Source organism: Dendropsophus ebraccatus, chromosome 2 (genome assembly GCF_027789765.1).
Source record: "Dendropsophus ebraccatus isolate aDenEbr1 chromosome 2, aDenEbr1.pat, whole genome shotgun sequence".
In the NCBI taxonomy this organism is placed as follows: Eukaryota; Metazoa; Chordata; class Amphibia; order Anura; family Hylidae; genus Dendropsophus; species Dendropsophus ebraccatus.
In genome coordinates, this window is record NC_091455.1 from 206,713,802 (window position 1) to 207,221,152 (window position 507,351).

At 44.5% G+C, this 507,351-nt stretch overlaps 7 protein-coding genes across 12 annotated transcripts; 5 read left to right on the plus strand and 2 right to left on the minus strand.

Annotated features, from left to right (window-relative positions):
* The first annotated feature begins 399 nt into the window (after nucleotides 1-399).
* LOC138783958 (anterior gradient protein 2-A-like) lies at nucleotides 400-471,163 on the plus strand. Of its 3 annotated transcripts, none has more exons than XM_069959329.1 (8): nucleotides 400-403; nucleotides 463,853-463,980; nucleotides 465,871-465,934; nucleotides 466,903-466,955; nucleotides 467,420-467,493; nucleotides 469,049-469,112; nucleotides 470,236-470,319; nucleotides 470,974-471,163. In XM_069959329.1, the coding sequence occupies exons 2-8, from the start codon at nucleotides 463,863-463,865 to the stop codon at nucleotides 471,021-471,023; spliced, it is 507 nt and encodes a 168-aa protein (XP_069815430.1). In that variant the 5' UTR covers nucleotides 400-403; nucleotides 463,853-463,862; the 3' UTR covers nucleotides 471,024-471,163. The 3 variants fall into 3 exon arrangements, with proteins under 3 accessions (XP_069815430.1, XP_069815429.1, XP_069815428.1); XM_069959328.1 differs by lacking the exon at nucleotides 400-403 and adding an exon at nucleotides 31,171-31,174; XM_069959327.1 differs by lacking the exon at nucleotides 400-403 and adding an exon at nucleotides 461,476-461,576 and having other exon boundaries at nucleotides 463,855-463,980.
* CRHR2 (corticotropin releasing hormone receptor 2) lies at nucleotides 74,989-262,426 on the plus strand. 3 transcript variants are annotated; one of them, XM_069960600.1, is made up of 13 exons: nucleotides 74,989-75,050; nucleotides 145,147-145,240; nucleotides 194,003-194,122; nucleotides 236,924-237,009; nucleotides 238,075-238,181; nucleotides 240,494-240,611; nucleotides 243,688-243,841; nucleotides 251,803-251,863; nucleotides 252,902-252,974; nucleotides 254,933-255,018; nucleotides 256,691-256,826; nucleotides 257,602-257,643; nucleotides 261,839-262,426. In XM_069960600.1, exons 1-13 carry the CDS (start codon nucleotides 75,000-75,002, stop codon nucleotides 261,977-261,979), a joined length of 1,269 nt encoding a protein of 422 aa, XP_069816701.1. In that variant the 5' UTR covers nucleotides 74,989-74,999; the 3' UTR covers nucleotides 261,980-262,426. The 3 variants fall into 3 exon arrangements, with proteins under 3 accessions (XP_069816701.1, XP_069816700.1, XP_069816702.1); XM_069960599.1 differs by lacking the exon at nucleotides 74,989-75,050 and adding an exon at nucleotides 107,550-107,669; XM_069960601.1 differs by lacking the exons at nucleotides 74,989-75,050; nucleotides 145,147-145,240 and adding an exon at nucleotides 193,793-193,904.
* Nucleotides 296,455-326,525, minus strand: GARS1 (glycyl-tRNA synthetase 1). The gene is made up of 17 exons (XM_069960603.1): nucleotides 326,208-326,525; nucleotides 319,760-319,861; nucleotides 318,733-318,835; nucleotides 317,911-318,052; nucleotides 317,485-317,573; nucleotides 316,447-316,523; nucleotides 315,817-315,962; nucleotides 314,627-314,776; nucleotides 311,390-311,552; nucleotides 308,648-308,812; nucleotides 306,148-306,256; nucleotides 305,123-305,267; nucleotides 304,809-304,894; nucleotides 299,661-299,770; nucleotides 298,573-298,666; nucleotides 297,025-297,215; nucleotides 296,455-296,732 (listed from the first exon to the last, which is right to left on the minus strand). The coding sequence occupies exons 1-17, from the start codon at nucleotides 326,523-326,525 to the stop codon at nucleotides 296,607-296,609; spliced, it is 2,316 nt and encodes a 771-aa protein (XP_069816704.1). The 3' UTR covers nucleotides 296,455-296,606.
* Nucleotides 346,706-350,918, plus strand: NRM (nurim). Its single transcript, XM_069960604.1, has 2 exons — nucleotides 346,706-346,798; nucleotides 348,845-350,918. Exon 2 carries the CDS (start codon nucleotides 348,977-348,979, stop codon nucleotides 349,832-349,834), a length of 858 nt encoding a protein of 285 aa, XP_069816705.1. The 5' UTR covers nucleotides 346,706-346,798; nucleotides 348,845-348,976; the 3' UTR covers nucleotides 349,835-350,918.
* Nucleotides 387,205-417,135, plus strand: LOC138783957 (CTD small phosphatase-like protein). 2 transcript variants are annotated; one of them, XM_069959325.1, is made up of 8 exons: nucleotides 387,211-387,628; nucleotides 406,238-406,395; nucleotides 406,596-406,628; nucleotides 408,290-408,391; nucleotides 408,577-408,633; nucleotides 409,260-409,352; nucleotides 414,428-414,613; nucleotides 416,423-417,135. In XM_069959325.1, exons 1-8 carry the CDS (start codon nucleotides 387,553-387,555, stop codon nucleotides 416,546-416,548), a joined length of 831 nt encoding a protein of 276 aa, XP_069815426.1. In that variant the 5' UTR covers nucleotides 387,211-387,552; the 3' UTR covers nucleotides 416,549-417,135. The 2 variants fall into 2 exon arrangements, with proteins under 2 accessions (XP_069815427.1, XP_069815426.1); XM_069959326.1 differs by lacking the exon at nucleotides 406,596-406,628 and having other exon boundaries at nucleotides 387,205-387,628.
* AGR3 (anterior gradient 3, protein disulphide isomerase family member) lies at nucleotides 427,521-439,147 on the plus strand. The gene is made up of 8 exons (XM_069960605.1): nucleotides 427,521-427,620; nucleotides 429,088-429,225; nucleotides 429,326-429,389; nucleotides 435,675-435,727; nucleotides 436,402-436,478; nucleotides 436,729-436,792; nucleotides 438,420-438,503; nucleotides 438,884-439,147. Exons 2-8 carry the CDS (start codon nucleotides 429,117-429,119, stop codon nucleotides 438,931-438,933), a joined length of 501 nt encoding a protein of 166 aa, XP_069816706.1. The 5' UTR covers nucleotides 427,521-427,620; nucleotides 429,088-429,116; the 3' UTR covers nucleotides 438,934-439,147.
* Nucleotides 471,164-475,188: 4,025 nt separating the features above from the next.
* Nucleotides 475,189-502,208, minus strand: TSPAN13 (tetraspanin 13). Its single transcript, XM_069959318.1, has 6 exons — nucleotides 502,049-502,208; nucleotides 485,799-485,966; nucleotides 483,435-483,515; nucleotides 481,357-481,470; nucleotides 480,447-480,557; nucleotides 475,189-479,157 (listed from the first exon to the last, which is right to left on the minus strand). The coding sequence occupies exons 1-6, from the start codon at nucleotides 502,109-502,111 to the stop codon at nucleotides 479,083-479,085; spliced, it is 612 nt and encodes a 203-aa protein (XP_069815419.1). The 5' UTR covers nucleotides 502,112-502,208; the 3' UTR covers nucleotides 475,189-479,082.
* Nucleotides 502,209-507,351: the final 5,143 nt, after the last annotated feature.

Consider the following 507,351-nt stretch of genomic DNA (forward strand, 5'->3'; position numbering starts at 1 on the left):
CCTTCTGTAGGAGGAGGAAGAAGGGAATATACTGTCATCTGCCAAAGGGGGAATATGCAGTGTCCCAGAAGTGATATGGCAGCTAGAAGAGAAGACTCCTTCTCTAGGAGGTATAAGGAGGGAATAAACTGTCAGCTGCCAGAGGGGGAAGGAGAAGAATCTCTGCACTAACTTAACATTATAGCTAAGAAAACTGATCACTGAAGACAGAAGACAAAGCAAATTTTTTGTTTCCACTGATTAATGTTTGCAAATGAGCGATTTTCGGAACGATCTGAAACCATTCACATGGAACGATAATCGATAGTTTTGATAGTATTTGTGATCATTCATATAGTCTGGTATACGAACGATCGTAATTAGGAACCAACATTATGTACATACACTGAGAGATCTGGAGACGATTAGAGATGATTTTGTGGTCAGCTGAAAAGATGTGATCAGCGTCATACGGACGAATTCTCGTTACTCGTTTGATCGTTGTCTGCATACACACAGAAAGATTATCGCTTAAATCTGAACGATTTAACGTTTTTTTGCACGATAATCTTTATGTGTAATAGGGCCCTTAGAAAGGAATAGAGCATTATGTGCATGGAACAATCTATACTGGATTATTATGTAGGTATTTGATAGTTATTATTTAGTATTTTATATTATATATATATATATATATATATATATATATATATATATATAGATAAATACCCACCACAATATGAGTTGTTATATATATATATTACATAACTTATATTTTCCTGGTAAATAATTCCAGTTGTAACATTTGAGATTCATTTAGATATATTGTCTCTATCAGATTATTTGTCCCCTCCAATAAATCCTCACTTTATGGCTCTTATTTCTCCCGTTTTACTTTCAATCGGTAGAAAGTGTAAATCTGTTTTAGTGCATCTATTTTTCTTCCCCGTGCGCGGTGTGAATAAAATCAATGGGACCTAAAATGTTATAAAATATATCGTCCTCGGAGCGGCGGGTCGTCCTGCGCCAACTCAGTCAATGGAAGTTTTACAGAAATTTGTAATTGGAAAAAAATAATAAAAGTCACAATATTGTTAGAGGGCGAAATGGACGCCGTTTTATCACCGTAATGTCCGCTAAAGAAAACATAAAAGGTTATTGCCTATTGGGAGTGACATTGGGGACCTGACCGGACGTGTCGTAAACCCCGAAATAGTCACTGTCTCCACACACCAGGATTGCACCTTCATACGACTTTAATGTTTTTCAATGATTAAATGAGGTTTCGCAGTCATAGACCCTAACTGGACATCTTTGGTATAGTAGCTTGTCATATGATGCTTCTCGTTGCTACTGGTTAGCTGAGGATGCTCAAAGGAGGGGCATGTGAGACAAGCTATTTTCTAGCTCTCTGATTGGCTGACATTGGGGATTCCCGCTACGATAAATAGGTTTTAATTGGTCTAATATGTGAAATTAAACATTTATCAAATGTAGAAGCATTTGTAACAAGTTACTCTCTTAGGATGTCCACTGAGATGGTCGCACATGCCCAGTTCATCTGCAGTCTCCTGTTTGGTCCAGGAAGTATTGGCAGGTAGTCTCCACTGTGTATGCAAGCAAGGGGGATTGTGGGAAAGTGTGAGCACTGATGCATTGCAATAACAGGATCACAGTTCAGAAATGAAACCATGAAGTGATCAGATCCATGGGGGAAAAGAACAGTACAGTGATAGAGGTCATTTTACATCAGCACATTTTACTAAATTACTAACTTTTTCTAACTATTTTTCTTTCTTGGAAAATCCCTTTAAGGAAGTCAATGTGCATTTCTAGTCTTGTCTGTAGATTAGGTTGAGCTCAATATCACAGGCGAGTACAAGGCGAGGCGCCGAGGTTCTGGGATCAGATGAGTGATAGGATAAATGCTACAATAGGAAGTAAATGAGAGAGGATTTCCTTTCAGAGCAGAAGAGTCGGAGAGCGGATTTAATATGAGGAGGGAATCAGTCAGCTCGGCTGGAGAGGATGATAGGAACCAGCGCCTGCACCTCGCCTGTCGCTCACCGGCCCGGAAAATTAAAACTCCGGTTATCAGTTAATGAACCTATATATAGAGGAGTGGATGGAGTCCTCTTACAGCGGGGAAACAAATATATGTCAGCTGTGTGCTACACTCTATATACACAGGGAGCCTATGACCCATGTCATCATCATGATGTCAGTTGCCAATATCCCTCCTGCTTTACACTACAGGTCTTCTTAAAGGGATTTTCCAGGATTAGGGTAACATAGCTGCTTTCTTCCAGAAACAGCACCACTCTTGTCCTCAGGTTGTGTGAGGTATTACAACCCGGCTCCATCTGGGGTCTGGAGAGCTGCCAGAAGACATCTGGTAGATGATAATGTAACCTGTAGTTCACAGGAAGTCAGCTGACCCAGACACATTGAGCACTGTGAATTTCTGTGGGTCAGGCTGGTGATCACATGACCCAGGGCTGTGCTAGAATGAAACAAATAGCGCTGCTGGACTAGTGATGGTGAGGAGGTGTAATATGGATGGGGAAAAAAATAGTTTTTGTTTTTTTATTGTAAAACAGGGCTTCTTATTATGGTATTTTTTTTTTTAGACTAAGATGGAAGTTAAAGCAAAAGACAAAACCATCAACAGGCAAAAGCTATCAGCAATCAGCTATAACAAGGGGTAATATAGAGAGTCCCTTTAAAGGGAATGGGTCATCAGAAAATGGCTTATTGTATAACTAATGCTTTTATGTTAAACGTATTTGTTAAGACTTTTTGGTGATATTTTTTAAAATTTTCCATTTTTGTATCTATAATATAAAATAATTCTGACATCTTGCAGTTTTCATTCTCACCACTGGGGCTAAAACTAAGCTGAGACTTCTTGTTGTGTCGGTGATAAGAGGAGGCTGCTGTAAAGTGATCTGTGCAGCATTACAGCGTCATGAGACACCAGTAGATAGAGGGTACAGTAGCAGCTCCCTGTGGAATGACCTCTTCACAGGTCACAGAGCGCGCTCCAGTAATTTTTCAAATGTCTATTGTCCTCTATGTCCATGAGTCTTGCCGTAAAGCGCATAACTTAATTCTGTTAAAAACAGCTCAGGCAATATGGCCGCCCCCATAACAATGTGAAATAGTGAAATTAAAACAGAAACAGATTAGAATAAAAGAAAAAGTTTTAGTATCTGACTCTAATCAGTTAAATAAAATCTATGTGACACCTTACCTTTAAAGGTGTTGGCCACTTTATAGTAAAGAAGCTCAGTGTACAGCATAAGGCTATGTTCACACAACGTATATTTTCGTAAAAATTATTACTATGGGTCACGGAACGACTCATACATTGTATGAACATGGCCTTAGTTAGTGTACTCACTGCACTTACAGCAGCTCCCTGTGTACCTCATAAAGCTAAAATCAGACTCCCCTCCTCCAGGCTGTGCTTTCCTGCTCTGTGGTGAGTCTGTCCATAAGATGACTGACATGGAGGAGCATGCGACCATGCTCTGCCTCCAGTGTCTTCCATACGCACAGGCAGGCTCAGTGGTGGATACTGGGGGCGGGGCATGGTCACATGCTCCTCCATGTCGGCCATCTTATGGACAGACTCACCACAGAGCAGGACAGCACAGTGTGGAAGAGGGAAGTCAGATTTTAGCTTTATGAGGTACACAGGGAGCTGCTGTCAGTAAGTGCAGTGAGTACACTAACTAAGCTGTATACCAAACAATTTTACTATAAAGTGGCCAACCCCTTTAGAAATTACCTGCCATGACGGCCCGTTGCTGGTGGAGTGGAGATTTCCTCTTAATGCGGATGGTTAGGTCTCCATGTATACATGATCCATGATCCAAGCCAATTCACATACACAATTCCAGGAGAAATAACAGAGGAATGATGCAATGTACTGCTGTGTTAGTTATGTCAGGTTAGGTGATGGCTCCTGTTAGCAGGTCTGTGATAGAGTCTCTCATAGAGTTTGCCCATTTTACCGCTGTGTTAGTTATGTCAGGTTAGGTGACGGCTCCTGTTAGCAGGTCTGTGATAGAGTCTCTCATAGAGTTTGTCCATTTTACCGCTGTGTTAGTTATGTCAGGTTAGGTGACGGCTCCTGTTAGCAGGTCTGTGATAGAGTCTCTCATAGAGTTTGCCCACTTTATTGCCGTACTAGATATTAGTCTTCCTATAGAGAGTGTCAGGCAGCACAGATATGGAGAGATCTGATGGGAGGAATATAATAGCATTTTATAACATTTAGTTCTTCGTCTTGTTTTCCAGAGGTTCAATAAACCTGTCAGCAACAATGAGATGAAGAAAACTACGGGGCCCCAGCGGGGTCATTGTGGGTTATATCTCTGCGCCCGTCCAGCCTGTCAGGTCCTTGGTTGCCGCTCTCACACTGCTATGAGGATATGTAATGAGCCGTCTGCTAGTGTCAGGTCTCCTGCAGATGTCACGAATCGTTCAGACATTATTCTAGAGACGGAACCTCACAGGAGCTTTATACATTTTTCTTATCCGGTAAAGATCAAGTGGTTTGTGTTTTGCCGTTCACGTCATATCATCTCTTTTCACAGCCCTGAAAGTATTGTGCGTGGTTCAGAGTCTTAAGGCTACAGTGCTTAAAGTGGAACTCTCCAGACAAATTCTATTGGGCCATATACAAGGACTCACTGCTAGGGCCGCGCTTTGTGACAATTATTACATTCCTGCAGGCACATAATCCTAAAGGGGTATTCCACTCAAACAGAACTTTTGATATGTTGCTGTCCATGGTGTGACCAACAATTTCTTCCATACTTGTTATTATCTATTCAGGCTCCTTCCCCCAGTTCTGAGCTGCTTCTTTCTGCTGAAGACACAAAAAAACTCTGCGTAAGCCTTTCTTTCCACCACCCCTTCCTCCCCCCTTCTTTCCAAGACGGCTCATGTAAATAAATCCCTGACTGGTTTTATCTGCAACGTTGTAGCTTCTTTGTAATGCTGGGGGGGTTAAACTGAGGTCAAGTTGCTGATGAACTGTGATTAACTCTTCCAGCATTACAAAGTTGCAGATAGGGTAGGGTGGCCCAACGCACCCTTTATACTAACCGAAATAATGGAGGCCTTGGTTTACCTAATCTGGTTAAATATTACTATGCTGCCCGCCTGTCACCAATCGTTTCTTTGCCCCGGACCTTTGCTCGCCCGGGCTGGCTTGATATCGAGCAATATGCCTGCCCTTCTGTTCCTATAGACCTGCTGCCCTGGCTCCCCATGCGAAAACGACCCACTATTTTGTGCCCACTCCTTTCTTCGAATTTGGCCCTATGGGACCGTGTTAGCCGTTCTTTTGGATTGGCCTCGGAGCATACTCCAGCTGCTCCTTTGCTCGCTAATCCCGACTTTGAGCCGGGGCAGCGTCCTGCGGCCTTTAAATGGTGGTCTGACAAAGGCCTATATAGAATTGGTAATTTTTTTTATAGACAGGGTATCCGCCCAAGAGAATTCTTTGTCTCCCTTCATAAAATGCCTGATTCTGAACACTTTAGATATAATCAGATTTTACACTATCTCACCTCCCTGAAGGGCAGGTCAACGGATGTAACAACGTCCACTTTCTTTGAAAACATGTGTATTAACTCGCCTCTTGGGAAACACACACTCTCCTTATTGTATGTCCATTTCATTTTGCCTCCTTCCAAGTTAAGTTATATGACTCAGTGGGAAAGGGATCTGGGGATCTCCCTTTCTATTAGGGAATGGCAAGATGTCGCTACCAATACAGCCAAAGTATCTATTAATGTGGCTTTGGTGGAAACTAACTATAAAGTCCTATTACGCTGGTACTTGGTGCCGGCTCGGATAGCCAAAATGGTCCCTGACTATTCTCCCCTATATTTTCGCCACTGTGGTGAAGAAGGTTCTATGTACCATGTGTGGTGGGCATGCCCAAAGGTTAAACGCTTTTGGAGGAGGATATTTAATATGTTATACTCCCTGACGCAATGTAATGTACGATTGTCTCCATCTCATGCTCTTCTGAATGTGAAGCTCCCAGGGACGCCGAAAACCACCCAACAGTTTGCTTCCTTTCTTTTCTTAGCAGCAAAAATCGCGATTGCCACTTCTTGGAAGAAAGCGGTTATTCCGCTTGAACTAGTAAAGGTGAAACTTAATTGGATTATGGTCAATGACCGTTTACACGCCATCCTAAATGACAAGGAGGAGAAATTTCATAAGGTTTGGCGTCCCTGGATCTCATATTTATCTGATAACCCTTAGGGGTGGTATTGGCGGTGTGTGATTGTATGTTGTGCGGGGCATTCTGTGAGGAGGAGTAGGGGGTAAAGTGAGTCTCCCCTTCTCCACTCCCCTCCCTTCCCTCCCCCCCTCTCTTCTCCCTCTCTTCTCCCTCTCTCTGTTTCCTTCCTCTTTGGCTGGCTCTCTTCCCTCAGCCCTCCTTTCCTTTTCTCCCCCCTTTTTTGTTTTTCTCTCCTTTTTTCCTCTCCACCTATTAGATCAGGGGCATCCTCCTATTAGATGGGGGCATCCTCCTATTAGATCGGGGGTATCCTCCTATTAGATCGGGGGCATCCTCCTATTAGATGGGGGCATCCTCCTATTAGATCGGGGGCATCCTCCTATTAGATGGGGGCTTCCTCCTTTTAGGCCGGGGCATCCTCCTATTAGATGGGGGCATCCTCCTATTAGATGGGGGCATCCTCCTATTAGGCTGGGGCATCCTCCTATTAGATGGGGGCATCTTCCTATTAGATCAGGGGCATCCTCCTATTAGATGGGGGTATCCTCCTATTAGATGGAGGCATCCTCCTATTAGATGGAGGCATCCTCCTATTAGATGGGGGCATCCTCCTATTAGATCGGGGGCATCCTCCTATTAGATCAGGGGCATCCTCCTATTAGATGGGGGCATCCTCCTATTAGGCTGGGGCATCCTCCTATTAGATGGGGGCATCCTCCTATTAGATGGGGGCATCCTCCTATTAGATCGGGGGCATCCTCCTATTAGATGGGGCATCCTCCTATTAGATAGGGGTATCATCCTATTAGGCTGGGGCATCCTCCTATTAGATGAGGGCATCCTCCTATTAGATGGGGGGCATCCTCCTATTAGATGGGGGCATCCTCCTATTAGATGGGGGTATCATCCTATTAGGCCGGGGGCATCCTCCTATTAGATCAGGGGCATCCTCCTATTAGATGGGGGCATCCTCCTATTAGATCAGGGGCATCCTCCTATTAGATGGGGGTATCATCCTATTAGGCCGGTAGCATCCTCCTATTAGATCAGGGGCATCCTCCTATTAGATGGGGGTATCCTCCTATTAGATGGGGGCATCCTCCTATTAGATCGGGGGCATCCTCCTATTAGATGGGGGCATCCTCCTATTAGATCGGGGGCATCCTCCTATTAGATGGGGGCATCCTCCTATTAGATGGGGGCATCCTCCTATTAGATGGGGGGCATCCTCCTATTAGATGGGGGCATCCTCCTATTAGATGGGGGGCATCCTCCTATTAGATCAGGGGCATCCTCCTATTAGATCGGGGGCATCCTCCTATTAGATGGGGGCATCCTCCTATTAGATCAGGGGCATCCTCCTATTAGATGGGGGTATCATCCTATTAGGCCGGGGGCATCCTCCTATTAGATCAGGGGCATCCTCCTATTAGATGGGGGTATCCTCCTATTAGATGGGGGCATCCTCCTATTAGATCGGGGGCATCCTCCTATTAGATGGGGGCATCCTCCTATTAGATCAGGGGCATCCTCCTATTAGATGGGGGTATCATCCTATTAGGCCGGGGGCATCCTCCTATTAGATTGGGGCCTATCCTATGACATTAGAGCATATTCCATAAGATCGTGGCATGCCCTGTGAATTTGTACATGAAATATAATATATTTCCCCGTCCCTCTATACAATAGCCGACAATTACTTTAAGCAATCGAGTGACAGATGACCTAAAGGACGATATTTTGTGGCTGTCACTGTTCCTCCGCATTGACCCGGCTGTCATTGTTTTCCTGCACAATCTTCCTCTTTAGAAGAAACATCGGGCTCCGTGGTAACAGTAAGACGTTCACCGGCCGTGTTGGGCGCACAGCGAGCGAGGATTATTAGTCCGCCTGCCGGAGAGCGCAAAGCAGGGAAAAACACAAGAAGGTCGACCGCCATTTGTTCTATTGTAAATCAGGATCTCAAACAAGATGGAAAAGACAAAATGACAATCGCAGCAAGAGACGAGATAAAACACGAAAGTTATTAGGTCTGACGGGAAAGATTCCGGGGGGATAAAAGGGTCTTAGGTTTATGAGATATAGTAACCGCAGATTATGGGGTCAGACGGGACGTGTACAACGCGTTTTATATGACACTAGAAACGGGATGGGTTCAGTATTGTGCAGGATAGGACAGGGATTCATGTAGATCGCTCGCCCTTAGTATCCAACAGCGGCAGAAGAGGTGCCAGCCATCTGCATTACATTGTCAGTGAGAAGCTACTGTATACATATGTATATGCTGTATACATATAGGAAGCTACTGTATACTATGTATATGCTGTATACATATAGGAAGCTACTGTCTACTATGTATATATACACATACTGGAAGCTACTGTATACTATGTATATATACACATACTGGAAGCTACTGTATACTATGTATATATACACATACTGGAAGCTACTGTATACTATGTATATATACACATACTGGAAGCTACTGTATACTATGTATATATACACATACTGGAAGCTACTGTATACTATGTATATATACACATACTGGAAGCTACTGTATACTATGTATATATACACATACTGGAAGCTACTGGATACTATGTATATACATACTGGAAGCTACTGGATACTATGTATATGCTGTATACATATAGGAAGCTACTGGATACTATGTATATATACACATACTGGAAGCTACTGTATACTATGTATATATACATAATGGTAGCTACTGTATACTATGTATATACATACTGGAAGCTAATGGATACTATGTATATATACATAATGGAAGCTATTGTATACTATGTATATACATACTGGAAGCTACTGTATACATATTTATATACACATACTGGAAGCTACTGTATACTATGTATATACATACTGGAAGCTAATGGATACTATGTATATATATACACATACTGGAAGCTACTGTATACTATGTATGTATACATAAAAGAAACTACTGTATACTATGTATATACACATACATATAGGAAGCTACTGTATACTATGTATATGCTGTATACATATAGGAAGCTACTGTATACTATGTATATATACACATACTGGGAGCTACTGTATACTATGTATATATACATAATGGTAGCTACTGTATACTATGTATATATACATACTGGAAGCTACTGTATACTATGTATATACATAATGGAAGCTATTGTATACTATGTATATACATACTGGAAGCTACTGTATACATATGTATATATACACATACTGGAAGCTACTGTATACATATGTATATATACACATAATGAAAGCTACTGTATACATATTTATATACACATACTGGAATCTAATGTATACTATGTATATACATACTGGAAGCCACTGTCTACTATGTATATATACACATAATGGTAGCTACTGTATACTATGTATATACATATAGGAAGCTACTGTATACTATGTATATACACATACTGGAAGCTACTGTATACTATGTATATATACATATAGGAAGCTACTGTATACATATGTATATATACACATACTGGAAGCTACTGTATACATATGTATATATAGACATACTGGAAGCTACTGTATACTATGTATATATATACATACTGGAAGCTACTGTATACATATGTATATATAGACATACTGGAAGCTACTGTATACTATGTATATATAAGGACACCGGACGATGCCCCATCACTAATAGCCAATCAGAGGAATCCTGCCAGCGGATGGAATCTGTATGTATACGCTCCGGCCAGGATTCCATTCATTCCAATAAAACGTATGTTTAGCCTAAATCACGGCCGTTGTTGCAAATGGCAACAACGGCTGTGATTTATGCTAAACATACATTGTGTGAACATAGCCTTAAGCTATAAACAACAAATTCTATTTGCTATTTTGATATTTCACAAACACAACTATATTAGCCCCAACTTTCCATTTCCAAATTGCTGGACATTTGGAAGCTTTACCCCCTGTAAATGTAATAATTTAGATTTGCATGGCCCCTCCCCTTTGTATTACGGTTTCCAGCACTGTTGATAAGTCTGCAGCTGTGCAGCATGCAGTAAAGCGCATTTTAATGGCTGCCAGGGTCGTGACACAGCTTAATAGAAGATGCAGAACGCGGGGTCTTTGTGTGGGCTGCTCTTAAGGTCAGGGTCTACATCAAGCGTCTAATGACTTAAAAGCCTGTTTACAGGACCTCCGAACGTCATCCGCATGTGGAAGACTCCGACTAATAGAAGACTTGACGCTGGCAGATTGTATGAGCGAGCACTCTCAGCCCATTACGGATAATTCCACGCGGCATCTTCCAATAGTCCTCATCATTAATCCACTCTACGCTAATGGCAGGAATAATGATTAGCATTTTATAGAATGGAGAAAAAAAAACATTACCTATATTTAAAATCATATCAACGTTAATTGCATCAGATGTTGCCGGCGAGGGCCAGGCGCGCGGTTATGAAAACCCAGCGGTATATGGCTTACATTATAATTCTTCAAGTGAAGATAAAACATGAAATTGTTATCTGACATTTCAGAATTTGGTCATTTTAACACAGTATGAAGAATTATTCTTCACAACAGGTCATTGATTTTTTTTTGCAATACCATGCCTGACCACTTGGTGTGCTGTAGTATTACATATGTCCAGAGTATACATGAATGGACCAGCACTCTCATGTTTTCACTAAACGGAGCATTTCTTATTTATACCAAATAAAATCAACAGAGCCCATTATAAAATAACTGCAGGGTGCAGCATCAGTTGTTAGTATGAACAAAGACAGGAACCAACGCGTTTCGGTCTGTTATTATACTTACTGTTAGCGGCCCTACTCATGGTACCGGGTTGAAATGCATTTGTTTCTGTCTTTTTCTATGCTGACAACTTTTACTTTGCTTACCTTATTGGGCATACTGTAACTCGATCCCTCAGTGTACGTCTGTCTACAGATTTCAGCGATTCAGTGAGTAATGATTTTAGGAAAAGGGGAAGGAGGAGGAGAAGGAAAAAAAACATTAAAGGGATACTCCAGTAATTTTTTTCTTTCTTTCAAATCAACAAGTGTCAGAAAGTTAAACAGATTTGTAATTTACTTAGATTTGTAATTTACTAAAAATCTCAGTCCTAAAGGGGTCTCATTTTCTTTTAAAACTGGGTTCTCCAGTGGAAATGTTTTACTTTCAAATCAACTGGTTTTAGAAAGTTATATAAATTTCTAATTTACTACTATTTAAACATCTCCAGTCTTCTAGTACTTATCAGCTGCTGTATGTCCTGCAGGAAGTGATGTTTACTCTCCAGTCTGACACAGTGCTCTCTGCTGCCACCTCTGTCCATGTCAGGAACTGCCCAGAGCAAACCCCATAGAAAACCTCTGCTGCTCTGGACAGTTCCTGACATGGACAGAGGTGGCAGCAGAGAGCACTGTGTCACACTGGAAAGAATACACCACTTCCTGCAGGACATACAGCAGTTGATAGGTACTGGAAGACTGAAGATTTTTAAATAGAAGTAAAATCTACATAATTTTCTGAAGCAGTTGATTTAAAAGAAAAAAAGTTTCACCAGAGTTCCCCTTTAAGAGGGGATTTTAATTATTATTTAATATACCAGGGGTCCTCAACTGGCGGACCGCGGTCCGAACCCGGACCGCGGAGGCCAGCTGTCCGGACCCCTGGTCAGACCTCCTAATCTCCCCGGATCCGGTCCGTCCCGCTCCCCACCGCACTGCCTCCCGCCCCATAGGCGTACTGTCCTTAGATGTCAGTACGCCTGTGGGGCTAGGGGCAGTGTCGGTCCGGCCCCCGGCTGATACGCGCTCTCTGGGGATGTCCCGGGGATTCCCCAGCAGAGCGCGCACTACAGACCTCAGTGTACGCTGCCGGCCTGTCCTTCCCGGAAGTGCAGGCCGGCGGCGTACGCTGAGGTCACTGATGCGCGCTCTGCTGGGGAATCCCCGGGACATCCCTACAGAGCGCGTATCAGCCGGGGGCCGGACCGACGGGAAGAGAAGAAGACAGCCGCAGCGGGGAACGAGGTGCTAGGTGAGTTGTTTTTGTTATTTTTTTTTTCTGTCTAGGGGCATCTACAAGGGGAGAGCGCACAGGTGGACTATATACTACAGAAGGGGCTATATACTACTGGGGGGAGCGCACAGGGGGCTATATACTACAGGGGGGACCTCACAGGGGGCTATATACTACTGAGGGGGCTATATACTACTGGGGGGAGCGCACAGGGGGCTATATACTACAGGGGGGACCTCACAGGGGGCTATATACTACAGGGGGAAAGCACAAGGGGGGCTATATACTACTGGGGGGGACCTCACAGGGGGCTAATTACTACTGGGGGGAGAGCACAGGGGCGCTATATACTACTGGGGGGAGCTCACAGGGGGCTATATACTACAGGGGGACAGCGCACGGGGGGGCTATATACTACAGGGGGAGCTCACAGGGGGCTATATACTACAGGGGGGAGCTCACAGGGAGGCTATATACTACTTGGGGGGAGCTCACGGGGGCTATATACTACTGGGGGGAGCTCACGGGGCTATATACTACAGGGGGAGAGCACAGGGGGGCTATATACTACTGGGGGGAGCTCACAGGGGGCTATATACTACTGGGGGACAGTGCACAGGGGGCTATATACTACAGGGGGAGAGCGCACAGGGGGGCTATATACTACTGGGGGGAGCTCACAGGGGGCTATGTTCTACATGGGGAGAGCACACGGGGAGGCTATATACTACTGGGGGGAGCTCACAGGGGGCTATATACTACAGGGGGAGAGCGCACAGGGGGGCTATATACTACTGGGGGGAGCTCACAGGGGGCTATATACTACATGGGGAGAGCACACGGGGAGGCTATATACTACTGGGGGGAGCTCACAGGGGGCTATATACTACAGGGGGAGAGCGCACAGGGGGGCTATATACTACTGGGGGAGCAACAGGGGGCTATATACTACTGAGGGAGAGCGCACAGGGGGGGCTATACACTACTGGGGGAGCAACAGGGGGGCTATATACTACCAGGGCAGTCACCCCCTTTGTACCTAATATCAAAGGCCTGGTGAGAAAGAAAAAAATGCCAGTTTTCCCGCTAATAAGGCTAGGTTCACACTGCGTTTTCAGCATCCGTTTAACGCATCCGTTTTTTGCAAAAAAACGTATGAAAAACGGATTGCAAAAAACTGATTCATTTGTGTGCATCCGTTTTTCCATTGACTTCCATTATAAAAAAAAAAGGATCCGTTTTTTTTTGGCGGACCAAAACGGACCAAAAAACGTTGCTGACCCTATTTTTCTGGACGTTAAAAAAAACGAATCCGTTAAACGGATGCTGAAAACGCAGTGTGAACCTAGCCTAAGCAGCAATTCTGTATATAAATAGTTGAACGTTTGTGACAAAGTAACAAAACACATTTCCTACTGATGTTCAGCTCGGACCTTCACCTGACAATAGACCCCGGTAAGTGGACCTTCACTAAAATTTGTTGAGTACCCCTGTAATATACTATTATTTACTATTTAATTATTATGCTGTGTTTTTTTTATCGTTTATTGTTATATCAACGCTATTGCCAAATATTGGCACGAAGGTGTTAATATTTGTAGTCCCAAAGTCTTGTATGACCTCATTCCAGCAGGGAAGCGCGCCCCCACAGGTCATGCATCTCTATGCCCCCACCCCGCCCCCACCCATACTTCTATCCAGATCTGTAACATTGATCTATACAATAATTATTATTATTAGAAATAATTTGAAAGCTCCGTCGGAAAAACCTTGACGAACGCCAGAGATTCGTCGGTGCTACAGAATCCGTCAACAAAAGGACAATGGCGTTGCTTTGGTAACCCTCCATAATGAAGGAAGCCTCGGAGAATGAGATGGAAGATATAGGAGGAGGCAATTATCCGGAGAGAATTGATACAATAAGAAAACATTACCGAAGACACAACAAAAAGATACACGAGATGTGGAGTTCATGGTGAACCTAGAGAGCATGACCATCACAATGGAGAGGTAAAAGAAAGCAATAATAATAAAAAAAATCCTATTATACAGAAGAACAATAGGAGTCGCCCAGCAAAACAGCCTAATGGAACGAAAATATATGGAAATATACGGAATAATTAGACTCAATTCCTTTAAAAGATTTTTTATATGACTCGTTTTATAATTTTTTTTTAACATGTATTTTATTTTTATATATATAAAATGATCAGAGATGGAGAGATTTGGCAATATGGCAGTAGTTTAGAGGCTCTTTTTCCAAGGGGCTCCCTGATAAAATTACTCTAGAATCGGTACCTGTCCGCAGTCTGTGTGAGCCTTTAAAACCGTCCCCCGCCACAGCAAGAGTCCAGGGGGTTGGGCTCTTTGCATTAGGTGCCCAGAGCTCTTAGTTTGTTCTGCTCCTCCCCTCAGTTCTGATTGACAGCTCTAGAGTCCTATCAGGTGACCACTGAAGTTATCAATCATAGCTGAGAGGTGGAGCTTTCCTTACCTTGATTCTCAGCAAGGAAATCCCCTTTTGGGGGGGGGGGGATCGTAGTACATTCCCTATGCAAAGGGGTTGGTTTGGTACAGAGGGGGTGGGGCTGTCTCCCTCTAAAACCACCCCAGCAGGCCCACCCCCAAATAAATAATTATCCGACACTCTACAGTGATGAGTGCCAGAGTGATATCGCTGTAAAGCGGCAGGCTGGCCGGGACATAGCGGTGTGCTGAGGGTTGTAGCTCCGCCCCCAGAGCACTAAACCACCTAATTTGCATAGGGAATAAACGATTTTCAATTTTTTAAATACAATTTTCCTTAAAACAGTGCTGAGGGTCAAGGTAAGGGAATTACCTTCATCCTCGTCCGCTATAGGGACATATCAGCAGGTTAGATGCTGAGGTTTAAAAGAAACACTTATGTCCTATTCTAGATCATATTAGTCATCGCTGGGACTCCCTGCAATGTTGGGAATGGGGCCTTTGTTTTAAATGAAGCAACAAGTTGTGCATCTTTGGAAGTTTCCTGAGATGCAGGAAACTCCTTCTCCTCCAGGGAGGTGATACTGCTGACAGCCACCCATCCCACTTCATGCAATAACAATGTGTCAGGTGGCTGTCAGCACTTCTACCACTCTGGAGGGGGCCCAGGAGGAGAAGAGGAAGCCTCCATTGTCACTTTCTATATATGGTAAATGTCTATATATGGGCAGTGACATCATCAGAGCTTCCCTGAGGCTTCTCTCCTGGGAGCAGACAATATGAGTCCTAGTAAAGAAAAGCTAATTAGCATAGATATTAGGCAGGTAGACACCAGGGCGTCAGCTTTAATTGTATGTGACAATTTTTAAATTGAAAAAATTAAGAAAAATTCATTCTCTGTGTTATACGTCCCAAAGAGCAGAACGGGAATTATAATCAGTCGCTGAATGGAGCAGAAAGTGTGATGTAGATGAGCTCTCCCCAACGTGTGGCTCTTTAGCGTCTGCATAACTACGACCCTACACAATACTACTGTATAAGGAGCAGATATTATCACTCATGCGGTGTCCTACCACGGGTGTTACTATTATATACACCCTTCAGAAAAGCCTGTACTTCTTGTACTTGTGGGGTGATGAAAGTAGTGATAAAGTTTTGCCACTAGATGTTGCTGTATTAGATATGTATGTTTAGATGCTTCACAGCTGAAGTGTGTAAAGAGTTATTGTTTATTTGTATGTCACATGGATCTGCGAACCAATGGGAATCTGTACTTCTCTCCTAACACCTCTCTCTTTACTTCTTCTGTTTGCACTCTTCACCCACTCACAGCGCACTTTAGATGCCCTGGAGGAAGGAAGTCACATGAGTAGAGGAAGTGCATGGGTCTTTTGTGTTGGACGTTGTAGAGGAAGGACGCAAGCTAGATAGCTCTCTACAGTGTTCCTTTCTGGGCCCTGGCCCTCTGCCAGGTCCCCGTGCCCTCAAAGTTCAGTCTTAGTCAGAACCCCGTGTGGGTAGGATTCAAGACAAGACACAGCTAACAGTTTCTTCTCAGTAATGCTACACAACACTATGCAGTGTTAAACCCCTCTTAGGAGAGGACAAGTCAGGGACAACCTCAACCCACGCCATGGACTAGGAGAGTAACATAGCAGGACAGTATCCACAAAAGCCACAGAAGCTAGGATCTGATCCAGATAGAGCAAAGTTGTGCAAAGCCTAGGAACTCTATCTCGCAGCCCGGTTGTCAGTGTATTATCCGGTGCTTTATCAAATGAAACGTCATAATTGTGTATCCTGCTGCAAGTTTGTGCTGTTTTTAAATTCTTTATTATTTATAAATTGACAAAAAAGAGAACATGAGGTTGCATAATAAATTCCAATATCCAATTTATCACAACATTAAAACATGAAATACAGTTCCACAGAGAATACAGAATCCATATGATCAGCAAAAGCACGTACTCGTCAGTAAAAACAGCCTTATTTATGATAAAGAGACTCTGTGTTTTTTCGCCTTACACCGACACAGCACACACCACAACTTTGGCTCACTTCCCCTTTCTGTGGGTGGCAGTTCCGATAGTCCGAGAGGGTCACTACACCGCCCTGGCCATCCGTGATTCCACTGATAATCGGCCTTGATCTCATCCCAGGGCTCCTCAATCAGTAAGTTGCCTCCTGTGATTTACGACTTGCTGACTTTGCTCTGATGATCTGTCTAGCCGTGTATCGGCATCCACTTAATTATTTATCCTCCTGGACGTCCCATGTACTTTAGCTGAACCCTTACCGCACAATAATATTGGTTTTATAAAGTTGTATTTGTTCTGTATCTGTACGCCTGCCGCCATCCTCACCTCTCGCTGACAGTGTGATTGATACGCCAGCCCTGCCTCGTCACTAGCTTACTGTTCTGGTCAGGAGCGTTTCACATAAGGTCATCAATAGGATTACTGTGTAATGTCTGGATTCTCTCCAAGAGTGTTCAGATAAAGATGGATATGCTACTACAGTACAATAACATGTCATTGAGGTAAGGAACGTGTAGGAAGATTCATCTGGATTACTCAGCTACGATAGTGATACAAAACACGGTGTGCAGAAATTTGATATATTTATACATCAGGAGACCCTTCCCCATAAGGAGACCATCAGAGAACGTCAACCAGTTCCACACATTCTTCTCTAAGGGAAGTGTAGATGTTAATTTGAGGCCTACAGGAGAGGGCATGGACCCACTGGGGCCCCAACAGGTTGGACATAGGGCCAAACCAGAGATATTTTGTTCTTTCTTCTAGGGAAACCTCTAGAGTAGTCTCTGTTAGCAATGGCTGATATGTAGATGGACTAGTGACACCGATTCCTGGTAATAAATACAAGGCAGAGTTCAATCACAGCAATAGACTGGCAGAGGTCAGGGCAGGCAGCAGACAAGGCTGGGTCAATATGTAAGCAATATTCACATTCACAGTGCCACCATAACACAATGAGACACAGTGCCACCATACCACAACGAGACACAGTGCCACCATAACACAACGAGACACAGTGCCACCATAACACAACGAGACACAGTGCCACCATAACACAACGAGACACAGTGCTACCATAACACAACGAGACACAGTGCCCCCATAACACAACGAGACACAGTGCCCCCATAACACAACTAGACACAGTGCCACCATAACACAACGAGACACAGTGCCACCATAACACAATGAGACACAGTGCTACCATAACACAACGAGACACAGTGCCCCATAACACAACTAGACACAGTGCCCCATAACACAACTAGACACAGTGCCACTATTACACAACTAGACACAGTGCCACCATAACACAACGAGACACAGTGCCCCATAACACAACTAGACACAGTGCCACCATTACACAACGAGACACAGTGCCCCATAACACAACTAGACACAGTGCCACTATTACACAACTAGACACAGTGCCACCATAAAACAACGAGACACAGTGCCCCTATAACACAACAAGACACAGTGCCACCATTACACAATGAGACACAGTGCCACCATAATACGAGGCACAGTGCCACCATTACACGAGACACAGTGCCCGCATAACACAACTAGGCACAGTGCCACGATACCACAACGAGACACAGTTCCCCCATAACACAACAAGACAAAGTGCCACCATAACAGAGCCAGTCATAGTGTACCAATACAGTGCCCCCATAACACAACTAGACACAGTACCTCAATAACACAATGAGACACAGTGCCACCATAACACAACTAGACACAATGCCACCATACCACGAGACACAGTGCCACCATAACAGAGCCAGTCATAGTGTACCAATACAGTGCCCCCATAACACAACTAGACACAGTGCCACCATAACACAACTAGACACAGTGCCACCATTACACAACGAGACACAGTGCCCTCATAACACAACTAGACACAGTGCCACCATAACACAACGAGACACAGTGCCCCCATAACACAACAAGACACAGTGCCACCATTACACAATGAGACACAGTGCCACCATAACACAACAAGACACAGTGCCACCATAACACAACGAGACACAGTGCCACCATAACACAACGAGGCACAGTGCCACCATACCACAACGAGACACAGTGCCCCATAACACAACAAGACACAGTGCCACCATAACAGAGCCAGTCATAGTGTACCAATACAGTGCCCCCATAACACAACTAGACACAGTGCCACCATAACACAACGAGACACAGTGCCACCATAACACAACGAGACACAGTGCCACCATAACACAACGAGACACAGTGCCACCATAACAGAGCCAGTCATAGTGTCCCAAGTCAGTGCCTCCATAACAAATCATTGAATCAGTGCCTCAATAACAGTCACTACTAGCAAAGTGCTGATATACCAGTGACAACCCAAGGTCCCCCATAAAATACCCCCAACATAATGCCCCCATAATAGTGACAACAATAATGCTCTTATACCAAAAGCAACCCCAAGGCTGCCATAACATACCACCATACTGTGCCTCCACAACATGCCATCCCCACAATACCTCCATATCAGTGACAACCACAGTGTTAGTATTCCGGTGTCAAACCCAAGGCCCCTGCAACTTACCACCAACACAATGCCCCCATAACAGTGACAACCCCAACAGAGTCCCTCCATATCAATGGCAACCACAATTCTTCTTTCTATTGAAAAACCAGAGGCACTGCAATTGGCAGAGACCACACCATAGTGGCAGACCATGTCACTTATATGCAGCACCTCAGAGAGTTCTTGCTCTGGTTGGTCCCATCCCCAATGATCCCCATCTCCCATCTTTGTCATGTGATGCATTTTGATTGGGCTGAATGGTTGGAGTAGTGAAAGATGGGAGGGGCATATGTGAGAAGCTGGTCCCTCCCCTGAGGAACATGACGCTGGTCAGTGATGTAAAAAGGGACGGTGTCCCTTTAAATGACTATGTTTCCCATTAGAGGACACATCTCTTCCTGACCTCACTTCACCCTGCATTTGCTGGTGTTGTCTTGTATCTATGATATTTCCAAACTTGTGAATGGTTTTGTAATTTCCAGCACAGCGGGATTATATAGCGTCCATAAAATAGACTAAAAATAAAATAAACAGGATTACAAATTGCTTGTAATCAAAAGTTGGACTCTCCCATGAATTCCTGCAGACCCCAGAGATGCTGAGCGAGAGATTCTCCAAACAAAGACATTGGGAAACAATTGTCTCTGTGGAGAAGAAAAGGATCCAGAGTACGGAATGTTCTAAGTATCTCTTCAGTTATCAGGGTCACTGGGGTTACATAGAATGGTGCCACCTATACATCACCCCTCATATCCTAACACCAGAGTCAGCGCATCCTCACAATGTGAGACGAGGAAGTAGGTGGGCGCTTACACCTACACTGACTGTATGGATTACTGTACATCACTGCTATATACTGTATGTACTGCACAACGGGATCACCACAACCACATCATACAGAGGGACCCTACACTACTCTATCCATCTATCTCCTATCTATCTCCTATCTATCTATCTCATATCTATCTATCTCCTATCTATCTATCTCCTATCTATCTATCTATCTATCTATCTATCTATCTATCTATCTATCTATCTCCTATCTATCTATCTATCTCCTATCTATCTCCTATCTCCTATCTCCTATCTATCTATCTATCTATCTATCTATCTATCTATCTATCTATCTATCTATCTATCTATCTATCTATCTCCTATCTATCTCCTATCTATCTATCTATCTCCTATGTATCTATCTATCTATCTATCTATCTATCTATCTATCTATCTATCTATCTCCTATCTATCTATCCATCTCTTTACCACTGGAGCCGTGTTGTCTATACTTATATCTGAAGAATTGGTTAAACATGGCGATAAAACATTCATAGCAATATTTGCGACTGATGGAGATCATCATATTCATCCAGCGCTCATGTACTCCAAGGCTCTTACACTTCTCCAAAAAAATTGGATGACAACCAAATAGCACTTGGGCGGCATTCAGGTTGGCGTCTGTTGTGTGAATGAGACGCTCGCTCGCTAACAGCTCTGGAATGGGTTCTGACTCTCATTCTGAGATTGTTGCAGCTGATATGAACAACTGGGTAATAATGATGGCAATTTACTTCACAATGTAATTTTCTATTAAATTGGAGCCATTTTCCAAACAGGAAAAGCTCTAAAAACCTGCAAACACTCTAATGGCATTTTATACTCCATCCCCCAAATAAAGCTGCTTCTCTAGTAACTTATGGTGTATATTGGGCTGATTTAACTATTTTCACATAAAAACATAAAAGATTACTAATTGCTTTGATACATATTTTTGCCACCAGGTGGTGCTGTAGGAAGTTAAGCTACTTGTGCCTGAATGAAATCTCTTCACAGCACACCGTGTGGCCAGGGTTGGTATTGCATGTAAAATGTGTATGTAACGCCCGGAGTAGTGGATCCACTGGACCGGCACCAGCGATGGCACAAACCTCACCAGGGAGCGGAGTCTAAGGGGCCGCTGGTTTTTACCAGAGCCCGCCGCAAGGCGGGATGGACTTGCTGCGGCAGGCGACCCCCAGGTCGCTACCCCTGGCTTGGTTGCTGGTGTCGGCAGGCGAGGCGTGGCAGGAGATGGCACAGGCAATAGTCTGCAGATGAGAGCGCACGTGACAGGCTGGACACGGGAACAGGTGGAGTGACAGGGGAACAGGAACCAGGAACGGGGACTTGGGACCAGGTAACGGACAGGACTCAGGAACAGGGACTTGGGACCAGGTAACGGACAGGACACAGGAACAACAGGGAGCTGGGCCAAACGCTATGGGAAGCATGTAGAGGCTCCAACACAGGGGACAGGGCATGCTGGGATTTATAGGGGAGTGATTGGGTGCAACTACCAATTAAGAGCGCACTGCCCCTTTAAATCTGAGACAGCCGGCGCGCGCGCGCCCTAGGAGGCGGGGACGCGCGCGCCGGCCGGCACAGCGAGAGACAGGAGCGTGGAGAGGTGAGGCGCCCCCCGGGGCCGAACGTGTAGCAGCGCCGGGTCCCTGCACAGGGACCCCGGCAGCTGCATGAGATGGAGGGAGGTCGCGGCGGCGGCCCGGAGCACGGGACGCCGCCGCGGCCGTGACAGTACCCCCCCCCTTTGGCCTCCCCCTCTTTCTAACCTGCAGGAACCTCTTGATGAGATCCTGGTCCAGGATGTTAGCCTCGGGTTCCCAGGACCTCTCCTCAGGACCAAATCCTTTCCAATCCACCAGGAAGAACCTTCTCCCTCTGACAGTCTTCATGGCCAGAATGTCTTTAACAGCGTAGACGTCGTCAGAGACGGCTTGAGGAGCAGAGAACGAAGACTTATCAGAGAACCGGTTCAGAACCACAGGTTTTAAGAGGGAAACATGGAAGGAGTTCGGAATCCGCATAGTGGGGGGTAGGCGGAGCTTGTAGGTGACAGGGTTGATGCGTCTTAGCACCGAGAAAGGACCGAGGAATCGAGGACCCAACTTGTAGCTGGGAATCTTGAGTCGGACATATTTGGCCGAGAGCCAGACTTTGTCACCTGGGAGAAAATTTGTGGCAGGTCTCCTCCTCTTATCAGCCTGATCCTTCATGCGTTTAGAGGCTTTGAGTAATGACTGTCGAGTTTGTTCCCAGATCGATTGCAGGTCAGATAACAACTCCTCCACGGCTGGGACCTCGGAGGATGGAGAGAGAGGCAGAGGAGGACGAGGATGATGCCCGTAGACCACATAGAAAGGAGACTTGCCTGTGGAAGTCGAGTCCAGATGGTTATATGAGAATTCTGCCCATGGGAGTAGATCGGCCCAGTTGTCTTGGCGGCTGGAAACAAAATGGCGTAGGTAGTTACCCAGAATCTGATTGACTCTCTCCACTTGCCCGTTAGTCTGAGGATGATAGGCCGAAGAGAAGTCCAGCTTCACTTGGAGTTGCGAGCAGAGGGCACGCCAAAACTTAGAGACAAATTGAGAGCCTCGGTCGGACACAATGTGAAGAGGAAGTCCATGCAGGCGGAAGATGTGTCGGAAGAACAACTGAGCCAGACGAGGAGCAGAGGGCAGACCAGGAAGGGCCACGAAGTGAGCCATTTTGGAGAAGCGGTCCGTCACCACCCAAATGACTGTATTGCCCGCAGATGGAGGTAGGTCTGTGATAAAATCCATCCCAATGTGGTGCCAGGGATGGTCCGGGACTGGCAAGGGCAAAAGTAGGCCGGCAGGTCTTTGACGGGGAGACTTATTCCTGGCACAAACTGCACAGGAAGCCACAAAATCCTTGACATCCTGGAGGAGATTGGGCCACCAGTAGTGACGGGAGATCAATTGCCCGGTCTTTTGGGTTCCTGGATGCCCGGCTACCAAGGAGGAATGCCCCCACCTCAAGATGCGTTTACGGAGTGCGGGGCGCACATAAGTCTTCCCGGGAGGCAGTCTCTGCAGAGCAGAAGTGGCAACTGGTACTAGGCGGTCGGGAGGTATTATGTGACGAGGAGATTCCTCTTGCCCCATGACATCGGATGCTCGGGATAATGCATCGGCCTTTAGGTTCTTCTCGGCTGGACGGAAGTGGATGGTATAGTTGAACCGAGAAAAGAAGAGGGACCACCGAGCCTGCCTGGGATTGAGGCGTTGAGCCGATTGGAGGTAGAGGAGGTTCTTGTGGTCCGTGTAAATGTTAACAGGGTGTTTAGCCCCCTCTAGTAGATGACGCCACTCCTCCAGTGCCAACTTAATGGCCAGGAGTTCGCGGTCCCCAATGGTATAGTTCCTCTCGGCAGGGGAGAAAGTCTTGGAAAAGAACCCGCAGGTTCTGGTCTTGCCTGATGTGTCCCTTTGCGAGAGAATGGCTCCTGCGCCCACAGAAGAAGCATCGACCTCGAGAGAAAACGGCCTGGAGACATCCGGGCGGACTAGAGCAGGAGCAGAGGCAAAGGCAGACTTGAGGCTATTGAAGGCTTGTTCGGCCTCTGGAGGCCAACGTCTGGGGTCCGCCTTCTTTTTAGTGAGAGCCACAATGGGTGCGACCAGGGTAGAGAAGTGAGGGATGAATTGCCGGTAGTAGTTGGCGAAGCCCAGGAAACGTTGGATAGCTCTAAGTCCCACAGGGCGTGGCCATTGAAGGACAGCTGCGAGCTTGGCTGGATCCATTTGTAGGCCCTGATCGGAGACGATATAGCCAAGAAATGGAAGACTGCGCTGATGGAAAACACACTTCTCAAGCTTGGCGTATAGATGATTGGCCCGTAGTCTTCGTAGAACCTGACGCACTTGTGCCACATGAGTCTGCTGGTCCGGGGAGAAGACCAAAATGTCATCCAAATAGACAATGACGCAGACATAGAGGAGGTCTCGGAAGATATCGTTCACGAATTCCTGGAAGACCGCTGGGGCATTGCATAGGCCGAATGGCATGACCAGATATTCGTAGTGCCCATCCCTGGTGTTGAAAGCGGTCTTCCATTCGTCTCCTTTACGAATTCGGACCAAGTTATACGCTCGCCTGAGATCCAGCTTGGAGAAGATCTTAGCTCCACGAAGACGGTCGAATAGTTCCGGAATAAGCGGAAGAGGATAGCGGTTCTTAACAGTCACCTTATTTAAGCCCCGATAGTCTATGCATGGGCGGAGGGAACCGTCCTTCTTCTGAACAAAGAAAAATCCGGCGCCAGCTGGAGACGTGGATTTACGGATGAAGCCCTTTTGTAAGTTCTCCTGGATGTAGGAGGACATGGCTTCAGTCTCGGGCACAGAGAGAGGGTATACTCGACCACGTGGAGGAGAAGCCCCTGGAAGAAGGTCTATAGGGCAATCATAGGCTCGATGAGGTGGTAGTGAGTCCGCCTCCTTGGCCGAGAAAACATCGACAAAGTCTTGGTAGTCCTCTGGTAGCCCGGATAGAGGCTTGACATTAGCAGGTGACCTTGTAGAGCACTTGGATTGAGGGGATCTCAGACACCGGTTATGACAGTCCTGGCCCCAGCTGAGAACCTCCCCAGTTCTCCAGTCCAGCCTAGGGGTATGGAATTGCAGCCAAGGAAGACCCAGCAGGAGGTTGGAAGAGGAATGGCGCAAGACATAGAAGGAGATCTTCTCCTGATGTAAGGCTCCCACCTGGAGGACTAGGGGTGCCGTCTGGCTGTACACCGCTTCGGTAAGAACCTCCCCCGTAACCGAAGAGATAGACCGGGGTTGGGCTAGCTGGATCACGGGTAGCCGCCATCTTTGGACCAACGAAGCAGAGATGAAACTGCCAGCAGAGCCAGAGTCGATGAGGGCAGTAGTCTGGAAAACTTGCCCAGAGGGTGTCTGGATGGAGACGGGCATAGTCAACCTTGGAGAGGTGGCATTCACACCTAGGGAGGCCTCTCCCACCGGACCTAGGTGCGGGCGTTTCCCGGACGCTGAGGGCGTTGGGGACATCTCTGTCGATAGTGATCCGCGCCACCGCAATAGAGGCAGAGATTCTGGTCCAGTCGACGGTTCCTCTCATCAGTCGTCAGGCGAACACGTTCCACCTGCATAGGAACCTCTGGAAGCGACTGGGACATAGGAGCAACAGGATTCTGGAACACCGGTGCCAGCCGAGGATGGCGACGGGGCAGACTCAGACGCCGTCCTTGCCGGACCTCCTCCTCTCTCTCGGAAAATCTGGTGTAGACTCTGGTAGCCAGTAGAATAAGATCGTTCAAGGAGGTAGGCAGATCCCGGGCAGCGAGCACATCCTTCACTTGGCTGGACAGGCCCTTTTTAAAGGTGGCAATCAGAGCGGCCTCATTCCAGTCTAGTTCCGCAGCCAGGGTGCGGAACTGGATGGCGTAATCACCAACGGAGGAAGTCCCTTGGGATAAATTGAGGAGAGCAGTCTCAGCTGAAGACGCACGGGCAGGTTCCTCAAAGACAGAGCGGAACTCGTCCAGGAAGATTAGAAAATTGGCAGCAACCGGATCATTACGGTCCCATAGTGGCGTGGCCCAGGCCAGAGCTCTTCCCTCCAATAGGCTGATAATGAAAGCCACTTTAGAGCGCTCGGTGGCAAACTGACTGCTTAAAAGTTCGATGTACATAGTGCATTGGGTCAGGAACCCTCTGCACAACTTGGGGTCACCTCCATATTTACTTGGGAGAGCCAGTCGTAGTTTTGAAGAGGCTGCCGGAGGTGATGACTGCTGAGCTGTGGTATGCTGTTGAACGGCTGCAGTCAGTTGTTGAATCAGCTGTGACTGTTGCTGAATCTGTTGAGCCTGTAGGGCGACCACTCGGGCTACCTCGCGGATATCAGGCACCTCGCCGGGATCCATGGTTGGAGCCTACTGTAACGCCCGGAGTAGTGGATCCACTGGACCGGCACCAGCGATGGCACAAACCTCACCAGGGAGCGGAGTCTAAGGGGCCGCTGGTTTTCACCAGAGCCCGCCGCAAGGCGGGATGGACTTGCTGCGGCAGGCGACCCCCAGGTCGCTACCCCTGGCTTGGTTGCTGGTGTCGGCAGGCGAGGCGTGGCAGGAGATGGCACAGGCAATAGTCTGCAGATGAGAGCGCACGTGACAGGCTGGACACGGGAACAGGTGGAGTGACAGGGGAACAGGAACCAGGAACGGGGACTTGGGACCAGGTAACGGACAGGACTCAGGAACAGGGACTTGGGACCAGGTAACGGACAGGACACAGGAACAACAGGGAGCTGGGCCAAACGCTATGGGAAGCATGTAGAGGCTCCAACACAGGGGACAGGGCATGCTGGGATTTATAGGGGAGTGATTGGGTGCAACTACCAATTAGGAGCGCACTGCCCCTTTAAATCTGAGACAGCCGGCGCGCGCGCGCCCTAGGAGGCGGGGACGCGCGCGCCGGCCGGCACAGCGAGAGACAGGAGCGTGGAGAGGTGAGGCGCCCCCCGGGGCCGAACGTGTAGCAGCGCCGGGTCCCTGCACAGGGACCCCGGCAGCTGCATGAGATGGAGGGAGGTCGCGGCGGCGGCCCGGAGCACGGGACGCCGCCGCGGCCGTGACAGTGTACCATAGTGAACATAGTGATGATACGCTACAGTGGAGCAGCTCACCGCCATAATGACTCAGGGCTATTAAATGTGCATAATTTCAGTATGGGGATTGGTCTCTGCTGATTTCTAAAAAGTTGTCTCTTCTGCTGGTTGGTAAAGGTTGTCTTCTCTGCTATTGGTGAAGGGTTGTCTTCTCTGGTCACTGGTAAAGGGTTGTCTTCTCTGCTGTTGGTAAAGGGCTGTCTACTCTGATGGTTGGTAAAGGGTTTTCTTCTCTGCTGGTTGGTAAAGGGCTGTCTTCTCTGATGGTTGGTAAAGGGTTGTCTTCTCTGCTGGTTGGTAAAGGTTGTCTTCTCTGATGATTGGTAAAGGGCTGTCTTCTCTGATGGTTGGTAAAGGGCTGTCTTCTCTGATGATTGGTAAAGGGCTGTCTTCTCTGATGATTGGTAAAGGGCTGTCTTCTCTGATGGTTGGTAAAGGGCTGTCTTCTCTGATGATTGGTAAAGGGTTGTCTTCTCTGCTGGTTGGTAAAGGGCTGTCTACTCTGATGGTTGGTAAAGGGTTTTCTTCTCTGCTGGTTGGTAAAGGGCTGTCTTCTCTGATGGTTGGTAAAGGGTTGTCTTCTCTGCTGGTTGGTAAAGGTTGTCTTCTCTGATGATTGGTAAAGGGCTGTCTTCTCTGATGGTTGGTAAAGGGCTGTCTTCTCTGATGATTGGTAAAGGGCTGTCTTCTCTGCTGGTTGGTAAAGGGTTGTCTTCTCTGATGGTTGGTAAAGGGCTGTCTTCTCTGCTGGTTGGTAAAGGGTTGTCTTCTCTGATGGTTGGTAAAGGGCTGTCTTCTCTGCTGGTTGGTAAAGGGTTGTCTTCTCTGCTGGTTGGTAAAGGTTGTCTTCTCCGCTGGTTGGTAAAGGGTTGTCTTCTCTGCTGGTTGGTAAAGGTTGTCTTCTCCGCTATTGGTGAAGGGTTGTCTTCTCTGGTCACTGGTAAAGGGTTGTCTTCTCTGCTGGTTGGTAAAGGGCTGTCTTCTCTGATGGTTGGTAAAGGGTTTTCTTCTCTGCTGGTTGGTAAAGGGCTGTCTTCTCTGATGGTTGGTAAAGGGTTGTCTTCTCTGCTGGTTGGTAAAGGTTGTCTTCTCTGATGATTGGTAAAGGGCTGTCTTCTCTGCTGGTTGGTAAAGGGCTGTCTTCTCTGATGGTTGGTAAAGGGCTGTCTTCTCTGATGATTGGTAAAGGGTTGTCTTCTCTGCTGGTTGGTAAAGGGTTGTCTTCTCTGATGGTTGGTAAAGGGCTGTCTTCTCTGCTGGTTGGTAAAGGGTTGTCTTCTCTGCTGGTTGGTAAAGGTTGTCTTCTCCGCTGGTTGGTAAAGGGTTGTCTTCTCTGCTGGTTGGTAAAGGGCTGTCTTCTCCGCTGGTTGGTAAAGGGCTGTCTTCTCCGCTGGTTGGTAAAGGGCTGTCTTCTCTGCTGGTTGGTAAAGGGTTGTCTTCTCTGCTGGTTGGTAAAAGGCTGTCTTCTCTGGTCACTGGTAAAGGCCTGTCTTCTCTGCTGGTTGGTAAAGGGCTGTCTTCTCTGATGATTGGTAAAGGGCTGTCTTCTCTGCTGGTTGGTAAAGGGTTGTCTTCTCTGGTCACTGGTAAAGGCCTGTCTTCTCTGCTGGTTGGTAAAGGGCTGTCTTCTCTGATGGTTGGTAAAGGGTTGTCTTCTCTGCCAGGGGCGTAGCTAAAGGTTGATGGGCCCTGGTGCAAAATGTTAGCTTGGGGCCCCCCCATCTCACCCGATCAGGCAAAGTCCTATCTAACGTTATATCCAATTACTCTAATGTGCCACCATGTTCTAATGCCCTGTCACTGCCTCCACCTCATGTACTGCACTACTGCCCCCTATAATTACTGTACTGTACTGTGTCATTGTCTAATCATTGTATTCCAATCTTTGACTCTCCAGCTGAAAAACTACAACTCTCATCATGAACTGCCAGTTGGATATGATGGGGGTTGTAGTGCTGCAACCTGAAGAGCCAAATGCTGCAAAACTCCCATAATAAACTATCAGCAGGGCACGATGAAGTTTGAACTTCTGCAACCTGGAGAAGTCACCTGATATCACTTGCAGTCCTATGTAACACCACAGATAACAGTGATATCCCTCTGAGTACAGATAATGTAGTAGTCACCTGCAGTCCTATGTAACAGCACAGATAACACAGTGATATCTCTGAGTACAGATAATGTAGTAGTCACCTGCAGTCCTATGTAACACCACAGATAACACAGTGATATCCCTCTGAGTACAGATAATGTAGTATATCTCACCTGCAGTCCTATGTAACAGCACAGATAACACAGTGATATCTCTGAGTACAGATAATGTAGTAGCTGTCACCTGCAGTCCTATGTAACAGCACAGATAACACAGTGATATCTCTGAGTACAGATAATGCAGTAGTCACCTGCAGTCCTATGTAACACCACAGATAACACAGTGATATCTCTGAGTACAAATAATGCAGTAGATGTCACCTGCAATCCTATGTAACGCCACAGACAACACAGTGATATCTCTGAGTACAGATAATGTAGATATAGACCCCCTGTGTAGCTCCCCCCATAGTATAGACCTCCTGTGTAGCCCCCCCACAGTATAGACCCCCTGTGTAGATCCCCCACAGTACAGACCCCCTGTGTAGCCCCCCTCCCATAGTATAGACACCTTGTGCAGCCCCCCCTCATAGTTTAGACCCCTTGTGCAGCCCCCCAGTATAGACCCCTTGTGCAGCCCCCCCCAGTATAGACCCCTTGTGCAGCCCCCCCAGTATAGACCCCTTGTGCAGCCCCCCAGTATAGACCCCTTGTGCAGCCCCCCCAGTATAGACCCCTTGTGCAGCCCCCCCGTATAGACCCCTTGTGCAGCCCCCCCCAGTATAGACCCCTTGTGCAGCCCCCCCGTATAGACCCCTTGTGCAGCCCCCCCCAGTATAGACCCCTTGTGCAGCCCCCCCCAGTATAGACCCCTTGTGCAGCCCCCCCCAGTATAGACCCCTTGTGCAGCCCCCCCCCAGTATAGACCCCTTGTGCAGCCCCCCCAGTATAGACCCCTTGTGCAGCCCCCCCAGTATAGACCCCTTGTGCAGCCCCCCCCAGTATAGACCCCTTGTGCAGCCAACCCCCGGTATAGACCCCTTGTGCAGCCAACCCCCGGTATAGACCCCTTGTGCAGCCCCCCCAGTATAGACCCCTTGTGCAGCCCCCCCAGTATAGACCCCTTGTGCAGCCCCCCCAGTATAGACCCCTTGTGCAGCCAACCCCCGGTATAGACCCCTTGTGCAGCCCCCCCCAAGTATAGACCCCTTGTGCAGCCCCCCACATCGCAACATTTATGTAAAAAATGAAAAAAAACAAAACAAAATAAACTCACCTCACCTGGATCCTTGATCTCCCTCAGGCCTGGCAGCTTCTCTTCAGTTCGGTGAGCTTCCGGGATGCCGGCCCTGGCCGGAAGCTCACTGATGCAGGACCGCGGCGCCCGGATTTCTCCTCTACTGCACGGCGGCTGACATGTGACATGATGACGTCACATGTCAGCTGCCGAGGAGGAGGAGAAGTCCCGGCGCCACGGTCCTGCATCAGTGAGCTTCCGGCCAGGGCCGGCATCCCGGAAGCTCACCGAACTGAAAGAGGTCCGGCGGCCGCGGCTATTTAACTGCACGGGGGGGACCGGGCCGGGGGGCATATCCCCTGGAGCACAGGAGGAAGTGGCAAGGGGGGCCGTGCGGGCCCCCCTAGCGTAGGGGCCCGGTCGCCATGGCGACCCCTGCGACCCCTATAGCTACACCACTGTTCTCTGCTGTTGGTGAAGGGTTGTCTTCTCTGGTCACTGGTAAAGGGCTGTCTTCTCTGATGATTGGTAAAGGGTTGTCTTCTCCGCTGGTTGGTAAAGGGCTGTCTTCTCTGCTGGTATTGCTAAAAGGTTGGCTAGAAATGTCCAATATTGGTTGAAAGAGCAGAACCAAGACCTCTCAGTACTACCCTGGCCCCTAATTAATCAGACTTGAATTCGACCCTTGAATATGGACCCTTTAGCAGCTTTGGGATGCATGGCTCCACCTTTGACCTTATTGAGCCACTCTTGGCCTGTCTAGCTGCACAGCGCCACCTATAGCCACAGGTTCTGTTTGGTAATATACCTAAGCCAAATCCACTTAAATAGAGCTGAGCTGCAATACCAGACACAACTAATAGGCACAAATGGCGCTGTTTTTGGAAGATAGCAACAATGCTTTTCTAACTATGTACAATCTCCTTAAATATGAGAATCCTGAGTTCCTGTAAAGCTGGATCGGCATTGTGTAGAAGCTCTCCGTGCTGGAGACGACCTATGGGTGATGCATTCTTTATAACATCTGAATGCGCGAACCTCAGAATTGGATGATTCACTTCTCGGCAGAACGATAAATCCTTGACTCCAGAAGCGGAAGAATTATCATTGTGAACCTTTCGCTCGGCAGAGAATAAGCTTCATTTATCCAGAATCTCTATATACAATCTCTCGGCACTAACACCTGACACATCTGACTTCAGCCTTGAGTTGTTCTCGTATCAGAATTGAAGAATTTAACTTTTTTTTTTCTAGTTATGTGGAAAAACTTTACAAAGTCCAATATTCCTCCTAAAGTCAAGTTCTATGAAACATCATCTGTTCCCTTCGCAGTTTTTTCCATTATTCTCTGCTTTTCTCAGCAAAATATACCAAAACTTTATTATCTACTGGAGTTACAGAAAGTTTTTTTTATTTTCTTTTCCACTGCCATTAAAAATAACTTTTGACACGGGAGCCATGTTATTTCTAATCCTGTACAACCCATTAAAATTGGGCCGTTCCCCCGCTGTATGCTTTGCAGTTGGCCCAAATGGTAACAGTAAAATTAGAACCAAAATGTTTTCAGATAATATTGCCATACAGTGCTCATACCCTGTTCCCCTGAAAATAAGACCTAGTGGAGGTTTTGCTGAATTGCTAAATATGAGGCCTCTCCCGAATGTAAGACCTAGCAAAGTTTTTGTTTGGAAGTACGCCTGCCGAACAGACCAGGGCATGCAGCTGTGATTTTTTTTTAGCCCGTAGCCGTTGTCCCCTACCTTCGCCATCCATTGCAGAGCAGCTGCATGCAGGACATGAAGACCGTCACCTGCCCTCAAACCTGATATTCCCTTCTGTGGCCGTCACTAGTAAATGTGCAAGTAAGGCATCAAGAGGCGAGCTGCACACAGTCTGCCGTTATCCTGCTGCCATACTGTATGCTGTCCCTGCTGTGCTGTATGAGTGTACTGTGGTGCGCTCCGCCAGGTGGCCTGAAGCTGCCATACTGTATGCTGTCCCTGCTGTGCTGTACAAATGTGCTGTGGTGAGCTCCCCCTGGTGGCAGGAGGCCGCCATATTGTACGCTGTCCCTGCTGTGCTGTACCAGTGTGCTGTGGTGAGCTCCCCCTGGTGGCTGGAAGCCTCCATACTGTACGCTGTGCCCCTGCTGTGTATGTGACATGTGAATTCTTCATGAAAAAAACAAGGCGTAAAGCCCTGAAAATATGACCTGGTGCATCTGTGGGAGCAAAAATTAATATAAGACGCTCTCTTATTTTTGGGGAAAAACGGCATAATACTGCTAAAAACCTCCTTACATTTGATGAATAATGCTGCCAAATTTTTACTATACACTCAAATAACTTCCAAACAGTGCTGAAATAGTGCAGCCAAACACATATTTCATTATGCATTGTTAGAGCCTCTCTATAATCTTTATATAGTACTCAAATAGTGCTGCCATGCGTTCATTGTACAGTTCTGAAGTACTACTTTCACACATTTCTTGTATAATACCGTCATGCCTAAATAATACCGCTATATAGAACCTGTGTAAAACGTCCATACACTGTTTGAATAGTGCAGCCAAACACTATACTACACTAAAATAATATTGCCACACATGTAGTACTATCACACAATGCTCAAATGCAACTGCCGTATAGACCCTGAATTAAGTGCTGTAATAGTGCAACCAAACAATTCTTCTGCTATACAGCTCTGAAATAATGTGGCTGCACATTGCTCCTATAATACAGCTATACTGAGGCAGCCAAACATTTCTTCCGCTATAAAGTTTATAATAAAGGCCCCCCACATGGAGCATACAGTGCTTAAAGAGACCCTGTCAGCAGGTTGATGCTGTCCTATCTCAGGGTAGCGTAAACTAGTGACAGAGAAGCTGAACAGACCGATGTATCACCTACAATATTCTGTGCAGATGATCCGGAGATTTCCTCCTGAATAACATGGACAATAAATAGTCCCCTCCATTATGTGCATGAGCTCAGTAGTCCTGGATATTCATGAGAAGCAGAAAACTCCGCCCACCAGCTGCTAATCGGCAGTTCTCTATCCATGCTGTGTATAGGCAGTCACCTGTTAATCAGCAGCTGGAGGGCGGAGAGAGAAGAATCCTATTCTCCTGCATACTAGGTGAATGGCTTACATTTTCCCTTTCTACCTGTCTCATTCGGCGTCCTGCTTAGAGGTCCTCACTCTTTAGATTCTTCTTGGTCCATCCTTGGTTGTGACGCCTGGTTTCTTCTGTGGGTTTTTCTCCTGGCCCTTATCTTTCGTCTCTGACTACGGTTCCTGTTATGGACCGGTCCCTAGTGCTGACCATCCAATTGGCCGCCTACTGACTTTACTTCATCCCTTTGTTCCTCCTCCTCCGGACCGTTATGGCAGGAGGCAACGTGGGCTGAAAATAGTGTCAAACAAACACTAAGACCCAAGTAGATGAGACATTATCCCGTATGGAACACATGTAGAAATAAAAAATACCGCACATTAGTAAGCATGAATGTTAAACAATAGACGCATTGTGTGGAAGGATTATGGATTAAGGTGGCAGATTGACTTAAAGTGGATTAAATCTACAAAGTAGAAATACAGCCAAATGCCTGAGTAAAGAGAAGCAAAAGCTAAAAAGCTAAAATAGACGGATGACGTTGACCATGTATCGGAAGTGTGAACAGAAACGTGGCCGCACATACCGTATAGGAACTGTCTATTTGGCAATATATTCTACATTAGGGCCCAGGAACCAAACTGGTTAAGGCATTGCCATATTACCCAACAACGGTCAATTTTCTAAAGAACTTTTTGTGTTTGTCCCTTCCTTTAATGCCTCCACAAATACCAGGCACATAGTTATATAGCAGTAACATAGTGCCCGGTGTCATACAGTGCACAGATAAAAGCTCTCACATAGTGCCCGCTGGAGTAGTACCGTACACTGCTCTCATTAATAGTGTCACAGAGTGCCTACTTGGGTAGTGCCACACTGTGCCACTAGTGGCATACCATACCCATGGGAATAGTGCCATACATTGTACACAGTAACTGCTAATAACTCTGTACTTCCTGCTGATGACAACACCTACTGCTAATGACTCTGTATTTCCTGCTGATGACAACACCTACTGCTAATGACTTTATACTTCCTGCTGATGACAACACCTATTGCCATTGACTCTATATTTCCTGTTGATGGCAACAACAGGAACACCTACTGCTAACTACTCTATACTTCCTGCTGAAAACAACACCTGCTGATAATGACAACACCTACTAATAATCATAATACTACCTACTGTTAATGACTCTGTATTCCCTACTGATGACAACACCTACTGCTAATGACTCTGTACTAACTGCTGATGACAACACCTACTACTAATGATAATACTTCCTGCTGATGACAACACCTACTGCCAATGACTCTGTACTTCCTGTTGATGACAACACCTACTTCTAATGACTCTGTACTTCCTGCTGATGACAACACCTACTGCTAATGACTTTATACTTCCTGCTGATGACAACACCTACTGCTAATGACTCTGTACTTCCTGCTGATGACAACACCTACTGCTAATGACTCTGTAGTAAGTGCTGATGACAACACCTACTGCTAATGACTCTGTACTAAGTGCTGATGACAACACCTACTGCTAATGACTTTATACTTCCTGCTGATGACAACACCTACTGCTAATGACTCTATGCTTCCTGCTGATGACAATGATTACATATTGAGTTGACGACTGAAGGAATCTAGACATGACTCTACGCATCGTGTTATTGACCTTGCCCTCTGTGATCTCAGACTTCTTGTTGTTGACCCTAAACTCTGGCAGGTGACCCTTACTCTACCTAATATCGATTTAGATTTATTGATCCCCATTCTTTAGTGATGATTCACTTAGATGAACATTGTGGGTGAGAACTCTCAGCACAGTGGAGGATGGAGGGTTATTGATCTCGCCATGCCTCAGCCGGCTCCATGAATAGTCCCGTAAGTGCCGCTCAGAGATCTCAGCGCTATCTGAAGAGCAGAACTCCGAACCACAGATATCAGGATCAATAATCCCCATGACAGCAGGATCCTCCGAGCAATCCAATGTCACTGGGGAAAATAAGATTTCTATGAACCTCCGTAAGATACTTGACAAACCTAAAACCTAGAAGACTCTTCAGATGCCACCTTAAAGCTTGTCGTGCCTTCTGTGTCAGTCACTTCGTTGAACTTGCCGAAACTACTGGAGCCACGTTGTGATACCACAGATGACCTGAGGAGAGGTGTGGCACTGTTCTTAGATCTCAAACTCTTGTTTCTCTCAGGATTGGCTAAACAAGCCAAAGAAATATTCTAGTCACTTCAAAATTTTGGAAAACTATGGTCCCAGTGCTGCCACCAATGGCTATGTCTGGAAGAGCAGGGTTGCTCAAGCCCATGTCCTGGTGACAGATACATATCGCAGGTGCTACTGCATGCAGATGCTAAGCCTCCCCTAATGTCTATATAATACGTGTTAGCATTAAACTAGACATTACTATTTCATTAGCTGTCTGTGTCTCTAGCACTACAGGTGTGGAACCCTCTGGCGAACTCAGGTGCTACACTGTGCTACGCCTGTGGGGTTACTGGCACACCTTTCCCAAGAGTAGTGTAAATTTTAATGCTAACATCTATTAGAAAAGACATTACTGGGACCAGGGTTTGAGCAGCCCTGCAGTTCCCAAAACTACCACTGGTGGCAGCAGAGGGCCGTGTCATCCCCTACTGCTGACGATGTAAAAAGTGTATTGATTTTGTATTTTATAGTGTTGATAACTACGGATAGAGCATAACATTTAACCAAGAACCAAACAGGGAATCCGGTGTCAGGCTCCGCCCACTTATTCCCTGCACTGGAGGTGACGCAATGTATCAGTTTTGCCCGGAGTGTTCCTTTAATTCCGGAATGTTCTTTGCTATCTTGTTCTATTTCCTTGTCATACTGACTATATCATTTGTATTCCCAAGCTGTATTTATTGCTCATTGCCTAGAAGGGTCATCATTACAGTACGCAAAACAAGAGGCTGCCGCTTACTGACGGATAATTGAAATGTGCATGAGAGAAGCTGGGGGATGAGGTGGGGTAATATATGCATAGGATTGGTGTTTTCAGAGAGATTAGGCCGTCATCGCATTACAGAGCCGTACACAGGAAAACATATCACTCATATGAATGGAGACGTCAGTCTTCATTGTCTGCGCTTCACGTACACATTACTGCCGTTCTATAGACACCAGGGACTTGTCTGCGCCGACGACGAAAATCACTTCTGCTCCTATTTATGTTATGATCAACATCTAATATCTCACCAGAAAGTGCTCGGCGGGGCCCAGGCGTCTCCTGTAGAGCGAAAACATCTACGAGGTTATTAAAACCTCAGTAAAGATGGCCTTTTTTGTGAGCAACAGCGCCACCTTATATGCAGGTTGTTTCTGGTATTGCAGTTTAGAATCAGTCCCTTTTTTTTTTTAGTTCCTCCTCCGCTGCAGGCTGACATATGTGGTATCCCACCACGAGTGTTGCTATTTATTACACCCTTCGCAAAAGTCTGTATTTATAAGAGTAAGTGGTAATGTAGCAGTACCAAAGTTTTACCACTAGATGTTGTTGTTACAAGTATTTGTATCCAGATATTGCAGAGCTGTAGGACCTAATGGGTTATGGTTTTTCTTATGTACCACATGGATCTGTACACCAATGAGAGTTCTTTCTTCTCTTAACCTTTCACTTTTCTCTTTGCATCTTACACACGCACTCCTCACCCACTCACAGTACAGTTTACACATGCTGTAGGAAGGAAGTCACATGGGTAGAGGAAGTGTGAGGTCTTTTTGTCTTGGATTCTGTAGAGGAAGTATACAAGATAGGACGCTCCCTACAGCTACAGCAGTCTAGATGTTGAGCAGAGCACATGTACATGCGAGACCTAAACACAGGTTTCCCTCAAGCAACCTTATTACACACTATGCAGTGTTAAGTCACTACTAGAGAGGACAAGTCAGGGGTCATCTCAACCCACGCAGTGGACAAGAGGAACACAGTGCAGGACAGTATCCACAAGCCTAAGCAATCTCGCAGCGCAGGTGTAATCATCCCAGGAAACAAGGTCTGGGGCTTGTGTCATCCTCTAGGACGGGTCACCTGAAACTGGTGGGCGATAGGTGGTGCAATGACCAAGGAGTCAAAACTCTCTACTTTCAAGTATTCTACTTATTCTACCTCTAAAGTTCAGTACTACTTGGGTTGGGACTCTCTCGACATCCTCCTCTCTACTCTTCTGACTCTTTTCTACCTCTCAGCACTTAACCCAGCCAGCACAGCTGTGTCACTCTTTCAACTCTCAGTACAGATCTTGTTTATTAAGTATAAAGTAACTTATTAAGATGAAAGTATACTGTACTCCTCTGTATAAAGTATCTTCACAGTAAACAAAAGTATATTTATTCTGTGGTTCTTCACCAAGCACCTACACAGTAATCACAGCTTCCTTGGGTTATCTCCCCTTTCTGTGGGTGGCAGGTTACTGTCCACAGGGGAAAAAGGTATAGCCTGCCCACTCAAACAAAAAGCAGGTGTGCCAGCATACCTGTGTGCCCAACTGGCACTGGCATCACAACAAATTACCACCGGGTGACATTTTTTCTATTTTTCTATCTATATTATAAAATAATCGTGACATCTTGCAGTTCTCATTCTCACCACTGGGGCTAAAACTAAGCTGTGACTTCCTGTTGTGTCTGTGGTGATAAGAGGAGGTTGCTGTAAAGTGATTTGTACAGCATTTCAGCGTCATGTGACACCAGTAGAAAGAGGAGACAATACCAGCTCTCTGTGGGATGACCTTGTCACAGGTAACAGAGCGCGCTCAGTAATGTTTCACATTCATCTCAAGGGGACAGACTCTGTCTATTGTCATCTATGTCCATGAGTGTTGCCATAAAGCATGTCACTAAATGCTGTTAAAAACAACCCAGGCAAGATGGCCGCCCCCATAATAATGTACAATGCAATACTATAAAAGGGTGGCGCCCCCAAGCACTCCCCATCCATCCCCCCTCCCCTCTCCATAGACTTTGTAAAGTATTGGGAACAAGAAACAAGGATGATGCCAATTTGATTTTTTAGTGGGAGTTTACGTCGCCTTAAGAGCCAAGACTACTGTGAGATACCGGAGACGCCAGCTGACTGCAGTAAATCGAGAGTTAACAATGCTTCAGATTGTATTCCTGGGCTATTAGTTTTGCGCCCGTCTCCTGCCGCCATGCTTTACTAGGTTATTGATCCCAGGAGTCGGCTTTTATCTGTGCATGTTTCATCTCTTTTATGTATCACACTATTAAAGTGATAACAATATTGCTGAAACTTTGCATCTTGCGTTGGATTTTTTTTTCTGTTTCTTACTCTGCTTCTACAACATTTGACTACGTGTATTATTGCAATTTAAGGGGAACTCCATAAAAAAAACTCTTTCAAGTCAACTGTTTTCAGAAAGTTATATAGATTTGTAATTTACTTCTATTAAAAAATCTTGAGTCTTCCAGTACTTATCAGCTGTTGTATGTCCTGCAGGAAGTGGTGTACTCTTTCCATTCTGTTAGATTGCTCTCTGCTGCCACCTCTGTCCATGTCAGGAACTGACGAAAGCAGTGGCAAATCCCCATAGAAAACCTCTCCTGCTCTGGACAGTTTCTCACATGGACAGAGGTGGCAGCAGAGAGCACTGTATCAGACAGGAGAGAATACACCACTTCCTGCAGGACATACAACAGCTGATAAGTACTGGAAGACTTTTTAATAGAAGTCAATTGCAAATCTCCGGCACTTTCAGGCACCAGTTGATTTGAAAGTACTATGGTCAATGACTGATTATTGGGATGAAACCATACACATTAGAGAAAAGTCAGCCAAACTTGCTAATTTGGACAAAAGCAATACAACTTGGCTCCATTGACTTCAATGGAACTGAGCTGCAATACCACACTCAAACAAGAGGGGTGCTGTATCTGTAAAAAAGTGCTGTATCTGTAAAAAAGCTGTTTTATTTTTATTTTTATTCTTGATTACCCCTTAAACTATCATTGTCAGACAAGGCTTAAAGGGATTTGTGATGTCATTATTTTAGGTGGGGTCGCCTTTATTTACCCCGTTTTCTAGCAGTATAAATGATTTAGTGAACTTGAACTCAAACCAAGAAATGAAAAGTAGAACTGAGGATGAGGAGAGGCTGATACGATGAGAAGGGTGCGGACGCCAAATCACCACCAAGATGTTCCGGGCTGATAAGAAGCCGTGATGTCATCTGACCTTTCAGCTTCTCTCGGGGGGTTTGTCGGGATCCCTCCAGGTTTGACCTGTGACCTTGTGCAGAATAAATAGAAGAAAATCTGAATGACTAATCCCTCTATCTGATAACTGGGAGGGTTGGGGGTCCTGCCCACCAATTATCTGAATTTTGTATTGAATTTTCAATGATGATGTTATCACTTAAAGCAGGGATGGGGACCTTGGGCCCTCCAGCTGTTGCAAAACTACAATTCCCATCATGCCTGGACAGCCGAAGCTTCGCTTCGGCTGTCCAGGTATGATGGGAATTGTAAGTTTTGCAACAGCTGAGGGGCCGAGGGTCCCCCATCCCTGACTTAAAGGAACCCATCACTATGGTCGGCTTCTATAGATCGACTTCTATTGTCTATCCCTGGGAGTCCCATAGGGGCATAGCTATAGGGGAATCAGTGGGTGCAGTTGCACTTGGGCCCAGGAACCTGAGGGGCCCCTTAAATTCTCTCCTATGAGGAGGCCAGTACTATGAGGTGAGGGGGCCTCCATGTTTGTTTCCCACAGAAGATCAATCGGATTGAGATCTGGGGATTCCGGAGGCCGAGTCACCACCTTGATCTCTTTGAGCAGGAAGTCTGTGAGTTCCAATGTCAGCCAATAGCTGCAGAGCAGGAAGTTACATCACTGAGGGGGGGCGTGGCTTTGGTAACTTCTGCTGCACAAATCAACCCCCGCAGCAGTAGTTGGGGCTAAGTTTATACGGCAACTTGCATGTGAGAGACCAGGCTTGTTGTGGCCGGCGACCCCCAGGGGGTATCATCAGGACAGGTGCAACATTTATAAGAGTTATTAACCGATTAAGGGTGCACTGCCCCTTTAAGTCTGTCACAGCTGGCACACATGCGCTCCCGGAGGTGGGGAGTGGGGGGGGGGGGGTTGCGTGCGCCGGTCGGGATTACGGTGATCAGGTCCGTGGAGTGGTGAGGCACCCCAGGGGGCCGAAGAGGAAGCGGTGCTGGGCCTGGCCATGTGGGCTCTGATAAATTTGCCTGATTGACTCTGCCTACGCCCGGCCCCCGCAGCGAATGGCAGCACATGTTACGGTGCAGATTGCTGTGGTTAGCCGGGATGTAACACTGAGGTTATGTTGTCTTAACGATGGTGAAAGCTCTTGATACTCTTGGCTTTGGGCTTTATCTGAATGGGCCACCAGGGAGCCGGGCAGTGGCGGGGATCAGCGGCTCAGCTGCTCCCTGAATTATCACAAATAAAGAAATTGTCTCTTTGTGTTCTTTTGCATTCATATAGGCGGTTTGAGATATTAGAACGCTCAGCTCTGTCCGCCGCGTCGCGTCCTCCTAAATGGGAAACGTGTTTCTGCAAGATTTCCTAAGGCTTTCTGTATTATCGGAAGCCCCAGGAGGATTGTTAATGTGTTTAGATGTGATTCCAGGCCTTTGTACCCGGAATATAACATCTCGTATTCTGTCCACAGTTTATAACATTCCCGTGAGACCGTCATGGCGGCAGCAGATCAATGTGGTCGGGCCCAGAGAATTGCATCTAAATAGGTTGGGTTCTTCAAAAGTTCATTACCAGCTTCTTATTGAGCCATTTAACCTTTTCCCGACGCAACCAGTTTCAGAGGCGGTCGCCCAAATTTTTTTTTATCCAGTCGTGGCTTCCATGAGCCATAACTTTATAAATTTTTATGTCAACATAGGAATGTATGAAGAATTTTTTTTGTGGGATGATTTTTTTTAAAATTAAAGGGGTACTCCAGTGGGGGGGCACTTTTTTTGCTGGTATCCTCATCAATAGGAATGCCCTAGGCAGGAGTTCTCCGATTCATCACCTGTGTGAACACTGCACATGAGCTGGATCGTTAAGGCACCTGTGCAGTGTTCACACAAGTGATGAATAGAAAAAATACTGCCCAGGGCATTCCTAATCATTAGGAGGGCGTGGAGGAGGGACAGAGAGGTGGTGCACACACATTCTAGGCCACACCAATTTGACACAGGGCTGCAAGTTTACATGTTGTTTTTTAGGACAGTAACTGCATCCCCTGCCAAACGGACCCCAGGACAGATCTTGGATTAAAAGCAGCTATCTGAAGGTACAAGCAGTTTGGGGGGGGGGGGGTCAGATTGTGGGTACAGAGTTACTTTAAGGGGGGCTTGGCATGTAATCTGTATTAGTTTAGGGGTCTGTATTAGTTAAGGGGGCCTGGTCTGGGATCTGTATTAGTTAGGGGGGGGGGGGGGGGGGGGGGTCTGGGGTCTGAATTAGTTTAGGGGTCTGGTGTGGGATCTGTATTAGTTTAGGGGTCTGTATTAGTTTAGGGGTCTGGTCTTATTAGTTTAGAGGTCTGGTCTGGGGTCTGTATTAGTTTAGGGGTCTGGTCTGGGATTTGATTTAGTTTAGGGGTCTGGTTTGGGGTCTGTACTAGTTTAGGGGTGTGGTCTGGGGTCTGTATTAGTTTAGGGTCTGGTCTGGGGTCTGTATTAGTTTAGGGGTCTGGTCTGGGGTCTGTATTAGTTTAGGGGTCTGGTCTGGGGTCTGTATTAGATTAGGGTTCTGGTCTTGGGTCTGTATTAGTTTAGGGGTCTGGTCTGGGGTCTGTATTAGTTTAGGGGTGTGGTCTGGGGTCTGTATTAGTTTAGGGGTGTGGTCTGGGGTCTGTATTAGTTTAGGGGTCTGGGGTCCGTATTAGTTTAGGGTCTGGTCTGGGGTCTGTATTAGTTTAGGGGCCTGGTCTGGGGTCTGTATTAGTTTAGGGGTCTGGTCTGGGGTCTGTATTAGTTTAGGGGTCTGGTCTGGGGTCTGTATTAGTTTAGGGTCTGGTCTGGGGTCTGTATTAGTTTAGGGGTCTGGTCTGGGGTTTGTATTTGATTAGGGGTCTGGTCTGTGTATTAGTTTAGGGGTCTGGTCTGGGGTCTGTATTAGTTTAGGGGTCTGGTCTGGGATCTGTATTAGTTTAGGGGTCTGGTCTGGGGTCTGTATTAGTTTAGGGCAGGGGTGGGGAACCTTTTCCATGTCGAGGGCCGGTCGGGCCTTAATAAAATCATCCGAGGGCCGCACTCAATGTTATACCGTGCGCGGCAGTTAGTAGCGGGGGTTTGCAGCACCCGAACAAGGCAAAGTATTGTTCCCCTAATGCCCCTGCTATTGTAGTTAACCCTCTGTGATGCCCCTTGTACCTGATTTGAATCCTTAGTGATGCCCCTGGTAGCCTAGTTAACCCCCTCAGTCATGTCCCTGGTGGCCTAGTTAACCCCTCAGTCATGTCCCTGGTGGCCTAGTTAACCCCCCAGTCATGTCCCTGGTAGCCTAGTTAACCCCTCAGTCATGTCCCTGGTAGCCTAGTTAACCCCTCAGTCATGTCCCTGGTAGCCTAGTTAACTCCTCAGTCATGTCCCTGGTGGCCTAGTTAACTCCTCAGTCATGTCCCTGGTAGCCTAGTTAACTCCTCAGTCATGTCCCTGGTGGCCTAGTTAACCCCCCCAGTCATGTCCCTGGTAGCCTAGTTAACTCCTCAGTCATGTCCCTGGTGGCCTAGTTAACCCCTCAGTCATGTCCCTGGTAGCCTAGTTAACTCCTCAGTCATGTCCCTGGTGGCCTAGTTAACCCCCCCAGTCATGTCCCTGGTAGCCTAGTTAACTCCTCAGTCATGTCCCTCGTGGCCTAGTTAACCCCCCCAGTCATGTCCCTGGTAGCCTAGTTAACTCCTCAGTCATGTCCCTGGTGGCCTAGTTAACCCCCCCAGTCATGTCCCTGGTAGCCTAGTTAACTCCTCAGTCATGTCCCTCGTGGCCTAGTTAACCCCCCCAGTCATGTCCCTGGTAGCCTAGTTAACTCTTCAGTCATGTCCCTGGTGGCCTAGTTAACTCCTCAGTCATGTCCCTGGTGGCCTAGTTAACTCCTCAGTCATGTCCCTGGTAGCCTAGTTAACTCCTCAGTCATGTCCCTGGTGGCCTAGTTAACTCCTCAGTCATGTCCCTGGTGGCCTAGTTAACCCCTCAGTCATGTCCCTGGTGGCCTAGTTAACTCCTCAGTCATGTCCCTGGTAGCCTAGTTAACTCCTCAGTCATGTCCCTGGTGGCCTAGTTAACTCCTCAGTCATGTCCCTGGTGGCCTAGTTTACTCCTCAGTCATGTCCCTGGTGGCCTAGTTAACTCCTCAGTCATGTCCCTGGTGGCCTAGTTAACTCCTCAGTCATGTCCCTGGTGGCCTAGTTAACCCCCCCAGTCATGTCCCTGGTAGCCTAGTTAACCCCCTCAGTCATGTCCCTGGTAGCCTAGTTAACCCCCATCAGGCATGTCCCTGGTGGCCTAGTTAACCCCCCAGTCATGTCCCTGGTGGCCTAGTTAACCCCCCAGTCATGTCCCTTGTGGCCTAGTTAACCCCTCAGTCATGTCCCTGGTAGCCTAGTTACCCCCCCCCCCCCCCAGTCATGTCCCTGGTGGCCTAGTTAACCCCCAGTGTCTGCCCCAAATGAAAAAAATAAACATCCCACTCACCTTTCCTCCGCTCCCACGCTGTCCAGGTCCTCTTCTCCCTCCTCTCTTCTGTGCCGGTCTTCTCCTGCAGGCGGCGCGCGATGAAATGACGTCATCGCGCGCGGCCCGCAGGAGTCAGAAGACGTGCGCCGCGCTGGTGAGGCAGGAGCCGGCATACAACACATCTTCCTGTGTCTGTGCCAGCTCCTGCCTCACCAGCGCGGCGCACGTCACAGGAGGGCAGGAGTCAGAAGATGTGCACCGCTCTGAGGGGAAGGAGCCGGCACTCACAGCATCCTCCTGGCAGCTGTCACAGACACAGGAGGATGCCGTGTGTGTCGGCTCCTTCTCCTCCAGAGCGGCGCATGTCACAGGGGAGCCGCGGGCCACATCCGGAGGTGTCAGGGGCCGGATGCGGCCCGCGGGCCGGAGGTTCCCCACCCCTGGTTTAGGGTCTGGAGTCTGTATTGTTTAGGGGTCTGGTCTGGGGTCTGTATTGTTTAGGGGTCTGGTCTGGGGTCTGTATTAGATTAGAGGTTTGGTCTGGAATGCAGAATGTATTACATAGTCTGGAGTCTGTATTTAGGTGGTCTGATCTGGTGTCTGATTCTTTGGGGCCTATGTATTTGTTAAGGATATCTATTTTTATATTGTGGTGGTTTATTCAATATTAGTCCCAAGATTGGCGCAGCAGGACCTCATTATAAACCAGTATGGTCCATTGGGCGCAGGTGGTCTCTGCCGTATGGCACTGCATTACGGTTTCCATTATAATAGTAATATTACAGATGGAACATATGGAGATGTTACCGCTTTTTATAAATAGAACATTTACAGATTTTTGTAATTTCAGATGATGTAAAAATAATCCAGTCATTCCGCTGCCAGATGTGCTCCCATGATTTGTGGCACGGAGGACGGTATTACAGTAAGAGGCCCTTCTGCTGTTTTTCCCCAAAAAATAATAAACATTTTCAAATATTTGGCAAATAAAAAAAATCCAACATGTTATAGACTTCAGTCACAGGTTCTGCCATACACAGCTGGGTACACGAGGCACAGACAGCATATATAACTTTTTGGTCCCAATGCAAAAATGTGTGATACCTACTGTACCATGTGCCATATGTGATGCTGATAATACTGGGGTCTTCTTATTTGTTGGAGGGGCACCCTCAGACACAAGGGTCTTGGTGTGACTACTACATATTCCATGCACTGGGACAGCCATGATGTTGTGTGGGCACTTGGACTGTCTTGACATTGATGAGCCCATAGCAAAGGGAATCATGACTTTGGTAGAGAAGGACCTATATCCCCTGCAGTCTTGTATGTATAATGGTATACAGTTGAGCACAGGTGGTTCTGCCTGAAGAGGGAGGAGTATATGCCTAGTGTATTGCTATGAGAAGGGTGGGGTTTATATGTGCCTAGTGTATTGATATGAGCAGGGTGGGGTTTATATGTGCCTAGTGTATTGCCATGAGCAGGGTGGGGTATATATATGCCTAGTGTATTGCCATGAGCAGGGTGGGGTATATATGTGCCTAGTGTGTTGCTATGAGGAGGGTGGGGTATATATGTGCCTAGTGTGTTGCTATAAACAGGATGGGGTATATATGGGCCTAGTGTATAGCTATGAGCAGGATGGGGTATATATGTGCCTAGTGTATTGCTATGAGGAAGGTGGGGTATATATGTGCCTAGTGTGTTGCTATGAGCAGGATGGGGTATATATGGGCCTAGTGTGTTGCTATGAGGAAGGTGGGGAATATATGTGCCTAGTGTATAGCTATGAGCAGGGTGGGGTATATATGTGCCTAGTGTATTGCCATGAGCAGAGTGGGGTATATATATATGCCTACTGTATAGCTATGAGCAGAGTGGGGTATATATGTGCCTAGTGTATTGCTATAAGCAGGGTGGGGTATATGTGTGCCTAGTGTATTGCTATTAGTAGGGTGGGGTATATATGTGCCTAGTGTATTGCTATAAGGAGGGTGGGGTATATATGTGCCTAGTGTATTGCTATAAGGAGGGTGGGGTTTAGGAATAGATATAATTCCTGTCTTGTCTCTCCCTTCCTCTTACAAGAAGATCCAGAGAAAATAATTTTCCTCCCGTCCTTCCCCTTTTTTTAATCTTTACTCTCCAACTAATTCTTTTTTTTTTGCAAGTGTAATGATGCATGTATTATTTTATGTATTATCTGTTCGTGCCTCGTAGCAGATATGCGATGACAATGTAAATTTTATTTTCATTTAATGAGTTACAGGTTGGCATTAACCCTCTAATCCCAAGAGAAGCCATGGTTTTCTTGTGGTTTCCTCCACAGAGTGTTTTTTCCTCCTGAGTAATTTACTATTGTCCATGTCAGGAACTGTCCAGAGCAGCAGCAAATCCCCATAGAAAACCTCTCCTGCTCTGCACAGTTCCTGACATGGACAGAAGTGGCAGCAGAGAGCACTGTGTCAGACTGGAGAGAATACACCACTTCCTGCAGGACATACAACAGCTGATAAGTATTGGAAGACTAGAGATTTTTTTTTTATATAAGTAAATTACAAATCCCTGGCACTTTCTGGCACCAGTTGATTTAAAATATTATATTTTTGTAAACTACTCCTTTTAATGGCTGCACGTCTTGTCAGTGGGAAGAGCAGCTCTGGAGAACAAGCTGCTGCGGTAAGCTAAAGGGAACAATACCTCACCATTACGGATTGTATAGGTGGCACTGTCACTCTGAGAGTCTTCTTGCTGTATCCTCATAGTCTGATAGTATATACCCAGCAGCAGGTGATACAATCTAACTCCACAATGCGGTTCGGTGGAGAAGCAGTAGTGCGCTGCTCCGACTCTACTGGGTCATCTTGGGATATGGGTTTCTCACCTGTCCTCCTGGTTCTCCTTTCATCTTAGTCACAATGAACTACCATTGGCTGTCGCCACATGATCCATGTAAATATTCCATTACGGCTACAAAACTTATCAAACTTGATATTCCAATGTTCTTTTCGGCGCTCACTTTTCCCGATATCTTTCAATATTTCCGCTTCACCTTCTAGATTAAAAGTATTCCCAATAGAAATAGATCTTTCCCTATCCTTAAAGGAATTGTCTGCTTTAGAAAATTCATTTACAAATATCCAGTAAGATAATTCTGGGTTAAAAGGGGGTCATCAGTTTAAGACCCTCATCTATAAGATGCTGCAAAGAGCGTCTCTCCGTCTGGAGGACTCAGCATGTCCATATATTACACAGACAGCTGATAGATACTAATAGGAATGGTGTAATACTTAATTTCTCCTGTGGTGGTGCTGTAGAGAAATTGAACACTTGCTGCCAGGTTTCCTCACAGATAATACATGATTGCTGGGGGTTCTAGAAACAGGACATCCTGGAATCAGTGTACTGATCTTTTTTTATTTTATAATATTATTTATATTTTTATATTATTAATATATTGATAAGAATTGGTTCTGGGTGAGGACACTTGAAGGACTACAAGTGTAAGAGATCTACAAGCAATGATTCTGTATCTATAAGGGGAACAATATAAATGTTACACACAGAGGCTGGAACTCAACATGAGCTACTACAAGTAACAGCAAACTGATAGCAAATAAAGGAGCCTGCAGGTCTAGTGATAGGAGGTATACACACAAACACACACACACACACACACACACACACTATATATATATATATATATATATATATATATATATATATATACACACACACACACTATATATATATATATATATACAATATACACACACACACTGCACACACACACACACACATACTATATATAAACACACACACACACACACTACATATATATATATACACACACACAGGCCTGTATTTAGAGTTCATGCTGCCCTAGGCACCTTGCTTGCTGAGGCGAGGCCCCCCCCCCCCCCCCCCCCCCCCCCCCCCCCCGGCACTGGCTGGTTACATGCATGGTATATACCCTCTGCTTGATGCCCGCTATTCTCATCAAACAGACGTGATGGAGGAAGGAAGGAGGCCGGGGACGTCTTAGTTCGGGGGCCGCTTCTGTCCAGTGTGGGACTGGGGCACCTGGGGCCCACCAATATAGAACCAGTGAGACACAACATGCTGACCCGCTTCTTTCCTGAATTTATCTGTATCTGTGACAAATCCCTACATTTATACAGCTCTCCGGCTATGCTGGGAGTTGTAGTCTCTGAGAGGACAACCCTGTAATAAATCACTGTGTGCTGAGACTCCTGGTGGCTGCAATCTGTGGGTGACAACCATCAGCCCTGAAGGTCCAGCAAAACATCTGTCTACAGCGGCAGTTATCATAGGATTGTACTACTGTACTACAACTCCCAGCATATCCTGAGGGCTGCAGACTGTCAGTACATGCTGGGAGTTGTAGTGCCTGCAGCTGTTGTAGTTGGGTCCTATACACTGAATGCTTTGTGGGAAATCAGAATACATAGATCTGTGGGGGCTCAGTGCAGGGAAGTGACCCCAGAATATCACTAATATGGTAGGGGGAGATGTTTTTGTTCTATCCCCTATTAGTGATGTTCTGGGGTCACTTCCCTGCACTGAGCCCCCACTGATCTATATATTCTTATATGCCACCTAGGGCCCAACTACAACAGCTGCAGGCACTACAACTCCCAGCATGTACTGACAGTCTGCAGCCCTCAGCATATGCTGGGAGTTGTAGTGCCTGCAGCTGTTGTAGTTTGATTCTAGTTTAAAAGTTTGCGCTAGTGTAGTGTAGTGTACGCGGGGCTATGTCAGTACACTACCGCAAACCATACACTGACCCATTTAGACCCCAATGGTACACAGGCTCTGCACACTATAGAAGTGATTACAGTGCAGTTACTAATGACTCACAGGTGACGTCTTCTCCCATTGCCGTTGCTCACTTTTTGCTTTCTTCTCCATCTGGCGCAACCATCATGAAGACTTCTCTGACCACAACTCGTCTGCAGGCGGGCAGAGCAGGGTGACTGGGGAAGGGAGGCAGCTGGGGGTGACTGGGGAAGGGAGGCAGCTGGGGGTGACTGGGGAAGGGAGGCAGCTGGGGGTGACTGGGGAAGGGAGGCAGCTGGGGGGGCTGAGGAAGGGAGGCAGCTGGGGGTGACTGGGGAAGGGAGGCAGCTGGGGGTGACAGGGGAAGGGAGGCAGCTGGGGGGGGCTGGGGAAGGGAGGCAGCTGGGGGTGACTGGGGAAGGGAGGCAGCTGGGGGTGACTGGGGAAGGGAGGCAGCTGGGGGGGGCTGAGGAAGGGAGGCAGCTGGGGGTGACTGGGGAAGGGAGGCAGCTGGGGGTGACAGGGAAAGGGAGGCAGCTGGGGGTGACTGGGGAAGGGAGGCAGCTGGGGGTGACAGGGAAAGGGAGGCAGCTGGGGGTGACTGGGGAAGGGAGGCAGCTGGGGGTGACTGGGGAAGGGAGGCAGCTGGGGGTGACTGGGGAAGGGAGGCAGCTGGGGGGGCTGAGGAAGGGAGGCAGCTGGGGGTGACTGGGGAAGGGAGGCAGCTGGGGGTGACAGGGGAAGGGAGGCAGCTGGGGGGGGGCTGGGGAAGGGAGGCAGCTGGGGGTGACTGGGGAAGGGAGGCAGCTGGGGGTGACTGGGGAAGGGAGGCAGCTGGGGGTGACAGGGAAAGGGAGGCAGCTGGGGGGGGGGGGCTGGGGAAGGGAGGCAGCGGGGGGGGACTGGGGAAGGGAGGCAGCTGGGGGAGACAGGGGGGAAAAGCTGTGGTGACAGGGGGGGAGCAGCTGGGGTGACGGAAAGGGGAGCAGCTGGGGGTGGCAGGGGCAGGGCGAGAATCTGGGGAGGCAGGGGGAGCATCTGAGGGGGCAGGGGCAGCCGCTGGGGTGGCAGGGAGAGGATGGGGGCAGCTGGGGTGGCAGGGGAGAAGCTGGGGGGACAAGGGGAGAAGATGGAGCAACTGGGAAGCAGAGGAGCAGCTGGGGGCACAGGCAGGGGGAGCAGATGGGGGCAGGGGGAGCAGATGGGGGCACAGGCTGGGGGAGCAGATGGGGGCAGGGGGGGCACAGGCAGGGGGAGCAGATGGGGGCAGGGGGAGCAGATGGGGGGCACAGGCAGGGGGAGCAGATGGGGGCAGGGGGAGCAGATGGGGGGCACAGGCAGGGGGAGCAGATGGGGGCAGGCGGGAGCAGATGGGGGGGGAGCAGGGGGAGCAGATGGGGGCAGGGGGAGCAGATGGGGGGCACAGGCAGGGGGAGCAGATGGGGGCAGGGGGAGCATATGGGGGGCACAGGCAGGGGGAGCAGATGGGGGCAGGGGGAGCAGATGGGGGGCACAGGCAGGGGGAGCAGATGGGGGCACAGGCAGGGGGAGGAGCTGTGGGGGGGAAGAGGGAACAGCCGGGGGCAGAGGCAGACCAGTCAGGTCCCCCCAAAGCAGCTTTGTGGCGTCCGGGGTGAGCTCCTTCCGGCACACGCTGCTTCTATCTCAGGCCGGCAGCTCACCCCTGCAGCCCCGCGGTGCCCGAACTTCTTCCTGCTGCAGCGCTCGTGACGTCATCGCGCCGAGCAGGAAGAAGTTCGAGTACCGCGGGGCTGCAGGGGTGAGCTGCCGGCCTGAGATAGAAGCAGCGTGTGCCGGAAGGAGCTCACCCCCGATGCCCCGGGGCAGTACAACGGTGGCGGCAGCGGCGGTGTCGCAACAACCCCCTCCACCCCCACCCCGGGCCACGGACAAGGCACCCGCGGTCCGGTACCTGGGGCGGCGGGGGTTAAAAATATATTTTGATCCCTGTAGGTGCCGCCCCCCACAGGGCGCCGCCCTAGGCACCGGACCACAGGTGCCTAGTGGCAAATACGGCCCTGCACACACACACACACACACACACTGTATATATACATACACACACAAACGCACAAAGGACAAAATGTATCAACTAATCTTCACCTTGAATTCTAGTGTTTGTATTTTACACCTTTGTAGTGACATAAGGAAAAGGAGAACATGAGAGACGCCGAAGGTATTAATGGCACTGTATATATACACAGAGCAAAGTGTGTACACTACTAGGAAAGACTCTATAGCAATAGCAAACACAGAGGCAGAACACAGTCCTACATATCACACAGTCACATAGTAATTATATTCTCGTATATAGGGGACAGTATTATAGTAGTTATATTCTTGTATATAGGAGCAGTATTATAGCAGTTATATTCTTGTATATAGGGGGCAGTATTATAGTAGTTATATTCTTGTATATAGGGGGCAGTATTATAGTAGTTATATTCCTGTATATAGGAGCTGTATTATAGTAGTTATATTCCTGTATATAGGAGCAGTATTATAGTAGCTATATTGTTGTATATAGGGGCAGTATTATAGTAGTTATATTGTTGTATATAGGGGCAGTATTATAGTAGTTATATTCCTGTATATAGGAGCAGTATTATAGTAGTTATATTCCTGTATATAGGGAGCAGTATTATAGTAGTTATATTCTTGTATATAGGGAGCAGTATTATAGTGGTTGTATTCTTCTACATAGGGGGCAGTACAATAAGAATTTTCTTATCCTACTGAAAACTAGTTTATTGTATACAAGTAAATCTGTTCTGTATGTTCTGTATACTTGGCCTGTCAGCTTCCTGTGTCTCACACAGTCTCTGTGGCACGGATTACATCTGTAGCCTGGATAAATTCATGCACCGTGACCTTTATTCTTGATGGAAGGTTTGTAATCATGTCTTTACTCCTGATGCTTCATATAACTTGTTTTCTTCTGTAATAATAACTACGATGTAAGATGAAAGTTGAGCTGCGGAGCTTCCAGCCAGTGTAAATGATGAGATCTCCCCGGTGTGATTGTTTTTGTGTTTAGTTACTGTTTATTTACAGCGTTTATTCAACATAGTGAAAAAGCAAGCATGGTGGCACATGGCCAGGATAAACAGAACGCTTTATTGTGACTCTGTACCCACAATCTGACCCCCCCCCCCCCCAAACCACTTGTACCTTCGGATAGATGCTTTTAATCCAAGATCTGTCCTGGGGTCCGTTCGGCAGGTGATGCAGTTATTGTCCTGAAAAACAACTTTTAAACTTACAGCGCTGTGTCAAACTGCCGTGGCCTAGATTGTGTATGCGTTAGGCTGGCACACCCTCTCAGTCTCCTCTCCCCACCCTCTTCATCATTAGGAATGCTCCAGGCAGATTGCCTACTATTCATCACCTGTGTGAGCACGGCACATGGGTTGGATCGTTAAGGCACCTGTGCAATGTTCAGAGAAGGGAGGAACGGGAGAATACCTGGCTGGAGCATTCCTAATGATGAGGAGGGTGGGGAGGAGGGATGGAGAGGGTGTGCCAGCCTAATGCATACACAATCTAGGCCATTCCAGTTTGACACGGGGCTGCAAGTTTAAAAGTTGTTTTTCAGGACAATAACTGCATCACCTGCCGAACGGACCCCAGGACAGATCTTGGAATAAAAGCAGCTATCCGAAGGTACAAGTGGTTTGGGGGGGTCAGATTGTGGGTACAGTGTCGCTTTAACCTCTGCCCACAGGGTAGGTTGTCTATCTGCTTTCTATCTATTGGATATACAGTATATGGTTATAGAGAGCATTTTGTGGTTGTACATGTGCACAGTCCTCTCTATCCCCTCCCTGCACTCATCTTTATGATCATAGAGAGAACTGTGTGAACAGTTACAGCGGCACAGTCCTCTCTATTACCTCCCTGCACTCATTTCTATGATCGTAGAGCAGTGCTTCTCAAACAGTGAGGCGCCCCCTAGTTGCTGGTGAGGCGCAGCTTGGGAGGCAGTTCTCACAAAAGTGACACAGTCCTTTCCCTGACTCCAACAATCTCTGCTTTAGGAATATTATTGACCCATTTAGTACTTATTTTATGTTGTACAGAGATTAGGAGACAAATGGAGGAGCTTTTTATATTTGCATGGACTTCTACCATAGATAGTGAGGCCCCAGCCTCTCCTTGGTCAGTCTGGTGAGGCCTAGGCATCATTTTGTCTGTTTAGTTAGACTCCAGTAGAAAAAGTTTGAGAAGAACTGTAATAGAGAGAACTGTGTGGTCACAGTTACAGATGCACAGTCCTCTCTATCCCCTCCCTACACTCATCTCTATGATCATAGAGAGACCTGTGTGGTCATACAGTTACAGCTGCACAGTCCTCTCTATCCCCTCCTGGCACCATCTATTCCAGTTACTATCTGTAGTGGTTTATAGGGAACATTTCCAGTGGTGCCACTTATAATTATGGACATGGTCCTCCTATGAGAAGTTATTGGGGGTCAGTAGAAGCAATGAGCCTTTTACTACATCCCCAATCCTATTAATTGTTTTATATTCTACATTATCCCTATCTGTCATTGTTCCTTTCTTTCTGTGTGTACCATTGTCTGTTCCAGTGTATATGAGTATGGATGTGGCCTCCATTACCCTGTGCATGCAGTATACATGGCATTCCTGTATATGTACGGACCTGTTCCTGTATCTTTCTGTATGTACATGTAGTGTCCCACTATGTGTTTTCTTCAGTTAGTGCAGTTAACTTCTGTGCCCTACTCCACCCACTAGGTGTCACTCTCCCCTAGAGCACAGGTGCAGTTCATCAGGAAGGTTTAGCTACACACACCCCCCCTCTCTTCTACACTCTACTTCCTACAGTTAGTTATTTGGAAGCTAGACAAGAAAGAGAGAACCCCTGTCTCCAGAGCTAGTGGCCAATCCAAGTTATGTGTTGCTAAACTCAACCCCAGGGTAGCCGGACATAAGGGAGCAACCCCCCTTGCCTATGCGGTGGATTTTATCCTCATGTACAGTGACTCCCTAAAGCAGGAAAGATAAAAGGGACTGAACTGCAGTAGAGCACAGTGCAAGATGGCCACTCTCTACTGAACCTCGTTTAGCTGAATAGGAAGGATACTACTAGCTAGCAACCCCCAGAGACAGAGGCCGGGGACTCATACTACCAATCAGGACACAACAAAACACAGTAATCACTGAACTCAAGGAGATCAGTGTGTCCGGGGGTGGGTGTTACCGCTCCTGGCCACCGTGACAGGTAACCCCCAAAACACCAGAACCCACCAGCAGGTTCAATAGGAGTCTGTTCTTTTGTGTGCAGGGATCTGTTCCTGCATCTTTTCCTGTACATATAGGGATCTGTTCTTATATGTGTAAGGGATCTCTTCCTGTAGTTATAGGGATCTGTTCCTGTTTGTCTTCCTGTATCTTCCAGTATATGTTCTTGTACATGTAGGGATCTCTTACTGTACATATAGGGATCTGTTCCTGTACATATAAAAGTATATTCCTGTATCTCTTCCTGTATATATAGGGATCTGTTCTTGTACATGTAGGGATCTGTTCCTGAACCTCTTCCTGTACGTATAGGGATCTGTTCCTGTAACTCTTCCTGTACTTATAGGGATTTGTTCCTATATGTGTAGGGATCTGTTCCTGTAAGTGTAGAGATCTATTCTTGTACATGTAGGGATCTGTTCCTACATGTGTAGGGATCTGTTCCTGTAAGTGTAGAGATCTATTCTTGTACATGTAGGGATCTGTTCCTGTATGTGTAGGGATCTGTTCCTGTATGTGTAGGGATCTTTCCCTGTATGTGTAGGGATCTGTTCCTGTATCTGTAGGGATCTCTCCCTGTATCTGTAGGGATCTGTTCCTGTATGTGTAGGGATCTCTCCCTGTATCTGTAGGGATCTGTTCCTGTATGTGTAGGGATCTCTCCCTGTATCTGTAGGGATCTGTTTTTGTACGTGTAGGGATAACTTCTTGTATGTGTAGGGATCTGTTCCTGTATGTGTAGGGATCTGTTCCTGTATGTGTAGGGATCTGTTCTTGTACGTGTAGGAATAACTTCTTGTATGTGTAGGGATCTGGTCTTGTATGTGTAGGAATAACTTCTTGTATGTGTAGGGATCTGTTCCTGTATCTGTAGGTATCTGTTCCTGTATGTGTAGGGATCTGTTCCTGTATGTGTAGGGATCTGTTCCTGTATGTGTAGGGATCTGTTCCTGTATGTGTAGGAATAACTTCTTGTATGTGTAGGGATCTGTTCCTGTATCTGTAGGTATCTGTTCCTGTATGTGTAGGGATCTGTTCCTGTATGTGTAGGGATCTGTTCCTGTATGTGTAGGGATCTGTTCCTGTATGTGTAGGGATCTGTTCCTGTATGTGTAGGGATCTGTTCCTGTATGTGAACATTAATGTTTTTACCGCCACAAGTACAGTAAATGGACATAAAACAAACATTCTGAATACATCTGATTACTAGAGGAGCGAGGATTGTAGAGCAGGAAACCCTCAGCGATCACATCACTCCGGAATGTTCAGCTCATTGTTCTATCAGCACAAACCTGCAAATTACCCGTCAGATAGTTCTACTAATGAAACCAAATTGGATAATAAAACCTTCATAAAAAAACAATTCTACTTCATCATCTGTGATCAGTCTCATCCAGAATCTGCGAAATGCACAAAATTCTCTCTAAGACAATGATGGAGCGAGGACGTCCTCTGATATCATCGCTGCTGAAGTTAAAGGGGTACTCCACTCACACATAACTTTTGATATGTTGCTGCCCATGGAGAGACTAACAATTCCTTCCATACTTCTTATTATTAGAGATGAGCGAATACGATTCGATCGAGATTCGAATTCAATCGAGTAGTGAGGCGAATACGCAGCAAACATTCGAAAGCCCTCCCATCGTAGTTGGAGCTTTCTTAATCCAATCACCATGCAGGGAGGCCATGAGGGACCCTGGGAGTACGGCCGCAGCGCGAAAACGGCGTCTACCCTCATTGGATGGCTGAAGCACATGACCTTGAATCTTAAATACTTGGCTCCCGCCTCTCGACTACAGATGCGCTTGGAGGTCGTGGAGCAGGGAGAGATAGGTTTTAGTAGTGTTTTGGTTAGGCAGGATTACTACTGAACCCAAAAGTCCTTTTCAGGGCTAAGAAACAGCGAAAAAGTCATCTCTGAATCCAAAGCTTCTCAGTGCTAAGAAATACATGATATAACAGCAGCAGCATCTGTATTCATTCCAGTACCCTGTATGTACAAGTGACTTATAGTGTCCCTGGTTTAGCCCACTAAGGGCACGTAAACATTATATATATTGTGCCAGGTGCCCAGTAAAAGGCACGTGTAGCTATTGTTCCAGTAGCCCACTAAGGGCACCTGATATATACTGTTTAAGTAGCCCAGAAAAAGGCAAGTGATACATACTGTTCCAGTAGCCTAGTAAGGGCATCTGATATATACTGTTCCAGTAGCCCAGAAAAAGGCACGTCATACATACTGTTCCAGTAACATTCTTACAGCATGACGCGTGATACACGCGAATAACATGACGCTCTGCGGACACACATTGGAATCATGTATATAACGCTGCGCAAGGAAGGAAATGTGTGAACATTGCTGTAAACGTTCGCAAATATTTTTCCTTCGCAACTGCGGAGAGTGGCATTATACTGCGATTTTGGGGTGTTGGGTGCACCCAGGCATGCTCCCCCTAATGTCCCAGTGTCATTCCGGAGGTGTTTGCATCGTTTAGGGAGGTTTCTTGGGGGACTTGGTGACCTCCAAGTGGTCGAATTTGGATTTTCAAGTGCAGCGAATTATTTTCCCATAGACTATAATGGTATTGAATATTCGTTCTAATACTCGAATCTCTGTGACTATTTGATTTGATTTCTCGAAGACGAATATTTCACTACTCGCTAATCTCTAGTTATTATCTATTCAGTCTCCTTCTCCCAGTTCTCAGCTGCTGCTTTCTGCTGAAAACACAAAAATCCATGTGTGAGCTTTTCTCTCTGTCCCCCTCTCCTTCCCCCTCCATTCTGAGATGGCTGATGTAAACAAGTTTCTGGCTGCCTTTATCTGCAACATTGTAGCTTCTCTGTAATGCTGGGAGGGTTATTCTGAGGTCAAGTTGCTGATGAACTCACTGTGATTAACCCTCCCAGCATTACAAATAAGCTACAATGTTGCAGATAAAGCCTGCCAGGGACTTGTTTACATCAGCCGGAGAATGATTCCATCCATCCATCCATCCATCCATCGTTCTTTCCTTCTTTTTACATTTTCCTATCCTTCCCATTTTTCCAGGACAGACGTTTCCCATTGTGGACTCTAGTTACCTTATCCAATGATATTCCGATGATTGGGAAGGTTCCTGTAAGGAGTCTGGCAGTCATCAGACTCGCGGTGATGCTAATCTGTGACACTAACCTTGTGAGCATGTGCAGCCGGAGCTGCGGATATTTATCCTGCTGCAAACTGTCAAGCGCTGTAAAGCAACCAGGGGGACATTTGGCTTCCTATGATGTCATAGAGGGAAAGTCCGCAGCGCCAGTGTTTGTTTTTGATCTTTTTTTCATGTCCCGATGACTAATGTTCCTAGAGATAATCATGAAGCCTACGGTACCTATAAGACAAATCGATTTTTCGTTTTCTCCGATTACAATAATCATTTACCATAACACACAGCATGATAGGCGTTAGTTACGATTGCAATTATGATCGTAGTTACTATCTAGTTTACAAATGATTGTCTCAGGAGCTGTCCAGAGCAGGAGAGGTTTTCTATGGGTTTTGCTGCTGCTTTGGACAGTTCCTGACATGGACAGAGGTGGCAGCAGAGAGCACTGTGTCAGACTGGAAAGAATACACCACTTCCTGCAGGACCTACAGCAGCTGGTAAGTACTGGAAGACTGGAAATTTTTAAATATATCTGTCAATTACAAGTCTGTAAAACTGCCTGACACAAACCGATTTAAAAGTTGTTTTTTCAGAGTACCTTTAAAGGGGTAGCTCACTGAAAAATCAACTCAACTGGTCCCAGCAAATGGCAGAGATTTATAATTTACTTCTATAAAAAAAATATGCAAGTATTCCAGTACATATCAGCTTCTGTATGTCCTGCAGGAAGTGGTGTATTCTTTCCAGTCTGACACAGTGCTCTCTGCTGCCACCTCTGTCCATGTCAGGAACTGTCCAGAGCAGGAAAGGTTTTCTATGGGGATTTGCTGCTGCTCTGGGCAGTTCCTGACATGGACAAGGTGGCAGCAGAGAGCACTGTGTCAGACTGGAAAGAATACACCACTTCCTGCAGGACATACAGCATCTGATAAATACTGGAAGACTGGACATTTTTTAATAGAAGTAATTTACAAATCTTACAAAAAATTTTGAGTGAACAGAGGAGAACAACTTTAACATATTATAGAATAAACTTTTAACCAGCATGCGGCCAATGTAATATATATATATATATATATATATATTTTTTTTTTTTATATTTATTTTTCTTTTACTATTCTGACAATTTATTAGTTTTCTTTTCCCCTGACACAACGATTATGGTGAATGTCACTGTATATGTATTGTACCCGCTGCAGCTATGACGATATCAGATGTGATTCTATCTTCTGATTAAATAAAAGTAAAAAAAGAACAAAAAATCGAACAAAATAACAGGAAAACGGCAATATATAAATTTTCTTTTAAATCCAAAACAAACAAACAAAAAAGTTAGAAATAACATAAAAAACAAGGGGCGATCATAAACTGTTTTTATCTTTTATTTCCTCCATATTGACAGGATACAGGACTGGTTTCTATTTTTATGGTTTTGAAGTCTTTTTTATCTTCAGAGTTTCGGATGATAAAGTCCTGATGTTTGTCGGTGATTTTCCATCATCACATGGTGTTGCTGTAGGTTGTTGTCCTTGGGACCGGCCATAGGGGGCTCCACCCTGACATCATGATTAAATATTTACCTAGAAGATTTACATCAAACAGCCCCGAGGATCCCGACCTCCCTGTCATGTGTATGGCCGGCCGCCTGTCATCACCTTGGGATTCTAAACACGGATTAAACGTTTTCTCGTTTTCTTCTGCAAACTTACAAATTGTGATCCCGTGGTGATTTCCCGTATTGTAAATGTTGTTGGGACCCCGGGGCACCTAATGTGCATTTTATGTAGTTATAGAAAGGTTTGTGAGCCAAAAAGTACAATGTACAACCTTCACAGGGGGAGAGAAATCCTTCTTCATCCATCAAGATCCTTACACTGTCTCTTGACCTTGAATTTTTACCCTGATTTTTGGGGGCACTTTAAGGGCCCGACTCAGTCATGTGACCTCAAGATCATGGGTTGCCCTCCGCTCCTCATGTGACCGTAGTCACCTAGGCTGAATCTATAGAAATCCATGACCCGGCATCAAAAAGATTAATCTCTTTTATTTTTTTATTTTTATTTTACTTTTTATTAAATCAACCATAATACCGCTATACTGTAATATAGGGCCATGATAAAGCTACACAGTGCTACTGTGATGTTGGCCCCCGGTGTGATGTTATATCGGAGGAACGGCCGGTCACTTACTAGGTGTTGAGGTGTGACTCCACACCGGAGGTGGTTGGCCGAGATACAGCCGGACCTTGGAGTGCTACTTCGTGACACCAGTGCCTGGTAGGCACACAGGTGTGATGGCACGCCTGATATTATTTTACAAGGCGGGTTGTACCTTTTTCCATTGCGGTCAGTGTCCTGCTGGGGTGCTACGGGGTCCCTTGGCTTAGTGTGACCATGGATGGCCAGAGTGGTGTAGTGACCCTCCTGGCCTATCGGAACCGCAACCCACAGAAAGGGGAAGTGTCCCAAGGTTGTGTGGTATACTGTGTCGGTGGAGAGCGAAAGATCACAGAGTCTCTTTAACTTAAATAAGCTTGTTTTACTAAGAAAATACGTGCTTGAGGCAAGGTTACACGATCATGAGGTTTCTTTTGATAAAGCAATTGGTAATCACAGTTGACAATAATTCCAGACAAAGACTTGACAATACAGCAACTGAATCTGTGGTAGGAATGCAGAGTAGGATACAGCTGAGTGATAAAAAGAAGCAGAGTAGCAGAGAGGAGGATGTTGTGAGAGTCTCATCCCAAGTTGTACTGTGCTCTGCCGGGATGTTGGAGGATGAGGTAGATAAACACTTAGAAGAAGAAGGAGAAGAATACTTGTGCCCGTGTATTGACCTGTTAGTCTTCACACCACTTTATGCCCACTAGATTTGGCTGAACCGTCCTAGAGGGTGATACAAGCCCCAGACCTTGTTACCTGGGATGAGCGGAATGCTGAGGATTTCCTGCTGACAACCACGCTGCAAGATAGAGTTCCTAGGCTTATTGCAGCTTTGCTCTATCTGGATCAGTTCCTAGGTTACTGCTGTCTGTGGATACTATCCTGCTCATTGACTCTCCTTGTCCACGGTGTGGGTTGAGGTTGTCTCTGACTTGTCCTCTCTTGTGAAGGCTTAGCACTGCATAGTGTTGTGTAGCGTTACTGAGAAGAAGCTGTGAGTTGTGTCTTGCTTCCTACCCAAGGTTCTAGCTAAGACTAAACTGAGTAGAGGACCTGGCAGAGGGCCACGGCCCAGAGAGGACCACTGTAAAGAGCTGTCTAGCTTGCGTTCTTCCTCTACAATGTCCAACACGAAAGACATGCACACTTCCTGTACCCATGTGACATCCTTCCTCCAGGGCATCTAACGTGCGCTGTGAGTGGGTGAAGAGTGCAACAGAAGAAGTAAAGAGAGAGGTGATAGGACAGATTCTGATAGGTCTGCAGATTCATGTGACATACAAAGAAACATAAAACCCTTTATACACTTCAGCTGTGAAGCTTCTAAATACACATATACAATACAGCGACATCTAGTGGTGAAACTCCAATACTTCTCTCATCACCACACAAGCACAATAAGTAATGGCTTTTACGAAGGGTGTATATAACAGTAACACCCGTGGTAGGACACCACACTACCGTACTGTGCACAAATGATATGCAGTAGTCAAAGGAGCCACATTATACTACCACAACATGGTCTATTCATATTCTATGAATGTAACTACTGCTTCTAGGGGCATTGCGAGAGTCTTAAGGGGTTACCAAATAAAACCACTCTACAATGCTCATATAATAGACCACAGTTACTATCATTACTGATAGATCGTGTCTATGAATTATACAATGTATAGTTACTAAAGGAAAAAATAAACCATACACAGAGCAATATCACCCATACACTGACCATATAATGGTACTAACCAATTCTATGTAGCATCTACAGACCTATCTGTGATTACAGTGCAGTTACATCCAGTGACTACAGAGGGTGACTTTGCTCATTATTTTGTATTTGGACTTACATTAGGACCTGTAAAATTTTCTCCGTGATCATATTAGAATAGTGAGGACTCTATCTCCTATCTATCTATCATCTATCTATCATCTATCTGTCATCTGTCTATCTGTCTATCTATCTATCTATCTCTCCTATCTATCTATCTATCTATCTATCCATCATTATCTATCTGTCATCTATCTATCTATCTTTATCTATCTGTCATCTATCTATCTATCTATCTATCTATCATGCTTGATAATGACCTCGTGAGGAGGTCGAAATGTCGCATCTCTTGTATCTTTTGTACTTTATGGAATAAATCACATTTTTTACCACCTATGCTGGCGTGCTGAGGAATATCTGGACATATTTTTGGGGATCCCCAAGCCAGGGGACTGACTCCGTATAGCACCCGCTTCATGCAATTTTGGATGTGCGGCTTTCTCCTGTTTCTATCTATCTATCTATCTATCTATCTATCTATCTATCTATCTATCATTATCTAGCTGTCATCTATCTATCTATCTATCTATCTATCTATCTATCTATCTATCTATCTATCTATCTGTCTCCTATCTATCTATCTATCTATCTCCTATCTATCTATCTATCTCCTATCTATCTATCTATCTATCTATCTATCATTATCTACCCATCATCTATTAATATCTATCTTCTATCTATTATCTATTATAGTATCTATTATCTATCTATGTTATATTTTTTTTTCAGCGTTTTGTACAGAATTATTTTTGTACATCATCATTTCCTTGCTGTATGGATGATTGATCACTGATACCGATACCTCGTCTGTGGACTCCACAAGGAGCCGCACTATCTGGGGGAGATTTCTCAGGCCTGCTCCTTTAATCATCATTAGCGCAGCATATAGGGGCACCCCGCCTCACTGTGACCTTCTTATATTACCGGCCACATTTACAGTGATTACAATGATCTCCAAAGTCACAGGACACAAAGCAGAGCCCTGGAGGACGGGTAATTTGGGTGTTCAGGTGGTCGTATGTCTCGCTGAATATTATTGGAACATATCGGATTTCTTAGGGAAAACCTTGAAGATCTATGAAATCTGAGACTTAGGGGACGGGAGGGGGAGGGGGGGGCACTGATCGATGCCTTGGGGACCTCTGAGTTCATCTCATTAGATAATCAAGGACTCTTATAGGAAGGTTATTATGTATATTGGATATATATATATATATATATATATATATATATATATATATATACATACATACAGAGAGAGAGAGAGAGAGAGAGAGAGAGAGAGAGAGAGAGAGAGAGAGAGAGATAAGAGCACAGCGTCAGTCAGCTGCTTGTACAGCCTGGTCGGGACATCATCTTACCTGCTCATTAGAATAGCTGCATGTAATACCACATCTCCCCTCTAGTGGCCGCTGCAGGGAAACAGACTGTCTGCAGAAGCCAAGATCTGCAGCAATCACCTTGATTTGTAAGTGGGGTTGTCATGGTGACGTCATGACTTTAATATAATAATAATGATAATAAATTGTATTCCCAATAGGAATAATGTGTTATTATTAACAGTAGACGAATAGTATGACAATATTTTATCTAGAATGTTCCTCAGACACCTCTGACTCCCCCCCCCTTGACAGCTGACATGACAGCGCTGTCAGTGCCTGCACCTTATGTGCGTGCTGTGACAACCCTGACTATTGTCTGCTCCGGAGGGTAACAAAAGACGTGTTCATAGGACCAGATCAACGTGTCAGCGCAGCAAATATTAGTACAGGAGGGTTTTTTAGCTTTTGCACAAATCTATTTATCATTGATACAAAGAGGTTTAATGTAGCGAGGACGACGCACAAGACTAGACAGGAAACAAAGGCAGGATTATAGAGGCGCGAGCGGGATCAGGGCACCTGTAGAGAGCTGATCTATCTCCTATCTATCTATCTATCTATCTCCTATCTATCTATCTATCTATCTATCCATCTATCTCCTATCTATCTATCTATCCATCTATCTCCTATCTATCTATCTATCTATCTATCTATCTATCTATCTATCTTCTATCTCCTATCTATCTATCTATCTATCTATCTATCTATCTATCTATCTCCTATCTATCTCCTATCTATCTATCTCCTATCTCTCTATCTATCTATCTATCTATCTATCTATCTATCTATCTATCTCCTATCTATCTATCAATCTATCTATTATCTATCTCCTATCTATCTATCTATCTATCTATCTATCTATCTATCTATCTATCTCTCTATCTCTCTATCTATCTATCTCCTATCTATCAATCTATCTATCTATCTCCTATCTATCTCCTATCTATCTCCTATCTATCTCTCTATCTATCTATCTATCTCCTATCTATCTATCAATCTATCTATCTATCCATCTATCTCCTATCTATCTATCTATCTATCTATCTATCTATCTATCTATCTCCTATCTATCTATCTATCTATCTATCTATCTATCTATATATCATCTATTATGGAAGCTATAACTGCATATCCTGTACATTGACTTGATCTGTTGACAGGTCCCACGCGTTTCGCAGATCTCGGGGTGAGATGTATATTTTGATGCATTGCACACATGGCGGTTCCTGTGGGGTTTGGTGTCCATTGAGCCATCACTGGGTGACAGGAGTGATGGATAGTGGCGCACACAGTATATGACAGTATCCGTATTGTTATATGTCCAGAGGTTCAGCGCAGATCCCAGATATAACTCTATTACCAGGGGAATGATTGGCTGGATGGAGCAGAGCTGAACGCCTTTATCCTGATATGACATTACAGATAGCGTAATACATGTACTGCATTACGTATAGTGAAGAATTACAATAAAATGACCCATTCAGCTCTGCTACATCTGGATTAGACTATGAGAACAATGTTCTGTATACAGGTGGCTCACGCGTCATAGGCAATCAATAAAACTGATAAAAGATGGATGCAGCGTGCTGTGGGGTCCCAGCACCCCTGTCATGTGACCATCCATATACCAGGCGTCAGTGATTCAATCAATACAGATAGAAAATAAAGAGGAGAAAGTGTAAAGTTAGACGCAGCAGAGTTAGGTTTGTTAGGTGTAGTATAGTTGGTTTTGTCAGTTTCAGCAGAAAGGGGTTTGTCAGATGGCTGCAAATAAAAATAGTTAAAACAGAAGTAATTACTATGAGGTTAAGGGGTGCTCCGGCATTCCCCCCCCCCCCCCCCCTCTTTCTAATCAACTGGTGTCAGAAAATTATACAGATTTGCAATTTACTTCTGTTTAAAAATGTCCAGTCTTCCAGTATTTATAAGCTGCTGGATGTCCTGCAGGAAGTGGTGTATTCTTTCCAGCTTGACACAGCGCTCTCTGCTGCCACCTCTGTCTATGTCAGGAACTGTCCAGAGCAGCAGAGGTTTTCTATGGGGATTTCCTCCTGCTCTGGACAGTTCCTGACATGGACAGAGGTGGCAGCAGAGAGCACTGTGTCAAACTGTAGAGAATACACCACTTCCTGCAGGACATACAGCAGCTAATAAGTACTGGAAGAGTGGAGATTTTTAAATAGACGCAAATTACAAATCTGTATAACTTTCTGGCACCACCTGATTTTTAAAGAAAAAAAAAATTGCTGGTGCGGCGGGGCCGAGTGGGATGTGTCGGGAGCCCCCGAAGCAAGCCAGAGCGGGATGTCCATCCCGCTGTGAGTTTGTCTGGCCATAGAGTGTACAGGACAGGGATTCGCAGCGAGAAATCCGCTGTGGATCCGTTTCGTGTGAAGGCAGCCTTATGCTACGTTTACACGAAACGATTATCGGGCGAATTTTCGCGATAACGATCGAATTTGAACGATAATCATACGTGTAAACGCGGCGAACGATCGAAAAAACGTTCATTTTGATCTTTTAACATGTTCATAAATCGTTGTTCGTACGTTACCTGCTCCGCGCAGCAGGTCTTCCAACATCCCCGACTCCCCTCTTCAGCGCACTGATTGGCTGAAGGGGAGCCGTTTGAAATTCCCGGCTCATCTCTTCAGCCAATCAATGCGCGGCAGCACTGATTGGCTGAAGAGGAGCCGTTTAAAATTCCCGACTCATCTCTTCAGCCAATCAATGCGCTGAAGAGGGGAGCCGGGGATGTCGGAAGACCTGCTGCGCGGAGCAGGTAACGTATGCTCTTGGCGGCGGCGGTGGGGGCAATCGGAGCGGCGGCGGCGATCATAGCGGGTGGCCGATCGGAGCTGCGGCGGGGGGGGCAATCGGAGCGGCGGGGTGGCGATCGGAGCAACGGCGGGGGGGCGATCGGAGTGGTGGTGGTGGTGGGGGGGGCGATCGGAGGGGAGCCGGGGATGTCGGAAGACCTGCTGCGCGGAGCAGGTAACGTATGCTCTTGGCCGCGGCGGTGGGGGCGATCGGAGCGGTGGCGGCGATCAGAGTGGGGGGCCGATTGGAGCGGCGGCGGGGGGCGATCGGAGCGGCGGGGGTGGCGATCGGAGCGACGGCGGGGTGGCGATCGGAGCTGTGGCGGGGGGGCGGGGGCGATCGGAGGGGAGCCGGGGATGTCGGAAGACCTGCTGCGCGGAGCAAGTAACGTATGCTCTTGGCCGCGGCGGTGGGGGCGATCGGAGCGGCGTCGGCGATCAGAGCGGGGGGCCGATCAGAGCGGCGTCGGGGGGGCGATCGGAGCGGTGGCGGGGGGCGATCGGGGCGGCCTGCGGGCGTACGATCGCAAAACGATTTTTCCGTACGATATATCGTACCGTCTAAACGCTGATCGTTATAAAAAAAAAACGTTCGAAATCATTAATCGTACGATCGGGCCAATAATCGCCTCGTGTAAACTTAGCATAATGCTGGTTTTACACGGAGCGATTATCGGGCGATTTTTCGCTATAGCGATCGAATTCGAACGATAATCATACGTGTAAACGCGGCAAACGATCGAAAAATCGTTCATTTTGATCTTTTAAGGTTCTTAAATCGTTGTTCGCCGTTTGCAAAAAATTCGCCGATCGTTCCGTGTAAACAGTCGTTCACTGATTTTCCCTATGTGTGAGATAGGCTTAAGCGATTGCAAAACGAATTTTCTGTACGATATATCGTACAGTCTAAACGCTGATCGTTATAAAAAAAAAATCGTTACTTCAAAATCGTTAATCGTACGATCGGGCGAATTATCGCTCTGTGTAAACCCAGCATAAGAATGCGTTCACACGTACAGGATCTGCAGCAGATTTGATGGTGCAGATTTGAAGTTGCAGATTCAATACAAAGCAACTCTGGGCCATCAAATCTGCTGCCAATCTGCTTCAGATCCTGTACGTGTGAACATTTGTAGATGTTGAAGTGCAGAGCTTGTTATAGTGGAGCTGTAATTGTCTAATGGTTTACAGCTGACTTAGTTGGGTGGAGCTGAGGTGGTTTCATATAGTAAAGCTATGATGCATTTACACAGAGAGATTTATCTGAAAGATTTTTGAAGCCAAAGCCATGAATGGATTTGAAAAGAAGAGAAAGCTCAGTCTCTGTTTATAGTTCCTGTTTAGTTTATAGTTTGTTGTTCCTGGCTTTGGCTTCAAAGATCTGTCAGATAATCTGTCTGTGTAAACACACCACTAAGCTACTCAATGTAATTTTTGCTGCTTTTTTCTCTGATGTTGCGGAGCTGAGTGTGTAGTGTAGTTGAGGTTTTCTAATATTGTGAAGATGAGTTTGTCGGTTTCACTAGAGCTATGATTGATGTAGCAGAGCTGAGTTTGTCCATAGTAACAGGATTTGTGTTTGCCTCCAGTTACACTGCTGAGTTTGTTGTAGTGGAAAATCAGGCTTTCAAATGTAGCAGAGCTGAGTTTGCGAGTTTACACAGGATTGTGTTTGTTTACACTTGCAGTTCTGAGTCTATTGTAGTAGAGATTAAGTTTTCTAATATTTCAAGGCAGAGTTTGTTGTAGTGAAAATGGGGATTTTTGGTTTGATCCTGACTGCCTCATTTGTTGTCGAGTCAATCAGGCTTTCTAATGCAGCAGTGCTCAGCCTGTTGTAGTTCAGGCGTTAAAAAAAAACAAGCTTGTTGTCATGGTCCTGAGGATGTGAACTGTTTTTTTACATTTGTGGTTGACTGATGTAGCAGAGCTAACTGTGTTTAGAATTGTAGAGATGAATATGCTGCAGACTGAAGTCATCTTGTTTGTATGTTGTAGCAGAGCTGAGTTGGTTGCTGTATTAGTTTGCCAGGCTGCCTTATTAGTAACGCTACATAACACAACTATAATTATCATTCTGCACCAGCCACTTCAGCTCTGCTACATCTGTATTATTATGACAATTTCTTCAGCCTCTTGCGGGCCGTCCTCTCCTGACACTTAAGGATACTTGTTATTTTCAGAGTTACATATGGGAAAACTTTAATTATCACATCAATTTTCTTGGCTTTTCAGCGACTACTCTATAGCGGGAGGTGTGGGAATAATCAGCGCGGTAATGCGGCTGCTCTTGGCAGATGTGGTCAGTGATCATAGAGGATACGGCAGAGCAGGAAGGACGGGGTCGGGGCCGGAGATCTATGACCTATCAGATAAAGAATGTTCTAATAAGTGATGAAGAGAAACAGATCTGGGCAGAGATACAATGATGTACAAACAGATTGGTTGTATCACAGCTTCTTAAAGGGGAAGTCCACCTAAAATATATCCTCTCGCAGCATGTTGTCCCAGCACAAACTAAAGCCCCCTATTCCACGGAGCGACGGCAGCAGATCGTTGCTGTATGAATCGTTTGTCTTACAACAATGTTAAAAGACAAACGACTGCAACGAGCAGCCGACATCTTCTGAATACGGCCAAAAATCGTTCCGTGTAATGGGGCCTTTACACTAGATGGTCTTTGTGACTAAAGAGATTTACAGTAATCTCTTTCCTCACTTCCTTCTGCACAGTCTCTCTCATTCCCTTCTGCACAGTCTCCTTCCTTATTTCCTCTACACAGTCTCTTTCCTCATTTCCTTCTGCACAGTCTCTCTCCTCACTCCCTTCTGCACAGTCTCTTTCCTCATTTCCTTCTGCACAGTCTCTCTCCCCATTTCATCCTGCACTGTCTCCTCACTTCCTTCTGCACAGTCTCTCTCCCCATTTCATCCTGCACTGTCTCCTCACTTCCTTCTGCACAGTCTCTCTCCCCATTTCATCCTGCACTGTCTCCTCACTTCCTTCTGCACAGTCTCTCTCATTCCCTTCTGCACAGTCTCTCTCATTTCCTTTTGCACAGTCTCTCTCCTCATTCCCTTCTGCACAGTCTCTCTCATTCCCTTCTGCACAGTCTCTCTCATTTCCTTTTGCACAGTCTCTCTCCTCATTCCCTTCTGCACAGTCTCTTTCATGCTGGACCTTTCCCTTTGTGATAGAAGACATGTAGTATATACACCTTGTTGTTCTTAGGGCCCTATTCCACCGGACGATTATCGTTTGCATAATCGTTAACGATTTCAAACGACCGCTATTGCGAAAGACCTGAAAACGTTCACTCATTTCCATGGAACGATAATCGTTACTTATGATCGTAATTGCGATCATTTTTTCTTCGCTATTTATTCGTTATTGCGTTCGTGTCTATTGTGAACGACCGAACGACGTCTTATGGTGCGTTTACACAAAGATTTATCTGACAGATTTTGGAAGCGGATAGATCCCAGTCTTTCCTTTATGACCTGATCTCTGTTTATAGTCTGTTCCTGGCTTTGGCTTCAAAGATCTGTCAGATAAATCTTTCTGTGTAAACGCACCATCATTCAATACGAACGATTTGTGAACGTTTTGCAAATGAGCAACGATAAAAATAGGTCCAGGTCTTATAAAGCGATCAACGATTTCTCGTTCGGTCGGTAATCGTTAACTGCATTTCAACTGAACAATTATCGCTTAGATTCGAACGATTTAACGATAATCTGAACGATAATCGTCCGGTGGAATAGGGCCCTTAGTCTCCTTCTCCTCTACCAGCTTGCATTTTCAGTAAGAGTAAGAGAACCTACAGCTGTTCCTCCTACCTTCTATTCACTGTTTTACACTAGATGGATTTTATATATATATATATATATATATATATATATATATATATATATATATATATATACTCTGCATTGTTTTCTTTTCAATGTTTTACACTAGATGGCTTTGAATTTTTTTTAAATTTATTTTTGCAATTGAGAAGGTATTTCCCCCTGCCGCTCCTTCTCCCCTCTCTCAGCACAGACTGAATAGGAGAAACCGCAGCTTCTCCATTGTCCTCTGTATCCTCATCACTGTTTTACGCTAGATGGATTTTGTAGCGACTGAAGAGGCATCTTCCTTCTCTCTCACAGATGGAACACCAGAACCTGCAGCTGCTCCGTTGCTCTTTGTATACCAGTTTTACACTAGATGGATTTGGATGTTGCGGCAACTGAGGAAGTATTTCCCTCCAGCCGCTCTTCCTCCCGTCTCTCAGCACAGACTGAACACCAGAACCTGCAGATTCTCCATTGTCCTCTGTTTCCAATTCCCAGTTTTAGGCCATGTTCACATGGCATAAGAGACCGGCCGTTTCGTGACCCGCAGTACTGGGTGGATGACCTTTCACGCTGCAGAGTTCTGATGCGGGCGCATCCGTGCGCGCCTGCATCAGAACTCACCACTGCATGCAATGAAGCGAGCGGCCGAAGCCATAGTGTATAATGATGACCCCATACCTGTAATGGTTATAATGGTGACCCCTTTCTGTGATGGTTATAATGGTGACCCCTTCCTGTGATGGTTATAATGATGACCCCTTCCTGTGATGGTTATAATGGTGACCCATACCTGTAATGGTTATAATGGTGACCCATACCTGTAATGGTTATAATGGTGACACCCTCCTATGATGGTTATAATGGTGACCCCTTCCTGTAATGGTTATAATGGTGACCCCTTCCTGTAATGGTTATAATGATGACCCCTTCCTGTGATGGTTGTAATGGTGACCCCTTCCTGTGATGGTTGTAATGGTGACACCCTCCTGTGATGATTATAATGGTGACCCCTTCCTGTAATGGTTATAATGATGACCCCTTCCTGTGATGGTTATAATGGTGACCCCTTCCTGTGATGGTTGTAATGGTGACCCCTTCCTGTGATGGTTATAATGGTGACCCCTCCCTGTGATGGTTATAATGGTGACCCCTCCCTGTGATGGTTATAATGGTGACCCATACCTGTGATGGTTATAATGGTGACATCTCCCTGTGATGGTTATAATGGTGACCCCTCCCTGTGATGGTTATAATGGTGACCCCTCCCTGTGATGGTTATAATGGTGACCCCTCCCTGTGATGGTTATAATGGTGACCCATACCTGTGATGGTTATAATGGTGACATCTCCCTGTGATGGTTATAATGGTGACCCATACCTGTGATGGTTATAATGGTGACATCTCCCTGTGATGGTTATAATGGTGACATCTCCCTGTGATGGTTGTAATGGTGACCCATACCTGTAATGGTTATAATGGTGACCCATACCTGTGATGGTTATAAAGGTGACCCTTTCTTGTGATGGTTATAATGGTGACATCTCCCTGTGATGGTTATAATGGTGACCCCTTCCTGTGATGATTATAATGGTGACCCATACCTGTGATGGTTATAAGGATGACCCCTTCCTGTGATGGTTATAATGATGACCCCTTTCTGTGATGGTTATAATGATGACCCCTTCCTGTGATGGTTATAATGGTGACCCCTTCCTGTGATGGTTATAATGGTGACCCCTTCCTGTGATGGTTATAATGGTGACCCCTTCCTGTGATGGTTATAATGGTGACCCCTCCCTGTGATGGTTATAATGGTGACCCCTTCCTGTGATGGTTGTAATGGTGACCCCTCCCTGTGATGGTTATAATGGTGACCCCTCCCTGTGATGGTTATAATGGTGACCCATACCTGTGATGGTTATAATGGTGACATCTCCCTGTGATGGTTATAATGGTGACCCCCTCCCTGTGATGGTTATAATGGTGACCCCTCCCTGTGATGGTTATAATGGTGACCCCTCCCTGTGATGGTTATAATGGTGACATCTCCCTGTGATGGTTATAATGGTGACCCCCTCCCTGTGATGGTTATAATGGTGACCCCTCCCTGTGATGGTTATAATGGTGACATCTCCCTGTGATGGTTATAATGGTGACCCCTCCCTGTGATGGTTATAATGGTGACATCTCCCTGTGATGGTTATAATGGTGACATCTCCCTGTGATGGTTATAATGATGACCCCTTCCTGTGATGGTTATAATGGTGACCCCTTCCTGTGATGGTTATAATGGTGACCCCTTCCTGTGATGGTTATAATGATGACCCCTTCCTGTGATGGTTATAATGATGACCCCTTCCTGTGATGGTTATAATGGTGACCCCTTCCTGTGATGGTTATAATGGTGACCCCTTCCTGTGATGGTTATAATGGTGACCCCTCCCTGTGATGGTTATAATGGTGACCCCTTCCTGTGATGGTTGTAATGGTGACCCCTCCCTGTGATGGTTATAATGGTGACCCCTCCCTGTGATGGTTATAATGGTGACCCATACCTGTGATGGTTATAATGGTGACATCTCCCTGTGATGGTTATAATGGTGACATCTCCCTGTGATGGTTATAATGGTGACCCATACCTGTGATGGTTATAATGGTGACCCCTCCCTGTGATGGTTATAATGGTGACATCTCCCTGTGATGGTTATAATGGTGACCCATACCTGTGATGGTTATAATGGTGACCCATACCTGTGATGGTTATAAAGGTGACCCCTTCCTGTGATGGTTATAATGGTGACATCTCCCTGTGATGGTTATAATGGTGACCCCTTCCTGTGATGGTGATGCTACACTGACTGGTACTGCCCCAATGTTGGGTTTGTCACCCTCCCCCCCCTCCTGGACACATTGCATTGTCTGTCCCATAATTCAGCAGTGCAGCTAATGAAAATGACAGAACATTGTGAACTCTGCTGTGTCTCCTGCAGAGATATTAAAAATGTAAACTTTAATGTGTGTTATTTCTTATTGCCATGAATATTAATCGCCCGACCTCGTCACCGACCGGGAACACTTTATCCTTTTAATGTAACCGATATCAATTTTGATAAAGTCTGATGAATAAGGCCAGGTGCGGGGTAAGCCGAGCGTGGACTGCGCCATTTGGGTCTTATTAAACTTTTTAATTGCCTCTGGGGATTCTGGTGTTAACAGTTTCGTAACTTTGCCGCGTTCCTTCCCTGCGCCCGGTAATTGTGGTTGTCACTCACTCGCCTCGCACTCTGTTTGCCTCAGTTTTGCAGCGAAGATTTTTTTCGTGAAGGAGACAGAATGACAGATATTGGACGAGAAGCATTTCTAGTAATCGGCCGCCACGTCCCTCTAACAGAGTTGTTACTGTGAAGACGGGGGAGGGGACGACAAGTGTTATTAGTATACATCAAAGCGTTTTTTAAAGGGGACGTCCATGGAGAACCCCATCTTTCATGATACCCCAATGCAGGAGAAGGGCATGGAAGGGGATACAGCAGAACAGAGTATTTTAGAAGAGAAGAGTGTCATACCTGTTAGATACAGCGACCTGTCTGGCCATGTAGACTTCACATGAAGGGAAAAGAGAAGAAGCAGCACAGAGTATTTTAGAAGATGCTTTTGCAAGAAGGGAAATAGAGGTGACTGTGTGTGAGAGAGAGTGGTAGGGGTTGCAGCAGCACAGAGTATTAGAGTGCTGATCCTATGAGGTGCAGTGATCTGTCTGCCCATGTAGACGTCACATGACGGGAAAAGAGGATAAGCAGCACAGAGTATTTTAGAAGAGCAGTGTTCTAATTTTGTGGGTACTGTCTACTCCTATGATGTTAGTGAGGACAGGGCTTCATGTGACCCGGGTAGTGCCATGATACGAGGATGGGGTTGGAAAGAAGTGGAATGTAACAGCAGCACAGATTATTTCAGGAAAGGAGTGTGTTGAGTTTATGGGAGGGAGCTACCTACTCCTATGGGGACAGGGCTTCATGGGACAGAGATGGTGCCATGATGTGCATAGTCAGGGAATGGAGACAAGTGGGAGGTCACAGCAGCACAGATTATTTCAGAAGTGGAGAGTGACGATCTTTTGGGAGACTCCTATGATGATGCTAGAGAGAACCGGGCTGGAGGTTATATAATGTGAGGAAAAAAAACGTTGGGGGTCCCATTGCTGAGTAATCTGATCCTATTATAATAAAGGAGTACTCTGAGGAAAAAGAATGTATTTCAAATCAACTGGCATCAGAAAGTTGTATAAATTTGAAAATTTGTGGTGTCCCACCAAGGATGTTTCGTGTTTCTCCTATACACTTGTCACAAAAGCCTCTTACTACAGGTTAAGTAGTGATGCCGGTTGTATTCTCTAGTTTCACCACTAGATGTCAGTATTTTATATGTATGCTCTTATGTATTGCGCAGCTGAAGTAAGGAAAGAGTTATTGTTTTATGTGTACCATGTGCCTTTGCTACCCTATAGGAGATGCTCTCTACTCTCAGCCTATCTCTTTCTTTCTTTTGCACACACTCCTTTCCACCACTCACAGGGTGGATAACACATCCCCTGTAAGAGGTTACTTGGTGGAAGGAGGTGTAGCGTCAGTTCTGACCCAGATTCTCGCGGAAGAAGGACACAGAGCAAATGTCCCTGCTGAAGCCAAGCCAGGGCCTGGCTCTGCTAGGACCCTCGTCCAGGATAGTTCAGTACTGTGTGTATTTAGTCTTGATAGTGAGTTGGTCGGAGACAGGTGTGGTAAGATGCAACTGGAGGCACTTAGTTCTTTCAGTACTTATCCTATATCTACTATGCAGTGCTAAACACAAGAGGGAGAAGAGTCTCTGAACAACCTAGCCCACGCAGAGAACCACTCTACAAAGTACAGAGCAGTATCCTGATACACAAGAGGAACTAGCCTGAATAGGACAAAATAACCAGAGTTTCTACGTCTCAATCATCCTTTGCTCCGCACCAGCACCTATACACACTAGCCGCACACCTTGGGTTATTTTTCCCCTTTCTGTGGGTGGTGGTACTGATCAGGCCCGGATTGGTAATCTGGCAGGCCGGGCAAATGCCTGCTGGTCCCCCTGCACACTTCCATCGGCCCCTGCAGTGGCTGAGAGAGCAGCCGGCCTCTGCGCTGTTCCCTTAGCCTCTGCCGGATGGAGGGGAAGAGGCTGAGGGAAGGGGCCGCACAGGGCCACACATGCACTCTGCTATTACTCATGGTGCGTTTACACAGGCAGATTTATCTGACAGATTTTGGAAGCCAAAGCCAGTAACAGACCATAAACAGGGAATGGGTCATATAGGAAAGACTGAGATTTCTCTTTTCAAATCCATTCCTGGCTTTGGCTTCCAAAATCTGTCAGACAAATCTGCCTGTGTAAACGCACCATTACTCTGACAGATGACGTCATTTCCTGCCGCAGAGGATCAGCTTCCTGGAGGAGTGAGGAGAAGCAGCTGCTGCCCCCTACAGCACAGAGTGGCTGCTGCTGACACAGAGGGGGCTCTTGCTGCTACTAAAGAGCACTGCTTGGTGAGGAGAAAGCTGTCCATCCCACCAAGCTACAGCCAGCCTGCCCTCTCCCCTGCTGTGTAACCAGGCAACCAAGTCTCCTGAGCCCACACAGTGACGTCATCATCGCCTTCCTGCAGTCGGAGGGGCAGGGCAGCTCCATGCTGGCTGTGAGGAAGAGAAGGCCTGTCAGCAGCTGGGATTTATGGACAGTAAGTGGTTGTTTCTTGTTGTTTGGTGTGTGTCCAAAGTGATAGTGTGTATATAGTATAGTGTCTCAGTATGTAATGTGCCCTGTATGTGTATTGTGTGAGTAAAGGGTTTCTGTATGTATAGTGTGTGTATATATGATACATGTATGTACAGTATATATGTGTATATAGGATTCATGTATGTACAGTGTGTGTGTGTGTATGTATGTATGTATGCACAGTGTGAGTGTGTTAGAGATGCGCGGACTTTTGGTCCAATAGCAGTTTGCTCGATCGTGATGCCTGTGATCCCGGGTGCATAGTTGCGATCCTGGGAATATGCAGCCAGGATATACCAGGGAATCGATCTGGAATTCCCTGGAATATCCTGGCCGCATATTCCCGGGAGCACAACTATGCACCCGGGATCACAGACATCACGATCGAGCGCAGATCCCATCAGACCAAAAGTCCGACGCTCAGCGCATCTCTAGTGTGTGTGTGTATATATGATATATGTATGTATGCACGATGTGTGTTCATGTATATATTTATTTATGTATATATGTATGTATGTATGTATGCAGTGTGTGTGTATATGATATATGTATGTATGCACAATGTGTGTGCATGTCTGTATGTATGCATATATGTATGTATGCACAGTATGTTTATGTATGTATGTATGTATGTGTGTATGCACAGTGTGTGTGTGTGTACATATGATATATGTATGTATGCACAATGTGTGCATGTCTGTATGTATGTATATATGTATGTATGCACAGTGTGTGTATGCCTGTATATTTATATATATATGTATGCACAGTGTGTGTTGTGTGTTTATGATGTATGTATAGAATGCGTGATGTGTGGATGCAGGTGACCAGCACATCCTACAGCACTTACACCACTGCAATAATCTGTATTCAAATGTGACTAAATTATTCCATAGACAAAAGTCCAGCACTTTCTTCCAGTGAAATAACATTCACAACTTTATAGTAAATCCCTGATACAAGACACCATTACCATCACATACTACATTTGTTGGTAACAATGGTGTCTTGCATTATGGATCTCTTGTAGAGCTGTGAATTCTAATAGACCAGAACGAGGTGCTGGACTTTTGTCTGTCAGGCTATGTTCACACACACTTTTTTGAGCCATACAGTAGCTGCTCAAAAAGTCCTAAATGGTCCTTTACAGTTTATTGTGTTCAATTAAACTTGATATTAAAATGGCTTTTGTGCACACATGTAGTGACTTTAAGGTGATAATTAAAGATGAGTGAGCCTGGCCGAGGTTTGGCTTCATACGAACCTGAACCATTGGCCCTTGAATCCCGCTGTCTTCCCGCTCCATGGAGATAGCACAAGTTGCATTTTTAAGCAGGAATACAGCCTATGACCTAGGCTGTATCTCTGTTTTCCAGGCGGGACTTGTGCCATCTCCACCTTCCGCTAGGAACGAGAAGACAGCGGGATTCAAAGGCCGATGGTTCAGGTTTGTATGAAGCCAAACCTCGGCCAGGCTCACTCATCTCTAATTATAACCATTGCTGTAAAATTAAAAGGATTATCCAGGATTAGAAAAACATGGTTGTTTTCTTCCAAAAACATCACCACCCCTGTCCTCAGGTTGTGTGTGGTATTACAATTCAGCTCCATTCACTTCCCTGGATCTAAGCTGCAGTACCGCACACAAACTGAGGACAAATGTGGTGCTGTTTTTGGGAGAAAGCGGACATGTTTATCTAATTCTGGATAACCTCTCCTCAAGGAGCGTCATCAAATTACATAAGCATCATCGGGAGGAGGGGGGGGGGGGCAAATGAGATAAGCGTCATCAGGAGGAAGGGGGGCAAATGAGATAAGCGTCATCAGGAGCAGGGGGCAAATGAAATAAGTGTCATCAGGAGGAAGGGGGGCAAATGAGATAAGCGTCATCAGGAGGAAGGGGGGCAAATGAGATAAGCGTCATCAGGAGCAGGGGGCAAATGAAATAAGTGTCATCAGGAGGAAGGGGGGCAAATGAAATAAGTGTCATCAGGAGAAAGGGGGGCAAATGAGATAAGCGTCATCAGGAGCAGGGGGCAAATGAGATAAGCGTCATCAGGAGCAGGGGGCAAATGAAATAAGTGTCATCAGGAGCAGGGGGCAAATGAAATAAGCCCTTCTCCTGATGACGCTCTTTGCAAAGTGAAACTAGTTGAAGGGCTATGTAGCTTTTAATATATCATTTAAAGCCCTGGCTATACTAAACGGAGGCTCAGAGAGGTCCAATACAGCTGGTCTACTATTTAGAGACACAGACTGGGGCTAACTGCTTATAAGGGGGTCAAAAGGGAGCAAGGTTACTGTGTAAAGAAATACACTTGGGGATGATGCTGGAGCACGGATCTTAAATTGTTTGTCTGGTAGATCTTGCAGAGAGGAGTCACGGCCAGAGAAGTCTTCATGATAGCCGAGCAAGAAAACACGTTCAGCAAACACGTCACTTGCAATTCATGCAGAGAAGACACCTCCTGTAAGTCACTGAACGTAATTGCACTATAATCACTCCTTTCATAATCATCCTTTTTATTACCAGCTAAAGTGTCACAGCGATATCCGCAGCATCGCCGTGTATGTAAATCAGTCAGAGCAGGAAGGGACGGGGGGAGGTACAGCTGTGGCTTGTCTCCGCCTCTGTGGCACTTCAGCTGGTAATGAAAAGGATGATTATAAAAGTTTATACTAGACTAAAGGTCCTGTCGCTTATATCTCCCCGCATTTGTATTCTGGGATCTACAGCTTTGTACCTGGTATGGACCACGCAGATACATTGTGGATTTGGTGCAGCTGAAATGCATATAGGCAACAACAAATCCACAGCAGATTATGTTGTTTTTTATGTGTTCATGGTGAGGTTCATATATTTAATGAAGTAGTGAGTAATGAGCAGAATTTGCTACAGCATGTACATCGCTATCTATCATATATTGGGGAGGATATATTATGTGGGCTGCTGAGGTTTGAGTGCCAGGGCTGATTTTAAGTCCCAGTCCGGCCCTGGTACTGATAGTCTGGGTGGGTCAATTGCCACTAAGGACTACCGTGACAAGAGCCCAAGGGACCCATCACAGCCCGGCAGGTCACCGACCATTTGGGGGAACTGTATAGCCAGCCATAACACAAAGCAGGTACCAACATCACACCTGTGTGCTGGACTAGCAATGGCGTCACGACTATACCATCTCTGGCTGAGCTGTACAACCGAACCAATCAATTACCACAGAAGTGGTGTCACTAGAAACACCTTAGCACGTCACCGGTCAAGTACCACAAATTATTTCTATTTAAAAATCCAGTACTTATCAGCTGTTGTATGTCTTGCAGGAAGTGGTGTATTCTTTCCAGTCTGACACAGTGCTCTCTGCTGCCACCTGTGTCCATGTCAGGGTTTGTCCAGAGAAGTAGAAAATCTCTCCTGTTCTGCGCAGTTCCTGACATGGACAGAGGTGGCAGCAGAGAGCACTGTGTCAGACTGGAAAGATTACACCACTACCTGCAGGACATACAGCAGCTGATAAGTACTAAAAGACTGGAGATTTTTTTTTTTAAATAGAAGTGAATTACAAGTCTGTATAACTTCCTGACACCAGTTGATTTGAAATTTAGCTGGAGTACCCCTTTATCTCTTCCAATGCCTTTAACTATCAATGGATAGTACAATGGATCTGGTACAATGTTATAGCCCTGACGTCAGTGTTCTATACAGAGGTCTATTTCATATATGGCAGTATTATTTGGATCCTGTATTGTGTATACATTGCACACCAGTATTATGTGCAGACATGTTATGGCGGTCGTATTATTTAGCTTTGCATGGCGGTATTCACAATAAACATTCAGATAAAGGTATATATACATCTGGCATGTAGATGAAGATACAGTCAATGTGCATCAATGTAAAAGTACATCTTGCATTATATCCATCCTCCCGGAGTTACTCTCCCATGACCGTGGCGAATTACCCGTCACCGCTCTCTTTCCACGGACCAAATAAAAAGGGAAATGTTGACAAAACATTGGAAAGTGAATAGTGTCATGTCGGCGGAATATGGGCAGATATCAGTATATAATAACATACATATGATTATAGTCCCCCCCCCCCCCCCCCCGGGTACAACGTGCGGGTACAACATGCATCAGCGCCATCTGAATATTCACTACAAGAAAAATATAAATAAAACATTGGAGATCCAGGAGATAGGAGGTGATTCATAGGAACATGGGGATAATCCTGCGATGACCCAGTGTGGAGCTCTTTACTTAATTGCTGCAGAAAAATGTAACAGTAAGAAATGTGGATCCATTCATAGAGGAGATCAAGCCAAGGAGATCAACCCGTATGCTAACAGCATGTTGTAATATCTGGACACTATATAACACTATTTATCAGGGTGCTATTAGTACTATATATATCTGGACAGTATATAACACTATTTATCTGGGTGCTACCAGAACTATATATCTGCACAGTATATAACACTATTTATCTGGGTACTACCAGTACTATATATCTGGACACTATATAACACTATTTATCTGGGTACTACCAGTACTATATATCTGGACACTATATAACACTATTTATCTGGGTGCTATCAGTACTATATATCTGGACACTATATAACACTATTTATCTGGGTACTACCAGTACTATATATCTGGACACTATATAACACTATTTATCTGGGTACTACCAGTACTATATATCTGGACACTATATAACACTATTTATCTGGGTACTACCAGTACTATATATCTGGACACTATATAACACTATTTATCTGGGTACTACCAGTACTATATATCTGGACACTATATAACACTATTTATCTGGTACTACCAGTACTATATATCTGGACACTATGTAACACTATTTATCTGGGTGCTATCAGTACTATATATCTGGACACTATATAACACTTTATCTGGGTACTATACATACTATGTATATTATATACACTAATTTATTCCATATACCTTGATACGGCAATGGTGGATTCACAGGACAAATGTTCAATAGCCAAAAATATAAATAAATAAACCAGAGGGACGGACACTATAAAATATTGTAAATCCACTTCATTACTTCCATAACCCCCAGTGTATTATATAACTGTATAGTGAATGAGGACGCCCTCTTGTTCTCAATGGTCACAAACACAAGCCCATTGCCTGAACATGTTGCTATATGGGTCAATGGGTAAACAATGTGTCAGCACATATAGGACTGTGAAGATGACTGCGTGCCGGCCCGGTGTGTTTGCCAGTCTGTCACACCAATCAGAAAACAAGACAAACGCTTCACTGAACGTAAATGGCCGGTCTCTAAGTGGATGGGAAACAAAACTATTGACAGCAAGAATAGAGAAAGAGAAACATCTATTCATGAGAGAACAAACCGAGGCCTGGGGGGGGGGAATTGTGAAAAATCTATCACTCTATTATCTATCTATCTATCTATCTATCTATCTATCTATCTATCTATCTGTCCATCTATCTATCTATCTATCTGTCCATCTATCTATCTATCTATCTATCTATCTCCTATCTATCTATCTCCTATCTATCTATCTATCTATCTCCTATCTATCTATCTATCTATCTATCTATCTCCTATCTATCTTTCTATCTATCTATCTATCTATCTATCTATCTATCTATCTGCTATCTATCTATCTATCTATCTATCTCCTATCTATCTATCTCAAATCTATCTGCTATCTATCTATCTATCTATCTATCTATCTATCTCCTATCTATCTATCTATCTATCTATCTATCTATCTATCTATCTATCTATCTATCTCCTATCTATCTCCTATCTATCTATCTATCTATCTATCTATCTATCTATCTATCTATCTCCTATCTATCTATCTCCTATCTATCTATCTATCTGTCTATCTATCTATCTGTCCATCTATCTGCTATCTATCTATCTCCTATCTATCTATCTCCTATCTATCTTTCTATCTATCTATCTATCTATCTATCTATCTATTATCTTTAAGTTGGAAGGACATTCCCCGTTTCAATGGCAGTGACCTTAAAGTGACACTGTCACCCCCTTTGTGCATTCTGACATCTCTACACAGGTGTAAAGGGTAAATTTAGCGTTTTTCATACCTTATTTCGTATTATACGTCATGGTGCTTGTTCAAGTAAAAAGTGTCCTTTTATCAACTGCAGATTGCATTAAGTGGGCGTGGCATCGTGACATTAGCGCCACTTAGCCCCGCCCCCTTGACATCCATTGGTTGGTTGACGTAAAGGGGTGGTGTCTAGACCTTTTGGCCAGCCTGTTCCAATGGTCGGCGAGGGGGCGGGGCTAACTGTGGCGTTGTGGGCGAGCCAAGTGGCGCTAATGCCGCAAGGCCACGCCCACTTAACACAATCTGCAGTTGATAAAAGATGACTTTTTACTTAAACAAGCACCATGACGTATGATATAAAATAAGGTATGAAAACCGCTAAATTTAATTTTTGCACCTGTGTAGAGATGTCAGAATGCAAAAAGGAGGTGACAGTGTCACTTTAAGGGGATCCAAGCAAAAAGAATTTGACATTATCACATGAACCAGGAAAGTGACATTTTGGAACCCAAACAGCCACTTGGACAGCTTGGCAAACAGGTGGTTTTGAAGTGATAAAGACATGACCTGTCTAACATGAATAATGCGTGTAGCCCAGTGGGGAGAAAAAATCAGCATTGTACAACCCCAAGGGCATAAGGAGACATTCAAAATGGCCGTCTGGAGTGTAGAATGCCGTTTTCCACACACCTCCTTCTCTGATGACAATCAAATTGTTGGTTCCATGATGGACAATTTCGGAGAACCAATGGGCGCCCACAATTTGGTTGAAGAGATCGGGGATCAGTGGCAGGGAATAAAGATTATTGACCGTTATTTTATTCAGCTCCTTAGAGTCGATGGTCTGAATCAGAAATAGCTTTATCTATGGCAGACAAAGATACTGGAAAGATTAATTTATTACATGTTTTGGAAGGTGCCCGACCATACAATTAGAGATTGTTCTGGAAGCGATGAGCACATCTGGCCTTGGCATGGACGGCCCAGAGCTGCATGGGTTCCTCTCCAGATGCAACAGAAGGAGAGGTAGTTATTTTAGCAGAACATGAAGTAGAGACAGTAAGTTTAAGAGGGTCAGGGCATACTTTCCCTCTACTTCTTTCCCAAGTCTATGGCTAATACGAACAGCCAAGGCCATAGTGTACTCTAATGAGGAGGGATCTGGATGCCCTACCCAAGCCCGAAACAGCTGTCTGTGGATGGATACCTTGCTTGGGTGCAGGGGCGTAGCTAGGATACAAGGGGCCCCATAGCAAAAAACTGTATGGGGCCCCCTCCCCTACACGGTGATGTGGCCAAAAAATAAATCTCTTATGGCCAGAGGCAGAATCCTGCATGCAGCCACAACAGTGACTGGCAGAGGAGAAAGCCAATGTCTGCTTGTTCTGTCCATCCACTGTATGTATATATATAACAGCCTATTAGGAGCCTCATGGTTATATACATAGAAGCAGGAGCAGACTACCTTTTGCTTAACCCCTTATTTACTGCAGTGTGTGTAAGTGACCCAGTGTTCTCTTACATGCTGCAACACAAAAAAGGGTTAATACAGAAGACAATTAGCTCTCTCCTTCACTACTCCTGCACTGATATCCCCTGACCTCTGCAGGAGCTCAGAGAACAGTAGTGAGGCAGAGAGCTAATTGTTAACCCTTTTTGTGTTGCAGCATGTAAAAGAACACTGGGTCACTTACACACTGCAGTACGTAAGGGGTTAAGCAAAAGGACACAGGATGCTCTTATCTTCCCTGTGCAGGGCCCCATCCCTCCAACGGCCCCATAGCAACCGCCTTCCCTGCCTCTATGGAAGCTACGCCACTGCTTGGGTGGTTTCCTTGACTGGAGACATTCCTTGGCTTGGTTGTTCTTTCCCGGAGGAAAGTCTGGCTAGCTCACTACGCTGAGACCTGTAATGGTAATCTCTGGAGTGATCTTTTGCATATTTGATTTTCCAGGGGGCAATGTCCTAGAATACACTCACGTCGAGACCTGTAATGGTGTCTCTGTGGTGTTTTTGGTTGATGTCCCTGAGGTCAACCATCATCTCTTTGCATGCACTTACTAGCACTGCTCCCACTAGCCAGAAACCTACTCCACACTGATGAGGGGCAAATACCCAGAAACAACTGTCTGTGGATGGTTACCTTGCTTGGGTGGTTTCCTTGACTGGAGACATTTCTTGGCTGGGTTGTTCCTTCCCGAAGAGAAGGTCTGGGTAGCTCACTATGTTGAGACCTGTGATGGTGTCTCTGTGGTGTTTTTGGTTTTCTCCCTGAGGTCAACCATCATCTCTTTGCATGGCCTACCCAAGCATCATTAACATTTTTAGAGAGCCCTTTCTTAAACAATGCCTTCAAAGCAGGCTCACACCAACCTGTCACCACACTATGCTCACGGAATTCCATGCAGTAATCTTCAGCAGGGCTTGCCCGGCCAAACTGGAAGAAGATGGGTCTCTGCTAGGCTGACATGATCCAATTGAGAGTAACATTGGGAGCAACATTGTAGATCTAGGGGAACTAATCACAACCATTGGTGGAGCAGTGACTGGGGGATTTTCAATAAATGCACTTGATTGGCCAACTCCCACCAACAGCCATCAAACCTGACACCCCCTAAATATGGTTAACCTGAATACTCACCATAATACATAGAGGGGAGCAAAATTAATTTAGGCAGGCTATTCTGGCACTACCGTAGTTGGTGTAGAACCTGAGAAAGGAAGGGAAGGACACAGACAGTGAGTTCTAATCTAGTTCCACCATTCGACCCTACCTATTTGCCTCAACAGGCCTAGGCAACTGTGGACAACCACAGGGACAGTCCCTACTTGCAATAAAGTGATAACACAGAACAAGGACATGACAAACTTACGCACAAGGGAGCCAGGTAACAATACAAAAAAGAGATATGAAGACCCTTAGCATGCTTGAAAACAAGTCTAATAGCCAGCATGGATAACAGGGTAATGATTCACTTTATAGGAGGTCTGGGACCCCGTCCAATAAGTGATTGGACCAGCCCCCTGATCCTCCACCAGAAAACATGTGTCAGACACAAATGACTGGCAGGAACACCTGCCAGTCAAACATCATTCAGATGCAGCTCAGCTACTGCCATGCCTAGTCTCCATGATAACCAGGGAGCCAGATTGCGGTGGTGGGACGTATTCCTGCAGAGTGCAGCTGCCGGGGCGCGTTCTTGTGAGTCTGGGACCACCCTTTGGAGGCTGTGGAGGACAACACTATATAACACCTATCTATCTATCTATCTATCTATCTATCTATCGATCTATCTATCCTTCAAAATGTCCACAGCACTCTGACTTGCAGGTGGACGCCAGCAAACGTACCAGGATCCAGTTATACTTGGCCAGATATATGACAAAAGGTGGCAGCACTCCAAAATCTTCAAGTGAAATGAAAGTGATTTATTTAACCCATGAACAAAACAATTACAGCAGCGACGTTTCAGTCCTTTCTATGAGGACTTTTTTCAAGCTAGTGTGCACTGTCCCCATAAGGGGACACATCCATCTATCTATCTATCTATCTATCTATCTATCTATCTATCTATCTATCTCCTATCTCCTATCTATCTATGTCCTATCTATCTATTACATACGACATGGAGAGAAAGGAACGCTGCACATCCCACCGATGGCTGATACTAATGGCGCTAGGCTATTTTTAAAAACCAACGCATGGATGTTGGAATATAATTTGATCAAACCATAATAGCCCCGTGTACCACGTGCAGGTCCCCTGGTTCACACGGGTCCCTACACCAACTCCACACCGTGTCGGTCAGCAACAGTCAACCAATGTCACAGGACCAAACCCAAAATGCCCCACCAGAACTCAGCCAGCACTACCGGCGTGGGAAGGCTGCCCCCAAACAACACAAGTATGAATATGGTATTACACTCACCACCACTGCTGCAGACAGAATGGGAAAGACTTAAGGTCCTGACATGTGAGCACAAGTGTATCCTTCCAATTTGGGTCATGTGGGTCTTATGAAGGGGAGTGCCAGCTGCTCAGAAAAGGGAGAACTATAAAATACAACATGGAGAGAAAGACCTTATGTCATTTCTATTCTGTCTGCAGCAGCAGCAGTGGTGAGTGCAATACCATATTGGTGTTGGTGGTCGCTGACCGACACAGTGTGGAGGTAGCGTAGGGACCCATGTGAACCAGGGCACCTGCACGTGGTACACGGGGCAGTATGGTTTGATCAAATTATATACCAACATCGTTGGTTTTTAAAATAGTCCTAGTGGCATTAGTATCAGCCATAGGTGGGATGTGCAGCCGCTCCTCTCTCTCCATGTCATATCTATCTATCTATCTATCTATCTATCTATCTATCTATCTATCTATCTATCTCCTATAGATCCAAACTTTGCACCCCTCATCCTCCATCCTATAACTCTGATTCTGGATCCCAGTTCTAGTATCTTATCTTCCCCTATAAATGATCCTATCGTAGCCATTGTGATTACCTTCTGTACTTTGGCCACATCCCTCCCCCATCCCTCTTCCTCTGATCCTACGACTGATCTGAGGACAGTTCTCCCAGTCTTATTACTTCCCACTTCTCCAGCCCCCCATGTATGGTCCCCACACTGGTCCCATGAAGGTTATCACTGTCCCATAACTGGTCCCAGCACCATTGCTGTGTACCCACTCCTGGTCACCATCCTCAGATCTCATTGCACTCTTTTCTCTCTTACCCAGTCTAGTTTAGCTTTTCTCTTCATTTGATATTAAATGCATTAAAAACAAAGGGTCGATGACACGTCCGATTCTGTCCACGGCAAATAATCTCTTAATAATACCTTTTATTAAAAGCAAAAATCTGCAGTAAAACCATTTAACATGTTGTTTACACTAAAAAGATAATAGCCCCTAACAATAGATGGGGAGCAGCGGTCTATAGATGACGTATTTGTGTAATAGCGGGGGGTTCAGAGTGCAGACGGGAGGAAGCTTACTCAGAGGCTCTTCTTCATTATGAAGCATTGTCAGCAGAGAGACATAATGAATAGACAATTCTGTTATACAAGCGTTCTTATGTAACATCATTGCATCACATTATTATTATCATTACTACTATCATTTATATAGCGGCACCTTTCACCATGTTGCGGTACTTCAGATGGTGAAGGCTTCGGAGCTACATAGACCATGTTGCGCAGCTCCATGTGCTACGTTATTGCTGTTGTATCATGTGGGTTAGATCAAGTAGGGAAGGGGTAAGAGTCCTGACCATAGGAGCTGACAATCTATGAGGAATAAGGAGGACTAAGAGCTCTGACCATAGGAGCTTACACTTTATAAGGAATTAGGAGGAGTAAGAATCTTGACCATAGGAGCTGACAATCTATACGGAATAGAAGGAGATAGAAGAGGAGGAATAAGAGTCCTGACTATAGGAGCTTACAATCTATGAGGAATAGGAGGAAGTGATAGAGGAGGAGAAGAAGTAAGAGTTCTGATCATAGGAGCTGACAATCAATAAGGAATAAAAAGTAGTAAGAATCCTGACCATAGACACTTAAAATCTATAAAGAATAAAAGGGGATAGAAGAGGAGGAGGAGTAACAGTCTTGACCAGTAGCGTAATTTGGTGGGGGCAGAAGGGGCGGCCGCTCCCGGGCCCACACAGGGAGGGGGCCCACTGAAGATTTGGCCACTTAATGCTGTCCACAAAAGCTATTGCTTTTGCAGACAGACTTAACAAATGTCTATTGGCTGTAGGTGGCCCCTGGCCAGCAACCAGTGCTCCTGTGAGGCCCCCACGGCTACCGATTGTTGTGTCTGACCATTTAGCTGCATGCGCTTGTATGCGAGGAGAACATACAGTTGAATGCAGCAGGGTGATTGACAAGGCATCGGCTCTCTACCCTGCCAATCACTGTTGTGGCCACAAGAGGCCGTTCCCTCCTTTGGAGCTGTGGAACATGAGTGTGCTCACAGAGTGGTGAGAGAGTTGACATACATTGACTACAGTACTGCAACTGCACAGCAGGTAAGTATGTTTTTTTCTCTTAGTTATAGAGGGGGAGACCTATGTTGGTGCAGCTAACTCCTGGGAAGGATGATATCTATGGGGGTTGGGGTATGGGATGTGCTGGCTAACTGAAACTGTGGTAATGAGCTGCACTACCACATCCAAGCTTTGGAGGAGAGTGGCGCTGTTTCTGGAAAAAGGCAGCTAGGTTTTAACAATTCTGGATAACCCCTTTAATTTTTACATGGTTATATATGTGAAATGTAGAAAGTCTTTTCCACTGTTCTCAGTCCCTGTTAACTATGAATAATGTAGTAGAAAATACCCTTTACTATTCGGAAAGCATTGTCATCTACTGAGGTTCCCTATGGGTAACACAATCGGTTGGGGGCCCACTGAGACTCACTTGCCCCCCCAGGCTGGACACCTAGCTACGCCCCTGGTCCTGACCATAGGAGATGACAATCTATGAGGAATAAGAGGAAGTGCAAGAGGAGGAGAAGGAGTAAGAGTCCTGACCATAGGAGGAATAAGGAGGAGGTGCAAGATAAGGAGGCATAAGAGGAGCTTACAATCCATAAGGAAAAAGAGGAGATACAAAAGGAGGAGGAGGAGTAAGAGTCCTGACCATAGGAGCTTACAATCTATAAGGAATAAGAGGAGATACAAGAGGAGGAGTAACAGTCCTGACCAGAGCAGCTTACAATCTATAAGGAAAAAGAGGAGATACAAGAGGAGGAGTAAGGGTCCTGACCATAAGAGCTTACAATCTATAAGGAATAAGAGGAGATACAAGAGGAGGAGTAACAGTCCTGACCATAAGAGCTTACAATCTATAAGGAATAAGAGGAGATACTAGAGAGGGGAGATCATGGGATAACAGATCTGCATATTTTTTTCTGTTTTTGGTTTTATTACTAGTTTCTAGGCTTTCTCTCCCCTCGGAGATATTGTTACGTCTTTGGCTTTTCTCCTTGGTCCCTAGAGCATGCAGGAAAACTCTGACTCTTTGACCACAGCATATTCAGTCTTATCTGGTCCAGTATAGACTGCTAGAACATATTAAATCCTTGTGTCTGAATTCTATGTGATCTGCTCTTACCATGTCCTTATATCCCACAATACGGTCCGGTAGTGTTTTGACAGCGCTGTGTTCCAGCGAAGAAAATTCTTTACATGTAATTACCATGACTCTTCTCCAAAAACATGGGAATTTCCAGAATGTGCAGTTTGTAGCCTCGGAGGTCTCTATCAGCAGAATCTTTAAAGGGTCTAAAAATAATTCTATGTTAGGGAAAGGAGCCAAGACGTGAGCCCTCTCGAGGTATCTGTCTGACTAATAAACTCTGACAGCTTCCTGGAAGTGAAGCCACTAACCTCCAGTTTTAAACCTCCATCAGTTTTACAGATCCCAAGGGTACCGCCATGGGGTCTCCAAGGTTCCCTGAAATTAATTGTGGAACTGGTAGAAATTTAAGACCCCCACCAGACTGTTGAGTCTTTTCATGTAAGCCATTGGCGGAGCTGAACCTTCTGAAAATAAAACAGGGGTGCGGCACAACTGGAAGCTCAACTATGTAATCTACAACTCAAGATATGAATTAAAGGACAACTCGAGGATTTTTATTTTTTTGAATATAGGCATAGGTGACATATAACCATCTGTTTCTTTATAGGAGACTCTACTGTTACCTAAAAAGTTAAGGGCCCTATTCCACCGGACGATTATCGTTCAGATCATCGTTAAATCGTTCGAATCTAAACGATAATCGTTCGGTTGAAATGCAGTTAACAATTAACTACCGAAAGAGAAATCGTTGATCGCTTTATAAGACCTGGACCTATTTTTATCGTTGCTCGTTCACAAAACGTTTGCAAATCGTTCGCATTGAATAAGACATCGTTTGCAATAGATACGAATGCAATAGCGAATAAATAGCGAGGAAAAACGATCGCAATTACGATCATAAGTAACAATTATCGTTCCATGGAAATGAGTGAACGTTTTCAGGTCTTTCGCAATAGCGGTCGTTTGAGATTGTTAATTGTTAACGATTATGCAAACGATAATCGTCCGGTGGAATAGGGCCCTAAGTCAAAATTGCAAGAAGGTGCTAACTTCAAGCTATTGTTTTTAAAATTTTAGTAATACGGCTATAGGCAAAGATAGTGTCAAACCACTGGAGCTTCATTGCCTTCAATGGATAGCATTAGCTTATAAAAAGAATCCTCCACTTGTCTTAGCTAACGCTGCCAGTGCCATCCTGAGGACCCCGGGATCTCTAATAATACCCATAATAGGGTACATAAAGATGGGTTTGTTTACAGCAGACCCAACCACCACCTAATATAAAGGGATTAAACCATCCAGGGTAGTGTGTAAAACATATTGGAATGACTTTAATGGAGAATTTAAAGATAGAAAGCTGAAACAAAACCCACATTCCATCAATAAAGCTGGAATTTCTGATCCATTCCAGATGAGACTGGAGCAAGTCTGTGGTATGCGTCTCAGCTGCCAACATTTATATGTGATTTCTAATGAGCCTCCTATATATGACAGGTGGCAGATATAAGATATAGCACCTAAAGATGGGGTTAGGGGACCTGTAAATAGTAATTACCTTTGTGTTTTGCCTAATGTAGAATGACTTGTAAGATTGTTGTATGAAATACTGAAAGACAGAAAGTGTTATCTAATCAATCTGCCTCCTCCTTTGTACATACTGGTAACTATAATACTGCCCCCTATGTACAAGAATATAACTACTATAATACTGCTCCTATATACAGGAATATAGCTACTATAATACTGCCCCCTATATACAAGAATATAACTACTATAATACTGCTCTTATATACAGGAATATAACTACAATAATACTGCCCCTATATACAAGAATATAACTACTATAATACTGCCCCCTATGTACAAGAATATAACTACTATAATACTGCTCCATATACAGGAATATAGCTACTATAGTACTGCCCCCTATATACAAGAATATAACTACTATAATACTGCCCCTATATACAGGAATATAACTACTATAATACTGCTCCTATATACAAGAATATAACTACTATAATACTGCCCCTATATACAGGAATATAACTACTATAATACTGCTCCTATATACAAGAATATAACTACTATAATACTGCCCCCTATATACAGGAATATAACTACTATAATACTGCCCCCTATGTACAAGAATATAACTACTATAATACTGCTCCCTTTATACAGGAATATAACTACTATAATACTGCTCCTATATACAGGAATATAACTACTATAATACTGCCCCTATATACATGAATATAACTACTATAATACTGCTCCTATATACAAGAATATAACTACTTCTACTAATATAACTACGAATATAACTACTAAGCCTTCGGTGTTTGGACAATAAACCCACTGCTTTCCACTCGGTGAGTGCAGAATTCTTTTTCTTGTTCATACATTACATGCTTAGTCCATTCATTGCACCCCGAGCGTTGGGTTTACCTACACCATTATTGCTGGCGTACTCCCTTATCCTCAGTCCTCAATCAGTGACTATATCTACTGGTGCCGGTTGAATTGTTCTCACCCTCTTCATAACTACTATAATACTGCTCCTATATACAGGAATATAACTGCTATGATGTTTTTTGGTTAGGGACTCATGTGTATCAGAAGACCTGCACGTGGTACATGAGGAAATATGGTTTGGCTAAATTATATACTAACTTCTGATGTTGGTTTTAAATGTAGCTGAATAAGCTTTCGTGTCAGCCATGGGTGTGATGTGCAGCCATTTCTGTCTTTTTGGCTTGTGCATATTATAGTAGTTATATTCCTGTATATAGGAGCAGTATTATAGCAGTTATATGCACAAGCCAAAAAGACAGAAATGGCTGCACATCGCACCCATGGCTGACACGAAAGCTTATTCAGCTACATTTAAAACCAACATCAGAAGTTAGTATATAATTTGGCCAAACCATATTGCCTCATGTACCACGTGCAGGTCTTCTGATACACATGAGTCTCTAACCAAAAAACATCATAGCAGTTATATTCCTGTATATAGGAGCAGTATTATAGTAGTTATGAACAGGGTGAGAATAATTCAACCGGCACCAGTAGATATAGTCACTGATTGAGGACTGAGGATAAGGGAGTACGCCGGCAATAATGGTGTAGGTAAACCCAACGCTCGGGGTGCAATGAATGGACTAAGCATGTAATGTATGAACAAGAAAAAGAATTCTGCACTCACCGAGTGGAAAGCAGTGGGTTTATTGTCCAAACACCGAAGGCTTCGGTGTTTGGACAATAAACCCACTGCTTTCCACTCGGTGAGTGCAGAATTCTTTTTCTTGTTCATACATTATAGTAGTTATATTCTTGTATATAGGAGCAGTATTATAGTAGTCATGTACCACGTGCAGGTCTTCTGATACACATGAGTCCCTAACCAAAAAACATCACTGTGCCGGTCAGCGACCACAATTCCCGCAAAACGTGCGCAAGCAGAGAAGGGGGGGCCACGGAATTGTGGTTAATGACCGGCACAGTGATGTTTTTTGGTTAGGGACTCATGTGTATCAGAAGACCTGCACGTGGTACATGAGGCAATATGGTTTGGCCAAATTATATACTAACTTCTGATGTTGGTTTTAAATGTAGCTGAATAAGCTTTCGTGTCAGCCATGGGTGCGATGTGCAGCCATTTCTGTCTTTTTGGCTTGTGCATATTTTATGTATTCTGTCCCTTTTTTCATTGTGGCTAGCACTCGTGCTTTGTAAGACCCATGTGATCCAAATTAGCAGGAAGCACCTGTGTACATAAGGGGAGGATCTCCTAGTACTCTCCCATTCTACCTGCAGAGGAATGGAAAGAGAGGTAAGAGCTTGTTCACACTTGTGTTGCTTGGCGTCCACTTTTTCCGCCGGTGACGCCTGCGGGGTTCGGGGGGGCCCTTTAGGTCTGGTCCTGTGACAATGGGGTTGCAGGGCCATTCCGTGGCCCCGCTTCTCTGCTTGCGCACGTTTTGCGGGGATTGTGGTCGCTGACCGGCACAGTGATGTTTTTTGGTTAGGGACTCATGTGTATCAGAAGACCTGCACGTGGTACATGAGGCAATATGGTTTGGCCAAATTATATACTAACTTCTGATGTTGGTTTTAAATGTAGCTGAATAAGCTTTCGTGTCAGCCATGGGTGCGATGTGCAGCCATTTCTGTCTTTTTGGCTTGTGCATATAACTACTATAATACTGCTCCTATATATAACTATAATGATATTATGTCTCTGCTAGTAAATATTTTTCACCTCTCGGTATATCTGACTGGTCTCGGCCTAAGTAGTGGTATATAGCAGTCAGTGCTGGATATAGTCTCTTGTATACAAAACAAAGGCTTCAGATCAATGGGTTCAGTTCCATTAGAGAAACCTGATCCGCAGCAATGAAAAGCTAAATATATCGTCTCGGCACTAATGAATCCTTTGCCGCCCGTCTGATGCTGAACACTCGCTAAATACACAGAACGTCCCTCCGGAGAATTCCGTATATGTGAGGAAAATAAACCGCTAAATCTTCATGTTCTGTAGCAGAATCAGTCTCCTATAGGGCCGAGGCCGCGGCGGATTATGTTGATCTTTGGTAATTTGAGCGGCGCTGTTAACTTTGTGAAGAAGCAGTCCTGATCTGGGCTCTAATAACAGGCGGCTGTAGATGGAAGAAGCGAGCCTTGATTAGTGCCTAGAATGTTATTAGCCGCAATACAGGACCCCTGTTCCTAGCGCCCAGCAATGTAAAGAATGCCATTAGCGGCTGCAGGTAATTACTATAATCAGCCGCATGGGCCGGCAGGTTTGCACATTATTATGGAATTGAGGAAAAAACACGCCGGCGCTCCTCTAAGACCCCAATGTGCAAAGTGATGACCGAATTTTACATATTGTCGCCAGCGCGGTTTATGTGGCTAAAACTGGAGACCTAGTCGCCAAAATTGTAAAAAAACAGATAGGCTAGGTTCACACTGCATTTTTGCAATCCTCTTTTTTTCATGCGTTTTTTTTTTTTTTTGCAACAAAAAATAAAAAAACATGAAAAAAACATGCATTTGTATGCATACATTTTTTTTCATTGACTTCCATTATAAAAATAAAAAAAAAACGGATCAAAACGGATCAGTTTTTTTTAACGGACACAAAAAGTGAGGTCGACTACATTTTTGTTTACGTAAAAAAAAAACGGATCAGTTTTTTTTTAAATAATGGAAGTTAATGGAGAAAACAAATGCACACAAATGCATCAGTTCTTTCCATCCGTTTTTTTTTTTTTCTTTTGCAAAAAACTGATTTCAAAAGCGCAGTGTCAATCCAAATAAACTGTATCTGACTCCTGGGCTGAGATAAGATAGGCCTCTAATTTCATCTTTGAGATCCAGACACTTTCCTTCAGGTTTCTGGAACTACTTGTAAAGGGAAGACCCATAATCTCTCTCTCTCTCTCTCTCTCTCTCTCTATATATATATATATATAGATAGGCTATGTTCACACTACGTAAATTCAGCAGAAATCACGGCCGTTGTAGTGCTGCACCGGACTGTTCTGCGCCGGACTTAAAAATGTCCCCGCAGCTCTGGCACTACGGAGATTTATGTAGAGACGTACTGCCTCTACATAAATCCAGCACGCTGGATGGAGCTGAGGGCTGGAGTAGGTTTCCTGCGTATTTTTAGCTAAACTAATGGTGAATAGAGCAGACTCTGAGTCCGCGCCCCTGTTCCGCCCCTCCCCGCCTTCTCCCCGCCCTCCTGGCGTACCTGGCCGAAAGTGCCAATATTGCGAATATTTTATTTGCAAAACGGCCATTTGCGAATAAAATTATACACAAATCGGCACTTTCCGCCGAAAAAACTGATTTCGCCGCTTGATACATGTCCCCCAAAGTATATACTCCGGCCGGGATCCATAGCGGCGCTGTAGAAAAACCCTGTCAGTTCACACAATGGAGTGAGCGGCTCCAGCCGTACGCTCCATTCCGTGCGCCCGCATCAGAACTCAGCGGCGCTAAAGATCATGTACCAGTGATTAGACAGTTGAGGAAGGCTTGATGCCGGAACGTCCTGTTTTTTACCGCTGTAAAAAAATCTGATGAATTTTCTATAATAAAAGATTTCTGGAAGCATGAAAATGGTGAGTGCCGAGATTTGAACTTTCATGATGCTATAGGAATTTTTTCCTACTACGAGCACCACCCATGACACAGACGTGCCGCCCAAAAAGAATTTCAAAGATCAGTACCAGCCGGGATGATCTTTTCTGAGACCAGCTGGATAACGGAACGGCCGGTCTCATACTACTTGTGTGTCATAGCCTTATGCTGTATAAAGTTGATCCCTTTATTCCTATATAGAATACAGGATACAGGTAGATGCTCCCTGTCTGGCCGTGTGCAGCTATTTCTGGGATGATTGTGCATCCTGTATCCTCTCCTATAATCCAGGCACATCTAGTATAGGACAGAATGCTGAAGGATAGTGAGGGAACGGGGGCAGGTGAGTAGCTTATCTTTTTAGTAGAGCAAAATATGCATAATAATTATTATGAGGGATGGGATCGTGATTATAAAGTATTCTAAAAATTTTCATGCAAGACAGTGAATATTATACGCAACATTAGAGAGCTTTGTGTATGATTAATATCAGGGTTACAGTGTGTATTATAATTATCAGGGACACAGTGTGTATTATAATTAATATCAGGGGCACAGTGCGTATTATAATTATTATCAGGGGTACAGTGCGTATTATAATTATTATCAGGGGTATAGTGTGTATTATAAATAATATCAGGGGCACAGTGCGTATTATAATTATTATCAGGGGTATAGTGTGTATTATAAATAATATCAGGGGCACAGTGCGTATTATAATTATTATCAGGGGTGCAGTGTGTATTATAATTATTATCAGGAGCACAGTGTGTATTATAATTAATATCAGGGGCACAGTGCGTATTATAAATAATATCAGGGGCACAGTGCGTATTATAATTATTATTAGGGGTATAGTGTGTATTATAAATAATATCAGGGGCACAGTGCGTATTATAATTATTATCAGGGGTGCAGTGTGTATTATAATTATTATCAGGAGCACAGTGTGTATTATAATTATTATCAGGGGTACAATGTGTATTATAAATAATATCAAGAGCACAGTGTGTATTATAATAAATATCTGGAGCACAGTATGTATTGTAATTAATATCAGGGGGAACAGTGCATATTATAGTTATTATCAAGGGTACTCAAGTGCATATTATAATTAATATCAGGAAGAACAGTTTATATTATAATCAGGGGTACAATGTTTATTATAATTAATATCAGGGGCCACAGTGTGTATTATAATTATCAGGGAGCACAGTGAGTATTATCATTTATATTAGGAGCACAGTATATATTATAATTCAAATCAGGGTCACAGTGTTTATTATACTTAATATCAGTAGCACAGTGTATAGTATCTTATCAGGGTACAGTGTGTATTATAATTAATATTAGGTTGCACAGTGCGTATAATAATTTAAAGAGGCATGGAGCTGTTTTCAGCACTATGGCGTACAGTGGTATTATACTTAGAAGGCACAGTGTGTGGCAGTGTTATATTCAGGAGTGTAGTGTGAGACAGTATTATATTCTGGGGTGCAGTATGTCGCAGTACTATATTTAGGAGTGTAGTGTGTGGCAGTACTATATTTAGGAGTGTAGTGTGTGGCAGTACTATATTCAGGAGTGTAGTGTGTGGCAGTAATATATTCAGGAGTGTAGTGTGCGTCAGTATTATATTCTGGGGTGCAGTATGTGGCAGTATTATATTCATTATTGTAGTATGTGGCAGTGTTTAAATCAGGGGTGTAGTGTGTGGTAGTATATTCAAAAATGTAGTATGTGACAGTATTATATTCTGGGGTGCAGTATGTGGTAGTATTATATTCTGGGGTGCAGTATGTGGCAGTATTATAACCAGGGGTGTAGCGTGTGGCAGTTTTATATTCAGGGGTGTAGTGTGTGGCAGTATTATATTTAAGCCTGCAGTATGTTCTTTTGTGTGTCTGATCAGGGCTGTTTTGGGCCATTAGGCCAAATGAGTTTGTTGCCTCCTTCAGCAGATTTGCAGGATGCCGCATGTTCTATGCTCAGAATTTACCATTCGGCATACAGGCCTTGATAATAATTGTGTATTTTTTTAAATTGCTGGTGTATCCCTTTAAGTTATCAAAGACCTATCAGAAGAGCCTTCAGCCGGTTATTAGAACGATATTATAATTTTATTATGTAAATCATTATTACTGTTTGATTAATTTCTTACAAATCTATCATTTGATTTTCCGTCCGCCGCCGTCCCTGCACGTTTTATGTCACGGCGTTAAACCAAAGAGAATCGCTCTTTATAGATGGCAGTAATGGCGCTGCCCTTGTGGGAGATGATGAATTATGGTTGGCGACTGTCGCTGTTTTATGCTTCTTCATCTCTAGCAGTTTCTGTGGCTTCTATAACTCTGCAGATTGTCCCAGTGATGAGAGCGATGTGTGTGAGCGGCGGTGGCAGTGGTGCCGGCTGATCACCGGGATTGTGTTGTTCTAACGTTGCGGCTTGTGATGCACCTTGGGAGATGGCTGTTTACCCAGGCTAATAATAACACAGGAATGGGGCCGGGGAGGGGGGGGGTGCCAATCTCTAACCACCTAAAATAACAGATCCACCCCAATAGAATAAACTACAGGAACCAAATCCTTTCTTCTCCTTATTCTCACCCCGATGATTGTTCACACTGTGACAAGTTTACTTTCACCTCTCAGACACAGAGAGAGTCCTGACAAGCTCCAACGTAACATGATTTATGACTCTACAAATATACAGAGACACTTCATATAAAAGCATCTACTTATAATGAGGATGGAAGAAGGAAGGAGAGAGATAGATAGGAGATAGATATGTGGTGTCCTACCACAGGTGTTATTGTTATATACATCCTTCATAAAAGCTCATACTTATTGTTCTTGTGTGGTGATGAAAGTAGTGATAAAGTTTCGCCACTAGATGTCGCTGTATTAGATACGTGTGTTCAGATGCTGCACAGTTGTGTGTTTACAAGTGTGTAAAGGGTTATTGTTTGTTTGTGTGTCACATAGATCTCAAACCAACAGGAATCTGTTCTTCTTCTCTCCTATCATCTCTCTCTTAGCTTCTTCTGTTTGCACTCTTCACCCACTCACAGCGCACTTTAGATGCCCTGGAGGAAGGAAGTCACATGGGTAGAGGAAGTGCACGGTTCTTTCGTGTTGGACATTGTTGACGTATGGACGCAAGCTAGACAGCTCTCTACAGTGGTCCTCTCTGGGCCCTGGCCCTCTGCCAGCTCCCCTACTCAGTTCTGTCTTAGCTAGAGCCCCGCATGGGTAGGACGCAAGACAGGACAACAGCTTTTTTATGAGTAACGCTACACAACACTCTGCAGTGTTAAACCCCTTCAAGTCAGAGACAACCTCAACCCACGCGTGGACTAGGAGAATAACAGAGCAGGACAGTATCCACTAAAGCCAAAGAGCTAGGAACTGATCCAGATAGAGAAAAGTTGCGCAAAGCCTAGGAACTCAGCAGAGAACCCTCAGCAACCCTTCCTCTCATCCCAGGTAACAAGGTCTGGGGCTTGTGTCACCCCCTAGGATGGTTCAGTCAAATCTAGTGGGCATAAGGTGGTGTGAAGACTAACAAAAGGTCAATACATGGGCACAAGTGTTCTTCTTCTTCTAAGTATTATTCTACCTCATCCTCCAACATCCCGGCAGAGCACAGTACTACTTGGGATGAGACTCTCCAGACATCCACCTCTCTGCTTCTCTGTACTACTCACTACGTTACTCAGTCAGCACAACTGTACTATACACTGCATTACTGTCGCAGATTCGGTTGCTGTATTATCAAGTATTTGTCTACAAAGTGCTATCAAGAGTATTATCCAGTGCTTTATCAAGAGAAACACCGTAATTGTGTATCCTGCTCCTAACAAACACTTTTCCAGTAAAACAAGCTTATTTATGGTAACGAGACTCTGCGATTCTTCGCCTCACACCAACAAGCACACACCGCAACCTTGGGACACTTCGCCTTTCTGTGGGTGGCATATCCGGTAAAATAAAAGCAGGCGTGCCATCACACCTGTGTGTCCAACCGGCTCTGGCGTCACAATATAACACCTCAAGGTCCGTCTGTATCTCGGCTAACCACCACCAGAGTGGAGTCACACTTCAACATCTAGCAAGTGACTGGCGGCTCCTCCGACACCACACCATCACCGGAGGCTCACATCGCCTGATTCTCCGAGCACTGGGCCACCCCGGGGTTCTGAAGCCGTGTCATAGAAGGGAGAGGATATGGTCACACTGGGGGGACGGTATGGGAACCGGGCTGCATTTAGAAATAAGGACCACGCCACCAGGATTCCAACACTGGCGCCAAATGGCTGGGGTAAAAAAAACAAAAAACAAAACTATGTACCTAATGGTCCATTTCCTTTAAATACCAATTATTATTTTATTTTTTAGCTGTTGTAATTTGGAATGTTGCCATCAGAACAAATGAAAGACGACTGTATATATGTATATTTCTGGATACTTTTTGCTAGGTGGACGCATCCATGTCCTCACACTAGATTCCATCACTTCCACAGAGGTGTCTGGCAGAGAATATTTATTGCCGTAACATCATATGATTGTGTGGATGTCCCAAAGGTCACACAATTCACATGATAACCCGGCCAGGGCTTGGCAAGGGATGAGTAAATACAATGATCATACCCACTGATACACCGCACCGTGCCAAGACATTCTTCCTTCTCAAAAACAGGAATAAAAGAGAAAAATCAACAAAGGCAAAAAAAACCACAAAACTATTCAAACTGTATGTCGTAAGGGAGTAAGTGTGCACAGATCCAATAAATGGTGGTGGCCAACCTGATGTAGAAGACGGTGATGGAACTGTTATGGCATCAATCTACTACTTTCATGTTTCCAATCAGGAACGGTGTTGGTGGACAATGGGGCAAAGGTTCCCATCAGGAGAGGTTGGTTCTGGAAAGGAGTAAGTGCTGTAGACCAGGAGCCTATGCCAGAAGTCGAGAAGCCTTACGTGGGTAACCATCCTTACTAAAGTCACTGTCTGGATATTACTTTCTGGCCTTTAGGGGGTTGACTTACATCCTACAGGGGCTTTAGTGGTGGAAAATACCAATGAATAAAATGCTGTTCAGCAATAGTCAACATTTTTAAATCTTTTCCAATGGTACTGAACTATACTCCACTTTTGGACACCACAAAATGGACAAATTCAAGTTACTACTTTTTATTCCTTTTATTCCTTGATGTATTATATAGGAATACCTGGTAGGTAGTGTGAAGGTAACCCCATCCCTTGTCCTGGTAGGTAGTGTGAAGGTGACCCCATCCCTTGTCCTGGTAGGAAATGTTAAGGTGGCCCCATCACTTGTACTGGTAGGTAGTGATCAGGTGGGCCCATCTCTTGTCCTGGTAGGTAGTGTGAAGGTGACCCTATCCCTTTTCCTGGTAGGTAGTGTGAAGGTGGGCCCATCCCTTGTCCTGGAAGGTGATATTCAGGTGACCCCATCCCTTGTCCTGGTAGGTAGTGATCAGGTGGGCCCATCCCTTGTCCTGGTAGGTAGTGTGAAGGTGACCCTATCCCTTTTCCTGGTAGGTAGTGATCAGGTGGGCCCATCCCTTGTCCTGGTAGGTAGTGATCAGGTGGGCCCATCCCTTGTCCTGGTAGGTAGTGTGAAGGTGACCCTATCCCTTTTCCTGGTAGGTAGTGTGAAGGTGGGCCCATCCCTTGTCCTGGTAGGTGATATTCGGGTGACCCCATCCCTTGTCCTGGTAGTAAATGTTCAGGTGGGCCCATCCCTTGTCCTGGTAGGTAGTGTGAAGGTGGGCAAATTCATTGTCCTGGTAGGTAGTGTGAAGGTAACCCCATCTCTTGTTGTGGTAGGTAGTGTGAAGGTGGGCCCAACCCTTGTCCTGGTAGGAAATGTTCAGGTGACCCCAATGCCTGTCCTGGTAGGTAGTGTGAAGGTGGGCCCAACCCTTGTACTGGTAGGTAGTGTGAAGGTGGGCCCATCAGTTGTCCTGGAGAACTGAGAATTGGTTACGGAGCCAGAATCTCCTCCAGAAGGATGTGTCACATGTAGACAGCTGTTTCAGAGAACTCCTCTTTGTATGTCTTTACCAATGGAGCATTCCATGGCTACATACCAGTTTATTCTCCTTAAAGGGGTGTTCCCATTGGGAGAAGTTATGCCCTATCCAGAGTATCCACAAGAAAGAGCATAACTAAGAGATTATGGGGGTCTGACACACTGCTGATTTTGCATGTTTTTCCACCTACAAAGAATGGAGAGGTAATTTTTATGATTGTACGCTGCACCTGTGAGAGACAGAATCTATAGAAAACATTCCAAATAGCAGAGGGACCTTGTATGCCCTGCAGGATTATAATCCATTACAGCAATAATCTTTGAGACTGTGGTCCCAGCTCTCGTGGGGTCATTGATAAGGTCCTCCCGAATCATCTTTACCACACAAGTTGAGATCTTGTAAGGAGCCCCAGACCAAGGAAGATTGACAGCCATCTTGTGTTTCTTCCATCTTCTAATAATTGCACCATCTAACCAAGCTACTTGCCTGTTATCCTGTAGCCCATCCCAGCCTTGTGCAGGTCTACAATTTTGTCCCTGGTGTCCTTAATCAGCTCTTTGGTTTGGGCCATTGTGGAGAGGTTCGTGTGTGTTTGAATAAGTGTGTGGCAGGTGTTATTTATACAGGTAATAAGATCAAACAGGTGCAATTAATCCAGATAATGAGGGCAGAGTAGGAGGAGCTTCTTATAGAGAAACTAACAGGACTGGGAGAGCCAGAATTCTTGCTGGTTGGTCGTTGATCAAATCCTTATTTTGTGCAATAAAATACAAATTCATTATTTATAAATCCTACAATGTCATTTTCTAGAATATTTTTTAAAGACTCTGTCTCTCACAGGTGCAGAGTACCGACCATAAATATTACACCTCTCCGTGTAGGTGAAAAAACGTACAAAATTGGCAGCATATCCAATACTTATTTTCTCCACTGTAGTTGCTGGTGTTTATGTCGCCTATATAGTTGTTACTGTATATGTCCCCTATATAGTTGTTGCTGTATATGTCACCTATATAGTTGTTGCTGTATATGTCACCTATATAGTTGTTGCTGTATGTGTCACCTATATAGTTGTTACTGTATATGTCCCCTATATAGTTGTTGCTGTATATGTCACCTATATAGTTGTTGCTGTATATGTCGCCTATATAGTTGTTGCTGTATGTGTCACCTATATAGTTGTAGCTGTATATGTCACCTATATAGTTGTTACTGTATACGTCATCTATATAGTTGTTGCTGTATATGTCACCTATATAGTTGTTGCTGTACATGTCACCTATATAGTTGTTGCTGTATACGTCATCTATATAGTTGTTGCTGTATATGTCACCTATATAGTTGTTGCTGTATGTGTCACCTATATATTTGTATCTGTATATTTCACCTATATAGTTGTTACTTTATATGTCACCTATATAGTTGTTACTGTATATGTCACCTATATAGTTGTTGCTGTATATGTCACCTATATAGTTGTATCTGTATATGTCACCTATATAGTTGTTGCTGTATATGTCACCTATATAGTTGTTGCTGTATATGTCATCTATATAGTTGTTGTTGTATATGTCATCTATATAGTTGTTGTTGTATATGTCATCTATATAGTTGTTGCTGTATATGTCACCTATATAGTTGTTGTTGTATATGTCATCTATATAGTTGTTGCTGTATATGTCACCTATATAGTTGTTGCTGTATATGTCACCTATATAGTTGTAGCTGTATATGTCACCTATATAGTTGTTACTGTATATGTCCTCTATATAGTTGTTACTGTATATGTCACCTATATAGTTGTTACTGTATATGTCACCTATATAGTTGTTGCTGTATATGTCACCTATATAGTTGTTGCTGTACATGTCACCTATATAGTTGTTGCTGTATATGTCACCTATATAGTTGTTGCTGTATATGTCACTGTCACGATCCCCGTGACTTAGGTTCTGGCTAGTAGGCAACCGGGCTCACCTCGGACCGTCTTGGATCAGCTACCAACCAGAACCTAACACCAAGTTACACGTTTTCTGCTGCCACCACACGTCACAATAAGGCTGACGTGACACCTTACCCTTATGCACACCTAAGGCAACTACAAATTGCGTCTATCACAATCTTATGGTAATCACTTACCCCTGGTAACGTTTTACTTCAGAGACATAGGGCCTTTTTAGAACACAGGAAAACTCTTATTAAAGTGAAATTTAATATCAAATAAAAAAGGACAGTGCATACAGTACAGGTCACAATAAAAAAAGAGATGGTACAAAATATACAGACACATACATACACAGTAAAAACAGTTCTTAAAATAAAAAGGAGAAAACCAGAACCTACTTTGCTATCGGGCTGTTTGGAACTGGAACGCTATGGGGATTAGCAGGAACGGCGGGCCAACACACTCATAACAAGTTCCCCAAGTGTTGAACACTCTCCCATCATACTCCCTGCCTTATCAAGCATGGTGAGAGCAGTTGTCTCCCTCCCTCCTCTGACCTCACAGGGGGGGTGACAGGGACTATGCTAATGAGCTAATGGTCCATCTTTTATGACCGGAGACTCTTGCCTGAAGATTTTCAAATCCTCATAACTTGGCAGGCGCGTTTCCCATCAGCATTCCAGGGGCATCAAACTACGGGGCATCACCTGCCGGTCACGGGCATACCAACCCTGGGTCTGGTGTGTACCCGATTAGGGGAGTTACAGGTTTCCCTGGGTTCCCCTAGAGCCACTTTCTTGCTTTTACAATGGTGGGTCCCTCTCCCTACCCTACTGACCTGTAGCGAATCTCACCTCTAGAATATGACAGCTTGTCATCTTTCTGAAGAGGTCAAATTTCTCCATAGACGTCTACAGTGACCTATGATTGTCTACCGCGTGAACTCTGGATGCATATTGCAGCCAGACCCCTTGTCATAAAGCCATTACACCATGAGGACGTTTTATTGCGCCCCCAGTCTGGTAAGAGATAAGCGAACCTGTTAATATCCTGGACTCTCACTATATGGCCCCAATCCATCTAGCCATGACATCTAGTGCCCAAAGGCAAACAGGACACCAGCTTCAAAAAGAAACAAAAAAAGGTGGGGGGGGGGGGAGGGGGTGAGGAGCTTTGCCAAATATGAGTGATCAGGGATATTTTATTCAAGATTGTGAATATATATTGATCATCCTCACAGTCACCTATATAGTTGTTGCTGTATATGTCACCTATATAGTTGTTGCTGTATATGTCACCTATATAGTTGTTGCTGTATATGTCACCTATATAGTTGTGGCTGAGTTCTTGTCGGGGATTTCCTTAGCTGTAGACAGTATATAGTATGTTACACAGTCACACCTCAGCCCCTCTGCCCACTGACTCTAATGTTTCTGTAACCTGGAGACACTTTACATCTCCATCTATAGAACGTAAAGTGTAACTGACAATCCATCAAACCTCTGACGTGTGACCAGGTGTGACCAGGTGTGACCGCTGCTGACACCTCCACTCACGTAGTCAGTCCCTTAATCCCGGTGGTTGTCGGGGGTCCCAGCACTCAGACTTCTGCAGACAAAAACTTCTCAAATACCCCAGATCAGAGCTCCCCTGACCTGACAACTACAATTACTACTGATCGCCTACGGTATATTGTGGCGTTTTTGCTGTTATAAGTCCTGTCCTTTCATCACGTGGGTCAGGAATTTTTAATGAATAATGTGAAAGAAATGGAATAAAAACTAAAGGAAAAAATGGATACATGCAAAACAACAAACAAACAAACAAAAAAAAAACATAGCTGTGTGAGAGACAAAGGCCAAAGTGTAAAAAATAAAAATGCCACATGCAGACTGCTCCTTAAAGGGGTACTACGGGCTGGGGTCATTTTCAGTGTACGGCCGGGGAGTTGATGGATATAGAAGCCGCCAATCACTTACCTCCCCGGTTCCAGAGCCAGGTCCCGGATCGCCCCACCCCGTTCTCCCATCCGGCTGCCGCCCCCTGGTCTGAGCTGTGTCTTGAGATGTGACGTCTCAAGGCAGCTCAGCCATTCAGCGGTTGGAGCAGAGTCCACCGGAGCCTATACATCACCTGCTCCCAGCTCCGGCTTGCTTCGGGTTTCCTGGTGTCTTCACATCCCGCTCTGCCAATCAGTGCGCTGCGGCGGGGCAGCACACTGATTAGTTGAGCGGGACGTGCCGGGAACCCCCGAAGCAAGCCGGAGCCAAGTGAAGTATAGGCTCCGGCGGTCGGGGGGTTAACGGGGCGGGCTGCGGACAAACTTGCAGCGGGATGTCCATACTGCTGCGAGTTTGTCTGCCCATAGAGTGTACAGGGCCGGGATCCGCAGCGGGTCTCGCTGCAAATTCACAGCGGATCCGTTACGTGTGAACCCACCCTAAGGCTATGTTCACACACAGTATTTTTGCTCAGTATTTTGGTCTTCATATTGCACCCAAAACCGGGCTATGTTCACACACTGTTGAAATTTAGTGGATGGTCGTCATTAAATGGCAAATAATTGGCTTTATTTTAAAACATTGGCTGTTGTTATGAAATAACGGCCATTATTTGTCATAAAATGGCGGCAAGCCACTAAGTTTCAACAGTGTGTGAACACATAGCTTATCTGTGTTTTCAATAAACTCCCGGTTTTGGGTGCAATATGAAGACCAAAATACTGAGCAAAAATACTGTGTGTGAACCCAGGCTAAGGCTATGTTCACACTACCTAAGTTTCGTAATAATCACAGCCGTTGTTGCCGATTTGCAACAATGACCGTGATTACTACGGAAATTACGTATTGCTACCGTCTATGGAATGGGATGATCTTCTCTGACACTGGCCGTTCCATGACCCGGGCGGGTCACGGAACGGCTGGTGACTTACGCCATGTGAGTATGGGTATGTTCACATGTACAGGATCCGCAGCAGATTTGATATTAATGCAACTAAATAACTGAACACAGCATCAAATCAGCGCCATCAAATCTGCTGCGGATCCTGTACGTGTAAACGCATCCTAACGGGGCTTTTTTTTTTAAAAAAACTTTTTTTAATTGAAAATGGGAAAAGGGGTGATTAGAATTTTTATTATGTTGTTATTAGTTATATTATTAAAAAACATTGTTTAAAAACTTTTTTGTTACACTTTTTTAGTCCCTCTGGAGCATTCATTCAACTGCTGATACAGATCAATGCAGCACATCGGCACTGTATTGGTACTGTCTGCTATAAGCAGGCTGTGTCAATAGCCGAGTCCTGGCAACAGTAATGACAATGGAGTTTTTTTTTGTTGTTGTTTAATTAATAATTGCCACAATTATTGACATAATTTATTATCACAAAATACATAAAAAACAATTTAAAAAAAAGTAATAACTGCAGCTCCGCCTGCTAGATATACAAAGCTGCAGCTATATAGTGTTCACCTTATATCCACCGCTCCTCACTGTAGTACTGGAGTTATACATTGGTTGCCCGGTGACCGGACCGCACAGCTTAGTGTCCGAGTACGACCCGGTGTAACTTCAGGAGCGGAGGCCGGATTACACCCGCCTAATGCTCTTAACTCCACTATACAGGCTGCGTACAGTAAGTCTCTCCTGCAGCTGTCGCCAGTCAGGACCCCGGCATCCACAGCGGACGGCATTGTCAGAAAGTATTCACACCATTAAGGGAAATAGTAACCCTTTCATTGGGAGAGAAATATGGTGTGTATGAGAAGAGGACATTAGTTTCATTACCCAGACAAAGAAAGCTTAGTTATTTTATTTGTAGTTTACATTACTGATCCTGTACTGATCCTAAGTTACATCTTGTATTATACTCCAGAGCTGCACTCACTATTCTGCTGGTGGGGTCACTGTGTACATACATTACATTACTTATCCTGTACTGATCCTGAGTTATATCAGTTGTCACCCAACTTTCCCTGGCTCCTGTATTACAGCATGTTATATCCATAGCTGCTTAATGTCAGATTATAAGAAACCTCTACTTCATAATAAGAAGCAGCAGCAGCAATCCTGCATATAGCTGAAAAGTGATACAGCTGTATGCAGTGTAGACAATGCTCTGTGAGCTCTACAGCCTGGACTCCAGACTGATACATTGTACATAGCTAGTCCTGCCCTCAGCTGTATCCAGTGTAGACAATGCTCTGTGAGCTCTACAGCCTGGACCCCAGACTGATACATTGTACATAGCTAGTCCTGCTCTCAGCTGTATCCAGCAATGTAGACAATGCTCTGTGAGTTCCAGACTGATACATTGTACATAGCTAGTCCTGCTCTCAGCTGTATCCAGTGTAGACAATGCTCTGTGAGCTCTACAGCCTGGACCCTTATGCTACGTTTACACGGAACGATTATCATGCGAATTCGCACGATAACGGTCGAATTAGAACGATAATCGTACGTGTAAACGCAGCGAACGATCAACAATTGATCTTTCGACAGGTTCTCAAATTGTCGTTGATTGTTCGGAAAAAATTTGCAGATCGTTCCATGTGAACAGTCGTTCACCGATTTAACCAATGTGTGAGATAGGCTTAAGCGATCGCAAAACGAATTTCTGTACGATATATCGTACCGTCTAAACGCTGATCGTTATGAAAAAAAAAACAAAAAACGTTACTCCGACATTGTTAATCGTACGTTCGGGCGCACTATTGTTCCGTGTAAACGTAGCATTAGACTGATACATTGTACTCAGCTGGTCCTGCTCTCAGTGGATACATCAGTAGTATCCTGCGCCATGTATAATACTGGTGCCTTCTAACAGTTGGACCCCCCCCGTATAATAATGGGGAATAAGCAGCTATGCACTGCCATGGTCCCCTCTCTCTGGGTGGTCACATGACACTAGGGTAGTACCAGCACACAGTCCCCCCCAGTGTCACCCTCCGCAGCGCTCGGTTACTCTCTGCAAACAATCCTGAGTATTATATATCAGTCCCAGCGTGTCGGTGTGTGCTCAGCCTCCTAGTCCCTCCCTTATAGAGGGAGAACCTGTGGAGTCTGTGGGCTGCCCGGCTACAAGCAACAACTCCGAGTCACTGTGCGGCAGCCAAAAGTCTTCGGTGACAGCACCAGAGCGGAGCGCCATCATATAGCGGGCGGCCCATGGGCACTCACCCTCCACCCTGCACCCTGCCTGGACCCCTCCTCACTATGAGATCTACAATCTTGCTTCTTCTCCTGCAAGTAAGTTTCCCCCCCCCCCCCCCGCGCCTTGTGCCGCCACCTTCTCCGCTCACGCCACCCTCACCGCTATATCACCAGCGCATGTCACTCATGGGGGCTGGCGGTGAAGGGGTTAAACACTGACACCTTCTTACCCTACCATTGAATGGTTTTACGCCATTACATTAAAGGCGTGTGACACGTTCGGCTCTGCTTCATCTGTAGGTAAATTATTATTATTCTGAGCTGTCGAGAGAGTTTAAAACATATAAGAAATGTAGCAGAGCTGAATTTGTCATTTCGGCGTTTGTTAGCAAGCGGTGCGCAGCGTGGCGTGCGTGCCGAGTAGACGCCATATTGAACAGGTTAGGATTTAACTATTTATTGACTTTTAATTTGGGGTAAAACTTCTGCCGCAAACTTCTCTAAGTGAAATGTTTCATCAGGGTGGCCGTTGTTCTGGATGCCATTTGTATTTGTGGCAGGAAACTCCTCCGTTTCGGCGGTTTGTTACGGTTCTGTTTATTTGCCGTATGGAACAGCAGCTTCTCTTTCCTAATTCTTCCTTTGTTTTACTTTACTTTTTGCAATTTTTTTCTTGCAATTTATGTTTGAAGCCACGCCCCCTTACTCTTAGCCACACCCCTTTTACGCACAGTAAGGGTCTAAAACGCATAATAAACATCAAGGTATGAAAAGTTGCCGCAACTTTAAATGAGTCCAAACAACTTTGCACAGATGAAAAATCTGAACTCTGCTACATCTGGATACGGTTTCAGCAGCGTCTCCAGGTTTTCTGGACGTTATTTTGATTTCTTGCGTTTGGCGACATTGGGATTATTGTCTTCCGGCTTTTTAGGACGGTTTCACCCGCGTCTCCGCTCGGCTCTCGATTTATCTGAGAAAACGTCCGTTCCCATAAAGTGGAAGTTATGCAAATTTACCAAGAACAAATAATCCGAGCGACGGCCGCTGATTTATAGCTCTGCGGACAGGGACTATTGCTGAAGGCTCAGATAGCTGTGCACAGCAGGGCTGAGTTTGTCATTTAAGTACAGATGTAGCAGAGCCGAGCGCAACAGGTATACAGGAGATAGGTTTGTTGACTTTGTTAGATGTCATTCTGATGTGTGAGAAGTGGCTGAGCTCCTCTGTTACAGGAAAGGGGATTTCACCAGATGTAGAAGAGCTGAGTTGGTTTGTAAGTTGTAGCAGAGATGAATTTGCCAGCTGCTGGGTTTTTTTTCTTTTTCTTTTAGATGCAGTTTATTGCCTGGATCACAGAGGAGAATGTCAGAAGTAGCAGCACAGAGGTTGTCGGGTGTAGCTGAGTTTGCCAGGTGTAGCAGAGCTCGTTCTTTCAGAAGTTTTTGAGTTTGTCCGATGTAGCTGAGCGGCTTTTATGGAATCTAGCAGAGCTAAGTGTGTCGGTATAGAAGCGTTGGGTTTGTTAGATGTAATAAAGTTCAGTTTGTCAGATGTGGGAACCCAGATTTGATAGAAGAGTAGGATGGTGATTTTTTTTTAAGGGGCACTGATACTTTTTTTAAAAACTTTTGAAAGTTTCTAAAACTTTGGATTAGTTGGGCTGAGACCCAGAGCGATTGTTAGAGCAAGATGGACTCCTGATGGAAGTCTATAGAACTGGCTTATGTTGTGGAGAGAGAAGCGCTGAGACGCGCACTTCTCCCTGCTCATTTCCTCCATCACTCAGGGTCCAAACACCCAGATCCAAAGTGATCAAAACTTTTCATATGTCTCTACAACAATTTTTTCTTTTTTCTTTTTACAGTGACGGGTACGCTTTTGGTAATTTTTAGAGGAGCTGAGTTTATCACATGAAATAAATTTTAGTTTATCAGCTGTATGAAAGTGGATTTTATTAGGTTAGCAGAGTTTAGTTTGTTAGTTATAGAAGAGGCGAGTCAGATAAATTGTATAATGTCTAGCAGAGTTAAAGGGGTTGTCCAGCAAAAATCTTTTATTTTCTAATCAACTGATATGAGAAAGTTATATAGATTTGTTAATTTACTTCTATTAAAAAATCTCAAGTCTTCCCATACTTATTAGCTGCTGTATGTCCTGCAGGAAATGTTGTTTTATTTTCAGTCTGACACACTGCTCTCTGCTGCCATCTCTGGCCGAGACAGGAACTGTCCAGAATAGGAGAGGTTTTCTATGGGGATTCATAGAAAATCATGACAGCGTTCCTGTCTCGGCCAGAGATGTCAGCAGAGAGCACTGTGTCAGACTGAAAATAAAACAACATTTCCTGCATGACATACAGCAGCTAATAGGTATGGGAAGACTTGAGATTTTTTAATAGAAGTAAGTTACAAATCTATATAACTTTCTAATATCAGTTGATTTGAAAGAAAAAGATTTTTGCTGGACAACCCCTTTAAGCTTGTCAGGTATAGTGGAGCTGAGTTTATCAGATGCCAAATATGCAGGGGTGATTCTAGCCTCTCTGCTGCCCGAGGCGAACTATAGGATGACGCCCCCCCCCGGTCAATCCGCCCACATTATAATCCACTACTGCCCCCCCCCCCAACTGCTGTCCCCAATAAACATAATGTTTGGTCCCTTGCTGCACAGAGGATGTCAGGAGAGGAGGGGGCTGATCTTATAGGGGAGGTCACAGCAGCACAGAGGAGGTCAGGAGAGGAGGGTGCTAATCCTATAGGAGAGGTCCCAGCAGCACAGAGGATGTCAGGAGAGGAGGGTGCTGATCTTTTAGGAGATGGTCCCCCTCTTCCCCCCTTATAGATGGTCCCCCTCTTCCCCCCTTATAGATGGTCCCCTCTCCCTTATAGATGGTCCCCCTCTCCCCCCCTTATAGATGGTCCCCCTCTTCCCCCCTTATAGATGGACACCCTCTTCCCCCCCTTATAGATGGTCCCCTCTCCCTTATAGATGGTCCCCCTCTCCCCCCCCCCCCCTTATAGATGGTCCCCCTCTCCCCCCCCCCTTATAGATGGTCCCCCTCTCCCCCTCCCTTATAGATGGTCCCCCTCTCCCCCTCCCTTATAGATGGTCCCCCTCTCCCCCTCCCTTATAGATGGACCCCCTCTTCCCCCCCTTATAGATGGTCCCCTCTCCCTTATAGATGGTCCCCCTCTCCCCCCCCCTTATAGATGGTCCCCCTCTTCCCTCTCCCTTATATATGGTCCCCCCCCTGCACAGCAGATAAAACAAAAACAAAAAACAGCACACAACTCACCTGCCATCCGTTCCCCCATCGAGCCTCTCTGGTCTGGTCCCGGCTGATGTGCGGCTGCCCGGGGTGTCCCGTCCTGTCCCCGGCAGCGCGCGCATCAGAGAGCTCCCCGTGCGCCTGTGGCTGTGACTTCCAGTGCACAGGGAGCTCTCTGATGCGCGCGCTGCCGGAGACAGGATGGGACACCTCCGGCAGCCACACATCAGCCGGGGGACTAAAGGCTGCATTCCCACGTTCCGTGGAATGCCGGTACCGGAGACCCCCGAGCCCGGACAGCATCTGTAATTAGATGCTGGGAGCGGGGGAGACTGTATTCATAAGCGCCGCGCTGTAGTAACAGCACCGCGTGGCTGATTCATTACACCGCGGCGCTTATGAATACAGTCTCCCCCGCTCCCAGCATCTAATTACAGATGCTGTCCGGGCGCGGGGGTCTCTGGTACATGGTACAATCAGTGGCGGATTATAATGTGGGCGGCCGCCCGAACCGCCCATATTATAATCTGCCACTGAATGCCGCCCCTAGGGGCGTAGCTAATGTCTCTTGGGCCCTGGTGCAAGAGGTCAACTTGGGGCCCCCCCTTTCTCGATGCTATTGGTATATATATATATATCTCAAGACTGATATTACCAATAATACCAGTATACAGGAAATATTATCACCGCCATACTGTTACCAAACAAATCCTGTTTACTGAGACCAATATTGCCAATATTACCAGTACACAAGGGGAAATATTACCGCCACACCACAACCATCACCACCATATTGTTACTGACCAAATCCAGTATACTAAATCCAATAAAACACAGTACCAGATAACAAGTAACAAATAATACCACCTCATAGTGACTAACACCACCGCTGCTACTGAATATAATCCTCTGTACATAGACCAATATCACTTCATACAGTCATATAGAGGTGGACGCACTGTACACAGGATCTATACACCATATACATTACAGTGCAGTTATATCAAGTGACTCACTGGGGACGTCTTCTCTGATCGGAGTTCTTCCCTTTTCATCTTCTCCATCTGTTGTGGGCGATTTTGAGAACTTCTCTGGGCCACGAATCCACAGAATCTGCCAGACAGACATATTAGGCTCCTCACACTGACACCATCATCTCTCTAAAAACTACTATCTGTACTGTCCCCTTTACACCCTCATTTAGTAGGTAGCCCTGACACTATGTGACCCCCCTTAAAGTACATGCCCCCCTCTGTGCATGCCCTATTGTATACACCCCCCATGTAGTCCACCTTATAGATGGCCCCCAATGTTTCCCCCTTATAGATGGCCCCCTGTGTTGTCCCCCTTACAGATGCCCCCCATGTTGTCCCCTCCTCCTGCCCCTTTATCACCATACTACTACCCCTTTCATCCTCCTGCCCCTCCATCATCATACTACTACCCCTTCCATCCTCCTGCCCTTTCATAATCATACTACAAACACCTCCATCATAATAGTACCACCCCCTTCATCCTCCTGCCCTTTCATCATCATACCACTACACCCTTCATCATCCTCTTGTTCCTTAATCATCATACCACTACACCCTTTATCATCCTCTTGTTCCTTAATCATCATACCACTACACCCTTTATCATCCTCTTGTTCCTTAATCATCATACCACTACACCCTCATCATCATACCACTACACCCCCCATCATCCTCTTGTTCCATCATCATACCACTACACCCTCATCATCATACCACTACACCCTTCATCATCCTCTTGTTCCTTAATCATCATACCACTACACCCCCCCATCATCCTCTTGTTCCTTAATCATCATACCACTACACCCCCATTATCCTCTTGTTCCATCATCATCATCATACCACTACACCCCTCATCATCATACCACTACACCCCCCATCATCCTCTTGTTCCATCATCATCATCATCATACCACTACACACCCCATCATCCTCTTGTTCCATCATACCACTACACCCCCTATCATCCTCTTGTTCCACCACCATACCCCCCATCATCCTCTTGTTCCTTCATCATACCACTACACCCCCATCAATCTCTTGTTCCACCACCATACCACTACACCCCCCCATCATGCCCTTTAAAACAAAAAAATCTTTACTCACCTGAATGGTTCCTCTAGTCTTCCTGTCACGCGCGCTGGCGGGCTTACCGCGGCTGGGGGCGGGGCTTCCAGCGGAGGGGGCGGGGCTTCGCGGGACCTGTTTTTTTGCCCTCAAGATGTTCCCAGCCCCGCAAGTCAGCCGGGGGCCGTCCCAGCCTCCTCTTGTGATCGCAGGCAAACCATTGCTTGCGGTCACAAGAAGGAGCGGGATGGGAGCAGTACAGTGGCAGTACAGTAGCGGCCCGGTCGCGGCGACCGCTGCGACCGTGGTAGCTACGCCACTGAATGCCGCCCCCATGATTACAGCTGGTGGCGCCGCCTGAGGCAGACGACTCAGGTCGCCTCATCATTGCGGCGCCACTGCAAATATGTCAGAGCTTTGTTTCTCAGAAATAATAACACGACCTAATAAATCTCATGCCAAGGAGGTGACAATTAGAGATGAGCGATCTTACAGTAATGGTGCGTTTACACAAACAGATTATCTGACAGATTTTTTTTTAAGCCAAAGCCAGGAATGGATTTGAAAAGAGAAATCTCAGTCTTTCCTGTATGACCTGTTCTCAGTTTATAGTCTGTTCCTGGCTTTGGCTTAAAAAAATCTGTCAGATAAATCTCTCTGTGTAAATGCACTATGGTGGAGATTTATCAAACATGGTGTAAAGTGACACCTGCTCAGTTGCCCCTAGCAACCAATCAGATTCCACCTTTCATTCCTCACAGACTCTTTGGAAAATGAAAGGTGGAATCTGATTGGTTGCTAGGGGCAACTGAGCCAGTTTCACTTTACACCATGTTTGATAAATCTTCCCCTATGAGCCTATGTCTGTATCCGTGTTTTCCGGGCAGCCCTAGGGCTGCATCCATCTTTTTTTTTTTTACACTGTGGGAATCACCTGCTAATAGTTCGGGTTTGAGTGAACCCCAACATTGTGTGGGTTCCCTAATCTCTAGGCACAATGTTGTAGCTAGAAGAGCTGATTTTGTCAAATGTTGCAGCGCTGAGTTTGAAATGTTAGACTTCAATTTGGTATTACTTATAGTGCCCCAATGCAAATTAAAGGGAAACTCCAGCAAAAATGTTTATCTTTCAAATCAATTGGTGTCAGAAACTTTTATAGATTCGTAATTTACTTCTATTTACTTCCCCTACTTATAAGCTGCTGTATGTCCTGCAGGAAGTGGTGTATTCTCTCCAGTCTGACACAGTGCTCTCTGCTGCCACCTCTGTCCATGTCAGGAACTGTCCAGAGCAGCAGCAAATCTCCATGGAAAACCTCTCCTGCTCTGAACAGTTCCTGACATGGACAGAGTTGGCAACAGAGAGCTCTGTGTCAGACTGGAGAGAATACACCACTTCCTGTAGGACATGCAGCAGCTGATAAGTACTGGAAGACTGGAGATTTTTAAATAGAAGTAAATTACAAATCTATATAACTTTCAATATAGATGTAGCTGAGCTGAATGGGTTAGCTATCATGGAGCTGAGATTGTCATTGGGATAAATGACAAATACAACTCTGCTCCACCTGTATATGAATAATCCACCTTAAGCCGTGGTCACATTAGTGGTTTGGCATCTGCTCTGATTCCGCCGCTCTCTTAGTTTGTGGTTAAACCTCCTAATAAATCTTCATTTTTATTTTCCTTTGTGGGATCATTAAAATACCTGTGATGCTTGGCAGACGGACAGCGGTAAAGTGTGCGCGCCAACATCTCCCATCCATCTTCCCTGATGAACCTCATGTTGTGTCTGTGGTATATAGATAAGCTGTGGCTGCCATTACAGTCACCACCAAGATGGTCCTGAGTTCTTGGGACCCGAGTGGTGATCAGTGATGTTCTGTACAGGGCTCCAGGAAAGCTGGGTGACAACCTGGCAGTGACAATTAGATGTCGGAGCAGATTCTTCTCTGAATGAGTGATGTGTGACGGGTGCGCGCCGGCAGCAGAATTATAGTAATCCTATAAATCTGCAGTAATGAGATTACAGGAAACAATCATCCGCTGCTTGTCTATGGTTTCCAGTCAGATTAAAGGCAAATGTAAGATAACAGTATATAATACTAGAGGTAATAGGACAGGTAATAGTATATAGTACTGGAGGTAATAGGACAGGTAACAGTATATAATACTAGAGGTAATAGGACAGGTAACAGTATATAATAATAGAGGTAACAGGACAGGTAATAGTATATAATACTGGAGGTAATAGGACAGGTAACAGTATATAATACTATAGGTAATAGGACAGGTAACTCTATATAATACTAGAGATAACAGGACAGGTAACAGTATATAGTACTGGAGGTAATAGGACAGGTAACAGTATATAATACTAGATGTAATAGGACAGGTAACAGTATATAATACTAGAGATAACAGGACAGGTAACAGTATATAATACTAGAGGTAATAGGACAGGTGGCAGTATATAATACTAGAGGTAATAGGACAGGTAACAGTATATAATACTAGAGGTAATAGGACAGGTAACAGTATATAATACTAGAGGTAATAGGACAGGTAACAGTATATAATAATAGAGGTAATAGGACAGGTAACAGTATATAATACTAGAGGTAACAGGACAGGTAACAGTATATAATACTAGAGGTAATAGGACAGGTAATAGTATATAATACTAGAGGTAATAGGGCAGGTAATAGTATATAATACTAGAGGTAATAGGACAGGTAACAGTATATAATACTAGAGGTAATAGGACAGGTAACAGTATATAATACTAGAGGTAATAGGACAGGTAACAGTATATAATACTAGAGGTAATAGGACAGGTAACAGTATATAATATTAGAGGTAACAGGACAGGTAACAGTATATAATATTAGAGGTAACAGGACAGGTAACAGTATATAATAATAGAGGTAATAGGACAGGTAACAGTATATAATAATAGAGGTAATAGGACAGGTAACAGTATATAATAATAGAGGTTATAGGACAGGTAACAGTATATAATATTAGAGGTAACAGGACAGGTAACAGTATATAATATTAGAGGTAACAGGACAGGTAGAGGTAACAGGACAGGTAACAGTATATAATATTAGAGGTAACAGGACAGGTAACAGTATATAATAATAGAGGTAATAGGACAGGTAACAGTATATAATAATAGAGGTTATAGGACAGGTATATAATAATAGAGGTAATAGGACAGGTAACAGTATATAATAATAGAGGTAATAGGACAGGTAACAGTATATAATAATAGAGGTTATAGGACAGGTAACAGTATATAATAATAGAGGTTATAGGACAGGTATATAATAATAGAGGTAATAGGACAGGTAACAGTATATAATAATAGAGGTAATAGGACAGGTAACAGTATATAATAATAGAGGTAATAGGACAGGTAACAGTATATAATAATAGAGGTAATAGGGCAGGTAACAGTATATAATACTAGAGGTAACAGGACAGGTAACAGTATATAATACTAGAGGTAATAGGACAGGTGGCAGTATATAATACTAGAGGTAATAGGACAGGTAACAGTATATAATACTAGAGATAATAGGACAGGTGGCAGTATATAATACTAGAGGTAATAGGACAGGTAACAGTATATAATACTAGAGGTAATAGGACAGGTAACAGTATATAATAATAGAGGTAATAGGGCAGGTAACAGTATATAATACTAGAGGTAATAGGACAGGTAACAGTATATAATACTAGAGGTAATAGGACAGGTAACAGTATATAATAATAGAGGTAATAGGACAGGTAACAGTATATAATACTAGAGGTAACAGGACAGGTAACAGTATATAATACTAGAGGTAATAGGACAGGTAATAGTATATAATACTAGAGGTAATAGGGCAGGTAATAGTATATAATACTAGAGGTAATAGGACAGGTAACAGTATATAATACTAGAGGTAATAGGACAGGTAACAGTATATAATACTAGAGGTAATAGGACAGGTAACAGTATATAATACTAGAGGTAATAGGACAGGTAACAGTATATAATATTAGAGGTAACAGGACAGGTAACAGTATATAATATTAGAGGTAACAGGACAGGTAACAGTATATAATAATAGAGGTAATAGGACAGGTAACAGTATATAATAATAGAGGTAATAGGACAGGTAACAGTATATAATAATAGAGGTTATAGGACAGGTAACAGTATATAATATTAGAGGTAACAGGACAGGTAACAGTATATAATATTAGAGGTAACAGGACAGGTAGAGGTAACAGGACAGGTAACAGTATATAATATTAGAGGTAACAGGACAGGTAACAGTATATAATAATAGAGGTAATAGGACAGGTAACAGTATATAATAATAGAGGTTATAGGACAGGTATATAATAATAGAGGTAATAGGACAGGTAACAGTATATAATAATAGAGGTAATAGGACAGGTAACAGTATATAATAATAGAGGTTATAGGACAGGTAACAGTATATAATAATAGAGGTTATAGGACAGGTATATAATAATAGAGGTAATAGGACAGGTAACAGTATATAATAATAGAGGTAATAGGACAGGTAACAGTATATAATAATAGAGGTAATAGGACAGGTAACAGTATATAATAATAGAGGTAATAGGACAGGTAACAGTATATAATAATAGAGGTAATAGGACAGGTATATAATAATAGAGGTAATAGGACAGGTATATAATAATAGAGGTAATAGGACAGGTAACAGTATATAATAATAGAGGTAACAGGACAGGTAATAGTATATAATACTGGAGGTAATAGGACAGGTAACAGTATATAATACTATAGGTAATAGGACAGGTAACTCTATATAATACTAGAGATAACAGGACAGGTAACAGTATATAGTACTGGAGGTAATAGGACAGGTAACAGTATATAATACTAGATGTAATAGGACAGGTAACAGTATATAATACTAGAGATAACAGGACAGGTAACAGTATATAATACTAGAGGTAATAGGACAGGTGGCAGTATATAATACTAGAGGTAATAGGACAGGTAACAGTATATAATACTAGAGGTAATAGGACAGGTAACAGTATATAATACTAGAGGTAATAGGACAGGTAACAGTATATAATAATAGAGGTAATAGGGCAGGTAACAGTATATAATACTAGAGGTAATAGGACAGGTAACAGTATATAATACTAGAGGTAATAGGACAGGTAACAGTATATAATAATAGAGGTAATAGGACAGGTAACAGTATATAATACTAGAGGTAACAGGACAGGTAACAGTATATAATACTAGAGGTAATAGGACAGGTAATAGTATATAATACTAGAGGTAATAGGGCAGGTAATAGTATATAATACTAGAGGTAATAGGACAGGTAACAGTATATAATACTAGAGGTAATAGGACAGGTAACAGTATATAATACTAGAGGTAATAGGACAGGTAACAGTATATAATACTAGAGGTAATAGGACAGGTAACAGTATATAATATTAGAGGTAACAGGACAGGTAACAGTATATAATATTAGAGGTAACAGGACAGGTAACAGTATATAATAATAGAGGTAATAGGACAGGTAACAGTATATAATAATAGAGGTAATAGGACAGGTAACAGTATATAATAATAGAGGTTATAGGACAGGTAACAGTATATAATATTAGAGGTAACAGGACAGGTAACAGTATATAATATTAGAGGTAACAGGACAGGTAGAGGTAACAGGACAGGTAACAGTATATAATATTAGAGGTAACAGGACAGGTAACAGTATATAATAATAGAGGTAATAGGACAGGTAACAGTATATAATAATAGAGGTTATAGGACAGGTATATAATAATAGAGGTAATAGGACAGGTAACAGTATATAATAATAGAGGTAATAGGACAGGTAACAGTATATAATAATAGAGGTAATAGGACAGGTAACAGTATATAATAATAGAGGTAATAGGACAGGTAACAGTATATAATAATAGAGGTAATAGGACAGGTATATAATAATAGAGGTAATAGGACAGGTATATAATAATAGAGGTAATAGGACAGGTATATAATAATAGAGGTAATAGGACAGGTATATAATACTAGAGGTAACAGGACAGGTAACAGTATATAATACTAGAGGTAACAGGACAGGTAACAGTATATAATACTAGAGGTAACAGGACAGGTAACAGTATATAATATTAGAGGTAACAGGACAGACAGCATTTTCCCTGGCGGTTCTTGGCAGTGTAAGGGTTACTCCACCGCCTTCCTCCACATTTCCTCGCGGTGTTTATTTCCTCGTGCAGCGAGCTGTTCATTTTGCCTTTTCCCGCCGCTCTGAGGAGATGACGAGGCGTCTTTAATAACGTCGCTCTCGGAGAGGTTTATTTGCTCTTGGACTCGTTTACAGGAATCCTAATGGACGCGGAGACAAACTTCTCTCTTTCGTTCTTTGAAGGATAATTAACGCGGCGAATAAATAATTACAGGCAACACGTTTAACAATGCGGAGACTTTGCGAGCGGACGTCTGAGTGATCACAGATTTCTACAGATGTAGCAGAGCCAAGTTTGTCACGGCCGCATAAAGACTTCCTGAACGCTGTCAATCACAAACGTGACCAGGACGCAATAATACATGTGATTTTGCATAGGACTGCAAGTAAAGGACTCCACTATGTCACCTATATACATGATCCATTCAGCTCTGCTACATCTGTACTGGATATCGTAGTAGTCATATGATATAACTTGGTTTATCATAATATCCATACACCTTAAGGCCGGGTTCACACAACGTATGACACCGGTCGTTCTGTGATCCGGCCGAGTCACAGAACGGCCGGTGTCAGTGAATTTTACTGGACGGAGGTACTAGAGCGACTATGGCCGATTGTCCTGGATAGATAACGCTTCACACTACTTCACAAGTTTACACAGATTAACAATACAAGGTGGAACACCGGAGAACGGCCACTGTGTATGAGGGGGATGAAGAGAAACCGTTGCCCATAGCGACCAATCACTGAGCAGCTTACATTTTTCAAGAGCAGAATAAGAAATGAAAGCGGCCCTGTGATTGGTTTAACATTCATCTTATGGAAAAGGAAGTTGTAATCTGATTGGTTGCTATGGGATACTGCTCCACTATTTTTTGTACAAGGTTTGATAAATCTCCCTCATAGTTTTTAAGGACATTTCTATATATACAAAGCAGAATTAGGCCATGTTCACACAACATATGTTTTGCATAAACCACGGACGTTGCATAAACCAACAGCTGTGATTTATACAAAACATACATTGTATGGGAATGAATGCAATCCTGGTTTATACACATAGTATATGGTCCGGCTGGGAAATCATCCAGCCGCACGAAAAACTGAGATGTCAGTTATCTGCGGCTGCTATTCATTGAATAGCAGCCGCACAAGACATGTCAGTTCATACAATTGAGATTGCGCCTCACCAGAAATGAAGATCATCCAGGATGATCTTTAGTAAAACTGGCCGTTCTGTTACGGCATGTGTTATACGTAGTGTGAACTTGGCCTTACGTAGGAATCACCCATTCTATCTGTCTGTCTGTCTATCTATGTCCTATCTATCTATCTATCTATCTATCTATCTATCTATCTATCTATCTATCTATCTATCTATCTATCTATCTATCTATCTCCTATGTCTCTCTATCTATCTATCTCCTATCTATCTCCTATCTATCTATCTATCTATCTATCTATCTATCTATCTATCTATCTCCTATCTCTATCTATCTATCTATTGCTACGTTTACACAGAGCGATAATTCGCCCCATCGATTTTGAATCAACAATTTGGTTTTTATAACGATCAGCATTTAGACAAATAAATCGTTAGAAAAATCGTTATTGTGATCGTTGTTAAGATCGCTTAAGCCCATCTTTTACATAGGGTAAATCGGTGAAAGACTGTTTACACGAAGCGATCTGCGAATTTTCAGCGAACGACGATTTAAGAACATGTTGAAAGATCAAAATGAACGATTTCTCACTTGTCGTTTGATCGTTTGCGGTGTTTACACAGTACGATTATCGCTCAAACGCGATCGTTTATGCGAAAATTCGAACGATAATTGTTCCGTGTAAGCGCAGCATCATTATCTATCTATTTATCTATCTATCTATCTATTATCTATCTATCTATCTCTCTATTATCTATCTATCTCCTATCTATCTATCTATCTATCTATCTATCTATCTATCTATCTCCTATCTATCTATCTATCTCCTATCTATCTATCTATCCCCAGTCGGTACATGGTTCCCAGGATACAATATTTAGAAGGAATGTGCAAATCTTCTTAATATAATACAGTAGATGTTATGAAGTTGTTCTTGTTATGGACCTTTCTAGATAGTTTTTCCAGCACGTTGCCGGTGGCGGTGTGGGGCTCCCTCTGGGTTACATAATCCTATTTCCGAGTACCTGGCGGGGAGTCCCTGCGCTCCTGCTGGAGGGGGATAATATATGACTGTATTACAAGTACATGATGTGAAATGTGGTGTTAGTGCCAGAGCGACAAACCCCCCCCCCATTGTGTAATAAGTGTATAACGTACGGCTCTATTACCCTTCTAAACACTGTGCGGTTTGGCACATGGCTCTTTGGCTCAGATTCTGATGGAGAAAACTCACCACAAACTATTACAGTGTTTCATTTTGTTGTCTTGTAATTAGTTGTGGGGTAGTTATAGGGATGCGGGGTGGTGAGAAACATGGTCACCGATACAGCTGCCATTGATAAAGGTGTAACAATTAAGGTACTATTACACGGAACAATAATCAGCTGAATCGGCCCTATCCGGCCGATTATCATTCCGTGTAATAAAGACAACGATCAGCCGATGATCATTGTCATCGGCTGATTGTTGATATAGGTTCTGACCTATAACAGTCGGGCGCCGATGGTGCATCGCTACATGTAATAGAAGAATACATTACCTATCCATGCTTCAGGGCTCCTCTTGTTCTGTGCTTCTTCCCGGGTCCCGCTGACAGGCCCCTCAGCCAATCACTGGCCGCGGCGGTCCCGGCACAGAACAAGAGGAGCCCTGGACCATGGACAGGTAATGTATAAAGTTTACACAAGGGCTGCAAGGACATCAGTAATGATGTCCCTGCAGCCCTTGTTAAACGATTATCGGGCCGTGTAATAGGCTCAGTAAATGAGCGCTGATCTAGCAGATTGGCGCTCGTTCACATTTATTATCAGGCCTCCATCGGCCCGTCTAATAATACCCTTAGGGTGTGGGGGATGGATAGTTCATCTGGGTTCAAGTCTGGTGAATTAGGGGCCAGGATAGTACTGGGAAGTCTTGGTTATGATCTTCCAACCATTGTTGGACATTTCTAGCTGTAAGATGTCTTATTGTCTTGCTGGACAATCATCATGTATAGGTATATGTGATCTACGAGGATGAATTCATACCCAGATCATCCGAGAGCACTTCACACGGATGAGAGGCTTAGGGAAAATCTTGCAGGCCATAATTCTGTCTCACCAGCTTGTGTTTTTCTGGATGTTTGTTCTCAAATGTTTCTCTCCTGACAAACCAACATCCATTTGATCCAAGCAGAAAACGTGACTCGGAGACGTGGAGGAGACAACTTTTTACGTATTGTCAGAGAAGACAACACTTAAGCAATAAGCAGAGAAGACAACACTTTACCAACCAGCATAGAAGACAGCCCTTTACCAACCAGCAGAGAAGACAACACTTTACCAACCAGCATAGAAGACAGCCCTTTACCAACCGTCAAAGAAGACAGCCCTTTACCAACCAGCAGAGAAGACAACTCTTTACCATTCAGTGGAGAAGACAACCCTTTACCAACCAGCAGAGAAGACAGCTCTTTACCAACCAGGGGAGAAGACAACCCTTTACGAATCAGCGGAGAAGACAACCCTTTAATAACCAGCAGAGAAGACAACTCTTTACCAATCAGTGGAGAAGACAACCCTTTACCAACCAGCAGAGAAGACAGCTCTTTACCAACCAGGGGAGAAGACAACTCTTTACCAATCAGGGGAGAAGACAACCCTTTACCAACCAGCAGAGAAGACAACTCTTTACCAATCAGTGGAGAAGACAACCCTTTACCAACCAGCAGAGAAGACAACTCTTTACCAATCAGTGGAGAAGACAACCCTTTACCAACCAGCGGAGAATACAACCCTTTACCAACCAGCAGAAAAGACAACCCTTTAATAACCAGCAGAGAAGACAACCTTGTAACAAACAATGAAAGAAGACAGCCCTTTACCAACCAGCGAAGAAGACAGCCCTTTACCAACCAGCAGAGAAGACAGCCCTTTACCAACCAGCGAAGAAGACAGCCCTTTACCAACCAGTAGAGAAGACAGCCCTTTACCAACCAGCGAAGAAGACAGCCCTTTACCAACCAGTAGAGAAACAGCCCTTTACCCATCAGCAGAGAAGACAACCCTTTACCAACCAGCAGAGAAGACAGCCCTTTACCAACCAGCAGAGAAGACAACCCTTTACCAACCAGCAGAGAAGACAACCCTTTACCAACCAGCAGAGAAGACAGCCCTTTACCAACCAGCAGAGAAGACAACCCTGCTTTACCAATCAGCAGAGAAGACAGCCCTTTACCAACCAGCAGAGAAGACAACCTATACCAACCAGCAGAGAAGACAGCCCTTTACCAACCAGCAGAGAAGACAGCCCTTTACCAACCAGCAGAGAAGACAGCCCTTTACCAACCAGCAGAGAAGACAACCCTGCTCTACCAACCAGCAGAGAAGACAACCCTTTACCAATCATCGGCATCCAATCCTGATACTATGAGGATTGCTGAAGCCTTTTCTGTTGATACAACTTGGCTATGAGAGGAGCAGTGACCATCTGTCTGCTCCTGATCCCACAGTAGGGATCACTGATCTGTCTGTTGTGTTACACACAGTTGGTAGCCCTCTTGGTCATTATGGTGGTGATAGGTCCACTGTAGTGGTCATTTGGTTGAATTGCTGTATGTTGACCCTCAGAATAGCTGTATTACGGCTCCAAACTCTCTCAGTATAGGAAGGACTGACAAAACCATGCATTTCGAAACATAGGAAACAGTCAATAAATCCAACTTTAAATAGGGACTAACAATCTGCTCTGTAAATGAGTCCATATTACTTCAAGTACTTTTTAATGGGCCCTGGGCCGAACTAATTTCCTAGAATCCTCCAATAACTATAAAACATTAATGGCAGCCGCAGTTTACCGCGGTCCCCGCCGTCTGTAGAGTAAACACCCGCGCACTATTACACAATTACAGCACGAACAACAATTACGGTAACTATTTCCACTCGCGTCGCTTTCGCCATTTTAACAACCGCTCGGTAAAATCCTCATTAACCCTCGCAATAATTTAGGATTTTCGAAAATAACGATAAGATCAGCCGGGACGTCACATGTGTCCGAGTCGAGAATCCAGAAATGGACGATGACGTCAGCACAAGATTAATATTGTATACAGAAAGTAAAGTAAATGCAATCTCCACAATTTGGCAGAACATCAAATAAGAGTTTGGCTAATGCCTCACCATGATGGAGAATATCGTTAGATTGCCCTGACCCCGTCCAATAATGATAATGAGATGACTCTGCTGACCCCACCCTCTAATAATAATGAGATGACTTTGCTGACCCCACCCTCTAATAATAATGAGATTACTCTGCTGACCCCGCCCCCTAATGATAATGATATGACTCTGCTGACTCCTCCCTCTAATAATATTGAGATGACTCTGCTAGCCCCGCTCTCTAATGATAATGAGATAACTCTGCTGACCCCCGCTCTAATAATAATGAGATGACTCTGCTGACCCCACCCCTAATGATAATGAGATAACTCTGCTGACCCCGCCCTCTAATGATGAGATGACTCTGCTGACCCCTCCCTCTGATAATGAGATAACTCTGCTGACCCCCACCCTCTGATAATGAGATGACTCTGCTGACTCCGCCCCTAATGATAATGAGATAACGCTGCTGACCCCACCCTCTGATAATGAGATGACTCTGCTGACTCCGCCCCTAATGATAATGAGATAACTCTGCTGACCCAGCCCTCTAATGATGAGATGACTCTACTGACCCCGCCCCTAATGATAATGATATAACTCTGCTGACCCCACCCTCTAATGATGAGAACTCTGCTGACCCCTCCCTCTGATAATGAGATGACTCTGCTGACCCCACCCTCTAATGATGAGAACTCTGCTGACCCCACCCTCTGATAATGAGATGACTCTGCTGACCCGGCCCCTAATGATAATGAGATAACTCTGCTGATTCCACCCTCTAATGATAATGACATGACTCTGCTGATGCTATCCCAGTTTATACAGCAAAGCTGAAATGTGAGCTACTGAAAACAGGAGATGTCAGCCCGTGTATAATGATATATATATATATATATATGTCTATCAGTATCAGTATGTGGAATTGCCTGCTAAGCCCATGAGCAGCCACATCAGTGTATGGCCCCACCTCACTGCTCAATCCTACCCGCTGATTCTGACATTGCCCGGACCGCCATGATTCTGTGAAAGGTGAAGAAGCAAGGAAAGTAAGCAAAGCTTTTTATTCTTTATAGCAAATGTGTGAGGAGTCGAGGACAATTTGAAAAAATCCCCCAGAATGCAGCTTTGTTCCTCTGTATTGATTATTGCCCCTGTGGCTGTCACTTTGTGCGCTTTGATCTGCTTAGTGGAGAAGGTGATGAGGAGCCCGAATAAATGAACCGGAGTTCTGACTTCTGGAAACAGAGCTCAGCAGTGTAAGCGGCGGCTGCCGTCAGGATCCCAGTGACAGCTCTGACAACATCAAGGAGAAGAGATGCCAGCGAGTGCGGCTGAAATGTGGGATATTCCCCACGGGCGTTCAGTGCAACCACAGCAGATGTCCGGAATGTAAACCGGAGATGTCGTAAGGTGGCAGGGAGGGCAGGTTTAGGGGCTGTAAGGGTTAACTACGATGTATCAGATTAGAAAATAGCTTTACTTGTCTACTAGGAACAGCACCACCTTTGTAGTGGTGCTGGGTATTGCGGGGTATTGCAAGTCAGCCCCATGGGTTGCAATACCAGTCACAGCCCACAGATAAGGGTGGCACTGTTCACTCTGAATACATGGACTGTCCATGGTTGTGTAGCTGGTGGCTCTGTTTTCACGTAGCTGTAGTAGCATGGCTAAAGGAGTTGTGGCTTTAATTGGAAGAACAGGGTCCATTGACCCCCATTTATAGATCTACGGCTACCACTATAGAGTTCAATAGAAAAATGCTCCCCTCAATAGACGTCTTCAAGAGCCAAGAAACACAATCTTTCTATTGGACTGTATTGAGATTGTGTATCTGGGTTCCCCAGAGCTGTACAGGGATCCTGGGTCCTAATGCAGTATCTGTAATAGTGCACCTCAGCTATAATACATATACAGTACAAGTCTTCTTATATAGGGCAGAGAGACAAGTTAGTCTCACCTGGGAGCCTCGGCGCCACCACCACTTCTGCACCCCGGTATAGTTATGCCCTATTTTTATGATAAAGATGGCAATATCTGTTTATAGGGATATTCCACTAAAACATAACTTTTTATATGTTGCTGCCCATTCTAAGACTAACAATTCCTTCTATACATAATTATCTATTCTGTCTCCTTCCCCCAGTTCTCAGCTGCTGCTTTCTGCTGAAAACACAACACTGTGTGTGAGCTTTTCTGAGTTCATCGGCAACTTGACCTCAGAGGGGGAGACAGAGAGAGAGAGAGAGAGGCTTACACACAGATTCAGCAGAAGGCAGCAGCTCAGAACTGGGGGAAGGAGACAGAATAGATAATAACAAGTATGGAAGGAATTGTTAGTCTCACCATGGGCAGCAACATATCAAAAGTTATGTTTGAGTGGAATACCCCTTTAAGGTAAACTCATCAAATTAAGACCAAAGTTCACACACAGCCCCAAGCACTTAAGTCCTGATGCAATGATAAGCACGACTTCCATCATCATCATCCTCGTGCTGTGACTGCTACAAGGTGTTAGGACCAGTAAGAACCAGTAATACCACTTGAGTTTTTCCATCTCTAAAGTAATTGATACCTTGTTCCCCCAGTGCTAACACTGGCAGCTATGTAATCCGGAGCCCCGGCCACTTAGTCACCGCCGCGTTCCCCTTAATAAATCACTTTGTGGCCGTAGAGTATAATCCGCTCCTTGTTCCACATGCCTCCGGTGACAGTGTTAGATTCACTCATGGAATCCGTCATTTTCACTTTTTTCGAGCCTCTCGCTGATCTCGCAGGCCTTTTTCTCTCACCATCTAAATGTGTGAAGTTTTTATTACTCGGCCTTATAGGAAACCAGCGGGATCCAGCTACGAGAAGCAGGAAATTCACTATGCCAGGCTTTATTAGGATGACCTCCTTCCTACTGAGTAATCCAGGAGAGATGTCACACCTAACTCCCTGTGCTGTCCTAACCTGTTTATTATACTTGTATTATTATTACATATATTGTTAGGTGTTATCCCATCTATGACCCTGGATTCCCCTCAAATCCTTTTTGTCAGTCAATTTTGATCTTCCATCGAGCCAAATGTTCTCATAATCCACATTACTATAGAAGTATATGGCCATTTGTGTGCAAAGTTCGAGTTTGACCCAATTTGGTCAAGGATCGACTTCCCTCTCCTGTTTTATAAGATCCATTGTATCAATACTAAGACTGAAGCGAGCGCCACCCTGTCAGAGGGGCTACCATTAGATTGTCTGGGTGGCCCATAGAGGAGACTAGTGGTCTGCTTCTATTACACAAGCGGTGGGCAGCAGACCGATGCTATAGTCATTGTGATTGTGATGTTTCTTGTAGATTTAGGTTTACTTTAAACTCTAGTCAGTGCAGGGATCCCGATCCGACACTGACAGTTACAGTATATGATCAGCTCCAGAGCTCGCTTCATAGAGCCCCCTGAACCTCTGGCATACTGGTACATGATGGATCCTTAAGCGGTTAAACGTATAAGGCTGGATTGAAATGAATGGAATCTCGGATGAAGCGTATACACAAAGTATATACTCCGGCTGGGACTCCATCGAGCCGCACAAAAAACTGACATATCAGTTCACACAATGGAGCGTGCGGCTTCCGGTCGCACACTCCATTGTGTGCAGGTGTGTGCTTGCATCCAAATTCACCAGAAATGAAAATCATCCTGCGGTCTGTAGTAATACTGGTCACAGAACGGCCGGTGTTATACGCAATGTGAACGTGAACGTAAGTTTTCAATTAATCACGGACACTGTTTCCAATTCGCAACAATGGCCTTGATTAATTCAAAACTTATGTGCCGTGCAGTTAGAGAGAATCTCGGCCGGAGTGTATACACTCTGGCCGGGATCCCTAGCGGCCGCATGAATAACTGATATGTCAGTTTTGTGTGGCCGCTATTCATCAAATAGCAGCCGCACAAGTCTGACCAGCCAGACAATGGAAAGTGCGACTATGGTGAATTGGGATGCGGGGGCGCACACGGATGCACCCGCATCCCAATTCAGCACAAGAAGGTCATCCGCTACCGGATTCCTTTTTAATTTCCTTTTTAATCTGTATAACATCTTATAAAGTGTCCGGTGAATGGCATAAAAAAATAATAATTCCTCACAAAAAGAAAATACATTGGAGAAGAATTATGGAAAGGTGTAAAATATCCACTGGTGTAAACTGCCCACAGCAACCAATCACAGCTCAGCTTTCAGCTCCGGAACAATGAAAGAGGAGCTGTGATTGGTTGCTGTGGGCAGTTTGCACCAGTGGATATTTTACACCCTTTGATAAATTTGGGCTAATTTGTTTGTCTATTGAATTGTCAGTGAATTACAATGGAGAGCTAAATCCTAATGCCTGGCAAGGCCATTTGTACTGCAGCCCATGAATTAATGAAGGTTCATATATAAAACCCTACTGTGTGTAAAGTGCTGACAGCTGTAAGACCCAACCAGCACGTCCATCCAGTCTATCTTCCTCTGAGAATGGATCTTCCCAGGGATACATCACGTTTCCATTTTTTTTTCATCCATTTGACTTCCTTTATTTCCTTATGATGTAAACTCCAAGTTAAGATAAATTAGCAGAATAATGTGACCCCGTAACTAGTTTGCTGCATTTGGGACCAAACAGGAAGTCAATAAGAAACATGAAGAACTCTAATAAATCGTGAATAGGGTGGGAACATCTCATTGGAAATAACTTGATGGCCGGAGACCTCATGTTAATTTATATATAAGAATATACCCCCTATTTATACAAATATACCAACTATAATACTGCTCCTATATACAAGAATATAACTACTATAATACTGCTCCTATATACAAGAATATAACTACTATAATGTATAAAATAGAAAATAAGTCCAAGCACTCACCGGATGAAGGGATCTCTTTGTGCGTTTATTCAAGACATCACAGGGAGGGAGCGGTGGCAAGGGTGCGGGAGCGTGTAGCAGACAACTGTTTCGCGCCTCAGCGCTTTGTCAAAGCGCTTTGACAAAGCACTGAGGCGCGAAACAGTTGTCTGCTACACGCTCCCGCACCCTTGCCACCGCTCCCTCCCTGTGATGTCTTGAATAAACGCACAAAGAGATCCCTTCATCCGGTGAGTGCTTGGACTTATTTTCTATTTTATACACCGTACTGCCCTTGTCTCTGTTCGAGCACCACGGCTACTCACCAGTGCAATTTATTAGCCCTTAATCCGACTCCAGCGCACAGCTACTGATTGAGCAGTATTCAGACAGTGCCGGCACCTGTATCTTCCTGAAGCATAACTACTATAATACTGCTCCTATATACAAGAATATAACTACTATAATACTGCTCCTAAATACAAGAATATAACTACTATAATACTGCTCCTATATACAAGAATATAACTACTATAATACTGCTCCTATATACAAGAATATTACTACTATAATACTGCTCCTATATACAGGAATATAACTACTATAATACTGCCCCCTATATACAGGAATATAACTACTATAATACTGCTCCTATATACAAGAATATTACTACTATAATACTGCTCCTGTATACAAGAATATAACTACTATAATACTGCTCCCTATATACAGGAATATAACTACTATAATACACGAACTGGAGAGAATGGAACGGCTGCACATCCCATCTATGGCTGATACTAATGCCGCTAGGCCTATATTAAAAATCAACACCAGAGTGTCTGTATATGAATTGATCAAGCCATATTGCCCCGTGTACCACCGCGCAGGTCCTCTGGTCCACACGGGTCCCTACGCTAACTCCAGACCGTGTCGGTCAGCGACCGCCAACCCCGCAAAGCGTGCACGTGCAGGGAAGGGAGGCCATGGAACGGCCCTGCAACCCCAATGTCACAATTAGCGCAATTAGCAGGAGACACCTGAGTGCACATGGTTTTAATCCCTCCTGTTTTTTCCCATTCTGTTTGCTGCAGCTATGGTGAGTGTAATATCTTATCCAGACTTGTGCTGCTTGGGGGCGACCTTCTCCGCCGGCGGTGCTGGCCGGGTTCTGGTGTGGTGTTTTTGGGTCTGGTCCTGTGGCATGGGGGTCGCAGGGCCGTCCCATGGCCCCCGTTCCCTGGCTGTGCACGCCTGCGGGGTTGGTGGCCACTGACTGCACGGTGTGGACTTAGTGTAGGGACCCATGTGTATCAGATACCGGCACGAGGTACATGGGGCAGTATGGCTTGATCAATTCATACACAAAATTCTGATGTGTTTTTTATTTAGCCTAGCGGCACTAGTATCAGCCATAGGTGTGAGGTGCAGCACTCTGTTTCTTCCCTGAACCGCATAACTACTATAATACTGCTCCTATATACAAGAATATTACTACTATAATACTGCTCCTATATACAGGAATATAACTACTATAATACTGTCCCCTATATACAGGAATATAACTACTATAATACTGCCCCTATATACAAGAATATAACTACTATAATACTGCTCCTATATACAAGAATATTACTACTATAATACTGCCCCCTATATACAGGAATATAACTACTATAATACTGCTCCTATATACAAGAATATAACTACTATAATACTGCCCCTATATACAGGAATATAACTACTATAATGCGTACAGGTAGGTAAAAAATCCAGCACTCACCGATGTCAGAGGTATGTAGGCTTTACTTCTTTATTTCATCTTGCAGTATGAGCAGGGAGGGAGAGGGTGCATGGCGTGTCTCTAATGGCGACGGCCGTTTCTGGCCACTAAGGCCTTTCGTCTAGCCGAGAGCATGCGCCGTGTAACAGGAAGGGGGTGTGAAATAGGTAAAAGTAACACACGTGATCAGTGACATAGTAAAATCATCTAAAGCAATAAAACATTACAGAAACACGGTTAAATCGTTTCTTTCGTTAAGGCCGAGCGGGCCTGTAGCTTCGAGACCTGTAATCCATAAAGACTCCCTTTTCAGGAGAGTCCGATGCTGGTCTACGCTGCTACCTCTGGGATTAACCTGTTCCAGACCCAAAAATTTAACACACTTAGTGTTGCCCCCATGTTCTTTTCGGATGTGTTCTATTAGGCGCGGTACTCCCTTTCCTGTATGTACAGAGTACATATGCTCTTTATATCGATTCCAGAGGGGGCGCTTTGTTTTACCTACATAGAATCTTTTACACGGGCATATCAGGGCATACACTGTGTATGTGGTTCTGCAGGTTATAAAATCCTTAATGTAACATTCTTTCCCTCCTAGATGAATATAAGAGGTATTGAGCATTTGTGAGCAGTAGTTACAGTGACCGCACTTACGGTTACCTTCGGGAAGAGACGCATTAAGCCAATGTGTTTTTCTACTCTTCTTTCTATCCTGATTTGTACTACTACTGAGCATATCCCCTATAGTCTTATTTTTTCTATGGGTGATGCACGGTTTGCGACTAGCGATATCGTGCAGATCGGGGTCGCTCTCTAGAAGAAACCAGTGGCGATTAATGGCTTGTCTAATAATATCGTTGAGTGGTGAATTTTGGAAAATAAACATAAATCTTTTTTCGTTGACTTTCCTACGGGAAGAGGGTTGCAGTAAACCAGATCTTTCAATATTAAGAGCCCGGTTGAATGCGTCTTTCACCAGGGGTTTGGGATAGCCTCTGCGTGTAAGTCTCTCCTCCAGATCACCAGCCTGGCTTTTGAAACTATCATTATCACTATTGACCCTCCTCAGGCGCAGCATCTGACCATAAGGTATAGCTTTTTTAACGACTGGGGGGTGCGAGCTGGTGAAGTGTAGGAGGGAGTTACACGCAGTGGGTTTTCTGTATACAGAGGTCTTGATTTCACTATCTCTTATTTCGACAAAAACATCTAGGAATTCTAGTGTGGGGCCACCAAATTTGGATGTAAAAAACATATTCCTATTATTATGGTTATTGAGGTACAGGACGAATTCAGAGAACAGTTTCTCATTTCCCCCCCAAGCAATAAAGATGTCGTCCACGAACCTATAGTAACCCTTTATATATGAAATAAAAGGGTTACTCTCTGTATATACTAGGTCGTGTTCGAGCTTGGCCAAAAACAGGTTGGCATACGTGCAGGAGACCGGCGTGCCCATTGCAGTGCCGATCTCCTGCCGATGCCATACACCCTCGAATAGAAATACATTATTTCTCAAAATGAACATAAGGGCCTCTCTAACAAAGTTACGCAGAGCCGCGGGATTACCTCCCTTTTCCAGAAACCAATCTACTGCCTCTACACCCGCATCATGCGGGATGCGGGTGTAGAGGCTCTCAACATCTATAGAGGTGAGAGCTGTGCCTGTCTCCCAGTGTATGTCTCTAATCGCCCCGAGAAATTCGCCAGAGTCCTTGATGTAAGAGGAGGTGTGTTCAAGAATGGGTCTAAGGATCCATTCTATATATTGGGATAAACCCTCGGTAACTGAGTTAATCGCTGAGACGATAGGGCGTCCAGGTGGTTTCTCCAGAAATTTGTGGATCTTGGGGAGAAAATACCACCTGGGCGCCCTAGGGGAGTCGGGTATCAGTTTTTCTGCCGTCTCTCTATCAAGAGCCCCTGCAGCTACGTGTCTATTCAGAAGTGACCTAAGGTCCTCTTTAACTTTCCCTGTTGGATCTTTGTTAAGAATGGAATAAGTATTAGTGTCACTAAGCTGTCTTTGGGCTTCGTACGTATAGTAGGCTTTCGACATGACCACTGCTGCTCCCCCTTTGTCTGCCCTCTTCACTACTAGGTCTGGTCTAGATCTAAGCCAGTGTAGGGCTCGCTTCTCTTTAGATGTCAGGTTACTAGCTGGTTCGGGGTATGTCAGTGCCTTCACGTCCCGGGTCACTAGTTTATGAAAAAGATCAAGGGCACTGCCCGGTGTGACCTGAGGCGTGAAGGTAGATTGTTTGCCTCCTCTAAAGTATGTTTGTTGGGTCTCGTGTACGGTGGTATCAGGGATCTGATCGTGCACCAATAACTGGAGGCAGGCAATCTCCTGCTCGCTAGAGCCCTCTGGTGGTATGAACCCTAATGGCCCGATAGACCCTCTAGAGGCGGGTGCCTTTTGCTGCATTTGAAATTTATTGATAGCAAAATGTTTAGTGAGGTTGATTTTCCTAATGGCCTTAAATAGATCTATCTCAAAATCCGAGGCTGAGAAGCCTTCCGTAAGGCCATAGTTCAGTCCCTTTGCCAGGAGTGACTCCACGTCCTGGTCGATGGGTACTCCAGATATATTGATCACATTTGGGGGGTAGGATGTCTCCTCCATGAGACTTGCTTGCGCTTTCTCGGTCCTTTTACTCCTCGATTGGTGTTTCCGGCCCCCTCTTCTACATCCCCTCCTAAAGGGCGAGAGTTTGGCATATTTCGATCCGACGATCCTGATGTTCTGGCTGTTGCCCCTCTAGTGGAATCATCGGAGGTGCTGATATCAGATTCAGTAGTGCCTGTCTCGTATGTGCTCCGATATCCACTTTTTGGTCTCCCCTTTCCGGGACCTTTTTTCCTTCTACTCCAGTCGAAAACCTGGTTGTTCTCATAGTCCATTTTGTCCCGCATGTATTTGTCCTTTTTATGTTCTTTAGTTTCCACTTGCAGGGCAACCAGTTTTTTCTCTAGTTTAGCGAGAAAGGTTTGCACCTGTGTCTCCGGTAGCCGTGTTTTGTACTCTTGTTTCGCCCGGCACAGGTCTGTAAGTACTAATTCATACTCCTTGCGATTACGTTGCAAGGTGAGTGTAAGCAAGTTCATCGCATGTAATAGATGTGCCTCACGCCACTGGGCAACGAAGTCAGTGTCATCCTGGTATTGCGTGGGTAACTTGTAAGTTCTAAATCCCCTCGGGACTCTGCCACTATCTTTATAGGCTTGCAGAAAATTGATGGTCCAGAAAAGACGTGTTTCTTTTTCTGCCAGACTGGTGATTTTGTGTTCCAATGTTTTATTGCTTATGACCTGCACAGAATCTTTTTTGTTACAGGACGCAAAAAACACGTCTGCACCTTCCCTCCCTGCCAGGAGAGCCTCCTCAGCCTGTGTATTCACCTCCATATGTGTCTCCATAGGGAAAAGCAACCAGGTGTGCACGGGGTAGAAAGAGAGACCAAAATATGTTTGTGTGGAGCAAGAGACCTCAGCACAACCAATGGGGAAATGTCCAAGCCTTGAATAATATGGAGCACAGGTGTAGGTAGAGAGAGCGATCTCCAAGTAAAGACAGCCTATACAGGTGGTGCACGGACAGAAATGAAGCAAACTTGGCAATGCGTACAGGTAGGTAAAAAATCCAGCACTCACCGATGTCAGAGGTATGTAGGCTTTACTTCTTTATTTCATCTTGCAGTATGAGCAGGGAGGGAGAGGGTGCATGGCGTGTCTCTAATGGCGACGGCTGTTTCTGGCCACTAAGGCCTTTCGTCTAGCCGAGAGCATGCGCCGTGTAACAGGAAGGGGGTGTGAAATAGGTAAAAGTAACACACGTGATCAGTGACATAGTAAAATCATCTAAAGCAATAAAACATTACAGAAACACGGTTAAATCGTTTCTTTCGTTAAGGCCGAGCGGGCCTGTAGCTTCGAGACCTGTAATCCATAAAGACTCCCTTTTCAGGAGAGTCCGATGCTGGTCTACGCTGCTACCTCTGGGATTAACCCGTTCCAGACCCAAAAATTTAACACACTTAGTGTTGCCCCCATGTTCTTTTCGGATGTGTTCTATTAGGCGCGGTACTCCCTTTCCTGTATGTACAGAGTACATATGCTCTTTATATCGATTCCAGAGGGGGCGCTTTGTTTTACCTACATAGAATCTTTTACACGGGCATATCAGGGCATACACTGTGTATGTGGTTCTGCAGGTTATAAAATCCTTAATGTAACATTCTTTCCCTCCTAGATGAATATAAGAGGTATTGAGCATTTGTGAGCAGTAGTTACAGTGACCGCACTTACGGTTACCTTCGGGAAGAGACGCATTAAGCCAATGTGTTAGAAAGAAACGATTTAACCGTGTTTCTGTAATGTTTTATTGCTTTAGATGATTTTACTATGTCACTGATCACGTGTGTTACTTTTACCTATTTCACACCCCCTTCCTGTTACACGCCGCATGCTCTCGGCTAGACGAAAGGCCTTAGTGGCCAGAAACGGCCGTCGCCATTAGAGACACGCCATGCACCCTCTCCCTCCCTGCTCATACTGCAAGATGAAATAAAGAAGTAAAGCCTACATACCTCTGACATCGGTGAGTGCTGGATTTTTTACCTACCTGTACGCATTGCCAAGTTTGCTTCATTTCTGTCCGTGCACCACCTGTATAGGCTGTCTTTACTTGGAGATCGCTCTCTCTACCTACACCTGTGCTCCATATTATTCAAGGCTTGGACATTTCCCCATTGGTTGTGCTGAGGTCTCTTGCTCCACACAAACATAACTACTATAATACTGCTCCTATATACAGGAATATAACTACTATAATACTGCTCCCATATACAAGAATATAACTACTATAATACTGCTCCTACATACAAGAATATAACTACTATAATACTGCTCCTACATACAGGAATATAACTACTATAATACTGCTCCTATATACAAGAATATTCCTACTATAATACTGCTCCCTATATACAGGAATATAACTACTATAATACTGCTCCAATATACAAGAATATAACTACTATAATACTGCTCCTATATACAAGAATATTACTACTATAATACTGCTCCTATATACAGGAATATAACTACTATAATACTGCTCCCATATACAAGAATATAACTACTATAATACTGCTCCTATATACAAGAATATAACTACTATAATACTGCTCCTATATACAAGAATATTACTACTATAATACTGCTCCTATATACAGGGATACAACTACTATAATACTGCTCCTATATACAGGAATATAACTACTATAATACTGCTCCCATATACAAGAATATAACTACTATAATACTGCTCCTACATACAAGAATATAACTACTATAATACTGCTCCTACATACAAGAATATAACTACTATAATACTGCTCCTATATACAAGAATATAACTACTCTAATACTGCTCCTATATACAGGAATATAACTACTATAATACTGCTCCTATATACAAGAATATAACTACTATAATACTGCTCCTATATACAAGAATATAACTCCTATAATACTGCCCCCTATATACAAGAATATAACTACTATAATACTATTACTATATACAAGAATATAACTACTATAATACTGCTCCTATATACAGGAATATAACTACTATAATACTGCCCCTATATACAAGAATATAACTACTATAATACTGCTCCTATATACAGGAATATAACTACTATAATACTGCTCCTATATACAAGAATATAACTACTATAATACTATTACTATATACAAGAATATAACTACTATAATACTGCCCCTATATACAGGAATATAACTACTATAATACTGCCTCCTATATACAAGAATATAACTACTATAAATGCGTTTCTACTGTATATACATGTTGTGCACAGTTGGGAGATATTCCAGGTTGTACGGTATTATCTTTACGTTACATATCTATCGCTATCATTATGTAATGTTTCCGTGTAGTCGGTGCTGTGTGATGATATGGCTGGTGACAGGTCGTCATCCTCCCTCCTCTATTAACCTGTCATATGGCAGATGTATTTATCGGTATTATCCACAGTGAATTCCAGACCATTACTTTACGACGTATCCCAGTACGCAGCCTGACAGATGACATGTGACTAGTTCAATCTCCTGTGATTTATCTATGGGGTATGTGATACTTGAGATTGTAGACATTTTTCAACAGGATAATATATGTTATTACGCTGTGCCGCTTTCTGGCATCATGTTAGGAAATCGTATGCTTGTATAATATGACATTTTTAAAGGGATAGTCCGTGTGTGTGTGTAGAGAGAGAGAGAGAGAGAGAGAGAGATGGACTTGCGGTAAAGCCGCTTCCATTATACAAATTTCTGTCTTTGTTCAGAGGTGTATATATCTCCATAAGGTCAGTATATATGGTGGGAAACCACTTTGCAATTCTACCACAAGGTGGTGCTCTACAGTAGTTTACCAGGAGTACATGAAGGGCAATTCTTTATTCTCAATGTTTCTTGCAGACACCATTTATTTTATAACAGCACTCCCGGTGGTCAGGCATGGTATTACAAGTAAATCTTACAATTTTTCTTGTTTACTTTGTTTTGCTTCTAGATTAATATTTCTTAAAGTATTAGCAGACTGCACTTTGATAGACTTAAAAAACAATAGCTGACAAGTGTTCCATTTTATTTTACTTTTTGATGTAGATACATTATTACTACATGGTAGGCTTTTCTTTGAAGATTTAAAGGGGGAACTCCAATCCTAATATCAAAATGCTGCGGAAGCATACTGCATTGTTAACCTGTCTGCCCATTTGTTTTCCTAGTTGCACTTCCTGGTTGAGCAGTTGCTCAGTACTACAATGCCCAGAATACATTCAGCATTCCCACCAGTTGCAGCACAGCAGTGAGGTTGCAGCACCTGCTGTATTTATTCCCTGACTGCTCCTCTGCCTGTGGCATTTTTCAGCACAAGGTAGCATCCTGGAAAAACTCCTTGTTCTTCTCATCCCAATAAAGATATATTTGTATGTGTGACAGGGAGCTGGTGATGTAGGCTGAAAGGACTGGTCAGTTGTGATGACATCCATTAGGAGGCAGGGCAGAGTCAAGATCCCCTCCCCCCTTTTCACATGGATTTGGGTCTCAGGGGGGGATGTGATGATTTCTCCCAATACAAAACAAAAATGTAAACATAAAACATGTGTAATTTTCAGAGGTCAGGAGGTCGGGATCAAAGAATGAAATGTTTACCCCTCACTCTCAACATAAAGGTATTGCGGTTGTGGATGTTTACAGCTGTCATCGCGGCCGGCATTATGGCTCGAATTAGGGCGCACTGTAATTCACCCGGAACCATCACCGGATCTCTGCAGCTGATGACGGGGAACGCTAACCAGGCCCTGTTGTTTGCAGCTGTGATTAGGAATCATGATGTGATATCTTAAAGGGAATTTCTATGACAAGAAGCCTGTTAGGGATGACGAGGGTTGGACTGGACATGTCACCTGACCAGTTTGGCTTTGGGCCACTCCAGAAGGCGATGTCTAAGTTATCCCCTGGTTTTGATCGTTTAACCTTCTGGTCTTCCTGCAGGGGGCTACCAAGTGGCTACCTTTGGGAGAAGAACACCTGGTAGGGACTCTCACAGAAGCTGCCTGCCTGGAATAGGTGGTACCACACCACCATTGATGGAACCAGGCCAGGCCAGATCTAAAAATGTAGCAGTTTTACTACTTAAAGTGGACCCATCAGCAGAAAAACTGTGGTGTAAATAAGCACATGGCTAGATAGGGCTAGTCATCAGGATTTTGGGCATACCATTTTTATCCCCATACACCTTTCCAGCACTAAGATATAAGCCTTTTTGTTAATATGTAAATGAGTTTCAAGTGTCCAGGGGGCGTTCCCTAGCATAGGGTGACCAGCCTGTATCCTCACATTCATTGCCTCTCTATCTGCTTGTATCTGTCTATCATGTTTGACTGATAACCACTTAATAAAGAGGACATGTGCTGGATTTATTTGGCCCTTGTGGAACTGGGGAACGCCCCATGGACACTTAAGGCTAATTTGCATATTACCAAAAGGCTTATATCTCCCTAATGGAGAGGACTGTTAAAATAACAAAGATATGCCTACAATCCTGATGACTAGCCCTATCTAACCATGTGCTAATTTACACCCATATTTTCCTGTGACAGGTCCACTTTAAGTGAACACTGTCATAGATACATATCACTTTGTATGGTGCCAGGCTGGTACATGGCCTAAACTCTCTGGTGTCTATGTCGTGCTACTCCAATGTGTTTATCGGAGGGCACTACTACAAATATATGTATACCAATACTAATGTATTGCAGTTTACAACACCCTTAGAGATAGGTTATGAGGTGGGGGGCATCAGAGGCCATATAGGAGCAACCCCCAGGGTCTGACCATCTAGATGTGGTCCCTATTACTGTGGCATCTAGGGGATCACATTTGGGATTGGCGTTATCTCTTATACTGGTGGTAGTCAGCTGCAGGCTCAGTTCCTTACACCTCATCCATACACCCTGACCTCATATTTCACATACGTGTACTTAATGTTACAAAGGGGTTAAATATATTGTAAATGATTAAAAAAAATAGCTGCTCCATCTCAGAAACCCCTGTTCATTGTAAATTAGCTTTACTGAAGTCATCGGAGCTGAGCTGCAATACCACACACAACCTGCGGACAGGTGTGGCGCTGTTTCTGGAAGAAGGCCGTCTCTTGTTTTAAATCTCTTTGAAATCCCTTTAATTCCACCAGTTTGCAGATGTATGGTGGGAAGACGCCGTATCCTATGGCTGATATCCTTTCCTCCGCCAGCACCTGTTACTACAGCAAATCTTAAGCATGCCGAGATCTTAACATAAAGGAGCTTCAAAGAGGCTTCTGGATGTATCTGAGGAATATAGATCTTATATTCAGATATCTATAGTTTGTTAGTCCCCTGCAAATGTCAACTGCTGCGCAATGCATCTGCCAGCGGCGCCGCGGGATTACATCAATCCATTAACGCCTATCTGTATTTTCAGGGTAATAATCCTGATGTTGCTGAATATATATATATATATATAAATATATCAGCGTGTCGGGGGAGGGGGGATGCTGTGTGTGACACGTATCATCCAGCTCGTAGGACTGTAACTGCATCTAAACCAGAGCCATGATGTGTAGAGGCGGTGTGCGGCCCGGTGACCATCTGAGGGAAGGAAATAGACAGATACAACATGTTAAAGTCTTCATTAAAGTAGTGAAATAAAGTATTCATTTTTCACCTTTACTGTTTTTTATATATTTATTTGTATTTACATTTTATTTTACATTTATTGTGCTAGTATTTGAAGTGAATTTGTACCCTCCCCCAATACTGATACTGTTGCTGTTCTCAGTTTATGTCCCGTCCTGAATCGAAATCCTGTTTTATTTAGGAGGTGCGGTGTCAAAGAGGCGGGGCTTAGAGTGTGTGTTCCCCAGGCCTGCGACGCCCCTCAGTACTTCCTCCCCGCCCCTTAAAGTTCTTTAGCTACACCCCTAGGCCGGATTATCCCCATCGCCTTGCTGATCCAGAACATGCGCCGTTGCAATGTGAATGGGTGCGGGCGTGGTGACGGGGCCGCGATTTATGTCCTCATCACTAGCGTTGAGCCTTGTCATATCTGTGGTGCACAGGCAGGATTGGGTCATAGCCGATGAAACAAATTTCAGCCCAAGGGCTAAAAAGAAGAAGGAGGAATAACTAAAAGGCATGGACACTCTAAGCCCCGCCTCTTTGACACTGCTCCTCTGGAATAAAAGAGGTTTTTATTACAAGAACGGCACTAGGAAAGAGTTGGACCCTGGGACAGGACATGAATTGATAACAGGAATATTAGTGGGTTGGGGGTAGGTACAGATTGGCTTTAAGACATTACCTTTTTTTAAAAAACTTTTATCCCAAAAAATTTCAGTGTATCAATTTTTATTAAAATTCAAATGACTATTACATTTTAAACATTTTTTTTTGCATATTTATATTTTTATTCATGTATATGTCTGTCTTTATACTCTTAACAGTGTAATGCTATGTTCACACAAAATATTCTTTCGTATTTATACGGCCATTGTTGCCAACTGCATACGCTTTCTTTGTAAAAGCTGCAATCTTTCTGTGTAAATGGACCCCTATATTTTCTTATAATGACCACTCTTTCATAAATTGCCTGTCTTAGAACAAATATCTAACAATGCAAAGGCTTAAAGGGGAACTCCGGCAATTATGTTCTCCCCAAATCAAGAAACCAGAAAATTATATACATTTGTAAATTACTTTTATTTAAAAATCTCCAGTCTTCCAGTACTTATCAGCTGCTGTATATCCTGCAAGAAGTGGTGTATTCTTTCCAGTCTGACACAGTGCTCTCTGCTGCCACCTCTGTCCATGTCAGGAACTGCCCAGAGCAGGAGAGGTTTTCTATGGGGATTTGCTACTGCTCTAGACAGTTCCTGACATGGACAGAGGTGGCAGCAGAGAGCACTGTGTCAGACTGGAGAGAATACACCACTTCCTGCAGGACAAACAGCAGCTGATAAGTACTGGAAGACTGGAGATTTTTAAACCGACTCTGTACCCACAATCTGACTCCCCCAAACTGCTTGTACCTTCGGATAGCTTCTTTTAATCCAATCCTGGGGTCTGTTTGGCAGGTGATGCAGTTATTGTCCTAAAAAACAACTTTTAAACTGGCAGCCCCGTGCCCAACGGCCGTGGCCTAGAGTGTGTGTGCATTAGGCTGGCACACCCTCTCTGTACCTCCTCCCCACCCTCCTCATCATTAGGAATGCTCCAGGCAGATTGTCTCCTATTCCCCACCTGTGTCAGCACAGCACATGGGCTGGATCGTTAAGGCACCTGTGCAATGTTCAGCATGGAGAAAATGTTTCAGTGGCATTCCTAATGATGAGGAGGGTGGGGAGGAGGGACGGAGGTGGTGGTGTCAGCCTAATGCACAGATATTCTAAGCCCCGGCCATTGGACACACGGCGGCCAGTTTAAAAGTTGTTTTTTAGCACACTAACTGCATCACCTGCCGACCGGACTCCAGGACAGATCTTGGATTAAAAGCAGCTATCCGAAGGTACAAGTGGTTTGGGGGTGGGGGGGTCAGATTGTGGGTACAGAGTCACACTAAATAAATGTAAAATTACAAATCTATATAACTTTCTGGTACCAGTTGGTTTGAGGGGAATAAAAGCCAGAGTACCCCTTTAAGCCTTTGCATTGTTATATATTTGTTCCAGACTCGAGCGAATACACCACTTCCTGCAGGACATACAGCAGCTGATAAGCACTGGAAAGTTTAATATTTTTAAATTGAAGTAATATACAAATCTATGTTAACTTTCTGACACCAGTTGATTTGAAAACATTTGGTCAGAGTATTCCTTTAAGAAGAAGAACATACAGAGTATTCCTTTAAGAAGAAGTCTCATACAATGACACCCAGGTCAGACACATACAGATGTAGCAGAGCTGAGTTTGACAGATATAGTGGAGTGAAGTGTGTCCCATGATGTGTTCTTAGCGGTTATAAATATTCCCACAGAATATCTGGTCCTAATTTTTGAGTGGGTTCAAAGCAGAAAAAATGCAACTCTTCCCATTATAGTTTTTTTTTTTATAAAATACAAAAAATGTGCCTCCAACCCAAGTAATTTACAGTAATTTCATTGCAATTGACAGCCTCAGCTCTGCTCCATCTACACGTCTGCAGCTGTACATGTGATAGAGGAGGGTTATGCTGGGTTTACATGGAACGATTATCGTGCGAATTTGCACGATAACGATCAAATTCGAACAATAATTGTACGTGTAAACGCTGCGAACGATCGCACGACGAGCGAGAAATCGTTCATTTTGATCTTTTAACTTGTTCTTAAATCGTCGTTCTTCGTTTACAAAAAATTAGCCAATCGTTCCGTGTAAACAGTCGTTCACTGATTTTTCCTATGTGTGAGATAGGCTTAAGCGATCGCAAAACGATCGGAAAAAGAATTTTCTGTACGATATATCGTTTCATCTAAACGCTGATCGTTATAAAAAAAAATCGTTACTTCGAAATCGTTAATTGTACGATCGCCCGAATTATCGCTGCGTGTAAACTTAGCATAAGGGTCTGTTTACACAGAAAGATTATCTGACAGATTATCTGCCAAAGATTTGAAGCCAAAGCCAGAAACAGACTATAAACAGAGTTCAGGTCATAAAGGAAAGCCTGAGATTTCTCCTCTTTTTAAATCCATTCCTGGCTTTGGCTTCAAATCTTTGGCAGATAATCTGTCAGATAATCTTTCTGTGTAAATGGACCCTTACACGTGGCTCTCCTGTATCTCCTCACCAGCTCCTTATTATTCTGATACCATCAGGATATGCTTGATAAACATCCATCATCCCTGGACGTCGGTCCGTGCGCCATGTGTTTGTCATGGAGTCAGTTTCACTATCAGCCCCTCTGATCCTGGGCTATAAATGGACTGGCACAATCCCAGGGGGTCCCGATGACAAGTGCGATTAAACCTTCCCAAGCCTGCACGGAATGCAGAGCCGCTACCGGGGACACATGCCGCAGCCTCGTCTGGAGGAGGATAGCCTGACACTGACTCACTGGAGAATAGACGAGCTGTAGTAGTGTGGGTGGTAGTAGTGACGGGGGGGTGGGGGGGGGGGGGGGGGCTTCATGCTCTGAATTCTGCTTCACCCAACAAAAATAACACTGGGGGGTAAATAGAAGAGAGGAAAATTCTTGTCATCTTCTACTTTGCTACAACTATTCCTACTACAAACTATTATATAGATGGAATAGTGTCGGTTTGGGGGGCAGAGGATATATTTACACCACTTCTTTCAAGTCAACTGGTTTCATAAAGTTATATAGTTTTGTAATTTACTTTAAAAATCTCCAGTCTTCCAGTATGTCCAGCAGGAAATGTTTTATTCCCAGTCTGACACAGTGCTCTCTGCTGCCACCTCTGTCCATGTCAGGAACTGTCCAGAGCAACAGGTAATCCCCAAAGAAAACCTTTCCTGTTCTGGACAGTTCCTGACATGGACAAAGGTGGCAGCAGAGAGCACTGTGTCAGACTGAAAAGAATATACCACTTCCTGCAGGACATACAGCAGCTGATAAGCACTGGAACACTGCAGATTTTTAAATAAAAGTAATTTACAAATGTATATAACTTTCTTGTACCAGTACCGGAAGGCTGAAGATTATTGAAGTAAATAATCTCTTATTGAAGTAAATAATTCTTCAAATCAACTGATGTCAGAAACTTATATAGATATAAGTTTCTGACATCAGTTGATTTGAAGAATTTTTCTTCTGCCGGAGTACCCCTTTAATGGGCCCAAGAACCCAGAAGATTCATAAGAGACCTCTAGTAGATTGGCTGATCATGATGATGATGTTTCTGTTCTTTGATAACATTGAATTTCTGCCTGAACTTTGTACTTCAGAGCTGCCCTTCAGTATTGCATATTTTGCACTATGGTCGCTGCTTCCCTGATCCCTGCTCCACATCCATTATAGTATTTGCACAAGTGAAGGTCCTCTGCAGGTACAGCCGCATGGCGGCCCACACTCATGCCCCAGGAGCAGGAATGTCAATCACTCCAGTTATAGTTTCCATTCATAGTAAGTGGAGGTGGCAGCAGTCATGGAAAGTTGAGGGAACAGAGACCTGATAAGATTTTATCGATGAGAGGCCAGGATGTCCATGCTGATTGCACGGAGGCCCCGGCCTCCCCTCCAGGTAGTCAGGATCTCCCGGCCGGGGCTGATGGGACCAGAGTCGGACATCATACGCTGTTTGTTACCGGATTTATAAAAAAAAGTTTGAGAAACTGAGAAAAGTTTTGAAGTTTTTCTTCATGTAATGAATTGTTTCTTCCCATTAGACGGTGATCCTTGGCACGAGCTCGGAGGACCTGTCCCTGACCGCTCTGCTGGAGAAATACTGCGAGGTGCTGTCCGCTGCCCGAAACATCACAGGTAGGTAACAGCACAATATGAGCCAGGGCGGACACAGGACAGGGGTGGGGACTGGTATATACTGGGGGGCTCTATACAACGGCACATACAATAAATGTATACCCTGTACCACAGCTGGTGGGAGACTGTGTGAGCCAGAGTATCTATCTATCTATCTATCAATTATCTATCTATCTATCTATCTCCTATCTATCTATCTATCTATCTCCTAATCTATCTATCTATCAATTATCTATCTATCTATCTCCTAATCTATCTATCTATCTATCTCCTAATCTATCTATCTATCTATCTATCTCCTATCTATCTATCTATCTATCTATCTCCTAATCTATCTATCTATCTATCTCCTAATCTATCTATCTATCTATCTCCTAATCTATCTATCTATCTATCTATCTATCTATCTATCTATCTATCTATCTATCTATCTATCACTCCTTGCACTTTCCATCTGACCAATGGCCAAATTTCTGCATTGTAATAAGTAGAAACAGTGACACTTACAGGCCAACAAGGTATAATGCAGTCTACGCAAAGGACTAACATTATTTTAATATTATTATTAGGTACATTATTATCGTAGATATATCCTTGTATATAGGAGCAGTATTATAGTAGTTATATTCCTGTATATAGGAGCAGTATTATAGTAGCTATATTCCTGTATATAGGAGCAGTATTATAGTAGTTATATTCCTGTATATAGGGAGCAGTATTATAGTAGTTATATTCTTGTATATAGAAGCAGTATTATAGTAGTTATATTCATGTATATAGGAGCAGTATTATAGTAGTTATATTCCTGTATATAGGAGCAGTATAATAGTAGTTATATTCTTGTATATAGGAGCAGTATTATAGTAGTTATATCCTTGTATATAGGAGCAGTATCATAGTAGTTATATTCCTGTATATAGGGGCAGTATTATAGTAGTTATATCCTTGTATATAGAAGCAGTATTATAGTAGTTATATCCTTGTATATAGGAGCAGTATTATAGTAGTTATATTCTTGTATATAGGAGCAGTATTATAGTAGTTATATTCTTGTATATAGGGGGCAGTATTATAGTAGTTATATCCTTGTATATAGGAGCAGTATTATAGTAGTTATATCCTTGTATATAGGAGGCAGTATTAAAGTAGTTATATTTATGTCAGTAGAAGATAAAGCAAGTATTTATTGCATTTAAACCTTTGCAGGATATGACTATATGGTGATTGCTGTATGAGTAAATGAACATTTTTCTTAGTGGTTCCCTGATAATATTGTAGCTCTCAGTCTCTTGTAGTTATTGGAGTCAGGGTTTATAACTGGTTAGAAATATATTAGGTATGTATATAATGGCATAAATAATCCACATGTTGATATGTTGTACATGAGTGTAAGCTTTTATCCTCCATCAATATTATATAGCTTTATGGTGAGCAGCGGTGGACTGTGCCATGTTGTGAGGCCGTCTATAGATGATCTCTGGATTACTGGAGCATGCTAAGTGGCCTCCACTGACTCATAGATGAGAAGACAATTCGAGGTTATTTTTTGTGGCAAACTTCTATAGTAAACATATAAAATAGACCCAACAGTCTGAGCTGATAATTATTCCAGTATCTTAATGCAAGAAGCTTTGTTTTATGATACTGCTCAGATATATGAGTGCAGTAAGCTCCTTAGCTCCCCCTTGTGGGGACTCCACTATTTTATTATTATTCACTTATCTCTATGTCTGTAAGTAAGAGGAGGATTAGGGGCTGAGATCAATAGAAAGATATATTATGGAATGAATGCAGTGTGTAAGATAGTTTGTTTACAGCACTTTTAATTTTTTTATCACTCTGCAGTTATTTTAGTCAGCTTTTTATTGTGTCTCACCATTCCCAAATGATCAGTTTACTATCAGTGAATGAGAACACTTTCCGTCACATTCAAAAGGCTGTAAACTCTGTACATAGCTAGTCCTGCTCTCAGCTGTATCCAGTGTAGACAATGCTCTGTGAGCTCTACAGCCTGGACCCCAGACTGATACATTGTACATAGCTAGTCCTGCTCTCAGCTGTATCCAGTGTAGACAATGCTCTGTGAGCTCTACAGCCTAGACCCCAGACTGATACATTGTACATAGCTAGTCCTGCTCTCAGCTGTAACCAGTGTAGACAATGCTCTGCGAGCTCCAGACTAATACATTGTACATAGCTAGTCCTGCTCTTAGCTGTATCCAGTGTAGACAATGCTCTGTGAGCTCTACAGCCTGGACCCCAGACTGATACATTGTACATAGCTAGTCCTGCTCTCAGCTGTATCCAGTGTAGACAATGCTCTGTGAGCTCTACAGCCTGGACCCCAGACTGATACATTGTACAAAGCTAGTCCTGCTATGACTGACCTTTACAAAAACCTTCATAGACGCCCAATGTACCTATGTGCCACATGTGGGGTGAAACAATCCAGGGGTTTGGATTCCTACAGAGGGACAATTTAGATATTGGCTGATAACAGAGAATAGTGAGCGACTGCTGTATAGATCTATCAATGATAGGACCTTTATCAGTCCCTTCCTATTACCTGGGATCCCCCCATCCAGTTGTCCCGTTACGTCAGTCTTTCCCTGTTATTAATGTGGTATATTACACGGCCAGCCCCGGCCCCTGCTGGTAACTCACAGCTTAGTAAAATAAATGTATAAAGGAAATGACAGCAGAAAAGCCATTCTGGAACCTGCCATTACCTAATACATCAGCTCCCATGGGTTCTGTCAGCCAGGTGAGACATATATATATATATATATATATATATATATATACACACAGTATATACCCTGTCATCATTGTATATTTATCTTCCTTATGGTGATGTTACCCAGTGAGCCGTTTCATCATTAGAAAGCTCCTCGTGTGATCATGTATGTCAGGAGTCCGGAGCTCCAGGTACACACAGATTTCTATATACATGGCGGCTTCTGAGCACTGACTGTGCAGGGGACTGCAACTCTGTTCTCAGGATCTATAGGAATGGTCACGGTCAGAACAATTCTCTGTGAGCTAAACAGTCTGGACTCCAGACTGATACATTGTACATAGCTAGTCCTGCTCTCAGCTGTATCCAGTATAGACAATGCTCTGTGAGCTCTACAACCTGGACTCCAGACTGTTACACTGTACCTGGACCTAGGCAGCTGCCCATACTGCCTACCTCTTGCACTTTCTATTCCCCCGTTCTACCCATTGCTATTTTGCACCTTGTCCAGTTGCATCAGGCGACCCCCTCCGCTCTGCTACCTCCGTCCTTTCCCTGACCACATCTCTGACTCCTCACATTTTACACCCACTTGGGCAGAATTATGTACTAGGTTTCCATTGAGAGTAATCCAAACATGGCCGTTGCTTCTGATTATTTTTGGTGGCTGCTGTAGATGTTTGGGGTGCAGGAAGCAGACGTTGGTATGTGCCGCCCCTCTCCATGACAGGCCGTGCTCTGTGAGTGTTGTCAGGGGCTCGGCAGCTCTCTTTCCAGCTTATTTGGATAGGATCTGTATTTTTTCCCTTTGCTTATTTTTCCTTGGTCTGCTTCACACCTCGGATTATTTTTGCATTGGTCTAGAACCTTACACGTATGTCACAGGGGCACGCACACAACATGGCGGGCGATCAGCGTGTGGGGCGCCTTCGCTTGATGCTGCCCAGGGTTGGTATATTTTTGTACGGCACCTGCACTAGACGGCCGTCTGCCCTGTCATCAAGAAACGAGAAGGAGAAAAATTACAATAAATTGGATGGTTTACAGGAATCCGTCACCAGGAAAGAACGCTTCACATTACCAAATATTACCAGTTATATAGATTTGTAATTTACTTCTTTTTAAATATCTTTATTATACCAGTACTTATCAGCTGCTGTATGCCCTGCAGGAAGTGGTGTATTCTTTCCACTCTGACCCAGTGCCCTCTGCTGCCACCTCTGTCCATGTCAGGAACTGTCCAGAGCAGCAGCAAATCCCCATAGTAAACCTCAACTGCTCTGGACAGTTCCTGACATGGACAGAGGTGGCAGCAGAGAGCACTGTGTCCGAATGGAAAGAATACACCACTTCCTGCAGGGCATACAGCAGCTGATAAGTACTGGAAGACTGGAGATGCCACTTTCTGGCACCAATTGATTTAAAAGAAAGAAGATTGTTAAAAAAAAAACAAAAAAAAAAAAACCCTTTTTAACCCTTTGAGGACCAGGCCCAAAATGACCCAGTGGGCCGTTACAATTTTAATTTTTGCACTTTTGTTTTTCCCTCTTCCCCTTCTAAGAGCTCTCGCACTTTCAGTTTTCTATCTACAGGGCCATGTAATGGCTTATTTGTTACAGGAATAGTTGTACTTTGTAATGGCGTCTTTCATTCTACCATAACATGTATGACGGAATCCCAAATATATTATTTATGAAGATATAAATAGGTGAAATCGTAAAAAAGAATGCAATATGGTAACGTTTGGGGGGTTCCTGTGTCTACGTAATGCACTATATGGTAAAAGCGACATGATACTATTACTCTTTAGGTCAGTCCGAACACAACCATATGCAGGTTACACAGATTCTCTAATGTTATATATATATTTTTTATGAAATCCTTTTTTTTGCTATTAATTATTAATAAAATGGCCCTATTGTGACGCTTATAACTGTTTTATTTTTTTCACCTATGGGGCTGTGTGGGGTGTCATTTTTTGCGCCATGATCTCTAGTTTTTATTAATACCAAAATTGACGTTTTGATCACTTTTTTTATTATTATTTTTTTTATACATAATGTACCAAAAAAATCGGCTATCCTGGCACTTTTTTCCCTCTTTTACGCGGGATGCGGGATGGCGATTGTTATATTTTAATAGATAGGACAATTACGCACACTACTGCATATAGTATGTTTATTTAATTATTTTTATATGTTTTATTTATATTATGGGAAAGGGGGGGTGATTTAAATCTTTATTGGGGGAGGGGCTTTGGGGTATTTTTAAAAACATTTTTACTTTTTTTTTTTTTACACACTTTAAGTCCCCCTGGGACTTTAGATTGCATACACTGACCATTGCTATGCCATCAGTGTAATAGGCGCTCTGCTCATTGAGCCAGTCTGTGGCAGACTTAATGAGCAGACCACCAATCAAACCGAACGGAGGCAGGTAAGAGACTTTCATCGGTCCGTGAAAGCGATCGGGACCCCCACAGTCACACTGCGGGAGTCCCGATCGGTAAGTGACAGGAGCTGTTCCAGTCACTTACACTTCGCAGCGTTTAAGGGGTTAATGACAGGCTGCAGCGAGATCGCTGCAGCCTGTTATTAGCGGTGAGGGCCTGGCTGCTCTCTGCAGCCGGCCCCCACCTGCTATGAAATGTGCTCCTCTTCGGAGCGTGCTTCATAGCACCTTAGTGACCCATGACGTACAGTTATATCAAGGGTCGTCTGATGACAGACATCCATGACGTAACTGTACGTCATGGGTCATCTAGGGATTAAGATAAAATTATGTCTTCCTGCAGCGACCACTAGAGGGAGCTCAGCAGCTAACTGCATACATTGCACTTATATAAATAGCAGTATGCAGTAAGTCAGGCAGACATAACTTTATTATGTTACTATGTCAATATAAGGGATTTCAAGGTCTGTGTTGGGAAAATTACAAGATTCCTTATTAGACAGCAGTGTGTAAATATGTAGGGACGAATGACTGAAGATTCAAAATTTGGTTGAAGCTGTGGTTTTAGGATGCACTTTTTATAAAAATCATGGAAACTGACAGCAACAACTCTTCTCATTGCATCGGACCATGTGATACCCATTGGCCAATAGGTGTATGATATGCATGTAATTATATAAATGGTGTTACTGTCAATAATAATAATAAAAATACCCATTACTTAAGCTCGTCTCAGAGACCTTGCATTGGGACTTGGGGATCTTTTCAATATTCCACAGTTTCCCCTATGGGAAAAAAGCAAATAATTAGAGCAATCTGAGAACGATTCTATTGAAGTCGCTGGCTGGGGTCTAAGCCTGTGATAATTGTTTTCCTGTTATATGATCTGGAATGAGTCATTAATATAGATGATAATACAGACATAAATATAGAGTGCAGGGGGGTGGATACTTTTGCAAGCAATCTTTTTATTGCTCAAAAGCATCCAAAATGTTAGGAAGGAAAAGGAAGGTGTCACCTAAATGTTCTTTTACTGATTAGAGCTAAAACTTGTTTGTTTGTTTTTTAAACTCTAATGTTTTTCTATTTCATGACACTTACATTTTTTATTTTATTTTACTTTTTGTACTTTGTTATGGGGGCAGCCAACTTGCCTGAGCTGTTCTTAACAGCATTTAAAGACATGCTTTACAGCAAAACTCATGGACATAGATGACAATAGGCAGAGTCTGTCCCATTGAGATGAATGTGAAACATTACTGAGCATGCTCTGTGACTTGTGAAGAGGTCATTCCACAGGGAGCTGCTATTGTCTCCTCTATTTACTGGGGTCACATGACGCTGCAATGCTGTACAGATCATTTTACAGCAGCCTCCTCTTATCACATTATCACAGACACAACAGGAAGCCTCAGTTTTAGCCCCAGTGGGGAGAATGATTTGGGGCAAATACAGTTTGGGTGTAATTTTGTGAAGTGAATGGAGCTTAATTGCAAACCACACCTGAACTGGAGACAAGAGCGCTGCTGTCTTTGGAAGAAAGTGGCCATGTTTTTCTAGTGCTAGATAACAACTTTGCAAATAATTTTCTGTATGCACTGTGAGCACAGAGATTCTATGTAGACCTATGGATCACCATGGTAACAGACCACAAACAAACCTTGTGTAGTCTAATGCTGCATTTACACGAAGCGATAATTCGCCCAATCGATCGTTTAACGATTTGGAAGAAATGATTTGGTTTTTATAACGATCAGCGTTTAGACAAATAAATCGTTAGAAAAATCGCTAGAAAATTCGTAAGAAAAATCGTTATTGCGATTGTTTTTAAGATCGCTTAAGCTCATCTTTCACATAGGGTGAATCTTCAAAAGATTGTTTACACGAAACGATCTGCAAATTTTTAGAGAACTATGGACGACGATTTGAGAACATGTTGAAAGATCAAACACGGAACGATTATCGCTCAAATGCGATAGTTATTGCGAAGATTCGAACGATGATCGTTGCGTGTAAACACAGCATAACTCTACTATCGCACTACCATCCATCTGTGCTCTGCTTCTACCATATATGTTAGTGGGTTAGGAAGAGTAAGGACTGAAAACACAAAGCTGATCGCAAAAAGTATAAGATTATGTCTCAGACTACACAAGGGCTGTTCGTAGTCTGTTACCATGGTGATCCATAGTTCTGCATTGAAGCTGTATGCACATGATGTTGTGAGATTTAAAAAAATGTTTGCAAAGTTGCTTTCTTTTGTGGATATGTCAGCTCGATTTACTGCCCTATATGTAGGCCTCAACCACAGAGGCACATATCTCTGCAAATGGGCTGTATACCATTTAAAGGGGTACTCTGAAAAAAAAATGCTTTTAAGTCGACAGAAAAAAAACTCAGGCTTTGCAGTACTTATCAACTGCTGTATGTCCTGCAGGAAGTGCTTCTCTGGACAGTTCCTGACATTGGCAGAGGTAGCAGCAGAGAGCACTGTGTCAGAATGAAAAGAATACACCACTTCCTGCAGGACATACAGCAGCTGATAAGTACTGGAAGACTGGAGATTTTTCATTTTATTTACAACTTTCAGTTGATTTGAAAACTGAAAATTTCTTTCCTTTTTTTTACATTTTGTATGTATTGGTGTATTAATAAAAAAAACTGTAGCAAAAGTGGACATACCCTTTAAGTTGTCATTGGGGTTGATGGATAGGTGAGAGCTGTGTTTTGCAGATTTTCCCCCTCTTTTCCGGCTGTCGCGTTCGCTCATGGCAGCTGAATTGCAGGGAAGGAAATTGTCAGTGACAAGTACTTAGCTGGAGGTGAATTTCCCACTGTTTTCTTACAGCTTTTCATTCGATGGACTGAGCGGCGGCGAAGTGACGCGCTGGGAGAATGTAATCTCTGTTTCTGGGTGATGTGTCTGGCAGCGCTGTCGCCTGATTGGTGCTTTCCATCATGACTCAAGTCAATTACAGGGAAATGTGCAATGTTTAACAGCGACTATATTAAGGTAGAGCCCCGAGGGCCATGGTCGGTGCTCCACATAGGAATATTCATGAGCTGCTTATGAGATCTTCTATTCTACAGAGGAGAATCTCTGCTGAAGAGTAAAAGCTTCTTACACAGCGGGTTATAGGTCTGTCAGGAGTGCCATGTCCTAAGGAAGGAAACAAGATGGAGTAAGATTAGTGTGAAAGTCCTAAATATCCCCCCTGTCCATAAAACATAAGGAAAGTGATGGAAGGGGGCAAAGTGATTGTGATAAATACCCTCTTACATAGTAAATGTCACTCAGAACAGAGCAGATTAGGAGCAGCGATCCTTATCCATCGTGTAATACAAGAACAGCTCACTCCAGAAAATGCACAAAGTACCGGAGCAGCGTAATTCTTATAAAGACGGATTATTTATTTATGGCAACATCTTATGTATAAAGACAGGATGAGCCCAACATAAAACATTTCCAAAGCTTAATGTCATACAACACCATCATATGTATAATATAATACCTTCACTATATACCTGAATATAATTACTATAATACCCTATACTATGTACAAGAATATAACTACTATAATACTGCTCCTATATACAGGAATATAACTACTATAATACTGCTCCTATATACAAGGATATAACTACTATAATACTGCTCCTATATACAGGAATATAACTACTATAATACTGCTCCTATATACAAGTATATAACTACTATAATACTGCTCCTATATACAAGTATATAACTACTATAATATTGCCTCCTACCTGTGAGGACGTGTGTTGGTAGCTCTCCTGCATTGCTCTCATGCCTGGAGAAAGCCCAGGGCGGGGCCACCCTGGGTGGGGAAGCTCCCCAAGCAAGGCCCAGGCTCCAAGGCCTACACTGGGAGACAATTCCCATCATTCTAAAGTGGATGAAAATCCACAAGTTTCCAGTATGAAAAGCAGTAATGGGAATGTAAGCCGCACAAGTACAAAGAAAGAAGATATGATGAAGTCAGTAAGACTAAAGAGACAACAACAGCAGCAGGAAGCCCTAAGCCAAGCCAGCAAGGTGAACGCATGGTGAGACAAGCAGCAGGTGCACAGCCCCCCACTCCTGCACCCAGACAGAAGAGGACATCTCTGGAGAGACAGACCCTGCAGGAGAACATCAGGCAGCAGGTGATGGTCTCCAGGATGGTGGGTCAAGGCAAGACCAGATCTGCAACAAAGCAGGAACCAAGTGATTGCAAACAGCCTGAGAGACCACAGAGGCCTACACCTGAGGAGAAGGAGCCAGAGAGAGCACCTGAGCTGCAGATGGCCGAGGAGATCCCAGGTCTGGTAAGGAGAATGGGGGAGCTAAAACACCATAAACAAATGCTGCAAGTACAAATAGACTGTATATACAATCTAAAAACTGTCCACCATGAGAGTAATACCTTGTATGATGCTAAGCTGCACTCCCTGAGCGTTGAGCTGGCTGAGGTGGTGAGGGAGATGGACTGTGTCCTGGAGAGGATGGGGCCTCTGGCTGAGACTTACCACAACCAGGAACGCTTTGCTGCCCAAGCTCAGACTGTATCATCCCAGTCCAGACCCTCAGACACTGCGTCTATGTCCCAGCGAGGGCCACGTGTCATCCTGCAGGCCCCAAGCTTTGTGTTCCAGGAGGGGAAACATCAGCAGAGACAACAGCAGCCACAAACATCTCTGGCTGTCCCTGGCCAACAACCTATCCCTCAGACTGCACATACACTACAAGTCCCAGCCAACACTACACAGCAGCAGGACAGTGGAGAGTGTGGAGAGTCATCTGTGTGTGAGACTGTGGACAGTAATAATGATCCTGCTGTGTCTGACCCTCAGACAGCAGCACATGGACTACAAGTCCCAGGAGAAGCATCATCGGCACCACAAGTCCCAGCCAACACTGCACAGCAGCAGGAGAGTGGACAGTCATCTAGGTGTCATACTGTGGACAGTAGTGGTGGTCATGGTGTACCTGAGGGGTCAGGGGTTGGAGGGAATACGCAGTCTGTGTGGGAGATGGAACCATCTGATGATGCCATGGTTGATGGGGTGGTGGAGATAGGAAATAATGTTGCATGTGATTTCCCCCCATTACCCCCACATGTTGAGGCTGCCCCCTCTAGTACAGATCCTCACCCTAAACCCCCTGAGAGTGCCCCCCGTCAGGAACCCCCCAGAAACGCCTGGAGTCGGGGTGCTCCATCATTCACCCCCAGTGCCCATTATACCGGCCAGGCGTTTAAGAGGAGGAACGTGGTGAGGTTCAAACATAAGGGCAACAAGGAAGACCTCCCTGCCAGGAGACTAGTCATCCGGGAGCTCCTGTGCCACCAGATGGGGTTCTCGCCAGTCGACATCCTGGCCGTTATAAACCTTCCAGACAGACAGGGCTATGACGTTAGCTTTAAGCTCATGTCCAGTCTGGATCGGTTTTGGGCGCAGTTTCCCAGGTTTAGGGACACAGAGGGCTGGAATAAGTTCATTCTCATTCCCATTTCTAAGCCCGATACGGCCACGGTAAATATCATCTTCTGGAATGAGTCTGTTCCCCCCCAGGATATAGTGGTATGGCTCAGACGACACTGTGACCTCATGTCTGACCTCACCAAAGCCCGTGATGATGATGGGATCTGGACTGGAGGGTGGCGGGCACTGGTGAAACTACGGCAGCATAATAACATCACGCTGCATCTCCCCAATTCCTTCTTTATTGGGAGAGAGAAGGGGGTCTGTTTCTATCCTGGGCAGCCCAGGAAATGCTTCAAGTGTGGTAAACTGGGTCATGTGGCAAGTGTGTGCACGGTGCTGAGGTGCAACCTGTGTGGGGAGGTCGGCCATGTCAGTTCCATCTGCAAGAACATCCGCTGTAACCTATGTGGTAGGATTGGCCACCCGCACAGGGAATGCCCAGATGCCTGGCACAATATATGTGGAGATCTCCCTGACCAGGACTTGCTGGCGGCGGCAGACGTCTTAGAGGAGGAGGCATTAATATCAGGGACAGTACTCACCAGACAGGAGGTCCAGCAGGGGTCAGATAATGTACATCCAGGTCCATCATCAGAGGGGGTGCAAGTACACACAGAGGGGGTGCAGAGACGCACAGAGGGGGTGCAAGTACACACAGAGGGGGGGCAGGGACGCACAGAGGGGGTGCAAGGACACACACAGGCCACCTCAGACCAGCAGCAGACACAGACAGTCTCCTCTAGGTCACCATCTGTATCTGAGGAAATAAAGTGCAATAAAAGGAAGAAAAAAGACCTGTCCTCCCGCAAACCTGAGGAGAGTCCTAGCGCAGGCCAGAGGGCCAAGAAACAGGTCACTAGCGGTGATGGAGTCATGGTCTTATCCAATAGATATGATGTCCTCTCAGAATCAGATGGTGACTACGAGAAAGAGCTAGAAAGGATTGATAAAGAGTGTGAAGAGGACACAGGGCTCCCCCGCACAAAAAAGAAAACCCCCACTATAGAGACTCCGACACAGTCAGACATGGAGACTGGCGGTAGAGACAGCGACTCTGACATGTGATGATGGCAGTCACTTATATGGTCTTCTTCTATTGTCTTCTTATGGCTGGGTTCTCATTAAACATCGTCTCCAGTAATGCCAACAGCATAAAAGTAAGAAGGACGAGACATGCAGTATATGACCATCTGAGACACCTGAATGCTGATGTCATCTTCTTGCAAGAGACACGTCTAACGTCATCTGGACTGTTGTCTGAGGCCCAGAGAGATTGGACGTCTGGTCCATCCTTCTGGTCACTGGCTGTAGAGCCTTATGCTGGAGTAGCCATATTGTTTACTACAACTGACGTGACTGTACATAGGATGACTGAGGTTGTTATGGGGAGGTGTCTGGTCCTTGAGGTCACTGTCCATAGCAGACGGCTCAGGCTTATTAACATCTATGGCCCACAGACAGTGACTGAAAGGATCCATGTCCTTAATGAGGTGAAGCCATACCTCTTTACCTCTATTCCCGTTGTACTAGCTGGAGACTTTAACGTTGCCCGGTCAGCAGGTGACAGGTCCTCCGGCAGAGCTGTGGTCAGGGACTCTACAGTCCTTAATAACATGATTTTGCAGGCTGGTCTGAGTGACGTCTTTACACAGGGTGGGAGGAGGCCGAAATTCACATACTGCTGTGGTGACAGGAGGAGTAGAATAGATCTGGCGTTTGTGAATCCCACAGAAACTGTTAGCGGGATAAATGAGAAAGCCGTCCCATACTCCGACCACCTGGCCTTGTGTTTCTGCCTGGGAGTTGCTAAACGTCCAGATCTTGGTAGGGGATTATGGAAACTTAATTCCAGCCTCCTGGATGACGTTTATGTCCAGCGTTGTGTTCACTCCCTCCTCCAGAACCAACTTGAGAGAGTGGATTTTTATGACAACATGGCTGACTGGTGGGAGGATGTCAAGGAGGAGATCCAGGGGCGTAACTAGGATTCATGGGGCCCCATAGCAAAAAGTCTACTGTGCCACCATCTCGCCCTTGTGTACCCTGTCATCGTGTTATCTGTTGCAAAACAACAACTCCTATTATGTGAAATAGTCCTGTATATTACCCCACACCATGCGGGGAGATGTAGTCCTGTATATTACCCCACACTATGCTGGGAGATGTAGTCCTGTACATTACCCCACACTATGCAGGGAGATGTAGTCCTGTATATTACCCCACACTATGCGGGGAGATGAAGTCCTGTATATTACCCCACACTATGCAGGGAGATGAAGTCATGTATATTACCCCACACTATGCGGGGAGATGAAGTCATGTATATTACCCCACAATATGCGGGGAGATGAAGTCATGTATATTACCCCACACTATGCTGGGAGATGTAGTCCTGTATATTACCCCACACTATGCGGGGAGATGTAGTCCTGTATATTACCCCACACTATGCTGGGAGATGTAGTCCTGTATATTACCCCACACTATGCTGGGAGATGTAGTCCTGTATATTACCCCACACTATGCTGGGAGATGTAGTCCTGTATGTTACCACACACCATGATGGGAGATGTAGTTCTACAGCCCACCCTATACACAAAGCTGGGGGATGTAGTCCTGCATATTACCACACAGCATGCTGGGAGAAGTAGTTCTACTGTGCCACTGCCTCCCCCCTCCTATACTATGTCAACCTCTAATCCCCTGCAGAACTTCAATCCCCACTATGAACCATAAATAGGAAATGATGAGGGTTGTAGTTCTGCAACTTGAATGTCCACAGGCTGTAAAACTACATCTCCCATCATGAACTGTTAGCAGGACATAGTGGGGGTTGTAGTTCTCTGGGGTAATCTCACCTGTCCTGGTTCCTGCTCTGTCCTCTGGTCCTGTGTGGCTTCTGTGCCCGCCTTCCTCTTCTCTCTGGTCTGTGGGGGCACTGATGGTGATGGTAGGGGACAGGGACCCTGCAGAGACGGAGGCTGCAGGGGGACACAGAACGGGGACGGGGGCTGCAGGGGGACACGGGACGGAGATGGAGGCCGCAGGGGGACACAGAACGGGGACGGGGGCCGCAGGGGGACACAGAACGGGGACGGGGGCCGCAGGGGGACGGAGACGGAAGCCGCAGGGGGACACAGAACGGGGACGCGGGCTGCAGGGGGACACGGGACGGAGACGGAGGCCGCAGAGGGACACAGGACAGGGTGGGAGCTGCAGGGGATGCTGAGGACGGGAGCCGCAGGACAGGGGAAGGAGGGGACGGGTGCCGCAGGGGACGCTGAGGATGGGGGCGGGAGCCGCAGGACCAGGGCAGTTTCTAGATCATTTTGGCAACAGGGCGAATCTTGATAAAAGCGCCCCCCGCCCGACCTCACTCAATTCATCCCTGGAGAAGGAAGGGGGGCTTTTATCAGGAATCGGGTTATTAGGAAGAAGCAGTGTGTGTATTATGGCATAGAGCAGCGTTGCACCCCTAAGAGTTCAACTGAATACAAAATCATCGTACAGGGACTCACAGGTGACGTCTTCTTTGATCTGAGGCGCCATTTTCCTTTTCCTCCATCCGGCCTGGACCACCATGATGATTTCTTGCAGCTACAATTCGTGTATTCAGAACCTGCCAGACAGACATCTCAGGCTCTGCACATTTCCGGCAACTTCCTTCCCTTTTCCCTCCTATAGGCTCCAAAACTGTAGCAATTCTGCTGCTTGGTGCAGTAAAGTCTGCAAGGTGTGACCTCCAATACACTGACATACAGGATGCGGAGAGCTGGGTGACCTTCATTACACTGACATACAGGATGCTGGAAAAGCTGGGTGACCTCCATTACACTGACATACAGGATGCTGGAAAAGCTGGGTGACCTCCATTATACTGACATACTGGATGCTGGGAAAACTGGGTGACCGCCCCCTGTAATTCCCCTGTGCTGACCTCATTGTAATTCCCCCATGCTGTCCCCATAAAAAAAATCCCCCCTGTGCCCCCCCCCCATAGTACTAATCCCCTCTGCTCCCCCCCTGCATTGGCAAACACACACACACACAAAAAAAAAACACATTATACTCACCTTATTCTGGCATACCGCGGTCCCTCTCCTCCTCCTCCACTGCCGCCCCTTCAACGTCTTCTCTCTCCATGAAGTCACTGCGCTGCTGGAGGGAGATGTCTCCATGTGCTCGGCTGAGTCGGAGCGGTCCGGGGGCGGAGTTACGAACGTCCGGTGCGGAGCTACGGGCGGGCTGGGGGCGGAGCTATCGGTGGGCTGCGGGCAGGCGATCAGAGGGCAGTCTTGCCAGGTGATGGGGCAGAGGGGCAGGTGATGGGATGAGCGGCCGGGCGGCCGGGGGTGCCCGCAGCTAAGTGGGTGCGGAGAGTGCCATCAGCACCCCCTAGCTGTCGGCACCCCGTGCGGTCGCCCAAAACGGCCCTGCGCAGGACAGGGGAAGGAGGGGGCGGGTGCCGCAGGGGACGCTGAGGACGGGGGCGGGCCTCATGGCACACTGCGACTTGCCGTTTGCAGCACCCGGGAGGCCCGCTCGGCGGTCGGGTGCTGCGAGTGTCTTCTCAGGGGGCTCGGTCCATTACAGGATCGGGCACCGGGCCCCCTGATAAGGCGGGCCCCGTAGCAGCGGCTACGGCTGCTACGGCGGTAGTTCCACCTCTGAGGAGATCCGCTCCTTCTTGAAGAAACTGTCTATTAGGAGAGGCAAGAGTAAGTATGGCCAGTATCTAAGACTGCGCAAAGAATTGGAGTCACTCTGTTCGGTGGGTGGGGGTGACCAACAAAGGATTGACCGGCTGAAATCCGAGATGAGCCAGTATCAGTACAGTAGGTATACCTCCCTGGTGGTTGAACGGGATTATGGGTCCTTAGGGTCTCCTGATCCCTATGAGAATTGCCGGGAGCGTGTGGCAAAGAAATTAATCTCGGGTCTCACTGACTCCCAGGGTGTTTTGCAGGAATCTCGGGAGGGTATCCTGGGGGTCGTGAGATCTTACTATACTGACTTGTTTCGGAGGAAGGCTTTGGATAAGGAAAAAGTGACCCAATTCTTGGAGGCAACTCCAGTGCCTGATACTAATGATTTGGACTTTTCTCCTTTGACAGCAGAATTATCGGTGGAGGAGGTCAAAGAGGCCATTGATAAGTTACATCTGAAGAAGGCACCAGGTCCAGATGGTATTACAGCAGAATTTTATAAGAAATTCAGAGACCTCTTGGCTCCAATCCTCGTGGATGTATATAGGAATTGTCTAGAAAATCACCTGATGCCTCCATCCATGAGGGTTTCATCGCTAATTCTGCTGTCTAAAGGTAAAGACCCTAGCAACATCAAGAACTGGAGGCCAATTGCCCTCTTGAATGTTGACAGGAAAATTCTGGCAAAAATTCTGTTTTCTAGATTAGTTTGTTTGTCCCCGGCACTGTTGGCAGGCTGTCAGTATGGCACGGTACAAGGGCGGAACATCTCTGGAACGGTGCTCTCCATCAGGGAGATGTTTGAGAGATGTAAAGCCCTTGGGTGTGGGAGATATGTTGTAGGTCTTGACCAGGCTAAAGCCTTTGACAGAGTAGATCATGCGTATCTATGGGCCACTTTATCAAAGTACGGTATTCCGGGACAATTCATAGATTGGCTGAGAACTTTGTACTGTGAGGCTGAGAGCTTTCCTCTGATCAATGGTTGGCAGGGTGGCACGTTCAGGGTTGAGGCAGGGGTGCGACAAGGTTGCCCACTGAGTCCACTGCTGTATGTATTTGCTATCGATCCATTCCTGAGATCACTGCAGCGGTGTGGTTTTCAGGGGGTACCAGTCCCCCATTGCTTGCCCCTGGATGTTGTTGCCTACGCGGATGATGTGACTGTAGTGATATCTGAGCCTCGTGAGGTGGAGATGTTGTCTGCAGCCATCAGAAGCTACTCGGAGGCCTCAGGGTCTCTGGTCAACCTTGAGAAGAGTCAAGCTTTCTGGACATTGAATACGAACCCAGATTTTGATCTGCCACAGTTTGCCAAGGCCTCCACCCATATTAAGATCCTTGGGGTTAAATTCGGGAGGGATGATAATTCCAGGCTAAATTGGGAAGAGAAGTTGGATGCCGGAAATGTAAAGGTTCAGCGATGGAAGAACTGGAGGCTGACCTATAGAGAGCGGATCTCAATGTTGAAGACTTACCTGGTCCCCGTCTTCTTGTACGTCTCTGTCGTCTTTCCTTTGCCAGAGTCTTTCTCGGCTAGGCTCTTTAGCCTGTTCTTCCAGCTCTTATGGGGGAACAGGTTGAATCCAGTAAAAAGAGGGATAACTTACCTGCAGAGGAGAGAGGGTGGGCTAGATATGTTAAATCCAAGGGTGTTCTTTGACTCCATGTTTCTTAAAGTTAATTTTGGTTGCCTGGACTCAAACAACAGTCCTCTGTGGGTGAATAGTATCAGGGACTGGATATTGCCTTTTGCAGAACCTTGGATGCGAGGCGGCAGTCTCAAGAGGGGGAGATTGACTCCTGGACACCTTCCCCAGTATCTGGAGTACGGTATACGATGTCTCAAGAAATGGAGTATTGATAAGTGTTTCATTGAGAGTAAAACCAGGAGAGATCTATACTCCAGAGTGTGTAGGACGTTCTACAGTGTACAGCCTGTACTTAGGGACTGTCCAACCACAACCCTGCAGGATAGTCTGAGGCTTCTCAATGGTCCGCGGCTCCCCCCTAAGGGCCCTATTCCACCGGACGATTATCGTTCAGATTATCGTAAAATCGTTCGAACCTAAACGATAATCGTTCGGTTGAAATGCAGTTAACGATTAACGACCGAACAAGAAATCGTTGATCGCTTTATAAGACCTGGACCTATTTTTATCGTTGCTCGTTCGCAAATCGTTCGCATTGAATAAGACATCGTTCGGTCGTTCGCAATAGATACGAACGCAATAGCGAATAAATACGGAAGAAGAAACGATCGCAATTACGATCATAAGTAACGATTATCGTTCCATGGAAATGAGTGAACGTTTTCAGGTCTTTCGCAATAGCGGTCGTTTGAGATCATTAATCGTTAACAATTATGCTAACGATAATCGTCCGGTGGAATAGGGCCCTAAGTTCTGGGATATCGCCTGGCTTTCATTACAGGGGAAGCTCTTTGTTAGGGGAAATCTAAAGTTCCTCAGTGTGTCAGATCGCATGTGTCCCTTGGGTTGTCAGCAGGAGGAGACTATGGATCACTTCATCTCAGAGTGTTGGGGTGGACGGAAAATCTGGTGTGACATATCAGCCAAGCTACAGATACCCACATTACAGTCCCTGAAATACCCGGAAATCATCTATGGGGTCACATCTAATGGGTATAATATCAACCGGGGGACCCTGTATCTGATCATCTCTGTGATCAAGTACTATCACTGGCACACAAGAACAAGAGTCTCGGTCCATAGTGAGCCATTCAATCACAGCAAAGCCATATCCCTTATTATGTCAGAGCTCAGGTGGATCCAGGCACTAGAGGTCAGGAAAAAAGGGGAGAACATCAGATTATGGAGGAACGTCCATCTGGACTGATGTATTGTATTGTATTGTATTGTATTGTATATTGTCATGGAGGCTATTATTTATTTATTTACTTCTTTTTCTTTTCCCCTTTAGTTAAAATGGGCTTAAGTTACAATTAGTATAAATTTATTTTCCTTTGCACAAGTATAAGTTATACTGTAAGATCATTTATTTATTTATTCTGATGGAAAAGTATTTCTGTATTTCTGTTTGTTTTATACCAATAAAAATTGCCTCCTATATACAAGAATATAACTACTATAATACTGCTCCAATATACAGGAATATAACTACTATAATACTGCTCCTATATACAAGAATATAACTACTATAATACTGCTCCTATATACAAGAATATAACTACTATAATACTGCCCCCTATATACAAGAATATAACTACTATAATACTGCTCCTATATACAGGAGTATAACTACTATAATACTGCTCCTATATACAGGAATATAACTACTATAATACTGCTCCTATATACAAGAATATAACTACTATAATATTGCTCCTATATACAAGAATATAACTACTATAATACTGCTCCTATATACAGGAATATAACTACTATAATACTGCCTCCTATATACAAGAATATAACTACTATAATACTGCTCCTATATACAAGAATATAACTACTATAATACTGCTCCTATATACAGGAATATAACTACTATAATACTGCTCCTATATACAAGAATATAACTACTATAATACTGCCTCCTATATACAAGAATATAACTACTATAATACAGCTCCTATATACAGGAATATAACTACTATAATACTGCTCCTATATACAAGAATATAACTACTATAATACTGCTCCTATATACAGGAGTATAACTACTATAATACTGCTCCTATATACAGGAATATAACTACTATAATACTGCTCCTATATACAAGAATATAACTACTATAATATTGCTCCTATATACAAGAATATAACTACTATAATACTGCTCCTATATACAGGAATATAACTACTATAATACTGCCTCCTATATACAAGAATATAACTACTATAATACTGCTCCTATATACAAGAATATAACTACTATAATACTGCTCCTATATACAGGAATATAACTACTATAATACTGCTCCTATATACAAGAATATAACTACTATAATACTGCCTCCTATATACAAGAATATAACTACTATAATACAGCTCCTATATACAGGAATATAACTACTATAATACTGCTCCTATATACAGAAATATAACTACTATAATACTGCTCCTATATACAGGAATATAACTACTATAATACTGCTCCTATATACAGGAATATAACTACTATAATACTGCTCCTATATACAGGAGTATAACTACTATAATACTGCTCCTATATACAGGAATATAACTACTATAATACTGCTCCTATATACAAGAATATAACTACTATAATACTGCTCCTATATACAAGAATATAACTACTATAATACTGCTCCTATATACAGGAATATAACTACTATAATACTGCCTCCTATATACAAGAATATAACTACTATAATACTGCTCCTATATACAAGAATATAACTACTATAATACTGCTCCTATATACAGGAATATAACTACTATAATACTGCCTCCTATATACAAGAATATAACTACTATAATACTGCCCCTATATACAGGAATATAACTGCTATAATACTGCTCCTATATACAGGAATATAACTACTATAATACTGCTCCTATATACAAGAATATAACTACTATCATACGGACATGGAGAGAAAGGAGCTGCTGCACATCACACCTATGGCTGACAATAATGCCTCTCGGCTACATTTAAATACCAACGCCAGGATGTTGGTATATAATTTGAAACATATTGCCCCATGTACCACGTGCCGGTCTCCTGGTTCACATGGGTCCCTACACTAACCCACCACTGTGTTAGTCAGCGACCGCCAACCCCGCAAAGCAAGCACAAACAGGGAAGGGAGGCCATAGAAAGGCCCTGAAACCCCACTATAATGCCGCCCCCCTTTGTAGTAGGATATAAGTACTATTAGGGATATTATGAGGGTATGTGGCTTTACTTGCCGTGGATGTGGCTTCCTGGGATAGATTTCCTTACATTACTATATGATGATATAAGACGTTCTCTGTATTATATCTCTACAGTTCGGGGGTCGTATAAATAATACATTGTTCTCTATGTAGCAATTCCATTATTGTGATGTTTTATTGAAGTGAAATGTTTTCTGTCCGCTCTGAGGTTTCACGCGTCACTGTACATTTATCTGCACGCCGTCCGTCCTTGAATAAAAAAATTACAGGAGGCGAAAATCTAGAGAAAATATAATTTCCATTCTGCTTATTCTCGTGGTCGTTCTTAGGAAAGTATAAGACTGCAAATCTCCGAATAACATGAAAACAAATGATTAAGGTCTTACAATCCTCTGCTTCTTCCAATTAAAGGGGAAGCATGACATGTGACACTAGGGTCTCTGAAGCAGCGCCACCAGTGTTTATAGGCCAACTCTGGTATTACAGCCGATCTAACAAATGCAATACTGGATGTAGCCTTAGGACAAGGGTGGCGTGTCTGTAAATATTCTATTATTTTGTTAACCAAGTGTTTTGAAAAAAAAACATAGTTTTGGTGTTGTTGAAAACCAAGAGGGACATATTGAACATTTGTAGCATGATTTATATAGCTACAGCGCCATCTATCAGCAGCTTTTGGTACTATAAATGTAGATACTGTGGATAGGGTATAACATGACAAGAAGGGAAATCCCATTAAAGGGGAACTCCAATGATTTTTTTTTCCCCTTTAACCCCTTAAGTTCAGCTCAGTTCGCTTCATGGCCGGTGAGGATCGGCTGCTATCTGCAGCCAGGCCCTCACCCTTAATGGCGTGCGACCGCGATCTCGTGGCCGCCCGCCATTAACCCCTTAAACACAGCGATCAGCTGCATTTAAGTGTTAGTGGCCGGAGCATGGCCAGGACATGCTGCGGGGGTCCCAATCGCACTGCCTGACTGCCGGAGGCCTAATCCTTACCTCCTTGCAGTTCGATCCTCTGATAGAGCCTTCCTGTGGCCTGTGGCAGACTCTTATCAGAAGATCGCAGATAACACTGATCCCTGCTATGCTATTGCATAGCAGTGATCAGTGTGTTCAATCTAATATAGTAATGTAAAAGTCGCCTAAGGGGACTTAAAAAATGTAAAGAAAAAAAAAATCAATAAAAGTTTTAAAAAATGCCCCAAAGCATTTCCCCCTTTCCATTTTATATATAGAACACATAAAAATAATAAAGTTAATTAACATATAATATACCGTAGTGTGCGTAATCGTCCGATCTATTAAAATAAAACAATATTATTCCCGCATGGTGAACGGTATGAACAAAAAGCGGTAAAAACCCCCACAGAGATTGCTTTTTTTTAAGTATAAAAAAATTCATAAAAAGTGATCAATACGTCTGATCTAGAAATAAATGTAACTTATAACATCTAGAGATCATGGTGCAAAAAATGACGCCCAATACGACCCCGTAGGTGAAAAAATAAATTTGCTATAGGAGTTACTATAGCGCCATTTTAAATATACCTATTTGCAAAAAACAGTTTTACTGCTTATAAAAATAGTAAAACGTTTGAAAACCTAGAAAACCTGCATATCATTGTTTTCAGACCGACCTATAGAATAAAGAAAAAATGCCAGTTTTACCGTAACTTGCATAACATAAACACAGAATCACCCCCCCCCCCCCCCCCCCAAAAAAAAAAAATTGCAGAATCGCATTTTTTTTCAAGCCAAATTCACCCCATAAATGATATTTTGGGGGTTCTGTAATTCCTTTTATGACAGATTGAAAGATGCCATTACAAAGTACACCTGTTTCTGAAAAAAAACAAGCCCTCACACAGCCCTGTAGGTGGAAAAATAAAAGAGTTATGGGTCTTAGAAGGCGAGGAGGAAAAAACAAAAATGCAAAAGTGACAATTGGCCCGGTCCTTAAGGGGTTAAAGAGGTTGTTTAAAAAAAAATTTAATCTCTGGCATTTTTTTGGCACCAGTTGATTTGTTTATTACTTCTATTAAAAAATCTCAGGTCTTCCAGTACTTATCATCTGCTGAACAGGAGAGGTTTTCTATGGGGATTTGCTGCTGCTCTGGACAGTTCCTGACATGGACAGAGGAGGCAGCAGAGAGCACTGTGTCAGACTGGAAGGAATACACCACCTCCTGAAGAACATACAGCAGCTGACATGTACTGGAAAACATGATTTTTTTTTTCTAACAGAAGTAAATTACATATCTATATAACTTTCTGGCACCAGTTGATTTGAAAGAAAAATAATTTGGTGAACAATTACTTTAAGCATAAATAAAGTCCAGACCACATACACAAGCTCCAGATCCCCTATATACTGATCCCACAGTAAGCTATTTCTTTATACAGACTCCTATATGAAGGACCCATCCCAGACTCATCTACAGTATATAAAAGCTGCAGACCAGATCCCCGAAAGAAAAATACCTGCCCAGACCTGAATAAAGGCCCCAGACCCCTCTGCATACAGACCCCAGACCAGACCCCTCTGCATACAAACCCCAGACCCCTCTGCATACAGACCCCAGACCAGACCCCTCTGCATACAGACCCCAGACCCCTCTGCATACAGACCCCAGACCAGACCCCTCTGCATACAGACCCCAGACCCCTCTGCATACAGACCCCAGACCAGACCCTTCTGTATACAGACCCCAGACCAGACCCTTCTGCATACAGACCCCAGACCCGACCCCTTTGCATACAGACCCCAGACCAGACCAGACCCCTCTGCATACAGACCCCAGACCAGACCCTTCTGCATACAGACCCCAGACCAGACCCCTCTGCATACAGACCCCAGACCAGACCCCTCTGCATACAGACCCCAGACCAGACCCCTCTGCATACAGACCCCAGACCAGACCCTTCTGCATACAGACCCCAGACCAGACCCTTCTGCATACAGACCCCAGACTAGACCCTTCTGCATACAGACCCCAGACCAGACCCCTTTGCATACAGACCCCAGACCAGACCAGACCCCTCTGCATACAAACCCCAGACCAGACCCCTCTGCATACAGACCCCAGACCAGACCCCTCTGCATACAGACCCCAGACCAGACCAGACCCCTCTGCATACAGACCCCAGACCAGACCCCTCTGCATACAGACCCCAGACCAGACCCCTCTGCATACAGACCCCAGACCAGACCCCTCTGCATACAGACCCCAGACCAGACCCCTCTGCATACAGACCCCAGACCAGACCAATGTGAAGGAGGTTATTGGTCAACTGTTGCTTTTCCCATGTACAGTATTGTCCTATCACAGGTCAAGGTGTCTTTTCCTTCCTTTTACACCTATTACACTTCTTCTCTCTCCAGCATCCCCACCAATCCAAGTAAGCCTTAGTTACCCCTATAAAGGGAGGTCAGTTCCTATGGAGCGGTCCTTAGGTCTTCAGTTAGTGGGTGGAAGGACTAAGGACTAAGAAGAGATCCTGATACCGAGACACCTGCTGCAGTATGCAGCACTGAACCCTCAGAAGAGGTAGCCATCCTCTGAGGAAAGCCTTGTCCACACCGGGGACCCATCTCCTGAGTTCTCAAGGCAGCTACCAAAGCTAGGAACTGACCCCCAGCAAGACAAATAGCCACCCGCTGAAGTATCTTGCTGACCACACACGGAGTCTGCTATGCCCAGTTGTAAGGCCTGGGGGAAACACAGACGGGAGGAGATTGTGTGTGCACTTGTATGGAGGATGGGTGGTCACCAGGTTACTATTACCATTGTTGAAGCTTTCTGTTCCCAATTAGAGTAGGAAGAGCTGCTCTGGGGCACAAACTGCTGCTCTGGCAGTGTATATACTTTACTACACTAAACAAACAGGAACATTACAAATCCTAGTCGGCTCTTGTTCTCATTGTTTATCATCAGAAACGTCTCTCCAATCTTGCTGAACTACAACACCCAGCAGGCGGTGTGAACTAGAACAGGAAAGGAGATGTGTGTGTCTGCCTAAACCAGCAGGGGGCAGCAGAGAGGAAATCCAGAGCAAAGTCAAAGCCCTGAAGAGCAGAGACAGGGATATTAAGTGAAGTGCTGCAGCCTGCAGATAGGGGACTATGGGTAATTGGGGTCTTCAGATTACTGACCTAGAGACTTAATAATCACAACCAACTGAGTGAGCCAGAAATGTGCTTAGAGTTCTGCAGTTGTCACCCCCCCCCTTCCCCCGATTTCTTTCTGACCCTCAGTCCTCATTGCACCGGATCCGCCCCCTAAACCTTTGCAACCCTGAAATTAACCAGAAATTGCATTAGATTCTTCACTGTAATAAATCTCCCTGGATCTGCCCATTAACCCTTTCTCTGCTCTAGATCACCAAGCATCTGCACTGCCCTAGACATCTGCCAACCAACTACTTCACTGCCCTGAACCAGCAGGAGCCTACCAACCCCATCAATACACAACACCACCAAACATCTATCTATCAACCCCTGGATCACCAGGGACCTGCCCATTAACCCTTTCTCTGCTCTAGATCATCAAGCATCTGCACTGCCCTAGACATCTGCCAATCAACCGCTTCACTGCCCTAGACCACCAGGAACCTACCAACCCCATCAATACTCTACACCCTCAAGGATCTACCTATCAACCCCTGGACCACCAGGGACCTGCCCATTAACCCTTTCTCCACTATAGACCGTCAAGCAGCTGCTTATCAACCTCTTCACAATTCCAACTCTAGACCACCACAAGCTGCATTAACCCCTTCACTGTTGTAAACCACCTGTCCATTAACCCTTTCTCAGCCCTAGACTGTCAAGGATCAACCCCTTCGCTGCCCTAGACCACCAGGATTCTGCCTATTAACCACATTTACTACTCTAGACCACCAGGTATTTGGCCATTAACCCTTTTCACTACCATAGCCTTCTCATTCTTATACTAGTCTTAGATTTACAGCCCGGGTCCGAATCCAGGAGTATATAGTATATATAGCTGTGATACATGGTCCTCCTTCTATTGGGGGGGTCCATTCTTCTCTCCTGCAGTCTGTGGCAGCGCAGGGAGCTGTAACACCCCGGGTATAGTGTGGGCTGGGGGTATACTCTGGCCTGTTACACCGGGCCTGAGTCCAGGGGTATATAGTATATATAGCTGTGATACATGGTCCTCCTTCTATGGGGGGGTTTCCCATTCTTCTCTCCTGCAGTCTGTGGCAGCGCAGGGAGCTGTAACACCCCGGGAGACAGAGATGACAGCCGACAGTAATTGCTGTTTGTACAAATGATCGTCCTATAAGCGTCGGATTCCCCGGATGTGGGCCCGGCCTGTGGATTTATAGCGGTGACATCTGCAGAAGACGGCACTGTCACTAATATGTCCCAACCCCAACCAATCTTCAGCAATGACAATGAATGGAGCGCTCAGCGGGGAGGCGTTATGTGAGATCTGGCAGAATCCAATACCATCTGTCTCCGTTATTGTCCCCGGTGAGCGGAGACAAGCGGCATGGCGGTGCCGGCTGCTGACGATCCTTCTTCCTTTGCTCTCTATTGAGACTAATATAACCGAATCTCTAAGGAGAACAGGGGCTGACATACAACAACTACCAGTCAGGAGATAAAACGGAGGATGTGATGACTGGTGATGTCTGCCCATAGGGGGCGCAATTGTCCACCTGCTATATATGAGAAGGGCTCCTCAAGCATAAACTGAGCATTGGATACTGTAATAACTGGTGATTCTAGTGATCATCTGGCAGCAGGGGTTCAATCCTGCAGCGCCACCACAGGAGAAGTAAGGTATTACATGGTGTCATGGTGGTATATTTCTGCAGTCTCTGTAGTTGTTCATTTCTTTCTGAGATGATGTCAGTCTAACACTCCTCCATCTGTTCTTACTGAAACACTGAGAAGCTGCAGCTTCATCCCCCTCCGCCCCCTCCTGGATGACTCCTGACAGATCTTTTCATGACTGTGAAGTTTTCTGAACATTTATACAGCTCCTGCAGGCAGGGACATAGGAACTAAAGACTCATGGATGTTGAGGAATATGACATATTCTGTTATAGGGGAACTCCAGTGGGAAAAAAAATATATATTTCAGATCAACTGGTGTCAGAAAGTATCAAAGATTTGTCATTTACTTCTATTGAAAAATCTCCAGTCTTCCAGTATTTATCAGCTGCTGTATGTCCTGCAGGAAGTGGTGTATTCTTTCCAGTCGGACACAGTGCTCTCTGCTGCCACCTCTGTCCATGTCAGGAACTGTCCAGAGCAGCAGCAAATCCCCTTAAAAAAACCTTTCCTGCTGTCCAGACTGAAAAGAATACATCACTTCCTGCAGAACATACAGCAGATAATATGTACTGGCAGTCTCGAGAGTGTTTTTTTAAATAGAACTAAATGACAAATCTCTGGTACTTTTGCAGTCAAAAAATGGTGCTATTTTACAGTGAATTGTGCAATGCTCACTAAAATAGTGCCATTTTGAATGAATTTTTTTTACTGTTTTAGCCAGAATTGCACCAATCGCGGTGAACTTGCATAATTTTACAGCAATTTGGGTGAATTTGTGGCATAATCACATAGAAAAGCATATAAACGAGAAATTTTCCATATAAATTTAATTTATACTGTAAAAATAGTGTCACAATCATATTCACAAAGAGGGAGAATTATCAAACTGGTGTAAAGTAGAATTGTCTTACAGTATAAATTAAATTTATATGCAACCAATCAGCTCCTACCTTTCATTCCTCCATGATAAATCTCCCCCAAAGTATATATAATTCATTGAGGAGCTTACCTAATGTGGAGTTGATGCCTCTTTGTCTGTGTCTCCCTGATGCACCTTGCGCTCTCCCTGCACTGTGATTGACAGCATGGGAGCAGAGCTTTGAATCTCCCGCCCTCACTTCCTGTTCACCATCAAGTTCTGGTATTATTGACAAGCATTCATTGACAACAGGCCATAGAGCCAAAAACAGTGACACCTAGTGGCCAATGTTATCACTTTGAATTGCATATAGAAAACAACACTAAGCACTGACTTGCAAGGATGCTACCTCCCCAGTAGGTGGCACCAGAGAGCACTCTCTCTTCCTTATGGAGGAGGGCTACTTTGCACATGTTATACATGAATCTAACTAGACAATGAGATATCTGAGCAGGGACCTTCCCTACTGTGTCTATATGCTTCTGTCCTAGCCCAATGTACAAACCACTGTAGTTCACTCCTCCAAGATTCCTTTTGCAGAGGTCATATTAGAATCCGGAACAGATTTGTACAATATCAGCTCATTGTATTACCGTCCTTAAACTCCGATCATTCATTTTCTATCATGATAGATGGCGGGATGTTATTGTAGGCTGCGATAATGGGCCGGGCGCCCCCCATGTGTCCTGTCCTTGAGTAACATTTCACCATCCTGCTGACAGATGGAAATACAGAATGTTTTTTTAAAATAATTATTGAAAACCCATTAGTGGCGGATTGGAATGAAAACGTTACGTCGCCATTAATTTCTCACAGGTCAGATACTCCGTCCTTGAGGCGACGTCGGAGATGCAAATGTTCCAAAATTTGTGGAAAAAAAAAACAAGATCAAAACTCGTTATGTATTCAAACTGCAAGTCGGTAAAATGGCGCTGGTTGGTTAAAAAACATTCTGTTCTGATGTTTCTTTAGTTGTATCTGGTAATCTGATTAGTCAGCTGTTTCATTCCAGCTCAGCGGCATCCATGCGTTTCATTAAAAGGGAATGTGTCATCGGAAAATGACTTATTGTATAAATTATGTTTTTATGTTAAACAGATTTTTTTAAGATTTTTTTTTATTTTCCATTAAAAAAAAAAAAATTAGATAATCCTGATATCTTGCAGTTTTCATTCTCACCACTGGGGCTAAAACTAAGCTGAGACTTCCTGTTGTGTCTGTGGTGATAAGAGGAGGCTGCTGTAAAGTGATCTGTACAGCATTGCAGCGTCATGTGACACCAGTAGATAGAGGAGACAATAGCAGCTCCCTGTGGAATCACCTCTTCACAGATCACCTCTTCACAGGTCACAGAGTGCGCTTAGTAATGCTTCACATTCATCTCAAGGGGACAGAGTCTGTCTATTGTCCTCTATGTCCATGAGGCTTGCTGTAAAACATGTTACTTAAAGGGGTTATCCAGCGCTACAAAAACATGGCCACTTTCCCCCTACTGTTGTCTCCAGCTTGTTTGGGGTTTTGAAACTCAGTTCCATTGAAGTAAATGGAGCTTAATTGCAAACTGCACCTGAACTGGAGACAACAGTAGGGGGAAAAGTGGCCATGTTTTTGTAGCGCTGGATAACCCCTTTACTGCTGTGAAAAACAGCTCAGGCAAGATGGCCGCCCCCATAACAATGTACAAATAGTAAAATAAATTAAAATTAAAGTCAGAAAATAGAAACAGATTAGAATAAAAGAACAAGTTTTAGTATCTGACTCTAATCGGTGACAAAAAATTTTTAGATGACCCCTTCTTTTTAAAGGGTCATGTGATTACCAGCCTGAACCACAGAAAATCACAGTGTTTTTTATGTATTAGAAGAAGTGGTGACTTCCTGTGAACTATAGAATGACATCATCACCTGTTAGACCCCTCCCCACTCAGCTCTATGTGTACATTGTTACAGCTATCTCTATGGGAGCAGGATATGCTGTAGTTACAGTATACACCTACCCTAAGGATGTGTTCACACATTGGGGGAGACTTATCAAAGGGTGTAAAATTTAGACTGGTGCAAACTGCCCACAGTAGCCAATTACAGCTCAGCTTCCAGCTCTGGTGAAAGGAAAGAGGAGCTGTGATTGGTTGCTGTGGGCAGTTTGCACCAGTCTAAATTTTACACCCTTTGATAAATCTCCCCCATTGTGTTTTTGCCTGATTTTCCTATGTTAAAAATCACAAAAAAACAACACAATGGTAGGGATCATAATAATACAGTATATCAACAATAATCAACACCAGTGAGATTTTATTTTATTTTATTTAATTAACAGGTGTCAAAAAGTTATATAGCTTTGTAATTTACTTGTATTTCAAAATCTCCAGTCTTCCACTACTTGTCAGCTGCTGTGTGTCCTGCAGAAAGCGGTGTATTCTTTCCAGTCTGACACAATGCTCTCTGCTGCCACCTCTGTCCATGTCAGGAACTGTCCAGAGCAGCAGCAAATCCCCATAGAAAACCTTTCCTGCTCTGGACAGTTCCTGACATGGATAGAGGTGGCAGCAGAGAGCACTGTGTCAGACTGGAAAGAATACAAATCTATATAACTTTCTGACATTAGTTGATTTGAAAGAATTTTTTTCTTTTTTTGCTGAAGGACCCCTGTAAAGGTTCCCTGTCATTTGTAGTAACTTTTGACATGTAAAAAATCTTTTCAGGGGATAAAAAAATATGATTGTAAAGGAAGGCCCCTGCAATGTTTACATTTCTTTGATCAAAATCTGCTTCTCTTGCAGTACCCCTCCCGACCACACAGAGTGCTGTTCATTGAAACTATGTCCATTATCATGGTGTAATTTTCCCTACAAATAGAAGTAAATCCCTTATCTGCTCCGTAGGTCACAGATAACACATTATATGTAGCAGTACAAAGTAAGTGGCAACCTTAAGCTCTGACGCATCCCGCATTGCAAGAAGTTTGCTCGAAATCAACCTTGTGGCTTCATCAAATTGTTTACATTCACTTTCAAATTCCATTAAATCTGAAATGAGCTATCGGCACTAAGCCTCCTCCAGTGTTCCTATAAGAAGTCGTTGCTTTAAGTTGTTCATTGCCATTATAGGTATAGAAGGTTCTTAGACGCCTTGTCTGCTGCATAAATCTTCATTAGAAGGTGTGTGACAGAGCTGCGCCATGAATGCTGAAACCTTCTGCAACTTTATGTACGTTGGGGCAGATTTACATAGCTAAATGTGTTAAAGGCTTACTCTGGAAAAAATGACTTAAAGTGTCAGTGTCATATATATATATATATATATATATATATATATATATATATATATATTTTTTTTTATTTTTTTTTGCAGAAATCAATAGTCCAGGCGACTTTAAGAAACTTTGTAATTGGGTTTATTAGGCAAATATGCCATCATCTGCATTCAAAAAGACTTTCCCCAGGTCCCCCCTCCCTCCTCTCTCTCTCTCATTCACTGCTCATTATCAGGAAATCTCAACTCTTTTACATCAGTCAGGCCCTGTCTGTTCTATGGAGAGGGGAGGGGAGGGGAGGGGGGAGGAAGGAAGGAGAATAGTCAACAGCAGAGAGCAGAGAACAAAGGATTACACAGTGGGAGCTGTGTGAAAGCTGGTATTCAGAGAGGTCAGTGCTGACTTCAGAGGAGATAGCCCGGTGATGTAGCTGTAAATTAACTCTTTGTTGTCCTGTTTTGGTGCCTCATCTCTTCACCCCTCCCTTCTCCATAGAAAACCATAAAGACAGGGGGGAGAGCTTTTTCATGATAAAAATGCATTTTTCGGCCAATAAACCCAATTACAAAATTTCTTAAAATCGCCTGTACTATTGATTTCTGCAAAAAATATTAAATGGCAGTGACACTTTAGAGGGGTATTCTGGAAAAAAATTAACTGGCAAGAGAATGTTATAGAGATTAGTAAAATATTTATAGTTAAAATGCACGAGCCTGGAGGACAAAAATGGCTGCACATCGCACCCATGACACGAAAGCTTGTTCAGCTACATTAAAAACCAACATCAGAAGTTAGTATATAAATTGATCCAACCATATTGCCTCATGTACCACTATTGCAAGTTAAAAAAATCCAAGTCATCCAGTACTTATCAGCTGCTGTATGTCATGTAGGAAGTGGTGTATTCTTTCTAGTCTGACATAGTGCTCTTTACTGCCACCTCTGTTCGTGTCAGGAACTGTCCAGAGCTGGAGAGGTTTGCTTAGAGGGTTTCAACTCCTCTAGACAGTTCCTGACACAGACAGAGGTGGCAGCAGAGAGCGATGACTTGGATATGAATGAACTACACAACTTCCTTCGGGGCATATAGCAGCTGATAACTACTGGAAGGCTTGAATTTCTTAAAGGGGTATTCCGATATCAGAAAAATGTCATTACTAATAGTTTTCAATTCAGAATGGTTTGGTGACGATTCCTGTCAATCCTGACCGGAAGTTTAAAGTAGAAGAACTATAAAATGTGTATTGTCTCCAGTAGAGATGAGTAATCCTCAAGTAGGCTCAGGGGGCTGAGAAGTTGGAAGAAGCTCTAAGGCTGCCTAGAAAACATGCCCCCCTAAGGGATGTCGCCATCTCTGACCAGCTCCTCCAGACTATATCATCATCTCCTGGTTATATGCAGTACATATATACATATATATTTTCTTTATTGGGACATTTAGGGAAAGTGCAATGTGTTACAGCATACTGCCTTGTTATGCCACTGAAAAAGCAGACTGAAAACGAATGCAGCAGGTGCTGTGACCGGATTGTGCAATAGTCTAATGTAAAATGAGATGTTCTGCAACAGGCGTGGGTGGGGAACAGGCAGGAGTGCTGTGGGAGGGGAGTAGGCAAGGTGGGGGGACTGCGATGGAGTACTGTGGGAGGGGAGTAGGCAAGGTGGAGGGACTGTGATGGAGTGCTGTGGAAGGGGAGTAGGCAAGGTGGGGGGACTGCGATGAAGTGCTGTGAGAGGGGAGTAGTCAAGGCGGGGGGACTGTGATGAAAAGCTGAGGGAAAGCATTGCATTCTGGGAACTGTAGTATTGTGCAACTGTTCATCCAGAATTAGGACACCAAAAACAAGTAGATTTTTGGTGGTTTCAAAACTGGGGCAGTTTTTTTTTTATGTTTTTTTTTTTAATCTGTCAGAGAACCCCTTTAAATAGAAATAATTTGCAATTCTACATAACTTTCTGGCACCAGTTGATCTGAAAACTATTTTTTTCTTTGTAATACCCCTTTAAATCCTGTAAATGGATTACATCAGCTTTTAAGAAAATCTTGAATTTTAAACATTTTTGGTGTTTTGTAACATTTTATACCTTTACCAAATAAAAGCAAAACCGATGTAAAATAAATTAATAGAAAAAGGGTTAAAAAATTATTAAAATTAATAATTAAAATAAATAAATGAGAAATGCAGCTGGGCGGCTTCTCCCCCCCCCCCTTTTCTGCGCACGTCTTAATTGATTAGCGGTAATGAAACAATCAGTTTATTTTCTCCACCGACATCTGATCTGCGCAGGAAGCCGGAGCCGCGCATCAATATCTCCGTCCTCCCGATTCTTGATTATAAATGACCTCTCAGGAATCACAAATGAATCGGCTGTAGATTTAACTCATCATCCGACTGTCTGTAATAGTCATTGGCGTGAATGATAGCGGGAGGGAGGTAATGAAATGTTACTGATTATCCGGGTCACGTACTTAATCTAACGTTTGATTGGATGAAGATCCTCTGGGGCCACATCAGCTTTTACTTAATCACCGACTCTACGAGAGATGTTATGTTCCCTCTCCAGTGTAACGCGGAGAAACCACTGCAATAGGCCGGCTTCACCGCTTAATGGTCTTCTTTTTTTTTTTTTTTTTTTTTTTTTTTGCTGAGGCGAAAAATAAAAAATAAAAACCACCACAAAAAGCAAAGGCAGTGTGTACGACATCTGACATTTCACGACTGGCTTAAAGTAAACAATTTGCTTCAATGGTTTTTTTGTAAAAGTTAATGCAAAAAAGAAAATCCGAAAAACACTGCATGAAAGCGCCCTCCAGGTCACCAGCTTTTCTTTTTCTTTTCCCGACTCAAAGCATGACTGTTCTCTGCAGAATCTGCCGGATAAACAATTTACGTTTCTGTGCCCCCCAAATAGTAGTTAGGCACCTCTGTGCAGCCCCCATATAGTGTGCAAAAGAACACTCCAGAGATCACCATTACAGGTCTCAACGTAGTGAGCTAGCCAGACCTTCCCTCCGGGAAGGAACAACCAAGCCAAGGAATGTGTCCAGTTAAGGAAACCACCCAAGCAAGGTAACCATCCATCCATAGGAGCAGTATTATAGTAGTTATATTCTTTTATATAGAAGCAGTAATAAAGTAGTTATATTCTTGTATATAGGAGCAGTATTATAGTAGTTATATCCCTGTATATAGGAGCAGTATTATAGTAGTCATATACCTGTATATAGGGGGCAGTATTATAGTAGTTATGGTTCAGGGAAGAAAAAGAGTGCTGCACCTCACACCTATGGCTGATACTAGTACCTCTCGGCTGCATAAAAAACATCAGAATTCTGTATGTGAATTCATCAAGCCACACTGCCCCATGTACCTCGTGCAGGTATCTGATACACATGGGTTCCTACACTAAGTCCACACTGTGCCAGTCAGCGACCACCACCCCCGCAGGCGTGCACAGTCAGGGAAGGGAGGCCATGGAACGGCCCTGCAACCCCCATGCCACAGGACCAGACCCAAAAATGCCACACCAAAACCCAGCCAGCACCACCGGCGGAGGAAGCTGCCCCCAAACAGCACAAGTCTGGATAAGGTATTGCACTCACCATAGCTATCAAAGATAGAATGGGACAGATAGGAGGGATTAAAACCATGAGCAATCAGGTGTCTCCTGCTAATTGTGGTCATGTGGGTCTCACCAGGAGGAGTGCAAAACACGGAGAAAAGAGAGAAACAAAATACGGTTCAGGGAAGAAGAAGAGTGCTGCACCTCACACCTATGGCTGATACTAGTACCTCTCGGCTGCATAAAAAACATCAGAATTCTGTATGTGAATTGATCAAGCCACACTGCCCCATGTACCTCGTGCAGGTATCTGATACACATGGGTCCCTACACTAAGTCCACACTGTGCCAGTCAGCGACCACCACCCCCGCAGGCGTGCACAGTCAGGGAAGGGAGGCCATGGAATGGCCCTGCAACCCCCATGCCACAGGACCAGACCCAAAAATGCCACACCAAAACCCAGCCAGCACCACCGGCGGAGGAAGCTGCCCCCAAACAGCACAAGTCTGGATAAGGTATTGCACTCACCATAGCTATCAAAGATAGAATGGGACAGACAGGAGGGATTAAAACCATGAGCACTCAGATGTCTCCTGCTAATTGCGGTCATGTGGGTCTCACCAGGAGGAGTGCAAAACACGGAGAAAAGAGAGAAACAAAATACGGTTCAGGGAAGAAAAAGAGTGCTGCACCTCACACCTATGGCTGATACTAGTACCTCTCGGCTGCATAAAAAACATCAGAATTCTGTATGTGAATTGATCAAGCCACACTGCCCCATGTACCTCGTGCAGGTATCTGATACACATGGGTCCCTACACTAAGTCCACACTGTGCCAGTCAGCGACCACCACCCCCGCAGGCGTGCACAGTCAGGGAAGGGAGGCCATGGAATGGCCCTGCAACCCCCATGCCACAGGACCAGACCCAAAAATGCCACACCAAAACCCAGCCAGCACCACCGGCGGAGGAAGCTGCCCCCAAACAGCACAAGTCTGGATAAGGTATTGCACTCACCATAGCTATCAAAGATAGAATGGGACAGACAGGAGGGATTAAAACCATGAGCACTCAGATGTCTCCTGCTAATTGCGGTCATGTGGGTCTCACCAGGAGGAGTGCAAAACACGGAGAAAAGAGAGAAACAAAATACGGTTCAGGGAAGAAAAAGAGTGCTGCACCTCACACCTATGGCTGATACTAGTATCTCTCGGCTGCATAAAAAACATCAGAACATCAGGGGTTGCAGGGCCGTTCCATGGCCTCCCTTTCCTGCACGTGCACGCTTTGCGGGGTTGGCGGTCGCTGACCGACACGGTGTGGAGTTAGCGTAGGGACCCGTGTGGACCAGAGGACCTGCGCGGTGGTACACGGGGCAATATGGCTTGATCAATTCATATACAGACACTCTGGTGTTGATTTTTAATCTAGGCCTAGCGGCATTAGTATCAGCCATAGATGGGATGTGCAGCGGTTCCATTCTCTCCAGTTTGTGTTTCACAGTTCTCCCTCTCTGAACAGCTCGCACTCCTTTATAAGACCCACATGACCAAAATTAGCTGGAGATGCCTGTGCTCACATGTCTGGACCCTATGTTTTCCCCATTCTGTGAGAGCAGCAATGGTAACTGTAATACCATATCCATACTTGTGTCGTTTGGGGGCAGCCTTCCCCGCCGGTGGTGCTGGCTGGGTTTTGGTGGGGCTTTTTGGGTCTGGTCCTGTGACATTGGGGTTGCAGGGCCGTTCCATGGCCTCCCTTTCCTGCACGTGCACACTTTGCGGGGTTGGCGGTCGCTGACCGACACGGTGTGGAGTTAGCGTAGGGACCGTGTGGACCAGAGGACCTGCGCGGTGGTACACGGGGCAATATGGCTTGATCAATTCATATACAGACACTCTGGTGTTGATTTTTAATATAGGCCTAGCGGCATTAGTATCAGCCATAGATGGGATGTGCAGCGGTTCCATTCTCTCCAGTTCGTATTATAGTAGTTATATTGCTGTATATAGGAGCAGTATTATAGCATTAATTGTATATTGCTGCCTATTGATACAACCTCCTATTTTTTCCTGCACTGTATTAATCTCTGTTTCTTTATACTTGTTTCTTTATGATATGGAGTTTTCCAATATATAATATCACCTGCAATATACTCTTCTGATTTTGGGCATTATCCATGATAATAATGCACATAAGACTGAACCCACACAATTTTCTTTCTGTTTTTCTGTTTTTCCATCTCCTGTTGTATTGTATCTCTGGGCTCGGGCAGCGGGCGTTGCTTTGCTCTTTGATTTAATGCACTTATTTCCTTGTTTCAGCCACTGAGGTTATTTGATGTTTTCCAGAGAACTTTCCCTCTTTTTGTTGAGATCTGCGCTGCACTTAACTACTGAGCAAACAAACATCCATAGCAAATATTTCCAGGCCATTAGAGAGAGCATCATCTTGTGACAGAGATCTGTATACATGGGGGCCGTTTGCTTCCAGCTCATATATTGTATCATCCGTCTCCACCTCTGTACATTACTCTTTTGCCATCTATGTGAGTAATTTTTTGGAATAATTTAAAGGAACAGTAAGGATAAAGTAACCTTATGGCGCCCCCCTTATTCCTAGGCTGCATCAGGTATTGCAACTCTGATAACCAAATGACTGTGTCATTGTCTTTTATGTGTTCATTGAGTAACTCTTGTGATTTTATAAGCTGCGTGTTGTATCCTCAAATAACCTGCGCTGTATCCTGGCAGAGAACGCGTCGCCTCCTTCGTACAAACCTCACACCTCCCCCCGTTCTTCCGAGCACCTGCACCCCCCATGCTGTTTCTTTCCTACACAGAAGTGATGCCCTGCGGGGCCCGGTGCAGCGTCTGACACCCAATTATCTGCATCTACAGGTGACCGCCGTGCGCTCGCTGTGAGAGGTCTGCGCGCCGACCTGCGGCTGAGAAAAATTTTGTTAGCAGTCCAGGAATTTTCTTTTATACAAAAGCGTAAAAAAAAAAACCCAACAACCTGTGAATAAAAAAGAATCAATCCGAACACTGCAGGGGGAGAAATTCACTGAAAATAAGGCTATATTTTCCGAAAAAAGAACAATGTTTAAATCTCTGCTATTACATCCTTCTCAGCCAATCACAGCGGGGTAGCAGCCTGACTCTTAAAGGGGAAGTTTACAAAAAATATTTCTCTTTCAATTCAACTGGTGCCAGAAATTTGTAATTTACTTCTATTTGTAATTTAATTCTATTAAAAAAATCTCCAGTCTTCCAGTATTTATCAGCTGCTGTATGTCTTGCAGGAAGTGGTGCACCTTTGTCCATGTCAGGAACTGTCCAGAGCAGGAGAGGTTTTCTATGGGGATTTGCTGCTGCTCTGGACAGTTCCTGACATGGACAGAGGTGGCAGCAGAGAGCACTGTGTCAGACTGGAAAGAATACACCACTTCCTGCAGGTCATACAGCAGCTCATAAGTACTGGAAGACTTGAGATTTTTTAATAAAGTTAATTACAAATCTCTGGCACTTTCTGGCACCAAATAATTTGAAAGAAATTTTTTTTTGGGTGAACAACCCCTATAAAAGGGACCCAATCACTAAAGCCGATACAAGAAATCTAAAGGGGTAGTGACTATCGCCATCATTTACTGTTTCCCTTCTCAGTGTTGTTTATATTTCGGTTTCTTCTCTTTTCCTTCCCCACCCCCCTTCCCATGCCCCTCTCCTTTTACCTTCCTTTTCCTTTGTTCTCTTTCTCTGTTCATTCTCTTTCCTTTCACCTCTTGTTTTACTATTTCCCTTTCCAATTTACTCCCTGTTTCCCTTCTTAGTTTTATTTTCTTCTTTATTTTTATTTCTATTTTTATTTCCATTCCTTAAAGTGTTATCTCCATGAATACCATGCACACTATGAGTGGTGTACAGGCTGCGTTGGCTGCACCATTTATTGTTGGGGCCATTGTATCTCCATTCTCAGGATGGTGGTGGTCCCAGCGTTAGGACCCCCAGGTATCAGCTTATATATACTATTTTATGACTAGGAGGTAAGTGGAGATGGGAATACCCCCTTTCTATTTCCTCCTCCCTTGTCATCTTCCTGTCTTTTATTTCCTCGTCATTTCCCTTCCCATCTCCTCTCCTGTGACTTTCCTTTCCATTTCCGTCTTATTTCCTATTCCCCTTTCAATCCCCCTTCTGCTTTTTCTTTCCTCCCTCTTTCCTGTTGTATCTTTAGGCTATGTTCACACAACGTATGAGACGGCCGTTCCATGACCCGGCCGGGTCACGGAACAGCCGGTCTCTGAAAAGATCATCCTGGCTAGTACTGCAGTAGCGGCCGGATGATCTTTAGCGCCGCTGAGGGCCTATCTGTTCGCGCCCGCATCAGAACTCTCCACTGCATGCTATGGAGTGAGCGACCAGAGTCACTCGCTCCACAGTGTGAACTGACAGGGTTTCAGAGAATAGCGGCCGCAGAAAACTCACATGTCAGTTGTTTGCGGCGCCGCTAGGGATCCCAGCCAGAGTGTATACCATGTATATGTATATATATATATATATATATATATATATATATAATGTGTATACACTCCAGCCAGGATTCCATAGGCAGCTATGTTACATATATTTTGGTAACAATCATGGCTGTTGTTCAATCGGCAACAACGGCCGTAGTTATACGAAAATATACGTTGTTTGAACATAGCCTTACTCTGTTCTTTTTCCAGGTTCGATTTTTCTCTCCTTTCTCTTTTTTTATATACTATTTCCCGTTTCCTTCTCATTTTGCTGTATCTCTCCTCATTCTCTGCTCATCTTCTCTCCATTGTCCTATTCCAATCTTTTTTTCTTCTCTCTCTCTCTCTCTCTCTCTCTACTTTTTACTTCCTGCATCCTTCCTCAGTTCTTTCCATGTTTGTTCTCTTTCCTGTCCTTCCTCTTTTCATTCTTTACTATTTCCCTTTCCTTTATTTATCCGGCATTTCCCTTATCTTGTTCTTTCTCAGCTCCGTTCATCTCCCTTTCCTTCCCTCTCTGTATAACTCCCCATTCCCCTTTCACATCCCCTTCTTTTATTTTGTATTTCACTCCCTATTGCCCTTTCAGACCCCCTTCCTCTCTCTATTTCTTTTCTTATCTCACTTCCCGTTTCCTTTCCCGATTCTCTTTCCATGGTTATTCTCTTTCCAGTCGTTACTGATCCCCTCTTAGGGGCCCATTCCACGGAGCGATAATTGGCCAAACCGGCCTGATTCGGCCAATTATCGCTCCGTGGAATAGAGACAACGATCAGCCGATGATTGTGTCATCGGCTGATTGTTTAGTTAGGTTTCAACCTAAAATCATCGGCCACCGACCGTGCATCGCTGCGTGGAATAGCGGTGCGTAGCCAGCGTCTGACGATTTCAGAAGCACCATACTTTACCTACACATGTTACAGGGCTTCTCCTGCGCTCCTTCTTCCTCCCGGTCTCACACGCAGCAGCAGCTTCGGTGCGGCCTGTCTTGGCTGACAGACCGCTCAGCCAATCACTGGCCAGGACCGCCGCGGTCAGTGATTGGCTGAGCGGTCTGTCAGCTCAGACAGGCCCGCACCTAAGCTGCTGTTGCGTGTGAGAGTGGGAGGAAGAAGGAGCCCTTCTCATGTCCGGTCCATTGTCCTTTCTGCTCTCCTTTGCTTTCCATATTACTTCCTATTACTCTTGAGACCTCCTTCCACTCTCTATTCCTCCTTCTTCCATTTCTCTACCTTTCTGCATTCTCTTTCCATGTCTGTTCTCCTTCCAGTTCTTCCTCTTCCTCTTCCATTTTCTTTTCTTCCTCCCCGTCATCTCTTCTTCCTCTTCTCCTTGTCTTTCTTCTCCCTCCATTATCCTAACAGTAATGAATATTATTGACCCTCCAATCTCACAGTAAAACTTGCATATGCTTCTTCTCCTCCCATCATTCCTTGATGCCGATCTCATCCCCATGTGTCATATAAGTATCCTCATAATACAAGGTCACAAGAGATGATCCTACACACAAGATCCCCGGGGAAATCCACAAAGACATCCGGCTTGTTAAAATCGCCTAATTGGCCGTGACAAATAATGTCTTCGAGGCTTCACCAGTAAATCAGCGCAGATCATCTGAGGGTGCTAAGAAATGCACAGCGGAGGAAACAGCCACTAAGGGAGATATAGCTGGAGTGGAAATGGAGATTGCACATGGGAACCAGTCAGACTTCACAAGCAGGTGGTAACTTGCACCTAAAATAGTCCCTGAAGTAGGTTATCCAGGCATCCTTCCAGAAACAGCGCCACTCTTGTCCTTAGGTTGTTGGTGGTATTGCAGCTTAATTCCATTGAAGTGAATATGCAAAAAAAGAGCCAGTGGAGCCCCATTTAAGAGTCTCTCCGGGAATTGTGGTGGTTTCCCTACCAGAGCCATCCCTTCCCGGAGGGATATCTGGCTACTCCTGTGTTTCGAGACTCCTAAATAAGGCTCCACAGGCTCTTCTTTTGCATATTCATGTTTCCCAGGGGGCAATGCACCTAGGATTTTACTGCATTGAGCACTTTAACTAGCAGCCGGCAGTGTTACCGTTTGGCTGGTCTCCCTGAGATCAGTGATCTGTTTCTCTTATGGTTCTACTAGGCATTGCTCCCACCTAGCCAGAATCCTGCTCCACACTGATGAGGGGCAACACCCCGAAACAGCTGTATGTGGATGGATACCTGGCCTTGGTTTTTCCCTTGTCATTACATTGACTTATAGGGCCACTTTATATAGTGATTTTGGGGTTTCCTTATAGGAGCCACCCCTTGGCTGGGTCCTTCCCGGAGGTATCTGGGTAGTCCTTTGTTTTGAGACTCTTAAATGAGGCTCCACTGGCTCTTTTTTGCATATTCATGTTTCCCAGTGAGCAATGCACCTAGGATTTCATTGCATTGAGCGCTTCAACCATCAGCCGGTGGTGTTATCTTTGGCTGGTCTCCCTGAGATTGGTGATCTGTTTCCATTGAAGTGAATGGAGCAGAAATGCAATACCACACACAGCCTCAGGACATGTGTGAACTTTTTCTAATCCTTGATAACCCCTTTAAATCTGCTGCCACTTTTTGTACACAGCTCCTATGCAAGTCTCCATAGTATAGTCTAACCTAGATATATTGGATATGGGGATATGACTACTATGGCGACTAAGGGACCAGAAGATGCTGCCCAATAAGCTCCAGAATGGATTACAGTGATCAGATCTTCCTTTTCAATGTCTGTGAACTTGTCCATAAATTCCTCCCCTTCTCTGTTCATTTACTGATGAATTCATTGTGTGATTTCTTGGTGTTCCTGCCCCTGGTGCAATGATAGTAAGTCTGTGAACTCCGCTGCTTGTCTCCTCCCTCAATGGTGCAGGGTTAACTCCATCCGGCGGCAAGCTTCAGGCTGCCTGCCAGCAATATCCACTGCAATGTTTAGTAAATGGAGGCGGCAGAATGTGAAGATATATCACTGCTTGGTGTGTTATTTCATATTCTGGACTCCAAACAGAAGCTTAAAAACCATCACACTGATAGAGAGGGGCCGAATAATCCCAGAATAATATGGAGTAAAGAGCAAAGAGATTAACAACCAAAGGAGACTGTGAAACCTCAACACAGACAAGTGATGTGTGATACAAAAGATGCTGCAGGTAGATGGAGAACAAAGCGATCGAGATCTACTGCTATATACAAGTCACAATAGAAATAAACATTTACTGTGTGGTAAATACACCCAGGAGACATACAAGAATATAACTACTGTAATACTGTCCCCGATAGAAGAATATAACGACTATAATACTGCTCCTATATACAAGAATATAACGACTATAATACTGCTCCTATATACAAGAATATAACGACTATAATACTGCTCCTATATACATGAATATAACTACTATAATACTGCTCCTATATACAAGAATATAACTACTATAATACTGCTCCTATATACAAGAATATAACTACTATAATACTGCTTCTATATACAAGAATATAACTACTATAAAACTGCTCCCTATATACAAGAATATAACTACTATAATACTGCCCCTATATACAAGAATATAACTACTATAATACTGCTCCCTATATACAAGAATATAACTACTATAATACTGCTCCTATATACAAGAATATAACTACTATAATACTGCTCCTATATACAAGAATATAAATACTATAATACTGCTCCTATATACAGGAATATAACCACTATAATACTGCTCCTATATACAAGAATATAACTACTATAGTACTGCCCCTATATACAGGAATATAACTACTATAATACAGCTCCTATATACAAGAATATAACTACTATAATACTGCCGCTTATATACAAGAATATAACTACTATAATACTGCCCCTATATACAGGAATATAACTACTATAATACTGCTTCTATATACAGGAATATAACCACTATAATACTGCTCCTATATACAGGAATATAACTACTATAATACTGCTTCTATATACAGGAATATAACTACTATAATACTGCCCCTATATACAGGAATATAACTACTATAATACTGCCCCCTATATACAGGAATATAATTACTATAATACTGCTCCTATATACAGGAATATAACTACTATAATACTGCTCCTATATACAGGAATATAACTACTATAATACTGCTTCTATATACAGGAATATAACTACTATAATACTGCTCCTATATACAGGAATATAACTACTATAATACTGCACACTCTGTACAGTAGGACAATGTTCTTTTTTAAGGACCCTTTTGTTGCTGTTGTCATAGTCTGGCACTGTCAGGCGTGGTTCATGTAGACGGTATTATCTTTATACATTAGACTTGTCACATATGAAGTCTCCTTGAAGGCAATTCCTAGAATTGCGCTTTGTAATGTTTTTACCTTCGATGTGATGGCAGTGATGGAGTCGGCAGTGTATAGATGTACTACCGTCCCCTTCCCCCGGTGTGTGCGTCGTTCTTGTATATTTGCAGATGTGTGGGAGGAGAGTAGAGAATTACTGGGCAATATTTAATGAAATCCTTGGGTTTGGAGGTGGATAAACAGTGCCGGGTCAGAGTTGCTTTTCTCTTCTCCTCTTTTCTTATTTCCAAAAACTGATCATCAATATTCTTCATATCCAGCGACATATGATGCGGATGGTGATGTCACCCAGCTGTTAACCCTTTCCTTATCACCTCTAACAAGGTTTATACTTAAACAGATATACTGATATATACATACCCGTCCCCTACACAGGGCCCCACCTAATCCACCATTTAAAGTGGAGACTCCTGATATCTGTATAGGGGGCGCTGTATTTCTGATAATGGATGCTGTCCATACTGACTGGTGCTGGGACTGGGGACGCTCGCTGCATGTTAATTTATGCAGCTACTATTAAACTGAATAGGAGTGTATGAATGTGCATATAGCTCCCCCAGTGGTGGCTGCAGGTAACCACAATGTCAAAGTAAGCAGGGGAGGCAGCTTAGCACTAAGCCCCTCCCACTAGGAGCCTCATAGTACAGCCTAACATGGTGATGAGTGCCTCCCCATTCTGTACCATAGGTTCCCAATAACGTTGGGATATGATGAATAAAGCTGAAGAGTCTCTGGTTTTATTAAAATTCTCCAGTCTTATCTCCGGTTTGAGCACTGGGATTTTTATATGAAGCAAATATTTATTTTCTGGATTTATATGTTTTACTGAATGAGGAACCAGGAGGAATATATCATAGAAACCAGATCAATCAGAAAGAAGGAAAGAAGGAGATAGATAGATAGGTAGATAGATAGATAGGAGATAGATAGATAGATAGATAGGACATAGATAGATAGATAGATAGGAGATAGATAGATAGATAGATAGATAGATAGATAGATAGATAGATAGATAGATAGATAGATAGATAGGAGATAAATAGGAGATAGATAGAAGACAGATAGATAGATAGATAGATAATAGATAGATAGATAGATAGATAGATAGATAGATAGATAGGAGATATATAGATAGATAGGAGATAGATAGGAGATAGATAGATAGATAGATAGATAGGAGATAGGAGATAGATAGATAGATAGATAGATAGATAGGAGATAGATAGATAGATAGATAGATAGATAGATAGATAGGAGATAGATAGATAGATAGATAGATAGATAGATAGATAGGAGATAGATAGATAGATAGATAGATAGATAGATAGATAGGAGATAGATATATAGATAGATAGGAGATAGATAGGAGATAGGAGATAGATAGATAGATAGATAGATAGATAGATAGATAGATAGGAGATAGGAGATAGATAGATAGATAGATAGATAGATAGATAGGAGATAGATAGATAGATAGATAGATAGATAGATAGATAGATAGATAGGAGATAGATAGATAGATAGATAGATAGGAGATAGATAGATAGATATGGTATGAATTTAGTAAGAGCAGCACAACTTGTTATAGGAGGGTGCAGGTAGTCTTGACCAAGACCTCCACAATATATCAAAAAGGATCGCCCACAGCACTCCAGGTAAGTAGAAAAATCAAGTGTTTTTTATTCCATAGTGATGCAGCACTATGGAATAAAAAACACTTGATTTTTCTACTTACCTGGAGTGCTGTGGGCGATCCTTTTTGATAGATAGATAGATAGATAGATAGATAGATAGATAGATAGATAGGAGATAGATAGATAGATAGATAGGAGATAGATAGATAGATAGATAGGAGATAGATAAGAAAGGATAAGAGTTCACTTATATACAGGGACCCATTGTGTGTTATACTGTATATCTCTCCAATCATACACACACTAGGAGAAAATGAAAGGCTCTGTTACTGAACACATTGGCCCTGTATAGCTCTTTCTGCTGTCAGCTCCCCCTAGTGGAGGCATTTTTGCGGGGTTTTTTTTAGGCTAGACATTCTTCTCAGATCTCTGGTAACTCTTCATGTCTATGTCCTGGCGTCCTTCCTCTCCAGAGATACAGGGAGGAGGAAGTTCAGAAAGGTACGGGGCACATGAGATTAGGCTCCTTCCTGACAGGTTGTGGGGCGGAGCTGACAGCTCAGGCCTGTGTGAAGTAACACAGTTCTAGGTGAAGCACCTGTAAAGTGAACAGGAGCCTGAAACTTGTTCTGCACAGGTGACATTTATTAATGTAGCTTTTTAGAAGTTTCCAAGCCAAACAGTGAGACGTTGCCTCTACTTTCTTAGATTTTTTAATGCCGTTTTTTGAGAACACCAAGTCATTGAAGGGGGGCGGGGTCACATTTTGCCCATGAGACCCTACCTCCTATGCAGTCTAGCCCCCTATAAACCTGTTCTATAATATTTCTTTAGGGTGCCTTCGGATCCGCAGCAGATTTGTAAGTGCGGATTTAGTGCTGTGTTTATTCATTTAGTTAAATCCGTTGCGGATCCGCAGCGGATTTTCTACTGCGATACGGTAGGTGTGAAGGCACCCTTAAAACATTCTACTGACATCTAGTGGTTAATATGTAAAATGGCAGAGCAGATACCTTCAGGTATATGGTGCTGTATTACACAGCCATATATTGTTAGAATGTTAAACAGATTTGTAATTTACTTCTATTTAAAAAAGAAAACCTCCAGTTTTCGAATACTTATCAGCTGTTGTATGTCCTGCAGGAAGTGGTGCATTCTCTCCAGTCTGACACAGTGCTCTCTGCTGCCACCTCTGTCCATGTCAGGAACTGTTCAGAGCAGGAGCAGGTTTTCTATGGGGATTTGCTGATGCTCTGGACAGTTCCTGACATGGACAGAGGTGGCAGCAGAGAGGACCGTTTCAGACTGGAAATTTACCTCTTCCTGTAGGACATACAGCAGCTGATAAGTACTGGAAGACTGGAGATTTTTATTAAAATAGAAGTAGATGACAAATCTATATAACATTCTGATACCAGTTGATTCAAAAGAAAAAAATCCATTAAAGCCCTCCCTCATGGCTGAGCATAGGAGGAGAGTCTTCAGGGCGTGCGCTGCTGTAGCCTAATAGGTGGTATAATAGATTTGTGTGACGATTGGGGATTACTTGGGGGACCACCTGCTGTTACCTCATATCCGGGAAAGGTAAAGGAGAGACTGCCGTGTGGGTTAACCCTACAAGGTGTGACTCCTTCTGTACCTGCCGCACCAACCTCTTCTACTGGGTTCTCTCCATATCCAGCAGATCGACTACAGAGAGAGGAATAAGAGGGAGACATAGAGAGGAGGAGGAGGGTAATAGAGAGAGTTTAAGAAAGACAAAGGAAGAAAAATGGATGAGACACATAAACCATGAGAATCTGATCTGAGGGAAAACAGGATGATAAGGAAGAGGGAGATAGTGGCTATAGAGCAGGTGCTGATGTCACTGGGCCGGGCCGTCACCGCTGTGTTGTCAATTACATAAAATAAGGCCATCAATTCCACCTAACTATCTATCTATTATCTATCTTCTATCTATCTATCTCCTATCTATCTATCCCCTATCTATCTCCTATCTATCTATCTATCTATCTATCTATCTATCTATCTATCTATCTATCTCCTATCTATCTATTATCTATCATCTATCTATTATCTATCTCCTATCTATCTATCTATCTATCTCCTATCTATCTATCTATCTATCTATCTATCTCCTATCTATCTATCTATTATCTATCATCTATCTATTATCTATCTCCTATCTATCTATCTATCTATCTATTTATCTATCATCTATCTATCTATCTATCTATCTATCTATTTATCTATCATCTATCTATCTATCTATCTATATATTATCTATCTATCTATCTCCTATCTATCTATCTATCTATCTATCTATCTATCTCTCTATCATCTATCTATCTATCATCTATCTATCTCCTATCTATCTATCTATCTATCTATCTATCTATCTATCTATCATATTTGTAAGAATCTATCTATCTATCTCCTATCTATCTATATATCTATCTCTCTATCATCTATCTATCTATCTATCTATCTATCTCCTATCTATCTATCTATCTCTCTATCATCTATCTATCTATCTATCTATCTATCTATCTATCTCTCTATCATCTATCTATCTCCTATCTATCTATCTATCTATCTATCTATCTATCTATCTATCATATTTGTAAGAATCTATCTATCTATCTCCTATCTATCTATATATCTATCTCTCTATCATCTATCTATCTATCTATCTATCTATCTATCTATCTCCTATCTATCTATCTATCTATCTATCTACTATCTATCTATCTATCTATCTATCTATCTATCTATCTATCTCCTATCTATCTCCCTCCTATCTATCTATCTATCTATCTATCTATCTATCTATCTCTCTATCTCTTATCTATCTATCTCCTATCTATCTATCTATCTATCTATCTATCTATCTATCTATCTATCTCCTATTTATCTATCTATCTATTATCTATCTATCTATCTATCTATCTATCTCCTATCTATCTCCTATTTATCTATCTATCTATTATCTATCTATCTATCTATCTCCTATCTATCTCCTATCTATCTATCTATCTATCTCCTATCTATCTATCTATCTATCTATCTATCTATCTATCTATCTCTCTATCTCTTATCTATCTATCTCCTATCTATCTATCTATCTATCTATCTCCTATTTATCTATCTATCTATTATCTATCTATCTATCTATCTATCTATCTATCTATCTATCTATCTCCTATCTATCTCCTATCTATCTATCTATCTATCTCTTATCTATCTATCTCCTATCTATCTATCTATCTATCTATCTATCTATCTATCTATCTATCTATCTCCTATTTATCTATCTATCTATCTATCTATTATCTATCTATCTATCTATCTATCTATCTATCTATCTTATCTATCTATCTATCTATCTATTTATCTTCACAAGCACAGGGCACTGCAACACGTGGTGCCAGCAGTTCGGGACTTGATAAAGTCCTCCTCTTAAATAGGCAAACAGAAGACGCCGCGGCTGCTTGAGAAAGACTCCAGGCGGAGCAAAAAAATTGCATCTGTAATTTTGTATATGGAATAATAGTGCCGTGGCTTCATCTGTTTGTTTGCCTGTCTATCTATTTGTCTATCAATTTGTCTATCTATTTGTCTGTCTGTCTATCTATCTATATGATATCTATGATATCTATCTATCTATCTATCTATCTATTATCTATCTATCTATCTCCTATCTATCTATATGATATCTATGATATCTATCTATCTATCTATATATCTATCTATTATCTATCTATCTATCTATCTATCTATCTCCTATCTATCTATCTATCTATCTATCTATCTATCTATCTATCTATCTATCTATCTATCTATCTCCTATCTATCTATCTATCTATCTATCTCCTATCTATCTATCTATCTATCTCTCCATCCTATGTATACAGTGCGCACACTTTCTTGTATTTCCATACTCCGCACTTGCAGGCAGTGTAAGCAGTTAACCCTGTGTTGGCCATCGTCCCCTCCCTCCCTTCCCTCCCGCAGTGTGCGGAGTGTGCGGAGCTGTGTAGCTTCCCTCCTGCTCACACAGACATAGCAGAGCTCAGCCTGGCGCTCCCCTGTGATTGGCTGCTGGGCTGAGTCTTATACACAGGGAGCACATGAGAGTCCCCAGCTGCCAGTCTCACATCCCGGGCTCAGCAGCTGTCGGCTGGCACCTCGCCCTCCAGGATGGAGAGCACCATCTTCGAGATTATCATAGACGAATTTGATGCCAACTGCAGCTTACTGGACGCGTTTCAGGACAGTTTCCTAACCAGTAACCACACTTTCCTGTTTGATGGTAGGAGGGAAGCCGCAGGGTTTGGGAATCTCCGCCGTCTCTGCATTTCCTGAAGATTTTTTTTTTTACCTGTATTTTCTGTTGTTTTTCGCTCTCAGGTCCTCACTGCAGCGCCACCATTGATCAGATTGGCACCTGTTGGCCCCGGAGCGTGGCCGGGGAGTTGGTGGAGAGACCCTGCCCGGATTTTTTCAATGGGATAAAGTACAACACCACAAGTAAGTGGTAAAGCTGTGGAAATGTGTATAATGTGGTGACACGGGGATGGCAGCAAATGTTATAATCATTACCGTCACATTATAAAGTCTGATGACCCATGTGTGACCTGAGCCAAAGCAAGAGGAGTGAGTGCCGTACTGACTGCAGCAGCTCTTCTTCCCTCCCCACTATTGTTATCTACTGACCCATCTATGGGATGCATGAAAAGCACCGACAGGTGCCATGGGTCCTATGTCTGGTGCCATGGGTCCTATGCCCGGTGCCATGGGTCCTATGGCTGGTGCAATGGGTTCTCTTCCTGTGCCATGGGTACTATGCCCGATGCCATGGGTCTTATGCCCGATGCCATGGGTCCTATGCCCGCTGCAATGAGTTCTATGTTTGGTGCCATGGGCCCTTTGCCTTGTGCCATGGGTCCTATGCCGGTGCCATGGGTGCTATTACCGGTGCAACAAGTCCTATGCCCAGTGCCATGGGTCCTATGCCCAGTGCCATGGGTCCTATGCCCAGTGCCATGGGTCCTATGCCCGGTCCCACGCGTCCTATACCAGGTGCTATGGGTCCTATGACGGGTGCCATGGGTTCTATGCCCGGTGCCACAGGTCCTATGCCTGGTGCCATGGGTTCCATGCCGGGTGCCCTTAGAGCCTGTGCCCCATGGTGCCCCAGTGTCCCCCAATCCTCCTGGACAAAACAGGTCTTAGAGTGAAATTCTCCTTTAAGGCTGAATTGTCATTGTTACACTATGCAATATCTATATTGTAACTTTTGGTTATGTTGAATAGTAGAGTTGAGTTTGTCACTTTGAAGCCATCCCCACACTGCGACATCCTCATGAGCCGTGTCAAAGCACAATGGTTATCTAGAGTTTTGCATAGGACTGCCGGTAAAGGCACTGAGATGACGTTATCTTTCTGTGATACCTGGGCAGAGAAATTGCTCAAAAGATGTAGCAGTGCTGAGTTTGTCATGTGCTAACTGTAAGGGGGGCATTAGCTGTTAATAATACTAATCGATAGGTAATGGAATAATAAGACGCTGGGATGTCAGCTGCAGCTATCATCAACTCAGCTACATCAATAGACGATAGTCATGTGGCACAACTTTATAATGCCGTCATATTCAGCGCAGGGTTAAATGGCAACCCCAGCTCTGCTACATCTTTACTAATGGAGTGGTGTAAGTCCTCCTGCTGCTTGGTTTGTGCTCTTCTAGTAGCGATTAAACCTCTTTGGTTTAGATCCCTCTGAGTGGCAGAGCTGAGTGTAGTGATGGGGCAGAGCTAAGTGCTGAGTGTAGTGATGGGGCAGAGCTGAGTGCTGATTGCAGGGATGGGGCAGAGCTGAGTGTAGTGATGGAGCAGAGCTAAGTGTAGTGATAAAGCAGAGCTGAGTGCAGTGATAGAGCAGAGCTGAGTGTAATGATGGGGCAGAGCTGAGTGATGAGTGTAGTGATGGGGCAGAGCTGAGTGTAGTGATGGGGCAGAGCTGAGTGTAGTGATGGGGCAGAGCTGAGTGTAGTGATGGGGCAGAGCTGAGTCCAGTGATGGGGCAGAGCTGAGTGTAGTGATGGGGCAGAGCTGAGTGTAGTGATGGGGCAGAGCTGAGTGTAGTGATGGGGCAGAGCTGAGTGTAGTGATGGGGCAGAGCTGAGTGTAGTGATGGGGCAGAGCTGAGTGTAGTGATGGGGCAGAGCTGAGTGCAGTGATGGGGCAGAGCTGAGTGCAGTGATGGGGCAGAGCTGAGTGCAGTGATGGGGCAGAGCTGAGTGTAGTGATGGGGCAGAGCTGAGTGTAGTGATGGGGCAGAGGTGAGTGTAGTGATGGGGCAGAGGTGAGTGTAGTGATGGGGCAGAGGTGAGTGTAGTGATGGGGCAGAGGTGAGTGTAGTGATGGGGCAGAGGTGAGTGTAGTGATGGGGCAGAGGTGAGTCCAGTGATGGGGCAGAGGTGAGTGTAGTGATGGGGCAGAGGTGAGTCCAGTGATGGGGCAGAGCTGAGTGTAGTGATGGGGCAGAGCTGAGTACAGCCATGGGGCAGAGCTGAGTGTAGTGAGGGGGCAGAGCTGAGTGTAGTGATGGGGCAGAGGTGAGTCCAGTGATGGGGCAGAGCTGAGTGTAGTGAGGGGGCAGAGCTGAGTGCAGTGATGGGGCAGAGCTGAGTGTAGTGAGGGGGCAGAGCTGAGTAAAGCCATGGGGCAGAGCTGAGTGCAGTGATGGGGCAGAGCTGAGTGTAGTGAGGGGGCAGAGCTGAGTGCAGTGATGGGGCAGAGGTGAGTCCAGTGATGGGGCAGAGCTGAGTGTAGTGATGGGGCAGAGCTGAGTGTAGTGATGGGGCAGAGCTGAGTGTAGTGATGGAGCAGAGCTGAGTGCAGTGATAGAGCAGAGCTGAGTGTAATGATGGGGCAGAGCTGAGTGCTGAGTGTAGTGATGGGGCAGAGCTGAGTGTAGTGATGGGGCAGAGCTGAGTCCAGTGATGGGGCAGAGGTGAGTGTAGTGATGGGGCAGAGCTGAGTGTAGTGATGGGGCAGAGCTGAGTGTAGTGATGGGGCAGAGCTGAGTGTAGTGATGGGGCAGAGCTGAGTCCAGTGATGGGGCAGAGCTGAGTGTAGTGATGGGGCAGAGCTGAGTGTAGTGATGGGGCAGAGCTGAGTGTAGTGATGGGGCAGAGCTGAGTGTAGTGATGGGGCAGAGCTGAGTGTAGTGATGGGGCAGAGCTGAGTGCAGTGATGGGGCAGAGCTGAGTGCAGTGATGGGGCAGAGCTGAGTGCAGTGATGGGGCAGAGCTGAGTGCAGTGATGGGGCAGAGCTGAGTGCAGTGATGGGGCAGAGCTGAGTGCAGTGATGGGGCAGAGCTGAGTCCAGTGATGGGGCAGAGCTGAGTGTAGTGATGGGGCAGAGCTGAGTGTAGTGATGGGGCAGAGGTGAGTGTAGTGATGGGGCAGAGGTGAGTGTAGTGATGGGGCAGAGGTGAGTGTAGTGATGGGGCAGAGGTGAGTGTAGTGATGGGGCAGAGGTGAGTGTAGTGATGGGGCAGAGGTGAGTGTAGTGATGGGGCAGAGGTGAGTCCAGTGATGGGGCAGAGGTGAGTCCAGTGATGGGGCAGAGCTGAGTGTAGTGATGGGGCAGAGCTGAGTACAGCCATGGGGCAGAGCTGAGTGTAGTGAGGGGGCAGAGCTGAGTGTAGTGATGGGGCAGAGGTGAGTCCAGTGATGGGGCAGAGCTGAGTGTAGTGAGGGGGCAGAGCTGAGTGCAGTGATGGGGCAGAGCTGAGTGTAGTGAGGGGGCAGAGCTGAGTAAAGCCATGGGGCAGAGCTGAGTGCAGTGATGGGGCAGAGCTGAGTGTAGTGAGGGGGCAGAGCTGAGTGCAGTGATGGGGCAGAGGTGAGTCCAGTGATGGGGCAGAGCTGAGTGTAGTGATGGGGCAGAGCTGAGTACAGCCATGGGGCAGAGCTGAGTGCAGTGATGGGGCAGAGCTGAGTGTAGTGAGGGGGCAGAGCTGAGTGTAGTGATGGGGCAGAGGTGAGTCCAGTGATGGGGCAGAGCTGAGTGTAGTGAGGGGGCAGAGCTGAGTGCAGTGATGGGGCAGAGCTGAGTGTAGTGAGGGGGCAGAGCTGAGTACAGCCATGGGGCAGAGCTGTACCAGGCTGCTGCCCGCAGGTCGCCTGTGTCAGGGCACTCCCACCATGATGACAACAAAACCTGCACAGTATGGGGCACAAGAATGTTATTACACATGTACAAATTTTTCTCATCTTCATCTCCACCCTTCAAATCTCCTGATCGTTCTGCTGGATACATTGTCCCTTATGTATCAGTGTGTACTGTCACCTCTTCTCATCTGGATAATTCCAGGGAAAGTCATCTGAGTTTACAAATGAGTCAGGGTCACAGTCATCGCCGAGCGGCAATCATGGACTGCGGGCAAATTAGCTCTTTTAGTTACTTTACTGTGACAAGTGGAGAATTTCCCTCTTCCCAGCGAATAACAAATTCATTTAATAACCTAAAAATCAATTACATCCCAAATACCATATGAAACCTCACCAGAAATGTGTGATCCCTGGGAGGCAGCTAAAGGATTATACCGAAAATCCTGCTTCACTGTATCTAACCTTGTATATAAAAGATAGATGAGTGTAATACAGACAGAATTATAGTAGTTATATTCCTGTATATAGAAGCAGTATTATAGTAGTTATATTCCTGTATATAGGAGCAGTATTATAGTAGTTAAAATTCTTGTATATAGGGGGCAGTATTATAGTAGGTATATTCCTGTATATAGGAGCAGTATTATAGTAGTTATATTCCTGTATATAGGAGCAGTATTATAGTAGTTATATTCTTGTATATAGAGAGCAGTATTATAGTAGTTATATTCTTGTATATAGGAGCAGTATTATAGTAGCTATTGCGAAGAGGAGAAACAGCTGACCCGCACCACCAAACAATACTCCAGTGTCTATGGACCCACCGACGTGAGTACGCAGGATACACCGCGATGTACACGGCTGGGCACCGGGGGTGCAAGACGATGAAGGAGGAATACGCTGTGTGTAGAGTAGATGAAGACAGCACTCACCCGGTATCAGACAGCTCACTTTATTCCATAAATCGCTGGTGGCAGGGAGGGAGAGATGAGGACGCGCACTGGAGTTAGTTATATTCTTGTATATAGGAGCAGTATTATAGTAGTTATATGCACAAGCCAAAAAGACAGAAATGGCTGCACATCGCACCCATGGCTGACACGAAAGCTTATTCAGCTATATTTAAAACCAACATCAGAAGTTAGTATATAATTTGGCCAAACCATATTGCCTCATGTACCACGTGCAGGTCTTCTGATACACATGAGTCCCTAACCAAAAAACATCACTGTGCCGGTCAGTGACCCCAATCCCCGCAAAACGTGCGCAAGCAGAGAAGGGGGGCCAAGGAATGGCCCTGCAACCCCATTGTCACAGGACCAGACCCTAAAAGACCCCCCCAGACCCCGCAGGCGCCACCGGCCGAAAAAGTGGACGCCAAGCAACACAAGTGTGAACAAGCTCTTACCTCTCTCTCCATTCCTCTGCAGGTAGAATGGGAGAATACTAGGAGATCCTCCCCTTATGTAGACAGGTGCTTCCTGATAATTTGGATCACATGGGTCTTACAAAGCACGAGTGCTAGCCACAATGAAAAAAGGGACAGAATACATAAAATATGCACAAGCCAAAAAAAAAGAAATGGCTGCACATCGCACCCATGGCTGACACGAAAGCTTATTCAGCTACATTTAAAACCAACATCAGAAGTTAGTATATAATTTGGCCAAACCATATTGCCTCATGTACCACGTGCAGGTCTTCTGATACACGAGTCCCTAACCAAAAAACATCACTGTGCCGGTCAGCGACCACCATCCCCGCAAAGCGTGCGCAAGCAGAGAAGGGGGGCCACGGAATGGCTCTGCAACCCCATTGTCACAGGACCAGACCCTAAAGGGCCCCCCGAGACCCCGCAGGTGCCATTGCAGGGCCATTCCGTGGCCCCCCTTCTCTACTTGCGCAGGTTTTGCGGGGATTGTGGTCGCTGACTGGCACAGTGATGTTTTTTGGTTAGGGACTCATGTGTATCAGAAGACCTGCATGTGGTACATGAGGCAATATGGTTTGGCCAAATAATATACTAACTTCTGATGTTGGTTTTAAATATAGCTGAATAAGCTTTCGTGTCAGCCATGGGTGCGATGTGCAGCCATTTCTGTCTTTTTAAATTGTGCACACATATTATAGTAGTTATATTCTTGTATATAGGAGCAGTATTATTGTAGGTATGGTTCAGGGAAGAAAAAGTGTGCTGCACCTCACACCTATGGCTGATACTAGTACCTCTCGGCTGCATAAAAAACATCAGAATTCTGTATGTGAATTGATCAAGCCACACTGCCCCATGTACCGTGTGCAGGTATCTGATACACATGGGTCCCTACACTAAGTCCACACTGTGTCAGTCAGCGACCACCACCCCCGCAGGCGTGCACAGTCAGGGAAGGGAGGCCATGGAACGGCCCTGCAACCCCCATGCCACAGGACCAGACCCAAAAATGCCACACCAAAACCCAGCCAGCACCACCGGCGGAGGAAGCTTCCCCCAAACAGCACAAGTCTGGATAAGATATTGCACTCACCATAGCTATCAAAGACAGAATGGGACAGACAGGAGGGATTAAAACCATGAGCACTCAGGTGTCTCCTGCTAATTGCGGTCATGTGGGTCTCACCAGGAGGAGTGCAAAACACGGAGAAAAGAGAGAAACAAAATACGGTTCAGGGAAGAAAAAGAGTGCTGCACCTCACACCTATGGCTGATACTAGTACCTCTCGGCTGCATAAAAAACATCAGAAGTTATTGTAGTTATATTCCTGTATATAGGAGCAGTATTATAGTAGTTATATTCCTGTATATAGGAGCAGTATTATAATAGTTATACGAACTGGAGAGAGTGGAACGGCTGCACATCCCATCTATGGCTGATACTAATGCCGCTAGGCCTATATTAAAAATCAACACCAGAGTGTCTGTATATGAATTGATCAAGCCATATTGCCCCGTGTACCACCGCGCAGGTCCTCTGGTCCACACGGGTCCCTACGCTAACTCCACACCGTGTCGGTCAGCGACCGCCAACCCCGCAAAGCGTGCAAATGCAGGGAAGGGAGGCCATGGAACGGCCCTGCAACCCCAATGTCACAGGACCAGACCCAAAAAGCCCCACCAAAACCCAGCCAGCACCACCAGCTGGGAAGGCTGCCCCCAAACGACACAAGTATGGATATAGTATTACACTTACCATTGCTGCTCTCACAGAATGGGGAAGACATAGGGTCCAGACATGTGAGCACAGGCATATCCTGCTAATTTTGGTCATGTGGGTCTTATAAAAGAGTGCTAGCTGTTCATATAGGAGCAGTATTATAGTAGTTATATTCTTGTATATAGGAGCAGTATTATAGTAGTTATATTCCTGTATATAGGAGCTGTATTATAATAGTTATATTCTTGTATATAGGAGCAGTATTATAGTAGTTATATTCCTGTATATAGGAGCAGTATTATAGTAGGTATATTCTTGTATATAGGAGCAGTATTATTGTAGTTATATTCCTGTATATAGGAGCAGTATTATAGTAGTTATATTCCTGTATATAGGAACAGTATTATAGTAGTTACATTCTTGTATATAGGAGCAGTATTATGGTAGTTATATTCCTGTATATAGGGGGCAGTATTATAGTAGTTATATTCCTGTATATAGGGGACAGTATTATAGTATTTATATTCCTGTATATAGAAGCAGTATTATAGTAGTTATATTCTTGTATATAGCAGTATTATAGTAGTTATATTCCTGTATATAGGAGCAGTATTATAGTAGTAATATTTCTGTATATAGAAGCAGTATAATAGTAGTTATATTCCTGTATATAGGGGGCAGTATTATAGTAGTTATATTCTTGTATATAGGAGCAGTATTATAGTAGTTATATTCTTGTATATAGGAGCTGTATTATAGTAGTTATATTCCTGTATATAGGAGCAGTATTATAGTAGTTATATTCTTGTATATAGGAACAGTATTATAGTAGTTATATTCTTGTATATAGGAGCAGTATTATAGTAGTTATACTATAACTACCCCCCCCCCCCCCCCCCCGAGGATTTGTCCATCCAATTTAACTGTATTGGAAATCTGCAATGAAAGGAAATTAAATATTGCTGAGACTTGTAGTGCCCCAAAAGCAGCTAATAACCCAAAAGTGTCAGAAGCCTTGTGTACTTGCTGGCGGTTTGCTCTATGTAGGTCAGCACCTCATTTTCGTAAGTGATTGTTGATCCTGATAAATCCGATAGCGGAAGTCATCTATTTATTGCTCTTTCATATGTAACTTTTATCTTCATTCACCTTTGCTGCAGCTAATCCAATGATAACCTTCTAACTGGTTATTAAAGGAGCAGTTACATGACTGTGAACGCTATTCAGTAGTGCTAGGAGCTGAAACTCTGTATACAGCAGCATCAGTGCTTCTATCTATCAATCTATCTATCTGTCATCTATCTATTTATCAATTATCTATCGGTCTATCTATCATCTATCTATCTATCTGTTTCCTATCTATCTGTCTGTCTATCTGTTTCCTATCTATCTATCTTTCTATCTATCTGTCTATCTATCTATTTATCAATTATCTATCTATCTATCTCCTATCTATCTATCTATCTATCTATCTATCTATCTGTTTCCCATCCATCCATCCATCCCTCCCTCCCTCCATCCTTCTGACACACAGAGCGGACAGGGGATTCTCTTTCCCTGCAGACATTGATCAGTATTTTACAGGTTGTGACTTTCTGAGTGTAAAACAGACAAATAAATAGTTGTAATCACAATTCCCAGGTGTCGCTGTCATTCTGCAGGTCACAGGGGGGAATGTCAGTGTTACAGAGATACGTGTAGATGGAGACGGGAGACTGAGCTCAGGGATAGAGTGTGTATTAGGATCCAGCTGAGGCTTAGAAAAAGAATACAGTAATCGTAGGATGCAGAAGAGAACAAGAAGAAGACACAGTGCAAAAATCCCTAACAGCAGAGGGACTACAAGATTCAGCATCACCCGGGATGAAGGGGAGCACAGCTGCCAAGCCTGAAACCTGACAATGATTAATATTTTCTAATCCAGAACTGTTCACACAAAGTGTGATGTGATGCAGTGTTATTGGGACCAGAGCTAGGCTGTTTGCCAGTAGTACTCACACAGGACTTCTTTTCCCTTGCTTCTCTGGCCAACACATTACATCACATACTCCTCTCTGCTATGCCATCACATAGTGCTAGTGAAACTGAACAGTCTTGCACAATGCTGTCTGAATCTTTATACAGTACTGGACTACAGATGACACGTGGACAGAATGGGGTTACTAATCCACTGGGTTTACAAGGTGTTATGTAAGCAGAAAGGAAATAAAAAGCAGCAAAGCAAGCAAAAGGGTTACAATAGGCCCTGCTGCTCCTGCTAGGATGAAAGGCAACCCTGTATCATGAACGGAAAGTGCAGATCCTCATAATCCTGCAATACTTTGTGTTGAGGCTGCCACTAGAGATGGATTTACCCTAACAACAGGCAGTGAACAGCAGATTGAAGAAAGTGAGACACCTAGTGGCCAAAACTCCAGAGCAGTTGTTTTTGCAAAGGAGATTTCCTTTTTTTTTTTTTTTTTTTAAAGAAGTGATTTAAAAAAATGTTAGGAATCACATAGGCTATGAAAAAGAAAGAGGTTCTATGAAATGACAGTAAACAATTTTAAATAATCTAGAATATCCCATGAATGGAAGCCATTATAACACATGCTTTAAAATGTCTTTATGCAAATAACTTATTCCTACAAAAGCAAAGCAAAAATCATGCCTCAGGATAATACAGACACTTCATATATTCTATGAACTCAGAGAAATGTTTCCTGAAGCCCATTTATACAAAACTACAGCTACTATAATGCTGCCCCCTATGTACAGGAATATAACTACTATAATGAGAGTAGTGAGATGTAGAGACCTGCACCGCGCCACGTATTGCACAATGTATGGTGGATCTGTGAATCCGTAATCAGCCCGACAATGGATGTGGATACGGCTGCTGAAAGATCAGGGTGTGCAAACAACAGAAGCAAGATATACCAAAGTTCATGAATAGAAGTAAGCAGTAGCACTCTGTATATAGGGGCAGTATTATAGTAGTTATATTCCTGTATATAGGAGCAGTATTATAGCAGTTATATTCCTGTATATAGGAGCAGTATTACAGTAGTTATAGTCTTGTATATAGGAGCAGTATTATAGTAGTTATGAATAGAAGTAAGCAGTAGCACTCACCCCTATGTTTAAGCTAAGCGGCTTTATTGTATCCACAAGTTGCGGGGAGGGAGGGAGGTGTGTGCGCGTCACACCTCCCTCCCTCCGCGCAACTTGTGGATACAATAAAGCCGCTTAGCTGAAACATATGGGTGACTGCTACTGGTTACTTCTATTCATAACTACTATAATACTGCTCCTATATACAAGACTATAACTACTATAATACTGCTCCTATATACAGGAATATAACTGCTATAATACTGCTCCTATATACAGGAATATAACTACTATAATACTGCCCCTATATACAAGAATATAACTACTATAATACTGCTCCTATATACAAGACTATAACTACTATAATACTGCTCATATATACGAGACTATAACTATTATAATACTGCACCTATATACAGGAATATAACTACTATAATACTGCCCCTATTTACAAGAATATAACTAGTATAATACTGCCCCCTATATACAAGAATATTACTACTATAATACTGCTCCTATATACAGGAATATAACTACTATAATACTGCTCCTATATACAAGAATATAACTACTATAATACTGCCTCCTATATACAAGAATATAACTACTATTATACTGCTCCTATATACAGGAATATAACTACTATAATACTGCTCCTATATACATGAATATAACTACTATAATACTGCCCCTATATACAGGAATATAACTACTATAATACTGCCCCCTATATACAAGAATATAACTACTATAATACTGCTCCTATATACAGGAATATAACTACTATAATACTGCTCCTATATACAAGAATATAACTACTATAATACTGCTCCTATATACAAGAATATACCTACTATAATACTGCCCCTATATACAGGAATATAACTACTATAATACTGCTCCTATATACAGGAATATAACTGCTATAATACTGCTCCTATATACAGGAATATAACTACTATAATACAAACTGGAGAGAATGGAACGGCTGCACATCCCATCTATGGCTGACACCAATGCCGCTAGGCCTATATTAAAAATCAACACCAGAGTGTCTGTATATGAATTGATCAAGCCATATTGCCCCGTGTACCACCGCGCAGGTCCTCTGGTCCACACGGGTCCCTACGCTAACTCCACACCGTGTCGGTCAGCGACCGCCAACCCCGCAAAGCGTGCACGTACAGGGAAGGGAGGCCATGGAACGGCCCTGCAACCCCAATGTCACAGGACCAGACCCAAAAAGCCCCACCAAAATCCAGCCAGCACCACCGGCGGGGAAGGCTGCCCCCAAACGACACAAGTATGGATATGGTATTACACTTACCATTGCTGCTCTCACAGAATGGGGAAGACACAGGGTCCAGACATGCGAGCACAGGCATCTCCTGCTAATTTTGGTCATGTGGGTCTTATAAAGGAGTGCTAGCTGTTCAGAGAGGGAGAATTGCAAAACACAAACTGGAGAGAATGGAACGGCTGCACATCCCATCTATGGCTGACACCAATGCCGCTAGGCCTATATTAAAAATCAACACCAGAGTGTCTGTATATGAATTGATCAAGCCATAATCCCTCCTGTCTGTCCCATTCTATCTTTGATAGCTATGGTGAGTGCAATACCTTATCCAGACTTGTGCTGTTTGGGGGCAGCTTCCTCCGCCGGTGGTGCTGGCTGGGTTTTGGTGTGGCATTTTTGGGTTTGGTCCTGTGGCATGGGGGTTGCAGAGCCGTTCCATGGCCTCCCTTCCCTGACTGTGCACGCCTGCGGGGGTGGTGGTCGCTGACTGGCACAGTGTGGACTTAGTGTAGGGACCCATGTGTATCAGATACCTGCACGAGGTACATGGGGCAGTGTGGCTTGATCAATTCACATACAGAATTCTGATGTTTTTTATGCAGCCGAGAGGTACTAGTATCAGCCATAGGTGTGAGGTGCAGCACTCTTTTTCTTCCCTGAACCATAACTACTATAATACTGCCCCTATATACAAGAATATAACTACTATAATACTGCTCCTATATACAGGAATATAACTACTATAATACTGCCCCTATATACAGGAATATAACTACTATAATACTGCCCCCTATATACAGGAATATAATTACTATAATACTGCTCCTATATACAAGAATATAACTACTATAATACTGCTCCTATATACAGGAATATAACTACTATAATACTGCCCCTATATACAAGAATATAACTACTATAATACTGCTCCTATATACAGGAATATAACTACTATAATACTGCCCCTATATACAGGAATATAACTACTATAATACTGCCCCCTATATACAGGAATATAATTACTATAATACTGCTCTATATACAGGAATATAACTACTATAATACTGCTCCTATATACAAGAATATAACTGCTATAATACTGCTCCTATATACAAGAATATAACTACTATAATACTGCTCCTATATACAGGAATATAACTACTATAATACTGCCCCTATATACAAGAATATAACTACTATAATACTGCTTCTATATACAAGAATATAACTACTATAATACTGCTCCTATATGCAGGAATATAACTACTATACTACTGCTCCTATATACAAGAATATAACTACTATAATACTGCCCCTATATACAAGAATATAACTACTATAATACTGCTCCCTATATACAGGAATATAACTACTATAATACTGCTCCTATATACAGGAATATAACTACTATAATACTGCCCCTATATACAGGAATATAACTACTATAATACTGCCCCCTATATACAGGAATATAATTACTATAATACTGCTCTATATACAGGAATATAACTACTATAATACTGCTCCTATATACAAGAATATAACTGCTATAATACTGCTCCTATATACAAGAATATAACTACTATAATACTGCTCCTATATACAGGAATATAACTACTATAATACTGCCCCTATATACAAGAATATAACTACTATAATACTGCTTCTATATACAAGAATATAACTACTATAATACTGCTCCTATATGCAGGAATATAACTACTATAATACTGCTCCTATATACAAGAATATAACTACTATAATACTGCCCCTATATACAAGAATATAACTACTATAATACTGCTCCCTATATACAGGAATATAACTACTATAATACTGCTCCTATATACAAGAATATAACTACTATAATACTGCCCCCTATATACAAGAATATAACTACTATAATACTGCTCCTATATACAGGAATATAACTACTATAATACTGCCCCTGTAGACAATACTATATAACTACTATAATACTGCTCCTATATACAAGAATATAACTACTATAATACTGCTCCTATATACAGGAATATAACTACTATAATACTGCCCCTGTAGACAATACTATATAACTGGTCTGACGCTGTAGTGCTGCACTGATAAGACGTGTATAAAGTTGCTCTACTTTCATCTTATTCTGTACGTTGATAAAATATCAATACTATAAATGTAATATATTTAGAATAACAGAATTTTCAGATCAATAATTCCGGAGCTTTAGGGAAGTTTCCGTTTTCTGCTCATTAATCATGATGGATTTTTCAGGTTTTATTAGAAGAATTCCCCATCATGTATTGGAGCTCCCGGTATGTGGCCCTGGGGCGTCCCACTGTGCCGCTATAATGTCCTTTAATAATCAGGGCAATAATGTCACAAATTGGAAGTGTGCAGCGATGGTTCCAGCCTGGTGCTCTGTGTCGCCTCTCGCAGGGCGGTGGGGGGTGGGGGGGCTCATTGTGTGGCCCCTATTAGCTACAGGATCCACTGCTGATCATGAGAGACTGCAGAACAAGCCTACTATGAAGAGCTTAGCGTGCGACCGCGCCGCTGGACTTGTTTATTTTATTTTTGAATTTTTTTTTTACCCATTTGTCTCATTTTGTTTCTTTTCCCACATTCCAGACTTAAGTGTTTGCTCGACTCGGTTTTAATCCTGTTTGACTTTCTCTTGGTTTTCTGGAACTATCCATCATTATAAAATACTTGCGTCGCCGCTTGTCGTCAGCAGTTTTATTATATATATATATATATATATATATATATATATATATATGCATTGGCTTCTCTGGTGTTTTAAAAGTGGTGCTCTAGCTAACTTTAGTTATTTAGATTCCTAATTTAGAAATTTCCAGTTTTTCAGTACTTATCAGCTGCTGTATGTCCTGTAGGAAGTGGTGTATTTTTTCCAGTCGGACACAGTGCTCTCTGCTGCCACCTCTGTCCATGTCAGGAACTGTCCAGAACAGCAGCAAATCCCCATACCTCTCCTGCTCTGGACAGTTCCTGACATGGACAGAGGTGGCAGCAGAGAGCACTGTGTCAGACTGGAGAGAATACACCACTTTCTGCAGGACATACAGCAGCTGATAAGTACTGGAAGACTGGAGATTTTTTTATAAGAAGTAATTTACAAATCTGTATAACTTTCTGACACCAGTTGATTTAAAAAAAAAATTTTTCACTGGAATACCCCTTTAATTCTTGTTGCGCAGATCATAGAGATCAGTGAGCGAACAGGAAAGTTCCTACTGACATTGAGGCTTAAGTTTTGGACATCAATGAATATAATAAATGACACCTGGGACTCGGCATAGACTATTATTTATTGTCTCCCAGATGCTGAGCCGCTCCTCTCCTCCTCCCTGGTAAGGTCACTGATCTCGGGGCAGCCATAATCTTGTTAAAGTGAGGATGGAATGTGGTTTCTATTCTCTTTCTACAACTGGGATGCATGTATTTACTACTATTTCTTTGTGAGTTTACTATGTACAATGTATCAGTCTGGTGTCCAGGCTGTTTAGCTCACAGAGCATTGTCTACACTGGATACAGCTGAGAGCAGGACTAGCTATGTACAATGTATCAGTCTGGGGTCCAGGCTGTTTAGCTCACAGAGCATTGTCTACACTGGATACAGCTAAGAGCAGGACTAGCTATGTACAATGTATCAGTCTGGAGCTCACAGAGCATTGTCTACACTGGATACAGCTGAGAGCAGGACTAGCTATGTACAATGTATCAGTCTGGAGTCCAGGCTATAGAGCTCACAGAGCATTGTCTACACTGGATACAGCTGAAAGCAGGACTAGCTATGTACAATGTATCAGTCTGGAGCTCACAGAGCATTGTCTACACTGGATACAGCTGAGAGCAGGACTAGCTATGTACAATGTATCAGTCTGGCGTCCAGGCTGTAGAGCTCACAGAGCATTGTCTACACTGGATACAGCTGGGAGCAGGACTAGCTATGTACAATGTATCAGTCTGGGGTCCAGGCTGTAGAGCTCACAGAGCATTGTCTACACTGGATACAGCTGAGAGCAGGGCTAGCTATGTAAAATGTATCAGTCTGGGGTCCAGGGTGTAGGGGTGCTAGTTGTTGTTAGCATGGGCAGGTGTTGTGTTAAGGCTGCGGCACATGTTACATGGCTCGGAGTGGCATTCACCCTCCCTGGGTCCCAGCACCTGCCCGTTAGATTGTAGGTGTAGCCCCTGGTGTCCCTTGTAATGACCCTTTTACTTGAAAATCTCTTAAAGGCACAGTACAGTTTAATACTTTTAGAACAAGTTCAGCTACAGAGTTTCAGAGGAGATTGGTTGCCGGTGTTATAGAAGAATACTGGTCCTAATTATTTTATTTCATTTTAGAACAAAGGGAGAAACTTATCAATTGATTTGGACCTATTTTTAGGTGAATAATCCTATTCTATTAATGAACCAGTATTCAATTACTTTTTTTAGATGCAACTTTTTTTTTTTATTTCATCTGCCTGTTTTGAGTATTTTTTTTAAACATTCTGCGGGCGGCCGGACTATCGTGCAACGACTGTTTACACGGAACGATCAGCACGATTTAAGAACATGTTAAAAGATCAAAATGAACAATTTATCGATCGTTCGCCGCATTTACACGTACGATTATCGTTCAAATTCGATTGTTTCGCGAAAATTCGCCCGATAATCGTTCCGTGTAAATGTAGCATTACTTAGACCCGTTTACAAAGCCAATGAGACTTCATAATTAGAGATGAGCGAAACTCGAGCATCTGAACCCGATCGTTCGGCATTTGATTAGCGGTGGCTGCTGAACTTGGATAAAGCCCTAAGGCTATGTGGAAATCATGGATATAGTCATTGGCTGTATCCATGTTTTCCAGACAACCTTACAGCTTTATCCAACTTCAGCAGCCCTTCAAATGCCGATCGTTCGGGTTCGGATAGACTCGAACCCGAACCCAGTTCGCTCATCTCTATTCATAATAAATAACACACAACATATTGGCACTGATTTAACCCCAATCCCCATTAGAGGCTAGGGGGCTACCAAGGGGCCTGTCTAGGCAGTGCACAACTCTGTCAGGGTGACTTGACATTAGATAATTGACTCTTTTTTTTTAAGAGAATACCCGTACTCTTGGTTTAGAGAATAACACCTCTTGCCAGAAAAGATTACAGAGAACCTGAGCCAGGATTATGGGCCCCGGGCTTGATTAACCCATTAGAGCTAATCCCTCAAGATTATTTGAGGAGATCGAGCGAGGTTCAGTGGGGTACTTCGTCTTTACTTGCTCTTTGCCAACCACTGGGGACAGTCCTGGTCAGCTGAAAGACTTCCTGAGAATCCTCCTAGAAGAGAACAGTCACCCCAGATAGACAGGTGAGTCCCTTTTAAGAGGTAGGTTTTTACAGGCCATAGTTACTTGCTAGATACTTATGAAGAGATCAGTCTCTGCCAGGATCAGGTACCACAAGGGCCAGACCCTGAGGTAAACTTTCTCTCTCTTGTGTATCAGTTGACTAGTCATAAACAAACTAGCCCAGACTGACTAAGCCCTTCCCTACTTAGGGACTGAGGGTGCCTTTACACAGAGAGATTTATCTGACAGATTTTTGAAGCCAAAGCCAGGAACAGACTATAAACAGAGAACAGGTCATAAAGGAAAGACTGGGATCTATCCCATTTGGCTTCAATAAATCTCTCTGTGTAAAAGCACCCTAAGACAGGGCTAATCCCTTATTGGTGGCGGAGACCCATTGGTAGGAACTTTCTAGAAGGTGCTCCTGGCTGAGGAAGTGTGCAATCAAAGCTGTCGATCAAATCCTTGTGCTTACAAGGTAACAAAATACACGCACATTCATTAACCTCCATCAACTTCAATATGCTGACCTAGATACTGTAAAACCCAGTGGTGGCATCTTGTGGCCAAAAGTGAATACTGCAGCTTGGAAAGGTTTACATAGAAAATACTGATAACAACAATACCTCTGTGCAGAGTGACAATACCGGACACTTAGCAGTGGTACATACGTCCTCAGTTCTATGACTGTGTAATTGTTGGTCTTCTAGTCCTCCACTCCAGCCTACACAGCAATCACCTCCATAAATCCTAATAGGGTACAGGGGTAGGGATTGTCTTCTTGAGCTCCCTCCCCCTATGAATGTATCCAGCAATAATTTCCAAAGAATCACTCATTTACTATATTCAGATATAGGGGAGGCATAGGGGGGCACATACTTTTGCAAAGCTGAGAAATAATGTTCTAATTTTGCATTTCCATAGACGCAGGGGAAATGTTCTTAATACAATGTAACCCCCTTGGGGACTGATAGAACTTTTCATCTCCATCAGCGTGCCCCCATCCCTCCTACCTTTCCCACTGACAGTCTATTGTATTCCTGATTGAACGACATATATATAAGAAGTAAGAATAGAGAAGCTTCGGCCCAGGGGAGCCGGGACTTGTCACATCACATTACATGACGGGGGGTCTGTAACTCTCAGTAAAGGGCTTGGTGACATACTGTATGTATTTATAGGGTTATAAAGATCTGTCAGCTATTGTTTCTCTGGTGTCATCCGCGTCCAATGGAGGGGTGCAGAACTCTGTGAGCCGCTAACATTTCATACATAGTGTGGAGCTGTAATGGCAGCCTTACTAGTTGTCACCCAGCTTTCCAGGTTTATGACACTATTATGTGGATCTTCCATTGGTTATTATGGGCACTATATGGACTTTTCATGTATTATATGGCGTATAATTTGTACATGATTTGGGCACTCATTTAACTATATGGATACTGTTATGTGGGTTGCATTTAAAGAACTCATATGTCTGCCTGCAGAACATTTCCCTCATTCCCCTATGTTAGTATTGTTACGAATATAGATAAAACAATGATACCTCTGGAAAGGTGTAAAGACGTGCAACCTGGTGTATTGCTCTATGCAAATGGTCTTGATTAAGAACCTAATATTGTTTTGTATCTACAGCGCCCACACAAATCCTTGTGTCTCCTGGGTTATAGACCGCACATAAACAGTTTTCTTTCTGATCAGAGATATGAGTGCAGGGAGGGCATAGAGAGGACTGTGCAGCTGTAACTATATGAACACAGTTCTCACTATGCCGAAACCTGTTGCCAAGGGGAGCCTCCCAGTAGGGAGATCACCAAACCACCCTGATACGTAGCCCCTTAAGTTCCACACGTTTGTGAGTATCGGGACCTAAATAGGGAAATACTAGGGTGGTCCCATTTGTGTCAAAGTCTAACTCTGTTGCGAGTATGCGACAAGACAAGGGATTACCAAAGCTAGCTGTTACCAAACAGACAGCTGTTTCCAACCCACTGGCAGGCACCCCTTGGAAACCGTTTTTTTTGAGACTCAAAACTGCAGCTCCCCGGACCCCTTTTTGCATATTTAAATTTATAGGGGGCATTGTATTAGTGGAAACTCTTGAGTGAGTACTCCAATGGATTTTTGTCACTGATCTCCTTATGCTCAGTGATTGTTGTGTTTTGTTGTTCTACTTTTTATTGCCCCCATTAGCCAGAATCCTGCTCCACACTGATGAGGGGTGAATACCTCGAAACAGCTGTCTGTGGATGGATGCCTGACTTTTGTAATCCCTTGTCATGTTGCAACACTCGCAACAGAGTTAGACTTTGGCACAGAAAGGGGCCACCCTGATATTTCCCTATTTCTGTTCCAATATTCACAATTGAGTGGGACTTAAGGGGCTACCTATCAGGGTGGTTTGGGAATGTCCCCACTCGGAGTCACCCCCTTGGCAACAGGCTTTCCTTCTCTGGAGGGATATCTGACTATTCCTGTGTTTTGAGACGCGCAACTGAGGCTCCACGGACCCCATTTTTGTATTTCTATCTATCTATCTCCTATCTATCTATCTATCTATCTATCTATCTATCTATCTATCTATCTCCTATCTATCTATCTATCTATCTCATATATATCTATCTATTTATCTCTATCTATCTATCTATCTATCTATCTATCTATCTATCTATCTATCTATCTCATATCTATCTATCTCATATCTATCTATCTCATATCTATCTATCTATCTCCTATCTATTATCTATCTATCTCCTATCTATCCATCTATCTATCTATTATCTATCTATCTATCTATCTATCTCCTATCTATCTATCCATCTCCTATCTATCTATCTATCTATCTATCTATCTATCTATCTATCTATTATCTATCTCCTATCTATCTATCTATTATCTATCTATCTATCTCCTATCTATTATCTATCTATCTCCTATCTATCCATCTATCTATTATCTATCTATCTATCTCCTATCTATCTATCCATCTCCTATCTATCTATCTATCTATCTATCTATCTATCTATCTATCTATCTCCTATCTATCTATCTCCTATCTATCTATCTATCTATCTATCTATCTCCTATCTACCTATCTCCTATCTATCTATCTATCTATCTATTTATCTCCTATCTATCTATCTATCTATCTATCTATCTATCTATCTATCTATCTATCTATCTCCTATCTATCTATCTATCTATTATCTACCTATCTCCTATCTATCTATCTATCTATCTATCTATCTATCTATCTATCTATCTATCTCATATCTATCTATCTTCTATCTATCTATCTATCTATCTATCTTCTATCTATCTATCTATCTATCTATCTCCTATCTATTATCTATCTATCTCCTATCTATCTATTATCTATCTATCTATCTCCTATCTATATCCTATCTATCTATCTCCTATCTATCTATCTATCTATCTCCTATCTATCTATCTATCTATCTATCTATCTATCTATCTATCTATCTCCTATCTATCTATCTATCTATCTATCTCCTATCTATCTATCTATCTATCCTCCCATATGCACACACTTGGCCCCTTTATACCCTTCCTCTGCCCCATTAGGAACAATAACTTGTCATCTACAAGTGGTGTAACTCTGGTGACATTTGGAGAAGTCCTTTTGTTGTCGGTCATTACAACCAGCAGAATTCTCCTCCATTCGGCAGCCATTCAGTCTGTGTGACATTTCTCTCGTGATCACTAGATGCAGACGGCTCTTAGAATTTGGCAGCAGAGATGCTCCACTTACAGAACAAGCCAGAATTAATAAGATTTCTCCTCATCACCCGCTCAGTGACCTCAGCGGAGAACCTGGGAACTTTAATGCCTTCCAGAACTTTCTTATAAACTTATTTAATTATAAAGTATACAGAGGGCTCCACACCCTGAAGCACGAAGAGCCGACTATGGAGCCAATCACTTGTCTTTGGGGTCTATTTCTTATAGGAGGATTAAAGGGTAGTTCACTAAAAATAAAAATTCTTTCAACTGGTCCCAGCAAGTGCCAAAGATATGTAACTGAAAAAATGTGAAGTCTTCCAGTACTTATCAGCTGCTGTATGTCCTGCAGAGAGCGGTGTATTCTTTCCAGTCTGACACATGGCTCTTTGCTGCCACCTCTGTCAATGTCAGGAACTGTCCAGAGCAGTAGAAAATCCCCATAGAAAACCTCTCCTGCTCTGAACAGTTCCTGACATGGTTAGAGGTGGCAGCAGAGAGCACTGTGTCAGACTGGAGAGAATAAACCACTTCCTGCAGGACATACAGCAGCTGATAAGTACTGGAAGACTGGAGATGTTTTAAAAGAAGTAAATTACAAATCTCAGGCACTTTCTGGGATCAGTTGATTTGAAAGATTTTTTTTAAAACAAGCCCTTTAAGTAATCACCTATTAGACCTTATTGATGATCTGTCGTGTGCAGTGATAGCAACAAGGAAATCCTCATTTGGTGCCACATCTGGATATACATAATATATAATATATACATAATAGAAAAACCACCAGACTCTTGGGCATGTCCTGAGCAGCAGATCCTGTAAGGTGTAAAGTGAAGCCTCCATACATGGGACTTCTTTTAAAACTAGATTTAGTAGATACAGAAATATTTCATACAGTACAAATCCTTTCTGTTTAAACCGATTAATATTTGCATAAACAAATCCACTACATTACATTGATGTCTTATGTCTCATTGTTTTTCTAGTTGCTTACCACTAGGTGGAGCATTGAGTGTATGTTCACTGAATAACAAAATGCTGCTACAGCAGATAAACCTCTAAAAGGCACTCTTTCTTTTCTGTGGCCATAAAGGTTTTATTATTTTTTTGTAACTATTTAGGTATAGTTCCATGTATTACTAATCAATTACTTTAATTATTAGTGTATGCTACAAATGATATACCAAATAAACTTTGGGAAATGAATACAGTTTCACAAAAGGAAAAGAATATAACTACTATAATATTGCTCCTATATACAGGAATATACCTACTATAATACTGCTCCCTATATACAAGAATATAACTACTATAATACTGCTCCTATATACAGGAATATAACTACTATAATACTGCTCCTATATACAGGAATATAACTACTATAATACTGCCCCCTATATACAGGAATATAACTACTATAATACTGCTCCTATATACAGGAATATAACTACTATAATACTGCTCCCTATATACAAGAATATAACTACTATAATACTGCTCCCTATATACAAGAATATAACTACTATAATACTGCTCCTATATACAGGAATATAACTACTATAATACTGCTCCTATATACAGGAATATAACTACTATAATACTGCCCCCTATATACAGGAATATAACTACTATAATACTGCTCCTATATACAGGAATATAACTACTATAATACTGCTCCCTATATACAAGAATATAACTACTATAATACTGCTCCCTATATACAAGAATATAACTACTATAATACTGCCCCCTATATACAAGAATATAACTACTATAATACTGGTCCTATATACAGGAATATAACTACTATAATACTGCTGCTATATACAAGAATATAACTACTATAATACTGCTCCTATATACAGGAATATAACTACTATAATACTGCTCCCTATATACAAGAATATAACTACTATAATACTGCTCCTATATACAAGAATATAACTACTATAATACTGCTCCTATATACAAGAATATAACTACTATAATACTGCTCCTATATACAGGAATATAACTACTATAATACTGCTCCTATATACAGGGATATAACTACTATAATACTGCCCCCTATATACAGGAATATAACTACTATAATACTGCTCCCTATATACAAGAATATAACTACTATAATACTACCCCCTATATACAGGAAGATAACTACTATAATACTGCTCCTATATACAAGAATATAACTATAACACTGCTCCTATATACAGGAATATAACTACTATAATACTGCTCCTATATACAGGAATATAACTACTATAATACTGCTCCTATATACAAGAATATAACTAATATAATACTGCTCCTATATACAAGAATATAACTACTATAATACTGCTCCTATATACAGGAATATAACTACTATAATACTGCTCCTATATACAGGAATATAACTACTATAATACTGCTCCTATATACATGAATAACTGTATATAAAGCTTCATTCAGAATTCTGCAGTTTTTCCCCCATATGATGAGTTCTCCGCTCTGTCCGTGACTGGAGTATAAGGGACGTGAGGTAACAATGTAACGGTACTTGTAGAAGCGGTAGAGTATAAGTTCACCGGCACTACCTGATTAATTGGCTCTTTTTTCAGGTGCAGGAAAGAGTATTGTGGATACGTGCTGTGTGGAGGTGCTACTCATAAAAAATACACTTAAGTACGAAATATGTAGAAAAAGGGGAATGAGGGCACTCACCACTTAAACATGCACTGTCTTTATTTCATCTGTGGTAAACATATAAATCAGCAGGTAAAATTCATGTCGGGCACGGACACCAAACACTCATTCAATGATTGCAGTCACAGCTGTATCGCGCATGCGCACTTCATCAGACGGCATACGCCCTGCAGGTCAGTGGTAGAAATACCTTGCGTGACGTACAAGAGGTAGACAAGACCTAAATAGAAAATTATTACAATATGAAGCTCGGTTAATCCTAGCATTGAGAGCTCAAGGTGACAGTGGTCTAAATGACAAAATTTAATTAAATATGTTTATATAAATGCATTTATGAACAGTGTGTGTATAATCGTTTTAAATTTTGATTTTAATATTTGTAGTGTGTCATAGCACAGATATGCAATGCCTACCTCTTGTACGTCACACATGGTATTTCTACCGCTGACCTGCAGGGGGTATGCCGTCCGATGAAGCGCGCATGCGCGCGATACAGCTGTGGCTGCAATCACTGAACATATGTTTGGCGTCCGTGCCGGACATTAATTTTACCTGCTGATTCGTATGATTACCACAGATGAAATAAAAACAGTGCACGTTTAAGTGGTGAGTGCCCTCACGGTTCTTGTAGTTACTAAACTTTGTGTAGACTAATAAAAAGGCAAAATAATAATAAAGCTGAAGCGCGGCACAGAAGTCACACACACCGCTCCGCACCGGCGCTCTGCTAATAAATGTTATTACTCAGAGGTAAATTTTATGTAGCAGAAAAGATTAAAGGAACCAACAAAATCTCATTATGGCCGCCCCTTCTGCTTCTCCGATGGCAACAAAATAACAGAGACTCAGAAAGAGGCGAGAAATAACGTTACTGAGCACAAAGTACAGACTACCTGAGAAACATCATCACCCCACACCAGCGTGTCCTTATCCTGTACCCCAAGTGTCAGCGTGTCTTTGTCCTGTACCCCAAGGGTCCTTATCCTGTACCCCAAGTGTCAGCGTGTCCTTATCCTGTACCCCAAGTGTCAGCGTGTCCTTGTCCTGTACCCCAAGTGTCAGCGTGTCCTTGTCCTGTACTTCAAGTGTCAGCGTGTCCTTATCCTGTACCCCAAGTGTCAGCGTGTCCTTATCCTGTACTCCAAGTGTCAGCGTGTCATCATCCTGTACCCCAAGTGTCAGCGTGTCCTTATCCTGTACCCCAAGTGTCAGTGTCCTTATCCTGTACCCCAAGTGTCAGCGTGTCCTTGTCCTGTACCCCAAGTGTCAGCGTGTCCTTATCCTGTACCCCAAGTGTCAGCGTGTCCTTATCCTGTACCCCAAGTGTCAGCGTGTCCTTATACTGTACCCCAAGTGTCAGCGTGTCCTTATCCAGTACCCCAAGTGTCAGTGTGTCCTAGTCCTGTACCCCAAGTTTCAGTGTGTCATTATTCTGTACCCCAAGTGATAGCCTGTCCTTATCCTGTACCCCAAGTGTCAGCGTGTCCTTATCCTGCACCCCAAGTGTCAGTGTGTCCTTGTCCTGTACCCCAAGTGTCAGCGTGTCCTTATCCTGTACCCCAAGTGTCAGCGTGTCATCAACCTGTACCCCAAGTGTCAGCATGTCCATGTCCTGTACCCCAAGTGTCAGCGTGTCTTTGTCCTGTACCCCAAATGTCATCGTGTCTTTGTCCTGTACCCCAAGTGTCACCGTGTCCTTATCCTGTACCCCAGGTTTCCTTGTCCTGTTCCCCAAGTGTCAGCGTGTCTTTATCCTGTACCCCAAGTGTCCTTGTCCTGTACCCCAAGTGTCAGCGTGTCCTTGTCCTGTACCCCAAGTGTCAGCGTGTCCTTGTCCTGTACCCCAAGTGTCAGCGTGTGCTTGTCCTGTACCCCAAGTGTCCTTGTCCTGTACCCCAAGTGTCAGCGTGTCCTTGCCCTGTACCCCAAGTGTCAGCGTGTCCCTATCCTGTACCCCAAGTGTCAGCGTGTCCTTATCCAGTACCCCAAGTGTCAGTGTGTCCTAGTCCTGTACCCCAAGTGTCAGCGTGTCATCATCCTGTACCCCAAGTGTCAGCATGTCCTTGTCCTATACCCCAAGTGTCCTTATCCTTTACCCCAAGTGTCAGCGTGTCATCATCCTGTACCCCAAGTGTCAGCATGTACTATACCCCAAGTGTCCTTGTCCTGTACCCCAAGTGTCAGCGTGTCCTTGCCCTGTACCCCAAGTGTCAGCGTGTCCCTATCCTGTACCCCAAGTGTCAGCGTGTCCTTGTCCTGTACCCCAAGTGTCAGCGTGTCCTTATCCTGTACCCCAAGTTTCCTTATCCTGTACCCTCTGTATCGTCCGCTCTGGCGGTGGTAATCACTTCACATGATTTTCTCTCCATCCGTCTCGCTGTCAGCCGCCAGTAATGAGTATGCACGCCTTTATTTCTTCCTGATTTGCTTATTTGGTCTTTGGATTCCTCAGTTGGCGAGGACCCTATAATCTAAGGGCACAGACTATGGAATGAGGGGGGAGGGGAGACCTATCATTTGTTATAACATGAATGTAGATCAGTTCAGATTCATCAATATTCATGTTTTATGATTCATCTTTGATGCCAACATCTTTGGAGTCAATTTGCCTTCTAAGTGTGGTAGTTTTGTAGCCTTTACATGTTCAGGCTACGTTCACACAACATATTTTTTCGTACTTCTACGGCCTTTGTTGCCGAGTGCAACAACGGCCATAGTTAATATGAAAAAATACGTTGGCTTGCGGTCTATGGGGTCCTGGCCAGAGCGTATACACATAGGGGGACATGTATCATTTGGCGTATCTTTGATTCTCGGCGGAAAGTGCCGTTTTGCGAATATTTTATACGCAAAACGGCCATTTTGCGAATAAAGTATTCGCACAACGCCACTTTCCGCCGGGTACGCGGGGAGGGGGCGGAACGGGGGCACGGACTCATAGTCCGCGCAATTCATTATCTTTTTCTGTTAAAGTTACGCCGAAAACCTACTCCAGTCCTCAGCTGGCGTAGGTTTTCGGCTGTGCGCATCGGCGCGCACAGGATTTATGTAGAGGCGCTCCGCCTCTACATAAAGCTCCGTAGTGCCGGAGCTGCGGGGGCATTTTTAAGTCCGGCGCAGAAAACACCGGAATTAATAAATGTCCCCCATAGTATGCATTCCGGCCGGGACCCCAAGCGGCGCCGCAAACAAAACACATGACAGTTTTCTGCGGCCGCTATTCATTGAATAGCAGCCGCAGAAAACCCTGTCAGTGCACACTGTGGAGTGAGTGGCTCCGACCGCTCGCTCCATAGCGTGCTGTGGGAAATTCTGATGCAGCCGCGCACGGATACGCCCGCATCAGAACCCTGAATCTCTCTACTGCAGTACAGGCCGGGATGATCTTTTCAGAGACCGGCCGTTCCGGGAATGGCCGGTCTCTTACTATGTATGAACGTAGCCTACAAGTGCACAGTTTAGTAAACTTTACATGTGCACAGTATGGTACACTTTACATGTGCACAGTATGGTACACTTTACATGTGCACAGTATGGTACACTTTACATGTGCACAGTATGGTACACTTTACATGTGCACAGTATGGTACACGTTACATGTGCACAGTATGGTACACTTTACATGTGCACAGTATGGTACACTTTACATGTGCACAGTATGGTACACTTTACATGTGCACAGTATGGTACACTTTACATGTGCACAGTATGGTACACTTTACATGTGCACAGTATGGTACACTTTACATGTGCACAGTATGGTACACTTTACATGTGCACAGTATGGTACACTTTACATGTGCACAGTATGGTACACTTTACATGTGCACAGTATGGTACACTTTACATGTGCACAGTATGGTACACTTTACATGTGCACAGTATGGTACACTTTACATGTGCACAGCAGGGCCGTTTCTAGCACCGTGCAGGCCGGGCCACTGCACAGGGCGCTGACAGCTAGGGGGCGCCCTCCCTCACCACAAAGCATCAGTGACGTTCTGCACAGAGCAGGAGGCTTGGACTTCAAAGCCCCCCCTCCCACACACACACAGTTCCTGGCTCCAAGGGGCTCCTTTGTGTGATAGAGGAGGCAGCAGGGACTCCCCAACATTTCCCCCTGCTGCTCTGCTGATCATTCAGAACACAGGCAGCAGCTCCAGTGTGAGAACGTCTCCTCCCCCGACCCGGCCTGCACACAGCTGAGGAGAGCGTCTGTGTAAGTGCTGCTGCTGTCTGGAGGGAGGGGGGGATCGGCAGTGTAGTGTTGGGGTGTATGTAATTGTGGGGTGGGGGCAGCTTTCTCTATCTTCCTTCTAACTTTCATTCTTTCCCCATAGCTCACAATATTCTGCAGCTTCAGTCGGGAGGAGGGGGTGGGGGAGGGTTATTAGCATAGTACATCTGCCTGATGATTTAACCCTAAAGTTACTGCACTATATTTGTGTGTAAAGAGTGCAAAGGTATGTGTGTTGTACTATGTTATGTATAGTGTGCTGTTTGTGATATCCTATGTTATGTATAGTGTGCTGTTTGTGATATCCTATGTTATGTATAGTGTGCTGTTTGTGATATCCTATGTTATGTATAGTGTGCTGTTTGTGATATCCTATGTTATGTATAGTGGGCTGTTTGTGATATCCTATGTTATGTATAGTGTGCTGTTTGTGATATCCTATGTTATGTATAGTGGGCTGTTTGTGATATCCTATGTTATGTATAGTGTGCTGTTTGTGATATCCTATGTTATGTATAGTGTGCTGTTTGTGTTCTATGTATGTGTGATGTCCATACTGTGTAGTATACTAGTATAGTGTGTGTGTATATGTATATGTACGTATATATATATATATATATATATATATATATATATATATATATATTGTAAATATAAATGTATGTAAGTACATATCTATCTTTCTGTATATACACCGAGTTTGGTAGTGTGATTTGCAATGGGGTTACATACCCACAACTTGCAGCATGAAATCTGCTGCCAATCCGGTAAGTGTGAAGCTACCCTTACAGTAAGTTCCAGAACCAGACCCGCATGGTGCAGCTGTTGATAACGCAGCCTGGAAAAACAAAAAGATACAGCTACACCATCCAATTCTGGTTCAGGTTCAAACTTACCATAGGTTTATAAGGGTACATCCATACATACCATATCTGCAGTAGATTTCATGCCGGGAGTATCACAGTGAAATCTGCTGTGGTACTGATTTCTATTCCAGTTTATGGCGCTCCATTCTTGAGGCGGATTTTCATTCCTCTGGAAGAATGTATAGTGCCATACACTTGTAAAAGAGAAAGCAAATCATTAACTTAGATTTTCCCGGTAAGGGTACTATTAACACGAAACGATAATTGGCCCAATTCGGCCGATTATCGATCCATGTAAAAAATACAACGATCAGCCGATGACAACAATCATCGGCTGATCATTGATATAGGTTCTGACCTATATTTGTCGGGCGCCGACCGCGCAACGTGTAATAGCGGTGCACGGACAGCGACTGACAATATACATTACCTATCCAGGCTCCAGGGCTGCTGCTGCGGTCCACTTCTCCCCGAGTCCTGCGCACTCTAGCTTCAAAGCGGCCTGTCAGCTGATCTAGCAGATTGGCGCTCGTTTACAGGTATTATCAGGCCCCCATCAGCCCGTGTAATACCACCCTAACGCTACTAGCGGCACCCAGAAGATGCCAAAATGCTTCCTTACCCTGTGTTCTATATCTTCTGTAGAAGTCTAGCTGCTGAAACAGTCTATTATTTTGGCGCATGATACAAGCAGAGAGCCGGGAACGAGTAATCTGGGCTGTGACTAGTCATGGCTCTCTGCCTGTCAGCGAGCTCTGCAGGATGACTGACAGGAAAAGAGGTCAGTTAGAAGCCTCTATTCATGTCAGTCATCTCAGAACGCATCCTTTTTTTAACGTACACAAAAATTCAGTCTACTGCGTTCTTGTGTATGTTAAAAAAAACAGAAGTCAATGGAAAAACGCATCAGAACGAATACACATGAGCATTCATTTTTCCGCACATTTTTTCGGAAAATTTGGAAAACATCGCAAAGTGTAAGGCATTCTGAGAGTTGTAGTTGTTATTCAATGAAGCTATGGTGTCTCTTCTCACTGGTTCCTTCTGTAGGTGTCCCCCAGCAGCATCCCTCCAGGACACATGTTCCATATAGGGGCACTCTGCAGTCTGGGGGGGGGGGGGCGCTTTTTTCAGAGTCGCCCTGTTGCCAAAATGGCCTAGAAACTGCCCTGGTGCACAGTGTGGTACACTTTACATGTGCATAGTATGGTACACTTTACATGTGCACAGTATGGTACACTTTACATGTGCACAGTATGGTACACTTTACATGTGCACTGTGTGGGTTATTTATAAGGCTACTCTGTTTCACTGGACTTCTGGGCATTAGAAATGTGCTCAGTTTTTGTGAGAGCTTCCTTTACTTGACAAAACTTGACCCTATTATGTAGGGTCCGGGATGGCTTCATAAATTACTGCTTAAGAAAATCGGAAAAAGGGACAGGTGCTCTTTAAGCCGTGATGTCTAGAGTACAATCCCTCCAGTATCATCTTATGACAGGAACAACTCTTGGCACAGTTTTCATATACTCCACCGTGAGAGCTTCCTATAAGCAGGGAACATCTGTTCCTTCCTCACGAGGGAACGTATACAGGTGCATTTTTAATAATGGATTTATGAAGGCGTATTACTAGCCCAAATTATATATAGCAACCATCCTCCCCCCAAAAGCCATTGAGAACCGATCCTTCCCACAGCTGGGAGCCGGGCGTACAATTATTTAACCGCCTCGGCAATGAAGAAGGCGAAGGAGAGTCCCTTCATGGCTCCTCCGCTGGATCTACGTTCGGCTGTTATTAAACTTGACGCAGGAAATTCTCTATTAAGCACCGGAGTGGTGGCGACATATTATCCATCTGCGCCTTCACCGGAGCAATGGGGATTGTATTTTTAGAAAATGAAATTTACTCGAATTCCTACATGGCGGGAACTTAATAACATTGGATATTTGTGAGATGTGATGTTGTGGGATGTGTGTGGCTGGGAAGGCATACGCTACCTGTCTCTATTCTGGATCATGGTATTGGTGGGGGGGGAGACCTGGAGCGTCATGTGACATCGCCTCCATCCATATAGAATATTAGATGTCTGTGCTGGGGGTGGGGGGGCATCATGTGACATCGCCTCCATCCATATAGAATATTAGGTGTCTGTGCTGGAGGATGCAACAGTTATAAGAACACTTCAGGCAGAGGTAATAAGGTACCATGTTATGTTCCATCCACAGCATGCCCTGCTCTACACACAATATAGGGACACAATAAGCTCTTGTGTTTCCTGAAATACTCTGTGCTGCTGTGTAAACCTCAGTCTGTATATCTGTTTCCTGGTGTCTTCAATAGCAGCATCACATGAGTGGACAAGTCAGTGCTTCCTGATGAAATCAGTATATTGTTATTCTTAAATACTCTGTGCTGCTGCTGAACTCTGCTCTATCCTCTATGTTACCCTCATTATGTGATCTCCAGAGTTCCTTCATCATAACACTACACCCTGTTCTCAGTGACAGCATCACATGAGGGGACAGGTCAGTGCTCCCCCATAAAATCATCACTTTCACTTCTGCTGAAATACTCTGTGCTGCTGCCGAAGTTTGTGCCTTACTTCACATAACCCCCCCATCAGATCTGCTTTTTCATTAGACTGCCCCATGTGCTCAACAATAGCATCACCTAAGTAGACAGGTCAGTGCTCCTCCTCAAAATCAATCACACACTCCTTTGCTGAAACACTCTGTGCTGCTGCCACTTTGTTCCTCTCAGTCTGTGACCTCCCATTTGTCCTTGTCGACCTCACCCCTGTCCTTATCAATATCCTCACATGAATGGTCATTGTCTCCCCACAATTACTCTAACACTCTGTGCTGCTGTGGGCCTTTTCTCCTCCCAGCCATAAGACGCCTTTGTCGTCTCATAAAACTGTCCTCTCTAATAAAATTACATTAGCTGACAAGTCACTGCCCCACATAAAGTACAGTCCTCTTCTCAAATACTCTGTGCTGCTTCTACCCCATATATATTCATATGTGTCATTAAGAAAAAGAAAGAACGAGCTGCATGACCTCTCTTCGTCGTGTGGAGACAATGAAGTGATAAGACAAAGCATATATACAAAAATATTTACATATATACATAAATGGCTAAAATGTCCCTGCCCGTGCTATATTTGGGGCCCCCCTGGTGTGGGCGTCCCCAGACTTCCAGTGCAGGGGTACTGTCCCTGTGCTGAAAAAAACAGCAATATATATTGAAGTATAAAGTTGGCACAGATTTAAATATCCACGAATAGTAGCTGGATATAAAGGTGAATTACAATGATCAAGTGATCAGCGGTAAAACATCAGCGGTCAATGTTATAGCCTATAGAGATGTGCACTGAAAGCACCTGTGGCGCCTGGTGTGTTTGCCAAGCGGTGCTTATACTGAGGTGTTTCGATCAGACCCTGTTGTTGCGATTTAGATCTAGGTCAGAAAGACGTCATCCTTGTTCATCCAACGCGTTTCCCCCTCCTATTGTTGGCAGTATGGTGGATTCATCAGGGAGATAGAGGGTGGGTCTGGTACATGGAGGATTGTATATTCTGTAAATGCATAACCAGTCAGTCAGTGCATATAAGAGAGTTGTCCAGCAGTCAGTACGCAAAAAGAGCAAACAAATACCTCAGGTCTGGTAGTAATGGATGCTGCACCGTGTATAGTGTCACTTCCAGTTTGGTAGAGTCTGAGAAAAAAAAAAAAAAAATTTATATATATATATATATATATATATATATATATATATATATATATATATTATATATAAATTAGAAAGGATGTAAGATAGATACTTAGTATGGCACAGTCAGCCCAGAAATCAGGTAGATGCAGTTACCTGTTATATGTAGTACAGCGGTTATCCAACATGCAGAGATATGGTCTTAAGAGATGGCGCTGTCTAGTAGTGAGTATATGTGGGAGCTAGATGGGAGATATGAGCCATTAGAATACAGCACATATGTCTAAATACATTAGAACTTTCCATAAGTAATAACATATAAAATAATTATTTTGGCCGGAGTTGTCCTTTAATGATGTCCCCCGGAGTCTTGTCCAATTCGGTTTAATATTATTGTCTGATAGGTAATAGGGAATACGTGGCGTGTAAGCTGTAATATTCACTACATATATATATATATATATATATATATATATATATATATATATACCCCATATATATTCATAGATAATTAATAATCATTATCTAAACCTCAGTCCTTCTTTTGCCATTAGATTTGCCTCCCCAACCTCTCAATAATAACATCAAATATGATATTGACACAAGGTTGTCACAATCCTGAATATCTGATTTGCTATAAGATGCATTAAAGGGGTACTCCACTCAAACATAACTTTTGATATGTTGCTGCCCATGGTGAGACTAACAATTCCTTCCACACTTGTTATTATTTATTCACTCTCCTTCCCCCAGTTCTCAGCTGCTGCTTCCTGCTGATGACACAAAAATCTGTGTGTGTGCTTTTCTGTCTATCTCCTCCTCCCCCCTCCCTTCTGATGTAAACAAGTCCCTGGCTGGCTTTATCTGCAACATTGTAGCTTCTTTGTAAAACCAGGAGATTAATCACCATCAGTTCATCAGGAACTTGACCTCAGATTAACCCTCCCAGCATTACAAAGAAGCTACAATGTTGCAGGAACTTGTTTACATCATCCATCTCAGAAGGAGGGGGAGGTGGGGGAGACAAAGAGAAAAGCTCACACAGATTTTTGTGTCTTCAGCAGAAAGCAGCAGCTGAGAACTGGGGGAAGGAGACTAAATAGACAATAACAAGTATGGAAGGAATTGTTAGTTTCACCATGGGCAGCAACACATCAACGAAAAGCTATGTTTGAGTGGAATACCCCTTTAACCCTCAATGTGAACACGAGCATCAGCGGCACAGAGATTTATTGCAGTGAGATCCTCTGCCCGTCCTGCTCTACAGTGAATATCTTCTCCTTTTCTGTATATTTGCCTTAAAAATAAATTCAATTAGATAACAGTTTAATATGAAACATTGAGGAAATCTCCGTATATAATACATGTACAAAGTCCAAGCTAAACCCAGATGACTCCCCTACAGCACAATCTATTACCTTTCTGGAGAATAAATCATTTGACCTAATGTCCTGAAATCTTAATATTTTATTTCAGGTTTCACTGCTGGGTGACAGCTCCATCTAATGAATGCATCTCCCGCTCATTATTCACGGAGGATATCATTATTATCATGTTCCTGTCACTAAACGGTTACATCCCATTCAATAATTTATGCTGCAAACAACGGACGAGCACAGATGGAGAATTCAGAAGGGCACAACCAATACAGGAGTATATAGAGAGTACGATTCGTGTACGAGAATATCACTACTTATTACTACCCCATATGTCCTAGAAAATAACTACTATAATACTGCACCTATGTACAAGAATATAACTGCTATAATACTGCTCCTATATACAAGAATATAACTACTATAATACTGCTCCTATATACAGGAATATAACTACTATAATACTGCCCCTATATACAGGAATATAACTACTATAATACTGCCCCTATATACAGGAATATAACTACTATAATACTGCTCCTATATACAGGAATATAACTACTATAATACTGCTCCTATATACAGGAATATAACCACTATAATACTGCTCCTATATACAAGAATATAACTACTATAATACTGCTCCTATATACAAGAATATAATTACTATAATACTGCCCCCTATATACAAGAATATAATTACTATAATACTGCTCCTATATACAAGAATATAACTACTATAATGCACAATTGAGAGAAAGGAATCCGCACTCACCGGTCTGCAGAGAAAGAGGGTTTATTGATCCATACACCAGAGGCTGGAGCTGGGAGGGGGAAGGTGTTGCGCAGGTGTGCTCCTGACAGCTCCAGCCTCTGGTGTATGGATCAATAAACCCTCTTTCTCTGCAGACCGGTGAGTGCGGATTCTCTCAATTGTGCATTTTGAATTATCTTGACTGTCTCCTGCACCCCGGTTATACGAGGTTTACCTGCACTGAACTCTGCTGTGTATATCCCAGCCCTCGGTCTCACGATAGTGCTGTCATCAGCTGGTGCCGGCTGAACCTCTCTCACCCGCAATAACTACTATAATACTGCTCCTATATACAAGAATATAACTACTATAATGTAACAACGGGAGAAGAGAGAGACTGGGGCACTCACCGATGTTCCAAGCAAAAGTCTTTAATCCGATAGACAAAAGTCCATGGTGGAGGGAGGACAGATGGAATGGCGGGCACCTATACCCCGGAACGACGTTTCACGCCCACTCGGCGCTTCTTCCTGCCGGGAAGGTCACCTGGCCTTAGAAGGGGGTGTGTTAAATACCGTCACCAAAATGAAATAACATAATACAAACAAACGTGATGTACATAAAACTAATAGTATCACAGGCAGTTGTTATAGTCATTTCGCTCATTTAGTCCAAGGGGACCAGTAGCATTGAGTTTGGATATCCAGAACACTTCTCTCGATAACAGCTGCTTATGCCAGTCCTTACCGTCCGTTGGGGCTTTAACCCTTTCAAGGCCCATGTATCTCATGCAGCTGGTATCTCCCCTATGTACGGTACGGATATGTTCAATCAAACGCGGCACACCTTTGCCAGTTCTTACTGAATACATGTGTTCTTTGTATCGAATCCACATTTTCCTTTTTGTTTTGCCCACATAAAAAAACATACAGAGACAAAAGATAACATAGGAATATATAGAAAACAGGAATATAACTACTATAATACTGCCCCTATATACAGGAATATAACTACTATAATACTGCTCCTATATACAGGAATATAACTACTATAATACTGCTCCTATATACAAGAATATACCTACTATAATACTGCCCCCTGTATACAGGAATATAACTACTATAATACTGCTTCTATATACAAGAATATAACTACTATAATACTACCTCCTATATACAAGAATATAACTACTATAATACTGCTCCTATATACAGGAATATAACTACTATAATACTGCCCCTATATACAGGAATATAACTACTATAATACTGCTCCTATATACAAGAATATAACTACTATAATACTGCTCCTATATACAAGAATATAACTACTATAATGTACTGTTCTTCCTCTCTGAACAGCTCGCACTCCTTTATAAGACCCACATGACCAAAATTAGCAGGAGATGCCTGTGCTCACATGTCTGGACCCTATGTCTTCCCCATTCTGTGAGAGCAGCAATGGTAAGTGTAATACCATATCCATACTTGTGTCGTTTGGGGGCAGCCTTCCCCGCCAGTGGTGCTGGCTGGGTTTTGGTGGGGCTTTTTGGGTCTGGTCCTGTGACATTGGGGTTGCAGGGCCATTCCATGGCCTCCCTTCCCTGCACTTGCACGCTTTGCGGGGTTGGCGGTCGCTGACCGACACGGTGTGGAGTTAGTGTAGGGACCCGTGTGGACCAGAGGACCTGCGCGGTGGTACACGGGGCAATATGGCTTGATCAATTCATATACAGACACTCTGGTGTTGATTTTTAATATAGGCCTAGCGGCATTAGTATCAGCCATAGATGGGATGTGCAGCCGTTCCATTCTCTCCAGTTTGTGTTCATAACTACTATAATACTGCTCCTATATACAGGAATATAACTACTATAATACTGCTCCTATATACAAGAATATAACTACTATAATACTGCTCCTATATACAAGAATATAACTACTATAATACTGCTCCTATATACAAGAATATAACTACTATAATACTGCCCCCTATATACATGAATATAACTACTATAATACTGCCCCTATATACAGGAATATAACTACTATAATACTGTCCCCTATATACATGAATATAATTACTATAATACTGCCCCTATATACAGGAATATAACTACTATAATACTGCTCCTATATGCAAGAATATAACTACTATAATACTGCCCCTATATACAGGAATATAACTACTATAATACTGCTCCTATGTACAGGACGCGCACACACCTGAATCCTTTCCCTCCCCGCAACTTGTGAATGTAATAAAGCCGCTAAGCTGAAGAAAAGGGTGAGTGCTACTACGTGTTTCTTTCCTTGAACTTCCGTATACCTTGCCTCTGTAGTTTGCACCCCCATCCAGCAGCCACATTCACATCTATTGTCCGGCTATAGACCGATCCACGGATTCTATCCACGTAGTGCATATCTGGAGCGGTGCAGGCTTCTGAATCTTACTACCTATAACTACTATAATACTGCCCCTATATACAGGAATATAACTACTATAATACTGCTCCTATATGCAAGAATATAACTACTATAATACTGCCCCTATATACAGGAATATAACTACTATAATACTGCTCCTATATACAGGAATATAACTACTATAATACTGCTCCTATATACAGGAATATAACTACTATAATACTGCTCCTATATACAAGAATATAACTACTATAATACTGCTCCTATATACAAGAATATAACTACTATAATACTGCTCCTATATACAGGAATATAACTACTATAATACTGCCCCCTATATACAAGAATATAACTACTATAATACTGCTCCTATGTATAAGCATATAACTACTATATATCTTCTCCTTGGATTTTCCTTTTCTACCTGTGAGATTTAGAATGTAAGTTGATAGAATTTAGACCTGGTTGCAGATTTGCTTCTGCTACATGGTTGTTCCTTCGGGATACAGTGATGGACAGCATATGACATATACGGTATTATTCTATAGCTACATGTAGTCTGTACCCATACCAGTTTCCTCTTTGTCTACAAAAGATGCCAGCATGGACACAGACGTGTTTCGGGGGGGTTATTGGGATTGCACCTTGAATTAAATGTCAAATATAATTAAGTTTATTTATGCAAATCAGGAGGGGGGGGGATTGTTGCAGTGTGATCAGGTGGTCCCATCCATCTGATCTATGAGCGGCACATAGACATTACCGTAATGGAGACCTGCGGCCGTATTGACTGTTTCCCTTCATTTCCATCAAGTTTTATGTTCATCTCATTCATTAGTGAATGGATTGTTAATTATAAGGACAGCCGGACGTTTATATCATCAATCCTGAGAGTAAATTACCTTCCTGCAGCAGGGAGGACGGGACCACTAAATGTCAGACGTACCGTTAGACGTTGGAGTATCTCGAGCCCGTAGACACATTAGTCGCCCTGATTCTTCTTCATATCCAGAGGTTTCATGACCCACCATGAAAGACAGACAAATCGGGGCAAATCATGTTTTTTTGGTGAAAACTTTTGGTATGCATTGTATGGGGGAGTGTATAGGACCGACCCTGATATGGGCAGTGTATGTGTTATTAAAAATAAGCTTACAGCTGGCCTGTCATGGGGGTTATGGGTGGTTAAACAAAGTTCATAGTTGCGTTTGGCTTCTCAGTCTGATTTCATACATACCTCGCTTTAACAGATTGAGCCCTCCAGTGCCAAGATAGCTGTCCTTTTATTAATATGGAAATGAGCTCCAAAAGCCCAGGGGGTATTCACCCCGACTGCAAAGCCTAGAAAGCTGCTCATTTGGTGAGAATCATTTTCATCTCAGTAGGTGAAGTTGAAAGTAAAGTCTAGCTGATGGCAATCAAGCAGCTGGTGGGGGAGAGATGCAGACACAGGGACAATGCAGGCAAGTACTGGGATGTTCATAGGTGGGCTTTTGTGTCTAGGATGAACACCCTTTGGGCTTTTAGAGCTCAGCACAGCTCAATCTGTGAAAGCAAGGTATGCATTAAATCAGACAAAGAGGCACTTTACAACCATGCACAAATTTTAACCACTTAAACTCCTGTGACAGTTCTGCTTTAAAAGGATTCTGTCAGTACTCGGACAGGACCTGACAGTGTTATATAGGTCCCAGCACCGTATTCAACATGGTACCTGAAGCTTATCCGTCCATATAGGAGAAAATGTGCAGTCTTTATTTTCATAGTGTAACTAAGTGTCAAAGTGGAGTTGTGGTTCTCTGGGCGCACAGCTGATGACGCGCACGTCCTGCGTCCTAAACTCACTAAAGCGTCATAGCTGTTCCTTGTTACCGCGATTGAATGGGTTAAGTATGCAGGATGTGTGTGTCATCAGCGGTGCAGGAACTGGAGGCTGAGGTGAAATTATTATTCAAATAGGAGAAACGGAGGAGGAACCAAGGAGGAGGTGTGACAGAGCGCGGCACGGCTGAAGAGACGCAACTCCTCCGTAATACTTGGTTACACTAAGAAAATGAAGAGTGCACATCTTCTGCCATATGGAAGAATAAGCCTCAGGTACCAGGTTGAATAGGGTGCTGTGACTTATAGAACACTGTCAGCAGATTCCCTTTAATAAATCACTTATATCTTATATGGTGGGAGGTGTGCTTTATGTCATCTGACATGAGTGGGAGGCAGTTGTCAGTAGATACATATAATCCTAATGAAATATTACAGTACAGACTCTCCCCCGGAGACCACCCTCTAATGATAATGAGATGACTCTGCTGACTCCGCCCTCTAGTAATAATGAGATGACTCTGCTGACTCCTCACTCTAATGATAATGAGATAAATCTGCTGATCGGCCCTCTAATGATAATAAGATGACTCTGATGACCCCGCCCTCTAATGATTAGATGACTCTGATGACCCCGTCCACTAATGATAATGAGATGACTGCTGACCCCACCCTCTAATAATAATGAGATGACTCTGCTGACCCCACCCTCTAATGATAATGAGATGACTCTGCTGACCCCGCCCTCTAATGATAATAAGATGACTCTGCTGACCCCGCCTCTAATGATACTAAGATGACTCTGCTGACCCTGCCTTTTAATGATAATGAGATTACTCTGCCGACCGCGCCCACTATTGATAATGAGATGACTCGGCTGACTCCCCCTCTAATGATAATGAGATGACTCAGCTGACTCCCCCTCTAATGACAATGAGATTACTCTGCCGACCCCGCCCTCTAATGATAATGAGATGACTCAGCTGACTCCTCTCTCTAATGACAATGAGATGACTCTGCTGACCCCACCCTCTAATGATAATGAGATGACTCTGCTTACCCCGCCCTCTAATGATAATGAGATGACTCTTCTCATTCCGATGTGTAAGGTGATGAGATTACTGCACTGCCCCACTTTATGGCTACAATGTACTGCAGTCACTGTGTAACAATATACTCTCTGATAATCATAATGAGATAACCCTACAGTACATGTCCCATTCTGCACAGCAAAGCCAAAACATAAGATTAGACATGGACAATGGCCACAGAGATGTTGGAATCGGCCAGGATCCCAGCGATGTGCCATAGACGTCTGGGATGTGAAAATCCCTTTAACCTTAACAGCCCTTTTAAAGTTAAACCATGAGCTCCGCCTCCTCCGCGGCTCCTTCTTCACCTCTCCATAGGAAGGGATTGATTGCTCTTGCTTTTCTTTCCAGCCACGATCCATGTAATGATTTGCTCTCGGCCGAGTCATTTCTAATTACCGCCTCTTCTTTGTCGCCTTAAAATCTTGTTATCACGCCGGAGGACGAAGACGGATAAAACCAGCACACAAAATCATTGCTGAAGTTAATTGTCCCTGAATAGTCCCCTAAGTGTCGTAACAACACCGCGTGTAACACACCGACCAACGTGTCACACCACCAAGTGCAGGGGACGGTAATGGGGGCGCTCAGCGCTGCTGGTCAATGGTAAAGTCTGGGGCAAGTTCCGATCTGACCCTACATGGTATAAGGTTCCATCTGTTTTCAGATGGAAATATGGTGTAATGGAAGGGAGACCCCCGAGTATAGCTTAGGACCGAGCGGAGAATTATGGGAGGGGGGAGTTACTGCAATTTAGCAGGGAAAGTGTGGGTGGTGCTCCCCTGGCACATCCCCCTGGGATGTGTGGACTATTGGGGAGAAAGGCGTAGGCTACATATATGTATATAGAGCTGCAGTAGAGTAGGCTACATGTATGTTTATAGAGCTGCAGTAGAGTAGACTACATGTATGTATATAGAGCTGCAGTAGAGTAGGCTACATGTATGTATATAGAGCTGCAGTAGAGTAGGTTACATGGATGTATATAGAGCTGCAGTAGCATAAGCTACATGTATGTATATAGAGCTGCAGTAGAGTAGGCTACATGTATGTATATAGAGCTGCTGTAGAGCCCGTTGGGAGTCCCAGTTAAATCATGTGTTTTGTTGTCACCTTTTTTTTTTTTTTTTTTCCCTGCACCTAGTGTTAAGGGAGGGACTGTCATCGTGGTTGGGGCCACCCTATTAAGGAGGTGGGTCACCCCAAAAGGCAGGGCGAGTATATATATATATATATCTTATTGTAGCTGTGAGAGAGCACTTCTTCCCTCCCCTGGCCATCTATATGTAGAGTCTTGTACCAACCTCCCTATCTATACTTTCACTAAGTGCAGGGGCTCACAAACACGTTTTCTTTTTGTTTTGGAACAACTGAGTGTTGTTTTTATGTGATGAGTTTTTAGACTAATTTAATAAAGGTTATATTTTAAATATTCTTTGCCCTAGGGTACGAAATGTGTCCTTAAAGGGGTATTCCAGGATATTTTGACATTTACTCTACAGATTAGTCTTGTAATATAATCAATTTGTCTCATTAGTTTCTATTACGAATTTTGTCTCTTTCTCGCAATTTTTACATGAGTCACGTGGTCCTGTGACGTCACCGAACCGGAAGAGTACTGACTTGCCGACTCAGCCGGCCTCTAGTTAGTTATTCACTTAGCAGGCTTCAGAGCCTTACAAACGGCCCTCCCTGAGCACGGGACGTCACATGACGCCCTGTTCCAGAGCTGGCCTGTCAGTGTAATCACCTCAATCCCTCCCTGTGTAATGATTGCGCCCCCCTCTCTCTGTAAATCATTGCGGACCCCCCGGCCGCGTCCCCCCCTCTCTGTAATGATTGCGGACCCCTCCCGGCCGCGTCCCCCATCCCTGTGTAAACATTACGATATACAGATCACTCACCCCCTGGTGTAAGCCTGTTGCATCGCTGGACCCGATTTCGGCGCCTTTTTCAAGCAGCTATCCTCAGCTGACAGGCGCTCTGTGTGAGGCAGGAGAGATTCCTTTCCTGCTTCGTACAGAGCGCCTATAGATCGCCCAATACAACTCAGCTGACAGGCGCTCTGTACGAAGCAGGAAAGGAATCTCTCCTGCCTCACACAGAGCGCCTGTCAGCTGAGGATAGCTGCTTGAAAAAGGCGCCGAAATCGGGTCCAGCGATGCAACAGGCTTACACCAGGGGGTGAGTGATCTGTATATCGTAATGTTTACACAGGGATGGGGGACGCGGCCGGGAGGGGTCCGCAATCATTACAGAGAGGGGGGGACGCGGCCGGGGGGTCCGCAATGATTTACAGAGAGAGGGGGGCGCAATCATTACACAGGGAGGGGGGCCGGGGCTGAGGGGTCCGCAATCATTACACAGGGAGGGATTGAGGTGATTACACTGACAGGCCAGCTCTGGAACAGGGCGTCATGTGACGTCCCGTGCTCAGGGAGGGCCGTTTGTAAGGCTCTGAAGCCTGCTAAGTGAATAACTAACTAAAGGATGGCTGAGTCGGCAAGTGAGAACTCTTCCGGTTCGGTGACGTCACAGGACCACGTGACTCATGTAAAAATTGCCAGAAAGAGACAAAATTCGTAATAGAAACTAATGAGACAAATTAATTTTATTACAAGACTAATCTGTAGAGTAAATGTCAAAATATCCTGGAATACCCCTTTAAGTTGAAAATATTTAGTAGTGTGTTGTACCATCGGGCGCTCTGTGTACATCCCGGTTTGCGGTGGCCTGGTTTACTATATAACCGCAGTGAAAACTGCTGTAGAGTAGGCTACATGTATGTATATAGAGCTGCAGTAGAAGGTCCAGTGGGCTCCGGGTTCCAATGATCGGTTATCCCTACAAAAGATAGACCAAAAACATATTTTGGGAGGAGTGACCCTTTAAGCCTCTTTCCTCTATAAGAGGAATAGAACATTGCGCCACTTCCAAACCAGAACAAAGTTGCAGGCAGGTTTCCATGAGATCTATGTAGAATTGACCATGCGTGAACCTTCTGTGATCGCTCCCCACTGTTCGTCTTCTCAGACACTAATGTGCCATGTCCTGGCCAGACCGTGCTGGTCTGGTAAATGTGACCACCTAGATTTTTATAAATTTCTCCTTTCTTTAGACTCTACACCTGTAACCTGTCACTCCATATACTGTGCAGGTGTAAGCAATCTATTGTTCTCTGTTATCAGTATGTATACCTGCTTACAGAAACATCACCAACCTGGGACTAAACAGTAACCTTACACCGGCCAGATTACTCTCCCTGCTCACGCTGTTCTGTATTAGCTGTTTATCTTGGCTCTGACATCGCCATAGACTTTGCCATCTAACAGGGCCCCCTCAGCCCAACATCACTACTGCTAAGGGGGTAAAAACATATGGTTTTACTGCAGGCTGCAAAGTAAGCTTCTTCTACTTTCACCAGTACTCTGCGCAGACATCTAGTGGCCAAGGTGAAAACTACAACTCATCATTAATTTTATATAAACATGAAAAATAATAACTCAATCTAATGAGCAACTTGTCTTTGTAGGAACCGTTTACAGAGAATGCTTTGAGAATGGAACCTGGGCATCTTGGATGAACTACTCGCAGTGCGTGCCCATATTGGATACTAAGGTGCGCAAAGTAATTTCTTTGAACAACCTCACTGTAGAGGCTGTCATAGGGGAGCGTTATATAGTATTATAGAGTTATTACACCAGCAGAATAGTGAGTGCAGTTCTGGAGTATAATACAGGATGGAACTCAGGATCAGTAATGTAATGTATGTACACAGTGACCCCACCAGCAGAATAGTGAGTGCAGCTCTGGAGTATAATACAGGATGTAACTCAGGATCAGTACAGGATCATTAATGTATGTACACAGTGACCCCACCAGCAGAATAGTAAGTGCAGCTCTGGAGTATAAAACAGGATGTAACTCAGGATCAGTACAGGATCAGTAATGTAATGTATGTATACAGTGACCCCATCAGCAGAATAGTTAGTGCAGCTCTGGAGTATAATACAGGATGTAACTCAGGATCAGTACAGGATCAGTAATGTAATGTATGTACATAGTCACCCCACCAGCAGAATAGTGAGTGCAGCTCTGGAGTATAATACATAATAATGTTTCTGAGGATAATATATGTCCCCCAGGGCTGTCCAGTCACACCTGCTGTTATATGTTGATTATCTCGGAATGGGCGCCAAGGTTGTAACTATAGTAACTGCAGAGGTTATAGTAACACCTGAGCTCTGGAGCTTGACAGGGCCTAATAGGTGAGGTATCTAATATAATAGGTGAGGTATCTAATATAATAGGTGAGGTTGATTGTTGAAGAGCCCAGTAACTGGCTTCCAGTATGAGGAGTACTAAGTGCAGGATGTAGTCCATTATACCGCCCCCTTAGGACCATCATGGTATAGTTACATAGGGGTCACTGTAGCAGCATAGAGGAATTTTGGAAAGCAACCAAGTTGGGCACCAGAAGTCCCTTCAGCCTGGGATGACACCGACTATTAATTTCACAGTGAATAGTCACAATTCCCATAGATATCATTCATCCCAAAATAACCTGTATGTATTGTGATGAGATTATCCTCCAGGCCGGGACTATAATTACTGCTTCCTAAACAGATTACACGTCCTGTACTGAGGAGTCTCAGCCTAATGTAATCATCTTCTTGTCTTCAGCGGAAGTATGACCTGCATTACAAGATCGCCCTGATCATCAACTACCTGGGACACTGCATCTCTGTCCTGGCCCTGGTCATTGCCTTTCTGCTCTTTTTGTGTTTAAGGTAGGTTAATAACTTCTTCATGTTCATTATTAGGGGGAAGAAGGAGGAAGAAGTCTGTCATTGGGCTGCAGATGAGAATAAGATGAGAAAATAATAGGATTAGAGAAATGGACAGGTAAAACTAAGTAGGCTGAGGGTCATGCGGGCCGAGGCATTTAAGGTCACAGGTCATATACCTGCTCTAATGCCAAAGGATAGGCCTGCTACTGGTTAGCTGTAGAGCCTCCTGTAATACCTTCTGTGCCCTAAAGGGGTCACTTGGTGAAATGAGCTGAATGCAAGTTGGGCCGGTGACAATCAGCTGATCAAAACACAAAGTTACAGAAATTTTTTCTACGATGATACATGAAAAGGGATAAACCCTGTAATACCCTGAATAGTGAAAAGGAAAGTACAGGAAAACATCAGGAATAACAACTTATAAGTAAAGATCAAATATGCTTTTCAGTCTCCTTCATGTCAAAACGTTCACAGAAAAGAAACACAGCAATGTAAGACAAACTAAGCCTAGTACAAGAACCTGACAGGAAGGATCAAAGGGACGAGGGATGTCAGGAAAGTATAAAAGACGCTGAATACAAGTTGTGAGAAAAACTGTCAGGACGTAATAAATCATAAGAAAATGCCAACCTATAGGATGTAAGGGTTCTCTTTACATGAAAATTCATGTAAAAAAAAAACTAGATTTTTAACTGCGAAAATTATTAAATCTCACCATGAGTTATCCATGTTGTCATAACTAATATAAGACTACTACTATAATACTGCTCCTATATACAAGAATATAACTACTATAATACTACCCCCTATATACAGGAATATAACTACTATAATACTGCTCCTATATACAAGAATATAACTACTATAATACTGCTCCTATATACAAGAATATAACTACTATAATCCTGCTTCCTATATACAAGAATATAACTACTATAATACTGCTCCTATATTCAGGAATATAACTACTATAATACTGCCTCCTATATACAGGAATATAACTACTATAATACTGCTCCTATATACAAGAATATAACTACTATAATCCTGCTTCCTATATACAAGAATATAACTACTATAATATTGCTCCCTATATACAAGAATATAACTACTATAATACTGCTCCTATATACAGGAATATAACTACTATAATACGGCTCCTATATACAAGAATATAACTACTATAATACTGCCCCTATATACAAGAATGTAACTACTATAATACTGCTCCTATATACAAGAATGTAATACTATAATACTTCTCCTATATACAAGAATATAACTACTATAATACTGCCTCCTATATACAGGAATATAACTACTATAATACTGCTGCTATATACAGGAATATAGCTTCTATAATACTGCTCCCTATATACAGGAATATAACTACTATAATACTGCTCCTATATACAAGAATATAAGTACTATAATACTGCCCCCTATATACAAGAATATAACTACTATAATACGAACTGTAGAGAATGGAACCGCTGCACATCCCATCTATGGCTGATACTAATGCCGCTAGGCCTATATTAAAAATCAACACCAGAGTGTCTGTATATGAATTGATCAAGCCATATTGCCCCGTGTACCACCGCGCAGGTTCTCTGGTCCACACGGGTCCCTACGCTAACTCCACACCGTGTCGGTCAGCGACCGCCAACCCCGCAAAGCGTGCACGTGCAGGGAAGGGAGGCCATGGAACGGCCCTGCAACCCCAATGTCACAGGACCAGACCCAAAAAGCCCCACCAAAACCCAGCCAGCACCACCGGCGGGGAAGGCTGCCCCCAAACGACACAAGTATGGATATGGTATTACACTTACCATTGCTGCTCTCACAGAATGGGGAAGACATAGGGTCCAGACATGTGAGCACAGGCATATCCTGCTAATTTTGGTCATGTGGGTCTTATAAAGGAGTGCTAGCTGTTCAGAGAGGGAGAACTGTAAAACACGAACTGGAGAGAATGGAACCGCTGCACATCCCATCTATGGCTGATACTAATGCCGCTAGGCCTATATTAAAAATCAACACCTATAACTACTATAATACTGCTCCTATGTACAAGAATATAACTAGTATAATACTGCTCCTATATACAAGAATATAACTACTATAATACTGCTCCTATATACAGGAATATAACTACTATAATACTGCTCCTATATACAAGAATATAACTACTATAATACTGCCCCCTATATACAAGAATATAACTACTATAATACTGCCTCTTATTTGTGTTTTATGTGACTTTTCTTCGTTCTCTCTCTCTCTCTCTCTCTCTCTCTCTCTCTCTCTAGGAGTATACGATGTCTTCGGAATATCATTCACTGGAATTTAATTACAACCTTCATCTTAAGAAATATCATGTGGTTCCTGCTACAAATGATCGACCATAACATCCACGAGCAGAACGAGGTACAGTGATATATGAGCCGTCTCTCTCTCTGTGCAGACACTGAACAAGCAGGGGATACGGAGAGGTTACATCTCTGAGCTTGGGGTGCAGATCTGGGGTTTGGTGCTTGGACCCCCCCACTTATTGGGCCGTATTAGTCATGATTCTCAGTCAGTGCCTTTTGCGGTTTTATCTTTTCCTGATTTGCATTTTGTTTGAAGCCGGATTTCTGTCGTTCTTGAGACCTCGGGTGACCTTGACTGTGTCCTTTGCAGATCTAAGAAATCAATTTCTAATAAACGGCTCCTTATTTCCCGGCACAATCTCGCCCTGAGTCACCGCCATTCACTCCTCATCTTATTCACCTCCATTCTCTGCTCCCGCCTTGATTTGTCGGCACGCAGCATCGGTGGCTTCTGTTCTACCATTGTTAGCGGCAGATAATAGGAGCTATAACGTCTCCCCCACATCACAGAACGGCTTTGTCCTGGGTTTTCAGTACAAGGACAATGCGATGACACAACGCAGTACGGAACATTTTATGGGAAGAAAACATTTTTGAGTTTGTATTGTAAAAGCTGTGTCTCTTCTGCATGGTGAATGTAAGAATATCAGTGAGAACATGACCTATGACCATGACCTCATCCGATCATACTAAGGACCCTGCACATTGTCCTGTTGCGTATCCTTAATATGGAGGCCATATCCTGAAATGGGCCCATACATTGTCCACTAGAGGCTGCCACACTCCATGGGCCACCACATCGTATCACCACACCACACAGTATCCAGGCACATGGTCTTCCTAAAATTAGCCTTTGTAGGAGACCACGGTGCCTCCTCTTCTTCTGGACCCATTTGCCACCAGTCACCAGTGCCACACATCATGTCCAGCATTATAGGCATATGATCTGTAAGCTTCAACCATACAACCTCCCAGGGGACTCTCCTAAAATTCCACTTTCTACAGTTTTATAAACCCTAACTCTTTATTAGCCCGGTGCACCAAAATCGTAACTGTTGGCACCATAGATGGAACCATTTGGGCACCTACCAACCCCAGTTATAGATATACATGAAGAATGGGTATAAACACCAGTGTTGGTGATCCGTTTAAGCCCTGCCCGTATGGTCACCTGAGGGATCCTTCTAAAGATGCCACTTTTGGGCAGGGTTTGTGTAAAGCTCATCTTTTTTTGGCCAACTTCACCAACTGGGACCATTTGGTCACCATCAACCGAAGACTAGTTGTGGTTATAAACGAGGAATTGGTAGATACCTTAATGTGTCTAATCCTTTTAAGGCCACCCCATGAAAACTTACAAGAGCCACTTTCAGGCATGGTGGGCATAAACTCCACATCTTTTTTGGCCCTATTTACCAAATTCCAGACTGTTGGCAAGTACTGTACGTTCCATAAGGGGAAAACATGAGGGCATCAACCATCCTAAGACCAGTTATAGGTACACATGAAGAATAGGTAGAAACTAGTGTTGAGCGGACTTGCCGCACTGTTCAGGTTTCGGTAACGTTCTCCGAACCTGAATGCTCGGCATTTGACTTTGAAGAAGTTAGCTACTCACTTAGGGGGTCCTGGTAAACATGGATACAGCAAAAGGCCATAGAAAGTTGGCAAGTCTGCTCAACACTAGTGTAAATTCCAGTATGGCTGACCCACTTGGGCTTGACCCTCTGAGGCATCCCAAGAAAGAGTCAAGTGAGCACCATCATGGGGACCATCAGGGCCCCAACCAACCTAAGACTAGTTATGGCTACACACGAGCAACAGGAAAAGCGGCTGGTTCCATGAGACCCATGACTCCTAACAACAATATGGCTGTCAGTTTACGAAACAGAAGCAAAGGTTGACACTGTAGGTTCTGCACAAGTAACTAAACTTTTTTGTTATGTATGGCGGGACCGGAATGAGGTCACATACTTATGAGTGGTCACAGACTGATGAGGACCACCCATAGATCTCTGCCTCTCCATCACTGATTGCTTCCCAGCGAGACGCCAGCCGCCTCCTGCAGGGACTGATGATATCAGAGGCGTCTGATGAACGGGATCTGCCTGTGAAATATCAAAAATAATTGTAGCCTTCAATGGCAGATATACTTATCATAATAAAGCCTTCAGGACACAGCTGGCTTGGTTCTTTAAGGGTCCGACCAGGTTATATGGAGAGCAGTTGACATATTCTAGACCCCTTTATAGCGTAGTAGGGTTTATGGATATCATGTAGGACTGTTCTCTATGGGGTTTTCTACTGTCTATTATATACTCGTATTATGTAATACTACATTCCCCCTACAAGGGGGGTTGTGTGATGACTTCCATCTCTATGGGCACTATAAAAAAGTGCTGTCCAGATGGACTCTACCAGAATTTTATATGACCCAACCCTACATGTCGGAGACTGTTTTGTAGACACTGGGAACATGGCATGTTTAGTTTTCTTGCACATATGATTTATACAGGTGTTTCTCCACTTTGGACAGTCCCTTCCTACTACAAGAGTCTCCAAATATTGATCCCAGATTATCTTCTTGTTGCCGGGACCCCCAGAGATCAGCTGTAGTCTGTAGAGGTACTGTCAGCGAGTGATCAGTCCCCGCTGCAGCACCCCCGCAGGAGGAGATGAGTATTACACAAATGCAACTTATGTAGCATAAATGAAGCCAGTGAAACATTCCGATCCTTTCCTCGTAAGATGAGCGTTTGTTATTGTTGTGTAGCTGTAGAGTAGTGTGTGTAGATGATGCTGCATCGCCGCGCCATTCGTCTCATCCCGTATCTGACAGCTCCAGAAGTTTTCACTCTACAAATTATCACATTTCAGATCAATCACAATATAGTTTCTGAAGCCGAAGATTCTCATTCACACTGAATGTATAATTATGAGAGACGCGATGTACGCTCATTCCTTTAGGAGACGCATCTGCCGTATCCACGCTGGGCGGAAAGCAACTTATTAACCCTTCATTCACCGTCATCCGTGTAATGTGTGGATGGGCTGATCAGCCCTCTGGCCCATAAGGGTGACGAGTCCTGACTATATTATATTATATCTTTGGATATCTCTATGTCTTTCAGATTTGGTGTCGATGTATCACAACTATTTACAACTACTTTGTGGTGACCAACTTTTTCTGGATGTTTGTGGAAGGCTGCTACCTCCATACGGCCATAGTGATGACTTACTCCACAGACAAGCTGCGCAAGTGGGTCTTCCTTTTTATAGGATGGTGTAAGTAGGAGCTTTACTATTGTGTTATATACGGATGTTCTGGGGGATGTGCACAATTTTATAAATGGAGGTGAACGTGGACACAACTGCAAAGTACACAGGCACAGGCTCACAAACTGTGACACATATACACAACTTATAAAGAGACACAAATATACATACATTATGTGTGATATACTGTAACACACATACACATAAGTACAGGCCGGGTTTCAGCAAGTTTCTCCTTACACTTTTGTTGTACGCTGTACTGTGGGCTGTGTACTGTACGGTGTACTGTATGGTGTATGCTTTACTGTGGGCTGTGTATTGTACTGTGTACTGTATGGTGTACGCTGTACTGTGGGCTGTGTATTGTACTGTGTACTGTATGGTGTACGCTGTACTGTGGGCTGTGTACTGTATGGTGTACGCTGTACTGTGGGCTGTGTACTGTACTGTGTACTGTATGGTGTACAGGCCGGGTTTCAGCAAGTTTCTCCTTACACTGTTGTTGTACTCTGTACTGTGGGCTGTGTACTGTGGGCTGTGTACTGTATGGTGTACGCTGTACTGTGGGCTGTGTATTGTACTGTATACTGTATGGTGTACGCTGTACTGTGGGCTGTGTACTGTACTGTGTACTGTATGGTGTAAACTGTACTATGGGCTGTGTACTCTACTGACACAGAACAAATTTTTAGGGCCAAAAGCCCAAACCACATCCAGTAGAACCCACCACTAAGTAAAACGTAACTTTTAATGGCTTTCTATTGAAAAGAAAAAATATATAAATAGTAAGGTTGTGCTCATTAAAATCCCAGAGCTACATAGCCTTCTAGAGTAGATTGTATTTATATTATATTGTATAGTCCTAGTAGCTGCAGACTACTGGCTAACTCCTTATATTATTATTATTATTAACAATCTGGCCTATGATAGCAGTGAATTACCTACTTTTAGGGCACATTAATTTTGTTTGTAGTGTACTGTACTGTGGGCTGTATGGTTTACGCTGTACTGTGGGCTGTATGGTGTACGCTGTACTGTGTACTGTATGGTGTACGCTGTACTGTGGGTTGTGTATTGTACTGTGTACTGTATGGTGTACGCTGTACTGTGGGCTGTGTACTGTACGGTGTACTGTATGGTGTACGCTGTACTGTGGGCTGTGTATTGTACGCTGTACTGTGGGCTGTGTACTGTACTGTATGGTGTACACTGTACTGTGGGCTGTGTACTGTACGCTGTATGGTTTACGCTGTACTGTGGGCTGTATGGTGTACGCTGTACTGTGTACTGTATGGTGTACGCTGTACTGTGGGCTGTGTATTGTACTGTGTACTGTATGGTGTACGCTGTACTGTGGGCTGTGTACTGTATGGTGTACGCTGTACTGTGGGCTGTGTACTGTATGGTGTACGCTGCACTGTGGGCTGTGTACTGTACTGTGTACTGTATGGTGTACGCTGTACTGTGGGCTGTGTACTGTACTGTGGGCTGTATGGTGTACGCTGTACTGTGGGCTGTATGGTGTATGCTGTATGGTGTACTCTGTACTCTGAGCTGTGTACTGTACTGTGTACTGTATGGTGTACGCTGTACTGTGGGCTGTGTACTGTACTGTGTACTGTATGGTGTACTGTGGGCTGTGTACTGTACTGTGTACTGTATGGTGTACGCTGTACTGTGGGCTGTGTACTGTACTGTGGGCTGTATGGTGTACGCTGTACTGTGGGCTGTATGGTGTATGCTGTATGGTGTACGCTGTACTCTGAGCTGTGTACTGTACTGTGTACTGTATGGTGTACGCTGTACTGTGGGCTGTGTACTGTACTGTGTACTGTATGGTGTACGCTGTACTGTGGGCTGTGTACTGTACTGTGTACTGTATGGTGTACGCTGTACTGTAGGCTGTATGGTGTACGCTGTTCTGTGGGCTGTGTACTGTACTGTGGGCTGTATGGTGTACGCTGTACTGTGTACTGTATGGTGTACGCTGCACTGTGGGCTGTGTACTGTACTGTGTACTGTATGGTGTACGCTGTATTGTGGGCTGTGTACTGTACTGTGGGCTGTATGGTGTACGCTGTACTGTGGGCTGTGTACTGTACTGTGTACTGTATGGTGTACGCTGTACTGTGGGCTGTGTACTGTACTGTGTACTGTATGGTGTACGCTGTATTGTGAGCTGTGTACGCTGTACTGTGGGCTGTATGGTGTACACTGGTGGTATTATTTGGGTACAGTATGGGATCACTATATTGTATTATTCTCTCAGAGCTATGTATTATTATGTGCTGTGATTTGGACACTATACTATCTTATTGGTTTACCATTATATTGTGGTATAATCTGCGCACTATACGGTGCCATTATTTGAGCACCATGTGGTGTTACCATGGGATCACTATAATATCTTATACATTAGACACTATAAGGTATGATTACTTGGGCACCATGTGGGATTATTCTTGGATCGCCCCATTGTGTTAAACATCAGTCACTATATGGTGTCATTATTTGGGCTCTATATGGTGTTATTCTTTGATCAGTATATTGTATTATACATTGGGCAACATATGGTGTAATAATGTGGGCACTATATTATGTTATACATCAGGCACTATGTGGTATAATTATGTGGGCACTATATTATGTTATACATCAGGCACTATGTGGTATAATTATGTGGGCACTATATTATGTTATACATCAGGCACTATGTGGTATAATTATGTGGGCACTATATTATGTTATACATCAGGCACTATGTGGTATAATTATGTGGGCACTATATTATGTCATAAGGCACTATGTGGTATAATTATGTTGGCACTATATTATGTTACACATCAGGCACTATGTGGTATAATTATGTTGGCACTATATTATGTTATACATAAGGCACTATGTGGTATAATTATGTGGGCACTATATTATGTTACACATCAGGCACTATGTGGTATAATTATGTGGGCACTATATTATGTTATACATAAGGCACTATGTGGGCACTATGTTGTGTTATACATCAGGCACTATGTGGGCACTATATTATGTTATACATCAGACACTATGTGGTATAATTATGTGGGCACTATATTATGTTACACATCAGGCACTATGTGGTATAATTAGGTTGGCACTATATTATGTTATAAATCAGACACTATGTGGTATAATTATGTGGGCACTATATTTTGTTATACATCAGGCACTATGTGGGCACTATGTTATGTTATACATCAGGCACTATGTGGGCACTATATTATGTTACACATCAGGCACTATGTGGTATAATTATGTGGGCACTATATTATGTTATACATAAGGCACTATGTGGGCACTATGTTATGTTATACATCAGGCACTATGTGGGCACTATATTATGTTACACATCAGGCACTATGTGGTATAATTATGTGGGCACTATATTATGTTATACATCAGGCACTATGTGGTATTATTATGTGGGCACTATATTATGTTATACATCAGGCACTATGTGGTATAATTATGTGGGCACTATGTTATGTTATACATCAGGCACTATGTGGGCACTATATTATGTTATACATCAGACACTATGTGGTATAATTATGTGGGCACTATATTATGTTATACATCAGACACTATGTGGTATAATTATGTGGGCACTATATTATGTTATACATCAGGCACTATATGGTATAATAATAAGTACCCAAAGTCCTGGAGTTACAGAGCAGCGTCAGGCTCACAGTTTACCCCACAGTCATCTATCACATGGGGTCAGCAATACTGTGTGCGATACCATACAGAATTCTAATAGGAGGCGAGGACAACAGCTGCTGATCCAGGAGCTCCACGAGAACACCGCGCTCCACAGCTGCTGATGGGGGAGAAAGAATTCACATAACAGTACCTCAGGATCAGTACAGAGTCAGTAATGTAATGTATGTACACAGTGACCTCACCAGCAGAATAGTGAGTGCAGCTCTGGAGTATAATACAGGATGTAACTCAGGATCAGTAATGTAATGTATGTACACAGTGACCCCACCAGCAGAATAGTGACTGCAGCTCTGGAGTATGATCCAGGATGTAACTCAGGATCAGTAATGTAATGTATGTACACAGTGACCCCACCAACGGAATAGTGAGTGCAGCTCTGGGGTATAATACAGGATGTAACTCAGGATCAGTACAGGATAAGTAATGTAATGTATTTACACAGTGACCCCCCCCAGCAGAATAGTGAGTGCAGCTCTGGAGTATAATACAAGATGTAACTCAGGATCAATAATGTATGTACACAGTGGCCGCACCAGCAGAATAGTGAGTGCAGCTCTGGAGTATAATACAAGATGTAACTCAGGATCAGTACAGGATCAGTAATGTATTCCCAGTTCTGCAGACCATATGGACACCATGACAGTAGGAAGGACTCTCATTTAGGTGTCACTAGGGTATAGACAAAAATTGTAATCAACAAATGAAAAAAAAAAATTAAAGTAAAGAATATACTGAAGTTGAAGATAGACTTTAAAGGAGAAGTCCAGCGAAAATGTTTATTAAAGTATTGTGTTGCCCCCCAAAAGTTATACAAATCCCCAATATACACTTATTATGGGAAATCCACATAAAGTGTTTTTTCCCTGCACTTACTACTGTATCAAGGCTTCACTTCCTGGATAACATGGTGATGTCACTTCCTGGATAACATGGTGATGTCACTTCCTGACTAACATGGTGATGTCACTTTCTGGATAACATGGTGATGTCACTTCCTGGATAACATGGTGATGTCACTTCCTGGATAACATGGTGATGTCACGAGCCAACTCCCAGAGCTGTGTGGGCTGTGGCTGCTGGAGAGGATGATGGCAGCGGGATGCTCAGTGTCCCTCCAGTGCCCTGTGTCCCTCAGTGTCCCCCTGCCATCATCCTCTCCAGCAGCCACAGCCCGCACAGCTCTGGGAGTTGGCTCGTGACATCACCATTTTATCCAGGAAGTGACATCACCATTTTATCCAGGAAGTGACATCGCCATGTTATCCAGGAAGTGACATCACCATGTTATCCAGGAAGTGAAGCCTTGATGCAGTAGTAAGTGCAGAGAAAAGCACTTTATAAGCATTTCCCGTAATAAGTGTATATTGGGGATTTGTATAACTTTTGGAAGGCAATACAATACTTTAATAAAATTTTTGTTAGACTTCTCCTTTAAGTAATTTGGAGCAGTGCCGTGTTTGATAGATGTTTCCTTATAAATTCTCTATAGAGATTACTAATATGCGGCAGATCCAAAGGGAGCCATTTAATTTAGCCAGAAAATGAAATAAATAAGAGAGAAAATGTAGAATATATGAATGTGCCGGGGCACGCAGACTAATAAATAACCAGCTTGGTCGATCTGGCTACATGGTGGAAACAGATAGAGGAAATTGATTTGGCGGCGGATATACAGAACACGGTGTCAAAATGTATCATCAAAATAAGTAACATCTTCTGGCTCCAGGGTACAAGGCCACATCTCCAGCTTCTGTACAACCTATCCATAGAGGAAATGAGATGAGAGGATCAGAAGTGGATCAGCTGCAAAGAGAGAACATTGGAGAAATATCTGATTATTAATAGAACAGTTACTGTGTATTACTGCATTATAGGGCGGAAGGGGAGGCAGGATGATAGATAGATAGATAGATAGATAGATAGATAGATAGATAGATAGATAGATAGGAGATAGATAGATAGATAGATAGATAGATAGATAGATAGATAGATAATAGATAGATAGATAGATAGATAGATAGGAGATAGATAGATAGATAGATAGATAGATAGATAATAGATAGATAGATAGATAGGAGATAGATAGATAGATAGATAGATAGATAGGAGATAGATGATAGATAGGAGATAGATAGATAGATAGGAGATAGATAGATAGATAGATAGATAGATAGATAGATAGGAGATAGATAGATAGGAGATATATAGATAGATGATAGATAGGAGATAGATAGATAGATAGATAGATAGATAGATAGATAGATAGATAGATAGGAGATAGATAGATAGATAGATAGATAGGAGACAGATAGATAGATAGATAGATAGATAGATAGATAGATAGGAGATAGATAGATAGGAGGGAGATAGTAGATCGATAGATCGATAGATAGATAGATAGATAGGAGATAGATTGACAGACATGCCATCTTAGGCCCCCTTCACACGTCCGGAAAAACCACCCGGATTTCCGGACGCATAGACTTTCATTGGACACGGACACCCTTCCGGAATTTTCCGGAAGGGTGTCCGTTCCGGAAAATAGGACTGGATTTTTTAGAACCGGTCCTATTTTCGTCCGGAAATCCGGGCCGGACGCCCACATAGGAGTCTATGGGAGCGCCCGGGCCCCGGACGCTTTCCTGATGCACATCAGAAAAGCGTCAGGATTTCCACTCACCTTCCGCCTCTGCCCCGGCCTCCTGCTGCCTCTTCGTTCGCATCCTTGTCTGCAGGTACCCCCGGCGGCCACTCGCGGCACCCCCGGCGGCACCCCCCCGTGGCCACTCGCGGCACCCCTGCACCCCCCCCCCCCCCCCCCCCCCCCCCCGTGGCCACTCGCGGCACCCCCGCACCCCCCCCCCCCGCGGCACCCCCGCGGCACCCCCGCGGCCACTCGCGGCACCCCTGCGATTACTCGCGGTACCCCCGCACCCCCCGCGGCCACTCGTGCCACCCCCGAACCCTCCCCCCACGGCCACTCGCGGCAGCCACACCCCCCCCCCCCCCATCGCCCCCCCCCGGCGGCCAGGAGACCAGGACAGGTGAGATTAAAACTCCCATCATGCCCTGCTGACAGGCCATGATGGGAGTTGTACCTCTGCAGCCTGTGGCCATCCAGGTTGCAGAAGTACAACTCCCATCATGTACTGCAACCTGGGTGACCACAGACTGCAGAAGTACAACTTCCATCATGTACTGCAACCTGGGTGACCACAGACTGCAGAAGTACAACTTCCATCATGACCTGTCAGCCAAGCATGATGGGAGTTGTAATTCTGCAAGCTGTGACCATCCAGTTTGCAGAAATACATGTCCTATTTTTCTTCTCATCAGGAAATCCTGAAGGTTTTTCCTGATGGTTTCCTGATGGTTTCCTGAAGGTAAAAACGGATTACTGTCAGGAAATCCTGATACTTTCCTGATGACATTTAAGGCCTCCTGATTAGGATTTCCTGACAGTAAAAACTGACACGGACGTGTGAATGGGGCCTTATAGACACAGGCCCTTTATAAAGTCACTCTCTATCCCAGTGCTCTTTTATAATGTAATATGTAAATGATAAAAAATATCGAGGAAGATTTATCAAACATGGTGTAAAGTGAAACTGGCTTAGTTGCCCCTAGCAACCAATCAGATTCCACCTTTCATTTTCCAAAGAGTCTGTGAGGAATGAAAGGTGGAATCTGATTGGTTGCTAGGGGCGACTGAGCCAGTTTCACTTTACACCATGTTTGATAAATCTCCCCCCTTATTTAGTAAGAAAACACCAAGTGTCATATATATCACTCTACATCTCCCCCAATAGATTCTCTGCCTTCTAAAATCCAATAAGCCCCCTCTATGGATATGTCTGTAGTGAGGGATGTGACCGGATCCCGGCCCACCATACCCACCATACACCACACACATCTTCTGGAGCTCCGTCAAGTTCCATTAAGTTTTCTTTTCTGTTGATCCAAGTCATAAATCAGTGTAATTTTCTATAGAGCGGCAGATAATTGCTTCTAATGAGCCTCTCCGAGCCGCGAGGAAAGAGACGAATGTGCGCAGCAGAGCGACAATCACAAACTACAGCGTCAATGAATATTAATTCACAAAACCTTCAAAACACCGGAAAACCTTTCACTGTGCGCAGTATAGACCAGCCGAGACCCCCATCTGTATCCAGCACTAACCTGATATCCTGCACTTGTATCTCCAGGTATTCCATGCCCAATCATTATCGCCTGGGCCATAGGGAAGCTGTGCAACGAGAACGAGCAGTAAGTACAGAACCCTCATAATGTGGTCTGTGTGCAAACCATAGGGCAGTATTATAGTAGTTATCTACTTGTTATATAGGGAGCAGTATTATATTGGTTACAGTAGTAAAAAGAAAGAGACATATGGCACTCACCCAAAAGTAGTGGGGTCTTCTATTTATTCATGGACACGAAGTGCAGGCAAGGAAGGGGGAAGATGGCAAGCGGGCACGTCTAGAGAGGCAACAGTTTTGCGCTACAGGTGCGCTTTGTCAAGCCCAGTGCCATACGTCTCTTTCTTTTTACTATTATAGACTGTCTTACCTCCGTGTGTGCACCACCCGAGGAGTTTGTTCAGACACGATCTTTTTGCTGATTGCTCCTTTATTATGCTGCTATAGCAGCGGTGCCGACCTCTCTCTCCTGGACATTATATTGGTTATATTCTTGTATATAGGAGCAGTATTATAGTAGTTATATTCTTGTATATAGGAGCAGTATTATAGTAGTTATATTCCTGTATATAGGAGCAGTATTATAGTAGTTATATTCCTGTATATAGGGGCAGTATTATAGTAGTTATATTCCTGTATATAGGAGCAGTATTATAGTAGTATATTCCTGTATATGGGGACAGTATTATAGTAGTTATATTCCTGTATATAGGAGCAGCATTATAGTAGTTATATTCTTGTATATAGGAGCAGTATTATAGTAGTTATATTCCTGTATATAGGAGCAGTATTATAGTAGTTATATCCCTGTATATAGGAGCAGTATTATAGTAGTTATATTCTTGTATATAGGAGTAGTATTATAGTAGTTATATTCCTGTATATGGGAGCAGTATTATACTAGTTATATTCTTGTATATAGGAGCAGTATTATATTAGTTATATTCTTGTATATAGGAGCAGTATTATAGTAGTTATATTCCTGTATATAGGAGCAGTATTATAGTAGTTATATTCTTGTATACAGGGAGCAGTATTATAGTAGTTACCGTATATTATATAGGAGCAGTATTATAGTATTTATATTATAACATTCTTTGAACAGATGTTGGATTGGAAAAGGTCCGGGAAAATACATTGATTACATCTATCAAGGACCTGTCATCCTTGTCCTCCTGGTGAGTAATGTTTTTATATCTTTTCTTTGATCAAAGATCAGTGATGTCAGATCTCTTTCATGTACATTGGATCATCCTGCTGAAGTCAGGGGGTTTGTTAGACATGTATCCGCCATAATGATATGTCCTAATAAACATCCCCCCAAAGGCCAGAGAGTATCAGACAGAATCCAAAAAACACTCTCTGTTATCACATCGCATCTGGTGCATGTTCACATTTCTCTATTCTATATAGTGATTATAAAAGTGAATGATCCATAGAATCAGTGGAAATGCAGAGGGGATTGATGCTCTGCAGCCTTCCTATCCATATACATTTTGTCTATGGAAGGTTTTTCGGTTGATAATAAGCTTTGTAATGAATGACAATGACACCTAGAAGCCTTCAGTCCATGTCGCTTGGATAAGTGGGGTTCACATATTTTCAGCCTAGCTGTGTTCTCAATGAGCCGTTACATCGACAACTTAATTTCCTCGCTCACACTTTATTTTCATCAATTATTCTGGAGGATCCACCGACCTTGCGCTTCACGTACGATGAACACGTCCTCGAGGCCCCGGACTCGTCTCAGTAAATAAGTAAAGTGTTTGTTGCCGTCATCCTTATTGATGGAGCATTAAATTATCCTCCATTGCGGAGGAGTGTGTCCTTGTGGGTAACGTCCAGCCCGACTCTTCAATCAGAGACCATATTGAAGAATATGTTACCGGAATTTTCACTTTCCGTAAAATATGTTTTCAGAATCTCCCATTCCGGTCATCGCCATCCGGCGGCATAAAGCGGAGAGCGGCGGTGTAAATCAGACCTGGATTTATGAGCTCTATTTCAGGAGGAGATCAATGATTTTTCTCTCTCTGAATGTGCAAAATAATATGAAAACTTTTTAGTTATTACTCATGAAAAAAGTAATTTATATATTTGTAATAATTCTGTCTGGAAGCGTTTGTGCGGAGGGTTTATGGGCAGCAATATACCTTACATAAGACATGTGACTTTAAAGGGGAACTCTTTAACAATTTTTTTCTTTCAAATCAACTGGTGTCAGAAAGTTATATAGATTTGTAATTAACTTCTATTAAGTCTTCCAGTACTTATCAGCTGCTATATGTCCTGCAGGAAGTGGTGTATTCTCTCCAGTCTTACACAGTGCTCTCTTCTACCACCTCTGTCCATGTCAGGAACTGTGCAGAACAGAAGTTTTCTATGGGGATTTGTTGCTGCTCTGGACAGTTCCTGACATGGACAGAGGTGGCAGCAGAGAGCACTGTGTCAGACTGGAAAGAATACACCACTTCCTGCAGGACATACTGCAGCTGATAAGTATGGGGAGACTGGAGATTTTGAAATAGAAGTAAAGTACAAATCTATATTACTTTCTGAAACCAGTTCATTTGAAAGCAAAAGAAATTGCTGGTGTTCCCATTTAAAATCTGCAGGGGGTTTTACACATATTAGGGCCTCCGTTGCCATACTAGAGAACAGAATATGTCACATGATTGTTTGGAGGACCAAGATATTACTTTGGATGGGGAACAAAAACAGAAAACAGTACATGCAGTATGAATCATTATGCCGTCATAAATAATACCGCCATAATAAAGTACAGTAGTACTGTAATCTATAAAACTAACTACAGAACCAAAACTAGCACCCAACTTATTTACCAGATGCCTCTGCATGGAACTGTAGTCTCATACAGCAAAAGCAAATGATATGCTGACATATTCCAGCCTTGTGTATATGCTCGATCAGTGGGGCCTATGGATATGACTGGCGTATGCAATGACAAAGGTCCACCAGTGTATAAGGGGGGTCTCCAAAATGCAGAAGATTCATATTTGGGTGGTGGGCGAGGGGCAGCGTAGGATCCCAGTCTAACCTCAGTGGATGTTTTGAGCTGTTGTATACTGTCTGTTCCTATAGGTTTTATAGTTTAACATCTTTGCTTTTTCTCTAGATAAATTTTGTATTTTTATTCAACATTGTGAGGATACTAATGACGAAACTACGAGCTTCAACCACATCTGAGACCATCCAGTACAGGTGAGCGGATGAGGTCGGGAAATCAGTGTAATGGTGGGAGCCTTTTCTGCCCTCAGGGAGCTTTCTCCTCCCCCTCAGAGCCTTCTCCGCCTCCTCAGAGCTTTCTTCTCCCCTCAGAGCCTTCTCCGCCTCCTCAGAGCTTTTTCCTCCCCTCAGAGCCTTCTCCGCCTCCTCAGAGCTTTCTTCTCCCCTCAGAGCCTTCTTTGCCTCCTCAGAGCTTTCTTCTCCCCTCAGAGCCTTCTCCGCCTCCTCAGAGCTTTTTCCTCCCCTCAGAGCCTTCTCCGCCTCCTCAGAGCTTTTTCCTCCACTCAGAGCCTTCTCCGCCTCCTCAGAGCTTTTTCCTCCCCTCAGAGCATTCTCCGCCTCCTCAGAGCTTTCTTCTCCCCTTGGAGAAGGCTCTGAGGGGAGGAAAAAGCTCTGAGGAGGCAGAGAATGCTCTGCCTCCTCAGAGCTTTCTTCTCCCCTCAGAGCCTTCTCCGCCTCCTCAGAGCTTTCTCCTCCCCCTCAGAGCCTGCCCCGCCTCCTCAGAGTCTTCCCCACCCCCTATGAGCGTGCCCCGCCCCCTCAGAGCCTTCTCCGCCTCCTCAGAGCTTTCTCCGCCTCCTCAGAGCTTTCTCCTCCCCTCAGAGCCTTCTCCGCCTCCTCAGAGCTTTCTTCTCCCCTCAGAGCCTTCCCGCACCTCAGAACCTGCATAGCTAAAGAGATCAAGAAGACTGTATCATCTGTGAGACCTTTGCTGTAAATTACCTGTACATGGGCCGATTATGTGGCATTACAAATGATGGCTTGTTGGAGGTGAATGTGAACATGGGACAAGCTGCCGAGAATGATGAAAATAATGGATGATTATTGGTGTTGTCCATCTCCCCTACCATTGCAAAAACCTGAATGTGGGAACACGCCCCTTAGAAACAATCTGTAGTAGTTACAATGTATCCTAAGATCACCTGAATGTATTCCCAGTAAAATTCCCAGGTGCAGTGACACAGTGATCTCTGTCCATGTCAGGAACTGTCCAGAGCAGTAACAAATCCCCATAGAAAACATCTCCTGCTCTGGACAGTTCCTGACATGGACAGAGGGGGCAGCAGAGAGCACTGTGTCAGTCTGGAAAGAATCCACCACTTCTTGCAAGACATACAGCAGCTGATAAGTACTGAAAGACTGGAGATTTTTAAATCGAAGTAATTTAAAAATATGTAAAACTTTCTGACACCAGTGGATTTGAAAGAAAAAGATTTTCCCCGGAGTACTCCTTTAAAACAATAAAACAAGGTACAGCACAACGCGTTTCCAGGCTGGATCGGCTTCTTTAGAATTGATGCACCTGATGAAGAGGCCGGTCCGGCCTAGAAACATGTTGTGCTCTACCTTGTTTTATTGTTTTAAATAAATTAATATAAGCTCTATACTCGCGTATCTATTGGAGATGGCCGCGCCTGTCTTTTCCAGCAGGTCTGCATGAGGAACTCTGATATTTGATCCATCCATGTTTGGATGATCCTGCACCATGGAGCGCTGTCTTCTTCTTTGCTTTCTGTGAATTTCCCGTCACCTTCCTGCTGTTCTTTGACCTACGACCTGTGATTGGGAACAACGATCATTGTTACCGCCATCCCGGTGTAGTCAGAATCTTTGGTGTTGAACTTGCAGCCATGTTCTTGTCTTGCAGGAAAGCTGTAAAGGCGACTCTGGTCTTACTCCCCCTCCTTGGCATCACATACATGCTGTTCTTCGTGAACCCTGGGGAAGACGACGTCTCTCAGATAGTCTTCATTTATTTTAATTCCTTTCTTCAGTCTTTTCAGGTAGGTAACTGAGACTGGGGGATGCCAACTGAGGATGGGGGCGGGGGAGCATTGGGGGTTTAAATCTGTGTCTGCCCTCTTAAAGGGATTGTTTAATTAGAAGATTGCATACTATTTAGCTTTCATTATACGTATTGTACAACTATGGAATAGACTGACGGTTCCTGTTTTCTGCAGCTGTAGTTAGCTTTACTGTATAGACTGGGATAGGAGGAGCAGAGTCACCTCATTATCATTTGGTGTGAGTCAGGTTTGATGTATCAATGTCACTTTTCAGACACATGTTTCAAAGCTACTGGGCTCCAATGCAAAATGTTGTCCTGGAGGCTATCCCTGTATTCCCATAGCTGCGCCATATTGTCTTATAGATGGGGGCTGAGAACTGAACTGAACATCCGTCTTCCCTCATTTCAGCTTATACAGAATTTGTCTCCAGACACTCCTGGGGTCAGCAGTCACCTGACTTTTAACCCTCTTCCACCCATGTGCACTTATTCAGCCCTACATGGGGGCAAAAGGATATAGGACTGGATTGGAGGCTATTGGACGTGGCCAGTAAATAACCCTATTTTGATTTTGTGACTTTTCAACAATATTGGAAGAGTACAAAGCAAAGGACTTCCCTTACTGACGTTACTATGACAGAACAAAAACATGTGATAGGTGATTGTCCAAAAGTGGACAATTCCTTTAAGACATTTACAACTATAGAGCTTTGCAAAGTAGTCACAGATATTAATGTGTCTGGTCGAAAACAATGTTGTTTTTCTTACAGGGTTTCTTTGTATCAGTATTTTACTGCTTCTTGAATGGGGAGGTAAGTGTTCTTAGGGTTATGTTTTTGGAATTTTTGCTAACGTTACAGTCATAAATATGCCGGACCTACCAATATTCTGGATTACCTAGGATTACCTATGTAAAACTAACACCTGTCCTTCGTAACAACGGCCGTCATTGCGCAAATAGCATCCGTTACTGTTGAAATATCAGACATCATTTGTACAACGACGGCCGTTGTTATAAAAGCATGGCCGTCATTTTTACAAAGTGTACCTAACTTATATTACTTCTACCAACGATAAATAGAATTGCTAAAGAAAGAAAAAGAAAACAAGTCAACATATAAATTTAAAGGGAAACTGTCACTAAGTGTATGATGCCCTAAATGAGCATAAACTAGTGACAGAAATGCTGAACAGATCGGAGTATTATTTACATCACTTTGTTCTGCCGTTCTCCTAATATGCAGGAGAATAGGATTCTTGCTACACCCCTCCCCCCGCCCTCCAGCTGCTGATTGACAGTTGACTTTTTATACACAGCATGGATAGATAACTGACAATCAGCAGCTGGTGGGAGGAGTTTTCTGCTTCTCATGAATATCGAGGACTACTGAGCTCATGCACATAATGGGGAAGACTACTTATTGTCCATGTTATTCAGGAGGAGATCTCTGGATCAGCTGCACAGAACAATGTATGTGATATATCATTCTGCTCAGCTTCTCTGTCACTAGTTTGTTACCTTGAGATAGGACACCATAAACCTACTGACAGAGTCTCTTTAAAAAAAGTTTCAAAATGTAATATGAATTTCCCCTTTAAGAAGCCAAGTGCCCTTTAAATCGGTGGGTCACGCTCCAGACTGAGGCCCCGGAGGGATTGTTAATGTTTTATTGACTGAGGCGCAGAGGAGACATTTCATCTTGTGTCTTCATCTCAAAATAATTTTCTGGCTGAAAATTTCTTAATTATTTGACATCCGGAATAAGCGACACCAAAGAATAAATCTGCTTAGAATCTCTAATACATCAGCCGGGGTTGGGGGTCGATTTTTGCTTTCCTCCTCAGAATCAATTAAAGTGCAGAAAAAAAGTAATTACAGGAGAATCGAGAATTTATCACTTTTTGGGTTCTTGCATCGATGGTGAAGGCTTAAAGGGGAATTTTTTTTTATTTTTCTAGGGAAAACTGAGAGAGGAAATAAACAGAAAAACAGCAACATGTAACACTCCAAAAACAGTGCCATAGTGCCACATGCCCCTATGGGGGTCAGTCACTGATAGTGCCCCAATAACATTGCCAGCCATCATAGCCTTAAAATAACGACAAAATTATCAGAATGTGAAGAAAGTCGAACCAGTGTCAGTACATGCATAGCAGCGCCAACCAACTAGAGCATGCCCATACATAACAGCGCCAACCAACTAGAGTATGCCCATACATAACAGTGCCAACCAACTAGAGTATGCCCATACATAACAGTGCCAACCAACTAGAGCATGCCCATATATAACAGCGCCAACCAACTACAGCATGCCCATACATAACAGCGCCAACCAACTACAGCGTGCCCATACATAACAGCGCCAACCAACTTGAGCATGCCCATACATAACAGCGCCAACCAACTTGAGCATGCCCATACATAACAGCGCCAACCAACTACAGCATGCCCACACATAACAGCGCCAACCAAATAGAGCATGCCCATATATAACAGCGCCAACCAACTAGAGCATGCCCATATATAACAGCGCCAACCAACCACAGCATGCCCATAACAGTGCCAACCAACTACAGCATTCCTACACATTCCTATACATAACAGTGCCAGCCAACCAACTACAGCAATCCCATAACAGCGCCAACCAACTACAGCAATCCCATAACAGCGCCAACCAACTACAGCAATCCCATAACAGTGCCAACCAACTACAGCATTCCCACCACAGTGCCCCTATAGGGGTCAGTCACTGATAGTGCCCCAATAACATTGCCAGCCATCATAGCCTTGAAATAACGACAAAATCATCAGAATGTGAGGAAAGTCGAACCAGTGTCAGTACATGCATAGCAGCGCTAACCAACTACAGCATGCCCATACATAACAGCGCCAACCAACTAGAGCATGCCCATACATAACAGCGCCAACCAACTAGAGCATGCCCATACATAACAGCGCCAGCCAACTAGAGCATGCCCATACATAACAGCGCCAGCCAACTAGAGCATGCCCATATATAACAGCGCCAACCAACTAGAGCATGCCCATATATAACAGCGCCAACTAACTACAGCATACCCATACATAACAGTGCCAACTAACTAGAGTATGCCCATACATAACAGCGCCAACCACAGCATGCCCATACATAACAGCGCCAACCAACTAGAGCATGCCCATACATAACAGCGCCAACCAACTAGAGCATGCCCATGTATATAACAGCGCCAACCAACTACAGCATGCCCATACATAACAGCGCCAACCAACTACAGCATGCCCATACATAACAGCGCCAACCAACCACAGCATGCCCATACATAACAGTGCCAACCAACTAGAGCATGCTCATATATAACAGCGCCAACCAACTACAGCATGCCCATACATAACAGCACCAACCAACTACAGCATTCCTACACATTCCTATACATAACAGTGCCAGCCAACCAACTACAGCAATCCCATAACAGCGCCAACCCACTACAGCAATCCCATAACAGTGCCAACCAACTACAGCATTCCCACCACAGTGCCACCCAACCAACTACAGCATTCCCACCACAGTGCCTGCTAACCAACTACAGCATTCCCATAACAGTGCCAGCCAACCAACTACAGCATTCCCACCACAGTGCCTGCTAACCAACTACAGCATTCCCATAACAGTGCCACCCAACCAACCACAGCATTCCCATAACAGCGCCACCCAACCAACCACAGCATTCCCACAACAGTTCCAGCCTACCAACCACAGAATGCCCGTACATAACAGTACCAACCACCTACAGTTTTCCCATAACAGTGCCAACCAACTACAGCATTCTCATAGCAGTGCCAACAATCCATGATTCCCCCAGACCGGTGACGACAGCTTGTTTCCACATGACAGTACCCTCCACATTACATCACAGTGCCAGCAATCCGGGACTGTCCCTCTGAATCCAGGCCAATCCCCGGGTGGCAGATTGTGGTATTACCGTTGTACTGAATGCTAAACCCAGCTCTGCTACATCTGTACACATTGTATGTCCAGCTGTTCGTTCTGTAAGCATCGGATCGGAGTAAACACTTGAGCGTGGCTCTGTAATCAGTGTGATTGCCGCCTTACACACCGGAGGAACCAGCGCAGAGGAAACTCTGAATTTATTCCTGCAATATTCAGATTTAATTACAGTTATTTCTAATTCCTCGCCGTGTGTGCGGATTATTAATCTGCGCTGATTATTCCCGGGGGCGGCCGGCAGGTAACGGCTGAAAAGAGAGGCTTATTGTCCGCCATCCCAGGAACCGCAATCACAGAAAACGCACAGTCCATAGGAAGTCACATACCAGTGTATCTAAGCCTAGCTTGTGTAATACCCTATCCTGAGCTGTTGTATCAAAGCCTGTCATAAGTGATACTGCCTGCTGGAGGCGGTATCTAAGCCAGGTGTGATGCTGGTTTCTGAGTTGATATATATATTAGCCACATGTGATATTGTGTGTTTGCTGTATCTAAGTTTATAACATGTGATACTATCTGTTGAGTTGTGTATCTAAGCCTATCATGTGTGATACTCTTTGCTGAGCCTATCATATATGATACTATCTGCTGAGCAATTTTTTCCCAAAACTTGTCATGTGTGATACAGTTGGTAGGTCTGGAGTATCTAAGCTAATCGTGTGTGATACTACTTATATAGCCATTATCTAAATCTACCATGTGTGATACAGATTCCTAAGCCAGTGTATCCTGCATTCTGTGATATTGTCTGCTTAGCCAGTGTAGCTAAGCTTATCATGTGCGATGCAGTCTGGTATGCCAGTGTATCTAATCCTGTCATATGTGATATGGTATGCAAAGCCATTGTAGCCAAGTCTGCCCTGTATGATTCAGTCTACAGAGCTGCTCTAGGCCTATGGTGTATCATTGTCCTAAGCACTATGGTGCTAGATCAGTGTATCTAAGCCTATGATGTTTGATACTGTGTATATAAGCCTCTTATCTTGTCTCATCTTTCTAGGTTCGATCAGCTGCAAGAAAGAGGTGGCACCGCTGGCAAGACCACCATTCCCTCCGCGTCCGAGTCGCCCGAGCCATGTCCATACCGACCTCGCCGACCAGGATCAGCTTTCACAGCATAAAGCAGACGGCAGCCATCTGAGCGCAGGAACACCGCGGCCTCTGGAGATTTTTTATCTTTTTGTTTCCTGGTTACTATTTTTTGATGTCGGAGGAAGGAGGTCACCTTTAATGGACGTTCAATGGCCAAAACATGGAGGAAAGAAACAGAACAAAGGACCTAAGTGTAGACTATATTGTAGGCACTATGGTAAGCACAAGTGGAGAACCTCAGGGGCGGAACAGCTACACATTTTTTTTATGTAAACCCTGAGAGTGAACCAAGTGCTTTGACCTAATTCTCTTTTTGAGTCCATTTCATGGGCCGAGGACAGTAGAACGTGATGGATAACTGGATACTCAAGGATGGTGGCGCCATATTTGTTGCCGCCGAAGATCGGGAGAAATTTCTTTTGTAGTTTTCTTTGTAAATTTCTACTTTGAAAAAAAGTAAAATGTTTAAGGGTATATTCACACGGGCGAATCTCGCTGCGAGCCCGGCAGGTTCTGTCAGTTCCCATAAACTACATACTTGCTGCGGTCTAAACGACCGCAGCGAGTATGTAATTATACCGCGCTTAACCCCTTCTACTCCCGCCGGCTCCCCCGCTGTAAGCAGCATACATTACCTGTCCTTGCTGCACGGGTCCGGCGTCCTGCTCTCCCGTCCGGCCAATTAGTGTGTTGCCCAGCCGCAGCCAGTGATTGGCCGAACGGGAGAGCAGGACGCCGGACCCGTGCAGCAAGGACAGGCTGCTTACAGCGGGGGAGCCGGCGGGAGTAGAAGGGGTTAAGCGCGGTATAATTACATACTCGCTGCGGTCGTTTAGACCGCAGCAAGTATGTAGTTTATGGGAACTGTCAGGACCTGCCGGGCTCGCAGCGAGAATCTCGCTGCGAGCCCGCCCGTGTGAATATACCCTAAGTCTATGTTCTTACAAAAAAAAAAAAAATCATTGGGGTAGGATCAGAAACGGTAGCTCAATATTAGGGAGCTCTGAGTAATTGTTAAAAATTCACACTTGCTAACAGTCTCGGGTCTGGGTGTACTATCCAGTGGAGTTTGAGGCAAAAAGGGACAGGAGTAATGAAAACTTTCCTCAAAAGTGTTTATTTAGCTGTTCCTGGCTCCTTGGGGGTGTTCCCGGGGGGGGGGGGGGGTTCTTTAATATGATTCAGTAATAAGTCAGGTATGTACAAATTCCATCATCGTCGTAAGATATATGGTGGTTATACTTATCCAAAAATTTATCAGAAAATGCAGAGTGGCCCTCACTTGACCTACACCCAATATTTTGCCCAAGGTCATTCTCCAACATTGATTCGGCTATGGATCGCCAACTTTATTTGCAGGAGAATATTTATATTAAGTGGAGTTTTCTTTTTGTATGGTTGCCTAATTACTTTGCCTAATATCCCTCTCAAATGACCCACCATCTCCACCATCTTGTTTCTATGCCAGAATTGTCTCATCCGGCTCCTCGTGGGTGGGACTTAGCTAAACTCCCATATACATGCTTTGTGAGCCTCACATTTTCTGGAAGAATGTAAACATGGGACTTCCCTCCACCTGGAACTCCTCTAGGCCGGATTTGCATTGGTATTGGCAGGTAAAATGGTCACCATTGCACATGTGGGTGCAGGGTAAATGTGAAGATTGGGTAAAATCAAATATCACTACCTGGATTTATTGCACCATAGATGTATATTATATAATATCATACTATGGAGGGGGGTTGGGAACCCTAGGGACTGTATTTTTTTCTATTTGTTGACCTTGTCTAACCTTGGAAGAGAGAAACTGTAGGACTAGTGATTGCAATCTATTGTTCCCCGTTATCAGAATCAGAGTTTGTAAAGTTGATGGATTTAGATTAAAAAAATCTAAATTGTCCATAAATCCCCAATTTCAAATGTCAGTAAAAAAGGACGAGGAACAATAAAGATGTAGACTTTACCTATCCACACAGTGTTACCATTACACAACTGTATAGAGTTTATTTCCCTTCTTACAATTCCTCGGGGGAGTGTCCTAGACGCTTTGTTAGCACAGGTTACCAAGCAGCCACTTAACTGCTTGACTTCCGTTTTAGTAGATGTACCTACAAACATGTAATTATTTACAGGAAATACTCTCTGCTATACACAAAATTGCATTTCTATTTCTTACAGGCCCACTTTAGATCTCTTCCAAAAAGTACAAAAAATGCACAAAAATCATGTAAAATAAAGTTTAAAAAGTGACGTAAAGAAAAACATTCACAATAAGGGAGAAAGGTTTAGAAGTGAAACATGACAGAGGTTTGAGAAGACTTAAAAGCAAAAATTTTCAAAAGGTTTTTGCATTTATTGACCTTCCCATAGAGTAGATAATTCATATACCGATATCTCAGGTTTAGCTATACAAAGCGGCTACAAAAGTGAGGACGGTTATACCCTAGATTTCTAATTCCATTGGTTGACCATGTTGACCAGATATTTTCCGATATTGAATACATTTTGGATGTTTCTATTTGAGGAATAGAATTTTTTTTTTTTTTTTTTTTTCCAGCTATCTTATAGATTACAACTAGGTTTTGGTTAGCCAGACATGTAAGATAATTGTAATGACTGGATTACAGGAGGGCACATGGGGCACGTCCTCTCGGGTCCTCAATATTTCGGAAACCGAAGCGAACTCAATCTGTCACCATCTTGGCTTTCTCTTTCAAAGTTTCTGTCTCAAAAAATTCTATAGATTTCACAGGAGAGGGCAATGCTTATGTGATTAGAGATAAGAGGAGGGGACACCACAAATTTCCCCCAGTGACTTCCTCCACCCTTAATCCGGCCTTTTTGGCAATCAGGTGTCGAGATGGATTGCAATAAATTCTAATTTTGACTTGATTTTGAGCACGATTGGTTGGGGGCCACAAACTCTGTCATTTCAGGCCAGTAATCTGGTGACCGCTGGCCCCATGTAAAAGAGAGGCATAGTCTGCAGTGCCTTCTTCTAGCTGAGTTACAATCAATGGTATATTAAGCATAGAGGTTGGTAGCCCCTGTGAGCATTATGTGGCTTGTGCAGAGGAGGGCCCAGGTTCGGGTTGACCCCACCCCTGAGCAATAGCTCTCCTACACAAGAAGAAGGGAGGAGCCAACCTGGGGGTTATGCCCCTGATTTTTGTACAATCATTAATAAGGCGGGTCAAATGTTTGGGCCCCTCCTATCCAAGCTTGGACTGGAGTTCTATTTTGCATGCACCCCTGAAGGCCATGATACCCTGCTTGGCCAGATTTGCCTTACCAACCTTTAGGACAATTGTAAATTCACCATTTTTGTAAGTAGAATTTTCATGAACCAAAATGACTAAATATTTGGGAATACATCAGCGAGGGTGAGGAATAATAGGTACGCTTTTGTCTTTTTTACCCAAAGAAAATATATATAAAAAAAAAAAATTGCAAAAATGTTGATGAATTTCCTAATCCTGTTTTATCTATCAAAACTGTACAGTGATTTTTTTTTTCTTTATTTATTGAATTTTCTTATTTTTATTGTATGCTGTTGTTATTGTCATGTTTACTTATCAAGGACCCATAGGGGTTCATGTATCAATATGTGTGCAATAGACCTGAGGAGGGTCAGGCTACTGTTAAGGGGCCCTGGGTATAGTTTTGGCCTTTTGTACCTTCGCCCCTTCTGCTAGATCTGACAATCTAAACTGGAAGAGACAAGTCATTGGTGGAAGGAAGGTTGGGAATGGCCTTAGGGCCAGAAAGTTTAGTTGTATCTACTGGGCCCCAACGCAAAACTGGTAACAACACCTTACAATATACCATTTATAATACTGGTGTCATTTTATGAGAGGCCTTTGGACCACCTTAGGTTATAAGGCTTGGTATGATGGCTAACTCTGCCCCCTGTACACCATTGTTCTCCAATCTGTGGCCCCTGTGCTCTGATGGCCATCAGCTGTCAGGGCATTATAGGAGTCTTAGTAATGAAACAGCTGGAGAGCCATAGATTTGGGAGCACTGCTCTAGAGCGATGCCCCAGTCCCAGGTATAAATGTTGTACTGTTTTGCGGTTAGCCATAAAAAAAATTGCCACTCAGGCAAGAGCCCCATTGCATCAAGTCCTGGTAAAATGGAAGCGTTACCACAATGGAACCTTGTTGTTTCCCTATAGGTAACTAGGTCACAGCAACCATCCAAAAAGTCAGATTTTTGTAATGGTCATTTTTGTTAAGGTCATACAGACCCTTGTTTCCAATAGTGAACTACTGCAGTTGCAATAATACTGTGATTTAAGGGCCACCAAAGGGCACCTAAGGCTACAAAAGGAAAAGCTGCCAAAAAGTCAGCAATATTTATCAATGTTTGAATATCGGGGCAAGAATAAAAAGTTCAGATAACGTTTGTGTACGGTCTATGGACACCAGGGAGAAATGGCAAGGACCCTTGACCAGAATACACACTTGATACATGACCCCCCATAGAAAGTGGATCCCAGAAGGGAGTCCGGTTTGGGGCAGGGTTCTCGGTGGGTCACAGTCTCGTATGAGTATTTATTAGTGTTGATGACATTTGCCGTTCAGCAGTGACAATTCATGCACAAGTCGTCTGTTGCCTTCTACAAAGTGAGCTTAGCGATGCCGGATCTGTGCCGCTGGCCGCCTCGTCGATATTTTTCTACTTTATTTATCCTATTTCTTTAACGGAAAAAAAAAACTAAAATAAAGCAAAATAAATGCATTTGTTCTAAAAAAATGAATAAAAATAAAATAAAAAGCTTTATTTATTAAAATTGTGATTTCAAAAAATTTTGGTTTCCTTTGTTTTTATTATGAGGGCCTGCTGGTTCACCACAGCATTGCCATGGTTCTGTATACTCCAGGGTCCCACAGGGCAATCTTTCCCTCACAACCGCAGGCTGCTTAGATGAATGTTGGGGTACCCCTAATATTCTAAATGTAGAGATGTAATACTAGGGTTGGGCTGCAGTTTCCAATACAGAATGCAGAACTTGAAAGGCGTTATGTGACAGCCATAATGGCCTGTGCACATACCGGGAAAGAGGTCCTTGTACTACTTTCCCCTCCGTGTTAGCTCTGACAATGGTCCTCCACAAAAAGAACAAATGTTAGTCCCTAGGTGAATCCCTCAAGCAGGATAGGCTATAGAGATAAGCGAACCTCGAGCATGCTCGAGTCTATCCGAACACGATCGTTCGGCATTTGATTAGCGGGGGCTGCTGAAGTTGGATAAAGCTCTAAGGTTGTCTGGAAAACATGGATATAGTCATTGGCTGTATCCATGTTTTCCACATAGCCTTAGAGCTTTATCCAACCTCAGCAGCCCCAGCTAATCAAATGCTGAACGATCGGGTTCGGATGGACTCAAGCATGCTCGAGGTTCGCTCATCTCTAATAAGCTACTATTTAGGACACTGAGCGATGTGATTGGCTATGTGAGTCCGGATGTAATCATTGTGTTGATATTCCAGTACGACCAATGTCTGCAGGGAAACCTACTGACGCTATGTTTGAGCTCTGCTACATCTGTCCATGTGTGTTACCTCACTCTGTTTTCAGTATAATTTTCTGCACCTGACCTCATTCATCTCATCCCTCTGCCCATTTCTTCACACCACGCAGTTCGCGTCACACGTGTCGGCTAATATCCCCTGAGCGTTTTATCACTACGCAGCTAAATGAGAGCTCTGCGCGTCTTCAGTCAGTACATTAGGACCACCACCTTTAAGGATATCTATGGGGGATTCATTCTTATTAGTTATAGAGATGGGCAAACGTATGGGCAAATGGTCACCACCCGGACCCCAATGGCCCCACTACCATATAACAGTGTGTAAAAGTGGGTTGGGGGGGTCTGGCAATAGAAGAGGGCAGCCATAGTAATAGCCAAACTGGGTCCCCATGATGGTTACCAATTTGTGTCCCAGGGATTCTTGCCTATCTACACTTTCCATGCTCTTTGGGCTAATACCCCACCACTTTTTTTTTTTTTAGGAGAGAAGTCCTGTGCAGGCCATAGTAAAGAGCAGATATCTTCTACACCAAACTCAGCTGACCTTTATATATATGGAGCTCAAATGGAAAAGTGTCTTCTCCAAAGTTATTGAAGGGTGAAACTATGGGGAACCTCCTTGACCCCATCCTTCTTTTACCAAACCTTACACCTAATACTGTGCATCATTGTAGAATTAGACTAGATCCATGGCTCCAGAGAACGTGCCCACAGATCCTCACGTGCTGATCCCAGACATGGATGTGGTTGTTCGCACATGGAAACCCAATGCTTGAAAAATATCCATCACCAGAGACCCTCCTGTACTGAACATCACTCTTAGCAGTTAGCACCATTGCTGATTCCTAAACTAGATGCTTCATGTTTCCAGATGTCTCCACCATTCCAGAGGCCAATGGTGGCGGCTTCACAACTCTCCAGTAGATTTGGCATCTTACATGGTCTTGAAACCTGATTTGACCATGAGGCTCCTGGTGATGGAGTTCTTGTGCTGACGCCATTGTTGGTGGCTTGTGTGTAGATGTTGGGTTGATGTTGCTTGGTAAACAGTTTGGGGTTTTACTTTTGAATATTTCGGCACCTAGTCCGGACCTTTTATATAAACTTTTGTGGTTGCTCTCTAGATGTACGTTAAAGGAGTATTTCCATGTCCCATGGAAGCCGATATCACCTCCGACGCTCTCCTCAATATGAGAACCTGTCTGGCCTTAAGAAGTCACCATCAACTGTTTCTGTGAGTCCCATAGAAGTGAGGGGGGGGGGGGGGGGGGAGGGAGGATGATCATTTTTTTTACCCCTACAACTATCTTAATACATGTTTATAAGCTGCCTCATGGTACAGATTGTACAGTGAAAACTTCCATTCCCAGTGGAGTTGCCCTTTAAACATTTGCATAGGTCTCTTCTTCCCTCTGAGTTGCCCTTTCAATTTTTCCTTAAGACAAAGACTAAAGTCTCTAAAGGCGGATTGTGTGCGGAGTGCGGGGAGAGCTGGAGGATCTGATTCAGAGACATGTAAATGGTGTTATTGTGAGCGGCCGCACGTCACACCTGATAAAATAACTTCATAATCTATTGTCTCTGCGCAGAACATCCAGGCGGCTGCGGAAAGTTCCGGCTTTTGTTTTTTAAATGAATAATTCAAAAAGATTCAAAAGTTTAAGTGGAAAATATTTCATACAGTGATCTTCCTGTAAAATGACATGGATGGTAAGTGAAGGGCAGTCTGCTACCTCTTCCTCCTTCTTCTGTAGATCTGTGGTGCTGGATGCTGGTGCTGGATTGCCAGATTTTCTGGAACCATCGGTTTTAGTCCTTTTTAAATCTGTTAACTGTCCTAGACCACCAGGGATATGGACATTAACCCCTTCACTGCCCTAGGCCATTAGGGATACAGATATTAACCCGTTCATTGCCCTAGACCACCAGGGATACAGTTGTTAACCTCTTTACTTGCCCTGGACCTCCAAGGATACATATATTAACCCCTTAGCTATTTTAGACCCCCTAAAGTTACTGCCTTTGCCCATTCCCTCTCATAGACCCCCTGAAACTTATTGCTGTCCGTTGTTGGGGATCCAGACATTCTATGGGCTGATTTAATGTATCGTGATATAGAGTTTTGTAGTTAGATCCTAGACACTATAACAGTAATTGTATGGACACTAGGTGGAGCTGTGTTAGAGGGGAGTGTAATTGCCTGGACACTAGGTGGCGCTGTGTACAAGGGAACTGCAATTGTCTGGACATTAGGTGGCGCTGTGTACAATGAGACTGTAACTGGACACTAGGTGGCGCTGTGTACAATGGGACTGTAACTGGACACTAGGTGGCGTTGTGTATGAGTGGTCTGTAATTGCCTGGACACTAGGTGGCGCTGTATACGAGGGGACTGTAATTGCCTGGACTCTAGGCTGCGCTGTGTACCAGGGGACTGCAATGGTTTGAAACTAGGTGCCACTGTGTATGAGTGGTCTGTAATTGCCTGGACACTAGGTGGCGCTGTGTAGAAGGGGACTGTAATTGCCTAGACACTAGGCGGCGCTGTGTACAAGGTGAGTGTATGGCGGTGCATTGTTCACATTCTGTCATTGTCTGGTCTGCAGTATTGGGGGCGGCTCTCAGGGATGTCTCCCTCACCTCATATTGCTTCTCCCACTGAATTCCTTGGAGGAGGTTTTTTGTCTTCTGACAATGAGTCGTGATGTTGGGGTCTCTGCTCCCACGTAGCTGAACATGTGTCAGGGACGAATGATTTATCGCACTATTATAGGGAGCAAGGTGACCCCCCCCATTACACACCCCGCTGAGAAGAGAACATAAATGCTCAAATGTGAAGGTGCGATAGATAGATAGATAGATAGATAGATAGATAGATAGATAGATAGATAGATAGATAGGATAGATAATAGATAGATATAGATAGATAACAGATAGGAAATAGATATAGATAGATAGATAGATAGATAGATAGATAGATAGATAGATAGGAGATAGATAGATAGATGATAGGAGATAGATAGATAGGAAATAGATAGATAGATAGATAGATAGATAGAGTAGATAAGTAACTCCTACAAATTTCTCCTCTGATATATTGGCTATATTGCCCCCCCCTCCCCCTCCATGTTTCCCGTCTTCTCGCCTTTCTTCCTCCGGGAGTCATGCTGCGTCTCCGGCCTTGACATTTTGTATTATTGCGTTCCTCAGTAATGCGCGGGGCGGAGAAATGTTCCGGGCACATCTGTCCTTTTCAGATGTCATCCATTCAGTCCATTCAGAGCGGAGACCTCGGGCTTTTCATTCAGTCTGTTCCTTGCCGGATGTTAATTGCTTCCTACACGGTTTTATTTCCAAACAATTACGGCAGATTCAAGGCCGCATCTCTCCTCGCTGCTGCAGCCGCTTTTTTCATTGCATTAGTCTAATCGCATGTTCCCGACTTCTCCATTGTCACATTGTCACTAAATGGAGACTTAGCTTTCTGCCTGGTTTTATGTTCTAGATGAGCCAGGAATGTTCCGCTACTCAATAAGAACCTGAAATGGAAGAGGACAACAGTGTTACTCATAGGTCGCACTTATTCACCCCCATCATGGCCATAAAACACATGTATTATAGTATAGGTACTGGATGGTGGGGGTCGTGCACAGAGATCCAGGTATAGCAGCTAAAACGGCAGCCAGCAGGCTCCTCTCTTACTGACAGGGGGCCCTGTAGTGATGGAAGGGGCGTGGCTTACTTGAACTGGGTGTGGCTTATCATATTGGGGGGGGGTGCTTATATATGTTTGAAATGCAGCTTACTGTGTCAGAGAGAACAGTAAGCTGTATATCCAACACTTACTACAAGCTGCACCTCTCTTATTGGTCTCATGCACTTACAGGAGCAGCAGCAACATGGAGGACAATATACAACTGAAATCAGCAGTGTAAGCTGTGGAACCAACAATAGGATGAGATAGAAGGAAACTTACTAGTACAAGCTGCAGCATCTGTGTGTCTCTCTGTGCAGCAGCAGGCCCCTCTTCTCCCTCCTGTATGTGTCTCATGTACTGACAGGAACCACAGCAACATGGATGACAATTTACAACTGGAATGAGCAGTGTAAGCTATAAAACCAACAGTTGGTTAAGATAGTAGGAAACTCACTAGTACACTCTTCAGCATCTGTGTGTCTCCTTCCTGCCCCCTCTCTCATCAGTCTCATACACTCAGAAACTTCAGTAACATGGAGGGCATTATACAACTGAAATGATCAGTATAAGCTATGAAACCAGCCTGGGTTCAAATAAATGGACAATATACAACTGAAATGAGCAGTGTAAGCTGTAGAACCAACAATAGGGTGAGAAAGAAGAAAACTTACTAGTACAAGCTGCAGCATCCGTGTGTCAGTATGTGCAGCAACAGCAGCATCTCTTTCCTCCCCCTCCTCTGTTTGTCTCATGTACTCATGGAGAACATTATACAACAGTAACAAACAGTGTAAGCTATTAAATCAGGGCAGCACTATGTGAGACACTAGAACTCTTAATACAAGCTGCAGCATCCGTGTTCCTCTGTGCTGCAGCAGCTGCTTCCTCCTCTCCCTCCTCTATCGGTCTAATGTACTCATAGGAGCAGCAGCAACATGGAGAACATTATACAACAGTAACAAACAGTGCAAGCTATTAAACCAGTCCAGCACTAGGTGAGACACTAGAACACTTACTACAAGCTGCAGCATCTGTCACTCTGTGCAGCAGCAGCTCCCTCCTCCCCCTCTCCTGTCTCATACACTCACAGCAGCGTTCGGGGTAAAATAGTAGAACACTCATCACAAGAAATCAGCATTTTGTGGTTACGTCACGTCTGTAGCTGCAAAGTGCAAACCACTCTTTTACCTTCTTTGTCACAATTTGCGCTCATTAAATGCGGGTAATGGAATCCGAAAATCTTCTGATGAAAGTGAATAAATTTAATGTGTTTTTTTTTTTTACAAACTTTTATTTTCACATTAAAGTCATTTTATTATCATTTTAGATTTTTTTTTTTTTTTTACAACAAACACAAAACTTTCTTTTACCTTTAATAGAGAAAAGATCTGAGAGACAAATCCGGAATGTGAGGAGGAAGAGGAGCTAAGGAACGGTTCTTCTCTCTTTACATTAAGGTTTTTCTTACTTCTCATCTGCTATATAAGATCCTGGTGGTGGCGTCATGGTTATAGGATAGCGCTATACTCTCTGGGACTAACAGTTATACATAAACCCTACAACCTTTCCTCCTTTACACTCAGCCACAGCTGTAGTACAGACTATGTAATGAACTCATTTTCCAGTACTTATCAGCTGCTGTATATCCTGCAGGATGTGGTGTATTTTTTCCAGTCTGACACAGTGCTCTCTGCTGCCACCTCTGTCCATGTCAGGAACTGTCCAGAGCAGTAGCAAATCGCCATAGAAAACCTCTCCTGCTCTGGGCAGTTCCTGACATGGACAGAGGTGGCAGCAGAGAGCACTGTGTCAGACTGGAAAGAATACAACTACTTCCTGCAGGACATACAGCAACTGATAAGTACTACAAGACCGGAGATTTTTAAATCGAAGTAAATTATAAAACTATATAACTTTCTGATACCAATTGATTTGAATTAAAAAGATTTTTGCCAAAATTTCCTTTTAAGCTTTGCCCGGGGCCAGAGATGACCCTAGAAGATTTACTGCCACCTACAGAGGATGATCATTTCCCATCTCCAGGGGTCTATGTGCCGCCTCAGCATCCACCATGATAAATTTTGTCTCTTCAGGGAAATCATTATCCTCTAGCTCAGATTTTCCTCCACAAGATAAAAATAACCAGGTTCGCGGGGACGGCCATCTTCCCATGACCCCGTGACCCCCTGGCGCCTTCTTCCTCATTAGCGCCTTCCGCGTTTGGTCGATAATCGCGTCATTTATGGAAATCCCAGGTTCAAAAAGATTCAGTAATGTCTCCTGATAGATCTCATTAGACTCTGCCAGTCGCCGGGCCCGCTCCCGGGAGTGTTTTAACCCCTTACGCTCCGGTCAGGAAGGATGCCGTGATTATTTTCTACCATGTCCCATCGTTACATTCCGATTCCCGTCCACATATCTGTAGGTTTGCGGTTTGTTTTTTTCCAATACAAGTTGTTTTTTTTTTTTGTTTTTTTTGTAGCAAATAATTTATCAATCCATTTTTAAATTGAAATAAAAATTACAAAAATATTGGGGGGGGGGTATAAAATCAGGCAAACTTTTTGGAATTTTTTTTTAACCCCTTTGCCCAAAGACTATTAAGCGAGGTCAGGAGTTGATCTCACTGCACAGATGATGGGTATCGGCAACCATCGGCAGCTGGTACTCAATGTCAATGACCAATGTCAGCAATCACGCTGATGTCGGCCATTTAACCCCTTAGATGCCATGAGTAATAGAGATTGTGGCATGTAAAGGGCTCATTGACAGGTGATGCTCCTGTTAGGTTTAACCCCTCATAGTTTTCTGATCGGTTACTATCACAGCTAGAGTCTTCTGTGTCTGCCATAGTAGATCTGCTGATACAACCTGCCTTACACAAGCTATACTAGCAGAGCACCAATCTAGGTTTTTGGTTTTGCAGTTTATTTTTTGGGTAAAATGAAGAGCGGCATTAGAAAGTACAATGGATCCTGCTGACAGTAGACTTAAAGGGTTTATCCAGGCTGAGAAACACATGGCAGCTTTCTTCCAGAAACAGCACCTCTCCTGTCCTCAGTTTGGGTATGGGATTTTGCAGCTCAGTTGCATTTAAAGTATCACTGTCATTTCGGGTTTTTTTATTTGCTGAAATCAATAGTCCAGGCAATTTTAAGAAACTTTGTAATTGTGTTTATTAGGCAAATCTGCCATTATCTGCATTCACAAAGACTTTCCCCAGGTCCCCCCCCCCTTTCTCTCTCATTCACTGCTCATTATCAGGAAATCTTGACTCTTTTACATCAGTCATGCCCTGTGTAACCTATGGAGAGGGGAGGGGGGAGGAGGGAGATTAGCCACCAGCAGAGAACAAAGGATTACACAGTGGGAGCTGTGTGAAAGCCAGTATTCAGAGGTCAGAGAGGTCAGTGCTGACTTCAGAGGAGATAGCCCGGTGATGTAGCTGTAAATTAACTCTTTGTTGTCCTGTTTTGGTGCCTTATCTCCCTCCACCCCTCCCCTCTCCATAGACAATCATAATGACAGCGGGGAGAGCTTCAAACTGCTTTTTCATAATAAAAATGCATTTTTCGGTTAATAAACCCAATTACAAAGTTTCTTAAAATCGCCTGTACTATTGATTTCTGGGAAAAAAAAAAAAAATTAAACGACAGTGACACTTTAAGTGAATGAAGCCTAACTGTAATACAGCACACAACCTGAGGACAAGGGGTGGTGCTGTTTTTGCAAGAAAGTAGCTGTGCTTTTTCTAATCCTGGATTACCCCTTTATGTGGCTTTATGGATGGAAAAATATAAGAGTTATGGGTCTTAGAAGGTGAGAGAAAGAAACGAAAACTGAACAAATGACAACTGACCTGTCATTAAGGGGTTAAATACAATAATTATAACACTCTAACTTTCTAAAACCAGTTGATTTAAAGAAGAGGAAAAAAAAAAAAAAAAAGATTTTCCCCGGAGTACCCCTGTAAGGCAACATGAAGCAGGTGAAATGCGCGGTTTCTCTTTATATTGTAGAATGTTATTTTTTCATTGGTGAATAGAATTTTGTTACATTTGTTGCGGTTGAAAGCGATGAATAACCGTTACTGTAATTAATAAATAAATAGAAGCAAAAAGAACATTCCGGCCAATTAAACGTGTTTCAGGATCTGTAGACGCTGCAGCCAGCGCTGTGAGTAATTACTTAGCTGAAAAGAAGCCGCTAGTTATTAGAAGAAAATCAGACTCCGATTTGTGGTTTTCATCAGACTCCATTACTCACCGAGATGTTGGCGCTGCTCCAGGAGAGTCACAGGTACAGGTGGAGCGCGGCTCACGCTGACGCTATGGTGGGAGCACAGAGCAGTTTCTAGATTGTTTATTCCAGGAGCGTAACTAGAAATGGCTGGCCCCCATAGCAAACTTTTGATTCCCCCCCCCCCCCGACACTATGTGATCCCCCTTATAGTATATGCCCCTCTGTGTAGCCTCCTTATAGATGGCCCCATGTGCATCTCCTAGAGAGCCCCCGCCCTCTGTAGTCCCCCTATAGTATATGCCCCCTGTGTAGTTATCTTTATAGTAGATGACACCTTCTGTGCATCCCCTATAGTATATGCCCCCTTGTAGTCCATTATAGTAGATGCCCCCCCACCGTGGATCCGATATAGTATCCCCCCCCTCTGTGTAGTCCTACTTATAGATGCCCCCTATGTGTAGTTTCTCTTATATATTGACCCCCTCTGTGTAGTCTCCCTCACAGATGGCCCCCATCTGTGCATTTGTGGTGTCCCACTATGGGTGTTGCTTATCTCGCACCTATCGCAAAAGCCTTATACTCAAAAGTAAGGTGGCGATGAAGATGTTTATAAGTTTCGCCACCAGATGTCAGTGTTCTATGTATAAGCTTGTATATATGTGTTGCACAGCTATCGTCATTATAGGGTTATTGTTTCTTTGTATTCTGTGATTCTGTGGACCAGTGGAGATGCTTCTTTCTTTTCTACCTATCGCTATTCTCCTTTCTCTGGACACTCTCTTATCCATCACTCACAGGGATTCTTGCACACCCTGCAGGAAGTAGTCACTTGGGGAGAGGAAGTGTATCATCAGTTTCCCTCTGATTCTCTGGGGAGTAGGACACACACAGAGAACAGGCATCCCTGCTGAACTAAGCAAGGGCCTGGCTGTGCCAGGATCCCTGTCCTGACAGACCAGCTGTGTTAGTCAGAGACACACTTTTCCTTCTGAGACTATAACTACAGACACTATGCAGTCTTAGACCCCCCACAAGAAGACAAGTCAGATATTACCCCAGCCCACACCGTGAACCTCTCTGAAAAGTGCAGAGGAACTGACCCGGATAGAGCAAAGCAACCGTACAAAGGTCTACGTACTCTATCTCGCAGCGCAGGTGACACCCTTCGGACACTTAGCTTCGCCCAGATAAACTAGTCTGGGGCTTGTGTCACTCTGATAGGATTGGTCCCCCTACACTGCAGCGCAGAAGGTGGTTAGTGAAACACGAGCACAAGTATTCTTCTCTTCTCTCATGTATCTCTTTCTCAAGTTCCAGCAGAGCACACTACTACACTATTTATCTCAATTCTGTATCAGACTATCTAGGTGCTGTATACACTAGTTATCTGGGCACTGTATCAGACTATCTAGGAACTGTATACACTAGTTATCTGGGCACTGTATCAGACTACCTAGGAACTGTATACACTAGTTATCTGGGCACTGTATCAGACTATCTAGGAACTGTATACACTAGTTATCTGGGCACTGTATCAGACTATCTAGGTGCTATATACACTAGTTATCTGGGCACTGTATCAGACTATCTAGGAACTGTATACACTAGTTATCTGGGCACTGTATCAGACTATCTAGGAACTGTATACACTAGTTATCTGGGCACTGTATCAGACTATCTAGGTGCTATATACACTAGTTATCTGGGCACTGTATCAGACTATCTAGGAACTGTATACACTAGTTATCTGGGCACTGTATCAGACTATCTAGGTGCTGTATACACTAGTTATCTGGGCACTGTATCAGACTATCTAGGTGCTGTATACACTAGTTATCTGGGCACTGTATCAGACTATCTAGGAACTGTATACACTAGTTATCTGGGCACTGTATCAGACTATCTAGGAACTGTATACACTAGTTAACTGGGCACTGTATCAGAGTATCTAGGTACTGTATACACTAGTTATCTGGGCACTGTATCAGACTATCTAGGTGCTATATACACTAGTTATCTGGGCACTGTATCAGAGTATCTAGGTACTGTATACACTAGTTATCTGGGCACTGTATCAGAGTATCTAGGTGCTATATACACTAGTTATCTGGGCACTGTATCAGAGTATCTAGGTACTGTATACACTAGTTATCTGGGCACTGTATCAGAGTATCTAGGTGCTATATACACTAGTTATCTGGGCACTGTATCAGAGTATCTAGGTACTGTATACACTAGTTATCTGAGCACTGTATCAGACTATCTAGGTCAGTGCTTCCCAACCTTTTCCACCTCGGGGCGCCCCTTGGGGAAAAAAAATTAGCTCGGGGCACCCCTACCACATAATGTTCTACAAAATACAAAAACTGTCATACAGTGACTCACAGGTGACGTCTTCTTTGATCTCAGGCATTACTTTCCCTTTTCTTCTCCATCCAGCCCAGACCACCATGATGATTTCTTCCCGCTGCAATTCATCTCTTCAGAACCTGCCAGACAAACATCTTAGGGTACTATTACACGGAACGATAATCGGCCGAAGAGGCCCTATCCGGCCGATTATCGTTTTGTGTAATAAAGGCAACGATCAGCCGATGATCGTTGTCATCGGCTGATCGTTGATTTAGGTCTGGACTTTTGGCTGCCGACCGCGCATCGCTACGTGTAATAGCGGTCAATGGCCGGCGATATGCAAACAGAATACTTTACCTATCCACGCTCCAATCCTCCTGCAGTCTGCTGAGCTCCTTAGGGGGGCTATATGCTACTGGGGGGGGCTATATACTACTGGGGGGGGAGCGCACAGGAGGGCTATATACTACTGGGGGAAGTGCAGAAGGGGGCTATATACTACCGGGGGGAGCTTACAGGGGGCTATTTACTACTGGGGGGAGCTCACGGGGGGCTATATACTATGGGGGGAGCTCAAAGAGGGGCTATATACTACTAGGAGGAACTCACAGGGGGCTATATACTACTGGGGGGGAGCTCACAGGGGGGCTATATACTACTGGGGGAGTGCACATGAGGGCTATATACTACTGGGGGCCAAATACTTCTGGGAGGAGCTCACAGGGGGGCTATATACTACTGGGTAGTGCACGGGGGCTATATACTACTGGGGAGAGCTCACGGGGGCTATATACTTCTGGGGGCTATATACTACTAAGGGCAGCTCAAAAGGGGGCTATATACTACTGGGGGAGCTAAAAGATAACTATATACTACTGGGGGATCAACAGGGGGCTATATACTACTAGGGGGCTATATACTACTGGGGGGAGAGCACAGGGGTCTATATACTCCTGGGGGAGCAACAGGGGGGCTATATACTACTGGGAAAGTGCACAGGGGTCTATATACTACTGGGGGAGCACACAGGTCTATATACTACTGGGGGAGCGCACAGGGGTCTATATACTACTGGGGAAGCAAAAGGGGGGCTATATCTTACTGGGGGAGCACAAAGGGGGCTATATACTACTGGGGTAGCGCACAGAAAGGCTATATAAGGGCTGGTGAGAGTTTTCCCACTAATAAGCATTAATTCTGTATGTAAATAGTTCAACAACGTTTGTGAAAGGTAACAAAACACGTTTTCTACTGATGTTCAGCTCGGACCTTCACCTGACAATAGACCCCGGTAAGTGGAACTTCACTAAAAGTTGTTGAGTACCCCTGCTCTAGGCGCTGTATACACTATTTATCTGGGCACTGTATTAGATTATCTAGGCGCTGTATACACTATTTATCTGGGCACTGTATCAGATTATCTAGGCGCTGTATACACTATTTATCTGGGCACATATAAGTACATACTGGTCACCATTGCTCACTATGGGCATGGGTATATGACTGTGCCAACATGTGGGTGAAAACTGACATTTCATGGAGTGGAATTATCTGATTGGCTAAAAGATCATGTGACTCCACAGAAGAGAGAACGCTTCACTTCAGCCTCTTGTTTCCACCCCCCTGAGGCAATCGGGTGAGTAGAATTGTACCCACCATAATAACTCTATTAGTCTACCACATAGATGTCCTTAGCGTTACAGATCTGTAATAAGGACAGGTTCCCTTTAACTACATCGCCTCACGGAGTATAACACTAATTTTTTGGAAACTTTTCCGAGCTGTCGACCTTACAATGAACAGGATTTTTTTTCCTCTTTTAATGAACGTGTTAGAACTGACGGCTAAGTGGAGGAAGCTGTAATTACTCAGCCTGTGATTAACTTGTAAGGAATTATCGCCGGCCGCTTTGTTTGGTTATTGTGAAGAAGAACTGATAATTAAACCTCCATGGGAAACCTGGAATCCTCCGGCGAGGGATACGGGCGGCTGGAGAGCAAAAAAAAACATATCTCCAAGGTCTATTTCTGATGACAGTGACTGCAAAAGGAGTTTTCTTTAGTTTTTTTCTTTGTCCTCATAAATCTAATTCATTAAATTAAATGGAAAAAATATAATTAAAAAAAAAAAATGACTTCAGACACAAAAATAGACAATGACTGGGAACGGTCAACTTAGGTTCTAAAAATTTAGTTGTAATTTTATTTTTTTTACAAAATTTATAAAAAATTGTTTGTACGTCTCTGGACTTTAAGAAAATCCATTCAGAATAAATTTAAATTTTTTTTAAATATCCACAAAATTTCAATAATTCCCCCAAAGAGTTCAGTGGATTCTGAAGTTTTCGGGCAAAACGCTCAATAAAACCACCACCATTATAGTGATCATGAGAAGGGTTAGATAGCGAGACCCTGTCCCTAAAAAGTGAACTGACTGGGGGAAAGCTAGTTAGGTCGGCTTTGCAGAATAGGGATAATTCCAGGCTCAGTAAGGGACAGTGGTGTTTGGTGTTAGGGTCAGTGCTCAGGGATAGATCTAGGGAAAGATTTAGGGATTTAGGGAAAGCTAGCTAGGGTCAGTTTTGCAGATTAGAGATATATTCAGGGTTACACAGGGGAAGTGGTGTGTACTGGTAAGAAGCTGAGCTCAGGGATAGATCTAGGGACAAATTCAGGGAAAGCCGGTTAGGGTCAGTTTTGCAGTGTATACTTTAACAGACAGTAAGCAGCAGTGACATCTGGTATTAGGGTTTGTGCTTAGGGAAAGATCTAGGACAAGATTCAGAGAAAGCTACTTAGGGCCCTATTCAACCGGACGATTATCGTTTGCATAATCGTTAACGATTAACGATCTCAAACGACAGCTATTGCGAAAGAGCTGAAAACGTTCACTCATTTCCATGGAACGATAATCGTTACTTATGATCGTAATTTCGATCGTTTTATTTTATCGTATTTATTGTGAACGACCGAACAATGTCTTATTCAATGCGAACGATTTGCGAACGAGCAACGATAAAAATAGGTCCAGGTCTTATAAAGCGATTTCTCGTTCGGTCGTTAATCGTTGACTGTATTTCAACCGAACGATTATCGTTTAGATTTGAACGATTTAACGATAATCTGAACGATAATCGTCCAGAGGAATAGGGCCCTTAGAGTCAGCTTTGCAGATATGGAATATTTTCAGGGTCAGTATGGGTCAGCAGTGTCTACTGATTCTTAGGGACATATAGTGACAGATTCAGGGAAAGCTAGTAAGTTTTTGCAGATTAGGGTTACATTCAGGGACAGTAGAGTCAGAGAAAAGGGATAGCTCGAGATACAAATTTATGGAAAGTTTAGTTAGGCGTTGCAATTCATTCCCCAAAGTGGGAAGTCCCCGAAATAGACGTAGCATACTGACGTCATTCACCTGTCTGGAGGGTGAGCGTCTGAGGGCAGAGGTGACCGACCAGCACTGCGGCTGCGGTGCGAAGATTGGATACCCAAGAGTTGGTTGTCCTGCTTTATATTGATACATTAAAAATTTAGTTGGGACCAATTGCCAGAGTAGCGACACTTTAAGGGACAGTAAGGGGCAGTGGTGGCTGGTATTAGGTCAGTGCATAGGGACAGATCTAGGGACAGATTTAGGGAAAGCTTGTTAGGGTCAGTTTCTGTAGATTTTTTAGCCATCATCCATTTCCACCATCAATCAGTTTCTATCATCCATTGCTGAGTTCCAGTTCTTGTATTTTATTCCTCTTTTAAACCCATTCAGCTGTTTCCTCATCTATTGCTGGAAAATCTGGGTGACAACTAATCTGTTCCATATCAGAACTCCCACAGTTATTACCTATCACTCCTATCATCCCTAAACAGCAAAGCAATCTAACAATACAACAACATAAAAGCAAAAAACATATTGCTATGGCGTATGCTATGGCAGATCCATCATTCTGAATGACAGTTTAGACTAGGGAAACCCAAGGGAAAGACGAGGGTCACCCAACTTTTCCAGACAAAGATAAAAATAAGGAATTATACAGACATTTTAGTAACAGAAGAAAAGGATACCCATAAAAATAATGCTGGTAAAGTCCATGACAGAGGATGTCAAATTAGAAATGGCAGGCAGAGTTAAGGGCTCAACCTGCAGCAGCGACAGAGGGAAAAGCAATTTACACAAATAATTACCCAGAGTGCCGAGCTGCCATGAAAAGAAAGGTAATTTAGTATTCAAAATCCAGCGCTGCCCCCGGTGACCCCGGCCCATCACTCAACATGGCGCACAAAACCTTCCCGTCACACGTAGCTACTCAACAATTATCCTATAAAAATGCAAAACCCATCACGAGGGTCAACACAAAATTACACGAGGGCGATGAGGGTGAGAAGCAGGGTGACCCGCATTGTATTTACTATGTTATCACTACACAATAACCACTGTGATTATCTCATTACCGAGGACGAGGAGGGAACCGATTGTGGGCTGTATACAATGGAAGACAAGAAGAACTGAGAGAGAGAGAGAGAGAGAGATAGATAGATAGATAGATAGGAGATAGATAGATAGATAGATAATAGATAGTAGATAGATAGATAGATAGGAGATAGATAGATAGATAGATAGATAGATAGATAGATAGATAGATAGATAGATAGTATAGAAAATACTCCGCAGCACTCCCATGTAGTTCAAAAAACGTGATGTGAATTTATTCCATCAAGTATCGATTCACAGCAAACAAAAAAATACACGACGTTTCGGTGTACCATACGCCATTTTCAAGTGCAAAATCACTACAAACAATCCAGAATTAAATACATGTGTGTTAATCGTTCACAAAGCATGATAGGTGCTGAAGAGTGTCCATCATTCCGTGCTTTCCTCCCATCACGGTCTTCACTGATTGGTGCTTCACAGTGTCCATAGTAAGAGCCTATTCGGCCTATTAAGTTCATTTATAAATAACGTGTCTAGAATAGTGTTCACCACCGTAAGTGATATATAATCAAACCACCAGTAATAAAACTTGAACAAGGCATAGGGTCATGAGTCACAGGAAGGCAATTCCACTTCTCTTATCTACTCAAGCCGACTGCACATTCTCAGATAACCGCATAATATGGATTGAGACGTAATCATTCGTAGATCGATATCCGGACAGCTGGCTCCTCCCGGAGTGCCGGAGATCCTCCTCCCGAAAGACGAGAGATCGCCAGCCCGAATCCCGCCCTCCTGTGGTGCGTGAACACACACCCATAGGCAGCAGGACTCACCTCCCAAGGTAGCCAACTCTTCTTCCCGGACAATCGCATATTCCAATACACAAGTGTGTATACTGCCTGACCGCAGGTCATCAATGTGTAAATGTTTTTGCATAGGCTTGAAAATTCCCATATTTGTGGTCTTGCCTTCCGTGTCACAATAATTTTTAAATAGAATTTCTGAAACAAAGAGATCAGAGTTATTACACGTATAAATAGTCTCATTTAACAAAAGTATATACATATAGATATGATTGTTTGAGTAAAAATCACTCGTCTACATATATCAATGATTCAGGACCAGAGGTGGAAACTTGTGCATGAGAACCTATTTAAACATCAAGTTATTCGTTTTTATACTCAACATTTAACCCTGATGGTGCCAGGGACTGTAGTTCATGTATCCAGTATAGTTCCTTACGGAGTAATGATATTTTACGATTACCCCCTCTCTTTGGTTGTGCCACTCGGTCTATGATCATAAACCTCAAGTCTCTCTCACTGTGTCCAGCCTCTGTAAAGTGACAAGACACAGGTAAATCAAGTTTCTTTTTCCTAATGCTGTATCGGTGTTGGTTTATGCGGGTTTTGACGTCCAGTGTCGTCTCTCCTACATAAATCAAGTTGCAAGGACACATCAGAATATATATTACCCAATCAGTATTACATGTCATATATTGATGAATATTGTACTCTTTCTTAGTTTTAGGATTAATACATTTATTTCCCTTCACCATGTGTCGACAATTAACACAAACCCGGCATGGATATGACCCTTTCCCCCCGGATATCAACAGACGTTGTCCATCACCCTCTTTTCTCCCCACGTCCGTGAGTACAAGTCCGTCCCGTATATTCTTGGGCCTCCTGTATGAGAATAGAGGGGGGACTTGAAATTCTGGTACAGTGTTATGATGATCTCTAACTATGTGCCAGTGTTTAAGAATAATTCTGTTAATGTCTTTCGACGCATGTGAATATGTGCTTACAAATGGTACACGTTCTGTTTTATCCACCTTCACTTTGGCTTCTAAGAGTTTTTTTCTCTCTATTCCCTTGACCTTTGTTTTACACGATTGAAGTAGTTTAGGATAACCTCTGTCCCTAAACTTCATTTCCATTTTTTCCAGAGCGTCATCCAGGTTCTGCTCCTTCTCCACCACCCTTTTCGCTCTCAACATCTGAGAATAAGGTAATGATTTCAGCATATTAGTAGGATGGCAGCTATTGAAATGCAAAAAATTATTGCAGTCTGTTTCCTTGGTAAATAAATCAGTTGTCAGTCTATTGCCCTCAACGGTAACGCGTACATCCAAGTAATGTATAGTTTGAAAATCCATATGCGCTACAAATTTAATCGTGTCATCAATCGTATTCAAAAAATTTACGAATTCACACAAGTCATTCATGTTGCCCGTCCATAACACGAAAATATTGTCTATAAAGCGCCACCACGCCATGACGTCACGGAAGTGGTGGGCTGTATAGACAGATGTTTCCTCCAACCGGGACATGACGATGTTGGCATACGTGGGGGCTACATTCGCCCCCATCGCCACGCCCCGTTGCTGTAAGTACAATTGGCCGTCAAAAGAAAAATAATTATTAGTCAGTACCAACTCAAAGTCTCAAAATGAAGTCACGTTCTTTTCCTCCATATTCCAAGGTCAGGAGAGCTTCCACGATTGCACGCATGCCCCTCTCATGATCAATGGAAGTATAGAGACTTGTCACGTCCAGAGTCACCAGTATAGTCCCCTCAGGTATAGTCAAGTTCGCAATTTTCACAAGAAAGTCTGTTGTATCTTTCAGACAGGACCGTGCCTCTGTAGCCTCTGTAGCAAGAGGTCTGAGGATCCTATCCAAAAAGATAGAAATGTTGGAAAGAATTGAGCCCCGACCGGACACGATAGGTCTGCCCGGGGGGTTTTGAACATCTTTATGTATCTTCGGGAGTAGATATAACATCGGTAATATCGGGTGGGCAACAGTCAAAAAGTCCACTGTCTTGTCGTCGATAATGTCTTGATTTAACCCTTCTTGTAATATACCCTCAATCTTTTTCATGATGCTGAACTTGGGGTCGCTGTGTAGTTGTTTATACACCTTCGTGTCATTCAGCTGACTATAAGCCTCTTGCATGTATTTGTGTCTACTCATAATCACAATGGCACCACCCTTGTCCGCGGGTTTCACAATAATGTCCTTCCCACGGGCAAGGGTGTTCACCGCTTGTAGTTCACCTGCAGTTAAATTGGGGACAATAACATTGTGATCTCCGATTTTCTCTCTTAGTTTATGTACATCCCGTCTAACCAGACTGAGAAAAGTCTCAATTGCCACAGATGACATTGGGGCATCAAGTCACTTACAGCCCTCAATGCCAGCTTATTGATGGACAATTTACATTTGGAAGAGACATCAGTATCTGAAGGCAATTTGTTCTGAAAATACAATTTGAGATTAAGTCTCCTAACGAACTGAATCAGGTCCATGTCGACCTCAAACCACTCAATTTTTTGACTAGGGCAATAATTCAGCCCTTTGGCTAACAACAATTATTTATCATCATTGAGAGAATAAGAAGAAATATTTACCACGTTTGTGGACGATGTTAATTTTTCTTTTTGGACGCGGTTTTTGAATTCGTATTGCGATTCACCTTCTGGGAACGAGTTTTTCCTACTTCGATTTCTCTTTCTGCCCCCTCGACGACTTCTTCGGCCTCCCGGGGGCGCTGAACTAAAAAATTCTCTGAAATAGAGGCAGATCTCATCGCATTGTCTTTACTTTTATAATTCTTTTTCTGTGTCGGTGGATTCATGGATTCTGGTGACCATACATAGATGCGCCCGGTCTTATAATCCTGAAGATCACGGTACCATTTGTGGCGTTTTTCCTCTTGCAAGTCATGTTTAAACTTCTCCAGAAATTGTTTCTGTCTGGTGGTATATTGGGTAAATTCCTCCGCAGTCATCAAAGATTGTAAAGTCTCTTCTATAATTTCCATAGAGCTGGTGACTTCAGTCAATTGTCGCTGCATGGAATCAATATGTAAAAGAATTAGATCTAACGCATATTTGTTTGACAACAGTTCATACATCCTGCGGAATTCTGCGTCATCTTGCAACATTGTCGGTTTGAGACGTGCTCTCATTCCTCTCGGGATCCGCTTGGCACGAAAGTATTCACCCAAAGTAAAAATATGTAAGTCCAAAGTCACCATTTTTTTAGACAGCTGTTCATAATTCCGTTTAATATCAATATGAGAAAAAGTCTCTAAATAGTTCTCACCACGCCGAATTCCACCAATGATCCTTTCAGCATCGATCTCCGTAAACGAGTGACCTTGTGCTGTGGCGGCTGTACTTGCCAGATTAGGTCTAATACGTTGTTCCATTATCAAACTTCAAAGCTAGGTATACGATAAATGTGGTGCCAGCCGTTCAGTCTCACTTCAATATTCAAAAATATAGGCAGCACTCCGTACCAATGAATGCGGTGCCTGCAGACGGGTCCCGGACTCCAGAACCAAAAATGACTAGTATAGAAAATACTCCGCAGCACTCCCATGTAGTTCAAAAAACGTGATGTAAATTTATTCCATCAAGTATCGATCACTGAAGACCGTGATGGGAGGAGAGCACGGAATGATGGACACTCTTCAGCACCTATCATGCTTTGTGAACGATTAACACACATGTATTTAATTCTGGATTGTTTGTAGTGATTTTGCACTTGAAAATGGCGTATGGTACACCGAAACGTCGTGTATTTTTTTGTTTGCGGTGAATCGATACTTGATGGAATAAATTCACATCACGTTTTTTGAACTACATGGGAGTGCTGCGGAGTATTTTCTATACTAGTCATTTTTGGTTCTGGAGTCCGGGACCCGTCTGCAGGCACCGCGTTCATTGGTACGGAGTGCTGCCTATATTTTTGAATATAGATAGGAGATAGATAGATAGATAGGTAGATAGGAGATAGATAGATAGGAGATAGATAGATAGATAGATAGATAGGAGATAGATAGATAGATAGATAGATAGATAGATAGATAGATAGATAGATAGGAGATAGATAGATAGATAGATAGATAGGAGAGAGATAGATAGATAGATAGATAGATAGATAGATAGATAGATAGATAGATAGATAGAAGATAGATAGGAGAGAGATAGATAGATAGATAGATAGATAGATAGATAGATAGATAGGAGATAGATAGATAGATAGATAGATAGATAGATAGATAGATAGATAGATAGATAGATAGACAGATAAATATATAAAGGAGTTCCCCCCATCTGCAGTGATGTAGTGCTACACTGGGGGGATAAGTCTCTTCCTTTACAGCAGGATGATACAGCCTGTACAGGTGTAACCTCCGCATTTCCCATAATGCAGCAGATTGGACCTTCCATAGTAAATGACAGTGTGCACACAGGGTGATGATGGATCCTCAGGTCGTGTAGATACTTCATAGCTCCTCACCTCGTAAACACCATTAATCTTGTGGAACAGAAATGGGACACCGCATATACTCCCAGCGCTGATCTACGATTATATAATGTTCCTTTTAGTTCTATCTAATGTCACAAGACTCCCGGCCCGGAGCGCAGCAACGTTCCAGAACAACACAATAAATAATTCACCCGCTGTATATACTAAAAGTGCAGAGATGGAGAATCCTTAATGAGCAGGAATCAGATAGGTGACACAAAGGACAGCATATAGTAATTATATTCCTGTACATAGCAGCAGTATTATAGTAGTTATATTCCTGTATATAGGAGCAGTATTATAGTAGTTATATTCCTGTATATAGGAGCAGTATTATAGTAGTTATATTCCTGTATATAGCAGCAGTATTAAAGTAGTTATATTCTTGTATATAGGGAGCAGTATTATAGTAGTTATATTCCTGTATATAGGAGCAGTATTATAGTAGTTATATTCCTGTACATAGGGGCAGTATTATAGTAGTTATATTCCTGTATATAGGAGCAGTATTATAGTAGTTATATTCCTGTATATAGGGGCAGTATTATAGAAGTTATATTCCTGTATATAGGGGACAGTATTATAGTAGTTATATTCTTGTATATAGGAGTAGTATTATAGTAGTTATATTCCTGTATATAGAAGTATTATAGTAGTTATATTCCTGTATATAGGAGCAGTATTATAGTAGTTATGCGGTTCAGGGAAGAAACAAAGTGCTGCACATCACACCTATGGCTGATACTGATACTGATGGCTGATAAAAAACACATCAGGGGCAGTATGGCTTGATCAATTCATACACAAAATTCTGATGTGTTTTTTATTTAGCCTAGCGGCACTAGTATCAGCCATAGGTGTGAGGTGCAGCACTCTGTTTCTTCCCTGAACCGCATTTTGTTTCTCTCTTTTCTCCGTGTTTTGCACTCCTCCTGGTGAGACCCACATGACCGCAATTAGCAGGAGACACATGGGACCCATGTGTATCAGATACCTGCACGAGGTACATGGGGCAGTATGGCTTGATCAATTCATACACAAAATTCTGATGTGTTTTTTATTAAGCCTAGCGGCACTAGTATCAGCCATAGGTGTGAGGTGCAGCACTCTGTTTCTTCCCTGAACCGCATTATAGTAGTTATATTCTTGTATATAGGAGCAGTATTATAGTAGTTATATTCTTGTATATAGGAGCAGTATTATAGTAGTTATATTCCTGTATATAGGAGCAGTATTATAGTACTTATATCCTTGTATATAGGAGCAGTATTATAGTAGTTATATTCCTGTATATAGGAGCAGTATTATAGTAGTTATATTCCTGTATATAGGAGCAGTATTATAGTAGTTATATTCCTGTATATAGGAGGAGTATTATAGTAGTTATATTCCTGTATATAGGAGCAGTATTATAGTAGTTATATTCCTGTATATAGGAGCAGTATTATAGTAGTTATATTCCTATATATAGGAGGAGTATTATAGTAGTTATATTCCTGTATATAGGAGCAGTATTATAGTAGTTATATTCCTGTATATAGGAGCAGTATTATAGTAGTTATATTCTTGTATATAGGGGCAGTATTATAGTAATTATATTCTTTAACATAGGAGGCAGTCCGGATGCCCATTGTAGATCCTTTTTAATGGTGGACATGGGTCACATAGGCTCTGACCAATCTGCGTGGCACCATACAATACAACCTGCCATGTCCTACATGATCAGCAGTTTGCTCTACAGCTCCGCTCTTTTGTGGGATCGGGCCAGATGTCTAGCCTTCACCACCCCACATATCAAACCTTGGGCCCCCCCATGTCTCAGGTCACAGGTCGTCCTTCCTTGGACACTTTTAGTCGGCACTAGTCACTCCATACGGGGGAACCCCACAAGATGACCCAACCCCGGCATCTACCCATCACTATTCCGTCCTTGTCACAGTCGCTCTCATCCTTCCAATCGATATTCTTCTATGAATCTCATCTTCCATATATCACTGTATTCAGAGCCGGGTACAATCCGTTACCCGCGGTTACCATAATGTGACACTGACGTTACTCTGTCTCGCACCGTTCTCCTAATTGTCCCGTCCTCCGTGATAATTACAGGAGATGACAGATTTGCGCCGCTGAGTATCACAGCCCACAGTCCCGCTACATTAAAGCCTCATTGTCGAGGTTAATTCAGTTCTCAGCTCGTTGGGAGAAGGACGCAGGCGAAAGGCCTTAATGTCATCGGTCCGCCGACTTTTCGCTGCCATTTAAAGATCACGGACAAAGATTATCCCGTGAACTGCAAATAAATGAGGCAACCATGATCTGCCGCGGCTATTAAAGCAGCTCCTGTCTACAGAGTAGGGCCATAGAAAAACAGATGTAGCAGAGCTGATCCGGCGCAAATCATGGTGTCACCACGCAAAGCCTTGATGAAACCAACAATCCAGCACATGTTCAGATGACTGCAGATTATTGCACCTTTACTATCTATATATTCGATATTCAGAAATACCACAGAGCTTTATAATAGTGACGTGGCTTCGTGCAGTTTGTTATTGTAGTTATCTAGCTGATGGCCGCCTCTTCTGATCAGATTTCATGAGCCGTACAAGAGTCAAGTCCACTGTGCCCTGACCCTATAACTCCCCTGTGCGCAAAATATTATACATTTCTTAACACCTCCAGAGCTTCATTTGTAATTCTGCCGTTTTCCAGTTAGCTCTGCAGAACTTTGGCAAGATAACAGTACACTCTCTGTAGACAGTAATAATCTTGACACAGACTTAAGTGATAACTTAGTGCTTGAGGTAGGGCCTTGGTAAGAGTAGAAGTAGTAGTGCTTTGTAGAGGTACAGAGAAGAGGAGTTTGCCAGAGGAGCCCTTGCCCAATGTAGACCTTGTACTCTGCCGGAACTATAGTGGAGATATCTAAAGAGTTAAGTGATACTCGTACTCACGTTTAGACTAAGTCTGACTGCCTTTTGCCCCCTGGTATTATAGAACCCGCCCCAGTCGTCAGTTATCTGGGTGTAGCGAGGAGCCCAAGTTTTTCCCAGTTACCTGCACTGCGCAGTAGGATACGTAGACCTTTATATAACATTAGCTTTGTCTTACTAGGATCAGCTCTTACTGTTTCAGGAATCTGTCCTGCACTTTTTTTTTGAGAAAATTCTGGCGTGGGCTAGGGTGTTCCTTGGTGGCTGCTCTCCCCTTCTTTAGCTTAGCACTGCATAGTATAGGTAGTGGTTTACATAAAGAAAGTCTCTTTCAGAGCTTGTTTCTCCTGCATCTGTCCACACTGAAATCCTAGTCTGAACTGCCTCACTTCCTCCCACACTGAGCTAACTCCTCCTACAGGGCTATGAGTGTTTGTAATAGAGGACAAACAGGATAGGGTAGGGAAGAAAGAGCGCCTCTCAGTGGTCAGCACATAACACATGGTACAGAACACTTAACCCATTACCCTCCTCAGCTGTGCATGAGAAATACATATAAAGAACAGTGACACCTAGTGGGGAAATTACATATTTCATCCACAACTTAACCTGAGTGCGAATTTTAGGACCGGTGCATAAGAGAACACTAGTAGTAGGACACCACACGACCAGGGGTGAAAGTAGAAAAGAACAGGTAAACACTTAGGATCACGGAACGTGGGAATGCAGCCTAACTGATCACGGACGTGGAATGCATGTACTGGAGCCCCCCCGCGTCCAGACAGCATCTGTAATTAGATGCTGGGAGCGGGGGAGACTGTATTCATAAGCGCCGTGCTGTAGTAACAGCCCCGCGCGGCTGATTCATTACAGCGCGGCGCTTATGAATACAGTCTCCCCCGCTCCCAGCATCTAATTACAGATGCTGTCCGGGCACGGGGGGGCTCCAGTACATGCATTCCACGTCCGTGATCCGTCAGGATCACGGAACGTGGGAATGCAGCCTTACGCTCCCCAGAGAACCCCTTTAAATGACACATGGTCTGGACTTCCCTGATATGGAATCCCCAGGAGTCTGTGTTACCAACAGCTGACAAGAAACGTCACCAAGTCACGATAGCAGAAGACATGGCAGGCGGTAATTGGTCAGCCAATGGAAGTAGGCCGGTGTCAGGGCAGCTGGTAATTGGTCAGCCAATGCAAGTAGGCCGGTGTCAGGGCAGGCGGTAACTGGTCAGCCAATGCAAGTAGGCCAGTGTCAGGGCAGGCAGTAACTGGTCAGCCAATGCAAGTAGGCCAGTGTCAGGGCAGGTGGTAATTGGTCAGCCAATGCAAGTAGGCCAGTGTCAGGGCAGGCAGTAACTGGTCAGCCAATGCAAGTAGGCCAGTGTCAGGGCAGGCGGTAACTTGTCAGATAATGTAAGTAGGCCAGTGTCAGGGCAGGCAGTAACTGGTCAGCTAATATAAGTAGGCCAGTGTCAGGGCAGGAGGTAACTGGTCAGCTAATATAAGTAGGCCAGTGTCAGGGCAGGCAGTAACTGGTCAGCTAATATAAGTAGGCCAGTGTCAGGGCAGGCGGTAACTGGTCAGATAATGTAAGTAGGCCAGTGTCAGGGCAGGCAGTAACTGGTCAGCTAATATAAGTAGGCCAGTGTCAGGGCAGGCGGTAACTGGTCAGATAATGTAAGTAGGCCAGTGTCAGGCCATGCGGTAACTGGTCAGATAATGTAAGTAGGCCAGTGTCAGGGCAGGCAGTAACTGGTCAGCTAATATAAGTAGGCCAGTGTCAGGGCAGGCGGTAACTGGTCAGATAATGTAAGTAGGCCAGTGTCAGGCCATGCGGTAACTGGTCAGATAATGTAAGTAGGCCAGTGTCAGGGCAGGCGGTAACTGGTTAGATAATGTAAGTAGGCCAGTGTCAGGCCAGGCGGTAACTGGTCAGATAATGTAAGTAGGCCAGTGTCAGGGCAGGCAGGCTGCTGTATAATTATACCACCTGTAAAATACTATGGAAATTCTCAAAACATGACTTGTTGGTGGCCCCTGCGGACTGGAATTGAGAAGCACTGTTCTAGACCATAATACTTTGGCTGAGAAAAGAAAGTTACTTATAAATTCAAAGCCGCCTAATCTATCGCTGATGATCTTTAGACCTTGTTCTGAAGACCAGCACCAGAACCCTGTCCGACTAACGTGGGAGAGCAATGACAGCCTGGGGGAACATTTTTGACCCACCCTGTAGGTAAATAGATAAGAGAAAGAAATATAGATTCTACATAGGTATGTAATCCCAAATCACACTATATGTATGTAATAGTAACTGGCTTCACGTTGCACTAATACAGTCACCTTCCTATCCCATGACCCAGACACTTGTTCCACTGGAATAAACTTAGATCACTATAGGGTTCTAGGATACAGGTTCATAATAACAACAACAGTAGGGGGGTCCAGGTGATGCCACCATAATACAGACCCTATAACATGGCTCTGACCTCACTTGTCCAGTTCACCCAGTAAACATTCATCTGATGTTCTAGCTGCCCGGATTGATATGGAAATTTCTCCTTGCATTCCATCCGGGCATCACTTCTCTAACAGATGAATAATGTACTAACAAGGCACAAACATACATCCAAACAGCGCGCCGCATCAATATGCAATGAATCCCATTACTTGGAGAACGCCCCGGGGGAGCAGCGCCGCCAATCCAGCCCCCGAATCACCGCGCTCTTTCCTGTAATCATTATCAAGCGACACATTATTTTTTATTATTCCAAATGTGAATGGAAATAAAACGATTTATAGCTCACTACACTACAGCTTCCAGGCCGAGGTTTAGGAACAAGAGCTCCACCTAGTGGTCAAGTACAAGTAAACAGCACTCCACCCGGTCTGGACATTCAGATTTTACTCTGTATCTTACGGCAGCTTTCCCGAATCTGCAGCTGGGAGTTGTAGTTCTGCCACAGATTGGGAAAACTTCTGGTCCTTAAAAAGGGTTGTTCAACCAAAAATGTTTTTCTTTCAAATCAACTGGTCCCAGCAAGTGCCAGAGATTTGTAGTTTACTTCTATTAAAAATATCCAGTCCTTGTGTACTTAGCATCTGATGCATGTCCTGCAGGAAGTGGTGTATTCTCTCCAGTCTGGGAGGAGCATAATAAAGAATGTACACTTACCGGGCAGTTACTTTCCCCCCGGGCCATGATGTTGCAGGAAGCCGGCCAAAAACAAGATCTGGCGGGGGAGACTGTTGACTCTGTGATGCGGGGGGAACACAGGGATGAAGTATACAGCATTGCAAGTATAAGTATACATTCTTTATTATGTTCCCCTCCCCCACCCCCTGTATTTTTTTTGTTTTGCTCAGAGTACCCATTTAAGTGAATGGGGAAAAGTTGTAATACCACACACACCCTGAGTTCAAGTATGGCGCTGTTTTTGGTAGAAAGCAGCCATATTATTCTAATCCTGAACAATGCTAAAATACAGGCTACTATGGCCATTTAAATGTCACTTACTACTGCGTTAGGGTGGAGGTCCTATGACATATAAACCTCTCTCACTGCTCATATCTATATTATTCCCATAACAGCCATGAGATGGAGCGGACCCCCAGCCTCCTCATCACCTGCCCCTCCCAGGGATGGTGATGTCTGACCGGAAGTGGATGCTCCTGGGGACATCACGTTATAACGGCGGAGACAGTGATGGTGAAGAGGCAAATACATGGTCCGTATATGACTATTATAGGCAGAGGAGGGCGCCAGGGCCCTGAACTTAATGGGATACAGACCATGCCCACAAGCCTGAGGAGCAAGAGGCAGAATTCTCACCAAATCAGGTAGAAAACGTAAGAAGAAAAGCTGTGTGAGATGCCATGTTTATTCTCCTGCTTAGAAATGAAGCGCCGCAGAGGAAATCAGCATTGTGTGCAGTCAGGTTACCTTCCCACTGAACTCAATTAGGGGTGGTGGGAAGAGTATGTTCCTAGAGGCGGCATACACACAGATCCCATGTCCAAATCAAAGTTGAATTTTACAGATTCTTCCTGCCCACGTCTCCCCTCCTGCCCGCTCCTCTCCACGTCTCCCCTCCTGCCCGCTCCTCTCCACGTCTCCCCTCCTGCCCGCTCCTCTCCACGTCTTCCCTCCTGCCCGCTCCTCTCCACGTCTCCCCTCCTGCCCGCTCCTCTCCACGTCTCCCCTCCTGCCCGCTCCTCTCCACGTCTCCCCTCCTGCCCGCTCCTCTCCACGTCTCCCATCCTGCCCGCTCCTCTCCACGTCTCCCCTCCTGCCCGCTCCTCTCCACGTCTCCCCTCCTGCCCGCTTTTCTCCACGTCTCCCATCCTGCCCGCTCCTCTCCACGTCTCCCCTCCTGCCCGCTCCTCTCCACGTCTCCCCTCCTGCCCGCTCCTCTCCACGTCTCCCCTCCTGCCCGCTCCTCTCCACGTCTCCCCTCCTGCCCGCTCCTCTCCACGTCTCCCCTCCTGGCCGCTCCTCTCCACGTCTCCCCTCCTGGCCGCTCCTCTCCACGTCTCCTCTCCTGCCCGCTCCTCACCACGTCTCCCATTCTGCCCGTTCCTCACCACGTCTCCCATTCTGCCCGCTCCTCTCCACGTCTCCCATCCTGCCCGCTCCTCACCACGTCTCCCCTCCTGCCCGCTCCTCACCACGTCTCCCATTCTGCCCGCTCCTCACCACGTCTCCCATTCTGCCCGCTCCTCACCACGTCTCCCATTCTGCCCGCTCCTCTCCACGTCTCCCATCCTGCCCGCTCCTCACCACGTCTCCCCTCCTGCCCGCTCCTCACCACGTCTCCCATTCTGCCTGCTCCTCACCACGTCTCCCATTCTGCCCGCTCCTCACCACGTCTCCCATTCTGCCCGCTCCTCTCCACGTCTCCCATCCTGCCCGCTCCTCTCCACGTCTCCCCTCCTGCCCGCTCCTCACCACGTCTCCCATTCTGCCCGCTCCTCACCACGTCTCCCATTCTGCCCGCTCCTCACCACGTCTCCCATTCTGCCCGCTCCTCTCCATCTCTCTCATCCCGCCCACTTCTCTCTGTGTCCCCTATCCTGACGGCTCCTTTCCATCTCTCTCATCCTGGCCACTTTTCTTCATCTCTCTTCCTACCCACTTCTCTCCTCCTGCCCCTTTCTGTCTCTTTGTGGTCCCCTCTCTCCCTGTATTCCTCTGATCCCCTCTCTGCCCACCCTTATAGCTATGTTATGACTAATTCATGGGAGGTAAACTGCACATAATATGCTAACCTGTCATAGGTCGGCATAGGAACATGGAAAACAGTAGGCAGAAAAAGCGCCCCTGCTCCGTCTAGTCTGCCATATGCATAATTCCTTTCTTATTACCTCAGGATAGATATATGTATATACCAGGCAGGTTACATTCACTTAATGTAGATTTACCTACCACAGGTTCCAAGCATCTACTACTCTTTCACTAAGAGGCTATTCACACATCTGCAATATACGGCATGGACTGTATACTGCGGACCGGACCTTTCATTATGATGCCAGGAGCTCTGAAACATTAAATATTCCTGTAACTGTACTGACACAATGTGCACAGACTGTATATTGCGGAAGTGTAAACGGACCCCAACGTAATGATTTCTGTTGTTTCTGACCTTTCCCCCAACTAACCTGACTGCCTCCCCTTATTCTAGAGTTAATTTCTTTCCCTTTCGAACCTCAGTCTCCCCCTCCTCCCTCCTGAGACGGCTGATGTAAAACAGTCCCTGACTGGCTTTATCTGCAACATTGTAGCTTCTTTGTAATGAGTAAGTTCATCAGCAAGTTGACCTCAGATTACACCCCCCACCCCAGCATTATATATATATACAGCTCAGCATACCATTATGTATACAGCCCAGCATACCACTATATATACAGCCCACCATATTGGGATCATCCCACACATTGGGGTCACTCGCCCCCAGTTCTCAGTTTGCCTACCGATGACGACTCACCACACACAACCAGACAAGAGTGATGAGCATCATACACGGTTTAATGACAGAGATTGGGAATGGAAGTGACCATCAGGGGGCGCACCTTCAGCATCATAAGACGCCTGTTCCCTTCATTGTCAATTAGATAAAACGCTTAATATTAACGGTAAAAAGTGGCCCTGCCGTCCCGTCACTCCTCCGTCGTCTCCTTCTTTCCAGTCTCCTGTCCTTCAAAAACTGGATATTTCTTTTCCACCTCTGTCCATGTGAGGAAACCATTAGCCAAGTCTCGGACGATCCCTGGGAGTTCAGAAACCTTGAAGAGTACAGAAACAGGTGATAATTATCTAAACACAATCGTTCAAGTGTCTTCAGGGTTAAAGGTCAAGTGTTTCTCTGGAGACAACCGGGAGGACGTTTGCTGCAGCAGCAGTAACCACTGATTTGTCAGTATATAGAGACGTCCACCCCTTTAAAACTTGTAACCACCACCCTTTAACATATATGGGTCACAGTCCCTTTAAGAAAAACGAGCAACATGCTACCGCCTCCAAGGTCATATGATGCTCAGCGTGCATGGCTCGACACCTCGATAGGATTATCCTTACCTCGGCCCTGATCTGTCTCATTGTGTCGCGGTCTCTGAGAGTGGCCGTATGTGGAGTGCGATTCACTGTGTCGAAGTCTATTGTGATACCAAAGGCTACACCAATTTCATCTGTCCGGGCGTAGCGCCTCCCGATGGATCCAGACGAATCGTCTACTTTGTGTGACACCCCGTTCCTGGTTAAAGCTTCGGCTGCAGAAAACGGCAAGACAGTATATCAGGAAGGTGCGGCAGGTTATGTACAGTATACGGCAGGGTATATAAGGAAGGTGCGTAAGGTTATGTACAGTATACGGCAGAGTATATGAGGAAGGTGCGTAAGGTTATGTACAGTATACGGCAGAGTATATGAGGAAGGTGCGGCAGGTTATGTACAGTATACGGCAGAGTATATCAGGAAGGTGCGGCAGGTTATGTACAGTATACTGCAGAGTATATCAGGAAGGTGCATCAGGTTATGTACAGTATACGGCAGCGTACTTCAGGAAGGTGTGGCAGGTTATGTACAGTATACTGCAGAGTATATGAGGAAGATGCGGCAGGTTATGTACAGTATATCAGGAAGGTGCATCAGGTTATGTACAGTATACGGCAGCGTACTTCAGGAAGGTGTGGCAGGTTATGTACAGTATACGGCAGAGTATATCAGGAAGGTGCAGCAGGTTATGTATAGTATACGGCAGAGTATATCAGGAAGGTGCTGCTGGTTATGTACAGTATACGGCAGCGTACATCAGGAAGGTGCGGCAGGTAAAGTATACGGCATAGTATTTCAGGAAGATGCAGCAGGTTATGTACAGTATACGGCAGAGTACATCAGGAAGATGTGGCAGGTTATGTACAGTATACGGCAGAGTATGTCAGGAAGGTGCGGCAGGTTATGTACAGTATACCTCAGTATATCAGGAAGGTGTTGCAGGTTATGTACAGTATACAGCAGAGTATTTTAGGAAGGTGCGGCAGGTTATGTACAGTATATCAGGAAGGTGCATCAGGTTATGTACAGTATACGGCAGCGTACATCAGGAAGGTGCGGCAGGTTATGTACAGTATTTGGCAGAGTATATCAGGAAGGTGCATCAGTTTATGTACAGTATATAGCAGAGTATATCAGGAAGGTGCTGCAGGTTATGTACAGTATACAGCCGAGTATATCAGGAAGGTGCGGCAGGTTATGTACAGTATATCAGGAAGGTGCGGCAGGTTATGTACAGTATATCAGGAAGGTGCGGCAGGTTATGTACAGTATACGGCAGCGTACATCAGGAAGGTGCGGCAGGTTATGTACAGTATTTGGCAGAGTACATCAGGAAGGTGCGGCAGGTTATGTACAGTATTTGGCAGAGTACATCAGGAAGGTGCAGCAGGTTATGTATAGTATACGGCAGAGTATATCAAGAAGGTGCTGCAGGTTATGTACAGTATACGGAAGAGAATATCAGGAAGGTGCATCAGGTTATATACAGTATACGGCAGAGTATATCAGGAAGGTGTGGCAGGTTATGTACAGTATACAGCTGGATATAACAGAAGGGCTGCAGACACTTACACAGCTCCTTGACATAAGGCATGAACTCCTGGTTTTGGCTGAGTGGGAGCACCGAACACTTGTATGGTGCTACAACAGCTGGGAAACTAAAATACTAGAGGAGAGAAAAATAAAAAGAGGTTACTGACTGAAGTTATAATGTATAAGCTCCATAGGCTCCTATACAATGTTATAATCACCAGACACAAATCAGAGCACCCAACATAACCCCCAATCACCTGCCTAATTTATAGTGCAAATACATGGCAGATATCCTTTGGCATGATGCCGATGGTGGGGCGTCTAGGTTGAATCGGTCTCCTTCACCCTCTGGCAGCTGATACTATAGTCTACCATGCTACCAAGCTACCATGTTACGACAGGCCAAATCGGGCAGATGTCGCTGAGTGTAATAAAGACAATGATCAGCTAAAGATCAGCTCATCTGCTGATCGATGTCTTTCAAAATTTTTAAAAATCAATGACCTCGCATGGCTATGTGTAATAGTGATGCACATCTGATGATTGTGTAAAGAAAATAATAAAAATGCATACTTGCCTGTCAAGTCTCCTCCAGGTATCCTGTTGCCTTTCAGCGCTATCTGTAAAGTGACAGGCTGCTCAGCCAATCACTGGCCATGGTGCTGTCCTGTCTTGGCCAGAGACAGGCCTGAGTGGCCCGTCACTTCAGAAATAGGAGCAGAAGCTTCAGCGACGGGGAGGAGGCAGAAGGCAGAAGGACGCGGGGAGGAGCCTGGACAGGCAAGTATTACTTTCTTATTTACTATATAAAGCAAGGGCTGCACGGACACGGAGTGCGGATGTAGCAGATTGGGCCATCTAATGCGGCCCTTACTTTCCCTGTAGGGGTCTTCTGAGCTATACTGCCATGTTACTAGATGCTCTGCTCCTTCCTCCTCTGGCAGCTGACAGTATAGCCCCTTTTCACTGCTCCAGAAGAAGGAGTCCTCCAAGCCACTCTGAACGTCATGTGGCGCCATATTTTGTAAATAAATCTCATAACTTCAGAGGATTCACTAAACAGCATACTGAATCAATGACCTCTGCCCTATAGTGCCCTATTCCAGGATCAGCATCAATCTCCTTACCGTCCTCTGCTCGTCCCCTTGTCGGACCTGGAATGTGTGCTCGAAAACAGTGTACATGATTCTCCCCAGACCAAATGAGGGCTCAATTACATTTGGCACAACTTCCTCCACTAAGAAATACAAGAGAGAGAAGGTCAATGAGCGCAAAACAAAAGTAGTGTTACTCTATAGCACTGTACACAGAAGAGGAGATCCCCCCCCCCATATCTCTATAGCACTGTACACAGAAGAGGAGATCCCCCCCCCATATCTCTATAGCACTGTACACAGAAGAGGAGATCCCCCCCCCCATATCTCTATAGCACTGTACACAGAAGAGGAGATCCCCCCCATATCTCTATAGCACTGTACACAGAAGAGGAGATCCCCCCCCCCATATCTCTATAGCACTGTACACAGAAGAGGAGATCCCCCCCCCCATATCTCTATAGCACTGTACACAGAAGAGGAGATCCCCCCCCCCATATCTCTATAGCACTGTACACAGAAGAGGAGATCCCCCCCCCCATATCTCTATAGCACTGTACACAGAAGAGGAGATCCCCCCCATATCTCTATAGCACTGTACACAGAAGAGGAGATCCCCCCCCCCATATCTCTATAGCACTGTACACAGAAGAGGAGATCCCCCCCCCCATATCTCTATAGCACTGTACACAGAAGAGGAGATCCCCCCCCCATATCTCTATAGCACTGTACACAGAAGAGGAGATCCCCCCCCCATATCTCTATAGCACTGTACACAGAAGAGAGGATCCGCCTACCCTATATCTCTATAGCACTGTACACAGAAGAGAGGATCCACCTACCCTATATCTCTATAGCACTGTACACAGAAGAGAGGATCCACCTACCCTATATCTCTATAGCACTGTACACAGAAGAGAGGATCCGCCTACCCTATATCTCTATAGCACTGTACACAGAAGAGGAGATCCCCCCCCCCATATCTCTATAGCACTGTACACAGAAGAGAGGATCCGCCTACCCTATATCTCTATAGCACTGTACACAGAAGAGAGGATCCACCTACCCTATATCTCTATAGCACTGTACACAGAAGAGAGGATCCGCCTACCCTATATCTCTATAGCACTGTACAAAGGAGAGGATCCTGTCCCAAATTTCTCTATAGCACTGTACACAGAAGAGGAGATTCTAACCCCCCCACACACACACACACACAAACATACTCCGCTCCCCTATATCTCTACAGCACTGTGCACAGAAGAGAGGATCCTGCCCTCTATATCTCTATAGCACTGTACATAGAAGAGAGAAGCCTTCTCCCCTCTATCTCTACTCCCTTCTCGTCCTCTATGGGCAGCTGTAACCTTATCTCTCAGTAAAATAATAGTCACAATTAGGGCCCTATTCCACGGGACGATAATAGTTCGCATAATCGTTAACTATAAATGATCCAAACAACCGCTATTATGAAAGACCTGAAATCGTTCACCCATTTACATGGAAAGATAATCGTTACTTTTGATCGTTCTTGAGGTCGTCTTGTCGTCTCTATTGTGTTCGTCACTACTGCGAACGGCTTCTTATTCAATGTGAACAATTTGCGAACGAGCAACGATAAAAATAGGTCCAGGTTGTTAGTCGTCAACTGCTATTTAACTGAACGATTATCGTTTAGATTTGAACGACTTAATGATAATCTAAACGATAATCGTCCGGTGGAATAGGGCCCTTACATTAACAAAAAAAAAAGTAAGAAAAGAGGCCTTTTTCCTCTGATAAGATATATTACAAAGTTTAGGGAAAGATGGAAAACCATTCAAGTATATGAGTGTCCAACCTGCAGCAAATCTACAATTCCCATCATGACTGTGGGTTTGGACAGCCAAAGAGTATCAAGGAATTATGGGAATTGTAGTTTGGCAGCATCTGTAGGGCTGCAGGTTGGACACTTTTCTATATATATAATCATGTGACGTTCCTGAGGATCTGATGACATCACACCCTCGACTGCTTTCTACCACATGCAGTGATGTCACCCTGACCTGGTGTGTGGATTAATAGATGGCGGTGTGTGATGGGTTATTAGATGGCGGTGTGTGATGGGTTATTAGATGGCGGTGTGTGATGGGTTAATAGATGGCAGTGTGTGATGGGTTAATAGATGGCTGTGTGTGATGGTTTGTTAGATGGCGGTGTGTGATGGGTTGTTAGATGGCGGTGTGTGATGGGTTGTTAGATGGCGGTGTGTGATGGGTTGTTAGATGGCGGTGTGTGATGGGTTGTTAGATGGCGGTGTGTGATGGGTTGTTAGATGGAGGTGTGTGATGGGTTGTTAGATGGCGGTGTGTGATGGGTTAATAGATGGCGGTGTGTGATGGGTTAATAGATGGCGGTGTGTGATGGGTTATTAGATGGCGGAGTGTGATGGGTTATTAGATGGCGGTGTGTGATGGCTTAAGAGATGGCGGAGTGTGATGGCTTAAGAGATGGCGGAGTGTGATGGCTTAAGAGATGGCGGAGTGTGATGGCTTAAGGGATGGCGGAGTGTGATGGCTTAAGAGATGGCGGTGTGTGATGGGTTAAGAGATGGCGGTGTAATGGATTATTATTAGATGGCGGTGTGTGACTGGTTATCAGATGGTGGTGTGTGATAGGTTATTAGATGGCGGTGTGTGATGGGTTAGTAGATGGAGGTGTGTGATGGGTTATTAGATGGCGGTGTGTGATGGGTTATTAGATGGCGGTATGTGATGGGTTATTAGATGGAGGTGTGTGATGGGTTATTAGATGGCGGTGTGTGATGGGTTATTAGATGGCGGTATGTGATGGGTTAGTAGATGGAGGTGTGTGATGGGTTAATAGATGGCGGTGGGTGATTGGTTATTAGATGGCGGTGTGTGATGGGTTATTAGATGGCGGTGTGTGATGGGTTAGTAGATGGCGGTGTGTGATGGGTTATTAGATGGCGGTATGTGATGGGTTAGTAGATGGAGGTGTGTGATGGGTTATTAGTTGGCGGTATGTGATGGGTTAGTAGATGGAGGTGTGTGATGGGTTATTAGATGGCGGTGTGTGATGGGTTAGTAGATGGAGGTGTGTGATGGGTTATTAGATGGCGGTGTGTGATGGGTTATTAGATGGCGGTATGTGATGGGTTAGTAGATGGAGGTGTGTGATGGGTTAATAGATGGCGGTGGGTGATTGGTTATTAGATGGCGGTGTGAAGGATTATTCCCTTATTACGCACCGATCCTTTACAACCTCTATGGGAACTTTGCAAACAAAACGAAACGCAGAATAAGCGTCACCACTTGAGCTTAGTAGTAGACTTATTTTTGTTTTGTTTTGTGATTTGTTCTTTATGGTTTGGTAGACGTGGAGCCCGGATCTCGACCCCGGCAGTTTCCATGGCGACAGCTAAACGCTGCATTGAAATGTTCCCGTGCAGCGAAGGCTTCCAGCAGTCGCAGAGAGCGGCGAGCGTGGGATGCGGGGGTCAGCGCCATTCACAGGATTATTTTTCTCCGGATCATAATGGTGCATGGAGCTGGTGCACAATGCCACGAGGGCCGCGAACTCGGGCACAGGGAGGCCGAGCGCTTTGTTTGTATGAAGGTCCGAATGAGAGGGGGGGGGGGGGGAAGGGGGTGACATACAGCGAGAGCGGTCTCAATGAGAGTCTAATGGGACACGCAGGACCGGATTAGTAATGAATATCCTACATGCAGTGAGGGATTCTGGGTACACTCAAGGTTATTCAGGCAAATTACTCGTCTTGCAACATGCAGCTAATAGACCTGAAGGAGGGGGATTTAAAGGGGTTGTACATGAGAAGTATAGCTGCTTTCTGCCAAAAACAGCGCCACCCCTGTCCTCAGTTTGTGTGTGGTATTACAGTTTGGCAGAACTGAGCTGCAATACCGCACCCAAACTGAGGACAGGAGAGGCGCTGTTCCTGGAAGAAAGCAGGCATGGTTTTTGTAACGCTGGATAACCCCTTTAAATGTTAGGACAGGGCTGCATGTGATAGGAACAAGGAGGAGAACAGGGGAGACAAGGATGAGGCCACAGCAGCACAAAGTATTTCAGAAGGGGAACAGAGACCAGGGTGAGGTCACAGTAGCACAGAGTATTTTAGGAGAGGAGAGTGATATGACCTGAACAGTATGATGATGCAAAGAGGGTAAGGGAAACAAACGGGAAGTCACCTACTCTCTAGAAAATCAGCAAGCTTATTCAATTCCTGAAATACTTTGTGCTGCTGTGACCAGTACACTCCTATGCCGATGCGCTGTTTGTAACAGGAGCACCTATTCCTTTCCTGAAATACTTGGTGCTGCTGTGACCAGTACACTCCTATGCTGATGGGCTGTGTGTAACAGGAGCGCCTATTCCTTTCCTGAAATACTTGGCGCTGCTGTGACCAGTAAACTCCTATGCTGATGGGCTGTGTGTAACAGGAGCGCCTATTCCTTTCCTGAAATACTTGGTGCTGCTGTGACCAGTACACTCCTATAATGATGGGCTGTGTGTAACAGGAGCGCTTATTCCTTTCCTGAAATACTTGGTGCTGCTGTGACCAGTACACTCCTATAATGATGGGCTGTGTGTAACAGGAGCGCTTATTCCTTTCCTGAAATACTTGGTGCTGCTGTGACCAGTACAATCCTATGCTGATGGACTGTGTGTAATAAGGGCTATGTTATGATGTAAAGAGGGTAATGGAGACACATGAAAGTTCACAGCAGCACAAAGTATTTCAGCAGATGGGTCTGTGCTGATCTCATGGAGGGCAGTGAGCTGCCTGCCCATTTGACGTTAGGGGCCGTGCCACGATGAGAGGCGGCAATGGAGGAAAGAGTCTTGTGGGAGGTCAGAGGCTCAGTGGAGGTAGCAGCACAGAGTATTTCAGGAGGGGAGTGTCCTGGCCTTCTGCAGGATCACAAACAGAGCAGCAACAGGTTTAGTGGAGGTAGCGGCGCAGGATGATCTTGTTACACGGTGCATCCCCACAGCAGCACAAAGTGTTTCAGAAAAAAGTGGTAACAACCCCCCAGCAGCACAGAGCATTTCAGAGGAGGAATCCACTTAGTCAGTACAAAGGGGGAAAAAGTGGACCCAGTGTATCCTGGGAGATATGACCCTAATACTGACATAAAGCGATGCCCATCCCCCTACCATGTATCGTTTTCTGAAATTTCTTCACGCCGACCATGTCCTTTGTCAGCTGAAAAGTTTTCCCTTCTGTTTCAATAGTGAATTCCCTAGAGAGAGAGAGAAAACAACACATCAAGAAAGGGTTAACAGCCATTCCTCTGATCCGGCATCTGATGGTCCGGAAAGCAGAATAAAGTTACAGCAGCACTCCCCACTTTCTTGCTTTCCAGCTGTTGCAAAACTACAGCTCCAAGCATGCCCTGACAGCCTTCGGCTGTCAGGGCATACTGGGAGCTATAGTTTTGCAACAGCTGGAAGGGACAGGAGGCACTCACCCTTTTTCTTCCAGAATCTTCTCCATCTCAGAGACGTAGCAGGCGTCACAAATGGCGAGATATTCCATTACCAGCTTGGCGTCTTTCTTGTACGCCTTGCCGATCGCTCCCTTATTAGCCTCAAACTGGACGACATTTATGGTTTTGTGGGGTGGAGTTAAGAGAAAAAAGAACAAATAAAACCATAAAAGTACCTTGGAATATGTAGTGCGGCACAATGCAGTCACTAACAGACCGTACAGCGTACAGAACACAGTGATTTAGCAGGAGCAATCATGGTGCTCCATCGCCATCTGCAGGCCAAACTTGGCATGACATGATTACAATGTTCTCTATTATAGGGACCATATCCAACTCTACAGGTCAAGATCAATACGGTCACTTACTCATCCTGAGCCAGAAACTGTCAGCAAGCATGTCATTAAATGCTGAGCTCAGCACCTATAATGTAAGGGACCTTTAAAGGGAGTACTCCAGAGAATATTTATTTTCTTTCAAATCAACTGGTTTCAGAAAGTTATATAGGTTTGTTATTTAATTCTATTTAAAAATCCTGTCTTCCAGTACTTATCAGCTGCTGTATGTCCTGCAGGAAGTGGTGTATTCTTTCCAGTCTGACAAAGTGCTCTCTGCTGCCACCTCTGTCCATGTTAAAAACTGTCCAGAGCAGTAGAGCATTGCTATGGGGATTTGCTGCTGCTCGGAACATTTCCCGTCATGGACAGAGGTGGCAGCAGAGAGCACTGTGTCAGACTGGAAAGAATACACCACATACAGCAGCTGGTAAGTATGGGAAGACTGGAGATTTTTAAATAGAAGTAAATTACAAATCTATATAACTTTGTGACACCAGCTGAAAAGAAAAAGATTTTCGCCGGAGTACTCCTTTAACATGTCCTATATCAGATGAGTGCACCTTATTTCCCAGAATGCATCATGGCCGGCAGAAGTCACTGTCTAAAGACAGCAAAATACACCAAGATCATCCCATGCCCCTCCCAGCTTTTATACTATCAATAAGGATATGGGTTCTTTAAGTGGTTTCTCTGCAACAAGCGGCACTTTTGTGGCTCTGGCGTGACAAGAGAGATCGTAACAGGATCGATCGGCACAGCCAACGATTTCTATCCATCCCTGGAAAAGAGAGGAGAGCGTCAGTAAGAAGGTACACATGGTATCACTGTATAATAGAGGACAGGGTATTGGAAGAAACCATAATGGCAGAGGGCCCAGACTATATCTGTGGATATCTGAATGAATGTCGGACCAAGATAGAAACAGTCAGCATGGTAAATATGGTATATGTGTATATATAATATATACACAGTGATGCCTTGGATTACAAGCATAATGAAGATGCAGATACCCACAATGCAGTAGTGTAGTACAACAGGCTAGAATAGAGAAGCAGGGCTGCTGCCTGAGGTCTGTGTGGTCACATGACAGCAATGGGGAAGGGGTGTGTGTTCTGCATGGACCAATCAGGAAGTGAGAATCACAGAGTTGTGCAGGAGGACAGAGACAGAAACTTTAGATACAGCAGTTTGAATGGCTGAGTGTGAGTGCAGGCACATTATAGCAGCAGTGTGTATAGCTGAGTGTGAGTGCAGGCATATTATAGCAGGAATGGAGAGGATGGTAAACACAAGGAATGACAGAGATTGCAGGGAGCGTGAAAGAATAAGCAGGACAGATCTGGGCACATAAATGCAGCGCTCTCTGTCCGGGGAGAGAGGGGTTACAACTATGGACCACAGTCCTGTCTCCTGATGCAAGCCCCAGCCTGAAGTGGATCTGCTATGATTTGGAAGGTGAGGGAGACTTCCTGGGTCAGAGTACAGGGCTGTATACCACCCTGTGCAGGCAATGCCCCTCCCCCACTCCCCCTCCCACCCAGTGCAGGGAGCTCTTACACCTATTACAATATTGAAAAACTGTGAGCTCATCTTCCAAAACGCTTTCAATCCAAGTTACTCTTAAACCGAGGTAAAATAAATAATATATATATATATATATATATATATATATATATAGATATATTTTACACAAACATACATCAGTGAGTTGCTAAGTGATAGACCAATTCCAACATTAAAACTAAAGTTACATAAACAAAGCAAAGACCTTAAAGTGACTAAGTTTAAAAAGTTGTTTTTATGACAATAACTGCATCACCTGCCGAACGGACCCCAGGACAGATCTTGGAATAAAAGCAGCTTTCCGAAGGTACAAGTCGTTTGGGAGGTCAGATTGTGGGTACAGAGTCACTTTAACTCCAAGAAATAGTAGTATCTGGGTACACACTGCAAGTCAAGCAATGACCACGCTCAAGTAAAGGGGTATTCCACTCAAACATAACTTTTGATATGTTGCTGCCCATGGTGAGACTAACAATCCCTTCCATACTTATTATCTATATCAATCTCCTTCCCCCAGTTCTCAGCTGCAGCTTTCTGCTGAAAGCCGAAAAACCAACTTTGTGATGTCGGGAGGGTTAATCACAATGAGTTTATCAGCAACTTGACTTCAGATTAAAGGGGTAGTTCACCAATTTTTTTTTCTTTCAAATCCAACTGGTGACAGAAAGTGCCAGAGATTTGTAATGAACTTTTATTAAAAAAAAAAAAAAATCTCCAGTCTTCCAGTACTTATCAGTTGCTGTTTGTCCTGCAGGAAGGGGCGTACTCTTTCCAGTCTGTCACAGTGCTCTCTGCTGACACCTCTGTCCATGTCAGGAACTGTCCAGAGCAGTAGCAAATCCCTCATAAAAACCTCTCCTGCTCTCTAGACTGGAAAGAATACACCACTTCCTGCAGGACATACAGCAGCTGGTAAGTACTGGATATTTTAATAGCGGTAAATTACAAATCTCTGGCACCAGTTAATTTGAAAGTAAAACATTTTTGGTGAACAATCCCTTTAACCCTCCGAGCATTACAAAGAAGCTACAATGTTGCAGATAAAGCCTGTCAGGGACTTGTTCACATTAGCAGTCTCGGAAGGGAGGGGGAGGAGGGGGAGACAGAGAGACAAGCTCACACAGATTTTTGTGTCTTCAGCAGAAAGCAGCAGCTGAAAACTGGGGGAAAGAGACTGAATAGATAATAACAAGTATGGAAGGAATTGTTAGTCTCACCATGGGCAGCAACATATCAAAAGTTATGTTTTAGTGGAAAACCCCTTGAAAAGGGTGCTCAGGAGCAGCACTCTGCTAAACTCTGCTCTCCTAGCATTGCTGCAGGGGATGGATTCTATAGAAAGTCTATGGAGAATGTCTCCTGCAGCGAGCCTGAGTGGCACCTTTGACCTAGCAATTGATGAGGGTCAGAACACCCAGACCCTGACCAATCAAAAAAACATTGATGGGATCACTACTAAATCTGCAGGCCACCCTGGTGATCAGCTGTATGATGAGGATGTGATACGTGTGTAAGCACTGCAGCCTCTTCACCTTCCTATTAGGATACACAGTATAAGGAGGCACAGCATTGTCCCCATCACTTGGGTACGGCAGCAGATACTCACATAGGAGGTTTTAGATTCTGCGTCCCAGCAGTCGCAGGCGTAATGTGCCATCTCGTTCTCCATGTGTTGCCGGAATCTCAGCTTATCCGGAGAGATCCCGACTCGTGTGAGGTACAGATAGATCCTTCCGATGAAGTATCCCAGGACAGAGTTATTGATGACGCCCTGTGGTCCGGACAAAAAAGGGGAAGTCAGAAAAACTTTGACTCAAAATCTTTGACTCAAAATCTTTGACTCAAAATCTTTGACTCAAAATCTTTGACTCAAAATCTTTGACTCAAAATCTTTGACTCAAAATCTTTGACTCAAAATCTTTGACTCAAAATCTTTGACTCAAAATCTTTGACTCAAAATCTTTGACTCAAAATCTTTGACTCAAAATCTTTGACTCAAAATCTTTGACTCAAAATCTTTGACTCAAAATCTTTGACTCAAAATCTTTGACTCAAAATCTTTGACTCAAAATCTTTGACTCAAAATCTTTGACTCAAAATCTTTGACTCAAAATCTTTGACTCAAAATCTTTGACTCAAAATCTTTGACTCAAAATCTTTGACTCAAAATCTTTGACTCAAAATCTTTGACTCAAAATCTTTGACTCAAAATCTTTGACTCAAAATCTTTGACTCAAAATCTTTGACTCAAAATCTTTGACTCAAAATCTTTGACTCAAAATCTTTGACTCAAAATCTTTGACTCAAAATCTTTGACTCAAAATCTTTGACTCAAAATCTTTGACTCAAAATCTTTGACTCAAAATCTTTGACTCAAAATCTTTGACTCAAAATCTTTGACTCAAAATCTTTGACTCAAAATCTTGACTCAAAATCTTTGACTCAAAATCTTTGACTCAAAATCTTTGACTCAAAATCTTTGACTCAAAATCTTTGACTCAAAATCTTTGACTCAAAATCTTTGACTCAAAATCTTTGACTCAAAATCTTTGACTCAAAATCTTTGACTCAAAATCTTTGACTCAAAATCTTTGACTCAAAATCTTTGACTCAAAATCTTTGACTCAAAATCTTTGACTCAAAATCTTTGACTCAAAATCTTTGACTCAAAATCTTTGACTCAAAATCTTTGACTCAAAATCTTTGACTCAAAATCTTTGACTCAAAATCTTTGACTCAAAATCTTTGACTCAAAATCTTTGACTCAAAATCTTTGACTCAAAATCTTTGACTCAAAATCTTTGACTCAAAATCTTTGACTCAAAATCTTTGACTCAAAATCTTTGACTCAAAATCTTTGACTCAAAATCTTTGACTCAAAATCTTTGACTCAAAATCTTTGACTCAAAATCTTTGACTCAAAATCTTTGACTCAAAATCTTTGACTCAAAATCTTTGACTCAAAATCTTTGACTCAAAATCTTTGACTCAAAATCTTTGACTCAAAATCTTTGACTCAAAATCTTTGACTCAAAATCTTTGACTCAAAATCTTTGACTCAAAATCTTTGACTCAAAATCTTTGACTCAAAATCTTTGACTCAAAATCTTTGACTCAAAATCTTTGACTCAAAATCTTTGACTCAAAATCTTTGACTCAAAATCTTTGACTCAAAATCTTTGACTCAAAATCTTTGACTCAAAATCTTTGACTCAAAATCTTTGACTCAAAATCTTGACTCAAAATCTTGACTCAAAATCTTTGACTCAAAATCTTTGACTCAAAATCTTTGACTCAAATCTTTGACTCAAAATCTTTGACTCAAAATCTTTGACTCAAAATCTTTGACTCAAAATCTTTGACTCAAAATCTTTGACTCAAAATCTTTGACTCAAAATCTTTGACTCAAAATCTTTGACTCAAAATCTTTGACTCAAAATCTTTGACTCAAAATCTTTGACTCAAAATCTTTGACTCAAAATCTTTGACTCAAAATCTTTGACTCAAAATCTTTGACTCAAAATCTTTGACTCAAAATCTTTGACTCAAAATCTTTGACTCAAAATCTTTGACTCAAAATCTTTGACTCAAAATCTTTGACTCAAAATCTTGACTCAAAATCTTTGACTCAAAATCTTTGACTCAAATCTTTGACTCAAAATCTTTGACTCAAATCTTTGACTCAAAATCTTTGACTCAAAATCTTTGACTCAAAATCTTTGACTCAAAATCTTTGACTCAAAATCTTTGACTCAAAATCTTTGACTCAAAATCTTTGACTCAAAATCTTTGACTCAAAATCTTTGACTCAAAATCTTTGACTCAAAATCTTTGACTCAAAATCTTTGACTCAAAATCTTTGACTCAAAATCTTTGACTCAAAATCTTTGACTCAAAATCTTTGACTCAAAATCTTTGACTCAAAATCTTTGACTCAAAATCTTTGACTCAAATCTTTGACTCAAAATCTTTGACTCAAATCTTTGACTCAAAATCTTTGACTCAAAATCTTTGACTCAAAATCTTTGACTCAAAATCTTTGACTCAAAATCTTTGACTCAAAATCTTTGACTCAAAATCTTTGACTCAAAATCTTTGACTCAAAATCTTTGACTCAAAATCTTTGACTCAAAATCTTTGACTCAAAATCTTTGACTCAAAATCTTTGACTCAAAATCTTTGACTCAAAAACTTTGACTCAAAAACTTTGACTCAAAAACTTTGACTCAAAAACTTTGACTCAAAAACTTTGACTCAAAAACTTTGACTCAAAAACTTTGACTCAAAAACTTTGACTCAAAAACTTTGACTCAAAAACTTTGACTCAAAAACTTTGACATTACTGTACCTGTTCCACAGCGTCGCCGAGCCTCATCTTCTTCGCAGACTCCCCGCTGAGCTGAGCTTTGGAGGAATACAAGAGGATGTTCAAGTCGGCCACGTTCTCAAACTTGGGGTGAACCTTCTCAGTGGGGTCCACAAAGTGCTCGATTTCTGCCATTGTGAATTCCCTGTAGACAGAGTCGTGTGGTTTTAGGACACGCTTTCAATAAATCGTGTACTCACTTTGCATTAGAAATTAGGGAGCTCTGCTGCACTGCATTGCAGGAGATGTTGGGTACACAGCTGGCACCATATAGATGACTGACACATTAAAAGACACAGTATCCCCCTATATTCTTTATATTACAGTCCTGAGGCAGCTTATGGGATAATCTCTGCAGCTTTGGATGTGACTGGAGTACACAGAACACTCCTCACCGCTGCAGCTTGCATTGTGGTTGCATGTTACCCGAACTGAAGTGTGAACAATCACTTCCATAGGAGAAGCACAAGCAAAGAACAACTGCTGGACAATACCAGAAGTGGGATTGTACATGTCATGAAGTTTTCTCTATAGGGGGGAGGCACTGAAATGGTTAAAGGACAAGTGCCATGAAAAACTTTTTCCCAGTAATTGAAGCACATTACAAAGTTATATAACTCTGTAATGTGCTTCAATCACCTATCTGCCTCCCTTCCCTGTCTTTTCCCCCCTCCACCCCCCACCAGGAAGTGTCCTGACTAACACAGACCTGATTACTGTCGTCACGTCACCAGGCAGCTCCTTCTTGTGAGGATGAGTCATCAGCAGGAGGGCTGCTCTAGCTCCTGTTACACCAGCCTCCCCCTCCCCCTCCTTGTCAGGTGACTCTGCTTGCTCAGCTTATCTTCTCTAGTGACATGACTCCTTCACTGAGTCCACGGCAGCAGGAGAGAGGGTATAAGGGGAGGGGGGAGCTGCCTATGTGCCGGAGTCAGTCGGAGGGAAGATAAGCAAGAGACATGTGACAAGTGATGGCTTGCAGTTGTTCAGCCAATGGGAGCTGAGCAAGCCTGTCACCTGACAAGGCAGGGGAGGGGGAGGCTAGTGTAACAGGAGAAGGAGCTGAGAGAAGAGCTTGGTGACGGTGACGACAGTAATCAGGTCTGTGTGAGTGAGGACACTTCCTGGTGGGGGGTGGAGGGGGGAAAAGACAGGGAAGGGAGGCAGATAGGTGATTGAAGCATATTACACAGTTATATAACTTTGCAATGTGCTTCAATTACTGGGAAAAAGTTTTTCATGGCACTTGTCCTTTAATCACAGACCAATGATATATAGCATTAACCCATATTATATATTCACAAAACACTGATGATCATCATATACACCCCAGGGAGACGCCCTGTTATCAGCCATCATCCAGTCCAGGCATGTCCAAACTTTTTTCGAAGAGTGCCAAATTTGATGAAGTGAACATGTGCGAGGGCCGACCATTTTACATGCTATATGCTTTATAACACAGGCAGATAATAGCAAGCTGGATACCTGGGGGGCCGTAAAAGTTCGGAACGCGGGCCGCAAATGGCCCTCCGGACGGACTTTGGACATGCCTGATCCAGTCTAACCAGTCCAACCGATTGGAAATGTAATACCACACATGGACTCCAGATGGCGCAAGACCCCAAAAATTTCATCATGTAACTGTATGTGTGCAGGAGGCTTGGAGCTTTGTATCCTCTAACAAAGGCCTCCAACCTGCAGCTGCTCAGCTGCTGCAAAACTACAACTCCCAGCATGCTCTTAACCTGTGGCTGCTCAGCTGCTGCAAACTACAACTCCCAGCATGATCTTACCAACTTACGGCTGTCCAGCTACTGTATAACTACAGTTCCCAGCATTCTTTTATCAACCTTTGGCTTCCCAGCTGCTGCAAAACTACAACTCCCAGCATGATCTTACCAACCTGTGGCTTCCCAGCTGCTGTGTAACAACTTCCAGCATGATCTTACCAACCAGTGGCTGTCCAGCTGCTGTATAACTACAACTCTCAGCATACTCTTACCAACCTGTGGCTTCCCAGCTGCTGCATAACTACAACTCCCAGCATGATCTTACCAACTTACGGCTGTCCAGCTGCTGTATAACTACAACTCTCAGCATACTCTTATCAACCTGTGGCTGTCCAGCTGCTGTATAACTACAACTCCCAGTATGGGCTTACCAACCTGTGGCTGTCCAGCTGCTATATAACTACAACTCCCAGCATGAAAAGACGGAAAAGGCATAGGTTAGAAACCATTCCTCTATAGGCTAAACACCTCATCAACACAGATCCCTCTCCTGTCCGGATAGCTGGTTACAATGTAGCAAACCCTCAGCTGTGAGATTAGGTCTAGGCAGGTTTTTGGTCTTAGAATATAAGAAATGTTCAGAGCAAGCAGAGAAGTAGTGGAAATAGTGAGGAACGGAGATGCAAAAGTGTAGAATCTCAGAAAATCAGCCATTCCTTCCAATCACTCGGGTTCACAAACTTCCCTCACGTGAGAAGGGAGGCTGCGCCAAGCGGATTATGGGAACGTTCACATTTACTTTGGCAAATAATCAAAGAGCCGAACTCCGCGTGAAAACAGAATCCGACCTGATGAGACTTATTACTTCCCAATTATAGAGACGCAACAAGGTAACCGCAGACATGGATACAAAACGGGAGGCCGATAACAGGGGGCACGGCCTTCAGGAAGACAACACTCACGGTTCATGAGCATCCAACCACAGCAATGAAGGGGAACAGCTGGACTAACACTGTAGTACTGTTCCTGCTACTCCCATAGAAATGATGGACGCCATCGCCATCCCGCCGGGATACAGCATCAGCCACATTACAGGTAAGCGCGTGCAAGGGCCGGGCACAGGTAAGCGTGTGGCAAGGGCCGGGCACAGGTGCGCGCGTGCAAGGGCCGGGCACAGGTGCGCGCGTGCAAGGGCCGGGCACAGGTGCGCGCGTGCAAGGGCCGGGCACAGGTGCGCGCGTGCAAGGGCCGGGCACAGGTAAGCGCGTGCAAGGGCCGGGCACAGGTGCGCGCGTGCAAGGGCCGGGCACAGGTAAGCGCGTGCAAGGGCCGGGCACAGGTAAGCGCGTGCAAGGGCCGGGCACAGGTAAGCGCTGAAGAGCTGTGGAGTTCATACAGATATGTTGGTCCTGATCCTGGTCATTACCCAGATAAAGAGCACTGCCTCTAGCAGCCTATACGACCATACTCCGCTTACATGGGGACTTACCGTACTCTGATGAGTCCGGAGCGCGGGGAGATCTCGTTCCTGAATGAGTTCCCTATCTGAGCAGCAGCGAATGGCAGTTTTCCCTGATTAAATTCTAAGAGACGCTTGAAGTTGAGGAAGATTCCTTGTGCAGTTTCTGGTCTCAGATACCTGGTTTAGGATTTAAAAGAGGAAAAAAAAAAAAAAGGTAAAAAAAAAAAAAATAGCGTGATTTTTGTGAGTTTTAATGAAAACTAGGTAGAAGCAGAAGTTACATTCCTTCTCGTATCAATACAGATGTACACTCCCCCATACATATATACCTAAAGTGTATCTGTTGTTATAACTTTTTTAATCAACAGTAGATGTGATATAAAGCAAGCAATATTTATTTTTTTGTTATCATGGAGAACACAGCACTTCCTGTTTTCTGACTCTTTCAGAAAAAAAGAAATCAGTGCCTTCTCCGTCCTGTGTAAATCAATCAGCAAGTCTACAACTCCCATTATGCCCTGACAACCAAAAGGCATGATGGGAGTTGTAGTTCTGCAACATGTTTAAAAGTGTCAGAAAAGTTTTACAAAATCAAAGATTTGCTCCATGAGAGCTAGTATGGCTCAACGGTAAGATGGCCGTCTCCTATCACAGAAACTAAAGGGTAGGGCCCTATAACACCGAGTGATTATCTGCCGTATCAGGCTGATGTCAAACCTGGCAGATGCAGCTGAGCGGCCTGTCACTTTAGACACTGCAAGCTTCTGAAGCGGTCTCTGAAGCAGCAGGCCGCTCAGCCAATCACTGGCAGCCGTGCTGTGCCATCTTGGTGAGTGATTGCCTGAGCGGCCTGTCACTGCACAGACGGCCTCAGTAGCTTCAGCAGTGGCTGCAATGAATAGGGAAAGGCAGCAGGACACCAGGTAGCCTAGAGGGGCTGCACAGACATCACTGTGTGTGTGTATGTATATGTATGTGTGTATATAATATATATATATATATATATATATATATATATATATATATATATATACATACAAATATATCATACACACATATACACACACACACACACACACACACACACAGCCCTTGCGTCACGATAGTCGAGCCTATAATAGGCTCTGTAAGCGAGCGCTGATCAGTACTCACTTACCTGGCGCGTCAGGTCATCTAATAACACGCCCCTCCCCCCAGGGAGCTACCCTTCCACCTACCCTGTCATGTTGCCTCCAGGACCAATGGACGTTTTAAACATCAGATTGAAGGACACTGGAGGTGATAGATCATTTAGAGTGATGGGAGATTTCACGTTGTATTTGATGAAGAGATCGGCCAGTTCTTGTTGTCCATAATTATCCATCTGCATAGAGAGAAGAAAGACAACAAGGATTATTATACAGAGAACAGAACAAACCCACAAAACATCCAGCCCGATGCTAATAAAACTCCAGCCCTGAAAGTAGTGAGATGGTGTAGGAAGCAGCCACACCCGGGCCCCTGTGATATGCATATGGTAGGTGAGGGCCCCATCCCAGAATCTGAACTGAAACCACGAGCTTGTGAAGGTGTCCATACACAGGGATTAGAAAAACATACATACTCTCTCCCAGAAACAGCACCACTCCTGTCCTCAGTCTGGCTGCAGGTTTTACAGCTCACTCCCATTGAAGTTAAGGGAGCTGAAGTGCAATACCACACACAACCTGAGGACTGTGGTGGTGCTGCTTTTGCAAGGAAGTGGCTGTGTTTTTTTTTTTCCTTATTCTGGTTAACGTCTTTAAAAGGTGAGCTGTATATGTATGCACAGGGAGGTTAGGAGACTAGTAGAAGAGGAAGGGGTTAACCTGCGTCAGGACGCTCTCCATCTCTGCTTTCTTTTCGGCTGTGCACTTTTTGTCAGACATCAGCTTCTGAAGATGAGCTGCAGGAAAACCGGAAACAGGTCAGTATGACAGGACAGAAAAACCAGAAACAGGTCAGTATGACAGGACAGGTTTGGTGTAGATTTGTTGCTGAGGATCTGTGCACAATAAACCTAACAGACTAATAAGACCCTAACAGAAAAGACTGTGGCCGCCCCCCGCGGGATGCAGAGACCGCCAACACCGACCCCCTGTGGGATGCAGAGACCGCGGCCGCCCCCCGTGGGATGCAGAGACCGCGGCCGCCCCCCGTGGGATGCAGAGACCGCGGCCGCCCCCCGTGGGATGCAGAGACCGCGGCCGCCCCCCGTGGGATGCAGAGACCGCGGCCGCCCCCCGTGGGATGCAGAGACCGCGGCCGCCCCCCGTGGGATGCAGAGACCGCGGCCGCCCCCCGTGGGATGCAGAGACCGCGGCCGCCCCCCGTGGGATGCAGAGACCGCGGCCGCCCCCCGTGGGATGCAGAGACCGCGGCCGCCCCCCGTGGGATGCAGAGACCGCGGCCGCCCCCCGTGGGATGCAGAGACCGCGGCCGCCCCCCGTGGGATGCAGAGACCGCGGCCGCCCCCCGTGGGATGCAGAGACCGCGGCCGCCCCCCGTGGGATGCAGAGACCGCGGCCGCCCCCCGTGGGATGCAGAGACCGCGGCCTCCCCCCGTGGGATGCAGAGACCGCGGCCGCCCCCCGTGGGATGCAGAGACCGCGGCCGCCCCCCGTGGGATGCAGAGACCGCGGCCGCCCCCCGTGGGATGCAGAGACCGCGGCCGCCCCCCGTGGGATGAAGAGACCGCGGCCTCCCCCCGTGGGATGAAGAGACCGCGGCCTCCCCCTGTGGGATGCAGAGACCGCGGCTCCACACTGCATGAAGCCTAAGGGTCTGTAATATATTGTGATGTCACCAGATATAGCAGATGTTCTTACGTGCACCAGGTGGCTGGGCGGCTTATCAGGTTCACTTGCCTTTTAGAAGATGGTCGGCTCTGAAGCATTCTCCATTCTTGACGTCTTTAACCATGAAATCTGCAAATTTATCAACGTGTCCAGACGTCCTGAAAGACAAATAAGGGGGTGAGGACTAAAGCAGTGTACAACAATACAGGACAGAGACCCACAAGAACAACAGACACAGACAGTCTAAGAAGCAGCATAGCCCTCTCCTCCTCCCAGTAACCTAACTGGCTGCCCCGGACCAAAGAGCTAAAACAACCTCCTGACCACAGCGACTCCAACGACATGGCGGCATGGGGAGAATGGTGTGAAGAATTGGGAGCGGTGATGTGTCACTCTGGAGGTGGTTATCCAGCCAGTATGTGGTTCTCCTTCTACCCCCCACATTACTGTTCGGCCCCCCAGCAGCCGCATCCCCTTCCTATCTCAGGGTATTACTTGAGGACGGGCTCCGGGGTCAGCATGGTGCAGTCGATCTCCAGGATCTGCTCCTCTTGGATGAAGTGCTGCCTCCACGTCTGGATAATGTTGTTCTTTAAGGCGCAGCCGACCGGTCCAAAGTCGTAGAGCCCGCTGACCCCTGCAATGAGAACCAGAGACTGGGTACATGGTAATGGGGGGAAAGGTCAGGGGTAACTCAAGCAGCTAAGAAGCAATACAACTATATCCAGTCTAGACAATGCTCTGTGAGCTCTACAGCCTGGACTGATACATTGTACATAGCTAGTCCCCTTTTCAGCTGTATCCCGTGTAGACAATGCTCTGTGAGCTCTACAGCCTGGACTGATACATTGTACATAGCTAGTCCTGCTTTCAGCTGTATCCCGTGTAGACAATGCTCTGTGAGCTCTATAGCCTGGACTCTAGTATAGTTTGTTACAATGTATCATGGCAGGTACAATGTAACAATCAGGACTGGAGGGAGCTTTGTGCTGCTGCTATGTACACCTCACAGATTGGATGCAACTGTAACAAACCCTCAGCAGGGAGTAGTGATAGGTCAGGAAAGTAATGTCTCTTTAAGGTTTATCACCACGTTTCTTTTTAATTATGTCTAATAACTAGAAAGTGATTAAATAAAGCTTAGTGTCCGGAGGAATTTCCTGTAATCTGGCAAATGAAGTGACAGGAGGAGGCGGATAATACCAGACATATAATAGATGGGTCCCACCAGGGGGCCCCTGCAAATAAGCTGCAGGTACGGAGCACAGACACTAGAGGGCGACACCACCAATCATGGGGGGGACACAAGATTATTACCTCCGTATATAGCAAAGGCCTGATCGTAAAAGAAACGTCTCTTCAGAGTGTCCTCCATCTTGGTTCTGTCCACAACGTCATCCTTGGGTTGTAGAGATAATTCCTACAAAGTATAATAATACAGGATGTAACTCAGGATCAGTAATGTAATGTATGTACACAGTGACCCCACCAGCAGAATAGTGAGTTCAGCTCTGGAGTATAATACAGGATGTAACGCAGGATCAGTAATGTAATGTATGTACACAGTGACCCCACCAGCAGAATAGTGAGTGCAGCTCTGGAGTATAATACAGGATGTAACTCGGGATCAGTAATGTAATGTATGTACACAGTGACCCCACCAGCAGAATAGTGAGTGCAGCTCTGGAGTACAGGATGTAATGTGTGAAGGTCAGTGAGATACAGTGATATGAATGTGAGGGATACAGGAATTATAAATAACACAGGACTATAACCATTGATGAGCTGCGGTATAATTGCAGGGTGAGGAGTATACAGCAGACACAGCGCTATGGTTATGACGCAGCCTTGTTCGCTTCCCTTCTTATTAAACATTTATTACTCCTCTAGAATATATTGCTGGGCGGCTGTGAGGTGCGGTGTATGACAGGGTGACCATCACCCTGCAGCCTCCGGATCAGAGGGGGTCCCGGTGGTTGGATCCCCATTCATACATGTAATATGGGAGATGGGAATAAACTATCACCATATAATAGGCTATCAGAGCTGCAGTGTAAAGCATAAGGGAGGGATTGCAGATTACCACAGATATGGTGGCTGAGCTGGAATCACTGGTCATGGCAGAGACCATGTAGCACCTCTGGGGCCACAGCTTAAAGGGGTTATCCAGGATTACTAAGACATGGCTGCTTTCTTCCAGAAACCACACCATCTATAGGTTAACTTTGGTATTGCAGCTTACCTCCAATATTATTTAGCTGCAATACCACACATAACCTGAAGACAGGTGTGGCGCTGTTTCTGTACACAAAACACAGGTATCCTTCTATGAGGTTACTCTTGCCTTGGCTTCCAAGGTTCTTTTTCTGGCCTTCAGTTCTGCCACCGCCCGGTCCACATCCACCTGAGGAGCCTTCTCCTCCTTCAGCTTCCGGACGATGTCACCCTGCAGAGGGGGAGAAAGAGGAGAAGATCTGGTCAGGAAAACCAACTAGGTTCTTAAAGGGGTTGTGTAGAATTAGAAAAAATGGCTGCTATGTAGTGCTCCAGTTTTGTTACACTGTAGTTGCTCGATGTTCCATTTTGTTATGATTTATGGATATGTGCCTTTGCACCCTTCTGGGTGTATACGGTTTTGCTGGTTTTAAATTTTGAAAACTGAATAAAATTGAGAATTAAAAAAAAACAAAAAAAAACAACAACACATGGCTGCTTTCTTACAGAACAGCGCCTCACCTTGTTCACAGGTTGTGTCTGGTACTGCAGCTCAGCTCCATTCACTTCTATGGGGTTGAGCAGTAATACCAGACACGAGCATGATGGGAGTTGTAGTTGGCAGGAACACCCGCTACTACATAGCATGCTGCTAGGCTCTTGCTCGGTATATCTGCTTATATTGCAGCTAATGCGCTAAATCCGTTGACTTTACATCCTAATCCGATGTTATTACAGACGGGGACCTTCACTGTGTGAAGAGACCCTCAAAAGAGCCCCCGACCCTGCTGGCGGAGGGAGATTACCTGCCCTGGTGGGAGGCCGGATGCTCAGAGGAAAACAATGTGTAAAAGGGAGACATGGGGGAGGCAAACAGCGCCACCTATAGGAGGATGATGGTATACACCACAGCAAATACTTCAAATGTGTTAGCATAGAGAACCCATAGAGCAGGGATGGGGAACCTGCAGCCCTCCAGATGTTGCAAAACTACAATTCCCATCATGCCTGGACAGCCGAAGCTTTAGCATGATGAGAATTGTAGTTGTGCAACAGCTGGAGGGCCGAAGGTTCCCCATCCCTGCATTATCTGATGCCAAACTACAACTCCCAGCATGGCCTGATCAACCTATGGCGTTCCAGCTGTTGCAAAACTACAACTCCCAGCATGATCTTACCCATCATCAATTTTCGACACCCCAGCTGATTTAAAACTACAACTCCCAGCATGCTTTGACCAACTTGTGACTCTCCAGCTGTTGCAAAGCGTCGCTTTTAAGCTTGTCCAGGCATGCTGGGAGTTGTAGTTGTGAAGCAGCTGGAGAACAGCAGGATATATTGATCCATTAAATACACTATATATAGAGAACAGAACCAGGTCTCTCTATGTTTCCATTCAAGCAAGCAGAGATACTGAAAAATCCTCATCTCTAGAACTATGGAACAACGGGGAAACTTTTTTTTGGGGGGGGAAGGCATTTAAAGGGGAAGTGTGAGTGGTGTGCAGCGGCGGCAGAGGATTATGATGATGATGATGATGATGATGATCTGCTGTTGCATCAGACGCTGGAGCTTCGGGTTTCTCTCTCCTCAGAGATCGTGTCTTTTTTTTCTCTCCTGCAGGGAAGACTGAAGGAAAACGTGGCAGAAGGAGGAGCCGGGGGGAAGGGGACCTCATCCATCAGTGTGAGGGGGGATGCACACTGCAGAGACCTATGGAGATCTGGGCGCCATATGATCCGCTAAAGTACACCCCCACTATGTACTGGTCATAACAGGACAGGGCCGACTAGTATGGGAGGGGGCTGCAACAGAGGACAGGGGGCGCTATAAGCATAGGCTCAATAGAAGACACCTGAGGGCAGTGATCTCCAATCTGGAGCTCCCTAGCTGGTGCACAACTACAACTCACAACATGGCTGCATAGGCATGATGGGAGTTCTGCAACAGCTGGAAAGCAGATCGCTGGGAACAATGCATCTAGCCTATGCTTACACTGTGCTCCCTGGATGAACCTAATCGGTAAGTTATGGTATATCCCAGCAATCACACCCCCACAATCAGTTATGGTATATCCCAGCAATCACACCCCCACAATCAGTTATGGTATATCCCAGCAATCACACCCCCACAATCAGTTATGGTATATCCCAGCAATCAGATAAGTTATGGTATATTCCAGCAATCAGATAAGTTATGGTATATCCCAGCAATCACACCCCCACAATCAGTTATGGTATATCCCAGCAATCAGATAAGTTATGGTATATACCAGCAATCAGATAAGTTATAGTATATCCCAGCAATCAGATAAGTTATGGTATATCCCAGCAATCACACCCCCACAATCAGTTATGGTATATCCCAGCAATCAGATAAGTTATGGTATATACCAGCAATCAGATAAGTTATAGTATATCCCAGCAATCAGATAAGTTATGGTATATCCCAGCAATCAGATAAGTTATGGTATATTCCAGCAATCAGATAAGTTATGGTATATTCCAAAAGTCCTCACTTTAAATCCCCCCCAGTCAGTAAGTTATGGTATCAGAATAACACCCCCTCCTCCACCTCCAAACCAATAAGTTATGGTATATCCAGGCTCTCAGACCTCCAAGGACCAGTAGCCTATGATATATTCCAGAAGTCCCCCACCAGACAGTAAGTGATGGTATATCCTAGAGCAAGAACCCCAAAATTACTTAGTTTTGGTATAATCCGCAGTTGGATCCCCCTGATTGTAACTTTATGGTACATCCCAGAAGTGTGCCCTGCATGTCAGTATATGATAATACATCCCAGTGACAGTAAGACCTCCTCCAATCCAAAAGTTATGGTATATTCCAGGCCCCCACCAGACAGTAAGTTACTATATACCCTACTAGTTCCCCACCAATCATGGTATATCCCAGTGATCAGACCTCCGCTGATCAATAAGTTATGGTAGATCCCCCAAGAATAAGTAGGTTATAGTAGTGATTCTCAATTCCAGTCCTCAGGCCACCAACAGGTCATGTTCTGAGGATTTCCTTAGTATTTCACAGGTGATATAATTATACTCATCAGGTATTATCACAGGTGATATAATTATACTCATCAGGTATTATCACAGGTGATATAATTATACTCATCAGGTATTATCACAGGTGATATAATTATACTCAGTGCATCAGGTATTATCACAGGTGATATAATTATACTCATCAGGTATTATCACAGGTGATATAATTATACTCATCAGGTATTATCACAGGTGATATAATTATACTCAGTGCATCAGGTATTATCACAGGTGATATAATTATACTCAGTGCATCAGGTATTATCACAGGTGATATAATTATACTCAGTGCATCAGGTATTATCACAGGTGATATAATTATACTCAGTGCATCAGGTATTATCACAGGTGATATAATTATACTCAGTGCATCAGGTATTATCACAGGTGATATAATTATACTCATCAGGTATTATCACAGGTGATATAATTATACTCATCAGGTATTATCACAGGTGATATAATTATACTCAGTGCATCAGGTATTATCACAGGTGATATAATTATACTCAGTGCATCAGGTATTATCACAGGTGATATAATTATACTCAGTGCATCAGGTATTATCACAGGTGATATAATTATACTTAGTGCATCAGGTATTATCACAGGTGATATAATTATACTTGGTGCATCAGGTATTATCACAGATGATATAATTATACTTGGTGCATCAGGTATTATCACAGGTGATATAATTATACTTGGTGCATCAGGTATTATCACAGGTGATCTTTGTATGGGAAATCCTCAAAACATGACCTGTTGGTGAGGCCCGAGGACTGGAACTGAGAAGCACTGGGTTATGGTATATTCCAGCTGCGGCCTCCACCATCTCTATAAGGAGACCCCAGTAATACAGAGACCCCCATGCAGATGCCCATAGCCGCCTCCCCTCAGCCGTACACATCCCCCTGTATATAGGATCCCACTGGTTGTATTTATCCACTGACCCCTGAGCAATTCCAAACCCCCCCCCCCCCCCCCCCCCCCGTCTGTGCACAATGGATGAGCGTCTGCTCCGGAGGCTGAGGTCACCAAGAGCAGCGTCTCACAGTGAACCGCCCTGACCACATCTCATATCCCATCACACAGCAGAGCCCAATGTGCTGGAGCAGTCATCACACAGCAGACACCGATGTGCGGGAGCAGTCATCATCCATCACACAGCAGAACCCAATGTGTGGGAGCAACCATCATCCATCACACAGCAGAGCCCAATGTGCGGGAGCAGCCATCATCCATCACACAGCAGACCCCAATGTGCAGGAGCAGTCATCACACAGCAGAGACCAATGTGCGGGAGCAGCCATCATCCATCACACAGCAGAACCCAATGTGTGGGAGCAACCATTATCCATCACACAGCAGAGCCCAATGTGTGGGAACAGTCATCATCCATCACACAGCAGAGCCCAATGTGTGGGAGCAGTCATCATCCATCACACAGCAGAGCCCAATGTGCAAGAGCAGTCATCACACATCAGAGCCCAATGTGCGGGAGCAATCATCACACAGCAGAGCCCAATGTGCGGGAGCAGTCATCATCCATCACACAGCAGAGCCCAATGTGCGGAAACAGCCATCATCCATCACACAGAAGAGCCCAATGTGCGAAAGCAGTCATCACACATCAGAGCCAATGTGCAGGAGCAGTCATCATCCATCACACAGCAGAGCCCAATGTGCGGGAACAGTCACCCATCATCCATCACACAGCAGAACCCAATGTGCGGGAGCAGTCATCATCCATCACACAGCAGAGCCCAATGTGCGGGAGCAGTTATCGTCCATCACACAGCAGAACCCAATGTGCGGGAGCAGTCATCATCCATCACACAGCAGAGCCCAATGTGCGGGAGCAGTTATCGTCCATCACACAGCAGAGAACGATGTGCGGGAGCAGCCATCACACAGCAGAGTCCAATGTGCGGGATCAGTCACTCATCATCCATCACACAGCAGAGACCAATGTGCGAGAGCAGCCATCATCCATCACACAGCAGAGCCCAATGTGCGGGAACAGTCATAATCCATCACACAGCAGAGCCCAATGTGCGAGAGCAGTCATCACACAGCAGAGCCCAATGTGCGAGAGCAGTCATCACACAGCAGAGCCCAATGTGCGAGAGCAGTCATCATCCATCACACAGCAGAGCCCAATGTGCAGAAGTCGTCACTTATCATCCATCACACATCAGTGCGGGATCAGTAATCATCCATCACACAGCAGAGAATGATGTGCGGGAGCAGTCATCATCCATCACACAGCAGAGAACGATGTGCGGGAGCAGTCATCATCCATCACACAGCAGAGAACGATGTGCGGGAGCAGTCATCACACAGCAGAGCCCAATGTGCGGGATCAGTCACTCATCATCCATCACACAGCAGAGCCCAATGTGCAGAAGTAGTCACTCATCAGTGTGGGATCAGTAATCATCCATCACACAGCAGAGCCCAATGTGCGGGAGCAGTCATCACACAGCAGAGACCAATGTGCGGGAGCAGCCATCATCCATCACACAGCAGAGCCCAATGTGCGGGAGCAGTCAGGTTTACCATTCAAAGCCGCCATGACAGGAGCGGTGACCCAGCTTTCTGAGGATCCTGGACACAACCAGTTATAGTATCTCCACCTGTTCTGGCATCACTAGAAGGGCTCGTCATTCAATGGTAAGTGATCTGAGGGACAGGCAGCACCCCACCACTACAGGGGAGGCCCCCAGTATACTAAATGGTTAAAGACATGGCGGAGATCATGGATCACCACAGCAGGTTTGTCATTCAAAAGTTATGAGAGATGTGTGACAGGAAGGAGTAATGGCGGCTGCAGAGCGTCACCCATCTTTCCCAGGTGCAGATATCACAGATTACACAGTAACGTCCGCAGGTGGAGGGAGGCAAGAGAGCGCCCCCTAGACGAGGCAGGGGGTATATGTATACAGTGAACTCCGATATTAACCAGACCCAGTATACAGGGAACCCCCCGATAAATCAGACCCAGTATACAGGGAACCCCCCGATAAATCAGACCCAGTATACAGGGAACCCCCCCCCCCTCCTTATAATCGGACCTAGTATACCCAGTCATGTACAGCTCTATCCCCTCCAGCAGGGGGCACCCCACCATATACAGCTCTATCCCCTCCAGCAGGGGGCACCCCACCATATACAGCTCTATCCCCTCCAGCAGGGGGCACCCCACCATATACAGCTCTATCCCCTCCAGCAGGGGGCACCCCACCATGTACAGCTCTATCCCCTCCAGCAGGGGGCACCCCACCATGTACAGCTCTATCCCCCTGGTGTTCTCCTCTTCCCCTCCAGCAGGGGGCCCCCACCATGTACAGCTCTTCCCCTCCAGCAGGGGGCCCCCACCATGTACAGCTCTTCCCCTCCAGCAGGGGGCACCCCACCATGTACAGCTCTATCCCCACCATGTACAGCTCTATCCCCCTGGTGTTCTCCTCTTCCCCTCCAGCAGGGGGCGCCTCACACCCCTTCTCCTCACCTGCTCTTTGACCGCCAGCCTGAGGGGCGCCAGCTGCTCCTCCACATTGACCTCCATGGCGGGGGGCTCTCTGGGGGGCGCCGGGTACTTGTAGACTTTGGTTATCCGGGCTGGAGCTCGGGCGTGCCGGGTGTGCTGACACAGGGAGCCGGGCAGATGTCGCAGAGGCAGCAGGGCGGGGAGGGACCTCAGCACGAGCATCACACACCTCACTGCATGATGAAATCTCTGCTGCAACGACGGCCGCAAAGCGACACCCGCCGGCGGCCGCGCTCTACGGCCGGGAAGCGAAGGAGAAGCCATATTGGATGTGGGCATGACACCCAATTCTCTGCAGGGAGGTACAGTGGGTATGCTGGGAGTTGTAGTAGCCGTCTATTCTGAGGAGACAAAGGGCTAAGTTTAATCACAGAGTTGGGACCCCATAGTAATGTCAGAGAGGACGCCTATGTGTCAGAGTGTCATATACAGAGTGCCCCCATAATAGTGTCATATACAGAGTGCCCCCATAATAGTGTCAGATACAGAGTGCTCCATAATAGTGTCATATACAGAGTGCCCCCATAATAGTGTCAGATACAGAGTGCTCCATAATAGTGTCATATACAGAGTGCCCCCATAATAGTGTCAGATACAGAGTGCCCCCATAATAGTGTCATATACAGAGTGCCCCCATAATAGTGTCAGATACAGAGTGCTCCATAATAGTGTCAGAGTTCCCCCATAATAGTGTCAGATACAGAGTGTCCCCATAATAGTGTCAGATACAGAGTGCCCCCATAATAGTGTTATATACAGAGTGCTCCATAATAGTGTCATATACAGAGTGTCCCCATAATAGTGTCAGATACAGAGTGCCCCATAATAGTGTCATATACAGAGTGCCCCCATAATAGTGTCAGATACAGAGTGCTCCATAATAGTGTCATATACAGAGTGCCCCCATAATAGTGTCAGATACAGAGTGCTCCATAATAGTGTCATATACAGAGTGCCCCCATAATAGTGTCAGATACAGAGTGCCCCCATAATAGTGTCATATACAGAGTGCCCCCATAATAGTGTCAGATACAGAGTGCTCCATAATAGTGTCAGAGTTCCCCCATAATAGTGTTATATACAGAGTGCTCCATAATAGTGTCAGAGTGCCCCATAATAGTGTCAGATACAGAGTGCCCCATAATAGTGTTACTGTATATACAGAGTGCCCCATAATAGTGTCATATACAGAGTGCTCCATAATAGTGTCATAAACAGAGTGCCCCCATAATAGTGTCAGAGTGCCCCCATAATAGTGTCATATACAGAGTGCTCCATAATAGTGTCAGATACAGAGTGCCCCCATAATAGTGTTATATACAGAGTGCTCCATAATAGTGTCAGAGTGCCCCATAATAGTGTCAGATACAGAGTGCTCCATAATAGTGTCATATACAGAGTGCCCCCATAATAGTGTCATATACAGAGTGCCCCCATAATAGTGTCAGATACAAAGTGCCCCATAATAGTGTCAGAGTGCCCCCATAATAGTGTCATATACAGAGTGCCCCCATAATAGTGTCAGATACAGAGTGCCCCATAATAGTGTCAGTATGCCCCCATAATAGTGTCATATACAGAGTGCCCCATAATAGTGTTACTGTATATACAGAGTACCCCATAATAGTGTCATATACAGTGCCCCATAATAGTGTCAGATACAGAGTGCCCCCATAATAGTGTTATATACAGAGTGCGCCATAATAGTGTCAGATACAGAGTGCCCCCATAATAGTGTCAGATACAGAGTGCCCCCATAATAGTGTCATATACAGAGTGCCCCATAATAGTGTCATATACAGAGTGCCCCATAATAGTGTCATATACAGAGTGCCCCCATAATAGTGTCAGATACAGAGTGCCCCCATAATAGTGTCATATACAGAGTGCCCCATAATAGTGTCATATACAGAGTGCCCCATAATAGTGTCATATACAGAGTGCCCCCATAATAGTGTCAGATACAGAGTGCCCCATAATAGTGTCAGATACAGAGTGTCCCCATAATAGTGTCAGAGTGCCCCCATAATAGTGTCATATACAGAGTGCCCCATAATAGTGTCATATACAGAGTGCCCCCATAATAGTGTCAGATACAGAGTGCCCCCATAATAGTGTCATATACAGAGTGCCCCATAATAGTGTCATATACAGAGTGCCCCATAATAGTGTCATATACAGAGTGCCCCCATAATAGTGTCAGATACAGAGTGCCCCATAATAGTGTCAGATACAGAGTGTCCCCATAATAGTGTCAGAGTGCCCCCATAATAGTGTCATATACAGAGTGCCCCCATAATAGTCTCAGATACAGAGTGCCCCATAATAGTGTCAGAGTGCCCCCATAATAGTGTTATATACAGAGTGCCCCCATAATAGTGTCAGATACAGAGTGCCCCATAATAGTGTCAGTGTGCCCCCATAATAGTGTCATATACAGAGTTCCCACATAATAGTGTCAGAGTAGCCCATAATAGTGTCATATAGAGTGTCCCCATAATAGTGTCAGAGTGCCCCCATAATAGTGTCAGATACAGAGTGCCCCATAATAGTGTCATATACAGAGTGCCCCCATAATAGTGTCATATACAGAGTGCCCCCATAATAGTGTCAGATACAGAGTGCCCCATAATAGTGTTATATACAGAGTGCCCCCATAATAGTGTCATATACAGAGTGCCCCCATAATAGTGTCAGATACAGAGTGCCCCATAATAGTGTCATATACAGAGTGCCCCCATAATAGTGTCATATACAGAGTGCCCCTATAATAGTGTCATATACAGAGTGCCCCATAATAGTGTCAGAGTGCCCCCATAATAGTGTCAGATACAGAGTGTCCCCATAATAGTGTCAAATACAGAGTGTCCCCATAATAGTGTCAGATAGAGTGCCCTCATAATAGTGTTATATACAGAGTGCTCCATAATAGTGACATATAGAGTGCCCCATTATAGTGTCATATACAGAGTGCCCCATAGTAGTGTCAGAGTGCCCCCATAATAGTGTCATATACAGAGTGCCCCATTATAGTGTCATATACAGAGTGCCCAATAATAGAGTCATATACAGAGTGCCCCCATAATAGTGTCATATACAGAGTGCCCCCATAATAGTGTCATATACAGAGTGCCCCCATAATAGTGTCAGATACAGAGTGCCCTCATAATAGTGTCAGATACAGAGTGCCCTCATAAGGGTCATATACAGAGTGCCCCATAATAGTGTCATATACAGAGTGCCCTATAATAGTGTCATATACAGAGTGCCCCCATAATAGTGTCAAATACAGAGTGCCCGATAATAGTGTCATATACAGAGTGCCTCCATAATAGTGTCATATACAGAGTGCCCCATAATAGTGTCATATACAGAGTGCCCCCATAATTGTGTCAGAGTGCCCCCATAATAGTGTCATAAACAGAGTGCCCCCATAATTGTGTCAGATACAGAGTGCCCCCATAATAGTGTCATAAACAAAGTGCCCCCATAATTGTGTCAGATAAAGAGTGCCCCCATAATTGTGTCAGATACAGAGTGACCCACATAATAGTATGAAATAGACTCGAGAGTGCCCCCATAATAGTATCAGACAGTAGCTGCATTTAGAGTGTAAACTAGATATTGCCCGATACTCAGTTCCGGCCCATGTAGCCTTATAAACAACATAGCCTCCACACCGGCCCACCATGAGCTCCGCTAGATAGTGACCCCATAAGAACAGCACCAAAGGGTATCTCTAATAACTCGTCCAAATGTAGGGTGCCCTTATAAACCATAGAGTGACCCCATAAACCATAGAGTGACCCCATAAGAACAGCACCAAAGGGTATCTTAATTAACTGTCTCTAAATTATCTCTATTAAATGTAGCGTGCCCCCATAAACCGTAGAGTGACCCCATGAACTCCATAAGGAGGGGCTATCCCTCCCCAGTGGGGTCTGCGCTTGGGGCAGCTATGATGGTTCTTTGTGTTATACAGCGCCACTTCTGGATATAAGATGGTACCTGACATTGTATAATATCAGTTATCACATAAGACGCCATCACTAGGTATGGTGAATTCCTTTAAGTGCAGTTTAATAAGCAGACACTAGAGGGCAGCACTGACAGTAAAATCACTGCCCCCTGTGCTATGTATAGGCAGCAGTGCCCTGTTCTGTGCACTCACAGAGTCCACAGGTGTGAGGAGGGCGAAGATTAGGGAGTGCTGTAACTATTAAGCTTGTTATCCCCACATCATATTGTGTTGTCTTGTGAAATGTGAATTTCTTATGTCTTACCCAATCACGGCCTGTCTGCAATTTTATTTGTATTCTGTGTATTTCGCAGACGCTTCCGTGCAGTTTGGCGACATGGTACCGGAGAATTCCGGCTTTGCACTGTGCTGCTTTTAGGAGTATGCAGGGGCTAACATGGGAAACCCTGTAGGTAGCAGCTGATTGGTGCATATATGACTAGTGGTGGGTGAGGTGAGGCCCCATGCTAAAATAAAACAGGACCCTTCTCTGCCCCCGTCATAGGCTCCTCTGTAATAAGCACCGCTATATCCTGACATTTATGACTTATCTTTATGACTGACACTTATAAGCAGAGACGAATGAGTCCCAGCCAATGGCCGGCAACAGGGCCGAACTCTGACCCCAACGCCTCCTGTGCACTGCAGGATCTCCCCGTCCTCCCTGTCCAACTGGCAGAACATAAACCTTATGAATCCGGGTACATGTTTACTGTTTTGCACTAAAACTATAGTTCACACCATAGTGCCCATATAATAGTGCCGGCCATAGTGTGTATATAATAGTGCCGGCCATAGTGTGTATATAATAGTGCTGGCCATAGTGTGTATATAATAGTGCCGGCCATAGTGTGTATATAATAGTGCCGCCCATAGTGTGTATATAATAGTGCCGCCCATAGTGTGTATATAATAGTGCCGCCCATAGTGTGTATATAATAGTGCCGCCCATAGTGTGTATATAATAGTGTCGGCCATAGTGTGTATATAATAGTGCCGGCCATAGTGTGTATATAATAGTGCCGGCCATAGTGTGTATATAATAGTGCCGCCCATAGTGTGTATATAATAGTGCCGCCCATAGTGTGTATATAATAGTGCCGGCCATAGTGTGTATATAATAGTGCCGGCCATAGTGTGTATATAATAGTGCCGGCCATAGTGTGTATATAATAGTTCCGCCCATAGTGTGTATATAATAGTGCCGGCCATAGTGTGTATATAATAGTGCCGGCCATAGTGTGTATATAACATTGCCGACCATAGTGTGTATATAATAGTGCCGGCCATAGTGTGTATATAATAGTGCCGGCCATAGTGTGTATATAATAGTGCCGGCCATAGTGTGTATATAATAGTGCCGGCCATAGTGTGTATATAACATTCCCGACCATAGTGTGTATATAATAGTGCCGGCCATAGTGTATATAATAGTGCCGCCCATAGTGTGTATATAATAGTGCCGGCCATAGTGTGTATATAATAGTGCCGGCCATAGTGTGTATATAATAGTGCCGGCCATAGTGTGTATATAATAGTGCCGGCCATAGTGTGTATATAACATTCCCGACCATAGTGTGTATAGAATTGCATGCAATGCATGATGGCCAGCACAGTGTATTAGTTTAGCAGCCTGATCTGGGGTCTGTGTATTAGTTTAGAGGTCTGGTCTGGGGTCTATATTAGTTTAGGAATCTGGTCTGGGGTCTGTATTAGATTAGGGGTCTGGTCTGTGTATTAGTTTAGGGGTCTGGTCTGTGTATTAGTTTAGAGGTCTGGTCTGGGGTCTGTATTAGTTTAGGAATCTGGTCTGGGGTCTGTATTAGTTTAGGGGTCTGCTCTGGGGTCTGTATTAGTTTAGGAATCTGGTCTGGCGTCTGTATTAGATTAGGGGTCTCGTCTGTGTATTAGTTTAGGGGTCTGGTCTGGGGTCTGTATTAGATTAGGGGTCTGGTGTGTGTATTAGTTTAGGGGTCTGGTCTGTGTATTAGTTTAGGGGTCTGGTCTGGGGTCTGTATTAGCTTAGGGGTCTGGTCTGGGGTCTGTATTAGTTTAGGGATCTGGTCTGGGGTCTGTATTAGTTTAGGGATCTGGTCTGGGGTCTGTATTAGTTTAGGGGTCTGGTCTGGGGTCTGTATTAGATTAGGGGTCTGGTCTGTGTATTAGTTTAGGGGTCTGGTCTGTGTATTAGTTTAGGGGTCTGGTCTGGGGTCTGTATTAGTTTAGGGGTCTGGTCTGGGGTCTGTATTAGTTTAGGGGTCTGGTCTGGGGTCTGTATTAGTTTAGGGGTCTGGTCTGGGGTCTGTATTAGTATAAAGGGTCTGGTCTGGGGTCTGTATTAGTTTAGGGGTCTGGTCTGGGGTCTGTATTAGTTTAGGGGTCTGGTCTGGGGTCTGTATTAGATTAGGGGTCTGGTCTGGGGTCTGTATTAGTTTAGGGGTCTGGTCTGTGTATTAGTTTAGGGGTCTGGTCTGGGGTCTGTATTAGTTTAGGGGACTGGTCTGTGTATTAGTTTAGGGGTCTGGTCTGGGGTCTGTATTAGTTTAGGGGACTGGTCTGTGTATTAGTTTAGGGGTCTGGTCTGGGGTCTGTATTAGTTTAGGGGTCTGGTCTGGGGTCTGCATTAGTTTAGGGGTCTGGTCTGGGGTCTGTATTAGTATAGGGGGTCTGGTCTGGGGTCTGTATTAGTATAGGGGGTCTGGTCTGGGGTCTGTATTAGTTTAGGGGTCTGGTCTGGGGTCTGTATTAGTTTAGGGGTCTGGTCTGGGGTCTGTATTAGATTAGGGGTCTGGTCTGGGGTCTGTATTAGTTTAGGGGTCTGGTCTGTGTATTAGTTTAGGGGTCTGGTCTGGGGTCTGTATTAGTTTAGGGGACTGGTCTGTGTATTAGTTTAGGGGTCTGGTCTGGGGTCTGTATTAGTTTAGGGGACTGGTCTGTGTATTAGTTTAGGGGTCTGGTCTGGGGTCTGTATTAGTTTAGGGGTCTGGTCTGGGGTCTGCATTAGTTTAGGGGTCTGGTGTCTGTATTAGTTTAGGGGTCTGGTCTGGGGTCTGTATTAGTTTAGGAGTCTGGTCTGGGGTCTGTATTAGTTTAGGGGTCTGGGGTCTGTATTAGTTTAGGGGTCTGGTCTGGGGTCTCTGGGGTTTCTCCCGCTTTACACTCCGGATTCCCCCTCATGTTCTCTATCAGTAGTAGGCAGGTAAGTTGAGGCAGGGAGGGTTTCCTTCCCCGGAGGTCCCATCCACCTGCTGGTGTAGTCACTTTCTGTATTACTGTAGCATGCTGTTCCTGTAGTCTCCAGCAGGTGTCAGCGTTTTCCTTCCCGCCATAAGAAGCCCAGTTACATACTTGTCATTCCTCCTTGCAGCAGGGCCCCATCAGTAAGCATGCCTTTCTCTGTGCCGCCGCCAACTTTTACATTCTGTGCCGTCTTACAGAGAAGCCTCTGTTTATTGGAATGGAGAACGCCGTCTTCTGAATAATTCATGGCCGCTCGGCCTGTAATATCGCTGCACGCCGCGAACAAATAAACAGCACCTGAAAGAGCTAAATCGTCCCAATGTTCAGCAGAGGCGACTCGAAAGGATTGGCTTGATTTACAATGTAAATGTCAGGACTGTCTGCCCCGCTCATGGCAGGACAACAGGGCAGTGCCCGGCCCTTGGCATGGGCCCACGGCACATAAGACGCTGAAGGCTCCAACTAGGGTTTCAGAAGTTCCCATTTGCCTCTGCTTAAAGGGGTAATCCAGAAACAGCACCTGTCCTCTCCAAATGGAGCTTAACTGTAATACCCCACACAACCTCAGGACAGGGGTGGCGCTGTTTTTGCAAGAAAGTGGCAGTTTTTTCTATTCTTGGAGAACCCCTTTAGAGTGGAACTCTTACTATAAAGAGAAAACAGTGCATCACCTGTTCATGGGTTATACCATAGTCATCACCCCATAACATTCCCAGCCATAGTCATCACCCTCAGCGAGAAGAGACTGTACACAGTGACTGCTGTAGAGATGGAAGAGACTGTACACAGTGACTGCTGTAGAGATGGAAGAGACTGTACACAGTGACTGCTGTAGAGATGGAAGAGACTGTACACAGTGACTGCTGTAGGGAATGTAGAGACTGTACACAGTGACTGCTGTAGAGAATGTAGAGACTGTACACAGTGACTGCTGTAGAGATGGAAGAGACTGTACACAATGACTGCTGTAGAGATGGAAGAGACTGTACACAGAGACTGCTGTAGAGAAGGTAGAGACTGTATACAGTGACTGCTGTAGGGAATGTAGAGACTGTACACAGTGACTGCTGTAGGGAATGTAGAGACTGTACACAGTGACTGCTGTAGAGATGGAAGAGACTGTACACAGTGACTGCTGTAGAGAAGGAAGAGACTGTACACAGTGACTGCTGTAGAGATGGAAGAGACTACACAGTGACTGCTGTAGAGAAGGAAGAGACTGTACAGAGTGACTGCTGTAGAGAAGGTAGAGACTGTATACACTGACTGCTGTAGAGGAAGAGACTGTACACAGTGACTGCTGTAGGGAATGTAGAGACTGTACACAGTGACTGCTGTAGGGAATGTAGAGACTGTACACTTACTGCTGTAGAGAAGGAAGAGACTGTACACAGTGACTGCTGTGGAGAAGGTAGAGACTGTACACAGTGACTGCTGTAGGGAAGGTAGAGACTGTACACTTACTGGTGTAGGGAAGGTAGAGACTGTACACAGTGACTGCTGTGGAGAAGGTAAACACTGTACACAGTGACTGCTATGGAGAAGGAAGAGACTGTACACAGTGACTGCTGTAGAGAAGGTAGAGACTGTACAGAGTGACTGCTGTAGAGAAGGTAAAGACTGTACAGAGTGACTGCTGTAGGGAAGGAAGAGACTGTACACACTGACTGCTGTAGAGAAGGTAGAGACTGTACACAGTGACTGCTGTAGAGAAGGTAGAGACTGTACACAGTGACTGCTGTAGAGAAGGTAGAGACTGTACACAGTGACTGCTGTATGGAAGGAAGAGACTGTACACAGTGACTTCTGTAGAGAAGGAAGAGACTGTACACAGTGACTGCTGTAGAGAAGGTAGAGACTGTACACAGCGACTGCTGTAGAGAAGGAAGAGACTGTACACAGTGACTGGTGTAGGGAATGTAGAGACTGTACACAGTGACTGGTGTAGGGAATGTAGAGACTGTACACAGTGACTGGTGTAGGGAATGTAGAGACTGTACACAGTGACTGCTGTAGGGAATGTAGAGACTGTACACAGTGACTGCTGTAGGGAATGTAGAGACTGTACACAGTGACTGGTGTAGGGAATGTAGAGACTATGGGGTGAGGCGTGGGGAGTTTGGTGGGTGATCTCCCTGCCGGGTCGGCTGATACGATGGTGTGGTAGCTGAGTGGGTTTAGGGTCACTAGGTCACTTGTCACAGTAGCCTGGAGTGGTGTAGGACCCACCCTGGACGGTTTGGCGCCTCACCAGCACCCCAAAAAGGAAGGTTAACCCAAGAGTAGAGAAGAGAAGGAAGAGACTGTACACAGTGACTGCTGTAGAGAAGGTAGAGACTGTACACAGCGACTGCTGTAGAGAAGGAAGAGACTGTACACAGCGACTGCTGTAGAGAAGGAAGAGACTGTACACAGTGACTGGTGTAGGGAATGTAGAGACTGTACACAGTGACTGGTGTAGGGAATGTAGAGACTGTACACAGTGACTGCTGTAGAGAAGGAAGAGACTGTACAGAGTGACTGCTGTAGAGAAGGTAGAGACTGTATACAGTGACTGCTGTAGAGAAGGTAGAGACTGTACACAGTGACTGCTGTAGAGAAGGTAGAGACTGTACACAGTGACTGCTGTATGGAAGGAAGAGACTGTATACAGTGACTGCTGTAGGGAATGTAGAGACTGTACACAGTGACTGCTGTAGAGAAGGTAGAGACTGTACACAGTGACTGCTGTAGAGAAGGAAGAGACTGTACACAGCGACTGCTGTAGAGAAGGAAGAGACTGTACACAGTGACTGGTGTAGGGAATGTAGAGACTGTACACAGTGACTGGTGTAGGGAATGTAGAGACTGTACACAGTGACTGCTGTAGAGAAGGAAGAGACTGTACAGAGTGACTGCTGTAGAGAAGGTAGAGACTGTATACAGTGACTGCTGTAGAGAAGGTAGAGACTGTACACAGTGACTGCTGTAGAGAAGGTAGAGACTGTACACAGTGACTGCTGTATGGAAGGAAGAGACTGTATACAGTGACTGCTGTAGGGAATGTAGAGACTGTACACAGTGACTGCTGTAGAGAAGGTAGAGACTGTACACAGTGACTGCTGTAGAGAAGGAAGAGACTGTACACAGTAACTGCTGTAGAGAAGGTAGAGACTGTACACAGTGACTGCTGTAGAAAAGGTAGAGACTGTACACAGTGACTGCTGTAGAGAAGGAAGAGACTGTACACAGTGACTGGTGTAGGGAATGTAGAGACTGTACACAGTGACTGGTGTAGGGAATGTAGAGACTATGGGGTGAGGTGTGGGGAGTTTGGTGGGTGATCTCCCTGCCGGGTCGGCTGATACGATGGTGTGGTAGCTGAGTGGGTTTAGGGTCACTAGGTCACTTGTCACAGTAGCCTGGAGTGGTGTAGGACCCACCCTGGACGGTTTGGCGCCTCACCAGCACCCCAAAAAGGAAGGTTAACCCAAGAGTACAGGTGTGTGTGTAGGTGCAGGTGTGCAAGGAAAAGAGGCCAGAGTCCAATACTTAGAGTAAAAATAGATCTGTTTACTAATAGAACTTGGTGCAATACAATAAAGTACTAAGGCTCCGTTCCCACTGAGGAAAGGTAGCGGAATTCCGCGACGGAATTGTCCGCCGCGGAATGCCGTTAGCCTCCCGCTCATAATGGGAGTCTATGGGAGGCGCGCGCTCCTGCCCTGTCCGCGCTGAAGAATGAACATGAACATGCCTCCCATAGACTCCCATAGACTCCCATTATGAGCGGGAGGCTAACGGCATTCCGCGGCGGACAATTCCGTCGCGGAATTCCGCTGCCTTTCCTCAGTGGGAACGGGGCCTAAGGGGGAACTACAGTATAATACAAAAATACAATCTTGGAGGTTACTTAGGTGCTCATAGTAAAGGTAGAGATCAGGTGCTTTTAAAGCGACTCTGTGCCAACAATCTGACGTACAATAGTTAAAGTGTCACTGTCGTGTTTTGTTTTTGTTTTTTTCCCTGCAGAAATCAATAGTCCAGGTGATTTTAAGAAACTTTGTAATTGGGTTTATTAGGCAAAAATGCCATTATCTGCATTCACAAAGCCTTTCCCCAGGTCTCCCCCCCCCTCCCTCTCTCTCATTCACTGCTCATTACCAGGAAATCTCAACTCTTTTATATCATTCGGGCCCTGTGTAACCTATAGAGAGGGGAGGGGGTAGGAGGGAGATTAGTCGCCAGCAGTGAGCAGAGAACAAAGGATTACACAGCGGGAGCTGTGTGAAAGCAGTATTCTGATGTCAGAGAGGTCAGTGCTGACCTCAGAGGAGATAGCCAGTGATGTAGCTCTAAATTAACTCTTTGTTGTCCTGTTTTGGTGCCTCATCTCCCTCCAGCCCTCCCCTCTCCATAGACAATCATGAAGACAGGGGGGAGAGCTTCAAACTGCTTTTTCCATGCTAAAAATGCATTTTTCGGCTAATAAACCCCAAATACAAAGTTTTTTAAAATCACCTGTACTATTGATTTCTGGGGGGAAAAATTAAACGATAGTGAAACTTTAACCCTTTAGTGTCCTTCAGCTGTGCATAGTAAACAACTTTAGTGACACCTAGTGGGAAAAGATTTAGGGGCTTGTACCGGGTCACTACATGAACACAATGACTGCTGTAGGGAAGGAAGAGACTGTACACAGTGACTGTTGTAGGGAAGGAAGAGACTGTACACAGTGACTGCTGTAGGGAAGGAAGAGACTGTACACAGTGACTGCTGTAGGGAAGAGACTGTACACAGCGACTGCTGTAGGAAAGAGACTGTACACAGTGACTGCTGTATGGAAGGAAGAGACTGTACACAGTGACTGCTGTATGGAAGGAAGAGACTGTACACAGTGACTGCTGTAGGGAAGAGACTGTACACAGCGACTGCTGTAGGAAAGAGACTGTACACAGTGACTGTTGTAGGGAAGGAAGAGACTGTACACAGTGACTGCTGTAGGGAAGGAAGAGACTGTACACAGTGACTGCTGTAGGGAAGGAAGAGACTGTACACAGTGACTGCTGTAGGGAAGGAAGAGACTGTACACAGTGACTGCTGTATGGAAGGAAGAGACTGTACACAGTGACTGCTGTAGGGAAGGAAGAGACTGTACACAGTGACTGCTGTAGGGAAGGAAGAGACTGTACACAGCGACTGCTTTATGGAAGGAAGAGACTGTACACAGTGACTGCTGTAGGGAAGAGACTGTACACAGCGACTGCTGTAGGGAAGAGACTGTACACAGTGACTGCTGTAGGGAAGGAAGAGACTGTACACAGTGACTGCTGTATGGAAGGAAGAGACTGTACACAGTGACTGCTGTAGGGAAGGAAGAGACTGTACACAGTGACTGCTGTAGGGAAGGAAGAGACTGTACACAGCGACTGCTTTATGGAAGGAAGAGACTGTACACAGTGACTGCTGTAGGGAAGAGACTGTACACAGCGACTGCTGTAGGGAAGAGACTGTACACAGTGACTGCTGTAGGGAAGGAAGAGACTGTACACAATGACTGCTGTAGGGAAGGAAGAGACTGTACACAGTGACTGCTGTATGGAAGGAAGAGACTGTACACAGTGACTGCTGTAGGGAAGAGACTGTACACAGTGACTGCTGTAGGGAAGAGACTGTACACAGTGCAGGGTGTAAGCTGTTACTTATTATTCAGCTGATGCTCCTATATCAGTTGTTCGTAGTGAATTACATGAAGCGCAAAGGGACAGCGACCTTCTCCATCATTGTGCGGATTCTGCTGGGGGGAGGTCAGCGCTTTACTTCTGTTGTAAATAAAGTAAAGAACCCATCATGCTCTTTGTATGTGAGACCCCTTATCTCCTCTTGCTGTCACTAAATGGAAACATTTGTGTACACACAGAAGCACCTGTGCTGATCATGTCTACATATTAATCATATCGACTAGGCATGATGGGAATTGTAGTTTTGCAACAGCTGAAGGCCGCAGGTTCCTGATATACAGGGAAAAGACCAGGAACCAGACAGCTCCATATATTGTATAGTGGCCGCACTGGGTTATTGCAGTTCTTATTAAAGGGGTACTCCGGCAATTTTTTTTTCCCTTTTAAATCAGATACTTATCAGTTGCTTTATGTCCTGCAAGAAGTGGTGTATTCTTTCAAGTCTGACACAGTGCTCTCTGCTGCCACCTCTGTCCATGTCAGGAACTGTCCAGAGCAGCAGCAAATCCCCATAGAAAATCTCTCCTGCTCTGGACAGTTCCTGACATGGACAGACAGGCAGCAGAGAGCACTGTGTCAGACTGGAAAGAATACACCACTTCCTGCAAGACATACAGCAGCTGATAAGTACTGGAAAACTGAAGATTTTTAAATAGGACTAATTTACAAATCTGATAACTTTCTGACACCAGCTGATTAAAATGATTAAAAAGGAAAAAAAAAATTCACCAGAATACTCCTTTAAGTAACTTTGTACTCTAGTTGCATTCAAAATTTGGCTCCACCCTCAGTGGGAGTGGCCAAAACTCTTCAACCCAGACCAGCCGTGTAATAGCAGCCAGAGGTTGTGTTCACATTTTGTAAGACACCGTCCAACGGCAGGTGTCTTAGAAGATCATTAGCGCTACTGAATTCTGATTTCCGTGCGCGCCCGCATCCAAATTCCTCGCTGCTCACATTGTAAGCACTGACAAGGTTTTGTCAGTTTCTCACAGCGCCATTGGGGATCCCGGCCGGAGTGTATACCATGTGTATATACCCCGGCCAGGATCCCATTGAAGGCAGCACTACTGAAGCTACGTAGTAATCATGGCCGTTGTTGCAAATCGACAACAACGGCCGTGATTATTTCATAGCTTACGTTGTGTAAACACAGCCAGACCTTGTACAAAACTATGAGGCCTCCTGTTGAGAGCGCAAACATGGCAGATCTGGGGGGCAGGGGTCTTATGGCAGATCTGGGGGGCAGGGGTCTTCATTACATATAGAAACCTATAGCACATCCCAACCACGTTGCAGTAGGTCGGGCCTTGACTGATATAGGAACGTCCCCATAACAGCCCACAGGCACTATGGCTCTAGAATAGTCGGAGTTCTTATCCCTATTAGTGGAAGACGCCGCCGTCAAGTCTGCATATATTGTAAAGAGCCTTGAGGATCTCCCCTCACTGTGACAGAATTACTTCCAGCGCATTAGTCAGCCGTAAAAGTCATTCCCTCCGCTCAGCCGAGAGCCGCGAACACATTCATTACCGAGTCCATCAAATATGCGCGAGAAGATTTCTTGCCGCCGATTTATAGTTATAATCACATTTTTAAGCAACCGGAATTTTTTTTAAGTAACTTATTAAAATAAAGTGTTGGCTCCTTAAAACTTCTTCTGGAATGAATTATACTGTATAAAAGGTGACTCCGCCTCCGTGTAACATCACCTTGGAAGGAAGAGACAGGAGCTGGATTCAACTAGAGAGGAGAAGAACTAAGAAAACTGAATGCGCCAAATTTTCTGTGTATGACCGACACAGCCATGACAACCACACATAATACATCTGGTACAGTATATATATATATCCAGCCGTTGTTTAATAAGCTGAGGCAACACAAGGCCATGAAGCACAGTTTTTCCGGGCCGTCTTTCCATTATGTAACTCTCACGGCTCATGTCCTGCAGCCCTGGCAGTGTGGGTGGCAGCCGTCACTTACGAGATGTCAGCACTTCTTCTCTCGCTGCAACCTAGAAATGTCCTCCACATGTTCCTCCAGAAATAACCTTGCTGGGAACATAAAAGTGATAGTGACACAATGATGAAATGTGAGGGAAGGAGTTACCAGCTTGGTTCTGGTTCTGTATGTATAAAGAATGGAATTCTGGAACTCTGTTTTTAATTAACTTGGTTCTGGTTCTGTATTTATATGTAATGATCTTGGTTCTGGTTCTGTATTTATATGTAATGATCTTGGTTCTGGTACTGTATTTATATGTAATGATCTTGGTTCTGGTTCTGTATTTAAATGTAATGATCTTGGTTCTGGTTCTGTATTTAAATGTAATGATCTTGGTTTTGGTACCGTATTTATATATAATAATCTTGTTTCTGGTGCGGTATTTATATTTAATGATCTAATTCTGTATTTATATGTAACAATTTTGGTACTGTATTTATATGTAATGATCTTGGTTCTGGTACTGTATTTATATGTAATGATCTTGGTTCTGGTACTGTATGTAATGATCTGATTCTGTATTTATATGTAATAATGTAGTCACTGGTTGCTGGCTGGGCATTATATAAAGTCACTGGGTGCTGAGTGTTCATTATAGCAAGTCATTGGGTGCTGGCTGGGCATTATACCAGGTCACTGGGTGCTGGCTGGGCATTATACCAAGTCACTGGGTGCTGGCTGGGCATTATACCAAGTCTCTGGGTGCTGGGTGTGCAGTATAAGAAGTCACTGGGTACTGGCTGGGCATTATACCAAGTCACTGGGTGCTGGGTGTACATTATACCAAGTCACTGGGTGCTGGGTGTACATTATACCAAGTCACTGGTTGCTGGGTGTGCATTATACCAGGTCGCTGGGTGTACATAATACCAGGTCACTGGTTGCTGGGTGTGCATTATACCAAGTCACTGGTTGCTGGGTGTACATAATACCAAGTCACTGGGTGCTGGGTGTACATTATAGGAAGTCTCTGGGTGCTGGGTGTACATTATACCACGTCACTGGGTGCACATTATACTAGGTCACTGGGTGCTGGGTGTACATTATACCAGGTCACTGGGTGCTGGGTGTGCATAATACCAGGTCACTGGGTGCTGGGTGTACATTATACCAGGTCACTGGGTGCTGGGTGTACATTATACCACGTCACTGGGTGCTGGGTGTACATTATACCACGTCACTGGGTGCTGGGTGTACATTATACCACGTCACTGGGTGCTGGGTGTACATTATACCACGTCACTGGGTGCTGGGTGTGCAGTATAGGAAGTCTCTGGGTGCTAGGTGTACATTATACCAAGTCACTGGGTGCTGGGTGTACATTATAGGAAGTCTCTGGGTGCTGGATGTACATTATACCACATCACTGGGTGCTGGGTGTACATTATACCAGGTCACTGGGTGCTGGGTGTACATTATACCAGGTCACTGGGTGCTGGGTGTACATTATACCACGTCACTGGGTGCTGGGTGTACATTATACTAGGTCACTGGGTGCTGGGTGTACATTATACCAGGTCACTGGGTGCTGGGTGTGCATAATACCAGGTCACTGGGTGCTGGGTGTACATAATACCAAGTCACTGGGTTCTGGGTGTACATTATAGGAAGTCTCTGGGTGCTGGATGTACATTATACCACATCACTGGGTGCTGGGTGTACATTATACTAGGTCACTGGGTGCTGGGTGTACATTATACCAAGTGACTGGGTGCTGGGTGTGCATTATACCAAGTGACTGGGTGCTGGGTGTGCATAATACCAGGTCACTGGGTGCTGGGTGTGCATTATAACAGGTCACTGGGTGCTGGGTGTGCATTATAACAGGTCACTTGGTGCTGGGTGTGCATTATACCAGGTCACTGGGTGCTGGGTGTGCATTATACCAAGTCACTGGGTGCTGACTGGGCATTATAACAAGTGCTGGGTGCTGGTTGTGCATTACAGTATGCAGGACATAAAGCAACTGATAAGTACTGAAAGACTGGACATTTTTAAATAGAAGTAAATTACAAATCTATATAACTTTCAAACACCAATTGATCTGAAAGAATAAAAAATATATCACCATAGTACCCCTTTAATTGGGAAAACTGCAGCAAATCCACACCTTATCTGTAATTCATAAAAGTATGGAAACTGTCCCTGACGTTCATGTAGATTCCACACTATATTGTATTCCTAATCCTGTACCATTGTAGTAGTTGTTGATTATTAGGTTGGGATTGGTTTTCCGTGGCGCAGTACACTGCAGGCATCCAGCCGCCATGGAGGGAACCTGTTGTTACCAATGTGAATCCCACCCCGGCTCTTCCAGCTGAATGATCTGAGCAGCATCCTTGAAGGACACATTCACATGTCCATGGTGATCTCATCATTCCGCTCCGGTGATCACTCAGCAGGATTCACATCAGGATTCTATTAAAGTACAAAGTCAAGAAATAATGAAACATGAATGACGACATGAGAAGTAAAGAGGAGGAGAGAGTTCTGCTATACAGAAGAATGATGTACCCAGTGCAGGCAATGCTCAGGGAGGGGAGCAGGAGGATATAGCTCAGCTGAGGGTCTGTTACAGTGTCACAGAGGCCACTGAGCATTCTCTACACTGGAGGCAACTGGAACAAACTCTCAGGAAAGGGTTTCAGTCTTTGAATGAAAATAAGAAAGTTCTGCAATAGAGGAACGTCCAGCAAACAGGGCCAAGACCGGCAGGGGAAGGTATCACCAGATCTACACAATGGTGGAACAGCTAAATAAGCAGATCACTAATAGGGAGCTGGGTGCGTTTACCTATGTACACAGCAACGTCTCCACTCACACACAGCAACGTCTTACACATAGTGAGAACCCAACGTCCAGTATATTATGATTGATAGATAGATAGATAAATGATACATAGGATATAGATAGATAAATAGATAGATAGATAGAGACAGACAGACAGACCAAGGGGCCCCAGGCAAAGCAGAGCACCAAAACCTACCTACTGGAACCCAGCCCAACCAGACAAGCACCCCATACCACCTCACAAAAGCCGGTATCAGGAACACAATAACCTGGAGACCAGAAGAATACGTCCAAGAATGGAGGGAGGAGGTCAGAGCATCCCAGAAGCTGGCCGTGTACCAGAGCCTGCAGAGGTAGTACAGACTGGCCCCATATCTGGAGGAGCTTCATAACCCTAAAGACCAGAAGACCCTGAGCCGCTACAGGCTGAGCGCCCACAACCTGGCCATCAAATGCGGGCAGCACCGACAGAGCTACATCCCCAGGAAGAGCATACTGTGCCAGCAGTGCGACCAGGAGGCCGTGGAGGATGAGGCCCACGTCCTGCTACACTGCTCCAAATACTCAGCAGTGAGGGACACTCACCATAGGAGACTCTCCAATCTCCTCCCAGGCTTCACCACCATGGAGGAGGAAGAGAAGCTGCCCATCCTGCTGGGAGAGGAAGAGACCATAGGGACTATAGTGGCACAATACGTCACTGCTTGCCATAGACTGAGAGGAGCGTGATAGGTCATGGACTTCTTTACGCCGACCCTGAATTTTCCCCCCCATCATGATAGACCATGAACCCCTGTACACCGACCCCGGGTAAATCCCATTTCCTCAACACCCTATTTTCCACATGCTTTGGCAATGCTAATGTTTAACTTAGCCAATAAAGCTTTTTTGATTTGATTTGATAGATAGATCTCTCCTGCTGCTGGCGATTATCATTACGTTGTGGATTTCCTGCGGTGACGCAGCTCCGGGCACATGTGACACATCAGAGGTGACGTCCGTCCTGGGATCTTAGGGAAGTTTCCCCGTCAGACACTATGCAGCCACCTTATTTTCTGCTCTGCCATTTCCTTGGTGAAATAATAAGGACACAGATTTGCGCGGCCCAAGGGACACGACCGTCCTTCAGCCCCCATGGGAAATGATCTGTAATTATTACAGAGGAGCACAAGGAGGAGGAGGCCGAGCAGGCGACACCATGAGGCACCACAACCATACATAGAAATCCTTCAGTCGTCTCATAGTTCTGGCATAGACTGTATCCGGCAATTACCCTCTTATAATTATCTACAGGAGTATGGACACCATTACTCCCCCCCCCCCCCCCCAGAATGTTTCACCAGAACTTGTCCACCTTTCTCAGGGGGAGTGCAGTTCTACCTGTACTGATGGTATACAGTACAGGGATTACACACTGATATCTCTGCAGCCCCCGAGGAGCCCCACTTATTCAGGGGAGAACTTTCTAAATCCTTGAACACAAAAGAAATATTTAGAAACAGAATAAAGTTTTATATTGAGCAGAAGTGGAAAGTAGCCTTTTAGTAGGGGGATGGGAGACCTTCGGCCCTCCATCTTTTGCAAAACTACAATACACATCATGCCTGGGCAGCCATAGCTAAAGCTTCGGCTGCCCAGGCATGATGGGAATTGTAGTTTTGCAACAGCTGGAGGGCTGAAGGTTCCCCATCCCTTTTATAGTACATTGAATATATTTGTTGGTGTACTTACCACTATCAACCACAAGGGGCATCTTCATTCTCAAGCTCATTTGCTGAGCAAGGGTCATGTACCCAATTTATGCCATTAGAATCACATCTAATCAATAAAGACCCTTATAGCTCACCCCAGAATTAATAAAGACCCCAACATGACCCCAGTATGTGTAATACTGTCAATTTACCTACTGTATCTAAGTCATGTGTGATACTGTGCTGCAGAGTCATGTATGTGATGCTGTCTGTTGGGCTGTGATCTAATTATATGGATGTGTGATACTACGTACTCTGTGCTGAGCTACTGTATCTAATCATATCATTTATGGTACCATCTGCTGTATCTAATCACATAGTGCGATACTGTCTGCTGAGCTGCTGTATCTAATCCTATCATGTATGGCACCATCTGCTGTATCTAGTCATATCATGTGTGGCATCATCTGCTGTATCTAATCCTATCACGTGTGATACTTTCTGCTCAGCTGCTGTATCTAATCATATAATGTATGGCTTGCACCATCTGCTGTATCTAATCCTATCACGTGTGATACTTTATGCTCAGCTGCTGTATCTAATCATATCATGTATTGCACCATCTGCTGTATCCAATCCTATAGTGTGATACTTTCTGCTGAGCTGCTGTATCTAATAATATCATGTATGGCACCATCTGCTGTATCTAATCCCAATGCGATACTGTCTGCTGAGCTGCTGTATCCAATCCTATCATATATGGCATCATCTGCTGTATCTAATCCTATCACGTGTGATACTTTCTGCTGAGCTGCTGTATCCAATCCTATCATGTATGGCACGATCTGCTCAGCTGCAGTATCTAATTCTGTCATGTGTGATACTGCTGTATCTAAGCCCGTCCCGTTGTTTGCATTGATCTAATTGGAGCTCCCCCTAGAGGCCACTTTCGCCTTTTTGACTCTCCGCAGCCTCCGTCCCTCCTCGGAGAGGAAAGGGCAAAGTGCATTGTGGGAGGAAGACGGCGGGCTCTGCGGTGTGTTGGGCGGGAGAGGCGGCCTCCTCCTCCTCCTCCTCCATCTTCTCCGGGTAAGGTTGGGCGGTGTGGGCAGCCGCCGCCGGGTTGTTACATTGTATCAGTTCTGTACACAGATACTTCAGGCTCTATGGGCTGCGGGGACCGTTATGACCGTTATTCCGGCCAGAACTTTCTTTGTTTACAAACAAATGTAACGAAATAAATAAAAGTTGTAACAATATAAGAAGTGAATCCAGAGACCCAGCTGATGTATCTGAGCCTGACGTGTGATACTAAGCACGCGAGGGTATCTAAGCCATCTATAGCCAAACCTGTCATGTGTGATCTTATACTGCAGAGCCATGTATCTAATCTCTAATCACTTTTGGCAACATCCATGTACTGTCTGCTGAGATGCAGTATCTAATCCTATGGTGTGATGCTGTTGTATCTAATCCTGTTGTGTGGGATACATTCTCATCACACAAAATCAGTAGTGTCTTGGCAAAGTATGACATCAAGTAAGTTTAGATACATCTGTAGGCAGTATTGCTGGTAATGTTGTAGCAAACAGTATCTAAGCATAATGAAACATCTTCTTATCAGTACGCCTCATGATTGGCTTAGGTACAGTGTAGTACCATGTCACATAGGATGGGATTAGATACATCAGGTCAGCTGATATCAGTATCAGACATGATAGGATTGGCTACACAGCTCAGCAGCCAGTATTGCACATAAGAGATAGTTGAGCTATGTATCTAAGCCTGTCACACATGATAGTTTTAGATACAGTAGCCCAGCAGAACCATCACTCATGTATTTCAGGACCCGGACTTAGAGTCCTCAAGTAAGAAAAAATTTGATTTCAACATGTTTTGAGTTCCCCTTTAAGTAAATATTGATATTGGCTAGGACGATTACTGCATGATGGGCGCATGGCTGTCCATAATCTTTGTGGATGCCCAAAGGGGTCGACCCTCCTTTTACCCCCAGTTTGTAGTCTGTATGCTCTCACGAGCTGGTCTCAGATTTATGATGTATTTTTATTAATTCTAATTTAATTTTATCATATGCAATTATAACCTTGCTGTGTAAAAAAAAAGTGCTGCGGAATCTGTTTCCGCTATACAAATATTATTATTATAGTACAGTGGTGCCTTGGATTAGGAGCATAATTCGTTCCGGGACCGTGCTTGTAATCCAAATCACTCTTATACCAAAGCAAATTTTCCCATTAGAAATCATAGAAATGCAGACAATTGGTTCCACACCACACCACAATTGGTTCCACACCACACAAAATGATTTGTTATTCTGAATAACATGTAAAACTAATGAAACAAACATTCAGAAACAGCAGAATCTGTGATATTATAAGTTACTGTACAGTAATGGAGAGGATGGGGCACACAATGGCTGACAGAGACTGCAGGGAGTATGGAGGAATGAGCAGGGCAGATGTAGGCACATACATGCAGCACTCTCTGTCCTGGGAGAGAGGGGTTACAGCTATGGAGAGATTACCTCCTTTGTCCTGTCCTCTGATGTAAGCCCCAGCCTGAAGTGGATCTGCTATGATTTGGAAGGTGAGGGAGACTTCCTGGGTCAGTGTACAGTGCTGTAGACCCCACTATGCAGACCCTGCCCCTCCCCCACTCCCCCTCCCACCCAGTACAGGGAGCTCTTACACCAAGTCAAAATTGTGAAAAACTGTATATAGTTTGCTCATTCCACATAAATTTGGTGTGTGTGTGGGGGAGGGGGTTAATGGGCATGGCCGGCTTTGGGAATGGCAAATTCTGGGTGAAATTTGGAAGCCACGAAGTGTTATAAGTCAAGGCTCAGCCGCTTTGACCAGAGCATATTATGGACACGTGTCCTGGCCACGGGTCTAGAGGTCCGGGCTGAAAGCGTTATAGTTATCCGTGAGGTTTTCAGTATGGTTTGTTAGATCGATGGTCGGGCCGGGCCTAGAATCTGTGAATCCATAATTTTCTCCCCTAAAAGCTGCATTTCCATATTGTGCCATCACTTAGTAACATGAGTATTATTGAAATACGACATGTGACATAACAATGTGTTAACTCCATTCCTTCTTGCTGATTGTTTCCTAGTTCTTCCGCCCTCTCCCTCCAGTCCAGGCAGTAAGGAGGGTCTCCTAGGACAGTGCACAGGGGGTGGTACACTGAGGTCAGACCCCACATGAAGCCCGGCCAAGTGTTCTGGAGTCCACAGAGAATCTGAAGATGTCTGCAGGAGCTGAAGTCCCTTACCCCAGCGCCCCGGTGCCGTCTATGCCAACCTGTCTAGTCCTGGGGGTGGTCTCCGTCCTCTGCTTCGTGGCCGGCTTCAGCACTGGCGTAGAGTTTGTACGCTTCCTGTCTTTCGGGGCCATTTTTAAGGACGTTGGTGGTGGAGGGGAGGATGAGCCCCCTGTGTTGTGGAGCGACGCAATTGCAGACGCCACGTTGCTGCGTTCCCTCGGGATAAACGTTGCGTTGCTGGTCTTATTTGTCATCCAGCACAGTCTCATGGCTTGGCCTGCAGTGAAGGATGCCGTCGGGAAGGTGTTTGGGGTGCTGCAGAGATCGGTGTACATCCTATGCACCGCCGCCTCCCTGCAGGTCATGATGCGCTACTGGCAGCCCTTCCCCCACGGACCCTATCTCTGGAACGTCTCCACCGCTCCCTGGAGTGTTTGGCTCCCCCTGCTGTGTGCGCTCCTCCATACCATATCATGGCTCCTTATATTCAGCGTCCTGCTGATCTTCGACTATGCAGAACTGATGGGGGTGAAGCAAGTTTATTACCACTGCCAGGGACTGGGCGACCCCCTGTCTCATAAGTCCCCCCGTGCTGCCCGCCTCTATGCCCACCTCCGCCACCCCATCTACCTGGAGTTACTGGTCATCCTCTGGGCTGTACCCTCCCTTGGTCCTGACCGTCTGCTCCTCGCCGTCACCCTTACCCTGTACCTGACCCTGGTCCACCGCCTGGACGTGCAGGATTACAGCTACCTCCGCTCCCAGCTGGAGAAGAAGTTCACGCTCTTCTCCCGGGAGGAAGCGAACTCAGAGTATGGCGGAATGTGGAAGAAAGACTGAACTGGTGGGAGCGCATCATGGCTGTAGGTGGCGGGATGGTAGGGGTTTGCTGTCTGACCAAGATTTTAGCTATATTAGATATAAGCGAGTGATCAGGTTCTGTGTAGCCGATCACCATGATGGATAAGATAGTCGGGGACTGTATCCTGAATATGAGGGATCACCCTGAAAAGATTGGAATAACTTTTCCTGGTCCCATCCAAGGAAGCTACGTGGACAAAGGTGGTTGTTGGGAATGGAGCATTCCCATTGTCCTTACATAGTGGAGGTCGCCATACCTTACCCTTACACATTAGATGGTTGGCCAAGCCAGCTGACGTCTGTGGGGTCCTGCTTCTCCCCAGGTAGGCGTTGAGGGAGACTGATTGGGCATCTGGATATGAACATGCCCAATCCTTTTCTTTGGAAGGAAGATAAGCTGACGTTTACAAGCAGACTTCCCCCTTATCCCAATTCAGGATACATGCACGCTCGGCTGAGCTCAGCATGCGTGTATTTATTAGGGGTCATCAGCCAAATAAGCTCTTGATCATTTGCTATCTGAAGTCTAAGTCTAGTATAACTTTAGCTGCTGAAATCAGGTTCAATGTGTCCAGTCAGAACTAGAGCAGCATTCATAATTCTGTCAGATTTTAAGTTCTAAGCTCATTATTTCCATCCCCTCCCTGCTGGCTCGGTATCTGTATTCAGCTTGCTTTGCATCATGGAAGTATTAAACTTTTCCTAGACAATAGAAGAAAATTCAAGGAAATTTCAGTATTTTGTTTTCTTCAAGCCAGGCCAAAGTAGCTGCTCACTGATACGAGAAGAAAGAGAGCATTCTGGGAAGGAGACCGCCTATTCACATGAAGCAGTATCTACACCCGCCATGGACTTCTTCAGAAACGAATATTATATTTTTGTATTTTTTTTATTCCTAATATCCGGCTGTTTGCAGCTGCCTGACACTGGTGCGGCCAAATTTGTATTTTCTTAATGTATTTTTTTTTAAATCCAGATATTGTCGTAACCGTAACGTGTGAAGCTTTGATATTTTTATCTGCGCTGGAATTTTTAGTAAATTCTTTTAAAAACGTTTAAAACACGGTGTTGCTTATTGAAACATTTGTAAATCTTATACCTGTGACTGTCTTAAAGCGAACCCGTCACCATGAAAGTGCTCCCTACGCTATATACATCATGTTATAGAGCAGAAGGAGCTGGGCGGATTAATATATATTTATGGGAAAAGATTCAGTATAAGGCTATGTTCACCGATTTGCAACAACGGCCGTGATTAATACACAACATACGTGCACTGCATTCTGAGAGAATCCCGGCTGGAGTATATACACATAGTATACATTCCGGCCGGTATCCCTAGCGGCCGCACGGAAAACTTACATGGCAGTTTTGTGCAGCTGCTATATATTGAATAGCAGCCGCACATCCCTGACAAGTCACACAATGGAGAGTGCAGCTCCGGCCGCACTCTCCATTGTTGCTTATGGTGAATTGGGATGCAGGTAAACACTGATTTGCCCGCATCCCAATTCAGCACAAATGAAGATCAGTCAGTACAGTACAGGCAGGCAGTACCGGCCATGATGATCTTCACTGACACCGGCCGAGTCACAGAATGGCCGGTGTCATATGCCGTGTGAACTCGGCCTAACTTGTAATTTATTAAGTGGAATATCTGATGTTTCCAGGCTGGAGTCCAATCATTTCAGTGACACCGCCCACTGGACTCCCAACACAGAATGAGCAGAATGTTACAAGTTATACAGAATCTTTCCCAGATATATAAGTTCCCTTTAAAGGGGAACTCCAGTGAAATTTTTATTTTTTCAGACAGTTATACAGATTTTTAAAATACTTTTATTTCAAAATCTCCAGTCTTCCAGTACTTAATAGCTGTTGCATGTCCTGCAGGAAGTGGCGTATTGTTTCCAGTTAGAGATGAGCGAACCTGGAGCATGCTGGGGTCTATCCGAACCCGAACGTTCGGCATTTGATTAGCGGTGGCTGCTGAAGTTGGATAAAGCCCTAAGGCTATGTAGAAAACATGGATATAGTCATTGGCTGTATCCATGTTTTCCAGACAACCTTAGAGCTTTATCCAAGTTCAGCAGCCCCCGCTAATCAAATACCGAACGTTCGGGTTCTGATCGACTCAGACTTGAACCCGAACACGGTTTGCTCATCTCTATTTCCAGTCTGACACAGTGCTCTCTGCTGCCACCTCTGTCCATGTCAGGAACTGTCCAGGTTTTCTATGGGGATTGGCTGCTGCTCTGGACGGTTCCTGACATGGACAGAGGTGGCAGCGGAGATCACTGTGTCAGACTGGAGAGAATACACCACTTTCTGCAGGACCTACAGCAGCTGATAAGTACTGGAAAACTGGAGATTTTTAAATAGAACTAATTTACAAATCTATATAACTTTATGATACCAGTAAGAAGTCTATCCTGTATCTACCAAATATATTACAGACTATCCTCCGGAATGTACGTGACGTGATGGTATCTGTGTGCATAATGCAGCTCAACAAAAGCCGTAATAACCACATATATCACACGCTGCAAAAATAGAGCTGTAAAAAGATTCCTATGGGAGACAGGTGGTAATTTTCTCTTTCCTTGTTGTATAATGCAGCGGAGCTTAGAAACCAAACCCGTCTGAGTCATCCCCCCTCAGCCGCACATGGCGACCACCAGACACGGAGACTGCCGCCGCACTCTGCACAGTATAAGGGCCCTATTCCACGGGACGATTATCGTTTGCATAATCGTTAACGATAAACGATCCAAATGACCGCTATTGCGAAAGACCTGAAATCGTTCACCCATTTACATGGAGCGATAATCGTTACTTATGAGCGTTCTTGACTGAACGACATTTTATTCAATGCGAACGAGCAACGATAAAAATAGGTCCAGGTCTTATTAAACGATCAACGATTTCTCGTTCGGTTGGTAATCGTTAACTGCTATTCAAACGAACTATTATCGTTTAGATACGGACGATTTAACGGTAATCTGACCGGTATTCGTCCCGTGGAATAGGGCCCTAAGGCTATACACACACCCAGCCAGAAAGTATAGGGAGACACCCCTCCCCCCTCCCTTAGAGGACGTCACCAGTCTGGGTCTGTCAGGACAAAGAAAACGCCAGATGTAAGTGGTCGGTGCGAGAATTGTCTCTAGTTTTTAGAACGTGGCCTCAATGCTGAGATGGTTCAGGATGAGCGCGACCGAAGCATGCAAGAGGCTGATCATTCTGCATTTGATTACCGGTGGCTGAAGAAGTTGGATGCAGCCCCAGAGAATCCTGGAAAACATGGATATGGCCATAGGCTGTACTGTACTCAGCCATAGGCCATACGCTGTATCCATGTTTTCCTGGACTTCCTAGGGCTGCATCCAACTTCTTCAGCCACCGGTAATCAAATGCCGAACAATCAAACTCTAACATGCTACCCCATGATATAATCTCACACTATGATTGTAGAATACATCAACACAACCTGTCTGAATGGGATACTGGCGTATACATTCCCATACAGAGCAGACTATCGCTCTGCAGCACCTGCTGTATTCCTTTCCTGACTGCTCCTCTGACTGTGGCATCATTCTGCACAAGGCAGCATGCTACACACACTTTATATCTATCTATGTGTGTGTGTGTGTATATATATAATATACATGTGACAGGGAGATGGTTGGCTGGTCATAAGTGATGACATCATGTGGGGGAGGGGCTTCAATTCATAGACAAGAGGATGATGTGTTGTCTGAGGAGAGAGGGAGGAGCTGATGCCAGTGCTGTTAGTGGTAACACTATATTAGTAAGTTATATATTGTGGGGTGATAGCTGTGTAATAGCCTAAATATAATTTTCGGATCCTGGAGTTCTCCTTTAATGTTAGTGCTGACACATACAACATAAAATTATTATGTGACTCCAGCTTTATCCAGTACCTGGGCGGCTCTCTGCTCTGGACGACCAACAAAGACCTTGGAATATGGTAGATATTAGAAATGAGCACAACCCCAGCAAGTCGGATGGTTCAGCATTTCAATACCAGCGGCTGACGGAGCTCAATGCCGCCCTAGGGAGTCCAGGAAAACATGGAGACACCCATAGTCGTACTCGTCTCTAGTAAACATCCAAAGATTCCAATGGACACTAAGCTATGAAGATGATGTGGAATCAGTACAGGGTAAGTAATGTAATGTATGTACACAGTGACCCCACCAGCAGAATAGTGAGTGCAGCTCTGGGGTATAATAAAGGATGTAACTGGGGATCAGTACAGGATCAGTAATGTAATGTATGTACACAGTGACCTCACCAGCAGAATAGTGAGTGCAGCTCTGGGGTATAATAAAGGATGTAACTGGGGATCAGTACAGGATCAGTAATGTAATGTATGTACACAGTGACCTCACCAGCAGAATAGTGACTGCAGCTCTGGAGTATAATACAGGATGTAACTAAGGGTACTATTACACGGAACAATAATCGTCCGAATTGGCCAGATTTGGCCGGTTATTGTTCCTTGTAATAAATACAACGATCATCGGCTGATCGTTAATATAGGTTAAAACCTATATTTGTTGGGCGCCGACCGCGCACCGCTACATGTAATAGCGGTGCGCGGCCGGCGACTGACAATATACATTACCTACCCACGCTCCAGGGCTGCTCCTGCGGTCCGCTTCTCCCTGGGTCCCGCGCGCTCTAGCTTCAGAGCGGCCTGTCAGCTGACAGGCCACTCAACCAATCACAGGCAGCAGTGGTCCCGGCCGTGTAATAGGCCCAGTAAACGAGCGCCGATCTAGCAGATCAGTGCTCGTTTACAGGTATTATCGGGCCCCCATCGGCCCGTGTAATAGGACCCTGAGGATCAGTACAGAATCAGTAATGTATGTACACAGTGACCCCACCAGCAGAATAGTGAGTGCAGCTCTGGGGTATAAAACAGGATGTAACTCAGGATCAGTAATGTAATGTACGTACACAGTGACCCCACCAGCAGAATAGTAAGTGCAGCTCTGGGGTATAATACAGGATGTAACTCAGGATCAGTAATGTAATGTATGGACACAGTGACCCCACCAGCAGAATACTGAGTGCAGCTCTGGGGTATAATACAGGATGTAACTCAGGATCAGTAATGTAATGTACGTACACAGTGACCCCACCAGCAGAATAGTAAGTGCAGCTCTGGAGTATAATACAGGATGTAACTCAGGATCAGTAATGTAATGTATGGACACAGTGACCCCACCAGCAGAATAGTAAGTGCAGCTCTGGAGTATAATACATGATATTATGCAGCCACCCTCTATGTATAATCTTTATCCACTACTGATCTTTCTATAGGTTTCTATAGTCGTCTTCCTTACACCTCCCCCTATAGATCTTGTGATGTTCCCTTCCTCTATCACACAGATTAAAAGCCGCTCAGCTGGGAACGACACAGCAAGCAATTCATTCTCAATGGCAGCTATTACGGCACAATTGTTTGGATTCCAGAAATGGCTTTCACAGTATAAACTGCGGCTAAATAGGATTTTACATATTCTTAATGGAGTCGCAGGATGGTCGGGGGAGGGGGGTAAATAGTCCTGATAATAGTCACTGAGATTGTTAACAATTGGAAGGAGATAAATAGAAGGAGATGGCGGCGGCTGGAACTCTAGACGGTACGCTACTGACGCGGCGTAACTACCCTCCAGACATAGCTCTGCTGGGTTTATAGGTTAGGTCGTAGTTATTATAGTGACAGTAACTGGTTAATGATTGCTGCTTACCAGCGTTCAGACACAGGGGTTAATGGCGCTGTTAACTAGTAACTAATGTACAAGACCTTCACATCACTTCTATCTTACATTCCTTTGTAAAAGAAAAAAAAAAGCTTGTGGTTCTCTACAAAAAAAGCCTTTCATGTTCTTTACAGAAAAAGCATTAGATCTCATATGTAAGATCTATATAAAAACAGATGATTCTTTACAGTAAAAGCAGGGGCGTAGCTAGGGGTTCAGCGTGGGGGGGGGGCGAGCGAGTCTCAGTGATTATGTTACCCATAGGGAACCTCAGTAGATGACGATGCTTTCCGAATAATAAAGGGTATTTTTTACTACATTATTTATAGTGAACAGGGACTGAGAACAGTGGGAAAGACTTTCTACATGTCACATATATAACCATGTACAAATTAAAGGGGTTATCCAGCATTACAAAAACATAGCTGTCTTTTTCCAGAAACAGCGCCACTCACCTCCAAAGCTTGGATGTGGTAGTGCAGATCAGTTCCACTAAAAGTGAATGGAACCAAGTTGTAGTACCACACACAACATAGGGGCAGCTATGGCGCTGTGTTTGTTTTCTAATTAGTCATCCATCCATCCATCCATTCTTCTATCTCTTTATCTCATATCTATCTGTCTAATTTCTATTGGGCAGCATGAGGACTACACCATAGCTGATGGTCAGGGACCAAAGAGGCAACACCTGAAGGGTGAACCCGCAGTACCAATAGTGTAAATGTATAGTACAAATGCAAGGTAATAATAAATAGTCCCATGAAGTCTAAGGCAATTATACTAAATAACCTATATACAAAAAAGCCAGACTACTGCAACATAACTAAATGGTATAATTACTGTATGATATCTATTTACTATAGATTATTAACCATTGTTGATGGGCCTGGCATGGGGCACACACAACAGTTAAAGACTGCAGCAAATTTTAGGATGTGTAAAAAAATAATATTACATATATATTTTATATATATATATATATATATATATATATATATAGTTAACATAAGACAATTTTACGAGTAATACCTCAACACCACCATCGCACCATAATGACTAATACCAGGGGGGGTCAAACTCACCGCCTTCCAGATTTTTAAAAATTACAATTCCCATTAGGCTTGAACAGACAAAGCACTGGGGGCGTATTCTCCGCATGAAATGTAATGACGTGTTTGCTAGGTGGTTTGCTTTTCCTTTTTCCTCTGTCTGGCTCGGCCATCATGCAGACTTTTCCTGGCGATGCCTCGTCTCTGCCAGACAAACATTCTAGGCATCTCACCAAGGCACCATCCCTATGTGTATTGCTCTACACTGTTACCCACTTTATGCCCTCATGTAGTATTTAGACGCAGTTTTAGCCCTCATATACACTCACCGGCCACTTTATTAGGTACACCTGTCCAACTGCACGTTACCACTTAATTTCTAATTAGCCAATCACATGGCGGCAACTCAGTGCATTTAGGCATGTAGACATGGTCAAGACAATCTCCTGCAGTTCAAACCGAGCATCAGTATGGGGAAGAAAGGTGATTTGAGGGCCTTTGAACGTGGCATGGTTGTTGGTGCCAGAAGGGCTGGTCTGAGTATTTCAGAAACTGCTGATCTACTGGGATTTTCACGCACAACCATCTCTAGGGTTTACAGAGAATGGTCCGAAAAAGAAAAAACATCCAGTGAGCGGCAGTTCTGTGGGCGGAAATGCCTTGTTGATGCCAGAGGTCAGAGGAGAATGGGCAGACTGGTTCCAGCTGATAGAAAGGCAACAGTGACTCAAATAGCCAACCGTTACAACCAAGGTAGGCAGAAGAGCATCTCTGAACGTACAGTACGTCCAACTTTGAGGCAGATGGGCTACAGCAGCAGAAGACCACACCGGGGGCCACTCCGCTCAGCTAAGAACAGGAAACTGAGGCTACAATTTGCACAAGCTCATCGAAATTGGACAGTAGAAGATTGGAAAAACGTTGCCTGGTCTGATGAGTCTCGATTTCTGCTTGAACATGACAATGAGTTCACTGTACTCCAATGGCCTCCACAGTCACCAGATCTCAATCCAATAGAGCATCTTTGGGATGTGGTGGAACGGGAGATTGGCATCATGGATGTGCAGCCGACAAATCTGCGGCAACTGTGTGATGCCATCATGTCAATATGGACCAAAATCTCTGAGGAAGCTTCCAGCACCTTGTTGTATCTATGCCACCAAGAATTGAGGCAGTTCTGAAGGCAAAAGGGGGTCCAACCCGTTACTAGCATGGTGTACCTAATAAAGTGGCCGGTGAGTGTAGTTCCCTCTATGCTCTCATATAGTAAAAAGGCCACCATTTATACCCTAACATATTAGATTATCCCCCCTTTACCTCCATGTAGAAGACAGACCCTCCCTGTGCACCCCCATATAGTAGTCAGGCCCCTCTGTACCTTCATGTGAAATTCAGCTTCTCTGTGCATCCATATGGTAGTTAGACCTTCTGTGGCCCAATATAGTTATTATTTCCCTCAGTTACCATATAGTAGTAGTTAGGGCCCTCTGTGCCTTCATATTGAAGGTATTATTCTCCATGTAGGCATCCCCTCCAGCACCATCTCATGTAGGTAATCCCCCCAGTATCTATTCCTCATGCAGCCACCCCCTTCCCCAGCGGTAATCTCCCTGGTAATCCTCCTGGTGGTTAGACACACCACCACCACCACCAAATGTACCTCAAAATTAGGTACCCTCTTTTCAATTAGCCAGCACATCCCATACCACAACCCCCATAGGTAACATCCTTTCCAGGAGTTAGCTCCACCCACCCACATAGGTCTCCTCCTCTATAATTAAGGAAAAAAAGCCATACTTACCTGCTGTGCAGTTGCAGTACTGTAGTCTTCTGATGTCAACTCTCTCCCTGCTCTGTAAGCACACAACTGACATCATTGAGGTCCCACAGCTCTAAGGGAGGGAACAGCCTCTTGTGGCCACAACAGTGATTGGTAGGGTGGAGAGCCTTTTTAATCACTGTGCCTCATTCAACCCTATGTTCTCTTTGAATCAGGCACAACATTCGGTAGCCGTGTGGGCCCCCCCAGGAGCTCTGGTTGCTGGCCAGGGGCCACCTACAGCCAATAGACATTTGTTAAGTCTGTCTGCATAAGCAATAGCTGTTGCGGACAGCATTAACTGGTGAAATCATCAGTGGGCCCCCTGCCTGTGTGGGCCCGGGAGCGACCGCCCCCTCTGCCCCCACCAAATTACGCTACTGAGTAAAAGCATTAGATCTTATATATAAGATCTTTATAGAAACTGATGATTCTTTACAGTAAAAGCATTAGATCTTATATATAAGATCTTTATAGAAACATGATGATTCTTTACAGTAAAAAAAAAATAGATTTGATATATAAGATCTTTATAGAAACATGATGATTCTTTACAGTAAAAGCGTAAGATCTGATGTATAAGATCTTTATAGAAACAGATGATTCTTTAAAATAAAAAAATAGATCTGATATACAAGATTTATATGAAGTTTATTTTTTACAGCAAAAGCGTTAGAGCTGATATATAAGATCTTTATAGAAACAGATGATTCTTTATAGTAAAAGAATTAGATCTCATATAAGATCTTTATGGAAACAGATGATTCTTTACAGTAAGAGCATTGGATCTGATATATAAGATATTTATATGAAGTTTATTCTTTACAGTAGAAGCAATAGATCCTATATATAAGATCTTTATAGAAACGATGATTCTTTACAGTGAAAACATTAGATTTCATGTAGAAACCTGATACTTTACAGTAAAAGCATTATATCTGATATTTAAAATCTTTATAGAAACCTGATTCTTTACAGTAAAAGCATTAGAGCTGATACATAAGATATTTATAAAAACAGTTAATTCTTTACAGTACAAGCATTAGTGCTACACGCAGGGACATCTCTAGGTTTCAGCAGGTCCTTTGGCATCAGAGCCTTAGTGGCCTCTTTTTCAATGCAGCTTTTGCAGCAGCAGTAAAACAACAGAAACTACAGACGCCTAATGTAATTGCATCAGGACTCCTGCAGCTTTGTATTGTGACTCACATGGGGTGTCTTCCCTCATCAGAGTCGCTCAATTTACTTTATCTCTTTCATCCAGTTCAGTGCATGACTCTTCTTTGTAAAATCTGGTAGAGAAACATTTTAGGCTTCTTGCTTCAGCACATATAGTAATAGATCCCTCTGTGCCCCCGTATACTAGTTAGGTCCCTCTGTGCCCCTGTATACTAGTTAGGTCCCTCTGTGCCCTGTATACTAGTTAGGTCCCTCTGTGCCCCCGTATACTAGTTAGGTCCCTCTGTGCCCCCGTATACTAGTTAGGTCCCTCTGTGCCCCTATGTAATAGTTAGACCTCTTTGTGTTCCAATATAGTAGTTTGGTCCCTTTGTGCCCCTATGTAGTAGTTAGGCCCCTTTCTGTCCCCATATAGTAGATTTGTTCCTCTGTGTCCCCTTATAGTAGTTAGTTCCCTCTGTGCCTCCATACAGTCAATAGGCCCCTCTGTGTCCCCTTATAGTAGTTAGGCCCATCTGTGCTCCCATACAGTAGTTAGGTCCCTCTATGCTTTAGTGCTAAATGTCTACTGTGCAAGATCTTTGCATATACAACCTTTGTGTTAAGTCTTTACAGGATATGTGTTAGTTATGTTTTTTTGTACAATAAGCTTTAGGGTTTGTTCTCTACATAAAAATCATTTGTGTTGGTTCTTTCCTTGAAAAATGTTAGTGCTTGTTCTTTCTCTACACAATAAGCTGTATTGATAGCTTGTACAGTGGTATAATTATTATAGCGGTGCAATTATGGTAGTTATATTGTTGTATATAGGAGCAGTATTCAACGGGCCCGATCAACAGTGTAAACGAGCGCCGATCTGCTAGATGATTGATGATCGTTTAGGGAGGGCTGCAGGGACATCGTTACCGATGTCCTTGCAGCCCTTGCAGCATACATTACCTAGCAGGGCTTCTCCTCCGCTCCCTCCTCCTCCCCAGGTCCCGCGGCGCAGCATTACCTCCTGAGCGGCCTGACTGAGCTGTCAGACCGCTCAGCCAATTACTGGCCGCGGTGATCCCGGCCTGTGATTGGCTGAGCGTCTGACAGCTCAGTCAGGCCGCACCGAAGCTGATGCTGTACCGCGGGACACGGGGAGGAAGACGGAGCGGAGGAGAAGCCCTGCTAGGTAATGTATGCTGCTTCCCAAATCGTTGGTTTCCTGCCTCACACTGCTATTCCACGAAGCGATGCGCAGTGGGTAACCGATGATTTTAGGTTTGGGCCTAAATAAACGATCAACCGATGACATGATCATCGGCAGATCGTTTTCTCTATTCCACCGAGCGATAATCTGGCTGATTATCGCTCCGTGAAATAGGCCCCTTTCTGGGTGAGAGTACAGTGCTGTAGACCCCGCTATGCAGACAATTCCCTTCTCCCCCTCCCCCTTCCACCCAGTACAGGGAGCTCTTACACCAAAGCAATGCTCTTAAACCAAGTCACAATTTTGAAAAACTGTGAGCTCTTAAACCAAAACGCTCTTAAACCAAGTTACCACTGTATATATATATATAATATATATAGCTGGTATAACCTGTATTTCCTCTGGTTTTCCATTCTGAAAGTGTTGTATGATTTTTTTTAGATTTCTTATGATACAGGATTGGTAGGGTTAAGTTTTGAGGTTATTACGACTGCTCGCAGTAATGCTGCCATAAAGTGTTTCTAGACCCCGCTGAGAATACTCGCAGTAATATAAACCTATTATTAGACTCTTCTCTCAGCAGCCACATTAAGGAACATTGGGTTTCTGTAGCCTTTGTAGTTTTGCACCTTCCATATATTAGTGTGGGCCGGATAACACCAGGACATGATGCCTAGAATTTCCCAGGTGTGCAGGGGTTTGTCAAAGGAGTTCGACCATCATCTTCAGGGCCTATGATAGTTCTGACGGTCATTAGGGCAGGTAACAGATGTGGATAGGGAAGAAGCTCTGAGGCTATTTGAATGTATCCACCTGACATATCTAGTCCCAGCCATTTAACCCCCTAGATGCTGTAGTCAGTTGTTTCAAGTGTTGTAGTCCCCTCTGGACTTTAGTTACAGGGCAAAAGGCTAGATGGTCCGGTTACATTTTTTATTTTATATTAGTACAACGTGCTAAAGACAGGTGTACTATCACAGCTATATAATTGCAGTACACTGCAATATATTCATATTGCAGTGTACTGTACGTGTCCTATTGTCTAATTAGGGGTATTCCACTCAAACATAACTTTTGATATTTTGCTGCCCATGGCGGGACTATTAATTCCTTCCATACTTGTTATTATCTATTCATTCTCCTTCCCCCAGTTCTGAGCTGCTGCTTTCTGCTGAAGACACAAAAAACTATGTGTGACCTTTACTGTCTGTCTCCCCCTCCTCCCGACTGTTAGGCCGCATTCACACGTTCCTTGTTCTGCATGGAACACGGACGTGGAAGGCCTGTAACGGACTCCACCCGTGATAAGAGCGGGGGAACTGCACAGATATGCGGCCCCGCTGTCATTACTGCGCGGCGCATATCTGTACAGTTCACCCCCTCCCAGCATCTTATCGCAGATGCTGCCCGGGCAGGAGGAGTCCGTTACAGGCCTTCCACGTCCGTGTTCTATGCGGAACATGGAACGTGTGAATGCGGCCTTAAGGATGTCATGTCATCAATTAACAGGGGGAGCAGGGGCAGATGGCTAATGTAAACAAGACTATTGAAAGCACAGGATCTGAGGAGAGAGGATAAGAGACAGAAGAGTACGAGAGCGCAGGAGCTGAGGGCAGAGAAGATACCAAAAATGGAGCAAAGATTTTTAAAGGGGTATTCTGCTCAAATATAATGTTTGATATGTTGCTGCCCATGGTGAGACTAACAATTCCTTCTATACTTGCTATTATCTATTCAGTCTCCTTCCCCCAGTTCTCAACTGCTGCTTTCTGCTGAAAACACAAAAATTTTCTGTCCATCTCCCCCCTCCCTTCTGAGACAGTTGATGTAAACAAGTCCCTGGCAGGCTTTATCTGCAACATTGTAGCTTCTTTGTAATGCTGGGAGGATTAATCTGAGATCAAGTTCCTGATGAACTCACTGTGATTATCCCTCTGGGCATTACAAATTTGGAGATAAAGCCTGCCAGAGACTTGTTTACATCAGCCATCTCAAAAGGGAGGGGGGGTTGAATGAGGGAGACAGAGAGAAAAGATCACTAACAGATTTTGTGTTTTCAGCAGAAAGCAGCAGCTCAGAACTAGGGGAAGGAGACCGAATAGATAATAACAAGTATGGAAGGAATTTTTAGTCTCATCATGGGCAGCAACATATCAAATGTTATTTTGAGTATTAGTTTTAAGTGGAATAGCCCTTTAAGAAATCAAAGCACAATTTATCCCATGAAAGCAAAAAAAAAAGATTTGTCACTGTAAATCTACCAGTGGCGGAATTGCTGATTTTTGATCACTTCATCTCCCAAAAGACATGGAATAAAAAGTCATAAAAAAAAGAGCCTTCTACTCCAAAATGATACCAAACCAGAGCTCATCCCGCAAAAAACGAGCCCTCGTCTGGCTCAGGAGTAAAGCGCAGAAACGGCAGTGGCATGTAAGGGGTTAACTGAGCCTTCTCGTTTGCTATCAGGATTGTTTGTTTGCATCATCCGGTTATTTATACATTTTATCCAGGTAACTCCAGACGCTCTCTTCCCGTATACCGTGTAATTTACTCTTCAGCTCTGACATGGCCCTGAGCGCAGTATTCTGTGAGCGGGATGGGGGGGGGGGGAGCTGCGTTGATGCAAGCAATTTCCTGCAGCGACTCCATTAGAATAATAACCTTTTGTCTTGTGTAATCTTTCCTCCTGATCCCGGGGATACATTATAACCATTAGCGCATATTCTTTGTCATAATAATTACACCGTTGTGCGCCTGCCGAGCGTCGCCCTTCTGGATGTGACTCACAGTTCAGCGCCGTGACAATGTGACAGGAGGATTTTTTGTGTTTTTTTCTTGGAAAACAAACAAGGCGAGATCTAAGTATCCGGTGGTCTCACTGGTAGCGGCGGTGTAATCGAGTCCGATGTTGCACAGCTGATATATGTGGACAGCGTGTAATGCTCCAATCCTACTGTGGTGGCGCTGCAGGGAAACTCAAGACTTACTGCTAGTTCTTCCCATAGATCGGATCAGCTTTCAGATAAATAAGACTTGTCTGAAGTAGAGAAGCCCTTTAACCAAACTTTTTATAATGCAGGATCAGCACCAGATATACTGGACTATTGGGACAGTCATTGAGATGTGTGTACACAAGGGGTAGATATATATGTATAGGTGTATGTACCCTTATGTTTAGGGTAGAGAATGTTCCGCCAGCTGCTATAAAGGTGAATGTCAGCAACCAGGGGCGTAGCTAGGATTCACAGGGCCCCATAGCAAAAAAATTTTAAGGGGTCCCCCTTGCCTACGCACAACACAAAGCAATACATGCTTTATTGCCGGTGCACTGATAATTGATGACCTCTGTAAGGAGCTCTGCACATTTTCCTTTCCTACTTTCCTACAGTGCAGTGAAGCAGAGATCTCTGTCTTCTGCTTGTTAACCCTTTTTGTGTTGCAGCATGTAAGTAAACATTGGGTGAATTACACACTGCAGTACATAAGGGGTTAAGCAGAAGGACACATGCTCTTACCTTCTCCCCTTCTGCACGGGCCCCATAGCAACTGCCTACTCTGCCTCTATGGTAGCTACACCACTGTCAGCAACTGAATTGTAATCACTTTTTGAATTTTGAATATTTGGCTGCTTTAAATAGTTGTTTTTTTTTAATGAACTGTTTCAGAAAGTTTTATAGATTTGTAAATTATTTCTATTTAAAAATCTCCAGTCTTCCAGTATTTATCAGCTGCTGTATGTCCTGCAGGAAGTGGTGTAATCTTTCCAGTCTGACACAGTGCTCTCTGCTGCCACCTCTGTCCATGTCAGGAACTGTCCAGAGCAACAGCAAATCCCCATAGAAAACCTCTCCTGCTCTGGACAGAGGTGGCAGCAGAGAGCACTGTGCCAGACTGGAAAGAATACACCACTTCTTGCAGGGCATAAAGCAGATGATAAGTACTGGAATAGAAGTAATTTTAAATAGAAGTAATTTACAAATCTTTATTAACTTTGTTACCAGTTGTTTTGAAAACATTTTTTTTTTACTCCGGTGTACCCCGTTAATATGCACATTTTGCTATTTTTTTTTATTTCTTATTTGCTTTTTTTTTTTTTTTCATTTAGTTTTTCCAAAATATCATCATACTGTGGTGCATTTTTAGCACTTAAAATGGAATTCAATAGATTTTTCTGTGCATGTTTAATACTATTTATTTTATTATAATTTTTTAATTAAGCTTTTCTTATTTATGATATCGCCGTTATGTATTGTAAAGTTTTATTTCTATTAGAATTAGAATTTTATTATTACAATTATTGAACATATAATATTATTATTATTAATTATTATTATTATTATTATTATTATTATTATTATTATTACTAATTATTACCCTTTTGTTAGTTTTTTTTATATTTATTATACTGGAATTATATGTATTTTATTTTCAATTATTTTATTCTTTTTAGTGTATTTATTATTACTGTTTCAATTAATGAACTGTATGACTGCAGCAACATCAGCTAGATGACCTAGAGCGTCATCTCTAGGTCCTTGGATTTAAAGGGGTACTCTGAGCAACAAGGTTATTTTCACTATGGCTGGGGAAGGGTTGGATGAAAGAAACAAGTGCTGTTTCCAGTGCTGGGTCCCTCATTGCGCCGCTCTGGGCTAGAGTCATAGACCAGGAAGCGGCCGGGGCGCAATGTGGGCCCCAGCGCTGAACCAGGGAGGTAAGTGCATGACGTTGCTTTCATCCACCCCCTCCCCGGCCACAGTGAAAAAAAGCCTCCCACCCGGAGTATCCTTTTAGGCCTTATTCACACGTTCAGTAATATTTTCTAGTCCTGAAACAACCTGCTAAAAATTATGAATTGGACATCCGATTGGACATCTGTATTTCCGTAAATCCGTTTTTACTACTGACTGCTTTATACAGGTTAATGAAGTTGAGTAGGTTAAAAAAACTAGCACCAGTTTGCCCAACCCCTAAAATAAGTCACATGATCGCTTGTCAGCCTGTGGTTGCTTACAAACAGAACCTTGTGACTAGGGATGATCCGAACTTGCCGGCATCAGATTCCTGCTGTCTGCCCGCTCCGTGCAGCGGGTGGATAGAGCGGGAGGACCGCCTGGAAAACTGGGATACAGCCTATCCACCCTCTCCACGGAGCGGGCAGACAGCAGGAATCATTTCCGAGAGTTCGGGTTCGTACCAACCCGAACCGAAACAGGTTCGGACCATCCCTACTTGTGACCTATGAGTCATCCGTATTTTTTTACGGAAATACGGATGCCAAACATGTTGCAATCCGTAAACAATTGATTTCAATGGGAGAATCAGTAAAAAAATCTGGGTCCGCACTGGGTCCGCACTAGGACATGTCCTTTTTTTTTTCGGCATTGATTTTCATCCGTTTCATCTACTGATGAATGTGAATAGCCCAATAGACATCAGTGTGCACTGACTCGGATACGGAAATACGGATACGGAAATTACGGGAAGTGTGAGTAAGGCCTTAATCTTTTAGGGACTCTTTGTGGCTCAGCACAACCTGTTGTAATAAACGGCTTGTAGAGCCCAGACATAGAGGACGCAGCATCAACAACCAACATAACTGCAGGTGCACAACATTGTGGCCCTAGATAAGGAGTAGGCCTTATAGAGCCCTATGGACACTCAGGGGGAGATTTATCAAACATGGTGTAAAGTGAAACTAGCTCAGTTGCCCCTAGCAACCAATCAGATTCCACCTCTCATTTTCCAAAGAGTCTGTGAGGAATGAAAGGTGGGATCTGATTGGTTGCTAGGGGCAACTGGGCCTGTTTTACTTTACACCCTGTTTGATAAATCTTCCCCTATGTGAACAGCCTTTAAAACTTCAGAAAAACTTGGCTCCAACTCTTGTAAAGTCTTAGTGAGAAGTGAATCGGCAGCGTCCTGCACCCCACAATGCCGCCGTCCGGGGACGGGTATTCTCTTCCACCTTTGGGACTTTGCCTCTGAATAAATAATTGCTGGAGAGGAAAGTAATAAAAGGCGGCGGAGCTTTGTGCTCTTCTCTGGGTGGTGACCTCTCCGTGCTCCTCGGAGCATGCTAAAATATTTACACAGTGGAACATCTGTTAATACTAAACCATGCACGGGCGAGAAATCACGCTCTGTTGTTGCAGCGTCTGCAGCCGCCCCGCGCCATCCGCAAAACAAAGCTGCGTCATGTATTATTCACACAAGGAGGACGGCGATGGCCGGGGCCGCACCGGGCTCCGATGACATGTATATAAAGATCAATGAGCTGACTGGTGTAGGTGGGGTCTACAGACGTAACCTATAGCCTCCGGACCCCCACCTACCATGTGCTGTCTAATATACTAATGTTTGTGGCCCTCTTAGGCCCCTGGGGACTGGTTGCAGCTGCTACTTTTACACCCAGACCCCTGTGTACACCATCCATGGCTTTGTAGGCCACGTCACTATGGGTTATGGAGGCCCAGAAGCCTAGGATTTCCTGGAGTAGATGTAGTCATGCATTGGGGTCACTAGTAGTGTTATGGGAACCTGTCAAAAGGTTCGGGGCCGACATCATCATCCAAACCCTCAGTATTTAACTCCTGGCGGATGCAGAAGTTGGATGCCACCATAGGTAGTCCTGGAAAACATGGATACTGCCATAGGCCCTAGGCCGTTTCCATGTTTTCCTGGAAGCCCTAGGGTAGCATCCAACTTCTGCAGCCGCCAGGAATCGGGTAACAAATGGGTTCGAATAACGTTGCGTGACCCTAATATTTTGACAGGTTCCCATCTAGGTAACACTGCTCTCTAGCCTATCTAGGTTACATGAGATTCTAGCCTTTATAGGAACACTATTCCCTAGCCTATCTAGGTAACACTAGTCTCTAGCCTATCTAGGTAACACTACTCTCTAGCTTATCTAGGTAGCCTATCTAGGTAACACCAGTCTCTAGCCTATTGAGGTAAAACTAGTCTCTGGCCTATCTAGGTAACACTAGTCTTTAGCCTATCTAGGTAACACTACTCTCTAGCTTTTCTAAATAACATGAATTTCTAGCCTATCTAGGTGACACCAGTCTCTACCCTATCTAGGTAACACTAGACTGACCCTAATATTTTGTTCCCATCTAGGTAACCCTACTCTCTAGCTTATCTAGGTAACACTAGTCTTTAGCCTATCTAGGTAACACTAGTCTCTAGCCTATCTAGGTAACACTAGTCTCTAGCCTATCTAGGTAACACTAGTCTCTAGCCTATCTAGGTAACACTAGTCTCTAGCCTATCTAGGTAACACTAGTCTCTAGCCTATCTAGGTAACACTAGTCTCTAGCCTATCTAGGTAACACTAGTCTCTAGCCTATCTAGGTAACACTAGTCTCTAGCCTATCTAGGTAACACTACTCTCTAGCCTATCTAGGTAACACTACTCTCTAGCTTATCTAGATAACATGAGTTTCTAGCCTATCTAGGTAACACTACTCTCTAGCCTATCTAGGTAACACTACTCTCTAGCCTATCTAGGTAACACTAGTCTCTATTCTTTCTAGGTTACACTAGTCTCTGGCCTATCTAGGTGACACTAGTCTTTAGCCTGTCTGGGTGACACTAGTCATCTAGGTAACACTATTCTCTAGCCTATTTAGGTAAGACTACTCTCTAGCCTATCTAGGTAACACTAGACTTTGGCCTATCTAGGTAACACCAGTGTTGTACTGGGGTATCTGGGGCCCACCAAAGGAAGTGATCCTAGGGGCTCACCACTGAAGAACCAGTGAGAAACAGGCTCACAATCTTCATAGATGGCATTAAGATCTGGGCTCACATCTTCCACAACAGACCCCCCATCAGACTCCCTGGCATGACCAAACCCAGACCCCTCCTTCAGACACTGGATAAAGAATTGTGATCCGTCACTGTACACAACACGTCTCTTCTGCTCCAGAGTCTAGTGGTGGCAGCTGTACACCCCTCCATCTGATGCCTGGCATTGTGTTTGGTGATATAAGGCGTGCATGCAGCTGCTCAGCCATGAAGCTCCCAGCATGGGACAATGATGCATGGGATTCTATAGAGTGAGGGGTGGGAGTGGGGGTTATAGTGTAAATGATGGGATGAAGCTGATACAAATACATACAATAAGTCAGGAAGGAAACATTGTAACAATCTGCTCTTCTAGCGGCAGAACTTGGAGATGAGACTTTCTGCTGCCGCCAGAGAGAAACAGAAGTCAGATATGTAAAGCAGCGAGCGCAGCATCTGTCACCAACCTGGTCTCCTGCGAACGATCAGTGCCGGGGATACAGCGAGCACAAGACTGTGGAATTATAATCACCAGAAGCTGTAATATTATAACACCCCCCCCCCCCCCCCACACACACACACACCAAACCCCACCCCTAGCGCCATCACTGAGGGTACACCGCACTGTCCAGGGCAGGATCAGTAATGGGATGTATGTACACAGTGACTAATGACCAGCAGAATTATGAGTGCAGCTCTGGAGTATAATACAGGATGTAACTCAGGATCAGTACAGGATCAGTAATGTAATGTATGTACACAGTGACCCCACCAGCAGAATAGTGAGTGCAGCTCTGGAGTATAATACAGGATGTAACTCAGGATCAGTACAGGGTCAGTAATGTAATGTATGTACACAGTGACCCCACCAGCAGAATAGTGAGTGCAGCTCTGGGGTATAATACAGGATGTAACTCAGGATCAGTAATGTAATGTATGTACACAGTGACCCCACCAGCAGAATAGTGAGTGCAGCTCTGGAGTATAATACAGGATGTAACTCAGGATCAGTAATGTAATGTATGTGCACAGTGACCCCACCAGCAGAATAGTGAGTGCAGCTCTGGAGTATAATACAGGATGTGACTCAGGATCAGTAATGTAATGTATGTACACAGTGACCCCACCAGCAGAATAGTGAGTGCAGCTCTGGAGTATAATACAGGACGTAACACAGGATCAGTACAGGATAAGGAGGAGGAAAGATGTGGAAGCCATATTGGTTGTCAATCATTTCTTTCTCAGCTTAAACACCCGACCATGGCATTTCTCAGCATATTTACAATGGATTTAGTTTTTTTGGAGCAAGTGCCCTTTAAGAAAATCCACCCTGCATACTTTATATGAGTAATTCACAGAGAACACTCCACGCCCGTGTCAGAATAGACGGTGACCACGGCCGGCGTTATCTTGCGATAAGCCTGGAATGTGTTTTTGTGCAGTTTTATGTGGAGGAGATGAAAGCGGCGGCGGCTTCGGCAGAGATTGTGCCGCCACCTTGTGAATGTTGAGTACTTTCCCTCTCCTTGTCATTCTGTCCTGCCATTGTGTGATCACATACATCTACAATCAGATGAGGATGAGCCGAAGATCGCTTCAACGCAGCATCAATACCTGCTGAGGATACTGATAAGAAATCATACATTGTGACCAGGGACGGTCTTGGCATTTCTGGGGCCCCAAGCGAAGTTATGTCTGCCCCCCCCCCCTCGACACGCGTTCCAAAACAATAGACCCCCAGTAGTATATACCCCTTGTGCACTACCGCCAGTAATATATACTCCTTGTGTGTTGCCCCCAATAGTATATTCTCCTTGTGTCCTGCCCCCAGTAGTATATACCCCTTGTTTGCTTCCCCCAGTATTATATAGACCCCTGTGTGTTCCCCCAGTTATATATAGCCCCCCCGTGTGCTCCCCCAGAAGTATATAGACCTCCTGTGTGCTGCCCCAGTTGTATATAGACCCCCTGTGTGCTGCCCCCAGTTGTATATAGCCCCTGTGTGCTCCCCCACTAGTATATCAGCCCCCTGTGTGCTCCCTCAGGGGTATTTAGCCCCCCTGTGTGCTCCCCCACTTGGATATAGACCTCCTGTGTGCTCCCCCACTTGGATATAGACCCCTGTGTATTCCTCCAGTAGTATATAAACCCCCTGTGTGGTTCCCCCAGTAGTATATAGACCCCCTGTGTGCCCCACCAGTATTATATAGACCCCTTGTGTGCTGCCCCAGTAGTATACAGACCCCTGTGTGCTCCCCCAGTTATATATAGACCACCTGTGTGCCTCACAAGTAGTATATAGACCCCCTGTATGTTCCCCCAGTAGTATATAGACCCCCTGTGTGCCCCACCAGTAGTATATAGACCCCTGTGTGCTCCCCCAGTAGTATATAGCCCCCCTGTGTGCTCCCCCACTTGGATATAGACCTCCTGTGTGCTCCCCAAGTTGTATATAGACCCCATTCTGCTGCCCCAAGTAGTATATAGACCCCCCGTGTGCTGCCCCCAGTAGTATATAGACCCCTCTGTAAAGCCCCAGTAGTCTATAGTCCCCCTGTGTGCTCCCCCTGTTATATAGCCCCCCCCTGTGTGCTCCCCCCATTTATATAGACCCCCGATGTGCGCTACCCCAGTTAAACAGACCCCTGTGTGCCCCCCCTCCCATACAGTATATAACACAATAAAACAAACACTTATACTCACCTGGGTCCGGGGGTCTCCTCTTCTCTTCACTCTTGTGGCCGCAGGAAGGGTTTTCCCCCCTGCGATCACAAGAGGCCGCACTCCCCTTTTCCTGGCGCCGATGCTCCAGTGATCTCACTGGAACGCCGGCACCACAAGGACAAAGCTGCCACTTGTGACCGCAGGGAAAACCCTTCCTGCGGCCACAAGAGTGACTGACAGGAAGGGAGCCAATGTCTCCCGCCCTGTCAGTGCTGCTGCATGTAACTATAAGCGCTCATTACGAGTGCTCATAGTTACAGTTCAGATGGCAGCAGCGAGCGGGGCAGCGGCCCTGTCCAGCGGTCTTGAGCACAAGAGCGGGGAGTGGGGGCCCCCCTGGATGTTGGGGGCCCCAAGCGATCGCTTGGGGTGCTTGGTGCCAAAGACCGCCACTGATTGTGACAAACTCAGCTCAGCTACATCTGTCATACATATATATCATGTATATCTACTAATCTGTCCACAGGATAAGTGATAAGTATTTGATTGGTGGGGGTCTGACTGCTGGGATCCCCAACAATTACCTTGTCTGATTGGCTGCTGCTTCAATAAAAGATATTGTTGTATCCCAGCACAGGTGTGCCAATAAGTCCTCTATGCACCTGGGCAAAGTAACTCCCTAAGGTTCTCACAGTGGGATGAAGTAAAACTGTATTGTGTGTTTTTCCCACTAGGTTTCGCTGTTGTACTTATGGTATATCTACATACAGACATGCTATAGGTGTAGTATGGGCTGTTCCTCATATCACATCTTGGTGGAACGGATGGGTAATTATGGGGGGATATACCAAAACCAGGAGAGGGGCTGAGAAAAGAGAAGAGTATGAGAGCACAGGAGCTGAGGAGAGAGAAGAGTATGAGAGCACAGGAGCTGAGGAGAGAGAAGAGTATGAGATGGCAGGAGCTGAGGAGAGAGAAGAGTATGAGAGCGCAGGAGCTGAGGAGGGACAGAAGAGTATGAGATGGCAGGAGCTGAGGAGAGAGAAGAGTATGAGATGGCAGGAGCTGAGGAGAGAGAAGAGTATGAGATGGCAGGAGCTGAGGAGAGTGAAGAGTATGAGATGGCAGGAGCTGAAGAGAGACAGAAGAGTATGAGAGCGCAGGAGCTGAGGAGAGACAGAAGAGTATGAGAGCGCAGGAGGTGAGGAGAGAGAAGAGTATGAGAGCACAGGAGCTGAGGAGAGACAGAAGAGTATGAGAGCGCAGGAGCTGAGGAGAGACAGAAGAGTATGAGAGCGCAGGAGCTGAGGAGAGACAGAAGAGTATGAGAGCGCAGAAGCTGAGGAGAGAGAAGAGTATGAGAGCACAGGAGCTGAGGAGGGACAGAAGAGTATGAGATGGCAGGAGCTGAGGAGAGAGAAGAGTATGAGAGCGCAGGAGCTGAGGAGAGACAGAAGAGTATGAGAGTGCAGGAGCTGAGGAGAGACAGAAGAGTATGAGAGCGCAGGAGCTGAGGAGAGAGAAGAGTATGAGAGCGCAGGAGCTGAGGAGAGAGAAGAGTATGAGAGCGCAGGAGCTGAGGAGAGACAGAAGAGTATGAGAGCGCAGAAGCTGAGGAGAGAGAAGAGTATGAGAGCGCAGGAGCTGAGGAGAGACAGAAGAGTATGAGAGTGCAGGAGCTGAGGAGAGAGACAGAACTGGAAGGGAGATCACTGCTGATTCCAACTCCTGCAACCCCCTCACTGCTGATCTCCCCTCCTGCAGCCCCCCTGTACTGCTGATCTTCCCTCCTGCGGACCCCTCACTGCTGATCTCTCCTCCGGCAGCACCCCCCCCCCCCCCTCACTGCTGATCTCCCCCCCTGAACCCCCCTCACTGCTGATCTCCCCTCCGGCAGCCCCCCCCCTGCTGATCTCCCCTCCTGAACCCCCCTTACTGCTGATCTCCCATCCTGCAGCCCCCCCCCCTGTACTGCTGATCTCCCTTCCTGTAGCCCCCCTCACTGCTGATCTCCCTTCCTGTAGCCCCCCTCACTGCTGATCCCCCCTCCTGTGTCCTGTGCTGACCTTCCCCTCACACTGTTCTGCATATTCTAAAATAGATAATGCAACATGATAGCTGCACATTGAGGGCCGTCACTGTTCATTAAAATAAAAACATGGCCGCTACGGGATTACCGTGTCATGTGATAGGCGACCTCTGGCAGCGCCGGGTAAATATAGCCCGGCCCGTGATTCCCATACATTGTGGTGGAACTATAGGGGGTGTGGAGGGTACTGGGCTCTGGTAGTCCCTCTGTGGCCTGGAGGACCATAACTATTTTATTAGCCATCTTATTTATTAAAGGGGTACTCTAACCCCAGGTGAAAAGAGAAATGCTGCAGAAGCATATAGCATTGCTTAACTGTCTGCTCCTATTGTCTCCCCTACAATGTCCTCTCACTACTTCCTGGATAAGCAGTTGCTCAGTACTACAACTCCCAGCATGCATTGCTTTCCCTCAGCTTTATATCACAGCCCTCCCACCCTGCCCACGCCTCTCATGCACTGCATGTTGATGCTCCACAAGGGTGCGTGCACAGTACGGAATTGCCGCATATAACCCGCGGCGTATTCAGTCGCTCATCACCACAGGCGGCGGCGCGCATTTCCGTCCGTGCCATAGACACTATTCTATGCACGGGCGGATTGCGCATTCCACCAAAAGAAGTGACATGTCAATTCTTTCGGCAAAATGCGTAATCCGCCTGTGCATGGAATAGTGTCTATGGCATGGACGGAAATGCACCTGGAGCACCTGCTGTATTCATTCCATGTCTGCTCCTTTGCCTGTGGCATCATTCAGCACAAGGCAGCATGCTGTAATCACACCTCATACTTCTGAATAAAGATATATAAGTATATGGGAGACGGTGATGTAGGCTGTAGGGAGCAATTTTATTTTCATTCATACTATTTTGAGGTACATTTAGCCTTTTGATAACTATCGTATGTAGGTAAGATGGAAAAAAACTGCAGTTACAACTTTTTTTATACTTTTTTTTTCCATTGCATTCACTATGTGTTGTAACCCAAGAGACTTCAAGGTGGTAAATGGAGGAGCTACAGATGTTGCTGTATTGCAATAGCAGGTAGACTGAGACTTGAGAAAAGATTGGGGACTTATGATTTGAACAGACAGTCTCTAAGTTAGGGGACGTTAAAGGGGTATTCCACTCAAACATAACCTTTGATATTTTGCTGCCTATGATGAGACTAACAATTCCTTCCATACTTATTATCTGTTCAGTCTCCTTCCCCCAGTTCAGAGCTGCTGCTTTCTGATGAAAACACAAAAATCTGTGTGTGAGCTTTTCTCTCTGTCTCCCCCTCCCTTTTAAGACGGCTGATGTAAAACGGCTTTATCTGCAACATTGTAGCTTCTTTGTAATGCTGGGAGGGATAATCACAGTGAGTTCATCAGCAACTTCACCTCAAAAAAACCCTCCCAGTATTACAAAGAAGCTACAATGTTGCAGATAAAGCCTGCCAGGGACTGTCTCAGAAGGGTGGAGGTAAGAGCGGGAGACAGAGAAAAGCACACACATAGATTTTTATGTTTACAGCAGAAAGCAGCAGATGAGAACTGGGGAAAGGAGACTAAATAGATAATTAAAAAGTATGGAATTGTTAGTCTCATTATGGGCAGCAAATTATCAAAAGTTATGTTTGAGTGGAATACCCCTTTAAGTAGACTTGACAATAGTGACAGGGTGGACAATCTAGAGGGGCACTGGCCAGTAAGCATGGCACTCTGCTATGGATAACTCCAGGAGTACAGGCTCCAGGCGGAGGAGCCGCTGTTGATTTTAGCCTTAGGATTGGGGTCTTGCAGCGGGGTACATCGGTGAAAAGCCAACTTCTCCAACCGCTGACTTGAGACTGAAGCACTGCGGATTTAGGACTCCTTCTCTCTGTTTAACCACCTAGATGCAAGGGTTGCTACTGATCATGGCATCCAAGGGGTTCAGCTGCTAGGATTAGAATTATCTCTGATCCCAGCCACAGATGACGCCCACTGCTCGGCCTATTATGATGGGTTCACATTACTTATAGAGAAGGTGGAGATATATGGGGCCCCTAATCTATAGGGGCCACTTATCTGTTGTTGTACTGTTAATGATATGTAATATACTACATGGTGCAGCTTATATATCACTTCACATGACTATATACTGTGCCGGAGCCAAGACGAATATAAATGGAATATGGACGCTGCTATTTATTATGTGATGAATGTGGAGCGGCATGGAGGGTGTTCTCTTTATGTTCATCGCAGTTCAAGAGTCATTTGTTGGTTTTACTGCGGAGTAAATCATTGGTCGATCGCGGCGGAGCTGCCGCAGCCGTGCCGCCTGAGTTATGGCGACCTAAATGTTGATACATTTTAAATTACGTTGTTGTCATATCGTTCCGGGCAGCGCTCCAATCATCATTGTTATAGCAACGACCACAAGTCTCCAAACAGAATGCAGCACATCTTGTGCAACCGACAGCATGGCCGTGCGCCAAAGATAAACTCCGCACAGTCTCCAGGTTATAAACGTCCCAAAGGAAGATGGAAGAGGATATCTGTACTGCTCCAGCATGGCCTCTAGGGGCAGAATACCACTGACTGCAGGTCACCAACTGGGGCGAAGATTCTGCAACCTCCCTAACCTAGACCGTTATATTGAGTATAGGGAGCAGCATTATAGTAGTTATATTCCTGTATATAGGGGCAGTATTATAGTAGTTATACGAACTGGAGAGAATGGAACGCTGCACATCGCATCTATGGCTGATACTAATGCCGCTAGGCCTATATTAAAAATCAACACCAGAATGTCTGTATATGAATTGATCAAGCCATATTGCCCCGTGTACCACCGCGCAGGTCCTCTGGTCCACACGGGTCCCTACGCTAACTCCACACCGTGTCGGTCAGCGACCGCCAACCCCGCAAAGCGTGCACATGCAGGGGAGGGAGGCCATGGAACGGCCCTGCAACCCCAATGTCACAGGACCAGACCCAAAAAGCCCCACGAGAACCCGGCCAGCACCACCGGCGGGGAAGGCTGCCCCCAAACGACACAAGTATGGATATGGTATCACACTTACCATTGCTGCTCACACAGAATGGGGAAGACATAGGGTCCAGACATGTGAGCACAGGCATATCCTGCTAATTTTGGTCATGTGGGTCTTATAAAGGAGCGCTAGCTGTTCAGAGAGGGAGAACTGTGAAACACGAACTGGAGAGGATGGAACGGCTGGGTTTTGGTGTGGCTTTTTGGGTCTGGTCCTGTGATATTGGGGTTGCAGGGCCGTTCCATGGCCTCCCTTCCCTGCATGTGCACGCTTTGCGGGGTTGGCGGTCGCTGACCGACACGGTGTGGAGTTAGCGTAGGGACCCGTGTGGACCAGAGGACCTGCGCGGTGGTACACGGGGCAATATGGCTTGATCAATTCATATACAGACACTCTGGTGTTGATTTTTAATATAAGCCTAGCGGCATTAGTATCAGCCATAGATGGGATGTGCAGCCGTTCCACTCTCTCCAGTTCGTGTTTTATAGTAGTTATATTCTTGTGTATAGGAGCAGTATTATAGTAGTTATATTCTTGTATATAGGAGCTGTATTATAGTAGTTATATTCCTGTATATAGGGAGCAGTATTATAGTAGTTATATTCCTGTATATAGGAGCAGTATTATAGTAGTTATATTCCTGTATATAGGGGCAGTATTATAGTAGTTATATTCCTGTATATAGGAGCAGTATTATAGTAGTTATATTCTTGTATATAGAGAGCAGTATTATAGTAGTTATATTCTTGTATATAGGAGCAGTGTTATAGTAGCTATATTCCTGTATATAGGAGCAGTATTATAGTAGTTATATTCCTGTATAGGAGCAGTATTATAGTAGTTATATTCTTGTATATAGGAGCAGTATTATAGTAGTTATATTCTTGTATATAGGAGCAGTATTATAGTAGTTATATTCCTGTATATAGAGAGCAGTATTATAGTAGTTATATTGTTGTATATCGGAGCAGTATTATAGTAGTTATATTCTTGTATATAGAGAGCAGTATTATAGTAGTTATATTCTTGTATATAGGAGCAGTGTTATAGTAGCTATATTCCTGTATATAGGAGCAGTATTATAGTAGTTATATTCCTGTATAGGAGCAGTATTATAGTAGTTATATTCTTGTATATAGGAGCAGTATTATAGTAGTTATATTCTTGTATATAGGAGCAGTATTATAGTAGTTATATTCCTGTATATAGAGAGCAGTATTATAGTAGTTATATTGTTGTATATCGGAGCAGTATTATAGTATTTATAATTGAATATAGCTTCTTTCCTCCCTGGATTGTTGGAGACCCCCACCTCCAGCATTTACTAAACTCTGAATCTCCCTCATTGATTCTGGATGATTCTGGTTATGACATTGGGGGTTACAGACTTGAGATGTCTTATTTAGAATAGAAACCCTCCCTGTCGGTACAGACTATGGGACACCACACCCCTGCTGGATGGTGCCAAGCTGCTCAGATTAAGTATGTGACACTTACCAAAGGAATGCCACTTATATAACTAATTCACAAGCTAAATTAAACGTGGGCACCCTATCACATACAATGCCACCAACCTTACAGCTATAACACTGAGAATAGCCTTGATTCCCAGTGTCATCTCTTTACCATCACCAAGCTATATTGTGTATACATATAGTCTATAGGCCCATATAGAGGATACAGAAAGGGGTCGGGGTGTGACATCATAGTATAGTGACGCCACGGATCTCATAGACTGCGCAACCAAGTAGTAGTATCCCGGCGTAGCCAGAACCCCTGGGACCTGTCAGCCATCTAGGTGTGAAATGCTATTAATTACACGTACGCGGGTTTATAGGGAGGTTACGGCTTCCGCTTGGTATCTGAAGTGAGCATCAGACACCCGTCGACCCCGAATTATCACAACAAAATAATGAGCCGTCAAGATGTTTGGCTTGTGAGATGAATTATTATAGACGTGTCAGATAAATTGCGCTATCTAATGTGATGATTCATTTAGCCCGGATCACTGTAATTTCTCGGAGACTTCAGCTTCGGCAGGTGACGATTAAATTGCTTAAAACTGTAATTTGTGATTCTTGATTAAAAGAAAAAGTCGTCCTCGCGGGGTTCGAGATCCTGAGCGGAGGACAATTACAGGGAATCTATGTACTGCCATAAGGCGCCGCTTGTCTAAAATATTGAATGGATTTTATATTGCCCTTTTGTCATGATAATACGGTAAATGTGTTATAAATATCTCCGCTACATTGTAACATGGCGCAAGCCTAGTTGGTATACATTGTTTAAAGGGGTACTCCGGTGATTTTTTTTTTCTTTTAAATCAACTGGTGTCAGAAAGTTATATAGATTTGTAATTTGCTTCTATTTCAAAATTTCCAGTCTTCCAGTACTTATCAGCTGCTGTATGTCTTGCAGGAAATGGTGTATTCTTTCCAGTCTGACACAGGGCTCTCTGCTGCCACCCAGGGCCGCAGGGGGCAGCACCAGGGAGCAGGGGGAAAGAAAAAAATTTTTTTTTGTTTTTATTTTTTTAGTCTCTCACCTCCTGTTCAGACTTGCCAGTAAATCTGGTGTATTTTCAAGTGGGGTGGGGGGTATGGTGGTATTGGTCAGGCCTGGTATGACCAATTGGTGCGTGAAGATGGGGCGTCTTCAGGTTTAGTGCCTAGGGCAGCAGCAAGTGTTAATACGGCTCTGCTGCCACCTCTGTCCATATCAGGAACTGTCCAGAGCAGCAGCAAATCCCCATAGAAAACCTCTCTCTGGACAGTTCCTGACATGGAAAGAGGTGGCAGCAGAGAGCACTGTGTCAGACTGGAGAGAATACACGACTTCCTGCAAGACATACAGCAGGAGAGAAGTACTGGAAGAATGGAGATTTTTAAAATAGAAGTAATTACAAAATTCTTGCTTTTTTTGGCACCAGTTTATTTGAATGATTTTTTTTATTTTTTATTGCTGGAGCATGCCTTTAAGGCTGGGTTCACACACAGTATATTTCAGGCAGTATTTGGTCCTCATGTCAGGTCCTCATGGCAACCAAAACAAGGAGTGGATTAAAAACACAGAAAGGCTCTGTTCGCACAATGGTGAAATTGAGTGGATGGCCGCCATATAACAGTAAATAACGGCCATTATTTCAATACAACGGCCGTTGTTTTAAAATAACAGCACAGTTATGCTCAGCCAATCCCGGCCGATGACGCTGAAGAGGGCGGCCGGCACTCAGGACGCTCGGAGGGATTTGGCCGGGCCGTCCGAAGACGACATCGCAGACTGAAGATCGGAGACGAGTCGGCACGTGACAGGTATGTATAGCGCACCACACTTCCGGGTACACCGGTGGGGGTGGTGGGACACGGGGAAGGGGGCCATTCACAGACATAACATACATATAACTTTGTAATGTGTGTTATTCTGTCAATAATTCTTTACCGCCGCACTACCCCTTTAAAGAGGAAAAGCATAAATCATTACTTACCCATCTATTCCATTTTTGAAACTACCAAACATCCATTTGCTTTGGGAGGTTTTGTTCTGTTTTGTGTTTCTGCACTTCCTGGTTTATCAGTTGTACACAGTACTACAGGTTCCAGAATGCAATGCTTTCCCTCAGCTGTTCATCACAGTCCCCCACACTGCCCATTCCCCGCCAGAAGCTGTTGCAGAACATCTAGGCTGTGTTCACACATTGCAGTTTTATTGTGTTACTGAATTATTTGCAGTAATTTATTATTTCATTGTGGTCCCACTCACACAGCACACTGTATTCTCTACCTGTAACACCACACAGCACGCTGTATTCTCTACCTGTAACACCACACAGCACACTGTATTCTCTACCTGTAACACCACACAGCACGCTGTATTCTCTACCTGTAACACCACACAGCACGCTGTATTCTCTACCTGTAACACCACACTGTATTCTCTACCTGTAACACCACACAGCACACTGTATTCTCTACCTGTAACATCACACAGTACTGTATTCTCTACCTGTAACACCACACAGCACGTTGTATTCTCTACCTGTAACACCACACAGCACACTGTATTCTCTACCTGTAACATCACACAGTACTGTATTCTCTACCTGTAACACCACACAGCACACTGTATTCTCTACCTGTAACACCACACAGCATGCTGTATTCTCTACCTGTAACATCACACAGCACGTTGTATTCTCTACCTGTAACACCACACAGCACACTGTATTCTCTACCTGTAACATCACACAGTACTGTATTCTCTACCTGTAACACCACACAGCACACTGTATTCTCTACCTGTAACATCACACAGCACACTGTATTCTCTACCTGTAACACCACACAGCACACTGTATTCTCTACCTGTAACACCACACAGTACTGTATTCTCTACCTGTAACACCACACAGCACACTGTATTCTCTACCTGTAACACCACACAGTACTGTATTCTCTACCTGTAACACCACACAGCACACTGTATTCTCTACCTGTAACATCACACAGCACACTGTATTCTCTACCTGTAACACCACACAGCACACTGTATTCTCTACCTGTAACACCACACAGCACACTGTATTCTCTATCTGTAACACCACACAGCACGCTGTATTCTCTACCTGTAACACCACACAGCACTGTATTCTCTATCTGTAACACCACACAGCACACTGTATTCTCTACCTGTAACACCACACAGCACACTGTATTCTCTACCTGTAACACCACACAGCAAGCTGTATTCTCTACCTATAACATCACACAGCACACTGTATTGTCTACCTGTAACACCACACAGCATGCTGTATTCTCTACCTGTAACACCACACAGCAAGCTGTATTCTCTACCTGTAACACCACACAGCACGCTGTATTCTCTACCTGTAACACCACACAGCACACTGTATTGTCTACCTGTAACACCACACAGCACTGTATTCTCTACCTGTAACACCACACAGCACACTGTACTCTCCACCTGTAACACCACACAGCACACTGTATTCTCTACCTGTAACACCACACAGCACGCTGTATTCTCTACCTGTAACACCACACAGCATGCTGTATTCTCTACCTGTAACACCACACAGCACGCTGTATTCTCTACCTGTAACACCACACAGCACACTGTACTCTCCACCTGTAACACCACACAGCACACTGTATTCTCTACCTGTAACACCACACAGCACGCTGTATTCTCTACCTGTAACACCACACAGCACGCTGTATTCTCTACCTGTAACACCACACAGCACACTGTATTCTCTACCTGTAACACCACACAGCACACTGTATTCTCTACCTGTAACACCACATAGCACGCTGTATTCTCTACCTGTAACACCACACAGCACTGTATTCTCTACCTGTAACACCACATAGCACGCTGTATTCTCTACCTGTAACACCACACAGCACACTGTATTCTCTACCTGTAACACCGCACAGCACGCTGTATTCTCTACCTGTAACACCACACAGCACACTGTATTCTCTACCTGTAACACCACACAGCACGCTGTATTCTCTACCTGTAACACCACACAGCACGCTGTATTCTCTACCTGTAACACCACACAGCACGCTGTATTCTCTACCTGTAACACCACACAGCACACTGTATTCTCTACCTGTAACACCACACAGCACACTATATTCTCTACCTGTAACACCACACAGCACACTGTATTCTCTACCTGTAACACCACACAGCACTGTATTCTCTACTTGTAACATCACACGCTGTATTCTCTACCTGTAACACCACACAGTACGCTGTATTCTCTACCTGTAACACCACACAGCACGCTGTATTCTCTACCTGTAACACCACACAGCACACTGTATTCTCTACTTGTAACATCACACGCTGTATTCTCTACCTGTAACACCACACAGCATGCTGTATTCTCTACCTGTAACATCACACAGTACTGTATTCTCTACCTGTAACACCACACAGCACGCTGTATTCTCTACCTGTAACACCACACAGCACACTGTATTCTCTACCTGTAACATCACACAGTACTGTATTCTCTACCTGTAACACCACACAGCACACTGTATTCTCTACCTGTAACACCACACAGCACACTGTATTCTCTACCTGTAACACCACACAGCACACTGTATTCTCTACCTGTAACACCACACAGTACTGTATTCTCTACCTGTAACACCACACAGCACACTGTATTCTCTACCTGTAACACCACACAGCACACTGTATTCTCTACCTGTAACACCACACAGCACACTGTATTCTCTACCTGTAACACCACACAGCAAGCTGTATTCTCTACCTGTAACACCACACAGCACACTGTATTCTCTACCTGTAACATCACACAGTACTGTATTCTCTACCTGTAACACCACACAGCACTGTATTCTCTACCTGTAACACCACACAGCACACTGTACTCTCCACCTGTAACACCACACAGCACACTGTATTCTCTACCTGTAACACCACACAGCACGCTGTATTCTCTACCTGTAACACCACACAGCACGCTGTATTCTCTACCTGTAACACCACACAGCACTGTATTCTCTACCTGTAACACCACACAGCACGCTGTATACTCTACCTGTAACACCACACAGCACGCTGTATTCTCTACCTGTAACACCACACAGCACGCTGTATTCTCTACCTGTAACACCACACAGCACACTGTATTCTCTACCTGTAACACCACACAGCACACTGTATTCTCTACCTGTAACACCACATAGCACGCTGTATTCTCTACCTGTAACACCACACAGCACGCTGTATTCTCTCCCTGTAACACCACACAGCACTGTATTCTCTACCTGTAACACCACATAGCACGCTGTATTCTCTACCTGTAACACCACACAGCACGCTGTATTCTCTCCCTGTAACACCACACAGCACTGTATTCTCTACCTGTAACACCACATAGCACGCTGTATTCTCTACCTGTAACACCACACAGCACGCTGTATTCTCTACCTTTTACGCTGATATTGGATTAAAGTAAAGAATTTTTCTTCTTTTCATTTCCTCGCACATATTATGATTAAGCATCTGTTATCTTTAAAGTTGAGCCCCACAATAAGGCTCTGATCCTCTCTGACGTTTAGCATCATTTACTTGTGTTACTGCATAATTGTTGTGAATACACTGCAGTACTGCAATGACACTCCAGCATGTGTGAACACAGCCCTAATTCCACTGCACACTTTTGCACAATCAGAGAAATCAGTGCACACCTGCTTCTGGCCGGTCAGAGATGGTGAATCACTCAGATTGGGGGATCCAGCCCCGCCTCCTGTGACATCACGTCCTGCCCACGGTCTGCATCATCAGCCTAATCTAAGCAAACACACACAATGTGAGACAGAGGCCTGGAAGATTTGTCTCCTGGGGGGGGGGGGGGGAGAGCAGAAGGAGCAGGACACAATGTGGATTGGCACAGGGGCCATTTTTTTCACTTCCTGGATTTCTATTAGCTCCCAGTGTGGCAGGACCATACAGATACGGTAATACATTGTATAGACACATCTATATAACTTTTTATGTACTTTTAATAGAAAACAGGTTTTTCTTATCCGGAGTTCCCCTTTAATCGAGGGGGGCACTTTTACTTAAACGGGAACATTGGCAAAAATGTTTTTCTTTCAAATAACTAGTGTCAGAAAATTATATAAATTTGTGATTTACTTCTAAATAAAAATCCTAAGTCTTCCAGTACTTATGAGCTGCTGTATGCCCTGCAGCAGAAAATCCTCAAAAAAACCCTCTCCTGCTCTGGACAGTTCCTGACATGGACAGAGGTGGCAGCAGAGAGCACTGTGTCAGACAGGAGAGAATACACCACTTCCTGCAGGACATACAGCAGCTGATAAGTACTGGAAGACTGGAGATTTTTATATAGAAGAAAATTACAAATCTTTATAACTTTCTGACACCAGTCGATTTAAAAGTAAGATAATTTTGCTGGAGTTTCCCTTTAAACGTTTCATATAATACAATATGGATTTGAATATAATACTTAAAGGTTGAGATTAGCCTGAGGATCCTGTTGTGTTCACAGCGGCTCCTCCCTGGCACCTGCATGTTTCTCAGTTTCTGGCTCCTATCCGGAGATCCTACTCACAGGACTATGACCCAGGCATACTGTAATTTGGACCCAGTACCTATTCTCCTACCAACAAATATCCAGCCCACTGCGTGAAGGACTCTCCCACCATGATCTGCACCCAAACTCTATAGCCCGGGCCACATTACTTCACAGGCCTGAAGGGCAACAAATTTCCACAGTAGCTATATAATGCGGCTAGTAATGCCCCATCAGCCCCCTGAGTGAACTACTGGCTGCACAGCACCACCGCTCACCCCCTACTAGTTACCCCAGCCGGGCCACCCGCTTCTCTGACCAGTCCCTTCCTGTGACTATGATAGCAGAAGCGGCCACTTCACCAGCTCACCCTCCACTCTGCCATATCCTGACCGGCTTTCTGCAATGACTCTCTCTGACCCGATCAGCTCCAGATTGCAGGAGTATGCGCTCTCTATGGAGATGGACATCAGTGGACGAGCTCCCTTTACTGATCGGAGAGACCGATTGTCCTCTATGGAGAGGGATGGCGCTCGGTTATTCTCTAGGGAGAGTGATGGTGCTCAGTTGTCCCCTGTGGATACTCATGGTTATGCTCTAGGGAGAGTGATGGTGCTCAGTCGTCCTCTATGGAGAGTGATGGGGCTTGGTTGATCTCTGCCTAGAGGATAACTGAGCGCCAAGAGTATCCACAGAGTGATGGCGCTCGGTTATATTCTATGGAGAGTAATGGCACTCAGTCGTCCTCTATGGAGAGTGATGGTGCTCGGTTTTCCTCTATGGAGAATGATGGCGCTCTGCCGTCTTCTATGGAGAGTGATGGTGCTTGGCCGTCCCCTATGGACAGTAATGGCGCTCGGTTGTCCTCTGTGGATACTCATGGTGCTCGGTTATCCTCTAGGGAGAGTGATGGCACTCAGTTGTCCCCTGTGGATACTCATGGTTATGCTCTAGAGAGAGTGACGGTGCTCGGTTGTCTTCTATGGAGAGTGACGGCGCTTGGCCGTCCCCTATGGAGAGTGATGGCGCTTGGTTGTTCTCTGCCAAGAGGATAACTGAGCGCCATGAGTATCCACAGAGTGATGGCGCTCGGATACATTCTATGGAGAGTAATGGGGCTCGGTCGTCCTCTATGGAGAGTAATGGGGCTCGGTCGTCCTCTATGGAGAATGATGGCGCTCTGTCGTTTACTATGGAGAGTGATGGTGCTTGGCTGCCCCTATGGAGAGGGATGGTGCTCGGTTATCCTCTAAGGAGAGTGATGGCACTCGGTTATCCTCTAGGGAGAGTGATGGCTCTCACTCGTCCTTTAAAAAAGTGATGGCACTCGATTGTCCACTGTGGATACTCATGGCGCTCGGTTATCCTCTAGGGAGAGTGATGGCGCTCGGTTGTCCTCTATGGAGAGTGATGGCGCTCGGTTGTCCTCTATGGAGAGTGATGGCGCTCGGTTGTTCTCCATAGAAAGTGATAGTGCTCAGTTGTCCTCTATGGAGAGTGATGGTGCTCGGTTGTCCTCTATGGAGAGTGATGGCACTCGGTTATCCTCTAGGGAGAGTGATGGATCTCATTTGTCCTCTAGAAAAGTGATGGCGCTCGATTGTCCTCAGTGGATACTCATGGCGCTCGGTTATCCTCTAGGGAGAGTGATGGCACTCGGTCATCCTCTATGGAGAGTGATGGCACTTGGTTGTCCTCCATAGAAAGTGATAGTGCTCAGTTGTCCTCTATGGAGAGTGATGGTGCTCGGTTGTCCTCTATGGAGAGCGATGACATTCGGTTGTCCTCTATGGAGAGCGATGACGCTCGGTTGTCCTCTATGGTGAGTGATGGTGCTCGGTTGTCCTCTGTGGATACTCATGGTGTTCAGTTATCCTCTATGAAGAGTGATGACACTCGGTTGTCCTCTATAGAAAGTGATGGTGCTTGGTTGTCCTCGATGGAGAGCGATGACGCTCGGTTGTCCTCTATGGTGAGTGATGGCGCTCGGTTGTCCTCTATGGAGAGTGATGGCGCTTGTTTTTTAAGGGTCCTGGTGTGTGGAAACAATTTAGGCCAAAGATGTCAACCCCCATCTAATTTGAAATAAGAAATGGAATGCCATCTGCTCTATTGACTAACATCTTCTGCTTGCTCTGGAGTTTCCATGGTAACAGCAGCTCTAAGCAACTGTCTTATGAAAATGCGGCGTCAAAGAGATGTATCAAACCCTGTGCAGAGGAGCAGTTACCATAACAACCAATCAGATTCCAGCTTTCTTTTTTTTTTAAGGACCTCTAAAAAAGAAAATGAAAGCAGCAATTTGATTGTTTGCTGTAAGCAACAGCTCTATTGCATAAGGTGTGATAAATTTAAGATGTCATTCTTAAAACCGCTAGGTGAGAATTGCAGGTAAGCAGCATGTTAGTCACGGCCCATCCCCCTCCTTACACTGGTGAGAAGTGGCTGCGCAGTGCTTTATATAAATATGGATAGCTCCGCCTCCCTCCTACGCCGCCTGTCATCGACGCCTATATCATCCAATCAGAAAGCAGCGCTTCCCGCTCTGCCATGTGACCGCGCCCCCTGAGCGTCGCTACGCCCTTTCCTTGTATTTAACACCTTCGCGACCAGATGCGTCCTGAGCGCGCTGAGGGGGTAATGACACCAGTTGCCATGAAGTGGTTAATCCTCGGCCACGCCCCTTGTTTATGTCGGAACGGAGCCCGTCCCCTCAGCCGCCGCCATGTTGGGAAGGTCAGTAGAGAAAGAAGGGGAGGAGTGTAGGCTGTCATACCGCCCCCTCCTGAGGGAAAACAGGGACCCGCCGCGGACTCCGCACCCCCGGGACAGCGGCCCCTTCTCCCCCGCCTGGACTTCATGCTGAGGAGGAGAAAGCCGAGCCAGGGAGCCGACCCGGCCGCGGACACCCGGGGGAGCCTGAGCGAGCCGAGCCGGGAGCTGGCGGCCGGGTAATAGACGCTGCTGCCGCCGAGGAGGAGGGGAGAGCCCGGCCGAGTCCATGGACAACACGTCCATCATCACCCAGCTCAGCAACCCGAAGGAGGAGGCCATCCTGTCCTGCGCCCAGGAGAAGGGTGAGTGCCCGGGGGACAGGAGGGGGTGAGGGGGCCGGGGGGGACAGGAGGGGGTGAGGGGGGACAGGAGGGGGTGAGGGGCCCGGTGGGACAGGAGGGGGTGAGGGGGCCGGGGGGACAGGAGGGGGTGAGGGGGCCGGGGGGACAGGAGGGGGTGAGGGGCCCGGGGGGACAGGAGGGGGTGAGGGGCCCGGGGGGACAGGAGGGGGTGAGGGGCCCGGGGGGACAGGAGGGGGTGAGGGGCCCGGGGGACGTGAGGGGCATGCTGCCGGGGGACAGGAGGAGGTGAATACATGTGCCCCAAAATACTGGAGATCAACACAGCGCCCCGGAGATCGGGCATTGCATTCACTATGGTGACTGGAGACACAGCCAGGAACTGGGGAAGGAGTCTCTACAGTACAAGGTGGAATGGTGGCATCTGAGTAGGGGGCTGTGCCCGGGGGGAGATGCCAAGGGGGAGGAGGGGGCTGGCACATGCCCAGTAGGAGGGAAGGATGCCAGGGGGAGGAGGCTAGCCCATGCCCAGGAGGAAAGGGAGATGCCAGGGGGAGGGGGCTAGCCCATGCCCAGGAGGAAAGGGAGATGCCAGGGGGAGGGGGCTAGCCCATGCCCAGGAGGAAGGGGAGATGCCAGGGGGAGGGGGCTAGCCCATGCCCAGGAGGAAGGGGAGATGCCAGGGGGAGGGGGCTAGCCCATGCCCAGGAGGAAGGGGAGATGCCAGGGGGAGGGGGCTAGCCCATGCCCAGGAGGAAGGGGAGATGCCAGGGGGAGGGGGCTGATCCATGCCCAGGAGGAAGAGGAGATGCCAGGGGGAGGGGGCTGATCCATGCCCAGGAGGAAGGGGAGATGCCAGGGGGAGGGGGCTAGCCCATGCCCAGGAGGAGGGAGAGATGCCAGTGGGAAGGGGCTGATCCATGCCCAGGAGGAGGGGGAGATGCCAGGGGGAAGGGGCTGATCCATGCCCAGGAGGAGGGGGAGATGCCAGGGGGGGAAGGGTTTGATATATGCCCAGTAGGAGGGGGAGAAGCCAGGGGGGAAGGGGCGCTGTGCCCAGGGGGGGAAGGGGGCTGATCCATGTCCAGTAGGAGATGCAGGGGGGAGGGGGCGCAGTGCCCAGGAGGTGATGTCAGGCAGGACGAGCTGATCCATGCTCCGGGGGAGGAGATGCCAGGGGGGAGCAGGTCAGATCCATGTCCTGGAGAAGGAGCTGCTGGTGGGGATGGGGGTGATCCATGCACAGGAAGAGGTGGGAGGTTCCAGAGGGGAGGGGCCTGGGCTGATCCATGCCCAAGAGGAGATGGCATAGGGTAGGGACCTGATCCATGCCCAGGTGGATGAGGAGAGGCCAGGAGGGAGAGGGCTGACCCATGCCCAGAAGGAGATGCCAGGGGGGTGGAGGGCTCATCCATGGTGGAGATACCCTGTGCAGAGCATGGGTGGTGTTCCCAGTGCTGGGTCCAGATTGATGTAAATGGGAGACGTGACGTCCGGTCTTGGACTCTTCCCAGGGAATCGGATCCTTTATAATGATGACAGAACTTGCAAAAAAGTGAAGGAGTCTTTACAGTACATGGAGTTGTGGTGATGCTAGAATTGGCAGATGTGCCCATCTGAGATATCAGGGACAGGAGGGCCTCACCCATACCCAGGAGGAGGCATGATTGGTCTTACCCATAGAAGAAATGGCAGGGGGGACATGTCCAGGAGGAGGTGGAGATGCCAGGGTTTAGTGAAGTCATCTATACTGAAAAGAATGATGAGGTGCCAGGGGTGAGAGGTGGAGCTGTGCCCAGGAGAAGGCTGAGGTACCAGGGGTGAGGGAGGCAGGGCTGTGCCCAGGAGAAGGCTGAGGTGCCAGGGGTGAGGGAGGCAGGGCTGTGCCCAGGAGAAGGGTGGTTCTCTCCATTGCCTATAGGATGCCCTCTACTTGGCCTTGGGTAGTAATAGAAATAGCAGCAAGGTTGGTAATCCAGACCTTGAAGGGGGTATTACCTTGGCAGACCAGGGTCATGTGATGTATATAGCCGCCATATTGTGCCCAGGAGAGAGCCTGGGGCTCTGAGCAGCACTGGGGTGGCACTTCTCCTGGCAGTGGGTCAGATCCCTGAGGTTGGCACTATGTGCCCGGTGATGAGTGAGGTGCCAGTGATGCCTGCCTGTACCAGCCTGTGTGTTGGGTGCTGATGGCTGTGACAGATGAGGACGCCTCCATGTCCCAGGCACCAGTCTGTGCCCAGAAGCTTACACTCTGGCTGGTGTTATAAGACACTCGGGAATGATTTGGAGCGTGTGCAGACTTTGGCACGCGGGGGGCATCTGGACCCCATGTCTGATCGTCCGGGACCCTCAGAGGATTCTGGATTATTGGGATTCCTCCGCATCGCGGAATATTGGTGTCATTCCCTCCATCACCTGCCGCCATGTTCCCGGATCCGGTTGGGCGCAACCTCTGATCCCAGTAATTATCCGGGAGCCGTAGCCGGTCACGTTAGAGGCCACCCAAGTTGAGCAAAACTACAACTCCCATCATGCCTGAGAAGTCACACATTAAGAGAGTGGAGTGTAGTTCTGAGCTGGTGGGTACATCACTATGTTAGGCTGTCGGGACACGAGGGGAGCCAAAGGTAGGGTGAACTATGGGTCCTCCACCCTCTCCCCCTGCAGTCACTTGGCACCGGTCGTGCAGAGGTTAATCCTTTATGCCGCCACCTCCCCTCCCCCGGGTAGGAGATACAGCAGAGTAATTGTGGTAATCCGTCACCATAAGTGTCCGGGGCGAAGGCAGGACTGGAGTGTATCCCACATGTCAGTAAACAGGAGGGGGGGGGGGGCTTGTGCTCTCTGTTATCAGCCACTGGATACTGGCTTGTGCTCTCTGTTATCAGCCACTGGATACTGGCTTGTGCTCTCTGTTATCAGCCATTGGATACTAGCTAGTGCTCTCTGTTATCAGCCACTGGATACTAGCTAGTGCTCTGTTATCAGCCACTGGATACTAGCTAGTGCTCTGTTATCAGCCACTGGATACTAGCTAGTGCTCTCTATCAGCCACTGGATACTAGCTAGTGCTCTCTATCAGCCACTGGATACTAGCTAGTGCTCTCTGTTATCAGCCACTGGATACTAGCTAGTGCTCTCTGTTAGCCACTGGATACTAGCTAGTGCTCTCTGTTAGCCACTGGATACTAGCTAGCGCTCTCTGTTATCAGCCACTGGATACTAGCTAGTGCTCTGTTATCAGCCACTGGATACTAGCTAGTGCTCTCTGTTAGCCACTGGATACTAGCTAGTGCTCTCTGTTAGCCACTGGATACTAGCTAGTGCTCTCTGTTATCAGCCACTGGATACTAGCTAGCGCTCTCTCTCTAGTTTCATACGGCTTCATCCTTACTTTGTATAATGGATGTGTCCACTTTGTTGGAGCTACATCTCCCAACGTGCAGATCACAGAGAGTTGTAGTTGCGTCACAGATTGTAGATCATCGTCGGTGTATGCTGGGAGTTGTAGTTTATCCAGAGCTGGAGAGGCTTAGGTTGCAGATCAGAGTTGTAGTTATGTGACAGGTTGCAGATCAGAGTTGTAGTTATGTGACAGGTTGCAGATCAGGAGCAGTGCATGCTGGGAGTTGTAGTTGCTGGAGAGGCTCAGGTTGCATATCATGGGCAGTGCATGCTGGGAGATTACTATAGCTGGAGGAGGTGTAGACTATAGACCACTAGCTTGGCCTGCTGGGATTTGTAGTCTGCTAAAGAGTTCAGGGTTTCATATCAACCTCTAGTCATGCTGGGAGTTGTAGTCTGTCCACAACTGGTGGTATAGGTTCTACAGCAGGGATGGGGAGACCTTCGGCCCTCCAGCTGTTAAACAACTACATCTCTCTATCCAGGCATGATGGGAGTTGTAGTTGTGCAGCACCTGGCGGGCCGCAGGTCTCCCCGTCCCTGTTCTGCAGCGTTCGGCACAGGACTGCGGTGTGGACTTTGTCCTCTGACGTCCCGGGAATGCGGAGGGATGGAATTCCGGAGAACGCAGAGATTGTGACCCCACAAATAGCTGTGCCGCCTGCCAGCTCCCATTATACCAGAGTGCGGCCTGCGGCTGTGGGCGGTGAGGCGGCACATTTAGTAATCGGGGGGATATGTCTATATTTAGTGTACGCGGGAAGCTGCACGCTGCGGCCAGATGTGGGCGCTACCACGTGGCTCAGGTACTCTGCTGTAGTGTGGTGTCCGCCTCCGGCCCTCATGCTGTACACTGCAGCTCTGCTTGTTCAGCTCAGCCTCTGTGTATGAGCTCCATACATCTTATATAGTATACTGTGATCCGTATATGTTCCCCGTTCTCTGTGGCAGTGTGGAGCGCCGGAGCGGCACTTCTCTGCGTGCTCTCGGTTGCTAAGCAACAGCGCAGAAGCCATTAATAGCGTGTCATGTGATGGATTCCTGCAGATGCCGCGTCCTCGGTGGCGATGCTAAGCCCCTTGCCGTGCCTTATATTGTGGATCCGTTCATAGTGACAGGTGCCCCCCTTGATCTCTGGATTGGGTTCATCCCCCCCCCATGCATTGTATAGCAGACCGTCATGGCTTCCCTCCAGTGCACTATATGGCGGCTGTCCCTGTGAGGATCTATGGGCCGGAGAAGGCTCTGAATAATGAGTATCCCGCTATGAAGCTGAGGACTTCCCAGGATTGAGGTTTATTTCAGGCAGGAAGGAATCCCCCCTCCCACCTGTCCACCCACCACACAGATCAATGTCCCATAGTGGCCCCTCCTGCTGGGATCACAGCCCTGCACATCCGCCTGGTGGCGACCCTATACATAGAGCACAGCGCATGGCGCTCACTATACATATACACCGGAAGACTCATTCCTGCAGCACGGGGGGGGGGGGGGGGGGGGGGGTCACTGTACATACATTACATTACTGATCCTCTACTGATCCTGAGTTACATCCAGTATTATACTCCAGAGCTGCACTCACTATTCTGCTGGGGTCACTGTGTACGTGCATTACTGATCCTGAGTTACATCCTGTATTATACTCCAGAGCTGCACTCAATATATCAAAATTGTTTATATAGTGAGTGTATATAGGTATATGGGTTGTCTGTGTGGAAGAATGAGTGCAGGGATGGACTGGTGGTTTATGTTATGGTTTCCTTTTGTTTTGGTAATTTTTCTATTTATTGTTTTGTTCTGGTTAGATATGGTGCGTTATTTCTGTATTTATTTATTATGTTTACTTTGAATAAAAGAAATCCAAGATGTAACTCAGGATCAGTAATGTATGTACACAGTGACTTCACCAGCAGAATAGTGAGTGCAGCTCTGGGGGTATAATCCAGGATGTAACTCAGGATCAGTAATGTATGTACACAGTGACCCCACCAGCAGAATAGGGAGTGCAGCTATGGGGGTATAATCCAGGATGTAACTCAGGATCAGTAATGTATGTACACAGTGACCCCACCAGCAGAATGATGAGTGCAGCTCTGGAGTATAATACAGGATGTAACTCAGGATCAGTAATGTATGTACACAGTGACCTCACCAGCAGAATAGGGAGTGCAGCTCTGGGGGTATAATCCAGGATGTAACTCAGGATCAGTAATGTAATGTACGTACACAGTGACCCCACCAGCAGAATGATGAGTGCAGCTCTGGAGTATAATACAGGGTGGAACTCAGGATCAGTACGGGATAAGTAATGTGTATGCTATAAGGACATGCTGGCAGTATAGGGACCTATAGACATATCTGGGTATATACTCCCTGTATGTAGATGTGAATACAGTAGTAAGGAGCTGGCTCATCCTGGTCACCATGTGGCGGTAATATTTGTCCCCTGGAGCACAACATAAGCCGGGCAGCCGCCATTGGTTACAGCCTCTGGCGTTCTCTCCGTCACTTAAAGGGGTTGTCCGGCGATAAAAAATTATTCACAGAATAACACACATTACAAAGTTATACAACTTTGTAATGTATGTTATGTCTGTGAATGGCCCCCTTCCCCGTGTTTCCCCCCACCCACGCTAGACCCGGAAGTGTGGTGCATTATACTCACCGCATATCGTGTCGTCCACGGTCTCCGATCGTCAGCAGTGACGTCTTCTTCGGGAGCTTGGCGGATCTTCCCGAGTGCCGGCCGCCCTCTGCAGCGTCATCCGAAGCTCAGCCGCGATTGGCTGAGCATAACTGTGCTCAGCCAATCGCGGCTGAGCGGCTGATGACGCGGCCACGTCATCAGCTGCTCAGCCGCAATTGGCTGAGCACAGTTATGCTCAGCCAATCGCGGCTGAGCTTCGGATGACGCTGCAGAGGGCGGCCGGCACTCGGGAAAATCCGCTGGCCTCCCGAAGAAGACGTCACTGCTGACGATCGGAGACCGTGGTCGGCACGTGACAGGTAATGTATAGCGCACCACACTTCCGGGTACACGGGTGGGGGTGGTGGGACACGGGGAAGGGGGCCATTCACAGACATAACATACATTACAAAGTTGTATAACTTTGTAATGTGTGTTATTCTGTGAATAATTTTTTATCGCCGGACAACCCCTTTAAATAAAACTTCTGTGTTGTGCTTCCAGCATAGAGAAACAATAGGTCGCCCGCGCGTTTTGAGCATAAACCCGGCGCTGACTGTGAGACGCTACCTCCAGCTGCAGAACTCTCTACATGTGACATAGGAAAGTTATATTTAACCCTTCACACTTTGTGTAAGTAATGAGTGGCCTAGCTGTAATAACCGGTGTGAGCCCAGCAATGGTGACCGTGTGGACAGAGCCTAAGATAGACCGTCCTGGGAACGTCCTGCTGGCAGCCGCGGTGCAGATGTGCCCGCTGTGACGTCACCGCCCTATGAGAAGCAGCAGGGAGACAATCCCACGTCTCTCCAGTGCACCTGTTGTTGTGACCCGCTCCGTGCCCCGGCATAGCTGCCGCATTCCTGTGCTGCTGGTCCCGTGATGCTTCACCGGCCCCTGACTGTACGGTGGTGGCGGCCTGCGCTGCTCAGGGACATGGAAGGAATGTGCTGCTGTCATCTGCTCATCTCTCTGATTGGGAAATGTCTCTGTGACCCGTTGTTTCCAGATTAAATATATATATATATACACATACACACACACACCTTGGTTTAAGAGTAACTTGGATTAAGAGCGTTTTGCAAGTAGAGCTCACAGTTTTTCTAAATTGTAATTTAGTTTAAGAGCATTGCTTTGGTGTAAGAGCTCCCTGTACTGGGTGGGAGGGGGATTGGGGGAGGGGCATAGTCTGCATAGCGGGGTCTACAGCCCTGTATGCTGACCCAGGAAGTCTCCCTCACCTTCCAAATCATAGCAGATCCACTTCAGGCTGGGGCTTACATCAGGAGACAAGACTGTGGAGGTATTCTCTTCATAAAGGCTTCATAGCCTTTCTCCCCGGACAGAGAGTGCTGCATGTATGTGCCCACATCTGCCCTGCTTATTCCTTCATACTCCCTGCAGCCTATGTCAGCTCTTGTGTTTCACTTCCTCTAAATTCCTGCTATAATCTGCCTGCACTCACACTCAGCTATACACACTGCTGCTTTAATGTATCTACACTTACACACAGCTATACACACTGCTTTATAGAAAAGTCTGTCACTGTCCTCCTGCACAGCTCTGATTCTCACTTCCTGATTGGTCCATGCTGGACACCCTTTCCCATGTCATGTGACCACACAGACCTCTGACAGCAGCCCTGCTTCTCAATTCTAACCTGTTGTACTACGCTACTGCATTATGGGGATCTGCAGTTCCATCCTGTATCTACAAACTGCTGCTGTGTTATCAGGGTTATACAGTTACTATACATTATACACCCCATGCTCAGCTATTCCTTCTCCTCCATACACATGTACACTGGGCTCAGCTGTTCCTCCTCCATACACATATACACCGGGCTCAGCTATTCCTCCTCTTCCATACACATGTACACCGGGCTCAGCTATTCCTCCTCTTCCATACACATGTACACCGGGCTCAGCTATTCCTCCTCTTCCATACACATGTACACCGGGCTCAGCTATTCCTCCTCTTCCATACACATGTACACCGGGCTCAGCTGTTCCTCCTCCATACACATGTACACCGGGCTCAGCTGTTCCTCCTCCATACACATGTACACCGGGCTCAGCTGTTCCTCCTCCATACACATATACACTGGGCTCAGCTATTCCTCCTCTTCCTCCTCCATACAAATGTACACTGGGCTCAGTTCCTCCTCCTCCTCCATACACATGTACATCAGGCTCAGCTATTCCTCCTCCATACAAATGTACACTGGGCTCAGCTATTCCTCCTCCTCCTCCATACACACATACACTGGGCTCAGCTCTTCCTCCTCCATACACATGTACGCTGGACTCAGCTATTCCTCATCCTCCTCCGTACACATGTACACCAGGCTCAGCTCCTCCTCCTCCATACACATGTACGCTGGACTCAGCTATTTTTTCATCCTCCTCCGTACACATGTACACCAGGCTCAGCTCCTCCTCCTCCTCCATACACATGTACACTGGGCTCAGCTATTCCTCCTCCATACACATGTACACTGGGCTCAGCTATTCCTCCTCCTCCATATACATGTACACTGGACTCGGCTATTCTTCATCCTCCTCCATACACACATACACCGGGCTCAGCTATTACTCCTCCTCCTCCTCCTCCTCCTCCTCCATACACATGTACACCGGGCTCAGCTATTCCTCCTCCTGACCCCCCACACACACATGTAGCTGTGTTCTTTAGGGCGCTCCTCTAGTCTGTAGGCTGGGTCTGGTATTGCAGCTTTCTTGGCGTATACCCAGTGCACCATGTGATGCATTGTGGCGGCCGCTCTGAGAACGGCCTCAGTGACGGCTTTATATTCCACTGATGTATTTCTGGCCGGCATGCTCTCATGGTTTAGCCGCGTCATCCAGGCAGCTGTTTCCAAAGCAGCAGAGACTGTTATATAGAGACGCTGGGCACAGTGTATTCTGTGGGTGAAAGGCCGGACTCTCCCTGACGGCGCCCTCCGCTCTATAGTGAGCTCTGTACTGGGGGGGCCAGGAGCTCCTCTGTGTACATGGATCTGATCAATCTGTTATCCTTCATAGTGTCGGGAAAATAATCAGAAAACTCTATCAGTACATGTATGTACACAGTGACCCCACCAGCAGAATAGTGAGTGCAGCTCTGGAGTATAATACTGGATGTAACTCAGGATCAGTAATGTATGTACACAGTGACCCCACCAGCAGAATAGTGAGTGCAGCTCTGGGGTAGAATACAATAATGCAACCTATGATCTATACAAACTGCAAATTTTAGTTCAAAGTAAACATAAAGGCCACCCATCCATCATCTTTGCGTCTGCTTCTCGGTTCCTTTTCCCTCCTTCACGTTATTTACGATCCAATCTAAAAGGCGCAGGGTGGGAGTTGTGACTGCGCTGTGAGGGTCGGCTCGGGGTGGTTTCAGCCATTGGCTGCAGAGGAACTGACAGGACGAGGTGTAATAAGTGTTCCCCATCCCACAGCTCTTACAGACTGGTTCCAGGAGGCCAGCCGCGGGCATCTGCAGGATTATGAGATCATTGTGTGTGTCTGAGAGAGTCCGCTGCAGAGGCTGTACACTCGCTATCATTACGCACAGTTCACTCCTGCTATGGACCTTTATAATAAATCTAGGTGCTATACAGTACACTGAATCATGTGTTGAGCAGGAATAGGGAACCTTGGGCCCTGCGGCTGTTGCAAAACTACAACTCCCAACATGCTGTCCAGGCATGATGGGAGTTGTAGTTTTGCAACAACCGAAGGGCCCAAGGTTCCCCATTCGTGATATAGATAAATTGCTTTGGTCGGGAGTGTTGTAACGTAGTCGTAAGGAACGTTCCGGGTACATAGTAATAGCGTTGTGAAACTGGCATCCTCCTGTAGGGATTGGCATTGTGTGTGTGTGTGTATATATATATATATATATATATATATATATATATATATATATATATATATATATATATATATATATATATATATATATATATATATATATATATGTATAAAAAAAAATCCTCTTGTCTCGGTGCCACTGCAATCTCCTACACCCCGGGCATTAACAATCAATAATGGACTATCTTAATGAACCGCCTAGGAAATCCGCATTATGATCTAATCCTGCCAGGTATTTTTCTCATGCCAAGCCTGGCAGACCTGCAGAGTTCAGTGCCGTAATAAAAAGCTTTACAGAGAAACCACATCCTCTGTGCGGATCTACTAAGCTGTTTAACCAACAAGACTGAGCCGGGGCAGTGCCACCACCACATGGCACAGGACAGCGTGGATGCTTAGATCTTCTCCATTGCTTCTGCGCTCCAGTGCATCCAGAATAAGTTTGCAAATAGTCTTGATTAAAATTCCTCTACTGACTCCTATGCAGATCTGCTGCTCAGGTTAATGCAGCGGCTGCTCCATGGTTACACATTACACGTGCGACGCCTGCATGTCATCCGCTTATTGGTGTCTTCTCTGTAGCCTTCTGAACTGCACCTTCTCCTGGAAATTACAGCTTGCACAGCCATTTCAGTGCTCTCTATCCTGTGTCTACTGCGCGTGAAGAGAGTAGCTCCGTCAGCAGGGAGCGCCCACTGAGCTCTGAGCCACCAGCAGTGAGAGCCCACTGAGCTCTGATCCTGCAGCTTCACCGGCAGGGAGTGCCCACTGAGCTCTGAGACAGCTGCCCCACCAGCAGGGAGCGTCCACTGAGCTGTTATTCTGCCGCCCCACCAGCAGGGAGCGCCCACTGAGCTCTGATCCTGCAGCTTCACCGGCAGGGAGTGCCCACTGAGCTCTGAGACAGCTGCCCCACCAGCAGGGAGCGTCCACTGAGCTCTTATGCTGCCGCTCCATCAGCAGGGAGCACCCACTGAGCTCTGAGACAGCCGCTCCACCATTAGGGAGCGCCCACTGAGCTCTGATCCACTAGCAGGGAGCGCCCACTGAGCTCTGATCTTGCAGGGAGCCCCACTCAGCAGGGAGCCCCCACTGAGCTTTGAGCCACCAGCAGGGAGCGCCCACTGAGCTCTTATCCTCCGGCCCCACCAGTAGGAAGCGTCCACTGAGCTCTTATGCTGCCGCTCCACCAGCAGGGAGCATCCACTGAGCTCTGAGACAGCCGCTCCACCAGCAGGGAGCGCCCACTGAGCTTTGAGCCACCAGCAGGGAGCGCCCACTGAGCTCTTATCCTACCGCCCCACCAGTAGGAAGCGCCCACTGAGCTCTGAGCCACCAGCAGGGAGCGCCCACTGAGCTCTTATCCTACCGCCCCACCAGTAGGAAGCGCCCACTGAGCTCTGAGCCACCCATTCCACCAGCAAGAAGCGCCCACTGAGCTCCGATCCACCAACAGGGAACGTCCACTGATCTCTGAGCCACCCAATTCATCAGCAGGGAGTGCCAACTAAGCTCTGATCCACCAACAGGGAGCGTCCACTAAGTTTTACCCCCAAAATTATAGGAGTTTAAAGAGTGGGGGGAGGGATCTCTTTAGTACCATGGTTGTACAGTCTGTGCTCGCCCTAATGATTCAATTGTAATGAATGTGATCGGTCTGTTCTGCTCCTTTAAAGACACAGGCATTAATATTTCATGGCGCTTCTGTCTGTGCAGAAGGCGGGTTGGCATCGCGCCACCTTCTGCACCGTAATACTGGAGAGAAGAGGGTATATGAGGTGATAGGAGCTGGAGCGGAATTTCTGATGGCTTTATAGGCAGGTGATAAATGGTTTAATGACATGAAGAGGTTCTGCAGCATCTGTGGCCATATACAATACACAAGAATCTCACTCTCAAAGCCTTTAATACACAGGTGCCCCCAGAGCTATTGATTTCAATAGGAATCATGGAAACGCTCTGAGAAGTGACATCTGTGCTCTCCTCTCTGTGCCCCCCTCGCCATCTTGCCTCCTTCCACTGTTGCATCTCCCGCTTCCTGGGTTTGCCATGTCTAGATAGCTTGCCCCTTGTGTCCCCCTTGCCCTCTGGTCTCCTTCCAGGGTTGCAGCTTCCGGGCTCAGCCATGTCTGCATAGCTGCCCCCTGTGCCCTCCTCTCTGTGCTTCTCAGCCCCGCTCCCCTCCTCACCCTCTTTTGTCTCCTTCCATTGTTGAAGTTTCCACTTCCAGGGTTGGCCTTGTCTGGATAGTTGCCCCCCTCGCCATCTTGCCTCCTTCCAGGGTTGCAGCTTCCAGGGTCTGCAATGTCTGGATAGCTCCTCTCTGTGCCCCGCTCTGTCACCTTCTCTGTGCCCTCTTGCCTCCTTTCAAAGGGTTGCAGCTTCTGGGGTGGGCCATGGATGGATAGTGCCTTCCCGTGCCCTCCTCTCTTTGCCCCGCTACCCCCTCCATCCTCCTTTGTGTCCTCTTGCCTCCTTTCTGGGTGTGCAGCTCCCGCTTCTGGGGTTGGCCATTTCTGGATAGCTGCCCCGCTCCATCACCCTCTCTGTGCCCTCTTGCCTCCTTCCAGGGTTGCAGCTTCCGGGGTCGGCCATATCTGGATAGCTGCCCCCCTTGCCTGCTTGCCTCCTTCCGGGGTTGCAGTCTCCGGGGTCTGCCATGTCTGGATAGCTGCCCCCCGTGCCCTCCTCTCTGTGCCCCGCTCCGCCTCGCCCTCTTGCCTCCTTCCGGGGTTGCAGCCTCCGTGGTCGGCCATGTCTGGATAGCTGCCCCCCGTGCCCTCCTCTCTGTGCCCCGCTCCCCCTCGCCCTCTTGCCTCCTTCCAGGGTTGTAGCCTCTGGGGTCGGCCATGTCTGGATAGCTGCCCCCCGTGCCCTCCTCTCTGTGCCCCTCTCCCCCTCGCCCTCTTGCCTCCTTCCAGGGTTGTAGCCTCTGGGGTCGGCCATGTCTGGATAGCTGCCCCCCGTGCCCTCCTCTCTGTGCCCCGCTCCGCCTCGCCCTCTTGCCTCCTTCCGGGGTTGCAGCCTCCGTGGTCGGCCATGTCTGGATAGCTGCCCCCCGTGCCCTCCTCTCTGTGCCCCTCTCCCCCTCGCCCTCTTGCCTCCTTCCGGGGTTGCAGTCTCCGGGGTCTGCCATGTCTGGATAGCTGCCCCCCGTGCCCTCCTCTCTGTGCCCCTCTCCCCCTCGCCCTCTTGCCTCCTTCCAGGGTTGTAGCCTCTGGGGTCGGCCATGTCTGGATAGCTGCCCCCCGTGCCCTCCTCTCTGTGCCCCGCTCCGCCTCGCCCTCTTGCCTCCTTCCGGGGTTGCAGCCTCCGTGGTCGGCCATGTCTGGATAGCTGCCCCCCGTGCTCTGTGAGGCCTCTGCCGTCTCTATACACAGGGGAGGAGATCAGAGAAGGAATTTGGAGGAGTCTTATGTTTGTGTCTTCTCGCAGTTTCTGGAAAGTACCGAATCTTCTTTTCTTTTTGGCGGCATTGCTTTTTTTCTTCACCGCTTGTTATCTCAGTGATAAAGGATCCGTCACCTCTGCGTCTCCTTTTTCATTCTCAGTTGTGGAATCTTTACAAACAGAACTGATTAACCATCCCCTCCCGTTATGTGTCTGCAGCTCCTCTGCAGGCCTATGTTAGTCCCCTAGCAAACCCTGCGCTGCTGGATCAGACTACACAAGGGTTGTGTGCGAGCATGGAGACGTATGGCGCTGCATACAATAAACGAGGGGGAGGCGACTTTTAGATGGAATGGAGTCTGGATAAGGGCAGATAATCATACAGGACATCTATCATATATGCAGGGCTCATCAGAGCCTCCTCGTTTTGTGTCTACAGCTCCTATGCAGACCTATGTGTCTCATCTCCATGTTAGCAGACTGCCGATGAATCCTGTGTATAGTCTGATCCTGCCGACACTGCTGCATTAAAACTGTACGTGGAATTTTGGTCTGCAAATGCATAGGTCCGCAGAGGAGCTGAAAACATGAAACGGTAGCAGTTTTCTTTTTAAAGGGGTTATTCGCCCAAAAAATTTTTCTTTCAAATCAACTGGTGCCAGAAATTTGTAATTAACTTCTAATAAAATATCTCCAGTCTTGCAGTACTTATCAGCTGCTGTATGTCCTGCAGGAAGTGGTGTATTCTCTTCAGTCTGACATGATTCTCTCTGCTGCCAACTCTGTCCATGTCAGGAACTGTCCAGAGCAGCACCATAGAAAACCTCTCCTGCTCTGGACAGTTCCTGACATGGACAGAGGTGGCAGCAGAGAGCACTGTGTCAGACTGCAAAGAATACACCACTTCCTGCAGGACATGCAGAATTAAATTACAAATCTCTGGTACTTGCTGGGACCAGTTGATTTGAAAGATATTTTATTTTTTTTTTTATTGAGGAACAACCCCTTTAAATGCTCAACGTATTTGTTAAAGGAGAAGTCTGGACACTGCCTTTTTTAAAAAATGCCAGGGAGGAGGTGGTTTAACAAAACCAGCAACTACCTCCCCGGCTCCAGCACTGGGGTCCAATGTCCTCTGTTCCCGGTCGCTTCTAGGTCTGAGTGGGACCTGGGATGTGACGTTCCAAGCCTGCTCAGCCAGTCAGCGACTATGGCAGGGTCCCACCTCTGCTGCTGACTGACTGATTAGGCCAGACACATCCTGTCCCAGCTCCCACTCAGACCTATAAGCAGCGGGGAACTGGAGCGGAGCGTAAGTGCACACTGTTTTGTTCACCCACCTCCTCCCTGGAATTTTTGAGTAAAAAAGTTAGTGCCTGGATTTCCCCTTTAAAGGGGTACTCCGGCAGTGTATCCTCTCCAGACTGGCAGTGCTCTCTGCTGCCACCTTTGTCCATGTCAGGAACTGTCCAGAGCAAGAGCAAATACCAATAGAAAACCTCTCCTGCTCTGGACAGTTCCTGACATGGACAGAGGTGGCAGCAGAGAGCACTGTGTCAGAATACACCACTTCCTGCAGGCCATACAGCAGCTGCTAAGTACGGAAAGACTGGAGATTTTTAAATAGAAGTAAATTACAAATCTGTACAATTTTGACACCAGTTAACTTGAAAGAAAACCTATTTCTCTGGAGCTCCCCTTTTAAGCGTCCAGCTGTTGCACAACCACAATCTCCGTCATACTTGATTAGCCAAAGGGAATTGTAGTTTTGCAGCAGCTGGATGTTGGCACACCACTGCTTTACAGCAATGCTGCAGATGGATGGTGCTGGCGACCAGTGAGATATCTGCATCTAGACTGAGCTCAGCCGCTCCTCTTATAGTAAGCTGAGCATTTTGGAGGCGAGTGTCCCTTTAAGTGGTTCTCAGGGCAGATTGCTGCCAGTAGTCCGGAGAAGGGGGGGGGGGTATCTCCTTACTCTTTTGGAGGAGTCTTTGCTGTGTGGATTTTTGCTGCCGGAAGATCCTGAGGGAGATCGCTTTACTGCGTGGGAAAAGCACAAAGTGTTGGATGGCGCTCAAGTCTGTGCCCCCCCCCCTTTCTCGCCTTGGTGTCAGATCTGTATGTCACATGACTATGATGTCTACGTTCACTGCTACCTAGGGCTCTTCAGCTGTTGTAGAACCACAACTCCCAGCATGCCCTGACAGCCCATGGCTGGGGAGTGATAGTATAGGGGACGCGTTCCGTGTCGGGTGCGATGTGCTGCATCCTCAGTGCTCCGGCGTGGGCGGATGTATCCGCTACTTGGCGCGGTTTTGTTCCGGGTGGATTAGTTTTATATAGACTCCTGGAAGGTGAGAGGAGGACGCCCACGAGCTGTCACCGGCCGCACGCCGCAGCCAAGATGCCGCCCTTTAGGATGATGGGTGTTATGTTCCTTTCTCGAATGACAGCAAGGAGAACGTATCACGGCGTCTTCTCTGTAGCTAAACCTGTCACTGCTGAAATGCTGAAATGCTGTATCTAAGCTTATCCTATGTGATACTGACTGCTGAGCTACTATATCTGAGTCTCTTACCTTTTGGGATTCTGTATCTAAGCCCATCCTGCGATACTCTATGCAGACCCCTATATCTAATCTTAACCTGTGTCTGTAAAGTTGAGGTACTTAACCCTTTCATGTGTGATGCGGCCTGCTTTGCTGCTGTTTCTTGGCCTGTCATGTGATTTTCTTAGCGCATAATGTTTGATACATTCTTCTGGTCTGTGTATCTCAGCCGGTCATGTGTGATACATTCTTGTGGTCTGCATATCTCAGCGCATTATGTGTAATACAGTCTTTGTATCACATGACGGGCTGAGATACACAGATCAGAAGACCATATTACACATGATGGGCTGACATACGCAGAATGTATCACACAATGGGCTGGCATACAGCAGACTGTAAACTGTATTACACATGATGGGCTGAGATACGCAGATCAGAAAACAGTATTGCCCTTGACAGGCTGAGATACGGCAAGAAAGCAGACTGTATCACACTTGAATGGGTTACATACTGCAACTTGACTCCGTAAGGTTAGATACAGGGGTCTGTATCACACGCAGACCCCTTTATCTAATCTTGTGCAATACCTTCTTCTGATCTGTGTATCTCAGCCAGTCACATGTGATACGGCCTTCTACGTATCTCAGCCTGTCCGGTGTCGAGGTTCCTCACATTCGGGATGGTGCGGGATGTTCGCACATTTCCCGACTCCTCTATAGAAGAAAGGTTTGTTTGTCGGCCGGGCCCTGGGGACGGGGGAGGAATGTGGGGCGCGCACGCGCTCTGCGCCATTTCCTGTCCCTGTCATTCCATCCCTAAAGTTCCTGGCAGGTCCCCAAATGGGGCAGCGGGGTCCGTGTTACAGGGTTGTGACAGGATTGTGGGATCTGGTCGTAAGTACGAATCCTGGCAACAACCGACTGTACAGTCCAATGTCCCTGGTGAAGGCGCTAAGTGCAACCGAGTGTACAGATATGTAACCTACCTCAGCTGAGAAGATAATGCTCTGTGAGCTCTACAGCTTGATACATTGTACATAGCTAGTCCTGCTCTCAGCTGTATCCAGTGTAGACAATGCTCTGTGAGCTCTACAGCCTGGACCCCACACTGATACATTGTACATAGCTAGTTCTGCTCTCAGCTGTATCCAGTGTAGACAATGCTCTGTGAGCTCTACAGCCTGGATCCCAGACTGATACATTGTACATAGCTAGTCCTCTCAGCTGTATCCAGTGTAGACAATGCTCTGTGAGCTCCAGGCTGATACATTGTACATAGCTAGTCCTGCTCTGAGCCTAGACAATACTCTGGGAGTTTGTTTGATAGTCAGTTTCCAGCCTTCGGCTGGAGCAGGGAATGCTGGGACTTGTAGTGCTATTACCATTACTGGCAGGACATAGTGGGAGTTGTTGTTCCCAAATACTAGCTTCTTGTGTTGTGAGACTACAGCTCCCAGCATTCCCTGAGGGTTGGTGGCCTCTCGGCAGGAGAGCGGTGCTGTAGCTGATAGATAAAGGGCCCTGGTGACCCGGGCAGGCGGGGTTCTCCTTCGCTTTCCTTCCTGCTTCCTCTTTGCTGCTTTGTTACAATCCAGCTGGAAATATAAATAAACAGGGCGCCGCTGGTTGTGTGTGTGTATGTGTGTGTGTGTGTGTGTGTGTGTGTGCACGCGCGCCACCACCGCTCCCCCCATGTGCAGGTGACAGGAGGCGCAGCGTGAACCAACAGCACCACCTGGTGGCCAACAGTGGAACTGTCCTGTGTGCGGGAATCTATCAGGAATGACATCTTCCCAACTATTGTCCCCGGCTGCTGCAAAACTACTACTCCCATTATGCCCTGTTTGTGACTGATCCTTGGATATCTTGTAGTACAGTGGATGATGAAAGTTGTAGTTTTACCATAACTTACAGCCATATTGGGTAATGGGCCACGTTTTTTACTCTAGGGGAGAATTTGGCGCCTCCTGGTGTCTATTCTGTAATACGCTGTGTGCCAAGGTTCTTTACTCTTTAGGTCTTCTGGCTCTTGAAGTTCTACGTTAGACTGAGCTTTTGGTGTATCTAGGTGAACATTCACAGCCATATACTTTTCCTTCTACATCTAGGATTGGGAAACCTTTGGCCCTCCAGCTGTTGCGAAACTACAATTCCCTTAATGCTAAAGCTTTGGCTGTTCAGGCATGATGGGAATTATAGTTTTGCAACAGCTGGAGAGCAAAAGGTTCCTGCAGCCACCACTAGGGGGAGCTCACTGCATACAGGTCCAATAAAGTGTATTAAAGGGGTACTCCAGCCCAAAATAAATTTTTCACATTAACTGGTGTCAGAAAGTTATATAGATTTTGCTACTGCTCTGGACAGTTCCTGACATGGACAGAGGTGGCAGCAGAGAGCACTGTGTCTGACTGGAGAGAATACACCACTTCCTGCAGGACATACAGCAGCTGATAAGTACTGGACGGTTTGAGATTTTTAACTAGAAGTAAGTTACAGATCTATATAACTTTCTGACACCAGTTGACTTAAAAGAAAAAGATTTTTGCTGGAGTACCCCTTTAACCTTTTAGAGAAGGAACTTTACTAAGTACCCGCGCATCAGACAGCCATCTTTTAACTAAGCTTGATATATAGTAAGGCCGTATAATCTGCGCCGCTCTTCTCGTCGTATTAACTATTTCTTTTCTCTTCCAGTGTCGCAATGCAATATCAGCCTGAAGAAGCAGCGGAACAGAAGCATCTTCAGCTCCTTATTCTGCTGTTTTCGGAGCTACAATGTCGAGCCGCCCACCGCCAATAACAACACCAGCCCCCTGCCCCCGCTGGTGGAGGAAAATGGCGGCGTCCAGAAGGTGAGGGCTATGGCGTACATAGTGTGTATCTATCCTGTCTCACACAGTTCTATGTATTTAGGGTAAGCGTGTGTCAGTTGAGTGGTCGGCGCCCCCCCATGTCTGCCTGTATACCCAAGGGACCCCCTGTTACCTCTTTTATTCCCCCTCTTCCTCTGTAGATCTGTTAGTAACTCGTCTCTTTTGCTTCTCTCCCCCAGGGCGATCAGACGCAGGTCATTTCCATTCCCAGTGTATGTATTTTATTTTTTCCCTTATTCCTTCTTTTTGCTTTTTTTTTTTTTTTGTGTGTGTCTTGTCGTTTTTTACTCTCCATTAGAGATGAACGAAAAAGTGCTGTTTCTGGAAATGCTGAACGCTCATAGGCCTTAGGGTCCTTTTACACAGAGGGATTTATCTGACACAGTTTTGAAGCCAAAGCCAGGACTGGATTTGAAGAGAGGAGAAATCTCAGTCTTTCCTTTATGACCTGATCTCTGTTTATAGTTCGTTGCTGGCTTTGGCTTCACTAACCTGTCAGATAAATCTGTCTGTGTAAAAGGACCAATAAGCCACAGCCACGGTTTCTAGGACTCCCTAGGGCGGCATCCGACTTCTCCAGCCGCTGGTAATCGAACGCTGAGTGTTCAGCATTTAATGGATCGGCACTTCTGATAGTTTCACTCATCTCTTCTCTCCATCTTCCATCCACAATTCTGTTGTTCCGTTATGCAGGGTGATTTCAGGCTGTTGCCCTGTTCTCTAGTGCACTTGGACCCCTTTCACATCAGTTTTTCCTATTGCTGTTTCGATGTAGCAGGGAGTGAATGTTGACCCACAATATAAGGAGTGTGTGTACCCTGTATACATGGCCGCTGGGTTGGGTTATCTGTACTGTACAGGAGATCATTGATGTATACATTGTATTGCCTGCAATCACTACAGAGATATCCATCAATAGACAGGTGTCCCTGCTCCTGCAGATTCATCCCATGGTGTGCTACCCTGGGACAGATCTGCTGATGCTGGGTCAGATCAAACCAGTGTGAAAGCATCAGGGCATGCTGGGAGTTGTGCTTCCCTACCAGTTGGGGTGCTCGGGTAACACTGAAGATCTAAACATCGCATTTTTACATGGAGGCTTTGGTTGCATACCCACAGATCACAGCTTAAACAGCGTTAAACAGCTGAGTCGCAGTCACAGGCAGCGGCTATTGAGGTTGCCAGGAGCCCCCAGTCACGTTGGAGCCACACTTCGCATATGTCACTATGTAGCTCCAGCCTCACTGGGATCTGACCTTCCAAAATCTTATCTGCTGGCGATGAAAATCCTGCCGTCGCCTCCTACTGGGCAGTTGCAGCTTTTCAGCCAATCCCGTGGTAGGTCACATGTTTGTGAAGCCTATGATTGGCTCTTCTTGAAGTTGGAGTAACTCCTGGGTAAATGTTACTGCATGGGGCTCATTAAAGGGATCAGTAGCTCTTAGGATCATGTGACCTATCCTCCATGACTCAGTAGGGATCACAGATTCATGTGACTTATAAGTTACTGCATTTTTCTCCAATCAGTGGCTCTCCAGCTGTTGCAGAACTACAACTCCCATCATGCCCTGACAGCTGAATAACCTGTATTTGAGCAGGTAGCAGACTAGGTGACTTTCTGGGCTATTAGATGCCAGATGAAAGATATTGTAGGCGAATATAGAAGAGGTTAGATAAAATAGCAATGTCCTAGTCCTGTATATACTATACCTGCTGACTTGCCCTATTTTTATCATCTCGCTGACTGATTTCCCTCCCCCCGTTCCGTCCTCTCTGACTGGTCCCCCCTGCTCCCTCCTCGCTGATCCCCCTGCTCCTCCCGCCACCATCTTTAATGCTCTGCTGGGGATTTTATGCTTTATTTCTCTTTTAGCCACCTACGAAATACCTCCTGCCAGAGCTGAAAGTGTCCGATTATGGGAAGAAGTGTGTGGTCATTGACCTGGATGAGACCCTCGTACACAGTTCATTTAAGGTATTGTTCATCTCTCCCACGTGCTGCGTTGGTCTCGTCATGTTACAGTATTAATATTTATTTTTCATTTACTTTTCATATTTTTTTTTTTTTCTGATTTGGCTTCTTATATACTAGGTATTCTTTTGTTTTATTTTTTAACTTCAAATTTTTAACTTTGTGTGTTTTTTTTTTTTTTTCTTCAGCCAATAAATAATGCTGACTTTATTGTCCCAGTTGAAATCGATGGAACGATACACCAGGTATGTGGGTGAAGCTTAAAACCTGGATTGTTTTTTTTACATTCTAATGTAGGCGTGTTTAATGCAGTCCTCAGGGCGGAGCAAAATGAAACATGCCCGCCCAAGAGGTTCTTCTTTTATTTTCTAGTTGAGTATCCAGTGTTACTGTCAGTGTCTAATGACGTACAACTATTCACGCGTGACCCCTTCCGAGAAGAGCATTCTGGATCATCCCACGGAATGGGCTTCGGCCTGGTTCAAGTAATCCAGGATAGGCTGTTCCCACTCTACCGGGCCTATCCTCGATTACTTGCATTAGGAGACAGCCAATACTATTCAGTCATTACTATGTTTACTTGTTTGTTTATATTGCGACAGATCTGTAAATAGAAATCTATATTCTTTTTTTTTCCTTTTAATGTTTTAATATTTGTTTTGTTTTATTTTTAATTGGGTTTTATTTTTGTTTAATTTACTACTATTCCTGTTACCTGTTGTAAGTCTAACAGATTAAAAAAGTTTGGTTTGAACAGTTGCCAAGTAGATGATGATCACTATTTGATACAATGTAGATCCTACTGTGCACGGATGCAATTTTTTAAAATTTCCCCTACTGCATTTGTAACCTTTTTTTTGTCCTTTATAAGGTGTATGTATTAAAGAGGCCGCACGTCGATGAGTTTCTCCAGAAGATGGGCGAGCTGTTTGAGTGCGTCCTGTTCACCGCCAGCTTAGCGAAAGTGAGTGTAGCGTCTTGTCTTCTCCTTGTGTAGATTTTTTTTTTTTTTTTTTTTTTTTTTTACCTTGTGTGACTTTTTTTTTTTTTTTTTTACCCATCTCAATTTTTTTTATTGTTTATTATTTTGTATCTAGAGGGAGTGAATTGTCTTTCAGAAATTGTCTTACGTTTCTTCCTTTTCTTCCTTGCTTCTTTTTGTCCACCAGTGTGTCTTTGTGCTTTCTGCTAGTTTGTGGGTAAGTGTCCCCCACCGCCACAACCTCCCCCCTCCTCAGCCCATGGTAACACCACAACATGTGGGCTCTGCCCATAATGTAGCTTCCATGAACTGCTCATGGAGCCGATCATAGCAGGTTACCATGGGTAAAGTAGCGCCTGTTGCGGCAGGAAGGGGATCGGTACCTGCTGGAAGTATAGTTTGCCGTACGGTGGTAGTAATATCGCATGACCCAGGGGAGACCCGCCCGCCATTAGTTGCTTGTATTTGGTGCAGTAGTTCTGAAGGCTCTCAGATATGTGACTCCCATCATGCCTGGACAGCCAAAGCTTTGGGAGATGTAGTTTTGCAACAGCTGGATGGCCTAAGGTTCCCCATGCCTGGTTAGACGCTAAGCCTTTGGGTTGTCCTCTGAAGCGGATTGGGTTGGGTTAGAACCAATAGTCCCAAACTTTCATTCAGTGTTTTTTCTTAAAGTGTGAGCAGTGGGACTACAACGCCCAAGATCCCCCGCTGATCCACTAGGAATGACGCAACACATTGAGGTGTCCATCTGAATGTATGTTATACACTTACCATATAAAGGTCGTAGGTTTGAGTCCTAAAAGCCGCCATATTGGTTTTCACCCAGCCGAAGATGGCGACTCGAAGATTTACAGTGGTCATGTGACCTTAGAACAGGGGTCTGCTTTTTAGTCTTTACTTTCTAGAAGCTGCGCCACTTAACACAGGCTTTTACTGGTTTTTACTCCATTCGCCCTAGGGTAAAACTGACTTGTTATATATGTTCCTTAAGTTGTTACGATTACAACGATATGTAACATGTATAAATTTTATTTGATTTGATGGCTTGTAAAAAATTAAAACCTTTTAAAGAAAATATATGTTCCTTAAAATCGCTCCATTCCCAGGCTTATAGCACTTTTATCCTTTGGTCTATGGGGCTGTGTCAGGTGTCATTTTTTTGCGCCATGATGTGATCCTTCTATCGGTACCTTCATTGTGCATATACGACTTTTTGATCGCTTTTTATTACAATTATTCTGGATTTGATGCGACCAAAAATGCGCAATTTTGCATTTTGGGATTTTTTTTTTACGCTTACGCCGTTTATCGTGCGAGATCAGTAATGTGATTAACTAATAGTTCGGGCGATTACGCACGTGGCGATAGCAAACATGTTTATTTATATTTATAAAATGGGGAAAGGGGGGTGATTCAGACTTATTAGGGGAGGGGATTTTGTGTTATTAAAAATAAATTTTTCTTTTACTTTATACAAATACTAGAAGCCCCCCTGGGGTTAGGGTTATTCCCCCCCCCCCCCCCTGGGGTTAGGGTTATCCCCCCCCCCCCTGGGGTTAGGGTTATTCCCCCCCCCCCCCCCCCTGGGGTTAGGGTTATTTTCCCCCCCCCCCTGGGGTTAGGGTTATTTCCCCCCCCCCCCCTGGGGTTAGGGTTACTTCCCCCCCCTGGGGTTAGGGTTATTTCCCCTGGGGGACTTCTAGTATATGCACTCTGATCTCTCATAGAGATCCATGCAGTATAGTTATACTGCATGAATCCATGAGATCGGTGTTCTATTGCTTTTGGCTGCTGCAGCCGAAAGCAATAGAATGCCGAGCCAGGATCAGCGCCATTATGGCGCAGACCCCGGCCCGGGGTGGATGTGGGGATCGCCCCCCCCCCCCCCCCACAATCGCGCCGTGGGGGGGGCGATCCACCCACTAGACCACCAGGGATGGAGATGAGCAAGTATTTAGAAGCAGCTGTCAACTTTGACAGCTGCTTCTAAGTACTTAATTAGTGGGCACGGCGATCGAACCGTGCCCGCTAATAGCCGCGATCCCGGGCTACATGCGGCACCCGGGATCACGGCAGTTCAGAGGGGGGTCGCCGCGCGACCCCCCGCTGAACTCCCATAGCGGCACGAGGACGTTCAGTAACGTCCTGGTGCAGCTATGGGTTAAAGATCTGCAGTCTTCCAGTATTTCTCAGCTGCTGTATGCCCTGCAGTAGAAAATCTCTCCTGCTCTGGACAGTTCCTGACATGGACAGAGGTGGCAGCAGTGAGCACTGTGTCAGACTGGAAAGAATACACCACTTCCTTCAGGACATACAGCAGCTGGTAATTATTGGAAGACTGGAGATTTTTTAATAAAAGTAAATTACAAATCTCTATGAGCCGCAATACCAGATATGGTCAAGACATTTTATTTCACTGTAATAAATTGTGTAACAATGTTAAATGCAGTCGCTCAGGATGGACGCTGTTCGTGTTGTTGTTTTTTTTTTGTTTTTTTTTTTGTGGTTTGACATCCCGGAGTGCTGCCAGAGCTGGATTCATTCTGGTGCAGCCTGTAGGAGGTGGAGCAGAACCCGGTGTGGCGGCGTTCCTGGCTATAGGCCTATAGGGGATAGGGGTCGCAAAGTGTGTAAATAAGGGTTTTGGGAGGTTCTGCAGCTTCGTGCATGCTCAGGAATGGCTGCCAATCAATACCAAGCCACGTCTGAGTGCAAAAAGCACTGGGGCGTCCTGTGTTGGTCTCTTCTCTGTTCAAAACAACAACAAAAAAACAAGTATCAGCATGGAGCATGCTAACAGGAAGGGAGACACCTAGTGGCCATAAGTATAGAACCTATGATCTAAATCTGACTCCCTAATATAAAAGTTTTATCTCTCCCTAAGTTTATTCATGAAGATACTGAGTGCCTTTGCAGTCTGTATCTTTTACTTTACCTAATCCTCTGTACAGATGCAGTAAGGTCGGGTGCCGCTGGAACGCAAATGACGTCTTCAAGATGGCGGCGCCCCTGGCCTTGCTGCACCGAAACAGAGGATTAGGTAAAGTATAAGATACAGATTAAAAAAGGCAGTCTGTGTCTTTATGAATAGATAGGAAGAACAAGGACATTATGGAAAAACACAGCGATCTTGCTCTGTATACTGTGAAATCACTGTGTATTGACAGAGCGGCGAGCATAGAATCATGGGAACCTATTCCGACGCTCTGCATGAGGAGTTTTCCTGTCTCACGCTGACTCTTTTGAAAAGGAAAGGTGAAAAAATTAAAAACACGGCCACAAAACTAATTATTTTAATAAATATTAATTAAAAATTAGATTTAAATTAAAGGGAGGCAAAAAAAAACCCTAAAAATCGACTGTGATTGGTTCTTTTTAGAGTCACTGTTTCGTTTTTTTTTTGCAGAAATCAATAGTCCAGGGGATTTTAAGAAACTTATATGCCAAATATGCCATTATCTGCATTCAAAAAGACTTTCCCCAGGCCCCCCCCCCCCCCTCTCCCTCCTCTCTCATCCATTGCTCATTATCAGGAAATCTCAACTCTTACACAGTCGAGCCCTGTATAACCTATGGAGAGGGGAGGGGGAGGAGGAAGGAGGGAAGAGAGCAGAGAAAAAAGGATTACATAGTGGGACCTGTATGAAAGCCGGTATTCAGAGGTCAGTGCTGACCTCAGAGGAGATAGCTGGTGATGTAGCTGTAAATTAACGCATTTTTTGTTGTCCTGCTTTGGTGCCTCATCTCCCTCCACCCCTCCCCTCTCCATAGACAATCATAAAGACGGGGGGGGGGGGGGGGGGGGGGGAAAGAGCTTCAAAGTGCTTTTTCATGATAAAAATGGATTTTTCGGCTAGTAAACCCAATTACAAAGTTTCTTAAAATCACCTGTACTAAAAAAAACTTAACGGACAGTGACACTTTAACATAGAAAACTTATAAAACACAATAAAGAGAGTATATTGAACAACTGCTTGAGATCCCTACTCCTATGGACTTCTAAAAGATGTGTGCTCTGTTATGCATAAGAGAAGCTGACCACACCCACTATCAATAACCACACCCACTATCAATAACCACTCTTTCTTTTCTTTGTCTTTTTTTTTTTTTGTCCTGCTGAATAAACATTTATGTGCAAAAACTTTTACATGTACCTGCTCTGGTATATTTGCTTTTCTGCTTTATAGTTGAATTAAAGGGGTTGTTCACCAATTTATTTTTTTATTTTTTGTTCTTTCAAATCAATTGGTGCCAGAGATTTGTAATTCACTTCTATAAAAAAAAATCTCCAGTCTTCCAGTACTTATCAGCTGTTGTATGTCCTGCAGAAAGTGGTGTATTCTTTCCAGTCACTCGGCTGCCACCTCTGTCCATGTCAGGAACTGTCCAGAGCAGCAGCAAATCCTCATAGAAAACCTCTCCTGCTCTGAACAGTTCCTGACATGGACAGAGGTATGCTTTCCAGCCTGACACAGTGCTCTCTGCTGCCACACCACTTTCTGCAGGACACACAGCAGCTAGTAAGTACTGGAAGACTTGAGATTTTCTAATAGAAATAAATTACAAATCTCTGTAGCTTTCTGGCACCAGTTGATTTTGAACAGAAACATTTTTGATGAGCTACCCCTTTAACCCAAGAGAATATAGATATTTAAGTGCTGTTTTTATGCTCTAGCAGCGCATCCTGGGGAGGGAACTACAACTTCCAGCATGCCTCTGTAGCCATGTTCAAACAGCCGCTATAGAGCCACAACCCCCCAGCCATCCCAATATGGCGCTAGATAATCCATAACTTAATATTCCATCCCATCCATGATAGAAAAAGAATAATCTGGATATTTCCCATGAGCGCCCATTAGCCAATCAGAAGGGTGCAGAGGGGGTCTCTTCCCCCCCCCCCCCCCCAAATCACTGAGAGAAATGGCTGATAGAGAGCAGTAGGCTATGTGGAGTGGGTGTAGCGCCCTCCTCAGGTCGTCTGTAGTCCTTAGTGATCCTCTTACAGCTAAATCCGGTTTCTTTAACCCCTCTGCTCTCTCCTCCCTCCCGTCCAGTACGCAGACCCGGTGGCCGACCTGCTGGACCCCTGGGGCGTCTTCAAGGCGCGGCTCTTCAGAGAATCCTGCGTGTTTCACAGAGGAAACTACGTGAAAGACTTGAGCCGTCTAGGAAGAGAACTGAGCAAAGTCATCATCGTGGACAACTCTCCTGCGTCGTACATCTTCCATCCCGAGAACGCGGTAAGGGCAACGACAGCCGTGCCAGGGAGCAGTTACTACTATCACTACACAAAACGTACGGGGTATAAAAAACACAGCTACTTTCTTGCAAAAACAGCGCCACCCCTGTGATTGTGTGCGGTATTACAATTCAGCTCCATTCACTTCAATGGAACCGAGCTGCAATATCCCACACCAAACTGAGGACCGGAGAGGTGATGTATCTGGAGGTAAGCGACCATGTTTTCTAAGCCTTGACAACCCCTTTAATACTACTATTAAAGAGAAAAGGTTTTCCGAAAATCACCTGTGTTTTTTTAAAAAAATTCTAACTTTTCCATTATACTGTATGTTATAAAATCTTATAGTTTTCATTCTGGCCACTAATAACAACCTGACCCTGCTGGAAAGTTGTCTCTACAGAACAGCAGTCTCCTCGCTATCATCACAGTAAGAATTACAATGGATGGTGACAGCAGTATATAGATAAGACAAGATAATGTCTTATCTATGATGATGGTCACAGCTCACCTGAGCAATCATCTCTGCACAGTGCAAAGTCACAGAGCATGCTCACAACACTCCCTTAGAGGGAATGTGTCATAAAAAATTACTTATTGTGTGAATAATGTTTTTTTATGTTTAAAGGGGTTGTCCAGCGAATATCTTTTTCTTTCAAATCAACTAATGTCAGAAAGTTATATAGATTTGTAATTTACTTCTATTAAACAATTTTAAAGTCTTGGCGTACTTATCAGCTGCTGTATGTCATGCAGAAAATGTTTTATTTTCAGTCTGACACAGTGCTCTCTGCTGACATCTCTGGCCGAGGCAGGAACTGTCCAGAGCAGGAAAGGTTTTCTATGGGGATTCATAGAAAACTGAAACAGATTTCCAGTCTCTGCCTGAGACAGCAGAGAACACTGTGTCAGACTGAAAATAAAACATTTCCTGCAGGACATACAGCAGCTAATAAGTATGGAGTATGGGAAGACTTCAGATTTTTTAAATAGAAGTAAATTACAAATGTATATAACTTTCTGATATCCGTTGATTTGAAAGAAAAAGGTTTTCACTGGATAACTCCTTTTTAAACATTTTTTTAAAGAATTTTTGATAACTTTTTTTCTAATTCTTTTATTTTTCTATCTATATTCTAAAATAATCCTGAGATCTTCTAGTTTTCATTCTCACCACTGGGCCTAAAACTAAGCTGGGACTTTCTGTTGTGTCTGTAGTGATAAGAGGAGGCTGCTGTAAAGTGATCTGTACAGCATTGCAGCGTCATGTGACACCAGTAGATAGAGGAGACAATAGCAGCTCCCTGTGATATGACCTCTTCACAGGTCACAGAGCGCGCTCACTAATGTTTCACATTCATCTCAAGGCGACAGTCTGTATATTTTCGGCCATGAGTCTTGCTGTAAAGCATATCACTAAATGCTGTTAAGAACAGCCCAGACAATATAAGCCGCCCCCATAACAATGTACAGAAAGTGAAATTTTATAAAAATTACAGTCAGAAAACAAACAGATTAAAATAAAGGAATAAGTTTTAGAAAATCATGGGGCACATTTCCTATTGCTGCTTGCATATTGCTCCTAAGTCCATGGGGCTGCTGTAAAGCATATCTCTAAGTGCTGTGCAGAAAGCGAAGCCAATAAGCAAGCCCCTATAATAATGTTCTGGGAAGGAAACAGAGAAACTGGTTAGAAAAGAAATGTTTTTGGCTCTAATTAGTAAATCTAGCTGATTTGTTCCCTTTTAATTGAGCTTTTTCTATGTGACTGTTACCATTTGTCCTGATCTGTGATATTTTTGGGCTGCAGGTCCCGGTGCAGTCCTGGTTTGATGACATGTCCGACACAGAATTGCTCGACCTGATTCCTTTCTTTGAAGGATTGAGTAAAGAAGAGAACGTTTACAACATGCTTCATAAACTCTGCAATAGGTAGCCCTTATGGAGCGCCCCCCAGTGGACACGGCTCTGGTCCGCAGCAGCCGCCGCCGCTCGTACGCTCCGATTTGGACGCCCCCGTTTCCTCTCTCTCTCTTTGCGCTCCACCCGTTGTAGGAAGATACTAGAAGACGCTCACCTGGTGCCATGGCGGAAGGAGTGACGCCCCCCTGAGGTGGAGACCAATCCTGAAAAAGCCCCTCCCCCGTGTCGCCATCTCTAAAGGAGTCTACGCTGAGGGGTGGAGGGGCACTTTATTTTATTTTTAGTTTGTTGAGATTGTTCAACACCGGACTCTGATATACAAGAAAAAAAAAGCTAAATATTTTTAGAAAACGCTTTTCACTAATTTTCATACAATTAATAAGAAGTTTTCAGGCTTTTATAAAGGACGATAAACACCAAATGTTTCAAAAATTTACAAAGGATGTAAACCCCCCCCCCCCTCCCCCACGCTTGGTTAACGCTGGCAATGCGCTCCCTCTAACCCGCCCACACACTATGCAGACGTTTTCCCCCTCCCCCACGCTTCAGGGCAGTTGATCTGCCCCCGGGGGGTGGTATTTTGGAGCCCCCCCCCCCCCCCCCCCCCCCCCCCCCCCCCTCTCTACAGAATGAAGTGCCTTCTCAATTGTTTGATTTTAAGAAAATAACAAAAACATTTTCTACTATGGATAAAAAGAAAAAAAAAAAAGACAAACCTGTTTTCTCTTTTTACCGTCTAGCGAAAACCGAACAAAACTTTCTACATGAAGAACTTGTCATGACACTCTGCTACTAAACCCACAGCTCTAGATGATGCAGGCCGCCGCCGCATGATGTCGCAACACTATTACGTTTTAGGAGAATTTGCATATCTTTTTTTTTTTTTGTCTTTTCATATTAATAGTTTTGGGGCGACCTAAAAAAATTATTTTTCCTTTGTTTGCTATACAGTTTGGTCATGACTGATGTATGTTTTAACTCTGTTTTTGTGTTTTTTAAATACTCCCCATCCAGCATATAAAACAACGCTGCACCATTGCTTTGCATAGAGATGTCTCAAGTGACCCCCCAAGTTAGGGCAATGGTCTCCAACCTGAGGCCCGCCAACTGTTGCAAAACTATAACACCCAGCATGCACTGACAAGGTATGCTGGGAGCTGTAGTGTTGCGACAGCTGGAGAGCAGCAGGTAGTAAACCATTCCATTGGGGTGAAACCACACCAATCAGCCTGTCACGACTAGCTGAAACTTAGTTCTCCTACCAATCAATTTTCTTAATATACTGTTATAGTCACAGCTGACTTTCTGGTACAGTGTGTTAGATCTCCTTTTACATTACATGATAAAATTGCTTCTGTCTGCGGCCACCACTAGAGGGAGCTTCCTGCATACTCTCCCTACATTACACTTAGTGATAACACAGTATGCCGTAAGCTTTTCCCACTAGGATTTTAATGCAGGGTGAGTATGCATTGGAATCAATGATCCCAGGGGGAAGCTTACTGCATATTGTATTCTCATGTAGTGTAATGTTGGGCCAGTATGCAGGAGGCGCCCCCTTGTGGTTGTCTGCAGGCAGAATTTGTCTTTGGTGCTTTGATGCTATAAGAATATATCCATATCTGCCTGCAGCCAGCACCAGGGGAAGCCACCTGCATACAGAGCTCAGTAAGGACACTATGCAGTAAGTGCCCCCTAGTGGTGGCTGCAGGACTATGACCTGTGACTACCATACTAGAAGTTGTTTGTTAATTCCACCAAATTACAATGGTCATATACAGTAGAGCGATCAGTCAACCTGTGACTAGCTACGGCTAAACTATAACATGAGGCATGCCCGATAGCCAATGGCCTTCTGGGATTTGTAGTTTCACAACAGGTTGGAGATCACTGATCTATGGTATATGAAGTGCACCAACTTTTCTCCAACAGTAGAGGAGAGGGAGGAAAGTGTTGGGAATGTCATGGCCGCTAGAGGAATCTGATGGCGCCTTTTCCTGCCCATTTGAGGTCACATCCGGGTCAGGGAGTATGGCAGTGCAGAATGCGCACGGTCAGGGTAGCTCCTTTGTCTCTGAAGCGGCTGAGGCTCTCATGCTGCACAATGCTCCAAAAACATTAAATCCTTGTCCAGAATGAAAACTACAACGTACCCGCTTTCTTCCAGAAACAGCACCACTCTTAGGGTGCATTCACACTGAGGACTCTAATTAGAATTCCGCCTCACTTTCTCAATGTTAAGTATAGGGGGCCTCCTCTATCCGCTCAAAGACCTGTCAATGCTTTCAGTGGAGAGGCACTCTATGCTTAACAGTGAGGCAGGTGGAACTCTGGGTGGAGTCCACAATTTTTGCCTCTTTCTCGCTGTGAACACACCCTACTCCTCAGTATGTGTGCGGTTTTGCAGCTGTGTTCTTTCAAAGTGAGTGGAACTGAGTTGTAATACCACACACAGCCTGGGGACAGGGGTGGTGCGGTTTTTGCAAAAAGCAACTATGTGTTTATTACATTTTGGAAAAGCTCTTTAAGTAACTTCTAGGTGATTTCTAGTCACTAATTTGGACTCATTTAAGATTTGGTTTTTTTCTCCATTCACATCCAAAGCTGCCTTCAGGATTCCCAGGCTGCCCACTTTAATCCCCGGGCTCTGAGCTCAGGTGTAGACAGACGACATGTAAGGCAGGCCTCCGCTCTGACATCATATTGTCAGTCTTCTGGTTGTTGTGCAGTTCCTCTCCTCTCTCATAAGGAAATAGTTAGGTTGTGTTAGTGCCGTGATTATACTGTAACTCTAGAGCCATAGCCTTACTGCTAGCTGTCTGCATCCCAGCTCCCACAATGCACTGCTCTACGGTAAGACGTATGTAAATGGAGAAACAAACTACGAGGGTAGATTCAGACTACCGAATCAGCGCAGATAAATTCCGGAGGATTCCATGGCTCATACCCGTTCACGGTGGCGTGCAAATCCGCCCGTACAATAGACATTATTCTATGGTTGGGTCAATAACTTCGGCGGATAGCGGAATTGGCCCGCCCGAAGAATGGTGTCTATGGAGCTGGCGGAAAGGTGCGTGGCCGTGAGCGGGTACTAGCGACGGAATCCGCCGTAATTTATCATCGCCAATTGTGTAGTCTGAACCTACCCAAAGGGGTTATCCAGTGCTACAACAACTTGGCCACTTTCTTCCAGAGACAGCACCACTCTCCTCTCCAATTTGGGTGCAGGTTTTGCAACTCACTTCCATTGAAGTGAATGGATCATATTTGCAAACCCCACCTGACCTGGAGACAAGAGCGCTGCTGTCTCTGGGAGAAAGTGGTCATGGTTTTTAGCACTGGATAATCCCTTTACACCTGGTTTATTACATCTTTTCTGTCTTTGTGATTTTAAAGTGTGCCTGTCACCATGGGCGGCTTCCTGATCAGCGGCGAGGTCTTCTGTCATTCTGGAGGTTCGGGTCTCCATGGATATAGAGACTCAATGAGACCATAATGGGGTCATATGCATTATGGTCTCAATATCCCCAGAGTCCCAAAATCTCGGATGATTAGAGTATCTCGCCGCTGCTCCGGAAGCCGCCCATGGTGACAGGCACACTTTAATGTTCCCTGCTGATTATCTAACATTAGATTGCCCTTTAATTGGGTTGTTCCATCTACCCAGCAACACTTCTGGAAAACTGATATGCTGAATTATAGCTGGTGCAGGGCGAATGGGGGTGGAGTCTGATGTAAGAATGTGCCAAGCTCCGCCCCCAAACTGTCCGTTTTGCTTAGAGTGAGTCTTGTCATTCACAACATTCAAAATTTATTTGCAACCGAATAGAAATGGACACATTGTTACCAAGTGATGTTACAAATAAAGTTACTGACAGAAGTGACCGTTATTCTGTAAGGGGGCGGAGCCTAACAAATTCCCCTTCTCACACTACGGAATCGGCACCGAATTCTACCTTCTATCTGTTTGAATGGGAGGGCTTGTGCGCCTCCGCTCAAAGAATTGACATGTCAAACAGATAGTGTGAACGGGCTCTAAGCATAACTGTCACTTATTATCAGTTTAAGAATTTCCTTGAACCATCACCTGGCAACAAAGTATCTGTTTGTGTTCTGTTGCTAAGGAGTAATGGAGCTCCCCTTTAAGAAGTAAGTAAATACATTTCAGATAGAAATCGAAAGCTCCGCTATTTCGGGGTTGGATCATTTTGTGTTTTTCTATTGCGGATGTTTTGTTGTTTTTTCTTTTTTCTCTGTATTATAAGCTGGATGCTTTTGTGTTGAATTATTATAACAGGTTTTATTCTATACTTGCTGCTGCTGTACAGTCTCCTCCAAAAAAGAAAAAAAATCACAAAAAAAAAAGAAAAATGGTGACCACCGGCTGTCGAAACTGTTCTCTGCCACCGTGCCTAGGCTTTGAGTGTGTTTGCTGCAAGACTGGAGCAGTACACGATGCGCCCCCCGAGCTCTTCACCACCATTCTGTGTACTGTCGCTGTATAGCGGTGGTCTCCATACCAGCGGCTGTGACACTACACCTCTCCGGCTGTCAGGGCATGCTGGGAGTTGTAGTCTGACAGACGCCGGTTGGACACCACTGCCTTACAGCCTCCACACCATGTGTATCTGTTCTCAGGAATACACATTTTCCATATCCAACTTAGCCACATTTGCATAAATCTATATATTTTTATCACTTATAATGTATTCTCCAGTTCCCTCCAGAGCTGCAATCACAGTTCTGACTGCTCACCTGGCCTCTTATTCAGACCTTGCAGACTATTGCACTCTACATCTCCAAAAATGCAATGCAGCAAACACCAGACCGCTGCAAGAAGAATGCATTATGAATGCAGCTCTGGAGGCAACTGGAGTATGGGACAAATAAGAGCCAAGTTATGTCCCAATCTATGTACGTTTAATACAACAAACCTGAAATCTGTGGCTCCTGGGTTGTTGTTGGACTATGAGCCCTAATGGCTGGGACTTGTAGTTCTACAACAGGGTCAGAGGTCACATAATCACCGGGTCGCACACAACTTTGGTGGAAGTTACTTTTTAGTTGCTGTCATCCCACACCTCATTCTTTTATTTTATTTTTTTGTTCTTTAATTGATGTTTCTGTCGATAAAGTTTTTAAGCCCTGAAGCTTCCTTTTCTTTCGCCACTGTACTGTTTTCGATTTGCAGCGTTAGTGAAAGTCTTGTTGACAGTATCATGATGTTTGTAATAAAACCTGATGGTGCGTACATCACTTCAAGAACTTTTTTTGTTTTTTTTTTTATAATTTTTTACTTTTTTTTTTTTAAGTTTTCTCCATGTTGTTGTCTTTTCTCTGTATATAAAGCAGCTGACGCTGGGCGGCCTCACTGTGTGATCCTCAAAGGAAAGTAATGAGGGCCGGTGCTCGGGTCCCATCATTCGTCATGTGATCACAGTGGTAGCCCTGCCCCCAGTGCACCAAGGCTCCTCATTAGCATAGGGAATAAACTGCTAATATCGTGGAAATGGATGAGGATGAAGGTGAAAAACTTCCCTTCATCCTCAGTGATATCAGCATGTTTCATGCTTCGTCAGTTCCCCTTTAAATCACAGCGCTCCTGTACTGATATGGCTGGGGGGCAGGACAGTGCCTTGAAAATTCAAACACTATATCTGTGCTCCCGGCATCATAAAGATATATGATGTTGGGAGGTTGTTGATGGGCACTGCACAGCTTCAACGTCCATGGTTCCACGTTAAACAGAAACATGAATGCCCCCTAAAGGGAGTAGTGTGTCTCCCCGGGGAGGTGGCCAAACTGGTGTGGGGCAGCTCACTGGATTAAAAGATTTTGCTCCACACTGCCACCTACTGGCAATTAGAGATGAGAGCAACTGGAGCATGCTGGAGTCCAATGGTGGCTGACAAAGTTGGATACCACCCTAGGGAGTCCTGGAAAACATGGATACAGCCTATGGTGCAGCTAGTCTGCTTAAAGGGATACTCTGGCAAAAAAAAATTTCTTTTAAACCAACTGGTGTCAGAAAGTTATATAGATTTGTGATTTACTTCTATTTAATAATCTCCAGTGTTCAAGTACTTATCAGCTGCTGTATGTCCTGCAGGAAATGGTGTATTCGTTCCAGTCTGATACAGTGCTCTCTGCTGCCACCTCTGTCCAGAGCGGGAGGGGGTTTCTATGGGGATTTGCTGCTGCTCTGGACAGTTCCTGACACGGACAGAGGTGGCCGCAGAGAGAACTATGTCAGACTGGAGAGAATACACCGCTTCCTGCAGGACATACAGCGGCTGATAAGTAATGGAAGACTGGAGATTTTTAAATAGAAGTAAATTACAAATATGTATAACTTTGGGTGCGTTTACACAGAAAGATTTATCTGACAGATTTTGGAAGCCAAAGCCAGGAATGGATTTGGAAAGAGGATAGATCCCAGTCTTTCCTTTCTGACCTGATCCCTGTTTATAGTCTGCTCCTGATTTTGGCTTCAAAGATCTGTCAGATAAATCTGTCTGTGTAAATGCACCATTACTGATACTAGTTGATAAAAAAAAATAAAAAAAAGGATTTTTGTCAGCATACTTCTTTAAATCACCCATGAGGTGTGTGCCTGAATCCGGCTAGGAACAGTCACTCCCCAAACATGTAAGACAGAAAACAAACTGCCTGCCATCCAATACAACTGTTGTCATTACCCAATTAACAATTCTAAATTTCCATATTCTGCATGTATCTTGGCACTTGTAGTATCATTTTTTGTGGATGTTTCTTATACCTTGAGTCACATCTAACTCTTTCCAGCAACACAATGAGGGTGACTGTGTACGTGTGCTGCCACCTTGTGGTAGAAGTCTGGAATAGCAGTCTGAAGAACACGAACTTGTTCTGGTAATCACTGTCCGTGTCATGGCCGATAGCTGTAGGTAGATTTCTTTCACTAACCGGTGCCGTCCACCACTGAGCACTTGCTATCTTGCTATTATCTTATCGGACATCTTATCGATAGAGTCAATTTTTAATTGAACTTTGACCCTGATTTACTAAAACTAATTATTATGCAAATTTAGTCTAGAGAGTAAGAATACTCCAGATCCATAACAGTACCAGGCTATTTAAGAAGTCTGAAATATGTGTGGCTTGTCTAGTCTAATGGTCCTTTTACACGGAACGATTGATCGTTCGTTTTTGCACGATAACGATCGAATTTGAACTATAATCGTACATGTAAACGCAGCGAACGATCAAGCGAAGAGCGAGAAATCGTTCATTTTGATCCTTCAACGTGTTCTCAAATAGTCGTTGATCGTTTGCAAAAAATTCGCAGATCGTTCCATGTAAACAGTCTTTAGACGATTTCACCTATGTGTGAGATGGGCTTAAGCGATCGCAAAACGTTTTTTCCGTATGATGTATCGTTCCGTCTAAACGCAGGTCGTTATAAAAAAAAAACATCGTTCATTCAAAATCGTTAATCGTGCGATCGGGCGAATTCTCACATCTGCAATAGTGAATCAGTGTTCAGCTCACAGAAGATCCCATTGTAACAAAGTCTCAGCTGTAAGCAGTAGAAGGTCTGTAGAGGGATGTAGCCTCCGCATTGGTTCCTCCATTCACTGACAGCAAAGATCCTCAACATGGAAAGGAATAGAGACGGAAAGTTTATTGGAAAGTTGTAAAACTTTATTCGAGGAAAAATGAATCTTCTTTACAGAAGACGTTATAGTGTGCTTATAATAGGCCCGGGCTGTGCTGACTCTTCCAGGTGGGCTTCGGCCCAAGGACAATCGGACCACCAGATGATCATGTTAGTACGGCAGTCTGTCCCTCATCTCTCAGATCTCCCATCTAGTTCTGCAGAGCAGCAGTGAGGAGGATGTACCCTGCTGAGGCGTTGGGTTATATGGTGGCTGCTGCTTCACACAACTTCCCTCCATTTGATTATTATATATCACTTCCATTACCAAAAATGACTCCTTAGCAGCTGTAAAGTCTTGGTCACTAGGTGTCTCCATTCCCTGCAATCTGCTGCCCACTGCCTGTTGTTAGGGGAAATCTGTCTCTAATAGCTGAAACAGGACAGAACACGTGAAAAGAGTGCAAGAGAGCTCCATGACTGTGTACCTACACACCGAGCCAGTCTGCCTGACCCACACACTTTCAGAAAGATAAATCCTCACCACTCACCACAGCAACTTAAAGAAGTACTGGCAAAAAAAGATTTTTCTTTCAAATCAACGTATCAGAAAGTTACCTAGATTTGTAATTTACTTCTGTTTAAAAATCTCAAGTCTTCCAGTACGTATCAGCTGCTGTATGTCCTGCATGAAGTGATGTATTCTTTCCAGTCTGACACAGTGCTCTCTGCTGCCACCTCTGTTCATGTCAGGAACTGTCCAGAGCAGGAGAGGTTTTCCATGTGGATTTGCTGCTGCTCTGGACAGTTCCTGACATGGACAGAGGTGGCAGCAGAGAGCACTGTGTCAGACTGGAAAGAATAGGCCACTTCCTGTAAGACATACAGCAGCTGATAAATACTGGAGAGTTATAGCCTTTTGACAGTTGATTAGAAACAAATTGTTTTTGCCGGAGTTCCCCTTTAATGCTGTATGTCCACAGTCCTGCAGTGTGAGTTCCTTTACCCTCACTTCTCAGCAGCAGTAATAGGTCAGTGCTTGGTTTAACCCCTTCCTTGCTGCTCTTTAATTTCTGCTCTCGTAGCATCTTGCAAACACAGCACATCAGCGACCCCTTCTCCCTCCCATCTATAGTTCTGTGTAAATCCTCCCCAGCACAGTGTCAGCCTGTTAGTGCCAGTGCACTGTACCATACTATATAGAGTAGTGTGCTGTCACCAGGCAGAGAAGTAAGGGGAGAAGTCCTGTGTGTACTACTACTACATAGCCCGGCCTGGTCCTGCCCCCGATATAGAGAGAATGAGGAACAATAATAGCAGTGAGATCACTACCATCACCTGATCACCGCTCTGAAGGGTTAATCCAACAAAACCAGGCGGGTTTATATAGAAATGACCAGTATCATATCAGTGTAGGGAACGCTAACGCTAAGATAGATTATTGTTTCATCAGGCGCTTGTTCTGTATTAAAAAGTGATGAAGGAAACTTTACTTATTGTCCTTATATGTGACAGTGTGACAGCCCAGAAGTGCCGCCCCAGTGTTCTGCCAACTCACCGAAATATAGTGACAAACGGGACGTCTATCACAGTAGTAGAAAATCATTTCCTTAACAGCTTGTCTCCAATATATAGCAGTTATATTTCTGTATATAGGGGCAGTATTTTAGTAGTTATATTTCTGTATATAGGGGCAGTATTTTAGTAGTTATATTCTTGTATATAGGAGCAGTATTATAGTAGTTATATTCCTGTATATAGGAGCAGTATTATAGTAGTTATATCCTTGTATATAGGAGCAGTATTATAGTAATTATATTCTTGTATATAGGAGCAGTATTATAGTAGTTATATTCTTGTATATAGGAGCAGTATTATAGTAGTTATATTCTTGTATATAGGATGCAGTATTATAGTAGTTATATTCCTGTTTATAGGAGCAGTATTATAGTAGTTATATTCTTGTATATAGGAGCAGTATTATAGTAGATATATTCTTGTATATAGGGGCAGTATTATAGTAGTTATATTCTTGTATATAGGAGCAGTATTATAGTAGATATATTCTTGTATATAGGGGCAGTATTATAGTAGTTAGATTCTTGTATATAGGAGCAGTATTATAGTAGATATATTCCTGTATATAGGAGCAGTATTATAGTAGTTATATTCTTGTATATAGGAGCAGTATTATAGTAGTTATATTCTTGTATATAGGAGCAGTATTATAGTAGTATATTCTTGTATATAGGAGCAGTATTATAGTAGTTATATTCTTGTATATAGGAACAGTATTATAGTAGTTATATCCATGTATATAGGAGCAGTGTTATAGTAGTTATATTCTTGTATATAGGAGCAGTATTATAGTAGTTATATTCATGTATATAGGGGCAGTATTATAGTAGTTATATTCTTGTATATAGGAGCAGTATTATAGTAGTTATATTCTTGTATATAGGAGCAGTATTATAGTAGTTATATTCATGTATATAGGGGCAGTATTATAGTAGTTATATTCTTGTATATAGGGGCAGTATTATAGTAGTTATATTCTTGTATATAGGAGGCAGTATTATAGTAGTTATATTCTTGTATATAGAGAGCAGTATTATAGTAGTTATATTCTTGTATATAGGAGCAGTAATATAGTAGTTATATTCTTGTATATTGGAGCAGTATTATAGTAGTTATATTCTTGTATATAGGAGCAGTATTATAGTAGTTATATTCCTGTATATAGAAGCAGTATTATAGTAGTTATATTCTTTTATATAGCAGCAGTATTATAGTAGTTATATTCCTGTATATAGGAGCAGTATTATAGCAGTTATATTCTTTATCATAGGTGGGCAGTATTATATAAATTATCACTCCAAGCTTAGTCTAGCCTGACTCTTCTCACTTTTCCCTTATGTATAGGGTGTATAATCTCGCTATGGCTCTTCCACATGTTTTCCTAGATTACATCTATTTCTCCGCCGTTGCTGCCGCCATGTTACCATGTAAGAATTTATGTATTTTTAAATGACATTTCTGGATACAAGATAAGACGTTTGTATCGTTCCATCTCCCAAATCCAGTGAAGCCGGAGTCACTCACCGCACACAATGGACCCATACAAGGACGACCTCTTTATTTCGTTCCCCCCTCACAATCCCTCCAGGTTTAATTTCCCTGAATCCGACCCTACCCCATCTCCCTGAGCCGCACACACAAGATCCTTTTAGTCTTTCCCTAATTTACTGATATGTGATCTGTGTGCAGGGGGCGAGCGCACTCATGGGAACCAGCAAGAAGAATTTTTTTTTTTTTGTTTTTCAGGTAACTATTTCCTTGTTTCTATAGTAACCCGGAGGCACAGGTCACCTGTCCAACCTGCACCTATAAAGGAATCTTATCTCCAGGAAGAGGTCAGTCGGCACATACCTGCGGAGTCACACCTAAGTGTAAGTCCATGAACAGCGATGATTGATTGACTTGTTTATTTATTTAGTAATATTTACGTCTTCTTTCTTCTGTCTATTGATACATTGTAATTATGAACTTTTTACCTGCTGGGATTTGTAGTTCCTTGTTGTAGAGCCGGCACTAGAAGGGAAGCTTTGGCCTTTGCTCCACTGACATTGGGGCGGGTGCTACCAGTTCTTAAAGCGACACACACACACATTGTTCCTCTGTATTGTCTCACCTACGTTGTGTCTGTATTTTATATTATTATTATAGTTACGGGGATATGGGAAGTTATTGATTTCTTACTACAGATATAAAGATTATCTTCATGGGAATTTCCTGTGTACTATAGCCACGCCCCTCGTGATAAACCCCACCTACTTTTTGTATGTAGTCTGGACAATGCTCTGTGATCTCTACAGCCTGGAATCTAGACTGATCTGAGAGAGATTTGTGCAGCTGCTGCTATGTGTAGATCACAGAGCATTGTCTACACTGGATACAGCTGGGAGCAGGACTAGCTATGTACAATGTATCAGTCTGGAGCTCACAGAGCATTGTCTACACTGGATACAGCTGAGAGCTGGACTAGCTATGTACAATGTATCAGTCTGGGGTCCAGGCTGTAGAGCTCACAGAGCATTGTCTACACTGGATACAGCTGGGAGCAGGACTAGCTATGTACAATGTATCAGTCTGGAGCTCACAGAGCATTGTCTACATTGGATACAGTTATATCACTTCTCAGAGCAAATATTTACAGAATCAGAGAGAATTGTTTCACAGGAGAGTTTCATTAAAGGGGTTGTTCAACAAATTTACTTCTATTAAAAAAAATCTTGTCTTCCAGTACTTATCAGCTCCTGTATGTCCTACAGAAAGTGACTTATTTTTTTTAGTCTGACACAGTGCTCTCTGCTGCCACCTCTGTCCATATCAGGAACTGTCCACAACAGGAGCAAATCCCCATAGAAAACCTCTCCTGTCCTCCTAACTGGAAAAAATACACCACTTCCTGCAGGACATACAGCAGCTGATAAGTAGTGGGAGACTGGAGATTTTTTTAATAGAAGTAAATTACAAATCTCTGGCACTTTCTGGCACCAGTTGTTTGTTCTGGGTGGACTACCCCTTTAAGCCTTGTGCAAAGAAGCCGTCACTTATATCAACCAATCAGATTCCAGCTTTTATTTTTACCAGGACTTTCTACAAATAAATGCTAGAATGTGATTGGCTGATATGATAACTGCTCCTGATAAATCTCCATCATAGTCTAATAAAAAGTTGTAAATCTTTTCACATAGCCATCGATATTCATCATCCCATATCCATGTAACTGTTTATATTATATCCATATATACAGTCACTGTCCTGGGGTCTTCTAGTCTATCCATATACTCTGCCGCTATGTTCAGACCGTACACATAAGAAGGTACCACTGACCATAGACTTTCCCATTGCAGTATATCAGTGACCAGAAGCGGCAGGAGCCATGACGTATCTCCCATTGCTGGCCGTATCCCTCATCCTGGTGACCTTCTCCTCCAACCTGGCCATGGCGCTGAAGAAGGAAATCCGCTACCCGCAGACGCTCTCCAGAGGTCCTGTGTCTCCAAACTTTGCTCCACTGGGGAAATTATAGGGATAAAAATCTGAAATCTGAAGCTGACTATTTGGCTGAATGTTTTTGTCTTCTTCTAGGTTGGGGAGATGAGATCACGTGGGTGCAAACGTATGAGGAAGGACTGTACAATACCAAGAAGAGGTATGCAGGGGGCGCCAGAGGCATCAATACATGTGTACTGTATATTTAAAGGGGTTGTCCAGCGAAAATATTTTTCTTTTAAATTAACTGACATCAAAACGTTATATGGATTTGAATTTTTTTTCTGTTAAAAAAATCTAATTAAAAGTCTTCCTATACTTACTAGCTACTGTATGTCCTGCAGAAAATGTTTTATTTTCAGTCTGACATAGTGCTGACATCTCTGGCCGAGACAGGAACTCTGTCTCTGTTTTCTATGAATCCCCATAGAAAACCTCTCCTGCTCTGGACAGTTCCTGTCTTGGCCAGAGGTGTCAGCAGAGAACACTGTGTCAGACTGAAAATAAAACAACATTTCCTGCATGACATACAGCAGCTAATAAGTATGGGAAGACTTGAGATTTTTTAATAGACGTAAATTACAGATCTGTATAACTTTCTGACATTGTTTCATTTGAAAGAAAAAGATTTTCGCTGAACAAAATTGTAATATATATATGTATGTTACATTTCTTTAACGAAGTTATATAACTTTGTACTATTATTTTATTAAAGAAAATGTACTTGGTGACATGGACTCTCTGCTGCTGCCAGTGGCTGTGTTGGAAACTGCAGGGTCCCAGCATAGATGCATATTGCCAGCGCTGCTGCTGTAATAATGAGCCTTCCATGATGTCTACAATCATGGCCAAAAGTTTTGAGAATGATACAAATATTAATTTTTACAAAGTCTACTGCTTCAGTTTTTAAAATGGCAATTTGCATGTACTCCAGAATGTTATAAAGAGTGATCAGCTTAACAGCAATTACTTGCAAAGTCAATATTTGCCTGGAAAATGAACTTTATCCCCCAAAACACATTTCAACATCATTGCAGCCCTGCCTTAAAAGGACCAGCTAACATCGTTTCAGTGATTGCTCCATTATCACAGGTGTGGGTGTTGATGAGGACAGGGCTGGAGATCAATCTGTAATGAATAAGTAAGAATGACACCACTGGACACTTTAAAAGGAGGCTGGTGCTTGGCATCATTGTTTCTCTTCTGTTAACCATGGTTATCTCTAAAGAAACACATGCAGTTATCATTGCACTGCACAAAAATGGCCTAACAGGGAAGAGTATCGCAGCTAGAAAGATTGCACCTCAGTCAACAATCTATCGCATCATCAAGAACTTCAAGGAGAGAGGTTCCATTGTTGCCAAAAAGGCTCCAGGGCGCCCAAGAAAGACCATGAAGCGCCAGGACCGTCTCTTAAAAGTGTTTCAGCTGCGGGATCGGGCTCCCAGCAGTGCTTATATATACAGTATATTCAGTGGCGGATTATAATGTGGGCGGTTTGGGCGGCCGCCCGGGGCCCAAGGCTCCGGGGGGGGCCCGCGCCGCCCACATTAAGATCTTATATAGCAGCGCCAGCAGCACATCACTTTCGGGGCCCAATGGGCCCCCGAGTGATGTTCTGCTGTGGCGCGCTGTCGTCAGAGTCCGCCGCGGCACCGCCCCCTCTCTCCTTGCCGTCTTTGCGGTGCCCGTACTTCTCTCCTGGCGGCGTGATGACGTCACATCATGCGCGCCGCCAAGCAGAGAAGTTCGGGCACCGCGGGGCTGCACTGTGAGCTTCTGGCCTGCGTGACAGGCTCTCTGCCGGAAGCTCACCCTGGCCCCCTGCCGCCCGGCTGTACCCCTTACAACCTTAGCTGCTCTCCATGCCGCCCCATCTTCTCCCCCTGCTGCCACCCCCATCATCTTCTCCCCCTGCTGCCACCCCCATCATCTTCTCCTCCTGCTGCCACCCCCATCATCTTCTCCCCCTGCTGCCACCCCCATCATCTTCTCCCCCTGCTGCCACCCCCATCATCTTCTCCCCCTGCTGCTACCCTTCATCATCTTCTCCCCCTGCTGCTACCCTTCATCATCTTCTCCCCCTGCTGCTACCCTTCATCATCTTCTCCCCCTGCTGCTACCCTTCATCTTCTCCCCCTGCTGCTACCCTTCATCATCTTCTCCCCCTGCTGCTACCCTTCATCATCTTCTCCCCCTGCTGCTACCCTTCATCATCTTCTCCCCCTGCTGCCACCACCATCATCTTCTCCCCCTGCTGCTACCCCATCATCTTCTCCCCCTGCTGCCACCGCCATCTTCTCCTCCTGCTGCCACCCCCATCTTCTCCCCCTGCTGTTACCCCCATCATCTTCTCCCCCTGCTGCCACCCCCATCATCTTCTCCCCCTGCTTCCACCCCCATCATCTTCTCCCCCTGCTGCTACCCCCATCATCTTCTCCCCCTGCTCCCACCCCATCATCTTCTCCCCCTGCTGCTACCCTTCATCATCTTCTCCCCCTGCTGCTACCCTTCATCATCTTCTCCCCCTGCTGCTACCCTTCATCATCTTCTCCCCCTGCTGCCACCGCCATCATCTTCTCCTCCTGCTGCCACCCCCATCTTCTCCCCCTGCTGTTACCCCCATCATCTTCTCCCCCTGCTGCCACCCCCATCATCTTCTCCCCCTGCTTCCACCCCCATCATCTTCTCCCCCTGCTTCCACCCCCATCATCTTCTCCCCCTGCTGCTACCCCCATCATCTTCTACCCCTGCTGCCACCCCCATCATCTTCTCCCCCTGCTGCCACCCCCATCATCTTCTCCCCCTGCTGCCACCCCCATCATCTTCTCCCCCTGCTGCCACCCCCATCATCTTCTCCCCCTGCTGCCACCCCCATCATCTTCTCCCCCTGCTGCCACCCCCATCATCTTCTCCCCCTGCTGCTACCCTTCATCATCTTCTCCCCCTGCTGCTACCCTTCATCATCTTCTCCCCCTGCTTCTACCCCCATCATCTTCTCCCCCTGCTTCTACCCCCATCATCTTCTCTCCCTGCTGCTACCCCCATCATCTTCTCCTCCTGCTGCTACCCCCATCATCTTCTCCCCCTGCTGCTACCCCCATCATCTTCTCCCCCTGCTGCCACCGCCATCATCTTCTCCTCCTGCTGCCACCGCCATCATCTTCTCCCCCTGCTGCTACCCCCATCATCTTCTCCCCCTGCTGCTACCCCCATCATCTTCTCCCCCTGCTGCTAACCCATCATCTTCTCCCCCTGCTGCTAACCCATCATCTTCTCCCCCTGCTGCTACCCCCATCATCTTCTCCCCCTGCTGCTAACCCATCATCTTCTCCCCCTGCTGCTACCCCCATCATCTTCTCCCCCTGCTGCTAACCCATTATCTTCTCCCCCTGCTGCTAACCCATCATCTTCTCCCCCTGCTGCCACCCCCATCATCTTCTCCTCCTGCTGCCACCCCCATCATCTGCCACCCCCATCATCTTCTCCCCCTGGTGCCACCCCCATCATCTTCTCCCCCTGCTGCTACCCCCATCATCTTCTACCCCTGCTGCCACCCCCATCATCTTCTCTCCCTGCTGCCACCCCCATCATCTTCTCCTCCTGCTGCTGCTACTCCCATCATCTTCTCCCCCTGCTGCTTCCCTGCCTCCCCAGCTTCCCACCCCCCCGGCCTCTGTCGCCCCAGTTTCTCCCCCTGTCGCCCCAGCTGCCTCCCTTCCCCAATCACCCCCAGCTCCCCGCCTGCAGATGAGTTGGGGTCGGAGAAGTCTTCATGATGCTGTGCCAGATAGAAAAGAAAGGAAAAAGTGAGCGACGGCAATCGGAGAAGACGTCACCTGTGAGTCATTAGTAACTGCACTGTAATCACTTATAGGCTGGGTTCACACTACGTATATTTCAGTCAGTATTGTGGTCCTCATATTGCAACCAAAACCAGGAGTGGATTAAAAACACAGAAAGGCTATGTTCACACAATGGTGAAATTGAGTGGATGGCCGCCATATAACAGTAAATAACGGCCATTATTTCAATATAACAGCCGTTGTTTTAAAATAACAGCAAATATTTGCCATTAAATGGCGGCCATCCACTCAATTTCAACATTGTGTGGACAGAGCCTTTCTGTGTTTTTAATCCACTCCTGGTTTTGGTTGCAATATGAGGACCACAATACTGAGTGAAATATACGTAGTGTGAACCCAGCCATAGGCTGCGTTCACACACAGTATATTTCAGGCAGTATTTGGTCCTCATGTCAGGTCCTCATAACAACCAAAACCAGGAGTGGATGGAAAACACAGAAAGGCTATGATCACATAATGTTGTAATTGAGTGGATGGCCGTCATTTAATTGCAAATATTTGCTGTTGTATTGAAATAATGTCCGTTATTTACTCTTATATGACGGCCATCCACTCAATTTCAACATTATGTGAACAGATCCTTTCTGTGTTTTCCATCCACTCCTTGTTTTGGTTGCTATGAGGACCTGACATGAGGACCAAATACTGCCTGAAACATACTGCGCCCTATAGTGTGCAGAGCCTGTGTACCATTGGGGTCTAAATGGGTGAGTGTATTGTTTGCGGTAGTGTACTGACAGCCCCGGGGTCACTACAGTACACTAGCGAAAACTTTTAAACTAGAACCCAACTACAACTGCAGGCACTACAACTCCCAGCATATTATGAGGGCTGCAGACTGTCAGTACATGCTGGGAGTTGTAGTGCCTTCAGCTGTTGTAGTTGGGTGATAGGTGCATTATACACTGGATGCTTTGTGGCATATAAGAATACAGAGATCTGTGGGGGCTCAGTGTAGGGAAGTGACCCCAGAACATCACTAATAGGGGATAGAACAAAAACATCTCCCCCTATCCCCTATTAGTGATGTTCTGGGGTCACTTCTATATACTGATCCCCCACAGACCTCTGTATTCTTATATACCCCACACAGCCTGCTGGGGTGGACGGGGGGGCCCAGGTTGGGTGGACAGCCCGGGGCCCAGGGTACATTTAATCCGCCACTGAGTATATTATATACATTGCTGCTTATATATATATATTATATACATGGATGCTTATATATATTATATACATGGATGCTTATATATATTATATACATGGCTGCTTATATATATATTATATATATGGCTGCTTATACTTGATGGCTGCTTATATATATATTATATACATGGCTGCTTATATATATATTATATACATGGCTGCTTATATATATTATATCATGGCTGCTTATATATATTATATACATGGCTGCTTATATATATTATATACATGACTGCTTATATATATTATATACATGGCTGCTTATATATACAGTATATTATATACATGGCTGCTTATATATATTATATACATGGCTGCTTATACTGGATGGCTGCTTATACATATTATATACATGACTGCTTATATATATTATATACATGGCTGCCTATATATATTATATACATGGCTGCTTATATATACAGTATATTATATACATGGCTGCTTATATATAATATATACATGGCTGCTTATACTTGATGGCTGCTTATACATATTATATACATGACTGCTTATATATATTATATACATGGCTGCCTATATATATTATATACATGGCTGCTTATATATACAGTATATTATATACATGGCTGCTTATATATAATATATACATGGCTGCTTATACTTGATGGCTGCTTATACATATTATATACATGGCTGCTTATATATATTATATACATGGCTGCTTATATATATTATATACATGGCTGCTTGCTGACCACCTCCTGACACTGAAGCTATCATTCTATCAGTTGTCGCCCAGTTTCCTGGAGTTTTCAGGTTGTAGTTGCCAAAAGTGTTAATAAACATTCATCCACCAGATGGCGACATTCTGCTGATTTTATAATGGGAAGAAGTGACAGGTGTGGGATAGGATGTGAGATGGGAACTTTGTGCCCCTGTCCTGTATATCCTCATAGATGGGACTAATAACTGATGGGGAGATCCTGTCTATAATCCAGCGTCTAATGGGATCACTATCATCTAAATGTCATGGATTCTTTACAACCATTCTACTGGGACTGCTTGTGATCATTATACCCTTAAAGAAGTATACCCACCCTAAAACTACTCTAGACCACCAGGGCTTTGCTGCCATGTAATATATTTTACCTATTGCTATATTAAGGTCAGAGGGGTTTCTTTAGCCACAAGATGAAGCATTCTGCAAAATAACAAAATTGCAGTACCAGATATGACCACTAGGTGGAGGCATAATAAACTAAGAAAGGGTAATCAGGACTGGGTCACAATGTCCAGGAATCAACCTGGACCATAAATCACTTATTACAAAGAGATCACATTAAAAAAAGCAAGTGGGGTCACTGGAGATTATATACATGATGTGTATTACAGCCTCCTGTCCTCTTCTCTTACAGTAACAAACCTCTGATGGTGATTCATCATCTGGAAGACTGTCAGTACTGCCAAGGTAAGTTATCCATCATATACATTACATTACTGCTCCAGAGTTACATCCTGTCATATACTCCAGAGCTGCACTCACTATTCTGCTGGTGGTCACTGAGTACATATATTACATTACTGATCCTGAGTTACATCCTGTATTATACCCCAGAGCTGTACTCACTGTTCTGCTGGTGCGGTCACTGTGTACATACATTACATTACTGATCCTGAGTTACATCCTGTATTATACTCCAGAGCTGCACTCACTATTCTGCTACTGGGGGTCACTGTGTACATACATTACATTACTGATCCTGAGTTACATCCTGTCATATACTCCAGAGCTGCACTCACTATTCTGCTGGTGGTCACTGAGTACATATATTACATTACTGATCCTGAGTTACATCCTGTATTATACTCCAGAGCTGCACTCACTATTCTGCTGGTGGGGTCACTGTGTACATACATTACATTACTTATCCTAAGTTACATCCTGTATTATACTCCAGAGCTGCACTCACTATTCTGCTGCTGGGGTCACTGTGTACATACATTACATTACTTATCCTAAGTTACATCCTGTATTATACTCCAGAGCTGCACTCACTATTCTGCTGCTGGGGTCACTGATCCTGTGCTGTACAGTCTTGTGGTCTTTTATTAACCCTATGAATGGATTGCTGTGTTCCTCAGCCCTGAAGAAGGCTTTTTCTGAAAGTGAGGAAATCCAGGAACTGGCAAAGGAAAATTTCATCATGTTGAATCTCATGGTAGGTCGATCACTGGTGGATTGGGGACTTGTACTAATACTGCTGAGACTGGCGCCATCTGCAGGACAGGAGGAGAGTTGGCGTTCAGAAGCCACAACATTGAATTATCCTTTAGGGAATAACCATTTACTGATCTGGAAGAGGGAATATTCCTGTGATCTGCAGGCCATGGAGATATATATATATATATAGACTGTATATATAAAACATATCGCATTCTCTATTATACCACATAAAATAATTTTTTCAGCACGAGACAAGGGATAAGAACTTATCGCCAGACGGACAGTATGTGCCCAGGATCATGTTTGTCGGTAAGACGAGACCGGGGTCTTCTCTAGATATTGGGGATCATGTATCATCTATCTGTGATGGTGATTGGAGGGGGAGGGGCTTATCATCCTAGTGACTCCTGTCTGTGATGGTGATGGGAGGGGGAGGGGCTTATCATCCTAGTGACTCCTGTCTGTGATGGTGATGGGAGGGGGAGGGGCTTATCATCCTAGTGACTCCTGTCTGTGATGGTGATTGGAGGGGGAGGGGCTTATTACCCTTGTGACGCCCATCTGTGATGGTGATGGGAGGGGCTTATCACCCTAGTGACTCCTGTCTGTGATAGTGATTGGAGGGGGAGGGGCTTATCATCCTAGTGACTCCTGTCTGTGATGGTGATTGGAGGGGGAGGGGCTTATTACCCTTGTGACTCCTGTCTGTGATGGTGATTGGAGGGGGAGGGGCTTATCATCCTAGTGGCTCCTGTGTGTGATGGTGATTGGAGGGGGAGGGGCTTATCATCCTAGTGACTCCTGTCTGTGATGGTGATGGGAGGGGGAGGGGCTTATCATCCTAGTGACTCCTGTCTGTGATGGTGATTGGAGGGGGAGGGGCTTATTACCCTTGTGACGCCCATCTGTGATGGTGATGGGAGGGGCTTATCACCCTAGTGACTCCTGTCTGTGATAGTGATTGGAGGGGGAGGGGCTTATCATCCTAGTGACTCCTTTCTGTGATGGTGATTGGAGGGGGAGGGGCTTATTACCCTTGTGACTCCTGTCTGTGATGGTGATTGGAGGGGGAGGGGCTTATCATCCTAGTGGCTCCTGTGTGTGATGGTGATTGGAGGGGGAGGGGCTTATCCTCCTGGTGACTCCTGTCTGTGATGGTGATTGGAGGGGGAGGGGTTTATCATCCTAGTGACTCCTATCTGTGATGGTGATTGGAGGGGGAGGGGCTTATTACCCTTGTGACTCCTGTCTGTGATGGTGATTGGAGGGGGAGGGGCTTATCATCCTAGTGGCTCCTGTGTGTGATGGTGATTGGAGGGGGAAGGGCTTATCTTCCTGGTGACTCCTGTCTGTGATGGTGATTGGAGGGGGAGGGGCTTATCATCCTAGTGACTCCTGTCTGTGATGGTGATTGGAGGGGGAGGGGCTTATCATCCTAGTGACTCCTGTCTGTGATGGTGATTGGAGGGGGAGGGGTTTATCATAAGTCACTTGTTTGTAAATAACCAAAGGTTGATACAATTGTTGCAACATTGTATCATTTTTAGCCACACCCCCTTTTTTAAATGAATGAGAATATACGAGCCATATAGATTTTTTTTTTTTAAATAGGCCCATTTCTTTAGTAGCTTCTTGACTGTAATGCACCTCCTTAAAGGGATTATCCTGGATTAGAGGAACATAGCTAGTTCCTTTCAAAAACAGCGCCACCCCTGTCCTCAGGTTGTGTGTGGTATTGCGATTCAACTCCATTCACTTCAATGGACCTCTTGACAGAACGGCATGTAGCGCTCTTTCTGCCATTGTTTTGCTATGTTTGTCCTTTGACATCTCTTTCAGGGTCGGTCTGACACTGTTTACAGTCTCTATTCTGTTGCGTTGCCGTTGAGGCCGTTGTCCCCCTGTTCTCAGGTCTATGGTCATCTTCTTCTTACAGATCCCGCCCTTACGGTCAGAGCCGACATCACCGGACGTTACTCCAATCGCCTTTACACCTATGAACCGCAGGACATTCCGCTGTGTAAGTCGCCTTCTATATCATATGAGGCTTATAGACTGCAGCCACATCAGCACAACCCCCCACACTGTCTGCTCATAGAACATCAGTACAGCATGTACTATACTTCAGAGCTGAAATCACAATTCTGCTGGATGTTATTGGAAACAGTCAGCAAGCTTGTGACCATGCTCCATATCCCTTAGTTTAGTCAGGCTCCTATAATGTAATTGAGGGGGCACTAACTTACACCATTCTTCTAGATCATGAAAATAGTCAGATATTCTACCTTTTAAAGGGCCACTACACCCAAAAACATTGCATATAGAGCCAGTATTGTCGCCCCCTGCTGGGCAATACACTGTCCACATCCTGTATCTAATCCCCTTCTCTATTCCTCCCAGTGATACAGAACATGAAGAAAGCGTTACGTCTTGCCCAGACCGAGCTATGAGCCGCCACATGGAAGATGGAGGGGTCCGCACCGCGAAGGGGCCAATCATGGCCGAAAGAACCGCCCTCCCCATTCTCTGTGGACCCCAAACTGGAGTCATAGACGAACATTTCCTTACAGGATGGAGCGAATGGGGCACAAAGAAGAAGGGCACAAAATTTATATGGTTTCTTAAAGGGTTTTTTTTTTTCTCAAGAAATATTGGCCTCCTATGGCAGCTGAAAGAAAAGGGGGGGGGGGGGGTGAAGGGCTTAAAGTGTGTGGGGGGGGGGGGGGTGCGGGGTTGGGGGCGTCAGATACATCAGACAATACTCATGATTCATGGTAGAAAAATTCTCAAAAATCAGAATTTTTGTCTTGACCAAATCTCCCCATGTGTGTCTGGTTCTAGGAATCAGATCTTCATGTAGATGGAGGAGGTGGTCGGGTGTCTGATCCATAAGATGCTGACCACCGGTCATCCCTCCCCTCTGTAACCTCTCTGCACTGTCCATAGGGGGATTGCTCATTTTTAGAGGAAAAAGGATTAAAAAAAATGATAAAAAAAAATAAAATTATTTTAAATATATGTGTATGTATCCTGTACGGATGGTGAGAATGAATTGCTAACACAGTGTTGTCTACACATCCCCCCATAACACATCTACACATCCCCCCATAACGCAGTGTCATCTACACATCTCCCCATAACACATCTACACATCCCCCATATACATCTACACATCCCCCATACACATCTACACATCCCCCATACACATCTACACATCCCCCATACACATCTACACATCCCCCATATACATCTACACATCCCCCATATACATCTACACATCCCCCATACACATCTACACATCCCCCATATACATCTACACATCCCCCATACACATCTACACATCCCCCATACACATCTACACATCCCCCATACACATCTACACATCCCCCATACACATCTACACATCCCCCATATACATCTACACATCCCCCATATACATCTACACATCCCCCATACACATCTACACATCCCCCATATACATCTACACATCCCCCCCCTATAACACTGTCATCTACACATCCCCATAACACATCTACACATCCCCCATACACATCTACACATCCCCCCATACACATCTACACATCCCCCCATAACACAGTGTCATCTACACATCCCCCCCATAACAGTGTCATCTACACATCCCCCCATAACACATCTACACATCCCCCCATAACACATCTATACATCCCCCCATAACACATCTATACATCCCCCATAACACATCTACACATCCCCCCATAACACATCTACACATCCCCCATATACATCTACACATCCCCCATATACATCTACACATCCCCCATATACATCTACACATCCCCCATATACATCTACACATCCCCCATACACATCTACACATCCCCCATATACATCTACACATCCCCCCATAACACAGTGTCATCTACACATCCCCCCATAACACAGTGTCATCTACACATCCCCCCCTATAACACTGTCATCTACACATCCCCCATAACACATCTACACATCCCCCATACACATCTACACATCCCCCCATAACACAGTGTCATCTACACATCCCCCCTATAACACTGTCATCTACACATCCCCCATAACAGTGTCATCTACACATCCCCCCATACACATCTACACATCCCCCCATAACACATCTACACATCCCCCCATAACACATCTATACATCCCCCATAACACATCTACACATCCCCCCATAACACATCTACACATCCCCCCATATACATCTACACATCCCCCATATACATCTACACATCCCCCCCTATAACACTGTCATCTACACATCCCCCATAACACATCTACACATCCCCCCATACACATCTACACATCCCCCCATAACACATCTACACATCCCCCCATATACATCTACACATCCCCCATATACATCTACACATCCCCCCCTATAACACTGTCATCTACACATCCCCCATAACACATCTACACATCCCCCATAACACATCTACACATCCCCCATAACACATCTACACATCCCCCATAACACATCTACACATCCCCCCATAACACATCTACACATCCCCCTATAACACTGTCATCTACACATCCCCCATAACAGTGTCATCTACACATCCCCCCATAACACATCTACACATCCCCCATATACATCTACACATCCCCCATAACACATCTACACATCCCCCCATATACATCTACACATCCCCCCATAACACAGTGTCATCTACACATCCCCCATAACACAGTGTCATCTACACATCCCCCATACACATCTACACATCCCCCCATAACACAGTGTCATCTACACATCCCCCCATAACACAGTGTCATCTACACATCCCCCCATAACACAGTGTCGTCTACACATCCCCCCATAACACATCTACACATCCCCCATATACATCTACACATCCCCCCATAACACATATACACATCCCCCCATAACAGTGTCATCTACACATCCCCATAACACATCTACACATCCCCCATAACAGTGTCATCTACACATCCCCCCATAACAGTGTCCTCTACACATCCCCCCATAACACATCTACACATCCCCTATAACAGTGTCATCTACACATCCCCCCATAACACATCTACACATCCCCCATAACACATATACACATCCCCCATAACACATATACACATCCCCCATAACACATATACACATCCCCCATAACAGTGTCATCTACACATCCCCCCATAACACAGTGTCATCTACACATCCCCCATACACATCTACACATCCCCCCATAACACATCTACACATCCCCCCATAACACAGTGTCATCTACACATCCCCCATACACATCTACACATCCCCCATAACACATCTACACATCCCCCCATAACACATCTACACATCCCCCCATAACACATCTACACATCCCCCATAACACATCTACACATCCCCCATAACAGTGTCATCTACACATCCCCCATACACATCTACACATCCCCCCATAACACATCTACACATCCCCCATAACACAGTGTCATCTACACCCCCCCCCATAACACATCTACACATCCCCCATAACACAGTGTCATCTACACCCCCCCCATAACACAGTGTCATCTACACATCCCCCATACACATCTACACATCCCCCATACACATCTACACATCCCCCCATATACATCTACACATCCCCCCATAACAGTGTCATCTACACATCCCCCATAACAGTGTCATCTACACATCCCCCATACACATCTACACATCCCCCCATAACACAGTGTCATCTACACATCCCCCATACACATCTACACATCCCCCATATACATCTACACACACCCCCATAACAGTGTCATCTACACATCCCCCATATACATCTACACATCCCCCCATAACACATCTACACATCCCCCATAACAGTGTCATCTACACATCCCCCATAACACATCTACACATCCCCCATAACAGTGTCATCTACACATCCCTATATGTCCTGTACACTGTTGATGTTGCTGTCACAGTGTTCCCAGTAGACCCAGCTGTGTGATCCCTGTAGATCCTGGTAATCTGCAGCTGATCTCTGGACAAGTGAACCGGCAGAACAGGATCTCTCAGTATCCGTCTCGCTGGGTGTTGGCCGCTAAGCAGATGGCAACTCTGACAAACTCCATATATTTCCTATCATGACAGAGACAAATATTTGTACAAGACGAGAACAATGGAAATCCTGCCAGGGTGAGAACGCAGGGAGCGTAGGACACCTCAGCACTGGAGCGCCGGGACTGTAATATCGAGTCAGCGCAGAAGGTTCCGGAATCGGATTCAGGAAAGATGAGGTGTACATGTGTACAGCATAGGAGAGTCAGGAAATGTATTCTAAGTAGTTACCCCTCATAGTGTTAGTATAGGATTGCCCCCCTATAAAGTTAGTATAGGATTGCCCCCCTATAGAGTTAGTATAGGATTGCCCCCTAGAGTGTTCGTATAGGATTGCCCCCCTATAGATTTAGTATAGGATTGCCCCCTAGAGTGTTAGTATAGGATTGCCCCCTAGAGTGTTAGTATAGGATTGCCCCCTATAGAGTTAGTATAGGATTGCCTCCTATAGTGTTAGTATAGGATTGCCCCCCTATAGAGTTAGTATAGGATTTCCTCCTATAGTGTAAGTATAGGATTGCCCCCCTATAGAGTTAGTATAGGATTTCCTCCTAGAGTGTTAGTATAGGATTGCCCCCCTATAGAGTTAGTATAGGATTGCCCCCCTATAAAGTTAGTATAGGATTGCCCCCCCTATAGAGTTAGTATAGGATTGCCCCCCTATAAAGTTAGTATAGGATTGCCCCCCTATAGAGTTAGTATAGGATTTCCTCCTATAGTGTTAGTATAGGATTGCCCCCCTATAGAGTTAGTATAGTATTTTCTCCTATAGTGTAAGTATAGGATTGCCCCCTATAGAGTTAGTATAGGATTTCCTCCTATAGTGTTAGTATAGAATTGCCCCCCTATAGAGTTAGTATAGGATTTTCTCCTATAGTGTTAGTATAGGATTGCCCCCCTATAGAGTTAGTATAGGATTTTCTCCTATAGTGTTAGTATAGGACTTTCCTCTATAGTGTTAGTATAGGATTCCCCCATAGTGTTAGTGTAGAGTCGCCCCCTATTGTGTTACTATAGGATTGCCCCCTGTAGAGTTAGTATAACATTTCCCCCTATAGGGTTAGTATAGGCTTGTCCCCTATAATGTTAGTGTAGGAACGCCCATAGTGGTGGTATAGAATTACCCCCTGTAGAGTTAGTATAGGATTGCCCCCTATAGTGTTGGTATAGGATTGCACCCTATAGAGTTAGTATAGGATTGCCCCCTATATAGTTAGTATAGGATTGTTCCCTATAATGTTAGTATAGGATTCCCCCCACTTAAAATTTAGTATAGAATTGCTCCCTATAGTGTTAATATAGGACCCCCCCCTGTAGAGTTAGTAGGGGCCCCTATAGTGTTAGCAAAGGATTTCCCCCTAGAGAGTTAGTATAGGATTGCCCCCTATAGAGTTAGTATAGGATTGCTCCCTATAGAGTTAGTATAGGATTGCCCCCTATAGAGTTAGTATAGGATTGCCCCCTATAGAGTTAGTATAGGATTGCCCCCTATAGAGTTAGTATAGGATTGCCCCCTATAGAGTTAGTATAGGATTTCCCCCTATAGAGTTAGTATAGGATTGCCCCCTATAGAGTTAGTATAGGATTGCCCCTAGAGTGTTAGTATAGGATTGCCCCCTATAGAGTTAGTATAGGATTGCCCCCTATAGAGTTAGTATAGGATTGCCCCCTATAGAGTTAGTATAGGATTGCCCCCTATAGAGTTAGTATAGGATTGCCCCCTATAGAGTTAGTATAGGATTTCCCCCTATAGAGTTAGTATAGGATTGCCCCCTAGAGTGTTAGTATAGGATTTCCCCCTAGAGTGTTAGTATAGGATTTCCCCCTAGAGTGTTAGGGTCCTATTACACAGAGCGATTTTTAGCAATTAACGACTAACGATAAACGCAAACGAGAGTGTTTATCGTTAACCTGAAATCGTTCACCATATTACACAGAACGATGGCTGTTAGATACGATCGTTATTGCAATCGTTTATTCCTTCTGATCTCAGGAAAACAATGGGCAATGTGCTATTACACTGAACGAAAAGTGAAAAAATGCGGAACTTAAGTGAACAAACGTGGAATTACAGCGAACGATTAGCAAGCGATTAACGATAACTTTAGGTTCAGATCTATATCAACGATGAACGACATACGAACGATTTTTCGATCGTTGCCTGCAATTACACAGAACGATTATGGTTTAAATTCGAACGATATAACGATTTTTGATGATAATCGTCCCGTGTAATAGGGCCCTTAGTATAGGATTGCCCCCTAGAGTGTTAGTATAGGATTGCCCCCTATAGAGTTAGTATAGGATTGCCCCCTATAGAGTTAGTATAGGATTGCCCCCTATAGAGTTAGTATAGGATTGCCTCCTATAGAGTTAGTATAGGATTGCCCCCTATAGAGTTAGTATAGGATTGCCCCCTAGAGTGTTAGTATAGGATTGCCCCCTATAGAGTTAGTATAGGATTGCCCCCTATAGAGTTAGTATAGGATTGCCCCCTAGAGTGTTAGTATAGGATTGCCCCCTATAGAGTTAGTATAGGATTGCCCCCTATAGAGTTAGTATAGGATTGCCCGCTAGAGTGTTAGTGTAGGATTGCCCCCTAGAGTGTTAGTATAGGATTGCCCCCTAGAGTGTTAGTATAGGATTGCCCCCTAGAGTGTTAGTATAGGATTGCTCCCTAGAGTGTTAGTATAGGATTGCCCCCTATAGAGTTAGTATAGGATTGCCCCCTATAGAGTTAGTATAGGATTGCCCCCTATAGAGTTAGTATAGGATTGCCCCCTATAGAGTTAGTATAGGATTGCCCCCTAGAGTGTTAGTATAGGATTGCCCCCTATAGAGTTAGTATAGGATTGCCCCCTATAGAGTTAGTATAGGATTGCCCCCTAGAGTGTTAGTATAGGATTGCCCCCTATAGAGTTAGTATAGGATTGCCCCCTATAGAGTTAGTATAGGATTGCCCCCTAGAGTGTTAGTATAGGATTGCCCCCTATAGAGTTAGTATAGGATTGCCCCCTATAGAGTTAGTATAGGATTGCCCCCTAGAGTGTTAGTGTAGGATTGCCCCCTAGAGTGTTAGTATAGGATTGCTCCCTAGAGTGTTAGTATAGGATTGCCCCCTATAGAGTTAGTATAGGATTGCCCCCTATAGAGTTAGTATAGGATTGCCCCCTAGAGTGTTAGTATAGGATTGCTCCCTAGAGTGTTAGTATAGGATTGCCCCCTAAAGAGTTAGTATAGGATTGCCCCCTATAGAGTTAGTATAGGATTGCCCCCTATAGAGTTAGTATAGGATTGCCCCCTATAGAGTTAGTATAGGATTGCCCCCTAGAGTGTTAGTATAGGATTGCCCCCTATAGAGTTAGTATAGGATTGCCCCCAATAGAGTTAGTATAGGATTGCCCCCTAGAGTGTTAGTATAGGATTGCCCCCTATAGAGTTAGTATAGGATTGCCCCCTAGAGTGTTAGTATAGGATTGCCCCCTAGAGTGTTAATATAGGATTGCCCCCTAGAGTGTTAGTATAGGATTGCCCCCTAGAGTGTTAGTATAGGATTGCCCCCTATAGAGTTAGTATAGGATTGCCCCCTATAGAGTTAGTATAGGATTGCCCCCTAGAGTGTTAGTATAGGATTGCCCCCTAGAGTGTTAGTATAGGATTGCCCCCTTAAAAGCAGAGTTTACAAAAATCCTATGGAAACCACTGCAACAGCATTGGCCACTGACAGAGTACAGACAGCTGCCTATACATGGCACCTTACTGCGTTATTTGGCCTATGTATTGCGATGGTATTTGCGCACCATCCTATATGTTGGTGATATATGGCTGACATATGGCGGTGTTGTTTCGGGACCATACCATTGTTATGTGGCAGTGTTATTTAGACACCATTCTGTAGATCCTGGATGGAGCTTTCTGAAAGCAAAACATCCCAGTCCATCCAGGGTCAGTCACCTGTCATGTCAAAGGACTTTGAGCACTAGAACAAAACTGGGTGTGGTCCTGATCTCAGTCTTATGTATGTTATACCGCCATATAGCACAAACCTATGTATATTATAACGTTACATAGTATCATCTTATGTACATTACACCGCCATATAGTATAATGTTATGTATGTTATACCGCCATATAGCACAAACCTATGTATATTATACCGTTATATAGTATATTATACCGCCATATAGCACAAACCTATGTATATTATACTGTTATATAGTATCATCTTATGTACATTATACCACCATATAGTATAATAACCAGAAACTGCTAAATATATCACAGATATCATCCATCCCAGGAGCAGATACAGACTAGATACATATAGACTTCATTTCACACTCTGCTGTTTGGCTGCAATCTTGTTAATCTCTTTAAAAGTTGTCAAGATTCAGCCAAGGTACACGATCAGTATCTAAGACAAATATATTCAGGGCCCGAACTGTGATACAGTCATCTCATACAACGCGGTACATACCGCCTGCTGGACACATCACTGGCTAAGTATATTCCTGTATAAAGGAGCAGTATTATAGTAGTTATATTCCTGTATATAGGAGCAGTATTATAGTAGTTATATTCCTATATAAATGAGCAGTATTATAGTAGTTATATTCCTGTATATAGGGAGCAGTATTATAGTAGTTATATTCTTGTATATAGGAGCAGTATTATAGTAGTTATATTCCTGTATATAGGGAGCAGTATTATAGTAGTTATATTCTTGTATATAGGAGCAGTATTATAGTAGTTATATTCCTGTATATAGGGAGCAGTATTATAGTAGTTATATTCTTGTACATAGGAGCAGTATTATAGTAGTTATATTCTTGTACCTCGTGCCGGTATCTGATACACATGGGTCCCTACACTAAGTCCACACCGTGCCAGTCAGTGGCCACCAACCCCGCAGGCGTGCACAGCCAGGGAACGGGGTCATGGGACGGCCCTGCGACCCCCATGCCACAGGACCAGACCCAAAAACACCACACCAGAACCCGGCCAGCACCGCCGGTGGAGAAGGTCGCCCCCAAGCAGCACAAGTCTGGATAAGGAATTACACTCACCATAGCTGCAGCAAACAGAATGGGAAAGAACAAGAGGGATTAAAACCATGTGCACTCAGGTGTCTCCTGCTAATTGCGGTCATGTGGGTCTCACCAGGAGGAGTGCAATACACGGAGAAAAGAGAGAAACAAAATGCGGTTCAGGGAAGAAACAGAGTGCTGTACCTCACACCCATGGCTGATACTAGTGCCGCTAGGCTAAATAAAAAACACATCAGAATTTTGTGTATGAATTGATCAAGCCATACTGCTCCTCCTGGTGAGACCCACATGACCGCAATTAGCAGGAGACACCTGAGTACACATGGTTTTAATCCCTCCTGTTTTTTCCCATTCTGTTTGCTGCAGCTATGGTGGGTGTAATACCTTATCCAGACTTGTGCTGCTTGGGGGCGACCTTCTCCGCCGGCGGTGCTGGCCGGGTTCTGGTGTGATGTTTTTGGGTCTGGTCCTGTGGCATGGGGGTCGCAGGGCCGTCCCATGGCCCCCGTTCCCTGACTGTGCACGCCTGCGGGGTTGGTGGCCACTGACTGGCACGGTGTGGACTTAGTGTAGAGACCCATGTGTATCAGATACCGGAACGAGGTACATGGGGCAATATGGCTTGATCAATTCATACACAAAATTCTGATGTGTTTTTTATTTAGCCTAGGGGCACTAGTATCAGCCATAGGTGTGAGGTGCAGCACTCTGTTTCTTCCCTGAACCGCATTATAGTAGTTATATTCTTGTATATAGGGAGCAGTATTATAGTAGTTATATTCCTGTATATAGGGGGCAGTATTATAGTAGTTATATTCTTGTATATAGGAGCAGTATTATAGTAATTATATTCTTGTATATAGGAGCAGTATTATAGTAGTTACATTCTTGTATATAGGAGCAGTATTATAGCGGTTATATTCCTGTATATAGGAGCAGTATTATAGTAGTTATATTCCTGTATATAGGGGCAGTATTATAGCAGTTATATTCTTGTATATAGGGAGCAGTATTATAGTAGTTATATTCCTGTATATAGGGGCAGTATTATAGTAGTTATATTCCTGTATATAGGGGGCAGTATTATAGTAGTTATATCAGCACAAGCCATTGAGAAAGTAAAAACCAGCGGCACTCACCGGGTTAATGCAGTGATGGTGATTTATTGATAAGATGTCATCATGCAGGCAACTTCAGGGCAGGGGGAGACAGGTCCAAAGGTGCTGTGCACCGTGGTGACAGCCGTTTCGCGGGCTAACTTTCCCGCTTCATCTAGGAGCAGTATTATAGTAGTTACATTCTTGTATATAGGAGCAGTATTATAGTAGTTATATTCTTGTATATAGGGGGCAGTATTATAGTAGTTATATTCCTGTATATAGCAGCAGTATTATAGTAGTTATATTCTTGTATATAGGAGCAGTATTATAGTAGTTATATTCCTGTATATAGGAGCAGTATTATAGTAGTTATAATCTTGTATATAGGGGGCAGTATTATAGTAGTTATATTCTTGTATATAGGAGCAGTATTATAGTAGTTATATTCCGTTATATAGGAGCAGTATTATAGTAGTTATATTCTTGTATATAGGGAGCAGTATTATAGTCGTTATATTCCTGTATATAGGGGGCAGTATTATAGTCGTTATATTCCTGTATATACGAATAATAATTAAAATTTAGTCAGTGTGGTTGTTAATTACTTTTTGTATAAAGATTTTACATTGATGTTGTTTTAATGTAATCCAGGATAGTGATCTGTGATTTTTCTCAGTATAATTTGTGACCAGAAATACCCTTTAATTTCCAGCTATTTGGGAAACATCCTAGTAACATAGTTGAACAGCTCATGTGATTACAGGGATTTAGATTGATGGATATCACCGGCTGCAGACAGGTGCCGCAATCATTGGTTTACTTGTATATATTTCGAATGTATATTTTAGGATTATTGATGTTTTTGGATCCCTCTAAACCTGTATAAACCAAATCCAATGAAGTAATCTGGATTAGGTGACGCCCCGTCCGTAGACGAGATTATTATCTCGCATTTCAATGCAGGATCCAGCCATGGAATTTTTTGCAAGTGAAGTCTGGTTAAGGAAAATTGGGAGAAATATGGGTCTTCTTGACTATACTGCTTATTAGGACACATGGACAGGGAGGCCCCCACTAAGGACCCCATCTATGAGCAGAGTACAGAAATGTTAACGAGCAACGCCTTATATTCCAGGAGACAGGGCCATTTATATACATTAGCTTACAGGTCTGGGGTCTGTATTAGTTAAAGGGTCTGGTCTGGGGTCAATATTAGTTTAGGGGTCTGGTCTGGGGTCTGTATTAGTTTAGGGGTCTGGTCTGGGGTCTGTATTAGTTAAGGGGTCTGGTCTGGGGTCTGTATTAGTTTAGGGGTCTAGTCTGGGGTCTGTATTAGTTTAGGGGTCTGGTCTGGGGTCTGTATTAGATTAGTGGTCTGGGGTCTGTATTAGTGTAGGGGACTGGTCTGGGATCTGTATTAGTTTAGGGGACTGGTCTGGGGTCTGTATTAGTTAAATGGTCTGGTCTGGGGTCCATATTAGTTTAGGGGTCTGGGGTCTTCATTAGTTTAGGGGTCTGGTCTGGGGTCTGTATTAGTTGAAGGGTCTGGTCTGGGGTCTGTATTAGTTTAGGGGTCTGGTCTGTGTATTAGTTTAGGGGTCTGGTCTGGGGTCTGTATTAGCTTAGGGGTCTGGTGTGGGGTCTGTATTAGTTTAGGGGTCTGGTCTGGAGTCTGTATTAGTTTAGGGGTCTGGTCTGGGGTCTGTATTAGTTTAGGGGTCTGGAGTCTTTATTAGTTTAGGGGTCTGGGGTCTGTATTAGTTTAGAGGTCTGATCTGGGGTCTGTATTAGTTTAGGGGTCTGGGGTCTGTATTACTTTAGAGGTCTGGTCTGGGGTCTGTATTAGTTTAGGGGTCTTGTCTGGGGTCTGTATTAGTTTAGTGGTCTGGTCTGGGGTCTGTATTAGTTTAGGGGGCCTGGTCTGGGGTCTGTATTAGTTTAGGGTTCTGGTCTGGGGTCTGTATTAGTTTAGGGGTCTGGTCTGGGGTCTCATTCTGAGCTATGAATTTATATAAATTATATATTAAGCCGAAATGTCCTGTACTATGACCTGAGGTTTGCAGTATTTTGGAGTCCGGTTTGGGGTCTATATTTATTTTGAGACTGGGTGGATGGAGGGGTGTGGATTTATTTTGGGGGTTTGGTCGGGGTCTGTATTAATTCTGGAGTCTGATCTGGAGTCTGTATTACTGTAAATGCCCTCTCACAGGGGTTGCCAGGAATGTTTGTTGCCAATAACTGACTGGTATCAAAGCACCAGCGATCACCTAATGAATGAAGAAGTGAGCGTCTGTCAGATATCACTTTTGTGAGCATTAAAACCATTGATAAACGGCTGCATTTCTTCCTGTGCGACGGGGAATATGCGACCGACTGTTATGTCATCAATAAGCCACATAAACAAACCAGTGATCATTGGTGCCGTTTTTGCCAATCATCTCTTGCTTGTGACCATGTAAAAGGGCGCTAAGCTAAAGCAGTACTCCGGTGAAAATCTTTTTCTTTCAAATCAACTGGAGTCAGAAAGTTATATAGATTTGTAATTTACTTCTATTTAAAAATCTACAGTCTTCCAGTACTTATCAGCTGCTGTATGTTCTGCAGGAAGTGGTGTATTATTTCCAGTCTGTCATAGTGCTCTCTGCTGCCACCTCTGTCCATGTCAGGAACTGTCCAGAGCAGCAGCAAATCTATATAGAAAACCTCCCCTGCTCTGGACAGTTCCTGACATGGACAGAGGTGGCAGCAGAGAGCACTGTGTCAGACTGGAAAGAATAGACCACTTCCTGTATGACATACGGCAGCTGATAAGTACTGGAAGACTGGAGATTTTTAAGTAGAAGTAAATTACAAATCTATATAACTTTCTGACACCAGTTGATTTGAAAGAAAAAGATTTTGCCAGAGTACCCCTTTAAACAGGAACGATTTGGCAATATGTCTGGCAATGGAAAGAGGGCAGACACAGCAGGCAGCTCAGATTCCCCCCAACCACTAACAAAGAGCGTCTCCCTTTCTGGAGGACTCAACACGTGGAAATGGAAACACTGTAATACCTTACTGTTCCTGTGGTGGCGCTGTAGGGAAACATGTTTATTGGCTCCTCCACTGATCACAGCGGATCCCTTTAAGGGGATCTCTATCCTAAGTCTAGCGCTGCCTATTACTCTCCTCACCTCTCTGGTCCCTTCAGTCTTTGTTTGAGAACCATATCTCCTATTTACTCAGTTATTGTGAGCAGAAAATAACCTCCCGGATGTCGCTCAGCCCAGGATCTCTCCGGGAGTCTGGAGACATCTACTGATGATTCAGCACTGGAGGAGCCGTGGTCCTAGTGATGACGAGTCACAGCCCTGACAGACGTGCAGGATTTAAAGTGGACCTCCGACTCCTGACAGTATCAGAAGGGGCATTAATGGGGTCGACCAGGTTGAGAAAAACATGGCCGCTTACTTCCAGAAACAGCACCACTCTTGTCCTTGGTTAGGTGTGGGAGTTTTGCAACTCAGTTCCATTGAAGTGAATGGAATCGAGCTGTAATACCACAAACTGAGGACACGGGCTGGCGCTGTGTCTGCAAAGAAGTAGCTGTGCTTTTAATAATCCTGGAGAACCCCTTTAAGGGCTTTTTCATGGTTTTATTATCATCTGAAGGGGCCAATGGCTGCTTCATGTAGAGGACCCAAAGTGGATGTATAATTTAACCCCTTCCTTGTCAGACACATTTCAAATAGCGACTTAAAGTCCCCAACTGAGATTTCCGAATCTTTTTCGTGTGCCTGATTTTTATGGCTTTTATACCATTTCTATAACAATATATTTAGCTTCTTTAGCAGGGCTGTCCCTTAAAGCTCCTGGGTCCTAATGCACAGTATTAGGGCCCCACCTGCCATGATAAACAAAACATCCAAATTTAAAGGGTTTTTCCAGGATTAGACTAAACACAGCTACTTTTTTTTTTTTTTTTTTGCAAAAACAGCCCCACCCCTGTCCTGTTCCTTGAAATCCGAATCACTTGGGAAATTCAGGACCCTGGGGTCTTCATCTGTAACTGAGGGTCCGTTCTCTCCGTAGAATGAAAAGTCATCAAAAAGTTGTTTGTGGCCCAAAGGGGGGGGGGGGGGGGGTCATAAAAGTAAATCAATGGTTATAAAAGGGGTTGTTGACCAAAAAAAATCTTTCAAATCAGCTGGTGCCAGAAAGTGCCAGAGATTTGTAATTTACTTCTATTGAAAAATCTACAGTCTTCCAATACTTATCAGCTGTTGTATGTCCTGCAGGAAGTTGTATATTTTTTCAGTCTGGATAGTAGGAGAGGTTTCCTATGGGGATTTTCTGCTGCTCTGGACAGTTCCTGACATGGACAGAGGTGGCAGCAGAGAGCACTGTGTCAGACTGGAGAGAATACACCACTTCCTGCAGGACATACAGCGACTGATAAGTAAAAGAAGACTCAAGATTTTTTATTAGAAGTATGTTACAAATCTCTGGCACTTTCTGGCACCAGTTGAATTAAAAGAAAAAAATAATTGGTGAACTTCCCCTTTAAACTGTTTAAGGCACGAGCCTCCGCACAGATTTGTTGATGGAAAAAAAATATATTATGGCTCTCGAAGGCGAGGATGGAAGAAGTAAAAGCAATGGCTGTGTCATAAACGCCAACACTTTAAGGGGTTAATCTTTCTTGACGTAATAGGGGACCGGCCCTTTAAAGCTGTTCTGCAGCAGCACAGATCGGGAGTCGCCGCACTTTGAACAACTTGTCAATTATTAACCCCGCGCCAGGATTTCTCCTGTGGCACGGAGGACGTTTCGGCATGGCCACCGCTGCCTAGTGCCAGGATAAGATGTCATCCAGGGGGGGAGATCCTGATCCATAGACAGGTCCCTCCCACAGTCCCCTGACAAGGCTGTGTGGGCAGCTGCCAGGGGCCCTTTCAAAAGAAGAACAATGCTTCTTGCGTTTAGGACCCCCAACTTATATTCTCATATTCCCTGGAACATCTTAAAGGGGTTGTCCAACAATAGAAAAGCATAGTTGCTTTTTTTGGGAAACAGCGCCACTCTTATCCTCAGTTTGTGTGGGGTATTACAGCTCTGTTCCATGGCTGTGAATAGAGCTGAATTGTAATACCACGCACAACCTGAAGACAAGGGTGGCGCTCAATAAGGAAGAAAGCAGCTGCGTTTTTCTATTCCTGCGTAAATGTTTATGGGATTTTATTCTGGGCTTTGCCTTGACCTTAAATGCACCAAATGTATAATGTGTCCTTCACAAATTAGGTGCAAATACAAATATCTCCCAGAATCCCCCAAATGATCATTGTTTAGATGGGGTCTACATTAACCATTTGTGGTCTGTTTTCTGGATTGTTGGACAGTATGGAAACCAGCCACCCCCTCCAGATGTGAGAACATGAGCCAACCTTCCTCCCCTAATAACACATGTAGTAAATGTTTACCAACCGTCATAACATCCCCGAGGCTTCTCCAATATAGTGTCACTACATGGCCGCATAGCCAATATTTACCTGCAACAGTGCCAGGAATTCTGGAACATTCAGATGTAACAGATGTAACCACATAATGAGAGGAAACAGGTGATAGATAGATAGATAGATAGATAGATAGATAGATAGATAGATAGATAGGAGATAGATAGATAGATAGGAGATAGATAGATAGGAGATAGATAGATAGATAGATAGATAGATAGATAGATAGATAGATAGATAGATAGGAGATAGATAGATAGATAGATAGATAGAAGATAGATAGATAGATAGGAGATAGATAGATAGATAGATAGATAGATAGATAGATAGATAGATAGGAGATAGATAGATAGGAGATAGATAGATAAATAGATAGATAGATAGGAGACAGATAGATAGATAGATAGATAGATAGGAGATAGATAGATAGATAGATAGATAGATAGATAGATAGATAGGAGATAGATAGATAGATAGATAGATAGATAGATAGATAGGAGATAGATAGATAGATAGATAGATAGGAGATAGATAGATAGATAGATAGATAGATAGATAGAAGATAGATAGATAGATAGATAGATAGATAGATAGATAGATAGATAGGAGATAAATGATAGATAGATAGATAGATAGATAGATAGATAGATAGATAAATAGGAGATAGATAGATAGATAGATAGATAGATAGATAGATAGATAGATAGGAGATAGATAGATAGATAATAGATAGATAATAGATAGGAGATAGATAGATAGATAGATAGATAGGAGATAGATAGATAGATAGGAGATAGATAGATAGATAGATAGATAGATAGATAGATAGGAGATAGATAGATAGATAGGAGATAGATAGATAGATAGATAGATAGATAGATGCCCTGTTTCCCTGAAAATAAGACATCCTCCGAAAATTAGGCATATTGGAGTATTTACAGTATAGCTTAAAATAAGGATTCCCCGAAAGTAATACCCCCGCTGCCACAACACTAAGGGGTGGGGGGATGGGTGTAGGTGAGAGTTGGTTGTTTTTTTTCTGGTTATGTTGGTTTGTGATGACAACTACTATACAGTATATAATAATGTTCTCAATTCTTGTTTAACAATAAGTGTTGATTCTTCTTCATGGAAAAAAGACATCCCCTGAAAATAAGACCTAGAGCATCTTTGGGAGCAGAAATTAATATAAGACTCTGTCTTATTTTCAGGGAAACACGGTAGATAGATATTCACAATCAGAGTTCATGCACCTGGCACCACCTGAATCTGTGTGCTGGTTGTCGGTCTGTTAAACCTAGTTCAGACTTTACGCTAACTGACCTGGGGTGCACACCTCAACAAAATAGAAGAGACAGTCCAATATGCATGTAGAAAATCAAAAAAAGTGGCACTCACCAGGCGTCATCGCAGCCAGACGAAGAGCCGGATTGGCGTGAAACGGGCCGTCGCTGCATGGTGTACTATGCATGATCTCTCTCCCCTGCTCTGTAATGGACTTTACAGCACATAATTAAAGATTTTGCTACTGACGACTGGTGAGTGCCACTTTTTTCGATCTTCTACATGCATATAGATAGATAGATAGATAGATAGATAGAGAGATAGATAGGAGATAGATAGATAGATAGGAGATAGATAGATAGATAGATAGATAGATAGATAGATAGATAGATAGATAGGAGATAGATAGGAGATAGATAGGAGATAGATAGGAGATAGATAGATAGGAGATAGATAGATAGATAGGAGATAGATAGGAGATAGATAGATAGATAGATAGATAGGTAGATAGGAGATAGATAGATAGATAGATAGATAGATAGATAGATAGATAGATAGATAGGAGATAGATAGGAGATAGATAGATAGATAGATAGATAGATAGATAGATAGATAGATAGGAGATAGATAGATAGATAGGAGATAGATAGGAGATAGATAGATAGATAGATAGATAGATAGATAGATAGATAGATAGGAGATAGATAAATAGATAGATAGATAGATAGATAGATAGAAGATAGATAGATAGATAGATAGATAGATAGATAGATAGGAGATAGATAGATAGATAGATAGATAGATAGATAGGAGATAGATAGATAGATAGATAGATAGATAGATAGGAGATAGATAGATAGATAGATAGATAGGAGATAGATAGATAGATAGATAGATAGATAGATAGATAGGAGATAGATAGATAGATAGATAGATAGATAGAAGATAGATAGATAGATAGATAGATAGATAGATAGGAGATAGATAGATAGATAGATAGATAGATAGATAGATAGATAGATAGAAGATAGATAGATAGATAGATAGATAGATAGATAGATAGATAGATAGGAGATAGATAGATAGATAGATAATAGATAGATAGATAGATAGATAGATAGATAGATAGATAGGAGATACATAGATAGATAGATAGATAGATAGATAGATAGATAGATAGGAGATAGATAGATAGATAGATAGATAGATAGATAGGAGATAGATAGATAGAAGATAGATAGGAGATAGATAGGAGATAGATAGATCAGAGATAGATAGATAGATAATAGATAGATAGATAGATAGATAGTTAGATAGATAGATAGATAATAGATAGATAGATAGATAGATAGATAGATAGATAGGAGATAGATAGGAGATAGATAGATAGATAGATAGGAGATAGATAGATAGATAGATAGATAGATAGATAGATAGATAGATAGGAGATAGGAGATAGATAGATAGATAATAGATAGATAGATAGATAGATAGATAGATAGGAGATAGATAGATAGGAGATAGATAGATCGGAGATAGATAGATAGATAGATAGATAGATAGATAGATAGATAGATAGATAGATAGATAGATAGATAGGAGATAGATAGATAGATAGGAGATAGATAGGAGATAGATAGATAGATAGATATATAGATAGATAGATAGGAGATAGATAGATAGATAGATAGATAGATAGATAGATAGATAGATAGATAGGAGATAGATAGATAGGAGATAGATAGATAATAGATAGATAGATAGATAGATAGATGATAGATAGATAGATAGATAGATAGGAGATAGATAGATAGATAGATAGATAGGAGATAGATAGATAGATAGATAGATAGGAGATAGATAGATAGATAGATAGATAGATAGATAGATAGATAGGAGATAGATAGATAGATAGATAGATAGATAGATAGATAGATGATAGATAGATAGGAGATAGATAGATAGATAGATATATAGATAGATAGATAGGAGATAGATAGATAGATAGATAGATAGATAGATAGATAGATAGGAGATAGATAGATAGGAGATAGATAGATAATAGATAGATAGATAGATAGATAGATAGATAGATAGATGATAGATAGATAGATAGATAGATAGATAGGAGATAGATAGATAGATAGATAGATAGGAGATAGATAGATAGATAGATAATAGATAGATAGATAGATAGATAGATAGATAGATAGATAGATATGAGATAGATAGCAGATAGATAGATAGATAGATAGATAATAGATAGGAGATATATAGATAGATTTATATAGTAGTGATGATCCACGGCACTCCAGTAAAGTGAAAAAGCTTCTGGTTTATTTAAAAAAAGTTACATGGTGCAACACAGCCAGACACGTGGTGTCTTGCTGTGTTGCACTATGTAACTTTTTTTGAATAAACCAGAAGCTTTTTCACTTTACTGGAGTGCCGTGGATCATCACTACTATCTACACAGAAGGTTCATGGTCTGAACGACGTCCACTGGCACCCGAGCGAGTTTCCTGTTGTGCCACTCAATATCCTTTGCTAGATAGATTTATAGATAGATAGATAGATAGATAGATAGGAGATAGATAGATAGATAGATAGATAGATAGGAGATAGATAGATAGATAGATAGATAGATAGATAGATAGGAGATAGATAGATAGATAGATAGATAGGAGATAGATAGATAGATAGATAGATAGATAGATAGATAGATAGATAGATATGATCAGTATAAAGTGAGAATCACATGGAACAGATATGTGGGGTACCGCTATGGGTCTGGCCATTACCCCAAACCCCATGGCTGGGCCGCCTATGTTCAAGTTCAATTCAATCTTTTTTTTTAACACAAACACACTATAAAAAAAATATCCATACAATGAAATGGTTCCCCACTCTGGCTCATAGGGGGCCTTCCAGATTGAGGACCCCCCCATTACCTTCTACCCTATAGTACTGCTGATCTATATATTCACTCCTACAACAGCTACAGCCCCAGCAACTATTACTCGTCTATCTGACTCTTTGCCAGGTTCAATTGTTGCAAAATGTTATCAGTGAAGATTTGGAAACCTGAGAACTGAAGTAAAATAATCCCTTAGTACTTAGCATAACCTTCCTACTGTGTTAGATCCATACACTGCACCCCGCCTGCTCCATGCTGTATACAGGCACCTGTAATATGGGGCCATAGGCATGTCCCAAAGAGAAAATGTATGCTGTTTTCTCCATGATGCATTGTATAAATGTATATTTTATGTATGGGAAAAATTATATTCTGATGTGAGTACAGGAAACAATGTCTGTGTATAGGTATGGGTATGTCATGTATGTGTCTATGAGTATATGTTGTGTATGTATAGTTATGTGTATGTGTGAAGGTATGTGTGTATAGGTATATGTATGTTGTGTGTGTGTGTGTGTATATATATATATATATATATATATATATATATATATATATATATTTAGTGCATTTATTGGTATATGTATGTATGTTGTGTTTGTATAGGTATATGTGTGTTGTGTGTGTATGTCCAGTTTGTTTTTGAGTTTGTAGGGGAGTATATGTTATGTGTGTATTGTGTGTGTTTACAGGCAAATATATGTTTGTATTTATAGGTATCTGTTATCATGTGTATATGTGTTTCTCAGGTAAGTATATGTTGGTGTGGATAGGTATATGTAAGTCATATGCATGTGTGAAGGTATGTGTGCACATGGGGAAGTATATGTTATATCTGTATATGTGTGTATCGTGTGTATACAGGCAAATATTAGTTGTGTGTGTATATAGGTATATTTATATCATGAGTGTATGTGAATGTGTGTATGTCTGTGTGTCTCATCTAAGTATATGTTGGTGGGCATAGGTATATGTATGTCATGTGCATGTGTGAAGGTATGCGTGTTATGTTTTATTTATGTGTATGTAGGGGAGTATTTAATATGTCTGTATATGTGTGTGAATGTAGGTACAGTATTAGTATACCGGGTATATAGTTATATATATAAGTATATATTGTGTATGTTTCTTTATATATGTAAAATAAATAGAGTAAGAGTACCTGACTAATGGATAGAAAATTACTCTAAACAAACAAGTAAAAAATCTAGAAATGACTGATGGGGTAGACTCAGAGGATAGTGCAAAAATAGATTTATATGCAGGTATTACAAATCTGTACAGTAGAAGGTCTAGATAAGATAGCAGGCTAAGGTTCTGTCGGTAAGGTAGCCCTGTATGACCCAGCCTAGCGTAGGTGAGAACCGCTGGGTCAGGCGTCCCTTTACCAGATGGAGAATACCCCTATACTAAAGACCCGTCATCAGGCTGTCGAGATACATCACAGTCAGGTAAAGGTGTTGGGGGAGTTCAGTGTTGTCGTCTGGTAAGATGGAATAAATAAGAACGTGCGTTAAAAGACATGTTGTCTGCATAAATAATTTTGTAGGGACAGTTATTAAGATTTGTTCCACTTCCAACGTGTTTCCCCTATGTGGTGTGCATAGCTTCATCAGGGAATAATGTGGAGATGGTATGTATATTGTCCTCAAATAAAGGTCTATGGTAAGGATGCCTCTGCTCTAGTGTCTGTGTATGAGGAGCTTTACCCTCTGATCCCTACAGATTACAGGCAGGGCCCCTCCTGTGCGGGCGGTGGACCCTACAGCATTACCTGATCCTATCTCCATACTTCATCCCCGGCACTGACTTTCCTCCCAGCTTTACCAGTATGTTCCAGTAATGTTTCTAGGTAAAACAATAACTGAGATCCCATGTATCTATACTGATGAGCTATAACAGCTCAGAAACAGAAACTGAAGCCTAACACTTCCCACACCACTTTCTGCAGGACATACAGCAGCTGATAAGTAGTGGAAGACGTACGATTTTTTCTAAAATAGAAGTAAATTACAAATCTCTGGCACCAGTTGATTTAAAAGAAAAACATTTTGGTGAACTAACCCTTTAACTATGAAGTCAATGTTTACCTCGCCCCATTACAGAAGAAGCAGACTCCATTGTTCCTTCCTACCCTATAGATGCCGGTCACGTTCCCTAGTAACCGGGTGACCACCAATACGGTACATGAGAGTCCCCCTGGACTGGCACATTGGAAGCAGAGGATTTGAGGCCTCGTATCAGAATTTACTGAGGATTTTTAAGGATGTACTGGGTCAGGTTGCCTAGCAACCACATGCCCCTTGCCCCGGTGACCACTATTTTAGAGGTCCTACCGCATTTAGCCCGCCATACTTTCCACACCTGCTTTTATTTTAGGATGGCTGGCTATACCCTTTTCCCTGTGGTCGGTGACCTGCCGGGCTGTGAGGGGTCCCTTGGGCGCTTATTACGGTGGTCCGGAGTGGAGTTTTGACCCAACCGGACTATTGGTAACGCCACCCACAGAAAAGGGAGATGACCCAAGGATGGTGTAGCTGCTGTGTAGGTGCTTGAGCCGTTCAGGACCCTCATTTCTTTTTTTTTTTAAGCAGCCAGAAAGAGAGTCTCCCACCCTGGAGGACTTATCCTGTCCTGACATCCCATTGATGTGAATGGACACCGTGTAATACTTCATCTCTCCTGCGGAGGTGCTGCAGGGAAATTAAACATCACCAGTTAATCTGGTGGTGCCAGCAGGAGAACTCATTATTAAGTGTCCATTTTATAAATGCGGAGCACCCCTTTAATAATATAACTTATATTATAGTAGTATTATATTATGTTGTATAATAGATAAGATTATCAGGAAATCTGGAAACCAAACACCTAATGACACGGTGTACTTATCCGAGCTCTGACTGTCCTTAGGCTACTGGGACTACGGCCGGAGATCCAATAGCACACGGACAAATCAGCCTTCGGGCAAATCACTAAATGCCATTTACCTGTCCCCAGGATCCCGCCCTTCTGGCAGGGACGTTACCTGAGATTCCTGGGCTTAGAGGGAGTGTCCATCCCTATTGATATGCAGATGGCGGGGTAGGGCCAGGTGTGTCGGGGCTGCATATATACAGCACAGGTGAGCTGCACAGGTATCGGACTGTCCTGGCACTGGAGACGAGGTGAGTCGCTGCCATCAATTGTCCCATTCTTCTGGCTGCTTAGTATTAAGTTACTTCAATTAATGGAGGAAACTTCTAGAAGTGACAGACATTGACCGTCCCGGGATGAGATCTGATACTATTCCGGGTTGCCATGGCGACTGTAATTTAATTAACGAGATATATTTGCTCAGCAGGTGAGCTCACGGAATGCCTCGCTGGTGCCAAGAGGGAAATTGCACATTGGCCGCCAGCCCCGGGGCTTCTCTGCTGCCAAAATAATACAATTTTCTACATTTGCAGCCACTATATCTGTCCCTGGGAAAGCTGGGTGACAGACGACATAGACGCCATCAGTTCTGACAAGGCTCTCGTCCAATGATAGATCTCCATTTCACCCTGCAATGAGACAGAATTGCCATTCAGGGGTCTGGAAAAGCTGGGTGATTGCCCCTAATGGTGCGTTTACACAGAGAGATTTATTTGCCAGATCTTTGAAGCCAAAGCCAGAAACAGACTATAAACAGGGGACAGGTCATAAAGGAAAGACTGAGACTTCTCCTCTTTTCAAATCCATTCCTGGCTTTGGCTTCAAAAATCTGTCAGATAAATCTGTCTGTGTAAATGCACCCTACGAGAGGTGTATTGGTTGTCACTGCCTATCCCAGGCTCCTGACTGTCATTAATACAGGGATATACACTGACTGGGCTATTTTGCTATTCAGGGTCCTGGAAAAGCTGAGTTATATTTGGTGGATGTAATAGATGCCGCCTTGTTATCCCAGGTTCCTGTTATTTTCACTGATTTAGCTACAGAATTATAAAGATTTGCCATTCAGGGGTCTGGAAAAGCTGAATGACCTGGCTTTCCTGGGAGCTTTGTGTTCTGCGATTTTATTTCCCATCTCATCTGTATAAATGTAGACTTACTATTCAGGGGTCTGGAAAAGCTGGGTGACAATCTCTATGGTGGGCGTAATGGCTGTCACTCAGCTTTTCTGGAGCGTTCTGCAACGACAATGATAATTCCCATGGTGTTGAATGACTAGACAGATTGGCCATTCAGGGCTTAGGGAAAGGTGGGTAACAACCTCTATGGAAGCTGCAATGGTTGTGACACAGGCTCACCAAAAAAAACATTATTTCAAAGCAACTGGTGCCAGGAAGTTCCAGAGATTTGTAATTTACTTCTATTAAAAAATTTCCAGTGTTCCAGTACTTATCAGGTGCTGTATGTCCTGCAGGAAGTGGTGTATTCTCTCCAGTGTAACACAGTGCTCTCTGCTGCCACCTCTGTCCATGTCAGGAACTGTCCAGAGCAGCAGCAAATCCCCATAGAAAACCTCTCCTGCTCTGGACAGTTCCTGACATGGACAGAGGTGGCAGCAGAGAGCACTGTGTCAGACTGAAAATAAAACATTTCCTGCAGGACATACAGCAGCTGATAAGTACTGGAAGACTGGAGATTTTTTTTAATAGAAATAAATTACAAATCTATGGCATTTTCTGGCACCAGTTGATTTGAAAGAATTTTTTTGGGGGTGAAAAACCCCTTTAAATATACTGTGATACATTTCCATCTTACTGTATAAGTATTAAGGGGGTCTGGAAAAGTTAGGTGTCAATCTCTATGGCAGAGAAAATGGTTGTCACTCCCTTCACTAGCCTTTATATACTCAATTGTAGTAATAGATTCCTATGTCAATGAATAACTAGACAGGTTTGCCATGCATGAGTCTCCCTGTCAGAGCTGTAATGGTTGTCACCCAGCTTTCCTAGGTACAGATGGGAACAAACCTTTTTTCGTTAGAAGAGGATGTCATAGAGGAACTGTATCACTTTATTTAGCAATTTATTTAGGTTCAGTCTAGGAGACTAGCACTGTATCAGAGGTTAACAGTACAATGGCTCTTACAAGAACCGTGGGGGCGTGGCCTAACCTGTTGCTTCCTCATGGGAGGGACTACAGGGAACCTCCCATTAGGAGACTGTGAATCACTTCCTTATACAAATTTTATAGTATGGTGTCATTCTCCTTATATGAAGTGATGCCAAGACACAAGAGAATTTGCTTCTCTGACCCGTCCCTTCCATCCTTGTTTGCACCATTTACTCCGCCCACGAGGAGCCGGTATGGATACAATCTAATCTGATCCCTATTATCATTATCTACATACCATAAAGGAAAGTATAGTATGCCCCTGCCATGCAGTAGATGCCCCCACGGCCGAGTAGTCACAGATCTGAGCCCAGTAGACCCTCCCATGCTGACTGTACCGTACATGTGTTTTCTTCCCAGCGATCATCATGGAAGCTGTTCTGAAATCTGTAGTTCTTCTTATTATCGCTACCTCACTCTCTCTGGCCGAAGATGAGCCCCCCACACCCAAGACCGAAACGGAAAAACCTCAGACCCTCTCCAGAGGTAAAATACATAAGTGCAATGTGTTTATGATATTCATCTATACTGTCTGCCTGATGTAGCAGAGCCGAATTTGTCATCACTTTGAATGGTAGCCATTTAATTTAATAGAAATTAGTGGATGCTCTTGGTTCTCCAGACCAGTGGGAAAATCGTGGATTCCAAAGGGGTTTCTAAGAGGCCCCCTGCCCTGACCATACTAATCCTACTATAGGAAGGAATGTTAAAGGTATTAAAGGGGTACTCCGGCATAAATCTTTTTCTTTTAAATCAACTGGTTTCAGAAAATTATATACATTAACAATTAACTTCTGTTTAAAAATCTCCAGTACTTATCAGCTGCTGTATGTCCTGCAGGAAGTGGTGTATTCTTTTCAGTCTGACACAATGCTCTCTGCTGCCACCTCTGTCCATGTCAGGAACTGTCCAGAGCAGGAAAGGTTTTCTATGGGTATTTGCTACTGCTCTGTACGGTTCCTGACATAGACAGAGGTGGCAGCAGAGAGCACTGTGTCAGACTGGAGAGAATACACCACTTCCTGCAGGACATACAGCAGCTGATAAGTATGGGGAGCCTTGAGATTTTTAAGCAGAAGTAGTGATAGTGACTTGCAGCTGGTCCTGATAGATAAACAGAGTGAACCATAACACAATATTGCCCTAGTCTTCTGGACTAGTGAATCCTTAGCATTTAGAGAAAAGAAGTTGCACTCACCCAAGAAGTCTTCATAAACTCTTGTCTTTATTATAGCAAGCGGACATAGTGCGGACAAAAATGAAGAGCAGACGCCCTGTGAATGGAGTGGTGACAAGCCTGTTTCACGCTATGCAGCGCTTCTACGGACCTCCTCCCTTCCATACGTCACCACGCTATTCAAATAGCGTTCACAATCAGTGACGTATGCACACATGTGAAAAACATATACAAGTAAAGGTTAAAAACAATACAAACTCAGCGTTCATTTAAATTAGAAAGCTTCTATCAACACGCTCATTGAGACCCCCCGGGCCTTCTGCATTAGTTCTTATAATCCATTTTAATTCCGCTCGTAAGAGCGATCTATGTGTATCCTGGCCCCTTTCACTATACACCCTTTCTATTCCAGCTACTTTTAGTACCGCAGGGTCTCCATCATGTATGTTCCTCATATATATATATATACATGATGGAGACCCTGCGGTACTAAAAGTAGCTGGAATAGAAAGGGTGTATAGTGAAAGGGGCCAGGATACACATAGATCGCTCTTACGAGCGGAATTAAAATGGATTATAAGAACTAATGCAGAAGGCCCGGGGGGTCTCAATGAGCGTGTTGATAGAAGCTTTCTAATTTAAATGAACGCTGAGTTTGTATTGTTTTTAACCTTTACTTGTATATGTTTTTCACATGTGTGCATACGTCACTGATTGTGAACGCTATTTGAATAGCGTGGTGACGTATGGAAGGGAGGAGGTCCGTAGAAGCGCTGCATAGCGTGAAACAGGCTTGTCACCACTCCATTCACAGGGCGTCTGCTCTTCATTTTTGTCCGCACTATGTCCGCTTGCTATAATAAAGACAAGAGTTTATGAAGACTTCTTGGGTGAGTGCAACTTCTTTTCTCTAAATGCTAAGGATTTATGATGGACTTTTTCTTGGTTAGCACCCCCATGTCTTGGCTAATGAGAGCCGACTTCCACTGAGTGATCCTGCACGTGTACTCCTTACCTGTAGTGCCGCCCGCATCTCTCTGTTGTATTGTTGCTTCTGGACTAGTGATGTCAGCAGGGTATAGTGATGTCACCAGTTGGTTGCCATGATCGGCGGAGGACTCCCTTACGTCTATGTTCTGTGCTTATTGCTGGTGTTACACGCAGTCTCACAGATAACGCTCTACCTGATCTCTCTGCAGGGTGGGGCGACGACCTTGACTGGGTGCAGACATACGAGGAAGCACTGTTCAAAGCCAAGTCCAGGTCAGTATGGGGGCAGTCACAGCAGACGCCTGAGTAACTCTTGGATCTAGAGCGCCTCCTAGCTTATCATTGTTATATTGCAGCCTAGATTTACACTGGAAAGCTGAAGATGTTAGATTCATTCCCTATTTTATAGACAGCTAAATATGTATGGCATAAATGAATATAGTATAGCCAATACATTTATATATATTTTTTTCTGTATAGTTTAGCTTTTTGTAATTTTTGTTTAAATTGTTTTAATCAGTAAATTATTTGAAGGGGTACTCCGGTGAAATGTTTTTTTCTTTCAAGTCAACTGGTGTCAGAAAGTTATATAGATTTGTCATTGTATAGATAGAGAGAGTCGGCACTACTCAGGCGCCTCACCAGCTGTATGCATGTGGCTGTGCTCTTGATTGAGCCGTTACCTTATAGTGGTGCAGCAATTGGATAGAGCTGAATGATAATGCATGCAGTACTTATGAAAAAGAGAAAAATCCAAGTGCACTCACCCGGTCCGGACCGGGTGAGTGCACTTGGATTTTTCTCTTTTTCATAAATATTATATAGATTTGTAATTTACTTCTACTTAAAATCTTTAGTCTTTCAGCACTTATCAGCTGCTGTATGTCCTGCAGGAAGCGGTGTATTCTTTCCAGTCTGACACAGTGCTCTCTGCTGCCGCCTCTGTCCATGTCAGGAACTTCCAGAGCAGGAAAGGTTTAAGTTCCTGACATGGACAGAGGTGGCAGCAGAGAGCACTGTGCCAGACTTGAAAGAATACACCACTTCCTGCAGGACATACAGCAGCTGATAAGTACTGCAAGACTGGAGATTTTAAAGTAGAAGTAAATTACAAATCTATATACCTTTCTGACACCAGTTAGTTTGAAATAATTCTTTTTTTCCCCTTTAATATTTATAAAAAAAAATAAGGAAAAATAAGGAAAAAAAATATTGAATGTAATATTCTCCTTTTATTACAGTAACAAACCCCTGATGGTCATCAACCACAGAGATGATTGCCCCCACTCACAGGGTAAGACGACCGTGTACCGGGGATAGGGCTGTAATTTGTCGTGTAGGTGGGCCAAAATGGATAAATAATAAAGAAGATATTCAAAAATATTCAACAATTTTTACATTTTTTTATTCAGATCCCACCCTAATACCTCATGGGAATATTTGTAGAATTATATGTATATTTCAGTTGTTCATGACATCACAGTATGACATCACACATCCCAACATTTAAATTGCAATTGCAGGACAGTAAAGCCCCGCCCATTTCCAGGTCTTTCTAATGCACAAGCCCCGCCTCCTTGGACGTTTTCAGGAGCTGCTCCTTCTAGCTCGGGGCATCCTTCCTTTCCATATAGCGGACTGTGGGGGGCGGGAAGCAACAACTGCTCCTCCTATTTGGGATCATGAAGTGGGAGTTTCTGGATGGAAGCAGGACTTATCCGTACGAGATGTTCATATATTATATACAATCTCTTGCAGCCCTGAAGAAAGCTTTTGCAGAACATAAAGGAATCCAGAAGCTGGCAGAAGACTTTGTGCTCCTCAATGTTATTGTAAGTTTATTATGTAAATGAATAAATAAACTCATAGATAATTAAAGGGGTAAAAAATTGGTTTCAGAAACTTATATAGATTTGAAATTTTCTTCTATTTAAAAATCTTCAGTCTTCCAGTACTTATCAGCTGCTGTATGTCCTGCAGGAAGTGGTGTATTATTTACCATATGACACAGTGCTCTCTGCTGCCACCTATGTCCATGTCAGGAACTGTCCAGAACAGCAGCAAATCCCCATAGTAAACCTCTCCTGCTCTGGACAGTTCCTGACATGGACAGAGGTGGCAGCAGAGAGCAGTGACATACATCAGCTGATAAGTACTGGAAGACTGGAGATTTTTTAATAAAAGTAAATTACAAATCTGTGTAAATTAGAAATCGGAAACCAGTTGATTTGAAAGAAAGATTATAAAGATATTATAAATATCAACAAAATATTTATATTAGCATAATATAAAACATGGATTCAATAAATGTGCTATAAAAATATACAATAGCTGTAATAGAATATATATATATATACACATACATACTTCAGGAGATTAGTAGGGATTAGTAGGAGTAATGCTGGTTTTTACACGGAGCGATTATCGGGCGAATTTTCGCGATAACGATCGAATTCAAACGATAATCGTACAAACGCGGCGAGCGATTGAACGACGAGCGAAAAATCGTTCATTTTGATCTTTTAACAGGTTCTTAAATCGTCATTCATCATTCGCAAAAAATTCGCAGATCGTTCTGTGTAAACAGTCGTTCACTGATTTTACCTATTGCGAGATAGGCTTAAGCGATCGCAAAACGAATATTCTGTACGATATATCGTACCATCTAAACGCTGATCGTTATAAAAAAAAATCGTTACTTTGAAATCGTTTATCGTACGATCGGGCGAATTATCGCTCCGTGTAAACCCAGCATTAGAGTCCATTTACACGGAAAGATTATCTGACAGATTATCCGCCAAAGATTTGAAGCCAAAGCCAGGAATGGATTTCAAAAGAGGAGAAATCTCAGGCTTTCCTTTATGACCTGTTCTCTGTTTATAGTCTGTTTCTGGCTTTGGCTTCAAATCTTTGGCAGATAATCTGTCAGATAATCTTTCTGTGTAAATGGACCCTAAGAGTCAGCGCACATTGGGTTGTAGTATCTGGACTCTCCGCTCCCAACACTGCCCCCATTGTAATCACGGTGTAGTCTGTCCTAGAACCGTCCCGTCCTCGGATGAGGATCATGTTCTCCTCGGCTTATTGTTAATGCAGGTGGACTGTGAGGGACAAGGCCTCCTGTGTCCATCATCAGATCAGGCTGCGGCGCCCCCTGCCCTTTCATCTTGTATTATATTAAAGCTTCCCCATTGGCCCATAGACAATAGTCAGACCCTGGACACTTCAGCATCATTCTAGTCAATTGCTTCAATGAGTTTCTAATTAAAACTAGTTGTTTTTTTTTTTTTTTTTTAAAGTAATGATTGGCTGCAAAACTATTCACCTCCACCCCCCCCCTCATAGTGACAAAAAGTGTGATAGTAAACTGATTTTTTTTCCCCCCAGTATGACCCCACAGACAAGAACCTCATTCTGGACGGACAGTATGTGCCAAAGGTTGTATTTGTGGGTGAGTTCAATGTATTGGATAAAATATATAAACCAGCTCTGAACTGTACATTATATTACTGATCCTGAGTTACATCCTGCATTATACTCCAGAGCTGCACTCACTATTCTGCTGGTGGGGTCACTGTGTACATACATTACATTACTGATCCTGTACTGATCCTGAGTTACATCTTGTATTATACTCCAGAGCTGCACTCACTATTCTGCTGGTGGGGTCACTGTGTACATACATTACTGATCCTGAGTTACATCCTGTATTATACTCCAGAGCTGCACTCACTATTCTGCTGGTGGGGTCACTGTGTACATACATTACATTACTGATCCTGAGTTACATCCTGTATTATACTCCAGAGCTGCACTCACTATTCTGCTGGGGGGGGGGGGGGGGGTCACTGTGTATATACATTGCATTACTGATCCTGTACTGATCCTGAGTTACATCCTGCATTATACTCCAGAGCTGCACTCACTATTCTGCTGGTGGGGTCACTGTGTACATACATTACATTACTGATCCTGAGTTACATCCTGCATTATACTCCAGAGCTGCACTCACTATTCTGCTGGTGGGGTCACTGTGTACATACATTACATTACTGATCCTGAGTTACATCCTGTATTATACTCCAGAGCTGCACTCACTATTCTGCTGGTGGGGTCACTGTGTACATACATTACATTACTGATCCTGAGTTACATCCTGCATTATACTCCAGAGCTGCACTCACTATTCTGCTGGTGGGGTCACTGTGTACATACATTACATTACTGATCCTGAGTTACATCCTGTATTATACTCCAGAGCTGCACTCACTATTCTGCTGGTGGGGTCACTGTGTACATACATTACATTACTAATCCTGAGTTACACCCTGTATTATACCCCAGAGCTGCACTCACTATTCTGCTGGTGGGGTCACTGTGTACATACATTACATTACTGATCCTGTACTGATCCTGAGTTACATCCTGTATTATACTCCAGAGCTGCACTCACTATTCTGCTGGTGGGGTCACTGTGTACATACATTACTGATCCTGTACTGATCCTGAGTTACATCCTGTATTATACTCCAGAGCTGTAATCATAACTCTTTTTTTGCGTGTCTCTCTCACAGATCCTTCCCTTGTAGTCAGAGCAGACATTCCCGGCAAATATTCCAACCACCGTTACACCTATGAGCCAGAGGACATTGATCTGCGTAAGTAGCAATTTGATAGCTGGTCAGATCTGCAACTGCCACTAGGTGGCGCTCCTTACCTATGGATGTACAGGGCATAGTGTGTGCAGTGAGCTCCCCTAGTGGTGGCTGCAGGTAACCAGAATTTTATCACTACAAGGAATACAGAATTTAATTTTTTTTATTTTTTCATATTTTATGAAGATAAAGCAAAATTACTATTTGCATTGAAGGGGTTAAATACATTAGGTGTTCCCCCTAAACAACCCTAGTCTTTAAGGGCTATTAGGTTTATCCTCCCTACTAGGGATGATACAGGAATATAAAGCCTAGATTTTACTATGTAAAAATGTGTGATGTACCATAAAATCTAAAAACTTCAATATAAGAAGGAAACCTCCCGCATCCCCAGGTAAAATAACAATCCTTACTGTGCAGCTGGATGCATTCACACCTGTGCATTCTCCGACTCTTGCTTCATCATCTGCATCTAAATTAGATGAAATGTGTTAAAATAAAATAAAGTAAAAATGCAAGAGCACCACCTAGTGGTATAAAGTGAGAATTACAGACAGTTACAGAATTATAGAACATATTCTATAGTTATATATCTAATATATTTATATTATTTTTTTCCATTGTTTCATGGTTTCTTTTCGTCCTCTTTGCTCCTAGTGTATGAGAACATGAAGATGGCTTTGATCCTCCTGAAGACGGAGCTGTAGAGACGCCGATCACTCACGGACATCACCCTAATATATTTCACACACACACATATGTAGCGGTGCCGGACGGTTTAGCTTTTTTTAATATATAAAAATTCCCTTCACCCTTTTTTAAAAAATAAATCGACCTCGGTTATTTACGATGGTGTCTTGTGCTTTCTTTGCCAAAATGGCGGTTAATCATTCCATCTGTATGTCCGGGGTAGAGGATTGTCAGGTCAGAGGTCACCATACAGGTCCTATAAAAGGGATCACTTTCTTTAAGAGCAATATTTCCCAGCTGTCTCAGTAAACAGGGCATGCTGGGGGTTGTAGTTCTCTCATCCGGAGAGATATGGGTTGCGGCAGGGGACCTTGGCTCTCCATCTGTTGCAAAACTACAACTCCCATCATGCCTGGACAGCCAAAGCTTTAGCTGTCCAGGCATGATGGGAAATGTAGTTTTGCAACAGCTGGAGGGCCAAAACTCCCTACCCCAGGTTTGGGGGGACTCTAGATAAACATGGCCCATCAGACCCATTTAGATCTGCCATGCAATACCACTCATGACCTGTGGGTATCTGTGGCGCTGTATTTAGAAGGAAGCAGCCATGTTTTTCTGGATAACACTTTTTAAATGGGCACTGTCACTTTAAAAAGCTTCTGACATCTTGTAGAGACATTTCAAATGTTTTGATTGGTCGGGAGGAAGATTACAAAATGCTTCACACTGCCGCGGTTCTAGCTTAGGGGCCCGGTCACAACTGTGACTATTGCAGCTTCTATAGCTGCACCACTGTTCTATGCAGTGCCGGCCTTAGGGTAGACGGCGCCCTGTGCAAAACTTTCTTTTGGTGCCCCCCCCCCCCTAGACTAAATCCTACTACAACGAGCGCCACCCCTAAACCCTAGCGCACAGGAGGACACAAAAGTCCTCCTCCGTGGCCGACCATGGCCTTTCTGATTCCAAGGGGCAGCACAAGGATGTACTCCTATCATGGGTACAATATGAGTACTATACTCACTACTAGATGCTGGGAAAGCTGGGTGACCTCCACTGTACTGATTACAAGATGGTGGGAAAGCTGGGTGACCTCCATCATACTAACTACAGGATGCTGGGAAAGCTGGGTGACCTCCATCATACTAACTACAGGATGCTGGGAAAGCTGGGTGACCTCCATCATACTAACTACAGGATGCTGGGAAAGCTGGGTGACCTCCATCATACTGACTAAAGGATACTGGGAAAGCTGAGTGACCACATCACCCTGTTTCTTTCTTTTAAATTTTTTTTTTTATATGATTGTCTGATTAAAGTTTTTCACAAGCCTGGGGATATATTTGGCAATTCCCAGTTGTGTGACCAGAAACCACCTGTGGCATGACTCCGTCACTCATATAGGTGAATGAGGTTGCATTGACCATGACCCTGCATTCCCCCCAGTATTATTGCGAAAACCATGTGACTAAATGTATTCCTGTGGACTGCGGCTGCTTTGAAACAAGAAGTCTGTATGTAGCCCAAACCTTATAGAGACCGTGCACAAACAGCTTCTCCGTCCATAGAAATCATTACTCTTTATGATGGTCCATAATATGTGGATAGATGATGGATGCAGGGATGTATTTACTTCTAGGTATCCGTGGTCCGAAGCCTAGGGCAGCACAAGGAAGCAGGGGGAAGGAAACAACTTCTTTTTTTTTTTTTCTAGTCTCCCTTCTTGCCAATAAATCTGGTGTCTTTTCGAAGAGGGGTATGGTTGCATTGTTCAGGTCTGGTGTGGCGGTGTTATCCAGTCACAGTATGGTGGTATTGGTCAGGTCTGGTATGGCGATGTTATCCAGTCACAGTATGGGGGTATTGGTCAGGTCTGGTATAGCGGTGTTATCCAGTCACAGTATGGCGGTATTGGTCAGGTCTGGTATGACAGTGTTATCCAGTCACGGTATGGTGGTATTGGTCAGGTCTGGTATGGCGGTGTTATCCAGTCACAGTATGGCGGTATTGGTCAGGTCAGGTGTGGCGGTGTTATCCAGTCACAGTATGGTGGTATTGGTCAGGTCTGGTATGGCGGTGTTATCGAGTCACAGTATGGCGGTATTGGTCAGGTCTGATATAGCGGTGTTATCCAGTCACAGTATGGCGGTATTGGTCAGGTCTGGTATGGCAGTGTTATCCAGTCACAGTATGGCGGTATTGGTCAGGTCTGATATAGCGGTGTTATCCAGTCACAGTATGGCGGTATTGGTCAGGTCTGGTATGGCAGTGTTATCGAGTCACAGTATGGCGGTATTGGTCAGGTCAGGTGTGGCGGTGTTATCCAGTCACAGTATGGCGGTATTGGTCAGGTCTGATATAGCGGTGTTATCCAGTCACAGTATGGCGGTATTGGTCAGGTCTGATATAGCGGTGTTATCCAGTCACAGTATGGCGGTATTGGTCAGGTCTGGTATGGCAGTGTTATCGAGTCACAGTATGGCGGTATTGGTCAGGTCAGGTGTGGCGGTGTTATCCAATCACAGTATGGCGGTATTGGTCAGGTCTGATATAGCGGTGTTATCCAGTCACAGTATGGCGGTATTGGTCAGGTCTGATATAGCGGTGTTATCCAGTCACAGTATGGCGGTATTGGTCAGGTCTGGTATGGCAGTGTTATCGAGTTACAGTATGGCGGTATTGTTCAGGTTAGGTGTGGCGGTAGTAAATGTGGCGGTAGTAAATGTGACGCCTGAAGGTCTTACCTATCAATCTACCAGTCCTGATACTAATTGGTGAGTGAGGATGGGGCGTCCTCAGGTTTAGTGCTTAGGGCAGCAGCAGCTGGTAATACGGCCCTGGATGGATGACCATATAGACTAATATGTATGGAAAGAAGCCTTACTGACCAGAGGAAACAATCTATAGGACTTGGCTGCGCTGGTACAGTAGTCTGCATATTATTCTGTTTCCCATACCTGTTTAGTCAGTCATCTGTGCTGATCAGTCTGCTGCTGCGGCTGCTGATCCCTCTGGTTTCCTGATAACATGAACAATAGTCTGTTGTAGCACACTGAGGATGTGGCTGCTGCTATCTCCCTGTGTTCTTCTTACACCCTCCAGTATCTACGTCCCCTTGCTTGGTGCACCTCATCAGGATGTTGGGTGGGATTGATGGATATGGTGAGAAGTCACTGGCCTGTCTGTATCCCAGCAATGTAGCAATTACAGTAGAGAAGGACAGAATCACAGAGGAGACTGAGGTCCTCTCTACAACACTCTGCTCCCTCCAGAGCCCCCTGCAGGGGGTCACTGTGTATGATGAGGCACAGACAGTTTGGGTGCTGGAGTTTTTTGCTCCCTAGCAGGAGACACTGGATCCTGTCGGAGAAGCTGGGTATGCATGAGGACCGTGCAGTCTATTGCACTTATACTGAGGCTTTGTGAGTATGCCACCCGCGGGTCTCATTGGGGGGCGGGGCTTACCGGCACATACCCGGAACATCAATGTAACGAGTCCCCAGCCTTGGTGGGCACCGAGAGCCCCCACTAATGTCTCTACTGGCTGCACATCAAACTTAGAAACAGGAATCTCTAAGTAAGATGTGCTGCCTGTCTGCAGGAGCGCCCCAAACAAACCACCACAGGAGGAGGGGAGGCGGCCGCCCAGGGGGCGCTCCAGCAGACACACAGCACATGTAACTTAGAGATTCCTGTTTCTAAGTTAGATGTGCAGCTGTCAGTGTCTGCCGATGCGCCCCCTGGCTAGCCAGGAGTGATGCGCCCTGTGCACAGGTCGCACACCCCAAAGGCCGGCCCTGGGGGCAGTCCCTAGTAAAGCAGGGGTGAGGCTTATGGAAGGTCTATAATAGTGCGCTCTCTCAGTTATTTGGGGGCAGTCCCTAGTAAAGCAGGGGTGAGGCTTATGGAAGGTCTATAATAGTGTGCTCTCTCAGTTCTTAGGGGGCAGTCCCTAGTAGAGCAGGGGTGGGGCTAAAATGCCTCAATTTTGTTTTTTGGCAAGAATGAGACCATGCATCCAAAGCCAGGAGCCTCACTATCTGTAATGTCCATATATTCTAATAGAGCACACGGTTGGGTTAGGACCCTGGCCACAATCACCCTCCGCCACCATACACAAGCATCATATATAGGGTATACATAAGGGGCCCATTTACTCCAATGAAGACAAGTGACACTTCCCGATTTATTCTTTTTTTTATTTTATTTTTATCAGTCATTTCTGCAGTGCAAATCGAGATCAATTCTGTAACTAAAGAAAAAAAATCCATATTCACAGCATTAAAACCGGACAGAAAATAATAAGTGAATAAGTGAATAATAAGTGAAGATGTGGAACTCAGCGCCCTCCTAGTCCTCGGGACAGACCAGGTATTGCAGCTCAGTCTTTTTTATTCAAAGTGTGAAACAGCTGCAATACCAGACACAGCCTGAGCACAAGAGTGGCACTGTGACTGATTTAAACTGCAATAGAGCCAGATTGATTGGGGGGGGGGGGTGTCACTGACATGACAGGAGTCCTAAACACGGCTACAGATTAGAAAGTGGTGTATTATTACAGGAATACAAGTAAAACACAAAATTATCATCTCATATGATCAAAAAAATAATATCTGCTATTCTACTCGTCAACTGCTACACTGCGGTCCCTTTAAAACTTCCCCAATTACATTCTTTTGGGAGGCGGAGGGGGCGATAACCTTCAGTAGTGGGCGCACATCTTCTATAAATATTATATTCAACATACAAGCCCCAGTAAATCAGTGCAATGTGTGATTCTAAGTTTAAAAGGTTTTTTTTTTTTTTTTTTTAATTTCTTTCAAACAACTGGTGCCAGAGATTGTAATTTACTTCTATTTAAAAAAAAAAATCCAGTCTTTAAGTACTTATCAGCTGCTGTATGTCCTGCAGGAAAAGGCGTATTCTTTCCAGTCATACACAGGGCTCTCTGCTGCCACCTCTGTCCATGTCAGGAACTGTCCAGGACTGGAGCAAATCCCCATAGAAAACCTCTCCCGCTCTGGACAGCTCCTGACATGGACAGAGGTGGCAGCAGAGAGCGCTGTGTCAGACTGGAAAGAATACACCACTTCCTGCAGGACACACAGCAGCTGATAAGTACTGGAAGACTGGAGATTTATTTTTAATAGAAGTAAATTACAAATTACTGTCACTTACTGACATTTTTTTACTGAACAACCCCTTTAAAGAGGTGAATTCTAGGAAATTGAAAAGCAGGGGCTAGACTTTTACAACTTTCCTATGCTAAGGAGTTAGGGTTAGGACCCCCAAGGGCCGGGTTATTAGTATAAATAACATAGTGGCTAAAGGGGTGGAGCATGACACATGGACGTTCCATGTCACTCCTAGTTATGAGGGGATGGAGATTAACAGGATCTACCATGCCTGGAGTGTTCCCTTAAGCAGGGGTGGAGACATGCTTAAAGGGGCACTCTTATCGTAAAAAATTATCCCTATCCACAGGATAGGGGTTACCTAGCTGACTGCAGAGGAGTCAGACCACTGGGGGCCCCTCACAATCTCTAGATCAGGGACCCCAGTGACACCTCCGTTCTATTCGTCCTCTACAGGAGCTGGTAAGACGGCCGAGCACACTGTTCCTAAAGAGAATGAGAACTTTCTCAGGTGGGAGTACCCCTTTAAGACATTAAAGTATAAACAGAAAAATCAGTGGTCCCACAAATCTGATGCCCCCCCAATCTGCGTGGCATTTTATTATTACTATTATTATTTTTTTATTAGATATTGTTATACTTTTTTTAAATAAAAATTTATGCTAATTTTTAAAGCATCATAAATACATTATATTAGTAGTAGAAACACTAATGTCCAGTGATGACGCTGTCCTCAAACAGAATATTCTCCAGTTCTCGAAAAACTCTCTTTTTTTAATAAGGCTAGGTTCACACTGCGTTTTCAGCATCCGTTTAACGCATCAGTTTCTTGCAAAAAACGCATGAAAAACGGATTGCAAAAAACGGATTCATTTGTGTGCATCCGTTTTTCCATTGACTTCCATTATAAAAAAAACGGATCCGTTTTTTTTGACGGACCAAAAAACGATGTATGTGTTCTCACAATTTTTTATTTTTTTCATATTTACAAACAAAAAGGAGCCATTAAAATGGATGACAATCATAAGCAAATGGCGCGCCTCTATAGCCCCCTGACCCCTTCTTTCTGGGGCCTCACTAATACCACTGGTCTCCATATAACACAATGGCTCCCCAGGCCTCCCTCCTAATACACAGAGAACACGTCTTACATTCCCTTTCCTCCGTGCCTTTTCGTTTCAATCAGTTTATATTTCCTCCATGTTATCATAAAGCAGCAGATTTTGTATTTCTGCCCTAATGCTTCCTCATGGGAGGGACTAGAGGCGGAGCTTAAAGGGGGTTTCCTCCATTAAGACCCATCCTCTATCCAGCGCTCGGCTACCTTCAGCAGTGTCATTGACAATGAATAGGACGGCAGTGAGTGTCATCATCCACCACTCGGCTCAGATCATAGGGGGGTCTCAGAGACTGGACCCCCTGCAATCATGCACCTATAAGTGTAAAGGTCCTGGGCCTAAATCCCGAATCTATACCAGGTACAATTATTCACCTGGGCCTGTTGGCTAGAATACACAGGTTTCTTTGTACCTGAGAGGACCTCTAGCCACCAGGCCCGATTCCCCAGTCCAGGAAATGACATCATATAAAGGGGCGGGTTTATGCAAATGATATCTAAAAGTGAGCAGTAATAGAATCATTAAAGTTTGAGGCCCATTACAGATTTTGCGTTGGGGCCCTGGATCATCAAGTCTCCAACCCCCTAGAGATCTGGCTGAGAGAAGGACCAAAATTAAGTCTGTGCACTAAGAAGAGGCAGTCCAGTGTATAGCTCATAGAACATCCACATAGAACGTCCAGTAGCCACCTAGATAAGAAGTCAAGTATTTTCTAAGCACCCTGCACAATACACTTATCTGCGGGTCTACAATAATAATAATGCTATATATTATTACCTACCCTATGTGATTGCGGTTATCCTAGTGGGTTTAGGCCTTAACACCCATAATTACACAGATCACAACTACGGTATTTACAGCGCTGACTCCATAGGAATTATTTGCGTGATTCTTTACTCTGAAATGTAAGTCGCCACTTAGAAATATTTGCCCCTTATATCTTTTTAAATTTTGATGGAAATAATTGCTCCACCCCCAAATTTTTAAAAAAGTAACTGTTAAAGGGTGTGATCACAATAACTCCTCCCTCTGCTCTACCGATCCCACAAATAAAATAAGGATGTAGGTTTATGGTGTCCTATCTCAGGGTAGCATGAAGTAGTGACGGAGAAGCTGAACAGAATGATGTATCAAATACATTGTTCTGTGCAGCTGATCCAGAGATCTTCTTCTGAATAACATGGACAATAACTAGTCCTCTCCATTATGTGCATGAGCTCATTAGTCCTGAATATTCATGAGAAGCAGAAAACTCCGCCCACCAGCTGCTGATTAACAGTTATCTATCCATGCTGTGTATAGGCAGTTACCTGTAAATCACCAGCTAGAGGGCGGGGGAGGGGTGTGGCAAGAATCCTATTCTCCTGCATATTAGAAGAACAGCTGAACAGGATGAAGTAAGTAATACACCGATCTGTTCAGCATTTCTGTCACTAGTTTATGCTGCCCTCATTTAAGGCATTATACACCTAGTGACAGATTCCCTTTAATTTTAAACAAAAATGGCTATGTAATCTGCATATAATATTTAACTGATATTTTGTCTTAAGATTGTGTGTTTTTTTTTTATCCTGGTTACTTGAGCGTCTCCATAGATGACAAGGCTTAGCTGATGTTTGAGGTTTTTTTTCTTCTTCCTTCGAGCTTTTAACTTAAAAACTGTTATTTTTACATCCCTTAAAAAGGTGTGTGTGTGTGTGTGTGGGGGGGGAATAAAATAAAAACTAAAAAATAAATCCGTCAAACAAAAATCCACCACAGCAATCAGAGGAGCTGCAGAGTGTTCAGCGGGGGGCAGAGTCTTAGAAAAAGGGGACGTCAATCAATCAAAGGAAGGCGCTGGGGTTGGCCCGTGGATCTTTCTGGTTTCTGTATCTGTAAGTCAGCCATACGCCGAGGATCTAAAAGGGGGGAAAAAAAAGTAAAGAAAAAAAAAATTCATAAAATGCAAATACATTTATGTGTGAACGAATAAAATGTGAATCACATTTATATTGATCCTCTAATAATCAGCCATCTTGGACTTTAAGGGAAACTATCAGCAGGGTAGACCCCCGGCATGCGCACCTCTCAGAAAATCAACAGAGCGGGCCGGCCAAGGGTGACGGTAAATTGAATTGGGGTTTTTAAAATCATAGTTAAATGGAGTTTCGGATCTTACAACCTAAGACTGTATGAACAACGGCCGTTGTTTAGCATTATCCTATGGCGGACGTTGCAATATCAGCCGTAGGAACATTATTGTAGCTCAATATTGACTCCTGTCCCATTCGGGTGTGTCCTGTAATAAAATTGTATTGACTTTAAGGGGGTACTCCAGCAATTTTTTTTCCTTCAAATCAACTGGTTTTAGAAAGTCATCCGGATTTGTAAAGGACTTCCATTTAAAAATTCCCAGTCTTCCAGTACTTATCAGCCACTGTATGTCCTGCAGGGAGTGATATATTGTCTGACACAGTGCTCTCTGCTGCCACCTCTGTCCATGTCAGGAACTGTCCAGAACAGTAGCAAATCCTGATAGAAAACCTCTGCTGCTCTGGACAGTTCCTGCTATGGACAGAGGTGGCAGCAGAGAGCACTGTGTCAGACTGGAGACAATACAACTAGAGATGAGCGAACCTGGAGCATGCTCGAGTCGATTCGAACCCGAATTTTCAGCGTTTGATTAGCGGTGGCTGCTGAAGTTGGATAAAGCTCTAAGGCTATGAGGAAAACATGGATATAGTCATTGGCTGTATCCATGTTTTCTAGACAACCTTAGAGCTTTATCCAAGTTCAGCAGCCCCCGCTAATCAAATGCCGAGCGTTCGGGTTCGGATCGACTCGAACCCGAACCCCGTTCGCTCATCTCTAAATACAACACTTCCTGCAGGACATACAGCAGCTGATAAGTACAGGAAGACTGGAGATTTTTTTTTTTTTTTAATAGAAGTAATTTACAAATCTATAGAACTTTGTGAAACCAGTTGATTTGAAAGAATAACATTTTTGCTGAAGTCCCCCTTTAATGCAAAGGATGGGTCATTAAAAAGGACTGGGCGTGAAAACCTAAACGGCTGAAATTTATTTCGGCTGTTGTTTGTTACATTGTGTGCCACTGTTTTACCCGACAAGAAAGTCTATTATTTTACGAAAAACTGTGTTGTGTGAACATAGCCTAAAACGTGAATATTTTCCACAATGGACTGACCTCAGTAAAGCTGAAGAAGAAGCCGATGCCTCCCACCACTTTCAGCACATCCTCCGCATGCTTCTCTATGATGGAGCCGCAGGTTCTACAGTTACCGGCTGTAAAACAAGCCTGAAAGGAGGAGAAAAGGCACAAAATCATCCGACTGCAATATGGCTGCCATTACCGCTCCTGCAAGGCTTTCACCCAGCTTTCCCACACTACAGAATAGAACATTTTCTAGGTTATATAGTGATACACTCCTCACTGCAAGTATTACTATGTAACTTAAAGGGATTGTTCACCAAAAAAAAAAAAAAATAAAATTGTGCCACAGATTTGTAATATACTTCTATTAAAGAATCTCCAGTCACCCAGTACTTATCAGCTGCTGTATGTCCTGCAGGATGTGGTGTATTCTCTCCAGTCTGACACGGTGCTCTCTGCTGCCACCTCTGTCCATGTCATGAACTGTCCAGAGCAGTAGCAAATCCTCATAAAAAAATAGACTGGAAAGAATACACCACTTCCTTCAGGACATACAGCAGCTGATAAGTCCTGGAAGACTTGAGATTTTTGATAGAAGAAAATTACAAATCTCTGGCACCAGTTGATTTAAAAGAAAAAAAAAAAAGGTGAACTTCCCCTTTAACAGACTTTGGTCCAAGTGATCCGGTGCTGGCATTGGAGCGGCATCACAGCCTGTTATTACAGCCAATAGATGCTGTGATCAATAGAGACTGTGGCATCAAAGGGGTTAAACATCCAGAATCTGCATTTCCTCCAGTCCTGGCCATTTCAGCTCAGCAGCTGTGCCCATACTGTCACCCTGGTATATGCATCTGCTATTGGGCACCAAATATTTGGCATAGGTGCGGTCTCTCTTGCGCTTTGCAGAGCCCCCCCCCCTTTCCCTACCACGTTCACTTACCGCACTACATGACACATTCCTATCAAAAGAGTGAAATCCGCAGCAGTTGAAGTTTTTCTCGATGTCGTCTCTCGCGGTTGCTGTGTGGTTCCACCCAACTTCCAGGAGCTCATTCTACAGGATAGACAGGAATCAATATCCAATATAGATAAAATACATAATCCTCATTGTGCATGGTTTGAAGGGATTGTCCATTTTACAGGGTATGGTCATCCACTGGACAAAGGCCTCATCTACTAATACAATATATACTAGGTCATCAGGTGAGACCATGGTAGACAGTGAACTCTGTAAAATGTTATAGTTAACCATGGGTGCTATACTGCACTTAAGCTGTAGGGGGAGCTAAAGGCAAAGGAAAATTCTACATAGATTCTATTAGGAATCAAATTGAATAGGAGTAGGATAAAAGTGTTTTTAGGAGAAGTCCCGCAAACATTTTTATTAAAGTATTGTATTGCCCCCAATTGTTATACAAATCCCCAATATACACTTATTACGGGAAATGCTTATAAAGTGCTTTTTCCCTGCACTTACTACTGCATCAAGGCTTCACTTCCTGGATAGCATGGTGATGTCACTTCCTGGATAGCATGGTGATGTCACTTCCTGGATAGCATGGTGATGTCACTTCCTGGATAGCATGGTGATGTCACTTCCTGGATAGCATGGTGATGTAATGCCCCCACTAGCAGAGCTATGCAGGCTGTGGCTGCTGGAGAGGATGATGGGAGGGGGACACTGAGGGACACAGGACACTGGAGGGACACTGAGCATCCCTCTGCCATCATCCTCTCCAGCAGCCACAGCCCGCACAGCTCTGGGAGTCAGGTTGTGACATCACCATGTTATCCAGGAAGTGACATCACCATGGTATCCAGGAAGTGACATCACCATGTTATCCAGGAAGTGACATCACCATGCTATCCAGGAAGTGAAGCCTTGATGCAGTAGTAAGTGCAGGGAAAAAGCCCTTTATAAGCATTTCCCGTAATAAGTGTATATTGGGGATTTGTATAACTTTTGGGTGGCGATACAATACTTTAATAAAAAATTTGTGGGGTCTTAGTAGAAGGAGAGAAGTGGGGGAAATGGGGGCTGCATCATACTAAATTGTGTATGAGTACTAAACATAGTAATTTATGGCTCATTTAAAGGGGATCTCCACCAGAATTTATTTTATTTAAAATCTTATAAATAAAGAACGAGAGAAAGGTTCAATCTGAGTACTGCCCACGGTCTTCCCACCTCGCTTTTCATCTTATTCAACCTTATTCTGAGGTAAAAGATCTCACCTGATCTGGCACAGACTGGCTGCTGGGGAATCCTACCTGACAACATAGTATAAATGTGTAGTTGTTTCAATGTATCCACAGGAGCTCACTGAAGGACTGTCCCTGTGCTTCCAGCAGCCTGGGCCCTGATCCCCATATAGTAATATAATGAGAGGGATATCTAGCACCTACTGATCAGTATATGGCTGGGTTGTTGTTTAGACTTTTTTTTGTCCATGCAGTGTCAGCACTATATGGCAGTATCAGTAACATCATTGGTCACCACAGGTGGGTGTAACACTAAGATAAGACTGGGGTAGAACAAGAGTACTTTTTTAATCCTCCTGAAAAACCCCTTTAAGTGCAAGGGACTTGTTTTGCATCATTTATATACGGTTTAGTTTGGATCCCCTCCCTTATTCCCTGTAGACAAACCATGTGCTACTATGGACCTAGGTGTCCAGGTACAATGTCCTGCTATGATCGCCAGCGATCGGCTCTTATCTGCAGAGAATCCCCACAGTAAGTGCTCAGTTTCTCTGCAGTGCCACCACAGGTGAAGCAAGGTATTACACCGCTCTCAATGGAAACAATGAGCTGCTTGTGTAATGATAAATGAGCAGAGATAATCTCTCTCTTTGTAGGTGCTCTCCCCCCAGGCTGATAGAGGAGGATGGAAGGGGGGGGGGTAGTAATACTATAATAGGGTGTTTAAGAATTGAGTACTAAACCAGACAATCCCTCTAAGTCCTGACTCTAGATGGTTATCACAGATCAGGTGGTTACATACTGAGTGCTACCTACCTGCTGCTCCTTGTTTAACGCCAGAGAAGCGCAAGATACAGAGAACTGGACAACAAACACCAGGAAGAGGATGATCATGTACTGGATGAAACGCGTTAAGGATTCATGGACAGGTTCTATACCTGGGAAGGTCATTTCCTTACAGCTTCTTATTTTACCTGAGCAGTCTTCCGGGCCCAGGACAAGACATTCTTCACCCAACTATTGTAAAACTACCACTCCCACCATGCCTGGACAGCTTCATGATGGGAGATGGGATGATTTTTTTTTTTAAATCAAGTGGTGTGAGAAAGGTATATAGATTTGTAATTTACTTCTATTTAAAAATCTCCAATCTTCCAGGACTTATCAGTTGCTGTATGTCCTGCAGGAAGTCGCGTATTCTTTCCAGTCTGACACAGCGCTCTCTGCTGCCACTTCTTTCCATGTCAGGAATTGTGCAGAGCAGGGGATTTGCTGCTGCTCTGGACAGTTCCTGACATGGACAGAGGTGGCAGCAGAGAGCACTCCCAATGTGTGTCTGGTATTGCAACTTGGCTCCATTGAAGAGAATAGGGCTGAGCTGCAATACCAGATACAACCTGAGCATTGGAGTGGCTTTTATTCAATAAACGGCAGCCATGTTTTTAAATCTTGGACAAACCCGAACCTATATGAAATAGGGCAACCATTCTAGAGAGCAGCAGGCTACATGTATGGCCGACAGGCATGATGGGAGTTGTTGTTTTGCAACAGCTGAAGGACCTCAGGTTTACCAGTAGTTCATCAGTTTTTTCCAACTACAACTCCCATCATGACCTGAGCACCTTGTAGTGTTCCGGCTGGAGAACAGAGCCGTATCCTTACACGTGCACCTGCAGCTGCTCCCACTAACCAAACACTGCTATTACCCGGCAGCCACAAGGTGACTCAGGGCCCCACCCCAGCTCCGCACAGCCCGGGGCCAGTTCCTACACGCTGCACAATACTTTGTAACCAGTCACTTATCTTGTAAAGCGTCTCGCTGGGAATTACTCCTGCTAGATGTTTATTGTAGCACATATTGTCTGAGCGTGTAACACTATATAGGTATACCGCCATACAGTGCTGACTGCAGAGGTGGGGGGGCTGCAAGAGAGTTTATTCCCGCTATATAAAGGCATGGAAGTATTCGACTAGTATTGGTTTGCAGCACTTGAACGTTTCTATTCAATGACAGAAAGCACCAAGCTTGACACTGATAAATTGAAACAAAAAGTGGGTGCTCCAGCAAAAAAATTTTTCTTTCAAATTAACTAGTGTCAGAAAGTTATATAGATTTGTAATTTACTTCTATTAAAAAATCTCCAGTCTTCCATTACTTATCAGCTGCTGTGTGTCCTGCAGGAAGTGGTGTACTCTTTCCAGTCTGAGACAGTGCTCTCTGCTGCCACCTCTGTCCATGTCAGGAACTGTCCAGAGCAGGAGAGGTTTTCTGCTGCTGCTCTGGACAGTTCCTGACATGGACAGAGGTGGAGCACTGTGTCAGACTGGAGAGAATACGACACTTCCTGCAGGACACACAGCAGCTGATAAGTTCTGGAAGACTTGATATTTTTTAATAGAAGTAAATTACAAATCTATATAATTTTCTGAAACCAGTTGATTTGAAAGAACAACATTTGTTATCAAAGTGCCCCTTTGAGAAGCTGCAGAAGTTGTAGATGTCTGAAGATTAAAGGTGTATTCCCATAATATAAATTGAGGAGATCTCACTAGTATATACTGTCGCTTTATGGGTGCTGGGGGTCTAATATGTGTGGATTCCCAAATCCTGAGGTCAAGGGGCAGCAGCACCTGTTTAGCCGCCACCAGGGCAGTACAGGGTTCCATTCACTTGAATGGGATGTAAGGTAAAACCTTTACTAAACAACCCCCCACCTCCCCTTTATATCTATTTAATAAGAAAATGTTTTACAGCTTCCTTATATACTTTAAGTTTCCATTACTGGATGCTGCTGTAACAAACCCTCAGCTGTAAGAATAGGTCTATAAGGCTTTCAGCATCAATAGAAGTTACTTTATACAGGTTACAGGGCTACAAATTCATGTCTCTCTGAGAACATTATGGCTGCTTGCAGCCACCACTAGGGGGAGCTCTCTGCATTCAGATTTATACAGCTCCAGCCAAACTCAATGACAGGCCTATAAAGCTGTCTGTATCCGTATCTGGACTGGTGGAGGTCCAAGTTTCTTTCCTATAGCGCAGTCGTGTCACGGCCAATCACCTGTATCATCAGGACTTAGGTCGGACAGGCTGGCTGCAGCTCTCCCCGTTATACTGACACTGCACATACCGCAGATAATAACCTCATAAAGGAGGCGAACACGACAGCAATAGGATACAAAGAACAATAACACCTGGTGATGTTTAATGGCTCCAATTAACCCTACGAGGGCAATGAGGAAAAGGAGGATCCCGACCGCCACGGCGACTCCGACCACCCGCAGGCTGGAGATAAGGCCAAATCCGATCCCCCAGGCGGCAATGCCGATCAGCAGGAGGCTGACCATCTGGAAGAGAGCAGAGTAATGTTAGCAAAGAGGAAGTCATCACCTGGGAAAGCTGGGTGATAAGTGACTACACCATTACATCTACCATCCAGCTTTTCTAGAGCCCTGCATGGCAAATATAGTGATCACCATAGAGTTATACAAAACAACATCTCAGAGTATACACAGGTAGGCTGGATCCTGGGAAAGCTGGGTGATGACTGATTACGCCGTTACATCTACCATCCGGCTTTCCTAGAGTCCTGCAAGGGCTACTGTAGTGATTACAATCTAATTATGCAGGAATACATCTCATAGTATACACAGGTAAGCTGGAGCCTGGGAAAGCTGGGTGATGACTGATTACACCATTACATCTACCATCCAGCTTTCTTAGAGTCCTGCATGGCAAATATAGTGATTACCATACAATTATACAAAATCACACCTCATAGTATACAAGGTAGACTGGATCCTGGAAAAGCTGGGTGACAAAACTTGAGTCAGATGTCACTCAGCTTTCCCAGAAACCGAAACAACTTTACAGACTGTAGAACGATCAGACAGCAGGGGACATTCAGCTTTTCTGGACCCCTGAAGGGCACTGTTGCCTACATTCAGCACTATATCTCTGTATAACTATGTTCTTATGCCATTCAGGAGTCTAGGAAAGCTGTGGTAGTTGTATAGGCGGCCATGTTAGCCGTCACCCAAACTTACATCTACCGATAAACCGACTCAATGTCCCTCGTTCTACAACTTTACGCCAAAATATTCAGTTTTTCCATGTGGCTCCACAGCTGTTGCAGAACTATAATGCCCAGCATGCCCTGACAGCCTTACCAAACTATAACTCCCAGTCCAAAGCTGTCAGGGCATGCTGGGGGTTGTAGTTCTGCAAGACCTGGAGGGCCACATGTTGAGTACCACTGTTCTAGACTATATCGCCTTCTGCGAAACTGACCCGTGTCCTGGATGACCTCATCTCTGACTCAGAGGATGACATCAGCAGCGGTGAGATCCAACGTGTCACTCCACTAAAAACCTGAAAATCTGCTGTACAGCCTAATATCTATATCACTCACAGACACTTAGGAACCTGAGATAGAAGGAACTGTTTGATGAGGACTTCACCAACAGCTCCTTATATCTGAGCTTCTTGAAACTACACCCATGTGACATACAGACAGTAAGATATTACCTAAGATTACACCATCCTCATGCCGAAGGTTCCGGAAGCTGAGATATGAGGAGCTGTTGGTAAGTGTAAGTTATAGCAGATGGCCCCCAAACTTGCATTATACAAAGACGAAACTTTATTTGCATAAAACCAGAAAATCCCTTTAAGGACAAACAATGGAGGACCGAAAGCCTCCGATGACACGCTCAGCTCTGCTACATCTGCACTTGTACTGTTTTAATAGAGAAAGTAAAAGCTCCTGGCATTCCTGGTGTTGATGGTTGGCCGGGGCCGGGCAGGATGTCCTTCTCTTCCCTACATACATCCCCAGCTCTTCCTCTGGAACAGGATAAAAGTCGGGGCCGAAACTAGACCAAAAAGACGTCACAAAAGGACGATGCTGCATGTCTGACAATCCACAGTAAGGGCCCTATTACACGGGGCGATTATCGTGCGAAAAATCGCTATATCGTTCGAATTTAAACGATAATCGATCGACGATTATCAACGATCGATAAATAGATCTAAACCTAAAATTATCGTTAATCGTTCGCTGTAATTCCACATTCGTTCGCTCAAGTTTCTCATTTGTTCACTGATCGTTCAGTGTAATTGCACATTGTTCATTGTTTCGCTGAGATCAGAAAGAATAAACGATCATAGTAACGATCGCAATAACAATCGTAACTAACGACCATCGTTCTGTGTAATATGGTGAACGATATCAGGTTACCGATAAACAATCTCGTTTGTTTATCGTTATGCTGCCTTTACACAGAGCGATAATTCGAGTAATGTTTTTTTTTTTTTTATAACGATCAGCGTTTAGACGGAACGATATATCGTACAGAAAAATCGTGCGATCGCTTAAGCCTATCTCTCACATAGGTTAAATTGGTGAACGACTATTTACACGTAACGATCTGAGATTTTTTTGCGAACGACGATTTAAGAACATGTTGTAAAATCAAAATGAACGATTTCACGCTCGGCGTTTGATCGTTCGCTGCGATTATCGTTCAAATTTGATTGTTATCATGCAAATTCGAACGATAATCATTCCGTGTAAACACAGCATCAGGGGACTATTAATTACACCAAGTAATTTTTTGATAATTAACAATAAACAATCTTAAACGACCCAAAATCGTTCACCCAATTACATGGAACGATGATTGTTATTTATGATCGTTCTTGCGGTCGTTTTGTCGTCGCTATTGCGTACGTTTCAGCTATGATTTCTTATTCAATGAACAATTTGCGAACGATCAAAGGATAAAAATAGGCCCAGATCCTATTAAACGATTAATGATTTCTCGTTGGTCGTTTAATCATTGCCTGCTATTACACCTAACAATTTTTTGAACAATAATCATCCCGTGGAATAGGGCCCTTAGTCGTTAATCGTTAAAAATAGCTTGTTGTAATAGGACCCCAATATGCTGCATTCTAAATACTGGGGGTCACACTAAGGTTTCTTCACACTTGTACATAAATACCATAAAAGTATAATTGTGGATGCCAGACACAGTGATAATAAAGGCTGAACAAACCATAAAATTATTTAAAAATAATAATAATAATTGTTGGGTGTGTGCACTTTCACAATAATTTTATTTTTTTTTATTGCTCCAGTGCATCCACAATGACAAAGAAAGAAACTTTGTTACAGGTTGTGTTTGTTAAATATTTTCTGTTTTCTGTCCACAGCTCCAATGTTGACTTAAGTGTCTCCATGGTAACAGACTACAAACAAACCCTGTATAGTCAGATCCTGCGATCACTTGTTAGACAATGCAGATGGAAGGGTCCGCACATAGATCTGCATGGGGCTGCAGACGCAAAACTAAACTTTTTGCAACGTTTTATCCATTTAGTTGCACTGGAGGAGTAAAACATTGGTAAAAAGTATACACCCCCTTTTAATGGGGTAGTTCACCAAATTTTTTTTCTTTCAAATCAACTGGTCCCAGCAAGTGCCAGCGATTTGTAATTTACTTTACTCAAGTCTTCCAGTACTCATCAGCTGCTGTATGTCCTGCAAGAAGTGGTGGATTGTCAGTGTCAGGAACTGTCTAGAGCAGTGATTTTCAACTAGTGTGCCGCGACACATGGTTGGGTGTGCCGCGGGGAAAGTTCCCCAAACTATGGTGCCCCTGTGAAACAGGAGAAAACAATGGGGGAGAGAAACCTGGGGATGGGGGAGAAACAGCGGAGAGAAGCAGGGGGGAGAGAAGTTTGGTGGAGAGAAGCAGGGGGGAGAGAAGTTTGGTGGAGAGAAGCACAGGAGAGAAGCACAGGAGAGAAGCAGGGGGGAGAAGTATGGTGGAGAGAAGCACAGGAGAGAAGCAGGGGGGAGAAGTATGGTGGAGAGAAGCACAGGGGGGAGAAGCACAGAGTGGGGAGAAGAAAACAGGACCAGGTTTCACACAGTGAGTATAAATATAGTTTATATGTATAATATGTACTATTTTAGTGCCATTTTGGATGGTGGTGTGCCCCGGGATTTGTTAAGTATAAAAAGTGTGCCGCGGCTCAAAAAAGGTTGAAAATCACTGGTCTAGAGCAGCAGCAAATCCCCATAGAAAACCTCTCCGGCTCTGGACAGTTCCTGACATGGAAAGAGGTGGCAGCAGAGAGCACTGTGTCAGACTGGAAAGAATACACCACTTCCTGCAGGACATACAGCAGCTGATAGGTATGGAAAGACTGGAGATTTTGAAATAGAACTAAATTAAAAATCTATATAACTTGCTGAAACCAGTTGATCTGAAATTTTTTTTTTTTTTTTTGCTGGAGTACCCCTTTAAGGGATTTACAGGATATAGATAACCGAGGAACAGGTTCCAGGATGGAATCAGTTGTGATTTGAGACGAATCAGATTAAGATAAGGAAAGTATTTACAAAGTTCTTCAACTTTTTCTGTAAATTTTACTAGTCAAAGGCTGTACTAAAGTAACATTTCCCTTTAAGGTCAGATTCCAATCAGTTTTTAGGTATGGCCATTTATTGATGAGCGCCGTGATATTTGAAGCTATAAGGAGGAAGATCTCGCTGTCCGTGACCAGAGAGAGGGAAGCAAAAAAAAAAAGTTCTTAAAGTGACAGGCCCCCTGAGATAGCACCAGCTAACTCAGCCCCGGACCTTCAGGGACAATAGATGGTTGTGTCTGAACCGGAATTACGGTGACTCTGCACAACAATGCGCTGGGCCGCAGCAGCTTAGTCACTCACAAAGGTCATCGGAGTCCGGATCTGCTGCCAATGACACATTCCTTACACTACATTACCTAAAAGTCAGGGGGAAAGAAAGCTAAAAATCCTCAAGTCTTACTCCTCTTACAAGTGAATCTCTCTTACATCCAAAACCTCTTTTAGTCATTCAGTGACTCAGCTTTCCAGTGGTCCTGAGTTGCAGACCTGCCATGATAGTAAAGAAGTTAAAGGGTTACTCTAGAAAAAAAAAAAGAATAGTTTTGAATCAACTGGTGTCAGAAAGTGCCAGAGATTTGTCATTTACTTCTATTTAAAAATCTCGTCTTTTTAGTACTTATTAGCTGACCAGGGATAGACAACTGGACTGATGTGGCTGTATCCATGTTTCCAGACAGCCCTAGGCAGTGGCATACCTACCAAAGAGGCAGACTACACCACTGCTACGGGGCCAGCAGGCCTCTGGCCCTCTGACCGACAGAGCAAGATGCCATTTGTTTCTTGCCCTGCTAGTCTCTTCTGTAACAGGACGCAGTACGGCACCTCCGGGCAAAAGAGGCCCCCACTATACATATACTCACCTGGCCTGACGCAGCCCCCTAGTGCTTGTACCCCTGTGGATAAGTGATGTCACTTGTGCGCTGGGAGAATGAAGGAACACTTGGGGACTCCGCCAAGCCAGGTGAGTATGTGGGGGTGGGGCCCTCTTGTGGCTGGTGGTGCATTGACGTACAGCATTCATGGGGGCCCCATACAATTTTTTGTGATAGGGCCCTATTAATATTAGCAACGCCCCTGGCTCTAGAGCTGCATCCATCTACTCCAGACACAAGGTTCACATGAACCCAAACTTCGCTCATCTCTAGTGACAACTGATAAAGTCTCCAGCACATGTTTCTCATCACTTGGCTTTCTAAGGGCCCTGAATGGCAAATGATCCAAAGGTGCCCAGATCATGTATCATCATAACTAGGACGCTAGGAATGCTGGGTAAAACCCTACCTGCCTACTGTTTATCCACATCCAGATTTAATACCTCCCTCCTCCATTACATCACTTATCTTTACTGCCCAGACCAATCACAGTCAATGTCCTGACATCCTGTCTGGTCTGGGGTCTGTATTAGTTTAGGGGTCTGGTCTGGGGTCTGTATTAGTTTAGGGCACTGGTCTGGGGTCTGTATTAGTTTAGGGGTCTGGTCTGGGGTCTGTATTAGTTTAGGGGTCTGGTCTGGGGTCTGTATTAGTTTAGGGGTCTGGTCTGGGGTCTGTATTAGTTTAGGGGTCTGGTCTGGGGTCTGTATTACTTTAAGGATCTAGTGTGGGATCAGCTAAGTTTAGGGGTCTGAATTAGTTCAGGGTTCTGGTCTGTTATCAGTATTTTTTAGGGGTCTTGTCTGGAGTCTGTAGTAGTTTAGGGGTCTGGTCTGGGGGTCTTGATTAGTTTAGGGGTCTGGTCTGGTGTCTGGATTAGTTTAGGGGTCTGGTCTGGTGTCTGGATTAGTTTAGGGGTCTGGTCTGCAGTCTGGATTAATTTTAGGGATCCTATCTTTTAGTTTAGGGGTCTGGTCTGGGGTCTGTATTACTTAAGGGGTCAGGTCTGGGGTCTGTATTAGTTTGGGGTCTGGTCTGGGGTCTGTATTAATTTAGGGGCCTGGTCTGGGGTCTGTATTAGTATAGGGGTCTGGTCTGGGGTCTGTATTAATTTAGGGGTCTGGTTTGGGGTCTGTATTAGTTTAGGGGTCAGGTCTGGGGTCTCTCAGTTTAGTGGTCTGTATTAGTTTAGGGGTCTGGTCTGGGGTCTGTATTAGTTTAGGGGTCTGGTCTGGGGTCTGTATTAGTTTTAGGGATCGTATCTGTATTAGTTTTAGGGGGCCTGCTCTGGGGTAAAATGAAGGGGTAATGAGCACTAGATGTTATATAATGAATTATGTTTGGGGGATGTGCTATATTTTCTAGCACCTCTATATTTTCTTTACCTCTTTCTGGAATCTCTCTGATGTCTCAGAGAAGAAGGTAAAGATGGGCCTAAGACCTGGGCTGGGGCCAGTAACGTCCATATGGTTACCAAAGCTGCCGCCACTAAACTTTCCCCAAACTCATGAATGGCGGCATTGTTAGTCTGCAGTGATACCGGAGTAGATATGTTACTAGGAACCTGGTAAAGCTGGATGGTGCTGGGAGCTCTGATGGCAGATGAAGAATGAAGCACTATGGAGGGGCTGGGAAGCCATCCAGGGGTCTTTGGGATATACGTTCCCAGGCTCGGCGCCCCCCTCCATTCACCATGTGAAATGTGACACAGCTACTTAACCCCTTGTCAAAGCCATTTGTGAATGGGTGACTGAATCCTTCAGAGACATCGACAATGGCTGAATGGTGCAGGCCGTCTCCATGGAAACAACTGCGTGCGCATCTATACACGGATGATGCTGCAGGCCGGGAGGGTGATGTCAATGCTGTTATTGTGGGAAGTGAGCCAAGAAAAGTGAGGAGACAGCGAAGGATGGAGAACATGTCCTCCTGAACATCTGTGATCACCGTATGGAGGACAGATCTCCAACCTGGGTAGATGTATAGATGGTGTCACTGTAATAACCACAACCTCACCATGGAGATGCTGGTGTCACCGTAATAACCAGACTCACCATAGAGATGCTGGTGTCACCCATCACAACCAGACTGTCACCATAGAGATGCTGATGTCGCCCATCACAACCAGACTGTAACCATAGAGATGCTGGTGTCGCCCATCACAACCAGACTGTAACCACAGAGATGCTGATGTCGCCCATCACAACTGGACTGTAACCATAGAGATGCTGGTGTCGCCCATCACAACCGGACTGTCACCATAGAGATGCTGGTGTCGCCCGTCACAACCAGACTGTCACCATAGAGATGCTGGTGTCGCCCATCACAACCAGACTGTCACCATAGAGATGCTGATGTCGCCCATCACAACCAGACTGTAACCATAGAGATGCTGATGTCGCCCATCACAACCTGACTGTAACCATAGAGATGCTGATGTCGCCCATCACAACCAGACTGTAACCATAGAGATGCTGGTGTCACCCATCAAAACTTGACTGTGACCCTAGAGATGTTAGTGTCACTCATAGCAACAAGACTGTCACTATAGACATGCTGGTGTTGCCCATAGCAACACTACTACCCTTAGAGCTTGATTGCACCACAGATGTGTCGGTATCACCCACAGCAGCCAGGCAGTCACCATAGAGTTGTCAATGCCATCCATAGCAACCAGATTATCCTCAGAGATGCTGGGTCAATAAAAAACAGAATTCAACACAATGTTCTGGTTGCTATGGGTAACAAGAAAATCTGATTAAGGGATACTTTTGTTACCCATAGCAACCAAGCTGTCAGAGATGCTTGTTTTACTCATAGCAACCAGAACATCACCACAGAGATGCTGATGTAACCCAAGGCAACTGGATCATCACACATAGCAAACAGAGGTCTACCACAGATGTGGATGTCACCCCCAGCAACCAAAATGTCACCATAAAGATGCTGACATTATCCATAGCAACCAGAATGTCACCACAGAGATGCTGGTGTCATCAATTGCAAAATGGGAATCACTATAGCGCTGTTATTATGCATAGCAACCAGAATGTCACCATAGCGATCCTGTTATGCATAGCAACCAGAATGTCACCACAGAGATGCTGGTGTCAATCGCAAAATGGGAATCACTATAGCGATGTTATTATGCATAGCAACCAGAATGTCACCATAGCGATCCTGTTATTATGCATAGCAACCAGAATGTCACCATAGCGATCCTGTTATTATGCATAGCAACCAGAATGTCACCATAGAAACCAGAGCATCACACAGATGCTGATGTCACCCGTCAGAATCACAGAGATGTCAGCGTCCCCCATAGCAACCAGACTCGAGGCCATTTTGATAAATTTAGCACAATCTGCCCCATTTCTCCTGACTTTGTACGACACTACGGATAGGCCGGCCCCATGGTTCTGGTACGTTCTCTTTTCCCATGTTTGTGACATCTGACAGAACACGGGATATAAAAGCTCCAGAAATGAGGTTCACACCATAATCCAGGTCAGAAGCAATTTCACACCAGAGGAAGATATAAGTGTGATGACAGCGCGGCCGTCTCCATGCTCCTGAGATGTCACAACTCTCATCACACCACATGGCAGAGTTACAGGAGGAGGAGGCGGATTGTTTCCTCTGGTTATCAGATCTCCTGGGCGCTGGTAGTTTTCCATGTGTCACATTACAGGATGGATGACCGCAAGAGGGACGAGGAATCCCCCATAACCAGAGACCCTGCTATATCACAGCACTTGTATACTATACACAGCAGTGCCCACCCCGTATACTATAAACAGCAGTGGCCACACCGTATATTATACACAGAAGTACCTGCTGCGTATACTATACACAGAAGTGCCCGCAGGGTATACTATACACAGAAGTGCCCACCCCTTATACTACAGTATACACAGCAGTGCCCACGCCATACTCAATACCCTATACACAGCAGTGCCAACAACGTATAATATACACAGCAGTGCCCACGCCGCATACTATACACAGCAGTGCCCACGCCGTATACTATACACAGCAGTGCCCATCCCAGTCATAGCAGCTCCCATACAGCAGTCCCCATTCTATATATACTGTCAGTCATAACAGTACCCATACTCTATACAGCAGTGCCTATATGGGAGCTTTTAGGACTAAAAGTGTATACAGGCACTGCTGTATTGCTATGACTGGCAGTGAATATGGGATGGGCACTGCTGTATGATGTATGTGAGCTGCTATGATTGGCAGTGTGTATGGGATGGGTACTTCTGTATAATTTATGGGAGCTGCTATGACTAGCACGGTATATATTATACAGCAGTACCCATCCCACATACACTGCCGATCATAGCAATACCCATATACTATACAAAAGTAGCCATCCCACATACACTGCCAGCCATAGCAGCTCCCATATATTATAAAGCAGTGCCCATCCCACATACACTGCCAGTCATAGCAGCTCCCATATATTATAAAGCAGTGCCCATGCAGCATACACTGCCAATCATAGCAGCTCCATATATTATAAAGCAGTGCCCATGCAGCATACACTGCCAGTCATAGCAGCTCCCATATATTATAAAGCAGTACCCATCCCACATACACTGCCAGTCATAGCAGCTCCCATATATTATAAAGCAGTACCCATCCAACATACACTGCCAGTCATAGCAGCTCCGATATATTATAAAGCTGTACCCATCCCACATACACTGCCAGTCATAGCAGCTCCCATATATTATAAAGCAGTACCCATCCCACATACACTGCCAGTCATAGCAGCTCCATATATTATAAAGCAGTGCCCATGCAGCATACACTGCCAGTCATAGCAGCTCCATATATTGTAAAGTAGTACCCATCCCACATACACTGCCAGTCATAGCAGCTCCATATATTATAAAGCAGTGCCCATGCAGCATACACTGCCAGTCATAGCAGCTCCATATATTATAAAGCAGTGCCCATGCAGCATACACTGCCAGTCATAGCAGCTCCATATATTATAAAGCAGTGCCCATGCAGCATACACTGCCAGTCATAGCAGCTCCCATATATTATAAAGCAGTACCCATCCCACATACACTGCCAGTCATAGCAGCTCCCATATATTACATAACCGTGTCTATGTTTCACATCCTCATTTATCTGGCACATTGGCACAATCCATGCAGAGCAGCGTCACTGTCACACTGTCACCTGGCGATGGATCAGCAGCAGTCATATGACAGGTCGCTCCCATGTGACCTCAGCCATACTCTATGAACCAGTTTTACTTTTTGACACTTTCACACTTGGCTCATTACAGATTCTGATACAATCAGTGACTGAGGTGTAACCAGCCATCACAGCGCCATATACCAGGAGACAGAAGTGCCACAAGATAGAAGATCCCTCTGTTACCCCCTACCAGCCCAGAACACATTTCTCCTTAAATACTATGTGCTGCTGTACCATCCTAATTGTCACATGAAGTCCTCACCATGCCATCATTTGGAAGCACAAATCACTGCTCCCCTCAAATACTCTGTGCTGCTATGACCTTGCCTCCATTACTATGCCTCCGTCCTATCATTACACATTGGAGAAAAAAATCTCTACCACCACCCCAAGGTCATGACACTCCTCTCCTAAAATACTCTGTGCTGCTGCAACCTACTTGTCTTTATTACTTACTAACATCATGACACCTCCCTGTCACGTATAGCCTTGTCCCCCCTAACATTATATGGTTGGACAAGTTACTCCCTCCCAAGATTCCCCATCATCTGCTGAAATACTCTGTGCTGCATTATACATTGGATTGGTTGTATAACCAACTGGGCAGACATGCAGACAGCCTAATGCAGTTCTTGCACAGCTGGGTACTGACTCACAGGCATGATGGGAGATGTAGTTTTGCAGCAGCTGGAGAGCAACAAATAGAAAAACACTGCTCTGGAGCTACAATGGGCATATCCTTTAAAGGGGTTCTTCATGTTGGAGTGTTGTGGTGATGTTGGAGGATGAGGTAGAAGAATACTTAGAAGAAGTAGAAGAGAATACTTGTGCCTGTGTATTGACCTGTTAGTCTCCACACCACCTGATGCCCACTAGATTTTCCTGAACCGTCCTAGAGGGTGACACAAGGCCCCAGACCTTGTTACCTGGGGTGAATGGAATGCTGAGGATTTCCTGCTGACAACTGCGCTGCAAGATAGTGTTCACAGGCTTATCGCAACTTTGCTCTATCTGGATCAGTTCCTAGCTTACTGCTGTCTGTGGATACTGTCCTGCTCTGTGACTCTCCAAGTCCACAGCGTGGGTTGAGGTTGTCCCTGACTTGTCCTCTCTTGAAAGGGGTTTAACACTGCATAGTGTTGTGTAGCGTTACTGAGAAGAAAACTGTTGGCTGTGTCCTGTCTGAAGTCCTTACGATACGGGGTTCTGACTAAAGCCCGTATTCCACGGGTCGTTGGAGGAGCAAACGAGCGCTGTCAGCGCTCGTTTGCTCTTCGTTCGCCGCTCGCTGCCGCTGCTATTCAACGCGGCTGCAGCGAGCGGGTGAGTGCGGGAGGGGGCGGCTGGGAGCTGCGGGGGGGCTGCCCGGGGGATCGCTAGATCGTCCGGGCAGCCCATAGGATATAGCAGCGCCTGCTGCCGATGCTCCTATTCAACGGAGCGACGGCAGCAGATCGCTGCTATATCAGTCGCTTGTTTTTCAACATGTTGAAAAACAAGCGACTGCAACGATCAGCCGACATGAACGATGTCGGCTGATCGTTGCACTCTATTCCACGGAACGATTATCGTCCGTAGCGGTCGATATCGTCCGAAAACGAACGATAATCGTTCCGTGGAATAGGGCCTTAAGGGCACTATTCCACCGGACAATTATCGTTCAGATTATCGTTAAATCGTTCGAATCTAAACGATAATCGTTCGGTTTAAATGCAGTTAATGATTAACGACCGAACGAGAAATCGTTGATCGTTTTATAAGACCTGGACCTATTTTTATCATTGCTCGTTCGCAAAACGTTCGCAAATCGTTTGCATTGAATAAGACATCGTTCTGTCATTCGCAATAGATACGAACGCAATAGCGAATAAATAGCGAAGAAAAACGATCGCAATTACGATCATAAATAACAATTATCAGCGAGCGGGTGAGTGCGGGAGGGGCTGCTCGGAGGATCGCTGATCGTCCAGGCAGCCCATAGGATATAGCAGCATCTGCTGCCGACGCTCCTATTCAACGGAGTGACGGCAGCAGATCGCTGCTATATCAGTCGCTTGTTTTTCAACATGTTGAAAAACAAGCGACTGCAACGATCAGCCGACATGAACGATGTCGGCTGATCGTTGCACTCTATTCCACGGGACGAATATCGTTCGTAGCGGCCGATATCGGCCGAATACGAACGATATTGCTCCTTTAAACGACCCGTGGAATAGGGCTTTAAGACTGACCCTTGAGGGTGAGAACAGAGGGCCAGGGCCCAGAGAGGATGACTGTAGAGAGCTGTCTAGCTTGCGTCCTTGCTCTACAATGTCCAACACGAAAGACCCATGCACGTCCTCTACCCATGTGACTTCCTTCCTCAGCGTATTTAAAGTGCGCTGTGAGTGGGTGAAGAGTGCAAATAGAAGAAGTAAAGAGAAAGGTGATAGGAGAGAAGAAGAAAAGATTCCCATAGGTCCGCAGATCCATGTGACACACAAACAAACAATAACCCTTCACATACTTCAGCTGTGCAGCATCTGAGTACATATACATAATACAGTGACATCTAGTGGCGAAACTTTATCACTACTTTCATCACCACCTCTGCACAATAGGTACAGGCTTTTTCGAAGGGTGTAACCAATCGCAACATCCATGTTAGGACACCACATATAGCCACACTAGGCACTCCATAAATTCAGAGTAGAACCTAGAGGGGAGCCATATAGATGAGGAGAGAGCAGGGTCTATGTGTCTCAATGGAGTCAGGGTGACCCTGTGACTATATAGCAGCTACAAATGGCTGCTGTAACTAGGAAGAAGTGGACAGCAATACACCCGGCCGCCATAGGAAGAAGTGAGCAAAGACGAGTGTTTATTCACACCAAAAATATGATACAACCGGATCCCAGATCACGACAGGTATTACAGCAATGTCACCAAACAGGACGGACCGGGTGCTCAGCAGCCTGGCGGGGGGGGGGGGCACTAAGAACCAAGCACTTGTTCTGCGGAAATTCACGGCAGGAATATTCCGGAGTACGTTATATAGCCAGAAAGGTACAATATGTGATCACAATGTAAATAGCCCCCCCCCCTCCCGCCCTCTCCGCAAATACACCGCCAGTCACAGCCCTGCCACATGTCACCGCCGTCTACAATTACCAGTTTGTATCATTGCCCCATGACGTCGGTGAAGCTACATACATGCCAAACCTATCATCAGTCTCTGGAACCTTCTGTGATCGAGACGGGCAGTGTTACTGCAATATAGTCACCGACTAAATTATATACCGCCATTTATTAATAACCCTGCCCTCTCTCCCTGGCCTAAACTTTTTATGGTTTACACCAGGGATGGGGAACCTTCAGCCCTCCAGCTGTTGCAAAACTACAATTCCCATCATGCCTGGACAGCCGAAGGCTGTCCAGGCATGATGGGAGTTGTAGTTTTGCAACAACTGGAAGGCCAAAGGTTCCCCATCCCTGGTTTACACAATATCAAACTATAAGCGCCATATGATGTCCAAGTAATAGTGCTATATATGAGGAAAAACAGTGGTGAGGGTATACCGCCATATAATTGATCAGAATAAAGATATGGCTATAGTCTCATCTATCTGCCTGCTTGCTGATGGTTTCCAGGCAGTGGAATAATATAGAATAGATGGCGGTACTTCTAGATCTGTTCTCCCATCTTACTACAGAAACTAGAGGGAGAGATGAAGGAGACGCACAAAGAGGAAACTGACGACTGTGCTCAATTATTCAGGTGAAATACAACCCTCCCACTCTGCTACATCACAGGGTGCCAGAGGCAGAGGGGAGGGGGCGACCAAGAGTAAACCTACACAGTGTGAACAGACACCTATGGTAATGCTAAACCATACAGTCACTGGACAAACATGATGCCTGCTCTTAAAGGGATACTCCAGTGATTTTTTTTCTTTCAAATCAAAGTTATATAGATTTGTAAATGACTTCTATTTAAAAAAAATCTCCAGCCTTCCAGTACTTATCAGCTGCTGTATGTCCTGCAGGAAGTGGTGTATTCTCTCCAGTCTGACACAGTGCTCTCTGCTGCCACCTCTGTCCATGTCAGGAACTGTCCAGAGCAGCAGCAAATCCCCATAGGAAACATCTCCTGCTCTGGACAGCTCCTGACATGGACAGAGGTGGCAGCAGGGAGCACTGTGTCAGACTGGAGAGAATACACCACTTCCTGCAGGACATACAGCAGGAGAGAAGTACTGGAAGACTTGAGATTTTTAAGTCGAAGTCATTTACATCTCTCTATAACTTTCTAAATCCAGTTGATTTTAAAGTTTTGTTTTTTTTACGGCGTACCCCTTTAAATTTTACTATTCTGCCCCCTTGTGCTCGTCGTTCTTCCAATGTGCAGTCCAGACCAGTTACACCGTACACCACCATCTGTTCTAGACACTACCTGCGTGTCTTATGCCATGAGAAAATTACTAAGGATAAAGCAGCTTGCAGAGATAGCACCGCTATCACCTCAGGCTGTGTCTGGTATTACACTTCTATTGTAGTCATTACTGTAGACTTCACCAGTGGATAAAGGTGGTGGTGTTTCTTAGGCAAGGGAAACAGCGCCACATCTGTCTACAGGCCGTGTAGGGTATAACAGCTTTGCTCTATTCACTCTAATACCAGGGACGGACAGGTCGCTGTTTTTCTAATCCTGTATAGGGACATGTAGGTCAGTATAATACCGCCATAATCTGTCCCTCCGTACAGAGCAGAACTCTAGAACATCATGGCATCTGAAGATGGAAACTTCCTCAATGAAACAGGATACACACAGTATGAGGCGAGAGGTTTCTATGGCTGCTGCTCTGTACACTACAGATCCATGTGCACAAGGCCTTACATCTATTACTAACACATCAGCCACATTAATAATACACCATCGAAGATACAATGTATCAGACAGATAGAGATATAACGGGGAGGAGAAATAGAACGGGGAGGAGAAATAGAAACGGTCGACCAATCACAGCTCAGATTTCTTTACATAAAATGCTCTACTGAGATGAAAGCTGCGCTCTGATTGGCTGCACCGGGCAAGATACACTATTTATTCTTTCCCAATATATGGCAGTATTTATTCCTAGGACACAGTGTGTTATATATAGAGGAGGATACAGTGTAATATATATATATATATATGGATACAGTGTGTTATATATAGAGAAGGATACAGTGTGTATAGAGTGTATTATATATAAACATGGATACTATGTATTTTATAGACATTAACAGTGGACAGTATGAGAAGTAGAAGGCCGGGTTCACACATTCAGGATCCTCTTTGAGATTTAGTCGCAGACTAATGCAGGCGATTAAGGTAATTTTTACAGATTTTATCCCCAATTTACATGCAGCAATAACATCCACACAGAATAAGGCAGATTATATCATCTACAGCAGGTTCCCTGCATAACAATGGGGCCAGTCCATGTGCAGATCCTCTAACACATCTGCAGTGATCTGAGCCTCAGATTCTCTGACACATGTGAACATGGTCTTACAATGGGAATGGCTATTGACTATGTATAATATATACAGCAGGTCTATACTATATATATATATATATATATATATATATATATATATATATATATATATATATATACACACACACACACACACACATGGGGCCCCCCCCATCTCCTGCTGTGATCTATAAATACCAGCAGCCTGGGAAGCAGATCCTGTTCATCCAGCAGGATATTATTGATCTGCCTCCAGCTCTGATGCAGCCCAATCCAGGCAGGCAGAGGGCTGGCTCTCCCCCCAGCCAGCAGCTGATGAATGGGGGGCTGGCAGGTGCAGACAGGGGGCCCAGGGCTCTGCTGAGGTCCCCCCTCCTCCCCTATCATACTCACAATGTACAGCAGGTTGAGGACACATAGGGAGTTCTTGGAGCAGGTGAAGCCACCACACACCATGTTGGCTGCTGGTAAGTTTCAGGCTCCCTGTGAGAGGATGCGGCAGCTGCGATCACTGTCTCCCCACCTCTTGTCTTAGGTGGAGAATAAAGGAGGAGGGCGCTTCTTTCTCTTACATATAGACCTATTCTAATAGGCGGCTGCGGAGGAGCGGCCCCTGCAGGTCAGTCCGGGAAGCGCAGCCTCTGCTGATAGAGATGACTTGTTACAATGTAACCCGAGAGCTTAACCCTTCCCTGGCCGGGGAGAGCACCTGCTCAGCAGGCTGGGGTCACACACACGGATTTCTGTAACCTATAGGGGATGGAAAAGGCAATAGGAACAATAACATTAACTTTTGTGCATTTTATTTTATAATTATTATATTTTTTTTTAACGTGGTACACATTAGGTTGACATTAGCTTTTCACCCAGTTTGTGGTGTTCTTCTTCTACTTCTTTTTTTTATTTTTTTTTATTTTGCATATCATGCGATTTAAACTGAAATCCTTTACTCACATGATCTGTACTGGGAAAAATGCAACAAAAACTGCGCAAAGGTCCTCTCCTCGCCCCCCATCCCACTGCAGATAGTCACCATGTTTGTTAGCCCTCCTCCCAGTAGATAGCATATATTAGCCAACTCCCTATTTCCCCCCCCCAGTAGATAGTGTCCCCCAAAAGTATCTCCCCTAGTATCCAGACCCCCTGTACATAGTGTCCCCCATGGTAGGTATCTCCTTGGTAGTATGACGACAGCTCAGGAGGCCCAGTATATTTCACAGATGGGCCCCTTGAGGTGACAGGCCCCAAATCAGCCTCTATGGCTGCTATGGTGGTAGTTATGCTACAAGTCTGGTTGCTTTTAAAGTATTTTGTATTTTAAGTATTTTAACCCCTTCTGGACCGGGCCAATTAAAATTTTTGCACTTTCATTTTTTCCTCCTTGTGCTTAAAAGGCCATAGCGCTTGCATGTTTTCACCTACAGACCCACACGAGCCCCTATTTTTTATGCCACTAATTGTACTTTGCAAGGACAGGCCTAATTTTTGCATAAAATATGCTGCGAAACCAGTAAAAAAATTATATGTGTGATGAAATTGAAAATAACTACCTCAAACCAACACCCCTCTTACGGGTGGGTCCGGGGTTGCACTACTAGAATAAATGACCAAACCCACAGACACTTGGCTCTAAGCTCTAAGGTTGTCTGGAAAACATGGATACAGCCAATGACTATATCCATGTTTTCCACATAGCCTGAGGGCTTTATCCAAGTTCAGCAGCCACCACTAATCAAATGCCGAAGGTTCGGGTTCGGATGGACTCGAGCATGCTCCAGGTTCGCTTATCTCTACACCTCTCCTGTCCTCAGTTTGGGTGTGGGGGTTTTGCTGCTCAATCCCATTGAAGTGAATGAAGTTAAATTGTAATAGCCTACACAACCTCAGGACAGGGGTGGCACTCTTTATGAAAGAAAGTAGCTGGGTTTTTTTTTTCTAATTCTGTCTAAACCCTTTAAATTTGCAGCAGGCCAATGTGTGTTGCATATATGATGCAGATTTATTGCGGGTTTTCCCCATTGTCTTCAGCGGGGAATCAGAGTTCACACTTGCTGTGGATTTTGCTAGAAAAATCCCACTGATCTGCATATCTTTGTATTTTTGACTCTCCTCCAGATGAAATAGTCTCTCTAGAGCCACCTAGTGGTAGCCAGCCTGTAAGCTAATGTCAGGTGTTGGCTGCCAACTTTAGGCACGCCCCAAGGCTCTTTTATGGGTCAGACATTGAGTTTTGTGAAGCGACCTATAGGGGGCAGTACAGCTGCAGTTTTCTTCCTCCTGGAGGAGAGCTGATATGCATTGGAACATCTAATTGATAACTATGGCTTCTCAAGTAACAAGCCCCTACCGTTTTGTGTTCACAGCTCCCATGCAGACTACAGACAACCCCTGTGAAGGCCGATCCTGCAGTCTCCCTCCCTTTCATCTGTCCTCCACATTTCCTGACCTACTTTTGGTATTTGGATAGGTGTCCTCAGGCAGCACGTCCCCAGCATCCCGCCTGTCACCAGCTCAAGGTGGAACTGGAGTGAACCAAGGGCACATGGAGGCCGGGCAGGAGCCATCCATCCTTCTCAGACTCTTTTTCTGCTAAACTCAGGTTTTGTGTCATTCGGTTATTCATTGGATTATGACTAGTTCTGTAGTTTACTCTCTTCTTTGCTCTTTCCTTCCATTATTAAAGAGTTTGTTCACCAAAACTGGTGCCATAAAGTGCAAGAGATTTGTAATTGAATTCTATTTAAAAATCTCAAGTCTTCCAGTACTTATCAGCTGCTGTATATCTTGCAGGAAGTGGTGTATTATTTCCAGTCTGACACAGTGCTCTCTGCTGCCACCTCTGTCCATGTCAGGAACTGTCCAGAGCAGCAGCAAATCCGCATAGAAAACCTCTCCTGCTCTGGACAGTTCTGACATGGACAGAGGTGGCAGCAGAGAGCACTGTGCCAGACTGGAGAGAATACACCACTTTTGGCATGACATACAGCAGCTGATAAGTACTGGAAGACTGGAGATTTTTTTTTTAATAGAAGTTAGTTAAAAATCTCTGGCACCAGTTGATTTAGAAGAAAAACATTTTGGTGAACACCCCCTTTAAGATCTCTGCCTGCTGTCTGTGGATTGTACCGTCCTTACTGACAGCCAGAGACTGAAAACCTGTACACAACTAATACTCCTCACTGCTGAGGGTTTGTTACAGTTGTATTCAGTCTGAACAATCCCCTATGAGGTGAGCACATCCGCACAATACATCTATCTCCTGTCCTGATGGATTGTTACAATGTATCAGTGCGGATTCCAAGTTGTTCATCTCAAGTCTTCAAATGGACTGAACAAGTACTGACAAAAGCATCAAAAACACCTATGAGAATGGATCATTTCCCTCATGGACTGGGTTCAGATGTAGGAGCGGCGAGCTTGTCATATGGCACAAATATTGGTGAAGTTAAAAATTTGTGGTTTTACATGGGACTGCAAGTAAATCTATTGCATTAGAGAAGAAGTCTGGCGAAAATATTATTAAAGTATTGTATTACCCCCCAAAAGTTATACAAATCCCCAATATACACTTATTACAGGAAATTCTTATAAAGTGCATTTTTTCCCTGCACTTACTACTGCATCAAGTCTTCACTTCCTGGATGAGATGGTGATGTCACTTCCTGGATATCATGGTGATGTCACTTCCTGGATAACAAGGTGAAGTCACGAGCAGACTCCCAGAGCTGTGCGGGCTGTGGCTGCTGGAGAGGATGATGGCAGGGGGACACTGAGGGACACAGGGCACTGGAGGGACACTGAGCATCCCCCTGCCATCATCCTCTCCAACAGCAGCACAGCTCTGGGAGTCAGGGTGTGACATCACTATGTTATCCAGGAAGTGACATCACCATGTTATCCAGGAAGTGACATCACCATGTTATCCAGGAAGTGACATCACCATGTTATCCAGGAAGTGACATCACCATGTTATCCAGGAAGTGAAGCCTTGATGCAGTAGTAAGTGCAGGGAAAAAAGCGTGCGCCTCCCATAGACTCCCATTATGAGCGGGAGGCTAACGGCATTCCGCGGCGGACAATTCCGTCGCAGAATTCCGCTAGCTTTGCTCAGTGGGAACGGGGCCTAAGAGTAAATCCCAACCTATCAGACATTTATGGCATAATCCAGTGTTGCCCAAACTGTGGTTTCCTGGCTATACCTCCCAGGTCTGTGATTCTTTCCTGTAGTATCTGGATGTGGGAGAGCTGGGTCAGAAACAATATAGCCACTGCTCCAGTTCCCGTTCACATTGCTAATGTTGCTGCCCAGGACTAGAGACTTCGCTCTATCTGGATTTCTGCAGCTAGCATTGACCCAAGCGAGTCTGATCAGGTCACAGAGGGTTGTTTAGACTAAATACAGCTGTAACAAACCCCCAGCTGTGAAAAGCATTAGGTAGAGACCAGTTTTTCTTGCTCTGCATGTGCAGCAAGCCTGCAGGTTAGACAGCTGAGCAGGACGCCACTTACAGATGGTGTTGGTGGAGTGGGATACCTGTAGGATGGCCAGGTAGCATATTTCCACAGCCTTGTCACAGGGAGAAGGTAAGACAGGTTCCCATATATGTCCCCAGTTCCATAGAATGGAATTCACTACAATTCCCACTTTTGGGCTGTAGATAGAGGTTGCAGCCTCTTCTTGACCAGGCCCGGCCAGAAGCCCATCAAGTCTTGGATTGCATTAAGGCTCTTGTATTTGTCTCTTATTCCTTCAGCCAAATAATTCTGGGTTCACTTTACCAGTAGACTTCAAATATGTAGATTCTTAAAGAAAACAGTTTGGAATAAAGCTAGTAATCCCTGGTAAAAAGGTTATACACTAGTGAATAGGCTCATCAACCAGTGTGCTTCACATTATTTGTCTCTGTTCAATGATTCCTACCTAACGATTACATCCTGTGTAAAACAGGACTTCCTTCCCTCAGATAGAGAGTGGATTTTCTGCCAGAGGTGGGCATTGCCCTTTTCAGGAACTTCCTTCCCATATATGGGTGTCTAATGTGGAATAATGGGACTTGCTCCTTCTTTCCAATTTAATCTGGAAACACATATTAGGCCTATTACTCATCATGTATATACAGTATTGCATAAAGGAGCGCTAGGGTGGAATTTTAAGAGGGTGCACTTGTTTTGGTTAGGACTTACGCGTTTGACAACTTAAAGCTTCTAAGAAGCTGTGTAGTGGGACACTGCATACTCCCCCTCTTAAATAAAGCAGTCCTCTGCATCTGAGTTTAGCAGCTGACAGACAAGGTTAATAGTTGACACAAAATGATCTCCAATGTTTGCTATTAGACTGCTTAGGTGCCGCTATCAAATGTGACAACTGTATTTGAATAATTGTGGGCGTTGTAGCTGGTTATGGGTAAGATTGTCAAACCATTGTTATGGCAGACAGAGACCTTTACTGGTCTAATTAAATACTAATAAAATATAATGCCTTTGATCCTGCATAGTGAAAAATGTCCGACCTGCCGATCACATCTTAGAAATAAAATGGCTACAATAGATCAACTTTTGCTCACTTTTTGATCATCTCGAAATTACACCGCTATACGCCGCCTGTGACAGGGTCTAGTGGGTGTGCAAACATCGCAGTCTAAGGGAATGTGCACACTACGGAATCCCGATGGAACACCCGGCGTGGATTCCGCAGC

Bases quoted from the DNA above. Each gene is read 5' to 3' on its own strand.
- CRHR2 (XM_069960599.1), top strand. From the start codon at position 107,589: ATGGGCACTCACCCTCCACCCTGCACCCTGCCTGGACCCCTCCTCACT. The intron at 107,670-145,146 runs GTAAGTTTCCCC...TCTTCCCATTAG, and splicing joins TCTTGCTTCTTCTCCTGCAA to ACGGTGATCCTTGGCACGAG. The intron at 243,842-251,802 runs GTAAGTAGGAGC...TTGTATCTCCAG, and splicing joins CTTCCTTTTTATAGGATGGT to GTATTCCATGCCCAATCATT.
- GARS1 (XM_069960603.1), bottom strand. From the start codon at position 326,525: ATGCCCACATCCAATATGGCTTCTCCTTCGCTTCCCGGCCGTAGAGCG. The intron at 318,836-319,759 runs GCAAGAGTAACC...TATACTTTGTAG, and splicing joins AAAGAACCTTGGAAGCCAAG to GAATTATCTCTACAACCCAA. The intron at 311,553-314,626 runs GTAAGTCCCCAT...CTCTGTCTACAG, and splicing joins TCCGGACTCATCAGAGTACG to GGAATTCACAATGGCAGAAA.
- NRM (XM_069960604.1), top strand. From the start codon at position 348,977: ATGTCTGCAGGAGCTGAAGTCCCTTACCCCAGCGCCCCGGTGCCGTCT.
- LOC138783957 (XM_069959325.1), top strand. From the start codon at position 387,553: ATGGACAACACGTCCATCATCACCCAGCTCAGCAACCCGAAGGAGGAG. The intron at 408,634-409,259 runs GTATGTGGGTGA...GTCCTTTATAAG, and splicing joins TCGATGGAACGATACACCAG to GTGTATGTATTAAAGAGGCC. The intron at 409,353-414,427 runs GTGAGTGTAGCG...CCTCCCGTCCAG, and splicing joins TCACCGCCAGCTTAGCGAAA to TACGCAGACCCGGTGGCCGA.
- AGR3 (XM_069960605.1), top strand. From the start codon at position 429,117: ATGACGTATCTCCCATTGCTGGCCGTATCCCTCATCCTGGTGACCTTC. The intron at 435,728-436,401 runs GTAAGTTATCCA...TGTGTTCCTCAG, and splicing joins AGACTGTCAGTACTGCCAAG to CCCTGAAGAAGGCTTTTTCT. The intron at 436,479-436,728 runs GTAGGTCGATCA...TAATTTTTTCAG, and splicing joins TCATCATGTTGAATCTCATG to CACGAGACAAGGGATAAGAA.
- LOC138783958 (XM_069959329.1), top strand. From the start codon at position 463,863: ATGGAAGCTGTTCTGAAATCTGTAGTTCTTCTTATTATCGCTACCTCA. The intron at 463,981-465,870 runs GTAAAATACATA...ATCTCTCTGCAG, and splicing joins ACCTCAGACCCTCTCCAGAG to GGTGGGGCGACGACCTTGAC. The intron at 470,320-470,973 runs GTAAGTAGCAAT...CTTTGCTCCTAG, and splicing joins GCCAGAGGACATTGATCTGC to TGTATGAGAACATGAAGATG.
- TSPAN13 (XM_069959318.1), bottom strand. From the start codon at position 502,111: ATGGTGTGTGGTGGCTTCACCTGCTCCAAGAACTCCCTATGTGTCCTC. The intron at 481,471-483,434 runs GTAGGTAGCACT...TCTATCCTGTAG, and splicing joins CGTTAAACAAGGAGCAGCAG to AATGAGCTCCTGGAAGTTGG. The intron at 479,158-480,446 runs GTCAGTCCATTG...CCCCCCTTTTAG, and splicing joins TCTTCTTCAGCTTTACTGAG to ATCCTCGGCGTATGGCTGAC.